Source organism: Chelonia mydas, chromosome 13 (genome assembly GCF_015237465.2).
Source record: "Chelonia mydas isolate rCheMyd1 chromosome 13, rCheMyd1.pri.v2, whole genome shotgun sequence".
Taxonomy (NCBI): Eukaryota; Metazoa; Chordata; order Testudines; family Cheloniidae; genus Chelonia; species Chelonia mydas.
The window spans coordinates 25087732-25605337 of record NC_051253.2 but is presented as its reverse complement, the minus strand read 5'-3'; the positions used below and the strand labels follow the sequence as shown (position 1 = coordinate 25605337).

Here is a 517606-nt window from a genome sequence, read left to right as displayed (position 1 = left end):
AGGAAGTCCATGGATGTGTTGTTGGAATAATGCCTTTGGTCTTTTCTGGCTGCCCTGGCTTCACGAGAAGCAACAGGATGTCTCAGAATGACCAGTAGGTGTCAGCATTGATTTTCATTTTCCCTATGATGTTTTTAAAGACAAAAGCCAATGTTATAGAACAACCACAGGACAGAGCTCAAATGTAGCCGAGGCTCTGCAGTGGAGAGAGATAAAGTCTGGATCTCTGAGTCGCTGGCCTGAGCCAACGGATAATAATGACTAACCACCCTCTGGCTCTTCCTGCATCAGTCCCCCACACTGCAGAACCATTGACATTTAAGGGCAACATTTCCTGGAACTCCTCAGGCTTGTGTTTCATTGATGCTTCTCCTGGGGGCCGTCCATCTGCGAAGCCTGGCTCATCTTCCAGCCAGGCCTCTTTCATGGGAAAGGATACTGTCGAGCAGAGCACTGAATTGTTTTCATTTGTCATCTGCTTTCCCTCTCCGCAGTTCCTTGTGCTTTGAATGAAGCTGAAAAGAATCTGTTTGCTTTTCTTTAGCAGCAGCTTCACCATATGAGGCATGAGCCATCCAAAGGCTGCCCCCTCGGGCAGCAGTCCTGTCAGACTTCGCAAGGGATTCAGCATCAGGCCTTGTCATTGCTTGGCTAGGAAGCCTCCAAAGAAAACCCAGGGTTTGGCAGGAAGTGGTTGTAGTGAGTCAGTGAGCAGGGCTCTTCCCTGCGATGCAGTCAGCCCTGAATCACTGGCCCTGTGTGCTGGAGATGGTGTCTTTTGTCTGAGACATAAAACACAGGCCCCCATCACTGCTCATTAAAGAGAAAATGATTTGGTTTTTGTTTGGTTTTTTACACAAGAGTAAAAGTGCTGAGCATAGTGTCCTATCCAAATCCCTATTTATTTAGGTAACTGCATTTTTGCTTCTCTAAAATTCCCCTGGCAGTGTCAACAGTGCTATACTATTCTCAAGTATTTGTATTAAGGCAGCACCAAGAAGCCCCAGCTGCGAGAGGGTCCTGTTGCACTAGGCACTGCACAGACACATCGTGAGAGACAGTCCCTACGCCAGAGAGTTTATAGTCTTACAGCTCTGATCCAACAGTGCGTGGGTGGGCTTGCGGCAGACAGGCAGAGTAGCATTGATGTCAGTTTCAAAGTTGGGAGGGGAAGGAAAGAATCTAAAAAACCCCAAACAAACCAAATCTCAATAGCATGTCCCCCGTGGCTCCCCACATTTTTATTCCGGCTCTAATTCTGGTCCTATGAGGTGCTGAGCATCCTCCACTTCCATCAGAGTCAAAGGGAATGGAGAGACCTGCAGCTGGCAGGATCAAAACCAAGAGGCCTGATCCAGCAAAACCTCCTGGTGCCATCTCAGTGGCCGTACCCCTCGCTGTGAGCGTTTGCAGGATCGGACCCCACATTCCTCACTTTCAAAATGTAACCCAGTCTCTCGGGTTGAACGGCTGGGGCTGCAGCAGAGCAAGCCAGCCAACAGGAAGGGAATGTGGGTGACAAGCTGCTGCCATCTGGATCTGAGTCCACTAACCACCAGCTTCGCACACCCTGCCAGTTTCCCTGAGCTGTAAACAGGAGTGGTGGAGCCTGCAATGCAATGGGAAAACACACCAAAATCAGCTCCACCGGGGCAGGACTTCTTTAGCGCTCCCCAAGAGCTGCCTTGGAGGCCTGGACAGCACAGCACTCCTCAGAGGGGACATGGGCCCGTAATAACATTGCACACGGGCTGGAAATACATAGCACCAGGACCAAGTTGTCAGAGGCAGATTAAGGTTTCCTGGGACCCTGAGCCACAGCAAGTGCCCCCCATTCCATCTGCAGCCCCATCCCTGTTCCACCCCTTCCGCCTGTGGCCCACCTCTTTCTGCCCCTTCCCCGGGGGTGAGGCCAGCTCCTGTTCCACTGAGGGTCCCCCACATTCTGCCCCCCCCCCCACAGACCCCCCCAACCCCCTCTAGTGGTCAGGTCACTACAAGAGGTTTATGAGTAGGCCTGGAAGGATTAGATTTTTATTGGTAAATGTTGATAAATGTCAATTTCAAAGTGTGCCCAATGAAAAGATATTTCCATCTATAATAATTGAAATTTACAGATAGGCAAAGTAAGAAAAATGAGAACCTTGAGAACCTATTAGAGTTTGATTTAAGGATGTTAACTTTGTATATTTTGCCATGTGATGTTGACAATTTGTGTTGTAGCTGTTATAAAATTTTAACTTTTTTAATCTCAACATCTACTCTCATTAAATAATTATTGTCTAACCTCCTCCCCACATCATTTCCTGCAACTGTGAAAATTTAAATGGATACAAATAAAAAAACTATGAAAAATTATGTCGATAAAAATTGGGGGGAAATGCTTAAAAATAAACATCAATATCTATCACAATTATTTTAAAAATGAATTCTGCCAAGCCTGTTTATGAGTCTACTACTGTCATCAAGCTAACACACCTGGTCCGTTAACTCAAGCATGAGAAGCTTTCAGATCCAGACATTTCAAACAGGGGCATCAATGCAGTTTTAGGAGTCTATAGCTGAACCAGGTGTTTAGCACAGCTATTAATGGGGAGACACGTGCACATAAATAAGGTGTATTTATGTACCTCTAAGTACTTAAGTAGCATTCTTCACTGTAGTGTCTCACACTCATTAATGCATTTTATCTTCACATCTGTACAATGCAGGAAAATATTATCCCCTTTGTAGAGATGGGGAAACCGAGGCACAGGTTAGTTTAAGTGATTTGCCCATGGTTTCACAGGAAGTGAGTGGCTGAGCCACAAATGGTACCTGGATCTTCTGAGCCCCAGTCCTGCGCCCTATCCACTAGATCATCGATCCTCTCATAGACCAGCAGGAACATGGAGAGCTATATATCGCAAATAAAGACAGGCTGCTGACCTCCTAGGGAGCAGAAAACTTTCTAACAGTCTGCAAAAGCCTTTTCTACACCAGGTTTCTTTGCTCCAGATTTCCCATTGTTAGCCTCAGTGGTTCAACTCCCCTGGAGGTACCAGCAGTTCCAGCACGAATATAGACAAGGCACTGGCAACAGCCAGCATTTTGACCACTGTGTTATGTAATAATGAGAATATCTACCTCTTATACCGCACTCTTCATCAATAGATCTCTGAGTGCTTTACAAAGCATCATTGCCATTTTATAGATGGGGAAACTGAGGCACAGAGCAATACAGAGACATGCCCTAGGTCACCCAGAAAGCCAGTGGCAGAACTAGGAAGAGACCCCAGGTCGCTTGAGGCCCCAGGGTCAGATAGGGAGGTCACCCATCTGGTTTTAACCTGGACAGTCTTCTTTTTGGGTAGCTTGTCCCCACCCAGTACTCAGATAAAAGTGGACGTGGTGTTGTCCGGTATCGGATGGGGGACACCATTTGAAAGAGCACGCTGCTCTGCCGCCCCCACTAGCGTGACTTTGCATGCACTGTGTGTGTGTGAGGTCATGCCGCGGAGGAGGGGGTGCCATGCTGGCTGGGGAGGACCCATGTCATTCCTGGAACGTCCGGGAATGCGTGAGTGGCCACCCTAGGCTTAGAGGCCTTGGTGCTTTAACTCCCGAGAGACACCAGGAATCTTGTCTATGGGGAAGCTCGCAGCTACTCCACTCCCAGTGTCTCCCAGCAAGAGTCGCTGCAGGTAACGGAGCAGGAGCACTCGCTGTGGGGCTAATATAAACCTGACCTTTTCTCAACAGCACCTTTTCTGTGCAAGGAAACAGCTGGAAGACCCTGCACGCTATCTGTACACTGGAAATACCTCTCCGAGCAGCGTGTCCTTTTATTTTTGGACCTTTGTTTAAAAGTCCCGTACCAAAAAAACAACCTGAAGTTCTCCTTGCAAGCCCCTTATAAAGGAAGCTGCATCTCCCCCAAGGAGTTGGGCTCTCACTGCAGAGCATTGCTCACCAGGCTGCCTGCAGGCCCTCTGCTGCTTTTTCCGTCAGCATTTCATCTATATAAGGCAGAATCATCTCTTTCCCTGGAGCCCTCTTCCCCCCCCAACTCTTGTTCTCATATCCCAAACTCCAGCGTCCCACAGCTGGGCTGCTGCCACAGGCTCGCAGCATTCTTTTGCCTTGTATGGCCAAATCCTTGGGGGTGGGTGGGAACAATTTAGGTAAACTCCATTCTCCATTGGCTGCCTTTGCCATATGACCCAGCTCCTTCCAGCCAGGGAGATTAAAACAGCTAGTTAATTTCTTCTATTTGCAGGAGTCAGAAACGCCTTTGGGATCTCTGGGTTTTTAACCGTTTCTGACACAGGTAAGAGCTTTTTCCATTGATTCACTTGCCATGTGGTGTGGTTTCCTGGGGGCAGCTAAGGTGTGTCACGGATGAAATCAGAGGGTGCGGGAAGATTCCCAGAAAACTGAGCGCTTACATTTTCCGGTCTCAAGTTAAAAGCTTCCAGCAGTTTTAGGGATGAACGCAAGTTAGTGGACCAAGACCAGAGCTCTGTTGCATCAGAACCTCTCAGGGAAAGAAGTGGGATCCAGTCAAGAACACCCTCTTTGCTGAAATAGACTCTGATATCCTGAAATGGGTTGTGTGAGTACTTGTCCTCCATCACAGGAAGGGGTATTCTGGCAGAGGGTTCCTGGTGCTTTTAGCATTTCACTGCAGAAAAGGAAAGAAAGTTGGAATCAGATAAGAAGGCTGCCCACTGTGCTGTCAGAAGTTACATGGGAGGAAATGCATCTGTGCTGTGGCTAATTGTTTATCAGTCTAGGAAGCAAATACACATGCATGGAAGGAAATAAACCCAACCTATGTCTGAGTTCTTATACAGCTGGCATGGTCTGGGACTTGGGCAACACCCTGGAGCAGAGCCCTCAGCAGGGGATGGGAACTTGAGGAGTGCAGACACTCTGCTGGTTGTCTTCTCACAATGCCAGTTGCCCGGTAGAGAGATTCACATTCCATGCAGTCCTGTCTGAGCCTGCATGAGAAGGGAAAGAAACCTCCAGATCTGTATTCCAGCTGCTTAACCTCTTACCTTTCCTCAGGCAAGATGTTGAAGCAAGGTGTGCTTTGGGGGGCAGGTGTATGGTCTTGGGTGCTGTCGTGGTGGGGTGTTTGCCTACCAACACCTGTTACGGCAGCAAAGAACCCTGGCAGGCGTCCCCAAGGAGCGAGAACAGCCGGGCGAACCCACGCAGCACCGTCACCGCTGGGATGTGACAGGAGGGAGACAGTGGCAGTAACAGGAGGAGCTCTCCATTCTCACAGCAGGGCCCTTACCCTGCTGAGCACTTGGCTCCCCCAGACAGTCCCACTAACATCAGTGGCTCTGCGTTTGGGAGTAACGACTTGCCAGAATAAGTAAAGGCTGCGCAGCCTGGCCCCGTAGCCGTAACAGAGATGAGATGAATAGGTAGAGCATTGATGACAGAGCAGGACACAGCCGTGGTTACTGAAGCGCTGACACGCAGCCTTGGCAGGCGTTGACTGTGCTCTCTCTTGGGGACCGTGGAGCGCTCTATTAGTCAGGGGGGCTTCTCCCAGGAAGCGTCAATCTCATATAAGCAAAACCGGGCCTGGAATCAGAGCTGTTGTGAGCACATTGCAATGCACGGAAACAAGCTGGGCTTTTCCGTCTGCTTCCCTGCTCTGAGCTTGCTGTCGGGGCCTGCCTCTGGGTTTCTTGGGCAAGATTCATTTTTGTCTGGAATGTTGTTTTCTCCCATGTCCTTCTGCAGATGGCACAAGACAAGATCCTGGCAAACATGTATACTGCCCTCTCTCAGGTGATCCCCTAGTGATCTTAGAGATCTCCTTAGTGATCTGATGTTAGTGGCGGATTAGCCACTGGGCCAATGGGGCCTTGCCCAGGGGCCCCGGGCATTTGGGGGCCCCTGGAAAAATGGGCGCCCCTGCACCCTGACCGCACTCCCCAGCTGGAGCGCCTGACGGGCGGAGCAGGGCAAGCCCCCAGGCCCTGATTCCATTTCCCCAGCAGGAGCATGCTGGGGGGGAGGGAGGGAGGAGGGAATGACTGCAGGAGCAAGGGGTGGGGAGGGGCCCTCGCTTGCTCTGGCCCAGGGGCCCCACAAAACCCTAGTCCACCCCCTGCCTGAAGCAATAAATTCTCTTGCGTAAGAAAAACTTCATTTACCTCCCTTTTGCTCTCTCAACCCTAAAGCCTGATCTACACCTAAAACTTCAGACAATCTAGCTAAGCTGCTTAGGGCTCTGAAAAACATCGCACGCTGAGCAGTGAAGTTAGGTCGACCCAACGTCCTGTGTAGGCACAGGTAGGTCGCTGGAAGGATTTTTCCATCAGCTTAGCTACCCCCCCTCGAGGAGGTGGATTTACCGCAGCGACGGGAAAAACCCCTTCGACTCCACGGCAAGTGTCTCGCGGCGTTGCTGCAGCTATGCCGATGGAGCGCTTGTAGCGTCCACCGCGCCTGGGGTAACTTTTCTCCTGTTCAGACAATGCCCCTCAGAACCCGAGATCAGGCGGCTTCCTAGTCCCAGGTGCTTTCCGCCATCGGGCCCCTTGCTGAGTGTCTGTATTTGGGGAATGTTAGAGGGGTGTTACAATAGTGTTGGGAAGGCTCTGTAACATGTAACCCTGGGAGGAAGAGGAGGCAGGGGCAGCGTTGGCCAGTGTGCGGTGCCTGTATGAGACAGCTCCAGGAGTGAACAGTCACTGGTTACCAAAGATGGCTGTATTTCCTTGGGCATTTAAATTCTTTACCCATTGCTGTTGGCATTTTCTGTCGCCAGTGGGAGGAGCTAAATATCTCGCTGTGCTCCCAAATCAGTGCTTAATTTGTACCAGGGCTCTGGGCCTGGCCGGTCACAGCCCCGGCACCTCTGGGCTTGCCACATCAGTTATGAAAGTAAAAAAGGTTGCTTGAGCCCCGGCACCTCTTTCATTATAAATTAAGCACCGTCCCAAATCATCCCTCTCTCTCATTTGCCTGGGCCAGGTTCCCCTCCCTGGGCATAGCCCAGTATTTCTTCAAGGAGGGAATAAAAATCCAAGTTCAGGATCTTCTGCATGGCAAGGACAAGGTCACCAGAAGCCCCTCCCTTAAAACCCAGGGTAAACTGTTTGCTCTCTAGAGCTTTAAAAGGAACATATAAAAGGTTATTTCAGACTGTTCGGAGAGTGGCCAATAGCACCCACCCATCCCCCTGCTCCCAGGTACTACACCCAGACCCTCATGAGGTGGGCACAGAAATCCAGCTTCGGTTCTTGGCTCCCAAAGGTCTTGCCCAGGAGCTGGCTGCATGAGGGCACAGAAAAGGTAGTCGGGGCCCTTTCCTTCCTTATTCAGAAAGAATTAACTGTAGCGCAGATGCCTCCTGCTCAGCGAGCGCTGGGACTGTGGGGGCTGTTCCTTATGGAACAGGCACAGGAAAAGCCCAGACTGGTCTATTTTGTGCTCAGCTGGAATCCGATTGTGGCATCCCACACAAGGATCGTAGAAGGCGCAGGGTCCCAATGGGCTTTCGTACACCAAGGATCCCCTAGGGAGGGGGGTGGCAAGGCAGTGGCGTTGCTGGTGAGGAGTTCCTGTTGATTTCTGGGGTGGCTTCTATCAGGTGACACTCCCTGCAGCAAGGATGATCGGGCCCTCTGAAGACACCGTTTGTGTGGATCATGAAAGAGCCACAGTCACGCTCTGGCAAGCTTTGACTGGTGTATTATTTTATCAGCAACCCCATTAATCTGCCCTGAGTTCCTTCCCCGAGTGGGGCTGGCAGCCTGCAAGCTGGGGTTAGCGGTATTTTGTACCTTTAAAGTGCTGCCTACACAGTAGTAATTCCTCTACCATCACCCCGTTTTACTGAGCCACAGAGAGGGGTCACATCCTGACCTTGGGCTACACAACGAGCTGGGATTAGGTTTTTGGGGTCCAGCTGCTCAATCCTGCACTCATCCCATGCATACACAGCCTGCTTTGAACGCCTTCATCTTCCTACCCAGCCTCCTCCTGATTCTCACTGCATAGTTAGCCTGGGCTCTTACCTTGGTGTTGCCCCTAACCCTCTTCTCGTCCACACACAAAGCCCTCTTACCCAAGTTCAATGGTGCTTTCAACCCGAGCTAGCTGGCCCAGCTGGGGGTGAGTTAGAGCCTGGATCCTGCTTTCGCTCAGAGCTGGTAACACGCCTGCTTTGCAGTATGGATGCAGGCTAAATCATTGGAGGGCTGGGTGTGCTCCTATGCCTTCCCACAATTCCCTGTGTGCCCAGAGGACAGACAGGATCTCCCACAGTTCGCTGGAAAAGTGTCAGAGAATGGCTCAGCTCACTGCAGCACAAAGAAATGTGGGAGAGGCCCACAGAAGCCCTAGCTGACACACACACGGGAGCACAGCACCAGTGAGGACACAGTCGCTCCAGATGGACTTTGCAGTGTGGCTGCTCACACCCAGGCCAGGCTAGCCCTGGTGCCAATCGCCCAGTGAAGACACACTCTCAGCGACGCCATGTTGCTGTGGCTGATGTCACAGTCGTTTGCCACAGTGAGGGCAGATTGTGGCATCAGTACCTGGGGAAGGAGAGGAAACGGCTGGTTTAAAAAAAAAAAAAGGCAGGGAATGAGGGCGGATCATCTTGGTGCCCAAATACCGTCCTAGCTGGGTCTGTGAGAGGTGTCTCACTGGAGCAGTCAGCAAAGCATGATGGGAAAAGAAGCACATCTCATGTGCCCCAGCAGGTCACACCTGGTCCCCACTGCCCATATCTGAAGCTTCAAAGGACAACAGGAATCCCCCACCATGCAGCTTTGGGGATAGTGCTCCCTGCCACCGTGCAACTCAGTGTCCTGCAGCATGACATCTGGTGACCCCTCTGTTACCTGAAGTTACTTGTCATAACGCTTTACAACCCTGTTAGAGTGGGTGGCTCAGACCTAGGGCAGCAATGGGGCTTGCTCACTACGCCCGATCTGACAAAATACTGCTTGGTCCTGGTTTTGAACGTTCTGGCCACAAACTTCATTGATCTGCTGAGAGTTTGACTGGGTTTTAGTAAGAGACCGCATTGTTTCCCCCAACACTTAGCGGAAGGTGTCACTTACACTGCAAGAACCTAAGCTGGGGTCATCCCGGTCGTTTGGTTATTTATCCTCACGCCCCCATGAAGCCCAGCGGAAAGTTAGCAGAAAACAAACCCCGCCTTTCACTGGCTTTAGATGCCGACTGTCCAGCCTAGCCAGGCGGAAAGGGGCTTTCAGCAGCACGTGGCAGCAGAAAGAGAGGGGCTGTCAGTAGCGACGTGCAGAGTGCTGCATGCAGGCCCCAAACTGCTGGAAGCCCACGGTCAACATTTTCAAAAGGGAGCCCGGCCTGAGGCTCCTTACAGAGGCCTCGTTTCCCAGAAAAGCTGAGAAGCTGCCCTCAGAAAAGCAGGTGTTTAAGGTGTTTCACATTGGGCACCCAACCTCACTAGCCGCTTGAAAATCTTGGCCTATATGCCTATATCTGTGGGCCATCTACACTCCAAGTCTCACGGTAGCAGGGCACAGCTGCCTTGCAGTGCTAGGGGTGCCCATGTTCTAACATCCCTCTTTGTTTGTAGCACCGATGGGATGACACAGTGATAGGATCAGGGCAGCTTGGTTGGTATTACAGCTCAGTCCAGCTGGGTTGTTAGACTGCACCCCAAATCCACCCTCTCCCATAACTGTGTTGTCCCATCCACTCCACAAATAGAAACTCTGGTAGAATAGACCCCTCTCCCCCGCTCCAAGGCTGTATCTACACTAGACGTTTTGCCCTTTGAATTTCCCACCGTTGCAGCCCCAGGGTGGTAGCAGTGGCTGGCGCCATAGTGTAGGCTAGGCACTGCTTTTATTGACAGTAGAGCTATTCTGAGCTGGGTTAGATGACTTGGTGTTAAATCCACCAGTGGCAGCCACTAGGCCACCTACACTGGGGCTCTGAGCGTTGCTTGCACTGGTGGAGCTGAGCCAGCGCTGGCAGAAGTGGGAAAGGTTTGCAACATTTCTCTAGTGTAGACAAGGCTTGAGTGGGTCCAGGTCCAGCCCCAGCTACCTTCCTTCTCACATCATCAAAGCAGAGGGGGGGAAGCAACTGAATTACGGCTGGTGGCTTTCTTCTCCTCCCCCTCCTACCTTTGTGGGTGTTTCTGACCCTAGAGAGACCTCCACCTTGGCTCCCTAGAGGGCCTGTGCACCCGACTGCAAATATCAAACCACTTTCCTGAAAGGGACCTTGTAGCCATTGAGCTACAATATAACCAGGGACGACAGAAAATGGGAGTACACATGGCAGACTCTATAGCCAGGCCTATTGACACAAGGGCTCTCAGAGGTGTGAACACCCCTGCTCTCTCATTCATCACAATGACACATTAACACTGCAGCCCACTTATTAACTTTACCTCTGAAACACTAAGATTGTTCACCATTTAATTGCTGATCCCCATAGGAGGAATGCTCAGCTCAGGGGCTTGGCAATATAGACCAGATGTCGCCATCATATTTTGGCCTCCTTGGTGCCTGTTTCACACACGCACCTCCCGCATCCATCCGTCTGTTTTGTTTGTTTAGAGTCACTGTAAGCTCTTTGGGGCATTGTGTTTGTACAGCACCTAGCGTCATGGGGCCTCCATCTTGGCTGAGGCCTCTAAGTCTCTCTGCAGTGCAATTAACTATTAACAACCCCAGCAAAGCAATAACGTGGCACATTTGGACTATGCCAATAAGCAGACACTGAGTATTCAGATAGCTGAGATCTTCGCTACTGCTCTTAGAAACTAATTTACAAGCTTCTGAGGCTCTAGCTCCTGGAGTTGGAATGCTCGGTCCTAGTAATATTAGGAGCAACATCTCCATGGGTTGCTCCAGCGTGGGGCCCTACTATCGAGACAGAGATAACAATACTGTAGGGGGAGCGAAGCTCCCATAAAAGAGAAGAGAATGATGGCTAGATACAGTGCTTTGGAAGTGCTGCTCACGGAGGAAGCGTGGTCAAGCGGATTATGCATAGGGCTGGAGACGTCTGCGTTCTAATCCCACTCAGCTGCCGACATATGGCTTGACCCAAAGGCCACTGAAGTCAGTGGAAAGTCGCCCTTTAACTTCAATGGGTTTTCGATCCTTCCTTACCATTTGGCCGACATGACTTGCCTATTTTCAAGCCTCAAACTGGGCACCCAAACTCAGTGGCGACTTTGGAACAGGTTAGCCTTCCCCTGTCCAGTATTCACACTGGGTGAGAAGGTACTCTATTGTAAATAATACCCCACCAATTACAAGCCCTCCTTCAAAGTCTGGTATCCACATCACAGTTGTCCCAGATGATTAGCAAGTGCTGCTTGTACCCACTGGGCACAATACCTGGGATGAGGGCTTTCGTTCAGGTCTGGCTAAGTGGGTGGCATCTACTTCAGTTTTTTCCCCATAGTGAATGGGAAGCCACAGGGTTTACGGCTACACCAGTTCATCTGGTCCCCTTAACTCTGCAGTGCAGGGTGTTTGGAAATGACCCAAAAGTCCCTGCTCCCAGACACAGTGCTGGGCACTAGGACAAGAGTCCCCGAGAATATCGGTACAGACACATGCCGCCCAAGTGTGGACATGCCAAAAGAGGGCTGTCGAAAACCTCATTGCTGCATGGCTGTGTTGACACAGTCCAAGAACAAGCCAGACAAATGGCACTTCCCTGCCATCACACCCCTCCTGCTTTAGGAAATTGACCCCTTTATGCCATGTGATGCTTAGAACTGCTCACCCAGATGGCACCAGGTTTTCAACACCGGTACAGAAGAATGGTCTTCTGCCAATTTCCTGCATGCATGAAGCTGTTTCCAGCACTGGTTCAGGAGAACCCATTATTAATTACCATTGCCAATAGCGGGCTCAACTTCCTAGGGTAGCTGGGATGACAGCGTCCCATTGACTGCAACGGTTTAGATGCTCTGAAGTGCAGTTGAGGTAAGCTACTTGATCTTTCCCTGGTCAGCTACATCATTTATTAGGTGGGTCTGTTTGCAGAAACCCTCCAGGAATTCCATTTAAATAGCTCTATGGAAACTTATGGTGTTGTTTTAAAAAGCTAGAATGTTGTGAGTAAGCCAAGCCAGGCCCAGATATTGAGCATTCTACCAGGGAACATTTTGGTCTAAGGCCCCTGAGCAACAAAACTCTGTGCCATCAAAACCACGTTCCAGCAACATAACGAGAACCGTTGAGCAGGGAAAATAATCCAAGTTGTTCTTTTGTCCCCAAAGCACCAAGGGTGCAGGGTAAATATTTGGATAATGTTAATTCACAAGGTTAGAGCGCAACCGGTGTTTATTTTCCTAGCCTTTCGCTACTTTTTGCAGTGTATTTTTAAGGTGTTGTACAGGCCTGGTCCAAAGCCCGTCATAGGCAACAGAAGCCTTTCCAGTGACTTCACCAGGCTGTGGATCAGGCCCCAGGTGATTCGTGCATCTCAGTTGAACTCTCCTGTTGGCAGACTGGAGTCTCTGCAGCCATCTGGACCTCCAGTTATTGTTACAGGGACCCAGCATGTGCTGGGTGCTCTCCAAGACATGCAGATTGACACTGTCCCTGCCACAAAGCGCCTGACAATCTAACTGGGGCATGACGAGCAGGGGCATCAAGCAGTGGGAACGGGCTGGGATGAGGAAGGAGGAGATCAGATGTGAACATCTTAGTGCTTCAGTTATGTTATCATCTCCCCGTGGGCCTCGGGGGAGGAGCAAGTGTTCCAGGAGGAATCTGAATGGACCAAGGTGGCAGCTGGGAGGACTTGGTTACTGTCCCTTATTCATTCTGCGCCATAGATTTGCATGGTGCTAAGGGATGATCACAGCCAAGGAGTTTGCCACTCAAGGGAGCCCTATTCCTACACCTTTCCTCCCACTGATTAGCACCCGCTTGCCTACATAGTCCCTCGAGTGCAATGCATTGCTCATTGCAAGTGAGGGCTGCAGAGTCAGGCCCCGTGTTGGGCACCACATCCCAAGGTGATGACAACCAGTGGGGAGGGCAGAATAAGGAAAGGGGAAGGGGTTACCTCCATTTGTGAGCCCCAGATCGTTAGCTGCAGGAATGCAGGATGGTCTGTAAATGCTACTGCGCTTCCTCCAGCTCGCCCCATGGAGAAGGGCTCCTGTTACACTTCCTGCTCTCTCCCCCACTCCCCGGCCCCTGCAGCTCTTGGCATTGTGGGTGAATACATGTCTATAGTAGGAGTAAAAAGAAAAGGAGGACTTGTGGCACCTTAGAGACTAACCAATTTATTTGAGCATAAGCTTTCGTGAGCTACAGCATCCGATGCATCCGATGAAGTGAGCTGTAGCTCATGAAAGCTTATGGTCAAATAAATTGGTTAGTCTCTAAGGTGCCACAAGTACTCCTTTTCTTTTTGCGAATACAGACTAACACGGCTGTTACTCTGAAACCTATAGTAGGAGTGTATTCCCCAGTGCCCAGCCAGAGGGCAGAGAGCTTTTCCTGGGAAGTCACTGTTAGGTGCTCCAAGTCTTCTCCCTGCAGTCAGTGATGTTGCACCGAGAAACATACCCCCACGTCGCAGCGGGCACAGGGCAGCCCCCAGGCCAGAGATGAGCTGGCACCTCTCGGAGGGAAGCTGTGTTACCGGATTGGCACGTAAATGTGTCATTCCTCTGAAAGGGGCTAACTCGCAGTACCATTTCCCTGGTTGGAGCCCTCCCCAGGCTGTCCAAACACTAAGGTCTCTTGCAGCGTTTCCTCAGTCTAGAGCTGGGGCCCGGGGCAATAACGGGTGCTCCTCATGTAGCAGATAGAAGGGGCAGGAGCACCAGAGCACGGTGGTAAGAGGCAGGATGAGCAGATGGGTTCAGGGAAGCAGCAGCAGGAGATTGCTGCAGTCACAACAGCCCTGCCCCAATGCAATACTCAGGGGCTCCCTAGCCATGTCAGTAGGTACTGGGGTGCAGAGAAGTAACGGCAGTAAAACGGCGGTTGGGGCTCGGAGGCCTGTTGCGCCACATCGGTGGGGCCGTCTCTGGCCAACGCAGCTCCAGCGAGAGGAGGCTGCTCCCAAAGGATGCTAGTGTGAGACAAGGGCCAGGCAGCGGGGAGCGCTTTCAGGCTCCATGGTGTGGTTCACAGCCCTGCACCCTGACTGCCCTCGCGCCCCCCACCAATGCAGCTTCGCTGGGAAAGGGAAGGGGAACAGGAGCCACGAAAGAAGAAAGAAAGGGGGAAATACACCGCAAACAGAGGAGGAGAAAGAAAATAGAATGAGAGAAGAAAAAACAGGAGTGAGGGGCTAGGCAGCGGCAGCTGTGCCCCGGCATGGCAGGAAAGGCAAGAGAAGGGTGCCCATGTGCCCGTCCATCACTTGGGGACAGGCTCTCCTGCCCTGGGTGCATCCTGTCCAACCTTGGCTTGCAGACTCTGAGGAGATTCTGGTCCTATGGTTGTCCCAAAGGCCTTGTTAGGTTTGTCAGTAGCAATGCCCCAGCTGCAAAGCGTGGATGGCCTTTCCCAGAACAGCTCACATGAGGTGGCCAAAACAGCCGGGGTGTGTTTTCTGGCACATAGCACTGAGCGGCATCGTGCAGCCTAATGCAACATGACATGGTGCCTTGACTGCTTTGTGTCCCATGCCACATAAGCCAGGAACGCAGGCGGGCGTGTTCCCCAGCCTGGCATAGGGGGCACACACCAATCATAACAATACTCTACACTTCCCCCCATGGAGCTCAAGGCACTTTCCAAACAGGCATGAATTCAGCCTCACACCTCCCCCCGCACAGCAGGTGCGTGCTAACGTCCGCACTTCACTGATGGAGAAACTGAGGCACAGAGCAATGATGTGACTTGCCCAAGGTCATTGCATGGAAGGCTATAAACAGCATACAGATCTCCTGACTCCCAATTCTGTGCTTTAACCACTAGGACATTCTGAACTTGATCAGCCAGCAGGCCTGAGGCACAGATCCATGCACAAGGGGCTCGGAACCAGGAGGCCCCCAGTTCTCATCCTGTCTCTCCTGCTGGTGGTTGAGTTATGCTAGGCAAGTTGCTTGGAAATGTGGGGCTAACCATCTGCATTAACTCTGGGTGCCCCACTCGAGACATCTTAAAGGAAGCGGTCTGGCTTTCAGAGAAGCACCCTAGGCTCCCGCTGAAGACAATGGCAGTTGTGGGTACACAGCCCTCTGAAAATCATAGAATCATAGAATATCAGGGTTGGAAGGGACCTCAGGAGGTCATCTAGTCCAACCCCCTGCTCAAAGCAGGACCAATCCCCAATCAAATCATCCCAGCCAGGGCTTTGTCAGATCCTTGACAACTCAGTTTGGGCACCCAGAATGAGGGAATGCTTGGAAATATGGGCTCCCACCTCTGCCTCAGTTTTCCCATCTGCAAAATGGGGGTAAAATGCACTTGCTGCAAAATGGGGTGATGATACCAACCTACTTCCCCAGAGGCGTTGGGAGGACTCAGCTGTGTGAAGCACAATATAAGTGCCCGGTATTGTTGCAACTAACCGGTTAGTAACATTACCGGGTTAGGGTCTCCTGTGATGACAGTGAGGGAGAGGAAGCAGTTGTGACTCATCAGTGCCATCCTGTGGCAAACATAACAGTGGATTCATCCCTAGCTGGGGGCTGTTACCTGCATGTAGTGAGAGGCTGTCGCAGCCTTAAACTAAGTCTCTACCTCCAGCTGCTATGAGATTGACTGAATGAGCCTCTGCTGGAGCCCTCTTGCTGCATTAGGCAGCTGGGCTTTGAACTTGCTATTGCTGTGGGCCTAGTGTTTGTTCCTGCTGTACAGGCCTAGCAGCCGCCCCAAGGCCTTGTCTACACAAGAACGCTGCACTGGTTAATAGGTGAATTCGTTAAAAAATTAGGTCAGTTAAATAGGTGCCAGGTCCTGGGTAGATGCTCCTGTCCCGGTTTAAGAGTGGCTTACTGCAGTTTAGCTGAAGTCAATAAGGAAGACGTGCTAAGCAGATATACGACACTCTTAAACTAGCACCAAACCCTTTTCAGTATAACCGAGTCAGTTTAAAACCACACCTGTAACCAAACCACTGCAAGTTTGTGTGCAGACACGAAGGTAGAAACCTCCAGGGGTCAGGAGGTTCCTGGGACCTTTGGGATCATTGACCTTCCCCCACCCCAGCAGCAGAGTAATGAGTTTAAGCTCTTTTGACAGTGCTGTGCAGGTTTCCTTTGCGGCCGAGGACTGAGAGGTTTATGGAGCGGTTGCTTTGTGAGAAGTGCTCACCCACAAGTGATAGGGTGTTTGTGTCTTTTATCATGGCCCACGTGAGTTCATTTGGTAGCCACAGTAACTCGCACTTCTGTTACAACAGCCACTGCGGCGTGCTGGTATTCCCTGGCCATGATTCCTGCACCCACCCACAGCTCTCTGTGGAGGTAATGCATAGGCCCCCCGGAATGAAGGATTTTTCCCTGGAGAGGCAGGCGACGCCTCTCCTACCTCCCCTGTGCAGGAGCCTGAAAAGGGGCAATGATGACTCGAGTCCCTCAGTTGGCAGGTGAGGTGCAGCCATGTGGGAATCAGTCAGTTAGGGTGGGCTGATGATGGTACCCTGAACTGAGCTCTTGGGCGGTAACTGAGCAGGTGAAATGGACCAGGTAGGTGGGGAGTCCATCCAGCAGCAAGATGCGTTGCACCACTAGGGCATACCAAGCAGGTGATGTGACTGGAACTTACCAGAGCAATTAAATCCCTAAGCAGAAGATCAGAGGAAGAGCCACAACCAGGCTACAGGGAAAAAATATTCAACTATGAAGCAGACTGCGGACTGTTCACCTACTGAAGATCTGGGGAGAGCAGCCTGTTCCCACCCAGCTGATACAGTAACTGGATAGTGAGTCACGTGACCCGTGCAGGAATGATGGGCAGGCACCTGGCTGGGGGCAATCCCCGGGCAGGCACCTGGCTGGGGGCAATCCCCAGCCAGGGCAGTTGCTAGGAGACCTGCTGGGGTTTAGAAAGCAGGCCTGGCATGATGGTATCAGCAGCCCCCATGGCAAATGCTCAGCAAAGGTGCTGGCATGAAGGGGCCAGGCCTCTCCCCTGCAGGCTGCAATGCCACACCCTGCTTAGGAGCTGGGAGACATAGCGGCTGTTCTCTGAGCTGAGCTCTCACGACCTTGCTAGGGGAGGGGATGGGGGCAGCGTGGGTGAGCTCAGGGCCAGGTGCTCTGAGATCTGTAACTGTTAACCCTCTCCCTGCCGTGACAGAGCCCACCCATGCAAGAGTGGCTGCTGCTGTCCTGCACGGGGCTGCTGGATATGCTCATTAGGCCATCCTGGGTGTAAATCAGAGCCCCCCCATTACAGCTCAGTGTGCTGGAACTCCCTAGCCCTAGGTCACAAGCTGCTACTGCGAGGGTGAGCCCAGCTCGGCAAGCCGCTCTCTGGCGAAACAAAGAGGGCAGGGGGCGGGGAGTGGAATGCTAGGAATCTGCAAGGAGCAGATAACCAACTTCCTGCTTGTTCCTAACAGGGCCTGCACTGGGAAGGCAGCCCAGAGCCCATGTCTTCGTTTGTGAGCCTTTCTTTGTGTGTTTAAAGTGTACAAGGCAAGCAGATCACTGCAAGGCTTTGTGATGGAGGGGAGGATGGCCAGGCTCTTGCCCTGGTATTGGGAACTCTCTGCACATCTATAACCCCTTCCGTGCAAGAATCCTAAAGATGGGGACACTCTGCCTGACCTGAGGGGTTGCCCTTGGGCTCAGGGGACTGGGGTCAGTAACAGGCAGCTCTGCAGCACGCCTTCTGCTGGGCCCCCTCTGACCAGGGAGCCCCCCTCTCCCCCGTATCCTGAGAGATGCTTGTCTATTGCACAGGGCTCTTCTGGTTAAGGATGGGCCAAATTCTGCTTTCAGGCACATACACTAGGGGTGGTGGAGTTACACCGAGCTTACACCCGCAGCAAGTGGGGCAAAGTCTGGCACACTCCAAGTGCCCATAGCGTGGAGTCCCTCCCTGGAGGAGCGATGGGGGATTTGTCGCATAAGCCCCATGACACTTGAGACTTGATCCAGGACCCTCACAGCCCCTAGCAAGCTGCTCTAGCAGGGGTGGCGGGTCCCCATGGCGGAGCCAGGGGCGGCTCTACCAATTTTGCCGCCCCAAGCAGCCACCGCCGAATCGCCGCCTCCACAACAGCAGCGGAGCTGCCGCCGAATTGCCGCCGCGGGACACGGGCGGCCGCCCCATTCTAAAAGCCGCCCCGAGCACCTGCTTGGAAAGCTGGTGCCTGGAGCTGGCCCTGGGTGGAGCTGCTGGATGCTCAGCTAGAAGCCTCTCTCTGCAGACTGGGCTAAAGAGAAAGGCCCCAAAGGACAGTTTGGAGTCTGAGACCAACGGGTACAGCTGGTGGCCTGGTGACCGCACACCAGAAGCGGCTGCAGGGGCAGATCTCGGCCAAGAAGGCTGCTAGCTTGGTTCCTGGAGTATTTTTCTCTTCTCACGTTCTTAATGTCTTACATGGAGGGAGCGTGGGTGGGTCAGTGTAAGAGCGGACTCTGGAAAAGGCCTAGAAAAAGGCCAGTGTAGATGCAGGCAGAGGAGAGGCTCTGCCTGTGCGTCAGCAGCTGTAGGGCCTAGAGGCGGGCGTGTTAGTGCAGGCTCCTCACAGTGCTGTCACCATTAGCCCTGCTCAGCGCCAGCTCAGACGGCCCTGGCGCCTACCGAAAGCACTGCTGCCACCAGGGCTCGGCCTGGTGCTGGTGCAACCACGGGGAAACTTATCTCCAGTTCGCTGCCCTGTAGGAACCTCACATCAGGTTGCGGCTGTTCACGTTCACGGCACACAGAGGAAAAATCATAAATACTCTTGTCGGAAGGTTGCATCGTAGCACGACCTCATTTCTTAGAATTTAGAATCCTAAGGCACGAGAACCAAAACCAGAGTGAGACAGCGCAGAGAGCCACCACTCACCTCCACGCTGACTCTCTGCAGACTGCACCAGGAAACCCAGACCATCACATGGCTTCCCTCAGAGACCCCTAGGCTGCAAGCGGGACCTGGAAACCCCTTACAATTTAAAATGATGTCTTGTCATTTTAACAATTTCCAATACATCACAATAACTAAACTTCCCTGCCACATACAAGAGCAGTGGATCTCACCCTCTTCCATACCACGCCCCCATGCAACCACAGAAAACAGCTTCAGCCCCACCCCACCCCAGAGCTATAAGGAGACAGATGGTCAGGGGGAACCCCATTTTGCAACACAAAGGGGCATGAGCCGCTGAAATTCACAAGGGACTGTTTTACCTGCTGGGGTCAGTGTCGGAATTCAGGGTCTTCTTCGGGGGGAGGAAACAGGTGTTTGCTCTTGCATCCATGCACCAATTACAGCAAAACTGAATCTAAGGGAGTAGTCACCCCTAGCTTTCCCTACAATCATCACTTTGCAAGGATCACAGGATGATTTACCAGCTAATTAATTAAATCACCCCCCTCCTGTGTGATGAAAGTTAGGGAAATATGATTATCCCCATTTTACAGATGGGGAAACTGAGGGGGCAGGGCAGTTAAATGACTGGTCTGGTTGCAAGGCCAGCAGCCAAATCAGGAACAGAACCCACATGGCCTGTCTCCCAGCCCTGCCCCTGCTGAAATCACTCAGATAGATTGCTCCACTCCATTCCTGTTGAGTCTGTCTGTTCCCCTGGTTGGTCAGTCTCCTTTCTGCTTTCCCTGTCTCACTCAGGAGGTAGATCACCAGCTGCCAAGATGTCCAGCAAGAGAGCCAAGGCCAAAACCACCAAGAAGCGCCCCCAGCGTGCTACTTCCAATGTCTTTGCCATGTTTGACCAGTCGCAAATCCAGGAGTTCAAGGAGGCTTTCAACATGATTGACCAGAACCGCGATGGCTTCATCGACAAGGAGGATCTGCATGACATGCTGGCGTCTCTAGGTAACAAGTGCCAATCCAACAGGGTGCCTGCACTGGTCAGCTGGTAGGCCACAGGGACTGTGCTTGGGGAACTGGGAGCAGCCCTTTCCTCCTATAGGTATTTGACAGTTACTCTATGTTGAAGGTCTCTGACCTCTTCAGACCTCTCTTCTGCTTCACCCTCCTATTTAAATAAACGATCCCCTCAGGGAAACTGGCAGCACAGTTCAGTAAAGGTTGGGGCTTGTCTATCCCAGGAACACTTTGCGCTGGGGAAGCAACACTAACACTGCTCCACCAGTGCAAATCCCTAGTGTAGGTGAGCGACACAGGTGAAAAAAGTGACTTGCCACAGCGGGTGTCACTTTTTACACTGCTGCAGTGTGTCTGCACAAGGAATCCGTACTGGTCCAGCTACGTTGGTGCAGAATACTCCCCTGCAGATGTAACACTGTCCCTGGGTTGGTGTGTCTTTGGGAATCAAACACGGGACCTCTGGGTCTGAAAGCAGGAGCCTTTACTCCTTGAGCTAAGAGAGCAGAATCAAACTGCTATACACATGCTGGCCACTGGGGGGTGACAGCTACCTGTTCGTTGCGGGTTATGTAGGTGAACCCTGTTGTTCTGCTGCTCCACTTCCAGCACCATCACCCTCTCCAGGGAGAGACCCTCAGGAGTAGGGGTGGGAAAACACTCCAGCCCAATCCCTGTCACAGTCCCCTCTATGCAGGGAAATGTGCCGAGTTCTGGATCCGCACCCAGCTATTGAAATCTATTTGAGGCCACCCCAGGGTGCTGCCCCCCCCAGGGCCAGACAAAACCTTTTACCCACCCCTTTGGTTGTGTTAGTCCAGCACTCGTGATCTCTCCCTCCCTCTTCCACTCGTGATCTCTCCCTCCCTCTTCCACCGGCGAGGCTGGACGGGATGTGACTCAAAGCTCCGCTCCCTGCCTCACCTCGGCCACTTGGGGTTCCACGGACCCGAGGCCCGACTGTTTATAGCACAATCTGAGCCACGGTGGCTCTAAAGACTGTCCCTGTGTTTGGTTTACTCTAGGATCTGCCCTGACTACGTTGGCTCCCTGATTGTGGCCCAGAGGGGGTCATTGGTGACTGAGGCCAGTCTGGGCTGCAAATCACCTGCCTTCCCTTGCAAGAACCCTGAGGCTGAGTGGCAGCACCCTGGGGTGGGGGCCAGTATCTCTGGGGCACAGCAGAGCCCCCATTGGCACAGGGTTTCCCATCCCTGTCCCAAAGAGGTGTGTGTAAATGCAGCCCCCAGGCCATGCTAATACCTTATGGGTCCTGATTCCCGCTTGTTTCTAGCACAGGTCAAGCTGCAGGGCAGACAGGGCTCTGGGCTGTAAGAGAGAAGCCAGGTAGGCTGAAATACAAATATTCTGGCCGTGGTATAGAGCCAGCGCCCTGGAAATCTCACCACATGCTGCAGGGGTCTCTCCCCTCTCAGGGCATATAGAAAGTGGCTGATTATTGTTTACGTTTCTACTGCAGTAGTGTCCAGAGGCCTACAGGTTGGGCCCCACTGTGGTTGGTACTGCACAGACAGCTCCCCAAAGAGCTTCCTTCCTATCCCCCTCCCACTGGGTTTTGCCCTTGAATGTCTTGCCCTTGAATGTCTTCCCCTTCCCTTGTCCTGTGTTAAGGCCCACACCCCGCCCCCCAAATATGTGCTAAATCATTCATCCCTAGAGACCATCCTTTCAAATCAACCTAACCACGTGGGGGGAGCGTAATAACTGGAGGCTTCTCCTTAAAGTGCCAGCACTGAAATAGTTAATGCAGCTACTTCTCGGTTAGACCCATGTTCGCACCCCTTTGGTGCGGAAGGAGCAGGCCCCACCTCTCAGCTGTTTGTCTGTGGGCAGACGCAGGCCCAGTCAACACTTGAAAAGTTTTACTGGCATGGCTCTGTTGGGCAGAGGCGGGCGGCGCACACACGTGTGTTTTTGCCAGCACAGTTATGCCAGTAAAGCTCTAGCATGGTGATAGTGGTATGAGGCTCTTTATGCCGGCTTTGCTGAACTGCAGTAAGCTACACTGGTCTAAGCACTTTAATAACAGTATAATTGCACCCACACCTGGATTTTGGGTTTTTTTCCCCTTTTACTATAATTAAAGTGGCAAAACATAACGTAGACAAGGCTGCAGGAAAACAGCATTGCCTTGGGCCATGTTCTGAAGGTCTTTGGAAGAGCTAATACTCCTCCTCCTCCCTCCCCCAATTGCTTGCATTCAGCTAACAATAAAGGAAATGACAATACTGCACAAGAAATCGCAGTGGTGGGTATTTCCAGGACACCGGGTGGGGAGACCTGGGTTTCTATTCCCAGCTTGGCCATCAAGTCGCTGTGTAACCTTGACAAGTCCCTTCCCTTCTGTACCTCAGTTTCCCCATCTGTAGAAAGGGGACAATGATTCCCCTGCCTCCTTAGTAAACTGCACTGAGATCCATGGGCGAAAAGGTCTGCGTAAGCACGAAGTATTATTACTGTTTGTACCCTATTGCTCATTACTTCTCCGCTCTGCCCGAGCACTAAAGTTCACAGCCATAACAGCCTGAGCCGGAGAGGAAGGAGGGTTATGGGACTGTTTTCTTTGGAGACGCTGCTCTCCAGAGCTTTCGGAAAGGTGTACGTGTGTGACTGAGATTCCCAGCCAGCGCTGCCCTGGCTTGTTTAGCAGGTCAGCCAGCACAAAGAAGGCTCTCTGGGGATAGGAGCAGAGCCCAAGGCTCCAGCTCGTTTTGACTTGCAAGGTTTGCCAAGTTCCCCCACCCAAAGTTCTTTCTGCTTAGCTGCAGGCCAGGTAGATTTCAACCTCCTCTCTCCTCTTTCCTTCCTGCCTCCGCAGTCCCCCCCACCACCCCGCAGGTCTGTCAATTATTGACCTGGCTACCAAACCTGTTCTGAAGTCCTAGTGCAGCCAGGAGGCAGAGCTCCCCCCATTCCCCACCTAACTGCACACAAAAGCGAGGGGAAGAGGGGCTGGGCTCAGACTGTAAAACGTGTGTTTTGAAGCCGGGCACAAAGAGAGCTGTTTGCAGCTGCACCCACCAGAGGGCACTGAGCTGTACAGACCGGCTCCCGCTGAGGGAAAAGCGGTCTGATGGAATGGGAAGAGCTGAATGAAGGTGTCTGGATGAGGAATAGATTGTCAGACAAGGTTGCTCCTCTCTCTGGGCAGCAGGCAGGGGCAAACTGGGATTCTCTCCACTCTGCTGGTTAATCAAACTTCCTGGGGGACACGTGTCAGGAATTTAGCTTCCCCAGAGGCCAGTCATTCCGAATTTGCATGCCAGCGCTCCAGCCCTCAGGCTGTCGGCAGTCATGCGGTCCATGTCCTTGAGCGGGCTGGCGGGAACCCTTATGGTCCCGTATCTGTGGTGAACCCTGCTGGAAAGCAAGTGGAGTGCTGGCACAGCAGGGACACACGTGCTGGCACGACACAGCTTTCTGATTGTGACAAATGGATGCCCCGGGTGTGTGAACATGGCCGAAGCGAGCCCATTTAGAAGTGAAGACAAATATTCATGAGCACTTCTTTGCATTACTCAGCTGGCCGGGATACTCAGCGAGAAAGGCGAACCCATAATGTTTTCAGAAGGACCTAAGGCCCAGATCCTCACGGGCGTTAGGGAGCTGGGTGCCTTAATACCTTTGAGGATCTGGGCCATTGACTTCCAGTGAGACCCAGGCTGCTGAGTGCCTCAGTCACTTTGGAAGATGGGACTCGGGTGCTTTTGAAGAACTTAAATAGGCCCAATGGCCTGTGATGGGCTATTAGATGGGGTGAGATCCGAGTTACCCACGAAAGAATTTTCTGTAGTATCTGGCTGATGAATCTTGCCCATATGCTCAGGGTTTAGCTGATCGCCATATTTGGGGTCGGGAAGGAATTTTCCTCCAGGGCAGATTGGAAGAGGCCCTGGAGGTTTTTCGCCTTCCTCTGTAGCATGGGGCAGGGGTCACTTGCTGGAGGATTCTCTGCTCCTTGAAGTCTTTAAACTACGATTTGAGGACTTCAATAGCACAGATATAGGTGTGAGGTTTTTTTTGTAGGAGTGGTGGGTGAAATTCTATGGCCTGCGTTGTGCAGGAGGTCAGACTAGATGATCATAATGGTCCCTTCTGACCTAAATATCTATGAATCTATGAACTTACCTGCTGCTTTTGTCCAGTCAGGACACATGGGGTTTAGAAGGGGGGGGGCAGAGAAGATACAGACTGGGGGATCCTCCAGATGCACCCGGAATGCAGGCTGAGGGCCAACGGGACCAGCTGCTTAAGGTCCCCGATTGTCTGACTACACAGAAAGATCCAGTGAGATCCTGGCCCCTCCATGCTGACATTTCTGACCAGCGAACAGCTGGGCTGCGGGCCTCATTTCTGCCTCCCAAAGAGCGATTTTGGTGTCCCCGAGCCATGCACTTGCCTTGGGTTTGGGTCTAATCTAGTGATTAGAACAGGGACCTGGGAATCAGGACTCCTGGGTTCTAGTCCTGGCTCTGTCACTGACTTGCTGGGTGACCTTGGACCAGTTGCTTCACTTCCGTACCTCAGTTTCCCCACCTGTAAAATGGGGAACAATCATGCCCATGTGTCATGAGGCTTTAGTCATGTTTCAAGCACCCAGAGCCCCTCAGCTGAGCAGGCATAGGAGTGCAGCGGCTCACCCTGCGCTGGTTCTGTGTGGCAGGGAAGAACCCCACTGACGAGTACCTGGAGGGCATGATGAGCGAGGCGCCCGGTCCCATCAACTTCACCATGTTCCTCACCATGTTCGGAGAGAAGCTGAATGGCACCGACCCGGAAGACGTCATCCGCAATGCCTTTGCCTGCTTCGACGAGGACGCGACAGGTATGGTAACGGGGGCCAGGCTGGCTGCTCTGTCAGCCCCACGCCAGCCAGCGATGCTGGGCTGAGCCAGCCAGTGGAGCAGGCTCCCAGGCAGAGGTGTGTGGGGCTGGCCAGGGTGGCTGCCTTTAACCTGGGGCTAAGGGCCCGGAAGGGAGAGAGGCTCCTATGTACCATTGAGGATCCGGGCCTAAGCCAGTTTTCTGGGGCCCATCCAATGCCCAGCCCGAAGGAGGAGCCTTTTGCTCTAGTTCAAAAGCCTGGCAAGTTCATAGAGTGGGACCCAGCATCCTTATCCTCCCTTGGTGTGTCTGCAGAGCAAAGGCATGATGCTGCCTTTGCTCAGAGCCACCTGGGAGGGGAATAACGGGGGGTCCCGAGAGCTGCGATTGAGGGGCACTGTCCAGGCTGCAGGATCACAGAACCACTGACTCAGAAAATGCTGTCTGCTGAGGGATACCCTTCCCGGAAGGGATGCTGATCCACTGAGCTCCTTCTGAGACCCACGCTCTCCCCTTTCAGCCCCTCATGAATCCCCCTGGCAGTGTGAATCCTGGGCGCGGGCACTATCCCACTCTCTGTGGCCTCCAGGGTCGCTTTGCACACTGCGCTGACTGGGAAGAGGCCATCCTGTTCCTAAGGGGCTCAGATTTGAATCTCCGGCCACCTGTTCATGGCAGCTCTCGTCCCATTGGGGTGCCACTGTTAACATTTGCAGCCCAGTGTCCTGGGTCCCTGTAATCACGACACCATGTACCAAGGGCTGCCAAATCCTTGGACCAGTCTCTTTAGAAACACCCCGTTCTCCCGGTGCTAGGTCATCCTGGGCTGTCCCTGGCCAGTGCTTCCCAGGAGCCAGTTCAGAGTTCTGTTCCCCGGCTCCATTCGCTCGGGCACTCCAGCTGCATTAACTCCACCTCCTTTATCTTTCCTCTTCCCTGCCATTCATTGCCCCCTTGCAGGTTTCATTCACGAAGACCATTTACGCGAGCTGCTCACCACCATGGGGGACAGGTTCACAGACGAGGAGGTGGACGAGATGTACCGAGAGGCCCCCATCGACAAGAAAGGCAACTTCAACTACGTGGAGTTCACCCGCATCCTCAAGCACGGAGCCAAAGACAAAGACGACTAGAGCCGAGAGGCGCCCGTCCCACCTTCTGTACACATGCCGTGCCCCTCCTCCCTGAGCACCCGTGCTGCCTCTGGCCCAGAGTCCCAGCGGGCCGACCCCATGGAAAATGCCTTAAAGCACATGACATGAGGCCTTAACCCTGCTCTGCATTAGGGACGAGCTGGCCCCCACACAAATGCCCCTCCCAGGAGAAGATGAATCTTCACACTCCCGTCCCTCAGCCCTTCGAGCATGTCAACCATTCCTAGCCTCAGTTGATCCTGTTCGCAGCACGTCAGTCCAGATGGCTCCCATTCCCCCAAAGATCTGACCTCCTGAATTCAAGTGCTGTGTGGAGGAGGTGACCAGAGGAAAGGGGGATAGTTACCATGGGCTCAGCTCACCAGTGCTGTAGCATCTGGCAATGTGCACATGATCCATGGCCATCCAGAGTGTAAACCCCTGAGGGGGCCTGTTGAGGTTGCTGCTTAGCCCCTGGCCATTGAATCTCTTCCCAGTGACGCCACCCCGACTCTCTCCCTTTATTTCAGAGCAGGCTTATACTGGAGCTACAAGTTCTGTTCTTCTAACCCACTGGGAATCCCTCCTTGCCCTGGCCCTGCCTGCCTGGCCCAATTCTGCACTCATAATAATTTGCACTTAGATAGCACCTTTCATCTGAGAATAGCAGAGCACATGGACCCCTGTGTATTTTCCCTGCCCCGCTCCAGCCTGTCCGGCACAGATCCTTGCAGTGGGGTGGACTGGGAGGGGTAGGGGTCCCTCTACTGGGTGGTGGTGGTGGTGGTGGTGGTCAGGGCTGCATGGTAGATGGAGCATGCACACAAGGCATTCCGGGGGGTGGCTTTGCCATGCAGAGATCTTGCAATCACACCAGCCAAGGGTGGTCAAACCATTCTGCTGGGGATTAACATTTGTGCATCTAATTAGCCCCTCTCAATGAGGAACAATAAAATCCTGCTCTGCATTTTACCTTGTTGACAATGTTTACCCATAATCCCCAGCGGCTAGCCTGCCATTTCAGAGCTGACTTTCTCCAGTGTTGCAGTCCCTAAGACAAGAGCCCTCTCCACATTAAGCCAGTCACAGCTGCTGTCACCAGTATGGGTCTGTCACCCACTGGAATGAACGAATGGAAGTTCCCGACGTGCACGCTACACTTGGACTCAAGAGACAGCAGAACATGGGATTTGCCAGAATGGATATGAGCCTTGATCCATCCAATCCCAGGTCCTGCCTCCCATCTCGGCCAATATCCAGGGCTTGAAAGGCAGGTGGGACCTACCCAGGACACACCTCACCAGCTGTGCCATGCTGGGTATGTAAAGTAGAAAACTTCCTGCATTCCACTAGACAGCCATTTTCCGCCCTGACACACATGCTTTGATCACCCCCCTCTCCTTACACACATACCCTCAGATATTACCCAGCCTGATTCCCAGGGTATATTACATAACATGCAGGGGATCATAAACCCATATAGACCATCTCCATTCATTTTCCAGCAGTTATTATCCAGTACAAATCCAGATCCTCAGAACATTGACATGGAAAGAAATATACAACTGCCCCCTCTTTTTAAAAAAAAAATGTTTCCTATTTGAATAATTGTGTTTTGTGGCTTTAGAATCTGTGATTTAAGGGATTCAGAAAATTGAAATTACTTATAAAATATAAAGGATATAATACCAAGGAGGGCATGTGCACAGTTACCTTATTTACCAGGTCGTCTTCTTGTTTTAGTGCACGTGGTAGATTTCTGTCCTTGATTAACTTGTCCTAAGCAGTCATCTGTAGCATCAGCCGGCGTGGAAGAGCCCGCTCTGATGGGTCATCCACTGCGTCCTCCCAATGCTGTGCCCCAGATGGCGGCCTCAATCCTGTGCTGTCCTGGAGAGATGGGTCTGCCCATGACTTACACCAGCAACGTCAGCTTCACCTCCCCTCACGGCAGCGTGTTCCGTGGCAGGGTTGCTTCTGTACTCTAGCTGTGAACGTCTTCTGAACATTCACCCCACATTTTTGCTCCTGCAGCTTAAGCTGCGAGGTCCGCCCTTGTCAACCGATGGAGCTGGTCACTCCCTTCACAACACACAGCCCGTTGCAGAGGAGAGGCCGTTTTTAAACACAGGGAGCTGATTTGAAAAGCTGCCAGTTTGTCGGTTTAAATCAAGAGTCACCAAGGCGTGCTGAAAACTGGCTGGGAGACACAGACCCATCTCTACAGCTATGAGGGTTCCTAAGTGCTGCACCTGCCACCCAGCCAATTAGACGCCTCTATCTTAAGCTCTATTTCAGTGTCCATGGTTTCAGACCTGCTAGAATATTTGCAATAGCAAACGCCTTGTTAATGTCTAACAATGGTCTATAAACTGGATGCTAAGGTGATAGGCACCAGTGTGTCAGCCTGGATGGACGCATGCATGCAGTCCTTAATTTGTAATGAAAAAGCAATTTTTTTACATTCATAACTGATGCAACAAGCCCAGAGATCCTGGGGCTATGAACTGCCAGGCCTAGAAGTGCCGGGTCTCAGCCCTGGCAAGTCCTGGCACAAAGTAAGCACTGGATGCATGCCAGATATATGAACGTAGATAGCCCTGACTGTTTGCCCCACAGGGAGAAGACGCATTCTATCTCCTCTTGCATGACAGTTCCCCATAGTAACAGAGAATACACCCTAACTGTTCTTGCAGACCATAGGGAGATTATTTTCTGGGCCATGGTGAAGCACAGGGCTCACAGGGAATAATCTGACAACAGTGATGATAGAATCCACATGAAAAGCTCTCTCTAAACACAGCTGCCTTGAGATGCCAGATCACAGCTTGTGGGCATTGAACTCTAGATCTGGTCTCCTCTGGACCTCTGCTACAAATTGTGGGTGGGTATCCTGAAGGGATGGGAGCCACAAGTGTTTAGCAGGCAAATGTTCTTTTGCACCTCTTGGTCTTTGCAACAGCAGCATGAGCTCAAGCTGTAAGAAGACAAGAATCAGGTGACATCAGTAACTCCAGTTAAAATAACTACAGTTCTCTTCCTTTCAGCAATTAAGACCCTGGACCTGCAAGGACTTATGCACATGATGAGTCCCATTAACTTCCCTGGGACAACTAACATGTTAATGGCCTTGCAAGGTTGGGACTTAAGTCCCCCTCCACACTACACATCACCAGTTTGTGACCCCGGAGACTTGAAGTGTAGAGAAACCCCAGCTCTGTTTTAACAGCATCTCTGCAGCATGCTGAAGCCTTCAACATGTCCAGAGCTTTGGGTCCCACAAAATGAAGTCATATGGTTGCCAACGTAGGAGACGACAATGTTGTAACTTGGTCTCCTGGCCCAGCTGGAGTTGTGTAGACAGGGTCTAAGGGATGGAACTACAACTTTAAAAACAAAGTTCACTTTACATGCCTGGGGAGCTCCTGGGGGTGTCCTCCTTTTAACGAAGCAGAGTTGTTCCACGTTAGGTTAGCCAGAAACCTGCTGGAGGTTTCAGCACTGCACCTACGCAGATGCTGGAGTGCAGAAGGACGTGTTACCCAGCCTGCAGAGCCATGAGATGCCGGGATGTGGATTAGCCCAAGCACAGAAGTGCCTGCCCAGGACAATCCCCATGGGCATCAACGGAAAGGCACAGGCATTCCCTTGAACAAGCACTCCTTCTTTTGACCTGCTCATGAAAGGACCCTGCAGGCCAATGTAGCTCCCTGGGACTGATTGCTGACTCATGGGCCCAGGTGTGGGGGAGGGGCAGGAAGCGTTCATTTCTGAGAGGCCCTTCCCCACAGGTATCTCTGTGTGTGAGCATGTGCATGAACTCAAGGCTTGTCTATAGTCAGAATTGCACCATTTCAGCTCAATTCCTTTTTTACACTGATTGAGTTAAACTAGCACAAACCCCTTTGTGGGTGCGCTTAGATTGACTTTAGCCTGGTTTATATTGATTTTGATAAATCCCGTCACTTTCAGGCTATTCCAATTCATGACATTTTTACCCCACATTTCACACGCGTCTTCACCAGCTTCTTGTGTGTGCTTCTCGGGACCCCAACATTTCCAGGGCACAGGAATTCTCCATATCCCTCTCACCACCAATCACTTTGCAAATCTACTTCCAGCTCAATATTGCTCCATTGCACAGCTTGCAAATTTCACCCAGAAGCCCCCCCTTAATAACAAAGACTATTGTTTTGTCCTCTCTGCTCAAAGAGACAGACAGCTGGTCAGAGTGGCCAGGAGCTGGTACACGCTAGACAAGGGGCTGTCGCTTACTATGGCCCTGCCTACACTACGGGTGCTTCTGCAGCACTAAGAATAATGAATAATAAATGCACTGTGGTTCCATCTCCAGAAGCAGCATGGGAGTCTGTGCTGGGCCGTGCACCCTCCTGCTGTGGGACCCTAAACTGGATATTTTGGGGAGGCCACAAAGGGAAAATCAAGATCCTCTTCTTCCCTGATCAGCCCTGCCCCTGCTCCTCCTCCCCCTGGTATCTGTGGCTCCCCACGCTGCTGTGCCCTGCGGGGTAGCAGAAAGCCGAGAGCACAGGAGCAGCCCCAAGGGGGGCCGCTAGTGGCTAGAGGTAAAAACTGGCCAGAGAGAACTTTTATTTTTTATTCCTTCACTCTTTCCTCGGCAAATAAGTCCCAGAGCTGCGCGCTTCACTCTCACCTCTTCTCTCGGCGGGGAGTATGACTTGAGCAGAGGGTGGCCCTGACAGTCGGGGCAGGCAAGGACTTCACCACTGAGAGCAGTGCATCTTGTTAGGCCCTGCCTACACTGCGGCCTGTCACAGGACCTGGTTGCAAGAGTTAAATGAGGGACCGTAGCTGTAAATAGTGGGTTGCCAGAACCTAGGTTAAACCCCAGACAACCCCACTCCCACCCAGGTTTCCATACTGTGTCCATCACCCTAACATACATGGGCCTGAATGGTTACAGCTCACTTTACTGGGACATAGCTAGGTCCTGTGTAATCTACAGTTTTCAAACTGTTGTAACCATCTCCCCAACTCGGGTATAATTGTAGTGCAGATGGAGGCTAGCTATACGTCCTCCTGTCTTCGCTGCTGCATCCAACAGCACCAGATAAGCCCATTAGCTGGAGGTTTGTGCTAAAATTAACAGAGACAGGGAGTTAAAAATATTGACGTTTAAAAATCAGGCATCTGAGCTAAAGACACAGTCAACTGAAAATAACCTCACTTCTGTTGATAGCATTGTGCCCACTGTTGATACAAGTAACCCTTGAAAAACCCTTAGAATTGAAAGGGATTAGAAGGAAGAATATTTCTTCCCCCCCGCAGTTTGTTTATTTAGTGCATTTGACAGCACTTTGGCCTGGTCTACACTAGAAAAGTTTTACCACTATAACTATGTTTGCTGAGGGTGTGTGTGATTTGTTTACTGCTACTTATATTGATATAAGCCCTAGTGTGGAAACAGTTATACCAGTATAGTCTTCAACTGAAATAAACTATACTAATATAAGCACTTCAAAGGCATTCGTACAAGGGTTTTTTTAATGCCTTAACTACATTGGTTTAGTTAAAGTGGCAAAAATTTTAGACAAGCCCTTTATGTATAGTCAGTTTCACTGTTCTGCTTGTAGGGTAAGTTTCCTTGGGGGAGTGAAAAACACTTATTTAAAAATTAAGAAAATGTGATTGTAAAACCACAACAATTGGTCGGGGCTGCAGAGCTGGTTTAGTACCTGAAATACTCTGAACTCATTTATTAAATTGACTAGATTTCAAGGTGATGCTGTCCCTTTGACTCTCTGTTGATATGAACGAGATAATTAACACATCTCAGAGCTACTGTTTCTTAGATTGTCTACATGAAACATAGTCATTCTATTTCCATTCTGGGTTGCACTCAGAAAGCTAGAAATTTAGGCCCAAATTTTACAAAGAGTCCCCTGATTTTAGGTGCCTCCGTTTTTGTGTACCCTTGAAGCAGGTATGTGTCAACTTGATTTTATAGAGGGGAAACTGAGGCACAAAGAAGTCAAAGGATTTACACAAGGTCACAGTCAGTGCCATAACTGGCAATGGAACACAAATTCCCAGCTCCTAGTTTCTAACGCCTACACCACACTGCCTCCCAGAAACAGCTAATTATAAAGTAACCTAATTCAACTACAGGAGCATCCCAAAGCAGGAAATCTCCTCCCATTCCCTCACTCCACCCAGACACTAGAGTGACAATATTCTCAACCCATGAAACACAAGATAAAAGAGTTATATCCTCAGAAAAAACTCCCAGTGCATGAAGATAGCATGAGGATTGGACACTGTTCCATAGTAACTTCTGAGATCACATTTATCCAGGCATAGCTGTCACATACACCAAAACCAAAGCAAATATTTTACAGTCAATCCAAGGGCAGGTTGGTTCATCCAAAACATTATGTTTTGAATTACAAAGCCCTCACGTGGCTTTCTTTAGGCAAATGGTTAATTTACCATCTCCACACAGAAAAAAATCTGCAAGAACAAAGGGATCTCACTAAATTGGATGACTGGACAACAAAGTGGCAAATTAAATTCAGTGATGATAAGCACAAAGTAATGCACATTGGAAAAAAATAATCCCAACTATACATGCAAAATGATGGGATCTAAATTAGCTGTTGCCACTCAAGAAAGGTCTTGGAGTCATTGTGGATAGTTCTCTGAAAATATCTACTCAATGTGCAGCGGCAGTCAAAAAAGCGAACAGAATGTTAGGGACCATTAGGAAAGGATAGATCAGCAATTCTCAAACTGTGGGTCGAGACACCATTTTAATGGGGTTGCGAGGGCTGGTGTTAGGCTTGCTGGGGCACAGGCTGAAACACAAGCTCCACTGACCGGGGCCAAAGCCGAAGCCTGAGAGCTTCAGCCCTGGGTGGCAGGGCCCAGGGTTACAGGCCTCCCGCCTAGGGCTGAAGCCCTTGGGCTTCTGCTTTGCCCCCGCACCTGCCTACTGGGGGGCAGCAGGGCTTGGGAGAGCTCAGGCTTCAATCCCTCATCCTGGGGTCATGTAGTAATTTTTGTTGTCAGAAGGGGGTCGTGGGGCAATGAAGTTTGAGAACCCCTGGGATAGATAATATAAAAGGGACAGAAAAGATCATAACACCACTATATAAATCTATGGTCTGCTCACCTTGAATATGGTGTACAGCTCTGGTCGCCCCATTTCAAAAACCATATATTAGAATTATAATTGGAAAGGGTGCAGAGAAGGGCAACAAAAATGATTAGGGGTCTGGAACAGCTTCCATATGACAAGAGATTTAAAAGACTGGGGCCGTTCAGTTTAGAAAAGAGACGACTAAGGGGGGATACGATGGAGGGCTATAAAATCATGATGCGTGCAGAGACAGTGAATCAGGAAGTGTTAATTACCCCTTCACGTAACACAAGAACTAGGGGTCACCCGATGAAATGAATAGGCAGCTGGTCTAAAACAAACAAAAGGAAGTATTTCTTCACACAACGCACCGTCAACCTGTGGCACTCATTGTCATGTGATGTGATGGAGGCCAAAAGCATAACTGAGTTCAAAAGAGAATTTGATAAGTTCATGGAGGCTAAGTCCATTAAAGGCTATTAACCGAGATGGTCAGGGATGCAACCCCCATGTTCTGAGTGTCCCTAAGCCTATGACAGGCAGAAACTGGGACTGGACAACAGGGGATGGATCACTTGAAATTGCCCTGTTCTTTTCATTCACTCTGAAGCATCTGGCACTGGCCACTGTCAGAAGACAGGATATCGGGTTAGATGAACCACTGACCCAGTATGGTCATTCTTAAGTAGAAAGAGAGCAAAAGAGCAGCCTAACCAGCCTCAGAACAGGTTAAAAAACAAAATTTTTCTCAGCTTCTCTGCAGGCTTATACACAGGCGCAATGTAGATTATATGTTACAACAATGCATCACCTTGAATGTCCCTGGGTGCTTGTAGCCAATCGGAATACAGTAGCACACATGAGTTTAGTCCATAGGTTTCCTCTTTAGAACTCATTAACTCTTCAGGTGCTTGATTAAAACATAACGTTCTGCAAAGCACCTTTTTAAGCAAGTTCTTTCCCTCGCAAGGGAAACTGCTTTGAAAAAGGTAGTGCATGTTTCCCTCTGGGATCTATACAAAATTCACGGACACAGCTAGTCGGGGTGGCTAACGAATGAACTGAAATGATGATGATAATAATAACATCTAGCTCTTATTAGGCATTGTCTGTACTCAAAGGTTGCACCAGGTTAACAATGAATTTAGTTTAGCCATAGCAAACCCCTTCTGTGACACACTTAAACCAGTTTACACCTGGTTTAAATCCATTTAACTTAATTCAGTAAATTAAATTGATTGAAACCAGGTGTAAACTGATTTAACTGTGTCTACATTGGAAGTTTACACCATTTAAACGGCAATGATTTAGGTAGGGCTTGTCTACACTAGAAGGCTTTGCTGCTTTAACAATACTGGTATAGTAAACCAGCAAAACACCCCAAAGCTATGTCTGCACTACAGCCGGGAGGTGTAATTCCCAGCTCCGGTAGATGTACACATGCTAGATCGGCTCAAGCTACTTCACTAAAAAAAGCCGTGCGGCTGGAGTGACCTGGGTGTCGACTTTGGCTAGCCACCCAAGTGCAACTAAGGGCACGTCTACACTACAAACTTAAGTCGACCTATGTTAAGTCGACTTACAGCCACCACAGTATTCGCTGCGGTGGTTCATGTCCATGCTGCCCTCCTTCTGTTGGTGCGCGTCCTCAGCAGGAGCGCTTCCACTGACTTAAGAGGGGTGGCGGGGGAAGCCTGGGCCTTCAGCTTCGCGTAGCTCCCTGCTGGGAGCCCAGCTGCACTGAGGGAGTGCAGGGAGAAGAAGGAGCTCAGGCAGCAGCTCAGCAGGGAGCCGGGACCCCAGGGGCAGCCCGGCTCCAAGTGGGGAGCCCAGGCAGTGGGCAGCAGCTGGCTGGGAACAGGGAGCCAGGATCCAGGAGCTGGGGAGGGGACAGCTGGGCTCTGGCTGGAGCCCCCCACCTACCCCTGGCTGACAGCCCAAGCGGAGCTGTGAAATTGACAAGAATGACAGCCAACAGCTGATGTAAGTAACTGGCAGCGTCTACAGCGACACTGCGTCGCCCTACCTACACCAACATAGGCCCTACGCCTCTCGCGGAGGTGGACTTACTACATCAGTGTCGGAGGGCATTTACATTGGTGGGAGCAGGCCTTAGTGTGGACACTGACATAATTAGGTAGACGCAAACTGCCTTACGTTGACCTAACTCTGTAGCGTAGACCAGCAGTTCCCAACAGGGGGGCTGCAGGGCCCCGTGGCTAAAATCCAGAGCCTGAGCCCCAGCACCTCCCGCAGGGCTAAAGTCAGGAGCCATGGGGCTGAAGCCCTGAGCCCCAGCACCCTTCGCGGGGCTGAAGCCCCGATCCTCGGCACCCCCCGCTGGGCTAAAGCCAGGAGCCGCGGGGCTGAATTCCGGAGCCCTGCGTGCTGATGCTCCCAGCGCGGCAGAAGCCCTTAGCCCATGGGCTGAGTTGGGGGGACATGGGGGTGTCCCCCCCCCCAACTCCATCTCGCCCTGGCCAGGTCGGAGGCAGGAAGCCAGAGCCGGGCAGTGCAGGGCAGCTGCTGCTCTGGTTGGTGCCATGGAGCAGGCAGCTGCAGGGTTCCCTTGTCTCCTCCTGGTGCCCCGGGTTGAAACTGCTCCTCAGCTCCCAGCCCCCTTCTCTCCCGCAGCAGCGCAGAGGCAGCTGGTAAGAGCCTCCTGGATGGGGAGACCCGGCTCCATGGCTGACAGAGCCCCCGGGGAACAGGGACCACAGGGGAGCCCTTCTGGCACAATACCCCTCTCCCTGCACCCTGAGCTACCCCCTGCCCGCACACAGCCCCTAGCTACCCCCTGCCTGCACCCTGAGCTACCCCTGCCTGCACACAGCCCCTAGCTACCACTCTCCCTGCACCCTGAGCTACCCCCACTGGCTGCACACAGCCCCTAGCTACCCCCTCCCTGCACCCTGAGCTACCCCCTGCCTGCACACAGCCCCTAGCTTCCCCCTCCCTGCACCCTGAGTTACCCTCCTGCCCCTAGCTACCACTCTCCCTGCACCCTGAGCTACCCCCTGCCCGCACACAGCCCCTAGATACCCCCTCCCTGCACCCTGAGCTACCCCCTGCCTGCACACAGCCCCTAGCTACCCCCCTCCCTGCACCCTAAGCTACCCCCTACCTGCACATAGCCCCAGGTACCCCCTCTCTGTACCTTGAGCTACCCCCTACCTGCACACAGCCCCAGGTACCCCCTCTCTGTACCCTGAGCTACCCCCACTGGCTGCACACAGCCCCTAGCTACCCCCTCCCTGCACCCTGAGGTACCCCCTGCCCGCACACAGCCCCTAGATACCCCCTCCTTGCACCCTGAGCTACCCTCCTGCCCCTAACTACCCCCCTCCCTGCACCCTGAGCTACCCCTGCCTGCACACAGCCCCTAGCTACCCCCTGCCTGCACCCTGAGCTACCCCCTGCCTGCACACAGCCCCTAGCTACCCCCTCCCTGCACCCTGAGCTACCCCCTGCCTGCACCCAGCCCCTAGCTACCCATTCCCTGCACCCTAAGCTACCCCTGCCTGCACACAGCCCCTAGCTCCCCCCCTCCCTGCACCCTAAGCTCCCCCTGCCTGCACCCTGAGCTGTTTTCAAACTTTTTGAGCTGAGCCTCCCACCTTTGAGTTATAATTTTTGGTTGCGTCCCCGTCCCCCGCCCCAACCCAGACAGGCTGGGTGGCCTGCTGACGTGAGTCAGGGGGTGGAGGTGGCACTCCCTCCCTGGACCGTGCCTTGCGGAGCTGGCTCAAGCCCCACTGGCCCCTGCCCACCCAAACTAGAAGTCAAACTACACCTCTGCCTGGGTCCCCCCCCTCCATGCTGAGCCCTGGTGTTTTTATAGCATGTTGTGGGGGGCCTGAGGAAGAAAAAGGTTGAGGACCCCCTGGTGTAGACCAGGCCTGAGATCCTACATACTTACTCGGGGGCTAGCCCAAGCCTCTGCCTGTACCTGCATGGCCACACTGATATTGTTAGCAGGCTAGCTTGAGCAGAGCTGGAAATTACACCTTCCGCTGCAGTGTAGACATACCCCTAATGTGGCCAGGAATTGAAATAAGTTCTACCAGCATCAGGCACTTTTGTACTGGTATAACTGTCTACACTAGGGCTTTTCCCAGTATAACCACGAGGACCAAAGAAACCATGCCCCTAACTGACATAGTTATACCAGTAAAATATAAATGTAGACTGCCCCTTAAAGTGCGATTTATGTGTGCAGACAAGGCCATAGGTTGGAAATGCCCCACTGGCAGGACTGAGTCGAGGTTCTGAAATACCCTCCAACACAGCGTCTGAATGGTGCTGCAATCCAAGCAGCTCACTGTCAGACCGATTCACCTCTGTTCTGTCCTGCAGTCCCGCTTCGGTCACACAGCTGCGGACGCTTCCTGTGGCCACTGAGCGAGGGGTCCTTTCTGCGCTCGGTACGGACATGCTCAGCACATCACACCCTTTCATTCGGTTCTCCCACTGCTGTCTGTGAGTCACCGTCCATGCACCCACCATCTACCTGGAATCCCCTACCTAACCTGATCCACCACAGCTCTGCCCTCTAGCACACTTCCTGAAATTCACTACTGCCAGCAGGGTTACAAGCCTGGGCCCACCCCTCTTAGGAATGGTACCATTACAAATACACTAGTTCTGTAATCTTCCTACTGAGGATGGATGGTCCAGTGGTCAGGACACTGCTTAGTATATATGGGACTAGTTCGCAGATCTACCACAGCTTCCTGGGTGACCCTGGGCGAGTCATTTAGCCCTGGTCTACACTACGGGGTTAGGTTGAATTTAGTCGCGTTAGGTCGATTTTAAAATGGATGCGTCCACACAACCAACCCTATTCTGTCAACTTAAAGGGCTCTTAAAATCAACTTCTGTACTCCTCCCCGGCGAGGGGAGTAGTGCTAAAATTGACCTTGCTGGGTTGAATTTGGGGTAGTGCGGACGCAAATCGACGGCATTGCCCTCCAGGAGCTATCCCAGAGTGCTCCAATGTGACTGCTCTGGACAGCACTTTGAACTCCGATGCACTAGCCAGGTACACAGGAAAAGCCCCGGGAAATTTTGAATTTCATTTCCTGTTTGGTCAGTGTGGCGAGCTCAGCAGCACAGGTGACCATGCAGTCCCCCCAGAATCGCAAACGATCTCCAGCATGGACTGAGAGGGAGACACTGGATCTGATTGCTTAATGGGGAGAAGAATCTGTGCAGGCCGAACTCCGATCAAAAAGAAGAAATGCAAATATATTTGCCAAAATCTCACAGGTCATGATGGAGAGAGGCTACAACAGGGACACACAGCAGTGCTGCGTGAAAGTCAAGGAGCTCAGGCAAGCCTACCAAAAGACAAAGGAGGCAAACGGGTGCTCCGGGTCAGACCCCCATACATGCCGCTTCTATGATCAGCTGCATGCCATTCTAGGGGGGGACCCTACCACTACCCCACCACTATCCATGGACACCTGCAAGGGGGGAGTCTCACGCAACAGGAAGGAAGATTTTATGGATGAGGAAGAGGAGGAGGAGGAGAAGAAGGAGAATGCACAGCAGGCAGGCGGCGAATCCATTCTCCCCGGCAGCCAGGACCTTTTCATCACCCTGGAGCCAATACCCTCCGAAGGCGGGATCCCTGACCCTGAAGCCGGAGAAGGCAGCTCTGGTAAGTGCACATTTGTAACTACAGTACAGGGTTTAAAAACAATAATGTTTCATGTCTGATTTGCCCTGAAGAATTGGGATGCATTCGCAGCCAGTACAGCTACTGGAAAAGTCTGTTCACATGTCTGGGGATGGAGCGGGAATCCTCCAGGGACATCTCCATGAAGCTCTCCTGGAGGTACTCTGAAAGCCTTTGCAGAAGGTTTCTGGGGCGGGCTGCCTTATTTCGTCCTCCATGGTAGGACACTTTACCACAGCAAGCCAGTAGCACGTAATCTGGAATCATTGCAGCACAAAGCATGGCAGCGAATGGTTCTGGGTTTTGGTCACATTCAAGCAACATTCGGTCTATATCTTTCTGTGTTAGCCTCAGGAGAGTGATATCATTCATGGTCACCTGGCTGAAATAGGGGAATTTTTGTAAGGGAACAGTAAAAGGACCCCATTCATGCTGGGCTGTTTGCGCTTGGCTAAAGGGATCATCCTGGAGAATAGCCATGCGGCGGTGGGAGGGGTGAAGGAATCATCCCAGAGAATAGCCACGTGGTGGGGTGAGGGAGGTGTGTGCTGCGCATCCACCCGAAAACCACAGCCCCTCCTTTTAAATGTGAAACCCAACCCATTGCTTGCTATGGGAAAGGATGGCGCTGCAGTTTGAAACCATTCCCACATGTTATGCATAAGAAGCCAACCCCGCGTACCCTGTTCCTTACCATAGCTGCCTGGAACCCGAATTCTGTTGCCCAGCCGTGTGTGATGTGTCACCATACTGGCAGGCAGTCAATATAAAAGGCAAAATGCGACCTTGTACCTAAAGCACACGTGCTGTCTGCTGTGAATTGCTTGATTCACTGTGAAAGTGTCTCCCTTTTGTTCTCAGAAATGTATCATATTAAAATTTTACTCTCCCTTTTTATCTCCCCCCCAGATGCAAATGTTTCTATGCTCCCCCTATCATCTCTGTCCCTGAGGTTATCGCAGATTAGAAGGCGAAAAAAACACAATTGCGATGACATGTTTTCTGAGCTCATGCAGTCCTCCCAGACTGATAGGGCACAGCTGAATGCATGGAGGCATTCAGTGTTAGAGGCCAGGAAAGCATTACATGAGCTCCATGAAGAGCGGAGGCAGGAGCGCAAAAAGCGGAGGCAGGAGGTGATGCTAAGGCTAATGGGGGAGCAAACGGACATGATGAAGCATCTGGAGCAGCTGCAGGAAAGCCAACAGGAGCACAGACCCCCGCTGCACCCATTGTATTACTGCCTGACCTCCTCCCCAAGTTCCATATCCTCCTCACCCAGACGCCCAAAAACATGGGGGGGAGGCTCTGGGCACCAAGCCACTCCACTCCAGAGGATGGCCCAAGCAACAGAAGGCTGTCATTCAAACGGTTTGATTTGTGCTGTGGCTACAAAAAGCAATGTGGCCTTGTCCTTCCCTCCTCCACCACCCCACCCCACATGGGCTACCTTGTCAGTTATCTCACTTTTTTTTAATGAATAAAGAAAGAATGCATGGTTTCAAAACAATAGTTACTTTATTTTGAAGGAGGGAGAGAGGGTGGTTTGGTTACAGGGAATTAAAATCAACCAAGGGGGGCAGGTTTGCATCAAGGAGAAACACACACAATGGTCACATCGTAGCCTGGCCAGTCATGAAACTGGTTTTCAAAGCCTCTCTGATGCGCAGTGCACCCAGCTGTGCTCTTCTAACTGCCCTGGTGTCTGGCTGCTCAAAATTGGACACCAGGCAATTTGCCTCAACCTCCCACCCCATTATAAACGTCTCCCCCTTACTCTCACAGATATTATGGAGCACACAGCAAGCAGCAATAACAATGGGAATGTTGGTTGCGCTGAGGTCTGACCTAGTCAGCAAACAGCGCCAGCGAGCTTTTAAATGTCCAAAGGCACATTCTACCACTGTAGCTCACGAAAGCTTATGCTCAAATAAATTTGTTAGTCTCTAAGGTGCCATAAGTCCTCCTTTTCTTTCTACCACCATTCTGCCCTTGCTCAGCCTATAGTTGAACTGCTCCTTACTACTGTCCAGGCTGCCTATGTAAGGCTTCATGAGCCATGGGAGCAAGGGGTAGGCTGTGTCCCCAAGGATAACTATTGGCATTTCAACATCCCCAATGGTAATTTTGTGGTCTGGGAAGTAAGTCCCTTCTTGCAGCTGCTCGAACAGCCCGGAGTTCCTAAATATGCGAGCATCATGCACCTTTCCGGCCATCCCACGTTGATGTCGGTGAAACGTTCCTTGTGATCCACCAGTGCTTGCAGCACCATTGAGAAGTACCCCTTGCGGTTTATGTACTGGTTGGCAAGGTGATCCAGTGCCAAGAAGGGGATATGCATTCTGTCTATCGCCCCACCACAATTAGGGAACCCCATTGCCGCAAAGTATTCAGTATGACCTGCACATTTCCCAGAGTCACTACCCTTGATAACAGAACGTCAATGATTGCATTGGCTACTTGGATCACAGCAGCCCACACAGTAGATTTGCCCACTCCATATTGATTCCCGACTGACTGGCAGCAGTCAGGCATTGCAAGTTTCCACAGGGCTATTGCCACTTGCTTCTCAACTGCCAGGGCAGCTCTGATCTTGGTATTCCTGCATTTCAGGGTGGGGGAAAGCAACTCAAGAGTTCCAGGAAAGTGGCCTTATGCATGCGAAAGTTTCGCAGCCACTGTGAATCATCCCATACCTGCAACACTATGTGGTCCCACCAGTCCATGCTTGTTTGCCGGGCCCAGAATCGGCATTCCACTGTATCAACCAGCCCCACTGCTGCCATGATGTCCCAATTGCCACAGCCCATGCTTTCAGGAACGTCTGTGTCCATGTCCTCATCAAAAATCCTCCTTGTGCTGGCATCTCTTAGCCTGGTTCTGCATATACTCCAGGATAATGCGCAAGGTGTTTACAATGCTCACAACAACAGCGGTGACGGTGAGCTGAGTGGGTTCCAAGCTTGCTGTGGTATGGCATCTGCAGGAGAGCAGGAGAGCAGAGTTGCAGCAGAAGCGGTGGATGACGACAGTTAGCAGCACCCAGGAGGACCAGAACAGATCCCCCAAGCTGCAGGAGAGCAGAGTTGCAGCGGAAGCGGTGGATGATGATGGTTAGCAGTTGTAATGCACCATATGCTGACAGCAGCATCCAGGACACAACAGCAGCAGTGATGGTGAGCTGAGCTGAGCTGAGCGGGCTCCATGCTTGCTGTGGTATGGTGTCTGCACAGAAAAAAGGCATGAAACAATTATCTGCCATTGCTTTCATGGAGGGAGGGGCGACTGACGACATGTACCCAAAACCACCTGCGACAATGTTTTTGCCCCATCAGGCATTGGGAGCTTAACCTGGAATTCCAATGGGCGGTGGAGACTGTGGGAACTGTGGGATAGCTACCCACATTGCACCGCTCCGTAAGTCGATGCTAGCCACGACAGTGAGGACGCACTCCGCCTACTTAATGCGCTTAGTGTGGACATACGCAATCGACTGTAAAAAATTGATTTCTAAAAATTAACTTCTATAAAATCAACCTAATTTCGTAGTGTAGACATACCCTTAGGCCTGAGTTTCTGTACTGATTTCACTATTTTGATCTGGGGCATGATTTTGATCTGGATAGATTTAAATCAGTACAACCTCTAATGCATTAGCTGCACTAGACTAAAGGGTACTTATATCAGGATAGCTTACTCCTAGACATTTCAGGACATGAGCTTTATATCACATCCCGAACTGACATCTTTATACCAGCCTAAAACGGTGTGCAGATCAGGCCTAAACTGATATAGTTAAAGCAATACAAAAACAGATGTCCATGGCTCAGTTCCCCACGTGTCTATCAACCAGGAGTGCGGTCAGGATAAACACAGTAGATTGTGAGTCACTTAGTTACTTTGGTAATGGGGGACCAAGAGGGAGCGTTAGTAATGAAAGCAACTGTATGATCTTATTGCTGTTTCCCTGAGCTTCCCTTTCCAAACTTGCATCCATCTTTTTCTAGAGGTGCTCAGCTCCCATGGTGACAGAGACTCGATTAAAACCTAGGTGGACAGATTGGCTCTCATCTTTTAGACTGTGCACTCTTAGGGCAAGAACATTGTGTCCCTTCTCTGTAATGTGCCCTACACATTCAGGGGGCTTTATAAATAATAATCTCGTTAGCTGTATCTAGAATGGGAAGTTCCACCTCCTATTTTACCAATACCAGTAGCCTCAGTGAGGCTGTAGTGTAGACAGGGTGCATGCATTTCCTCCCTGTGGTATCTAACCTACAGAGCTGTAAAAATGCCCTAGCCCTTTTTGTGTTACTTTTCCCACCGCTGTAACCAGCAATGGATAACGATGGGGTCTGATCTTTTTCCTAGAAAAGATCCTGATGAAAGCACTTACAATCCAAACTGGGCCCAGCAGTGGAGTCACTTGACTCAAGTCACAGGGACAGGGCTGCCACTAGAACTCTCCTGACTCCTATATGCAGAACTCCTAGTGCAGTGACTACACCACACTGCACTTACACCTCCCAGCTGCTCTGCCTGTCACTAGTGCTAGCAGCCAATGGGAGCCCAAGAGCATTCTCATTGGCCGATGGCACCGTGACCCACTCCTCAAAGCCCTAGGATGCTGTCATCTTGAAATACCCCTGGCTGTTTACAAGCCAGTCATCAAGGTGGATTATAAACTGTCTAGGGCAGGGCCAGGTTCCTTTTATGTCCTACCTAGTGCAGAGCATATTGTCTGCACTTAAATAACAACAATAAACAATAATCAAGCTGCCCACACTCCATGCCATCTGCCACTATTTATTTCAACTAGTTACCATTCCTCCATGCTGTTCATCTCAAACACTCCCCGGGCCCCAGGATTTCTATGGTGTTACTTGATGTGCCCCATTTCTCTCCCTGTACGCTAGTCCTAGCATTCCGATGCCAGCTGGTGTGTACAAAGAACACAGGTGCCAACCTGCCCTATTCCTGCCAGGTACCCATTACTTTTTAAACACTTTTCTCTTTCTGTCCTCATGTTATAATAAAGACCAGCTGCTCCCAAGGCTTTTCAGAGGGAGCTAAATCTGTGCCCATTTCCCCTCCCAAACACCCCTATTAATTGCCATTCAATGTTTGGCGTCTGTGCCAGCCATACGGGCACCCCTGAGGAGTTTATGGAGCGATGCTGCCAAGTTCGGATGGGCTCTTCCTTACCCCTTCAACGCTCCTTTGCCTCTCACCTTTCCACCTCAGGCCTAAAGTCACTCATTAACTCCTCAATCACTTAAGTCCGGAGCCCAATCTCCCCCTACCCTCAGGAGGTCAGAAAGCAAACAGGGAGCTCTCAGGGGGCCATGATCTCCCAGCTCCGCAGTACACACAAAATGAATGAGCAAACAGACCCGGGGAAAACATTTGATCAATCCCATCATGGCTGTGGCATGGGGGGAGGCTCTCAGAAAGCTTGGGTAAGTCACTTTGATTCCCATGTCTCTGAACCTCTGGCTGCAAACCTGGTCCAGTTGTCACATGTGGACAGCTTCTCATGAGCTTTCTGTCACCTTCCATTTAGCACAGAACTTTTCAAACTGAGGCGTCCCCGACAGTTTAAAAACCATCTCAGCCTGCCAGGAGCCGGTGGATCAGAAGTCGGTGGGAGCTGTGCGGCCCACTTGGGCCCCTGGCTCTCCACACTGTGAGAGCTGGTTGGCCCCCTAGCAGCCCTCCCTGTCACGTTCCCTTAGCCGGGCTGCCCCTGCACTTCCGGGCACTCCCCTGGCAAGGCAGGTGGCAGAAATCTGAGGTGCGCCCCCAACATGCTCTTGCCTCTCCGACGGCGCCCAGTGCCAGCCAGTGATGCCCCGGGGCTGGCCCTGGCCTGGCTGCCGTGAGATGCCCCCCGAGGTGTTCATTTACTGCTGCCCTGGCACTCCTGGCTCTGCGGCTGCTCCCCAGTCCAGAGGCGACATGTGGGGTGGTCACATGCCCCCTCCTGAACCTTTAAATTGTGTCCCCACACCCCCCATCAAGAGTTATTCATCAGTCAACCTGGCTACCGCCTGTTGAGGGGGGTGGATTAACTACAGTGACGAGAAAAACCCTTCCCCTGCTGAAGCAAGTGTCTTCACTACAGCAGTGCAGCTGCCGCTGCAGTGTAGCCACAGTCTAAACGAACAGGACCAACAAAGGGTGGGAGGGGAAACCGAGGCACACAGGTTCAGTGACTGCCTTGCCCAAACTCACACAGCAGGTCAGGGTAGGCTCTCGTAGCGGCTGACCTTTTAAACACTGTACAGAGACCTGCTCTCAGTAAATATGCCCAAGTCCTCCCTCCACTACAGCTCCCCACGCCTGTTGCTATCACCAGTGGGGAGTTACGGATTCCAGTAGGCCCAGAGTGGACAAGACCCTAAGGATGCTGCAGCCCAGCCAGTGTCCCTCTCCAATATCCCTTTTCAGGTGCCCCTTGACCCAGCTGGTTGATTGTTTCTTCAATTGCCTGGTCTTAAGGGCATTCGCATTTCAATGAGCCTCATTAGGCTTTGCACTGAGGTAGACAGGGTGTGGGAGGTGCTATTGTTTACTGGAGACTGTTTTCTGCAAAGCTGGGCTCAAGACAGTAGCCTGCTGGTTTCATCAAGAGGACCCTGAAGAAGCAGCAACATCCTTTAAAGAAAATCCAGCCTGAAGATTTATATTCTGTGCCACCCTGGAACCCTGGGAAAAGATTGAATCTTCATGGCTCTTTACCAACATGCTTTGGAAAAGACCCTCCTTCTGCCCTCTCCTCTGAACAGGAAACTCTGACACGTCCACCGGTGAACATGCCACTCAGCGAGAGTCTACAGAAGCACAAGCCCTGCCCCAACTCTAGCTCATATTCTCCATCACTCAGTAACAAAGGTGCAGCTCAGCTTGCCTTTGTGACACTCCTTATATTTTCTCATCCGACTGAGATTCCTGTCTTCTTCCCCTTGCCCGTGCAGCACGTAGACACCCGGCTTTTGGAGCTGATCATTTTCAAAGGCATAATTGGCAGCTGGGTGCCTGGATGACATTTTCAACAGCTCTAAGTGACTTAGGACCCTAAATCCCATTGCAAGTCAATGAGGTATGCGTTAAACATCTCCTTCAAAGTGCCTAGGACCCTGAACTGAATTATAGGAGTGCCTACAGGGTCCACGTAACGGGTTATTAATAATAAGCAAAAGCTCTCAACCTAGCCACTTTGGGTCAGATTTTTAGAGGTATTTAGGCACCTAAAATGCAGATAGGCCGCCACTGAGATTTTCAAAAGCTTCTTCCTTCCTACCTAGATTTTCCCATCCTACCTTCTGTCAAAAGTTCTGCTGGCTGGAGCTCACGTGATTGTGGTAAGGGCTGGGTAGACCTCAGGAGGCTGTTGCCACGGCTAGTCAGACAGACATCTTTGGGTGGCTGAAAATTTCGCCTCTAATTTTTCTCCAGGTCTGATTCAATTTAGAAAACAAAATAGCTGGGGGAGGGTCGTTTGCCAGCTAAAGAGAAAACCAGTGCCGTGATTAGAAACATGGGGCTGTGCCCGCTACAAGAGGTGGTTCGGGGGGACTTACGGCCTTGTCCACACACCAAAATTGTGCTGCTTCAGCTACAGGGGTATTGTTACAGCAGTACAATCCCCTGGTGTGGGTGCAGTTATACCAGTATAAATGTGCTTATTCACGAAAGTACCTTTATACCCGTATGATTCTGAGACCTACGGACAGATTTCACAACGCAGGACAGATAGGGGCCGTGACCGGGACACACTGCAGTGCAGGGTCAAAGGGAAGGAGCTGTGGAACGCCTGCCACAAGGCGCGGGAGGCAAACCACCGCTCCGGTGCCGCACCCAGGAGCTGCTGCTTCTACAAAGAGCTGGACGTGATACTCGGTGGCAACCCCACCTCCACGGCGAAGGCCACTGTGGATACTTCAGTGGCTCATGTGCCAGTCAAGAGTGGACCGAGTCAGGAGGAGGAAATCTTGGACAAGGATGTGGAGGGGGAGGGGACCCAGAGGCAGAGGACGACTCGGAGGTCAGAGATGCATGCAGCCAGGAGCTCTTCTCTACCCCGGAGGAGGCTAGCCAGTCACAACAGTCGGAGCTTGGCGAAGGGCAAACAGGAGAGGAGGCCCTTGGTAAGTGGCTTTGATTTTGAGAATCGTTGAGGCGAGTTGTCGGAGGCAGGAGGGTTGCAGAAAGCAGGCTTGTGTCTGTATGATGTATGTACCACCTAGTCTGAGCGGTGGAACAGGGTGTTGATGGACTCCCTCACTTCATGGGAATCAGCCTCAGAGATCTCCATGAAACTCTCATGGAGATACTGGGCAATCCACTGCTGCAGGTTCTTTGGCAGAGCTGCTTTGTTTCTTGCCCCATTAAGGGTAACTTTCCCGCACCACTCTGCTGTCACTGGGAGGGGGGGACAGGATCATTGCTGCACACAGGTGAGCCGCATAAGGGCCAGGGCAGAAGCCACAGTCTTGGAGAAGACCCTCCCTTGAATCCCTGCTCACCCTCACCAGCGAGATATCTTCCATAATTAACACAGCCTGTGGAAAATGTGGGGACAGTAATGATTATAAGGCCCCCCTACAGTGCAGGCTCTCCCCAAGAGCCATGTGCCCAGTGTACAGTATGGACCTGGAACACTGATTTCCCCTGCCCCTGCGGCTACTCACCATTTTGGGGGTCTTGTGGCTCACGTATGCTTGCCTGGGGTCAGCCAGTTAGTGACAGGTATGTGAATAGTGGCTGTGTTTTAAATCACTGAATCAGTGGTCTCTGTGTTGCAAACAATACTGCTTCTGTAAAATGCTGCATTTTGGCTTCACAGATATGACCTTGGGAGCCCAGCCTGCCTCTTTCTTATCGCCAGCTGAACTGCTTTACAGAATTAGAAAGCAGCCACAAAGAACTAAAGAGGACTTTCTGCATGAGGTTATGATGCACTCCGTGGCTGAAAAACAAGAACTGAAGGAGTGGCGGGACAGTGAGAAGAGGGACCAAAAGGACAACACGGCATGCAAGAACGAAGCCACTGAGCGGCTCTTAAATGTTATGGTGCGCCAAGTGGACACGCTCCAGGCACTAATAGCACTGCAAACCGAGCAGCTCCACACCCGCCCTCCCCTGCAGCTGCTGTCGCAAAACTCTTTCCCATGCGCCCCCCAGACACCGCCAACACACTCTTATCAACCTTCTGGCTCCAGTCTGTACCTGCTGCATTCCACTCCTGCCCATCACAGTCCAGCCCTGCAGACTCCCAGGACCCACTGCACTCAAAACCCGTTCCTCTGCAGTTTAGCCCTGCTGAAGTACAGTACCCGCTGCACTGTACTCCAGAGGACAAGGTTGCATATGATACCTGGACGTACACAAATTTTAACTGTCCCGGGACCCCACCTCCTCCTGGAACCCTCCCTTCCCCCATCGCCCACAGTGTTTTTTTGTTTGTCTCTCTCCTCCAGTTGTTGCTTTTTAATAAAAGAATTGTTTTGGTTTGAAAGCAATCTTTATTCCATTAATTGAAAGCAAACAGAGCCCTGCAAACCAACAGGCAATATTCTTAAACCTTCATAGTGCATCGTCTGCACCAATCACAGTCACCTCCTGGCATTACAAGCACTGCACTCCTGAGCATAGCAACAAATATTAGTGAATTTCAGCTTCAAATTGCTGCCTCAAGGCATCCCTGATCCTTATGGCTCCGCGCTGCACCCCTCTAATAGCCCTAGTTTCTGGCTGTTGAAATTCAGCCTCCAGGCACTGACCTCAGCGGTCCAGCCCTGAATGAAGCTTTGACCCTTCCCTTCACAAATATTATGGAGCGTAGAGCACGCGGCTATAAGCATAGGAATATGGTCATCGGCCAGGTCCAGCCTCCCATATAGGCAGCACCAGCGGGCTTTTAAATGGTCAAAAGCACACTCCACAGTCATTCTGCACGTGCTCATCCTGTTGTTGAACCACTCCTTGCTGCTGTCAAGGCGCCCCGTGTATAGCTTCATAAGCCATGGCATTAAGGCAGAGTCTCTGAGGATCACAATGGGCATTTCGACTTCCCCTACAGTGATCTTCTGGACCGTGAAGAAAGTTCCTGCTTGCAGCTTCCTGAACAGGCCAGTGTTCCGAAAGATGTGTGTGTCATGTATCTTTCCAGACCAGCCTGCGTTAATGTCCACGAAACACCCATGGTGATCCATAAGCACCTGGAGAACCATAGAGAAATACCCCTTCCAATTAATGTACTTGGTGGCCTTGTGCCAGAATTGGAATATGCATCTGTTACCCCTCCGCAGTTAGGGAAGCCCATTTGTGCAAAGCCATCCACAATGTCACGCACGTTGCCCAGAGTCACGGTCTTTCGGAGCAGGATGCAATTAACAGCCCTGACACTTCTGTCAACATGAGTCCAGCGGTCAACTTTCCCACTCCAAACTGGTTAGCGACCAATCAGTAGCAGTCTGGAGTATCCAGCTTCCACAGTGCAATTGCCACGTGCTTCTCCAGTGACAGGGCAGCTCTCATTCTCGTGTCCTTGCACCACAGGGCTGGGGCGAGCTCATCGCACAGTCCCACGAATGTGGCTTTCCTCATGCCAAAGTTCTGCAGCCACTGCTCGTCATCCCAGACGTGCATGACGATGTGATCCCACCACTCAGTGCTTGTTTCCCGAGCCCAAAAGCGGCGTTCCACTGTGGTCAGCACAAGCAATCTCGTGTCTAGCTACTACGCGTGGCGAGATCAATGTCGAACTCCTCTTGCCTTTGTAGTTTAAGGAATAACTCCACTGCCAATCACGACGTGTGGGTCAGAGCAAGCAGCATACTGGTCAGCAGTGCCGGATCCATGCCTGCAGCCCGAAGAGGCAGAGCGCGCAGTGCACAAACCGTTGAAAGATGGCGCCAAATGCGGACGGAAGCACAGGGACTGCTGGGATGCGAAGCAACGCATCACGGGGCATTGGGACAGGACCCAGGATGCCCCGCGATCCCCTCCATCTTCCCACAAGTCTTAGAGGCAGAAGAGGAAGAGGTGCTCAGTGCGATAGCTGCCCAGAGTGCACCGCTCCGAATACCGCCACAAGTGTGAACACGCGATTGCGCAGGCAGCTGACAGTGTGAACACACAACAGCGGTTTCCCTTCAGCGCTCTCTGAGCGGCACCGTAACTGCCGGTGCTGTAACTCTGCCAGTGTAGACATACCCTAAGCCAGTGGTTCTCAAAGCCGGTCCGCCGCTTGTTCAGGGAAAGCCCCGGGCGGGCCGGGCCGGTTTGTTTACCTGCCGCGTCCGCAGGTTCGGCTGATCGCGGCTCCCACTGGCTGTGGTTCGCCACTCCAGGCCAATGGGCGCTGCGGGAAGGGCGGCCAGCATGTCCCTTGGCCCGCGCCGCTTCCCGCAGTGCCCATTGGCCTGGAGTGGCGAACCACAGCCAGTGGGAGCCGCGATCAGCCGAACCTGCGGACGCGGCAGGTAAACAAACCGGCCCGGCCCGCCCGGGGCTTTCCCTGCACACCAACCACTGCCCTAAGCTACCGCACTACAGCTGTGCTGCTGTAGCACCGTAGGGTAACGGCTTCCTATGCTGGCCGAAGGGGTTTTTCCATCACTTTGCTAACCCATCTCTCTGAGAGGCAGTACCTCGGTCAACAGAAGAAGAGAACAACCACCCCCCACTTGAGAGACAAGCTGTCCTCGTTACAACACAACTTTATGTTTCAGGCCTTTACATTTCTAGGGACTTTTTTTTTGTGATGCGATGCAACAGCTGGAATTTCCTTCTCTCCCCTCTGCTGGTCACCGCCCATCACCGCCCTCCCTGACTCATTAGGACTCCTCAGGAGAAGGCTTTTGCTATCTTCTGGTTCCCCTTCCAGACCTTCTCCGTGTAGCCCTCAGTGAATCACTCAGCACCTTCCCCACACCCAGACTGACCAGTCAGCAGCACATTCAGGACAATCAACTCAGTTTGCACATCCCTAGGCAGCCAAACTCCAGACTAGGGGCCGGGCCTCGATCTTGTTCCCACTGAAACCAATGGCAAAACCCCACTGTCCTCAAAAGTGCAGGGTTGGCTTTACATGAGCTGCTGCCCTGAACAAGCTTTGAACCAGACCTTCAGAAACAGCTGCAAGTTTACGGCTTGTCCACTTTTACTCTTTCCCTAATGAGCCCGATCCTGCCAGGTGTTGGGCGCCACAGACGGAGGGGAGCAACATTGTGCAGGATTAGGCCCCAAACCACTGAGGTCAGACTCACGCTGCTGCTGCTGTGGTCAGCCCCCTCAATCTAAACTGAGCTCTAAACAGCCCGCTACAGTTCTGAGATGTCCCAGTGGCTGTACCATGCAGGGAACTCAGACCATCGCTGGTTCCCTTTTTTGCTGAGTGGCAGGAAGGTGGCAAATGATAATGTAACAAAACCTCTGACCATCCAGGACTTCAACATTGTTGCTATGCTGGCCACTGGACACCTAGTACAAGAGCAGGGACAGAATCCCAGGCCTCCTGGTTCAAAGGGTACAAGCAATTTAGGCCCAGATCCTCAAAGTTATATAGGCACAATGGGAGTTAGGCGCCTGACCCGAAGATCTGGGCCCTGGGCTAAAGGAGAACTTCTGCTTGCATAGCAGAATAGTATTGTGTGGAGATGGTCTTGTATCTTGGTAGATGAGGTTATGACGATCCATGTGCGTAGCCTGTCAAAACATACGTCTTCCTTTGGGCTGCTCTGCACTGGAGAGTTACACTGGCAGAGCTACGTCTCTCAGGTGTGTGAAAAATCCACACCCCTGTGAGATGCAATTAAACCGACCTAACCATGGTACAGACAGTACTAGGTCAACGGAAGAATTCTTCAGTCAATATCTTTGGGAGGTGGGTTAACTACACCAACAAGAGACACCCCTCCATGCCCGCCATCGCTGTAGTAAGTGTCTACACTGAGGTGCTTCAGCAACACAGCGGCAGCGGGGCCGCTGTAGCGTTTTAAGCGTAGATATGGCCTTAATCTGACTGCTGTCGCAAGGCATAGCAAAACTTGCAGTGATCGCTTCACCTTTGGGCCTCTATTTATTTTTTTATTAAGCTACCATAAGAGAATGCCCATTCAATACTCTGGGGGCCCTTGATAATCTTTTAAAAATATCGCAGCAATTAAACAGACTCATCATTTACCCCAGTAACAAATCAAATAACCCAGGGACAGCATAACTAGAATGAATCAGCCCCTCCACGCCATCCCCATCGGAGTGCAACACCAAAGCTCGCCAGTCCTACCCACCTCCTCCTGGGGCAGGGAGAGAATGTGGGCATTGCAGGTCCCGTGACGGCTGTCACAGATCTCCGGCCGAAGTGAGATCCAAAGGTCTCATATCCACATTCCATTCCGTAATCCTGTCAAACATCCATGGCTAACAAGTGCCTACTCTTGAGTCTTTACAAAAAGAAAATCATCTCCACCCCAGCTTTGCTAATGACTCCCTGCCACTGGTCTTTCTTTTCAAAAGTCCTTTAATTTTAATTCAATCCAGTGATGTACACAGAGCTCTGATTTTCCATGTTAATGGATAAAAAGTGACAAAGCTAATCCCCGAAGGCCAGGTTTTTACTATTCAGTTAAAGAAAAAGGTCTGTTTTTATAGAGAGAGATTTTTCTCAACTTTCTTTTGCAAGATTCTGTCCCTGAATTTGTTGTTGAGAAGTTAGGCCTTGCTCCTGAAACACAGCAACCTGCTGCTCCACCCAGCTCCCCAGTGACATCAAAAGAGTCGCATGGATTCCCTTGCAGGGTTGGGGCCTTCATAGGCCTAGAGATGCAGGAAGCTGTGTGATGCAGTTTTGCTTCTCCTGCTTTAAATGCCTTGCTGCTGCAAACAGTTATGCATGGGCTTCATTTTAAGCACATGGGTAATGGTCTTGAAGTCAGGGGGACTGCTGCAGGGCTTAAAATGAAGCATGTGCATTCCTGAATCGGGGCCTGAAGGAGACCGCCTCCTCCCAACCGAGAAGCGATGGGAGGAAAATCTGGGCTGAAAAATTTGGAGCATGCTTTGGGAAGAAATGCTTTCCATTAAAAACAACCCAATAGATACAGCTTGAAAATTGCCCACGACTTGCATAAACTAAGCACCAAAAACACAGGTATTATTGGAACCTTGTGAGCTCCTCCTCTCAAGCTAGTTTACATGGGTTGGCTCCAGTGCAGTTAGTCCGGATTCGCAGGCGCCCGCTAACAATCAGACCTCGTGTGCTTACACTGCTCTTCTGCTGGGTTTTATCTGTATAATGTTCTGCACCAAGGCTTGGGCAGCAGCGGCTACATGAGTGGGCTGGTGGGTTCCTCTCTGACAGGCTAGAGGAGGCAACTTGCCCTCTGCATTCTCCAGAGAGAGGGGAGGAGGAGATTCTCTGCCGTGTACCACCCACCCTTCCTCCTCTCCCCTCCCCCACATTTCAGATCTCATGGGGGGCGGTGAACTGCCTGCGGTTGCTTTGCTGCCCCTAAAACTGTGAACCAGCCCTGGGAAGGGGGGATCTGACGTCAAGCCCCAGAGGTGGCTTCCAGCCGGAGCTGTCAGGCAGCGTGTCAGGTATTAAAGACCCAACCAACAGCCCCAGACCCCTCCTCTTTAAAAGCCTCCGCAGGCTACACAAAGGGAGAGGGGGGCAGCTCTCCTCCCCGAGCCAGGAGCACCCATCAGCTGCGCGGACTCCCCTCCGGCCCAGAGCTGGACTGAACCCGGGCGGGGACATGAAACCGACGAGGAAAAGTAAGTCTGGGAAGTTGAGTGTCTTTCGGGAAAACTTTGTGCCTGGCGAAGCGTGGCTTGCCCATCCGGCTCCCACGTACTGGTTGCCTGGGGCGGGGGGGGCAGCACCCCCCCCCCCATCCTCGTGGTTTGGAGGAAGCCACCAAACTCTGCAGAAACTCCTGCATCGCCCTGAAAAGAAAAGGCACTGGGGGGAGAGGAGGGGTGAAAATACCTTCAAAGCACTGAACTATGGAGAGCGGGGAGGGGGGGAGGAATCTTTTGTTTGATCACACTTCTTGCAACATTTCAGGAGGACCAGCAAACCCGACCGCATGCCTCCCCCTGCCTTGCTTTCCCCCTGAATGAATGATCCTCTTGCACAGCACCACCACCCCCCTTCCAGGAAAAAAAAACACCAGGGTATTTCTTCCTCTTTGCGGATTTTTTACCCCTCTGGATCTCCAAATCTCTCGCCCCAGCCCCGTCTTAACTCAGCAATCCACGTTTGCGGGGAATTTTTGTTGTTTGCTGAGCTTGTAAAGTGACAGCTGGGGGGGGGGTTGGAGAAAGGGGGGGTGGAGGTTAGGTGGTGGTGTGGGGGGGGGGGGGGAACCGCGCAAGTTCCTGTTTCTTTTGGAACAAAGAGAACTCTGTCTAGGCATCTGTCACTCCGGGAAAGAGACAGAGAAACTTTCTCCGTGTCTCTCTGCCTCGCCCTCCGAGCTCTGCTCCCCTCTGGGCGTGTTTTTTTGTTTTTTTGGGGGGAATCCCCTTTTTTTGACCGCGGGAGGGGTGCAGCTGGACCCGGGGGAGCCCCTCCCCATGCCATGGAAGGGCCGAGGAGAAAGAGGAGGTCTGGGGGTAAGATCGCAGATGTAACAGGCAGAAAACATGGAGTCCCAGTTTGTTTTGTGTGTGTGTGTGTGTGTGAGAGAGGCAGGGATTTAAAGAAAGGGGGAATTCCCCGCCCCACGCCTTGCACCCGGATTCAACCCGCAACTTTCCAAACTAGCCAGCCCCCTCCCCGCACCCAGAGCTGGGGGTTCGTTTATAAACTCAAGTTTTGAAGGAAAAGGGGGATTTGATTTTGCTTTGGCTGCTTTTTTTGGTCTCTTACCAAGAGGGGGAACTTTACTTGGGACACGTGATTTCTCCTTTTTGTGTGTGTCTCTTTCTTTTGAATCCAAGCGGAGGAGAGAAGTTTCTTGGGGGGGGGGGGGGGGGGGTCTGAAGGGTCTCGCTGGTCGGGAGCTGCCCGGGCTGGTGCGTCCAGTCGCACTCCCTTTGTGCGGGGACGCGGCCGCTGGCTGGAGAAGATGTTGGACTTTTGGAAACCCGGCTTTGCAGAGTGTTTGGGGTTTTGCATGTGGAGGGGCTGGGGAGAACTCAGATCAAACCAGCGTGTTTTAAATCTGCTGCTGCTATTAACCCCCCGCCCCCCTGGGTGTTTTGGATTTCTCCTCGGGCTGGGTCGCGCTTCCCCTGGGCAGCTGGTGGTGGGGGCAGCTCAGGGCCAAAGGGAACCAGCAGAACCTCCTCCATCCCGGCTCAGTTACAGAGCGCCCTGAAGCGGAGCACAGCAGAGGGCCTCTCTGTCTCTCACGTAGCCAGCAGCTCCCCCTGGTCCCTGGGCCACTCAGGGCTGCAGGCAGGAGCCGGCCAGGGATCCATTTGCTTTTCTAATTAGGGAGACAGCTTTGCCATTTTCTCCTCTTGAAGGGAGGAAGGGGCTTGCATGGCAATGGACTTGAATCTGCTTTGTTGTGTGTGTGCGTGTTGGGGAGCAGAGAGCAGCGCCGCGGTTTTGAATGCCATCTCCAGACCAACTCTGCCACATGGCCGGGAAGGGTAACGAACTAAGTGGAGGAACCAACCTTAGGCCAGTTTGAATTTTGCCCATTGGGTTGTGTATCAATTAACGAAGATGTCTGCAGCTGCACAGGGGAGGGAGAGTAGCAAATGAGCTTGGAGACTAGCAAATGAGCTTGGAGACTTTTTTTTGTTTAAAGCAAACCAAGAAATGACTTTGAGCGTTCTCATGTCCGCTCTGCCGAGGGCTAACACGCTCAGGGGGTGACAATGGGCTTCTGTAAACACTTTGCAGAGGGGTTTAGATTTATATTCAAAATCTTACCTCGAATTATATGCAAGATCAAAGGGTATTTCTTCTAACTGCTGTCACAACTTTGAATTGTGAGGCTGACTAACACAAGTTTGGCACATTCCTTGGAGTCCAGACACTCATCATGCATGGTTGGCTTTGTGTTGTTTTCTTAAAGCGGCCAGTGCTGGGCCCTGATCCTGCAAAAGTTTACAGGTGTGCTTAACTCCACACACTGAGTTGTTCCAGGGGAATGGGAGTGTTAAGCCCATGCTTAGCTTGAAGCACGTGAAATCTGCAGGATCAGGGCCTTGGGGACTAACGTTAGGCTTCTGAACAAATGGTCTGTTGTACAGAGCACCCTGTAACTTCTGTTTATTTCACATTTTGGCCTCTAAGGGGGTTATATTATAAATGTGAACCGGTTCCTGCGGGGAATACAAGGCAATAAACCCCTCTGAGGAGGAGATGGAGGTGCAGTGCCTTTGAGTTGCTGTTTGGGGTGGGACTAGATTGAACATGATGGTTTCATCTTGATCTTTGAGCCACTCTCAGGGTTGGGATTCTGCCCAAAACAGGGCTCAGCTGAGGGACTGCTTGTTAATTTAACCCCTTTGCATCAGGCCAGTCACAAAATGGAATGCGGCATAACCTGTGCCTTGTTTTGTTTTCCCTCTGCTAGGCTTTAACCAGGAGCGGTCTGCAGGCAGCTCTACCATGTCAGACAGTGACCTCGGAGAAGATGACGGGACTGCCTCTCTGGACCTGTTGCAGTCGAATAAGAGGAAAAGAAGGGGGAACCTCCCGAAGGAATCGGTGAAGATCCTCCGAGACTGGCTCTATGAGCATAGGTTCAATGCATATCCATCTGAGCAAGAGAAACTCAGTCTGTCTGGACAGACCAACCTCTCTGTGCTGCAGGTGAGCGCTTCTCTCTACCTTTCCTATCCCCCCAAGAGGATGTATTTGTGGTGACCGGAGGGGGTTAAGTTAAATGCATGGCACATGGGGGTTGGGACCTGGCCCTGCCTAAAAATATTTGGCAGAAAACTGCTTTGCATTTTTATTGTGCAAGGAGAACTCGTTTGAAGATCTCCAAGAGCATTGCATACTGTAATGCTTTAAACGTGGCACCACTCCCGTGAGACAGGTTGTAGGTATTGGGGGGGGGCCCATTTGACGGTGGTAAACTGAGGCAGAGAGGTTAAGCAGCAAAGCTATTTTTACATGTACAGCACCTTTCCTCCTGAAAGACCCCAGAGTGATCCATAACCCCAACACCTGCTGCCCAGCTCTGTGGCAGCGGAGTGCAACCACAATGCAAAACTGTAAGAGGGGCGGGGTTGGCCTTTTGGGCGGGTTGTAACCTCTACTCTTACAAAAATTGCCTTGGGGTCTTTATTCCTATTTGTTTATAAGGTTTTTCTAGTGAGTGCTACTGGACTATTGCTCTCATGAGTGCTAAGTTGAAGGGCAGATGCTGCTACCTGTACTCCTATCAAACAGTGCCTTTGAAAAATTGCCGGATTTGCTAGAGGAAACAAGTGAAATGTGATTAGACTTTAGTTGCAGCAGCAGCTCCACTGGAGGGTTGTGCAGTGACACCCACTCACACCTGGTCTGAATCTGAACCCACTGCATTAGAAGAGGATGCAGCGCAGCTGGGGAGTTACTGTGGGCAGAGTGCTACTCCAGAGACTCGGATATCAGAATGAGTGTGATGGTTTCATCCCAGTTACCTAGTCTGGGGAAGCTGGCATGGGGAGCAGCAGCATCCCAGAGCAATTCTCCATCCATCTGTGCAAGGCTGGAAGATTACGATGCCTCTTTTTGAATGTGGGCTGTGCCAGGGGGACCCATGCCTTGGTCACTCCTGCAGGGTCACTGCGGAGTGGTTCACATGAGGCACATCTGAAGGCAAGCGTTAGCTAGTGCAGGAGGAGGCTGGGGCATTAATGCCTGTTCTGCACTCAGCACTGATTTCTTAGCCATCTTCCGGCGCAGTTCAAGGTGCTGGGTTTGACTGGGCCCCTCCCAGTTCCCTGTCTCCCTGTGTGGTATGATGGCAATTGAGATCAGCTAAGGCATGCTGGCTGCCAGCCCCCAAACTTAGATGGGATGGGGCTGTAGATGGGGAGGGGCCCCAATCCTATGATCCAACAGAGCTAAAGCCCATTGCTGGGTGATATTTAAGCACATTCAGGGCTGACCTGTCTCTGTGGGGCTCTTTCGCCCCACACTTTCCTTTTCTTGCCGTGGAACTCCAGCTCGGACATGTCCCAGCATCATGAGTATTCTCTGGACTGTGACGCTCTGAGAGACTTCCCTCTTCTTGCCCCCTGGAAGGCTTGATTTGTGTGTTCTGTGGCAAGCCATATCCCTACCGGTGGGGGTCGGGAGGGGGCATTCTGCAGGGTGAGTTTGAGTGCTGCTAGGTTGTGGGATGTGCCCACTCCAGCCCTGTCAGTTTGGCCTCTCTAGAGATGTCCTGACAGCACCCAGCTCAGCAGGGTCTGGGTGGTGAGGGGCTCTGGGAAGGATCAGTCTGTTGGGGCAGAGGCTGAGCTGGCTGCAGCTTCCGTATGCCAGGCCCAGAGAGGCTGGCCTGTGCTACAACCAGTGGTGGACGCAGGTGCCCCCCACCCCTTACCTGTGCTGCAGGATGAGCAGCAGACTACAGGACATTTTGACATGTGAAGCTGCCTATCCCTCAATTATGCTGGGGAACACCCCTCCCCTTGCGAATGGTGCGGTCCTAGTCATACCCCTCCCGTTGTGTGGAGAATCCTCTTGATCACAGCAGGAGTTGTACTGCTAGGTCCTCCCTCCAGCCATCCCCCCCCCAACCCTGTAGGACAAAGAGAGAAGAAACCAAAGGATGGTGATGGGGGTTTTCCTTGTAATGTGGACAGAGTGTAAGTCCCCCACCAGGAATCTGGCCAGTGTGCTGCCTTCAATATCCCAACTCTGGTGAAAAGCGCTGGGGATCCTTCATGGCAGCAAGTGATGATTAACTGTGATTTTTGCAGAGTATTTTGAAGATGGCATCTCCAGTAGCATAGGGCTCCTTGGAGCCAGTGTACTGGTGCTGGCTTAGAGGAAAAGTGCCACCTGCCAAATAGCCCCCACTCCTTCTGTGTGCTCTAGTCTTCCTTCCGTGGTTCCCAGCTACTTGCCGATAAGGCCTGACCCTGCCGAAGTGGAAGATCAGAAGCCAAGATTATGCTGTTATGCTCTGCCTTGCTGCTGTCCCTATAAAGACTCGGCTAATATTATTTGTTTTAAGAAAGAAAAGGAGGACTTGTGGCACCTTAGAGACTAACCAATTTATTTGAGCATAAGCTTTCGTGAGCCACAGCTCACTTCATCGGATGCAAGTGAGCTGTGGCTCACGAAAGCTTATGCTCAAATAAATTGGTTAGTCTTTAAGGTGCCACAAGTCCTCCTTTTCTTTTTGCAAATACAGACTAACATGCCTGCTACTCTGAAACCTGTCATTATTTGTTTTCTGTCTCACTTATAACTTGCTGGCGAACAGAACCTAAAAGTTCAAGGTTCTCAAGTCTGAAAGGTGATTTTTTGTTGTTGTTGGTTGTTTTTTATTCTTATTTAAAAACTGAAAGGTCAGATTTTTCAAATAAACCAGGTGCCAGTTATCACCTAATTTCAGGGCACGGTCACGTGACTGGATGTCCTAACTGTACATTTGGATGTGCACAGTGCCCTGCTTTGCACATGCACTTGTGATAATTGTGTAGGCAGCTTCTGCACAACACTTGGACAATCTGGCCATGTATTTTGTTACGGCTGACTGACCCCCCCCCCCCGCCCCCCAGCAGCAGGGCAGACATACACTCAGCATGTGACTCTAAACTTGTCTTCCCTTTCATTTTGGGAACGCTGCAGCTGCTCTGGTGATGCTAGAGAGCTCAAGGAGCTGGCTCAGTGGTGCTTGGGCCAGTGGCTATCCGTTATCTGGTGCAGACAAAGTTGATGATAAGTTTGGGATGTAGGCATAATAAGGATACAAAGGGTATCAAATAGTGCATAAGTGCCCCAAAGCAGTGCCTTGTGTACTAACATTGTCACTTCCAGTGACTCTTCTTCTCCCAGCCTTCCATGGCGGGGGGAGCTCTGAGGTAGCCCCCGTCACATCGTGGTGTGGTGGCAGTGACTCAGGGTGTGGGGAGGATCTGAGCAAACCTCTCTCTTTGCAATCACAGAAAAAACGAAATGTACTGAGCCCTGAATGCACCCCAGAGGTGGCATTCGAGGTTCAGACTTGACATTTCCATTTGAACCGCTGCCAGTCGCCCAGGCTCTTAGAGTCTCTTAAAAATCAGGTTAAGTACCAGCCACCACCCAGTCCAGTGCATGTGATTATATATTTCTGTCCACCATCTCTCAGAGCGGGGGGCCAGTGGCTGGCAGACAAGGAATGTGAGAGCAGCAGTGCTCGGTCTCCAGGGAAACCAGGAAGCCATGTATCTCAACTTTTTGCAAAGTAGATAAGACTCTTGTGCCTGGTCCCAGGAAACCTGCAGATTCAACAAAAGCTTTGTTGCCTGTGAGTTTGAAATTGACTTAACACCCCCCCACCGGCTCCTTCCTTACCCATCCCCCAAACAAACAAATCTAGAGGAACCCAACAGGCCTACTCCATAGAAGTGTGTGTGTGTACACACACCCCAGCCATCCATAATGGGGCCTGATTCTGAGAGGTGCTGAGCACCTGTAACTCCCAGGGACCTCAGTGGGAACTGTTGCTTTTGGCTTGTCTGGAGCCAGTAGTGTGAAGTGCTGAAACTGTCAGTGATTGCCAAGCTCTCACCTCTCTGTGTGCTGTAATGGTGAATAGCAAAAGAACTGGTGCTAGGGAAACCACTGGCCTTACTTAAAAATAAGCTGGGGGTTACCTTTAAAGGGGAACAGGGTAGTTAAGGTTAGCTGGTTAGTTACAAAACCTACTGGATACTAATGCTTGCTTGAAGTGTGTTTTGTCTAATCCAAGCCATGCTGTATGGCAGGGGTCCCCAACGTGCTGCCCGCTGGGCATTTTTGTGCACCTGCAGGACACCCCGCTGCCAAGCGTGGCTGCCGGAGAACCGCCCGGCGGCATTTCAGAGGTGATGCATCTTAATTGGCTGCGGCATTTCGGCACCCACCACAGTCTTCTGGGAATACCAGTGTGCTATTCCCACAAGAAAGGTTGGGGACCACTGCTGTATGGTGTGAATCCAGGCACACCACAGCCTAGTGCCATTGTCCAACACACAGAGTGTAGCTGACTAGAAACCGAATATAACCACTCTAATTACCTTGTTAGGGGTCAGATCCTCAGCTGCTGTTACTTAGCAGAGTCCCAGTGATCTCAGAAGAGTGCTGTAGATTTACATCAGCTGAGGATCTGGCCCTAATTTGTTACCTGCAATTATCCTGGTAAAGCAGAGAGAAAACTCCCCTCTCTAGTTGCGCTATCCACACTGAGTTACATGTATAAAGGAAAACAAACAAGATGAATGGTGTAAAGTCAATAGGTTTTTGGTTTTTTTTTTTTTTTATTTAAAGGCTTTTTCTGTTGAATACTCTACATCATTGCTTATAGCCTTTAAGAAGTGTGGGTGTTAAATGATGGGTCCCAGTCCTGCTATGACTTAAGTGGGAGCACAGGATAGGATGGGGCCTATGATTTTTGTGACAGTGCCCCTTTAAGAAAATCAGACTAGAATCTAGAGACATTGTCTGATCCTTGACGCCTTCCACATGCAGAACTTCAGAGAGAGCTCTCACACAGCTTGCAAGATTAGGGCCTGTGTGGCATGAAATAGTGACTTTTGTAAGAGTGTCAGATGCAAACTATTGTCTGAAAGTCACAAAAAAACAGAGCTCTTGATAATAGTGATCCAAGTTGCAGTAACTTTTCTGTCCTCGGCGGTATATTTTGCACAGCTGTTGATTTGGAAGAGATCAGTCGCTTTGCTTCATACTCTTCTAATTGCTTTCTATGTAGAACACAGTGATTTTCATCTAGCTTTTTATTGTTTTAGATCTTGATATACATTGCAGAGCAAATTGAATAAATGGCAGCTGCATTTCCAAGGGGCTTGCAAACATCTACCCACGAGCCTTGCTCAGTTAGTGCACATATTTTTGAATGCTCCTTTGAGAGATTGACCATAATTCTGCTAGTTGGCAAAATAAATGGTAATATGTTAGTACCACTTTTATAGTGCACTGCAGTATTAATTAGATCACGGGTGGAAAGGGCTATCTTTCTGTAAAGAAATGGAAACCCTAAATAGCAAACAAATCCTTACTACTTCTTCTTAGCTGTAGAGTTGCTATGCACAGTTAACAGCCTCTGCACTTCACCCCAGAGATGGACATATTTAATGGTCCATGTGAAATGATTCCTATATATATACATTTTGAGAAGTGTGCTGGGATGAAAGGCATCGTATAAATAGACTTGGCAGAATTCAAGTTTTATGGATAATATCAGTTTGTTTTTAAGAACTCTGATCTATTTAAATCTTCACAACTATGGGAAATATGGGGGGGAGACAATTATTCATTGACTGTCGACATTGAGATTGAAAAAGTTAAAGCTTTATAACTGTTAAAAGCCACATTGTCAACATTGTATTAGCAGGCGAGTCTTGGATTGTGATTGCCCTAACAGCAGTCATGTGGAGGAGTGTCTCTTCCATGCCTGAGTGTTGCTGACCTGCATCCAGGCGGGCAAGAATGTTACACTAATCTGCCTGTGTTTGTTTAACAAAGTCCTTGCATTACGTGAGGGAAATCTGTCTCCGGATCTGGGATGTATGGGCCCATTGAGCTAGAGTGAGTCTTATGGCAGGAGTTGGCCATGTACAAATGCTGCATCCTCTACTTCCTATCCATCCTTCTGATCAGATCTGGAGCAAGGGAAAGCAAGTTAGGCGTCTTGGAAGACTTCCTTTCAGCTTTGCCCTGGGTTGGCTGGGTAGCACGTCAGAGTAGGAGACGTGTTCAGGTGACAAGGGCACAGCTGGTCTTTTGGGCCAAATCAGTTGGACCTTACTGCCCCCTCCTCCTGCTTATTTTGAAGAGGGACATACAGGAAAACTTGTGCAATCTGATTACTGCAGTGAGTGTGGTTCTCCCAGAATGGTTCAAATGACCTTTGTTCTTACAGGTTTCAGAATGACATGGTTTGCTAAGGGCCAATTGGCATGGATGGCAAAGCTCTCATTGGCTTTGGGAGCAGGACTGGACCCTTGAGCCTCTCCCCACAGTGGGCTCAGAGCCATGTTAGCTGCAGCCATCCTGAACCATTCTTGTTAGCGGGGCTCTAGCTTTGTCTGAGGCAGGGCTACAAGTGTTATAACCGTGTCCTGAATCGCTGCTGTAGAGTTACTGACAGAGGTTAGTCTGCAGCTCGGCCTGTGTCAAAGTTTTGCCGTGAGCCAGAGTGTAACATGGTCTTTGTGGGGGGAACCCTAAATCCCTGCCCCTGAGGCAGCAGAGTAACAGCACAAAGTGGCACAGCCTCCCCTCTGCCAGGCCAGCTGTGCACGGAGCTGGCCCAGGCCCCAAAGTGGGCTATGCTGGCAAGGAAACAGGTGAATCAGCTCCGCTGAGCAGCCTGGGCCCCCTGGAGCGCTGGCTCCACCTCAGACCTGCCTGGGCCATCAGCAACTCAAAGGGAAAGAGGGCAGATGGCAGCAGCTCAGCCTGCCCTCCCTGAGGTGGTGCTGAAGGGAAGTTTACCCCTCTCTGCTTGACTTGGGGCAAGTGAAGGCTAGGGAGGTGTCATGGCTCTGGCCGGAGGGCAGCCACATCCCATGCACTGGCAGACGACCTGACTGAGCTGTGTTTTGTCTCCCCAGATCTGTAACTGGTTCATCAACGCCCGGCGACGGCTCCTCCCCGACATGCTGCGCAAGGACGGCAAGGACCCCAACCAGTTCACCATCTCTCGCCGAGGGGGCAAGACCGCAGACGTGGCCCTGCCCCGTGGGGCTGCCACAGGCTCTGGGGGGCTGGTGATGCCTCCTGTGGCTCCTGCTACGGCTGCCGCCACCCCCAAGGTGATGTCCATGTCTGTCTGCCCGCAGGTGATCTGCTCCTCCACGCAGCCGCTGGCCAGCAGCCTGACAGTGGTGAGCACCCATGGGGCTGAGCAGGAGAAGCAGGCCCCCTTCCCCAGGATGGAGCCGGACCTCCACCCCAAGCCTCAGCTGAGCACAAGCAGCACCATGGCGTTGCTGGCCAGGACGGACGCGGCCAGCCCCACCAGCGGACTCTTTAACACCCCGCCCCCCACGCCGCCCGAGCTCTTCGGAGAGGACTTCAGCAGCTTCCAGCTGCTGGTGGAGGTGGCTCTGCAGAAGGCGGCTGAGCTGGAATCGCAGCGGCAGAATGGGCAGCTGCCCCCGTTATGGCACACGGAGCCCCAGGCTGCCCCAGTCTCCAAGTAACCTGCTTTGTGCCGGCTCCAGCTGGGTCTGCCCACCCTTCCTGTCTTCTAGGGTTCTGTCGGGTTTGGCCTCTGCCGGCTGAAGGTGGTTTTGTTTTGTTTTTGTTTTGTTTTTCCCCCTATTGTTTTTCTCAGCAGTGAAGATCCTCATCCCAGACATTATACGGCCTTCTCCCACCAGGAGGGGACCCAAGGAGCCTGACGGCATTCAGACCTCCGCAAAGCAGCCCTTGTGGACTGCAGCATCTTCATCTGGGGGGACACATGACCCTTCTCATTGTCACGGTGTTCGGAAGCTGTCAAGCATCCCTTGCACCTTTGATTCCACCCTGGGTTTCTTATATCATTCTGGTGACATCACCTCTCTTCAGGTGCCTAAAGGAGGGAGGCCTGGCTCCTTGGAAGGATCTTAGTGTCTGATGTGGAGCGAGAGCTTTGTAGCTGGCTGACCTCTTACTAGATGACTATTTTGCTGTGTAAAACCTGCTGACTTTATGGGAGAAAAACAGACGAAGTGTCCAGCCAAAACTACATCTAAAGGGGAGAGAAACCTTCTGGGTTTTGAACACCCAGGAAGAAAAGACTTTCCCCTAAACCTCTCTGGCCCACTTCTTTGTTTCTGCCTTGTATATATTTTGTGAACGGAGAGTTTAGTCGCAGAGCCTTGAGCAGCCCTGGAGAGCCTGTGGAAAGGCAAAGATCAAAGTAACTGGAAAACTTAAATCTGTGGCTTTTTTTTTTTTTTCCATTGAAACAAACAAAAACCCCTAATGTTGTTGTTGCCAGTAAAATCTCTGAGGTGCTGTTCAGCAATCTTATATGCTGAAAACATTTCTTGATTGACTCTTTTTCCTTTGGGAAACACTTCACCGTTTCTCGTGCGTTCCTGCTGAATATGTGCACCTCCTATCATGGAAGGGAGACAGGAATGTACTGATGTCCTGGGAGGATACCGACCAAGAGCAGAGGAAAGGGCATTTGAATGGGGTTGGAGATTAATCTTGACTGTGAAATAACTTGTACTTTTTTTTTTTTTTTTATAAATACCCTCTTTCCAGCAGAAGAGGGAATCTTTGTGGGCGTGGACTGCCTGCTTGTTCTCTTGCTGTTGTAACATTCGCAGCCTGCATGAGGCATTCCCTGGAAAGCAGAGTCTTGGTGAAGCTAGTGATGTGCTAACAACAAATTGCCTGCGTGCAGGCTGGAATCTTCAAACTCTTGCTTTCATCCTGCTGAATGTAGTTCCTGCCATGCTGGTGAAGCAATGGTGACCTCCCGTGGCCAGCTGGCTTATTGCGCAGAGCAGGGTCTCTCGTGCGCTTTGAGCCTGCAATCTCTTCTGTGGCCACAACCACAAAAGCAAAACAAAAAACCTACGTAGCCCTGTGAATAGTTGCAGTTGCCAACGGGAGTATAGGGCTGGGGGTGGGGTGGCGTGGGCCACAACCTGCACGCGGAGCAGTTATGAATCCAAATAGCTGTGAGTTACAGGCCATGCACCTTTCATTTGAATTGTAACTCTTGGAGCCTGCAGAAATGGGAACAACATGGGTTGAATGAACATCCCCGTGTTTAATATTGCTGTTTCACTGTAAATGTAAGTTAAATAGCGATATATACATACCTATATATCTATCTTGAGAAACACTAATCCTAGGTTGTTAGCCTAATTATTATGTTGCATGAATAGTGATATTAATGTCAACAGGATACGACTGGCATCCGTGCCTGATGCTCATGCAGATGGGAACTTGTGGGCAGTGGAAGGGGAGCAGTGCATTGTGGGATTTGGGGCAGTAAAGGGAAAAGTGGTGGCTTATCAGGGAATTCCCCCCCTCCCCGCTTTTAAATAACCTTTTGCTTAGACCAAAATGGGGCCATGAGAAGGAGCAATGCAACTTGTAGCAGTTGGAAGAAATCCCTTCCCATGTCCTGTAGATAAGTCAAGAGATCTGACTTCCTGTTACCCTACACCGTGTGTGCGGTCCTTAACACCAGCGTACAGTGGGTATAAGATGTTCCCATTCTGGTTTGATTAGTGTCTCACACCCACTGTGTGCTGGTACAAAGGACCACACGTGGTGCAGGGCACCACAGATTCCTGACACATTCCTTTCCCAGAGGAGGTAATGCTACAGTGCACCAGGCAGCTGCCCAGCCTGGGTTTCTATTCGTAGTGATGTTCCCTGCAGAGCTGTGTAGTGTTGGGGGGGGTTTTTTTTTAAAGGGACAAAAGTGATCAATTTAGGCTTTTTTTTTCTCTCTCTTCTACTCTTTCCCCCTTCTCTCCCCCCGCGCCGGTCCCATCTGTTCCTGGATGGAGGATGTGAACCTTGCTTTGCTCACAATCTCCTGGCCATCCTAGAAGGGAAAGGCTTTACCATTGGCTTCTTTGAGGGGGGTGGAGAGTTCTCACCTTCTTGTTTTCCTTCCTCTCTGCCCCATTCTGGAGGATCAAACTTCTTGGGACTGGGCTGAGAAGCACTGGGGCTTGTGTATATAATAGAAGGGGGGGAGGGGAAGAGAACTGCAGTTCCCACAATGCACTGCTCCATCCAGCATGGGCACCACATGGCGGTATCCTGTTTGGCATCTTGATGGTGAAGCCCCTCCTGGTTGGGCTTGGATGTTTGTGGAGATTGAAGCAACAAAGGGGAGGGAAGAATCCTCTGAATGAAATTTATGGAGCAAAAAACTACTGTAAATAACTTTTTGGGTTTTCTTGTCAAATAAAGGTGTTTTTTTAAAAAAAAAAAATACATAATGGGCGTGCTGTGTCTTGTTTTCTAGGTTTCTAGCCGCTTATTAAATCCAGTATTTATAAATCAGGGCTAGGGGTAGGCCAGGTGATCCAAAATCTTGTGCTGAACTGCTGCAACTTTAACAAGCAGGATTCAGGGTTAAAATGCAGCTCAGATCTGAAAAGTAACCTAATAAAATGGGCATTGGTCCATATTATCGTCTGTCTTCCATATCAAATGTCCTGAATTTGCACCATTCTAACTGCCAGGCCTGCATGCTCCTCCTGGGAGGTGAGCTGGCTTCTTTCCTGGCCTCATTGCCATGGTGGGAAAAGATCTGGGCAGGGGGCCCGTCTTGCTCTTGGTAAGCCTGGTAGAAACCTGTTGCCTCCATTGCTGAAGCAGGAGCCAAAGTGATTAGCTTGCTCACCTGTGGCTGTGTCCGCTCTCATAGCTAAAGCTGGCAGACCGCCCCCGCCCCCAGGCTCTTGGCAGCTGGGGGTAAGAGGGTTCTATTGTTTGTCTCTCTGCTGTGGCTCTGAATGGCACATGAAGCTACTGGGGGCCAGGAAAAGGGCCTAGAGCGAGCTGAACCTCTGAGTCACTGTGACAATATCATTATCCAACTTCCTCCAACCCCAGCAACCTACCAGGTCCCAGCCCTGGAGCTCCTGGGGCAGAGAGAGAGAGGAGAAACAGGCAGTGAGGGTATGCATAGAGCTGCCCTTTTCCCATTTTCCTGCGCAATAGTCCCAGGTCCCCACTTGCCTTAGAACGCTGCCCACTAGGTCCAGGACAGGGAAGCAGGGCCAGCAATGTTGCTGCTGGAAGATGCCATCTCGGCCCCACAGGGATTGGACCTGGATGTGGCTGGGGTGTAGCCTCAGCCCCCATGCTGGTAGAAATGCAGCACTGCAGCCTCCCACTGAGACAAAAGGGAAATGGTAACAACCTAGCTAGGGTTGGGGTTCTCTTTTCTCTGCTTCCCCCTTTCTGGATGGATGAAGGGGGGTTCCCTTGGCTTTCAGTTACCTGGAACTGACTGATGCATGGGACAAGGTCAACTGGCTTATAAATACACACCTCCACCGCAGGTGTGAGCTCCTACCTGGGTAATCTGCCTAGGGGCTTATAGTGAATGCACCCGGTGCTGCCTGATTCATCACCTGGACTGCTGCAGAGTGATTTAATCGGTCTTGTTTCTAAGGCAGCTGTGAACCAGCCTATTGTGCATATAACAGCATCCATCCTTCTGTCCTGTGCTGAACTCACAGTAGTGTATAACCCTGGGTTCTGCCCTACATACCTGCCTTGTGCTCCCCGTAGCTCTGTTAGTTCTGGCTGTTCTGGGCCCAGGGCAGATGTGGACAGAGACGGGTGCTTCCCCCTGGAATCTAGTAATCAGCACATGATCATTTTGTTTCTCTCCATCAGCCACAGCCTAAAGGGCCTTTCTCCAGTGGGGAAGAGGCACCTCCCTCAGCCTGAAATTAATAGACAGCAGCATTGACTTTTAGGGCTTGGCTATACAGGGACAGTTGGGACACTTATGCTGATTTAACTAAAGGCATGACGTTAAAGAGGATTAATTAAATCCCTGTGTGGATGCTCTGATTCAGAATTAAACTGATCTTAATTCAGTTCAGTTTAAGGATTCTTAAAAATCACTAATAATTCCTAGGGGTAGCATTGGGGGTGGAGGTTGGGGGGATTCTAGGAGGCTTGTGGGGGCAGAGGCAATGAACGCTTCCAGGGGGAGGGAACTATGTAGCAGATAGGCCAGGGGGGCTCTGCCCACTGGCTCAGCATCCCCAAGGTCCTGCAGGAGCAGCATTTTTGATACCCTGGCTGTGATCCAATGCTGGAGCTGAGCGGGCCCTGGAGAGAGATGGCAGTAATAAAGATGGCATGGCGGTGAGTGGAAAGGAAGAGGTGAGAGGACTGAGCACCAGAAGCTGGGGCAGGGGCAAAGGCAGGGCCAGCAGCACTCATTCACCCAGGGATGCAGTCTGGAGCTGAGCTTATGGCTGGGGGGAGAGGCGGCTCTGGGGCAGGACAGAGGAGGAGAAGGACCTGCTGCCTAGGCAGCGATAGCAGGGGGGAAATGATGAACATGTCAGGAATTAAACAAGGCAGAATGGCAGGCTCAGGGCACAGGGTCATGAGGTGCGCCTCTCCTTCCTGACCCCCACTGCACCAGGCTTTCCCTGGTTTTAGCCCCTGGAGCCTGGCAGATGTGTTGGCTGGAATGATCTTTCCAGCCGCGGGTGACTTAGCTGTAGGCCTGTAGGGACTGCTTTCTACCGACATGTCACACCCTGCTCTATACAGCCCCAGAGCATGGGATACAAGCAGCTACATAAGGCAGGGAGGTGTGTAAAAGGCATCCTACAGCCTACCTGCAGACATCTACCGCTCACTTATCCCCACTCCCATGGCAGTGGCTTCTCCCCCTAAAGTGAGGCTATTTGTACTGCTGCTTGGAAAACTAGTACCTAATGGTAGGATGACAAATGGGAATGAGGCTATGGAGACAGATATTACCACATCCGCGGTAGAAGCCAAACTCGAACAGCTTAATGGGACTAAATTTGCAGGGGTGGGGGTCAGATAATCTTCATCCAAGAATATTAAAGGAACTGGCACATGAAAATTGCAAGCCCATTAGCAAGAATTTTTAATGAATCTGTAAAGGGGTTGTACCGTATGACTGGAGAATTGCTAACATAGTTACTATTTTTAAGAAAGGGAAAAAAAAGTGATCCGGGTAACTACAGGCCTGTTAGTTTGACATCTGTAGTATGCAAGATCTTGGAAAAAAAATTGAAGGAGAAAGTAGTTAAGGCCATTGAGGTCAATGGTAATTGGGACAAAATACAACATGGTTTTACAAAAGGTAGATTGTGCCAAATCAACCTGATCGCCTTCTTTGGGAAGGTAACAGATTTTTCAGACAAAGGAAATGCAGTGGATCTAATTTACTGTGATTTCAGTAAGGCATTTGATACAGTTCCACATGGGGAATTATTAGCTAAATTGGAAAAGATGGGGGAGCAATATGAAAATTGAAAGGTGGATAAGGAACTGGTTAAAGGGGAGACTACAACTGGTCATACTTAAAGGTGAACTGTCAGGCTGGAAGGAGGGTACTAGTGGAGTTCCTCAGGGAATGGGTTTGGGACCAATCTTATTTAATCTTTTTATTACTGACCTTGGCACAAAAAGTGGAAATGTGCTAATAAAGTTTGCGGATGCCACAAAGCTGGGAGGTATTGCCAAGACAGAGAGGGACCGGGCTATCATACAGGAAGATCTGGATGACCTTATAAATTAGAGTAATAGGTTGAAATTTAATAGTGAAAAGTGCTAGGTCATGCATTTAGGGATGAATAATAAGAATTTTTGTTATGAACTGAGGACGGATCACTTGGCAGTAACAGAGGAGGAGAAGGACCTCGGTGTATTGGTTGATCACAGGATGACTATGAGCCGGCAATGTGATATGGCTGTGAAAAAAGCTAATGCAGTCTTGGGATGCATCAGGCGAGGTATTTCCAGTAGAGATAAGGCGGTGTTAGTACTGTTATATAAGGCACTGGTGAGACCTCATCTGGAATAGTGTGTGCAGTTCTGGTCTCCCATGTTTAAGAAGGATGAATTAAAACTGGAACAGATACAGAGAAGGGCTACTAGGATGATCCGAGGAATGGAAAACCTGTTTTATGAAAGGAGCCTCAAAGAGCTTGGCTTGTGTAGCCTAACCAAAAGATGGCTGAGGGAAAATATGATTGCTCTCTATAAATATATCAGAGGGATAAATACCAGGGAGGGAAAGGAATTATTTAAGCTCAGTACCAATGTGGACACAAGAACAAATGGATATAAACTGGCCATCAGGCAGTTTAGACTTGAAATTAGATGAAGGTTTCTAACCATCAGAGGAGTGAAGTTCTGGAATAGCCTTCCAAGGGGAGCAGTGGAGGCAAAAGACATATCTGGCTTCAAGACGAAGCTTGATAAATTTACGGAGGGGATGGTATGATGGGATAGCCTAATTTTGGCAATTAATTGATCTTTGACTATTAGTGGTACATATGCCTAATGACCAGTGATGGGACACTAGATAGGGTGGGATCTGAGTTACTACAGAGCATTCTTTCCTGGGTGTCTGGCTGGTGAGTCTTGCCCACATGCTCAGGGTTCAGCTGATTGCCATATTTGGAGTTGGGAAGGAATTTTCCTCCAGGGCAGATTGACCCTGGGGGTTTTTCGCCTTACTCTGCAGCATGGGGCACGGGGGTGGGGAGGTCACTTGCTGGAGGATTGTCTCCACCTTGAAGTCTTTAAACCACAAGTTGAGGACTTCAATAGCTCAGACATAGGTCAGGGGTTTGCTACAGGAGTGGGCGGGTGAGATTCTGTGGCTGCGTTGTGCAGGAGGTCAGACTAGATGATCATAATGGTCCCTTCTGACCTTAAAGGCTATGAGTCTATGACAGAGGTTCGCAAACTGGGGGTTGGGACCCCCTAAGGGAGTCGCGAGGTTATTACATAGGGGGTCGCGAGCTGTCAGCCTCCACCCCAAACCCCGCTTTGCCTCCAGCATTTATAATGGTATTAAATATATAAACAAGTGTTTTTAATTTATAAGGGGGGGGGTCGCACTCAGAGGCTTGCTATGTGAAAGGGGTCACCAGTACAGTAGTTTGAGAACCACTGGTCTATGAGACTTGGCTGGAAAAAATCTCTTGGTGTCCACTGAACATAACATATGTGGTGCACTAGGGGGCAGCGTTCATCTGATCTCAGTCACTGAGCAAGTGGCTGTAATTGATGTTTGTGTTAGAAGGCATTAACACAGAGGTGGGCAAGCTACGGCTGCAGGCCACATCCAGCCCGTGGGACCATCCTGCCAGGCCCCTGAGCTCCTGGCCCGGGAGGCTAGCCCTCGGCCCCTCCCGCAGCCACGCCGCCGCGTGGGCAGTGCTCTGGGCGGCCAGGCTGCGCGCTCATGCAGGGCAGCGCGGCAGCATGTCTGGCTCCGGTGCAGCTCCTAAACATGCTGCTCTGAGCGGCATGGTAAGGGGGCCGGGGGGTTGGATAAGGGGCAGGGGGTCCTGGGGGCCAGTCAGGGAGCAGGAAGTTGGATGGGGGGTGCTTTCCTTTTGGCCACGCCCTGCGGCAGGCCTGTTAATCCATTACCATGCAGCACTTGAGCAGAGAGCCAAATATGCCAGATTGTAGAGCAGGCTTTTGACATGGACATATATCCCACAGTGACCTCGCTGCAGCTGCTACCCTTCTCTTGTGAAATGCCCCAGGCCTTCCAGCTATAAAAGGATAGTGCATTTACAGACTGGGTTGGAACTAATGTCCCTACTGAGTTTATTAAGGTTTCCACGCAGGCATGGCCTTTGTTAGGCCAAAGGACACGTGGTGTTCGTTACATCCATAATAGCAAGACACGCATACACTCTCATCTGCTATACCCTAGCAACACCACGGTTACAGCACTGGTCAAAATCCAGGCCTGGGCGACACCTTCCCACCGTGGCGTGACTCCAGAGGGGGAAGGAAAAGCTCTGACAAAGAACCCCCTAGAAACTCTTGCTTTTTATACACTGTAACAAACAAGGGATGATGTCGTTGCTGGTTATTGACCCTTAGTTAAGGCCACATAACACAGCTCAGGAGGGCCGAACCTGTCCTCTGGCCTGGTCAAGACCAAATTAAAGACTGCCCTCTTCCCCCAGGCAAGGGCACAAAATGCAGAGGGGGCCCAACCGCTGCAGCTCCTGCAGCAGGGCAGAATCCCAAAGCCAGAGGCCTGCACAGTAGCAGGGAGGGTGAGCAGGGCATGGGAGCCAAGCGGACAAACTATCTGGCAGAGCAAATACTGTAGGGTAAATAACTGTTCACTCTCGGTGCCTTGCAAACCATCAGCTCTCTGCTTGGCGGTGGGTGCCAGGGGTCCTAGTTCAACAAGGATTGCAGCACAGCCCTACCAGAACAGGTCTCTGCTGTGGCCACCTCAGCTGAGGCCTAGCGCTGGGTAAAAGCCTGGACTGAGCTCCAGGGAGCTGCCCTACGGACTTCAGAAACAGGGACGTTTTTCAAGCAGGCAGTAGCGTGCGCTCTGATGCTGCAGTGGAGCAAACCTAGCTACTCGGAACGGGCTCTGACCCAGTTTGATCATCTGAGGGTGGGACTGACCTGACCCATCGTCCTGTCTACCACCGCTAGAGACAATGCAGGGGAATGCCTGAAAGGTTTCACCTTCGTACGACAGAGCTCTCTCCCCAGCTCTGCCCCCGGCCCCATCAAATGTGTGAGGGGTAGTGTCCCCCAGGGTTGAGGTAGTAAACTGGGATGAGCAGCAGAGGGGTTGGCGGGCAGGAGGCCCAAGGGTTGGGCGAGCGGAGCTGCTTGGGAGCAGTGGTACAGCAGGGGAGGGTGGGATTGAGCCCTTCCATGCCTTCTCTCTCCTGGGGGAACAGGGGACTGCTCCTGCGGCATCAGCAGGTGTCCCTGAGATACAGCCGCTCCTGCCAAAGAGGTGAGCCACAGGGCGATTGTGCCCCCCACGTTCTCACTGACAATGCCCCACACGCCCCCTTGTAACCTCTCCCGTTATGGAAAGGACAAGGCTTGCCAATTTTGGTTGGACATATTCCTGGAGGTTTCATCACATGATAATCTTTAATTAACGATTGATCTTTAATTCCTGACGACTCCTGGAGGGTTGGTAATCTTAGAAAAGTCTCCAGGTGCAGGTTTGGGGTGAGGAAGTGGGCTAGTTTCAGCCAGTACAGAGTAGAGCTGGTCTGAATCGTCTTTCCCCCTGTAGAAGTGTTTGATGAAAACACAAAAAACTTTACAATTTCCATGGACTAAAGTCTTAGGCCAAAAGAACAACGGTTTCCATCATGAGCAGCCGCTTCCCGCCAAAAAATTCATGGTGTCAAAAACCCAATTTTCTGTTGGACAAACTATTCTGAGGGAAAGTTAAGGTTGCCAGCTTTCTAATCCCATAAAACTGAATACCCCCAGGCCTTGCCCCCTAGAGGGTTCCACCATCTGCTGTCTCTGGGGCTCAGAGCAGAACTGCCCCAGCTAAGGTGTATGCAGCCCTTCTATAGCCTCTGGTCCCTGAACGCTCAGTGCCACCACTATGAGGTGCTTTAAAGCACCAGCATGGCACTAGGGACAAGCTAGCTCTGGTACTTATGTGGCCCTCACCACCTCACAATCCTTAGTGCATTTACCCTCATGCCCCCCCGGGAGGAAGGGCAGTGCTAATATCCCCATTGCGCAGGAAACCAAGGCACAGAGCAGCTAAGGGACTTGCGTAGGGTCACACAGACCAATATAGGACTTTTTGTTTTAATGGTGATGGAAAAATTGAACTGAGGCCTCCTGCAGCCCAGGAAAGTGCTCTAACCAGTGGCCCATTGTGCTCCAGGCTGGGATTGGGGTAGCTCAGTAGGGGGTGCTCTGCCTTCAGACTCAGTGCTGACCCCCACACCCCCTCTAACTCTTCACCCTCAAAGTCTGAGACTGGGTAAGCTGTACAGGCGCAAACAATCTCCACCCCTGGGGGATTGGCTGTCCCGCCTCCACGACCCGCTGAAACCCTAGTGTGGCCGAAGCCCCAGGCAAAAATCAGGGTAGTGAGACTCCTGTATCAAAGGGGGGGTCAGCCCCAAACAGCTTTCAGGCTCCGCTTGCCTAGTGAGGCTCAGACTTTACCCTCGTGCTCCTCCTTCCCATGGGCTAGCAGCAGTGGCCACAGTGCTCAGCTGTTCGAGTCCTACATGCAAGTATCAGAGCAGTCACAATTCCACCTTGCCTCCGAGTGCCCCCTCGTGGCTGGGTGCAATAATACCAGGTAACCATCTTAGTGTCCCTTCATAGGATCCTTAAAGATGCCAATGCAAGAACTGGGGGGGGGGCGGGCAATATTACCCCCTAGCTGAGGCTGATTTACTACCCCATGTAGCAAAAATAGTCCTTGAAAGCCCCAAACAGTCCCGGTCTCTCTCATCCAGTGTACACTGACAGTCTCCAACCTCAGTCCAACAACATGCCTCGTACCCCAGCTCCAGCACCTCCTGGGCTTTCCTTACGAAAACTGCCACCCCAGTCCTTCCAGACGGCGTCCTGCCCAGGCTTCCAAAGCTCTGCAAGCTAGGGTCCCTTCATTGCTCTCCTTCAGCCTCCTGGCCCTGCCCCTCCAGCTACTGCTGCCATGGTTCGTAATTGCCCTCATTACGGTCCTGCTGATGCATCACATGCCGGCCGCAGTCAGCGCACAAGGCGGCTGCTCTGTACAGTGCGATGGCACGTTCGTGCCAGGCCAGCACACAAAGAAATCAGACATTTGCTTTCATCTGCAGGGAACACTGAGGGAGGTGACACCAGGAAGGGTGGGGCGGCAGCTTGACTGACAGAATCAGTGCAGCTTTGGCTTCTGCTTCAAAGGTGGCCATGTTCGAGGGGGCCTTTTAAGATGCTGAATTTGGCAACTGCTCAAGATTTCCAATGAGGCCTTTCTGACAAAGGAAGTGTGTGTCCTAGGCATCGCGGTCATGCAGCCAGCCTCAGCCCCCAGGCATGGAAACTAGGCCGGCCTATGTACCACTTAGGTCCCGCTGAAGTCCTCAAAATAGGGCTGACACGGGATTAAATTGTGCACATGTCCTCTGTCTGGAGGTGAATTTCACCAAAAGTCTGGGACCTCATTCTAGCACACTATGATCTCTTACTGAAGCGAACAAACCTTCATTAGCAGCTGCTCAGAGATTGTGTTGTTATTAAAATACATAGCACCTTAGGGTTTATAAATTACACTTTAGACTATTTGTTTAACCAGATGCTCACACACTCATTATAATCTTACGGTTATTAAATAATTTTTAAGAAAATTTAAAAATTAGGAAAGGCCCAAATTAAGGATGCCTGCGCAACCTTAACTCTGCTTCCTTGTGAGTATGCATTATGCTACAGTCTTTCATGTTACATGAGCACATATTTTTCCCCCCACAAGCCTCCTGCTTCTTTCAGTGCACAGAATGGACAGTGCTCATATTTCTCTTCATTCAATGGGTGGTCCCAGGTCTTATGGACAGCATGCCATTCAAACCTTGCCTTAAATACAGAATTAGTGATTGCCTCATGGGCTTTGCTACAGTGCTCTATTGGAGTATCTTATGTCTCTCTCCAAACATTAAGGAGCGTGTTTTTATTGGTCCCATTTTACACCAGGTGATCTGAGGCACAGAGATGAACTTCACAGTGGTCATAAGTGCAAGCTAATTGTAGAGGTCTAATTTAAGCCACACAGGGCTTGATTTTTCAACATACTTAGCATTACCTAGCACTTCATATATTCAGCCCAGCCCTCCCGCTGACCTCCGTTACAGCTGTGACTGAGCAGCACGTCTGGAAATCAGGCCCCCCAAGTCTGAAGTCAGACATGCAGAAAACAAACAGTTTGGTTTAAATGACTTGCCCAGAAGGCTGTGGCACATGCAGGGATAGAATCCAGTTCTCCATGGCAGCATTCCAGTGCCTTACCCATAAGACCAGCTTGTCTCTTCCTGTAATTCCCTGCCTCAGTCACTACTCACTCTCCAAGCCTTTGAAGAGTAGTGGGCACTTGGCGGGGAGAGGAGGGGGGTGTCTGCGCAGGCTCTCACTCTGGATCCCTGATTCTCAACCTTTGACCTCATTCCTGTCCCTGTTTTTTTTCCCGTTTGGTGTCCCCAGTATTTAGTTGCACCCTGCGTCTAATGGCTCCTCCCCCTCAGTTGGGAGAGGAGGGGCAGGGCTCTAGCTTTGGGCAGGCCTAGACCCAATTATCTCAGTACCTGCAAATAGTGCCAGCTTCTACCCCAAATGAAGCTGGGTATCCTGCAGACAACAGCCTCCTTCCTCCACACCCTGGTCCAGCCTGTGCATGGAATGAGGCAGCAGCTGAATGGAATTAGAGTTGCACGGGCAACCTCAAGTCTGCATCTCCGAGTCCTGAGTGCTTGACTTTGCAGTTTGTTCCTTTGATGTGGCTTTTTTGGCTGAAGGGGGATGGAGGCAGACACAGCTAGTGCTCGGCAGCAAAGGGCAGGAGAGATGCCGGAATCCTGCCTTCCATGCCAGGTTCTGTAGGAAAGTGGGCTCTAGTGGTTAGAGATGGGTCTGCTTCTATTGTCTCCTCCCCAGCTCCTGCCCTATTCTCTCCTCTGCTGCCCCTCCCCCAAGCTCCTGCCTGTCCCCCTTCTGCTGCTCCAGGTTCTCCTTCAGCTTCTATCTCCCCCCACCTCCTACCCATCCCCCTTTGCTCCTAATCTCAAGTCCTACCCATGGTTCCCAGCCCCAGCTTCTCTCCTCTCCCCCGTTTGCTCCTGCCCCTTCCTCCCTGTCCTCCTCTTGTACCCTCCCCACTCTTGGTCTCCTGTCCTCCCCCCTTCCTACTCCACTCCTCATCTCCTGGCCCTGAACCCCATTCGTTGCTCAGGTCCCCCCCATTTCTCATCTCACTCTATTTGAGTCAGGCTGGTTTCTCCTCCCCCACGCTGCCTGGACTCCAGCAAGGGGAGCACTGAGAGCACCGGACAGTCTCCCTGCTCTCTGCTCTGGTTCCTGGGGCCCCATGTCCCACCTGGCTGCTGGGAAGATGGAGGAGCAATTTCAGGGAAAAGTTCTGCTCAGCCCTGGACTGGAGCATGCTGGACCTCCTGAGACTTTAACTGCCAAACTCTAACCAGGCTCTCTACTGGAAGCTGTGACTCTCCCAACCTGCGTGTATAACATTTTGATGATTTAACTGTGAACAGTATCTCTCCTTCCAGTGATTATCAGGGCCAACAGTTCCAGCAGCAGATAATGTTACCTCGGTCTTCCCTGTGCAGGGCTGGAACCTTTGGCTCCAACGAGGCCGCCTGACTACCCTGGAAATTAGCCCTCATTTTGGACAGTGGCGTAGCTGCATAACTGCAAGCTCCTACGAGCTAGGAAAAGCTACGAGTGGGAATTTAACAGTGCTTGAAACCTGGGTAGGCTGCACCAGTGCAATTAGCAGCTTTGCCAACTATGCCAAAGCTTTGCCCCAGTATAAATACACTGATGACTGAAGTGGGGGCTAATTCCCCCTGTAGGCCAGGCCTAGAGCTCCCCTGGATGCAGTAAAACCAGGGGGGGATAGCTGTCAGAATTTTTTGCTAAAACTCCTTAGTATAGACCCAGCCACTGAGGTGGAATGATGGGTTTGCCCGCCAGCTGTCACCGCTGTTTCGCTGGAGCATGGCTAGGTTAGCAGGGCAGCAGCACCCACATTTCTAGCAGAAAAACGTTTGCGGCGGGGGGGGGGGGGGGTTCAGTTTTAAATGGAAGCTTCAAATTGGCCTTACACTGCAGAACGCAGCCCAAACGGCAAATCTGCAATCCTCTCCCCAGTCTTCTCCTCTCCCTGATTGAGGCAGGGGTTTTGCACAGGACTCTGCTGTGTTTTTACAATGAGCTTCGTGCCAGTCTCTCTCATGCAAAAACTTGTCAGGGCGGCAGGAGCTCCTGACATGGCAGGGAACCCAGCGCAGGCCAACCAGAGAGAACAAAGATGGATAGGGTTGCTAACTTCCTCGTAGATACCCCCATGCCTCCTCAGCTGCAATTGTTCTGTTTTTCATGTCTCCCCTCCCTGCACTCTCCCTCCACAGCCGCAGGCAAAAGCTCCTGGATGGGTTCACGCCCCCCCCTTGTCTTAAGTGGGGCTTATTTACACTTCCACTAATGGTAATTGAAGGATGAGTTCAAACTCAACCCAGAACAAGCTTACATCCAGCTCAGAACACATTGGTCTCCTTTCTAAATTCTAAGGCTTGGGGGCTGGGATTTTTTGTTGTTGGCATAATCCGGACCCCTTTGCCACCCGCCCCCACAGGTCCCCTCTCTTGCTGAGTGAGAGTTCCAGCTCGCACGCCTCCAGTGAATACAAGCATGTGAGAGTTTCAAGCCCTAGCACAGGCCAGCAGGAGAGGGCAAGATCTAGGCTGCTGGAATGGGCCCAGGGCTGGCCCAGCTCCCTTGTTTCCAAGGAGCCTAGGCTACTTCTTAGAAGAGAGTTCAGAATAAATTCAAGCTGGCACCGTCTTCTTTAGTTCTACCTGCTGAGTTGTGACACTGATCCTTGAATAATGCACAGTGTTTTTGTGAAGTAGGAGCCTTCGGAAGCAAGTGAAGCCACTCTCCACCCCCATCGAGAAGGCAGGCAGGTGACAGGGGATAAGCAATGGCAGGAGCAGTAACAACACAGGGCAGAATGTGTGTCATTCACACCTTCCCCACCCCCAGAGAGTCAAAGCCAGTGAGCAATGCTCTATACCCCTTCCCCGTACTTCACCACCCACACGCCTGCGATTTAACACGACTTAGAAACGCAGGGAGAGACCAAGCGTAGGAGAGCTAGGAAACATTCCACCGGCCGAGGGCTGTCCTCTGCAGCTGGGAGCAGGGCAGCCAAGTGAGCAGCAGCCGAGCCCAGCAATGTCGAGACTTCTCAATGGATATATTAGGACCCCACTGACTCCCTTTCCAAACAAACTCCTGTGAATTATAGGGAGATAATGGCTGGTTAGCTTGGCACGCTCCAAGCAGAGGGCCAAGAGCTGATGAGTGAGCTAAGTGAGACGGCTCAGTGTGCTCCCCTTTGAGGGGGACTTCCAGAAGACAACTCTTCCAAGTAGAGAAGCAGGGTACAGGGGCATCCCAGGAGTTAGCGGATGCTGAAGCCTTGAGGCCAGATGAAGCTTAGCTCATTGCTATGGCAGTGAGAGACCGAGAAGGGCATTATGGGAATAGCAGCCATGTTATGAGAGCAGCAGCCTAGAGCCAACATGCACCTGGACTGGCTATGCACCCTTGTTCTACTACAGTAGAACCTCAAAGATACGAACACCAGAGTTACGGACTGGTCGGTCAACCGGACACCATGTGAAACCGGAAGTAAGCAATCAGGCACAAGCAGAGACGAAAAAAAAAAAAAAAAAAAAAAGTAGTACTGGCCTATACTGCATCTTAAAGGTAGGTAAATCTGGGCTGCCTGTCCCCACCCCCATGTGCAGGGCAGCCACTGACCCCTACGAGGTGAAGACACTGGGACTGCCAGGCCAAGGCAGCCAGAGCCAGCAGAGCAGGAGCAGCGCTGGGGTCTCCACATTTTTCACCCCTTCCTCCCGCAACCAGGAGGGGGCCGTGCTGTTTGCACCTCCCTCCCCCAGGCGGGACAGACAGACCCTGGGTGGGAGACGAGCTTCCAAACTCAGTCTGACCCAGGGAAAGAAGCTGCCTGCAAGGAAGCTGCTGGCGCTGTGGAGGGAGCTCAGCTGGTGCTGAAGCCTGGCCTAGAGTGTCAGCAGCTGGATCTGGAGCCCGAACTGAGCTTTGTTCAGAGTTAGGAACATGTCGGTGTTACGGACACAACCTCCATTCCCGAGGTGTTCGTAACACTGAGGTTCTACTGTATGGAACAGCCTCGGAGTATGCCTGGGAGTGCCAAGGTTTAACAGCTTTGCCGCCCACATTGTTTACTAAGATTGTTTCTATGTAAACAGAGCGTTTGTTTCTTAAATGAGTCTGCTTTGGGAGGCCTACTCCCCACCTGCAGTTGCAGTCCTGTGTCCCCACCCCACCTGCAGCGTGACGGAGAAGAGCAAAGGCTACGTCCTCTTTGGGGTGTGCCTGGCTGCGGAGGAGGAACAAAGACTATTTGAAGGATGTGTTTGCAGGAATAAAACCACAGGTCAGAACAAGAACAGGACTCTGCAGCTGGAACTGGGAGCAGGGTACCCTAGAGGACTCCTGACCTTGGCCTATCTGAGGAAGAGGCAGAAAGGAGCCTGGGAAAGCAGTGAAATTGCTGAAGTCCCACAGATTTGTTCTGAACAAACCAACTGCTCCACTCTCTATCCTGCAGCTGGGGGATAGACAGCCCCCTCCCAGAGCATTTACTGCTCTAGCATCAAGCTGTTGAACCTCGGGAAACAGCATGGCCTCAGCTCAGCAGCTGAGCAGGCTGGGGATCTTTGCGTCACGCAGAGCTATCCTACAGTCGGCGAGGGGCCCCCTCTGTGCTCTGTCCCTACCCCGCCACAGCTTCTGGCAGCCTTCGGAGACATTCCTTCAGTCTCTTGGTGGGTGACAGAGAACAGGTTCTCGGATAGTCGTCCCTGCCTATTAGCCCCCAAGGGAGGTCATTCCCATGTCTACCAGCCTAATGGCTGGGGATCATGCTTGAAACATCAGGGAGTTCAGAGCCTGTGGTCAGTAAAGGAGCAGTGCCTCAGTCTGAGTTAGCTGGAGCTGCTGCAGTCCCTGCTGGTACCGACACTACAGCATTACCAGGAGCTCTGCCAGCTGCGAGAGGGTAAATTCCTGCCTCTGTATTCATCTCAGTCTCTCTCCCCACCCCTGCAGCAGCCCAGCTTGCTCCCTTTCCTTGTGTCTTATCTCTACTTGCTGCTCCTTGGTCTGCCAAGTCTCTTCTTCCTTGTGCTCTACCTTCCTCTGGTCACTGTCTGGGGCACACAGTCTTAGAGGGTAAGCTCATCATTTGTTTAGGCAATACCCCCACTATTAAATAATCCTGATATAACCCCGGTCCTCCTCCCCCAGGGATTAACCTCAAGCCCCAGGAATCCTTTATTTGCTATATGGTGGAGGGGAAAATGGTGGATAAAGGGATGGATTGTTGCCAAGCAACTATAAATCAGTTGTCCTTCCATGTTTAGCAATTTCACAAGGGACATTCCCATCCGGTACCATTCCGGCAGAATGCATGCCAGAGGTGTCTGTCTTTGGGGTCCTCCATGGGGCACCATGCTTTCCCAAGGAAGCGTGCATGGGGCGGATAGGGTGCAGCCCGTAAGCTGCTTCTGATGCTCCCTGCTTGGAGCAGCAGCTGTTGAGGGTGGTGGGGGGGCAGGGGAGGGGGTTGAATATTATTTTCATGTACCTGTGTTTACTACAGATTATCCCCGGTCAAGTTTCAGGAAGAAGCCAAGTGATTGCTCTTCAAATGAGACCGTTACCTTTTCCGTAACTGGTGTTCTTGGAGATGTGTTGCTCATGTCTATTCCACAATAAGTGTGTGTGCTCGCCACGTGCACCGGTGGTTTTTCCCCTAGCAGTACCCATGGGGGGAGCGCCCCGCACAACCCCTGGAGTGGCGCCTGCCTGGTGCGGTATAAGGGGAGCTGCACGCTTCCCCCACCCTCAGTTCCTTCTTGCCAGAAAACTCCGACAGAGAGGAAGGAGGGTGGGATATGGAATAGACATGAGCAACACATCTCAAAGAACACCAGTTACGGAAATGGTAAGTGTCTTTTCTTCTTCAAGTGATTGCTCATGTGTATTCCACAATAGGTGATTCCAAGCTATATCCGTTGGAGGTGGGTAGGAGTTCACAAGTTCCCAGGACGGAGGACAGCCCTGCCAAACCCAGCATCGTCCCTGGTTTGGGAAATGATCACATAGCGTGAGGTGAACGTGTGAACTGAAGACCACGTGACGGCCCTACAGATATCCTGGATGGGGATGTGGGCCATGAAGGCAGCTGACGAGGTCTGAGCCCGAGTCGAGTGTGCCCTCACAATGGGCAGCGGCGGGACCCCCACCAGCTCGTAACAGGAACGGATGCACGAAGTGATCCGATTGGAAAGCTGCTGAGTGGAAATCGGCTGGCCCCTTGCGCACTTGGCCGAGGTGACGAACAGTTGCAGGGACTTTCTGAAGGGCTTGGTCCACTCGAGGTAGAAGGCCAGAGCCTGCCGCACATTGAGCGCGTGGAGACGGTGCTCCTCACTGGATGCATGAGGCTTGGGGCAGAGGACCGGTAGAAAAACGTCCTGACCCATGTGGTAGGCGGAGACCACCTTCGGGAGGAATGCAGGGTGTGAGCAGAGCTGGACCTTGTCTTTATGAAACGGCTATGTATTGCGGCTCGGGCCCTGAGCTCTGAGACTGGCCTGGCCAACATGATTATAACCAGGAAGGCCACCTTCCATGAGAGGTGAGACCAGGAGCACGTGGCCAGTGGTTCAAATGGGGGCCCCGTGAGACGAGCCAACACCAGGTTTAAGTCCCACTGCGGGACCAGGGGGGTCTAGAATACAGAAAAAGATGGTCCAAATCCTTAAGGAACCGGCCAGCATAGCATGGGAAAATACCGTGTGCCCCTGCACCGGTGGATGGAAGACCGACAGGGCTGCCAGGTGCACCTTGACTGACGAGGGCGCCAGGCCCTGGCCTCTCAAGTGGAGGAGGTAATCAAGGATAAGCTGGATCAGGGCGGTCACCAGGGAGACACCCTGGTCTGCCGCCCACCGAGAAAACCAGGACCACTTCGCCAAATAAGTGCGGCGAGTGGAGGGCTGTCTGCTTTCGAGGATGACACACTGAACCTGCTCCGAGCACGTCCTTTCCTCTCCACCTAACCACTGAGCAGCGACGCGGCGAGGTGAAGAGCCGCCAGGTTGGGGTGGAGGAGGTAGCCCTGGTCCTGAGAGAGCAGGTCCGGGCGGAGCAGTAACGGCCAAGGCAGAGCTACCGCCAGGCCCGTGAGGGTCCCGTACCAATGCTGCCTGGGCCATGCCGGAGCAATCAGGAGGACCCGGGCCTTGTTCATCTTTATCTTCTCCAGGATCCTCCTGATTAGAGGGAACAGGGGAAAGGCGTAGAGAAGCTGGCCTGACCAGGACAGGAGAAAGGCATCTGAGATAGCGCCCCTCCCCAGGTCCCTCCTGGAGCAGAACCGGGGGCATTGCCGGTTTTGCTGAGTCACGAACATGTCCACCTGGGGAGTTCATCAGCTGCGGAAGAGCCGGTGGGCCACTTCTGGGTGGAGGGACCACTCGTGTTGCGAGGAAAAGTCCCTGCTCAAGTGATCTGCCCTCTCATTCCGGGCACCCGGTAGGTGGAAGGCCTTCAGGTGGATGTCGTGGGCTATACAGAAGTTCCACACCCTGAGGGCTTCGTGGCAGAGGATCAGGTCCTGCCTTGCCTGTTGACATAGAACACTGAGGCCGTGTTGTCCATGAGGACCCTGCCTACCTTGCCCTCCAGGTGCGAGCGGAAGGCCATACACGCCAGCCGCACTGCCCTGAGCTCCTCAACGTTAATATGTAAGGTCAGGTCTTGAGCCGACCACAGGCCTTGGGTCTGAAAGTTCCCCACATGGGTCCCCCAACCTTGGTCCAACACATCAGACACCAGCTCCAACGATGGGGCCCTGTCCCTGAACGGGACCCCTTGGAGCATATTGTTTGGGATGGACTACCACCACAGGGAGATGATCACAGAGTCTGGCAAGGTGAGGACCTTGTCCATCCTGTCCATAGCCTGGAAGAACTTCGAGGCCAACCAGAGCTGGAGGGATCTCATCCTGAGTCTGGCGTAATGGACCACGTACGTGCACACCAACATGTGACCCAAGAGTTTTAGGCAAACCCTGGCTGTTGTCACCGGGAACCTCGTGACCAAGTTGATGAGACCTTTTAGGGTCTCGAATCTGTCTGGTGGGAGAGAGGCCCTGGCTGACACTGCATCCAGGAGCACTCCGATAAACTCTATGCGTTGGACTGGGACTAACGTGGACTTGGTGTTGTTTACCAACAGGCCCAAGGTGGTGCACATGGACAGGAGTAGCACCACGTGATCCCTCACCTGCAATCGGGAGGTGCCCTTGACAAGCCAATTGTCCAGATAGGGAAATATCTGGACCCCCTGCTGTCTGAGGTAGGCTGCTACAGTTGGCATGCATTTTGTAAACACCCTGGGGGCAGTGGACAGACCAAACGGGAGGATCATGAATTGGTAATGATTCTGTCCCACCACGAAATGGAGGAAGTGCCTGTGCCCCTCGAATATGTGGATGTGGAAGTACGCATCCTATAGATCGAGGGCAGTGTACCAGTCCCCGGGATCCAGGGTGGGGATGATGGAGGCCCAGGAGACCATGCGGAACTTGAGCTTCACCATGTACTGGTTCAGACCTCGGAGGTCCAGGATGGGCCTGAGCCCCCCTTTGGCCTTTGGGATAAGGAAATAACAGGAGTAATACCCCTTGCCCATGAACTCCTCGGGCACTGCCTCTATCACTCCTAGACCTAGGAGCTGCCCCACCTCCTGCTTTAGCAGAGCTTCATGTGAGGGGTCCCCTGGGGGGTGGTTGGGCAGGAAGGAAGTAAACTGGAGGGTGTAACCCTGGGAGATGGTGTTGAGGACCCATCGGTCCGAGGTTAGCTGTGACCATTCCTGGAGGAAAGCTCACAATCAATTGGAGAAGGGGAGCTTTATTGGGGGTGGATCCCTGACGAGGACTGCTGGGGTGCCCCCGAGCGTCCTGTCAAAAACGCCTTTTCCGCGCCTGCTTGCCCTTGGAAGACCCAGGCTCGGGGGCAGGCTGAGGCTGCCTCTGAAGGAGTCTCTTATAGTCCCGCTGCTTCTTATGGGCAGCCTCATACTTTGGGAGGGCGGCCTGGATTGGAGTCTGCTGCAGCTTGAACTTAGGTTTTGCCGGAGCCAGGACATAGAGGCCCAGAGTCTGGAGGGTCGTGCAGGAGTCTTTCATGCCGTGCAGCCTTGTATCTGTTTCCTCTGCAAACAGAGCTTTCCCGTCAAACGGGAGATCCTGCATGGAAGACCGTGCCGTGCTGGGACAGCCCAGAGAGCAGGAGCCATGACGCCCATCCCAGGGACACCGCGGAGGACACTGATCGTGCAGCTGTGTCCGCAGCATCCGAGGCTGCCTGCAGGGACGCCCTAGTGGCCGCTGCCCCTTCCTCCACTAGCACTTAGAACTCCTTCCTATCACGCTCCTGGAGGGAGTCCCGGTGACTAGTGAAAGCAATGCAGGAGATTTTAATGGGCTGTTTTAAGAAAATGACATTATGTCATGTTGGGGGGGTGGGGTGGGGTGGAAGGAATCTCCCAGAATAGCTGCAATCAGAGTTGGCAATTCTAGGTAAGAGGTCAGGCAGATTTTTCTTCTTTAATCACATACTCGCTGGGGTAGAGGGTGTTACACCTCCCCTTGGAGCATCTGTTTTTGTCCAGTGTTGAAAGGGAGAGATCAGACAAGATGGAGGCACTGGCCTGACAGGAGTAAATAAAGGAAGGCAACCAACTGCTCTGTATCTCAGAGATGACAATCGGGGCCCTGATCCAAGAACTCTCCCTGGACTCCCGATTACTAAGGGCCAGCTTTGCAGAAGAACTCAGAACATTTGGTGCACAATGGGCATTGAGTTCTTTGGAAAACGTGGCTCCCAGTATTAGGAATAAATTTAGCATAAATAAATTGGAGAATTGGTCTGAAATCAACAAGATGAAATCCAGTAAAGTCCAGTGCAAAGTGCTATACTTCAGAAAGAAAAATCAAATGCACAACTACAAAATGGAGAACAACCATCCAGGCCAGGGGTGGGCAAACTACGGCCCATCAGACCTTTTAATCTGGCCGTCGAGCTCCTGCCAGAGAGCAGGGTCGGGGGCTGGCTTCGCTCTGCCCATCCAGCGCTCCCCAGCCCCCGACTCACAATTCCTTGATGAGCACCATCTTCCCGCACGTAGAGCCACACTGCGCAGGCGTGACCGGCGCTGCTTACCCAGATTTCACCACGCTGTTTCCGGAATTGGAACCCCGGCCCTAGGCGGCAGCACACCCAACCCCCAAAGCATCAGCCTCCTTGCTCCAGCATCCGCCCAAACTAGCCAATGATCAAGGCCAGCAGCATCACAGGACACCGCCCCTAATCAAGTCCAATTAGGAGCTGCAAGCTCCTTCATGGACCAATCCCTGAGGCACCACTCCTCCAAGACACTCACCTCATTCCTCATCAGCCAATCACTGCGGCCCAGACCCTCCCGGTCTCCTATGGCCCCACTCTCGAAACTGCCCAGGGACCACACCTGTCCCAGCTAGGGTGCCTCGGCCTGTGGCGGTGCTTGGTATGGCTGCCTTGGTGTCCCTGCTGGCCTAGGAGTCCCCGGTACTGCCCCGTAGAGCCCTCCCCTGCCCCCACTGTGCCACACCCCATGAGTCCCCCTCCCCCCACCTTGGTAATTTTGTGAGCATTCATGGCCCACCATACAATTTCGATACCCAGATGTGGCCCTCAGGCCAAAAAGTTTGCCCACCCCTGGGCTAGGCAGTAGAACTGCTGAAGAGCACCTAGGAGGAGCAAATTGAATATGAGCCACGTGTGATATATTTGCCAAAAAAAAAAAAAAAGGCTAATGTCATTCTGGGGTGTATTTACTGGGGTGTTGTATGGAAGATACAGGAGGCAATTGTCCTGCTCTACTTGGTGCTGGTGAGGCCTCACCTGGAATACTGTGTCCGATTCTGGGCACCACACTTAAGATGTGGACAAACTGGAGACAATCCAGAGAAGAGCAACAAAAAAAAGTGATACAAAACCGGATCTATGAGGAAAGGTTAAAAGAAAATGGGCATGTTTAGTCTTGAGACAAGACTGAGTGAGGACCCGATGACCATCTTCAAATATAAAAGGAGTACTTGTGGCACCTTAGAGACTAACCAATTTATTTGAGCATAAGCTTTCGTGAGCTACAGCTCACTTCATCGGATGCATACTGTGGAAGGTGTATAAGATCTTTTTATACACACAAAGCATGAAAAAAATTCCTCCCCCCACCCCACTCTCCTGTTGGTAATACCTTATCTAAAGTGACCACTCTCCTTACAATGTGTATGATAATCAAGGGGGGCCATTTCCAGCACAAATCCAGGGTTTAACAAAAATGTCTGGGGGGGGGGGGGGTAGGAAAAAACAAGGGGAAATAGGTTACCTTGCATAATGACTTAGCCACTCCCAGTCTCTATTCAAGCCTAAGTTAATTGTATCCAATTTGCAAATGAATTCCAATTCAACAGTTTCTCGCTGGAGTCTGGATTTGAAGTTTTTTTGTTGTAATATCACAACTTTCATGTCTGTAATCGCGTGACCAGAGAGATTGAAGTGTTCTCCGACTGGTTTATGAATGTTATAATTCTTGACATCTGATTTGTGTCCATTTATTCTTTTAGGTAGAAACTGTCCAGTTTGACCAATGTACATGGCAGAGGGGCATTGCTGGCACATGATGGCATATATCACATTGGTGGATGTGCAGGTGAACGAGCCTCTGATAGTGTGGCTGATGTTATTAGGCCCTGTGATTGTGTCCCCTGAATAGATATGTGGGCACAGTTGGCAACGGGCTTTGTTCCAAGGATAGGTTCCTGGGTTTGTGTGTATAAAAAGATCTTCTACACTTCCCACAGTATGCATCCGATGAAGTGAGCTGTAGCTCACGAAAGCTTATGCTCAAATAAATTGGTTAGTCTCTAAAGGTGCCACAAGTACTCCTTTTCTTTTTGCGAATACAGACTAACACGGCTGTTACTCTGAAATCTTCAAATATGTTAACTATTATAAAGAGGGCTGTAATCAACTGTTCATGTCCACTGAAAGTAGGGCAAGTAATCAGTAATCTGCAGCATGGGAGATTCAGGTTAGATATTAGGAAACAAACTTTCTAACAAGGATAGTTAAGCACTGAAATAGGGATTCCACAAGCTCCCTTGGAAGCCTGTCACTAGAGGTTTTTAAAAACAGGTTGGACAAACATCTGCCAGGGATGGTCTAGGGGTTACTTGGTCCTGCCTCAGGAAATTGATGGCCCTTCCAGTCCTACATTTCTTGGATTCTGTGTGTATGAGCAAATTGAAAAAAGCAATACTGTTTTAACCTGAAACTCCTCTACCTTGCCAGAGAGAGAGAGAGAGAGAGAGAGAGAGAGAAAGGGGCTGTGTTTCTATAGAGGATAGCCATTGCTTGTGGCTCATTTTTAAGCAGCCTCCCTGATTATCCTCTGTCTTTGAATGTCCGACCTTTCGGTTTAAGAAATTTTTCTATCTTAACTGTATTTAATAAAAATCCACCTTCTAGTTTATTTTCACCTTATTACTTGGTAAGATCCCCCTCGGTGTGGGAGGATAGATGTAATTACAGGCTCGATGACTTAACTCAGCTACATGTTGCCTGCCATAAGCAGGAGACAAGAAAGTAAAGGATGGTGCAGGAACTGGTGATTATTAGTGCTGAGACAAAAAGCAAACAACGCTATTTTCAGTTGAAGTTACACTATCACAAAGGAAGGGACCAGCACTCGAAGAAGAAAGGAAGGTTACTTACCTGTCAGTAACTGCAGTTCTTCAAGGAGGTGTGGTTCCTGTAGGTATTCACCGTATGTATGTTTTTCAAGCACCCAGGACCAGACATTTTTCAATAGCTGGGCCCAGTGGTCTGTACCTGCGCCTTTCACTTCCTTACTCCCTCATCCGAGGGCACGGGGATGGCGCGGACTGACCACCTCTCCAGTTCCTACTTTACCACCAACCTGATAGAATCAGAGCAGAGGAAGGAGGACAGGACGTGAATATCCATAGGGACTGCATATCTCTAAGAACTCCACTTACTATAAGGGAAGTAACCGTCTTTTCTTTTTGGAGCCCTGGTCCCCATGGATAATTCACTCTGGGTGACTCCTAAGTTGTATTAATTGAGGCCAGTGGGAGGATGTGCTCTGCACCCCAGTTTGGAGGATTGCTGAACCTTAAGGAAGCATCCCCGGCGAAGCTTAAAATCAAGGCATAGTGCCGGGTAAATGAATAGGAGGACTTGTGGCACCTTAGAGGCTAACAAATTTTTTTGAGCATAAGCTTTCGTGAGCTACAGGAATGCATCCAATGAAGTGAGCTGTAGCTCATGAAAGCTTATGCTCAAATAAACTTGTTAGTCTCTAAGATGCCACAAGTCCTCCTTTTCTTTTTGCGGATACAGACTAACACGGCTGCTACTCTGAAACCTGGTAAATGAATGGAGCCCCAGGTGGCTGCTGTACAGCTCTCCAAGAGTGGGGTTCCCTGTAGGTGAGCCACAGAGGCAGCCTGAGCTCTGGTACAATGAGCCCTGCCAGACTGAGGGGGGAGGGGATTCCACAAGATCAAAGCAGAGGCGGATGCAGATGGATTGTCAGCTGAGGGCTGAGCCAAAAGTTGAATAATGAAGTCTGTCACTGTGGCAAACCTGTCCTGAGGTAAGTAGCCCGTCTCGGAGAGAGTCTAGATTTGCTCCAATCAATTTTATAGTAGTTGTGGGTGTTAAAGCTGACTTTCCTAGATTTCCCAGAAGCCCCAAGGAGTGACACAGGTCAAGTAAGGTGGTGACTGCTACCTGTACCTCCTGATACAATCGTCCCATGAACAGCCAGTTGTCTAGGTAGAGAAATACAGGGATGCAAAGGTGCATCCCTCACAGCCATGATGTTGGTAAAAACCCTCGGGGCCTCTGAAAGGCTGAAGGGGAACACCTTGTTTTGGAAATGCTCTAGGTTCACCGTAAAACCCAGGAATCTCCTGTGCACTGAGTGAAGGTCTATATGAAAATACTGTAGGCATCTTTCAAACTGAGACCTGCAAAAAGTCCCCTTTGTTCAGGGAGGGGATTGTGTTGCCGAGGACAACTATCCTGAATCTTGAGGGGCAGATGAAGTCATTCACCTACGTTAGGTTCAGGATGGGTCTCCAGCCCCTCTTCTTTTGGGGGATTAGGAAGTATTTGGAGTTAAAGTCCCTCCCCTTGTAATGAGGAGGTATTGGCTCCCTAGCCCCTAAATGAATTGGAGAGTCCAGCTCCTGTCTGAGAATGCTCTTGGGAGAGGAGTCCCTGAATAGGGACAGGGAAAGGAGTTTTGGGTGGCATAGGGAAGGAATTTGATCATATTGCTGGATGCAATGATGTCTAAAAACCCATTTGTTTGATGTCAAACTGCCTCATCGGAAGGAAACGTGCCAGGCAGCCACCAAAAGAGGTGGGGGAGAGTCACGATGTGTGGACTGGTTGACAGCTCTTGAACGTCCCCTTGGTAGACGGCTGAATCTGCAGAGGGAATCGTGGTGGGGTGGGGGTGTCTGCCAGACTGCATGCTCTGGCATTTTCTCCGTGGGTCATAGGTCCTCTGGGGACACAACGATAGTGTTAAAAAGGAACTCGAGAGGCGGTTGGTCCATGTCAGCTCCTATGTCCTTGGTTGCAAACACAAGGCGGTGAAGGCATGGATCAACAGACACTGCTATTGAAAAATTTTTGGTCCTGGGTGCAGAGTGCATGCACAGCCACTACGAATACTCACAGGGACCAGCACATGAAAACCTTTGTAGGACTGTTTAGCTTTCTTGAAGTCTTACCATTCTGCATTGTCCATCATATTTTGACCAAGGGTCTGAGTACACCTCCACCTAATTAGCACTTGTGCTTTTAAAAGCTGGGAATACATTCATATAAACTCCACTCCACAGTGCTCACCACCCAGCAATTCTCTTCAGCATACTTTGATGTAACTACCTCAGTACCATGTGCTTCTGGCATCACTGGAGTTGAAGACATGGGTGAGATCTTTACACAGGAGAGGGATCATACAGATAGAACTAGACCAGGAACCATAGCCATCCATTCAGCCCCATGGTGAAAGCTGTGGCATAGACAAACTCACCACGTCCCCTAACCCTACCAATTCTGCTAGTACAAAAGGCCAGAGAACAAGAGCCAAGATATATGCACACACTCCTACTGATAAAACAGAAAGGAGCTCCAAGTAATAATGCAATACCATTAAAGTGGCCATGCGCATTGGAAAAAAGCTGATTCCCATATCCATATAATTACCAGAGTTTTATTCATTTATTCTAAATGGCATATGTAGAGATTCAGTTTGAACTTGGAGAAGCCTTTCTGTTCTCTAAAGTAGCCCTTCGCAAGTCTACATAACACCAAGTCTAAAATGCAAGAAATGGACCAGGATCAAGCTGGAAGAGACCTGCATTTTCTAGTCTAAAAACCTCCAAATGCAAGGACACCATCTAGTAGGTCGGCCAGGTCATTTTCACCACTGGGGCACAGTGCTTAGGATGGCATGCCATGTATCTAAGCACTCCAGAAGCTTTGAGTCACATTCCACTGACTCCTATTTTTCCACACAGGGAGAGGTTTTCTTAAACCGTGTGGCACAGTCGGTTCTCTAACTCCAGGAGGGCATTAACAAGCACATGTCTGGCAGCAGGGAAGTGAGTTAAGGGCAAAAAAGCAGATGAAGGCATGGAACCTTTGATCCCTCTTTGCCATCCCACCATTATGCCCTGTCCAAGCTTGGCAGACGCGAACAGGTGTAAGACCCAGAGCTTTGCTTGTAGATATATACCAGCTTACACATGCCATCGTTACATTTTAGAAATGCACTTGTTACTGCTAGAGCATTTTTTTTTAAAAATGTATTTGTTGCTGCTTTCGTTTCAGAGTGCACCCAATTTGTAGTGGCATAAGGGAGGGACCTACCAAAGCACACTATGATCACAGAAGCTTGTAGAAGCAGCCTTGAGTGAGTCCCATACGCTACAGCCAAGTAGAGAGAGCGAGATTATACATCAGAACATACAAGAAAGGGTGTCTAACAAACCATACATAGTATATTACTGTTTCCCTCCCCAAACACATTAAATAAAGACTACCTCTTTAGGCAGTGGGAAGTAACAGGCAGGAGGATACTTCCACCCTTTAAAACAGAGCGCTCTTGTGAAGCCAGTTCTTCAGTCCACACAAAGTAGGAGTGCCCAGTAAGCAGACTGCTAGCTTCTTTGCCAACAGAAGGGCCCCACTTACACTGACAAGTTTGCTACAGTAGAGAATCACAATAGAGACAATGCCACATCCTCCTTCATACGACTTTCCTCTCCCACAATGCCTAGAAAACTCTTTTGGACCATGGCTAGGCAGATGGTAGGTAGACTACTGCTCATTATACACTGCATCTTCCATTTACCATCACCTTATGCTTCCACCCTCTCCCATTAGGCTGGGTCAGACACTGTTTTGCATGTTATCATAACCATAGTGGGCAAGCTCTCTACGGAAGGGAATGTACCTCTATGGCACCTAGCGAACTAAGGCCCTGATCCTTGCTTGGGGCTTAAGCGCTACTGTAATACAACCAACATAACAGCACCTCAGGCCAATTTATAACTTGTTTGGTCACCTGTGCAGACTGCAGCAAACCATTAATCCTCCTGTGTTAGAGTATGACTCCCTGCCACTGTAGGTTTTCCTATGCATATGGACCCCACCCTAGGAAGCTGATGCGTAGATTGGAAGTCACAAAGTGCAAGAGACAAAAGCAGAAGGGCACCAACAAGGGGCCATCTTTTTACTAGTCTACAATGGCAGCAAGGTTCGCATTACAAAGTGTTGGGCATCAGTCTAGATATAAGGCTTCCTGTGGAATTCGAGTCACATTTTAAAAAAACAACCTAGGGAAGATTAACAAACATGGGGCTAGACAGCTTCTTACTTCTGCCCTGGAGCTAAAGTGAAGTAAAGGAGGCTAGATCATTGCGGGAAGTTTCGCACAATTCAAGATTTAAGAACAAAATCATGTTAATTGTAGCACTGTATGTACAATTAAAAAAAATCACATCCACATAGTATTAGATAATTAGAGCTATAGAAACCTCTATTAAGCACAGTTTCAAGAAATAGGCTTTGGGTTTAGGATTTTCATAACCACTATAGATTTCCTGTAATTCCAATCACTTCAGTTGTGGCTGTTTCCTTCGAGAATCTCCTTAGACTACTAAAAACAAGGAGCTCCGTCTGTGAAAGGGAAAAATACTCAGCATTATTCCTTCTCCCTCCCCTCCACCCCCCAAATTATTAACACTATTGCTATATTATTAGGCTGATCTTAAACTAGAGGTTGAGAACAGTCTTTCCTCTTTTCCCACTACCTTGAGAACAGAGGTTGTACCTACTTTCCATTCGGGGGCTGACTGGGGAAAATGAGAGTGGTCAAGCAGTAAGGACATCTGAAACGGAACTGTTTCTGCACTGAATGGACCAGAACCACTCCCAAGATGAAACAAAGTTGCCCGCCTCCCAGCGTTTATAGTCAAAATGACAGGGATCAGCACAGGTCTGTGGGAGGCACAAGGAGTGAGTTTATTTATTAGGTTTGATGTATTGCTGCCCTTTGAATTAATCAAAATGACTTGAGCCTAGGAGGCCAGCTGGATTGTATCTTCATAACATCTAAAACCAAATTTAATTCCTGGATTCAAGAATAATCGAGGTGGTGAGAACATCCCCTTTCATGGTCAGAAGCCTATTTCAATGTCAATGACCGTGCTGTTAGCTCTAGATCAGGAGGTAGGTCTGTTGCTACCATGTCACCCTATTAGGGGAAAAAAACAAATTAATTTGCATGTGCAAATTAAATCTCCCCAACTGTTGACTGGCTCTCAGGGGGTTACGAGGTATGCTGGAGAAATGGGAGACTTAGATTGCATTCAAACCCTTGAAGCGAACACTGAAATACGCTAGTACACAATCACACACATACAGTACGTCTACAGACCCACAGTCTAGTGCATCAGTTCACAGATATTACAGAGAAGTCACGTCCATGTCGTTTAAACAACTCAACTGTGCCCTAGAGGTTAAGAAGCCCATTAAAAAAACAAAAACCAAGAATATGGTCTTTTTTTTTTTTTTTTAAAGGGGGGAAAATATCAGAGCTATAAACTGAGGTTAGTTTTGAATTTTGTTTTATTTTATCAGTCAGCTGTCCTTGCTTTATTAAACCTTATTCCTGCAGGAAAGTAAGGAGATACTGATCTAACGAAAGTCTGGCAGAGAGGCATACACTTGCTTCTGATTATCTACCATGGCTTGAGACACTGACAATATATCTTACCCACCATAAACCCATTATACATGCCCTGCTTCACTGTGCCTGGCCAGAACCCAGGGAATATGCTTGGAACTCTTTGGGCAATAGACCAGGTATGATTGACTGAGGCAGTGTGAATGGTCCCCACGCCATTTAAAGAGGTTTTTCAGCTCAGCAAAACAGGCTACAGCCCCTAACACTGAGCCCAGAAAACAACTGCTCAACTGCTTTGGGGAGAGTACCCCAGCAGTCTGGGTACCTTTGGAAACATGATTAAGATGAACTCACATTCTACATGTTCCTAATTTTAGAATGCTAAGAAACTCTAAAAAGCCTTATTTAAAAAAAATCCAGCAAGTCAACATCTTCTACCCATAAAGTTAAAAGCCAATGCTAGATTTGAGCCACTTTGTTTACGGTCATTGCAGGCTACGAGATTTATATGGTAGGAGGAGAAATCTGTCATACTATATATGCATAAACACAGTATACAGTGTTCACTTAGATAGGATTTAGGTTTTTATTTTATTTTTTTCTCCTTTTTGATCACCAACACCCTGATTTAAATTCCTTTGGGATTTCCCCCACATGAAACAGACAAGATCTCCCCACTCAAACAACATGATTGCTTAACTTGGGGGCAGGTGTTCGTTTTGGGGAGGGTGGAAAAGAACGCGCTGCTGGCATTCAGTCCCGACTCCAAAAAGCTAAACTGAAAAGGAGGAGTGAGGCGGAAGAAGGAGCTAAAAAGGATCAAAATATTTAGCAACCCCTCCCTCCCCACCAAAAAAAGCACGGGATACAAGGAAAAATAATCTGATTACACACAGGGTATATATTTTTACACACACTTTTACACACATCTAGATATAGTACATGTAAAAATATATGCTATACATACATCCACTCTCACTGAGGTGCTTTTAATACACCACTTGCACGTGTGTATGGGTATGTATACGTGTGTATGCATTAAATATACAGATCCTAGTAAGTGTATATGTGCATATGTACACATACATACAGGTAGGCCGGCTGCCAGCCTGCCATTAGCCACCCTCCCCCTTCTTTTTGTAGAAAACCCAGGCCTCCACCCTGAAATACCCTATCATTACCCTCTTCCTCCCCCTTCAAACAGGTCTCCACTGTGTAGCAACTGCTTTTGTAACAAGTGATTCTCAGGAAAATAAAATGTGTAGAAGGGGACAAAATAAGTGTATGTGTGCGTGTGTGCATGTGTATGTGCGTGTGTGTATGTACAGGGGTCACACTGTTCCACCACATCATCCTTCCAGCTCCCATCCTGTGCCTGGAGTGGGGCCCTCTTTCTTTTGGAATCAGCCAACGAAGCGCTGCATCCATCACCATCTTATTGCACACATTTGCTTCCAGGCTGCATTAAGGACTCTGCATTACATTCCACAGAGCTTTTCCTCCTTCCGTTTCAACCAAATACATCGATATGTGAACCCTGCTGCCCTGCCCCTGCACTTTGCCCCTCTACCCTCCCCCCCACTAAAGGAAAAAGAAAGAAAGGCTGCTTGCTAGCAGAGTGCAACAACAGTACACGCTGAACAGATGTTCTCTTCGGGAGCTCTGTGGAAGAGAGGTTATTTCTAACACAGTAAACAAAGCCATGCAAAAAGTGGGAGAGAGGGGGTGGACAGGGTAGAATAAGAGGTAGAAGAAAAAAACCCTAAGGATAAGGAAGAACAGAGCTGAGGAGAAGGAGAAAGAACACAGCATGGCAAGTGCTCAAGGCTTCATTTTTTTTGTTGTCCTCTTCTTGTAAACAAGCTAATAATTCTCATTAGATTGAACAAGTAAAAAGATTGAAGTTCCAAGTCTGAGGGGCTGGGGCTTCCAGGAGTCTTTTCAGTCTGTTCAGCAACACCATAGCCAGTGAGAGAAAACAAGAGGGGGAATTTTTGTTGTTGTTGTGTGTGGAATTTTTTTAAAATCTTCATTACTTAAAGCTGAGAGAAAAAAAGCCGAATTGGGAGCCCTTTGCCAGGTTGGCTCAGCGTCTCTAGACTGAATAAATCACACTAAGTTCAGAGAGAATTTTTTTTTCCTCTTTAATGATTTAGAAAAACATGTGTTTCCTTCCTCTTCCCCTTTGCTCAAAGGCGGGTCTGTGCCTCAGGGACGTAGATTTCAATGCTGTCCGCGCTCTCCGTGGCAGAATTCTGCCGGACAGAGGCAGCCCGCTTGGCTGCCATGAGACGCTTGCGAGCTTCCTGGCGTTGCTTATCCACAGAGTCAGAGGCTTTGTCCCGGTTCAGTGGGGTTTTGGGCTTGGCTGGCTTCTTTGGCACTGGAGGGGGTGGTTTCTTCTCTTCCTTTAAGAGACAGTAAGAAGACAGACAAAACATAAAATAAAAATGCACATACAAAAGTTCACTCTCTTCTGAGACAACAAGGAGAGGGAATGGTTTGTGGCCCAAAGGGGGACATGCCTTTCAGCAACGGAGCATCAAGTGAATGAGGAGAAAGGATTCTGGTCCAAGACACTTCTGTTACATACAGTTTTTACTCTCTGCTTTCCATTTAACAGACAATGCACTTAGTCTCACTCTCTGGTGGCACAGAATCCCACCCCCGGAAGCAGATATGGGTTTGCAGGTTGCTCCTAGGGCTTAATGATGGGTCAGAGCACATTGAGAAGATTAACACAGCTGGACTTTAAGAGGCAGAACTACAGTGTGCCATATAAGCTTTATAATACATAGTGAGCTGCGACTCATGTCCCCCCCACGTTTCAGAACTGATGTAGGCATAGAAATAAAGCACACACATGGGTTTAAAGTGAGATGGTTCTCACGGGTACTGATTACAGCCTATTCAGTAAAAACTTAGCCTCTTTATCCAACATCCATTTAACAAAGAGCCTGTCACCTCCCGCTATGTAAATGTGTGCTATTTACTCATCCACCCTTGACCCCCCCAAACACTTTTTCCCTGAAGGTTTAAGGAGTTTCTAAAACTCATTTTAATTTATTCTATAGGAATCTTCTTGATGCACCTCACAGGAGATTACATGTAGGGGGAGACTTTTTTCTGCTTTTGAACATGCAGGAAACATTATTATGATTACATGCATTAAGAAAAGGTAGAGAGTACGCAGCAAGCAGAAGACAGCAGCAGTTTCAGAAATCTAATCCATGAAATGGTAGTTAAAGAACATAGAGCTACAACAGAAGGGCTATTGCTGACTCAGCAGAGTGCACAATAGTTTGGCCACTCTGAACTGCCCCATGCTCACCTTCTTCTCCGGTGTTTCTGCCAGTTGCCAGCTGTTAGCCTTTAGGTGGTAGAGCTCATCAAATTTCATGCTGATGTCTTCAATGGACAACTGCAAGAGATCCCAAAACCCAGCTAGGTCCTGGGCTGTGGGTCTGGGATTGGCACTGGGGTTCTGCAAGGGAGAGGGTATCAACAAGAAAATCAGAAACAGCATGTCACCGAAGTCATGAGATTACAGAAGTCTGTGCTACATTACACTTTTACCCTTTGCAATTCTCAGCTCATGTCGACATCTACTGGCTGGAACTGAAACTGCAGACGTTTCTCTCAAGTATCCATAGGAAGAGGACAACCAAAATGTCTCATCTTCACCACACAGTGCATGTTCTCTTCTCTATAGGTTCTTGTACTGTACCCATCAGCATAGTATGAGCACATTCCAACAGTGCAATAAGCAAGTGACTAAATATTTGTCTTTTTTCCCCCCCCCCTCTCATTCTCTCTCCAGTAGAGACGTGTGTGCAGTGGAATATCTTGTTTTGATAGGGATTTTCAAAAATATACATGTTGCTATATGTTTACATTACAGAAGACACAGACAAAAAATTGTGCCTTGCACTTGGAGTGAAGGTGGTGATGTTTATGCTGTTCCTTAGTACTTGGGGGAGTTCATTCCACAGCTTCTGATTAGCCCCCAGAGAAAGTTCTGTCTCCCGTAGACAGACAGATGTCACTTACGATGCCTTGGTCCTGGCCAACCCTGACAACATTTACCGTAGGAGAGACCCAGTCTAGAATCCAAGTACATGTTGGTAGCAGGAAGCAAGACGGCTGCTTAGCCTAGTGCTAATCCCGCAGAGCTACCATACCAGAAGTCCTAAGTTTGAGTTCAGAGACCAGAAAATTTGTGGTTTCTTTTTTAGGCATCCAGATGCTATGGTAATACTTGAAATAACAAAACTGGACAAACCATAATCAGACCAAACGGGATAAAGCCTGAGAACCTGAGTGCCACTTGATACACAGAAATGCAAACAAGCTGTTTGTTTCTGCTAGAACTTGGTCAGAAGTAAAATACATTCTCTCTGAAATGGAACTGTGGGAGTTTAACAGTAACCCACAACTGGTTTGAAATATTCTAAATAGATGACAGAAGTTTCTCCAAACAGCTAGCTGTTCCAAGTGAACTGGAGTTGGGTCCCTGAAGAATCTGAGCTCTACACATGGACCTGGTTTTCAGAGTGCTCAACACACACATCTGGTGTCAGATTTTTAAAAGATCTCCATACTCAGCATGCACCCAACATGCTGAGCTTTCTAGAAAGTCTGGCCCCTGGATTCTCTGCCAGTACAAATGTCATTACAGCTATCAGCACAACCAAAAGCAGTCATTCAGCACTACCCCCTATTTTCATGGCCCATAAAACTTTTCCAAGAAATGTCCACTGGGGCTGCAGTTTGACTCATACCTCAGCCTGAAGGCTAAATTATTTTCCCCAGAAGGTTTCAATAAAAGCTACTGAGCCCTGACTGAAGTGTTCCTTAAACATCAGAAGGGCTTTCACCCTCGGATAAATCTAAAAATACATTTTAAAAATTTTAAGTTGGTCCTGTTGAGACCTAAGCCAGGACAAGCAACTTCGCCACATTTGAAGAAGTCTGAGTCACACACAGCATTTTACAAGCAACTGGAATCAGTACTGTGGGGACGGTTCCATCAGCCATGCAGGGTAAGCGTATTCTGAGAGCGTTTGGGGGCTTTTTATAAACACTTCATTTTTGGCTAACCCTTTGCAGTTCATCTTAAAAAATATTTCAGAGTAATAAAATATATGGCTCAACCAGGCATTCGGAACGCAGAATCTCTCTGCAGCCTACCAGGATTCAAGCCTCGAGCAAATTACAGACATTTGTTTCAATCCTCTCTGATAAATACTCGAGCCAAATTATGCCTCCCAATAGATGTGCTTGGCTACCACTGATATCAGTGAGAATCATGAGCAGGCATCCCAGGGCAGAACATAGCTTTAATGCTGCACACATACAACAAGAAAATGTGTGAGGTGCCCAAGCTACCCCTCTTCGGTTGCTAAACTGACAGTAAGTGCATGTTAAGAAAGTCAGCCTCCTGTTACCGCACAGCTTGTGAGACCCGCTTAGTTTTTATTTTAAAAAGCATCATCCATCTTTGGCACCAGGAAACGGCCCGGTTGTATTATACACAGAGCTGCTTCAGCTTAGCAGTACAGAGCTGTGGTTAGACAACTGCCATTTTACAAAGTTACTTCTACTCACCAAGTTTTGCTCACAGAGGCCCCGGAACTGCTGGAACTTTTGTGACATTAGTAACTGTGCGCTGCCCACTGCGCTGAGGACTTTCCCTAAGACTAAAGAAAGAAAAAGGAATTTGAGACGTTAGATAAGAAATAAAAACATCTGAATGTAGCAAACAAGAATTTTTCAAAAAGTTAAGATGCTTCCTAGCATTTATACACATTGGCTTACACTTGTTCTATGAGCAAAATTGTGTTTTACACTCATGTTTTAAACAAGCCATGTCACGAATGATCTATTGTTACAAATGGATGCATTGCCCCTAGGTCTCTGTATACTTTGTTCTTCCTTGTTCTACTGCCAAGAGAGCCATCAAGGATGGCAGACAGCCACGCTGCCACACGATTCTGTTTCTGCAGTAGAGTTTTACTGAGGTTCCTAGGCAGAGGAATCGTTTTTGGGTATGTTTTACACTGCAAAGAGAGACCTGTGGCAGCAAGTCTCAGAGTCCAGTCAACTGACTTGGGCTCGAGCTACGGGGCTAAAAACAGCAGTGTAGATGTTTGGGGTTTGGGCCGGAGCTACCTGAGCCTAAACATCTACACTGCTATTTTTAGTCCCATAGTGTGAGACCGCAAGTCCAAGTCAGCTGACCCGGATTCTGAGACTCACCTGCTGCAGGTTTTTTGTTTTGAACTGTAGACTTGTCCCTAGAAGCCAGTTTGATATCCTCTAGAACCCCTCTTCCCCATTATGTACTTAGAGAAAGTGAATTCCAGAGACCCCTAATTCTACAGAGAAGGGAAGCCGCATTCCAGCTGTGATAGATTGCTTCACTTATTGTCCAATTTGTACACAGTACTATTGGTATCTATAGCGCGATGCTTCCTAAAACAGAGGGCACTAAAATCATTAGATTAGAGCCTACAGCAAGGTTGAATGACAAGCCTTTTAAGGCACAATCTATAGGCGAGCCACCATTGAATGTGCAATGCCCCTGACCTGCAGGCATATGCACTCAGACAGACCTTAACCCACTCTTCCAAAATACAAGAGGATCATGAGGAGGGCAAATCAACCATCTCTTTTCACAGAAAGGTTTAAACATTGAGCAGTTCATAAATATTTAGCAGAACGAAGTGTTAGGTCCCAGGATTTAAAGACTCTTCCTCAGAGTGCTCAGCGGAGCTCTTAGGTGTGGAAACATTGTCCTCTCTTGCCACGAATAGAAGCGTTTGGGCTTTTTACTTCTGGAGGCTCAGCTGAAGACAAAGCAAGAACTCTCAAATGCATTGCAGGATCATATGGCAGTGAGGAACTCAATGACAGATCCTTTACCTGTTCATTTTCTGGGCTTTAACTGTTTTTAGTATTTGGGTCTGGTTTGCTGGGCATGAGCTGGACTCTCCAAACACACTTTCAGACTTAGTTCTGCATTAAAGAATTTGCTGGGAAATATTTACTAAGGGCTAGATGGACCCCATCCCCTATTACTCCCTTGCTCAAATGAGTAAGGGCTGCTCAGCGCACAGCTCCTGCCATGGGGGGAGAGCAAAGCTGGTCCCTTGATCCTGCCCCTGCAAGCAAGCAGGTGAGGAAGGTCTAAGAGTGGGAACAGCCCTGCCCTGCTTGTCCAACTTGCCAGCCAGAACAGCTGGCTTGATGTGTGGAGGCTGGGGGAGGGGAAATGAAGAGTAAATGGGATGATGTAAGCCACCCCGTACCTCCCAAACAACGGAGCAGTGATTTGTGTCTGAGTCACTCCTAGGGCAGTGCAGCTTCTGGCGTTACAACCCAGCCCTAGGTAAAGATCATGCCCACTGTAGCAATGCCACCCACATTTACTTTCCTAAGTAACCTCACTCTGTGCCTGCTCCATGTGATTTTAGAATCAGACTAACACTTATCCCATCTAGTCCCTTCCTGGCCAGCACCACCCCTTTCCTTTGTCAGGGTGTTCCACATGCTAGCAAGTCTCAAGGTATGTCCACCCTCGCAGGGTTTTTAGCCCCGCAGCCTGAGACAGCTGACCCAGCCCAGCCGTGGGTTTTTTATCCCAGTGAAGACAGACCCTCACTGTCAGGAAGATTCTCCAGCTACTCAGCTTCAATTCTCATTTTCTTAAATTTTATCCCACCACAAGTTTATCAGGCCACTACAAATAAGTTTTCCCCATTCCAGTTACACCCCATGTTCCTCCCGAGTGCCATGCAGTTCTCAACACCCACCTTCTTCAGAGAGATTGTTCTCTTTGGTCTCCTGGTCCATCTGACGGCACCATCCTTCTAACCTTTCTGTTTCTGCCTGCAGCAGTTTCAGAAACCAGTACCCATCCCGCCTGCAGGCTCCTGGTTGTGTTGGTTCTGATGGTGAGTTGGAGGACGTCTCAAGCCAAGGGTCTGGAGGAGGGAGAGAGGAAGGCTCTAGGGCTGGGTCACTACTATCTCCATAGGAGAGATTTCTCTTGAACTGGGAGGGCTTGGCTGGTTGCCTGGTACTGGCATCAACGCTGACGGAGTTGTGGCGCGGGGGACAATCAGCAAGGCTTCTCTCAGACGATTTACAGCTTGAGTGATTCGGTTCCTGTGCATCGGAATCGGCGTCCTGTTTGGAGGACATACTGCGAGAGTGGCTGTTTCTGCAGAAAGAGCAGGAGCAAGAGAATGAAGGGGAGCCCTCCAACTGGCTGGATTCACACACTGGTACACAATGCAACGGGTTTGTTTACGGTGCCTGCAGCTGAGCCTTGTTTCCCCCTCAGCCCCACCGCCTTAAACACAAATACCCACACCACACATGCAGACAGACAAAATTATAAGGTTGCCTGCTTACTGCACTAGGCCATTCAGACGAAATGACTGACGTGCATCTCTAATTACATCTTGGGTTCGGTTTTTATTTCAAGCGCCCATTGATTTAGCTGTTTACATTACAGAGCAAGTACTTTTTTTGATAAAAGTATGTGCTGCTGCTCATCACAGTTAGTATTGAGACATGGGTCTCAGGTAATTGGCAAAGTGCAGTTTAAAGGGATAAAATAAAAGAGCCTGTGTCTTTCACTTACCGCCACTCGTCCTCTACCTGTACTCCGATGGACTGGAATTTGGTGGTTGGTGTAGGGGGCTCCTCCTTTGCCACTGGCTGAAGGCAGTCAACCTTATTAAACAAAACAAAACAAACAAACAAAAAAACAAACAAAAACTTGCTGCTAGAATTCATGTTAGTAGAACAAGAGAGATGCAACCACACACACAGAGCATACAGATGCTGTAAACCAATTCGAAGGCTGTTTTAGGATGGATGGCACAGGATGGATAGACTGCTAGCCTAAGGAGAAGTCACCAGTGCCCCAATCTGCTGAGGACGTCAGAGTTTATCCCTAGCCCTGCAGTAATCAGACAGCCATTCTGGATCTGGCTTTATCAACTGCCACAATAGAAACACGTAGGCGAAGGGTTTTGGTGCCTCAGAGCAGCTGCATGTACAAGGCAGGCAGGCAGATGGCCGTTCTGAGGCTCAAGAGAGGGCAGCAGCCTGACTGTCAAAGCGGCATCCCTAGAACAGGGGCTCTCAAACTTTCTGAAGCCTCGTATCCTCTCATCAACTTTCCCTCTCCCCACCCAAGAACAACATGGAAGCCCTAAGGAGTTAGTTGCAGCCGTAGGTGAACCCAGGTACTGGAGGTAGGGTAGGTCACAGCATGAGAACCTCAACCCCAGAATAGGGTCGGGGGGAGCAGGTCAAAACGGTCAGACTCTTTAAAAAGGGAATTCTTCCTCTACCCCTCCCCCGCACCGTTGTTTGCTCCAACTCCCACTATTTCTGTGGGGAAGAATCAATATCACAGTGACATTGGATGAAGTGAGCTGTTAGTCTCTAAGGTGCCACAAGTACTCCTTTTCTTTCTGCCAGCTAGATTTCAGCAGCAGAACAATTCACAACCCAATGTAAAGCCTCATGTTGAAGGTACAGTTTGCACTGCCGAACTTCCATGGCATTCAGAATGATTAACTGTGGACAAGATGGTAAGCAAGGACTAACTTGTCTGCTTTGGGTATGGCTTCAACACAGAAGAATTTAACGTGGTTATATCGAGGTGCATATTACGTTGGATAAAAGGTTGTTTCTACAGGATGAAGAAAACGGGGAAGTCTGGTGCTATAGAAGATGGGTTTTAAACTGCACTTTCAAACCCATAGTCACACCTGCCGAACCCACATGTTTTGCATTTAAACTAGCAAGTGGGAGGTTACTACTTCAGCATGTCATAAGGTGACGTACAGCAGGCGCTTGTGGATACAACAGATGAACATAAAGCTTAGCCACCTGCATTTGAAAGGTTGTCCACAAGCAAAAGGCAAATAGATTAGTGTTTTTTTTTGTTTGTTTTTTATTTATTAAACTTCTCCAAAAGAAGCCTTTGCAGGACAAAGCTTGGATACACACTCTTCTCCCTGAGCAGTTTTCATTGGGCTATAAAGCTAGCAACTGGTTTTCATTAGTTTGTATGTTCTGTTTGCTTTCAGCAATAGAAGTTCTCAGAGAACCAACAGGGGTGAAGGAGGGGCACTCCCACAGGTAGACTGCATCAGAGCCATGGTGCCATAATCATTACAGCCCCAAACATGTTTACAGTTCTGGAATAGAAGAGCTGGAATCTTAAATGAAGCTTGACAGTATTGACAGTATGCAGACTGACCTGAAAATACAGTCCATGGCACACAAACTCTAGCATTTGTGCATATGTACTTTTGGCAAGAAGCCCCTTTAAAGAGAATTACCCATTTAACAGAGCTCCATTATTTTATGACATTTTTATTTTGTACTAAACACATTCCTGTTATAGCAACATTTTGTTGTATTTCACCTCTGAGTGCACTGGATGATTGTTCTACAAAATGGTTAATTTCTTTAGCTATTTGGGGGGGTTCAGCTGCATGTTTAGTTACAATACACATGCTAAACAGATAAGTTAAGAACATTTAAGAACATTCTCTGTTACACAAAGGAGTACAAACTATTCCATACTTGTATTCCTATAGACGACAGCTTCCTTTTGGGGATATTCTCCACTTTAGGCTCTTCACTTGTCAGAGTTCCTTTGTCACTTTTCAAGGTTGCATTTTTCTGGGGTAACTCTGGAGCATCTCTGGCTGGAGTCACAAGGCTGCCTCTTGTCACACTGGGTGTTCTGGTACTGTCTAAGCTGTCTGAAGAATTACTCAGTCCCGATTGGCTGTTGACGTCGCTCTTGTGGTCCTGGCTATCCAGGTAGGTGTCCTGGGCTGATTCAGTGCTGCTCTGCACGGTGACAGAGATGAACGGCTTTGAGGTGGTCCGAGGTGGGACGGGGGGAGGTGTCTTTTTATATGCCACTAGGCATGATGAACCTGCAACAGCAGAGGTGGGAAGGAGCAAGAGAATGGAATTGAAGAGAATGGGACAGAGATACAGTGAAAGAAAAAGAAAAAGCAGGTCAATTATAATATTCAGGAGAAATCTCCAAGTAGAAATTTGAAGAAATGCAGAAACACCAATCTAATGCCAACAGCTTGCACTGAGTGACCCACACCAAAGCATTTAAGAGGGGGAGGGAAGCCAGCACTATCCTGCAATAAAGTTCAAGAGAAACAACATGATGTGAGAGAGGCGGGAAGGTGGAAACGTAGTAAAGAAGATCCTGCCAAACTGCTAGAGTGTTTGACAGGGAAAGGCCACCACAAAGCAGAAGTTCTGTGGAACCTTGATTTTTTTTTTTAAATCGTGTTTAGTGTCCTGGTAAAGTCAAATCGCTCAGTTCTTTGTTCCCATCAGTTGACAAGTTTCTGTATCCGGACCAGGCTGACGTTTGTTCCTACAAAAGGGAAAGAGGCCATAAGGGTTTCTTCCAGCAGGCAGTAGCTATAATGGTCACAAAGCACTTTACAAACCCTGAAGTGTTGGTTTTTAATCTTTAAAGGTATTTAGGTGCCTAAAGATGCAGAGATGCCAGGAGTTTCAGAAGGGCCTATCTACGTATTTAGGTCCCTAAATACCTTTACAAGTCTGGCTCTGAATACACAGTACATTATTTGCCATGACTGATTTGAGAGTTGGAAACAGGTATCCGGCATCTTCCCCAGCATGCAGCTCAGTTCAGGGAACTGAAAGTCATCTTGGATTCACGAGGATAAAACACCACCATCCCACAACACACGTCAGTACAGTGGTTCGGAATAAAGAAGAGTCCTAGAAATAAATTAGTCAGTGGCCATCCGCGTGTCAGCATTCAGCAAATCTCACATAGTAAAAGACTTAAAACACAAGACACCCAGGAGATACTGTATGTACCAGTCAGGCTTTGATATTTCCAAACAAGAGATGTAGGTGTACACTACAACCGCTAGAAGAGAGCCGGAGTCCTTGCAGAACCTCACACAGGAGGCGAGACTACTTTGCTGCTCTAACCATTTAGGAGCTTAGACTAGGATTCTGAAGGTGTTAGTAGCCTAGTGTAGACATAACTGTGTGCCTTAGGATGCCCCGAGGTTATAACTTGATCATTTTAATGTGTTAAAGGCACACAGTTATGTCCAAATTCAAATCAGGACAAGGCTTTCATGTTAACAGTCTTCCTAATAGCATCTCTCGCGCACACCCTGGCTGTGACAGTGAAAATCTATTAGCGGTAGTAGGTATGGGAATTTAACAATCGCTAAGAAACATTTTCCCAAGGCCGAGTACAAGAGGTCCAGCTTTCCACTTCTGCAAACCAAAAGTAACCATGTGCCCATCCTTCAGCCAGTTAGTTTATTCCCACTAAGTCACCCAAACTAAGTGCCGAATGGCACTGAGATAGCAACAGGACAATACCAGAGAATTAACCAGAGGGACAGAAATAGCCTAAATCAGCACTCATGTCTTTGCATGGTGGCACCCAGTAAAGATGGGCCAGTGGGCAGCCTTCGTTGTGGAGACTGGAGCAGCATGCAGTCAGTATAGGAGAACCTGCATATTTTGTTTCAAGTGCTTTTAGATACCCTGCTGGAAGGGCAGATTTTATTCTCCGGTCACCTCCTTTAAATTCCTGGCAGTTTCTGTATATCGGGGTTCTCAAACTTCATTGCACCGTGATTCCCTTGTGACAACAACAATTACTACACGACCCGAGGAGTGGGGACCAAAGCCTGACCCCGCCTGAGCTCTACCACCTCAGGTGGGGCCAAAACCAAAGCCTGAGACCCAGGTGCTGGGTCTTAGGCTTTGGCTTCAGCCCCAGGTGGTAGGGCTCAGGCTTTGGCCCTGGGCCCCAGCAAGTCTAATGCCAGTCCTGGAGAACCCATTACAATGGGGTCATGACCCACTTTGGGGTCCTGACCCACACTTTGAGAACCGTTGCTGTAGATGATTATGTGACAAACCATTATTTTGCTGTGACCAGGTCTACACTAGAAAAGTTTTGCCAACAATTCTATACTGGCAGAAGTTCCTGCATAGATGCAGCTTACGCTGGCAAAGAAGTGCTTTTGCCTAAATAGCTTACAAGTGAAATAAGCTATACCCACAGAAGTTCTTTTATGCTGCTATAAACTGTGCCTATGCTACGACTTCTTCTGGTATAGAAATATTGTAAGAGAAGTTACACCCCTAACAAATACGGCTATACTGACAAAAGTTTCTAATGCAGACCTGGCCTAAGTTTGGGACAAACAGAAGCCATCCTGCCGGGCTTTTCCCACCCAGCCTGACTGCAATACTACTATAACCCCTTTCCTAAATACCTGGGTCTCTCCCACGCAGACTCTTCATCCTTCTGCAGCTAGATACAACACTAATAATACTATTAAAAAAGTTGCTTAAGTTTAACCAGGTACTTTAACTTAGATGAGGTCATCTGCTATCGTAACAGTGGGGTCCTATGACATAGCCTGGATTACAGCAACATTACAGTGAACAGCTCCTGTTTTACTGCTGGGCTGTAAATGTATCCGAGGAGTACTGATCATTTCCTGGCTGCTGTTTCAGCCTACCATGCTTCAGTGTGATTGGGTCAGTAAATCAATTACTAGCCTACTGATGTAAATCCTTACTTGTAAGCAAAACAAAAGAGGGTGTTGGACTTCTGCAAACCAGTCACTATTTGTGTACAGAACAGGAACATGCAGGGGAGGGAAACCCGCACTGGGAAAACATTTTATTTGGGGTTATCAAAGTAGACAAACATGAGGCCCAGTAGTCCAGCTTCCACAGGCTGCAAGGACTCTGTTTTGGGTGCCCTGTAGATTCATTTTGAAGGTTGGTATTTCCTCTCAATCTTGTTCCCAGTGATCACCAAAGGAACTGGTCTTGATGTGTGGGACAGTGAATGCAAGACTTCACAGGGAAAGGAAGTCTATAGAAAGTGAGTAGGAAGATACTCAGAATGCGGACATCAATGGAGAATAAGTAATGCTATAAAGAGGTTGTGAATTCAATAGTAAAAGCAGAAGAAACAACTGGAAATGAATCAGGGAGTCAAGGGCAACAGAGGATACTCAGGGAAACAATACGATTAAAAGTTAAACATGCTCAAGTACTTTGCAGAACCTTAGAATAAGCACTTCCCACCCCTGCAGCAAACGGAGCAAAATCTATGCTGTCAAGCAGAGGCTAAAAGAAAGTAAACTGCAAAGTAAATAGCCAGATCTTAGTCTCTAAGCCAGCATCTTTCCCTCCCTCAATTTATGCTAAATTAAACTACAGCAATTTTAGTCAAGTAAATTTCATAGCTCTGATATTCAGCAACATTTAGAAGACACTGGAGAGCATTTTTTGGAATGGTTAAGTAATATCACAAATCAAAACAAAGGTGGTGCTTGGTCACTTGCAGAAACATGCCCACTTCATCATGCTTCAAGAAGCGTTTCATGTCAACTGGTTAATGGGCCCATCCCAGAAAGGATGGCTCAATTTTGAACAAGAGAATGCCAGTGGGATCCCCTCCCCACTGCAGACAGTCCCCTCCTCCCTCTTCTCCCCCTCCCTGCACACCCTCATCCAGCAAAGTTGTTTCAGCTGCTGCCAGCTCTCCACCCAAATATGAGCTCACTGCTGTTATATCATCTCAATCTAGCTAGAGTGGAGCATTTACAAAGGAAGAGGACTTACCATCTTTTGGCTGTGTGCATATAGTGCCTAGCACAACAGCTCTCTGGTGGGAGCCTCTAGGCACTATGGCAGCACAAATATGAAATGATTTTAAGTTGCAGATTGTTTTGCAGCGATAACATAACACTGCGGAACTGTTTACAGGCCAAGTTAATTTCTGTCAGGGAGATGCTGGGTCTGGGGCAAACTGCAAGATAGGACAGTGTAACTAGGACTGAGAATCATGATGCTTAAAGGGTCCTCATCAGCTCTCTGCACTGCTGGCAGAATGTATTAGTTTAAAAAACCAAGAACAGTCCCAGGCAAAGAGCAAGAACGGCGATGAAAATGTTTCTACAGCAAGATTTCTGGTTTGCAGCATTTTAATCTTCCCATTCAAAGGTGTTTTTTGCTTTTGAGTCCTATCTAAACAAGTTTACTAAAATTCGTAGGCTAGGTCTACACTACAGCCTAAGCCGGCATAAATGTCGCTAAGGGGTGTGAATTAACCACCCCCGTGCGACATAAATTACACCAACGTAAGTGCTCGTGCACACAGCTTCTCCCACCAACACAACTTCTGCGACTCATGGAGGTGGGTTTTTTATGCTTATGGGAGAGCTCTCTCCCATCAACAGAGAGGGTCTTCACCAGACGGGGTGCAGCTGAGCCGCAGTGCTGTACATACACACATGGCCTTGGCCACGCTGCAGTTAACAATTGATTGGCGGAAGGGGGCCTTTGGGCTTTTATAGCCTTCCTGACAGAGCTATTTTTAGAATGAAACACACTCAGAAGTTGACATCTTCTATTTGAATTCATCTGCTGTTTCCAGCCAGTCTTGGCCAATATCTACTGGCTCACCCTCAGCCAATTTTAGTTTTTGCCTTTAAGATTCTGAACACAGTCTATGCCTAACCTTTATAATTTTCTCAGTTCCTAAGGGACAGCATGCTGATTGCTTGTTAAAGGCTAAAGTGCATGAGCTTTTTAAAAAAATATCCACCACCACCTAACCAATACTTTCAGAGGTCCTTATTCTTCACAGCACCATTCCACGACTTGCCTGCAACATGCCTTTGTTCAAGGCTAAGCTGCCAGGATCACAACCAGTGTTTTATTTTCTATTTAAATAGATCTAAACTGCTGCTGCCGCAAAGAACAAAATAGGCACCGCAGGATGTTAGCTTTGTCGTTCCTGTTTACAGAGCCAGCACAGTCACAGTGGATCACCTGCCCATTTCTCAGTGACCTCAAGGGACAATGGCCATTACTCTGAGTTTTAATTTTTTATTATTTGATTCTTTTAAGAGCACCAAACCCATAATTTGTAAGGTAATACAAAGACTTTCCATGAGTGATTTGTCACTTGGTTTCTTTTCTGCTGTACGCATCCCCCCCATTCACCTCACAACCATCTGAAGGAAAAACACAAACAAACATCTAATTTCCTGGTGCACAGAGGCCTATCCACTTCCCCTGCCACACAGAACCTGCATGGGGGAAGTAGGTGGGGCTGCACAGACGGGCCAAGGTCAGGAGGGAGCCAGTACTCATGGGGTGCAGCATGGTTCGCTTCTCCTGCATGGGGTGGGGTGGGGAGGAAGTGAGACAGGTAGGGTCTCAGCTGTGGAGACAACCCTACCATGGCAGGGAGTGGAAGGCTTCCTCATCTCCTACATGGTGACTACCCAGCCCCCCGGGGGTACTGGGCACCCCTCCCCACCATGATCACCGAAGGACAATGGGAAGGGCATGTGCATGGGACATGAATCTCCAAAGGGGGACAAACAAAAAAAGTTTGGGAACCTCTGCACTAGCACAGTGCTTCAAGATCTAAGTTGCAATAAACCAGATGTGAATTTAAAACGGGCTGCGCCCCACCTGCCTCTCCCCCCACCAAAAAGCTATAGCAAAAAAGAAATTATTTCCAATGAAAATTCAGAACAGTCCATGGTTAGGGTTTGCAGCAGCAACCCCCCCGTGGTCAGTGATACTAGGTTTGAATCCCCTGCCCCTCATGGCTGTGGAGACGGATTTGAATACGTGAATCATAGCACCTACCTGAATCTACATACAGACTTGAAACAACTGCTTTAATACATGGCTTCTCGGCTTAGGGAGTCAAAGTCCCTAGGGCTCCTGAAACCTACAGGTAATACGGGAGAAGGGTATAACCACTCTATCCTTTGTGTCTTGCTTAAATGAGAGAGTGGTCACTGTGCCCATTTCACCTGCAGCAGTACGAAATGCCATGCTATATTGTATTTTATAAGCACCGTGCATCCTGAAGGATTGAAGAAGCTACATTTATAGTGCATCCCTGACATGAAGCCAGCGCTGTTGGTGGATGATGGCAACAAACTGGCACAGATCAAGGCACAACAGCATGTGCGAGGGAATTTTGGACTTGGAATTTGTAAAAAAGTTGAACGCGCTGTTTTGTTACGTGAGAATATACAAGTCTAGTCACTGAAGCATATTTATATAAACAGTTACACAGAATTTGTCTAGCTTTTATATAGTGGTTTTAATCTCTAGCTCTCAATGTGCTTTACTAAATAGACAAGTATCATTCTCATTTTACAGAGGAAAAAAAACTCAGGCAGATTTAAGCGATTTGTCCAAGGTTACCCAGTAAGCCACTGCCAAAACTAAGAACTGACCCAGACTTATGGGTCTCAGTCCAGTGCCAGCCACTGTATCATATATATTCTCAGCAGGTATGAAGAGACATCTAAGTATCTCCCATTAGCAGATTTGTTTTTTGTTTTTTAAATAAAAACTGTCTGGGAGCAAGTTTAGTGTATCTATATTTGTGTGTGGAATGTGTGATGTGCTAAACTTCCTTAGAAATATAACAGAAGTCTGCCACCAAGTCTGCATTGCAAAGATTTTCTACAGTATACGCAGTCAGCCACTCACAGTAGCTTCATCATGCATGTAACCTGCCTCCCTACAGTTGTCTCAGCCTTTACTTGCTGTATCTGCTTGTTTCCTGTTAATTACATGCAGATGATTCAGATCTGGCCTTGCTTGCAAGTCAAATTACAGAGTGCACTCCAGGTACTGCTGATTAACAATCTACCTCACAGGGAGCTGAAAGAAGGGAGAAATATATACACAGCTGAAGCCTGTGAGAAAGTCTAGCACTCCTGCTATAGCATGAACACACAGGGGCTAGAAGAAATGGAGTACTTGTGGCACCTTAGAGACTAACAAATTTATTTGAGCATAAGCTTTCGTGAGCTACAACTCACTTCATCGGATGCATTCAGTGGAAAAATACAATGGGGAGATTTATATACATAGAGAACATGAAACAATGGGTACCCATATGCTCAAATAAATTGGTTAATCTCTAAGGTGCCACAAGTACGCCATTTCTTTTTGCGAAAACAGACTAACACGGCTGCTACTCTGAAAACTGGGGCTAGAGGCACCCTTAATCTTCTGGCTTTCACCATAAATTACCAGTACACCAGTGGCACTTGGCTAAGTGGTTGTGCAGAATGAGTTTTAAATTCTGCATCTCTTCCCACTTATGTTTGTTCTAACCATTTATTGATCTTCAATACAGTGACTTTGACATTAAATGGGGGGAGGCCAAAGGAACCAGTGATTGAACAATTCTGAAATTCACAGATCTTTCAAATGTGAGATATGATTTATTTATTTATTACCCAAGACCCCACCTATCACCTCATTCTTGCGACATATGGATGTCAACAAGGTACCTGGGATTCCCCCGCCTTACTACACTCTGGGCAGAACTTACTCTTATATACAAAGTTTCAGAGTAGCAGTCTGTTAGTGTTAGTCTGTATCTGCAAAAAGAAAAGCAGTACTTGTGGCACCTTAGAGACCAACAAATTTATTTGAGCATAAGCTTTTGTGAGCTACAGCTCACTTCATTGGATGTATTCTTATGTACAAGTGATCAATGGCCAGAAGGAGATGGCCCTTCCGATTCTCTGACTAGCACTGTAAAATTGTTTCCTCCCCCTCACTCGTACAGCCTCTACTGAGGAAGATGATACATTCTTGCTTCTAAAACAGATGCAAATGAGATGTGGAGCTGGTGTGATTTTTGTCTTTATATGGGCAAAACTGAGACTGTTTGTATATGTTCTTACAAGCCTAGCTAAGATCAAAGATGAAATATTAATCAGCATGTCACTCTAGGCACCACAACTCCAGAGAGCGACATGGTAACAGTAAAAGAAAGTGTAGCTAAAGAGTCAACAACAGAGGGGGAGAAAAGAAAAAAAAAAAAAAAAAAAACCCAAACACAAAACACAAGTCCACCCAAACCAAAGAGAGATTATTAGAGAAGCAGCCTTCCTCCTCCTCCCATCCCTATCTCTTCACATATATAAACTGAAGGTCAGGCTCAAAACAATTCCAAGCAGCAGATGTTACTAAAAGCAACTATGCAAGACACCCAAAGTCCATTTCTTCAAATCCCATTTATTCATTTCCTTGAATTAAATAACTATGGAGAGTGGCTATTTCCACCTTAATAAGATCAGCAACATTATCCCACCTCCTAAGAGGAGTGCATTAAAAAGGGAGGGGCCCAGCTGTCATTTATTTGTAATCTCTCCTCTCACAGACACAGCACAGTGGGTTTAATTTCCTCTGGGTACACCCACAATAATTACATCAGCCTACAATGTCTTGACCTACATTCTCTGTTGCCAGGGCCTGTATTAGGTTTCTTCTCTGTTACCAACTACCTTGCTTTTCTTTGTAAAGAAGGACGTCACTTTCCTCAGCCTTCAATGGAAGAAAAAGAAGAGCGGTTGCCATATATAGGGCCCCATAAACTACACTATGAAGGGAATGTCAGGGGGACAGGCCAAGAAGCTAGCCTAACCTGAATATTATAGAGCTCTGTCATTCCCTCTCCAATATTTTAAGTAGTTAGCACATTTCCTATATGAATATAACAAACCTTTCTAAAACAAGAGCTGCAATACACATAAAAATCTCAGCTTCCCAGCTGGGTAACAGCTCACCAGTGCATGGTGTTAAGCTTATGACACAATAGGTGCGTGTTACATATAGGTTTCCACTCTGCCTGCACCAGTTTTGTAAGTGTCAGTACCCTGTCCTGGGTCAAACAGGAAAGCAGATCAGAGGGATAGTGTTTAGGGATTCACCAGCCTGTGACCAATCTGAGTGACTTTATGCAAACACAGCTGTCTCTACCCGTATCACTTATACCACTGCTTCATATTGTATAAACCCAAGAATGTGCTCTCTCTGGAGGGGGGCTGGCCCTGTATTATTTGTTTGTACAGCACCTAACACAAGAAGCCTAATCCCCCATCTGGGATCCTTGGGCACTGTTGCAATAGAAATAGTAGTGTACACACACACGCGCGCACGTAAAATAAACCAAAGCTATTCCAAGTTTACACATTTGCCAACCCTGATAGTGTCCTTTTCAAAGGAGAGGACATAGCCCCAGTAAGAGGTTTTCAACAAAAAGTGAAATGTTTTCTTAGAAGTCCAGGAACAAACATAAGGCTGCTCTGAAGGTTGTAAACCCCTCTATTTTCATACTATACCATACAGCTTTCATTCAGGAGGACCCCAATGTAATTCCCAAAAAACAGAAGTCATCTAATCCATGACTGTATGCAGCCACCTATATGAAATACAGCAGTAGCACACAGCAACTATACACAGAGGTTAAAAAAAACATTGTACATAAGCAAAACTAAAGATGTGAGGATGGAGAAAGAGCAAAAGTCTCTCCCTCCTCCCCCCAAAGAATGCCATGGGACCCTCTTGTAAGGACTTAACAGAAGAAACACTCAATTCTTCCTGTACTACAGCAAAGCATATACAATTCTCTGAAAAAGAGCACCTTAAAGATTCAAAAACACGTTTTGCAAATGCCCTAGGTTCTCAAGGATGTTCCCAATTTGCCATCATGGTTTAACGGTATTTGATGTGTAACATCTTGTAAGGGAACAAGCATTTATGTTACTTTCTCTGCAAGAGAGTTGTGCTGGGTTTCTGGCATTCACTAATGCCCCCCTAGCTCAGAAGTCTTCCTACCCCACAAGGGCCCGAGCTCTACAGGAACATTTCCCACCTGGTTAAAAAAAGAAGGTTTTTTTTTTTTTTTTTTTTTAAATCAGAACATTTCTAAGAAAACCCAGTATCCAGACATGTGCTTTTAACTGTTAGACACCCACAAATGTCAAGGATTTAAAGGAGTGAAGTGTCAGATCATACCACCCATGAGAGCTTCAATTTAAAATATGCTATCCCACACTGCAGGGATTCACACCAATATGTTCATCTCTTTTCAGATGGAATCACAATTTTCTTTGGCAGGGCTGACGAGTGCTCTGTATGTGAAATCTTAGGAGAAACACTGAGGAATGAGATACATACTTAAGTGGCAAGTTAGCTAGCCACAGCCACTCCCAGGCCCATCTGCAGTAACTATTACTGGAACTTCTAGTGGCATTTTAAGTCTGATATTTTCAGTTCCTAACCATCCTTCCAAAAGTAGTTTTCAGTGCAGACTTTAAAGCAAGCTGGGGCAGAGGGATGTAATTCAACTCTCTACCCTAAAGTTAGGCTTAGCAGAATTTGACTTTTAATATTACTATTATATTATATATATTTGACAGACATTGATGTTTATTTTAGGCTTTTTTTCTATTTTTAGAGATTTAAATTTTCACAGTTGTAGGAAATTATGGGGGGAGGATTCAGACAATTTAATGACAGTAGGTACTGATTTAAAAAAAAGTTAATGTTTTATACAGTGAAAACACCAATTGTCAACATCACATGTCAAAATATACAAAGTGAACATCCTTTAATCAAACTCTAATAAGTTCTCAAGCAGCATTTTCCTTACTTTGCCTATCTATATTTCAATGGTCATCAATGGAAATATTTTTTCAGTGGTTTGTGTGTACGGTTAAACAGACATTTACCAACATTTACTGATAAAAATCTAATACTTCACAGCCTACCTAAAGGTACCTTTTGGACATGCATCTTCATTTTGGAAAACAGACAGGGCTCTAATTCAGCTGGCATGTGGCAGTATTGCATACTGGTACCTCTCAGGCAGCTATCTTATTCTTCAGAATCTCAGCTTTCATTAAAAAAAAATTACGTCTCTAGAAGTTTCAGTTGGAGAAAATCAACTGTGAACCAAACAACTGATTCAGAGATGCCTACACACAGAAGTCTGCAGAAAGCCTGGAATGATATAGTAGAGATGCGATTTAACGTATTAAAAATTGTGAGGTGCTCATATGCTGTGGTAATGGAACCATGTAGGTACCTGAAAGTGATAGTACTGCCCCTTTCATCTCAACGAGCTGCTCCATTTTTATAACTTGGTATCAGAATCAGGTGTCCACATTGTTAATTTCATTCCTCAAGCAGAAAGCATGGTGGGTCACAGATCTGCACATTTTACTGGGAATGACTCTTTTTGGTACCATGGCATTTAGGAGAGACACCACTAGCATCCCCACAGTAAAAGAGGAAGACCCAGGCTCAACTAGCCTAGCAGCACCTAAAAGCACACTGAAGTTCCACTGGAGGGGAAGTTAGAGCTGCATGATCATATTTTAAACACTTGCGCAATTTGAGAACTCACACGGGTGGAATTTGAAAGAGTACCGTACTGCTGTCCCCAATGTGACCCCTGTATGCCTGTTAAAAAATGCTTCACAGACTAGAATCCCCTGGAGCTATGGTCAATAAGCGTACCAGACACACAGTAACCACTGCCAGAAAAATGTTAGCACAGTCCTCTGCCCACAGCAGGTTTTCCAAATTGTAAAAGGTTTGCAGTGTCAAAAGTTCAGCTTGCCCCTAAAGCTAAACTGAAGTGTGCCAACAACTCGATAGTTTGCAGAGGAGGATGGGGAGAGAGGAGAAAAGCAAGGAAGTGAGAGAGTTGAGGGAACCAATTAAAAAAGGATGACAGCCGTCCTTTAAAAACAGCATCGTCCACGTGACAGAATTAATTTCCTCATTCTAAGGCTGTGCACGGTTTGTTTACTACACAGTTTCTGCTCTACAGACACAACAACATGAGAGTTTATGCTAATATCAAACTCCCCCCACCCCTTACACACTCACCAAAGTGATGCTTTCATTCAGAGGAGTGATGAGCTGGCTCCGTCCCAGCCATGAGTCACCCCGGTCACAGGAGGAGGAAGTGATTTATTTGGCTGCCTTGACAGAGGAAAGATGCTGACAAAGGGACCAAGGAGTGTGGACCACTTAGCTAGAGGCCATTAGCACTCATGGGGACCCATACATTGCACCTTGAATGTTACCCAGATAGACATATTACTGTAGTTTGTTTCACTCTTCAGTGTTTGTAGTAGTTCACTTGTCTACACGTTTTGGGAAATCTCTTGCTGTTGCAGCTCCAGTGACCCCATCACAAATCATCAGCCAGGAATGAACCTGGGGACTTTTAGCACTAAAGTCACAGACCACTATAACCAGACCTAAAGCCATGGTTACACTTGGAGCGCTTTGTCTGGACAGGGACACCATGTGCTATACCAGCAAAGAACTCCTAGTGTGGACAACTTACATCAGCAAAACTGTTCTTCCCTGCAAGCAAAATAAGGTACACCAGAAAAAGTGCTGTTTGATCAATAGAGCTATATCTACACTAGGGGCTTTTGCCAATACAGCTCTGTTGGTCAGGGATCACACCTCTTCATACCCAGGACAGATAGATGTTTGTACTGTAGACAGAATCTAAAGGAGTAACTATTGGCTGGCATCAGTAGACAACTTATCTGGGGACTAGCTAGGGCTGGATTAACCTTTTTTAGCCCCCCCACTCCTTGAGGCCCCACCCCTGCATGGCCTCTTCCCCCCTGCCCGCCGCTCGCTCCTCTCCCCCATGCGAGTGGTGGGCAGGGCCTCGAGGGGAAGAGGAGCAAGCGACAGGTGGAAACTTGGAGTGGGGCTCAAGTGGAGCAGGGCTACGGTCTGGCCGCGGGAGTCTCCTCTAAGTATGGGCCCGGCGCAACTGTAAACCCAGAATTGGGACTAGCCACTAGACTGGGGTGGGGGAGACACACTTGGAACATGGCCAGTTCTACACTTATAAAGTAGATCAACTAAACTACTTCACACAGGGCTGTGAAAAAGTCTGTGTCCTGAGCACCATACTGAAGCTGACCTAACCCCTTGTGTAGACACGGCTAGATTGACAGAAGCTACCGCCTCTTGGAGATCTGGATTAACTACATTGAATGGAAACCCCCCTTGACTGACATAGGAAGCGTCTACTTTACGGCACTACATTGGTACAGCTATAGTGTAGTGTAGACATACCCCATGACAGTAGCCAATATGGAAGTATATAGACCTCAAGGAGTTTCCAGCACTGACACTGCCATGCTACACAAACATTCTCTTAAGAGAGACCAGTGATGGGTTGACATGAGTGTTCCTATCATTGTACCACAGGTGGGAGCAACAGTGGGAAAGTTGTAAGCATTATATCATGTTGACAAAGGCACAGATATTACAGAACAACTCCACCTTGCAGCCCGCTCGTCTAAAGGTGACTATGCAAATTCCAGTCCCCATTCACACCACCACTTTGCCCTCTCACTTTCAAATATGCTTCACAGCAATTTAAAAATATGCCTTCTCTAAAAATACACCTTCCCTAAAAATATAGGGGCTCTGCAATAAAAAAATCCTTCCCAAAGCAGTCCACTGGGCTGCTCTTTTGTCCAGTGACATATACCAGGAGTCTTTCACCACCACAAAGGCCTTGTACACACTGAGGATTGTAAGAGTTCTCATCATTGCTACACTACTGATGCGCACATCAATGAGCGCACTAGTTTTAAAGTGTCTGACAGCATTTTTTACTGCCATGTCATCAGATGTGCTCTGAGCAGTGTTAAATGACGGATGCAAAAGAGCTGGAGGCCAGCCTATGTGAGCATTCAACTTCTGTGGAACTAAAGCTTTTGAACCTTTTTTGGTTGTGAAAGCTTTTAAAGAAATTTGGAAGGTTAGTTTATAGTCCAAGTATAAACTGATGCACTGTCATTTTAAGCTTGCAGATAGTTTTCTCCAAGGAACAGCAGGAATTGTAAGTTTCCCTGCTGCTGCCCAGAACTGGTCTTTTGGCTTTATCACTAGCTATTAGGCAAATGTTAACTTTCACTGACCAAAGCAAGATCACAAGAAGAAAAGTATAATCCCCCTGTTACTCCATTTCACGTACAAAAAAATCCCAAACCAACCCCCTTCCTCCCCCCGACATACACACAGAGGGCAGAATTATGTCACTAGATAAATTTCTTCCTTACCCATGCCAGTGCTTTAAGTCAGTGGTTCTCAATCAGGGGTACGTGTACCCATGGGGTATGCAGAGGTCCTCCAGGGGGTACGTCAACTCATCCAGATATTTGCCTAGTTTTACAACAGGCTATATAAAAAGCTCTAGCGAAGTCAGAACAAACGAAAATTTCATACAATGACTTGTTTATGCTATTCAGCGGTTCTCAAACTGTGATCATTTTAATGGGGTCGCCAGGACCAGCGTTAGACTTGCTGGGGCCCAGGGCAGAAAGCCAAAGCCTGAGCCTTGCTGTGTGGGGCTGACGCTAAAATCAGAGTTTTTAAGTGAAGTGAAACGTGGGATATGAAGGCAAATCACACTTCTGAAAGGTTGAGAGTCACTGCTCTAAATAAGGAATTGAAGACCTCACAATTTTATATCCTGCAACATAATCAAAGACAAACACTTGACATTCTTTATGCATTTAATTTTTAAAACACTTACTAAAACTAGCCAATTAATTGTGTTTACTCCATGCTAATCATTTCAAGACTATCTTGCAGCAGCAGTTCCACCAGTTAGTTATGTGTTGCATAAAAATGCATTGTCTTTTGTTGTTTTAAAATTTGCTGCCTTTTAGTTTCATGTAATGCCCTCTTATTCTTATATTACGGGATGGGATGAGGAGCACTCAGACCTTTGCTTTACTGCTTATTATTTTAACACTGAAAAGGGAATAAGAGGACAGAAGATCCACACAAAGTAAATAATCCCCATTCAAGAAATGCAAGGAGGCTGAAGACCATTGGTAAATTCCAATACAGAGAAGATCCGGCTTAGGTTAAATTAATGGTGCCCAAACTTTTCTTGTGGACCCTCCGCCCTCCAGTAATGGAATCTGTCTGCACCTCCCCTCCAAGGGGAGGTACTGCACAGCCAAGCCTTCCTCAGCAGCGGAGCTTGGCCTGGGGTTGGAGCTGGGGGCCAGGCTGGGAGCAGAGTGGGCTGGGTGGAGCTCCCTCCTCCCCCCGTTGGGAGCTGGCCTGGGCCCCACTGCACCGAACATTCCTCTGTGCCCCTCTGGGGAGGGTGTGTCCCACAGTTTGGGAACCACTGGGTTAAACAAAGTGACACAGAGGAAAACTGAATTTAGTTTGAAATGTATTAATTCTGTGTAAACTACTAAAGACAGGCAGACAGCACTCACTTTTTTAATTTGCTGGTCTCTTGAGGAGGGAAAGAAAGTCATCCCCCATAAAACTTTTTCACATACAGGTGGATGAGGTTTTTTTTATTTAGAGGTTCAATTATACAAAGATGACTGGGAACAGGATTGCTAGACACCAAGGCACAGATGCAACACAATGAAAACCTAGGCTCTGACATCTAAGGAGAGAGCACTTCTCTTGCAAAGGTCCCTCTTCCTCATGTCAGTGGTTGTCCTTCAGCCCACCACTCGCTCAAGACCTTCTGTTCTGTAGCCTTCTTCCCACGGCCCCAGAAGCTTAAGGGAGAGTCCCAATTCTTGCACGGTAAAACATGTTTACACTAGCTCAGTCAGTCAGTCAAGCCTTAGCAACTGTGGGAAGTTTCTGAAAAACTGCGAAGTTGCAAAGACTACACTGGTTCAGTTCCACCAATATTTTGAATCTTTGGGACCTCTAGTGTAGATGGGTTACCATTACTTTAAGCCTAAAATTTAACAGCGCTTGGAGCAGATCTACCTGACAGTGCTAAAAAGGCTTGTCAGCATAAGGCTCTCAGTGTTATCAGCAGTGGAGCTGAATCAGTGTTAGCAATGGTAGGAAATTTTGTGCAACTGTTTCCCTAGAGTATGCATGGCTTTGTGGAATTGTCTCCATTTGCTGAGAGAACAGAAAATAATTTCGGAAAGCCTGTAATTCTCCAAGCCACTTTAAATAAGTGATCCATCTAAGTTTCTATTAAACTTTCTGGAAAGAGGCATATAAGGAAAAAGATGAAGAAATTTCTTCTTTGCTTATTCAGCACTGAGGTTCCCTACCCACTGTTCCACAAGTATATCCCAGTTCTACCCTTACAGGTAACCTTCCTCTAGACTCTGCCATTTGCTCACAGGTTGCAATTGCAGCTGCTGCGTTTATAGATGGGACCATTCAATGTCAATGTGACACATCAGCTACCAAAAGATATTGCAGAACTACTGCCAGAAAACTATGCCAACAGTTCTCCACACCCATATGACTTTAAATTCTTCATAAGCTAAAAACCAAACCACACCCAGTAACAGAGAGAACGTGTGTGTCAGCAAACAATATGAAGGAAAACAATGCAACAGAACCTCTCCACAAGCGAAAAAGGGAAATTCAACATGTGGAGAGCCCCTGCTCTCACCCACCCAATTAAAAAACCCCAAACATTAGTCAAGGCTGTCTGCCTAACAGCAAAATGTCCAACTGAACAATCAATGCCCAAAATTTAGGTTTTGCAAGGTTTTTACCATTCATAAAAGTTTTACGTTTTTGTTTATATTTAAGCCATTTCCCCCATTAAGTGTTTGCAACCCAAGACATGGCAGCATACTAGTGCAGAAGAAGTAGAAGCTGACTAGGATATCTTCTTTGCCCAAAGCTGACAGTAGTAAAGTGAGTAGAAAAGCAAATAAAATTAGTAGAAAAGAAAAACTTATAATTAAAAAAAATCCACTTTAACAAGCTAGCATGTTAGTTACAAAGGATTTATATCCTAGGGGACAATTGCTCACTAGACTGTAGAAACCTACATGGTAACCAAAACACACAACAAACAGAGTTCCCAACTTGCCTGACACACTAGTTCTGACAACTTTTAGGCCTTGAGACTCACGCACTACACCAACACTATAGAAAAGGACAAGCAATACATTTTCAAATGATATGGACTGTTTTTAGCAATGCAACTCCTTACTGTAACAGGAAATTGACCATGTACCTTGGCCCCACAACACCTTGGCAAAGACTTTGAAAGCTGAGGAAAATGTAGCTACCTCCAACATACACAGCAGAGCACAGCTGGGTTAATTTGGAATATCCCTAATTTCTTAGTAGCATGGTACATAAAGTAGTGGCGCAGAGAAAGCTATAATCTAAGTCTGCTGAGGTTTTCTTGGTGTCCCCCAACTTAGATTTTCTAAGAATTTTAACCAAACATTTTAAAAAACAATGGTTCCTTGTTATTTAGAGTGGGGTAGCACCCAAAGCTTACGAGGTGCTTTCTGGAAGTGAGGGGGCAATTTCATTTTACAAAGGAGCCACTGTGCATGCTGAGGCTTACAAATGCAGTTTAGAGAACAAACCCCCAAGCATTAATTGGAATTCTAACACATTAGCAGAATACTTATCTGTGACCCAAATGGCCCTGAGCAAGAGACAAGTTTTTCATCTTTACAGCTTGTACTAAAGTCTCTCGTACTAAAGTCTCCACAAATGCCAAACTACTTGCTCACAATTTACAGACTCCCTATAACATTTTAGGTAAGGACCCAGATCACCACATTTTACAGCAAGTGGAAGCAGCCGAAGAACGTTTGGCATCACATATGCACGCAGTAGTACATTTCCATCCACACCCATATCAAATTGAACCTGCAGCTTACATGAGGCTGGGTGCAGCTGTTTTAAAAAGTGCAAACTTTTCCAACAGGGGGAAGGCGGTGTTAGAAGGCTAACACATTTTCACCCCCTTATTTGATTTAGCAGATCTAAAGGGAACAAGACTGAAAGATGAGCTCCCTGCCTCACTGCAGTGCTATTTTGTATCTGCTGTTATTCTGAGTTCTTTCTAGGACCTCCCCCATTTTCTTTCTGCCATTATGCATTCAGTGTCTTCTGTCTGACTTGCTGACCATTTGGCCTCCCAGGAGGATTAACAATAAACCACAGAGAAGGGCCATACCAGAAATATTAAAGCATCGGCAGCACTGTGCATATGATGGGTTGGTAGAATTTTACTTTTATAATTGACAGATAATATAGATGTTTTTAAGCATTTTATTTTTACCAATTATTTTTTTACAACTTGCACAATTATGAGGTTAAAGAATTTTTTTTTATTTGGATCTATTTTCAGTTTTGGAATCTTACAGAGGTCAGCTAATTATTTAACAGCTGAGCTGAGATTCAAAAAGTTAAAGCTTCAAAACCATTAGAACACAAAATGTCAGATTCACATGTCAAAATATACAAAGTAAATATCCTTAAATCAAGCTCTAGTAGGTTCTCAAGCAGCATTTTACTTACTCTGCCTAGCTGTAAATTTTGACTATTATCAGTGGAAAGATTTCTTCATTGTTTTGTACAGTGAAATAGATGTTTACTGACATTTAGCAACAAAAATCTAAATCCCCCAAAACTGTGCACATACTGCTTTTGGCAATTTACATATTCCCACAGAGCAGTCTGTCCCTCTTTCCTGACTTCAAAGAAATACAACAAAGGACTTCCAGCCTTCCCATATTCTTATTCCAACTGCAGTGTTGCTCCCTTCCCCCCAAATCTTTTAGCTCCAACAGAAAACAGCTGTCTCCAAAACAAAGCCAATGGAATTCCATAGTTATTCTGCAGGGGACTGTGGAAGCTTTTTGCCCAAGACTGTAAAGTGCTGGGGAACAAGAGCAGAGTCTATCAGTAAGCACAGATCTATCCTAATATTATCAAGCAATGTTGCTGACTTCATTTTTCTTGATCTGATCCACATCAGAGGAGGTGCGGGGGGAGGGCGGCCTGGCTGCTGGGGGGAGGGAGCATGCCATAGCATGCAGCCCAGGACCCTCGCTAGTGCAGGGGGGCTCGGTGGGGCCAGCAGGCTCCCTACCTGGCTCTGTGCCTCCCCGCACCAGCAGAGTTGGGGTGTGTGAGGGGGCAGAGGGTTGGGGCATGGGACAGGGTGAGGTGGGCTCTGGGCAGCGCTTACCTGGTGGGCTCCCGGAAAGTGGAGCCCCTCCCCCTCGCTCAGCTGCTAGGTGGAGGCATGGCCAGGCAGCTCTGCATGCTGCCTCTGCAGTTCCTGGGGGAGGTGGGGCATGCTGCGGGGGCCCAAGATTGCCACAGCAGCAGCCGGTGCACCTGGTGCAGGTGCTGCCTGAGCTGCCCCTGAGCCATGTACACTGGCTGTGGCAGAAGTTACAGAGGTCATGGAATCCATGACAAACTTGCAGCCTTAGCTATGAACATTGAATAATATGTATACAGTCTTCATATGGCTAGCAGTCTAGAAACCAATAGCTGAGGGGTGTCAGATCTGAGAAGACCTGTATATATTCTTTATCTATTCTGTTGATCTTTAGTTTTCCCTCTACACCCTTCACCAATGTATCCAAGTGCTGTATAACCCATCTGCTTTTCGTAGTAACGCAAGCAGTACACAAAGTCAATGCTTTTTGGCTCGACAAGCCCCTACTCTAGACCAGGGCAACAGAAACTCTGTTGATTATAAAGTAAGCCTGAATCCAGTGGCAAACAGTGCCATGACAACAGTACAGCTCTTATTCTAACACACAGGCCATAAAACGAATGCTGAAGCTAATGAAATAGCTAAGATCCGAACTGCTGGTGCCCACTCAGATTGGGAACTAGCCTGAAATTCTGAAGACAAAACCTGTCACAATGAAGAAAACTAGCTAAAGTCCCAATCCTACAAACAGTCGTGCTGTTGTTGCCATGAAGACCTTCATCAACATAATCTCAGACCTGTGACCAACTGTTAGGACTAATGCTCACCACGTGACAATCTGCCTCGACTAATGCTCACCATGTGACAATCTGCCTCTTGCCCTTCTTTCTCTCCACAACCATGCATCCAAGCTGCTGTTAAAGCACTGAGGAACAGGCTTAAGGCTTGAAAATACAGTTCAGTTAAGTTACCCTCCAATCACTCACCTTCACCATGAGGGAAAAAAAAAGAAACTGTACCTTGCAGACTTGGAACGCAGCACTGTTTCCATAGAGTCTGCTTTGGAGATAAACCAGCTGGGACTTTCAGAAGAGCTTAAGGGAGTTATGTGCTGGACTCCCTTAGTGGTGCATTTTCAAAAGCACTGAGTGATAGCCTAACCCTGCTTCCACTAAAGCTGTGATAAAGCTCCCATTGACTTCAAAATGGACAGACCAACACTGAAGACTTTTGAAAATGCCACCCTTTGAAAGTCCCAGCCATGCCAGACATTTTGAAGACTGCCTGAGGTTGGAGGAATAAAGGAAAATTGTTGGCCCTGAGCATCTCACTTGCTTTCAAGCAGTTAGTCCTGTTTACTCCAATTGTTGCTCAATCACCAGGCTGGTTTTAGGATGAAAATTCAAAGTCTCAGCAATTTATATTGCCAGTTGGGATGTCAGCCATCTGTTGCAGTGATTTCCAGAGTTACTATCAAGTCTCACAGCATTCACCTGTGGTACCCCAAAGGGATCAGTCTGCTTGAGAGAAGTGTACAGCAGGGGGAAATGAAGGTTTGTCCTTATCAGCCCAGTTTGATTAAGAATTTAACACATCTTTTTTCTTATCAATCTAGAATACTTATACACTAACAATCGCTGTACTAGTCGAGAACCTGAATCTTTAATGTATTTATCCTCCCTACCGAACAAGGGTTTTATTAAGTGATATTATCTCCATTTTACAGATGGGAAACTGAACCACAGACACGCTAAGGCCATGTCTACACTAGCAAGCTTACAGTGGAACAGCTGTACTGATGCGGCTGTGCCGCTGTAAAATCGCTTGTGTAGCTGCACTATGCCCACAGGAGAGAGCTCTTCCGTCAGCATAAGAAAATCACCTCAACAAAGGGGGGTAGCTATGTTGGCGGAAGAAGCTCTCCCATCAACATGGCACTTCGCACACTCCCACTTATGCCAGCAAAACTTATGTCGTTCAGGGATGTGTGTTTTTTCACAACTCTGAGTGACACAGTTTTGCTGAAATAAGTGGTAGTGTAGAAGTGGAGCAAGCCACTTAGGCCAGGTCACACAGGAAGTCTGGGGGAGTAGGGAATTGGAGCTGGATCTCCTGAGTCGTAGGCTAGTGCCCTAACCATTGGACCATCCTTTCTGTGAAACAATATCAGGAGTTTTATTTACATCAAATTTCTTAAATTAACAGAAACCTTCAGAGAGAAAAGAACAAACGAATCTCTAGGATCTAGCTGTCACAGCTAGAGTTAGGAGATAATTAAAAAGAAAAATGTGAGTTACCAATCACTGACTGTAACTGAACAAAGATACACCATAACCAATGGTTAACACTTCAGAATGGTGTCCCTCCTCAGAAAAGTTATGCTTAAATCTCAGCCAGGATTAAGGTAGAAAGACCAGTGGGGCAGGAATGATTCAACCTCAATCACTTGTGTCAACGGACTAGCAGATGTGGTTTAAACTTTATTGCAAACTTTATATCAGACTGAGAAGAGATCAATATTTCCAAAAAGAGGAACCCATATGAAGTATTCCTAATCTATTAGGGGTAAAATCAAGACTGGAGTGCATGCAATGGGACTTTGTTTTTCTAAGAGGAGAAATTAAGGGGGAAAAAAATCTCCTACCCAGTCACTGACAATCTCCAGCTGGAAAACCCTTTGCAATATTAGTAGTAGAGGGCATTTACCACCAAAAAACATCACTGCGGAGAAATGAATAAATCAGGAGAAAAAAACCTGCAAAGACCATCGTTTGTCTAATTTCTATTGCCTTAGAATCACATGAACCTGCTAAAATGCTGAAGTTGTCTTTTCTTCCACTCCCAGCTACAACTGTATGTTAATTCTTAGCCAGCCAAATGGGCTGGTACATTCCAGGAAACACAAACTGGGTTCCAGATGGCTGTTGCCTAGCAGCAGCCCACATACTTGGTTGCTTAGGGAACGGGTTCCTTGCATTCTCATTACACAGCTGTCTGCTGGAACTGTTACTCTTGTCTGGGAAGATTACTCACTCAGCTACAAGCTGAGGCAGGAATTTCAGTCAGAACATGTCACTGAATAGAGATGTGGCCAGCCAGCAGCTAAACTGAAGCAGAGTGTTTGGGGGCAGGGTGGATGGCAGTGAAAGTGAGAAAAGATTACTCTTCCTATGTGAAAAATCAAACAATATTCGTAATGTCAAATTTTTCTTTTTTAAAAAGGCCCACCACCACCAGTAAGAAAATTTGGGACGTTAGCAACATAAATTAAAGACAGACTGATCTTCACACAAAAAGTGGCCCTTAAAGGCAGCGTAATTTATTAGTGCCTGCCCCCAGAATGGAGCATTTTTTATAGGACTATGTTTATATACTTAGAACTAAGTTACGGCTCCCACATGACAGACTGAGAATTAATCCAATTTTTATACAGTGAGTTAGGGGCAGTCTGTTTTCTCCACTGATCGAGAGACGTTATACGATTTCATTACTTCTTGAAATTAATATTTTTAAAGCTTGACACACTAATGCTGTGCCCACTCACACACTGAATTTAACAATTTTATTAAGATGTTAAAATAAAAAAATGGTACAGAGTTTAATCGTAGAAGTTTCTGGTTATCAGGGAATAAGGTACAGATTATCAAGGGGTGCAAAGTTTGGTTTAGGATCGGACGGTGTAAAGAATACATAATCTGCAATATCCCCAATTGGAGGTAAAAGGTTAACAGGTTAAAGTACAGACATTGAGATATGAGGGTATGTTCAGTTGTTGAGTACAATGAATGGATACGATGATGAGGATGGATTTATCCTCATTTGGTGAGGTTTAATGTTCAGTGAGTTTACTACAGTCCAATCAAGACTACAGCATTTTTTAATTTTGCCATTCTGCTGACAGCTAGTTTAGCCATAGCCAAGATACATTATTGCTGATTTTGTTAAATCAACAAAGTATTTTGCAGTAACTACACTTAGTAATTAGATAAACATCTATTTACAAATCATCAACTCCTGGGAATGTTAAGATTAGGAAGCCCTGAAAGGTAAAGGCAAAGCACTCCCAGGGTTACATAATCGTGAGCTTTCATCAGCTTGCATCATTACAGTCTGTACATTTCCATAAGTCTGCCGGGCCAACATCTTACATCAATACATCTAGAGGAATTTTTGGTGTGCTACCTCCCTCTAAAGTGCCAGCATTGTCTATTGCCCCCTCTTACCATACCACCCAAAAGCAGCTCCATCTCTCCACCATTGACACCCTTCCTTCAACTGGGAAGTTTACATGCCCTTTAAGGCTACTCTCTCAGAAGTGCTCCCTGTAGAGCCAAATAGCTCCCAAGATACTCACAACTCTTGGTTGGCCAAATTTGGCTTCGGAGGTTTTCCCTACCACATCACACAGCTGATGGGATGCGGCACTGCAATGTGTCCCTACCTCAAAAATAAATGCGACTCATTCTGCATACAAAACCCACTCAATCCAATACTATTAATCGTTAACATAGTACCTTTCACATGCAGAGGTTACTACTGGGAATATTTTAGAGAACTGGGGACAAAAGAAAGAAGATATACATAAAGAAACAAATTTAAGAAGCACTAAAGTCTTTGTGCTGATCATTTACTGAGAAGAGAGCTAAGGAAAGTATTAAGCTACACAAGGTAGTGTGCACAGGACAGAAATCCACAGCAGTCTACTGTTGACCACACCTGTGAAAACAAAAATATTTCCTGTTCTCTTTACAGAGTGTTTCTTTTGGGGTGAAGGGAGCAGAAGAACAAGAGTTCTCATTGCTGCAGCAAGACAGCTAAAACCTAAGAACTGGAAAGGTAGGACTATTAGAATAATCAAAAGATTTTCAGAGACGCTCATAACCCCATACCTCTTTCATTCTATCCCTACGACAGCCACTTAACTGTGCTGTAACTATCTCTGTCTCTCTGCCCTTCCCTGCTCTCCAGCACACATGCAGTACTGCTCAGCCCTTGGCTGAAGATGTTACTTAGATACATCACTGTGCACCACACAGCAAGAAATCACACTTGTTTGAAGTGCCTAGAAGTGTGGCAGCATTCAAATGAATTGCAAATGAACATTTGCAAATTGGATACTATTAATTCAGGCTTAAATAGAGACTGGGAGTGGCTATTTCCCCTTGTTTTTTCCTACCCCCCCCCCCCCCGACGTTCTGGTTAAACTTGGATTTATGCTGGAAATGGCCCACCTTGATTGTCATGCACATTGTGGGGAGAGTGGTCAGTTTGGATGAGCTATTGCCAGCAGGAGAGTGAGTTTGTGTGTGTATGGGGGGAGGGGGGGGTAAGAAAACCTGGATTTGTGCTGGAAATGGCCCACCTTGATTATCATGCACATTGTAGGGAGAGTGGTCACTTTGGATAAGCTATTACCAGCAGGAGAGTGAGTTTGTGTGTGTGTTTTTTGAGAAAAAGGTTGGGGGGTGAGAACCTATATTTGTGCTGGAAATGGCCCACCGTGATTTTCATGCACATGGTAAGGAGAGAGGTCACTTTGATAGGCTATTACCAGCAGGAGAGTGAGTTTGTGTGTGTGGTTTTTGGAGGGGGGGTGAGAGAACCTGAATTTGTGCAGGAAATGGCCCACCTTGATTATCATACACCTTGTGAAGAGAGTGGTCACTTTGGATGGGCTATTACCAGCAGGAGAGTGAGTTTGGGGGGGGGGGGAGGGGGCGGAGGGTGAGAGAACCTGGATTTGTGCTGGAAATGGCCCAACTTGATGATCACTTTAGATAAGCTATTACCAGCAGGAGAGTGGGATGGTAGGAGGTATTGTTTCATGGTCTCTGTGTATATAATGTCTTCTGCAGTTTCCACAGTATGCATCCGATGAAGTGAGCTGTAGCTCACGAAAGCTCATGCTCAAATAAATTGGTTAGTCTCTAAGGTGCCACAAGTACTCCTTTTCTTTTTGCTAATACAGACTAACACGGCTGTTACTCTGAAATATTTCATAGTCCTTCTGAGGTTTCATGCATCTAAAGTAAAGGAACATAAACCCAAGGCAAACTCAGTCATTCTGGTAAGAGCTGCTGAACTAAACTATAAAAAAAAATTTCTCGTCAGTAATCTAACAGAATAACAATGGGATTCTATGATTAAGATCTTTGACCCCTGAACTGCAAGTGATCTTAGCCCTCACGCTATCTTTGAATGTTATCTTTTGTAGCTTCTTGTCATTTTCTGTTCAGAGGTGACCTCGAAACAAAACTTAGGCCAGACTGTTGAAGGAGTGAATCTCTTCAAAAACATGGTTGTCCTATCAAGTGAGTAGAAATTCAGAACAGAAAACTTAGGGCCAGATTTCTAAGGTGACATCAGTGGAGTTAGATACTGAAATACATTTAAAAATCTGGCTCTTAGTTCCAAATAGCAGTACCTCTTGGCAGTCTGTCAATACTTTCCTCTGAATTTTGGTTATTCATTTGTAGTAAAGTTTTCAAGGCAGCCCTGGTGTAACTATGACAATCTGGACCACTGGCCAAAATTCAGCCGTGGGTGCCAAACAGGTTACAGAGTATATATTTAGGTGCCTAAATAAGCAGCCTGGTTTTTGGAAGTGGGAGATGCTCAGTGTTCAACACTTACTATGGACTTGAGAACCTAACTTTACACAAAGTTCATTTTCTTCCTTCCCTTCTTCCCCATCACCACATTTCCCTAGGATGAACCCTTTGTTCACTTGTTCTTTTACATGAGATTTTTCCCATCGATCCCTCTCCCTTAGATGGAAGTTTTTCTGAAACCTCATCCTGAAATAAAGCAGAAATTCTAGTCTCTCCTGGAAATAATGAGGATGGGAACATGGCTCTTCTTTTAAAAGAACTTCTGTATAAGTCCCCTGACTCTGCATTCATGTGTACACAAGCACGTGCCCTCTACTGATGTGGAGTCACAAGAACTCCCTGTAAGCAGATACTTAATGGATATATAACATTAAAGACAGAGTCCAAACTTAAACTTCAGTCTCTTGCTTTGCAGCCAGATAATGATAGTTACACAGAGACCCCTAGCTGCTGATCTTCACTGCTTTAAAAGATATAGAACGTAACACGACAGTGACTTTGAACGATTACCACACTGTGGGCAGATGTGCAGAAAATTTTGTTTTTACAAGTTGCACCAATATTCTACTGGTCCTGGCAATAGTTTTCTTTAACACGATGATTTGTCTAGATGTACGATATACAAATGAATACACTGTCCAAATGAACAGCAACAAGGGTAGCCTTTGGAATTCTTTATAGGGTGTTGAGCCCATAAGTACAGTTTCAAAGAATGATCTTTTGCCCAATATCTATTTGGGAAAGTTGTGGGATAACCACGGAAATGGACCAATATAGGAGCAGTGTCATCAGTACCTTCTTCCAACCAGAAACTGCGGATATCACTCTGATCACACATGCTCTAGGACCCAAGAGTAATTTTACACAGATTCTTCTGTGAAGCCAACTGCTTTTCCTGGCAAGGAGTCACAGAAATTACTCTCCTCTCCCCACTCTCCTGTTACTCCCAAGTTCTTGGCCCTGAATCCCTGACAGGATGCAAGGTCAGAGGCTGGGTAGGAGATACAGGAAGCCCCTTCCCCAAGGTGGAGACAATAGCTGCCTTCTTTGGAAAGAAAGTTCAAGGATTCAGGCCTGCCCCCACTTCTGTCCTCATGCACATTTGTGGCATACTTGGGGGAGGGGAAGAAGGCAGCCTGCTTCTCATCAGCCAGAGTGATGGAAGGAAACTGGATGGAGGATTTAGGAGGCTGTCATTGAATATTTTAAAAGCCTTCAGCTATTGGTAACTAGAGTTTAGAGTGTGCACTTGTTTTTTTAAAAATGTCAATTATTACAAAATTGTTTTCTGTGAAGGATATAAATTGTACTGCCTCATGAGAGGGACAAGCTCCCAATATACACGGGGAATCTATAGGGTCTACCAGGCACCCCCTTCCACAACCAACTTTCAACCCCACCGACAACTGAAGTGCCAGGTAATCTCACTATGAAAAACCTATTCAAGTGTTTTGCTTCAGGTGGTTTTTGTACGAGAAGTGTGAGAACAGAAACCCAATTGACAATATTCTTAGGCTGTGTCCATACCAGCCTTTTTTTAAAACGCCTATTTTTGTGCTATTGAGAGAGCGTGGCATCAGGTGCAAATGATATGGTGGTTAAAAAAATAATCCCACCACATGTACCATTTGTCCACCAATGCTCCCACTGTTAAAGCTGCATCAGTGGTAATAAGCCAAGGAAATCTGAAAAAATGAAGACAAGCCGGTGCCTACCCTAGCAGTTTTGAACTTTCCCTTCCATTTGTCCCTCTATTAAGCAGGTTTCCAGACTTTTAAGAAATGGTGCTCAACTGCAAAAACTGGACAAGTGCAGACCTGCCCTGATATTTGTAATGCTAGATGATATATTGTCCTTCCAGGACAACATTTGTCATCCTAGGAAGAAGAGTTCTCAGCTTTGTTAGGGGTCATTCCCTTTTGCCCTTCACTGACCCTTAGTTACTGAATGGAGGTTAAACAGTCCACCGGAATCTATTTTTTAACCGATTTGCTTGCCTTTCATTAGGAAGTCTTTTTGCAGCATAGCTAAAAGACAGCCTGTGGTAAAATTTTCAAACATGATTGCTTTTGAAAAATTTTACCCTTGGTCTACAACATTGTTCACTTAGGAATGTAAAATCGTACCTTGTTATACCACATCTCTGCTCTGCGTTTGAGAACTATTTGCTTACATTCAAACAAGTGTATACTATTATTAGCACTGCAGGATCAGACATCACTAGCTGCAGAACCTTTATCACAAAGGACAGTGTAAGACAGATAGAAAAAGGGTTGATTTTCACAACACTAGAAGCCAGAGTACTTGTTCAGTTTGTGTGTCAACAAGTTACTCTAAGTACCGTTACAGCCTCATACCAGCTCTCAATGAATGAATGCCTGGAACCTCAATGAAGAGATACATAGAACAAGTTGTACTGATTTCTATTTGTCTACCTTTCGGTAGGACAGTCATTTCCTCAGGTGGAAGGAGGTTTGGGGAGCATGGACAGACCTTGAAATCTTGGGTAAGGAAACCTCCAGGAGTCCCTGAGGGAAAGGCATCTGCATGAATGGCTGGCTTTTCTTGGCTACCCATATGATGCCTGCTCAGTGAGGCAGCACAGCTGCTGACCCAATCATTCCCATTCACAAAACCAAATGAGAAAGGAAGTAAAAAAACCAAAAAACCACTTGGACTATTGAAAAGTTTGTTGAAAGCAGCATTTCATAAAATGTTTCAATTTTGACAAAAGCGTGTTTTCCGATGAAAAACTGTCAAAAACTTTTTGACGGTTCCATTTAACTAGTCTAATGTTAGTCCCTTAGATGTTTGATCACAATGCACCGCTTGCCCACACTGTGTATAAGTTAGCAATAGATAAACTCTAGGAGATCAAGTATGCACAGCACCCGCCCCACTTTGTAACACTCTCACCCCACCTGGAAGCCTCACAACCTAGACATACAAAACTGTAAGATAAACACACATTGGTGACTCCAGTCACTATGACCAGTAATGGAAACAGAACACATTTAGCTTAACGTCTTGACCATAACAAGTTGAGACATTTCAGAAAGTGGTAAGAAAATGTTTTACAAAAGAAATTATTTCCGCAATCTCTAACCAATCCACAGTTGTAAAAGTAATTTGTAAACAGTATAGCAATAAGAGTCAAGTTCACCACTACCATTCTCATCTCTATTCAGCTCATCCATTATGACATGCAGCAAGTTAAATCACGTTAGTATCTGTGACCTCAGATCACATCACAGGTACCTTGACAGCATGGCTTCTACACTGTGTGGTTTCAGAGTAACAGCCGTGTTAGTCTGTATTCGTAAAAAGAAAAGGAGTACTTGTGGCACCTTAGAGACTAACCAGGTTAGTCTCTAAGGTGCCACAAGTACTCCTTTTCTTTTTACACTGTGTGGGTAAGCATTACCACAGGGGAGATGGAAATCCTTCTACAATGAAGAGAAGGTAACAAAAAGCCACCCTGCAAACTACTTAACAACTGTGGTGTTCTTTGTCCCTCAACAAGTATCAAAGATCTGCTGTTTGTCTCTAAAAAAAGCTGAAGTCAATCACGTACTGTATCCAACTACTATAGCTGGAATGCAGCCTAATAGATACTTTTCATCAAACAAATAGTTAACAGGTTGAGCGGACCAGTATTTGGTTCTTAAGGATTTTGGGCTTCCTGCCATGTTCTCCTTTAAATGTGATTTCAACAGAAACTTAAAGGGCAGCTGTCATAAATATAAAGGGAAGGGTAAACCCCTGTAAAATCCCTCCTGGCCAGAGGAAATCTCCTCTCACCTGTAAAGGGTTAAGAAGCTAAAGGTAACCTCGCTGGCACCTGACCAAAATGACCAATGAGGAGACAAGATAATTTCAAAAGCTGGGAGGAGGGAGAGAAACAAAGGGTATGTGTGTCTGTCTATATTTTGTCTTTGCCGGGGATAGACCAGGAATGAAGCCTTAGAACTTTTAGTAAGTAATCTAGCTAGGTACGTGTTAGATTATGATTTCTTTAAATGGCTGAGAAAAGAATTGTGCTGAATAGAATAACTATTTCTGTCTGTGTATCTTTTTTGTAACTTAAGGTTTTGCCTAGAGGGGTTCTCTATGTTTTGAATCTAATTACCCTGTAAAGTATTTACCATCCTGATTTTACAGGGGGGATTTTTTTTTATTTCTATTTACTTCTATTTCTATTAAAAGTCTTCTTGTAAGAAAACTGAATGCTTTTTTCATTGTTCTCAGATCCAAGGGTTTGGGTCTGTGGTCACCTATGCAAATTGGTGAGGCTTTTTATCCAACATTTCCCTGGAAAGGGGGGGTGCAAGTGTTGGGAGGATTGTTCATTGTTCTTAAGATCCAAGGGTCTGGGTCTGTGGTCACCTATGCAAATTGGTGAGGCTTTTTATCCAACATTTCCCTGGAAAGGGGGGGTGCAAGTGTTGGGAGGATTGTTCATTGTTCTTAAGATCCAAGGGTCTGGGTCTGTAGTCACCTAGGCAAATTGGTGAGGCTTTTTACCAAACCTTGTCCAGGAAGTGGGGTGCAAGGTTTTGGGAAGTATTTTGGGGGGAAAGACGTGTCCAAACAGCTCTTCCCCAGTAACCAGTATTTGTTTGGTGGTGGTAGCGGCCAATCCAAGGACAAAGGGTGGAATATTTTGTACCTTGGGGAAGTTTTGACCTAAGCTGGTAAAGATAAGCTTAGGAGGTTTTTTTCATGCAGGTCCCCACATCTGTACCCTAGAGTTCAGAGTGGGGGAGGAACCTTGACATGGTGGCAGAGTGGTGGGATTAACCTGAAATCATTTTGAGATCCAGTTGAGATTTTGTTGAACTAGAAATACAGATTTTTAAAAAGGAAGTCCAGAAGCAGCTGAAACTGAAAGCAGCTTGTTTTTTTTTCTCTGCTTTGTGGCCAAGCAGAGACAAAAGGGGATTATCTTTGTGAATTGCAGGTTTTCTTTGCCTGGAGGCAGGGTACTTAACTCCTGCAGGGAAATTCACAGTCTTCCAACCCAGAGTTTTTTTTTTCCCTAAAAGTAAGTAGAAGGGGGGGTGTTCTACCCATTTGCCTGGAGACAAAAGTGGCAAGGGTTTTTTTTTTGGATTTTGATTTTTTACAAGGAGCACAAGTTTAAAAAGGAAACTTGGTTTTTCTTTGGGCTGGGTAAACAGGTTTCAAAGTAGCTGGAAGTTTTTGCTTTGATTTGGGCCCAGAGCAGAGACAAGGGAATTGTTTTTTTTTTTTTTTTTTTTGTAGGCTGACAATCACTATCAGAGAATAGGTATTCTATTCCAGCACAGCAAAATTTTACAGCCAAGTTTTTTTTTGTTTATTTCTAAACCTCGGGTGTAAAGTTAGTTAAAAACAGAGAGGTTAGAATGACAATATCTGCGGCTCGACTACGGCTGGAATTAGCCAGATTTCAGGCTGAGGAAAGACAAAGGGAACATGAAAGACAGATAGAACTCATGCGGCTGAAGAAGGAGGAGAAGGAACAAGAAAGGGAGGCAGCGAAAGAGGCAGCGAAAGAGGCAGAACAACACCAAGCGGCTGCTCACAGGAGAGCTATGGAAGCAAGGGACAAAGAGCTGGAGGAGAAGGAAAAAGAGAGGAAGTATGTGGAGGAGATAGAGAAGATAAAGGCTCAGGAGAATATCCCAACAAACCCTAGCTATCCTTCTCCAAGTACCACTTCCCATCCCAGAAAGTTCCCCACCTACAAAGCAGGCGATGATACTGAGGCCTTCCTAGAAAACTTCGAAAGGGCCTGCCTTGGGTACAACATCTCTACTGACCAATACATGGTAGAGCTGAGGCCGCAGCTCAGTGGACCCTTAGCTGAGGTGGCAGCTGAAATGCCTAAAGAACACATGAACAAGTATGAACTGTTTAAATCCAAGGCGAGAGTCAGAATGGGGATAACACCCGAGCAGTCTCGTCGGAGGTTCAGAGCCCTAAGGTGGAAACCAGATGTGTCATTTACCCGACATGCCTACCACATTGTGAAGCATTGGGAGGCCTGGATATCCGGAGCAAGTGTTGAATCTCCAGTAAATTTGCCCTTCCTAATGCAAATGGAACAATTCTTAGAGGGTGTTCCTGAGGAAATAGAAAGATACATCCTAGATGGGAAGCCCAAAACTGTAATCGAGGCAGGAGAGATTGGAGCCAGATGGGTGGAGGTGGCAGAGAAGAAGAAAACTGGTCGCAGTTGGAGCGGAGACCAGAAGGGACAACCCCAGACCACACCCTATTACCGGGGGCCGCCCAAAGCCCCACCTACCTCCCAAAGAACCCTCCAGACCCCTTATCGTCCCTCCACCCCGTTCTCCAGCAACCCTCCTCGCCCCAGTGACCAGTCAGCTGGACGATGTTTTAAATGTAACGAGCTGGGGCATGTAAAGGCCAACTGCCCCAAGAACCCCAACAGATTACAGTTCATTGCACCGGAATCGCACCAGAGGTCCACAGGCCCAGATACCTCCCAGATACCCTTGGAGCGGAGGGAAACTGTGAGTGTGGGCGGGAAGAAGGTCACCGCGTGGAGGGACACCGGAGCACAAGTGTCAGCTATCCATGCTTCCTTAGTGGACCCCAATTTAATCAACCCAGAGATCCAAGTGACGATTCAACCCTTCAAGTCCAACTCTTTCGATTTGCCTACAGCCAAGTTGCCTGTCCAGTACAAGGGCTGGTCCGGAACGTGGACTTTTGCAGTCTATGATGATTATCCCATCCCCATGCTGTTGGGGGAAGACTTGGCCAATCATGTGAAGCAGGCCAAGAGGGTGGGAACGGTCACCCGCAGCCAGGCTAACCAAGCCGTGAGGCCTAGCTCTGTTCCGGAAACTTCTATCAGGACCCGGTCAGAGGTGATGGATCCGGACCCCAGACCAATGTCTGCAACAGCAGTAGTGGATCCAGTCCCAGAGACCCAGACGGAACCAGTCCCAGAACCGGAACCAGCCGAACAACCAACACCAGACCCATTGCCAGCACTGAATCCAGTACTTGCAACCTCAACACCAGAGGGCCCCACCGACCCTGAACCGACAGCAGCCGATAACCCGACACAAGAGGCTCAGCCGGAGCCTGAATCCCAACATAGTTCACCAGCGGAGAGCGGTTCACAGTCAACAGAAACAGCCCCATCCCCTATATCGCTTCCAGAGGGACCAAGCCTAGGTCCACAATCCAATAAGGAACTGATGTCTCCAGCATCAAGGGAACAGTTCCAGACCGAACAGGAAGCAGATGAAAGCCTCCAGAGAGCTTGGACGGCGGCACAGAGCCACCCACCGCCTCTCAGCTCTTCTAATCGATCCAGGTTTGTTGTAGAAAGAGGACTTTTATACAAGGAAACTCTTTCTGGTGGACACCAGGAAGACTGGCATCCTCAGAGACAGTTGGTAGTTCCAACTAAATACCGGGCCAAGCTCTTGAGCTTAGCCCATGATCACCCTAGTGGCCATGCTGGGGTGAACAGGACCAAAGACCGTTTGGGGGGGTCATTCCACTGGGAGGGAATGGGCAAGGATGTTTCTACCTATGTCCAGTCTTGTGAGGTGTGCCAAAGAGTGGGAAAGCCCCAAGACCAGGTCAAAGCCCCTCTCCAGCCACTCCCCATCATTGAAGTTCCATTTCAGCGAGTAGCTGTGGATATTCTGGGTCCTTTTCCGAAAAAGACACCCAGAGGAAAGCAGTACATACTGACTTTCATGGATTTTGCCACCCGATGGCCGGAAGCAGTAGCTCTAAGCAACACCAGGGCTAAAAGTGTGTGCCAGGCACTAGCAGACATTTTTGCCAGGGTAGGTTGGCCCTCCGACATCCTCACAGATGCAGGGACTAATTTCCTGGCAGGAACTATGAAAAACCTTTGGGAAGCTCATGGGGTAAATCACTTGGTTGCCACTCCTTACCACCATCAAACAAATGGCATGGTGGAGAAGTTTAATGGAACTTTGGGGGCCATGATACGTAAATTCGTAAATGAGCACTCCAATGATTGGGACCTAGTGTTGCAGCAGTTGCTCTTTGCCTACAGAGCTGTACCACACCCCAGTTTAGGGTTTTCCCCATTTGAACTTGTATATGGCCGTGAGGTTAAGGGGCCATTGCAGTTGGTGAAGCAGCAATGGGAGGGATTTACACCTTCTCCAGGAACTAACATTGTGGACTTTGTAACCAACCTACAAAACACCCTCCGAACCTCTTTAGCCCTTGCTAAAGAAAACTTACAGGATGCTCAAAAAGAGCAAAAAGCCTGGTATGATAAACATGCCAGAGAGCGTTCCTTCAAAGTAGGGGACCAGGTCATGGTCTTAAAGGCGCTCCAGGCCCATAAAATGGAAGCATCGTGGGAAGGGCCATTCACGGTCCAGGAGCGCCTGGGAGCTGTTAATTATCTCATAGCATTCCCCACCTCCAACCGAAAGCCTAAGGTGTACCATATTAATTCTCTAAAGCCCTTTTATTCCAGAGAATTAAAGGTTTGTCAGTTTACAGCCCAGGGAGGAGACGACGCTGAGTGGCCTGAAGGTGTCTACTACGAAGGGAAATGTGCTGGTGGTGTGGAAGAGGTGAACCTCTCCATGACCCTTGGGCGTATGCAGCGACAGCAGATCCAGGAGCTGTGCACTAGCTACGCGCCAACGTTCTCAGCCACCCCAGGACTGACTGAACGGGCATATCACTCTATTGACACAGGTAATGCTCGCCCAATTAGAGTCCAACCTTACCGAGTGTCTCCTCAAGCTAAAACTGCTATAGAATGGGAGATCCAGGATATGTTACAGATGGGTGTAATCCGCCCCTCTGAAAGTGCATGGGCATCTCCAGTGGTTCTAGTTCCCAAACCAGATGGGGAAATACGTTTTTGCGTGGACTACCGTAAGCTAAATGCTGTAACTCGCCCAGACAACTATCCAATGCCACGCACAGATGAACTATTAGAGAAACTGGGACGGGCCCAGTTCATCTCTACCTTGGACTTAACCAAGGGGTACTGGCAGGTACCGCTAGATGAATCTGCCAAGGAAAGGTCAGCCTTCACCACACATCTCGGGCTGTATGAATTTAATGTACTCCCTTTCGGGCTGCGAAATGCACCCGCCACCTTCCAAAGACTTGTAGATGGTCTCCTAGCGGGATTAGGAGAATATGCAGTCGCCTACCTTGACGATGTGGCCATATTTTCGGATTCCTGGGCAGACCACCTGGAACATCTACAAAAAGTCCTTGAGCGCATAAGTGAGGCAGGACTAACTGTTAAGGCTAAGAAGTGTCAAATAGGCCTAAACAGAGTGACTTACCTTGGACACCAGGTGGGTCAAGGAACTATCAGCCCCCTACAGGCCAAAGTGGATGCTATCCAAAAGTGGCCTGTCCCAAAGTCAAAGAAACAGGTTCAATCCTTCTTAGGCTTGGCCGGTTATTACAGACGATTTGTACCGCACTACAGCCAAATCGCCGCCCCACTGACAGACCTAACCAAAAAGAAACAGCCAAATGCGGTTCAGTGGACCGAAAAGTGTCAGAAGGCCTTTAACAAGCTTAAAGCGACACTCATGTCTGACCCTGTACTAAGGGCCCCAGACTTTGACAAACCGTTCCTAGTAACCACAGATGCGTCCGAGCATGGTGTGGGAGCAGTTTTAATGCAGAAAGGACCTGATCAAGAATTCCACCCTGTAGTGTTTCTCAGCAAAAAACTGTCTGAGAGGGAAAGCCACTGGTCAGTCACTGAAAAAGAATGTTACGCCATTGTCTACGCTCTGGAAAAGCTACGCCCATATGTTTGGGGACGGCGTTTCCACCTGCAAACCGACCATGCTGCACTGAAGTGGCTTCACACGGTCAAAGAAAATAGCAAAAAACTTCTTCGGTGGAGTTTAGCTCTCCAAGATTTTGATTTTGACATCCAACACATCTCAGGAGCTTCTAACAAAGTGGCTGATGCACTCTCCCGTGAAAGTTTCCCAGAATCAACTGGTTAAAATCGTCCTTGAGATGTAGAAAATATTGTTAGTCTTTATGTACTTGGTAGTATATTTAGAGATGCATGTGTCTTATTAACTCTGTTTTTCCTAGAGCTCCAGGAAGAAATCCCAGCCAGTGTTTCACCCTAGCTGAGATTTGGGGGGCGTGTCATAAATATAAAGGGAAGGGTAAACCCCTGTAAAATCCCTCCTGGCCAGAGGAAATCTCCTCTCACCTGTAAAGGGTTAAGAAGCTAAAGGTAACCTCGCTGGCACCTGACCAAAATGACCAATGAGGAGACAAGATAATTTCAAAAGCTGGGAGGAGGGAGAGAAACAAAGGGTATGTGTGTCTGTCTATATTTTGTCTTTGCCGGGGATAGACCAGGAATGAAGCCTTAGAACTTTTAGTAAGTAATCTAGCTAGGTACGTGTTAGATTATGATTTCTTTAAATGGCTGAGAAAAGAATTGTGCTGAATAGAATAACTATTTCTGTCTGTGTATCTTTTTTGTAACTTAAGGTTTTGCCTAGAGGGGTTCTCTATGTTTTGAATCTAATTACCCTGTAAAGTATTTACCATCCTGATTTTACAGGGGGGATTTTTTTTTATTTCTATTTACTTCTATTTCTATTAAAAGTCTTCTTGTAAGAAAACTGAATGCTTTTTTCATTGTTCTCAGATCCAAGGGTTTGGGTCTGTGGTCACCTATGCAAATTGGTGAGGCTTTTTATCCAACATTTCCCTGGAAAGGGGGGGTGCAAGTGTTGGGAGGATTGTTCATTGTTCTTAAGATCCAAGGGTCTGGGTCTGTGGTCACCTATGCAAATTGGTGAGGCTTTTTATCCAACATTTCCCTGGAAAGGGGGGGTGCAAGTGTTGGGAGGATTGTTCATTGTTCTTAAGATCCAAGGGTCTGGGTCTGTAGTCACCTAGGCAAATTGGTGAGGCTTTTTACCAAACCTTGTCCAGGAAGTGGGGTGCAAGGTTTTGGGAAGTATTTTGGGGGGAAAGACGTGTCCAAACAGCTCTTCCCCAGTAACCAGTATTTGTTTGGTGGTGGTAGCGGCCAATCCAAGGACAAAGGGTGGAATATTTTGTACCTTGGGGAAGTTTTGACCTAAGCTGGTAAAGATAAGCTTAGGAGGTTTTTTTCATGCAGGTCCCCACATCTGTACCCTAGAGTTCAGAGTGGGGGAGGAACCTTGACAGCAGCGAACACGGTTTCCAAAGTAAGTGCAATGTAACTATTTCAAACCTTCTTCCCCTCCACAGAAGGCCTTAAAACTAGAGTCATAACTTAGGCAAATTTAAAAACTTCACACTTTATTTGAACTCCATTGATCCATTTTGTACTCTCTCTCCATCCATCAATTACCAGCAGTGGGCGAAATAAACAGAAGCTTTGCTGCCCAACCAGCCTCCTGTCTGATTCATTCACTGATGCCACAAGTTTGACATCACAATTGTTTCCATGACGATAGACTCACAGGACTGAATCAAACAGGAAAAGGCCAGTTAGAAAGAAAGAAAGCTCTCTTAGGGCACCAAGACCTTGGTAACTGACAGCAATGAGAGAAGATATTACAGAGAGAGTACATGATAGCTTAATGGTTTCAGCAATAAATACATTATATTTAACTTTTGCCCATGTCCTTTACAAAAAAATCAAACCTTGGCTTAACATAAAAATAAAACACCCTATAGTGGAAACCAGTCATTTTAATTACACCATTAGCTTCAGCCTTACTCCATGAAGAGCAGGTGTCCAGGACCAGGAAGTAGCCATTGTTTTCTCTTAGCTCAAGCCAGGATCCTCTTATTCATAGATATTTAGGTCAGAAGGGACCATTATGATCATCTAGTCTAACCTCCTGCACTCTTTCCATCATAAAGAAAGCACAGGAGAAATATTTTAAAAAACCCTTTGGGGGTACACAACAGGAACATGAGTACTTGTGGCACCTTAGAGACTAACCAATTTTTCTTTTTGCGAATACAGACTAACACGGCTGCTACTCTGAAACAGGAAGATGGTTGATTCCACACAGAAGCTCCATGTATATAACAGTTTTGAGGGGAAATCTAAGATGGACACACTGGACAGATTCTCAGCTGGTGTAAATTGGCATGACTTCAACAGAGTTATGCCAATTTATATGAACAGAGAATCTGGCCCATTGACTACTTCTACACTGTTGCAAGCATCTTGCATAATGCACCGCACCCACATGTAGCACTCTCCGCAAACATTAGTGGGCTTGTGGATTAGAGAGAGTGTTTTCTACATTTTATATTACCTATGTGTTCCTTCAGTGCTATTCTGTGGGTAAAGATTTCAGAGGTGAGGAGGCCAGGCCAAGCTGAAAGCAGTTAAGCACTGCCTCAGCTGCCCTCAGGTCTGTCCTAAATAGGTGGGGGAAAGGTAGGTAAGCCAAGAGCAGCCAAAGCCTCATGCAGTCAGCTTTACAGGTAGAGCTAATGCCCAGAGCTGGCAAAACCGGTACTGAAGAGTGGGCAGGAATATTCTAGTTTGCACTGGAAGGAACAACTGCATTGGTGTAGTTGCTACTCCAGGAGACTGCCCTGTCAACAAACTAATGCAGAGTCAGGCAACAGTGGATGGTACGGCATGCTCAGAGCAACAGCAATTCTAAAAGTGGCATGAGCCTGTGCACCTCTCATAGCAACTGTGTGGGTTAAAAGGATGTTAGGATGCAGTGCCATTTTGCCTGCATAGATTTGGCCCTGTAGAGGAACTGGTGCAGTTCTGCTACACAGGAGGTAGGGCAAGATTTGGGAATCCTAAGCAGAGGATATGAGGCCTCAGAAATACGAGAGAAGGACACATGGCTGTGCCACTACCCTAATCCACATAGTGCACATGCCAATAATGAGGAAGTTTCTCCAACCCGAAGGGTGGAGAAGCAGCTCTATTGCTTCAGAGTGGCCAGGGCAAGGCCCAGCAAGGCTAAAAACAAAACCGAATCCAACATCCCACAGAACAGCCTGGCTGCTGAGGGTGCATACTGTGGTCAGGATTTAGGCTACTCTCTTTTCAGACTGTCTACACTACAGATTCAGCAAAGCAGCACTAGTTACTTTCAGAAGGTTTTCTAATTTTTTTGATTCATTTTTTTTTTTTTTTTAAACAAATTGCTTAAGTATTGCAGAAACAGTGGTGTAAGCCCAAGCTATGTCTTCACTGTGGAGTTAACTTGGATTACCTACATTTGAGTTACGCCTCTTCAGTTAGCTCAGCTCGCATAATAGCAACCACACTCACTCAAGCTGTCACGTTCAGGAGCATTACTTTGCATTTATCAACATTGAATTTCATCTGCCACTTTGTTGCCCAGTCACCCAGTTTTGAGAGATCCTTTTATAGCTCTTCACAGTCTGCCTGGGACTTAACTGCTTCCCATATTTTTTATAGTAATATTATGATATGATTGTGTCAATCATAATGTATTTTGTGCAAGATAAGGCATGTGAGATATCATTGGAAAGGTTATGATTTGCTGAATATGATTATCTTATTTGTATGCATGTGTCATTTTTCTATCTAAAGTTAGGAATATTGAACTATACATTCTGACTACAGAAGTGTTTGCACCCAGGGAATGCCCACCAGACAAAATGCAATCAGTCTGGCTGGCTAGCTGGGAACTAGTCAATGAACCATTAGGGAAAACAACAGATCTTTGAAGAGGTTAATCTCCCACCTTACTGAGAAGCTTTCCTGGGATGCTACAAACAGCCTTTGACTCATTGCTGCTTTGACACTGCAGGGTCATGTGATCATGTCACCTAGTACTGGACTCCATGGCAGAATATCAGTTTGTTTTTTTGGGCGGGGGGACAGAACCATCCCAAATAAATCTGCTAGTTTTTAAGGTGCCACAAGTTCTCCTAGCTGTTTTTGGAAAACAAAGGATTCCTGCCATATGTAATACCTATTTAGGGCAGGGGAGTGACATGATCAGTGGTGGTTCTTCACTGAATCCCCACCCAAGAAACAAAGACAAGGGGGGAGGGAGGGGCGCAGAGAGAGAGAGAGAGAGAGTGAGAGAGGGGGAGGGGGGTGAGTCCAGGCTGGAAAAGGTGTCTGGCCTGTGAAAGAAATACCTGGAGTTTTAAGCTGCAAGCAAGAGCAGCTTGCCTTCAAGAACTTCTGCAATCTGCCTAAAATAACATTTAGGGTGAGAAACCAGTTTCAGTAGTATCTTAAGCTTATATTGCATTTTTGTTTTATTTGCTGGGTAATCTGCTTTGATCTGTTTGCTAACCCTTATAATCACTCAAAATCTATCTTTTTTAGTTAATAAACTTGTTTTAGTTCTCTCTAAAACTAAATTTGTGGAATTCATAACTCAGGGGCAAAAAGCTGTGCATATCTTTGTCCACACTGAGGGAGGGAGCAAATTTTATGAGCTTACACCGTACAGTTCTCTGTGCAGCGCAAGACGATACAATTCTGGGTTTACGCTCCAGAGGGGGTGTGCACTTGAATGCTGGGCAGTCCTTTAGCTGAGCTTTCTCATGCGGAGCTGATCTCAGCATCTGTGTAAAAATTGAAGCTGGGTGTGTCCGCAGGAAGGGGGCTTGAGAGCCTGTCACAGCAGCACAGTGTAAAGGAAACCCAGGCTGGTGGGTCAGGCAAGCTCAGTGGTACCCCAGTATATCAGGTGGCGCCCCGGAGGTGGGTGCAGGTAACTCATCACAAGTACTTCATAGCACTGAGCTGGACACAATTTAACATTCAGGAATCAGGAAAAGCTTATGTGCAAGTGAAAAGTACACAGAGAGGAAAATAGAGAAGTCAGGATGGTTATTTTTCTCTATCAGCCTCTACAAATTTGTTCTAGGGAAACCAGAAGTAAAGGGATACAGAAGCTATATCCTTTCCTCCCTCATTATTTCATGAGACATTCACAGCCCCTTAGACTCAAGGTGGGAGCACAGACAAACTGAACTGCCAGAAGAAAGCAATCTCAATATAAAGATTACTTCAAAGCTTACAGTTGTCAACATCAGCCTTCATAAACAATTGGCCCAATTCTGTCCTATAACTCAAGAATGCAACTCATTAGCTCAAGTTCTGCTAAGTTTAACAACTGTAAATATGCAACAACTTTGCTGACTTCAATGAAGTCATGTCGTATTTACACCCGTGTAACTGAACACAGAATTTTGCTCATTCACGTCAATGGGACATGTAAGCTTATGGGGGAGCAGAATTGGCCTCAGTGCTTTAAAGAAATGCTATCAACTTAATAACATCAAATAATAACTTCCTTTGAAGATTTTGTTACCTTATTGCAAGTAACATCAAGATGACTATAGATGAGACAGAGAAAAATATTCTCAAATTTCCAAGCTTGATTACTTTGCATATCTGACAGCCCTTTGTATGTAGTCATTTTCACAATTTTCCCTGTATAGCCTGTTTGTTTGATCTCATCAAAGCTAGTAAGAAAAGTACCAGATACCTTATTCACCACTAGGGTAGGTCTGTTGTTGGTAGCAACAGAATAGTTGGTAGAAACTATTGTTATAGGCAGGTCTCTAGTGTTTGTCACCATGTTACCTAGTCCAACCCAAGCTCTCAGTGCAGATGAATTGCATCAGTGTAATAAGGGACTTGCACTGGTAGGCTTACCCTGGTTTGAAACATTTATGCTGGGGATTTGCACCAGTGGTAAAATGTCTGAGCCCTTCCTGCAGTGTAGCTTCCACCACTACAAGAAGTTTATGGGTCTGAGTTTTGCTAGTATAGATAACAGCCTTTGGATCTCTTTACAACAAGAGAAAAAAAAATGGACCAAAAAAGAGAAAGGAAGAGACTACATAACTTGACGGAGGATACAGAGGCAGGTGTAGTATCCAAAACCACTTCTAATAAATTGGAAAAATTAGTTGCGGTGACAGTGTCCCTTCAAGTTACCAGAGAGGAAAAAATAGCAGGGCAATGTAAGGACAACCACCTAAAAAACCAAACAGACAAATCCCTACTCTTATTGTAAAGATCAAACTAAACAGTGTTTCAACCAATGCATCATGTATTTAATCACATATTTATGAGATTTTAGTAATCACATCACATTGAACAGTATATTGGATTAAAAACGGATTATGGTGCATTTGACAATCTGTAAATGGACATCATCTATTCCAGGCTCAAGAAGCAAAGTTAACAAGAAGAGTCAATAATCAAAGCAGTTTTTAATCCTACATAATTACATTTTTAAAAATTTTCTCTACCACTGTTACTGCTATGTGTAGTCTGCAAGTGACACCACTTACAAGTAAGAAAGCATTTAATAAATCAAAAAACATAGCTCAAAGTAATTTGATATATATTTCACATATAAATAAGATATATGACTGCACTAAAGAAAAAATGTCACAAGACAATTTTAAGGAACGGAAAATTATAACCCTATAGGCATCTTTTGAAACTTCTATAAATGTGATAGAATCCAGATGACAAATTTGGGTTGCCTCAGAGGGACAGCAACATACTGTGTTTTTAGAAATATCTGGTTTATGGGATTCACTAAACAAGTTCTTATAAAAAACATCCAGGGAAGCCAGTGATAAAGCAACAATACATCTCAACGCCAACATTCTTAACTCAGTATTCCTGAAGTCCTAATAAATACTTCCTGGCTAAAGAAGTTTTACCCATAAACATTTACTATTTTCATTGTCTCAACTGCTGCCAACCTAAGAGTTTCACACCTCCCAAGCTACCCTCTTGAAACACAAACACACTCACTACCTATTAGGGTATACCCTTCGGTTTTGCAACCACCACCCATTCTCCCTTTTCCCGGGAGTTTTTGCACAGCAACAGCACGCTCCAGATGAGCATGATGCAAACACAGGTAGCGTAGGCACCGGCGCCCACCCCCAACTCATACAGAGAAGTCAAACGGGGAGTAGGCTACCCCCACACCCAGAGGAGTCAGAAGTGGGGTGTGTAGACTACCAACCCTCCCTTCCCACCCCCGCACAGAGGAGCCGGTGGTGTGTGTAGGCTACTCCCTCCCCACACGCACCGGGGGCGGGGGACGGACGCTACCCCCCTGCACATGCAGAGAGGCGGGCGCGGGAGGGATGTAGGCTCCCTCCCCAGGCACGGAGGAGCCGGGTGTGTGTCCAGGCTCCCCCTCGACACATACAGAGGGATCAGGGGTGTGTTTAGGCTGCCAAACTCTTCCCCCCACGCACAGGGGTCAGGGGAATGGACGCTACCCCCCCCCCCCCACGGGCCGGTGGGGGGGGGGGGAGATGTACGCTTCTTCCCCCCATACACAAGGGAGGCCGGAGGGGCGTGAGGCTGTAGCCCCCCCCCCACCCCCACGGGCCTACGCTTCTTCCCCCCGCGCGGAGAGGCCGCAGGGGACCCACACGCGCTCACCCGCGGTCCGCGGGGCCGTCTCCGGGCCGGAGCGGGGCTGGCTGCGCTCCGCGCCGGGCGAACAGGAACGAGAGGCGGGGCCGGGAGGACCCGGGGGCGGCCTCTGCTCCCCTCCCCGCTCGGGCCCCGGGAAAGGGGAGGGGAGAGGAGGGGGGGGGGAAGCAGCGAACACGCTGCCGACCTCTCCCCTACTGCCCGCCCCCGCCGCGGGCCACCGGAGAGCGCGGGGCCCAAGCGGCGCCGGGCCCGAGCCAGGCAGCCCGTCCCCGGCGGGCGGGGCGCCGCTCACCTCGTTTTGCGGCCTGCTGCAAACTCCCTCCCCGACCCCCGGCCGGAAAGCGCGGAAGGGGGCGGGGGACCCAGGGTCCCTCACGGGGAGGGCTGAATGCGAGCTGGGCCCGGCGGTGGGGGGGGGAATGGACCTAAGCCCCGGGGGTGAGGGGAGAGAAAAATCCCTCACGCTTTTTTGTGGGGTGGGGGGGGGGTGAGAAAATGTAGCCTGGAGAGGCCCCTCCCTCGCCCCTGCACATTTTACGGACGCTGGCATGAACCCCCGCCCCCAGCACGGCCCCCCTCCATCCGCACAGCCCTGTTGGGACCAGGCAGGAGGCGCCCGGTCTGGGACAGCAGAGAGGACAGATGGCACAAAAGGCCTAGCAGCCAGAGAGGGAGGCAGATGGCAGGGGGTGCCCTTCTCACAGGAGCCCCAGCCCTATGAACAGTACCGCAAGAAGTGGAAGGCGGTTTTGTGGGATATCCACATACAGCGGCCCCATTGTACAGCACCTGGCACAACAATCCTGACTGGAGTAAAGCTTAGCGACCCCCGGGGCACATAAATCAGGCTCAACAGCCACCTCACTGCCGAGGTTCAAGTGAACCCGTTATACACACCTGAGTTGGTCAGTGCAGGGATTTATCACACCTCTTATCCAGCTTTTGATATTGTCATACACAATCCCTCCATTTATACAGGGTAGGATCTCGTTTTATTCTTTTAATTAGTGGTCAAAATATAGCATGACAGTTTTATTGTTCAGGAGCACCAGATGGTAATTGGCTAGTGGAGTATTAATTTTGGGGCCTATAACATACGCCTTTTTAAGGTGTATGTTAAAAAAAAATCCTTAAGAGAAACAGTCTGGGTTTGATGAACGACCTATACACCTCTTCATTTTTTGTTCCTGTAACATATATAGGGTTAGAGCTAAAGGCCACTGAAGTCTGGCCGTCAAATATTTACAAGTGTGGCGTTCTATATGATGGATGGGTGTGCTGAAGTTGCAACTGGCATGGTACAGAATGCTTCAGAGGCATCAAGTCAAACATTCTAAGTAAAAAATAGGTATTTTCACAATATAGCCTAAAGACACTACTAGGATATAGCAAGGAAAATGCTAGTTTAAAGGATGTTAACCTATTTTAAGTCCCTATTTTTAACTTTCTAAATGGAAGCATACTCAATGTAGCATAGCGGAAGAATGAATGGTACAATATGTACAATTCCCAGGCAAGAGCATTTACTCAGAGTGGGGATTTAATTAACTCATCTATGTTTACAGGGTTATTAGAATGTTGTAGTTGTATAAGCATGAAAACTGGAAATTGTATTACCCATATGGTGCAACTCTAGCGTGTCAACAAAATAAGATATTTGCAGAGAGGCTTGAAGTAGGACAATATTTGTATTTTGAGATGTGTAAGATGCCATCTGTATTTTAGCCAAGACGTAAAACCCAAGACTCTGATCACTGTGCGATCAGAGGATTCCCTGGTACTTTTCACAAGAGTTCCCTGGCCAAAATTCCAGCTTGTTCAATTATGATCTGAGAGTCTAGGTATCCTACAGTTTCCATTGGATTTAGTGTTTTGTGCACAGAAAGAGTTTACATCAGAAAACAGTCTTAAATATTTGCACAATAGACTGTACTTTACTGTGCTTACTACATTAAAATGAAGCGGAAGTTTCATTCTAGGGCTTGTGTATTTCTTCATTTATCTAGTCATCATGGACATTCATTGATAATGATTCTAAATCCCGAGAGCCATAAAATGAAAAAAAACAACAAAGCACAAGATATGCCATCAGCTAAAGAGCTAGTGTCTCATTCTTTGGTGCCCTAGTTTCCATTTGGTGATTAGTTAGTGGCCACTTCACGTTTGAGTCTCAGGCCAGTTCCTGGTGGACAGGTGTCCACTTCATAAACGGCATGCATTTTGTACCATTGTTTGCAGGCTTAGCAGCAAGGGCAGTCCTACACTTACTTAAAGGTAGTCCTGGTGTTCAGGTAGATGGGCAGGGCAGGAGAGCGGAAATTTGCGCTACTAACATTGCTATACCTGTCCTGTATATAGAGGATTAAGGAGCTCACATATGCAACGATTGCCTCTCCACTTTTACAGGGATCTCACTTGCACAAGCCATTCAAAGTTGTTACTGCATTGGGGAGCCAGAATGCCATCTACTCTGGACAGAATGGATTGTAAGAGCTTACTTTAGCAGTCTCCACTTAGTAATCAGGAGTGTTTTTTTGGCCTTGGCATCGCTCGTAAGCATATTGGCACAAAAACAATAAATGTTAACATGCAGTGTAATACTTAATGCCCATAATTAGCTGTGGAAATCTCCATAATCCATGAAGAGATTTTACTGGCACTTTGCAACTATACTTCCCAACAAACATCAGAACCTGGTGCAAAGCGTAAAGCTGAGCCTGTTACTATGCATGACCCATGCTGCTCCCCACACAATGGGTTGGCTTGCTGATGAAGCAGCAATGCTAGGTGCCAGTACAATGTGCTGCCATTTGGCAGACCCCAGCTAGTTTCCTTGTGCCCAGGCTTTTGCTCCCAAGAGGCCCTGAACACCTGCAACGTTACTTCAATTAGAGCTGCAAGTGCCAAGAACCTCTCAGAATTAAACCCCAAGTTGGAAAGAGCTGAGATTGTTGTAGAGGGGGAAGCTCAAAAAGTGCAATCCAGGGTAGATGTGGCTTTAAACCATTTTATGCCTCCTGAATTCTGGGCCTGCCCAGGCTCCAGCGTAAGATTACAGCAATTCCTGGGGTTGCTGTCAAAGCTTTCCACAGCCTGTTGGATACTCCACTCCCAGAATGCTCTAGCCATGGTCCTGCCCATCCCCAGAATCTCCCCTTTTGTCCCTGGTACACTCCTAGAAGCTGCAAGGGATTATGCCAGCTCTATGTTGTCCAGGGAGCTACACTGCTCAGAGTAGCAGCATAAAGGGGACAGAATGCAGACCAGGAGTGAAAGAGATCACACTGGAGGGGACAGGAGTGTTGTGTCAGTCCAGCCAGTAAAGCTGCAGCACTGATGGGCTCCACAGGGCTCCTTACAGGCTTCATGAGCAAGGAGGACATGACTGTGACTCAGGGCCTCATGTCTGGGCAAAGGTGGCAAGCTGGGAAGAAGTGAAGTTTCCAACACGGAAAAGATAAGGAGTCCGATCACAGGGTAGCTGGTCCCTGTGAATAGGCCAGGTTCAGTGCCCCTTTGTCTGAGCAGGTGGGGGCAACAGAGACAATTAAAGGAGGCAGGGCTACTCCGTGGGCCTATAAATGCATGTCAGAGGACAGGAAGAGGAGTGATTGGGGCAGGCTGTGCCTGGAGAGAGGAACCACAGAAGAGTGATGCCCAGGAACAAGAGGCCAGGTGTTCTGGGAAGCAGCCCTCTGGCAGGTGTTCCAGAAGGGAAGCAGAGCTGGCTGAATGAGAACTGGCTGAGAGTAGGGAGCTGGCTAAGACTGGGAAGCTGCAAGACGCAGGATTACTAAAGACCCCTCGGAGGGGCGGCGGTGAAATCCCAGGACAAAGGGTGAGCTGAAGGACTGTTTTAGTCTATTATGGGCTTATATTTGGACAAAGAAACCTACTTAAAAGGAGCCTGGGCATTGCAGTGAGTGTTGTTAAGCTGGGGAGAATCCCTGCCATGTCACACATGGTGCAGAATGCAGAAGGGGAGAGCAAGGTAGATCTCTGTTGCCTGGCGAAGAGAGGGAAAACGCAGGCAGGGGGATGCAGAAGCTATCTTTGGCCATGAGGTGGCAGCCCCTCTATTACAGGTCCCCCTAGAAAAGCCCAACTCTTTTCTTACGGGAGGACTAACTCTAAGAAGAGTCACACACAGTAGTGCACTGTATATTAACACATGAACACAGCAATTACCATACCGTATCAGTGCTCCCTCTAGTCCATCATCCTGTCTCCGACAGTGGCCTTCCCCTGAAGCTTCTGGTACATGAATCTTCATATGGAACAATTATGGAATAACTTGTCTATTGGGGAAAATCTCTTCCCAATCTCAGGCAAGGAGTGGTGGCTTTATGTCCTGAAGTATGAGGATTTACATCCATTCAAAGTTTGTACAGTGGCTAGCACAACGGGACTGTGATCCACGACTGGAATCCTTAGGTGCTACCACATAAGTAGCCATATAAATGTCTAATCCCTTTTTGAATCCTAAACTCTTGGCCTCACGGATATCTTATGACATTGTGCAAAATCATTTCCTTTCATTAATATTAAGTATGTTGCCTTTCAGTTTCATTAACATCCCCTATTTACCCTCTGTCATAACATGAGGAAAAGGAGTGTCTAATTTACCCTCTCTATACCCTTCATTCTGTATATCTCTTTCATGTCTCTTCATCTCCTCTCTAAACCAAGAGACCCAGTCTTCCAACTCTCCTCATACAGAAGGCCTTTGCCTTTCTCCAATCTATTTTTTCCACATCCATTGAGACAGGGCAACAGGGCCGAAGACAGGGGGTAGTTTAATAAGTGAGTTAGCCACCTAGGTGGCTAAATCCTATTGACAGTCAATGAAAACGGGGCTTACATGATTTAAGCATGTAGGTATTCTTGAACACTGTACCTAGTGTTCCAGATGAATGTGCATACCAATTGGTATCATGGCATTACAACACTAATTATTTCTATATCCCATTCTTTAGACATCCTAACACTGTTTGCGCTTCGATTTTTTTGAGAATGCCTGTAACTTCCTCAGGCTGCGAAGGTCAATCTAGTCTGAGATTTTTCACCATCCAGCTGGGGACGTAAAGAGAACTGACAGGCTTAACCCACAGAACGCCAACTGGGTAACGAGAATAACTAAGTTCCTGTGTGCACTGGCTGATAAGAGGAAGGAGCAGCAGGACAGGCAATGGTATTTTGGTTGATGCAGTTCTAAGACAATGCTTCCCTCTGCATCACAGCACAGGCACCAGTGACTCTGAAAAGCCACTGCTACGTCATTATCCTTTGTACTGCATTACAGACCAAGGCTAACAGCAAAAATGCAAGGAAAGGAGGGAGAGAGGCAGCAAAACTTTTTGCTATTTCCCTCTGATAACTGCCTCTGAATTATTTAAATGCTTTATAAAGAAGGATTAAGAAAAAAATTGGAGTCAAATCGCTCTCTCCTCCTTAGTGAGTCAATCAGATCTACCCTAAGCCACGAGAAACATCAGTCTTTTCCTAGCCTGAAGTGAAGTCTATTCTGTAAGTGTCAAAAGCTACAAGTGTCACTGTTCTATAGGTCACACCTTAGATGACATGAGGCACCACAGGCTCTGTTACTCAGTCTGTGGGTGAGAGCCCCAGTGCACTGCTAATGCCTCAGCCTTTGCATCCAGAGTTATCTCTGGATTGTCAAAATCCTGTCCCTCCCATCCGTGAGATGCTGCTGTATCCTTGGGGCTGTGAACTGCACCCATTGGAATGAACGTGCAATTCCACTAGGGCAGTGAGTCCCAGACTTCTGTATGCCATGACCCTTTTTGGGCTCACCTCAGTTAACACACTCCCCAGGGGTCTGACACAGAGCCCTGCAACGAGACACTACCTGACTACGAATGTTGGCTTCAGATCGGAAAAGAACCCAAGCCCCGGCGTTCAGATCTGGTGGGCTCCTCTCTTCCTACCCATAGGGTTGGCGCAGCAGCAGCTGCGGCCAGCTCACTGTGCCGCGTGTGCTGATGAGTCCCAGTGCCTCTCAGCGTGCAGCACACAGTACAGCAAGTTGGGGGCGGCCAGGAGCATGCAGCCACCTCTTGTTCATCAGCATGCATGTCTCGGGGTCACAACACCCACCTGGGAAAGGCTGCACTAGGAAGCTTTAAAGGTAATATGTCCTTTTCAATTAGGACACAGCTATATTAGCTCAGAGCAAAAGCTTTCCTACCTCCTCACCATCCTTGCATTGCAAACCATTCCAATCCATATGGATGTGTGCCATTCTGCTTTCCGCCTCGTCCCCCCCAGGGGTCCTGTTATCTCCATATGGCTACCATTGCTGTAGTATCCACGCACTTCGCAATCTTTATTGCATTTATCCCTACATCAGCCCTGTGAGGCAGGACAGTGCTATTACCCCCGTCTGTAAAACGGAGACCTGAGGCAGAGAGGGAGTGACTTGCTCAAGGTCACCCAGGAAGTCTGTAGCAAAAAGGGCACATCTTTTTGGCACATCGTTATTGGCATATCTGAGGGGCCACTCAAGAGGACCGTACGGAGACTTAAATGCAATCATTGGGGACAAAGTGCCTACGAGTCATTAATCTGGCTGATCCCACCAGTCATGACAGCATTCCCACGCTGTGTGGACTTGCAAATTAAACAATTTAAACACACACCATTTAAGCAAACACATTAAATTTCCACCCCCAATCTGATTTTTTTTTTAAATGATGTGAGCCAGGGTACAGGTTGCAGAGAGGAGCCCATTTTTCAGTATCTTCCTGAAGAGCAAACCAGAGTTCATCACTGTCTTGATTACAACCCGTTGTAGAACTTGATCCTGACAGCATGGACACTAATCTGCTTTCATAGGGAACTGCAATTATACTTATCGATAATTTTGTAAAATCTGCTTTGACAGACCGTGTACTGACAACTTTTCCTGGCAGAAATTAAAGTGGATTTTTCTTCAAGAAGGCCACCCGTCCACACAACCCTAATCCTCCTAGCTCACATATGTTACTGTAACTTGCACTGCACTGAATCCAATTACACAGCCTCAACCCAGGAAAAATCTGCAGCCGTTTAAGAGCAGAAAGCATCAGATGAAAGGGTGTGTATGGGGGGGAGAAGCCTTACTGCAATTTGGTTCTGAAATCTCACCTCTGTAGACAGGTAAATGGGCACTGTCATGAGGAAAATATACCATTCTCCATCATATTAACAATGTGATCCAAACTGCCTGGGTGACATACATTTGAGTGAAGCATGGACAACAGAAAAACCTATGGAAGCCAAGCTGGTGTTACTCCCGGGGGGATTCTGCGTGACTGCGCGCCTGCAGAAAACGGGTTTCCCTGCAGAATTCCTGTGCTTCCCTGACAAAAACGGCAGGAAAGCCACATGAGCGGTGCAGGGGGAGACCATGGGCACAGTTTTTTAGGGGGGGGGGGGGACTGTCCCCCTCCAAACAGAGGCAAGGCATGGGGGGCACATGGGGTTATGTGTCACTACCTCCCCCTCATTTCTGCAAGCGCAGAGCTGCCCAGCTGAAGGAGGCTGAGTCTTGACTGATGCTGAACGCTGCCTCCTGGATCCTAGTGACAGTTGTGTTCCCCCACTGCCATGCTGGAGCCACATTTATGTACTGACAAATAAAATTTGCAGAATTGTAAAATATTGTGCGCATAATTTTAATTTTTTTGGTGCATAATTCCCTCAGAAGTACAACTGCAATCTGGAAGTGCCTCACAATTGTTATTTATTCTACGTTAAAAGCAATTTTAAAGTATATTGCTCTGGCCGTATGAACAAGCCAGCAGTGAGCGCCACCAAGCAGCAGGTCTCGCATACATTGTGCATGCAGGATTGAAGAAGCCGATAAATAAACTTGGGTTAAATTGTCAGAAATGGCCTTAAAAAAACCGAGCAAAATTACATGCCAAAAGTGGGTAATGGTGTATCTAACTATCTGACGTGCACCTGGTCACACAAGCTAATGTAAGTTGTGGTTGGATGGTAAAAGGAGAAGGGTATAATGATTTTTGCCAGTTTGTGGACAGCTGAAATTTTTCCCTTTCATGTCCAGAAACTGGCTTCAAAATCACAAGTCAACCCTTCTTAAGAAGAATATTGAAGCCACCTGTTGACCTCAGTAGGGACAGGCAGTGTTGCCCTTAGTCAGTGGCTAAATATTACATTTGCAGTGTTCCCCATATGGCAGAGACTTCTAAGGGCCAGATCCTACCACCCTCACTTACATTTAGCACTTACTCTGCCAACAGTTAAACTGAAAAGAGCGGGACTGCATGTGGAGTCAGGGGGAGGGGTTAGAATCTGTTCCTAATTTGGTTAGAGATCTAGTGGATTTTTGGCATATTGGTGGGAACACACCTGTCTATTAGTGCAGTTTACACAAGCTGAAGATCTGGCCCATTGCTTCCTAAAGGACAGGTGCATTTTCAAGACTCCAAAATTGCATGTTACCTCTTTGTAGGCAGATTTTGGACTGGAAGTCAGGACATCAGAGTTCCATTCCTGCCTCAGTCATAGACTTCCTGTGTGACCTTGGGCAAACTACTTACAAGTCCGCTTCTCCAACTTGTAAAATAAGGATAATGATACTTCCTCTACCTGAAGGGACATTGTGAGGCTTAACTCATTAGTGTTTCAGTGCTTTGGAATTCTGGAATGGAAACAGCTACCGAGATGCAAATAATTGGCAAATTTCCACAGTGCTTTTCAAGCAGAAGGACAGAGTGCTTTACAAACTGACTATAGCAAGGAATAATTCCCTCACCCACCCCGCATACTCCACTCAAGTAGTCAGTCACCTCTTTGGTGGAACATAGTTCCTCCATGACATTGTACAGCAACACCAAATAGTTTAAGAAAGAAATAAAAATCATACACAAGTGACTCTGAAGGCAGAATTCGCAACTGGTAAATCTGTTACCCACTCTGGCCAGAACACTGCTAACAGTCATAGGCCTTAACAGCCACGAGCATTCAAGGCCTCAACTTTTATGTTTCATCCATCACCCATCCTGCCCCCAAACAAACCAAACCCAAAACAGCACTTCCAACAGCAACCAGGGTCCTCCAGGGAAGAATGCAACCTAATAAAACAACAATATCCCTTCTGCAGCACCTATATACCCCTAAGAGGTCTTTAGTATTAATCTGGTACCCTGCAATATTGACTGGCATGACCCTGCTTAGCTCATGAGATGCACAGAAATCAGAACACACAGCTGGCAAAGCTTTAGCCTAGCTTCGGGCTTCACCATGTCTGAACTAGTCCAATATCTATAGCAGAAGTAGTAAACTAATGCATTTCTTCTTCATGCTGTTGATGAGTCTGGGTATTAGTTCTTGTATTCTACAAATACAAGGGGAGTACAGACAGACATCCTGATGTAACAGGATCTATAGCATTGTAAAGCTCTCTCAGTTTCTCATGTCCCTTACCTGGGGAAGTACCGTCACTCACCCCTGCAAACAGGAGGCCCTGATAGAAGCAGCATTATGGAATGCCATGCAGGGCATCCCAAACCCAGCAGCAGAGGAGTCGGCATCGCAATGCACAGGTGAGTTGGGGAGACACTGGTGGATTCACCACTCGGCTGATGCTCTTGTTATTCCATCAATGTGACAGTAAGGCCATATGGTGGCCACAAAGCCTTGAGCCGAAAATAGCATACTTGGGGGAAAGGATGCTTTTTGCATAGGCTTTGGCAAGTCTCCCCGGCACACAGCCTGACTTCTCACCCTGTGCACTGTAGACAATTTATTTCTTGGTCTCTCCTAGTTTGGGGGAGGAATGGGTCAGTTCAGAGGAAAACACAGGATTCCAACCAAAAATGTGAAGTATCTTCTGCTCAGGGACGGGGGTGTGTGTGTGAGAGATCTTAAACTGCTCAAGACACATTTTCATAACACCCCCACCCAGATAATAGGGTAGGAGGGACAAGATTAAGCCTTAGGCTCACTTGCCCATCCATAGTAACTACCCCTGTAAGCAACCTAAGAACGGCCATACTGGGTCAGACCAAAGGTCCATCTAGCCCAGTATCCTGTCTTCCGACCTGGCCAATGCCAGGTGCCCTGGATGGAATGAACAGGTGATCCCTTCCCTGTTGCTCATTCCTAGTGTCTGGCAAACAGAGGCTAGGGACACCATCTCTGCCCATCCTGGCTAATAGCCATTGATGGACCCATCCTCCATGAATTTATCTAGTTCTTTTTTGAACCCTGTTATAGTCTTGGCCTTCACAACATCCATATATCTCCCTGAAGCAAGATTGTTCAGGGAGATATATGGGTGAGGGGAAAAGAAGAGAAACTAAATCAAAATAGAAGGCAATACAGTCCCATGTGGGATGTACTTAGCCAGCCATCCAAGCCTCACATACACCACAGCCCCTTTGTGTGTACAGACTTCATCATGCCTTAGTTATACAGCAAAACACTAATTAGAATAGATGGGCAGAGCCAGAGTGATATCACCCTGGAAGAGTTCTATAGATTGTAACCCTACAATAATCCCACAAACTTCATTTAGGGGATTTAATAGAGACAGTTTCTAAGACCCATATATAAAGAGCTCATTCTCTTAGTGTCTATAGAAACATACTCAGTTTTTATAGGAGCCTATTGTTTTCATACCGATTGGAGCCGGTCAGACTTTTCCATAAGGGAAACCAGGAACTACTGTCCTCTGCTTTTGTAAAAATATATCCCCCCTTTTTAAAACTTACCTCCTGTGCCAAGTGATAGGAACCCATTTCACAGGTTTCCCATTCAAAAGAAAATCCGTATTCATGCCAGGCGACCCTGCAGCAGTTACCTTACAAGGGACCCGGCAGGACAGCAACTGCCCGAGCACTAACAGACCCAGCCGCCCCAGCTGGCAGCGGGAGGGCGAAACTCGCCGCGTAACCCAGGCAAAGGCGAGCGAGCACCGCGCATCCGAATGTCATTACTCGGAGCGAGAAAAATCCATCTCGGCCGAGCTTGGGACGGCACAGTACAAATACAGGCCAATGAGCTCACATCCTGCCCGGACCCGGGCGACCAGGGCCGGGTCGGCACATCGCAGGGAACACACCAACCCGGCCCAGCAGCCCCTCGCTGCTAAGCGCAGAGCCGCGCGGCAAGGCTGGGGTCCGTCCCCCGCCCCCCCAAGGCGCCACGCCACACAAAGCAACCCCGCTTCCCCAGCGCCGCTGCTCAGGGTCCAAACCCAAAGCCTCCCGCCTGGGGGGGAAGGGAAGGGGGTCGGCGCGTCGCACCCGGGGGCCCGGCCCCCAGCCCCGGGGAACCCCGGCCGGCGAGCCCCGCACTCACATCGCTTGCACAGCTCCAGACACAAAGCCATGGGAGACACAAAGCAGGGGCGGCGGCGGCTCTTCCCTCCTGCGGGGGCGGCGGCGGCGGACGGGCCACGGCAGCCGAGGGGGGAGTCGCTCTGCTCGCGGGCCCGGGCAAGGCGGGGGGCGGCAGGACAAGGGCAGAGCCGCACGGGCCTGGCTCGCTACCTCCCTTTGCCTCGCCCCGCCGCGGCAGCTGTGCACCGCCCCAGGGCGGGGCTCCGGGGTAGCCGGGATGGCCGCGCCCCCGAGCCCGGCGCTGTTGGGGGCGGAGAGATCACGCCGGATCCAGCTGGACTCCCGCACGTGCTCACCGGGCAGTCCGACCTGAGGCCTCCCCCCACCCTCGCTCTGCCCTGGGGCTGTGCTGCCAGTGGGGGTCTCGGGGGTCCCAGAACAGGGAGCTGGTCCACCGCCTGGTGGGCAACAAAGCCCCAGGGCTTCAGGGCCCCCAAACACAACCTCCCCCCAAAAAGCACAGGTCCCCTGGTGTCCCCAAGGCAGGGTCAGCTGGTCCCCAACTGTCTGGCTGCTAGATGGGGAACTGGGCTTGGGTGTTCCAGTGGCCTTGCTGCCAGAAGCGCTTAATGTGCGTGTGGGAGAAGGGAGGGCGGGGGGTGTCATAGACCCAGCAAACCAAAACTAAACAGGGAGCCAGGTGGCCAAGGGGCATGCTTTGATCCCAATTATGATAGATCCCCCTCCCCCTTTTTTCAGACCACATTCAGCAGTGGCTGCTGGCAGGGGAAATCAGGGATTATGTCACTTCCCCTTCATCTGTATTTATTCCATGCATTACTGGGTCACTGAGAGGTTAATGACTCTGGCCTGGCCCTGCTCTAGGTACTGCTGATATATTAAGAAGGGGAGGACCCCATATTACACACAAACAGCTGAGATCTTACAGTAGTCAGTGAATTACCAGTGCAACATTCTCACCAATAGCCGAGCAATCCAGTGGTTAGGGCCCTAACCTAGGACCCAGGAGATTTGTGTTCAATTCCCTGCTCCACCATCAACTTCCTGTGTGACCTTGGGCAAGTCACTTAGCCTCCCTGTGCTTCAGTTCCCCTCTGTAAAAAGGGGACAACAGCACTGTCCTGCCTAACGGGGATAGTGTGAAATGCTTTGAGTGCTGTACTAGATAAGAGCTAAGAATTATTACCTACCTAATAGCAGCTGATTGTCCAGCTACCTCCCAAACTGGCGAAAATAAATGGGCTCTGCAGACAGCGTGCCCAGAAAGTTAGCCGTCCTGGGCTCTGTGGGAGCAAAGTCAAGGGGCCTTTATGGCACCTCCCTTCCTTCTCATTTATAACAAAGGGGTCCAGTTCAAGACCTCTGCCAATCTCAGTTGTGCTTTATAGCATGGAGAGAGAGTTGCTCTCCCAGGTTGAAACCATGTAGGGATTTGTAGGTTAAAACCAGCACCACCTGGAAACATTGGCAGCCCATGCAGCTCCCAGAGCACTGGTGTCATATCTTCCTGGTTTGAAATTCCACTTTATAAGTGGGCAGCTGCATTTTGCATTAGCTGCACATTCTCAATGATGTCAAGGTGTAGCATCAAGAGAGCACATTAGAGGAATCTAGCTTCAAAGTAACAAAGGATGGATGATTGTGGTTAAGGTCCCTTCATAAGCAAGAAGAGGATGCATATGGTGAAGAGCACTCCTGGCTCCAACTGACCCCTGGTGGCCCAGAAAGAAATAACCCAGGATTTGAACAAAGGATGCAAATGGCAGACACGCTCCTTCAGTCAATGGCACTACAGTAAGCTTCTGCTCTTTTCGGTGCTTCCCCAAACCTACTAACATTATCGCCATTTTATCCAGACTGAATTGTACCCAGCTAATCTTCACCAAGCCCCAAGCTCATATAGACACTAGATCATTTGTTCCACCGCACTGGCTGGGACAGGAGTGATGGAGACATAGAACAGGGTGTCATCAAGCATACTGAATACACTGCTGCCTGTATCACCTCATTAACTCTCCCAATGTCCTTGTACATATGTTGAACAGGAGGAATGGCAAACCGGGCCATTCCGGCACCCCATAGGGGTTACTGATGCCACAGGAGTAAATGCCCAACACTATCTTAAGATAGGAGAGAACTCAACCACTCAAGTAACTCCATCTATATTTGCTGGTGACTACAGGTATTGAGCGCAGGACAGACAAGGAGGGTGACACACAGATATGTCAATAAAACCTCATGATTAGTGGTATCAAAGACAGCAGACAGATCTAGAAAGGACAGCATGGACTCTTGATCATCCTCCATCGTTCAAGGAGATCACCAACCAAATCCCCGCCCTGAATAGTTTATAGTCTACGGCTCAGATCCTAAAATGTATTTAGGCTCCTAACTTCCACTGATTTCAATGGCTGTTAGGAGCCTAAATATATTTCAGAATCTGGACCAAAGTGTAGGTAAATGTGGACAAAGAAACAGGAGAAAGGGTGAGAAACAATTACTGATTAATTAAATCCTATTAACCTCTCTGATATTCCATCCAGTCCTTAAACTTTGCCCAAACAGCCTCTTCCCAAACTTTTTCACAATGTGGAACATATGTTAATAGACTGTCTTGTGGATCCAACCCTTCACATTCACACGTCTCTCAGATCATCTCCATGGCAACATTTTCTTACATGGAGCAGTCAGATTAGGGCAGTGTTTAATGGACGTTTAACATTTCAGGGCAGTAAGTCTTGTCCTTTGTGAATAGTTTTAACCCCAGTGTCTGTTTTTTCTCCCCTTTCCATATATTGTTACTCTTACCTGGAAACCCAGCAACATGTAACCAGCCAGCTCCCAGTGGATCACTGGCAAGTGCTCCATGAACCCCGGCTTGGGAACCTCTGGCCTTAACTAACTTAGAGTTGACCCCAGATCTCATCCGATGGGCACACGGCACCTGGTTACATACACCTCACTCCACAGCCTGGCTGGGCTTATGCCATGGTCTGAGGTGCAGGAAAATACACCCGTAAGTAAGAGAGCGAGGAGGGAGAGAAGCAGCATGGCATCTGGAAGTGGGATACTGCCTGGAACTGGAGCCCACGCTCATGAGAACTGAGGCACTTGCAAGGAGGCTCCGCGCAGACTGGGGAGGGCAGAGGGAGAGTGTCACCGCTCTGCATGCACACACTGACTGAGGTGCAGGACAGTCGTCACGACACACAAACTGGCTTGATGTTCAAGGCGTTCTGTATCACATTTGGGATGGGAAAATGTGCGAAGGTGGCTTCCAAAAACAGCCCTTCCTTGGGGGTTCAGTGGGTTTGGGGAGAGAGCAGGACACAGATCACTGCAAACAAAATTGGGAGTTTGGAGGTGAAATTCTGCCAAACAAAAACTGCCTTTCCCACCCCAGCTCCGCAGCCGAGACGAATTGTCCTGGAGCTGCCAGCCAGGCTCAGGCGCACTGAGCTGACAGCTCCAGTGAGTGACAAAGAGCGGGGTGCCATGGTGACAACTTCCTCAGCACGACTCTGCGCCCAGAGAATCTCGCACACACACAAAAGGCTTTTTGGCTGAGGGGCCGCTTCCAAGACCCCATTCTTCTCAAGCTGCTTCTTTCCCCATGGATGGGGGAGGGGTTATATAATCCCAAGATTTCTCAGTGGGAAGGGCTGAGTTCTGCTGGGGATGGCCCAACTCCCTGCAAGATTTCCTCACTATTCTCCTCTTTTGAGAGACAGGCACAGACTTTTGGGACTCGGTCAGACCCGTGTTTCTACTCGTGGCTTTTTGTGCAGGGCCAGATTCAGGTCACACTTGATGCTGGACTTCATGCTCACACTGGGGGTCTGGATTCTGCTCACAGCTGCGGTGGTGTAAATCTAGAGCAACTCCAGTAAGAAGAATGGGCTAACTCCTGGTTTATGGTGGTGTAACTGATAGCAGGGTCTGGCCTTTCAAGTTCTGGCATAGAGGAAAGTCTTTCTCTAGAGGAGAGACAGACAGACAGGAAAGGAAAGGAAAGTGGAAGTGGCTGGGTCTTTGTGCTCACTGCTTCTCCCTCCCGTGCACCTCCATCCAAGGAGGCCTCCGTCATGGGGGGAGAATTTAGCTTAATTCTCATTTGACTTGACACCACCTGCAGTCACATGTGCCCTGGTTTTACATTAAACCCTCTGAGATGCAGCCCTGAAACATGAGGTTACAGTTAGGATTGATGGAGTGGGAGGAAGGGAATCCATAAAACAAGCTTCCAGCCCTTCCAGGAACATAATGGCTGACCCGAATCAATCCACACATAAGCCTCGCCCACCCAGGAGCAGAACTGAACCATGAAAACCCAAACAGCCCCCTTGGGAACAGACTCACTAACCACTGGAGTCTGGGACTCCTGGAACGGAGAGTTCCACCTCGGTAGGGTCCAAATCTGGGCGTCTAGCTGCTCCTGTCCTGGCTCTGCTGCAACTGCTCCTCAGAAATGAAAATCTATGTGCTGAGGCTGGTAGGATCCTAGTAGATGGGGAAGGTCTGTTTGATCATCAAGGTAATGCCCCTGCAAGACCAGGTGATCTTCTGACTACACCCATGCCACAGTCTGACCAGGATGGCCGCGATTATGTTCCTAGGCTGCCATGCCAGTGACCACGGTTGTGGGAGCAGCAGCTCTGCCTTGATAAGCTTGTTTACAGGAGGTCTTGCCTGTCATGGGATTCTGGCTTCACAGGTAGTCTGGTTCCCTGGACTGCCCAGGCAGGGAGTGTGTGTACTGTTTGAATTACTTGCTGTTACAATAAGTCCTTGAGAGCTCTGATTTATTTATGACTTTGACTGCACTACTCTCTGCAGAGATGAGCAAACTGGCTTTCAAAGTGAAGAGAAATCAGAGAGTCCATTGGTAACTGCCCCCACTCGACTCAGACACTTCCTATTCAAGGCAGGCATTAGTGAGATAGGATCTGTACTTTGGACATGCTTTCTGATTTCCAGCAATGGAATCATTATTGATGTGTCTGAGCGCATATCAAAAGCCAAACAGGAAGATGGGTCCAAAGGAGAACCCTGCCTAGGAGCCAGCCACCCTTTTCTGAGCTCTGCAGGGGCTCAGATCCAGACCTGAACCACACAACTTTGGATCTGAGTGTGATCCTAGCAGCTCCAGCACCTCACTACAGTTTGCCAAGGAAAACAAAGCACATGTCGATTCAATTGCTTCCTGCCTATGAGACAGGTGCAGATCCTAGAAATTCAGAATGACCCCTGGTGGAGGGATTGTTACATACACAGGGCTCTGTCTGGCTTTTAAAATATCTAACTTGTTCTCTTTCTGAGTCCTTATTGATACTCAGACAGTGACTCATCAGATGGAAAAAAGCAAGAGGAAGGCACTGAAGCAAGAGAGAGAAACAGCCCAGCAGGAGAGAGAGGACAGAGCAAGGGAGAGAAAAACACGTGTATGCACGGGACAGACTCACGAAGAGTAATTCCCATTCAGCCTTACGACCCTGGGAGATGCATGCACTCAGCTCCTGCTGAATGAACTGGGAGGTACTTGCATGAATTTCCCAGTACGATCAGACTCTATGAACTTTAGCATTTCATAGCAGGCACATTTGGTTTTCTTAGGTGCCTGTAAGTGCAAAGTACAGTCATGGCAGTGCCATAGCAGAGAGGCCCCAAAGTGGAGACACAGAGATGGAAGTTGGGCACAGCTCAGAGGAGGGCTGCACGGAAGCCAGTTGTGGCTCCCTGATTCTGGCAGCCCAGATCTCTTGGCCCCAGTGTACAGCAGAGCAGCACTGGGGCTGCTTTACACAATGCCAGCAGGCCATGGCCCTTAAGGGCCTCTACCTAGTTGAGAAGAGGCAGAGTGCAACTGCGGTGAGGTCAGGTCCCTTCCCACATGACCCCTGCAGGAGGAGGTGGCGTAGGAGCTGGTAGTGCTGGCCCCGCAGTCGTTGAGGAGATCCAGTTGCTTTCCAGCTCCTTTGTGCCACTAAGGCAGTGTAATGAGGCCAGATCACAAGAGAGAATCTGGCACAGGGGGACAGAGAGAAAGACCCATCTACCCACAGCAGCAGGGGGGACACACAGACAGAAAGGAACATGCATGCTGAGAGCAGAGGTAGAATTACATGAGGTAAGTGCAGAAACCACAAACATGCCCATAAAGGGTGCGTGCAGCACCTCGGACCAGCCACCTCCCAAACAGCGCAGAATGGTGCAGGCACAAGCAGCCCCGTGCTCACTGCTGTTAGAAGGTGAAAGGGAAGGCAGCTCATACCACAATCTAGGAGACCAGTTCAAGGGGCACAGCAACAACATGGAACATCACGAGCGGGACCCAGGCCAGCCTGTGATCAGCAGCGGGGAGTAGTGAATAGCAGGCTTGGACTCCGTCCCTGCCGGTAGCTGATTGGTCAGGAGGCAGCATGGCCTGGCGGTAGCAGTCAGGAAGAGACTGAGAGCAGCTCAACAGCACAGTGAGCTGCATCAAAGTGACACGTAAGTGCAACTTATGTGTACTGCAACTGTGAGCCTGGCAAAACAGCCATAAAGGCTACTCTATCTCCAGGTGTGTTAGCCCTGCAGACCCCCTGGAGGCTCCATAAGAATGGCCACATTCACAACGTTTCATCTAGCCCAGTATCCCGTCTCAGAGTAGCCAGTGCCAGTGCCTTCAGAGGGAATGAACAACACAGGGCAATTTATCCGTGATCCATCCTCTGTCCTCCAGTCCTAGCTTCTCACAGGCTTAGGGACATCCAGAACATGGTGGTGTGTCCCTGATCGTCCTGGCTAATAGCCATTGATGGACCCACCCATCCTCCATGAACTTATCTCGTTCCATTTTGAACATCTTATACTTTTGGCCTTCACAACATCCCCTGGCAACAAGTTCCACAGGTTGACAGTGCGTTGTGTGAAGAAGTACTTTCTTATGTTTGTTTTAAACCTGCTGTCTATTCATTTCATTAGGCGATCTCTATGTCTAGTGCGATGTGAAGGGGTAAACAACACTTCCTTATTCACTTGCTCCACAGCATTCATGATTTTATAGATCTCTATCATCACTCCCCTTAGTCATCTCTTTTCTAAGCAGAACAGTCCCAGACTTTTTGATCTCTCCTCGTATAGAAGGCCCTGGGATGTTATACTACTGCCTGAGCCTCTGATCCCTCTGTGGCTTCCACTGTCCAGGGGCACCAGTCTCCCATAATTATAACATCTAACGTAAAGTGTCCCCAGCTGCTTCATTTCCATCCTGTCTGCAATGCGCACACTGCTGGGGCAAACATGCAGGGCTGGCCTGGATCCTGTGGCCAATAACCACTTTTCCCTGCGTGTGCTCCTTCTGTGGGCAGCTACCCTGCACGCTGAACTGATACTGTCTGCCTGGGGATGCAATGCAGAGTCCCCTGTTGACTGCAACTTGTTACCATTTGCAGGGGATTCTGTGTAAGTTACACATTTTCCCCCCCACTGCTCCAGACCACGTACCAGCCAGGATGCTGGGTTCCCAGAAACACCCACACGGACACAGAGCACCAAGGAGAAAACATTCCCAAATAGAGGTCCAGTCCACACTAAGACTGAAACCGTGATAGCAAAGTGCAGTTCGAACTTGGTTTCACTGACCCGGGGGGACAGAGGTTTTTTTGTTGATGGCTGAAAGCACCATTTTAACTATGCAACAGATCAATGCTATTGACTTCCTGGGGAAAGGGAGTGTTTAGAGCACAGTTATTGCTAGCCTAGTTTCCACCATCATAGGGAAAGGGCACAAGAGAGAAAAATATACATAAAAATACACACAGATCTCATTCTTCTACACACACAGCATGGAACATAAATCGCTCTCTCTCTCTCTCTCTCTCACACACACACACACAAAACCTAATCCCTTTCTGCTGGTATGCCAGAGAAAGGTATTTCTGGAACGTGAAATCTAGGTCAACAAGAAGAAGAAAATCTGAAGGGAAAAATAATTTCTCCCTTTGAAGGCTGGCATGGGTCAGCTCTGGTTGATATGAGTAGTAATGGGGCTGCTATGGTCTCTGCTCCTGAGCTTCGGTCTTTCACCGACAGCTGCTGAACTGTGCTCTCTGATGAGTGTGCACAGTACAGCTGCTTCTCACTTTTGATTCCTCAAATGAGAGGGATTAGGGGACCCCATTATATACCCAGACAGGCCAGGAAGGGAAGATCCCTTAATTCTGCCTCCTGTCACCTCATGGATGCTCAGCAGGCCCCTACATAGCCCAGTGCTTCTGGAGCAGGGTCACGAGCACAGACTGGTGGGATCACATCATCATGTGGACCTGGGACCACCAGCAGTGGGCCCAGGAAGGAACTTTCACATGAAGAAAGCTACATTTCTGGAGCTTTATGAGCAGCTTGCTCAGAGCCTCCAGAGTCATGACACACGCGTGAGGGTGGCCTGGCCCATTCAGAAGCGGGTTGCTGTAACCATCTCTGGAAGCTGATTACCCCACACTGCTACAGATCCATTGCTAACCAGTTAGGTGCTGGAAAGTCAACTGTGGTGGAGGTTTCTGATGCGTTCAGGCATGTGATTTACCCAGAGGTGGCTGGTATAATCAATATTCTTGAAGTAACTGCTGGTTTTGAGAGAATGGGGTTTCCAAGCTGTGCCAGTGCCCATTGCTTGCCCGTCTCAAAGAGCACATACACCAAAAAGGGCACTACTCCGTTATTACGCAGGCTCTGGTGGACTACAGAGGACGATTTACGGACACCAGAAAGGGCTGTCCTGGAAAAAAGAAAAGGAGGACTTGTGGCACCTTAGAGACTAACCAATTTATTTGAGCATAAGCTTTCGTGAGCTACAGCTCACTTCATCGGATGCATTCAGTGGAAAATACAGTGGGGAGATTTATATACACACAGAACATGAAACAATGGGTGTTACCATACACACTGAAAGGAGAGTGATCACTTAAGATGAGCTATTACCAGCAGGAGAGCGGGGACGGGACGGGGGACGGGACGGGGACTTTTGTAGTGATAATCAAGGTGGGCCATTTCCAGCAGTTGACAAGAACGTCTGAGGAACCGTGGCGGGGGTGGGGGGAGAATAAACATGGGGAAATAGTTTTACTTTGTGTAATGACCCATCCTCTCCCAGTCTCTATTCAAGCCTAAGTTAATTGTATCCAGTTTGCAAATTAATTCCAATTCAGCAGTCTCTAGTTGGAGTCTGTTTTTGAAGGTTTTTTGTTGAAGAATTGCCACTTTTAGGTCTGTAATCGAGTGACCAAAGAGATTGAAGTGTTCTCCGACTGGTTTTTGAATGTTGTAATTCTTGACGTCTGATTTGTGTCCATTTATTCTATTACGTAGAGACAGTCCAGTTTGACCAACGTACATGGCAGAGGGGCATTGCTGGCTCATGATGGCATATATCACATTGGTGGATGTGCAGGTGAACAATCAATCTCTCTGGTCACTCGATTAGAGACCTAAAAGTGACAATTCTTCAACAAAAAAACTTCAAAAACAGACTCCAACGAGAGACTGCTGAACTGGAATTAATTTGCAAACTGGATACAATTAACTTAGGCTTGAATAGAGACTGGGAGTGGATGGGTCATTACACAAAGTAAAACTATTTCCCCATGTTTATTCTCCCCCCACCCCCGCCACTGTTCCTCAGACGTTCTTGTCAACTGCTGGAAATGGCCCACCTTGATTATAATTATAAAAGGTTCCCCCCTCCCCCCGGTAATAGCTCACCTTAAGTGATCACTCTCCTTACAGTGTGTATGGTAACACCCATTGTTTCATGTTCTCTGTGTATATAAATCTCCCCACTGTATTTTCCACTGAATGCATCCGATGAAGTGAGCTGTAGCTCATGAAAGCTTATGCTCAAATAAATTTGTTAGTCTCTAAGGTGCCACAAGTACTCCTTTTCTTTTTGCGAATACAGACTAACATGGCTGCTACTCTGAAACCTGTCCTGGAAAAGTCGATGATGTCAGGGTTTCCCGGGAGTCTACCTTCATAGACCAGGCCAGGACATTATTCCCACCAAATGATGTTGCCATAAATAGAATTACCCCACTGTTATTCTAGAAGACCCCTCCTTTTGGCTAGGCTTACAAAACTGTAACCCAGAAGGCCTGGCAAAAGCAGGTTTAATTACTCTCAGTAGGTGTATTTGCCATAGTCCGTCAGTGGCTTTTGCTCCTGTGGCAGCAAGGCTGAAGGCATGTGTGTTTCCTTTCTGTCACAGGGCTGGGAGTTCTGAGAGCGGGCAGGTGGGAAGTTCCTTTTGGCCAGGCTCTTTGTGCTGTTTCAGGTGTTTGATGAGGAGATGGAGTCCGTGGAACTGGGATCTCACCTTGTCAGGTAACTGTCAAAGAAAATCTTCCTCCGCCCCCCAGACAGAAACATTCGGCAGCCCTCTCTGAACATGGCTCTCTCTGCTGTTCAGCAGAGGAATATTGGGCATGCAATTGCCCAGCTCTGCTCCTAATGAGAGGGAACTAGGGCCGGGAATGAGAGGGAGCTCTTTGTTACAGCAAAGCATCCAGAATGGCTGTCAGCAGAACTCCTGGCAATTAGCTGAATAGCTTTCACCAGGGCTTTGTTCATCTCACGCTTTGCAAGGCACAGAGACACTGTTTGAGGCTAGATCAAGGGTAGCTCATCATCTCTCTTGCTGGCTGTGAAATGTGAGCTAATTGCCATGTAATGTGCAACTGACACATGCATTTGCAGGAGGAACTGGAGTGGTACAGCTGATCAAAGGTGTGATGGCTGCCAAACCTCACCCCCACTCCCAACACACTCACACACGCCCATGCACACACCTACCCAACAGGTGGAAAGCTGCGAGTACTCCATGAAATCAGGCAGGAGGGAGAGCACGCGGGCTTTAATCAGCTGGGGACTGAGGCTCAGTGATGCTGTTCAATTTTAAAGCTTGGCTCCCCCACATCACTTATATTCCCTTATCTCCCTCTTTCCCAAATCACCCCCAATCACAGAACCAAGGGCCTTGAGCCAGAGGTATGAGTGAATGGGCGTCTTCATGGCCATCCCTGATACAGCTCTGCTGATGTACACAACACTTCACAGCACACCCATACAGACAGGAGGCCTGCTTCTCCTCCCACCTACACTGGTGCAAAGCAGGGCCATTCCTGGACTCACATCAGTGTCACCCTGGCCCAAGTGAGAGGAGATTTAGGCTCACTCAACCAGTCTAACTCAGCCCAGCAGTGTACACAGATGACAGGTAAGGTTCAGCATGGCATAGACACTGTGCCTGACTCTGAGTCCCATACACTAGTCTTAGTCACTGATTTAGGTTGATACACCCCGGTTAAGAGGAACCTGTCCAAGGCTCTAGGTGCCCCCGCCAGCAGACATAGAAACAAAGCCAATTAATCTGGGGGACCCAGTGCAAGCTCCACCACTGGGAAGCACCACTGTGATGCCCACAGATATCAGTGGAGTTCATCCTGATATACAGCAGTGCTGAGACCAGTGTCAGGCTCGCTTTGGGGGAGGAGATGGTGCTGGCAGATTTGAAGGAGGAGAGGCAGCAGGCTGGGCTCACAGGGAGCGGCAAGCTCCAGGCAAACAGAGGGGCATGAGAGAAGGTGGGAAGCTGAGAAGGCGGGAAGCTGAGAAGGCGGGAAGCTAAGGGGAGCAATCAGGAGAGCAGATGCAGAGATAAACAGGGCTGGGGGAGGGGTGTAGGTAGGAGTGGAGATGTGCAGGGCCTGGAAGGGGAGCATGCAATGTGGGAAGCAACCCAGCAGCCCCATTAGGGTGACCAGACAGCAAATACGAAAAATCGGGACAGAGTGTGGAGGGTAATAGGTGCCCATATAAGAAAAAGCCCCGAAAATTGGGACTGTCCCTATAAAATCGGGACATCTGGTCACCCTAAGCCCCATAACCTTCCTCTCTTTACCCCACCCATCCCTATTATCTCTTCCAGGGCCCTGTCTCGCCTTGATTGGTATTGCCTGTAATCTCTTCGGAGCAGGGACTGTCATCACTCGCTAGGGGACGTGCTGCGTGAGGCTGCGGAGCGATAGACAAGCGAAGAAGAAGAGAAGCAGGAAAGGGTCTGTGCGCGTGTCTCCGTGGGCTAGTGGGCATGGCAGCTGCCAGGCTCGCCCATCACCGCTGTTACTAGGCTGCCCTTCAAGTTCCTCATTAGCAGAAGGGATTGCTGCTGGCTCTCTTTGTTACCATAGTTTGGCATATGTTAATGCAGGGGTCTGGCATTGCTGGCTGTTCTTAGTGTTACTGCAGGATCCCGGGGCTGGAATTACTGTATGCTCCTGCATGGTCCCAGCACTGCTGTAGGTTCTTGTCAATACTGCAGTCTTCTAGTGCTCCTGCATGCTACAGGACCCTGGCTGACATGACTGCAGGCCTCGGGGATGACCACCCCCCAAGTGCCAGTGCTAGGCCCTCTGGTTATTTCAGGTTTCTGATCCTGCTGTACATGGTCAGGTGCTGTTAGCATCTAGGAATCTCATCCCCTATCCTGTGTTCCCAAAACGCTTCCTTGCATGCTGTCATAAACATTCAGCTAAGGGTAGCATAAAATCCCTCCTTTACCTGTAAGGGGTTAAGAAGCTCAAATAACCTGGTTGGCACCTAATCAAAAGGACCAATAAGGGGAGAAGATACTTTCAAATCTGTGGGGGAAGGGTTTTTTTTGCCTCTTTGTGTGGGTTCTCTTGGAGCCAGAGAGGGACCAGGGGCAGGAAAAACCTTCTCTTAAAACCCTGCCTGAAATAAGATCTAGGATTACAAAAATTGTAAGTAAAGCACGGAAAGGTGTTAGATTATCTTTTGTTTTAGCTTGTGAATTTTCCCTGTGCTAAGAGGGAGGTTTATCCCTGTTTTTTGTAACTTTTAAGTTTTGCCTAGAGGGGAATCCTGTGTTTTGAATCTGATTACCCTGTAAAGTTACCTTCCATCCTGATTTTACAGAGGGCTTCTTTTACTTTTTTTTCCTTTATAATAAAGTTCTGTTTTTTTAAGAATCTGGTTTACCTATTTGGTTGATATATTATTCTCAAGCCTCCCCAGGAAAGGGGGTGAAAGGGCTTGGGGGGATATTTTAGGGAAACAGAAACTCCAAGTGGTCCTTTTCCTGAATCTTTGTCTAACTCACTTGGTGGTGGCAGCAGTATCCATCCAAGGACAAAGAAGGATTTGTGCCTTGGGGAAGTTTTTAACCTAAGCTGGTAGAAATAAGCTTGGGGGTCTTTCACGTGGGTCCCCACATCTGTACCCTAGAGTTCAGAGTGGGGATGGAACCCTGACACATGCCCAGAGCATGTGCTGTGGCCACCACTTGGGAGGACCAGAACTAGCATCTCAGAACAGCCGACTCTCTCCTTTCTGCAAGGCTGAGCAGTGGATGTTGCTGTTTCCCACTGCCGAAGTGACAAGCCAAATCTAGAAACTGAAAAGCCACAAAATCCGGAGCTTCTGTCTGCAGACAACACTGCTGTCTGCCATCCCCAACAACGTGACGCACTGTGAACTTTGTGAGGCAATGGAGAATGACAACAGCAAGTGTGCTGGGGGTGGGTGGGTGAGTGGGGGGGCAAAGGAACCAAACCGACTGTGCTCTCCAGTTACCCAGGAACAGCTGAGAGGCACGACCGAGATGCCATTGCGTCAAGGGATTTAAAGAGATACACACACTTTTGGGTGTTCCGAAGGAAGTTGAGATAAAGGTACCAAACTGACCCCTCCCCCACCAACCCACTGGCAAATTAAAACTTTGGGGGAAGTACTCTGGTCACATCATCACCCAAGACATCTGAACGATTTCTGTATTGAAGAGGCAAATGTTGGTGGTAATAATCTGATCTCTCTGCAAATCTCAGTCCTATTATAGCATAGTCCTCTGAAACCTGGGAGTACTCCCTCCCCAGTTTGCCACATCTTCCTGAACATGTAGGGTGGCATTTTCCAAAGGGTGCCCAGTTGGCACCACTGACATCCATAGGAGCAGAGGTAGGCCAACAGTGGGCACTTTTGAAAATATCACCATTAGGTTGTGCTTACTCTGCAAACAGCTGTCAGCCCAGTCTGGGGAAACAGACCTTTCCATCTGGAGTGAGACCTTGGGGCGAGGGTGAGGGTGATAAGATAGGAAGGTGTGCAATGAATCGTGCTCAAGATCAGCGCTTCCTTGACTAAGAAAAGGCGCACGTTAGTGATATGACAGTGATATGACATTGATATACATACAGGTGTGGCTCCAGCCTATCTCTGTGGCCATGCCGTCTTGAGGAGTGCTTGTCATAAGCTAAAAGCATCAGTTACAATCGGAATGGGAGACCTCCTAGCTATACCTAGCAGCTGGTGGTGCCTGTCGTGCAAGAAGCATCCTTCCCACGAGTCAGTACTGAATGAATCATCATTCCCCAGCACGGTGCTGGCAGGACAGGCAGGCTGCCTTTTGGATGAGATGTAAAACTGATGCCCTGGTCACTTCCACCCTGCCTTGATAGGGGGTCCATCACTACAGAATCGAAGTGCACTCGTAATCATTAAACATGCCATGACACTTTTTGCAAGACTGCTATTCCTGCTGATCTGGCCCAATTCCAACGTGGCTCATAGCATTCCACCTACCTAAATTCCCACTGTGGTTTCAACTGCATAGAGTGTTCCTCACTTCTTGCCCTACATTATTGGTTTCAGTATTCTTCACTTCCTATCCTAAACTGTCCTGTCCTAAAGAGTTGCTGTGTAGTGTAAACAGCGGCTGTGTATCACCTCAGAGCTGGCTGCGTTTTAGTGATAATTGAAACCATTCCTATATGTAAAATATACCAAACCCTTTGGGAGGAAAATTGCCATCTAAGTGCAACATAGTCTGAGCATCACAGCCACTTCCTGTGGACTGCCCAACATCAGAACCATTATTATTACAATCTTCCTGGAATACCTGAGAATTGCCTTTTGCTAATCACAACACAGATCAGAAGTATGTCAGGTCTCTTACATATGCCAGGGTAATGGAGCTACTCCTGATTTACACCAAATATACTAGTAATTATAGAGACGGGTCTGTCTGGAACCAATAATGCTGCATCCAAGAGCAGTAAAGATGAGCAGAGGAATTGGGATCTGAACGTATTATTATTTGCTAAGTGACGATGATGAGCCAAATTCGCGGGGCACTGGGAGTCTGAGGTTTGGGTTGTTTCATTGTTGCCTTGAAGTTTGGAGTTAGATCTGGCTCCCATCTGACCCCCAATTCAGGGATGTTTGTATCCGGGGCTTTGGTTCCAGCCCATCACACAGTGGATAATACCTGTACTGAGTATGTAGCACTTCTATAGGCAAAGTACACCACAGACATGAAGGAATGGGTGCCTGATCAGCCAGCAGATAAATTCCCTGCTGTCTGGTGGTTAAAGGGTACGTCTTCACTACCCACCGGCTCGGCGGGTAGTGATCGATCTATCGGGGATCGATTTATCTCATCTCGTCTAGACACGATAAATCGATCCCCGAATCGACGCCTGTACTCCACCTCGGCAGGAGGAGTAAGCGGAGTCGACGGGGGAGCCGCCGCGGTCGACTCGCCGCCGTGAGGACGGCCAGGTAACTCAAACTAAGATACTTCGACTGCAGCCACGTGAATAGTGTAGCGGAAGTTGCGTATCTTAGTTCGAACCGCCCCGCAGTGCAGCCCAGGCCAAAGCGACTTTGACAGAGGACTAGCCTCAAAGGTACATAAGGCCCTAACTTCCATTGATCTAGGCCTAAGATATCACCAGCCACTCCCACCTCTCTTCCTCTAATCTGTCACCTGCTTCTCTGCCTCTTCACTTTGCCAGCTCCCCACATCCTGAGATATGCAAAATGTTCACAACAAACTGGGAAGTTTACCTGCATTTACTCTACTAGACTCATAGAATTTAAGGCTAGAAGGTCATCAACATGATCATCTAGTTCTAGTCTGACCGTCAGCACATCACAGGCCACAGAACCTCACCCACCCACTCCCACAATAGACCCCTGACCTCTGCCTGAGTCACTGAAATCCTCAAATAATGATTTAAAGACTTCGTGTTACAGAGAATCTACTAGTTACACTAGTTTGGGTTGTGTTGCAAACCCTGCCCAGGTCTGCCACCTTCAAGGCCCTGAGCCCAGCAAACATGGACTGGTTCATGTCTCTGCATAGGAATTCAAGGCTGCACTTGGAGGTTCAAGGGCTTGTTTGGCCTTGAAATTCAGAGTGAGACTCAGAGGGTGCAAAGGCAGGTGGTTCAAAACCTGCTGTTCCCACAATCTCCCTGTGAAGTGGAACCAATGAGTTTTGCAGGGCTCTCTGGTGGCCTTTGTGAAAGGAGGACAATGAGTCTTAGGCCAGGGCCTCGTGGGTAAATGTCCACACCACAAAACCATCCTCATCTCCAGTTAGTGCTAATGGGCCCCCTTGTCAGGAATGCCCTGGCTTAAATGGACCATGGAAGCTGAGCTCCCCCCCCCATCACTAAAGGTGGTCCCTCTGGATCACAGCTGGGGCCCACTGGTGGAGTAACGTGAGGGATGCTTTCACTGCTGCTGCCCGATCTGTTGCTGGATGAATACAGGGCTTGTCTGCAGGGCTGTCAATCTTTCACCTTTCACTAGCACTATATTCACAAGAAACACTTTAACTGAGCCCTAAGTGTGACCCACACAGAGCTCTTATGGGGAGACCCCACAGGAGTTACCATGCTAGTAACAAATGCCATCTCTCTTCCATTATCACCCAGGAAATGGGGGCCAAACCTTCTAAACTCCACCCCCTCCATTATCCACATGCTTCTGCATCTTGTTTAAATGCCAGTTCCTTGTAGCCATGAGACTCGCTGAGATCTCACCCCTTGGGAAAACAGACACCTGGGGCAAAATCACTTTCACCCTCTTAGGTCTCAAGGTGAATGCTCTGAGCAAGGCTTCACCCTCTGTCTGCTGCACCAAGCTAGCTCCATGAATGACAGTCAGGCGCACGGGAGAGAGGAGGAGGAGGGAGATAAGGATGATGAAGGATTTAACTTGCTGGCTAGTGTATCCCAACCTGATCCATATACCAAGGTATATTAAGGAAGGGACCCCTCCCTCTGGTTTCAGAGTCCGATGGTATACAAAATGGGGGTCATCTATGAAGCTCAGGTACAAGCATCCCCAATTATCAGCAGTGCTTGGAACATCTCTAACTTCAGCTCCTGTATCAATGGGATCCACAACCTCTGTCAATGGCAGGCAATTTCCCTGCGGTCCCTGACTTAGTACAGCTGCTACTGGCTCAGCCAGAGCCTCACACAGAACAGAGGCTTCCTACAGCCCCGGTTCAATCCCCAGCTGGCATACAGAGCATGAGGCAAACTCAGCAAGTCTGGCTGTCACGGCAAAGGCTCTGTTAGGTGGCTAAGGCCACGTTGGTGTCTGGACACCCGTTGACGTAGACAGCTCAGTTGCACCAAACAAGGACATCTGGGCTGCACCTAGCACACCCAGCAGCATTGAAGTAACTAACCCCAGACCCGACAGCTCTGTTTCCATTTTGATGCAGCCCCAGGTAGCTAACTTAGTGCTGCCCAATGGGGCAACATTCCAGCAGGGTATCAGACACTAGCTGTTCTTGGCCCTGCAGCTCCCGTCTCATTCGGAGCCTGCTTCTCCAATCCCAAGTCCCAGTGCCAAGGCTCCCCTGCCACCCCAGGCTCCTCCACCACACACACCCCATGGCACTTACTGCTGTTGCTGGGGAGCGTCCTGCTGCCACTGATGCTGCTGGCGGGAGGCGGCGAGAGGGATCGGAGGGAGGCCATGTCTTCTTCCTGGGAACAGCCTGCCTGGATGGCTCGGAGGTAGCTGTGGCTCCGGGAGCGGAAGTAGCTGGGCAGAGGCAGATCCAGCACCTCGACAGCAGCTGATTCGGCTTCACTGTAGGCTGATTCACAGACTGTCTCATACTGGTCGCTCAGCTCTGCCTCCCTTGTCTGCAGGGGAAGAGAGGCAGGGTCAGCTGCCCTCCTATTCAGAACCTGCTCCCTCCCGTCTACCACGTGTAACAACCCTGTCTTGCCCAGTGCATAGCTCTATCAGGGCAGTTTTTATCAAGGTGTTGTGTTTATACATGGATTTAATTTTATCTGTAGCAAGGCAGCATGGTGTAGTGGTCAGAGCCAGCGGGGGGACAGGTTCTATGCCAAAATCTTCCATTCACTGGGATTTTTGGCCTGACACAAGTCACCTATTTGCCTGTCTTGCTGGGGTGTTGTGAGACTTAACTCTCTGGCATCTGCAAAGTGCTTTGAGATCCTCAGTGGAAGGTCCCAGGGAAGTTCCATGCATTATGAATTATTGTACAGCACCCTGAGTGGCTCAGCAGGGGCATGAAGGGGGTGGGTTACAATTAAATTCCTTGATCAGTGCTCAAAAACCTGCTGAGGTCCCTACCAATGTGCCCTGTGGGGGAGTCCCTTCCTGACCCCAAATCCAGTGATCAGTTTGATCCTGCATCCCTGAGCACCCCTGTAGTGAAGACCTCAGCCAGGCCATCAATGGCTAAATGAATGGCTGTGAATAGTCAGGTAGAAGGCAGGGACCCAGAGACCAGGCAGTGCAACCTCTCTGAAGGCTGCTCCATTCTCTGCTTCCCAATTCATCACTCCAGCTCCATCCCAGCTTCCCCTGCTTCCTGTATGCCCTGGGTCCATCCCAGGCTGGCATTAGCTTGCCCTAGAAGCAGATAATCATGTCAGATTTTAACTAAGGAGGGGTTCAGATGAAATAAGAGCTGGACTGAAATTAATAAACATACCAGTAAATACAGATAAGTGATTAGTCAACAAGGTGTTCTGGTCTGACTGCAAGAACAATAATTATCTCTCTCTTAGCCCCACCTCTGTAATTTACCTCCACGCCCAACTGTCTGCTCTTTCTCACCCTTTTTCCAATGTCTCCTGGGAGTTATTCAAAGTGCCCCCTACCCTGATCTCCAGGGGTCTGATCAACCCTCACTGGAGCCCCACTGACCTTAGCGGGCACTGGATCAGAAAGGTTGAGTGGAAGATGAGGCTCTGGGGTGTTCTCACACCTACACTCAGCCACACCCATTCCCTCTCTCACACATACACTCTTCTAGTCTTTCACATGCACAGAAGCACACTCCCAAGTACACACGCAATCTCATGGATGCTGCTTGGCTCCCATCTGAGCTCCAAAGCAAGCTGGGCTGGGAAGATCCAGGCTGGAGATTTGAATGCTGATCATTTTGGCTCAGTCAAATCCAGGACATCAGGATCATGCAAGCACCAGACAGTACATGCCCTGCTCATGTCCCAAAGCTTTTATCGTGTCAAACGACTGGCTAAAGGGTTGTGACCAAGGAACACAAAGAGACTTTCTCTGAAGATGCATTAGTGGCTTCAGTGTAGCAAATATTTCACTCCCTGTCCTGATACCAGAGGCTTCTGTAGAACATTTATTGCGTCTCCCCCCCTCCCCCCCGCAACATTTCTCTACCCCTCCCTACAGGCCACTCCCTGATACAATTTCTTATGACATGCTGCACCCTCAGACACACGGCCTTTATTAAACTAGTCCAGGGGGAGACATCCATAGAAGGCAACAGAAAAAACATCCACAGGGGGCGACAGGAAAATGTCAGAGGGACGGTACCTGCTCTCCGTGTGTAAATATCTGTGGGATAAATGAGGACTGTCCAAATATCTGGAAGAAAGAGTTGGAGAAGGTTAAAGCACACGACCCGGGGCCTTGTTAAACACAGAGTCATTCCACAGGAACTGCAGACAGTGGGGGACAAACAGATGTTCCCCCCGAGAACTGCAGCTGCTACCCTCTCTGTTGCCACCTATCTGGAGACCCCTTGAAGTGTCAGAATAGCAGAATCTGCCCCCTCCTTGCTGGCTGCTAAGATGGCTGCACAGATACAACAAGACAAAGCTCCACGGGACTCTTCCAGGCCACAAAGAAGCCGCTGGACACATTTAGTCGATCATAATACACAGATACAAATGCTGAAGGCCCAACAACTACCAGTGACTGTAACAAACTGGACAAAATCCCAGCAGACAACCTGCACCGACAGGCCAGCATCCACAGGAACTCTCTGCGCACAGGAGTAGAGTCAGGACCATTCCCACAGCTGATTGCAACATGGGCACGAAGGCTCAGCTTCTGGCACCAGCTCAGCCAACACTTCAGATTCTCCCTCCACCCCAAAGCTCTGCCAGATGCAAACCAGCAATCGGATGAGGAGACACTCCATTCTTACCAACTTGTGTCTGCCCTGAGCATTCGCAGCCCATCTGCTGCCTTTGCTCTGGGATCAGCTCAGCTCCACTGGCACTAGCAAGAGTGGGAGCACTGGTGTAGACAGGGAGAGGGTATTTTAATCAGCTTATCACCTAACCCTGCTCAGAACAAGGCTATACAACAGCCTGAGCCTGGTCTATGCCCACACTACCACCACTGAACCAGTGTTACCACAGCATGGCCTGGCCTGCACTAACCCCCCAATATCACAACAACGGTGCCATGACACAACCAATCCTATTCAAAGCCAAACAGTATTTGCTTCACCTTAAAAAGAAAATACGCTGCCTGCTGGAGTGAATGCTGCAAAGACACAAAATGCTGGTTCCTCTATTCTAGTCTATTCGTATGTTGTGCCCATTACCACAGGATCTGAGACCCTACCCAGAACATTGTCTCCGGCAGATACCTAACTACAAGACATGGGCCCAAGATGCATCACTGTGAGAATCTGGATTCAGAATCTCCCCACAGTTAAGAGGAGTCAGATCTGGGGCTTTGGTTTGGCCCGTTACACAGATGGGGTCAGCTGCAAAATGTGGATGTTCCGAATTTGGAAAGATTCGGGCCTGGATCATTCTCAGATCAGAACTTGGCTGTCTGTACCCATAGCTATAAAGGGCCGAACCAGAAACCAAAACCTGCAGAGCCTCAGACTTTAGGGAAGTTTTGATATATATCCAAATCTGCATAAAACTCGGTGACTTAGGCTCATCTCTGTTGGCTAGTTGGCAGCCTTGCAAATCAGCATGACATGAGAGACACTGGAATGGAGAGAAACTGTTGTCTGCTTCACTGGACAAAGTATGAAAAATGCTTTGGGGAGCTCTTAGAAATGGCCAAAGAGAGGAAGAAAAACTGTGCTCAACTTTGGGAGGACAACAGGCAACATCACAAACGGCCTCACAACCTGCCACCAAATCATACATGGCCAGACACACAAGATGGACAGGCTGGGACAAGTCCTGCATTAGCATCAGTGCTTGCTGTCACTTGGGGGGTGGGTCAATGGTCTACGGAATCCCATCACTGCTGCAAAACACATCTCAAGTTCAGAGGGACAAAGTCAGCCCTTGTTTAGGCAGGTGGAACTCCAGTGAAGCAGCAAAGTTATACCAGGGCTGAGTTTGATCAAGACACTTGGTATGTTCTCTTTGGTAACATTGGTACCCTTTGTCATGACAATAAAACTATTGAAATAGATGTGAATCCCCCCACACATCTCAGAAATCATTCATACTTAGTGTCTGGATCAACTCCTAGTGAAGTCCAGGGAAAGTCTCCCATTGACTTAATTGGGAGCTGGGGTTGAGATTTTAGACAGTACTCTTAGTCTGATGTTAAGCACAAGCTAAGTATTCCCTCTGCTCCAGCTGTTGCCACTAGAGATCTGGGCTCAAACATAGGGTATGGCTGTACTGGAGTTGGAAGGTGCAGTCTCCAACTCAGAACCATAGAAGTGTAGGATTGGAAGGTCATTAAGTCCAGTCCCCTGCACTCAAGGCAGGACTCCGTAATAGCTAGACCATTCAGACAGGTGTTTGTCTAAGCTGTTCTTAAAAACCTCCAATGACAGAGATTCTACAGCCTCCCTAGGCAATTTGTTCTGGTGCTTAACTATCCTGACACTGAAGTTTTTCCTAATGTCCAACCTAAACCTCCCTTGCTGCAATTAAAGCCCATTGCTTCTTGTCCTATCCTCAGAAGTTAACAAGAACATTTTTTCTCCCTCCTTGTAACAACCTTGTATGTAGTTGAAAACTGTTATTACGTCCCCCCTTCAGTCTTCTCTTCTCCAGACTAAACAAACCCAATTTTTTCAATCTTCCCTCATAGGTCATGTTTTCTAGACCTTTAATCATTTTTGTTGCTCTTCTCTGGATTTTCTCCAATTTGTCCACCTTTCCTGAAATGTGACACCCAGAACTGGACACTGTACTCTAGTTATCAGCATGGAGTAGAGAGGAACAATTAACTCTTGTGTCTTGCTTACAACACTCCTGCTAATACATGCCAGAATGATGTTTGGGTTTTTTTGCAACAGTGTTACACTGTTGACTCATATTTAGCTTGAGATCCACTATGACCCCCAGATCCCTTTCTGCAGTACTGCTTCCTAGGCAGTCATTTCCCATTTTGTATGTGTGCAACTGATTGTTCCTTCCTAAGTGGAGTACTTTGCATTTGTCCTTATTGAATTTCATCCTATTTACTTCAGACCCTTTCTTCAGTTTGTCCAGATCATTTTGAATTTTCTTCCAAAGCACTTGCAACCCCTCCCAGCTTGGTATTGTCTGCACACTTTAGAAGCGTACTCTCTATGCCATTATCCAAATCATTGATGAAGATATTGAACAGACATATCCTTGCTAGCTCTGATCTAGCTAGTCCGATAAAAATAGCTGCAGCGACATAAGTGGCAGGAGAGGCTGGCTGCCACAAGGGCAGCCCTGTCCAAGACACTACTAGGTACACACTCGGAGTGGCTAGCCCGTCCCACTGCTCACCCCACCATGGCTGCTCTTCTCTTTTTAAGGCGCAATCTCAATCAGAGCTAATGCAGATATGTCTGCCCGAGCTGCAGTGTAGACATCCCCAGAGATTAGTTCACATATGAAATGAGTGTGCTGGTCCCTAGCTAAGTGTCCGGATAGCCAAACACCCAGCACGTTGTTGGTGATTTACAAAGTATGATGAAGATCCGATGAAGTGAGCTGTAGCTCACAAAAGCTTATGCTCAAATAAATTTGTTAGTCTCTAAGGTGCCACAAGTCCTCCTTTTCTTTTTGCGGATACAGACTAACACAGCTGCTACTCTGAAAAAAGAATAATAATTAACTGTAATAAATACTCCCTGGTGGATAATGTTTGGCATCTATTTAGCATCTTTCCTTGAGGATCTCAAAGTGCTTTACAAAGATCTATCCCCATTTTACAGATAGAGAAACTGAGAGGTAAAGGAACTACTATCCTGAATCCGAACACCTGGATTTGAGTGTTTAGAGTGTTGGCCTGTCTTGCTCTCTGGCACCCACTAGTGACTAGGAACAGAACTCTGATTGTCTGATGTCCAGCCCCAGGCTCGAATCACCACACCAGGCTGCCTTCACCCAGCACATGCTATGGCAAACTTGGCAGTGTGTGAGCAGGGCAGGCTCAGGAGCAGCATGATGTGTGTGTGTCTGTGTGTGCATGTGTGTAGAGAGACACGGTCTGCTGTTACTGATGGAGGCCTGGTGTGACTGGGTAAAACAGTCTGGAAAGGGCTAAGGGCTACCTGCCTGTCTAATCTCCAGCAAGAGATTTAAGGGAAGGGGGTGTCCTCTTTCTAAGGGCTGAGATAATGAGTTGTGCCCTGAGGCGAGGGCCTGAAACAGACAGGTCTGCACTTCACACTTGGCTATAGCTAAGTCACTCAAGGGTGTGAAAAATCCACCCCCCTGAAGGATGTAGTTATAGTGACCGTAACTCTCCATGTAGACAGTGCTGTGTAGGTGGGAGAGCTTCTCTCCCCGACACAGCTACCGCCTCTCCCGGAGGTGGAGCTGACAGGAGAGCTCTCTCCCCTCCGTTTAGAGCATCTTCACCTGAAGCGCGACAGTGGCGTAGCGGCATCAGTGCGGCTGCGCTGATGCAAGTCTGTAGCGCAGACCTGTCCTGAGGCAGAGCACTTACTCTTTCCTGGGCTGGTGAAGGAGCCCACCCATTTAGACCTGGCCTGCACACAAAGTTGCACCAGTTCCAGGGTTTCATTGTGTGCTCAAGGACACCCCGTTAGAACTCAGGCCTCCAGTCATCCCCTCTCTATAGGTGGCGACCCACGTCCCTCTCCCTTCACACTGGGACTTTAGGCTTGCCGTGCCCCTGCAATTCACTGTGCTTATCCCAGCAGGCCTAACCTTGGTCCAGTGGCTGCCGCTCACTCTCTCCCCGGGACAATGACAATGGTTCCCAGCTTTCACAAAGCACAGTACATTTATTTTAGGACAAAAGCATTACAGAGAAAACAGAGAATAAAACAACAGTCTACACGCATGCTGTGCTTACCAGGGGTTACCCATCTTCCACAGGGAGACCCTAGGAGGCTTCCAGTTTTTCAAACCCTTCCAGCAGGGGTTTGCCCTCTTGGTTACAATCTCATGTCAGTCTGTGGCTCAGAAAGAGCCCCCCACCCCCCGTCAGTTCAGGCTAGCCCTTTTCATCACAAGCTTTTTCTTTGTCTCCTGGTCCTCTTGAACCCAGTCCGAAGCAGTCTCTGCAGTTCTCCCAGTCAGTGGTACTTCCCAGGAGAGGGAACAGCTCCAGGGATTTGCAGTAATTAACCCCCACTGATTTTGGTTCCTGGAGGATGTTTGGTAGCCCTCCCTAATGGAGCTAGAATACAACATCTCCCAGAGATATAGATACCATTTCCAGATACAAAAGTTTATTACTAATCCCGGTGGCTATGGCATCTAGCACATCTCACTATAATAGAAGTTTCCTCGCTTCCAAGGTCTCACATCTCTCACAGCATCAACTGAGTTAAAGCCACGCAGTGCTGTGTGCAGACACTCTTACATCTGCGTAAACTGGGCTCACTTCGGCATAGGTTGCAGCTGTTAATTTGCAAGCTAAATGGATATAAACCAGGTTTAAAGTGCTGCACAGTGTTCCCACTCAAAGCAGCACTGGTTTAATTCAATCGCTGCAACATCACACCTTTAGCTAAACCAGGGCAACTCTGTGTATAGACAAGCCCTGAGCTGAATTGGCAGAGATGTGCAGATGCCAAGGCCTAGGGCAGCAGCAGGTTTGGTATTTCATCATTAATGTCCATTTACAGGGCTGTGGTGGGCCCCAGGACTGAAATCCCACTGGGTAGCTGGGTCTGAATTCAGCGGCATTGGCAGAGCTGTGTGGAGGCCCAGGACTGGAACCGGGGGGCTACTACAGATCAGGATTCCAGTGCATTAGCAGAGCTGTTTGCTGGCCTAGCCGGGGGGTTACATGCCTGAATTTGGGTGCGCTGGCAATGCTGAAAGAGAGTAGCTTCCCATCAGCTGCATGCACCCTGCTTGGTTTTGTGGCGCAAAGGAAAATCCCTTCCCACCACCCACCCTACTGTCTCCTTCCGCCTACCAATCCCCTTCCTTTTCCTCTGGGACCACCCCTACCTGCGTCCTGCCCGCCCTGTTGCGGCTGGCTCTGGGTGGAACTGATGCTGCTCACGCTCACCTGGCTGATGCAGCTGGACTCATCGATGTTGTCAGTGAGCTGGTTGTATTCTTCCTCCCAACTTGGGAACTTTGGAGGTAAGAGGATCTCGACAGAGTCCAGGCGGTCCAGGCTCCTGCAGGGCAAAGGGAGAGAAAGACTGAGAGGAAGCCCCAGCCTAGCAGGAGATGAGAGAGGCAGCCGTGGGAGTTGGCAAATAACCCTCAATGCAACTAGCCAAGCCCTCCATCTGCAGGAAAGGGCAAGTGCTCAGACAGACGTCGCCCTCTGGCACCCTCCGCTGGGCTCATTTATGCAGTGCATGGAAATCCAGAAGCCAATCAGGCTCCAAGAATGCAGGGCTCAGCCCCATATTTAGCGCTGGGAGGACAGGAGTAGAAGGAAAGCACCTTGCTGAGCTTTTGAGAGCTGCCTGAGGCTTGGCTATGCTGAGTTTGGGCAGACAGACCCATGGCTGGCCCAGATGTGAGGCCTTTCAGCGTGCTGAAATGAAAGGGTGGGGGGAGAGGATGGATGCCAGACCTCCCTCCCGTCCGTGTCCCTGTCCCCCAAATTAACCAAGCACAGTGATGGGGGTTAGCCTAGGCGCTGACTGCCACGCTGGACTCTCCTCCACTCCTCTGGGGCACAGCATGAACAGCAAGCATCAGACACAAAGGCAGTGTGGGCCAGTGGCTAGGGCGTGAGCCTGGGAGTCAGGGAACCTGGGGTCTTTTCCTAGCTGTGTTACTGCTGGCCTAGGCAAGTCACCTCCCAGCTCTGGGCCTCTTCTCTGCCTCTAGACTGCAACTGGGACTGGTCAGAAAAAGGGGGGTTGATGGAAAATGGCTTATTCTATGAAATTCCCGAGCACTTCTAATCGCCAACTCTTCTGGGCAGGGCCTCACTGTGTGTGTGCAGGGCACCTAGCACAAGGGGGCCGTGAGCTCATCTAGCACTGCGAGGGACTGCTGTAACACACAGGATAAAATGGGCCCTGTAGCACCACAGTTACCCAACGCCACGCACATTGCTTATCGACGCTCTTTTATGACAGTCTTCTTGCAACTTGTGCCCTGCCCAGGAGACAGGGCTCAGATCCAAGTTTGGATATTGGGAGGTGTTTGCCTACATGAAATGGTACTCTGTTGCTTTGATGGGGTAGGGGATGTCATGGACATTCTCGGATCTATCCACCTCTAGCATTATATTGGCTCTCATGATCATTGCATGGGGACACACAGTGTTGCTGACTCTTGTGATTTTGTTGCAAGACTTGCAACATTGGTGGTTTTTCTTAAAGCCCTAGGTTATGAGCTGACCCTTTCAGTTTTCATCTCTAGCCTCTGTGGCTGCAGAGAAAAGCTTGAAAACGTGACCCCTAAAGGCTCCAACACCATGAGGCAAATTCTAAAGACACCTCCCACCTCATGATTTTGGGGCACTGAGTCATGATTTCTGAATGTTTGGGGTTGGCATTGCTGGACACGCACTGGATACTCACGAGGATTTCACCCCTCCAGTGTGAGAGGTGAACCTAGGAAGGAGCAATCATGAAACAGGGCAACAGCTTATTTATCTGTGTTCATCTCAGTTCCTAGGAAGGAACAAGAGCAGGGGAGGGGAGGGGAAGGGTCCTTCTTTCTGCTTTTCAGGTATGCGATGGGATGTGGTTTGGGGGAGGGTTACTCATTTATGCAGGAGACAGGGAAAACAGCAGGTACAGCAGCATCTCTACTCCTGCCACATACATGCGAGGCCATGTTATACATGTCCTAGGCCATATCCCAGACATGCTAGGCCACACCACAGGTGTGGTAGGCTAATTCAAGTGCTGGTAAATATCCATTTCAAATTAATTCTGATTTCTCTGAGCCACTGATCCATGATGGATAAATTCCCCTTGCCATACCACATAGACAGGTAACAGTGTTGGAATGAATCTGTGCCTAACCTGGGCAGCCCGTGGGATAATTCAGGAACACTGGGTTATCTCTTAACAACATAAGAACGGCCATACAGGGTCAGACCAAAGGTCCATCTAGCTTAGTATCCTGTCTTCCGACAATGGCAATGCCAGGTGCCCCAGAGGGATTGAACAGAACAGGTCATCATCAAGTGATCCACCCCCTGTTGCCCATTGCCAGCTTCTGGCAAACAAAGGCTAGGGTGGGACACCATCCCTACCCATCCTGGCTAACAGCCATTGATGGACCTATCCTCCATGAACTTATCCAGTTCTTTTTTGAACCCTATTATAGTCTTGGCCTTCCCAGCATCCTCTGGCAAAATTGTTCCACAGGGACTCTCTTGGGACGTTCGTTTATACAGACATATACACCTGGGCAGGATAACTCTGAATGGCCACTGGGTGGCAATACTGCTCCACAGAATTGCACCTCAGGCACTGCCGGGCATGCTGAAGCTGCGGGGAAGCGGAAGCACAGAGGTCCCTCCCCAAACTCATCTTGCTAAGAGACTCTCATGGGCCATATTTTAAAGGAACGCCTAGTGCCGCTTCTGGATGGCTGATCATGGGCAGTGCCACGCAGTGACCCCCAGAGCCTGCAATGCAGGACACTCTGCTGCAGGCCTGGGAAAGCGGGCAGCTGGGTTCAACCTGCAGGCCTCTGTGCAGCCACAGCACGTAACTCAGGGCCTCTTCAAGGATCCAGGAAACAAACTGGGCCTGGACCTGCGCCTGCTGGAGTCCATGACCAACCTTGCCATTGAGGGCCCGGTCCAAAGCCCTCTGACATCAACAGGAGTTTTCTCATTGACTCTAATGAGCTTTGGATCTGGCCCCGATGCCCCTCGTCCTGATGTGATCGTCTGTCATGGAGGTCAGCGTAATCCCCTATCTTCCGGTCAGGGCTCTGATGAATAGCCCAGCCCCCCAGCAGGGTACTTTGGCAAGTCTTTGTGTCCAGCCAACTAATGAGGTGCTGATGGGCATGAGTAAGGAAGGATCCTGTGGCTGTTTATCCATCACTCCTCACTCATCCTGTTTCCAAACAGATTGCGAGGGAAATGCGCTGGGAATGGAGGCCACAGGGTTTACTTTAGTCCTAGGGTGTAATACTGTCCCCTTACACTGTCTCCGGGCTTGTCAGATGCACCAATAAAAAGTAACAGCAACATTGCCCTCCCCACGGTTCCCCTTCAACACTCCCCATCACCTACCTAGGCCGACCGCCTACCAGGAGAGAGAGCTGGGCCCAAACTGATGGGTGGTTTACTCAGTCAGTGCTTCCTTAGGCAAATCTCCCACGGAGGGGCTTGCCTGAGTGTGGACAGCAGGGTTTGACTTCACGCTGTGCCCTGGAAGTTAACAGCCTTGGACCAGCAGAGGAGGCAAGCTCCAGATGAGGGCTCTGCCCAAGACAGCTCAGCTCAGACGATGGGAACCCACTGGCTGAGCTCAGGTGGCCTGCAGGAAGAGGTGTCCCTCACGCTCTGCACTACAGTGTCTGGCACTTTCATCAAGCTGCTGAGATGACTCTGCCCAAGGGGGCTCTCTCCAGCTGTTTGGGGAACACGGATACCTCTCTTTGCTGGAGCAGGAGTAGTGTGATGGGTAGGAGCAGTCAGGAGAATTAGCAGCAACATTTTTCAAATGCATAGTGCCTTCTACTCCAGGATCCCCATGCACTTGATCCACACTCCCCCCGCCCCCCATAAGGTAGGTCAATACTACTAAGACTATTTTTCCATTGGGGAAACTGAGGCAGAATGTGGGCAAGTGCTTTGCCCAAGGTCACACAGTGAGTCTGTAGCAGAGCTGAGATTAGAACCCAGGAGACCTGATTCACTGTTCTGCACCTCCATTCAATCTATCAAGATACCGAGGTTCCTCATCTCCCTATTTCTACTTGGACTCCCCCCCCATACCCCAGTACTGCAGGTCAGATCCCCCTTTAGGTTGGCCAAGACTGGAGACTCAACCCGCTGGTCTTGCTGCGGATAAACAGTCTCGTCCATTGACCTTTTCACCAAACACAGGCCAGTTTTAATGGGCAACTCAGGGAAGGTTTCCCCAAGGCTGGTGAGAATCCCTGAATGGGCAGGAGCAGCAGCAGGTGCTATTTATGCTTGTTGGCCAGTCTGGATCTGAATGGCCCACTCCTGATAAGTGACAGGACTCGAAACAGGAGGTACCTAAAAATAACTGGAGGTGATGGAAAAGCAAGGCAGAGCAGCCAGCAGATGGCGTTCGGCCTCACACGGTTGCTAAGAGAGGGGTGGATTCCTTTATTCACCAGTTAGTCCCAGTGGCAGCCCTTCGCCTGGGTGGGGTGTTTTATTGAGTTTGGATACGTTCAGTTTGTGCCCAGATCTTCCCATTTCTCTTGCCCACTTGGGAATGAGGGAGCAGGGCAAAGGTCAGAAGAACAGAGCTAGGCACAGGACAGAACGTGGGACATGTGACTTTATTCACTCAGGTACAGGCGTTCGAGAGGGAACAAACCCAGGGCTAGTCTACACTAGAAGTGCTACAGCTGTCCCGGTGCAGCTGGGCCATTGTAGCACGTCTGGTGAAAACGCTCTTCCGTTGGCATAACCGCTCCACGTCCACCAGAGGGGGGAGTGCTGTCCCTGCTGGTGCTTAGGTCGGTGTAACTTATGTCACTCAGGGGGTGGCTTATTCACACCCCTGTGTGACATAAATCACACCGACCCAACCTGTAGTATAGACAAGCCCCTATCCACCCCCCTCTAGTCCAGTCACCTAGGGCCAGTGCACGGGGTCTCTATAGTGCAGTGTAGTCATAGCTGGTCCGGTCCCTATGATGCCCAGCCCTGAAGAAGAGGTCTGTGGCTCGAAACCTTGTCTCTCCCCCCAACAGAAGCTGGTCCAACAAAAGATATCACTGCCTCCACCTTGTCTCTCTAATGGTCCCTAGAGCACGTTTTCTAGTGCTTTGGCTTACCCACCCCAAGTGATAGGCCTTGCACCGCTCCCCTCGGGACACTCGTGCGCAGCCTGACAGAGCTCACTGCCTGAGAGCCAGGCAACACTTTCCTTGGTTCAGTGTCATCCTGTGCCTCCATATAACTCCTCCCTGCTCCTGGGTGGCCTTACGGAAAGCACCTCTCTTGCCATTCCACTCTTGATCTCGCCTCTGAGTCACGGCATTGCTGAACTCCCCCCAGCTTGTCCTCTTTTTCCTAGGACTGAGGCATGCAGAGGTGAATGCGATACCCGAGGGCCAGACGCCCCAGAGCTGTGCAGGGCCTGATTCTCCTCTCCTATGTTGCTGTGAATCAGGAGAACCCGTACGGAAGTCACTGGGTTCACAGCGGTGTAGTAAGAGGAGAGCCAAGCCCCTGGTCAGGGGCTGTTACCTCCCTGTTTGGTGACCAGATGCTCTCACAATGCCACCCTCCAAACCGCATTCTTGTTCCCGCCGTATCACGCGGTAAAGCTGCATCTAATTTGCAATCCACTACTGCGCCGAGGTCTCTGCACATTGCTGCTCCCCAGCACTCCCCGCCCTGCTGGCGTCTCTGATTACTTCCCCCCGGACATATTAGCTTGTATTATTCCAAGCCGAATCACATTCGGTTAATTTTCTGTCTCCACATCTACCCCCTCCTGGTCCCTTTGTGCTCGCTTTCTGTCCTCACTGGAGTTGGCAGTGTCTCCCACTTTTTGTCTCCTCTGTGAATTTCAATCCAGTGCTGTTAAAGGGCTCAGGGAATCAGCACCAGGACAGCTAGTCAGGGGAGAGCACATGGGCTGCTGAGGGAGCAGCTGTTTACAGGGTGTATGTAGCAGCACCTACTCCATATACAGGTGGGACCTTCTTACATCTCACTCTCCCTTGCTACACTCCAGTTGCTTCACTTTCTGTTTGGGTCCCAGACAGCTGGTACCTCCCCACCCCGACCACTTGGCCTTGGCTCCCCTCTCCTGGTCTCATCTTTTCTTGCTGTTGTCCTCCATCCAGCTTGGCAACCCACCCGGTCCCCTATCCCATCCCATGCAAGTTGTTGTGGGTGCCTTTCACTTACAGATGCTCCCCAGAATCCTTCAGATTAGCTGCAGTAGCACATCAAAGGAGGTGCCACAGTGAAAAGGGATTCTGGGATCCAAAGGCCAGCATATGAATGTGAACATGTGGCCATGCTGGGAGACACCCTGCTACAAGTCATCTTCCATGTCTAAGCAGCTTCGCCTTGTTTAAGCTTCACTCCTCTTTAAGGTGTAAACCTGTGTAGCTCCACTGAAGGCAAGGTACACCACCAAAATACACTGCCTCAGGACCTGTCCCTATGTCTTATTCCTACTCTCCGAACCAACACGCCGTGGGGACAGAGATCCTGTGCAATTTCACACACCTAGGGTTAGTTTAGAATCACTGGGGAACAATGCTCCATTCCTCCACCTTATCTTCGTCTTCCCCATTTTTATCCTCCTCTCACTCCCTGCTTCCCAACCTGCCCCTCCCAGGGTGCCCAACCGCTGTCCAAATGAAGGCAGCATTGATAACTTCCCATGAGGCTGAAGGTCACACTCAGCTGGAAAAAAATGAAGGAGATGGCACCCCGACCCATCTTCAACATGGATTTTGGAAGGCCCAGCATGCAATGCTCCAGGTTAGATGTGGATGCCATCGTCAGAACTCCATGGACCACCCTGGGATTGACCCTGGAACTCCTGGGTGCAAAGAAGCCCTGAGCTGGTTACCTGTGTGCAGTGCTCTGCTCACTCAGGGACTGTTGGGTGGCCTTGAGGTAACTCTGCCTCCGAGCCGCAGTTTTCGGGGAAGGTTTGGGGCTGGTTTCTGAATCTTCACTGTCGTCATCCCCCATGGCTTTGATGTAGCTTCCGCTCCGCATGCGCCGGCACGGGATCTCATTGTCTTTGTCCCGAGACAGCGTATTGTTCCACTCTCCCTGAGGCACCTGGAAGAACAATGCAGCACCTGTATCTAGGAAGGAAGGAAGGAACCTCTGGGGGGAAGAGGAACCTGGGAGTTGAAGGAACCATAGCTGGCCCCTGAAGTCTGGTATCCTGGCTCCAGCCATGGCTAATAGCTGATGCATCAGAGGAATGGAGAAAACCCCTCATACTAATATGCACCTGGCCAGCTATGCTATGTTGTGTATGGGCAAAGCAAGTCCTTCTGGACTCCTAGAGTCATCACCTTATGGCATGAAGCATGAAGTTTGATGACGCATATCTTAGCATGTAGCATTACACCAGTTAGCCAGCCCTTCCTTAAGCCCAGCTACCCGACTTCCTGAGGCAGAAAATGCTGCAAGATGGCCCCGCCCTGCAGATGAGATTCACCCTGGTGCAACAGGCCAGCACCTTCTGAGTCCCACCGGAGCCTGATTGGGCTAGTATGGGGTGCAGAGATTGTGCTGGGCCCGCAGCGCGGGGGTGAATTGCACCTGGGCAGAAAAAATAGGTTGCTTTTCTGAATACTGCATTTCCTGGCCACTGATTTAATGGCGTGACGCTCCCTTGCTATGGGACTGGGTACAGGGCTGTAGAGATCTTCACCAACAGCCCTGAATTGTCAAGTAAGGCTTGATTCATGGAGCTGTCAGTGGACTAAAACCTGAGATGAGACAGATACAAGGAGAATAAAGGCCATTGGCTTAGGGGGATCTCAATTTCTAATATCCCCTAACAAGCTCACAGATTTCCAGCTGAAAGGCTCAGTTCTGCCATCTTAAGGTTGATTAATCCCTTACTAGACAAACAGTCCCACTGAAATCAATGGGGGTAAGGGAGGATGAATTGGTCTTGAGAGCTTCTGATGGCTGTCAAAACCTTCTAATAAGGAAAGCTAGGGGCTTACTAGACAGAGAAGGGTGGTCCTGTGGATAAGGCACTGGCCTTGGACTTAGGACACCTGGGTTCAATTTCCTGCTGTACCACAGACTTCCTGCATCACCTTGGGCAAGTCACTTTGTGTCTCAGTTCCTCACCTGTAACATTTTCCCCACCCTTTGTCTGTCTCTTTCCTTTAGATTGCAAGCTCTTTGGGGGAGGGACTGTCTCTTACCATGCGTACTTGCAGCACCCAGGACAATGGGGCTCTAGTGTTATGGGGGGGGGGGCTGCTACGTGCTACCACAATGTAAATAAAGAATAGTCTGGACATGGGCCAAGGAGCCAGGGACTCCCGAGTTCGGACTCCAGGTCTTCCTTACAGAAATGTGCGTGACCGTAACCTTCTCAAGCCCTGCAGCATTGCTGCTGCTGGAAGCTGCTGGGTTGGGACCAGCACTGGAGAGTAGTGAAGTGCTGCCATTGACCTTGTGCAAGTCACTGGTGATTCCGCCTCTGCAGAAGGGTGAGTCCTATTTACCTACCTCCAGGAAGCGGGGAGAATTAAGCAGTTAATGTTTGCTCAGTGACTGGAAATGTCAAGTGCGGTATCATGGCTAAGTGCTGTCAAACCGAAGGGCTAATCTGAAGCCACTCTCCTTTTCTCGTTTGCGTCGTCCAACCCAAAAGCCTAGCTCCAGGAGAATGAGCTTTTCTCTTGAAATCCCCTAGGGATGTTTGTGTGCGCTAATCAATACCTGTGACACAGGAGTTCTCAATGTGGGGCCACAAACAGGTATCGGGGGTCACGGCCACCCCGTCCTCCCCATATTGCTAAACAGGAGGGGAGGACGCTGGGGTGGGGGTCCAAGTACGGGAAGGTTTGAGAGCTGCTGTTTTAACCAAGCGCGGATGCCATTTGCTCGGGCAGCATTGCTACTCTGTTGGCATTTTCTCACTCTGCTTTGTGACCACAAGCAGCCGGGTTCCTAGTCAGGCGGCTTGCCAGGCTCGCTATCTTTTTTCACTGAAAAAAGAGACAACCAGACTGCGTCCTGGAGTGTCCCCTTTGGGTAGCAGGTGGGAATTCAGGGGCCTTATGGAGAGCAACAAGCTTAAGGGGGAAAGAGACCCGAGGTAGGGACACAGGAATTGTCAGAGCAGATCAGTCCAATGGCCCATCTCAATTAGATCGGGTGTCCAAAGACCAGCTGCCTTCGAGAAGAGGGAAGATGCAGGAAAGCTCCAAATGGCCCAGGATGCACTAAGCTGACCTTGTGGCACTGCTGCCTGCCCCTGGCAGTTAGCAAGTGGCCTATGCCTGGCGCAGGAGGGTGGAGAGAGTTATGGGGCTGTCATAAATACAAAGGGAAGGATAAACACCTTTAAAATCCCTCCTGGCCAGAGGAAAAACCCTTTCACCCTGTAAAGGGTTAAGAAGCTAGGATAACCTCGCTGGCACCTGACCAAAATGACCAATGAGGAGACAAGATATTTTCAAAGCTGGAGGTGGGGAGAAACAAAGGCTCTCTCTATCTGTGTGATGCTTTTGCCGGGGACAGAAAAGGAATGGAGTCTTAGAACTTAGTAAGCAATCTCGCTAGATATGCGTTAGATTCTATTTTGTTTAAATGGCTGAGAAAATAAGCTGTGCTGAATGGAATGGATATTCCTGTTTTTGTGTCTTTTTGTAACTGAAGGTTTTGCCTAGAGGGATTCTCTATGTTTTGAATCTGATTACCCTGTAAGGTATTACCATCCTGCTTTTTACAGAGGTGATTCTTTTACTTTTTTTCAATTAAAATTCTTCTTTTAAGAACCTGATTGCTTTTTCATTGTTCTTAAGATCCAAGGGTTTGGGTCTGTGTTCATCTATGCAAATTGGTGAGGACTTTTATCAAGCCTTCCCCAGGAAAGGGGGTGTAGGGTTTGGGAGGATTTTTTGGGGGGAAAGACGTTTCCAAGCGGGCTCTTTCCCTTCTATATATTTGTTAGACGCTTGGTGGTGGCAGCAATAAAGTCCAAGGGCAAAAGATAAAATAGTTTGTACCTTGGGGAAGTTTTAACCTAAGCTGGTAAAAATAAGCTTAGGGGGTTTTCATGCAGGTCCCCACATCTGTACCCTAGAGTTCAGAGTGGGGAAGGAACCTTGACAGGGGCCAATGTTATGGGGTACTATTATCACTCATACGCAGTCTAATCCCTGGCGTGTCTCTTTACAGCTGGGCAAAGGGTACCTGAGGCCCAGCACAGTGTGTCAGTGCAGAAGGCTGCATTGGGCCCATATCATTGGGAGGGCTGGGCTGGATAATGCCCCCTGAGGTGCCCCTACAGCTTCTACTGGGGGCTCTGGCTGAAATCCCAGCAAAGTCACTGGCAAAACTCCCATGAAATCCAGCCCGGCCAGGCCCAACTCCCTGAGGGGGTGAGTAGGCCCTGGCGGTTATTCCGCGCTGGGTCTCTCCCCATCAGAGAGGCAGAGGCCCAGAGCCAGAGAGACGGCACCATTTGTGCCAGATGAGGTCAAACCTGTGGGGCTTTACAACGGTGACAAACACCACTGGGGAGTAGAGGCCTCTCCAGGCCCTTACTTTTGGGTGAGGTTTGGTTCCAGGTTTCTTGGCTTTCCTGAGACTCCCTGGCCCTCTCTCTGTCAATTCCCCGCAAAACCCACTGGCCCACTGGGTTCATCCAGCTGTTTGGTATGTTGCTCCCGAAGGGGAGGTGATCAGCTGCTGCCACGGCATTGGGCTCTGTGCTGAATCTCTGCTGGAGTCCAGGCTGAGGCTGCCCAACTCCCCACACTTGTGACACACTCAGTGAAAACCTCCAGTGGGGACAGGTTTGTGTGTCACCCGCCCCAGCCTCATTGTTAGCTCAGCGTCAGGAGGCACTTTGCCTCTGTGACCTGCACCCCAGCTCCGTGCTCCGGCTTGGAGTGTGCGCCTCAGAGCAGGATGGCCGTCCAGACAGACCACAGGGCAGAGAGGCTATTGGGGAGTGGCCACTGTCTCTAGAACATGCTGCTGCTAGCTGCTGCATGTCCCTGGGGATGGCGAGCTGGCTCTGGTGACAGATCACCCTAATAACAGCCCTGTTCTCCTCAAATCACCGCCGGGGTGATTGGCTTTGGCCTTTCCTAATGAAGGTGACAAGAGGCTTCTGGAAGCACTTTTACACCAGCCACCTCCGAGTCACGTCTGACTGGAGATTGGATTTCTCTGCCTGCCTTGTCCTCACCTTGTTAATTGCATGTCAGGAGCACTCACCCGCCTGGCACTGACAGCACTTATGGCGCCAGTGTGCACAGCTCCGTGCCCACTGCGGGGCTGGTGGGTCGGGAGCAGTGGGAGTCCGAGACCCAGCTGGGGAAATGGAAATGTTGCTTTCTCGGCTTGCTACCTGCCCTGGACACACGGTGGGAATGCAAAGCAGAGGAGGGCCCATGCAAAGAGGCAGCTAATCACCCTCCCTGATGGACAAATGCAGGCCCCTGAATGTAGAGACTTGAGGTCCCAACCAAGGTCAGAGCTCCATAGTCCTCGGTACATACACACCGTGAGAGATGGTCCCTGCCTCCGAGAGCATCCCAGCTGGGTAAGGCAAAGGCTGGGAGAAAGGAAGGATTGCTGGCCCCACTTTACAGGTGGGAGCTGCAGCACAGAGAGGTTAAAGCCATGATTTTCCAAACGGACTTGTGATTTTGGGTGCTCAACCTAAGACCCTTAAAGGGGCCTGAATTTACAAAGGCAGCTGCTCGGCACTTTCTGAACCCCTTCTAGGATGTACTGGGCTCGCACCGTCACAAACCACTGGAAAATCTTGACCTATGTGACTCACCCAGATTCACCCTCCAGGTCCAGTGGTAGGGTAGAGACAAGAACTCAGGTCTCCCTATGCCCACGTCCCTGGTCTAAGCACTACATCATGCTGTGTCAGAATCGGCTGCTAGCTAGGCTTGTGCAGTGCAAGCTAACACGGCCACGTATGAAGCAGGATGTTGGATATTCTGAGATGCCAACTGCCCCAATATCTCTTTTCTGGGGCAGTCCTTTGCCAAAGCCATGTGAAAAACCATCAGTGCCAGAACACCAACACAATATATTTACCATGAAGCACTGTCCTATCGACAATCTCCATCGACTTCACTGATGAGAAACTAACGGACACGCTGCAGCAACCATCCACTTCTAGCCACGTTGTCTGTCGCTTCTCTCCCCCTCTCCCCCCACACTACTTTGTGTCCTGCAAAAGCAGAAATCCAGATGCAAAGGTCAAAGCCATCGTGAGGTGCTCAAACAACCAACTGAGGGGCATCAAAGGCAAAAAGCTCTTTTGATGGAAATCGGTTGAATTTGATGCACCAGAGTGGAACAAACAGTTTTAGTTGTTAGTGATTGCACAAGGCTGATAGAAAGCTCCTGCTCAGATTCCCAAATATCACTCGTTGGCAGAGTGGCAGGTTTTTAAAAGGATTTAGGCACCTCAAGATTCAGCGAGGCGCCAAGTGGGATTTTCAAACACGCCTAGGCACCGCAGGTGGTTTTGAGAATCCCACTGGGCAACTGTCTACATCCAAATTCCATTAAACACCTGGCTCAGGGCCTCTAAAGCTCCGCTCTCTTGAGACATGGATGAAGATCCAGTCCCAGATCCTCAGCTGACGTAAACGGATGCAGCACCACCGAAATCTACACTGACTGACAACAGCTGAGAATCTGGCCCCTAGGTGCAGCCTCTGGTGTTAAAGAAAACATGATAAGGAAACTGAACTCCAGTGCCCTAAACCAGCACACACACCTGTGTGGGACAAACAAGATGGCATTCATTGGGGTTCTATTTCTCTGTTACACCATCTTGTTTTCTGCTTCCATGTCAATATGAAAAGCAGGGCTGATGCTCCTCTCACTTATACTGGAGTAAATCAGGAGTAACTCTCCTGAGGTCAGTGACATAGACTCTGACATAGCCTCTGACATAAACTCATAGACTTAAGGTCAGAAGAGACCATCATGATCATCTAGTCTAACCTCCTGCAAGTTGCAGGTCACAGAACCCACCCACTCCTGTAATAGACCTCTAACCTCTGGCTGAGTCACTAATGTCCTCACATCATGATTTAAAGACTTCAACATACAGAGAATCCACCAGTTACACTAGTTTAAGCCTGCAAGTAACCTGTGGCCTGTGCATGAATTAGAGCAGCCTGAAGGGGATGTTCTCCCAGCAGGGGATGATAATGCACATACCACTCAGGTGTGGCTGTGAGGTCTTAGGCAGAAGGGTGCTAGGTTTTTTCAAAAATATTAACATTTCTATTGCCCCTCACCTTGTACATACCCCAGAACTGTCTGCAGTTTACCACGGGCCCATCCCTGCTCCCACTGCAGTCTGGGGAGGTTTTGCCATTGACAGGAACAGGGGTTCAGTCAGGATCCAGGTATCAGGCAAATCCTGATCCCAGTGACAAGTGGGAGTGGCAAACGCCCACGGTCTCCCTGGAGAGCAGGGCCCCATGTAAGTAAAGGGAACTCCCATGGGATTTATGGTGTCACCTTAGTTTCTTTTCCACTTCTTTGCCATTATTTGGCATCCCCTGGATGTGGCTCTCTCTTACCCCTAGACCACAGAGAGGGGAGTCACACAAACGCTCTTCTCCCTTGTAAACTGCAGCCTCGGATCTTGACTGCTGGCTGAAACCCTATCCCGGCGCTTGTGACCCTATCCCTGCAGAGCGCCGGGGCAAGTGGACGTGTTCCAGCACCACTACAGCCATTCAGCCGCTGTATCCTGTTTCTCGGGCAAATAGTCCCTCATTCTTAGCCAAAAGATAATGAGTGGAGGGGGGAGGGGGCTTTGAACACTGCAGAGGGCTCCCCTGCCATGAGTCTGCCAAAAGCATTCCCTAATCACCCAAACAAACAGAGCGTTAACATAAAGGGAAAGGCAGTGAAGTGGAAAATCCACCTTCCAGGCTGTGGGCATATACAGAAGAGCCACTCTGTGACCATTGCTTCAGCTGGAGCCAGATAGATGGAGGAGTTTTAGGGACAACCAGCAATTCTGAAAGTGCACGTACACCACCCACACAAACATGCGCTCACACACGTGCATCCCTGCCATGTTTACACACATAGAAGCATGCACACAAACACACGTACAGGTGCAAACAGGCATACAGACAAAGGGACACATCACATATACAATAGCATGCACGTATACATTCAAAGGAACACATGCCCAGACACAAACACGCATGCATGCAAATATAAGCATGCACATCCGTGTGCACACACAAGCATTCAGACGCATACATGTACATGCACCACACACAGGCTTCCTGTGGGGAACAAGCAGGAAGACACAAAGGGGCACAGGCAAAGAGGGTGCAGCCTGGTTGCGGCGGGCAGGTAGGGTGACCAGGTGTCCGGTTTTCGGCAGGAACACCCGGTCGAAAAGGGACCTTGGTGTCTCTGGTCAGCACCGCCAACTGGGCCATTAAAAGTCCAGTCAGCAGTGCTGTGGAGCCAAGTCACGCTAGTCCCTACTTGTCCTGGGGCACCGCTCTGCGCCTCGGAAGCAGCCAGCAGGTCCGGCTCCTAGGCGGGGTCAGGCAGAAGGCTCCACGGGTGCGTGCTGCCCCTGCTCCGAGCACCGGTTCAGCTGAATTCCTGCATTCTGAATTCTTGACTTCACCCCCCCAGCCTGGAGCCCCCTCCTGCACCCCTACCCCTCATTCCCAGTCCCACCCCAGAGCCTTCACTCCCAGCCAGAGCCCTCACCCCCCCGGCACTCCAACTCCCTGCCCCAGTCCAGAGACCCCTCCTGCATCCTGAACCCCTCATTTCTGGCCCCACCCCAGAACCCGCACCCACATTTAGAGCCCCCCCGCTCCCACACCCCAACCCTCTGCCCCAGCCCAGTGGAAGTGAGTGAGGGTGAGAGAGAGCGAGCCACTGAGGGAGGGGGAATGCAGGGAGTGGGGGGCAGGGCCTCGGGGAAGGGGCAGGGCTAGGGTGTTCGGTTTTGTGCCAATAGAAAGTTGGCAACCCGAAGGGCAGGGCTGGGTAGCCACTTGCAGGCCTGCTAAGTGTGGGAGGGAGCAAAGGGCTGCATGGCACTAGGGTCCTAAAACGAGGCCTCAGGGGCCTAGTGCTTAATGCACCCCAAGGAGATAAACTCCTACGATATGAAGCTGCTGCTTCCATACCAAGGGCCCTGCTATAATGGGGGGATCGGAGGGAACCACAGGAACAAAGTATCAGCCGAATGGTCTCTAAATGGGCTGCTTCTCACCAAGAATCACCAGGCCCCCTCTTTATCAGGGCCACCTGACTACCCCACCCACACAGCCAAGCATGCCCCTCTCTTAGGCTTTCTGCCACCACATGGAGGGCAGCCACGGAGCCCCAGCTCTCCCCTGGTAGGGAGAGAAGGAGGACGGACACCTGCTCCCAGGCCCATGCTCCAGTCCCAGATTCTGTCTCTGGGAGGAAGCTTGGCACCTTCTACTCACAAGCAGCTCTCTGTCCAAGGAGAAGCTGATGTGCTTTGTCAGGTCTCACCTTCCCCAGTGGTCAGCTCCCCTCCAGGCTTGGTGGCTAATGCAGTCCCTATGAGTTTAACCCTTCCTGGCTCAGCTGAGGACAGGATATATCCCCTGGTCAGAGAGTCCGTCAAGCCCTTCGGGATCCTTACTGAGGAATCCTCCGCACTGCCAGCCTACCTCTCAGTCACTACATGTTTTATGCCCGTGGGCAAGCAGGGAGAGGGACTGGCCCAGAGTCATACAGCCAGTCTACAGAAGAGCTCCCCTGGCTCCCGGGCAGTGCTCTAGCCCCTGGGCTGTGCACACGGTTGTCTGGGATGCTGGGCATTTGAGTGCTGTGGGAACCATTCTGATGGTCAGGCTGGTTATTCTGGGAGAGCCATATCCAGTAACCCTGGCAACCTGCCATCATTTCACAAAGGCATGAAGCAAGCTCATTGGGGGGGGGGGGGGGGGGGAGGGGAAGAGGCACATAACCGCCACTGAGCGTTCATAAATAAAAGAGGCTGGAGAAGTGCTGGCTGCAGCTCCTGATTGGCTTGGGAGCTCCCTGCTTCATCTGGGCCCATCGATGTTATCGCGGCCCCAGGGGGCGGGGGACTGAAGCTGCTGATCGACCCGCACTTGCATGCCACCGAGCCCAGAACAACAGCAACACGCAGCCCCTCGCTTTGGACACTTGCAGTCAATGTTCAATGCCTGCTCAGCAGCTTTATGGCTTCCGACGCCTCTCACTGCAGTAAAGCTTCTTCAGTTCCCGCCCCCACGCCCGCCTCCTTCCCCGTACACAGAGTCCTTCTTGTAACGGGACAGCCAGGTGCACAAGAAACACTCTCTACTTACAGTGCTGCAAGATGGCAACACCCCCCCTCCTAAACACGAAGTAAGAGAGGGGTAGAGCATAGCATAGCTCTAGCCCATAATATTCTGAGTCACCCCATTAACCCCTTGATGACCACTTTACTACAGTCCTCCTAGCCAGAAGGGGAGGGGAGAGAAGGGGCAACAGGTAGGAATCAGTCATCAGGGAGCATCCCTCTGCACCTGGCAACTTATTCGTCACCTCTTCAGTGTGGGGCCGATGACGTAGCTCTCATCCACAGGTCTCACCCAGGGCCCACTCCAGCGCCCATCGGAAGAGTCCCATGGACTTTGATGAGAGCCAGATCAGGCACCGGCAGCTGGGTAAAAGCTTTGAAGGGCCAGAGGAACACCTGGCAACATGGCTGTGGAGCTGACCCTCACCCGAAGCCTTTGGGGCTTGAACCCTCAGGAAGACTAGCTTCCTGGTGAGACTTTGAGGCCCTTCTGGCCAGGCTGTGAATGGCTTCAGGCCGGGCTCCTAGTGTTTGGGGGCCCTGTGTCCGAGCCTGGCAGCGCAGAGCATAACATGCCGAATTGAAGGGAAAGGGGAGGGTTTAAAAAAATTCAGTGACCTTTTTCAATGCTCAAACCAGGCCTGTGCCAGGGCTCAGGGTAGGGGCTTGGTGTAGCCACACTGTTTCCTGCCCCTCCCCCCAGTAACTGCTCCTTAGTTTTTGGAGCAGATAGCTCAGGATTGAAATTTCTCCTCTGAAGACCCTCTTGAGCCCAAGACCCAGACCTGCACACCCTCGAGCTGTGGGGAAGATTGGCTCTGGGTCTGGACTCTGGAGCCTGGCTTTGCTCCTCAGGCCCATTTCCAGTTTTAACCACGACTCCTGAACACCACAGCTGCCTTCCGGCCTGAGTTCGGGGCACACAGAGCTCCTTTGGGAGCCAGGGTTATGTCACCTCAGTCACCGCACCGCTCCCCAGCCACTGGAGGGAGGGACACGAGGGCAGGACACTCAGTAACAAACCGGACAGTAGGGTCTGTTTGGATTTTGCACATGTCCTTGACCGAGGATGCTCCTCCCTGCCTTTTGGTGTTCAATGCATGACCTTCTCTGGCTGAGAATGACTAGAAGGGGCTCTCGGCACTGCTGCTCACTTAGCTATTCATCTAGGTTACATAGGGGACGCGACCCTCTCCCGCCCACTAGATCTCCCTGAGAGGGCTGTACAGAAATTGGCCGGTTGAGTACTCAGGGCTTGAAGCAGACTCTTCCCCTGGGTTGGCTTTGCAGAGGGTCATGTTTGGAATTTGTGGTTGGAACTTTAAAAGCCCAAAGGGAAACTCAGCCCAGACCACTAGGCTTTGCCTGGCTTTGGGCAGCAAGTGTTGGGGGGAATGCACATAACCACCAAGTCTCACCTACTGCCACCTGAACCCACACAGATGGCCCAAGGCCATTCCATGCTCAACCAAGTTTGCCAGTGAACTTACAGAGCACAGTTTGGTAACAGCTTTTGAACTACACCTCTGCTCTGAGCCCCCCTTGGTGTGAGGTCCTGGGTCTCTCTCGTTTCAAAGTCAGATTCAGCCCACGAATTTTCATTTCCATAGAAAGTGTGGAGAGTAAACCCCAGATCCTAGGCTGATACTACCTAGCAGTGCAAGGAGCAGCCCCTTGGTGCACGCTGGCTGGTGGGATGTGGTCCTGGCTGCTGCTGCTCATACACTTGCAGGGACAGCAATGCCCTGAAACTATCCTGCCAGGTGTAGCCCTAAAGATTCTGTGCCCTGGGCAGCTGCCTATGCAGATTGGAGTGGGACTAAGGAACCATGTCCCAGCTGCTGCGACTCTATCAGTTTCAGCGGAGAGGCACCGATTTATACCAGCCGAGGATCTGGGCTGGGGACACAGTTGTGGCCACAACCCAGGAGCGGTTCATTATTTATTTCACAAAGTAATGCGTCCTTTTACCTGAGATCCTCTCGCAGGCCAAACTTCCAGTGAAGCGGTAATAACTTAGGAAGGGCCTGGAAGATCTGGCCAGCTGACTTCAGGAGGGCTGGTGGCTGGGAACCCTGGTGTGTTGGAGTGGTTTCCATTTCTCTCTGTTATTTCATTCTGCTCTCATCTGCACTCTGGCTTTTCCCATGTTGTGTATTTAGTGTTGGGTGGCTTGCAATATTTTGTGGCTGCCTGTTTAACCTGGTAACACTTTAACACAAAGGAAAACAACTACCGACATTCCTGATCCAATAAATTCCTCAGTAATTTGATTTGCGGGAAGTGGAAAGCAAGACTTGAGGAGCAGGCTGCTTTTCAATAATTAATCGCGCCTTGAACACCACAAACACACTGCCAGAAGAGCCACTGATGCCTCTGTGTTAAAAATGCACTCTGTGATTTACAAACACAGCCCAGCTGATTACGCCCCCAGGCCTAACCGTTTATTTTTATTCCCCTGTCTAAGCATGCGTTAGATTTTGTGTTCTTAAGTGGGGCCTGTTGAAATATCGACCTGTGTCTAAACATACTTATGCAATGATCCAGCACAATTTGAACCTGAGACCCTGCAACATTAAATTGTCAGCTGCTACCACTAGAGGATTAACTGGTGGTAGTAGTAGGCTTTTATCTTTTTATGTGGATTAGCCACTTAGGGAAACACATACCACATAGTGAACCAGTGGTTTATAGTGCTGGTCCTGAACAGGTGTGCCATTGTGGGCACAAATCAGATGCCCCTTTATGGAACATTTGGCCTGTGGTAAATTATTGTCATTGTACTGCAGTAGGACCGAGCAGCAGCCCCACTCCTGCACCCAGCACCCACTGGACTAGATGCTGTACAGACACAAAACACATCAAGTTAGTTTTAGGGATAGGTGCATCCTAGTGAGCCGAGCATAGAACTGGGTCATTTTCCTGGCAACAAGAGCTTTGCTCTGAAGAGTCACATTTGTAATGGGCCTTGGGCATGAAAAAGATATTGGGCAGGTGCACCTGAATCAGCCGAGGGAGCCACCCCCTTCCAGGCAAGCAATCTTGGGGCACCATGGGCACACATGGCTGCTCCAATGCCCTTTGTAGGTATGCTTTGAAAGGCCGGTGGAGTATTTGACTCAGACTTCACCTGCAGTTGCCGTTTATTCCCCCTGGTAACACCTTCACAGGCTGCTCTGTAAATTATGCTGTTATAAAGTGGGAGGGGAGAAATCAGAATGACTTGTGCTGATGGATAGAGTAGCAGGAGTGGATTAATTTTTTGGCCAGACCAAAGCAGTGCCCCAGGGCTAGGGTGACCAGATAGCAAATGTGAAAAATCAAGACAGGGAGTGGAGGGTAATAGGCACCCATATAAGAAACAGCCCTGAATATCGGGACTGTCCCTATAAAATTGAGACATCTGGTCACCCTACCCAGGGCTCACCGAGCCAGAGCCCTCCTTACCAAGTGGAACATCACCCCCATCAGAGAGCAGAAGCAAACCCCAGTGCGGCACCCACCTGCAAGTAATGATAGGCTAAGTCTTGCTGGCAGGACTTGGATTTCAGCAGGGCTTTGTCGATGGTGGCAGAAGCCTTTTGGCACACTTCCCGGGCATGGCTAAGGGTGAGCGTGGACCAGGAGCCCCGTTTGATGTAGTTGGACTCGTTGCTGATGGGGATATTGGTGCAGGGGGTGACCTTGAGGTCATTATTGCTCTTGGAGGATTTCAGCATGTGCTCACTGATGGTGTTATACGCGTGCATGAAGTACCTAGGCTGGCTGTGGTCAGGTTGCCTGCCCAGGGTCATGAGGCCCATTGGATTGCGATAGCTGCAGGTGTCGCTGTCTAAGTTGTCATCCGAGCTCCACCAGCCTGATATGTTGGACCTGGGCCTGCGTTTGGTCTCGGTGGTCTTTGCCCGGTCTTTGCTCTTGCTCCTTCGGTTCTGCTTCGGTTCCTCCGTGCCCTTCTTGCCATTCACGCTGCCCTTGGTGGGGCCCTCCAGGGACTGCGACTTGGCAAAGAGCTTCTGGACGGAGTGCACCAGGTGTCGGATGCGCCCGGGGCTCTCGCTCCGGTGCTTGGAGTCGCTCCTCTGGAACTGGAGGGTGCTGAAGCCGTCCCGGTGGATGGGCAGCTGCTTCTCAAATTGGTCTAAGAGGTTTGCGGGGAGGCGGTTGATCTTAGTGGCTTGGGCATGGCTTGGGAAGGGGTTCTCGTCCGGGACCTCGAAGTGGGAGTTGTAATGGATCCGGGGGAAAGTGCTGCTGTTGGAAATCTGGTTGTTGAGTGGGAGCAGACAGTCACTATGGAGGGAATTCTGGGCTGGAAACCGGGGGTCCACGGGGTAGGAGTCAGTGGGACTGAGGAGGTAAGGGTTTCTGTCTTGGGCTGCATAAAGAGAGTCCTGAGGGGAGTCCAGGTTATCGGAGAGGTGGCGGCTTCTGTTATCTCCTAACCCCTTCATGGTCCCGGGGTTTCCTACAGCATCACTTCACGGGTGACACCGAGGAGCCTTCCTGCTAGTTCTCCCTTTGGTCCCTCTCCCTCTGGAGATGATCCTGCAGCCACAGAGACAAGAAACACGCACACATCACTGAAAGGAAAGCTCTCCGCAGGCTCTCTCTATCCCTTTAAGCGTTTCCACCCTGCTCCTTCCCAAAGCATCCGAGCCAGTGCCTTGCAAGTTCTAAAAGCCAAGACAATGAAGGTTATTATAGAGCTGAGAGAGTCAGGAGAGGAGGAGGAGAAAGGGATGGGAGGCAGGACACAATGAGCAGAAGAAGGGAGCAGGAAGAGATGGCACATGGGAGGCTGAGACGTGGAAGAACGGTCAGGCTGAGGTGTTAGGGTTAGAACAGGAAAAAGGGATGATTAACATTCCCTAGCCACATTTAAGAGCCGTGTAGACCCCAGAGCTCAAATTCAAACTACTTAATACAAGCAGGCTGCTATTTTTTGGCCTCTGCGTGGCTTCATTTAATAGCACTCGGTCCCCAGCTTCGCAGTTGGACTGTCAGCAAATCATGGGCGCCTGTCCCATTATTTTAGGGGGTTGAATAAAAACCTTCTGTCAAATACTGTGCCCGAGCCTTGCTGGAGTCGAGGGAAATGAGCTGAGGATCAGATTGGCTCTCTGTCATGTGGCCATTTGTGTTTCCGTGGTTACTGGACCTCTTAATGGGGACGATGGACCGGATGTGTGTGTTGCACGGAGCTATGGTAATGTGATGGGATGGCAAACGTCTCTTCTCGGACAAGTGCCCAGGTTTATGTCCATGTTAGCCTGTACCCCTGAGGAAAATGCTGCAACACATATGACCAGAACAGTGGTTTTACTGAGACACTCATGGGCCTGGCCTGAGAAGTCTTTTGTTGCTCAGTCACAGCTTCAAGGTTGAGGTCCCCACTGCCAGGCTAGATCACCATTGCTTGGGCTGCTTTGCTTCAGGGCCAGGGCTATAATTTGCCAGGTTTTCCTGGAAATGAAGACCCTGTTACATTGGGAAACAGAATCAAAAATCCCAGCCGGTAATATGGGCTAGTAGCTGAAGCACAGGCCTGGTAATCGGGACCACTGGGTTCTGCACCCAGCCCTGCAACACACCCGCTGTCTGACTTAAACTCTCTCTCCTCAGGCATGGGATCTTGAAAGTGAAACTGATTCAAAGTGGAATTGATTCAGTGGGCAGCAAATTATGAAATAATCATAGCAACTGACTAGCCAGTTTCCGTTGCCATGCTGAGAAAAAACTGTATTAATGCTGAAAAGCAAATGAGATTTTTAATAAGTGTTTCAATGCTAACACTCAAAGATGGGATTCCTAACATAGCTAAGGAAACTTGTTTATTTAAACGCGCACTCGTTAAAACAGCATCCTTTTACCCCTCATTGCTCTCAGAAGAAAGATCTTCTTCAATTAGAGAGAAAGCACCGTACCTTATTCACCAGCTGAGATCAAACTGATCTCTGGCCTCCATTTGAATCCATATGATTCCCACCCAGTGGCAGTCCAGCTGATCCCTCCCCAGAGGGAATCCTGCTGATCATCCCAACAGTGATGCCGTTTGATCCCACTCCTTGGCAACTCCAGCTGACCCCTTGGCAGAGCCAGTTGACCCCCCAGTACTGTAAATTCAGCTGTTCACCCTCTAGTGTGACTCTAGTTGATCCTTGGAGGTGAGGCCGATTGAACACCCCACACAGGCCGATGATCTCACCTCATAGCAAAGATGGTTAAGCCTACCCTATGGCAACGCCAGTCAATCCCACCCACCTTCAGCCTATTTTAGTGGGCAGGCAGGTGTATTTAATGATCGTGTTTGGAGCATTTTGAGCCATAGATTAGAAGCAAACGATCAGTTAAGACTCGTCCCTGCAGTGAAAGTCACTTTAGCCCAGCCCTATAAAACAGAGGATTCTGACATTGCCCAGAGAGTTCACTTGAACCTCAGTGGATCTGTCTTTCCAGGGAACCTCATGTTCAGCCACTAGAGCTGCCTGTGGGTGGGGGTGGAGAGAAGATGGGCAGTGTGGCTATACGGAAAACATTCGATGAATGGCCAAGCGTCCATTCCTCTTTCCACTCAGGCACCTTTAAGGAATTGCTTGTGTCATTAACGAAAGATAATGTTACCTGTCTATTTTGCAAGCCTGGAGCCAGCCTGTCACCATATGCAGAGCTGCTTGAGCAGCAAGGGTGGTGCGTTGATGACAACCCAGGCATGGCTCGCAGAAATACAAAAGGTGACATTATCCTTTATTAGCATCCCTAAAAACCTTGGCTCCCACCAACTTTCATTTGGCTTCTTTTCCTACCCCATCACACTGTTTTGCAGATTGGTGCGTCAGATGCTCTGGAGCATCTCAGCAGATGGGGACGCTCTCCCATGTGCTGGAAGGGCAATGATAGACCAGGGACAGGAACATGCTGGAGAAGTGACAGGAAGAGGCAGTGCAGCCTCAGCTCAGACAATTGGATAGGCATAAAGGCCAAGGACAATTGAGGAGAATAAATTATACAGTCAGGTTGTGGCCCAGCCAAATGGATGTGCCAATGCATATGCATAGAACAGAGAGAATAACAGACGACAGGATCCTACATTAGCAAGAACGTTTTCAGCTATTCATGTTAAGATAATAGCAATCAAATCTCCTGCTGCTCTGGGTGAAAGCTAATTGCTTGAGGCAATCAGAGAAGAATTAATTCCCCTGTGTGTGTGATTGGCCAGGTGCATTATGGGCATGTGACACCTGCCTTCTCCTGAGGTAGCAGGTATTGTCCACAGACAGAGGTGGGGCAGTGAGCTTGATGGTCCACCCATCCACTCCATGCCCAGGGCCACCCAACAGGCCAGTGGCAGAGCCAGGCCGAGAACCCAGGTCTCCTGAGTGCCAGTGCTGAGCTCTATCTTGTAGGACAAGGCTAAAAATGGCATCAGTGGGGTCCTATTATCCAGGGATGGAACTCCACTGACTTCCCTGGAGCTCCAACAGTTTACAGCAGCTGAGGATTTGGCCCCTAGCCCCTCATACAGACTAGGATTTCCCTCTACCCCAGCTCTTCTGGGGTTTTATTTAACATCTCAGCCACTTCCCCACATTGCTCACACTTCATTGCCAAACCACTTTTTGTCTGCAAGGCAGCAGATGGCCCAGCCCCTCTGCAGGGAAGATGCCCAACTAGTCTGTTTCCCCATATAAAGCACTTTTCTGGCTTTCTGGGTTTTATGAGGGCTCCTAGCAGACTAAGGAGCATGGCTCATCCTGCCAGCCCTCTCCCCGCGACCTGGGGACTGCCAAGCCAGTAGGAGGGCCATTCTCCTCCCCCTCCAGGAAGATATATAAAGGGGACTGGGAAACTGGAGGCTAGATCTGAACCTGGGCGTTTCCTATGCTGCAGGCAAGCGCATCACACATAAGCTGCCCTTGTGGAGCATGTTATGAGGCAGAGCAGCCTAATGGTTAGCAGCTAGGATCTTGGAGATTCTTTTGGTTCTAATCCCATCCTGAGTCCCTGGCTCTGTGGGTGACCTTCGGTCAGTCGCTTAAGCTCCTTGGCCTCAGTCAAAGCCAGCTGTACAGCTGGGTAAGAGCAGGAGCCCCACTGACAGACAGCTGCTGCCTAAGTGCGGAGCTTTCCTGAGGAAATAAATCACACACATGTTAGGAGAGGGGAGGAGAAGCAGCAATCTGTGGTGAACTGAAGCAGAAACTCTGACAGGAATGGGGTGACATGCACAGCCCTGGCTTTATGACACCCTCCACCAACCGGGCAGGGATGGGTAGCACTAGGGATAGAGAAATGTCAACCTTTAATACAGCATTACTTTACCCCAATCGCTCCCCCCCATGGCTCACAGAAGAAAGATTTTCTTAAATCTTAATATACAGTAGGTGAAGGCTAGGGCTAGGGCTCGTCATTTGCAGTGTGTTTTTTAGAGGCACCAGGAACAGAGAGAGTGAACTGCATGGTAAACTCCCTTATCTGCAACCCATGCGGGCTCTTGCGCCACAGTTTATCACACCATCTAGCAGTGCGGCATCCCATGGCTTTCCCTCTGAACTCATCTCTCATAGGGGGCACTTCAGTGGTGTTGCTCCAGATTCACGTACCCTCCTCCCCCCATGTACCTGAGAATCAAACTTGAGTCATAGTATTATATAGACTACATACATACTCCACCCTCATCATATAATGCGCTAGGCATAGTGTATATTCACTGTGCATGACGTGATGGGGGTATATATACTCTAGCCACATCACATAGTGCATGTAGGCATGGCAGAATTAGGGTTTTTTAAAAATAATTGATGGATAATATTGATGTTTATTTTCAAGCATTTTTCCCCCAATTTTTATCTATTTAAATTTTCATACTTGCAAGACATTTCGGGGGGGGGATCAGACAGTTATTTAATGACAGGAGACAGATTCAGAAAGTTAATTTTATAACCATTAAAACCCATGGTCAATGTCACATGTCAAAATATACAAGGAAATAGCCTTAAATCAAACACTAATACGTTCTTAAGCAGCATTTTTCTTCCCTTTCCATCTGTACGTTTCTATTATCAATCGAAATATTTTTGTTGATTTGTGTGTATACAGTGAAATCAATATTTACTGATAAAACTCTAATCTTTCCAAGCACACGCTCTACCCACATCACATCGCATATATACACTGTGCGCTATAGCGACATCACATAGTGCACAGTATAGCGTAATGGCCATGATACACTCACACAGCAATTTTATAGATGTAGCTAGACACACAGAAGGCCAAGTAGAGAGAGGAGTCCGCATGAGACTAAGCTGCTGTTACTTTAACCTTCTTTCAGCCTCCTCGCTGTGCTTGTTACAATATCTTAGACTCACACGCAGAGCAGGAGTGTAATGGACACTCCCCCACACATGACCTCTGCGTCTAACCCAGCGCAAGGGTAAGTGGAGGTGCTGAAGAGAGATGTGCTGCTCCCAGGAGGGGCTAGGTGGCAGGGAAAGTAGTAGCCCTCTCCCTGTTTTAATTTACACCTTGTTCCAGCTCCTCAGCATGTGCCTCCAGCAGCTTAGAGTCCTGTCCCGACTCCTGGGTGTGAGTAGGGCTGAGAAGGAAGGGAAGGGAGTTGAACTTATCACATGATCTCACGCCTCACCTGTGCACTGGGTCTGTTGCCTGCAGGACACTCTGGGGTCTGGTTCTTCCCAACACCAGGCAGGACAGAAATGGCATTACCCTGCCTGTGTCAGAAATTGTTCCCCTCATTCTGCCTCACATTCTCCTCCCACTTGCTGCTACAGGTTTGCATTGCTCCTTTAAAGCAAGAGCCCAGTCCTGTGTTTCGAGAGATTTCATCCTCCTCCCCAAACTCCATACCTTCAGGTGGGTCCAGCAGGACCGTGCCACCTGGAGCCAATCCCTGGCAGGAATGGGAATCCGGGTTAGGTTTCTGCATCCCTTTTTAAAGGACTGGAAAGCTGTGGGATGCCCAGCAAAGGTACTCCTTAGCTAACACTTTTCACCTGTGATGGTCACAGAGAAATCCTGGACTGAAGTTTTTCAAGCTTGGTCTATCTCAGTGGGTCTCAAACATTTGTACTGGCGACTCCTTTCACAACAGCAAGCCTCTTAGTGTGACTCCCCCTTATACATTAAATTTTTTTTTATATTTAACACTATTAGCAATGCTGGAGGTGAAGCGGGGCTTGGGGGTGGAGGCTGACAGCTCACGACCCCCACGTAATAACCTTGTGACCCTCTGAGAGGTCATGACCCCCAGTTTGAGAACCCCTGGTCTATCTGCATGTAATAGCCACCTACTTGCAGGTGCCCCTGCTCCCAGCACAAGGAGGTAGCCAGATCTGCTTTGGAACCAGCATGGGGACCCAAAGGCAAGAGACAGACCTGGCTGTAGGGTCCCTTGGAGAGTGAAAGGCTCAGTGCACTTGGTTTCCAGCTCCTCCAGGGGATTTCTGTACTCTGGATGTCCTTGATTTCTCCCTCCCTCGCTCCAGACGCAACCCGTCTGAGCTGCAGGAATTTTAGGAGCTCAGAGGGATTAGGACTTTACTCCTGATAGTGCAACCTCCAGCCTGACTCCTTGCTGCCCTTGTCCCTGAAGCATAATGAAACAACATAGTCTGCAGCAGGCTGAAATTAAACCCAGCTGCAGCGTGGCCACTCTCCTGCCCAGGAGGACCCAGTTCCACTGTGCCAGGGATGGAAAGGACACATTACCTTTAGTAACTCCTGCTCCAGCCTGGTGGACAGACAAGTTCCCATCTTTCAGGTTCCTCAAAAGAGGCCACTGTAGCGGAAAAGGAGGGGGAGCTGGAGGAGGGGGTACAGTTAGGGGTGCTGGAGGTGTGTGTGAGTACTGGGAAGGGTATTTGGCAGCATAGGTGGAGTTGGGGGGACACAGGAAGGCATTGCATCCAGGGCCGTCCCTAGCCATTTTGGTGCCTTACACAGCCCCCTGCGGGGGTCTCTGTGGGGCCCCAGGCCTCCACGGGGTGGGGGGACTGCCCCCTGGCCCCAACCCACTCCACTCTGCTCCCCTGGCTCCAGGCCTTGGGGGGCAGGGGAGACCCGCCCTCCAGTACTCACTGGCAGCATCGCTGGGAACCAGGGGAGCGGAGCAGGCTGGGGTAGGGTCGCTCCACTTACCACGTGGTGAGTGCAGGCCCGACCCCTGCAGCAGGCCTCAGGGGAGTAGGGGCGAGGCTGGGGTGGAGCAGGGGCGGGAAGAGGCGGGGTGGGGGTGGAGCAGGGGTGGGGGCTTGGGGAAGGGGTGGAGTGGAAGCGGTGTGGGGACAGAGCAGGGGCGGGAAGAGGCGGGGTGGGGCGGAGCAGGGGCGGGGGCCATGGGGAAGAGCCAGAGCAGGGGCTAGAGCAGCACGCAGCTGCGTTCAGGGCTCCAGGAAATGTGGTGCCCCAAATTTCCTGGTGCCCTGCGCAGCTGCGTACTTTGCGTATGGGTAGGGATGGCCCCAATTGCACCCCCAAATGTAATGAGTTCTGCAGAGGAGACAGGAGACATGCTGCTGCTTGCGCCCCTGAGGCAGGGAGTCAGAATTTTCTTTATTAACAGGTGATTAAGATAAGAAAGGGCGGTTATGATATTTCCTAAAGTTAAATGATCTGTTCCAAGCTTGGTGAAACTGCAAAAAGCAAGTAGCCTAAATGATAGAAAGTAATTGTAGATTTTTCTACAATTGTTTCAATTGTTATATTCAAGAGGTGATAACAAAGTTACTAATATCTTTCTTTGAGACCATAACTGATTTTTTAGACAAAGGAAATGCAGTAGACCTAATCTAGCTGGATGTCAGTAAGGCATTTGATACAGTTCCACATGAGAAATTATTAGTTAAATTGGAGAAGATGAGAATTAACGTGAGAATTGAAAGGTGGATAAGGACCTAGTTAAAGGGAAGACTACAAGAGGTCATACTGAAAGGTGAACTGTCAGGCTATAGGGTGGTTACTAGTGGAGTTCCTCAGCGATCACTCTTGGGACCAATCTTATTTAACATTTTTTATTACTGATGGTGGCACAAAAAGTGGAAGTGTGCTAATAAAATTTGCAGATGACAAAACTGGGAGGTAGTGTCAATATGGAGGAGGACCAGAATATCATACAAGAAGATCTGGATGACCTTGTAAACTGGAGTAATAGAAATGGGATGATATTTAATAGTGCAAAGTCCAAAGTCATGCATTTAGGGACTAACAACAAGAATTTTTGCTATAAGCTGGGGACTTATCAGTTGGAAGTGACAGAGGAGGAGATAGAGTTGGGTGTAATGGTTGATCACAGGATGAGTATGAGCCGTCAGTGTGATGCGGCTGTGAAAAAGGCTAATGCAGTTCTAGGCTGTAACAGCTGAGGTGTTTCCAGTAGAGACAGGGAAATGTTAGTACCATTATACAAGGCGCTGGTGAGACCTCATCTGGAGTATTGTGTGCAATTCTTGTCTTCCATGTTTAAGAAAGATGAATTCAAACTGGAACAGGTGCAGAGAAGGGCTACTAGGATGATCTGAGGAATGGAAAACCTATCTCATGAGAGGAGACTCAGAGAGCTTGGCTTGTTTAGCCTAATCCAAAGAAGGCTGAGGGGAGATGTGATTGCTCTCTATAAATACATCAGAGGGATAAATCCAGGGAGGGAAAATACCAGTGGGGGCAAAAATCTAACTGGTTTCAAGACTGAGCTTGATAAGTTTACGGAGGGGATGGTAGGATGAGACTGCCTACAATGGCACTTGGCCCATCAGCAACTACCTGTAGCAAAACCCCGCAATGGCTGGAGATGGGTCACTAGATGGGGAGGGCTCGGAGTTACTACAGAGAATTATTTCCTAGGTATCTTCCTGGTGGGTCTTGCCCACATGCTCACAGTCTAACTGATCATCATATTTGGGGTCAGATTGGCAGAGACCCTGGGGTTTTTTCACCTTCTTCTGCAGCATGGGGTCACGTGTAGGTTTAAACTAGTGTAAATGGTGAATTCTCTGTAACTTGAAGTCTTTAAACCTTGAATTGAGGACTTCAGTTACTCAGCCAGAGTTTAGGGGTCTATTACTGCAGAGAGTGGGTGAGGTTCTGTGGCCTGCAATGTTCAAGAGGTCCGACTAGATGATCACAATAGTCCTTTCTGACTTTAGGAAGATTATCTAAGTGAGATTATACATTACAATTTTAAACCTAACCAGTGTCCCATAAGTGACTTGCCACAAGAAGTCAGAACATGTTACTAGTAAAGCTGAGTGGGTCTAATATTTCTTTAATTTTCTTTCTTGATATAGAAATTAGATACAATGCTCCTGTCAGATATTTTTAAGTTATTATCTGCAAAAACACTACAGTTTTCAGTTGCCTAAGTAGCCCCTGGAATCACAGTTGAAGTTGCCTCCCCCCAAATCTAAAATGGCACCCCTGTGGGCAGGCACAGAATTTCTCTCCCCCCATGGCCCTGTTGGCCTGACTGAAGCCACACACCCAAATATCGAAGTCAAACTACGCCTATGTTTGGCGGGTGCTGGAGGGGATACCTGGGGCCTCACTCTTGAGGTGGGGGCACTGTTGCTCCTTGTCACAGTGGCAGGGCAGCTGGCGCAGGCCCAGGACACAGCACCAGCTGTCCATCAGTGCCTTCCTAGGGGACCCCCTCCCCAGGGCAGGGAACTGAGGCCTTGGTGGGCAGGATCTAGCAACTGTAGGCAGTGGAGGGACCAATCGGAGCACAGAGCCAGCTCTTTCTGAGCTGCAATGTCTGCACCACAAAAATTCCCAGACATTTCTTCTCATTTGAGAAATCCACCAGAGCAGAGGATCACAAAAGAGGAAATGTCCAGGAAAACCCAGAAGTAGGGTAATCCCATGGAGAGACTCCAGTTCAGCACCTGACCACGGGGCAAGGATGTCACATCCACAGCAAAGGGAAACTACATCCCTCCATGTCCCTGTGACAGGGACCTGTCCTCCAGCATGGCCTCAGCTCCTTCGTGGTGCCTGCAGTCATTCGCTCAGACCCAGCACGCTCACTTATTAACGCCTTTCACAGAACACAAACACCCTCCTCCTTAGCCCCTCAAAGACAGTGCTTCTTCTGGCCCTGGGGCTAACGGTGAAAGCATCCTCTCCTGCATTCAGGAGACCCCAGTCCTTCCCCGAGAGTGGGGTTCCAAAACAGACTCACGGTCCTGCCCTCTGCCTGGGGCTTGGTTACAATTTAGGCCAGTCATAGTTCTCAGTCAGCTTCTTCCCTGCAAGCCCCTTCTATCCAATCCTTTCACTCACCAGCCTGGAGAGGCTAGCAGCCAGCTATGTTCTGCTAGCCTCTAGGAGCCCCTCTCTCCACGAGCACCTCCCGCCAAGTGACCATTGGTCACCTTTTATCAGACTCAGGTGCTCATTAGTCAGTTAGCTGTCACCCAGGCAGTTGTTTGCTTATAGGTGGGCCAGAGGGATTTCTGGGGCCTGACGCCCCTTAAAGGGGTCCATCCCCCTTGATAGTCCCCCTGTGCTGCAGGAGAAGCAAAGCTCTGATTTTTTTACTGTTACATTGTTCCTGTTAGTGCTCTTGATGTTTGCTGGATGGATCGCCCTGGAGATCTCAGGCCTACGCTCACACTAGCAGAGACAGAGCTAGCTTCCTCCAGGTGGTCCTGCTGTCATGCCTTAGTTCTGACATGGGGAGATTGTAGTAGTAGGGTTTTATGTTTGTATTTTGTATAATTTAGAATGAAGGATAAAGAATAATAAGATATTATGTAGCATGTATTAAATGTATTAATGTATGATTTGACTATATCCTGCCAGCCACCCTTTTTGAATAGCAGAAAGGAATGGCCTACACGTGATCAACCTAGCTGGCCACTAGATTGATCCGGACTCTGGATGGGTAACTATAACATCGACTGGTGGGAGAGAGTGTGTGTGTGAGATTGAATGCATACGCTAATTGCTGTGTCTTCAATAAACGCGGCATGTTGCCTTTTCCCCTGAAAAAGATCCCATGTGCTTCTTATAAGCATAACAAGATCACCTCTGGTGGGGAGAGGCTAATTCAATCCCCATGGCCCATTCTGTCCTTGGCCTCTATGCTGACTAGTGCTGGGGGGATGGTGGGTTTTGTGATGTGGACACCTGGCAACCTGGAACTGAACTGAGACTCTCAACTATCTCACGGCCTAGTGGATGTCTACTCTGTAATGTAAACCTGTGGCTCCAACACTCAAAGGCCAATTGAAACAGGCTCAGCTTCAGGCTGGAGCCCGGGCTCTGAGACCCCATGGGGGGCCCCAAACATCAGCCTGAGCCCAACGAGCCCATGTGAATTGACCCGGGCGCCAAGTGTCCGTGCCATGGGTCTTCTATTGCAGCGTAGACGTACCCCTAAAGCCTAGAGATGGAAAAGGCTGATTGGGCTCTATCTAGTGCGTGCCAGGGGCCAATGGCTGCTTGTTCCCAGCAGTGAGTGTTTCATTAAGATGACTCAGGCAATGAGATTTCCAATAAAGATCAGCCAGCAGCTATCAGGTGGCCATGACTTTTAGTCTCTGCTGCGCACTGGGTGGAGTTGGGCCGCGCTGTGGAAGCCTGCTTGTCCCTTTACCAGTGCCTTGAGCCATCCAGCCATCCCAAGCTCTTATTTTTAAGGGGCCAGTGCTTTGGAAAGTCCCTTCCTGCCCTCTGAGCGCAGCAAACTCAGGACACGGGAAAGGGACATGTGAACTCCTGTGGAGCAAATGTTTCACTCCATTATCACTCCATCTGAGCTGAGCAGCTGCAGTCACTTCCTGCCATGGAGAAGAGGGCAGGATGGTGGGGTTTGTTTCCTTTCAGTCTCCCGAGAGGATCTCGGCCCCATCTCCATCAGGGGCGGTTTCCACCTGCATTCTGGAACACATCAGCAGGGATGAAGTGAGGTAAGATGCAGCAGCAGTCTGGCCAAGGGGAGAAGCAACTGAATGTATCTATTCACGAGAGGGACAAGTGACAGCAGGTCACTGAGTCTGGGCAGCCCCCAACTGGCTCCCTGTGGGGAGGGCTGCTCAGCACCGTGGCTGGGGAAAAGAGGGCACTATGGCTTGTTTTGTGACCTGGCCTAGCCAGGAAGCTGCTGCTGCTCCTTTCCTGGCTCAGTATGGATGTGACCAGTGACTGTACCTGAAACTCTGGAGTGAATTAATTATTAATGAAAGTGAGGGGGCCATGTGATATGTTTGCCACCTCCCCCAGCTCTGCTAATGCCCCCCAATCCTGACCTGCAGCCCCACCTCCCCCAGCTCTGCCAATGCTCCCCAGTCCTGACCTGCAGCCCCACCTCCCCCAGCTCTGCCAATTTACCTCCCTCCTGACCCACAGCTCTCCCAATACTCCTCACTCTGGACCCACAGACCCCTGACCTGCAGGGGGCCCTGGGTGTGCACATGGTTTTAGAGGGATCCGCTAGGTCAGATAGCTGCATAATAGTTCAGCAAAGGGTGGCAGGTGAGGTCTCTACCGAAAACCACTACCCCCTAGTCATCATAAGCATTGTGAGATATATGTATGGATAATATTTATGGAGTTATGTATCTACACTGAAATTATCTCCTGAAGGTCTTGGCCTTAAGACAGGTCACCAGGAGGTGATGTACCTCAGAGATCTTCCTTTCAGGCAGGAGGTAACTGACATCGCTCTCCCTATCTGGCTGTCTGCATGTTGTCTGCCTCACATCGTTTGTCTTTTGCATACTGAGCCCGATGCTGACTGAGAGATTGCAAAGTATCTCTCAGTGCCCTGGTTATGGGGGTGCCCTGGTTATGAATAAAGACAAAAGGTGGTCTGGTATATCTTGGAATGCAAAGAGACATACTGAATCCTTCACCTAGGAGGCAAACTGACAGTGTGCTTTGGGGGCACAAAGAGAGGGTCATAGCCAGCCTAGCTGTAAACCACTGCAGGGATCTGGGGTGAGCAAGGCTTTACTAGACATGAGATTATCTTGTGAATTAAGTCCAGGCTCTAGAATGTGTGTGATGGTTTGATTTTATAGGAACCATTTGTTTCCAATGCTCCTATCTGCCATTACTCGACTCCCTCAGCTTTGTTAAATACGCCTCAACTTGATTTCACTCTAAACAAATCCAAGCGCCGTGTGTTAGGTGGAGCAGTGACCTGAGGTGGCCTTGGGAAGCTGTGCTGAGCTGCTTCCTTGACAGAGCGGATTGGTGAACACTGCAAGTGGCCAGGGAGCAGGCACAGATACACCAGAGGACACTCGGCAGGCTCGAGGGTTGGAGGGGGGCTGTCACTAACCTGCGGAGGGACAGCAGGGCCTGTCAGGCCTACGGGGGAGGGCTTGTGCTGTGTGTGGCTGGTGGTAACAGGGAGCTGATCTCTGGCAGGCACAGACCAGGCTTCCTCATGCTAAGGGCAGATGGTAGCGAGGTGCCTCTCTGCCCTGGTGCCCCCGGGTACTGCCCTGGTACTGTCCTCCTACCACATGTGGGGTTTTAATACATTACTCTTCCGTAGCACTGCCAACCCCGGGGCCCTGTGTGCACCCAGAACTGGTACAGCATGCGTGGGTAGTGGAGTGGGAGCTTTCCCAGCCCGCAGCAGAAGGAGCAGTGCTGTGTTCCCGAACAGAGCTTTGAGCCAGGTGAGGGTCAGAAACATACATATTCTTGTGAGACTTCCAGCTGGAGCTCACTGGCTCTAGGGGAAGCAGATAAAGTTCAGATCCAAGTCAGTCACAGCCCTTGCTGTCAGTCCCAGCCGCAGCCCCTCGCTGTCAGTCACAACTGCAGCTCAGCACTGTCAGCCACAGCCCCTCACTGCTGGTCACAACCGCAGCCCCTCACTGTCAGCTGCAGCCCCTCACTGTCAGTCACAGCCACAGCCCCTCACTGCTGGTCACAACCGCAGCCCAGCTCCGTCAGCCGCAGCCTCTCACTGTCAGTCACAACTGCAGCTCAGCACTGTCAGCTGCAGCCCCTCACTGCTGGTCACAACCGCAGCCCCTCACTGTCAGCCGCAGCCCCTCACTGTCAGTCACAGCCACAGCCCCTCACTGCTGGTCACAACCGAGCCCCTCACTGTCAGCCGCAGCCCCTCACTGTCATTCACAACCGCAACCCCTCACTGTCAGCTGCAGCCTCAACTCCATACTTGAGCTGAATTTTGATTCTTTTATTTTCTCTCTGCTCAACAGACTGCTCTCCAGACATTCACGGGTCAGCACCCATCTCATGCATGGAACTCCTTCCAAGGGCCCAGCTTACCCAGCAAAGAGGCGTGATGTGTTTGAAGCTGCTAGGCAGAGGACGGGAGGATACATGGTGAAGAATCAGAGCAATCCCCCTCACCCTGCCCTTACTGACAGCCTGTCCTGAACTGCACCTGCCTGACCTGGAACACTTCCCGCAGCACCAACTGCCTAGCAGAAGATGGGGTTCAAAGAAGGGCCTGGCTATCCCATCCCCACTGGGGTTGCTGAGAACTGCAGCAGGAGCTGCACTGGCTCTCTCAGCCTCCTGTTCATAGATTCATCTATTCCAAAGCCAGAAGCGATCGCTGAGATCATCTAGTCTGATCTCCTGTATAACACAGGCCAGAGACCTGCCCCCAAATAATTCCCAGAGCAGAGCTTTTAGAAAAACAGCCAATCTTGATTTTAAAATTGCCAGTGATCGAGACTCCACCACAACCCTTGGTAAGTTGTTCCAATGGTTAATTACCCTCACTGTTAAAAATTTACACTTTATTTCCAGTCTGAATTGGCCTAGTTTAACTGCCAGCCACTGGATCATGTTATACTTTTCTCTGTTAGGATGGAGAGCCCAGTATTAAATATTTGTTCCCCATGTAGATACTTATAGTCTGTAATCAAGCCACCCCTTAACCTTCATTTTGTTAAACTAAGCAGATTAAGCTCCTTGATCTATCACTATACGGCATGTTTTCTAATCCTTTAAGCATTCTTGTGGCTCCGCTCTGACCCCTCTCCAATTAGTCAACACCCTTCTCGAATTGTGGGCACCAGAACTGAACACAGGATCCCAGCAGCAGTCGCACCAGTGCCAAATACAGAGGGAAAAAATAACCTCTCTATTCCTACTCAAAATTCCCCTCTTTATGCGTCCCAGACTAATATTAGCCCTTTTTGCCACAGCGTCACATTGGAAGCTCCTGTTTAGCTGGTTATCCATCACAAGCCCTCCAAATCTTTTTCAAAGTTGCTGCTGCCTACATAGGTATGGCCTACATTCCTTCTTCTTAGATGTGTACATTTATATTTAGCCCTATTAAAACATGTATTGTTTGCTTGCACCCAGCTTACCAAGTGATCCAAGTCACTCTGTAGTAGTGACCTGTCCTCTTCATTATTCCCCCCCCGCCAACTTCTGTGTCATCTGCAAACTTTATCAGTGATAATTTTATGTTTTCTTCCAGGTCATCGATAAAAAAAGTTCACTAGCGTTGTGCCAAGAACCGATGATCCCCGCAGGACCCCACTGGAAACACACACATTTGATGAAAAGTCTCCATTTAGGTACATTTTGAGACCTATCAGTTAGCCAACCTTTAATCCATTCAATGTGGACCATGTTCATGTAATATTATTCTAGGTTTTTAGTCAAAATGTCATGTGGTACCAAGTCCAGCTAGTCTAAGCAGCCTCTTTAATGAGACTGACTCCACAATCACATCCAGTTGGGTGGGGGACAACAGCCAAGCTACAGAGCAAGCACTATTCAGACCAACAGGGTTGGGAAAGCAGAGCTTGGGAGATTGTCCTGGAGGGGCTTTTGCCCACTTGGGCAGGAGATCAGGCTCTGTGGTGCACTCAGACCCACACTCAGATCAACCCATTCCCTCTCTCTCACACACACTCTTCTTCTCTTTCATATGCACAGAGGCACACTGCAAAATACATACACAATCTCCCTTTGGCGCTCTCATTACTCTGGGAGACTTCTGCGCCACTGCGCATGTGCAGAATTCATGTCCCCCGCAGATTTTTCTCTCTGCAGAAAATACATTCTGTCAGAAAGGTGCTGCAATTATGCCTTTCTCCCACCAGGGGCTTTTCTGGCACCAAAACAGAGGGCAACTGGCTCACTGGTCACAGTAGGCAGCAACTGATAGGGAGGAGGGGAGGCTGCATTCCTCGCAGTGCCCTACATGTGGGGCCAGGTATGGAGGCTTGGGATATCAGGGGGATGGACAGACTGGGACACATGGGGATGTTGGGGAGGGTCACATAGACTGGGGTTCAGAAGGGCTAGTCAGTGGGACAGACTGGGGCAGGGGCTGAATGGGATTGAGGTTGCAGGGACACCAGGGGTGGGGTATGGGTGCAGGGCCAAAGGGGAATGGGTGATGGGGGTGCGGAAGTGGCTGAGTGGGGGGTGCAAGTGCACATGGTGACAGGGGAGGGGAGTACAGGGACACATGGGAACAGGGGGAGGGGGTGCAGGGACATATGGGGCCAAAGAGGTGGGGGTGCATGGGAGAACAAGGGATTATTTAGTTTGTTGGCCATTTAAAAAAAAACTAAAAAGAAAATTTGCTTTGGATCACAAACAAAAACAAAAATTGTCAAAATTTTCAGTGAATCAAGAAGTTAAAAAAATGGCTTTGGATCCAATGAAATATTTGGTTTTTGACTCTGAGGATTTTAAAACATTTTCAAATCAAAATGACAGGACATTTCAAAACAAAAAGTTGTTTCAAACCAAAACAAATCAAAACTTTCTGACTTTTTAAAAATTTTGTTTTAAAAACAAGCAACGCGGCGAAACCGACACAAATTCAGGAAATGTTTGGGTGGCGCCAAAGCTGCATTTTTTTATTTAAAAAGTTTTGCCCCATAATTTTTGCCCAGCTCTAGTGTGGAGGAGACAGCTTCCTCCCTTGCTCGTGGGGTGAGAATAGATGGGCCAGGTACACCAGGGACCCGTGGACCACCTAGCAAAGCCCAGCCACTCTCTAAGTACACATCAACCTGCCCCTCCAGAGATCCACCATAGAGCATGGCTTTGTGGCATTCAGCTGGCTGCAGTCCCCCAATAGGGTTCCTTCTGCTGTCTGGCCCCTCAGCTCTACTCAACCCCATAGTCCCGCACAGGGCCGATGGCTTAAGCAGGGTTGACATTGAGAACGAAATGAAGAACTCTCTGTACTGAGCTCCCACTACAATTATATAAGCATTAAGAACATAATCGAAAGCGCTAGCCAGATCTATATATTTATTGGCTATAACAGGACCTGATTGCAATTGAGCAGCTTCCATAATATTGCCGTGGAGGATATTTCCTAAGGGAAACTTAATGCAGATGTTGATTTGCCTCTAATGGGATTTCTCTTGATATTGACAGTAAATGTGCTTTTTATGATCCAGCAAAAAGGAATCAATATTTCAGGCAGAAATCTGCTGATTAGTATTGTGTGAGACTTCAGTTGTTGCATGTTTAGCCAATATATGAGCCATATAGCACAATATCAGCTTCACTTGCTATTGTCTGTCTGCCACAGGCACTGCGTCTCAGTATTAAATAAAACAGTAACAGCCTTAAATTAAGACTCAGGGCAGCAGCAGGAAAGAGAACTGGGTAAGGATGAGAAAGAAGGAAAGGCTCAGCTGCAATATGGAAAGGAATGTAGAGGCACAGAGCTGATGTTCCAGCTGGCAGAAGCTGTGGCAAAAATTTTTGGGCAAAACTTTTTCAGTCAAAAAATGCAGCTTTGGCACCACCCAAACATTATCCACTGATAATGCAGTAAAGGGACACAGATGTGGGGATGGGGCAGTGCTTGCCAGGTGAGGGGGGCAGAGGGAAGGTGAGGCCGGTGCAGTGGGCTGGAGGGTTAGAACTAAGCTTGGCAGAATTTGATTTTTACTTTGTTACAATTTTGATGAATAAGAAGCATCAAGGTTTATTTTAAAATTTTGTTATCAATTTAAATGTTCAGTTACAGGAAATTATGGGTGTGTCAGACAATGAGGGGGTCAGGCAATAATTAATTACAGTGGATGTTGCAATTCAGAAAGCTAAAGCTTCATAACCATTCAAACACAAATGATCAAATGTCAAAAATATACGAAGGAAGCATCCTCAAATCAAACTCTGATAAGTTCTCAAGCTGCATTTTTCTTACTTTGCCCATCGATTATCATGAATGGAAATATTTTTCTGCTGGTTTGTGTGTGTGCATGGTCCAATCGATACTTACTGACATACACTGGTACAAATCTAATTCTTCCGAGCCTAGTTATACAAGGAGGGCAATTTTGAAATGAACAGGGAGCCAGTGGCTCTGGCCAGAGCCCCTAGCTGGCTCTCTAACTCAGGCTGAAACCCTGGAATGATGCTCAGAAAGCAACGGAACCACATCTGATTTCTGGCAGAGATTACAAGTCAGCTCCCCCTACACTGTCGGCGTTGCTATACACTACAGTTTTGCTTTCTCCTTAGGGAGGCAGCCCACCCCCCACCCTGAACCTGCTCACAGTTACTTCCTAGGACAGGATCCTTCCCACACACGTTAGGGGCTGTTGGTGGAAGTGTCAAGACACACTCACCCAGCCAGCACAGGAACTCCGACCGACAGTCTCCTGCTTCCTCTCTGCACTGGCTATGCCTGCACTGCAATTGGAGGGGTGATGCAGCAGGTGGAGATCTCCCTGAGCTAGCTTCGATCTAGTCAGCTCAGGTACCCATAGCGCTTGGCAGCACGGGCTTCAGTGTAGACTAGTTGCCCGAGAAATACCCAGCATCCTGGGCAGGCTTGTACAGTCCCCGCTGAAGCCCAGGCTGCTACCTGCGCTAGCCAGATCAAAGCTAGTTAAAGTCTGTCTACATGCTGCAGCCACACCTCGGACTGCAGTGTAGGCAAACCCTCAGAGTCTCGCTCTTACACAGCAGTCATTCCTGTAGCGAGGGCCTTTGGTCTTGGTTACAAGCTGAGTGCCCTCATTCAGGACCCCGAATACAGTGTTGCTTGCCATAAGAGGGCACTCGAGCTGGTGCTGTTTTATTCCCACAGCCTGTCTGTCGCTGTGAACTGCTGGTTTTTATTCTTGTGATAGCCATGGGAATTGCGGGATACAATAAAGCCTTTGAATACATCCAAATCCTTCACCTTTGCTGTACACAAAGGAAAGACAGACTAGATGCCAGGGAAGCCATTCATTCTAATGGAGACTGATCTGATGTGGGGACAATGTCTGCCCTTCCTTAGGCCGGTGCAACCCCAGAGGGGTCAGCCCTAGCAGAAGGGAGGGCAGAAATAAAAGGATTAATCTTCCGGCCTGGCTGAGCTAATCCAAACCAGGTCTGTATAGCGTCATGTGAGAACATTCCAGCTGACAGGGGTTTGCCTGCCAGGTAAGCAGAGTGGATTAGCAAAGCAGGGCTGAGTACTGAAGGCCCTAGCGGACTCGCAGGAGACTACAAGAGCAGCTACTTACTTCACAGAGGAAGGGTATTGAGAAGGGAGAGCGCCATCATCAGGCCCAGCTGCTGCAGGGCTGGGAAGGCCATTGAGCACCTCTTGCACTCATAACCTCGCTAAGCCCTCAAGAACAGCACTTAGTAGAGGACACCTGGCTGACTGACGGGCTGTTCCTTTAGTCACTGAGGCATTGTCTCTCGCACAAGCTCACAGGAGGGGTTTGTGTGTTCACACTGGGAATAAACTCTTGGCTCAGAGTCAGTTACAAAGCTCTTTGCTTGGCCTTTACGTCAACCAGCGCCTGCTCAGTTCCTGCAGGCATTTGCATATCCCCAACACGAGGCAATTCTAAGAGAATATTCAATGGAATCTCTGAGCACCCAAGAGGGTGAAAACATTGATGCAGGCCATTTAAATGCGTATACTCATATACCTTCCCATCCATGCCAGAGGCAGGTTGGAAAGAAATTGACGGCACCCAGGCCCCACTCACAATCCCAGAATAACTGCACACTTCTAGCAAATAGTCAACAATGCTGGCATGCAGTCCACTGTCATTAGGGTTCAGAGTTAACACACCACTGAGATGAATGGAGTGGCTCAGACTTTTCTTAGTGCTACTGTTAGAAAGTTTGGGCCCAGTTACGGGTTAGCAATTTGGACTCTTTTTGGAATTTGCACAGTACAATGACTTCAGTGGGAGTTAAGGCATGCAGCACCTTGCAGGACTGGACCCTAAGTATATGTGCATGTATATATATCTGTAATGTCCTTAAAGGCAATTGTAAGTTCTGCAGGCTGCTGGTGCCCCCAGCAATATGTCTGTGTGGCCTGCTGCTGGCTCACTCCTACCCCTGACATCTCCCTCCCTTCCCAGTCCAGTCACCCCTGACTCGGGCAGGCTGCTGGGAAGAGCAGCAGTGAGTTGAGAGCCTGGCAGAAGGAAGGACCAAATGGGACGTGCGTGCAAAATCCAAATGCAATAACCAAAGCAGGAACTATGGGGAGGCAGCAGGGTTTATTTCTGCAACTTGTGCAGCAGGTCTCTTCAACTCAATTTCCTGCAGTGGGGGAAGGAGGTTCTGCAGCCAGGACCATCTGGTCAGTGGGCCCTGCTGTGTCTTTGGGATGCAAAGCTTTGGCAGCATTTCCCTCCTCCATTCCTCCTTCCCCCCAGCTGGCCCTTTAACCTGGATATAATTCCCTCTCCCCGCTTGGCCAGTGCTAGCATTTCTTTTTCAGCAAGGAAAATGGAATTTGTCATTGATAAAAGACCCACTGAGCTATAATGCCTCTGATGGCACATGGGGCCCGCCCAGCCACTGCTACTCCTCCTGACTGAAGAGGCTCATGGCATGTGGCATGACGGGACGTCTCTGTTTGGAAGGATCCCACGCACCCCCTTGGATTCCCTTGGCACAGTGACTCATTTTTATGAAGCAGAGATCCCAAGGAGGCAGTGGACTAACCAGCAACCTAATCAGTTGTTTAGAAGCCAGCACACGTCTCACTAACAGTGCTTGAACCGCTCTGCTGTCTCTCTCGACTATAACAGACTGGGGCTAATTAAACAGACAGCTTCAAGCAAGCAAAAGTCCCTATGATGTACCTGTTTTTGCTGTTTGGGGACTCTTCCAGGTAGCAGAAAGGGCCCCAATGTAGCCCATGAACATGAAGTCTAAAACAGCAACTCCTTAGCTGCTGGATTAAACACTGCCCAGAACACACCTAGAAACCTTTTCACCCGTAAATGAGGAAGAAGCAAATCTAGAGGATCTTACTCAGTAAGGACTGAGTCAAAATGAATAAGGAGTCTAAATACATGCTCCTGGCATCTGGAAGAGCTTGCCAGCCCTTGTCCAATCCCGTAATAATTCCACCACTTTAAAATCATCTGGTACTTATTTTTAAAGTGTCCTGCAATGTAATTCAGGACCAGGGGTCAGACAGCTAGTCAGATTTTTTTTTTTAATCAGGCTTGTGAGGCATGCAGAAAGCTGAGCCTTTCATCTAGGCACATCAGCTTTCAGATGTGTATGAGGATGCCTGGCTAGGGACATGTCTGTATGTGTGTGGGGCGGGGTGGTGGGGAGGACGGGAATGTCCGTGCGGCTGGATGAGGATGGGGTGGGTGAGTGGAGGTGTATTTGTGGTTTTGAGGGTGTCTGACTGTAATGGGCTGTGTGGCTGGATGTGGCTAAGTGCATATGTGGAGGGATGCATGCATGGGTGTAGTTTTGTGGGTGAGTTGCAGAGGGCTGCTGGATGTTGTGTGTCTGTGCAGGTTTCTGTGTGCGTGAGTGTTTCCAGAGGTCTGTGGAGGGGCTAAGGATAAGAACATCTGTGAGTATGTATGCGTAAGTCACAGTCACTTCACCACTCCATTCCTCAGTTTCCCCAGCTGTAAAATGGGGAGAACACTAATGATCTCCGCTGTAAAGCACTTTGAGTTCTGTGGATGACTAGTGCTATGTCAGTATTACTGTTACTATTATTGGTGTAAGGTGCTGACTTCCCTGGGAATTGGTGAGGCTCAGGACCGCACAGGATTGGGCTCCAACTATACCACCAGCTGCATGAGTTTGGTGCTTTGGAGAGCTCGGCTGGGCAGGTGGTCCAGTCCTAGCCCTGCAGTGTTCTGTGGCTTTCTGGGCTGGGGAGGTGGACGCTGCTCTTGGCTACCTGCAGGCTGGGGATCAAATCTGCATGGTAGTGGGGACAGTTTAGCTGCAAAGGTTTTACTGGAATAACTCTCTGACAGGACTTCATATTTCAGCCCTTTGCTTTTCACCTCTGTTGTTTTCCTGAGGTTAATTGAGGGCTTCAGACTGGCTGGGCCAATACCTAGGGGAGCCAGCCGAGCACTGGCGGAGCATCCTTACACCACACATAAACACTCATCACAAGTCTCCCAGGCAGTGCACCCTTGGCCTATCTCTTGACTCCACATTCTGTGCTGTGAACACAGCAGGCTGCACCAGGACGGAGAGCTGAGTGTGCTCCGGATCCCTGCCCCTACGTGGAAAAACTTGGACTTCAGAAAGATTTCAGCTTCCCTGCAGCCTTCCGAAGTGGATCTTATTCTGAGCCATTATCTTCCCATGTCTGCCTGTGCCTCTGTCCTTCCCTCTCTGCCCCACCCCTTCCCTGGCTGTCTGTATGACACTATGTCCCTCTTCCCTCTGTACACCTTTTTCTCAGCTCTTGTCTTTCATTCTCTTTGGTTTGATGATGTTCCTGGGTGCTGGTGGCTGAGTTTTATTGGCAGCCTCTGGGTTTTGCTCCATGCAGAAATACCATTAAGCACGAACACGGCCATGTTCTGAAAGAGCTGTGCAAAGCAGCTGTTTGCCTTGGCATCCCCAATGGATTAGCTCCTGGTAAAATGGAAAGGCTGCAGGGGGGACCTGGCATTTAGTCTCTTTGGCAGCTCTTCAGTGTCTTATGTGAAGTCAGGTAGGGTACCCAGGTACCATGGCTAGTGCCACATAAATAATCTAATGCACCATGGTACCAATTTGGGATGTGTGTGCACACTGCACACTGTACTGGCCGTGCCTTGGTCTCATATGCCCATAATTGCCCGGGGGTAGCCATGCTGAAATCCTCCATTTGGACTGCTACCACGAGGGGGCGGCTTTTATATATAGCAACCTGGCACCTTATTAATAAATAGCCAGATAAGGAACAAACAACTTGCCAACTGGCATAAGGAACGCTACCCACCCCGACCCCCCAAAATTAAAAAGACCACATGCGGTGGCATAGGTGACGTAGGTCTGCCTACACGAATGATTTCAAGGCTCCCCAAATTAGCCCAGAACACTGCGCAGAATTCAATGAGGCTGCAGCCTGCTTCCACGGCAATAAATTAATGATGAGTCAAAGAGTTCAGAATCTAATCACAGGGATAAAAATAGAAAATGTCTAACTTATAACAATTCATTATACAACAGGTCTTCCTCCAGCCGCTCATTATCTTGCTGTACAGTTCTCCCTAGCATCCGGGGCGTTTTCTCTTGTTTTTGTGTGTGTGTGTGAGATGTTGTGAGGACGAAAAATATAACTGGGTTCAGAAAAAGAATGGGATAAGTTCCTGGAGGATAGGTCCATCGATAACTATTAGCCCAGATGGTCAGGGACGCAAGCCCATGCTTGGGGCAACCCTAAAACCTCTGACTGTCCGAAACCGGGAGTGGAAGATGGGTGGAACCATTCCAAAACTGCCCTGTTCTATACACTCCCCCTGAAGCACTAGTATGGGTCACTGCCAGAAGACAGGACACGGGACTAGATGGCCCGACCCAGTATGGCTGCTCTTATGTTCTTATGAAACTCCTTTGCTTTGCTACTTTTTAAAATCAACACAGATTCCTTCTAGGCATGACATCCTGCTCAGCAGCAATGGATTTAAGAAGCAAGATGTGGCATTTGTTTCACAATCACAAGTGGTTTTTTGGGGGAGGGGCTGGGGAAAGGCAACAAGAGCAGCTACAAATAAACCAGATAGCTATGCTCGGGGGAGGCAGAGACGGGGCGCTACGCAGGCTGACAAAAGGCATCAGGCCGTTGGTAGCTCCCTTCCAGCCCTGTGGATAAGGCACAAAGTCACACCTGTGAGGGACGAGGACAATGCAGGATGTTATGACCCGTGCTGGGGTAACACAGGTCGGCTGGCTGGGACGCAGAGTCCTGGGCTTGAAGGCCACCGGGACCATTATGATCATCTTGTCTGACCACCTGCATAACATAGGACAGAGAACCTCCCCCACCCCCTCTGAGGCTCAGGCCCTCAAAGCCCCTGCACTGCCACCTGCGCTAAGGAGGCATAGGGGGGGAAGATAGAAAATCTCTGCCTCCTCCCCCTCCCCACTCACATGCTCCAAGCCGGGGAGCAGCCATGCAACACCTGCTGATCCCGGCCTGCTCAAACCCAAGGCAGCCAGACAAGGATATAAGAGGATTTCTTACTTCCCCTTGCCCCCCAGCAGGGGGAGGGCAGACTGTGCTGATGATTTAAATGCCCTAGAGGTTTTGTGTCATAGTGATATTTTGTAGAGCTTATTAAAGCTGTCCACACAATTTGAATGGTGAGTCCCGCAGGAGGGCAAGTTTCCCCTATACTGGAATTGGAAAAGGTTCAGAAAAGGGCAACAAAATGATTAGGGGTAGGGATCAGCTGCCGTATGAGGTGAGATTAATAAGACTGGGACTTTTCAGCTTGGAAAAGAGACAACTAAGGGGGGATATGACAGAGGTCTATAAAATCATGACCGGTGTGGAGAAAGTAAATAAGGAAGTGTTATTTACTCCTCATAACACATGAACTAGGGGTCACCACATGAAATTAATAGGCAGGAGGTTTAAAACAGACAAAAGGAGGTTTAAAACAGACAAAACACACAGTCAACCTGTGGAACTCTTTGCCAGAGGATGTTGTGAAGGCCAAGACTATAACAGGGTTCAAAAAAGAACTAGATAAATTCATGGAGGATAGGTCCATCAATGGCTATTAGCCAAGATGGGCAGGGATGGTGTCCCTAGCCTCTCATTCCCAGAAGCTGGGAATGGGCGACAGGGGGATGGATCACTTGATGATGACCTGTTCTGTTCATTCCCCCTGGGGCATTTGGCATTGGCCACTGTCAGAGACAGGATACTGGGCTAGATGGACCTTTGGTCTGACCCACTATGGCTGTTCTTACATTCTTATGTTCAGTGTGCCTCATGGCTAACCCGGCAGAGATTACCTTGAGAAGAGCCTCGGTTTCCCCTCCACCCGCTAACATTGGCTAAAATGTAACTTTCCCTGTCTACACTAGGGGTTTAAAACATCACAGTGAAATTATCTCCCATGCAGAGGTCTAAACACCACTCAAGTCCCCACAATAGGGCCCACCTGGAACTTAAAGTGGTGCACTGGCCTTCCGCACCATTGCATTTCATCCTTTGTGAAAGGGTGGCTCAGTGCCCAAAAGCCATTCAAGCCTGGACTGCCAATTGCAATCAATTGTGGTGGTGGTGACTTTGACTGATACCATCATGTAGGATGGAAAGAATAATCTTGGATCTTTAGGAGCTTAAGTGCCACCGAAGCTGGTTGCTGTGGAAATACGTGGTTGCAATCTGACAAAGGATTTTGACTTCAGGTGTTGAGAAAGCTGCAGGAGCAGATGAACTCTTAAGAAAGAGGGAACCTATTTTTATACAAATGTCCCTGGCAATAAAATAAAATCTGAGGGAACAAAAAAGCCAGAAATGATCCTATCTATTTGATTGTCCCTAAATAGCATGTTTCTCAAAGTTCCCCAGGAGATGTCATCTCCTCTGGAGGGGGGAACATGTTAAGTAGGTCAAATCAGAACAGAGAGGGGAAAAAAAGGAGATATGAAAAAAGAGATTTGAAAATGAAAGACGGAGCACTGATGAACTGGAGAGGAAGGGTTGTGTGAGACCTACAACACTGTTAAACTTGGAAACTTAACTAGGCTCTCCAGCACATCAAAGGACACACCAGCAATAGGTCAGCTACAAACTCCTGTGTATTTAATTGCTCAGAAGAATCAGTAATGAAAAAAGTCAGGACTGGAACTGATTTTAACTGGTTGGTATAATTCCATAAGCCTTGAGGTAGACTGTTCAAATGGATGGCATACACTCTGCAAAACCACACGGAACTCTGGTCCAGAACAAACGGAAGACTCAAAGCACTCAACATGTGCCTGTTTTGAGTGTGCGGAGCTTCCATGACCATGCGATGGATTTGAAGGATGTTTTTCTTGCATCAGCAGAATATTCATTGAAGTTGGGCATGATTTTTTTGCACTGTTGGGATGCCCTGGTTTGTGGTGCATTCTGAACATCAGATTTCAAACTGGGCTGGGTAGCCTGGCTGGATTTGATGGGCTGACTGGCTGAATTTGCCCGTAATGGGGTGGGAGGGCTCCTAGATCCACTTTCTTAGAATCTCGCATAAAACTTCTGGGTGATTCCTGTTGACTCATTGTGGCAGGTGAGGCTTGTGATCACCACTTGTGATATAAAAGGTGGGAGTAGGGCTCTGGGGAGAAGGAAGTAGGAAGCTAGGACAGGAGAAGTCCTGGAGGGAAACATCTGAGACAGCTAAACTCAGGCTGAGGGCTGAGTTGTGTTATGGTTACTGAGTCACCAGTAAAGCCAAAGCCTAGGAAGGAGGGTTGGGACACTGGTTCAGGGTCTGCATGTTCCTCTGCAGCCAAGGTGCAGAGTCAGCCCATTCATCTACCCCAGGTGCTCAGGAAGGTTAGCAGAAGACACTATGAAGTGTTTTCTCAGAAGCAGTGGCTGCATTCTACATGCTTTCCCTGAACCAGTGAGACATACACATAGCAGCTCTGGATCTGCTCTCATGTACATGGTATGATGCTGTTGATGTCAGTGGGGCCATTCCTGACTTACCCAGGGGGAAATGAGCAGCGAATCGGGCCCAGTGTCTCTGGTATTTTCCAGGGACCTGAGCAAGGGGGTTTCACTAGTAAGCACTCACAAAGGGCTTGCTAAGTGGTGCAGCAATGTGCACTAAAGTGCACCATGTTGTATACTACCGGGCCTGTGCAGACCCTGCTGGTGCACCATGTTAACGTGCCCTGGGAAACTTTTAGCTTGCCCAGCAGGGTCTGCATGGGCCAGTTAGTGAGCAGCATGCTGGTGTACTTCAGACTTGGCAGCCCTCTAGTGCACACTGCTGTACTGCATGGAGAAGCCCCCAGTTCCCAGATTGCTAGACCTCGCTGCCTGTGACTGGGAAGCACTATCCAGCTTTGCAGAGGTTTGCTGTGGTTGCTGGACTGCCCTTGTGGCTCCTTCAGGCTCCACCCATCCATCCACCCTGCACATCTCAGCCCTGTGTCCCCACCCGCAAGGGAAAGCAAAGTCAGTTCATTTCCCCTAGCTAGTAGCTTCATAACTGATGATGCGTCTAGTTTCCCTGTTTCTCCATGGGCGTTGCCTTTTTACTGCTGCGGATCTGATGCTAGCTAACCTCATTAGGGATGCAGAATGGGGCCCACAGTTTTGGGGTAGATTTTATGTTATGGCATGAGTCTTGTTTTCACAAGGGTCCCTGTGAGAGGGGAAGCGGGCACAGAAAATCTATACTGCATTATTCATAGCTAATAGAAGCAAATTCTAATCAATCACAGAGCCTGCCTTCCAGCAGCCTCTGGTGCGCTCTGATGCTGTGGAGAACTTCCTTTGTCTCAAACTAGGTCAGCACACAGATGCCACATTGCTAGAGCAATTTATAGTAGATTTCAGGACTTTATTATAGTGACTGGTGATTTACATAGTTCCTCAGCTAGAGGAAGGGAGGGTCGCTACTGAAACACATTTCAGCCTCCCATTTCCGCAGCTCCCCGCATAACCCCAGTCCTGCCTTCCCCGGTACCAGCACCAAACCAGGCAGGTTGCAACGGCTCCCTCTCCCCGACCCTTCTGCTGTTTCTGATGGAATAGCTCAAAATTCAGACCTGGGCCATACTGTACCTCTCACGTCTCGCTGGGCTTCAGGGACAGACCTGACTCAGCGTCCAGCACTCTTCCGACTCCTCTGTGTTCCAGAGATGTCCTGCATGAAGATCTAGGATTTGAAGAGAAAAGGGAGAAATGTCATTACATTTAAGAGAACGTGGTGGCATTTCCTCTCTGTACCGTCCGGGCCTGACCACCTGCTGATGTCAGTCTGTGTAAATCTACTGACTTCCATGGCGCTACGCTGATTGACACCAGGCTGAGAATCGGTCCCTCTTTATTTACAGCCCAACCAATAACACATGGAAAATGCTGAAAAACATCCTATGAAAAGGTGTGTGTGGGTGAGGGGGGGTCGGGGTCACATGGTACCTGTAAGGAAGATGGCTGCTGAGTCCCGGGCCACCGCACTCCCCATGTATTGATTTGTCTCTAGTAATTATGTTCCTAGCAAATTGGCAATAAGCTTCTGTCAAACAGGTTTAAATTAATCCCCTGGATAAACTTCAAGCTGTTGACTATGGATTCCAATATGAAAATGAAAGGCAACAAAAGACCTCAGCCTGCGTCATCGCAGCAGCTGAAGGGGGAAACCGCAAGGCCACAGCAGAACCTAGCCCAGGCCCTGGAAGAATTCCTCACAGACCAACTGGATTCAATCTCCAAAGATATTCATGTGCTCTCTAAAGATGTATATGATATAAAATCCCAAATGGCTCACTTAGAAAGTAAGCTACAAAAGATTGCTATTGAAACCAGGGAACTTAAAGAAGAAACTGGCTCATTAAAGCTTAGACTAGACAAACCGGAAGAAAAACATGATGACTTAGAAAACAGATCTCGAAGAAACAACCTTCGCCTCTTGGGCTTTGCTGAGGGTCTAGAGGAGGAGATTATCAGCTTCTTCAGAAGCTGCTCCCTGACATATTTAAATTGGACACCCAGCTGCCCCTAGTGGATATTGAAAGGGCTCATCTAATGCCTCACACTAGAAGGCAGGAGTCTGGCCGGCCCAGACCCATCATCTTCAAGCTGCTGATGTTCAGTGATAAAGTAATGTTAATGAATGCTGCCAGAAAAGCTGAAACCTCTATGCACAAAGGCCACAACATTTCTCTTTTTCCTGACTTCTCAGCTGAGCTTAACAAAAAGAGGGCTGCATTCAATGGCATAAAGCAAATCCTGAGGGGAACTAATGTCAGATACAGCATCAAGTCCCCATCCACCTTCACTATGGATTTAGCAGGCACCACAAGACTTTGCAAAACGTGCCTCTAATGCTTGGTAAACACTTGAAAGACAGACCAAAAACAGCAGAATGGTTTCTTCATCATGAAAAGCAAACCTCAGCAAATTTAAACATCAGTTTGTTTTCCTATGTATCCTGGTAGATATGGTAATATTCACTTATATAATCTTCTAGCAGATAACCAGCTAGATTGAAGTCTTCTGTTAATCTCCTTTGGAACTAAGCAATAACAATAACTGTATATCACTGCAATGCCTAGAGTAATAGTATGACACTAAGCTGGGGTTTATAGCACCGTCTACTGACTGAAGTATTATCTACACTAAGCATCACAACTTGCACTGCTAGACAGAATCTCTTCACCAGCTCTGCCTCTGAGGGATTGTGTTAGAGACATGGAAGCTAAGATACCCCAAAGAGCGTGACTATACATGTTTCTCTACAATACATTCATCTTACTCCAGAATTGACTTTTTTGTTGTGCCTTCAGAACTGATTCAACATGCCTAGAAGCAGCTGTTAATAATATATTAATTTCAGATCATGCTCCAATGATACTTACCATCAACACTGGTTATACCTCATTAATATCTTCTAGGTGGAAGCTAAACACTGTGCTACTAAAAGGTGCAAAGCTTTGTTCCACAATTCTCAGATACCGTCTTTTGGGAAGCTCTGAAAGCTACCATAAGGGGTGAATGCTTAAAGAATGCCTCCCGAAAGAAGAGAGAAAGACTCAAATTACTAGATTCTCTGCACACAGAAATAGATGAGTTGCAGAGACAGCGTAAAATTGACCCAAACAATGAAAACCACCTACATTCCCCAATCAATGCCAAATGCAAATATAATGAATGCTTATTCAGCCAAGTCGCATTTTCACTCAGCAGGGTCAAACAAAGACATAATGAATGGGGTGAGAAAGCAGGTAAACTACTTGCCAGAAGACTTAAAATGGAACTAACTATCAACAGTATTTCTTCCTTATTACAAGAAGATGGGAGTGCCATCCTGGAACCAATAGATATAAATCATCAATTTAAGCAATTCTATAAAGCTTGATATAAATCAGACGACCAATTTGATGCTAATAAATTTGATCATTTTGTTGAAGGCCTGCCTTTTAACACCCTAACTTCAGAACAAGTGTTGTTTATGGACAAAGCTACCACAGCATAAGAGATCGAACAGGCTATACAAATATGAATTCTAGCAAAGGCCCCGAGGATGAATGGCTTTCAGGCACATTTCATAATCAACTATCTTCTATTCTTTCAAAGGTCTTCACTGAAACATTCCAAAAAGGAACCAGGACTTATGACATGATTACTTTGTTTACTTTAATGTTGAAGAAGAACAAAGATGGTTGCAAATGTGGGGACTACCACCCTATATCTCTATTGAAAACAGATTGCAAAATAATTGCAAAGATGCTAGCCACATGACTGACCACATCATCAATTACAGGCACAGGTCAGGTTGGTTTAATTAAAAGAAGAGTGGCTGCTGCTAATACAAGAAAAATTTCTCACTTGATCCATCAAGTTCAGCTGTCAGATATTCCCTCTATAGCCTTATCTTTAGATGCAGAGAACGTCTTTGATAGGGTTGAATCGCCTTATCTAGTGGCTGTCCTAAAAAACTTGGGATTTGGACCAATATTCCTGAATTGGGTCAGCGTATTATACAACTCTCCCTTCGCTTCAGTATCAACTAATGGAATTATTTTGCCCACATTTCAACTAGAAAGAGGGACACAACAGAGCTGTCCCCTCTGGCAGCCCACCCCCTTTTAATGTCACTCTTGAACCGCTGGCAATGTACATATGTCAGCACTCAGCCACTGAAGGTGTGACTATAAACAGGAAAGAATATAAAATCAGTTTATATGCTGATGACATTTTTGTACTTTTGAAGAATCCATCCTCATCAATCTCATAATATGCAAGGAAATAACTAATCTAGGTGTTAAAATTTGTCCTAATCTTCCCAAAATTGTTTTATAAATATGTACTATATATTAAAAGAAATTTCCAAAGATGTAGAGAGGTGGCATCTCCTTTCTCGATCCTTACTGGGAAGAACAGAAATAGCCAAAATGAATATCTGCCTCCAAATGACTTATATCATTAGCCTTTGCCTTTCAAGGTCTCTCTCTTGCTTTCTGCTCGATTAAATAGGCATATCATGAAATTTATATGGGATAAAAAACAACCTTACTTGTTACACCAGACCATTAAAAAAATCCTGTGGTTGCCATATTTGTATCTACATTATCTAGCATTCCAAATGAGTCATAATGTAAAGTGGTTCCCCTCCAGTTGCTCTGCATACACACCAACGTGGTTTGAGATAGAAAAGACTTAGCTATGCCATTTGGGTCCCTCTCTTCTTTTATATACCTTAAGAAGCTACCCACACCCTTAAGGAAAAATCCAATCTTTACATCTACACAGGGCATCCTGCAACACGTTAAAATGCTTACAGCATCCGATCTTACTAATTCTCTTCTCATACCACTACGGAATAACCCATACCTCAGGATCCAGGCCAATGCTACGCTTCAGATAATTTGGACAGAAAAAGGATTAACAAAAATTAAAGATATAATAGAAGATGATAGACTGGCCTCCTTTGATTACATATGCAACAAAAATCTCACAGTTCCTTCTTTCAGTGGCTATACTCAAGGATTCATGCAAGGATAGGGGACAAGTGGTCTGTTTCAACTCTCTCACCTCTAGAAAACGTTAAGAAATATGGACACTAAAGTCATTTTTGTAGGAATTACTTACAGGTGGCTTAACATTTTGCATTACCCTCTCAATATCAGTCTCAAAGAAAAATGGGGAAAAGAATTTAGCTTTATTATCACAACTGGAAGGATATCTGGCTTAATGTGACAGGCACTTCAAGTTCCTTATTCTAGCTGTCCTTCCAGAACAAGATGTTAAACAGGTATTATTGGTCTCTAGAATGCTAGTTTAAGGCTAGTTTGGCAACACATCCTCTATACTTGTCAAAAAATGCATGTGTTCTGGAACACCATATTTAGTGCTCTTTCCAAAACTTGACATGTTGCTATTTTTCCTTCTTCAAGCCTGTGTATTTTAGGGGTGCTGGATGAGTTGGTATTACCAGTTAACATTAAGAAATGGATTGCAGTAACTATTTTAGTGGCTGTGATGGGGTGCACCTACCCTGCCCTGGCCCTGCAAGAGTTAACTGTGCATTGCAGGCTGAGGAAGCCACACCCTTTTGCCTCTGCTGGGCACGCTCAGCTGGAGGCAAGATATAAAAGGAAGCAGCCCAGCTCAGTTTGGGCAGGCTGCTGAAGGGAGAGGATGCAGATTGCAGGCTCTCACCAGGTTGCTGCTACAGCTCCTGACCCCGAAGCCAAGGCTCGCAGAGCTCCAGACAAATTCCAGGCTGCCTGATGAACCCAGAGAGGAGGCCGCGCCTTCAGGAGCTACGCTTCCCAAGGACCCCAGAGGTCCATGGGAACCGTGGACCATCGCTGGCAAAGAAAGGGTAAAAAGCAGCCCAGGGGACTTAGACCTTGCTCCGGTGGGTGAACTGGGGAACCAGTCAGTGTGTTTCAAGAGGATCCCCACTGACTCGGTGGCGAGTAACCCTGCCAGTGCCAGGGCCCTGGGGTGGGGCTTAGAGGAGCAGGGAGCGCCCGAAGTCCCCCTACCCTGGGCACCACACACCCTTCAGTGGCACCCCACTTCTCCAATGGGCCAATAGGCTACACAATCCCGCAGAGGAGTGCAACTTTATTGACTCTGACCATTTGGCCATGCTATCCTGTCTGTAAGGGGCTTCTTTTTTGACTCATGCTGCCCTGAGTGGAAGGGTTGCTCTATTGACTCTGACCATTAGGCCACACTGGGGAAGGGCTGCCCTATTGACTTCAGCCATTAGGCCACACTGCCCAGAGCAGAAGCATTGCTCTATTGACTCTGGCCATTAGGCCGTACAACCACGTTTTATAGTAAGCGTCATCAGCATAGGCCCTAACCGGCGGCAGTACAGCCTCTTCCCTTTCTTTGACCACACATGACCCGACACCCCATGGTGGGGTGTACCTCCCCTGCGACTGTAGCAAAAAGAGTTATTCTGAGAGAATGGAAATCTGCAATTCCTCCCTCATACAGACTGGTTTAGTGAGCTCTCTACTTCTGCATTAATGGAAAAAATGACTTCATCAAATAGAGATGCTTGGAAAAAATGAGGATCTCTGGTCACACATGTAACTATTGCATACTTTTTCAGGTTAGTGTATATTAGTCTCCCGTACTCACAGGTTATGTTCTCACTTATTTATCTATTTATTCACTTTAACAACTGATGCCCTGCATGACCTCTACAGGTTCAGGATTTTGTTGGTTGGTTGGTTTTACAAATAATGAAGATTGAATTTTGTTATTTATATGGTATTTCCATCCTGTGAATGTGTATTTTTATAGATTTGGTTTGGCTGTGTGTTTTATATTTTATATAAAAACAATAAAAAAAGATGCAGAAGCAATGCTTGGTGCTTGCTGCACCAGGGGCTAACTGAACTCAGACTTAGGGCTGGATGGAAAACAAGAATTCTGGCTTGCACAGCTTTTCAAGATTTCGTTTAGTTCCTCATTAGAATGAAACCAAGACCCTTCTAAATTTTTCATGAAAAAAATCTGAGAGAAACTCAGTGCAGAATAGCCAACACCTGGTGGAGAGGGCACTTATCTACAGTGTGCAAGAGAGATTCAAGGCCCTACTCTGCCTGATTCAGAGCAAAGGCATATGAAATATTCCTTGGGCTAGAGAATCAGGCAGAGCCACAGCTGGAATCTGTGCCCGAGATCACAGGTCGTGCCCTGATCCCCAGGTTTTTGGCTATTCTGGGGGGGGTCTCTCTCTGAGCAGAAATTTGATCCTGGACCAGAGAAACCTTCTTGAAAAAGTTTAATCAGAACTGATGTGTTCCTCAAACCGTTCCCAACCAGCTGCATTCAATATGCCCTCACTCGGCAGCTCAGAGTATACACCGGCTGCTTGGGAGAGATAGGAAGGTGAATTTGTCTCACTGGTCGTGCAACTGGCTCGAACCCCACCACTGGGAGTTTTCTTTGTCCTCTTCTGCTTATGAGAACTTATTTTGCTTTTTTTGGTTATACAACGTATCCCTTGGGAAAAGCCTTTGCTGATTGCAGCTGTGTTTTTTTTTTTTCTGCCGAGTCATTCCGCCAGCTCTCAACCCTAGTCAGGAATGGCTCTTGCCTAAGTCTGTCGCCTAGTCGCTGCTTTTGCTCCTTTCTGATTACTGGGGACAATTTGCATGGGAACAGGATCTTTGTTTCTTAAGAGCCGGGAAGGAAGGACAGGCTTGTGGCTAAAGCCATGGCGTAGGAGATCAGGATTCCATTCCTGACTCTGCCACTAGTTGTGTCTGACCATGGGCAAGTCACTTGTGTCCCCTCCCACCTTTAATCTACCTTGTCTATATAGATTATGAACTCTCTAGGGCAGCTCCTAACACAACTGAAGCCTACTTGTTCGGTATTACTACATGCTACTGGAACACAATCTAACGTTGTGGTTCTCCACTATAATTCAGCAGCAGCCGCCACCAACTGGGGGGAAATAAAAAAGTAGTCCTGACACAAACAATAAGCAAATGAATGTTAAAAATAGCCAGTGTTTGATAAGATCATTCAAAACCCGAAAGTTGAAACAGAGAAGGGAGCCCAAGTTTCTTTATCAGTCAGATTAAACACTCTTTTGAGTTTATATCAGTTACTTTCAAAACTATTTTCTGGGTGTGTTTCCACTGTTTGGTGCTACAGGAGTGGTATAAGAACAAGGAAGATATTGAAGTCTTTCCACTGTTCTAGTTGGACTAGGCATATGTAGGAATGATACCAGTGGGTAGCCAGTGCTCTTCTGTTGAGAATCAGACAATACAAATATCACAGTGGCTGACCATTCTGGTGCCACTGTGCTATTTGACAAAACTGTCTTGTGATTTTGTTGCTGTTGCTTCCCCTTCACTAACATTGATGGGACCAAGAAGCATCAGGATCTGGAACAGAACTTCCCAAAAGCCTGAGGTTTTTTAAAAGAGCCTTGGGGCTGTTTCAACAGCGAAGGACCAAGTGGAAGGCCAGATCAGCGTATTAACTCCACCCAATTTGGTGGTGGTTTGGAGCTGGGGATTTGGTTCAGATTAATCTCTGTTTGGTAAGAAGAGGAAGAACAAACGTGCGCTAGATGAGACGATAATGGCATTTTATCATCAGAAAGGGGAGCTGGACAGCCAGGTTTCCAGTGGAACATTCTATAGGGCAACCTTCCTGGCACAGAAATTATCTGGGCGTTTGCACTTTGTAAATGGATCCACCTTATTCAGTTTTTTCCTCCTGTTACCATACAGCATGAGATGTTTTCTTCCTGGAATAACTGGCTCATGGCTGCCTTACAAACATCACAAAGAGGGGGAAACCTGCTACAGAATTGACCATACATATATAGAATATGGGCAGGATTCCTTCCAGATATGCCCAACACCTTCCCAAAAACCTGGTCCAAGGAGTGAAAGCCCTGTAGCATAGGCCTGGTCTGCCCTACGAAGTTAGGTCAACACAAGTCACCTTGTGTCAACCTATGTGTGCATGTGTCTATGTTCAAAGTTGTCTCTAGCGGATGTAAACACCCCATTACAGTGACACAATAAAACCATCACCCGAAACTGGCTTAGAGCCATGGTCAGTCCGCTGAAGTTGACACAGTGTGTGTGTACACACTGTGTGACCAGTCTCAATCCTAGAAGTCCTCCAGAAGCCATCCCACAGTGCCTCATTCCTGGTGACAGTGAGTGCTCTGGTCATAAGTTTAAACTCTACTACCCAGGGGTTATAGACACTCGAAGCCACCCTCTCCCCTCTTTAACCCTTCCCCATGTGTTTTTGAAATGCCTTTTCCTGATTGCCCACCTTGGAAAGCACACCTAGCAGCTCACCTTTGTTATGTACCACTGCCCGCCCAACCATGCCAGCTCCACGCACTAAACACACTCCTGCTTGGAGGAGACAGGAGGTATTGGTCCTGGAAACAGGACCATCTACGAGCAGATTGTGGGGGGTACAGGCAAAGGAGTACAACAGGGATCAGCACCAGTGCCCCATGAAGCAAAGAAACTTTGCCAGGGATTGCAGAAAGCCAGGGAGTGCCACAGTAGAGCTGGTGGCGCCCTGCAGCTCTGCCACTTCTACAACGAACTGCATTCCATACTTGACAAAGGCCCCACCAGCACCCTACAGGCCTCTGTGGATACCTTAGAGAAGCCAGGGACTGAGACCCCCCTGCTGTGAACAGGCAGGAGTGGGGGGACTCAGTCATTTCAGTCTCTACTACAGAGTAACCAGTCCTGCCAGATGAGCGTGGATGAACCTGATGAAAGGGGGGGACCTCGGGTAACTGCGTGCACAAATTTATCCTTATAATGTTTACTATGGAAAGATGGCACCCAGCCAGCCCCCATATTCACAAGACACAGGTATTGACCCTTCACTGCTTCCCTTGTATGAGAAGAGGTAGTGGTACAACAAACAGAGGAAGAGTTGACATCTGCGGGGTTAAGTGGGGTGGGAGGGGCATGCAGAGCTCAGTTTTATGTGCGTAGGAATGTCCCTTTTATCCTCGAGAGATCTTGATGAAGCTTTCATGGAGATACTCTGCATTCCTCTTCTGAAGGTTTCTAGGGCTGTCTGTCTGTCTTATATCTCCCTCCATGGTCGGACATTTTCCCACGCCACTCTGTGATGACTTCGGCTGGCACCATTGCAGTAAACAGCCTAATGGCATATGAGCTCAGGCAGCTTCAGATGCCAGTAGTGCTGTGCTCTCTGTGCCTTTGTTACCTTCAGGAGTGAAGTGTCAGCTAAAATCACCATCGCCTGGAGAAAACAGTGCCAATATTCAGTGCCATTGCCCTACACTTGTACCCATGGAATAGGGACTGAAATCTTACTGTTTCATGCAATGTACCAAAGTCTGTAGCAGAGACGTGGCCTTAGATAGCATAGAGGAGGTGGGGTTAAGATGACAGTGTTTGGGAGGAGTCCAGATACTATGGTGATGGGTGCCAGTACAAAATCCTAATATAGATCAATAGACAGACTTTTCCACTAAATCCAGCCCTGATCTTTCCTCCTCACCCCATTCTTATATGCTGTCCTCACCCACGTAGAAACTCTGTGCAAGCCCAAGTTAGAAGCAGAAATGACTAGAGGAATGTTATGATGCTTTGGAATCACGTGTGTCCCTAACCTCTGTTGATTTTTCTGTTCATTCCCTCTGGGGCACCTGGTATTGGCCACTGTTGGACGACAGGATACTGGGCTAGATGGACCTTTGGTTTGACCCAGTATGGCCGTTCTTATGGCATGTTGCTGCTGCCCAGGTAGAGTCCAGTCATTGTCATTTAGGTAAGACAGTCCCATTGTCTTTTAAAGGTCACCTGACCATCTCACCTGCTTGACACTTCAACCAACCCTCTCCTTTTTATTGTATGCTGGTGCAAGGGGCTGGATTGAGAGCTCTTGAGAATGATGTCCCAGGCAACTCCACCAAATATGCCTCACCTCTCTGTTTTGGAGCGACCACTTTTTGGAGACCCAGGGATGTTCTGTCTCCATGGCCCATACCCTCCTGGGCCTCTCTGCTAAGACAGCCAGCAAGGATATCAGTTAGTGCTGACAGCTGGTGCGCACTTCTCACTAACCAACAACAGCAGTACCAGCAGGCATAACCTCAAAAGGAATGAGGCCTGTGTTCTGCAGTGTCGATCCGGCAGGAGCTGCATTGACACCATCTAATCATTTAATAAACACCACTGACCAGGCACCACAGCCAGTAATGATTTGAGCCACTAGTGGCTAAAGTTAGATTTGAACAGGTGACCTAGAAGTGAAACGGTGGTAGCACCCATTAACACCACCAGTATCCCTCCCTACTGCTACCAGGATCCAGGAGCAATGTTCCTGGCATTCTGCACAAATGCCCTTAGCATACATCTCTAATGCTACCAGCCTCCATTAGCAAAGTCACCATTATCCCTTGCTAATACCAACCTCCATTCACAACACCACTGGCATCCATCAACCTTGCTACCAGCATCCTTCCTGATCAGCATCCACTGAGGCTGTCAAGCAATGCAGCCAGCATGACCCCCACCTTTGTCACGGCAGCCATGAGCATCCATCACAAATGCCACTGACACCCATCCCCAGTCACACCCATCGATAACGCCACCAGCATCCCTCACCACTGCTGCCCTCCAGCATCCCTCAGCTACAGCCTCACCGGTGCCACCAGCAGAGCTTAGCACAGCTGTGACAGGGGATGGGGCCCCATCCTTCCACTCACCTTGGAGTTTTCTTAAAATAAACGCTCCATTGAGACTCTGAAGGAAGAGCCTATTGTTTGTAAGGTTGCCTTTGTCTTTGCATGCTGCAGTTGCACAAGTATAGCCGTGCTATAATTACCTTTAATTAATTTCAGCATCACCGCCCCAAGGAAATGCAAATTAACAACTGTGCCTGGGTTATATTAGCAACCAACTGTACTTTTCCCATCAAACCCCCTCATTTCTGCTCTCCAAATCTGCCTGCTCACCCAGCAGCTGTTGGGCTGAGGGGGTGGGAGCGGGGACCGTGAATGTTTGTGATACGGAAGGTGCATGTTTAACCTTTGCCAAAACACTTCACAGCCTTGGGGGTCAGACATAGCTCCCGGATTTCCAGGCGGCAGTGGTGGCATGCCACGCCTGAAGGCTGTGATTGTTCCAGTCTGAGGAAGAACTCCCAGGGTGATCCACCCCTTTTTAAAGGTCAGGTCACTGCACGGTGCTGAAGGCACCAGGAAACTGCATGCAGTGGCTTGTCCCTGGAGTGGAGCAAGCTGGGATGAGGAGCACATGCCATTTGTGCTCTGCAGGGGTCACCAATTCACATCCAAGAGTGGTTCAAGATGTGGGTGGCATCCTGTAAAGGATTAGGATCCAGTTACATGGCAGATCACCTCTCGTCATTATGATCCACGGGGGCAGAGAGGGCTCACTCCTCCAGATACCAGGTTTGCCAGCACCCCGCCATCGCTGAAGTCTGGCAAGCTGCAGCCCAGGTTCGGTGAGCTTCCAATTAGCCCAGAGGCTATTTTCAATAATGGGGGGGTGGGGCAGGTTTGATACGGACTGCCCAAACCCGACCCAGCTGTAGCCAATAGGAGCTCTGCTAGTGATGTCAGAGGGAGCAGGATTGCACCCCTGAGTCTTTTATTCCAAAGGACCCTCCAGATTGTTTTAACTGATGTCAGATGCCAGCCAAAGGAATAAATACACAATAAACACATTATTTATGTGTCTCCAACTGCCAACCTAGAAGAAGGGGGAATGGCCTGTCCCTAGCAGTCTATATCCCACATCATCTAACCTTAGTGCTCACAATGGAAATGAAGCATGATCTCGTTGGCCTTATGGGGAGGGATTAACCAGTGGAAGACAATCACCATTCCTGTTCGGCGTTACTCCTCAGAGGTGGCTGCACCTAAATGGTAGGTGAAGGGACTTCTGCATTTATAAAGGCTTCAGTTGTGCTCAGTCAGCCGCTGCCCTTTCCTGCTGGGCTCTGGCTTTAGGCCATGACTTATCCCAAAGTTTGCAAAGTGCTTTGGGATCTTTTGGGCTGAAAGGCCCCACAGGAAGCTTTCTATGAGAGCCATGCACGCCTACTGTGCTGTATGAAACAAGGGGGCTGGTGAAAGTGCCATGAAATTTTAATGGTTCGAGAGGCAGATTTCAGTCCAGAGAGCCTTGGAGGAAGGAAAAAACAACTAGCTAAGAAGCAGCTGGAGACTTCCGTGCTTCTTCTCCAAACTTCAAAAGAACCTCAGCAAATTCCCTGTCTCTACTTCTCATTAAATGTGAAAGGAAAACAGAGTTCCTCATGCTGGAGAATCAAGCAAAGCGACCTCCCATTCATCAATTTTTCACAATCAGACCCATGCTAGCTATGGCTGCAATGGGAAGAAATGAAAGAAAGTGACTGAATTAAGTCATCAAGCCATTTCAATATGTGAAAAATGTCTTTGAGCTTGTGTTGGAACATTCTGGGAGTAATGTAACCACTGCAGAGAGAAGACAAGTGGCTATGCATTGTATGAAATGGGTTAGGATCATACACCGTGGGTGGGAGCTTAGACCCGCAGTGGGTTCAATTCAAAATACAACATTCACCTCTCCCCTCTGTCCGTACATAATGTGTCAAGGCAGCTCCTTCATCTCGCCAGACTTAGCACTTCCCCCTCTGGCACTGGCGGGCCTGGGGTAAATCAGCCTCTCTCTGGGCAGTGTTTGTCTTCCCCCCATGTGCTCCTCTGGCCGTATTTTCAGGGTAAGCCTCGGGGTCGGCCTCAGGGGTGATCCTCCACCAAACAAAAAGGAAACAGTCTCACAAACACAAAAACAAAGGGGGATATCTTTCCCTGCCTCCTCGCTGGGGCAGGGTGTTGTCCTGTTCTTTACTCTGGGGTGTCAGTCCTTCCCCTAGCAGACACTCAGGTTTGGCTGTTTCCCTATGGGAAGGAGCACAGCCTCTCACCCTGGAGCAGCTAATTTCCCTGCTGCCACTAGCCTGGCAGCAGCTTCTCTCTCTCTCTCTCTTTCTTTTCTCTCACCAGAGGAGGGGTTTTAGAAGGTCTCAGGCAGCCCTTAATTGGATGCAGGTGTCTCTAATTGACCTGAGGTAACCCCTTCTCAGCTTGTGGGGAAAAAAGAGCCTTCAACATTCTAGGACCCTGGTTCTCAATCATTTGTACTGGCGCCCCCTTTCGCACAGCAAGCCTCTCAGTGCGACCCCCCCTTATACATTAAAAACACGTTTTTATATTTAACACTATTATAAATGCTGGAGGTGAAGCAGGGCTGGGGATGGAGGCTGACACCTTGCGACCCCCCCCCCCACGTGATAACCTCACGACCCCCTGAAGGGTCATGACCCCCAGTTTGAGAACCTCTGGGCTAACATATCAGCCCTCCACCACCTTTCTGCAAGGGAGAGGATGTTGACTGTGGGGCCTATTTCCGTTCCTCTGGGCGGCGTTCGCTGGCTCCCTTGACACCTTTGAGGAGCAGTGGGTGCCGTCCGGGGTTCTCTGCTCGGTGTCCCCTTCAAGTTCCCTACTTTTGACCCTCTGACCTTCACACTTGTCCTCGTTATTTTTTCTGTTGTCCCCTATACTTACTTGTGTCCTGGGCTCAGTGGATCCTCCTCATAGGCTGGGAGAGGGTCCTTTAGCTGTGGGTGGGCTTGTGCCCGCCCACTTCCCAGAACCCAACAGGACCACCCTCCTGCAGCCATCCAGCCTGACTTTCTCACAGTAACTAAAGTAGCTTCTAACACTCAGATTCACAGATTCATATGATGTTAAGGTTGGAAGGAACTGTTACGATCATCTAGTCTGACCTCCTATGTAACACAGACCAGTTAATTTCACCCACTGATTCCAGCATCAAGACCATAGCCTTTGTCTACTAGATTAAATGGTAGAGTTGGTCAGGAATTTTGCAATTAAATGATTGTTAGTGTAAAAATAGAGATTTGTCTAATCCAAAACTTTGTGCTGGAAAAGGTCAGTTTTGGTGAATTTCTTGGCTTGAAAAATATTTGGGTAAAATTTTTTTAAAATTGTTGAAATAACCCACTATGATATTTTCAAAATTAAAAATGTTGGCTATCCAGTTCAGAATAACTTTTGTTTAGAAATTTAAGCTAATTATAATACATTTAAAATGAAAATGCATCAAGATTTTTGCTTGTCCTGGAACAATTTTTTTTTTAGGATTTTCAGTTCATAAACACTTTTGAACTTTCAACCTAATTTGGGATGGGAAATTTTTCCAAAATCTCAAACATTTTTGGGGCACAGGAAAACCATTTCCTGCCAAGCTCTATTTAAACAGTCTTCTACTTGCAGAAAAATTCACCCCACATAGGTACTTGGACTGTAATCAAGTCACCTTTTAATCTTCTTTCGGAGAAACGAAATAGATTGAGTTTTTTGAATCTCTCCTGGTAAAGCAGTTTTCCAGACTGTGAATCACTCTTGCAGCTCTTTGCTGCAACCTTTCCAGTTTGCCAGCATCTTTTAAACAGTTGTTTTACTTGGGGTAGGTGGTATTGCGGGACAGCAATCACTGAAGAGAGGCAACTGGGGAGCCCCCATGCTAGTGCTAGACAATTCTTATGAGATTCCCCGACTGCAGGTAATGGTGCAGGAGCTCTGGCTGGGGAGGAGCTCACAGCTAATCCAGTTCCAGCTTCTCCCAGCCAGTGTCGCTGTACGAATCAGTGCAGGAGTGCTGGTGGCTGCTGGAGGTGTTCTAGGAAGTGGAATGGGAACAGCGGCTGTGACGCGGCTGGACGTGCATGGCAGGGAAAGAGGTTGGAGTTAGATAGGCTCCGGAGGCGCTCACAGGTGTCTCTGGCCCCAGCCTTCCATAGGAGAAATCGCGACAGGTAGTGCTGCAAGAGCATTAGCTCCAGAGAGGTCTTAGCTAATCCCGTCCCTGCCTCTCCCAGTGGAATCATTACAGCAATAAAGGGTAAAGCTATTTACTAAGTCTCCTATAAAGCAAATATTGTCCCCTCTGAATGACTCTGCTATTGATTATAAGAGAAAGGAATAAAGGACAAATACAGGGTAGCATTTTTGTGCCTGATTGCTGAAAAATGGTATTTACTTTCTCCAGTGCTTTAGTCTGAAGATTGTGTCACAGGGGAGGCCTCTGGAGACCAGCTTTGAGCTCTATAGTGACAAACAGTCTCAATGAAATCCCAGCTCTGGCCACGGTCAGGGTATCTGACAGTGCCTGGAACAGTATGCCCCTGAGAAAGTAGTCAGAGTAATGCAGGCAGCTGTCTCTCCAAAAACTCGCCTGTAGGAAGGCTGGCACGGCCAAGGCTTGTTGGGGTCCTGAAACCAATTCTCTTCTCTTCCCTGGGATATTAATACACCAGAGTTGCGCAATCAGACTGAAATCCAGGTCCCTTGATTTCTTGGCTACGTCTTCCAGGAGACAGTCCAGATTTATGGCATCATAAAGACATGATTCATTTTCTTAAAATAGCATTCAGAGTGTCACAAATAAAGAGCAATACAAAACAGCAACAACAGCCCCGCACAGCCAAGCCCCGTGGAGAGAAGGGGAATGAAAGCCAGTGCCCTGGTGCCAAGAAACAAAGTACTATAAAGAACAATGTGAGAACGCCCCTGCCCCTGGCTAATCTCAGCAGCCGTCCCGGGGGGGATGGTGCAAGGGCGCTGGCTCTGAGGGAATTGTGGCATAGTTCTCCATTGCAGCATTCCTATATTTCTGTAGGAAATGCTGTCGGAACACAGGCTGTTGGGGAGTTGCAGGGAGCTCACAGTTACACCAATTCATAGAATCACAGAATCATAGAATATCAGGGTTGGAAGCGACCTCAGGAGGTCATCTAGTCCAACCCCCTGCTCAAAGCAGGACCAATCCCCAACTAAATCATCCCAGCCAGGGCTTTGTCAAGCCTGATCTTAAAAATATCTAAGGAAGGAGATTCCACCACCTCCCTAGGTAACGCATTCCAGTGTTTCACCACCCTCCTCGTGAAAAAGTTTTTCCTAATATCCAGCCTAAACCTCCCTCACTGCAACTTGAGACCATTACTCCTTGTTCTGTCATCAGCTACCACTGATGCATCCTCTTTGCAACCCCCTTTCAGGTAGTTGAAAGCAGCTATCAAATCCCCCCTCATTCTTCTCTTCTGCAGACTAAACAATCCCAGTTCCCTCAATTCCTGTTGGTCTCAGTGCAGAGAACGGTACGGAAGTGTTAGGGTTTTTTTTATTTCTTTAAATCATAGCTCCCAGCCTCACCCAGAAAGAGTCACATTTATGACATAACAGTGTGAGAGTCCATAGCCAGAGATTTCAGAGCAGCGTGCACTCTGCTTTCATGCACATCTAGTAGCAGGAGAGCATGGTCATATAAACAGGAAGCTTTCAGTGGTTCTCAGCTTTTTCCTTTCCGGGATCCTGCTCCCCTCAAGCTGGGACCCCCTTCCCATCTAGCCATATAGGAAGGCCGGGGAGTCATGACTTCTGACACCTGTTTGTGACCCCTCCGGATGTTCAGCACCCCAAGCTGAGAACCGCTATATTACAACAGTAAACATTACATGTGCACTACTGATCTCGGACCACATATGGTTGACACAGTCTGGAACCTGACTTACAGCTCCTTCCATTGGACGCCCTGACTTCTTGAGTCACAAATGAGATCCATTCTCGTAGTGGCTGCTGACAGGAAACTCACACATGGTTAGGGTGACCATATGTCCTATTTTGGCTGGGACAGTCCCTTTTTTAGGCCCTGTCCCAGCCGCCCCGATTTTTTTGACAAAACTGGATATATGTCCCATTTACTCTTGCAAGAGCAATTTTTTTTTGTCAAAAAAGTGGGGTGGAACCCCTAACAGGGCATGGAGGAACCTGTGTGTGTGGAAGAGTGGCAAAGCCAGCCCTGCATGGAGGGAGGGCTAGGGAGAGCAGCTTGGGCTGGCCGGCCTGCCCTGCATGAAAGGAGGGAGAGGGGGGCGTCGGGCAGCCCTGCGCACAGATGTACGGTAAGGGGAAAGGACCACCAGCCCCATGGGCAGGCAGTCTCGGAGGACCAGCCCTGCGTGCGGGCTGGTGACAGAGGGGCTTGGAGGAGCAACCCTACACACGAAGGGGGAAAAGGCGGGCCACTGGGCGAGATTGGGGGGGGGGGGGGGGCTCAGAGGACCAGGCCCCCGTATAGGCAGTGTGGGGTTGTGGATCAGTCCCGCGTGTGGGGGGAGGGGGGAAGGGTGCTGTGGGGGGGCCTCAGGCAGGCCCCGGTCACCAGTGGGAAGAGGGATCTCAGTCTGGTCCCACGTGGGCAGGAGGCAGGGAGGGCTCGGGCAGCGCCATGCATGGGGTGGTGGCAGGGGTAGCAGCGGAGGGGCAGGGCGGTGGGCAGGGGTGTCCCATTTCTCCTTTTGGGAAAATATGGTCACCCTACACATGGTGATTATAATGGGGTAGGCATTGGGGAGTTTAGGCTCCCAACTTTAGATTTTGTATAGAAATGGGATTCCCAAAAAGCTACGGTAGCTTTCATTATTACTTCCATTTTTGGATCTAAACATTCCCCTGCGGTTCTAGAAACTAAAATACAACAGCATAGAGAACCCCGTCCAGCAAAGCTCTCCAGCACATCTTCACTTTAAGCACGAGTTCAAACTGAGAAGCTGCTTCTGTTGCCTGGCTGTATGGCTGTAAGTCTCAGCATCCGGCAGCCGGGGTGGACACACCTTCCTTCTAACTCTGTTACGCTGCTGCTGGGTGAGAATGTTGAGATCCCTGGATGATGTATAGGTGCCAAAGCATTATCAATAATGCTGTCATATCCTCACGATCAGACACCCCTGCCGCTCTCCTGGGGTCTCAAGCAAGTGGATGTTGACTCTACCGTGACTGGGGCATCAACAGGGAAAGCAGATGGGCAGTGCACGGGAATGCCTTGTTTTGAATGTGTCCGGGGCTACTCTTTCACTGAGATTCTTGTAAGACACCTGCACCTTGTTTTTTTGCTCTCTGCAATGATCAGAAAGTTTGCACAGGGAAGCACTTTACTCTTTCCCTGAAGAACCTCTGAGCAGTGCAGAAAGGGGAGACAGGGAGGTGTCTGTCACAAGTGATTGTTCCTGGCTGGTTTAACCCTAGGCTGATCAGGACCGAACACCGGTATCCTGTCCAGGTTAGAATTTACAGTGGGGTGAGTGAGCACTTGCTGAAACATGACTGTAAAGTCACATGTAGCTACACCTGGGGGGTTGGGGGTGGGTCTGAATAGGAACCTTCTCCCAGGGAACAGACTCCCCTCTCCTGTCCTCAAAAAAATACAGATACAGACTAACACGGCTGCTACTCTGAAACCTCTCCTGTCCTGCGTAGGCCCAGACCTTGCTCTGCTCCGCATAGCCTCCCTTCCCACCATTGCCTGTCCCCTCCTTTGGTGTATCGACACTAGGATAATTAGCCCCCACTTTTCAGCAGCAGTGCAGGGACTCCACGCAGGTTTTCATGGCACAGGGCCATGTCTACACTAGTGCTGCACCCATCGGGAGCAAGTGCGGCAGCATCCCTGCAGCAAGAGGGTACTAATCTCCTCAGTGCAGAAAAGCCCTACGTGTTGGTCTCCTTCCTGTTGTTTCTCATCTCTAGTTCCTACCTCGTTTCCCTGCTGCTCTGCCACTCACCTGCACCTGTGAGAAATAGGCAAATGTCTGGCATCCCTCTCTGGAGCTGGGCGGTGGTAAGAAGCAGGGGGGACCATTTCAGCTCACAGGTTGCCTCAGAGTAGGGTGACCATATGTCCCTTTTTGGCCAGGACAATCCCTTTTATAAGCCCTGTCCTGGCCATCCTGCCCTTTTTGGCAAAAGTGGGCATTTGTCCCACTTGCGCTCGCCAACTTGATCAGTTGGCAAGAGCAAACAGGACAAATGCCCACTTTTATCAAAAAGGTGGGGTGTGGCAGAACATGTGTGCATGGGGGGAGCGGCAATGCCAGCCCCACACAGGAGGGGGGGGCTTGGGTCAGCCCTGGGAGGGCAGGGGGCTTGGGCTAGCCCCACCACTGTGTCCTGTTTTCCCTTTGGGAAATATGCTCACCCTACCTCACAGCAAAGAGGCCGCAGGCCCACATCCATATTAGCATTTATCTCCCTCCGCCAGCAGCAGCTCCTGAGTTCAGTGTGTCAGGAAATGGCTCACCGCTCCGGCTCACAAAAGCTGTTTCCCTAGAGAATCTCTTTACCCTCTTTCCACACCCTCTGCCTTTCCCCTCCCTCCCCAAGGACCCGCTGCACTGTTAAGAGGCAAATTAACCTCGCAGTGCGTTGAGGAAGCCTTGGAGACAGTAAAGTCCCCTGAGTGACACATGGGATAATCCCCTTCTCCTCCGATCAGGGAGATGTATGGAGCAAGGCAGCACTTGAGACACTTGGAGGCACCTCTCTCTTCTGTGCTCCCAGCCCAGTCTTTGATCTCATGAGGATCCCAGCTGCTTCTTCACAAGGGTGCAAGGAGGCCAGAGGCTAACAGCACCGTGAAGCCATCCGTGATGACGTGACTGGAGCGAAAGCAGAATCTACAAGGTTAGGCCAAAACGTTAACTCTTAAAGTGCATCGCTACCCTGCAAACGTGCGTGCGCACGTGTGTATGTGTGTTCAGTGTCAGATCTGTTGACTCTAGCGACAAAAAATAAGGGTCTGATTCTCAACTGCCTTCTGCTGTACTTGATTTGTATCGCAGCCAATTGGTTTGTGGGGTGTTGCATTGCTCTGACTGGTGCTGTGTTATATCACTTTGCCTTCTTTGGCAGTTCATTGTTTGGCAGTGTGTTGTGTTTCGCTGATTTGTGTTGTGTTGTATTGTCTGGTGTTGTATTGTAGTTCATTGATTTGTGTGGTGCTATATCGACTGTCTTTCATTGTTTTGCGGTGCTTTGTGTTGCATTGATTAGAATTGCATTGCAGTGCTTCGTATGGCATTTGCATCTATTCCTTTGATGAGCAGGTGCAATCTTCATTCTGTGGTATGAGGCACCATTCCTCTGATAGCAACAGCAGTTCTGCAGGTGTCTGCCTTTAACAAGATGAGTTATTCCCTTTTATTCCTTTAATCAGCTGCTTTTAATTAGCGTAACAATTGTTTTCTTTGGTGAACAACTCTTTGGAGAAGGGATTTTTGCTGCATTTGCCAGTTTGGTATGAAACTAGAACCCTGAGGGGCTGCATCTTAGGTCTTTATCAGGAATTTATTTAAGTGGACTCTGTGGGGCAGTCCAAACACGCTGAAGATGCTGGGAAGCTGGTTTTTGGGACTCAGGCCAGTCATCTGGACCTTGGATCCAAATTTCTGCAGACACAATAAGCAAAGGATAAACGTCAAGGGAGCCAAGCTTTCTGCTCTTGTATCTCTGGGATGGAATCCATAAAATGTATGCATGGAAATAATGTGTCATTCCGGCCAGGTGCCTGATCCTACCTTCCTACTGACTTCAGTAGGGTCTCAGGAGGGGAAGGGCCAAAACACAGCATGAAAGACTGTCCCCTTGCTGTATCCAGTCCATCTGGATCTTGGAACTCTTAGGGAAGGGCCAGCTCTTGGGAGATGATTTGTCATCCAGGCCCAGCTTCTGTTGGTCAGAGATTTAGAGACACTTGGAGCATGGGGCTGTATCCCTGAAAGATTGTATGACCCCTTTTAGTGCTAGTGGGCATTCAGGGGGAGTGTACACACTGTACTGTCCCTCCAAAGGGTGCTGCATGCATTCCCTTACTCAGCCATCCGGCAATACTGTGTAGCATGGAGGGTGGCTGGGGCCCTGGCCATCCCCACTGTGTGCAGGGTCCAGTTCCACTGCCCATTGGGCACAGTGTCCATCCCACTGCACACAGCATCCATCCCCACTGTGTACAAGGTCCAGTTCCACTGCCCACAGCGTCCATCCCACTGCACACAGCGTCCATCCCCATGTGTGCAGGGTCCAGTTCCACTGCCCACTGGGAACAGTGTCCATCTCACTGCACACAGCGTTCAACCCCACTGCCCACAGCATCCATGCCCACTGCACCCCTCTTCACTGCACACAGCATCCATCCCTATTGCACACAGCGTTCAGCTCCACTGCATCCAGAATCCATGCCCACTGCACCCCTCTTCACTGCACACAGCATCCTGCCCTCCTACCCATGGCATCCATGCCCATTGCATCCCTCTTCACTGCACACAGCATCCATCCCTACTGCACACAGTGTTCAACCCCACTGCCCATGGCATCCCTGGCCTTTTCACTGGGCACAGCGTCCATCTCCACTGGCCACTGCACACAGCGTCCAACCTCGCTGCACACTTCCCACAGCATCTATCCCCATTGAACCCCTCACCATGCACAGTGTCCAACCCCACTGGATGCAGCATCCAGTCCCACTGCATCTCTCTCCACTGCACACAGTGTCCATCCCCTCTGGCTGCTGCATCCCTCCCCACTGTGCATGGCGCACCCATCCCCACTGCCCACTAGCATGAGACTGGAAATATTGGTCACACAAAGGCTGCTTAAAGAGCATGAGTTTGTCTCTCTCACCAACAGAAGTTAGTCCAATAAAAGATTCCCTCCCCCACTGTGAATGTTCTCTTTTTTCCATATAACTATCTGATCCTTTTTGGAACCCTACTAAGCTCTTGTGATATCCTGAGGCTCTGAGTCCCACAGGTTAATTATCCGTTGTATAAAACCGGATTTCCCTTTATCAGTTTGCCTTTTTTCCTCTTTCAGGGTAACCCGACACCCCTTTGTTCTTGTACTCTGAGACAGTAAATCATGGAGCCTGATTTACTCCTCTAGGCCATTCCTTGTTCCACAGACTCTCCCATAACCCCCCTCTCATTTGTCTGCTCACTAAACTAACGATTCCCAGCCTTTATGTGGGAATCTTTCCATGGGCCAATCCCCTCTGACCCCCCGCCCCTATTCCTGCTCTCTCTTTTTTGAGACCCAGTGACCACAGCTGTGTGCCATATTACAGGGGAGGGCCCACGCTGGATTATACAATGGCATTATCATTTTCCCCGTACAGTTCTCCATTTCATTCCTTCTGCTCCCATCTGTCATGTTGGAATGTTACTGCATGCTGAGCAGTGCTTCTCAATGAGCTGCTCTGTGAAACCAGAGGCTTTTCCCTGAAAGCTCCTTCACTCTGGAAAAGCAGATCTGGATCTGGCTCCAGACTTTGCCACTGACTCCTAGCAAAGCAACCGCCCCATCGATTCTTTTGAGAGAAGACACTTCAGTGGTTCCTAATGTCCTGTAATCTGCATCCAGTGAGGGCTGTCCTAGGATGCATGTGATCAGATAAAAAGCATGTTTCCAAGAAATAACTGCACATGGGGTGACACAAATTTAGCAAAACATTATGGGGTAGGGGCCCTTCATAATCTCTCTTATGCTAATCTGCACAGAAATCCGGTGCTCAAGCTGTGTCCTGTCTCTTTCATACAATGCTCCTTTATTTCCTGGATACATACAAGGCCATCTTACCTCGGTCTCCACTTTGGGCTGGACCAAGAGCCTGCATCCAAACACCCCAACGTCAGCAGGGGCTTAGGGGTGCACAAAGAATGTGGGATCAGACCCTGCCAGCAAACGATTATGTGACAAGCTCCAAAAAGCAAATGTATGGAAAATAATAAAGTCGTATGTCATGATACACTTTTCCCCATGTGGGTGATATGTTAGTGACCTCTCAGCAATGAGCGCTTTGCAGTGAATGGACATCACTGTATAGCACTCACTCAGCACAGCAGGGTGTATTGACAGGCCTTTGTTAAACATGCAATAGATAATTGCCCACTGGGGTAGTGCTGGTCATATTCCTCTTTGCTCCCCTATCAGATTAGTTGCAGAGAGGAGTAATGCACAGAACCATTATCAGATCAAAGCTCTATTCACTGGGGGCTCTCCACTTACTCAGATTCAGTGGAGAGTTCTTGGAGAGATGGGGCTTTTATATTTGCATGGCATCAACAAACTCATCCGCTGTGCTCCTCTTAGCCTTGTGGTTAGGGGGCCTCATGCTGATCTGTCTCGTGGTGGTGTAAATCAGGAGTAGCACCTGTGTAATAGATGGAGTTGGGCCAGCAAAAACAGGTGAGAGAGAAGAATCAGGCCCTCAGTTCTCCAAAGCCATATTTTCAAAGACTGGCAGCTAAACTGCACCTGCACCTGCCAGTCAGGTACTCATTTATGCAAATATCCATCCTGCATATGGAAACACCCATTTCTGTGAGCAAACAACAGGCAGGTATCATGTTCTCAAGGGGTTTGCTGATCTTTGTGGTTTGGGTCCCATGCGCCCCTTCTCCTCTTACTCAGCCACGGAGGTGCTCAAGCAATAGCCTGTAGCTGAGTTCATGTGAGCGATCAGCAGGGAGTTCTTGATGGAGGGTCTTTGACTCTGGACCCTGATTCCTTCCTTATTCCAGCGGACTCCAAGCTTGGTGACCTTGAGGGCTTCTGACAAAGACTATGGGTGAAATCCTGGCCCCATCGAAGTCAGGGGCAAAGCTCCCATTGACTTCAATAGGGCCAAGGTTTCACCCTATGTGGTCACTCAGGTGAGACAGGGGGAAGGTAACTTATTAAGGAGCCCCTATTTCACACACATTTATCAAAAATATAGGGCCAGATCCTCAGCTGGTGTAACTACATTGAAGTTAATGAGATTTTTGCCATTGACTTCTGTGGGACCTGGATTTCACCCATTATTTTCATCAGCTGTCCTAAAGGTTCCTAGTGGATAGAGCACTGGACTGGGACTCAGGTGACCCGGGTATAGATTCATAGAGTTTAAGGCCAGAAGGGATCATCAGATCATCTAGTCTGACCTCCTGTATATCACAGGCCAAGAAATGTCACCCAGTCACCGCTGGATGGAGTCCAACAATTTGTGCTTGGCTAAAACTGATCTGCCTGGATGGCATCCAGTCTGGACTGGAAGACTTCATGGGTTGGAGTATCCCCCACTTCCCTTGGCAATTTGTCCAAGGTTGATTGCCCTGACTACTGGAAATGTGCGCCTTACTTCTACTCTGAATTTGGCTGGCTTTGGCTTCCAGCCACTTTTGTTTCTTGTTCTGCCTTTTGCTACTAGATGAAAGAGCCTTGAGTACCCAGTACTTGGGTTCCATTCCCGGCTCTGCCACTGACCTGCTGGGTGATCTCAGGCAAGTCATAGCACTGCCTCTGTGCCTCAGTTTCCCCATCTGTAAAATGGGGGAAATGACACTGACCTGCTTTGTAAAGCGCTTTGAGACTAACTGAGGAGAAGTGTGAAGTCACCACCCTACCTATCCTTCTGAGAGAAGTCCCTTATTTGGTGCTGAATGTCCTGTGAGCTGTCTCCAGTGAGGAGCTATTGCCTCAGGAGGCGTGTGACCAGATTCAAAGTAGGCTTCCAAGAAATAATCATATAAGATCTGGCCTAATATTTAAATGGCATCTCCACAGCTTCAATGTTTCTTTCCTCATTTGCTCACCAAAGTTTTCATTCACCAGGTGAAACCCTCCCGTGTCTCAGCACCCTCCTCGTGCTGTCAAGCCCCAACTACAGCGTGTTGGAAAACAACCCCACCCCTCTCCTGGGGACCAACCCGGATGTCTAAAACAACGGACTGCGGGAGGAGGAGGCAGCCCAAGGGAGACAACTTCCATCTGTGCACAAACACTGGGAAAGGAAATGAGGAAAAAGATGTGCCTGGCTGTGAAACGGGACGTGCTATTAACAGGATCGTGTTTGAAATCAACCTGAGTGTAGCCACTGAGGATCTACTAACTCGAAAGAGGACTCACTGAATGATGGATCCCTGTTAGCAAACTCCTGTTACAGGGCACGCACGGCGAGTTCTGGAAACCTGGGGTCTGCTCTGCTTCACCACTGTGTTACTCCAGTATGACAGAGGAAAAGCTCCTTTGATCTCAGCAACAACCGCGCAAACCTGCAGTGGTGAATCAGCTCTCAGGGAACAAATGGGAGATGGAGTCACAGATATTACAGGTTGAAGAGACCTGTTAGGTCCCATCCAGTCTATCATGCAGGGGCTGATACAGCACTTTTTCCTAGGGGTTGATTCGTTCTATTTTTCAACGGTCCAAGGGATGGGACTCCCTTCGCTTCCTTGGGAGACAACTGATTCACCGGGGAGCTGAGAGATTTTAAACGCGCCACAGCTCAGGAAGATCCTCTGCAAATATTCAGGCCCCAAAACATTTCATTTCAGCCGACTCTTTAGATCATCCTTCTCTCTCCCAGGTTACCAGTGCGATTCTATGGTTAACAACAGATGTCTGACAGAAATACTTCGGGATCTGATCCAAACTTACTGCCTTCTTGGGACTTGCCTGCCTGGGACTTAACCAACAACAAAATATAAAGTTCAGCCTAAGTTTCCTCCGGGGATTTTTCCTCTGCAGGATCTTTACCCCACTTTTGGTTCCCTTCTACCTCACAGAGACATTAAAACCCTTTTATACTCCTGGCTTGGAACTAGTAGGACCCCTAGAGTGAGTCAGCAGCAAAGCTCTGTCTCTTTATGCAGGGTCTGAGAACCTGGCCCCTGGTTAGAAGGCAATACCCATGAAAAGAAGTGTCCTATTTATAATGCTCGTGAAAATTAACCATGCCTCTCTCCCCTTTCTAACAGGAGTAGCCTTCTAAAGAAAGCAGATTTGTATGTAGAGAAGAGCAGGCCAGAGTTCTGCAGGGCTGCTTCCTCCTCTGGCACTAGGCCGGGGTGGGCAAACTGTGGCCCGCGGGCTTCGTCCAGCCCATCAGACGTTTTAATCCGGCCCTCGAGCTCCTGCCAGGGTTTGGGGCTTGCCCCGCTCTACGCGGCTCCTGGAAGCAGCAGCATGTCCCATGTCCCATCTCCGGCTCCTACGTGTAGGGGCAGCCAGGGGGCTCCACATGCCACCCCCACAGCTTCCATTGGCCGGGAACCGTGGACAATGGAAGCTGCAGGGGCAGCGCTGGCAAACAGGGTAGCGTGCAGAGCCGCCTGGCTGGTGCCACGCCTCTGTGTAGAAGCTGGAGGGGGGACACGCTGCTGCTTCCTGGAGGTGCTTGAGGTAAGCGCCGCCCCACCCTGCACCCCTGACCTCCTCCACACCCCAACCCCCTGCCCTAGCCCTGATCCCTCTCCTGTCGGTCCCAGCCCGGAGCACCCTCCTGCACCCCAAACCCCTCATCTCCAGACCCACTCCAGAGCCTGCACCCACAGCTGGAGCCCTCACTCCCCATGCATCCTAACCCCCTACCCCAGCCCAGAGCCCTCCCCCCCCCGACATTCTGAAGTCCTCATTTCTGGCCCCACGCCAGAGCCCGCACTCCCAGCCAGAGCCCTGACCCCCTCCTGCACCCCAGCCCCCAATTTCGTGAGCATTCATGGCCCGCCATGCAATTTCCATACCCAGATGTGGCCCTCAGGCCAAAAAGTTTGCCCACCCCTGCACTAGGCAGAGGATTTTGGTGCACTGCACCATGGATTTGGTTTGCAGGCCCCCTGCACATAAAGGGGTAACAGCTCCCCAAAAGCCAGCATGTTCCTGCTTCCCTCCCCTGCATCCTTCCTCCCCTGCAGCACTCTGCTGCCGTCCAATCAGCTTCCTGACTTGTGGAGCAGATGGAATGGGCTGCCCCCAACGTTAGGCCAGACATCATGTACATCCCCCTGGTCCTGTTCCAGACATCTGCTGCTTCCACCAGAGCCTGAACTCCTTTTGCACAGCCTGCCTTCCTGCATCCGCAGTGCTACTGAACATAGGGAAAGGAAAGGAGAGGGGAAGGGGCACGGTTTCATCCCGGGCTTGCAGCAGCTCACTGCTGGGGAGGATGCAATCTCTTAGACAGGGACAACAACTTGGGTTGCCCCTGTGGGTCCATTTGGCTCAGGAGGAGCTCCAAAAGCCACCAGCAGCTCTGGATCCAGGTCAGGTGGGTGAAGCGTGGGTGAGCGGGGGGGAAAGTGAGGGAGAGAGACAGAGAATCTTTGTGAATCCAGGATGAAGACAATATGCCATCAGGTAGCTAGGGTGTGAACAGGGCTGGGAAAAGAGCACTCTGTACCATATGCTCTGGAGCCAATAACAACACTCAGCTCACACCTGGCATGGTTCGCCCACAGATTTCAAGGGACAGTACCATTATCCCAAGTGTACAGGCTGGGAAACTGAGGCACAGAGCAGGGAAGTGATTTAGCAGCTCAGTAGCACAGACAGGAATAGAACCTCACTCTCCAGACGCCCTGCTCCACTGGAGCACACGCCCTCTCAGATGGAAGCCACCCGAGAAGCAGCGGTGAGGGCCCCAGTCCTGCATTCCTTGTGCACCCAGATCTCCCACTGACTTCCACAGGCATCTCGACCACTCAAGAAAACCAGGCTTGGTGTTAAGACATCGAATCTGCCCCCTACTAGTGCAGGACTGTCCCCTACAGTACATCTTTGAGTGCTTTGGCCCGCCCAGTTTTAAACGTCCCACGCGATGGAGCTTCCCTCTCTCTCCCCCAGAAGACTTCCTCACACGCTGATGGATCTCGCTAATATACAGTACCAGGGGCTGCCTTTTACAACATTTGCTTCACTCACTCTCCCTTGCTCTGCACATCCAGACTGCATCCAAATCCTGCGACTTCTTCCTTCCTAACCTAAGATCCTTCACTTCGTTTCTGTCCCAAAAACTAACTCTCTCATCCAGGCCCCCACATTTTATGCTTTGATGACAGCGACCTCTGCCTCCCTCATACCCCCCTTACCACCTGAGCCTCTTGTGCATTCAAGCACAGATAATCTCCCTTGCCCATTGCTCTGGCCACGTCACCTCCCTCCCCACTGGCTCAAACCCCTTCCCCACAGCGTGAGTTCAAATTGTTGTCCTCCCCTTCAACACCTGCCCCTCCCCAGCCCTGCCACACCCTCTCCTGACTGAGGCGAGGTCAACTGCCTGAAACCCGATGGGAGAGAAATGGTGGCACGATGAGGAAATGGGGGAGCTGCGCAGCAAGGGAACAGGAGAGAGGGGGACTAAGGTGCAATGAAGGCAGCCAGAAATCCGGCCTTCTGTTTTACGTAGGGGAAGCCAGAAAGGGGGGAGAGCACAGAGGGAATGTGGGGAGTGGGGCTGGGTAGAGCTTGGGAGCTTGAGGACAAGAAGCTGCAGTGAGGGGCAGCCAATAATGGCATCAGGGAGTCTGGCAGCAAAGGGAGCAGCTTTCTGAGCAGCCCAGGGGAGAAGCAGGAAGCAGTTCTAGGAGCCAGGGCAAGCCACGGCCCAGGTGAGCTCTAGGCGGTTGCTGGCACCAACCAAGGGGAAGGACAGCGGCTCAGAGGTGCTGTGCAAGTCGAGGTGATGGGAACGGCCAAGCTTGGATGTGGGAGGCAAACAAGAGCAGGGAGTAGGTCATGGTCCAAGACGTGCTGGCTGGCTAGCGGGGAGGAGGAAGGCTTTGCTGACTGGGGGGGCAGGGAGTGCAACGGGGGGCATAGTGAAGGGTCTAGCATGGAGGGGAATTAATTATTCCAGCTGAGGAATGAGGTAAATGGATGGAATCAAGAACAAGGAAAATTAGCCGGAACATTAAGAGAAATTTCCAAGCAGTGAGGTGGATCCAGCTGGGGAGCCATTGCTCAAGGGAAAGGCAGGGTATCCCCTTCGTTAGGGCAATTAAACCTCTGTGGGACAGGGCACAGGGACACAGACTGTGAAGAGCAGTCCTGCACTGGCCCAGGAAAAAGACTGGATGATTTAATCAGCCTCTTCAGTCTGGATTCCCCCTCCCACTGGTTGTAAGTCAAGTCACCGGAGTTACTCCTGATGGATCCAGCGCAGGGGAGCAGAGGATCAGGCCCCGTGATATTTTGACTGGCAGAGATAATCCCTGTCCTGGCAGGGAGGGACAGGCTAGGGTGGGGGTGCTCACTGAGGTGACAGCTTGCCTGGTAGTTCATTCAGGTTAGTGCAATAATTATTGATCCCTTTAGAGCTGAGAGGAAATGAACAAGGAGGCCAATTTTCAATTTCCAAGCTGTGTAAAACCAGTTTCTAGCTAACAGCCTGTGAATAAATCTCTGCCAGCCCGATTACTCCTTAATTAACATTATTAGCTATGATAAACATTTCTAGGCCTTCACAAGGTTGGAGCTCATCTGTTGCTGACTTCCCACCCAGTCAACCTGGAGGTGCTGGCACTGCCAGAAAGAACACTCTCTCTCTTGCCCCCAGGTTGGGGTCACCTCCCCTCTCAGAACCCTGGGCAAATTGCCCTTCAGGTGATTAAGTTCTGCCCACTTATGATAAATGGTTTCTTTATTTTCAGCTGGAAATATAAACAGCTGCCATGTTCCACTGCATTTCAGTGGTGGGTGGTGTCGATCAGAAATTGGTTTTGTGAAGGATTTTGGAATTTGACAGGTGTTTCCATTTTGCAGGGTTTGAAATGGAGCTGTTTTCTGGGTTGTGTGTGAAATTTCCACTACATTTTAATAGAATTTTTTTGGAAATCTTTTGTTCACTGACTTGTAAGGAATCAGTGCTCAGTTTTGTATTTAGAAATGCAGTTCTCAGCAAATAAAAAATGTAGATCATTATGGAAAATGACTGAAATACTATGGTAAAAATATTGCAGAAAATGTCACAAAAACCTGAAAATGTTGATAATTTTTCTATTGTTTGGAAAAAAAAGAGCCATTTTCCAACACAAAACCCTTTTGTGTGATAAAATTCGACCCACTAGTGATGGCTTGAGTGATTCCTGGATATATAACTTATCATATATGCTAGGACCCCGTCAAAGACAATGCACTAAAACCAAATACAGTGGAGCCCCCAACCCTCTACAGGAGGCTCAAAGATGGGAAATCTCCATTCTCAGCACAGACGGTTTGAGGGGCCATTGTCTAGATTCTGATCTGTACAAGGTGCAGACCAGGGCTGTTTTGGTTTGAGAATGAATCAGAGTTCAGCATCCAATCCAAAAACAGTGAAACCTCATGAGCTGCTTTCTTGAGAGCGCAGCCCCAAATGTCTGAGATCCCGTGAGATCAGCTGTTCTCATGAAATTCCCACTGCCGGGAGTTGAAATTTCCCAAGGTTCCATCCACATCTGAGTCATCAACATCATCAAATGCACATAGCCTACCGAGGAGCCCAAGTGACTATGGTTGATAGCACTGAACCAGTATCGGAATGGCAGACCAGAAATGAAGTCCCATCCTGGTGTGGATCCAATGCCCCACTCCAATCACCCACATTGCAGAAGTGTACAGATGTGAAGTACCAGGTCTGGCCTGTCTCCAGATTACAGTGAAGCTGAAGCCTGAATCCTTTGCATGAGCCCACATCAAAATCCAGATGCCACCCCCTAGATCTCTGGGGAAAGTCAAAGCCAGGGTGAGATCTGAACTCTGTACTTCGTTGCATTACTTCACACTGCGCAAATGTCAGTTGTAGTGACTGTTAAACCTCAAGTGAAAGGGAAGTTTTTCTATGGGGAAAAATAGTCCAGAAAGTACAATACAGTCACAGAGATCTACCAGACTATCTGCATTCTTATATCGGCACCCATCACTGCAGCACCTGAGCCTAAGCCACAAAGTTCAGAGCGGGATTCAGAACCAGACGTTCCCAACTTCTCCCCAGAGTGGAGTGTTTCATCTCCAGCTTCTTGGGCCAGGCCCCTCTCAATACAAAAGCAAATCAATCTCTGATTGATCCATTTTGTGTGTGCATCATAGTGAACAGGAAACAAGTTGCTGGGTGAATATTTTCCACAACAGAATAATTTGGCTCACTCTGATTTGTGGGGTCAGATTATTCAGATTTGGGCACCACATTCCCAAATCCTCCATGATCTATGCATTTCAGCATGAAAACTCATGCCACAAAAGGCCCTGTTCCTATGTCTCCTGCCATGCATCCAATCAGGGCACAGCATAAGGCCTTGCTTATACATAAAAGTTGCACTGCTTTAACCATACAGTGTGGAAGCAGTTAATACTGGTATAAAAGTGCTTATTCTAGTTTATCTTATTCCGATATGGGAAGGGGACTAAGCTATAAACAGAATAGCTGCGTCCATACTAGGGGTTGTACCACTGTAATTATATGAGTAGAAAACCACATCCCTACCTTAGGTAATCAACAACAAAGGGTCAACAAAAAACAGTTTACAAACATCCTATGGGCCCAAAATGATTTATTCAACTATTGAGCAGACAATTCTACTCTGACGCCATTGTCAAGATTCAGCTCTGTACAAGGTACAGACCAGGGCTGTTTAGGTTTGAGAATGAATCAAAGTTCAGCGTCAGATCCAAAGACAGTGAAACTGCAGTGACTCAAGATTGGGGAGCCATTGCTTATGCCTAGAAAACCAAGCAGCACAGAGATCCAGTTCCTTCTTGTTAGGAGGTTTTATCCCCCTCCCATGCTCTAAGCTGCAAATTCAGCTGATGGAGGAATCCACATGAACGATTCATCTTCATGAGGGGAAGAGCAGAGCTACAGTCTTTTGCCCTCTTTAATGTTCCACAATAGTCCATCTAGTGTTGATGGGCCTTCCTTCCTGGCCAGGACATAATACCTTCTGTTGGAGATCAGCGCTTCACACTAGTTAATGTCTCTCTGCTGCCTGGTGAGTTGCAATGTCACAGAGGCTAATAACACAAATACTTAAATATTACCTTACAATATGGGATACAGACACTACAAGTGAGATTAATTCAGGCAGCAACTCACAAACATTAACTAAAGTCTAAACACTAAACATGCTCTTATCATTCTAATCCCTATTTTAACAACGCTACACCCAGGGGAGCCAGATTGTGTTCAGGGAGGACATGGGGACCTTGACATGAGCTGGCACCTGGTCTGCCAGCATCACAGCCACAGTGACAGGTGACCCTATACAGGCCTAATCAGTTAAAAGGAAACTGGGATCAGTTCACAGACGATTCATTAACCTAAACAGGGGTGACATTCATAATGCAGATAGCAAATAGTTTGATTGTCTCTATGAAGTACGCACAATTCCTTAGCACAGTGAGTATTGCTGGGCATAAACAGGGCTGGGAAAGAAAGAGAGACAGTTAAGGAATATTGTGTGAGGCAGCGTTTAGACAGAGAGGTATTTTTAGTGCTAGCCATGAAGATTCCTGCACCCAGAATATCCCTCTCCCGTACCTCTTTCTCTCCTTAGCTCGATGTTATACAGAACAGAGCTCCGTTGTTAGCACAAATCCACTCTCAGAGTTTGTTTAGAAAGTCTATTAACATGGTGTACATTCTTGCGAGGATGCACACGTTTGGTGCTGGACGTGCTCCGAGTTCATGCTTTACAAAGCAGATGAGGAGCGAACACATCTCATTACAACCTCAGCGCAACCTCACACCCTGTCAAGTTTTATTCCCTCTTTAATGCTCCCGGGACTTAGACTCAATGTGAGTGCCTATTCAATGTCTCCATCCAGCTCTCTGATCCATCTGGGTGTGCCTCACTGTCCGTATCAATCAGGCAGCCAGTATGTCAGGATCTGGAGAAGCAGAAGTCAGCCTCCATGGTTTATTCAAACTAAGGCTTGCCAACAGAGCTGTATTATCAGATCTCCACCACTCTCTTCAGCATGGCATACTGTACTCTCCACCAGTGCACCCACACACTACACCACACCACATGGGATGGCAGAGGGATACACTGTTAACATTAGGTGAGCAAAAAGAATGGAGACAAGATGAAAGAATCCATTCCCACTACTATAATAATTATACTTAGCACTTATCTTCAAAGCACTGTACCAACATTAACTAATTAATCCTCCCAAAGCCCTCTGGGAGGAAGAGAAGAATTACAACTCCCATTTTAGGAACAAACATGAATGACAGATAGTTTGATAGATACATATATACACCGAGGCGAGATCTTTATGATAGTTCTGTACTTCAGACTGCGGGTTTTTAAACATTGTAAAAGTGCCCAGGCCAATTACCCTTATATTTGAAATGAAATAGAACAGGTTGGAGGGAATAGATGGACAGGATGAATAGCTAAATCAGATAGATTGGATGGGTAAATAGATCAGATAGGCTGGATAGGTAGTTAGACAGAACAGATAGACGGGATGGCTATATTAGAAAGACGAGTCAGACAGACAGGTCTACAGGTCGGATCCAGTAGTGGAATACAAATAAGGTCAGTAACCCCCACCCCAAAAGTGCCAGAAGAGTGCGGAGTTCTGCATGGATACGTCTGCTGGGTTAGAATGCAGCAGCTGGTATGTGGCACCCGTTAGTTTCTAATCATCAGAATGTATGTACAAGCAGGAACAGCCCTAGCCATTTTGCTGGTTAGGGCAAAAAATGTTTTGAGTGCCCTCCCCCAAGCAGCTGAGCCAAGAAATCCCCAAAACCCAACCTCCCACAGCCAATCAGCCGAGCAAAAACAGCCAGCCAATCACAGCAAACTAAAATACCAAAAAAAGAGCAGCACTGCAGTTCGGCACCCCCTGGAAGCTGGCACCCAGGGCAGCTGCCCTGCTCGCCTGCCCCAGAACCGTCCCTCAGTACAGACCTGATGCCTGTTAGCAGAACAGTATTTTGTGATGCAGAGAGAGATCCTGGTAAGTGGATGGAGTCAGCCAGCGTGATCCAAGAGCCAAGCGGGCTTCACCAAAGGGCTCGTCTTCCAGATCTTTATAATTGGACTTGAAGAGCCCCAGCAAAATGCTGCTAACAAGCCGACAAGCCTTGCTCCGCCTGGAGACTGGGGTGTCTCTTGCAGGTGAGGAGAGCCAGGCTCTGATGTAATGGTGACAGGGCCTGATCCAACACCCATTGAAGTCAGGAGAAAGACTAATTGCACCGGGCTTTGGATCAGGTCTATAAAGGGGATGTGCTATTCAGGCTGCTGGACACAGCCAGGACCCTACAGTTCTCTCTTCTGGGCTCCCTAGCGCATGGACTGACTGCATTGCCCAGTGTCTTTTGTAAATCCTGGCCTGGATTTAGCAGTCATACAATGGACTGGTGGGTACACTGCAGAGATCAACCATCAGGTGCACATTCTAGCTCCTCAGAGGCTTTGGCTATCATGGAGTGGATGGGCTCTGCACTGCTTCAGCCAGTTGTTCTGCCTCCCGACCCTGCCTGCTATGTCTGCAGATCACAGACGGTGCATGTCGCCCCACTATTTGATAGGAGGCTTTGCTCAGACACCACCACAACAGGGGCTGACCATGGCAAGGTCAGAGAAACTGTTCCAATATCACCTCCGAGCATCTCAGCCCGGACCCTCAGTTACACAAAGGCCCCGTTATGCTGCTCTGGCAACATGAAGGGACCAAAACGAGACCTCTGAGAATGCCCCTGGCACAGGGGTCTCCCTGGCTAGTGTGGAGCTGGTGGGAGGGTTCTATGCCAGCCCCACGGCCAGCTTCTGCTGTGGGGGGTGGATGAGCAGCATGGATGGGTGCACTGAGCCATAGCTACTCCCTGCTCGCTCTGTTTTCCAGGGTCCATAAGGGGCCATGGGAAGCAGAGTGTATGTTAGAGCAGCCCTGAGGGCTGGGCAGGTCCTGCATGGCCCCAGAATTCAAGGGGTCTGATTCTCTGTTGCCCTAACCCCTAGCAAAGCCATTCACACCAGAGTGTTTTACACCCACTTTGCACAGTGTAGATCAGTGGTTCTCAAAGCCGGTCCGCCGCTTGTTAGATGGGGTGGGATCTGAGTTACTACAGATAATTCTTTCCTGGGTATCTGGCTGGTGAATCTTGCCCACATGCTCAGGGTTTAGCTGATCGCCATATTTGGGGTCGGGAAGGAATTTTCCTCCAGAGCAGATTGGAAGAGGCCCTGGGGGTTTTTCGCCTTCCTCTGTAGCATGGGACATGGGTCACTTGCTGGAGGAGTCTCTGCACCTTGACGTCTTTAAACCAAGATTTGAGGACTTCAATAGCTCAGACATAGGTGAGAGGTTTATTGCAGGAGTGGATGGGTGAGATTCTGTGGCCTGCATTGTGCAGGAGGTCAGACTAGATGATCACGGTGGTCCCTTCTGACCTTAATATCTATGAATCTATGAAAAGCCCCAGGCATGCTGGACCGGTTTGTTTACCTGCCGCTCCTGCAGGTTCAGCCAATTGCAGCTCCCACTGGCCGCGGTTCGCCGCTCTAGACCAATGGGGGCTGCGGGAAGTGGCGCGGGCCACAGGACGGGCTGGCCGCCCTTCCCGCAGCCCCCATTGGCCTGGAGTGGCGAACCGCGGCCAGTGGGAGCTGCAATTGGCCGAACCTGCAGATGCGGTAGGTAAACAAACCGGTCCGGTCCGCCAGGGGCTTTCCCTGCACAAGCGGCGGACCGGCTTTGACAACCACTGGTGTAGATGACTCCTCAAGGGGCAGGCCCAGGCAGTGTTAGCATGGCTTAAAGCCACCTTTGCTCTCCCTCCGCTCCTCTTCAATCCCCGTCCCAAGTGCAGGAACAGAGTAACTGAGAATCAGTGGTGTAGGCACCACTGACTTCAGGAGAGTCATAGGCTGTGGTGGGCAGAATCAGGCCCCTGCTATTTGTGTGTTAGGAGCCCCCTGCTCTTTCAGATGTGTTTGCTGCATGGGACTCTCCCATGGGCCACTTTCCCAAAGGAGACAACTGCCCCCCGCCCCCTCAAATCCGGAATAGTAGCAGCTCAACACCCAGCATGGAATGGAAACAGAAGTGAGGCAGCTTCTCTGTTGTGAGTGGTCACGAGACTCCTTAGCGAGTAGCACAGGCTGGCCTTTCTCGGTGGGATAAGACATGTTAACTGCTCCTCACCTCATGACCTGCTGCAGCTCCCAGTCTGGTTAGATCCATGGGAAACAAAGGGAGACAGCGCTGCTAAGACAGTCCTCAAAACACCTGCCAAAGGCCGTTTATGTGGCTCCTGCACTGTGGTGAGAAGCAGAGTCCTCCTTTCTCTCTCCTCGCCCCCCACCCCCATCTGCAAAAGTTCTTGGCCGCTGTCCTGATGCGATTGTTGGCTGCCTGCTCTGACATTGGTCAGAAGCTGGTGGAAGTACAGAGCAGGGGATGATGTCGATGGGGAGAGTGGAAACAATTTTAGTCCCTGTTGCCACCAGCCCTTGAGCACAGCGGAATGGGTTATCTACATAGCCCCTGACGGGTCCCCTGCACGACTGCCTGATTTGTGCTCTGATGGCCAGACCCAGAAATGCTGGTGATCCGCATAGACTCCCTATATCTGAAAAAGACTGGAGATAAATTCTTTTGGAGGCAGGGTGGCTGCTGTGTGGGTGTTTGTCCCTTATTCCCTCCTTCCAGTTAATTATTATTAATTATTGTAATTTGTATTGCAGCAGCGTCTATGAGGCCCAGTCGTGGACCATTGTGCAAGGAGCTGTACAAACACAGACCTAAAGACAGTCCCCCCCTTAAGAGAGCTTGCAACCTAAGTGGTTTTAATTATATTTTGTTAGTCCCACCTTGACTTTAAGAGGCAACTTGTCCAGTAGAGACAGCTCTGGGCTGGGAGTGAGGAGACCAGGTATCTATTTCTACCTTGCCTTGCTGTGTAACCTTGGGCAAGTCATTTCAGCTCCCTGTGCTTCTTTCCCCCATCTAGTTAAAATGAGGAGAAGCGTTCTGTTCCCAGCTTTCTAAAACTGCAGAACTAGAGTAGAAACCTGCGACGGTTCATGTAGGAAGTCGGATCGTTATAGAAATAAAAGGCAGCGTCACTATGGAGGAAGCATTGCAGGTGGAACACAGCTTCCTGCAGAACGATGACAGAATCCAAATTTCTTTCAGTGTTCGCATGAATAAATCTGCAAGGCGCTGAGATACCACAGGGAGAGGATAGCTAGATTAGATAGATAAATTAGACAGATGTCCAGCAGGCATGTTCTGACATTCCAAACCAGGCAGTGTGCAAAGAGAAGGCTCCTGCTGTCTGATGGTCTATTCAAGCTGGGCGGATATCTGGTATACCACTACGACTACTACTTTGCACTTACATTGCACCTTTCATCCAAGGCTCGCAAAGTGTGTTACTAAATTTAATTAGTGAACGCCCCCCCAAGCTCCCCTTCGTGCTGGTAAGTATCACCGTCCCATTTTATGGAGGATGGATCCAGGCGGCAGTCAGAGGCGTAGCTGCACGTGTAGACGTACCTGTGCTAGCTTTGATCTAGCTAGCTCGAAAGCGGCAGCAGTATGGGCTGTATAACCCCACCCAGGATCCTGGATGGGTACTTAAGTGGCTGGCCCATGCTGCCACCCAGGCCACCGCAGCTTCACTGCTATTGTTCTTCAAGCTCGGCTAGATCAAGGCTGGCTCACACATGTGAACACAAACTGCAGTCACACCTCTGATTACAGTGCAGACATACCCAGAGATGGGAAGGGCCTTGCCCAAGCTCAGAGAATGAGTCACTGAGAACAGAGCCCAGGAGTCCCGATACCTATTCCACTGCTCTTGACTATTAGGCTATGTTGCCTGTACAGGCTCCTGCAGGTCTGCAAGATACCTGGCCCTCTCAGGAGGTGAGGCACTGGAATTATGCAGGTATCCAATAGACCCTGGCACCAGGTTCTGGTGCTACTGGTCACACAGAAGGCAGATGTAGGGCCTATTCATTGCTGACGTGTGTCTCTTTTACGCCAGCTAGGGACCATAGGGCAGCCATAAGTCACACCCTCTGGGAATAAGTTGGCGCAAGGGATCTCTCCATCCAGGTGCTGAGCTAGGGTGTTCTGGGGGCAGGTTGGATGAGGAACGCAGCAATTCTGGGAGTGGGCCAGAGGAAGGATGAGTTGGCTAGGAGCATGGCTAGGCCAGACATGGCAACGTTTTGCAGGGGTCATTGAAACCAGACTCCAACTTGTGCTGCCTTAGCCTGTGCTGGGGCTGCGCCGGCTCTCATGAAGCCTGGCTAGATACAAGTTCACACTGCACCAATACAGACATGAGTCTCCCTTATAAAATTCCCTTTAAGAACATAAGAGCTGCCATACTGGGTCAGATCATGGTCCCTCTAATCCAGTGTCCTGTTTTCCGACAGTGGCCTGTACCAGAGCTTCAGGGGGAGTGTCCAGAACAGGGCAATTATGGAATGATCCTCCCACATCTTCCACTTCCCAGCTTCGGGCAGTCAGAGGTTCAGCATCCCCCCAAGCATGGGGTTGCATCCCTGATCCTCTTGGCCAATAGCCATTGGTGGACCTATCCTCCATGAACGTATCCAGTTCTTCTCTGAACCCAGTTATACTTTTTGCCATCAGAGCACCGCATGGCAATGAATTCCACAGGATAATTGTGCAAGGTGTGAAAGAGCACTGCTTGTTTGTATTAAACCTGCTGCATATTCATTTCATCAGCTCACCCCTGGTTTTTGTATTGTGTGAAAGGATAAATAACACTTCTCTGGTCACTTTTTCCACATCATTCGTGATTTTATAGACCTCTCTAAAATCCCCTCTTTGTTGTCTCTTTACTAAGATGAACAATCATAAGCTTTTTAGTCCCCACCCATATGGAAGCCATTCCATACGCTTGATCATCTTTGCTGTCCTTCTCTGAACCTTCTCCAGTTCCACTATATTCTTTATGAGATGGAGTGACCAGAATTGGACACAGTATTCAAGATGTGGGCTCACCATGTATTTATATAACAGCATTATGATATTTTCTGTGTTTCTTTTCTATCTTTTCTTAATAGTTCCTAAATAGTGCTTAAGCTTTTTGACCACTACTGTGCATGAAGTAGACATTTTCAGAGAAGTATCCACAGTGACTCCAAGATCTCTTTCTTGAGTGGTAACAGCTAATTTAGAACCCATCATTGTATATGTATAGTTGGGATTATGTTTTTCAATGTGCATTACTTTGCATTTATCAATATTGAATTTCATTTGCCATTTTGTTGTCCAGTCACACACCTCTGTAACTCCTCACAGTCAGCTTTGGACTTTACTATCTTGAATGATTTTGTATCATATGCAAACTTTGCCACCTCACTGTTTACCCCTTTTCCCATTATGAATATGTTGAACAGCACTGGTCCCAGTACAGACCCCTGGGGAACACCACTATTTCCCCCTCTCCATTGTGAAAATGGCCATTTACTCCTACCCTTTGTCTCTTATCCTTCAACCAGTTACTGAACCATGAGAGGACCTTCCCTCCTATACCATGGCTACTTAGTTTCCTTAAGAGCCTTTGGTGAGGAACCTTGTCACAGGCTTTCTGAATATCTAAGTACACTATATTGACTGGATCACCCTTATCCACATGCTTGTTGACTCCCTCAAAGAATTTTAATAGATTGGTGAGGCATGATTTCCCTCTACAAAAGCTGTGTTGACTTTTCCCCAACATATTGTGTTCATCTATATGTGTGATAATTCTGCTCTTTACCTTAGTTTCTACCAATTTACCTAGTACTGAACTTAGGCCTGCAATTGCCAGAATCACCTCTGGAGACCTTTCTGAAGATCAGCATTACATTAGCTACCCTCCAGTCATCCGGTATAGAGGTTGATTTCAGTGATAAGGTTGCATACTGTAGTTAGGAGTTTTGCAAGTTTGTATTTGAGTTCCTTCAGAACTCTTGAGTGAATACCATCTGGTCTGGGTGACTTATTACTTTTTAGTTTATCACTTTGTTCTAAAACATCTTCTATTGGCATCAGTTTGAGATAGTACTTCAGATCTGTCGCCCCAAAAGAATAGCAGTGATATGGGACTCTCCCTCACCCCCATGCTTTTCAGTGAAGACTGATAAAAGAATTCATTAACTTCCCTGCAATAGCCTTCTCTTCCCTGAGTGCTCCTTTAACACTGCTGTCATCTAGCAGCCCCTCTGCCTGTATGGTAGCAGGAAACAGAGAAACATGTAAACAAGGGAGTTTGTTTCTTAAGTAGAAAAGGAGTACTTGTGGCACCTTAGAGACTAACAAATTTATTTGAGCATAAGCTTTCGCGAGCTACAGCTCACTTCCTCTACCCACTGTATTTTCCACTGAATGCATCCGATGAAGTGAGCTTTTCTTTTTGCGAATACAGACTAACACGGCTGCTACTCTGAAACCTGTTTCTTAAGTATAATTGTGATTGTGAATTTAATCAGGAGCTTGTCCCTTTGGTGGCAGGCTCTGCTCAGGTACAGGGGTTGCCCTCAGCACCGGCTGGGTAACCAAGAGAGCTGAGAGCTGAAAAGCCGGGGCGCAGTTTTGCTATGCAGAGTTCACAAGAGATGATGCCCCCCACCCCTGCCCCAATTAGCCAGAAGATGGCCAGAGCATGCGCTGCAACACGTAAAAAACGACTCTCTGTTATTTTAATGAATACTTTCTAAAGAATCCAAACTCCGTGTTTGTGAAATAAAGACAGGCCAGATTCTCCAGTATGATCCAGCCCCTTTGTGCCACTCAGGCCATGCCAAGGGGCTGGATTTCGGCTATAAGCAGCCAGCAAAGAATGCTCTAAACCTGGCAGTGGCAGTTCCTGCACCAGCCACTCCTCACCCAACACAGTGAGGGGGGAGGCTGAGGGACACAGTGAGGGTATGCTGAAGGGATGCTCCACACTGCCAAACTTCCATGGGGATAGGGTCCATTAGCTCCTGGGCTGCTGTACCAGATGCCAGGACTGGGCTGGTGCAGAGTCAAGGACTTGTAACCAGCTTCCTGCCAGCTCTCCCTGTCCCTTGTATGGAGTGGAGCTCAGGCCCAGGGACGACGTGAGCCCTAAAAGGTTCAGGGCCAGATTCAGGCACAACGCAAGGGAGTGCAGTGCTTTTGACTTCACCCTTACACCAGGATGGGGCATCTCCCCTGAAGGCAATGACTCAGGCTACGCGTCTGAGCTGGCTTTATGCATGGCAGGCCTGCTTGGCAGACCAACCTCATTGACACCCCTTAGAGCACAGGAGCATCTCGCACTTGTGGCAGAAATGGGCCTAGCCAGTTCTCCCCCAGGAGAAGGCCTGGAGCAGTCCGACCAGGCATCGTCTTGCTCCCTCTAAGCTCGCGATGCAGCATGATCCCACCCACCCCAGGACAGGGACTGTAGGTGTGTGTGCTGAGCAGGAGACCACCCACCCCACCCTGGGTGACCTATGACCCTCCAGGGGTAATTACAGATATAACACAGATAGCAGCTGAGTCAAACACTGGGTTTGTCAAAGGGCTGGCCCACAGGACAACCATCGGTGTGATCTGTACCGTACTTACACAAGCCAAGGAGTGGGCATTGAGATCCCATTCTCTGGAGCTGAAGTTAATTGCCCCCAGGTGATGGGGAAGAAATTTCCTACCCTGCACAGCATGGCACAGCTGGGTGGAGCATTAGGAGGGTTTATCTGCCTGGTTCTGAGGCACCAGAGACTCTGGACTGGACAGGACAATGGCTGATCTAGGATGGCACATTTTGTGCTCCTATCAGAAAGGTTTTGTGGCACCCTCTGAGGCAGTGGCTGCTAATTGGCTTTGGTTCGTCACTGGTTTTCTTCAAGGAAAAGCATCGTGGCCTGACACCTGTAGCAAGGGGCTTAGGTTTCTAAAACCAGAAAGGGAGTGAGCTCCAAGTCAAGGATGGATGCCCTGTGAAGACAGGACCTGGCAGGGGATAGGCCAGAAGATCTAGTACAGGGGTGGCCAAGCTGTGGCTCCGGAGCCACATGCGGCTCTTCAGAGGTTAATATGCAGCTCCTTGCATAGGTGCTGACTCTGGGGCTGGAGCTACAGACACTAACTTTCCAACATGGGGGGCTGCTGACGTATTATTGTGGCTCTTTGGCTATGTACATTGGTGAATTCTGGCTCCTTCTCAGGCTCTGGTTGGCCACCCCTGACCTAGCAGATCGCTTTCAGCTCGAACTTCTATGGTTCCAGAGTCAAGGGGAGCCTGCTGAGCCTTGAAACCCTTTTATGCCTAACCAATGTAAAAAAGGGGGTTCCGGTTTGGTCCTTTTGCTGCCTTATTTCTGCAGGATGCGCAGAGGCACTGGGAATAAATTTACCAATGCTATTACTGCCCTGTCTTCCCTGCCATTTTATAACAAACACCCTAATTAGAACATAATAATCATAATTGTAATTACATCTCATTATTGGTACAATTTATTATTACTCTCTCACAGTCATCGTGTAACTGTAAGATTCATGTAGCAATAACAGAACATGGCCGCTGAGCCTTTGAAGGGCCATTTTAATCACCGACATTCCCTCCAACACAGACTTTGCTGTACCAGAACAGATCAATGGGCCATCTAGCTTGGTGTCCCGTTTCCTATCTCTGACTGTGACCAATGCCAGATGCTGCCACTGAAGACATAAAGCTCCCATAATCATCTAATTGTGCAATCCCATGCTGCGTATGCAAAGGGAATGTCTTCCTGACGCAGCTGGTGATCATCTTATGTCCTGAAGCATGAGGATTAATAGCCCTTGTAATTTTATTCCAGGAACTGTAACTGCAGCAGCTGCTGCTAGTTGTATAACTGTCTAATCGTCTTTGAAATGTGCTAAGTGGTTTTCCAGAATAATATACTGTGGCGGTGAGTTCCACAGATTTTCATAGATTCATACATTGTAAGGCGAGAAGAGATCATCATGATCATCTAGTCTGACCTCCCAAGCACAGGCCAGAAAACCAACCCAATAATTTCTGTAGCAAGCCCATAATGTCTGTTTGCACTAGACCAACACTTTTAGAAAGATATCCAGTCTTCATTAAAAGACTGTGAGCATGGGAGATTCTACTACATCCCTCAGGAAGTTGTTCCAATGGTTAATTACCCTCACAATTAAAAAACACATCTTATTTCTCATCTAAACGTGTCTAGCTTCAGTCTCCAACAACTGGATCTCATTATGCCTTTTTTGCTAGATTAAAGAGCCATCTACTCTCAAGAAAACTCTTCCCTATGAAGTTGCTTGTAGACTGCAATCAAGACACTTCTTAACCTTCTCTTGGCTAAAGTAAATAAACTGAACTTCTTAATGGTCTCTCTATAACGAGGCTTTGAAAGATTCAATCTTTGTTGGTTAATGTCGGTAAATGTCAATTTCACTGCATGCACAGAACCCAACACCACAATATTTTCAGTGATGATAATTGAAATTTACGGATAAGCAAAGTAAGAAAAATGCTGCTTGAAAACTTATTAGCATTTGACCTGCGGATATTTACTTTGTATATTTTGACGTGTGATGTTGACAATTGGTGTTTTAACAGTTTACAAAGCTTTAACTTTTAGAATCTCAACGTCTACTGTCATGAAATAATTAATCTTTGACCCCATTGTGTGTCCCCTGTAATGTACCACAAGTGTGAAAATTTAAATAGATGAAAATAGAAAAGAATGCTTAAAAATAAACATTGATATTATCCGTCAAAATTATAAAAAAAGAATAGAAGTCTATCAAAGGCATATTTTCGAGATCTCTAATCATTCTCGTAGCTCTTTACTGACCCTTTCCCATTTTTCAACATTCTTTTTCAAAATGTGGACATCAGAATTGGACAGTATCCAGTACAAATCTTACACAGCGGTAACACTACCTCCCTCCTCTGACTCAGTAATCCCCTGCTTATACAACCAAGCACTGTGTTCATCCTCTTAGCTAGAGCATCGAAAGGAAGCTCATGTTCAACTGGTTATCTACAGACACCTAAGTCCTTTTCAGTGTTAATGCTTCCCTGGATACAGTCCTCCATCTTGTATGACCTACATTCTTTGTTCCCATGACCCCAGAAACTCATCATGCCAACTGACAAGGGGAAGGGGGGAGGCTGAGGAGTTACAGAAAACTCCTGAGTCTGGTGAGTACATTCATGTTCACCAGAGTATGTCCTGGAAGGTCTCAAAAGAAAGTTGGGGTCATACTGGTCGTTCAGATCATTGTGAGATGTATGTACAGATACTGTGTAAGGACTTCTGTGAATAAATATGTTCTTAACGTCTGCATCAAAGTATTAGTCACCAGCAAAGGTGAAAAACAGATTCTCCTCCAGACAGGAGGTAAGAAACTGTCTCTCTCTGTTGGGATGTAAATTAAGCAGTGTAAGCTACCACAATGGATGCCCATTTACATACAACGTCAAACGTTAATGAAGAGATGTGAAGTCAACAGGAATGGTGCACACAGGAAAAAAACAAGCCCTGAGGCAGTATCCTGTTTCTGAGGAAAGACAATGAACTTTGCAGGTATTTCTAGAAGGCAAAGATGATGCCCTGGAATCCGGCACCTAGGAAGTAAACAGAGCACGTTTGCATCCGTGAAAGTAGGGTCTCAGCCAACCTTGGTTGAAAACACTGCACAGGACTTTGGTGGTGAGATCTTTTTTTTTTTAGTTGGAGGTTAACCTGTTAGTTAAGTTCAGTCTCTAGAAAGCGTGTTATGATTTTGTTTTACATGTAATCATTTGTTTCCAATATTCTTACTCACTATCACTTGAATCTTTGATAATAAACTTATTCTTGTTGCCACTATAAATATTTCTGTGCTGTGATGTTAAGCAAAATGCTGGTCCCAAGTTGACACTTACAAGCTGGTGTGTACTGTTCCTTTGGGAAAAGCAGACCTGTTAATTCTGCGAGTGCCAAGTGGATCAAAGGCTGGACAATGCAGGGAACAGTCCGAGAACTTGGGGATTGGTGTGTGCCTATCACTAACCTGTACAGAGGGGGTGAGGCCTGGATGGCAGTGCTGGTGCTGCCAGAGGCTGTTTGTTTCAGGGAGCTGATTCACTGCAAGCACAGACATGACTCCTTCAGGCTAAGGGCGGGACCCCCGGTTGAGCATGATGTTTCCTAGATGTCTGACCTTGCATTTAGCTGTGTTAAAACACACAGTGTTCAAATGAGCTACCTTACCAAGTGATCCAGGTCGGTCTATATAATTGACCTGCCCCCATCATTCCTTACGACTCCACCAAGTTTAGTGTCACCTGCAAATTGTATCATCCATATTCAGGGAAAGTAGCTTTCTCTGCACCATTCATTATTTCATGTTCCTCTATCCCAGCTCCTCTTTTTCTAAGCAAAATACTCCTGTGGTGAAATTCTGGCCTTATTGAAGTCGATGCCAAAAGGCTCACGGACTTCAGTGGGGTCAGGATTTCACCCTAGTCTTTTTAATTGCTTCATATATGGTAGCCCTTCATGCCTGTAATTATTACTGTGGAGTATGTATACTGTAGTAGAGCCCAGAGGCCACAGTGGGGATCAGAGCCCCATTGTGCTAGGTGCAGTACAAAGGCTGTACGTAGTCCCCGCACAGAGGATCTTACAATCTTCACATTGATTTTCGCTGGACATGGTTTTCTTCAGTTGCTACAAGGATCTATGACTGGGTGCACAGGTAGGAGCTTGGAGAGATCCCTTGCATACAGCAGACCAAGCAAACTGTAGCCCTGACCCTGCACAGACATACACAGGTGGTGAACTGAAAGGATGGGAATAGTCCCACTGAATGGAGCCATGTGTATCTTTTTTCAGCTCGTGGGCTTAGGTGGAGCCAATTCCTGGAGAATCCATTCCTGTTACTATACAAGACCCAGCGCCTTTTGGTAGCAGGCCACTGATACACTTACATTGCTCCCATGGCCTCTCACTGACCACCCAGCTGCCATGGGATCATTAACTCCACGGGTGCCACAAGGGGCTGTGCAATCAGCTCAGGAGTTTGCTCTGTCACATGTCAGTGCAATGTGCAGGCATTCAGCCTACCTTCCTTGGGTCGTGACAAGAGGTACAGGTCTACCGGTATCCCCTGCATGTGACGCTGAAGCCCTGGCATACCCTGGTCTAGCTTTGTCCCCATCAGAGGCCGCCCTGAGCCAGCCAACTACCTGTGGTTTCAGAGGTTAATTCCTACCCAGGGTTTAGATTCAGCTCAGGTGGCAGTAGCAGCTGGGAGCCAAGTGCAGCGGTGCCCATTTTAAACCAGGGGTGGATTGCTTCCAGCAGGTCAGCCCCACCTCCCTCTGCTGTGGTGAAATGCCCCTCATGCAGAGGGCCCGCACAAGGCCTATGCACAACTTAGGTCCTATTGTGAGGGTTTAAGTGGCACACAGCTTTTATGCAGCCCCTGTGCATGAGGTGCATTTCAGGGAGACAGGCTGTCCTAGCCAGGAGTGGGCTGGGAATCACAGTACCCCTGAAGGGTACTTTGGGCGGTTTGGTTTTTGAGTTTGCACGGAAAGAGATGCAGGCGGAGACTTGTGCCAGGCAAGTGTCAATGCTGGGGTCCCGCTAGAACCTCTGCAATGAAACCCCAACACAGGCAGGGTGATTTGGGTCAAACATGAACTTCCGGTGAACTTTCTCTTGCCATGCCAGAGTCCAGGAGCACCCCATTTCTGGGCATGCACTAGATGTCTGCACTGAACAGTGACATACTGTCCAGAAACAATAATGCAAAGAAATGGCTCAGGTAGCTACTCCTTGCATTTCAAACCCCACTGCTTCAAGGGATCTCCCAGATCTCATCATTTTCGAGAGGCCCCCAAGTCACACACTGGGTCTCTTAATGGATCGTGTGGGCTGATTACTTTTTTTAGGTGAATTTCATGCTGATGGAAGATGCCAGTTTGATGGTGCTGCCAACTGTAGTCCTTTGTTCAACCACAAAGCAAGCTTCCCGCCTGCTACCCTGATGAAACGCATCAGACCCAACCTGGCCCCCCACCAAGGATGTGCAATGGTTCCACTTCCACCTCCACGCCTGCTCAGTCCGTACCCTTCCTTCTGAGAGGGGCCAACGCCATCAATTGACATGGTGGGTCTTGTGACAGAGACACTTGCCTGCTAGGGCCTGATCTCAGAACCGCCCAAACTGGGGCTGCTTATACACATAGTCAGACTCAGTCCCTGCCCCAAAGAGCATGCAATCTAAATAGATGAGACAGACCAGGGGGAGGGCAAACAGTGGGGTGTCTTGTCCAAGCTCACACAGCAGATCAGTGGTGAAGCCAGCACAGACAGTTCTCCTGATGCCCAGACCAGTTCTTTACCCACTGGACCAGGCTGCCTCTCCAACACCTTCACACACTATTACCAGTCCCCAGAGCAACCCGCCCTGCCGCCAGCTTGGGCATCCCACTCCAATTCTCTACTCTCACTGTTTATCTAGTGTTCCTATGTCTAGCTCTGAGGAATTAAAAATCCAGCCCATGTGCTGTATTTGTGTGACCCACGGGACAGGCTCAGTTTGGGAAAAATCTCAGCTTTCATTCAAAAGTAGGTGTCCAGCCCTCATGGTTGCAGAGAAAACCTTCTGAACATGGTCTGAGTGACACCGCATGCACGGAGGTCTGCCTGAGTCTGCAGCCTGCCTGGAACAATGACTCAGAGGTGAGAACTCTCCAGTCCCCTCTTGATCGCACTGGGGTAAACATTAACTATTTCATTGCTGACCATTTTATAGCAAGGAAGGGGGAAAGGGAGGAGGAGCTGCTGTAGGGAAGGAAAAGCAGGGGGACGGAAGGCAGGAGACAGAAAGGAAGTTGGGGGAAGGAAGAGAAACACAGGGCAGAAGTAGCAGTTGCCCGACAGGGGGAGAGAGTATTTTCTGAATGTGACCAATAGTAAAGAAGAAAAAGCTTAGTTGCTCCACAAAGGCTGTGACCCTCCCTTGACCTCAGTGCAACGCTTCCACTGAGATCAATGTATTGCTAGGTATTAGGAGAGGTACGTCACCCTGGGTTTACATCCCGACCCACACGGCATCTTAAACATGGAATTCATCCCTCTGCTCCCAATGAATTTGATGTTCCTGAACTAGCTCAAAAGGTGTCCTCAACACAGGGTGGGGAAATATGCTCGCGATGGGTTTTGAAGAGACTCAGAGGGCATCTCACTCACAGTTGAAGGCTCACCGCTTAAAATACTGTGGCCCAGCCCAGGAGCCTGCATTCAACAGGTTCAGCCATCACTAAGACAAGGAAAATGTAACTGGAAACACAAACCAAAGCAGCTTAAAATAGAACAAGGGCAGAGACAAGCCAAGGTGATGCTCTGTGTGTGTGGTGACTCACTTACACTTCAGCAGGCAAATACCCATGGTAACCAGCCTGGGCACATTAGACATTAAAGCACAACCATGAGAGGGAGCACGCACCTCAAGCACCAATCAGTGTCAGGGGAGCTGCCGTTGAATCTGCTGGGATCTTTGTGCTTAGCTGCCCACAGTGAGAGAAGGAGTAGTGGGCAGCAGCCTTCCTGAAAGAGATGTGGCAAGGAGGAGAGTCGGATGGGCCCACCAGAGGTCATACTGATCATGTATACGGGCAACTTGGCTCAGCTGTATCAAATCTAATGAGATGAGACATTCCTGAGGGATCTCAGTGAGGAAATGCCACCTGGGCATGAGGTGCATACCAGCCACACTGCCCTCTAGGGGGCAAGTCCCTGTGCTTCCCTGGCTGGAGCAATGTAAATGTTGGCATTAAACTTTGCACCAAAATTTTCTCTCTGTCATTTCAGGCCATTCCCAGCAAAGCAGGATGTCACCACCAGCCTGGGCTTGCTGGCAAGTCTGTCTGGCAGAAGCAACCATGCTCGCCAGGCTCCAGCAGGAAATCTGATGCCGTTGTTTGCATTGTCACTGTGACAGGTTTTTTGAGCACTTCATCGCTGTAAACTTCAGTGCAGGCTGAGCCATAGTGAAACCATTCATCACTGGGATACAGCTCCTCCCACCCCTTCATGCAATCATCACCAGTGACTAAGCTGCAGACAACATTTTGGCCCCCTCTCTCCCAGCCGCATCTTGTAGAGGACTCCATCTGCCCGCTTTTCCTGCTGAAAACTCTCCAGCTCTGCAGTACATGGTGCTGCATTTTCCCCATCTCCAGCAGCTACCTCGCACGTCCCCCCAGGAGTTGTGGCCCTCCAGCGTCTGCCATTCTGTAGAGTGGGTGCTTTAGGAGTGAGCACTTGCATTTCGCTCTCTAGCTTCCTCCCACTTCACCCCAGCTTCTGGCTGGCTGGCCAGTTCCCCAAGAGACAGGGCACACGATGCTGAGAGCATACGGAGCCAGCCCAGTGCACACAGGTGTCAGGCTGTATGTGGGTTCTAGCCCGGACACCGTTGCAAGTCTGCTCACAGGGTTGGCGATGCTGCTTCTCCATCCTAGTGTATGTTCCTTTACTATCATGGGAAATGGGCAGTGGTTTTAGGGCACGGGTATTTTCCTGCAATAAATACAATTAACCTGCCTTTCGCCTGAAGAACATACAGAAAAATGTACCCAGCTTTGTCCACGAGTCACACATACCTTTGGGTCCATACTGATGCCTGTGCAGTGACAGCCGCCTACTCTTTCTGTTCCTCAGCTGCAACCCTCTCTCTCTCTTTCTTTCTCACCCCCTTGCTTCTTTCCTCTGTTGCTAGGAAAGGACCGTTGCCAGGTGATGAGATGCGGGATCCAGCATGTGGAAACAGAGAACCCAGAGCATTCTAAAATGCTGGAGGGGTCTTCCCAGGCCCACACCCCACTACAGAACACCAGCCTCTGGGACAGGAGTTTTTGAGTGATGCTCGAGTAGAGAAAAAGCCATAGCTCTTGTGAGAGCAAAAATATCCTAAGCTCCTGGGTTGCAGATGGTCCTTGCTGTTTCATCCTGGTCATCAGAAAATGCAGTTACTCCGGGCCGCCCATTGCGAAATAGAGAAACAAACACCACAAACACCCAGTAGGCGACAGGGAGATGCAGTGAATGGCTCAAACACTCCAGGGCCAAATCTGGATTCAGTGGGACCACAGCAAAGTCAGTGGGAGCTTGCCAGTGAGAGGACTTGTGTGATTTGGTGCTCAGATCACTACCAAAGGGCCTGATTCTGCGTCCCTTCCTCAGGTGAACGGCCCCATTGAAGTCACTGAGTACGTGATGCTACCCCGGAGCGAGAGTTACAGGACCTAACTAAGAACACGTGGACCCAACAATGCGGGGTTTCAGAGCCAGTAACAGTGCTTCCCAACCAGGTACCCAGAGAGTAGAACTAAGGGAATGCAGCTCTGGATTGAGATGCATGGGGAACCAGTGAGCGAGGTAATATCTTTTATGGGTCCAACTTCTGTTGGTGAGCGAGACAAGCTTTCGAGCCACACAAGGCTTCAGAAGACCTGAGCAAGAGCTCTGTGTGAGCTCAAAAGCTTGTCTCTCTCACCAACAGAAGCTAGTCCAATACAAATTATTACCTCACCCACCTCGTCTCTCTAATATCTTGGGACCAACACGGCTACGATGACACTGCAACCAACAATGGGAAACCAGACACTTTCCAAGCTGTAGGGAAAATACTATTAAAAACCAGTGTTTTCTAACTCAGCTGTGTTTAAACCCGCTGTTGCATGAATGGCTTCCCGATGCCTCTGAATGACCAGTTCTACTCTGGGCTGTCAAACGGGCAGTTTGCTGCTGTTTGTTAATCATTCTCCGCTGTTATATTTAAACAACTGCAAAATACCCTGTTCTTGGGATTTCCCTTTTTCCCCGAACGAAACATAGTGACCAGAATGGGTTTATATTGCACTAGTGTTTTCTTTACTCTTGTATTTTTAAAGCATTAAGAATATCAGGGCTCATATAGGCTGTTTGGCTGAAAGGCTCTGTGGGTGACTGGAGAATTAGTGGGATTATGACATCAAGAGGCAATCTGAGCCATTGAGAAGGGGAGAAATTTTGAGTCAGATCATTTAAAAGGCTTTTTTGTTTGTTTTTGTCAATAGCTATTTAACTCAAACTCCTGGCAAACTCCCTGGAGAAAATTCTCTTTGGGAAAGGCTCAGTGTCTCTGCTCTTTAAGTTAATGGCTGATAAATCTCCAATTCTCTGGGCCTCCAAGGAATCCCTTCACAAAAACAGGGAAGATGAAACTCGACATTCCTGCTATTTCTAAAGAAAAAACCCAAACAGAAAGAAAACCCAATTTTTGTTTTAAACAGACACACAACTTTTCAGGCTTTCCTTATGGCACTGGAAAGCCATAGAGATAACAATGTTCTCCTTCCCTGGTAACCTTTAAGCAATTCAGTCCATCATCACAGTCTCTTAACAGAATGGTGACTCATCTTGATTAAGGAATGTTTAAGACTGCCAAAGCTATAGTTTGCTTTGTGACGTGGAATGAGGATTTCCACACTAACCAGGAGTGCCCCACAACCCACTGTGCCCAGTCCTGCGGTGTCATCTCTGCCCAGCTCACAATCTGACTTCTTTAGGGGCAGGGACTTTCTCCCCCCGGCCACGTTTGTACAGCACCTAGCACAATGGCATCCTGTTGCATGACTGGGGCTCTTAGCTCCTAACACAATCCAAATTCTAAGGATAATAATAAGTGTAGTGGGAACCAGTGCAAAGGTTTGTGGATCTTATCAGAAGAAGGCTGTTCATATGTGGGATTGTGGGTGGGACGGGGAAAAGCTGAGGATCGCTATACGCTCCCTCTGATTAGGAACCAGAAAAGCACAATAGCTCTGCCTCCAAGTGAAGCCAATTTCCTGCTGGTCTGGAAGTGGAAGTGCTGATGAAAGGTGCTGGTCTGATCGCCCTGCAGACTGAATCCTCTCTTTATGCATAGAACTGCTGTAGAGAGAGGAGAGAACGTGCCATTCTACCCTGGACCCCTTCTGAGACTCCCAACAAAGCAGCCAGTTTGCCGTCCGGGCCACATGGCCATCCGTCCACTCTGAACAGGACGGAAACTCCTCAGGTCATTTCATATAGGGCACCACACACCCTGGACGTCAGGCATCTTTCACTGGCACAAAATCAAAAAGCCAGTCACATGGCTCTGGGGAGCTCATTCACTCAAGTTGTTTGGGATGCTAATAGTAGCTACTTCTGATTGTTACAGTAGGTCTCAGCACTTGTCACCTGGAGCGCTTAAAGCACTTCACACAAGTGAGTAATAACAAGTCTCCCCTTTTACAGAGAGGGAAACCGAGGCACAGAAAGGTGGAGTGATTTGCCCAAGGTCACCCAGCTGGTCAGGACTAGATTCAGCAAGGGGACACAGGTCCCCTGCCTCCCGCACTGTATAATCAGTCCAATACACAACAGTGGCCCCACTGGAGTCCCAAAAACTCTGGTTTCTTCTTTGTATTTTTAAATATGCCTTATTTTAAAAAACCACAATCCAAACCTACCCCTCTGCTGTTAAAACCCAAACCAGTGATCATCATTTTTGTGGGACCCACCAAAAACTAGTGTGTGAGCTCCCTCTCTTGGACATGCTTTAAGTAGTTACCTGACAATCTACTCTGCACTGCACACAGTCTGGCTGGTCACAGTGGCGCTGAGGCAGAAGCAAGGAAGGAAGCCATGTTGGTCTCAGCTGCAGTAGAGAAGGATAAGCCCACCTGCACTATGGAAAAGAGCAGGTTTTAGGGGGGCAATGCCCAGCTCCCATCAGATCTCAGGTGATCCCTGTCATTTTCTCCTTCCCTCCTACTCAGGAATTTGTCTGCCAGCAGTGGATGACTGGACATGGCTCCCTCCAGAGCCCAGCAACCTCATTCTTTGTGCTAATCGGAGAGTTCAACAGTCAAGAATATGAGGTTTTCCTGGCCTTGCCCCTCAGGGCTTGAGATCATTGCTTCTGAGGTGCTCTACATCCCCACTGGCATATGCAACGAGCCGCCACCAAGCCAGTGGTTTCTGAGCACTAGCACATTGTAGACAAACCCCGGTACTGCAGCACTTACGTGACTGCTCCTCCAAACTCCTCCTCCTTATCTTAACAATGAGCCTCTAGACTGGGTGCTGGTGTATCCCAGCACCCCCCTCCTTTGATCCTTCGTGCACACTCTACCTGGCAATGAGAAGCTGGTATCCGGAGCAGCCTGAGCTCCAGGAGGGGTCAGAGAGGGGAGAGCTGATGGTTGGCAGTGGGCCTTAGCCTGGGAAATTGGTACAGTTGCCTGAACTGATTGGGAACCAGTGCACCCACTCACAGGGCCAGTGGATCTAGGTATAGGGGCTGCATAGGTGACTGTCATAGCCTCATAGAAGTTAGAAAGAGAAAAAGGAACTCATTAGGGCCCATCCAGTCCATCTGACTGAGGCCAACGCAGGATGCTTCCCTACTGCACTGGAGCTACGTGCTTCGTCAAGACTAGTTTTCAATGTTGCAGATCCACATCCTGCCCAGTGCCAGCCCACAGCCTTGGCCTGTCTCTGCTCCCGCTGACGTCAGCGGTCAAGCTCCCACTGACCTCAGTGGGAATAGGACCAAGTCAATGCTGAGCACTTGAAAGTCCCACCCCACCATTAGCTCACACGCTGTGGACCTGAAGAGGCCTGTTCCCAGGCACTAGGACAGTGTGATTTGTAGGCCCACAGATCTGCAGATTTGTGCTTTTCCACCAGGGATTCTCTCTCTGGGGCTGGATAAGCTGCCAGGTAGTAGCTGAGCCCCCAAACCAGAGAACAGACTTCCAGTAACAGTATTTAATATTTATGGACAGCAACAAACACACAGTGCCAAAGAAACTCTTACAGCCATAAAGGAGGATTATCATAAGCAACACTAGATCCTGGGAGAACAAGGGACATTACATTCTGCTGAAACAAGCCCAAGGCACTGAACTCCCAAGCAGGGTAAGAAGTTTACAAGCCATCTATCTCCCTTCTCCCAAACTTCTCCCAGAAAAGCAGCTCGCTCTCTCTCTCTCTCTCATGCTCCTTCTGATCCAGCATTTAAATTGAAAAATACCTGCTTGCCTTAGGGTCCTTACAAAAGATTTCTAGAACACCGTGCAGTCCCCACACGGCACTAACATGACTGCAGGCAAAGCATGCTGAATACTTTAAAAAAAGAAAATAACAATAAACGGATTCACCAATATTTTTGCAAATAAAAGCACTGTATCCTCAGCTGGTGTAAACTGGCTGGAGTGACTCACCTAGACTTGAACCATGGAGTTGGTGTGTACGTCACACAGCCAGGGAAGGGATAAGTCCCATGGAATCATTGGGACGTAGGCTCCAAAATACCCTTGTGGATCTTGGCCTAAGGGTCTTTTAAACAAGCCGGATGAGCTAATACAGGGTTTATGATCAAGATGGGATCCTCCACCTGTCTCTTACTAGTCACCTTATCAACTGGTTTACGTAAATCAGGTTAAATGTTATTCACTGGGTAACAAACCACACTTTAGTAATCTCAAATCACAGGAGCCCTCATGACCAGTGCAGTTTAACTCCCGGCTATCTCTTGTCTTTTGGCCGAAGTAAGGAGGGACTCAGTAGGATCTCACGGAGCTCGCTATTCAAGCTTGCAGCACTGCAATGAAGTTTTGGGGCCTCTTGCTTTCTGTGTACTTCCCCAGGAAATTCCCAAGCACTTTCCCCGGGTGCAGTGTTCAGCAGTCATTTTGTTCTCAGTGCTCAGCGCAGACTGTCAGAGGAGACAGCACTGCCAACTCTTGCAATTTTATCATCTCATGGTATTTGGTAGGTTTACAAAGCCCCATCTCCTGGAATCAAGTGGTTACACAAGAATCTTAGCTTTCATTTAAAAATATAGTACGCTTCCAGAGCTCATGGTTGCAGAGTAAAACCGGAAAGTGTGACCCCAAAAGTCTCAAAATCTCAAAGGCAGACAAAAAGAACCCCACATTTATTTATTTAAAAAACCTCATCATTTTGAAGCTAATCTCATGATGCTTGGGGACCTGACTCGTGATTTTGGAACACCTGGAGCTAGCAATACTGCATGCATGCTGGATATTTGTCCTTTCTTGTTTTGCTGTTTCCCCTTAATCCAAGAAAGGCTGTCGGGACCGAAAGCGTCTAGCTGCTTTTTGTGGCTGGAGAAAATAACCCCCACACTAACTCACCAGCTGTCATAACACCACCGGTTTGTCGTTCTCCTTTCTCCCTCCCCACCCAGCACCTTCTAGTGTGCTGACATCTGCCCAGCACACATTCACACCTGCTTTGTTCAACTAGGGCCTGATCCAAAGTCTTTCCAGAGTCTCCAAAGGCTTGGGATCCAGCCCCTTGTCTTGGGTGCCGTCCATCCACAACACTTCACAAGACATTCTATTAGCTCTTCCTTTTACACCTACACAGAGATGCTGAGAAGGCTGGCACATCTCCCTGAGAGGAAACCAAGAGAGAGGGCACGAGAGAAAGCGGAACCAAGAAAGAGAGAGCATAGAGCCAGGAATCCACGGAGGGGACCCAGAGAGGGAAAGAGGCGGACTGGGGAAGTGAGATTTCTCCTCCTCTGAAGGAAATGCTCCAAGGCGCTTGATAACAAAACCTCTTTTCAGCGTTTCGAGCCATCCTCGTATGCTTAAAAGAAACCCAAGGCGTATGCCTGGAGATACCAGCCGCATTAACGAGCTTTGTTAGTGCTGGATGGTAACCTCTGTGCCACTGTCACCTTCCATTTACATGGCTGCTCATCCACTCGTGGGGCTGCTGCTCGACGGCGCGGCACTGGCTCTGCGAGTAGTTATTGACCGAGAGTGTGGGGGCGGGGAAGGGGGGAGAGCACTCTCTAATGGTGAATGATTCAGAAATGACCAGAGAGGTGAGACACAAAACAGGCGCAGATTCTAGAGTGTGTCAGTAGGTCAGAGTCCCCTGGGTAGTTAGCTACCGCGGGACTGGTCCCTCATGCCTCATGCAGACAAGGCTTCCTTTGAAGTCAACAAGAGTGGTGTCTGCAGACACTAGCTCTGGAAAATAGCGCGACATCCACTTATGTCAACACCATTCCCTTTGTATGGCCAAGTCCCATTTCCCACATGCTGCATAGCTTTTACAGGCTTGATACAGCATAGCAGGATGGTTGTGTAGTCAAAGCACTCGATTGGGAGTCAGGAGAGCATCTGTAAGATCTTGGGTAAGTTACTTCATCGCTCTGAGCCTCAGCACCCCAGCTGTAAATTGAGCATCATAATACGTCCTTGGTCTGTTTGGTCGAGATAGACTGTAGGATCTTTGGGACAGGAACCGTCTCTTACTATGGATTGTACAGGGCCTGACACAACAGGCCCCTGATATTGGTTGGCGTTTCTAGGGGCTATTACAATAAATCAGTGGTTCTCAACCAAGGGTACACATACCCTTTGGGTACACAGAGGTCTTCCTCGGAGTACATCAACTCATCTAAATATTTGCCTAGTTTTACAACAGGCTACATAAAAATCCTAGTGAAGTCCGTACAAACTAAAATTTCATAAAGACAAAATGAGAAAGTCAGCAATTGTTCAGTACCTGTGTGCTGTGACACTTTGGAATTTTTATGTCTGATTTTGTAAGCAAGTAGTTTTTATGTGAGGTGGAACTTGGGGTACGCAAGACAAATCAGACTCCTGAAAGGGATACAGTATTCTGAAAAGGTTGAGAGCCACTGCAGTAAATCACCACACATACAGATCAGACCAATGTGACACTGTATAAAATGAGTTCTCTAGTGTTCCAAAAGGGAGTGCAGTGGGGGTATTACATTCCTCATTCATCTCAAGGTCAAAGTGTAATTCTAAGCTGGCTCACACGTGAAATGAGTTTGTTGGTCTCAGCTTAGTCCCTAGATCCACATTGCAAAAGCACAGCAGGCTTTTGCTTAATCGGTATAGTAGTTTCTGCTGATTGGCTCAGACCTATCTCTAGTTAAGAAATATGCTGCAGAAACCTGTCTGGTTATATGTATTTTACATACAAGTGCAACACACCAGACGAAATGTATAATGCATGCAAAAGAGATACAATCTGCTGGGTTTAATGTGTACCTCTTACATTTTCATTGCTCTTTTTCTTGTGGTTGTCTGCATGTAGGACATTCAGAAGAACAATATCTGTGTTGTGCCATGGTGAAATTACTATTAGTTCTTTAGAGGTTCTTAGGTTGGCTGGTTGGTGTGTGTGTGTATATATGTAAAAGCTAAAGCCAAGTAGCTGAACTGGCACAACTGGCCCTGAAAACAGCACCAGAGAAGCTGATTTTGGCACCTGATGTTATTTGTTAACGGACTTACATGTTGTGAGGATAATGAATCTATCCCTACTTAGTCCTGCTGTGAAATTGCACATCACTGGGGCATTTTGTGCTGCTCACAGTTAAGGGTAAAGTATCATCAATTGAGCCAACATGGGCTGAGGATGTATTATTAGAAACACATGGTTGCATCTGAAGACAAGCTGCATGATGAGACTGCTGACTGCACACCTGACATGGACAGCAGGTTTCGAACAAACATAAGGAAGCACTTCTTCATACAATGCACAGGCAACCTGTGGAACTCACTGTCACAGGATGTTGTGAAGGCCAAAAGTATAATTGGGTTAAAAAAAGAATTAGCTAAGTTCATGGAGGACAGGTCCATCGATGGCTTTTAGCCAAGATAGTCAGGGACAAAACCCCATGGTCTGGGTATCCTAAGCCTCTGACTGCCAGAAGCTGGGACTGGATGACAGGGGATGAATCAGTCGACATTATTGCCCTGTCCTGTTCATTCCCTCTGAAGCATCTGGCAGCAGCCACTGTCGGAAGACAGGATACCGGGCTAGATGGACCATTGGTGTGACCCAGTATGGCAAGTCTTATTTTTTTTTGTCCACCTCAATAATAGGCCTGTTCCCAAATTCAAACACCTCTGAGCCCAGATCTGTCTGTCTAGGAATTAATCTGGCTCTCCCCCGCAGAGTAGCTGAGCGCTTCACATTCCCTGGTGGATTTTACCCTCACAACACCCCTGGGAGGTAGGAAGTGCTACCCCCATTTTACAGGTGGGGAAAGGGGGTCCGTGGCTGGTGAAGTGACTTACTCAGGGTCATGTAGGAAGACTGTGGCTGAACTAGGAATTAAACTTCAGCCCCCTGGGTCCCAGCATCCTACCCACTAGATCCTTCCTCCATTCCAGGACTGAGCTTGGGGACTCTCTGGTCGAATGTTTAACCCTGAGGAGAAATGCAGGTTCAGTGTTACTTGGAGTAATGCAATTGCCTGAGAGGGTTCCCCACCCCCTTACTGGCAAGTCCCATCAGGGCCTGGCTGCCTGTTAAGATGGCCAGCCTTCTCCTTGCTGATTAGGGAGGCTAAAAGGGGAGGAAGGGGGCAGGCTGGCGCATGGCTCTGAAATGATCTGCTGCCGCAGTGCTCGGCTCCTGGGCAGTATCCTGGGCATCTGTGCCCACTGGCCTTCATCTGTCAACGGCTCAGAGAGCGTGATTTAAAGCCAACATCCAAACAGATGTTTGTGCACAGGGCACGAGGAGTGGCGGGTGGATGCCCAGAGATGCTTCCATGGAGGCTGACATTTAAAGAGGTGGGTGAATGTCATGATTGACCGGAGGGTGCCTGTGTGTGACAGACAGACAGAAGCGTGCATGCACATGCATAAATACATGCCAGGGACCGGGAAGACTTTAGAAGCCATAGACTCATTTGGGGCCCAATTCTGCTTTTCTGACATCGAAACTGGTTCAGCAAAGGGCTTAAACGTGCTCCTGAGTTTTGCTGCACATGGGACTTATACAGAAGTCCCAGTGACGTCCACAAGTGCTTTGACAGCAGTGGAAGATTTGCCCGATTAAGGAGTGCAGGATCAGGGCAGAACGAGACCACGTTGCTTCTAAATTTCACAGAGCCATTTCAGCCCTCACCCAGTTCACAGCACCCGCCCCTTCTCTGAGGTGGGGGATAAAAGTGAAGGTGAGGAACTCGGTCATAAAATAAATAATAATAATACAAAACAAGGTCGTTTAAAATATTTGTAGCATTGCTTGATCCCCAAATACTGTTCCAACTAACTACAAATGATACAAGGAAACATCAATTTCCCCTTCACTGAGATGCAGCCAGCTCTGGGGTGGAAGGCAACAGACTTTCAAGTGTTTGTACCAACGGCATGCAGCGGTTTAGGCAGAAAGCAAAGAATGATTCAGTTGGACCTACAGGGGGGAATTCTAGGTGGGCTGGGGTATGCCAATGGAATTCACCCAGGACACTGGGGTTGATTGTTTCTCTTTGTGAAAAGCACCATGGGGTTTTTAATGGCCACAAATGGTCAGTAGCTGGCTTTTACAGTTCCTCTGAAAGATGGTACGTCCAGCAGCACAGCACCCCACCATCAAGATTGGTCACTGATGAGGGAGAGGGAAGCGCGCCATCCACTCAGTCACCAACACCATTTCCTGCTTCTGCTTCATTGCAAATCCAATGGATAATTACATCTGGGTTCAGTGAGGATCAGGGCTCTCAGGAACTACCCTGAACCTGGCATTCAGGCTCAGAAGGCCTTTAATTGACATGCAAAACTCTGGCACTACATTTAGGGAGCGGGGAAGGCAGAAGATAAGCTGCTTTTGATTCCAGCTATTCCACTCCTTAATACACCAACCAGCTCTGGAAAATTGTATGCTCACTCTTAGGCCAGTGGGAACAGACACTCTCTCTCTCATACACATATGGAGAGGGAAAGAGAGATGCACATATGCGTAACCTACTGGTCTGTATGTTACTTGTCCCCCAGTGTGTCCAATCGAGAGGAGATGGGTCTGGTATAATTCTCAGCTCTAAGGTTCATTCCTTCAGCTTGAGCCAGAGGTGATGGACATGGTGTGAGGTGGGAGAAAGGGGGCTGGCACCTCACTGTGGAAATATTATGGGGGGGTCCATGCTTATTTGGGGGGGCAGTGTCACAACCTCAGGGGTTCCCCTGGGGAAGGCAGATCAGCATTGCATGTTGCTAACGCTGTTGCAAGCATCGCAAAGCATTTTGGGGAGGGTCAAATGTGTGAGTGGGGAGTGGAAGATTCTTTTGCACGCTGCAAGAGGCCAAAGGGGGAAGGAGAAAGAGAGCAGAGAACGGGTTAACTCAACACTGCAGCTAGCAAGCTCAGTCCAACGATAAGACACTGGCCCCAGCCCAAGGTCACAGCGCTATACGAGAAGTTTATCTCTCACCCAGTCACAGCCAGCCATGAGAAAACCAGGGCTACAGAGATGGAAAACACAGGTGAGACGACGAGGAGGGGGGAGCAGAGCTTTGCGTCCTTGGAGCCATTGTGTTTTGGGAAAGCGAAGAAGACCACAGAAAGTCGGTTTGGACTGGCACAAAGAGCACCAGGAACAGAGGTCATGAATGGAACACTCCCAAAGGAACCCAGGACTTAAAACTCTCCTAAGAGCTGGAGTAATTTGGAGATTGGCAGCAAACCCTGGACAACCTGTGCACACAGGACAGAACTCCCGTCCACCCCTCCCCCTCTTCTTCTTACGTTACACCCAGGCCTGGCCAGCCTTGGGTAGTACGGGTGTGAGTATGAAAGTGGATTAGGGCTTGGGGCATTAACGCTTTCTTCCTTCCTCTGAGTGACGTGGGGAACACCCATCACGCTCTGCTGTTATTTTATTATTTTATCAATAAAGCTTTAAAACTTAGACACTTGGTATGTTCCGTCATCTTCTCCCTTAATGATCCTGTGGCCTCAGCCTGATCACCTGACGCCTCAGGCAGATTGGTAACAGAAATCTGTCACAGCGCAGGGGCAAAAGTGGGATCCAGAGGGGTTGGAACCTGCCTGTGAGCCAGTAGAAACCCTGGGAACCCTCCTTCCCAGCTGGGAGCTGTCCCCCCGCTGAGTCTCGTACTGCCTCTCATTCCCCCTCCTATCTGTCTGCCCCCCATTTGCAGCGAGCTTCCTCCCTGCACCCAGCTTGAACTGTGGAAGCTCATGGCTTCAGAACTGGAAAACCTGGTTCTAACCCAGACCATTACCAAAATGGTTGTCAGAAGTGAGCAAAGAACTGATTTGCCCAGTTCGCTGGCCGAACGAAAAAAATCCCCCCCAGAGGGTGTTTCATTTCAAACCAAAATGGAATTTTTTCATTTTTTTCTTGATGAAACAAAAACAAAACACACACACACACACAAAAATGCCATCCAGGGTGAACAAAACGTTTCAAATGTCAACTCGAAGTAACATTTCCTAAACGAAATGTCAATTCACACTGGCATTTCATTTCGAAAACACTGTTTCAAAACTAAAATGTTGAAATAATATATGTCAAAAAGGTTGAAACGAACCACTCTGACAGTTCTGATTTTTCCCCCACAGGTTCCCCCCGCCAAGCTGAAACTATTTGCCAAATTCAACCTGAATTCATAAATAATTTCAGAGCCTCCCCCCACAAGGCATTTTTGGTGAAATTTCTACTCCCCCACCTCTGCTTGTCATGGCACACCCCCATAAAGCTACCCATTCAGGGCAGACGTACTGAAGCGCTTCCCGGTTGCACCCCAACCCCACCACAGCAGCACTTCTGGCTCAGCCAAGCAGGCATGTCACACAAAATGGCACAGCAGCATTGCCAACCCCAAGTGCTCCAAAAGCAGGAGTCAGGCCTCAGGAGAACTGGGATACGTGTGAATAATTTTGAAGAAGGAATGCACGTGACTCAGTTTCCCTGCTCACATTGTACTGTTAACTGCCGGGTGTGAAAGAGTTAATTTCTTTCGCTTTCAGTGGGGGAGAGGTGACAGATATGAGACCTTAGAAGTGGGGTGCCTTCTTCACAGACTATCATATTGACATGTGCCAGCCACTATGAGCTCATAGAATATCCTCAGACTATTAGATCTATAAATGTTATATGTATCTTTGGGAGCCAGGGATAGTATTCTGGTTCTACGGAGAGGGATACTGAGCTTTCCCCAGGAACTAAAATCAGTTGGGGGATAATTAAAGCAAAAGCTAGGCCAGGTAAACAGTTCAGGAGAAGCACCACCCATTGTGGGGAATTTCATAAACTGGTTCAGACGGTCCAGCAAACAAAGGAGGAAGAATGATATACAGAGTCAGCCAGCGCTGACTCAGGAGACCCTCACTTGATCCACAAACTGACATGAGACTTTAACCAAGAGCGCAAAAGTCTGCTGGCAGGGTTTGAAGGACTTTGGGGACCATGTGGAAGATGGGTGACACTGGTAAGCTAGGTGTGTGTCTAGACTGCCTATTGTTTTCCACAATGGTTTCTCTGTAATGCCTTGTCCTAAGTAAATGCACTGTGCTCTGTGAAGGCTGGTCACTGGTAGACACTGTCGCAGCCTCTGGGAGAGAGCAGAATGGCTGGGACTGGACTAAGGTCAGATACGGACAGTGAATTCAAAAGGGAATTGCAGCCTAATTCCTGGTCTGGAGGGAGAGGAACATGAGTTCCTGCCCCAAGGCCTGAGACCTGGGTCGAAGTGCCCTCAAGGGGGCCACAAAAGGCTCCGAGGTGCAGTTGCCCTGGAACTGTGACAAAGCCCTCCCAAAAATCATAAGATTGGCTTAATAATCAGGAGATTATAAACGTTAATAAATCTGGAATTCTTTCCCTTTCCCTTCTCATGATTACACCATTAGGGGTCACGTTTTCATGCTTTCAGGTGCACTCAGGTCACATTTCCAAGCTTTTCTCTGCCACCACAAGAGCTAGAAACTTCTTTTTAAAAAACAAGAAGGGAAGCTGAAATTCTAGCCTAGCCACATGACTCCAGGAGCTGAGGCTTTAGGAAAAATAGCTAATAACAGGAGAATCACGATGAAACCATGAGACTGGCCACACTGCATCATCGCTGTCTGATCCTGACCATAAACAACCGTCTCTGTTACTGTATTTCTGTCAGTAATTGAGCATATAATTTTTGGGGGAGGCAGAAAAGGTGAAAACACACACACACACACAGAGTGATGTTAGCTGGCTTCACTTCCTGTACATCTGTGCTTATCTAAGAACATCTGTTAATTTCATGCATGGCAAAAAAAGGGACCCGGAAACACGGGAGCAGAATGAAAAAAACAAATGAGTGTGCACGTGTGAGAGGAAGAGGGATCCAATGTCACGCCCCTTTAATCACTTTCCTTTCAACCCTGGCCAGCCATTTCCCGGGGCTGAGTAAGGGAAGGGCTACAGCAGAGAAAAGCACATTTCCCCCTGCTCTGCAGCACACAGGCTGGAGAGGATGTCTCACTCAGTCAATGGGATCGATACAAGCTCTTCCTAAAAGACAAACATTGGAAGCAGCAGAGGTGAAGCCTCCAAGGGACAAGGTTTTGAATTTAGACAGGAGCGAAACACGGAGTTAAGATGACCTAGAGAAGGTGAGACAGGCTCTGAGCACCTACAATGCTGCTGACTTCAATGGGAGAGGAGGGGTTCTCAGTACCTCTCAGGTACACAGTGCTTGTGCCATCTTCTGCAGGCTGCTGAGTGCCCTCAGTGAAGACAAGCACCACCCAGGACGGTGATTTGACTCTGCAAAGCCAGAGGGCAGACCAGCCGCTATGGAAGATAGCACTTGGTGGTATTAGCCCACTTGGAACACTGGACCTGTATGTCCTTTCCAGGACAAAGAGGTGGGGGCATCCTTCGTCCAGAGGAGCCAGCAGACTAGATGCTGCAGGGACAGAGAGAGAGAGAGGAAAAGCCCCGACAATGTCTCGTTTCTTAAGAGTTCCCAGAGTTCCCAGTGGCAGAGGGTGGCGAGTTGCACAGTGGGATAGCTACCCACGATGCAGTCCTCTGTCTCAGTCAATGCAAGAGCTCCGTCTGTGGGCGCGCTCTGCCGACACAAGGAGCATTGTGTGGGTGTGCACAACCGGTGTAATTAAAGCAGCTTTTAAGTCAATTTAACTCTGTAGTGTGGACATGGCCTTAATCTCCACTTAATTTATCCTTCCGAATGTGATGAGTTTCCAATATGACAGCCAAACCCTGCGCACCGAAGAGCCCAGCTGCCTTCTTACCTACGCAAAAAAGAGCGCATACAGCCTAACCGTTTTTAATTGGCTATTGACAAATGCAGACAGTAATTACATTAGCTGCTACCTGCCTTTTGATTAGGGCTCCAGTGCAGATGTTTCTTTTCTGATGCTGAAATAACCATGCTCATTTATCTTCATCAGAGGCAGAAAGAAGCAAGCTGCGCCCTCCAGACCTGGCCTGGCATTTGGCACTGCATCTCCTCACAAACAATGCTGGCTGGCACTGAAAGGCTCTCTCGCCTCAGAAGAGGATGGGGAAGAGAAGGGGAAATGCCCCCTGCATGCTCACAGCCAACACCTTGACTTCACTTCCAACCTTCATCCTTCGGAAACAGGTAGCTCCACAAGCAAGATGCTGAGCCTGGTAGCAAACATATGCCTCTGCCCAAATGTTCATCTCCATGGAAGTGCGGGACAATTAGCACTAGCCAGAGCCCGAGTTTGTGAGAGAGACGCTCCAAGCTCCCTTCCCCCATCAGCTCTGCCAGTGCAGCTCACTCTTGCTCTGCAGCTCCCCTGCTATTCAGCTCTGCCAATCTGACCTGCACCACCCCGTTATCCTGCTCCTCGGCCACCACCGACCTCTGCAATGCACCTCAGTTTCAATTCACATCCCCCTGCAATTTCATTCCTGAGCCCCTAAGCAGCCCTGTCAATCCATGTCTTCCCTGAGCTGCAGTGCCACCTGCTGTTCCAGTCGTCACCCTCTCCAGTGCAGGAAGAACCAAGGGTGCTGACCTGTGTGGTGGTGAGGGTCAGGTGGATATAGTCTGGCACTTCCAAGCTCACTTTGCTGTGAGCCAAAGCCGGCTTGTCCTTGGGAAGTGAACGACTAGTGCACTGGGTAGTCGAGGCTGGAACTGTTCTCAGGAGATAATAACTGACTCCAAGAAAACCCAGCCCTTGCACAACTTCTGATTAGGGCAAGTAAGTAACCTCCTTCTCCCCAACATGCCCCTCCTGGGGGGTGATCCCCCTGGCCTTTCAGCTGGTCTCTCCGTTGTGACTAAGTTGGCTGCTCTGTTCAAATCATATGGGCCAGATCTGAAGAGAACAGCGGGCACTGGTTCTGCAGAGCGAGGCCAGTCCGGTTGAGAGCCTGGCATGCAGCTTGTGTCCTAATGAGGAATAAGAAAAGGCAAGAGAGGCATTCCCAGAAGGCCTCCTTAGCTGAGTTTGGTGGAGATCTGTGTTTGGGAGCAGAAGGTCCTGAGTTCCAGTCCCTGGCCTACCAGTAGCTCCGTATCAGACAGTCACAGACGTATTCCACGTTGCAGCCAGAGGGACTGGGTATTAGCAAGGGGGGAAATGAAACCATAAGCTCTGGAGCCACGGGAAGAGCTTATTCCCACAACCCATTTTAGTCCTAGCAGATCAGCTAAAGCTGTGAGAGTAGAGTGTGCAGTGGGGATGGGCACGGCTCCCTCTCTGCCATGTACAGTAGAGCTGTGCGCTGGGCATGACTCCTGGAGGACTGATCACTATGAACAACGCTGGATGACACAGAGAAATGGGGAAAGGCGTTGGGGTGGGAACTCTGGGAACTCACTTTCCAAAGACAATGGAGCAACTAGGGGGCCCCGTCCTGCGCTAACTTAGGTAAACAGGAAATCTCCCGCTGACTTCTATGGTGGAGGAGCAGGCCCCACATCAAGTAGAAAAGGTTAACCTGGAAGAAATCCCACAGGGAATATGGAGGAGAAAAGCTGCAAGACAGTTTGAGCGAAGGTCAAATGTAGGGCCTGGGAAGGACCAAAACCCTGAAGCTAATGAGAAGGCCAACGCCCCAAGTCCTGTGGGTGTAATTCCACGGAGCGCATCAAATGAATGACAAGAGCTATGAAGTGCTAGGGACACACCAATCCAGTGTCACACTTTAGTGCTCTGCCCACTAATTCTGCTCAGGCTATGCAGGGGGAATACTGGGGTCCTGGGACGGGATAGGGAGCCAGGCTAATCTGCTGTGGCACATGACAGACATCAGGGTCTGCTTCCAACTCACTGATCAGAGTTCTCTTAGTTCTGTCTGCTCCAGGAGTGTTGGCCAGTGCGTGCCCAGCTCTGCAATGCCAAAGCTTTCGCCCTTTCACGTAAAGCAGTGTTCAGCAACCTTTGGGGGGCTCGGTTGGGAAGGGGGGCACCGGACTTGTCTACGGGGGCTCAGGGCAGAGAGGAGGAGCAGAGGGGGAAGAGAAAGCTGCCTGAATCTGTATCCAATCAGTTCCCAGCTGATTGCTGAACATCTCAGAACGGGACAGGGTCCCAATGCTGGCTCTCCCAAAAGCCCCATGTTGGGACCCCTCGTGCATACCCTTACCCTGGGCACTACAGAGGAGCAAGTGCTATGGCTGTAGAAAGGACTTGGGTCATTACACAAAGTAAAACTATTTTTCCATGCTTATTCCCCCCCACCCCTCGCCACTATTATTCTCACCTTCTTGTCAACTGTTGGAAATGGGCCATCCTGATTATCACGACAAAAGGTTTTTTTCTCCTGCTGATAATAGCTCACCTTAATTGATCACTCTCATTATAGTGTGTATGGCAACACCCATTTTTCCATGTTCTCTGTGTGTATATCTATATCTTCCTACTGTATTTTCCACTGCATGCATCTGATGAAGTGGGTTTTAGCCCATGAAAGCTTATGCTCAAATAAATTTGTTAGTCTCTAAGGCGCCACAAGTACTCCTCAGTTTTTTTGCTGATACAGACTAACATGGCTACCACTCTGAAACCAAAAAGGACTTGGGCATGAGTTAGGAAGTCAAAGACAATGATGGGCTGAAGCAACAATGTCTGGATTCAGCTCTGGACCTGGATTTCAAATGCCCAAGGTGCTCAGATCTGGGATTTTGATTCGTCTTGTTATAGAGGGGACAGCTGCAGCAGATCTGGCTCCAGATTTGGGTTCCAACTCCTTTCAAAGTTCGGAAGGAGCCCACTTCCAGGGATGAGAGTCATGGCCCTTTGCGTCTGCTTCCATCTCTACAATAGTCTATGTTCCAGGCCAGGGCATAGGACAGTCACAAAGGAAGCAGGGACATCTAACTCTGCTTTGCAATGCCCTGGAAGATGAAAAAGGAATGGACCAAATTCCTGCCTAAGCCGACTCCAGTGATGACAGTGCAATGTTCCATCCCAGGTAAACCTGGCTTGGTTTCAGCCCCGGGCTTATGTCGCAAACATTGAGTAGCAGCAGCTCCCCAGTCCCAAATTTGTTTAGAAAATTTCCTCACGTTGGCAAAGGGGAAAGTTTTTCCCTAGCAGCACAATTCCACATGCTCCTTAGTTGGAGCCTGCAACAACCCCCTAAACTCTGGAGCAGGGGAGGGTGGGTGGGAAAGCCAGACTTCCTAGCTGACCCATAACTCCCAAAGTGAAAGGAGAATCACCCCCATGAGCCTGACTGTCAAACAGCCCCTTGGAAAAAAGGGCTATTGATGACAGATCTCAAGCAGAAATTGATTGCTTGGATGAAGTTGTATTTCTTTCTCCCACCACCATTTAATCTACAGCTTGGGAGAGAGAAAAAAAATTAATAACTATCGTCTTGCAACATGCCCTCCACAATATATTTCCCCATCTGCCAGGGAACAGGGAAAAGGTGCCATTTCTGCCTTTAGTGAGGAGATGTTCAGACCACGCAGCCTTCATTCAATATATTTCAATTACAATTTGTAAAAAAAATAGAAGCCAAGGTGAAGAGCGAGAGGGAGGGAGCGAGAACACAGCGCTTTGAAAGGTTTGCTGCTTGCGTGGCAATGCTACAGGCCCACTGAGTCAATGAACTCCCCTCTGTGAGGGGGCTTTGCTTGGTAGCACATTATTTTAAGAGCCCCATCATTACCAATTCATTCTGTGTGCGTCGCGGTACCACCGAGCCTAATGAATTAATTTGGCCTTAACGGGAAAATCATATGTGCTTCCATAAGTATTCCAACATAATTCCACATGAACGCATGGACCATGAAATTAAAAATAAGGGCCCACAGCTAACGAAGAGTAATTCCACTGAAGTCAGTGCAGTTACTCCAGTCATGCACCAGTGGAACTGAGAGCAGAATCTGGCCCTGGTAGCTTTAGCAATCACTAGTGTCAAAGGATCACTCCCCCTTACCCCACTCCTGAGGTCCCTTCCAACCCTGATATTCTATGATTCTATGTCACTTCATGATTTGCAATGAGCGTTCTGAGAAGCACGAATCATTTGCCATTTAGACACAGAGGTCCTGATCCTATAAAGTGCTCAGCACCTTCATTTCTCATTGGAGTTGAACGGGAGGGCACTCAGCACCTTACAGGACCTTGACCGTGGTCATCTGAGTGGGAATGGCCCCCCTAGTCCTCCCCTCCCCACTATGGCAAGTCTGATCACACTGTGCCCAAGTTATCCTGAGCACGGTCTTTCTCCAGCGATTGTAGTCCCACTCCGTCCTGCTTAGCTGTCCACGTGGGGCCTGACCCTGTGAGGGGCTGCACAGCCGCAACTCCCATTCATTCCAACACCTCTCAGGATCGGTTCCATGGTTACAGTACACAGCTTTGCCTAGTAGTTAAACTATATATTCCTCACTGTGCCTTATATTTCTAGCTCATCCCTTCTTGACGAATACAAAGGACCAACCCCCATCCCAGCTGTAATATCGCACACTAGCTAAAGCGTTGCTGTAATTTCAAATCCTTGCTGTTTTGTGTCTGTTGGATGCACGTCTAAGGGCCTGTCTACACTGAAGTCCGAGGTGTGACTGCAGCATAACAGCATATGGGCGAGCCGCTTGAATACACACCCAGGGCCCCAGGCAAGGTTGTGCAGCCCATGCTGCGGCAGCGGCATTGCTACTGTTATTGGAGCTGGTTAGATGACGGCTAGCTCAGGTATTTCGACCTGTGCCGTCACACCTCGGACTGCAGCGTCCGCAAACCCGCACAGGTGGCTTCGCTCAAAACCCTCTGCTGAGAATGCCCCAGGTAAGGAATTGTAGAGTTCAGAGTTGAGCCAACACGGCGGGATGCTCTACTACCACCCTGGCTGATTGACGCTCCAGATGGTTAGCAGCCCCAGCCTCCTCCTCATGCCGCCCCTCCTCCAACACGCACATTCCTCCTCAGCCCTGCAGGGGCGCCATTTCAAATTTTGGTGTCGGGGGAGGAGAGGCAATTTTAACCGTGATTCCAGGGGCCACTTAGGCACCTGAAAACTCTAGGTTTTTGGCAGATGAGTTATCAGTTAGCTGACAGGAGCACTGTATCTAATACCTATATAAAAGAAAAAAAATTAAATACATATTAGACCCACTCAGTTCTAATACTAACCATGTTCTGACATCTCGTGGCAAGTGACTTAAGGGACCCTGGTTAGGTTTAAAATGTTAATGTACATTCTTACTTTGTTACTAACTCTGTGGAGACAGAGACCCCCTCAGGATTCCTTGGTTAAATCTCAGCTCTGCGTGGGGAGTGGGGTCTAGTGGGTTACAGCGGGGGGCAGATATATTGGGGTTACATATGAACATCAGAATGGCCATACTCGGTAAGACCAATGGTCCATCTAACCCAGTGTCCTGTCTTCCGACAGTGATCAATGCCAGGTGCTTCAGAGGGAATGAACAGAACAGGGAATCATCAAGTGATTCATCCCCAGACATGCCAAACCCACAGAAAAAATGCAGAAATTGGGCTTGTTTTTGGCTTAATTGGCTTGTGAGTTGCTTGTTGGCTAGTTTTTGGCTTGTAGCTTGTTGCTTCTTTTTTTTGATTGGCTCCCGGCAAGCAGGGGCAAGGAGGGGGTAAGCAGGGGCAAGGCAGGGAGAGAGCTAGGGGTGCACAGCGGGCCCACCACAGTCCCAGACTGCATACCAAGGGGGATCTAGTCACATAGAGTGTTGGGATTCTTAAACATTGGCTTGTTTTGGCTTTGTTTTGAAATGGGATTAGCTTGTTTTTTGGCTTATTGTGAAAGTTGGGGTGCTGATTTACTGCATGAAAGTTGGCAACTGTGTTCATCCCCTGTTGCTAGGGTGACCAGATGTCCTGATAAAATCAGAACTGTCCCGATATTTAACCCTTTGTCCTGCGTCCTGACCGATGTACAATCATGACCCCATTTGTCCTGACATTCAGGTAAGGAGGCAAGTGGGATGGGGTGAGTAGGTGAGTGGCAGGCTGGGGGGGGAGGTGAGGAGGCAAGCAGCGAGCCAGCAGTGGGCGGGGGGAGGCTGGCGGTGGAGTAAAGAGGTGAGTGGTAGGTGCGGGGGGGGTGAGAGGAGGCGAGGAGCGGTGGGTGGGGGACTGAGGCAGGATGCAGCAAGCCAGCGGTGGGCTGGGTGATGAGGAAGATTGTGGTGGTGGGTGGCGGCAGAGCGGGGAGGGGGCGGGACCTGGGGCAGAGTGGGGGCGGAGCCTGAGAGGAGCGGGGGTGGGCTGTGGGCAGAGCCAACAGCACCCCAATGTGTCCTGATATTTTACTGTTGTGATCTGGTCACCCTACCTGTCGCCCACTCCCAGCTTCTGGCAAACAGAGGCTAGGGACACGGAGAACATGCTGTTGCATCCCTGCCCATCCTGGCTAATAGCCATTGATGGACCTATCCTCCATGAACTTATCTAGTTCTTTTTTGAACCCTGGTATAGTTTTGGCCTTCACAACATCCTCTGGCAAAGAGTTCCAGAGGTTGACTGTGCGTTGTTTGTTTTAAATCTGTAGCCTATTGATTTTATTGGGTGACCCCCTAGTTGTTATGTTATGTGAAGGAGTAAATAACACTTCCTTATTCATTTTCTCCACACCACTCATGCTTTTCTAGACCTCTATCATATCCCCCCTTAGCCATCTTTTTTCCAAGCTGAAAAGTCCCAATCTTTTTAATCTCTCCTCAGACAGAAGCTTTTCCATACCCCTCATCATTTCTGTTGTCCTTCTCTGTACTTTTTCCAGATCCAATATATCTTTTTTGAGATAGGGTGACCAGATCTGCATGCAGCATTCAAGATGTGGGCGTACCATGGATTTATATAGATGCAAAATGATATTTTCTGTTTTATTCTCTATCCCTTTCCTAATGGTTCCCAGTATTCTGTTCGCTTTTTTGACTGCTGCTGCACATTGAGCCTATGTTTTCAGAGAACTATCCACAATGACTCCAAAATCTCTTTCTTGACGAGTAACAGCTAATTTAGACCTCATCATTTTGTATGTATAGGTGGGATTATATTTTGCCATGTGTATTACTTCGCCTTTGTCAACACTGAATTTCAGCTACCATTTTGTTACCCCATCACCCAGTTTTGTGAGATCCCTTTGTAACTCTTTGCAGTCAGCTTTGGATTTAACTATCTTGAGTAATATTGACAGGTTTCAGAGTAGCAGCCATGTTAGTCTGTATCCGCAAAAAGAAAAGGAGGACTTGTGGCACCTTAGAGACTAACCAATTTATTTGAGCATAAGCTTTCGTGAGCTACAGCTCACTTCATCGGATGCATTCAGTGGAAAATACAGTGGGGAGATTTATATACACAGAGAACATGAAACAATGGGTGTTACCATACACACTGTAACAAGAGTGATCAGGTAAGGTGAGCTATTGCCAGCAGGAGAGCGGGTGTGGGAGCGGGGAACCTTTTGTAGTGATAATCAAGGTGAGCCATTTCCAGCAGTTGACAAGAACATGTGAGGAACAGTAGGGGGAGGGGAGGTGGGGGGGAATGTACATTGGCCAAACTGGACAGTCTTTACGTAAAAGAATAAATGGTCACCAATAAGACGTCAAGAATTATAACATTCAAAGACCAGTCGGAGAACACTTCAATCTCTTTGGTCACTCGATAACAGACCTAAAAGTGACAATTCTTCAACCAAAAAACTTCAAAAACAGACTCCAACAAGAGACTGCTGAATTGGAATTAATTTGCAAACTGGATACAATTAATTTAGGCTTGAATAAAGACTGGGAGCGGATGTGTCATTACACAAAGTAAAACTATTTCCCCATGTTTATTCCCCCCCCCACCCGTTCCTCACACGTTCTTGTCAACTGCTGGAAATGGCCCACATTGATTATCACTACAAAAGGTCCCCCCACCCTGCTCTCCTGCTGCTAATAGCTCACCTTCCCTGATCACTCTGGTTACAGTGTGTATGGTAACACCCATTGTTTCATGTTCTCTGTGTATATAAATCTCCCCACTCTATTTTCCACTGCATGCATCCGATGAAGTGAGCTGTAGCTCACGAAAGCTTATGCTCAAATAAATTGGTTAGTCTCTAAGGTGCCACAAGTCCTCCTTTTCTTTTTGAGTAATATTGTATCATCTGCAAATTTTTCTAGCTCAATGTTTACCCCTTTTCCAGATTATTTATGAATATGTTTAACAGCACTAGTCCCAGTATAGCCCCTGGAGGACACCATTATTTATTTCTCTCCATTCTGAAATCTGAGCATTTATTCTTACCCTTTGTTTCCTATCTTTTAACTGGAGTGCCTGGCAATGCTTTCATGATCATCTAACAATCCTTAATTTAATTTAATGACAAGCCTTTTGTTATCTTAATCACCCTGCCTCTGTTTATAAACAAACTCCCTGCCCCACGGGCAGAAGCTGGGAGCAGCACAGAACTCACATTCCACACTCAAGCTGTGTTGCAGTTGAGCTCCGTCTGGGGCTACAGCGTGCGCTGTGAACAGACCTCCAGTACGAAACTTGGGGAGGGGCAGGAGCCCCCTGCCCCCCCTAAATGGTGCCCCTGCAGCCCTGGCCACTTTGCTCACTCTCTGTGAGTCACTGGCCACTGCGGCTATTGTTCAACGCGCAGATGAGAACAACTGCTGTCGAGTTCCCAGCCACGCTCTGTTCCATTGGATCTTTTCTGTCTGGGCAACTGATTTAATGACGCAAGGCAAAACAAACAAACAAGCAAGCAAAGCTCTCTGAGATCCAAGACAGATGTCTCTGGAGAGGGGCTGGCTCGCAGATGAGATTGGGATGATTGTTAAGAGAGATAAACTGCTTAATTAAAACTCTTTTCCTACTTCTGGGGCTCTGTTTAAAACTAGGCTTATATTTCTCCTTCCCTCATATTGTACCATCTTCTCTGCTTCTACTTTTCTTTTGTCCTCACCATGGGACTCTCTCTGTTGTGAGCTTCCTTACGACAGTGCCCGGACCATCTGTTAATAACTCTCCTGACAAGCAGTTGTTAACCATGCAGGCATAGGAGCCGACTTCATGGGTGCTCTGGGGCTGGAGCACCTATAGAAAAAAAATAGTGGGTGCTCTGCACCCACCGGCAGCCAGCTCCCTGCCCCACCTCGCCTCCGCCTCCACCTCCTCCCCTGCATGCACCGCATCCCTGCTCTTCTGCCTACCTCCCAGCGCTTGCTGGCCACCGCCAAACAGCTGTAGCAAGCTCTGGGAGGAAGGAGGGAGGAGCGGGAACGTGGCATGTTCAGGGGAGGAGGCAGGAAAGAGGTGGGGCTGGGGCAGGGATTGGGGAAGGGGTTGGAATGGGGGCGGGAGGGGATGGGGCAGGGGTGGAATCAGGGCGGGGCCGGGGCAGAGAGGGGTCAAGCACCCACCAGCACCAGCAGAAGTCGGCGCCTGGGCATGCAGACTCTAGGCCAATTCAGCAAAGTATTTAAATAGATGCTTAAGTCCATCTCTGTTCAACAAAGCAGTTAAGCCAGTCCTTAATTTATAGCACATGCTTAAATCCCATTGGAGTCAATAGGATCTGGTCACATTGTAAAACGGAAGCATGCGCTACGATGCTTTGCGGAACTTGGATGGGATGGCTCATCTGCTTTCAGTTAAGCGTATGGTTTGGTCCTGGGCTGTTGCTTAAGCAAGGCCTCTCGATCTGATTTTTTCCAGCTGTATGCCGTGGGTTGTCACTTACACCACCGCACCAGGGTGTGAAATCCTGCCAGATCAGAGCGCTAGCCTTTCCCTCTTTCATCGCACAGGTGCAGATGACAACACAAGGTGCAAAGTGGGGGAGAATTAGGCCCACTGCCTCGGACTCCCATGCAGCGTGCAGCCAGGAAAGGAAGGCCCATGCTTGCCCTTTTCAAATTCTTCAAACAGCAGTGCCAGTTCCTCAGATTTCTCAGAAAGCCATACAAGGTAATAACATAGTCACTTGCTTTTTATGGGGCCACTGCAAAGCCATCAACCACTTGAGTGAAGCTAGCCTAGATACAGGGGCTGATTGGACGGTCTTAGAGGATTTTTTGGCTCCCCTGTAAGCTGGGATACACATTTTTTCCAGCAGTGTCTATTAAAAAGCAAGCCAGTGCATATGAACTTGTTTGGTTGTTCTAGGGGGTAATGCAGATCCACAGGTGAAATAAAACATGAAAGGGTTAGTGGCAGACCTCAGGTTAGAGGCACCAGTGCTCTGTTCACTCACTGCATTGTATAACAGTGATGGGTTAATTGTGCAAAGAGGCAGAGAAAATGCAAGGGACATGGACTGAACCGTACTCAGGGGAGTAGATCACCCCCAAAGACCTGCCATGTGTAACTTTTGGCTCCATGCTGTGGCTGGCTTAAGGGTCTGATCCACAGGTCATTTAAGCCAATAGAAAGACTCCCACTGACTTCAGTGGATTTTGGATCAGGCCCCTAATGAAGCCAATGGACCAAATCTGAGATCCTGACTGCGCAAATTCTCACTGGCTTCCATGGGAGTTTGGCTGGATAAAGACCATGTGAAGACCTCAGGGTGTGGCCCAGTGCTTTTTAAGAAGCACAAACTGGCTCATCGGTGAAGATGGTGGAGCCAACTGGGATGGGAATCCCAAAGTTTGCTACCCTCAGACTCCTCCTCAGTGGGACAGACACATTGGCATTCTGGCTGCCTTTCAATCTATATTTCCCATCCCCAGGCTGGTGTGCCTTATAATGTAACTGCTTCTCGGAGAATCATGGGGCCAAAACCACCCCACACAACTGCATTGACATCAGAGGGTATAAGCCAGGCTATGTCTACACTACAGCTTATGTTGACAGAACTTATGTCGCTCTGGGGTGTGAATAAACCACTCTCCTGAGCAACACAGTTACATCGACAGAAGCGCTCATATGCTCAGCACCATGTTGGTGGGAGAGCTTCTCCTGCTGACATAGCTTCTGCTGCTTGTGGAGGTGGTTTTATTATGCTGATGGGAAAGCTGTCTTCCTTTGGTATAGAGTGTCTCCACCAGACATGGTGCAGAGGCATTGCTGCAATGCTGTATGTGTAGACATGCCCCAAGTGCAGATTTTGGCCCACAGAAGCTAGAGATGGAAAAGACCTATTACATCCTATAAAGCTCATCCCCAAGGCCTGGTGCAGGACCGATCCCCACAGTACATTCTCCAGCACTTTGTCTTGTTCAGCATTAAATGATTCAAGTAATGTGGCTTCCACCCCTTTCTTTGGGAATCTATTGCACAGGCCGTATTTCTTTCCTCTTGATATGCTTGTAAAAACCCTTCTAATTACCCACAGCCCTTTGGCAAGCATTAAACCATTTGACTTTCTGTGCTCTACCCTTATCTTTCCCCTCTGTGGCTTCTCTCCTCACTTTTTCATGTCTAATACACAGAGATTATTTACCCCTCAGATCTCAGAACACTCCCTCAGGGACCTGCAGTGGCTGGTTCTTGTTCTTTTGCTTTTTGCTTTTTCAGTGACCTTGTATTGCATTATGTCTTCATTGCGGTGCTTTTTAGTATTCCCTGTTCTTCTTCCACACAGGTTAGTTCTTATGCCTGCTCCACTGCACCATGAACAGTACGTTTCCTAATTCCCTCACCATTGTCTTCCTGAACTCCAACAACTTTGTACCACAGAGCTCTCAGAAACCCCTTCTTTTCCATTTTGAGTTCAAGAAGCTTTTGGCCAGTAGCACGTACCTTCCCCGCTTCGCTTGTCTCCTCAATTAGATCCTCTTAACTCGTAAGAAAAAGACCCAGGATGACTTCTACTCTAGCTGAATTATCTGCTGTCCAGATCATAAGCTAATTTTGGAACCTTTTGATTATCCAGGTTTAGCTGTATTTGTGATGCCTTGTGAATTAACATTCCCCCCAGGAATAAAAATTGAGATTATCAAAGGAATCTAAGGGAATTAGGTACCAATTTCCATTGAATTTCACAGGGATCTGTGCATCTAATTCCCTTAGGGTCCTTGCAGCTACAGTATCCTGCAGTTTCAAGCTCCTTGGATTTTTCATCTATTCTATCTGTCAGTGCTGTGGGGATGTCTGGAAAGTCTGCTCACTCTAGCTTCACAGCTGTTTGTCATCTAGAACAGAAGAGCTGCCATACTGGGTCAGACCCTGGTCTATCTTGCCCAGTATCCTGTCTCCAACAGTTGGCAGAGTGTGCAGAACAGGGCAATTATGGAGTGATCCACCCCTGGCTTCCACTCCTGGCTTCTGGTAGTCAGACAGCTAGGGACATCCTGAGCATGGGGTTGTATCCCTGACCATCTTGGCTAACAGCCATTGACAAACCTGTTCTCTATGAATTTATCCAGTTCTTTTTTTAACTTTTCCTGTATCCTCGCCCACATGACCTTCCCCATTATTTAGACTATCTCACAGGCTGTGTAAATATTTCTGACATAGAAAGTGGATTTCTTCCCTTTCTAGCTCTCCTGGCTCTGCTTTTGCCATCAAAGATGATATTCCAGTTGTGAGAGACACCCCCTCAAGTTTCATCTCTTTGCCCTGGATCATACTCAGTCATTTAGTATCACTTCTAGTCCAGCTTGCTTATTTCCCATACTCCTTCCATTTGCTTATATCCGTCTTTTATTCTTACCCATCTTCTGATTCGCAGCACTGGTCTTCTACTTATTGGTCAAGTTGGAAGCACGTACAGGATTGCATTCTTAGCCAAAAGCTCCCTTCTATCCCTGTTCTATGGGCTTTAAAGCCACCTGAGGAATCCATATCTCCCCTTTGGTCACCAACAGAAACAAACATATCAGAAGGCTCAAGGCAACAGTCATTTGGTCAACTTTTGTCCTTCTGCAGTGGGGAGGCCTGGGTGTAACTGATGGCAGGATTTCAGCCAGCTCTCTGAACACAAAGAATTTACTGGCAAGCATAAATACTAGGGTGGAAGTGGGACAAAGGCACTGGACTTGGACCCTTCTTCACAAATGGGTCTTCTGCCCTTCTGTCTCCAATGCTCACCAAGCTGGCCTACTGGTTAATCCTTCCTCATGCTAGTTTAGTCTCCATCCTGTTCCTCACCGAGCCTAAGTATTATGAGGCAAATCCAACCCCTTCCACTGCAGCCCCCGAGGTTCCAACCTTTTGTTGCTCAGTCACACAGTTTAGTGAGATCCATTTGTAACTCTTCGCAGTCAATTTTGGACTTAACATTTTGAGTAATTTTGTATCATCTGCAAATTTTGCCACCTCACTGTTTACCCACTTTCCTAGATCATTCATGAATATGTTGAACAGTGCACATCCCTGTACAGATTCTTTGGGGACTCTGCTATTTACCTCTCTCCTTTGTGAAAAATGACCATTTATTCCTACCCTTTGTTTCCTATCTTTTAACCAGTTACTGATTCATGAGAGGACCTTTCCTCTTATCCCATGACAACTTACTTTGCTTAAGAACCTTTGATGAGGGACCTTGTCAAAGGCTTTCTGAAAAACTAAGTACACCATATCCGCTGGATCACCCTTGTCCACATGCTTGTTGACCCCCCCAAAGAATTCTAGTAGATTGGTGAGGCATGATTTCCCTTTACAAAAGCCATGTTGGCTCTCTCCCAACCTACTGTGTTCATCTATGTGTCTGATAATTCTATTCTTTACTACAGTTTCAAACAATTTGCCTGGTACTTAAGTTAGGTTTACCAGACTGTAACTGCCTAGATCACCTCTGGAGACTTTTAAAAAAACCCAGCTTTACATTAGCTACTCTCCAGTCATCTGATACAGAGACTGATTTAAGCAATAGTTACACACCACAGTTAGTAGCTCTGCAATTTCACATTTGAGTTCCTTCTTGGATGAATACCATTTGGTTCTGGTGATTTTAATTTATCAATTTGTTCTTAAACCTCCTCTATTGACACCTCAATCTGGGACAGTTCCTCATATTTGCCATCTACAAAGAATGGCTCAGGTGTGGGAATCACCCCCACATCCTCTGCAGTGAAGACAAATGCAAAGAATTCATTCTCTTTTCTACAATTGCCTTGGCTCCCGTGAGTGCTCCTTTTAGCACCTCCGTCATCCAGTGGCCTATTGGCTGTTTGACAGGGGTCCTGCTTCTGAAGTACTTAAAAAAATTGCTGTTAGTTTCTGTGTCTTTCACTAGTTGCTCTTAAAATTCTTTCTTGGCCTGCCTTATTATACTTTTACACTTGGTTTGCCAGAGTTTACTCTCCTTTCTATTTTCCTCACTAATATTTGACTTCCAATTTTTATAGGATGCCTTTTTACCTCTAACCACCTCTTTTACTCTGCTGTTTAGCCATGGTGGCATTTGTTTGGTACTCTTACTGGTTTTTTTTATTTGGGGTCCACATTTAGTTTGAGCTTCTAGTATGGTGTTTTTAAATAATCTTCATGCAGTTTGCAGGCATTTCAGCCTTGTGACTGTTCCTTTTAAACTCCGTTCAACTAGCTTCCTCATTTTTGTGTAGTTTCCCTTTCTGAAGTTAAATGCTACTAACTGTGGTGGGTTTCTTTAGCATTTTTCCTCCAGACAAGGAAGTTACATTTCATTACTTTAGGAGGATTATTAGAGTTTAATTATGTCAAAGGAGAGTGAGCCCCATTTACATTTCAAGAGGCTTAAAAATAATTCCTGTTACTCTCCTGCACCACATGCTGCTTTTCCCAGGCACCAAACCTATTAATTAATCCTCCTAGACCAAGCAGATTGTGAAGAGGGGAGAACAAGCACATGTAGTTGACAAAGGTGTTGATGAAGATCAAGTGATGTAAATGGCTGGCCAGCTGTGGAAATGCTTATTGTTCCATACTAGTGTTTTCCTCACACTTGTGAGGAAATGCTCCTGAACTGTGTGTATTAAATATAGGTACATTTCCAAAAGGGGTGAGCCATGCAGTCAACCCGACTACACAGACAAACTGGGTAATTGTGCATGCAAATTGGTAGCTAGATATCTAATTGGCCACTTATGTGGGCAACCAAACTGCACATGCAGTAGGGGTGGTAATAATAAAATAAAACAATAAAATAATAATAATAATGATTAAATGTTAGCTACGTATCCTATCTCTGATCTAGCACTTTTCACCAGTAGACCTCAAAGCGCTTTACAAAGAAGCTCAGTATCCTCTGTTTATCTACAGAGGCTGGCATAGCCTGGCTAATTTCCACTCCTACCCCTCCCACTGTAGTTTACCCCTTAGCTGTGGGAGCGCATCTGGAGAGGAAAGACCTGCTCATTCTCCAAACCCATTAATTACTTGGTATTTCTGCTGAGAACACCAATTAATGTCACTTGTCATCAGGGTCTTTGCGATGTGCGTCCTGTCTGCTGGGAACTAGACTGGCATAAGTAACTTATCGCCCACTAGCCAGTGAACAGCCACGAGATAGTAAAGCCTTTCAATCATTCCCAGCCTGGATGAGGTTCAAGCTAGTGATCTAGAGGTTAGATGGTGCAGTATCCACTATCAGTCTCCTGAGCCACCTCATCCTGTGAAAGAACTGACAGCTCCATCACTTCAGTGGTGCTTCACTGTTTTACACAGCTGAGGAAGTGGCCCCACAGCTTTAAAAAATGCTGATACTGTGGCCCAGTACAATGGTAATCGATGTCTGTTTGCCAGGTTGATGGTGCTAAGGGTAACGTGTGATACTCTACATTTACTGCTGTTGCCAATAAGGATCCTGAGAATTATGCTACCGTATTCTACAATATTGGAATAAACGTGTGCTCGTGCTGTAAATTACCCAACAGCATGATATTACACAGGTAATCAACTCCTAGCTCAGCAATTCAGAAAAATGTCCTATGCTTATCTATATCTCTGTTGAACCGATACATACCCTGCTATCTATCTGATCAGTGTTTGGAATTTATCAGATTTTCTAAATATTTTTCACTGGCACTAGTTAGATTCCCTCCTCAAGTCTTCTACAGAACAGAGACAAAATAAATTAAAAGTCCTGTCGCATCCACTTTTGTGGGAGTCACCCAAACAATTATACACTCCTCTTCTACCTAGGAAGTAAAAGTTTAAACAATGAACCTCAATCCCAGAGTCATGGACATTCTTGCTGACTGCAACCACACTGGTATGGAAACAAGTAAGAAAACAGAAAGAAACACAGGTGGAAGGATGGAAAATGTGGTAAGGACAGAAATGTACTTGTAATATTGATTTTGAAGCTCTTGTGGGAGATATTACAAATAATAAATGGAACAAGAAACTCTAACGTATGAACTTGACAGATATTTAATCAGATATTACTTCAAGTTTCTGAACCCATGATTTGTTTTTGCACTCCAGAAAGTGTAAGTGCTAACCAAGCCAAGGGAGAAAGAGGCAAGATAACACTGGTAAATTATTATTCCCTAGCAAACTTTTTAATGGTCTATTTTAAAACTGTATAGTGGAGCTTTGCAATAGCCTTTTAACAAACTGAAAGCTTATCCAAGTCATTAATTTACTCTTGGATTACAGTGAGCTGTCCTTCAGCACCTCGGACAGCTCTCAATGCAACATTAACCTATCACACAGCTCTGCAAACTCTACCTTTCAAAGGTTTCAGAGTAACAGCCGTGTTAGTCTGTATTCACAAAAAGAAAAGGAGTACTTGTGGCACCTTAGAGACTAACCAATTTATCTGAGCATAAGCTTTCGTGAGCTACAGCTCACTTCATCGGATGCATAATATGGAAAGTGTAGAAGATCTTTTTATATACACACAAAGCATGAAAAAATACCTCCTCCCACCCCACTCTCCTGCTGGTAATAGCTTATCTAAAGTGATCACTCTCCTTACAATGTGTATGATAATCAAGGGGGGCCATTTCCAGCACAAATCCAGGGTTTAACAAGAATGTCTGGCGGGGGGGGGGGGGGTAGGAAAAAACAAGGGGAAATAGGTTACCTTGCATAATGACTTAGCCACTCCCAGTCTCTATTCAAGCCTAAGTTAATTGTATCAAATTTGCAAATGAATTCCAATTCAACAGTTTCTCGCTGGAGTCTGGATTTGAAGTTTTTTTGTTGTAATATAGCAACTTTCATGTCTGTAATCGCATGACCAGAGATTGAAGTGTTCTCCGACTGGTTTATGAATGTTATAATTCTTGACATCTGATTTGTGTCCATTTATTCTTTTATGTAGAGACTGTCCAGTTTGACCAATGTACCTGGCAGAGGGGCATTGCTGGCACATGATGGCATATATCACATTGGTGGATGTGCAGGTGAACGAGCCTCTGATAGTGTGGCTGATGTTATAAGGTCCTGTGATGGTGTCCCCTGAATAGATATGTGGGCACAGTTGGCAACGGGCTTTGTGGCAAAGATAGGTTCCTGGGTTAGTGGTTCTGTTGTGTGGTATGTGGTTGCTGGTGAGTATTTGCTTCAGGTTGGGGGGCTGTCTGTAGGCAAGGACTGGCCTGTCTTCCAAGATTTGTGAGAGTGTTGAGTCATCCTCAGGATAGGTTGTAGATCCTTAATAATGCGTTGGAGGGGTTTTAGTTGGGGGCTGAAGGTGACGGCTAGTGGCATTCTGTTACTCACGAAAGCTTATGCTCAAATAAATTGGTTAGTCTCTAAGGTGCCACTAGTACTCCTTTTCTTTCTACCTTTCAAAGCAGCAAGCGAAGGTTAACTCTACACTTGTGTCTCCATAATGATGTAAATGATTTCTTTCCCTCCAGAAATGTTAGGTCAATAATTTCAACTGAGTCTTTCTAGTTGCTGACAGAACAGAGGAGACACGGTGCAGAATTCAGAATTCAAAGCCTCCCATTCACATCACCACAACACCCTCTGAAACAGAAGCACAGAGTTCATAACTCCACTGGAATAACAAGCACTGAAATGTGGCACACAAAGAGGAAGCATTCTGCTCTCAGGTTAAAGTCTGGGGTAAGAGTCAGAGTTACTCCAGTTTTATATCTGTACAACAGAGTAGAATGTGACCCAGGGCTCAGTACAGCAGTGAATTTTTTTTAACACCATTAGAAATTATTTTAAAAACACAAAAAGCACAAAAAGTTTTTGTTCTTAATTCTATGGTGAAATTTACCCCTATGACGAGATCTCCCACAAGGGCCGTGCACCACTTATGTCTTGCTTCCATGCCAGTTTCTAGCAGAGCCCAAGCTAGTGTGGCTTCTTTCTGTTTGTTTCCTTTAATATATGTGTAACTCATGTCTTCCAGAGTACACCTAGGTCTGGAACCAAGGCTTGGTCTTCAAATTTGGTGCCTAGCCAGAAGAGGGAGTGCAGTGCGTACATTTGTTTAGGTGGATCCCACAATAATGATTGCTAGAGGACTTTTCATTGTTCTGTCCTGTCAGAGACCTGGGGAGGCAGCAGGCTTGAAATTTAAGTGGTACATAGATAGCACTTGCATGAGCCCTCTCCACAGGCCTGACTTTCACCTGGAAGGAGAAAGATTAAAGGGGCTGCTTCATTTCATAAGCCATTTTGCATTTCAGCTACTTCTAATCAACTTTGCATATGACAACAGAAGGTAGCAGGTAGATATTTAGTCCTTAACATAGATTAGGTATTTGGGGGCACTTTAAAACAGCTGTTTTAATAATGCAGAAACAGGGCCAAATCCTAAGAGGTGCTGAGCACCTGTAACTCACTGTAATTGATGGGACTTCTAGGTGCTCAGCAGCTATAAGCATTTATCCCATCGTGAGATCTCAAAGGTAGCTAATGGGCATGCATTCAGCATGATATCTTCCTGTGGATGATTATTATTATGATACTATCCCTGCACACTGTAATGACTCATGAAGTTCTATATATATATATATATGGGAATAAAAGACCCATCAAGTGATTTACAATATTCAGTCTGGGAACAGAGGACACGCATTTCCCACATGGTCCTTAAGTTGTTATTGCTTCTCCAGTTGTTCAGAGTACAATGGTGAATCCAATCTCTCTCCCAGCAACACTCTGACATGTCCCCATGCATCTTTGTGTCAACTGTACAGAAAAATACGTTTTTCCTCCGTTCAAAAGTTGCCAGCATAACAGATGAGAGAAAAAGATTCCAATTTTCAAGATACAAAAGAATTTAAATATTTAAAGTACTCTAGTAGGCTGAAGGACACCCAGATCTCCTGCTCCCTGCCTTTTCCCTCCTCCTTCCTCTCTCTCCCCCCTCCCCGGCACGTCTAGGCAATACAAAACAACATGCAACCTTAACTACCATGACTGAGGTAAGATCTAGGCATAATAAGTAAATCTCAAGGATATAATGGCAGCCTGTAGTGTCAGCCTCGGTTCTGAACAGTCTTGCATCTGTGGATGTGTCATAGCTTCAGTGTTACTTGAATGTGGTTTTTAGTGATTTAATGCACAGCACAGAGCTCTTTTCTGGGCGGTTAACGATATAAAAGATGCCTTTCCTGATTCTTGACTGTGAACAAAGACTGAGATAGTCACACTTTATCAACAGAGCAAGAGCAAGACCCTTTCTGTAGAAGTCACTATAATTACAGGTTTAAATAGAAAGCTAAATTTCGGAGGCCTTGATAACAGTTTCTTGGATCATGGCAGTGACTGCACTATGGTAAGAAAAGAATTCAGTTGCTTACACAAACCTTTAGTTGACTGAGGTAATCTCTTGGCATTTGATTTGACAAGCTTCTGAGCACATCCTGTCAAGGGCTGAGGTCCCTCAACTCCCATTGACTTCACTGGGCACTGAAGCAACTCAGCATCTGGCAAGGTCAGTCCCCTTGGGATGAACTTTTAGCCCCATGATGTTGCTTTGTAAAGTCAAAAGGTACGAAAGAAAAATCAACATTTTGCTTCAAGTTAGATCCCTCCATTGTCGTGACAGAAGGAAATGACAGCATACTTTTGGATCCCACCAGATTTCATACAAATTCTCTTAGGACAGTAGCAAACTGCTTCTCAAACGATCTCAGTGCCTTTGCTTTAGCACTCTAGCCCAGCCAGTCATTTGAAACATTTTTTCAATGTAAAACGTTTCCATGTTGCTGCTGAAAATTTGTTTATCTTTATCTTTGGGTTTATGTCCCCAGGCTAACATCTATGCTGTGTTGAAAGCAGCGACTCACATTCATTCTATCACAACACTTGAAATTTGATATACTTGACTTAGACTCCCTTTTGAACCTTTGATTTTATTTCTGTTTGCAGACCTCTGATTAAGTTCTTTGAACTTGGCTCCAAGAAAGATGGTTGAGGAGATTTTTCTTAAATGATAAGTAATACAAAGGGAAATTAAAGATATAAATTGGTGATAGGAAGCCAGTGTCCAAGTTACACATAATACATTATCCCACCACACACAATTTATCTTTTGACACATGCCACTGTAGCATATGGTGCATGTGCAAATGATGAAGATGCAGAATTACAGAAAGGCTGAGTTTCTGGAAGAAATCAGTCTTCATCTGGGCTATTACTTCATCATTATTTCTATTGCATTAGCACTTAAGGACTCCCAACAGGCTATCTTGTACTAGGCACTGAGCAAACACACAACACAGAGACTGCTTCTGCCCCTGAGAACTCGGAATCTAGGATTTAGACAATACACAACACAATCCCAGTTCAGGAAAGCATTAAACCCTAAGTCCATCCATATTCAGCAAAGCACACTTAACTTGAATATACTCAAGTCTCATGGAAATCAGTGGGATTTAAGCACCTGTTTAACTTTAGGTACATACTTAAGTACTTTGCTGAATAGGGATCTGGATTGTTGATTTGGGGCCAAGGTAACAGCAGAGACAGGTGTGATTGCAATAAAACTATTGCATTTCTAAGGGTATGTGAACTATGCACCAGGACCAAACTCCACCCCCCTCCCGCCCCCCCAGCAACATTATAATTTTGCCTAATATTTCATAGCTGAATAAATGAGTTTCACTATAACTGCAATAAAAGTGACATTAACTCTCTGGAAAACACTGTCCCTGGGGCACCTTGAGCGGATGAAACAGGACTACTTTGAATGGCATTGCACAAGTACTCCTGACAAGCCAAACTGTTCTCTTTAGACAATTAAATCTTTATTTCCATGGGTATCATTTTGATATTTTGCCTCATGTTAGCCATTTTCCAGATGATATTTTAACAAGTCTTCTTTCGCCCAATTAGATATGATGCTAGAACAAAGTCCAATGGAGGAAATACAGCTCCTAGAAACCCAGGAGCCTCGTTTGCATGCACCTGGCTCCTCCGAGTCATTGCTAAGCTCACAGAGCAGCCTTTGGTTGGCGTCTCTACGCTGATTTGTTTCCCAGTGTGTTATTCATAGGCTTCATTCTCCAGCACAGTGATAGCTTTGCAAATAATAATAAAAGACGATGAATGGAGTATAATGAACAAATAGGATTTTCAGAGTAGCGATCAGGATTGCCAGGGCTCTGTGCATGTCAGAAACAGCTAACTTTTAACACCAATTCAATTACAAAAGACAACACAAGAGTGGGCAAGATTCCTGCAGACACCTGCATGTTAAATATATTAGTAGACAATGGTTATCCAGTGACATAATGTCAAACCATAGACTGAATTTGTATTTTTATAATCAGCCCCTTTTTTCCTTCTTACTGTAGGAATGCTTAGATTTATTTATGCTGTCTGAAGGCAGCACCAGAACAGTTGGGGTTTTATGCCACTATAATCTTTTTGGACTATAAAAAACAACTCATGTCTTTCCATAGCATATGGTTCTCTCCTTATAACAACATACCAGAACTTTCAATTAAGTTTTTGGAAACAGTGCTGCTATACACATGACTCATTTCAAAAGTGCATTAACAAGTGAAATAATCCCTCTTTGCCAAGTCTTTTTTCATCAGGAAACAAAACAGTACCTGGTGTCTTTCTTTCTTTATGCATTGACAACCCCCCCCCCCACCAGATCTCGTTCCATCGACACTGAGCCTGAGTGGAAATCATCCAGCTACATATTATAATATTCTATAATGGTCCTGCCAGCACTGACCTGATTAATGTCAGTTCCCTGATGATTGCTTTTGAATACAGGAAACATTTAGCCTATTCATTCATCTGAGCTTGAGAATGGTCGATACTTACAGGACCCAGGACAGTTTCCTACTCCAAGTGGATCTATCAACCCCTGCAGTATTTTCTCCTGTCATGAATCTTATGTCACCCTCCTAATGTGTGTCCACGTGTGCATGCATGCACACACACACATGCATATATATGTTGGTTAACATGCAGTTCCTGTTTCTCAATCGCTTTTCCTGAACGCAATCAGTAAAAGTGAGCCTGGTAATCACCAGATAAGGCAACCCTAACACCCAGATCATTCTTTACACCAGTGGATTTAGAAGTTTTTATCATCAGGCCCCATTTCTGCAAAGCAAATGGCCTCAAGCTCCAGGCTCCCATATGCTAATGGCAATGGGCCAGATCCTCACCGGGTGTAAGGCAGCGTCACTCCACTGAAGTCAATGGAGCTGAAGCTCTGGTCCAATATTCATATAGATCAACTGTTCGTGGAATAGAGCATACTGCAAACTTAATCTTGACGTGTTTGAGTAAGATGGGGAGCTTGTTTCTGTGTGTGGTGCTTGCTGACGAACTCAGGCTGGAACTGGAGCGTAGGTTGTGAAATTCCCGAGGGCACGGGGACTCCACGGGAGGGACAGAATGGGTGGGGAGGTGGAGTGGCATAGCAGGAGCTCCCCACAGCCTTTTCACTGCTGAGACTGTCTCCCTCTGGGTTTCCTCCTCCTTGAGGTCCCCCATCGCCATTCTGTCCCCTTCTCTACCAACAAGGCTTTCAGACTCATGGCTGCTACTCCTCCTTGCCCAAAGTCTCCACCCCAGCTGGGTACCCGCAGGTGGGGCAGTGGAGGAGAGACGATTGCCTGTTCTTAGTGCTGGAGCCACGGTTACGCCGGCCGGGAGTAGCGGGTACCACAGGATGTGCCCACCTCAGACCCTGCCCTCTGCTGGGCACGTGGGAGAGATCGCCAGAGCTCTAGCTGTCCCAAGGGTCAGGAAATGTAAAAGAAAACCCTGTACAGTGATTGCCATATTTTTATACGCAACATTGTTAAGTAAAAATGTAAAACAAAGGATTTCAGGCCCCACACAGACATCATCATAATATTGTTTAGGAATAAATTAACTAATTTGCATGAGACCTGACCCCTTGCTCATGAAACCGTGCCTCCCACTGCACCTCCCACCGACACACTCGCTAACCCCTCACATACCCTGCCCCCCTGGTGCCCCCCCACCAACATGTTCACTAACTCCCCCCACACCCTGCCTTACACTACCCTGCCACTGACACTCTCGCTAATCCCACTCACACCCTGCCTTACACCACCCACCACACCAATGCGCTCACTAACTCCCGTCACACCCTGCCTCACATCGCCCCTCCCACCGACACACTTGCTAACTCCCCTCACACCCTGCCTTACACTGCCCACTGACACACTCTCTAACTCCCCTCACACCCTGCCTTACACCATCCTCCCATGGACACCCTTGCTAACTCCCCTCACACCCTGCCTTACACCATCCTCCCATGGACACCCTCGCTAACTTCCCTCACACCCTGCTTTACATCCTCCTCCCATGGACACCCTTGCTAACTCTCCTCACACCCTGCCTTACACTGCCCACTGACACACTCTCTAACTCCCCTCACACCCTGCCTTACCCCATCCTCCCATGGACACCCTTGCTAACTCCCCTCACACCCTGCCTTACACCACCCACTGACACACTCTCTAACTCCTCTCACACCCTGCTTACACCATCCTCCTATGGACACCCTTGCTAACTTCTCTCACACCCTGCTTTTCACCCCCTCCCACCGACACTCTCTCTAACTCCCCTCATGGCACCACCCCTTGCACTGACATGCCTGCACATATTCTGTAACTCCACACACATTCCCTTTGAGCTCCAACAGATAGCCACCCCGCTCTGCATGTTCCGTTTCTCAGAATCTTACTCAAATGCACGTTCTTAACTCTGACCTCCTGTGACCACAGGCATCCTGGGTGTTGTTAATAACAGCACTATTACCATTTTCATATACTGCATTCTCATCTGTAGATCTCAAAGTGCCTTACAAAGTCAAAGTGAATATCATTACCCTTATTTTACAGATGGAGAAACTGAGGCACAGAGAGGGGAGACACTTGTCCAAGGTCACACAGTGAGCATTATCATCATTTTATATGGTGAGATCCAGGATTTTTAGTCACAGCATTTAGGATATGCATGAGAAGGAGCTTAGCTATGAGGTCCTTGTTAATACCTCCATAACCTCTACCTGTTTATATTGCAATAATCGGACTCCACGTTGACATTACTATTATGACTCAGCAATTATGCAAATACACTGCAAAGGTAAGAAGTATTTGGATAGCAGCTGAGGACCAAACTGGTACCCTATCTACCTTGCCTTCCAGGTTTGATGGTCGTAAATGGAGGGGAGGAACTGTTTCCAAATCTAAACCTTGGTGTTTTGCAGCTGGAGCTCAGATGTAATTTGAACTTTCTCATCTCAAGTAATTCCTCTTGGAGAGTTTTCAGGAGTGCTATCAGTGCTCCAGTCTTTCCTGGGGTGCCTGCATTTTAAAGATCATGGAGAGAAAAATGGCAGCTGCCATGCATGGGCAGCCACGTATCTTCCCTCTTTTGCAAGCCGAAATGGCGGCAACTGTCATTTTCCTTAGATTCGTGCTGCAACAGAAGATTTATTTTCATGCATTTGTCGCTGCGATCTTTGGTAGCGCTGAACACACTGGCCTCCCCATTCAGACATACAGTGTAGCAATGCACTTATCTGCAGCATCCTTGTAATTATTACCCAAATGTGCACCATGGAAACCAGAATGAAGGGGAACTCCCTGTGCAATATGAGATTGCCGTCTGTCTGTTTTAGGGGGGAGAGCGGAGGGGACCACCTACATTTTGAACACCTTTGGCATTGGCTCTTGACTCTTTCCAAAGGGCAACACACAATGCAGACAACAGCATGTGGGCCCCAGGAGCCAGTCCATAATGCAGCCTGAAGGGGAAATAATAAACAGGAGTCGGGGGGGGAACACCCTAAAACTAAAGGAAGCAGCCTTCCCTTCCTCCATCAAGACTGTACCTACACCAGCTCTGCGGGGTGGTGGCAGGGAATAGTATCAGAATCAGCTGTGCTGTCTGGCATATCCCCCTTAAAGACCCCTGGATTCCCAGAAGAAACATGGATGGAAGGTACTGCTGCAATGGGCAATATTCATTCCCACACAGTCCCCTCCACAGCTTCTAATGCACATCTTCTGATGGCAGCACAGCTCCCACAGGAGCAATGCCCCTAGGGGAAGGAAGGCCTCCAAGCCCAGTATCTGAGAACTGCAGAGATCTGGTGTTCTGATAATTTCCCCATGGTGGCTGGGGATTGGCACAATTTGAGGACATAGCCCAGCCTCTGCAGTAAAGAGAATATCTCTGGATCTCTGTGGCTTTAAAGCCAGGGATATTTCAGCTATGTATCTGCAGTGAAGCCAGCATAAAGTGACCACCCAAGAGACCAGCAAACATCCATTGCCTGGAATAAAGAGCAAGCACAATTGCCTGGGAACTCTTAAGGATACAGACTGGAATAGCACAGGCCAGGAGGTGGAGTCCTTAGGGCAGTGTTCAGACATGGCACTAGTGGGCAACGTCCCACACGTTCTCCCCACTGAGCTGTCCTTTGCTTTCTCTATGAGCCAGTCAAGCTGCCTCTCCCTCCAGCACCTGTTCTCACTATGCAGCACAGGGTGATGAACTAAAATATTCATAAACAACACAAGGCCAGATTGTGCCTTGACATTACTGGCGCCCACGAGGGGTGCTGTGGAGCTGCTCTGCCCTGCCACAAGCTCTAGGAGGGAGTGTACCTCAAGCAGGCGCAGAGCTCTAAGGCATGCAGCACGTGCTCCCCAGTATGCGTTAGCCAGGGGCCGCAAGGTCGTGCCCTAGAGGGTCCTAGGAAGATGCAGTCCTGTCTTATGCTCAGTGCAGCAGGGGTCGGACAAGGAGGGTAGAAGGCTCCTAGCTCTGCCTACACTGCCCATGCACACAAGGGCCAGGCTCAGCCTAGCCCATGATTTTTTGCATATCTATAGAGCCTTCCAGCTGCAGCTCTCTATGCCCTTCACAAGCATCATGAATAACTCTTCCCAGCCTCGCCACTGGCAAAGATGGGCTTCCACCAGGAGCTAATTTGGCCTATTATCCCTATTTGGAGATGAAGAACCTGATGCTAAATGACTTGCTTATGGTCACATAGCAGGGCACTGGCAGAGCAGGACCAGAACGCAGCTCTCTTGACTCTCAGTCCTCTTCTTTATCCGTAAGGCCAGTTGAATTTTTGACAGCCCCATATTTGTTGCTCCTACTCCCGACTCCTGGTGACCTTATAGGGATTAGAGTCCTGTACAGCCCTCGAAGGTTGATGGTTATTACTTATGCATTTTGACAAGCAGGGCTCGGAGTCATCTACTGATGAAAAGTGCTATATAAGCTAGGCATTAGTATTATTACAACTGTGTCCTGTCTTATGATGTGAATTGTCACAAATTGCATAACTTTTCTATGCCTCAGTTTCCCTGTAAAACAGGGACAATTGTTAGAGTTGGTCAAAATTTGTCATCTGGAAAGTGTTTTCATCATAAAATGGCCTTTAAAAAAAACAAAAAACTTTTTGCAAAAAAATTGATATCTTCTGTTTTTCACAAAATTGCACAATGGCATTGTTTTTTTGTTTTTGTTTTTTTTACCAAAATCGTTAACAAAATTGTCATTAAAAATTTTTTTAAAACTATTTTTTAACTGAAAACTGGCTTTAGAAAATGATTTCAGTAAAAGCTTTGGTAAGAAATATCACCAAAAAGGTCAGGAGAAGTATAAAATGGGTTCATTTCGAGCCCTGTGAAATGGAAACCATTTTGAATTTTTTTGGCAAAATTGGTTTCCTGTATTTTGCACAGCTCTAACAATGATATTTGTAAGAATACAAGAGGAAATGCTAGACTATCTAGAGTTGTAACATTTAATGCAAAAACATAGTTTTGGAAGGAAAACCTCACACTTCAGGGTTAAAGCCAATCTCCAACTATTAGGGATTGGGATGAGAACTTCATGGGGACTGATTATCCCAGTTCTCTCTACGGCAGGATTCTTGCACTTTCCTCTGAATTGTCTGGTGCTGGGCATTATCTGAGCCAGGATATTGGGCTACATAAATGGTGAGTCTGAGACAGACTGGCAATTCCTACGCTCCTTTGCACTATAAAAAATTGGCCGTTTTGCTATGGTTGTTCTGGTGCCCTGGTTGTGTTTGCTTTCCGCAGACATTTGTGCCACTGAGTTTCAGCCATGGCATGAGTGTTCCAGAAGAGTGAATTTCAAAAGCACATGCCAAGCTTCCTTGAAAGCAAATAGTCTCTCTCAGTGAGAGCTGACTCCAGAAGCAAGTGTGGACTCATCCAGACCTTGACTTAACAAAGCACTTAAACACATGCTTAACTTTAAGCATGTGAATGATCCCACTGGCATCACTTGGGACTGCTCACACAGTTAAAATTAATCATATGCTTTAGGGCTGAAGCCTGCAAAGCACACTCTAACCCAGATCCAGCTGTGCTCTTAAGCACACGCATTCTTTTTAGGAAGGTAAGTGGTCCCATTGACAGTACCAGCAATACTCGTGTTTAAAATTAAGCATGTGTTTAAGTGGTTTGCAGGACTGGGATCAAAGTGCTCAGCACTTTGCAGGATATGAGTCTAAGGCCCAGATCTACAAAGGCATTTAGGCATCTAACTATGATTTCAATGGGAGTTAGGTACCAAAATAGCTTTGAGGATCTGAGCCTAAGTGCTTTGCTGAATCAGAGCCCCAGTCAGGGAACTGAAACAATGCCATGTGGCTTATCTGACCCAAACACAGCTTGACTATTGAATATTCACAGAGAACAGTTTGCCATTCCTTCTGCGTTAAAAATATTGACCTTCAACACTGGGTAAATCAAAGGAAACTGCAATCAGCTCACAGGTATTCCATGGCAGAAGCAGCAGCAAAATTAACCCAATGGTTATTACTGTGTAACATTTGTATTGAGGGACCAGGTGAATAACGTTTGCTTGGCTCTGCACACTGCGGTTGTGAGGCATAATTCATTAGCACTTGTAAAGTGACTTGTACTTGGGAGATGAAAGGGACTCTCCATGCGCCAAGTGTTATTATTGCTCTGGTACCTCAACTTTTTAATAAGGATATTGAATGACTCCTCCAAGTCAGCGCATTGCTTTTTAACGTCTCAATGGCTGTTTTCACAAGCGCCATCCTAGCGTGCCAAAAAATAACTTACTAGAAAAAAAAATCATAAACAATGCACAAAGCTTAATGCCTCTGCCAGTTGCTTCGTGGTAGGAGAATAAATGTCCCGCTGTTTACATTCACTTGGTTAAGAACCCAGACACAGTAATCTACCAATTAGAGAGTGACCTGAAACCGCACGTTCTACGCAAGTGGTTGACATTCATGTTGCACTGACTTGTGCTACCTACTTGGCACTAACCATGTGTTTAGATGATTGATTTCATTAGTCCTACCACTCCTTGCTTATTAAAGTGCATCCATTTCAACCACTGGGAGCCCATCCAACTTCAGACGACCACGTTACCAACTGAAGGAGAGGCTCCAGCCCAGTCCCAGCAGGATCCATCCTGATCGTACAAAAGCCAGAGTGAACAGTTCAGCCTCACATGATCATCTCTGGCTTTGTTGAACAAGCTGGGGGTGAGGGTGGGGGTGGATGAGTGCCAGAATCAAGGGACTCTGCTGAGAACACCTGGCCACTGGCATCCCTGACTGTCAGCAGATGCACGCCCGCTGATTGCAACTGCCAGGAGGGAAGGCAAGGAGAGCCTGTCTGGAACATGGGGAGGACTCAGACTATTAGAGCTATATAATTCAGCTGGAAAACTAAGCAGAGTGACTGAGCTTTGCAGAGAGCAGCTCCAGAGGGCCCTGGGGGCAGGGGCGGAACAGAAATCTAGTCTTAGAAGCTGTGGAACTCCTGTGCAGATTTCGTTCTATCCTTTAGGCTGTGAAGAAGGCTGGAACCCTTGTGCCTCCCCTTACATGAAGGATTTTGGCCTGTGTGGGGATGGCTAGCCATGGAGTCTTTCGCCCTAGGTCACTTGCTGAAATCCAGCCGAAGGTGGTGATGGCTTTTGGCTACTACCTTCTGATGGCTGCCTGTATGAAATGCATTTGATGTCCAGTTCAAAGGGGACAGGAGCCTGTAACACAAAAACCCAGTGGCACCGATTAGCCCCCTTGTTGGCAGTCCCAGCAAACAGGCCATGGATAATAGAAACTGAACTCAGCTTTCTTTCTTAGAGGTGACCCCTCCAGGAGGATGCTAAGGGAGTAGGGGAAACTTGCCCTGCTTCTACCCATGCATCTTACCCGTCCTGATTCAGGCTGACTTCTGTCTCCTGGGCTGTCAAGTCAATGACTTTCAATGCATTCACTTCAAATTTGTTTTTTGAAGGGATGGGCTGGATGCTAATATCCTTACTCCAGTTTAGTGGTCCCTTACTCCACTGACATCACTGACTAGGAGGGTGGTGAAGCACTGGAATCGGTTACCTAGGGAGGTGGTGGAATCTCCTTCCTTAGAGGTTTTTAAGGTTTGGCTTGACAAAGCCATGGCTGGGATGATTTAGTTGGGGATTGGTCCTGCTTTGAGCAGGGGGTTGGACTAGATGACCTCCTGAGGTCCCTTCCAACCCTGATATTCTATGATCATGCAGGGAGGTGCTATCTGGAGAAAGTGCAATTCTGCATAAGTAAGGCTATCGGAAACTGACCCTACGTGATTCCCAAAGATCATGGGGCTCTGGAATGCTAAAGGCACTTGGACTTTGAATTATTCTAGGTGAAACATACTGAGATTCCACTGGCCTCCTCCTGGTTTATTCTCAGCCAATACAAACCTTGTTGGTCTACCTGCTTTATTGGCTGTGGAGACATTTTTATGCTATTTGAATTGCCTCATGCCCAGTGTGGACTTTTCTGGGCTGTCTGCTGAGATTTTATAGCAATATCATTCTGCTGCACAACCATTTTGCTTCACAGCAAACCCATTCTAACATGGCAAAGCTTCACTGAGCTAAGACATACTGTGGAAGCCTGACTTGTTCTGCTTTCTAAAATCCATTTCCTCTACATTTATCTTCCCAGATCTAACATTTCCCAGGTAAGACGCAGAGGGCTATGAAACCACTGAAAACTTTTCCCCTGCCTTCGCAAGCATAGAAGGGTTCTCCCCTATCTAAACTTCCACACATTGAACTTCTAATTGCCAATGGTTTCCCATAAACAGCGATTAACATGGGGTTTTCAAAACCCTCTTTCTGATGCTTCCACTGTCTGAGTGGAGCAGAAAGGATCAACCAAGTGCACTGAACAAAGCAAGGCATCAATGGTGCAAACATATTCTCCAAATAACCAAGGGAATAGCTGCTGCTTTCCTCTAGGTAGAAACGAAGACTCTGCAAAGAGCAGTGACCTTCTCATCTGCCTTTTTCTCCGCCCCCTGCAAATGTTGCTGCATCCAGCAAAACTCTCTCTCATTATCCACAGAGGCATTTTCTACAAATTGTCCAATAGGGCACATTAAGCAGAGAAACAAGCTGGCTGGTCTTGTGCTCATCTTGCCACGCTGATGATAATGCGAGAGAGGGAGAGAGGGAGAGCTCTGTGCTGAAAGCAGATGCCCGCAACTTGGGTTTGAACTGAACGAAGGAGCTGGCATTCTCTTTAAATATTCCAAACCGTCTTTGCTTGGAGGGAAATAAAATATTTAACAGAGACTCATGGTTTTTGCAAGGGACATTAAAGATAAAATTTTTGATGTCTGTAAAATTTAATTGGCTTCAGTGTATGATAGTTTGTGTCTCTGAAGGATACCCTGGCCAATACCATCAGCATTAACCTCATCTTGGATCATCTGCATGTGTCCTGAGAGTTGCCAGTGAGTCCTCCTGTTTGTTCAGTTGTCTCTTGTAACCACACCTTGGCATGTCCATCCTTTCAAAAGGTGCTGCAATCACAGACTGAAGCACCATCAAATATGGAAGAGATGTTGCAGGGTGACAGGAGGGCCTTTTATCTCATAAAAGATTATGATCGACACTCGTTATTAGAGTATGTAATCATGGCACCAAACCTCCTGGGGAGAGTGTTAAAATAGGAGTTTTCTGAATTGATCATGGGATTGCCATACTAGATGACTGATCTACTATCTGCCTGCTTTTGTCGGCTGCAACAGCCTTCACAGTGCAACAACTGATGCAGCTACAATCCCAGCTCAAGTCAATGGGGAGTTTTGCTATTGATTTCTATGGGGCTGGGAATTGGGCCTATTTGCAAAGACCGTCTATGGCTCTGCTCCTGCCATCTGATCTACCTGGGTGGACACCTGCACCCACGCAGAACCCAGCTGAGGTCTAGTGGGCCCTGGATGGGCTCGATCCTGCAGGGTGCTGAGCCCTCTGGCCACGATTTAGCAAACATACTGGGACACTGATGCCAGTGGGACTATTCCGGAAATTAAAGGCTTCGTTGGGTCAGGGCCGGAGTACTTGGCCTCTTGCAGGGTCTTCAAGGTCTATGCGTGGTGATCAGAGCAGGGTTGAGGACCATTGCTGTAAAGCCTACCTCTCTTCTGAGCCTTTCGGTAGTGGAGGTGGCTTGGGCGGGTGGGAGAGAGCAATGGGAAAGTTTCAGTGTGGGTGGGTTGAAAAGGATCAGCCTATGGACACGTGTCACTTGAAGTGTGCATGTGCCTATAGGCCTGGCAGGTGAACTTTTACAAAGCAAAGCAAAGCACATAAACAGATGCAATACACCAGCATTAAGCTACTTAGTACAGAGACAATAATTCCTCTGACACTTTCATTCCCGGCTTTCTTAAAGTCGCTTTTAGCCTCTCTCACAAATTAACCTCTCTTGCCTTTAATCTGGCTCACCAATGAATTCATCCCAAACCTTTTAAATAATTGATCTTTCTATCTTTCAATGTAAATGCACCAGTGCTGTTGTTGTGGCATCGGTTTTAGCACAGCAAACTGCACACAAAGAATGAGAACGTCATCTAAATGAATGAATAAAAAACAAACCCCAACCCGACAACTGTACAGCAAAAGTTGTTAGTGCAGGTGTCCTGGGGCAGCTGTCTATTGATTGGCAAAAGATCTGAACCTGTGATCCTAAGTCTATGTGATGGTACATGCGGAGCCCAAACAGAAAGCAGGGAAACAAAGAAAGTGCCGAGGAATTCCCAGGACCTGGGTCACTCAGGTCCAATGAGACTGGGCTGTACCAAGGGTTCAGTGTTGTTAAAATTTGTTCTGATATAGCAACTTTTGCAGGAGGATCTCAAAGCATTTCCAGTCATTGACTCAAGCAGCTCAGTCTATTTGGCTTAATAAAGAGAAGGTTAAGGGGCGATATGATCCCAGTCTGTAAATACCTGCACGGGGAACCGCTTTTTGATAATGGACTCTTCACCCTAGCAAAGGCCTCACATGATCCAATGGCTGGAAGATGAAGCTAGACAAATTCAGGGGGGAAATAAGGTGTGAAGTTTTAACAGTGAGTGTAATTAACCATTGGAACAAATTGCCAAGGGTTGGGGTAGATTCACCATAGCTGGCAATTTTAAAAATCAAGACTGGATGTTTTCTTAAGAGAGATGCTTTCATTCAAGCAGGAGTGATTTTCTCCTGTGGCCTGTGCTATACAAGGGTCTCTCTAGATGATCACAGTGGTCCCTTCTGGCCTTGGAATCTAGGAATTAGGGGAGCCCCTCAGCTCATTCTGTTTGGGGGAGGTACTGGGAGGAAGTGCTTGACCTCCCATGGGACAGGCTGCAGGACCCCATAGAAGCTCTGGTTCTGGGCGGCACCATCTGGTTACTGATAGCAGGGACCCCTTCTAAAGGCAAATCCCCACTGCAGTGGCTAAGATAATACAAGCCCCTCTGTGTAACTGGAGGGAGGAAAAAGCCTTTCTTCCCAACCACCTCTGCACCCCTGGCCTGGCCACTTCTCCACTAACCTGCCCAATTCCCTGCATCTCTGTCCTCCCACCCCAAATCCCTGGAGCAGCAGAGAGGCTTTGGCAGAGTCGACATGAAAGGGGAATAGTGCAGCCAAGTGATCTGAGCCCCCCACTCCTTTTGTGCAAGGGGCTAGAGACCATTGCACAGAAGTCTGGGAGATATGAGCCACCCAGGGAGATGGAATACTTCAGGGAGCAGAGAGATGTTCATTTGCTGTGACTGTACAGACTGGGGTGGGGTGGGGAATATCAGATTATAGCAACTAAACTCCTAATTATCCTTTGCCAGTCTTGCAGAAAATCTGCTCGCTCTCTCGCTCTCGCCTAGCAATGCACTCTCCCCTCCTTTCCGGAACCCCTTATGTCTGAATAAAGACAGGGGAAAGGGAAATCATGCTATTCAAAGTGCTGGAGACCAATTGTCTTTCTCTGGGATTTTTCCTTTCAGGCAGAGTTTCTGCTGATGTTGTACTTATCCAACTGCACTCCGCAGAGAGCCCAAGCCGGCCGATTATTCTCAGCTTGCCACCGCTGCATCAGCGCAGAGAGGAACTGAGCTCTGTCGACCTTCAACCAAGTTGCTCTCATAACATACATTTCCTGTTGATGCCATGGGCTTTGCAAAAGCTTTAAAAAAATTCCACCACTCCTGTCCACTGAGCAGAAACTTACAAGTGCCAAAATAAATACCTAGGCAGGCTGTACTGCAAACCCCACAGCTCAGTCAGCTCCAAAGCCAATGCCCTGGATTCAGATCTCTGGTGCAAATTAGCAGTTGCTCTACTGAAATCAGTGGAATTATCCCAGTGTAAGAGAGATCAGAAACAGCCCAAATGAGTTTTAAAAGGTATCATCTACATCCCTTCACAGTCTATAGTCTAATCTTCCCATAACCCTTATATTCCAAGGCCTACATGTGCTACTTTGATACTCTATCTTCCCCTCAGCAGCTGGGTTTCCAATGTTTTACTGATTTCCTTTTTCAGCCAACCTTGTCAATGCAAACAGCAATTTTTTTGCTTCAAAATTAATCTCTCGCTTCTTCCTCCTCCACTTCCGAAGAAGGCTTGCACAGACCTCAGAGAAGTAACTCTTTGCTTCCCAGCAGTCAAAGCCCTCCCAGCTCCACATAATTGAATTTTTAAAAAAGCCATAGAGAGAACATGTCAAATAAGATGTGACCAAACAACTAGTGGATGTCTGATAAGCATTAAGGCAAAGCAGATATTCAGGGTATTTTTCCTGGCATGACTTAAAAGGAGAAAATCCCATCAATATTTATATTCTTAAAGCATAAATACTGGGCAGGAAAAATAAAATAAATGTGTAAGGAATTCAATAGATTATTAATATTAATTATTATGGTAACACCCCACAGCCCATTGTGGTAGGCCCTGTACAAACATAGAACAAAGAAACAGTCCCTGCTGTGAGGAGTTTACAGTCTAAGCTCATTAATACTTTACATCTCTCTAGTACTGTCCATCTGAGCAGCTCAAACCTCTTTACAGACAAATGAACCTGCCCATCTGCTCCAAGAGGTAGGTCAGTGTGGTGATCCCTATCGTACAGATAAGGAAACCTAGGCACAGAGAGGAGAACTGACTTGCTCAAGGTCATTCAGTAGGTCATTGGTGCTGCCAGAAGTAGGACCCAGAAGTCCTCACTTTCAGTGCCATGCACTGACACTAGCCATTGCCTTCTGGTCTCATAATTCCAGTAGGATCTTCCCCAGGTCAACAGAGCACTTCACCATGCACTGAGATTCCACAGATATCAAAATAAGCTTAAAACTAAGCAGGGGCTTAAATGTCTTCCTGCATCACAACCTGCATCATAATCCTTTCCCAGAGTCATAGAGGTTAAGGCCATAAGGGCCCACCAGGTCATCCAATCTGACCCCCAGTATATCACCGTCCTCCCCCACCACCCAGCCCCCACATACCAAGCCCAACAACCAGAATCAGCTCTAAGCATTACAGCCCTCAAGGGGCTGTACTGAATATACCTCACAGCCTGCCTTGCTGTAAAATGTCACTTCTATGAATATAAAGCACATTTTCTAAGGCCAGATGAGATGCTTGCGAAGCAGAGAGGGAAGGACGGTGAGTACTGAGGACGTAATAACCAAGCTCCTCCTCTGGACTGGCGGATGTGCGGCACATTCACCCACTGCTCCTCCCGTGTGCGTGCAGCAGTACTGATTGCTTATTACTTGCAGTGCAAATCACTGAGAAGCAATGGAGTTCAAACAGAGAGGATGATGGGAAACTGAAGTGGGTGAGGCTTCTTGACCTTAGTGGGAGCTGTAAAGGGCTCAGCACCTTGGGAAATCAGCCAGGTGCCCAATTATGGATTTAGGACCTAACTTTAGACTCCTATTTTTGAAAAGCTTGGCCTCCCTCATTAGCATTACGATCTTTAGAAAGGTAATCAGCAAGAATCTGACCAACCTACCCCAGGTGTGCAGAAGAGGTTATAGGCACGAATTCATTACCCCCAAGCCCTACCTCTTGTGAGGCAGGGGACTGCTATTGTCTCGGAGTCAAAGAGGAGCAAACTGAGGCACAGGAGAGATCAAGTGACCTGACTGAGGTCACAACAGCAAGTCAGAGGCAGGGGCCAATAACCCAGAAGTCCTTGAACTAGTCACTTGGTCCAAGCAGTAGATGATATCCAGTGATACCCAATGAATATCAGAGGCATTCAAAAGTAACAGCAAATTAAAGGAGACAGGAGGGGACAGTGGCATCAGAGGCCTTAATTATTCCATGTGACAGGGAAATCTCTATTTATTTACACAAGTTTGTAAGCTCAGTGTGGCAGGGACTATCTTTTTATTCACAATGGGGTCCTGGTCCATGACTGGGTTCCTAGGTGCTACTTAATAACAACAACAACAAACAGGGAGGTCAATAAAGAAGTTTGTCGATCCCTTCACAATCCAAAACATCTACAGAATGAAAACTGCCAATCATATGACTCAGTGTCAACATGATAGTTTCAAATCCAACAGCCTGAAATTAAGTGCATTTCCTCTTGTACGAGGCTTTGTCAGCAGAGCAGTGCCTACCTCAGCTTTGCAGGACCACAGACAGCTCCTCACATGTCACCAGAAACTGTTTCAGCACTTTGGATAGGTCAGCACACAATTCCCACTGCAGCCTATTTGCAAACTTTTTTTTAAAAAGTGTGTGTGTGTATGCCCACGTGTGTATATGGGCCATAATGATAAAAGACCCCAGAGCATGAGATTCCTGATAATTTACAATGTAGAAGACTGGATTACAGAAACCATTCTGCATGAGAGAAGCCCAAGGGTTGCAACAAACCTCCATTAATAGCTTATTCTTTGGGCCCTCGGACACAAAGTGAGACTGGCATATGCACCAGTGTATTTGCGGGTTGCATATGGCCCTTTATATTGTAGGATTGATTATATATTCCAGCCAATCTGCCCTATAGGATCACTGGGATATTATTTGCATGAATTATAAAGTTAGCTTTAAAACAGCAAGCATTGCTGGGACTGGGATTTAATTTTAGGGGGGGAAATATGAATAAAACAAAATGTCGTTGCTCAGTGCATCTGTTTAATCTCTGTTAGATGCTTGTTACTGTCCAGGCTAAGAACACAACCAACAGTGACAGTCCCTTCACTCCTGCCACATAACATTACAGAGATTAAGATTAATTGTTAACAAACTTTCCTTCCTCTACGTTCCTAGCCCACTAGCCAGGTCCTTAGCACAAAACGTCTCAGTGCTCTTGCTACAGTGGTGGGTGGCTCACAGATGTCCAAGATAGACAGAACATGCATTTTAATTACAGTCATTTTTAGTAACTGGTTCATTTACAAATTCTGGACAAATCAGTTTCCATTGGCCTTTCACTATATAATCTCACCCACGGGAATTCTTTAAAGCAGTCTTTCCAAAATGCTTAGCAGCCCCTCACCCTTTAGAAACCAATCACACACACTCATCCCTTCCCCCCACCGCCCTGCCACATGCTACCACAGATGGACACATCTTAATTTAAACACCTTCCACAGCCCCCTCAGCTAGTGCTTCATGCCCCCTGCCCCATGGCGGGGCATCCTATCCTTTGGAAAACACTGGAGTATATTTTCATAAGATGATCATTCCCTCCTTTTCTTATGTGGTTTGCTGAACAATGTTGACATTTAATGCATCACCACTGACATCAGAGTTAGCACTCATGGATATGAATGGAGCAGTTTAGACTGCAGAGCTATTGTTTCAGGCTCTCTGCAAACTCAGGCAGACATTGTTGAATTGGTTACATTTGGATCATGTCTTGAAGGTTTGTTCAGCAACCGTCACAGCTAAAGACTAACTGATGTGACCAAAGACAAGGAGAGAGAAGACAGATGGCTTCATTCTAATTATAATCCCTGGTAACAGTGTCTGTGTTGCCAGGATCCACGGGTGGGTGGAAGGCATTGAAAGCATCTTCCTCTGCCACCTCCCAACCCAGCACACTCACATGGGAGCAGGGCAGAATACAGAACTAGCTCCCTTGAGAGCTAGGCAGGTGCCTGGCTCACTTACCCTCATGGTGCACCACAGCCCCAGGAATGCAGCTGACCATCTTGGGTGCATGGTGCCCTCAGCAGCAGACATTCTGGGGAGTGTGCATGGTGGAAATAAGTGCCATGGAACATATTGGTCCCCAAACCATCCTATTGTGGGCAAACAGGGTGGCTCTGGGCTGCTGCACTTTGTTATGGTTGTAGCAATCTCTCCGAGGACTTTATGGGGAATGCGCTGGGGGTTTCCCCCTAAGAGACTGGACTGAGAGCAGTGATCAATCCAAAAGCGGTCTGCATGCCCCAGGATGATATCACTCCCCAGCCACACATGGCAGCAGGCTTTCTCACACACAAACATTCGCCATACAAAAGAGCATATGCGAGCGCCAAGAAATGGAAAACTCCCACAGCCATAACGGATTGCGTTGGTTATTGTCACCTTACCCTGCACAGGACTGACACTGAGATCCTATAGTGCAGGAAGGATAATGTATGGTGTGGATGCAGGCAGAGGGAGGGAGGGAATGGATCTTTATTTACAAAGCAGCCACGCAGATGGATGATAAAGCGACTACAAGTTTGCAGTCTGATGCTGGCCCACTTAAAGGCTGAGCTAGAAGCATGTACACAGAAGGACAGGACAGGTTATAGTGCCATTTGGATAGTGTGATTGTAGGCATGCACCTAGAATACTCAATGTGGTTTTCAGCTTGGTATCATACAGAAAAAAAACAGACATCACACAGACAGAAAAAAGCAGAGCAACTGAAATGATGGAAGGACTAGAGAGGCTGACTTATGAGGAGAGACTAAGGGAATTTAATTTGTGTAGCCTAGAAAAATATGCCTAAGGGGCACAGGATAACACTATATAAATATCTAAAGGGCAATCATATGAAGAAGGGGAAGGAGTTCTTTCGGCACTAGCAGCAAGGTGAGGAGAGATGATGCCGGAGCGGAGAGAGGGAAGAGCGCAGCCTAAATATCAGGAGAGACTTTTACTATAGGGCTGAGGAGGTAGCAGAACACTTTGCCTGTCTTATGGCACAGTCGTCAGAAGAGTTCAGAGCCTGATCAGCTAGATTTAGGGAAGGAATAGTGTAGGGCGATGGGTCAAGCTACTGCGCCAACATGGCAGGGTATGACGGTGATTGGCCCAGCCAGTGTTCCCCACCTTTCAGCTGCTGAAGTCAGACATCGACTATGACTCCTGGACAGACATAGGGCTGAATCAGAATTTTTCCGAAGTCCAAGATTTTGGGCTTCAAGCCCATCTCTAAAGTCACCTTAGTCTGGAGCCTTCTAATTGCATTGCCAGCAGTTTAGCTACTAAGGCTGGGATTTTCAAAGGATCCTAAGGGACTTAGGCACTCAAATCACACTGGATTTCAAGACAAGATGAGCACTTAACTCCCTAAACCTCCTTTGAAAACTCCAGCCTGCAAGAACCACAAGGCTCATGTGCATAGACATCTGGCTCAGCCAATATTAACCCCCCTTGGGCAGCTCTTGTAGCACACCAGACACTCAGACCTCTTTTGGGATGACCTTGGAGCAACATGGCAAGCCTCCATGAGACGTCTGTCCCAGGATCTTGGAAGGGACACCAGCAAAAGAAATCTAGTCAATTAAAAAAAAAAAAGGAATTAAAAGTAATTTCCGTCCCTACACCTGCCATGTTGGTTTTACAGATGCATGGGCCTATATATATGTATATAAATGTCTATCCCCTGTTGTCCTGTGAAAAACCCACACAAACAACACTAACTATTGGCAGGACAGAAAGTGCTGTCAAATGCACAATGGAAGCACACTGAAAAAAAAAAAAAGAGAGAGAGAGAGAATAGATTTTCCTTTAAGCCCTTTTAGATACATGACTCTCTTGAGTTTTCTTTTAATAACAACATATGAAAGACCTTCAGACAAAAGGGTGATACTTTTACACTCACAATGTCCCTTTAGCAATTAAGGTCCAAAAGTAAAGATAATGGGGCCAGATTCTGGTCTCAGCTACTCTGGTGAAAATCTAGAGTAGCCCCGTTCAAGCGGAAGGAGTTACTCTGGATTTACACCAGGGTATCTGAGATCTGACTCTGGTCCTTAATATGAGACATGCCCATGTTGTAAATCTCACATAAACCTGCCATTCATTGTTTTACACCTAGTGTAGCTAATTTACTTGGAACAGTGCCCAGAACATTCTTTGCAAACCACCAGTTTACCAAACACACAGATACAAAAGCCCCATGTGCCAGCTTGACAGACTGTATCCTCCTCCAGCCAAACCCTTTGAAGAACATACAGATGGGATTTCACCATTAAAATTCATAGAAGAAAAATGACCATGGGGCAGCAAACTGAAGGAAGCCAGGAAGAAAAGATCCACTGGAAGAAAAGCTTTTTGGATTATTATTCCTGCGTTAGTTTATCTCCAAAGGGCTCAAAATGAGAACACGTTTGGATCTGAACGTTTTCATGTGCGCCTGTAATTATCAAGTTACTAGCACTAGATTAAAGCAAGTGTGCTGACACTTCATTGAAGTGGGTTGCCCTTTAATTCCTTTCTAGCCAGCTGTGGGGGTTGTCATGGCGACACTACATCTGTCACCCATTTGTTCATGGACTTTTCAAATTAACCAAGACCAGAGACTTTTTTCCCTGAGGTGTGCCTGTCCTGGGTTCTGTTTTCCCCTGTCTCTTTTATGTACAGAAGTTAACAATCCCCCTGATGAACAGAGCCTACTGCCACACTGAGGGAGGCAGGTCCAGCCTGCACATGGGCACAGTCACCGCAATCCACACTGGAGCCTTTGCTTGGGACCGATATCGGAGTCTGGGATGAGGCATCGGTCCCATCACAATATCTGGTCTGGGTGAGGCCTGGGAGAATCTATGGACGTTTGTTGGTGCTTTCAACGGGAACATGGTTTAGTGTCATCCTCTTTGTGGACAGCCACGTCCTGCCCAGAAACACAGAGATATTGTGCCAGCTGCTGCCCTCATTCATAATGAAGTCCAGTGGGCTACTCTGAATTGACATCAGTGGAACTGAGAGCAGAGTCAGGCCCAGCGTTTCTGTGTCTGATGCCAAAGAAACCATTCTGAACTAGAAGTGCTCCACCCTCATTCTGAGCTTTTGTACTATTGGCTCTTGTATTGATTCCCTCTATCCCTTCTGCTCACTGAATACTAACCATGGGATCTTCTGTGGGAGCCTGAATCCATGGTTCACAGCAACACAGTGAGGTGACGGGATATAATTATAACCTTAGTAAGGCACCTTGACATCTTTCCATGGATGGTGCTACTAAAGTGCCAGAAATTCTTATTCTGAGAGCGGTGATGCTCTGTGTCAATACCAAGACTCATTGCTTCCCGTGATGATAACTCAGTGACACAACAAGCGACAGCTAGGTGCAAATGAAAGTTTTGTGGCTAGTGAAGATGGTGGAGAGGCAGGAGGCCTGTATTCTATTCCTGGGTGGGCCACAGATTTGCTGGGTGACCTTGGGCAAGTCAATTCCGCTCCCCCCCACCCCACTGTGCCTCAGTTTCCCCATCTGCAGAATGGGGATGATGATACTGAGCTACACGACAGAAGGGCTGTAAAGCTCTTTGAAATCCCTGGATGGAAGATGCCACAGAAGTACCAAGTGTTGTATATATTTCCAAACAGCTGCCTTACGCCAACACTGTTCAGGGATACAGGGAATAAAAGAGCTTGAACCCTTAGCTACAGCAGGCAGTTTATAGCCTGATACTAAAAAGAACATCAGCAACAACTAAACAATACCAGGGAAAGCTTCACTCTTCATTTAATCTGGATGGATCTGTTGCAGTGAAGCAGTGAATAAAAAGGGTCGTGAACATGTTTGGGTTTCTCTGGGCAATACTCAGACACCTTTGGTTTTATGATTCAGCAGCACTTGCCACTTAACGCTCCTACTGTCCAGCCCAGCAGCAGCGCTCTCGGGGGGTGAGGCTGCAGTGGGGGGGGAAGACAGTGCACGCGCTGCAACTCAGTACAGCACCACTTTGCAACTACAGGTTCCTACAGGAGACTTTAACTCTTTCTGTGCCTAGTGGCACAATGCCCCCAGCTCAACCCCTCTTGATTTCATTCAGTACCTGAAGGGGATCTAACAACTACAGGCAGGGTGCCCAGCTGTCATCATCTCTTTTTTTTTTAAGTGCCAAATTTAAATTGGATCTGTTCTAAGCATTTACTCAAGGCCAGTTTAAGTGCCTATAAACTAGACTCAACGAAGGCAGACTTTTAAAATGGGGCTCATGAGAGCATAATTAGTTGGCACGGCTCTCCATACGGTTTGGGAATACCCAGGTATAACGTGAATTAGATTCTTAAAAGGCTATCATCAAGGTTGTTGAGCCAGGACTTTTTTTTTGCTGTTAGTAGAGTCTTTGTCGTTCTTCAACTCTGGGTGTGGCTGTTTTACCAAACCAGTGTTGCAGCATTCTTTTATTTCATTAGTCTATAAATTCTGGCAACCAGGCACTTGTGAGCCACCCTACAACGACAAACCAACACACATGGCTCACCGCTTACGAATAACCCTGTAATAATGGACTAGGGTATGCAGCAAAGCTCTCCTAGGCAACCCTACAATAACAGAGCAGGTGCAAAGCCCCGTGTGCAGTCGCAACCCTACAATAACAAACAGTGTACACAACATTTGCACAACTTACAAAAAACCTTATAATAATAATCCAGTGTGTACAGGCCAGTGAACTTGAGTAAACCGACAATAGACTAGTATGTACAGCTAAGCTTGCCCGGGCAACCGTACGGTAACACAGTAGGATGTGCATCCCCGAACTCATGATGTAACATACCAGTGTGTCCAGCCCAGCTTTCATGAGCAGCCTGACAATAAGAGAACAGCACAGACAGTTCAGCACCCATGAGCAATGAACTGTTATTTATATGTGATGGAGGTGGGGCTGAACTGCATTAAGGGAACTTTTCAGCTTACAGACTTCTAGCAGTTCTCAGAAATACCCAGAGGGGAGAAGCTGCTGCTTTTTCAATGATGAACGACAGTGGGTTGGTGTCCTTCCCTGGTGGTGGCAAAATGACTAAATTCTGATCCCCGGAAATGTCTGTTGTGTCTCGAGTGGGATATCACCAGGGAAGGGAATGGGACATTTGTGGCTCCTCATGGTTGCTGGATTTACACCAATGTGGAGGAGATGGAAATCTGATCCAGTCAGATACTGGGTGGAAGACATGAGACCTGATCCACAGTCCACTGAAGTTAATGTGCATCTTTCTATTGGCTTCAATGGACTTTGCATCAGGCCCAGCTCCAGAGAAGTGCTCTGCAGAAGCAATCGGGCCTAGAGGTCTAGGGCAGAACTGTCTGGACTCAAACCAACCGGCTTCATGCATGTGAGAGGTTTCGAGATTAAGGAGCACACTTTCAGCCCTGGCCAATAGAGTGAGAATGTATGGTGTGTCTTTGGGGGGAGGTCTGTCTTTTTTAGAACCTGACCCCTCTATATGACCTTACTTGTGTCTACCCCACCACTCCGTCTCCTCTCTGTGTTAGGGTACTTCTGTGCTGCACCTGGGACTGTGCTTCCCAGCTCAGGTAGACAGACACATGCTAGCTCGGCTTGAGCTAGTGTGCTAAAAATAGCAGGGGAGCTGAGGGTAGCATGGGCAGTGACTCAGGCCAGCCACGTGAGCACATACCCACAGGGTTCAGACGGCTTTGTACTCAGGGCAGCTAGCCCATGCCGCTGCTCCCTGCTCCTCATGCTACACTATTATGTTTAGCATGCTAGCTTGATGAAAGCTAGCGTGAGTATGTCTACTCGAGCTGGAAATCACACCCCTGGTTCCAAGTGCAGATGTAGCATTGGTGTTGTCCTTGTTAACTCACCCTGAATCTGCAATGCGCCTCTTTCCCTGCTGACATAATAGCCTCCTCTCCTGCACCTGCAACAATGGGCATGCTTCTAATGGGCACGCACAAATGGGGCAGCTGGCCACCCCACTACCCACTTCCCATGCAGAAGTGGGCTTGTTTTCCATGCATCATTAGGTTTGCTGATGCCTCTCTCCCGGGCAGAAGTGACCAGGCAAAACCAAAGGCCAGCTTCGGGATGGATAAAATTTTGCCCCACCCACATTTCTCTTCCAGCTATTATAAACGGTAACTTCATATACTTGAACACCAGCACTCATGCACACAGGGAAAGCTCCCACCTCCACCTGCCTGTCTCAGGTCAGCACATCAAAGGAAACGGGGAGAACAAAGTCCTGACAGAAAAGTCCTCAAGGTGCATAGCACATACATGCAGCTGGGGCTGCGGAATGTGAAATATAAGAAGCTTTCAACAAATGTCTTTGGAGATAAAACTCAGGAGAATTCCCCCCTCCCTTTTTCCCCCCCTCTTTTTTTGCAACAAAAACACAAGAGAGTGACAGTGGAGTCAAATATCAGTGAGAGCCGGAGAGGGTGAGACAGCGAGTGAACGACAGCCCATCCGCCTGCCAAGGGCTCCTCAGTGAAGCAGGATCTGAGAGATGTGCTGAAGGTACAATCCAGCACTGGCTTTAAGCGCATGCAAAGGCAGCAGCCCCTGATGTCCCACCACAGTCTCTGCAACTCATGCGCCAGGCCATGCCTCATTCTGGAATGGGACCAGACTGGAAGGTACCAACTCATGTGCTAGGCCATGCCTCATTCTGGAATGGGACCAGACAGGAACGTATGAACTCATGTGTCAGGCCCTCCCTTTTACTGGACCGGACATGGAGCTAACAATTTTTTCTCCCACTTCTACACCCTGAACAGGTTGCAGGTCTGCTTTGTATCCGCCCCTGTAGTTATACCACCATTAATGCTGTGACCCTCTGAGACGCTGCAAGCTAAGCAGTGTTAGGTTAAGTCAAAATATGGAAAGGAGATCTTAGAAGAAAACTCAGTGTGCAGCAGGTGGTTTTTTTGTTTTTTTTCAAAGGGAGTGCTCTTCCCGTGCTGCACCTGGATACTACTATGGGGTGCTCTGCAGGTAGGTGGCCAGAGACCCTGGTGATGGGCATGATAAAAGAAACTGCACAGAATAGCATTTTACAGAGAGACACAACACAGGTCTGGGTCACTGGTGATCACTAAAGTTCCCAGACCACTTACCCTAAGAGAGGGGCAGGAACTTAATCCTGATTTCTTGCCCAAGCCCAAGCTTGGGTCGGTACATTCTGACTCCACGAATCCCCCCTCCACCCAACTGGTCAAGTTGTTCTCCTCTGCTTTCCTGTCCTAACACTTCCATTGGCTGCTGCCTTCCTCCCCAGAGATGGCTGCATTTCAGCAGGCCAGGGGAAGGAAACAATCTCCATGTATCAGTTAAATGAGGCACTTTCAACTCCTGCAGAATGTGAATCTAATCAGCTGCAAGCCCAGACACCTCCTGCCAGTGAGACCACTGTGAGTGGTCCCCTTGTCTCCCTGGTCTTCCAGCCATTCCTTGCTACTACCTTTTGACAGCATAGCAGTGGAAAGGACACATCACAGCTCCCTTTCCTCCCCCACCCTGATCTGTGACTGGTTGTTTACATAGGCTCTACAAAGCTCAACAGAAGAAGGCAGTAACTATGGGTGTTTACAGCCCGATGGCTGGGGGCCTAACAAGACTCTGTTTGAGCATCTAACTAGATCAGAGTAAACCTCTGGAGTGGCAAAGTTACAGTGTTTTTCCCTGGAGACACTGGGCCCTGTCAGGATTGCAGTTTAATTCTGATCTACATAATTCGCAATAATCCTTAGAACTGACTCAAGCAATGAGATTCATTGCACAGCTCACTGGATTTAATCCACCACTCTTGCGGCTCTAACGAAGCTAATGGCACAGACAGTGCCCGAACACATGTATAGCTCGGAGGCAGAGATAAAGCGCTAATCCTACCATATGCGTTCAACCTGCTTTCTTCTTCCGCTCTCAGCCTGATGTCCCTCAAGAGCAGAAGGAAAGAGGGAGATGCTGCGCCAAGAGAAGGAGATCAAAGCAGATTCCTCCGTGTGCGCGTGTGATCGGCCTACGACTCTGGAACCAGTCCCACTCCTTCATGGTGCTGTTTGTTTATTGGTCACATCAGCACGTCGTTATCGGAGCGTGGGGTGGCTGCAGCATGGCCCATGGCCTGTCCAGGATGGTGGGCGCAGACGAGGGAGGGTCCATCCACTAAATGGGTGATGGCTTCCAAGCACCTCCACATGAAGCTGCAACTTTACCTGAGTTTAGTGAGGCGCTCTAGGCTGGTTTGGTGTCCCTGGAAGCCCAGCAGCTGCTCCACAGGGCTAGCCACAGCTAGCTAACATGTTCTTAAACCTGACTGTGTTTGTCCACCCTAAGCTGTGTTAGTTAACGTTCCTAATACAGAGTGTTCCCCAATGCAGACATATAGCCAGGGGGGCATTGCCTAGTTAGCATCTTTCATCTGTGGATCTCAAAGAGCCCTGTCAGCATCAAGTCATTAAGCCTCAGCACCCCTGTGGGGTAGGTGGCTTTGTCCCCATTTAACACAGTGGCACAGAGCAGGAAAGTGACTTGCCCAGGATCACCTAGTGAGTCAGTGACAGAGCTGGGAACAGAACCCAGCTCTCCTGACACCTAGGACTGTGCTCCACAAAGCCACCTGTCCTCTCCCTCATGTACCTGCCTGCTTGTGCAAAGCTGACAACGGGGAGAGTGGAGGTGGATTCCTCCCGGATCCCACCAGCCCTGCAGTGACCAGTTTACACCCAGAGGTACAAGAACGGCCTTTCTCCCTCCACCCCTTTATCTAGCAAGCACAACTAGAAATATCCACCTTTGGATCAAACAACTGCAGCGTTTGCATCTCTCTCCTCCTGGGGAAGTGAATCCCGCAGGCAACGTCCCACAGCGGTTCCCTTTTGTTGGGGTGGCCTTCCCCAGGTCTCACTAAGAACTCAGGGATCTGGAGGAAGCTGGGGCAGGGAGGTGACTCAGCCTAGGGTCTGAAACTAATGAATGGGGTCTGGCTGTGGGGGGCACCGGGAGGCGGGCTGGAGATGAACACACATGCATGCACGGTCTGGGATGGGAAATGAAGCTGCGAACTCTCTAAAGGCCAGGAAACCATCCCCATTTTAATTCCTCCTGCTAACAACTTTGCCTTTGAAACCTCCCCCATCCCCACCAGACAGTCCCCTCTCCCACCCCCAATACTCAGGGGAAAGCTTGTTAAACGCACAACGAAGATACGGGGCCAAGAGAATGCTAAAAGGAGCAGCACACACAGTAACCTCCTTGGGGGGAATTCCTTTGTTTAAACCAAAACGTGGAGCTGGCTGAAGACACTGCAAGCATTTGTTTGGCTGCTGGAGAGCAGAGCCCTCCTGGTATCCTCATGAGCTGCTTGCAAAGTGGTGCGTTCGTTTCCCATAAATACGAGTGGAGAAACAATCATGGGAGATAGCGTTCATCTTAAATCTAGGAGCTTTCAGTTCCCAGGGCTGCAGCCCCGGGTTTTGCCTTTTCGGGTTTCCTTTATATTCTAAATGTGGGTAACCCAGAGATGAGTCATGGACACTGATTAGACTCGGCGGGGGCTGGGACCCCTGCTTTTCTGCTTACCTTAGTGGTACATTGTCCTTTCTACTCACCTCCATGTGTCTGTTTTGTCCATCTAATGTGTGCTAGACCTAGATTGCAGGTAATCTGGGGCAGGGACGTCTCTGTACAGCACCTAGCACAGTGCAGCCCCGATCCTTGAGAGGTGCTAGGTGCTCAGGTATTGTTGGGCTACCAGCTCAGACTACCACGTATAGTGTACACAGCACCAGGAGTGTGCTGGGTGCTCTGGGTCCACTCACGCCAGCTCTGTCTGCCACTGATATGGAGCAAGGAGGGCCATGTTCCTCTTCCAGGGGAGTGGTACCTATCAGGGGCCTGATCCAAAGCCTGCTGGTCAATGAGAGTTTTTCCATAGATTTCAATGAGCTTTGGATCAGTTCCCAAACGCACCTCCAGAATGCACAAGGCACCAGTGTATCCACCCCCTCTGCTCCTCATCTGTAATCTGCTCCTGGGCTGCTCGCCATACAGCTGAGAGCCCAGGGGACTGCAGGATGTAGCCTGTTTAGGCTCTGAGGTGCTGATTTGGGGCTGAGAGGGACAGGAATCTTGCAGGGGCCGCTGTTGGAAAGGCTGCTGGGCAGCAGCGTGCTTCGAGGAGGGGTCTGGAGGAGAAGGGAAGGGGGGTGGGTTTGGTGCCTGAGAAAGAGGAGACTGTTCCAGCTCTTCCCATGAAACATGTATGATCATATGGCAGAGGTGGCAGAGTTTGTGCCTGTCTGCTCCTTCCATCTCAGTGCCACACACTGGTTTAAACTAGCCTGAGGCCTGGAGGACGGGGACAGCAAAGAACGGAGGGGGAGGATCAGGAAAGGTAAACCCCCAGGTAGGGCCCAGATCCAAGCCCCATGAACTGATAAGCCTTTGGTCTCAATGGGAGTCAGCTCAGGGCCTCAGACACAAGCTGGCAACCAGCCTGGTAAGCAAAGTAGAGACTTCTTTGAAAATGTGGCGTGTAAAGACTTGCAATCATATTCCCACCAAATCTGGGTCTGCTTGGGGTCTCGCAGGCTTGGACTGGCTCAGCGTTTGGATGGGAGCCATCCAAGGCAGAGCCAGGGCACTGGAGAAAGTGGTTCTTGTGACTCTGTAAGAGGTGCTCTTCCGGCTGTAGCCTTCCTGACCTAGTGCCCCAGGAGGGTGCTATGCTGCAGACATTGGTGTCTTTTCATCACAACTGATTGTCGCAAGGAAGGCTGTTGTTCCTGGAGTCCCAGCCAAATCCTGACACAGGTCATTACATCCTCGCTGCCTGCATTCGCCCTGCGGTGTCAGCTGGAGAGGGCATTCTTCACTTGCTCGTGATGAGTGCTGCTGAACATGCCACCCAAATGCTGCATTCCAGCCCAGAGGCAGCTGCATTAGAGCACCCGGAGAAGCCAGCCTTGTAAGTACAGCATTTGGGAGCCTGCGGCGTGAAAGGTGCTTGTCAACTGCAAGCCATTCACATGATCATTAAGCGAAAAATCACCCGTATTGTGCTCAAGCTGAAGTTTCGGCAGCCGATGCCAAATTTATTTCTAACTCTACTTGGGAGCGTATTTAAGCTTCCTTTGGAAATGTCAGTACGCTGGTCGGAAGAAGTTGGGTACAATTTCCTTTTAAATAGAATCTAGCATATGGGAGGAGGATGATTATATCTGTCCCAAGCTGCCAAATTTCTTCTGTGGAGCTAAAATCTTCCCCAACATGTCCCAGCCCACAATGTTCCTGAGTGGTGATGCTGGCGCTGAGACTTTTACATTAGCAGATTACTGCGTGTGCGAAAATACATCTATCCAGCCACCTCCCAGGTGGCTCCAGTTCTGAGAGGGTTGCAGTGGTTGAGTGAGTCCCTCCCCTTACTGGCTGGGATAACTTTATCATCTGAGATGACTTTAAATTAAACTGGTTTTAGGCCACAAGAATCCAATAGAATGGTGCCTTGTACTACAAAACACACTGGCCCCCTTCCCCTACACACCACTCCAAAGAGATTTAGGGGCTGCTGTAGGCTGCGTGAGAATTCCCCCAGTGCCCAGTGCAGGAGCAACATGTATGTAGCCTCTGGCACAAGGGAGCATGGGGCGTGGTCGGAGGGGATGTGCAGGACTGCTCAATGCTACAGGGATACCGGAAGGCAGAGCAACCCAGAGGTGCTGCAGGGAGGTTGCCATAAGTTGGAGCAGCCCTTGTATCTGAGCAAACCGACCCCCCAGTTTGGGGATCGCACAACTTCAATGCCATACTGCAGGAACCGATGCGGGTATTGTTAGCAAGTGGCACGTTTCTCTCTGAGCCAGTGTGAAACCCGTGCCGTAGCTGGGCATGAGGAGGTAATGGGGGTTCCCTAAGTTCTCATTCCATAATCACTCATCATCTAACCACTTGTGTCCATTGAAGATCTCATGGCATTTTTCAAGCGTCCTGGCTGGACTGTGTTTCAGTAACAGCATCCTGTATCGCTGATTTCCCCCTGTAATTTCAGCAGGATACAACAGTGTTCTCCACAGCCCCGCCCAGATCATGTGACTTTGCTGTTGTGTGATGGAGACGGTGATCCCAAAAGGTGTGTTTCTTCCTCTGTTTATAATTTTATAATAGTTTATAAAGTGCTCTGCAATCTTTAGGGCTGAAATGCAGTGTGTGAAATATTATCAGCTCCCATCACAAATGGTTTCTGCTAACCATCTTATCCACCATCCGATGGCAGACTTTACTTCCTAAGTTTCCTTAGTTGAGATGCCATCTGCTAGTTATCATATGTTAAGAAACAGTGGGTTTTTGAAAGCACATTTATTGCTTAGTTGTTAGAAGTGACAAAACCCAGGTGTTTCAGTATGTACTCACTCAACACAGTGACTTCTGCAGTTAAGAACATAAGAACGGCCATGTTCCATCAGACCAAAGGTCCATCTAGCCCAGCATCTTGTCTTCTGACAGCGGCAAATGATCGGTGCCCCAGAGGGAATCAGCACAACAGTTAATCATCAAGTGATCCATCCCCTGTTGCCCATTCCCAGCTTCTGGCAAACAGAGGCTCAGGACACCATCTCTGCCTATCCTGGCTTATAGCCATTGATGGACCTATCCTCCATGAACTTATCTAGCTCTATTTTTGAACCCTGTTAAAGTCCTGGCCTTCCCAACATCCTCTGGCAAGGAGTTCCAAGGTTGGCCATCACAAGCAGCCCGACTATCCATGGCAGTCTTGCAAGTGTCGATGCTAGTTTCTCAAGAGACACAAGGACCCACATGGCTCCTCCCAAGTCTCAGGGGCTTGGAAGATGGGATCGGAAGTGCTCCCTCTGTTTCTGTCGCTGATAGCAGGGATTCAGGGTTTGTGTCATGATTAGGATGGTAACGAGGATGGTGGAAGGGCTTGGACCATTCCCCTGACCGCCTCAGCTCCCATCATTGTGAGACTAGATTCCTGTTCCGCCCTTTCTGGGTCTCATCAGGGCCTGGGCCAAGCAAACGTGGTGTTTAACCCGGTGTGTGATGGCTTGTGGCAGCCTGCAGTAGGCAGCCATGCAAAAGGCAATGGAAGGCCCCCCCCCCCCCCCGCCCCGGCCCTGGCCCCAGCAGTTGAGCCTGGTTCCTCCAGGCGGGGAAAGCACAGCTAGGAATGGATCTACCTACCACACAGCTGCAGATGCAGAATAACTGACTCTTCACAGTGCAGAAGGGGAGCTCCTCACCACAGCCCCAGCAAAAAGGCTGGAGGGGTCATTCTTGGGAGCTCCTGGTTCAGTTTCTGCCTCCAACCCATTGTGAGAGTTGGGGTGATTTCCCTGCCTCTGGGGTGTTGCCCTCTCTGTGGATATTGCTGGGCCACCCCTGGCAGAGAGGACTTATGCTGGGGAGGCTAAATATAAAATAGTTCTGAAAAGTAAATGTGCCACCCCTTTGGAATACATCAGCTTGGGGATTTTCTGGGCAACGTTTGTTATCCCTACATTCCTCCCCCCACTCCCTCATCACCCGAGGTCAGTGCTGCTATTCCATCAGGACCCTCAGTCTGCCTGCCAGGACCAAGCCCACAGAACGTAGCAGTATCGCACTCTGCAGTGTTTCCCATCCACAGATCTCCCAGAGCTCAGCAAAGGAAGGAGCGGATCATTCCCCCAAACCCTGATTTTATAGACAGGGAAACAAGTACAGGGAGGCAAAATGACTTGCCCATGGTCACCCAGCAAGCCAGTGGCTCAGTCAGAGCTCCTGACTCCCAGCCATGACCACTAGACCCCGCTGCCTTCCTTCTTGAGTGTCTGCTTAAGGGAAAGCATTCTGGTTTGGCTGGGAAAACACCGGGCTAGATCCTCCCTGTTCATCACCCTGGCTTTGCAGCAAAGCCCAGTAACAGCCTGATCTCTATGCTAGGGGGCTCCTTTCAGCTGGCTGGGCTGCCTCCTGCCTCCCAGCAACAGAGAGATGTCCTATGAGTTCTTCCAGTTGGATGCTTTGAGGTGCAACCTGTCCTGGAGTCACAGGCTAGGAAACGGCTGACTGTCCTCCACCCGAGCCTCACCAAGAGAAGCTCACTCACAAGGAAGGTTAAATCTTCTCAGCCCTGCCACAGATGAGACCACAGGGTTGTGAATACTTAGCCAGAGCACCCAGGTCATCTCTTGGCTACAGACCATATATCTAGCCCCCCAGCAAGGATTGGAAGGCAGAGAGCCCTGGGAATGGGCATTGAAGGACTGCTGTGAAGGCTAGCTTCACTCAATTGCATTATCGCCTGTGAATTCTGCAGTGAAATGTACAAAAAACCCACAAGGGACAAACAAAGACATGCATGTGGAATCTGCAGAGATCCTGGGTCTAAATTCAACCATCCTCCCCAGCTGCCTACATGATCCTGAGGGGCCAGCAGGTGGTGCTTTCCCTTTGAACTCAGAACTGAACCAGAGTGGCAGCATGGTGCTGGGGGAGCAGAGGCCCTGCCTACTCCTGGCCATTAGAATCCCATGGCACTCACGACAAGAGTAGGGATTTTAGTTCTGGGGGTCTTGGCCAAATGCCAGTTTGGGATTTCAGACCAGCCAATTTCCCCCTATATTTTCAACTAGAGGAACCGTTTTTCATTTTCCCCGCTCTATAACTGGTGAGTTGCTGTGCGCTCTTACACAGCTGTCACTTTGCACCTAGAGACAGCTGTATTTCAATGCTGGGTGAAGGGAATTCCATCTATACATCAGGATGAAACACACTTTGTGAAGGTTTATATGTTGGGACTCATACCCGCCGCACACCCGTACACTCATCCCCTTCCTGGGGTTCATCTTTGTTCCTAACTTAAGCAATAAATAACCAAAGGCAGATGTTAGCCCCAAGCACCCTCCTGAGCCGGCTTTTCTCTACAGGACTCCTTTCCTTTCCTCTAGCTATTTTTTGCCTTGGAGATTACCTTCAATGCAGTGATGGAGTTTTAATCAGCGACTCCTATCCCCCCAGTCCAGCATTTTATTGCTCCAAGTGCTAACCATTGTGCCACCAATCTTCTAGGAGGCTGTAGTCCAGATAATACAATACAATACTAATACTTAACTTTCATATATTGCTTTTCACCCATAGTTCTCAAAATGTGTTCTAATTTTACAGATGGGGAAACTGAGGTACAGAGCAGTGATGTGACATGCCCATGGTCCCTCAGCAGGCCAGTGGCAGAACTGGGAATAGAACCCAGGCCTTCCAAGTGCCAGTCCTCTAGCCACTAGGCAACACTACCTCTTCAAATGTACATAAGGGGCACAAGGATTCAGATTCATCCACCCACTCGCCTGGCTTACACTGCATTCGGTCTTGGGAACTGCCCCGGGGCATGCTGCAGTGGGTCCAAGTCCTTCTGGCCCAGGCAGCCCCAAGGGGAACGGAAGGTGAACACACTAAACAAAACACAGCAAAACCAGAGTCTTTTTCCGGCAGGTCTGGTGAGAGGGTGCCAAGCAGAGCAGCTGTGCTCCGGCTCCTCTCTCCTCCCACCAGCCACTCCTGAGCGTGTGGGCTGCTTTTCTCTGCGCTGCAAATCCCTTCGTACAGTATTTGAGCTGATAGCATTATACCGCAGTGCTCTGCGAAAGAGAAGGCAAAATAGAACTCCAGGTAGCGTGATAAGAGTGGGGATGGGGGAGGGTTACAGAAATATTGCCTTCAGCTTCTCTCCTCCTCTTCACACACATCCTGAAGCTGGCCTGTGCTGGTGAGAGAAGGCTCCTGATCCATCACAATGAATAGGATGGGGCTAGGAACTCTGTCTAGCCCGGGTTACACGGATACTACAGGGGAGAGAAGGCATGAGGGACAGCGACACCTTAGGTCCAGCCTCATTGACTCTATCTTCAACCATGAAGTAAATGATCCCAGAAACAGTGGGAACCAAGCGGGAAAGTCAATGGTACCGTGATCCACTAAGGGCAGTGGAAGTTCCTCTAACAGGTGTGGGCAAAGCATGGCTGGAGGTGTAGGAGCGAAGGGGTTAAATACCACGGAAACGCAGTGGGTCCACATCACCATCTCCCTGCTACTGGGCTCGATCCTGCCCAATGCTCAAAATCAATGGGCCAACTTGCAGAGCCAGGTGCTTCTCAATGTGAGTGAGGGTGGCAGGATCTGGTCCATTATGAGTAAGGCCCCGATTCTACAACTGGATCTACATAGCCGAGGCCCACCGAGAGGATGGAGACCTATGTGTGCTCCAGGGACTGAAGTAGGGAACTGGAGTCAGGATTATTGGGTTTTGTTCTCAATTCTCTGCCACTTATTCACTGAGACACCTTGGGGAACTCACTTCACCTCCCTGTGCTTCAGTTTCCCAACCGACAAAACGAGGATAACACCTCTTTATTGCACAGGGAATGTAGTTGTATGTTTTGCCACACACAGGCACTTCCAGTCCGAATGACGTCTATTTTAGATGACGGGGAAACAACAAAAATAAAGTCTCTGCAAGAGAGAGCACAGCATGCGTGTCTCTCACTGCAACGTGCTACATCTGTATTGAACGCAGAACTGCAGCCACCTCCAGCAGGAATCATGCTAAAGGGCAGGGCTATCACAGAATTGCCATCCCAGCACATGCCGTTGTAGCTGGGCATGGCAATGCGGAAGCTCTGCTTCAGTTTGCCCACAATGATCCAAGCCACTTTAATGCGTTCAGCCCCTTCTGGGGTAACGGAGTCCCTGAGCCCAAATCCAATAAATGTACAAACAAAAGACTCCTCAGTCCAGCCAGGATCAGTCGTCACCCGCTTCCTAGTGGACAGGACCCAGCTACAATAGCTTGTCTTAGCAACTGGCTCTGTGGCTCTTCTCAGTCAAACATCTGGGCTCAACCTACCCTCCTCCCCAGTGCTCCAGCAGGCTACGCTCCTCCTACATCTGTGGTCTGCCCCACACAGGAGTAGCCTGTCTGCTCTCCTCCCCTGCTAGCCCTCTCCTGCTGGAATTTCCTCTTCTAAATCCAACACTCAGCACAGGTGTAGTGGGCGGGGCTAACTGAACCCAGGGCTGCTCTTTAACCCTTTCCTATCTGGTGCAGGGTTTGTCTACCCTGACACAGAAAGCAAAACCGTGACTGTTACCTAGATACAGTCATGGTAGTTAATAGATGCGTTCACAGATAAATAATGTTTGTGATGCACTTGGAGAACCTCTGAAATATTCGAAACCAGCAAACAGGGAGGGGCAAATTTCCCAAAGAGCCCAGAGCCAGACTGTCAAACCTTCAATACCGACAACCGGGGCCAGATTTTTCTAAGAGCTCAGAAGCTGAGCTACACCCAACATACTGACAAACTCTGAATAGCTGGCCACTTGTTTTGGTGTGTAAGTGGAAGGTGTGGGTGCTGAGCCCTTTGGAAATTTCTGCCATATGGTGACTACAGATGGGCCAAAACTGTGAAATCTGGATCCAGTTCCATACCAAAAGTTCAAGGTGGTCCAGTTTGGATCAACATCTGGCAACCAGGGTGCTGTCCCCGAAGGAGCCATCCTTCCCAAATTCCATCCTGATCAGGGACAAATAAAACTGGGACATAGAAATGGACCAACGTTCTCTGTAACTCCTCCCAGCCAAAGGATATAAATTGGTTATGCAGTGAGCAGGAGAGACTTTCTTTCCAGGCTTTTCATTAGATTTGATTGTCTCAGAATGGGCCTGTTCCTGCTAATGGGAGCTCAAGGTGAAACAGAGTTATCAAAAGAGAGTAAGACCTGAGAGCAAGCATGAAATGGACTCTGCTGGAAAATGCAGCAGGAGAACACAGGCCAGCAACCCCCAGCAGCAGGAGACTGCTCTTCACTGGAAGAGACTGAGGAACATGGCTCCAAGGCAAGTCCAACACTGGTTTTTATTCTCTCTCTCTTTCAACAGGAACCAACACCACCAGGCCACCTGTGCTGAGTTATACATGGCGGGACTGCACTTGGGTCTCTGCCAGCAGAGGACACCATGTTCATGGTGTAGAAAAGAAATGTAGTGATTGAAAGGCAGGTGCGTTCTCCAGCTTTCTGTTAATGGCACATTCCTTCACTGTCAGTCAGAAGGTGGAACTGATGGGCTAGTCCTGGATTTAATGCACCTGTTTCTTTAGATGCTCTCAACAAAAGCATGACTCGGTCTTGAGGGGTCTGGAGAATCTACCTAATCTATTTTACCTTATCTAATCTATCCCTCCAGCTTAACCTTCCTATCAAATCTAGCCATGCAAATCTGTCTCCCCATCCAGCCCACACCATCATTTCAAACGCAGCCATCACTTTCACTTACCAGAATCTATTCTGCCCATCTCGTTAAAAAAACCATCCATCCATCCATCAAGTTTTTTATATGCAATCCAAATCCCTCCACCTGTCTAGATTGTTATTTATCACACAGCGCAGCCAGACAACTATCAGTATCCTCATCCATCAGGCTGGGAAAGCTTTGCCTGCGTGTTAGGCTTCTATACAGGAAAGAAAATGTGCTCTAGTGTTGGACCCCGATATAAGCCACTGTCTGGAGTGTTGCATTCAGTGCTGGTCATTGCATCTAGGAAGAATATTAATATTGCTTTGGGAGTGAGCAGTGTGGGCAATGAAGTTTCTATACTCCTGCCCTTATTTAATTTTCACTAAGCCTCTACTCAGGCAAACTCCCATAAGGAACAATGGATTTGCCATATACAATCACACCAGCAGCTTTACTCCACTACCCTGCCTCCAACAATGAATATACAGCACCAGACACTTCAGAGGAAGGTGCAAAAAACTCCTCATAATGAACCAACTATAGCATAACCTGCCATAGCTATCCCTTCTCCATTAGCGGTTGCCTTATGCTGTGATGCATGAGGGTTTATAGTCTATGTTTTAATCCTACCTAATACAACACATGGGTAGTCCAGTGGGGTGCAAGGGTTGGTGCTTTGCAGATGGGTGGCCAGTGGTTGTCTCCGCCTCAGTCCTAGGAGACCTTTCCTGATTTCACACCACGGCTTTGGAATCACCTCTCTCCGGGCAGCCCCCGAAGTAACCCGGGCACATTACTGAGTCAGCGCTACACAGCCCTCCAGCCTAGCTGACGCAGCCAATAAAGTTCCTAGCCCTAAAATACTGAGTCTTATACCCAAACCTGCCTTGTTAGCATGAGGGATGTTAGAAGGGCTAGGGCCCCAGCCCAGTCCTGTGCACCCCAGCAGGAATCCAGCCTAGCACTCAAGGGAGTGCTGGGAAGAGGGCCCTATTACCACTGCCACCAGCGCTCCATGGCTCCAGTGGAGGAGGATTCGGAGAGGCTTCCCATCCCCAGTGGGCATGCTGCTATTGGCAACAGGGGCTAGCCAGACCACAAGCACTAATAAGGTGTGCCCCCCCGTGCCCATGCCACCCAGCTCTGCAGCAGCAGGATGCTTGTAGGGCCACACAGTGGCTAACAACGCACTCTTCCCCAGCCCACGGTGCCAGTGGATTGCTCCAGAGTGTTCATTAAAAGCTGAAAGTCTCTCAGGGCACAACACGAGGTTCTCGTTTTCAACTGGACCCAGGAAATGTGATGAAGCACCAGGCTAATGCAGCAGCTTTCCCCCTTGGGCTCATTCAAATCCCAGTGTCACACAGAGAACCAGTCTGGGGCTCTCATTCTGGTGCATTTGGCCAGGGGCAGCAGCATGGTCTGGTGGTGAGAGAACCTGGCTTGGCGGCAGGAAACCTGGGTTTTAATCAAGGCTTTCTCAGTAGCTCAGCGTGATGCCTTGGGCAAGTCCCTTACACACTCAGTTTGGTGTGATGTGCAGGCGTCTAATGGGGCCTCAGTTTCCCCACAGGACTGATACAAATGTGGGTGCATTGTAACATGTTTTCAGCCCCTCCAATGAAAGGTGCTTGGTGTATACACACTATCGTTATTTGTCTGGCCCTTCACCCCAGATTTGATGTGACTGGCTAACCTCGCTCAGGGAAGCGAGACCGGGGGCTGTTGTAGCGTGATGCCAGACAGGGCTGCAAAGCCTTTTCTCTCTGGAGCAGCTTCCAGGGAGCCCACAACAGAAACACCAAGGAGAGGAAACGGGACCAAGAGCTCATTTCAGCCCCTGCCTCCTGCTCCATTACCTATCTCTGGCTGCTCCTCTATCCCGCTGCAAACACCTCACCACTTACGGCATGGGAGCCTTCTCCTCCTCCACAAGCCCACCGGAGCTCCCTGCCTCACCTCTCCTTCTCATTTCCGACCTAACCGAACAGATCTCTCATCGCCCTGGCCTGTATCTCTTAGCCTCTGTCTCTCTCTGCTCCGCTTCATTATTAACTCAGTGAGTGCATAATTGACACACAATCGGCGTAGCGGCTGAGTGAGGAGGCCCTGAGCCGCAACATACTTAGGTGCCTGTCTCCCACTGAAATCAATAGGAATCAGCCACCAAAATACCTCAGAGGATCCAAGCCCAAGAGCCTAGCTGCAGCCTCTGGCCAAGCAGGAAGAGCAGCAGAGCCCTGACCCCGCCCTGCTCCGGGGGGCAGGTAGTTACATCTCCCCTAATTAGGATGTGGCTTCCTTCCCACTCATGCCAGGAGATCTCTGGTGGTTGGTGCATGGGGGTGGGGTAACACCAGCTCTTGCTCTGCCTAGAGTTGCCAGGCATCTGGTTTTTGACCAGAATGCCTGGTCAAAAAGGGACTCTGGTGGCTCCGGTTGGCACAGCCAACCAGGAAGTTAAAAGTCCAGTTGGTGGCACAGTGGGGGCCCAGGGCTAAGGCAAGCTCCCTGCCTGCCCTAGCTCCGCGCAGCTCCCGGAAGCGGCCACCAGGTCCCTGCAGCCCCTAGACGCATGGGCATCCAGGGAGGCTCCATGCGCAGCCCCTGTCCCGAGGGTCAGCTCCGCAGCTCCCACTGGTCGGGAACCATCTCCCACACCCCAACCCCCTGCCCCAGCCCAGAGTCCCCTTCTGCATCCAAACTCCCTGCTGGAGCCTGCATGCCCCAACCCCATGCCCCAGTCCCCTCCTGCACCCCAAACCCCTCATCTCTGGCCCCACCCCAAAGCCTGCACCCACAGCCGGAGTCCTCACCCCCACAACCCTCTGCTCCAGCCCAGAGCCCTCTCCCTCACCCTGAACCACTCATTTCTTGTCCCACCTGGAGCCTGCGCCCCCCAGGCCAGAGCCCATACCCACCCCTCACACCCCAACCCCCTGTCCTAGCCTGGAGCCCTCTTCTGCACCCCTCATCCCCGGCCCCACCCCAGAGCCCACACCCCCAGCCAGAGCCCTCACCCCCCTCCTGTACCCCAACCCCCTATCCCAGCCTGGTGAAAGTGAATGAGGGTGGGGGAGAGCGAGCGACACAGGGAGGGGGATGGAGTGGGTGGGGGCGGGGCCTTGGAGAAGGGGCGGGGCAGGGGTGTTCAGTTTTGTGCGATTGGAAAGTTGGCAACCCTAGCTCTGCTCATTTCCTTGGTAGGGGTGAGTATCGGGTGCCCAACTCCTCCCCCACCCCTCCTGGAGCCCCAGCTGCCATCTGCACAGACGCAACCGGGAAGAGGAAAAAGCTTTATCCCCCACTTCCCTCCTGTGCAGCTACATTAGGGCTCACCCCAAAACTGTGTCCCACATGGCCGCCCGCCTGACACCCAGCCACAGATCAGTCACTCCCAAGCACCTACCAGCTCGCGGGGGGTGCTGGCAATCAGGGAGCCCCCCTCTCAGCACCTAGCCCTCCTTGCGGCCAGCTGTGCCATCACTTCATCACCCACAGAGCTGAGCCGCCCAAGGGGGAGCCTGTGCTGTGACCGAGGGAACGCTATGCAGAGAGCACCTATGGGAGGCTGCCAATTTCCCATTGACAACGAGCCTCCGTCACTCTGTTCCTATGACTACAGATGGAGCAGGCAGGTGGAGGTAGCTTTAAGCCCTCTGTGCATGGCCTATTGTCTGGGGCTGAGCAGGGGCCGTCGTGGCTCCTGCTGAAAGTTACAGCAGTCTCAGGGCTGCTGTAACCTTCATGTTACTTTGCCTGGCCCCCACTGTGCCCTGAGAAGCAGAGGAGAGCTGCAGCTCAGCATATTACGTGCCTCTAATCCACCCCTTACGCTTGGGCTCACAGGAGGGCTGGCTGCACAGGGGTTACTCTTAGGAGGGCATTTCTGCCCATTTCAAGGCCCCTTTAGGCTTCCGGGGCAGTATCAGAGCCTTGCTGTAATGGAGACTCAAGCGCAGTGCTTGGAAGAAGTGAGAGAAACCTGTATGTATCTGCACATATAGCATGAAAGACTAGAGCCAGGAAAGACCAAAACAGACCACTCCATTGCACTTCCCCTCCCTCAGCTCCTGCATCTCTTCGGCCATTCACAGGAACCACAGAACCAGTGTGCAGGGACTTAGGAGCCTGGGTTTGCCTCTCCGCTGTTCTTTTAAGCCCCACATTGTGATAGTCACCTAAAGTTCTGGGAGACAATTCTTCCCCTGTGGTGCCTACTCATGAGAAGAGAGGGAGGGGTGGCCAGACTTGTGGGCTCTATTTCCTAGAGCTGACCACAAAGCCGTACAATCACATCAATCCCATTTGTTTGCCCAGCTCCGTTCGGTGCACCCTACTGGCTGGCTCTTTTTGGTTTCTTCTCCGTCGGCGCACCAGTCGGATTGAGGTCGTCGGCAGGAATGCATGCAGCTCTGGGGAGAGTGTTTGCTAATCAGCAGCCGCTGCAGAGAGAGAGAGCCATCGACCTCCAGGAGAGCCGCTCTCAGGAGCAGGCCTGGGGATCTCTGGACCAGTTCTGCTCCTTCTCCCTAGCTCTGCAGTACGAGCCTTTCTCTAGGGTCAGGCACGCTAGGAAGGGGCAGGGTGCTGGCTGGTTACGGCAGGGGAGGAAGGTCGCCTGTCTGCCCTTCTCCACTAGCCCTACCCTCACGCGTGGAGCAGCTCCCCTGAAGTCAATGAGGTTGCAGATCAGAGGTGGGGGAAGGCGGCAGAGTCACAGGTTGGGTGGCAGCTCAGAGTTAGGGGAAAGATCAAGCCCTGTAAGTGCCCTGCTCTCTCTGGCCTGGTCTACACTACAAGTTTATGTTGGATTTAGCAGCATTACATCGAATTAACCCTGCACCCGTCCACACAATGAAGCCATTTTTTCCAACATAAAGGGCTCTTAAAACCAATTTCTGTACTCCTCCCCAACGAGGGGATTAGCGCTGAAATCAACATCGCTGTTTCGAATTAGGGTTAGTGTGGACACAATTTGAAGGCATTGGCCTCCGGGTGCTATCCCACAGTGCACCATTGTGACTGCTCTGGACAGCACTCTGAACTTGGATGCACTGGCCAGGTGTACAGGAAAAGCCCTGGGAACTTTTGAATCTCATTTCCTGTTTGGCCAGGTGAGCTCATCAGCACAGATGACCATGCAGTCCCAGAATCGAAAAAGAGCTCCAGCATGGACCGAATGGGAGGTACTGGATCTGATCGCTGTATGGGGAGAGGAATCCGTGCTATCAGAACTACGTTCCAAAAGACGAAATGCCAAAACATTTCAAAAAAATCTCAGAGGCCATGAGGGACAGAGGCTACAGCAGGGACGCAACACAGTGCTGCATGAAACTTAAGGAGCTCGGACAAGCGTACCAGAAAACCAAAGAATCAAACGGACGCTCCGGGACACAGCCCCAGACATGCCGCTTCTACGCTGAGCTGCATGCAATTCTAGGGGAAGCCGCCACCACTACCCCACCCCTGTCCGTGGACTCCAATGATGGGGTACTCTCCACCATGCCTGAGGATTTTGCGGACGGGGAAGATGAGGAGGAGGACGACGAGTTTGAGGAGCGTACACAGCACACCGTTTTCCCCGACAGCCAGGATCTTTTTATCACCCTGACTGAAATACCCTCCAAACCCAACGAAGCCGCAGAAGGGACCTCTGGTGAGTGTACCTTTTTAAATATAATATATGTTATAAAAGCAAGCGGTTTTAATGATTAAGTAGCCCTGAGGACTTGGGATGCTTTCGTGGCCAGTACAGCTACTGGAAAAGTCTATTAACGTGTCTGGGGATGGAGCGGAAATCCTCTAGGGTCATCTCCATGAAGCTCTCCTGGAGGTACTCTAAAAACCTTTGCAGAAGGTTTCTGGGGAGAGCAGCCTTATTCCATCCTCCATGGTAGGACACTTTACCACGCCATGCTATAGCAAGTAATCTGGTATCATTGCATGACAAACCCTGGCAGCGTATGGTCCTGGTGTTTGCTGGTATTCAAGTAACATCCGTTCTTTATCTCTCTGTGTTATCCTTAGGAGAGTGATATTGTTCATGGTAACCTGGTTGAAATAGGGGAATTTAATTAAGGGGACATTCAGAGGTGGCGGTTCCTACTGGGCTGTTTGCTTGTGGCCGAAAAGAAATCCTCCCCGCAGTTAGCCACGCAGTGTTGTGGGGCGGGGGGGCATTGGCGCTGAGCTGTTTGCGTTTGGCTAGCAGGGATCTTCCCTGATACCAGCCACGCGGTGGGGTGAGGGGTAAAGCAATCATCCCAGAGAATTGGATAGCGGGGCGGGGGGGGGGGGGAAGCGGGAGTTTGTTTGGTTTCTGCTGCTGCACATTAACAGGAGAACCGCAGCACTAAATGGCCAACTCAACGTGCTTTGCTTGGTATGGGAGAGGAGGGCGCTGCTGTTATGAAGGTTGCAGAAGCTGAAAGACTATGGCTTATCATGGCCACCTGCAATCCAAATTCTGTTGCCTGGCCCTGCATGTGTGATCTCTAACACCAAAGCCGCAGGCACTCACTAGAAGATGCAAAATGCGACCTTGCACCAAAATCACATGTGCTATGTAATGTGAATAGCGTTGTTCACCGTGAAAGAGTACAGCCATTGTTCTGTAAAATGTATCTTTTTAAATACTTCACTCCCTTTTTTCCTCCAGCAGCTGCAAATGTTTCAAACCTCCCTCCTCCGTCGCAAAGGCTATCTCAGATAAGGTGGAGAAAAAAACGCACGCACAACGAAATGTTCTCTGAGCTCATGCAGTCGTCCAGAACTGACAGAGCTCAGCAGAATGCATGGAGGGACACAATAGCAGCATACAGGAAAGTGGCCGATGAACGTGAGGAGAGGTGGCGGCAGGAAGATCAGAGGAGGCAGGAGGCAACGCTGAGGCTATTGCGGGATCAAACAGGACATGCTCTGGCGTCTGGCGGAAGTTCGGGAACAGCAGCAGGATCACAGACTGTCGCTGCAGCCCCAGTTTAACCACCCTCCCTCCTCCCCAAGTTCCATCGTCCTCACCCAGACGCCCAAGAATGCAAGGAGGGAGGCTCCGGGCACCCAACCGCTCCACCCCAGTGCACAGCCCAAGCAACAGAAGGCTGGCATTCAACAAGTTTTAAAGTGGCCTTTTCCTTCCCTCCTTCCACACCCCACCCAGGCTACCTTGTGAGTTATCTCCCTATTTTTATAATCAATTAATACATGTTTTTTAAACGATAGTGACTTTATTTCCTTTGCAAGCAAGCTGTGATCGAAGGAGGGAGGGCAGGTGGCTTACAGGGAATTTAGAGGCAACCAAGGGGGCGGCTTTTCATCAAGCAGAAGCAAACAGAAGTGTCACACAGTACCCTGGCCAGTCATGAAACTGGTTTTCAAAGCTTCTCTGATGCGCCGCGCTTCCTGCTTTGCTCTTCTAACTGCCCTGGTGTCTGGCTGCGCATATTGAGCGGCCAGGCGATTTGCCTCAATCTCCCCCCCCGCCTCCCCGCCATAAACGTCTCCCCCTTACTCTCACAGAGATTGTGGAGCACACAGCAAGCAGCAATAACAATGGGAATATTGGTTTCGCTGAGGTCTGAGTGAGTCAGTAAACTGCGCCAGCGACCCTTTAAAGGTCCAAATGCACATTCTACCACCATTCTGCACTTGCTCAGCCTGTAGTTGAACAGCTCCTGACTACTGTCCAGGGTGCCTGTGTACGGCTTCATGAGCCAGGGCATTAAGGGGTAGGCTGGGTCCCCAAGGATAGCTGTAGGCATTTCAACATCCCCAACAGTTATTTTCTGGTCTAGGAAGTAAATCCCTTCCTGCAGCCGTTTAAACAGACCAGAGTTCCTGAAGACACGAGCGTCATGAACCTTTACCGACCATCCCACGTTGATGTTGGTGAAACGTCCCTTATGATCCACCAGTGCTTGCTGTACCATTGAAAAGTACCCCTTGCGGTTTATGGCTGCCCTGGTGGTCCGGTCCCAAGATAGGGATATGGGTTCCGTGTATAGCCCCAGCACAGTTAGGGAATCCCATTGCAGCAAAGCCATCCACTATGACCTGCACATTTCCCAGAGTCACTACCTTTGATAGCAGCAGCTCAATGATTGCGTTGGCTACTTGCATCACAGCAACCCCCACAGTAGATTTGCCCACTCCAAATTGATTACCCACTGACTGGTAGCTGTCCGGCGTTGCAAGCTTCCACAGGGATATTGCCACTCGCTTGTGAACTGTGAGGGCTGCTCTCATCTTGGTATTCTTGCACTTCAGGGCAGGGGAAAGCAAGTCACAAAGTTCCATGAAAGTGCCCTTACGCATGCGAAAGTTTTGGAGCCACTGGGAATCACCCCAAACCTGCAACACTATGCAGTGCCACCACTCTGTGCTTTTCCCGGGCCCAGAATCGGCGTTCCACAGCATGAGCCTGCCCCAGTAACACCATGATCTCCAAATTGCTGAGGACCGCGGTTTTAGAGAAATCTGTGTTCATGTCCTCATCACCACACTGCCGCTGCCTCCTCGCCTGGTTTTTCAGGTGCTGGTTCTGCATAAACTGCACAATAATGCGCGAGGTGTTTACAATGGTCATAACTGCTGCGGTGAGCTGAACGGGGTCCAGGCTTGCCATGCTATGGCGTCTCCTCGGATAATCCAGGGAAAAGGGCGCAAAATGATTGTCTGCTGTTGCTTTCATGGAGGGAGGGAGGGTTGACTGATGACATTTACCCATAACCACCCGCGACAAATTTTTGGCCCCATCAGGCATTGGGAGCTCAGCCCAGAATTCCAATGGGCAGCGGGGACTGTGGGATAGCTACCCACAGTGCACTGCTCGGAATATCGACGCTTGCCACGGTACCGTGGACACACACCTCCGAATTAATGTGCTTAGTGTGGACGCATGCACTCGAGTTTATACCATCCGTTCCCAAAAATCGACTTCTGTAAAATCGGAGTACTATCCTAGTAGACATGGCCTTAGTTCCACCCCGCTGCCTGCTTCCCTTTTGCTTCCCTCTACTGCTGGCAGCTGTCCGGTGAGCCCCAGAAGACCAGAAGGTGACCAGGAGTATGGCTTTATTCCCCCGCCACCTGCTGTCATGTGACATTGCAGGATGAAGGGGAGGCAGCATCCTACGTGCTGGCTTGGTCCGCAAGAGCCAGTGGGCAGCTCTGGCTCTCCCGCAAGGCTGCGAGCCTCACGCCAGGACATTTGGCACCTGGCTCCCAGTTTCCATGCTGGCTCTCGAGTCAGCGGCGACATGGGGGTTTGGCGTGAACCAGTGACATGATTCACCTTCCAATTTGCAGTGGTCTCTGCCTGCCAAAAAAAAAAAAAAAAAAAAGACACTCCCAACCTCACGAGTGAGACTTCATCTCCCCAGGGCGCTAGAGCAGCCAGACAGAGGAGGTCTCAGGGAGGCTGGGGGGGGGGGGGGGGGAGAAACAGATTTATTTGCTGAAGTTTTTTTTAAAAGGGGAAAAATATAGTAAAATAAAGTGAAAGCGACAGCTCCAATTTCTGCGTTAATGAATAAATGAAACACGTCCCAAGAGGATAATTAAAACGCTTTGAACCAAATATGTGTCAACTAAATAAAAAAAAAAAAAAAGCCAGAGACAAATCAAGCAACTGCAATTAAGGGGAAGAGATGTATGTGTGATTACAGGGGGGAGGGGGAGAAGACGGAGACTACCCGCAAGCAGACGCGTGGCTGCGAGTCACCCCAGCCCCCTGCAGGGCCCGTGCTCTCCACTCTCCAACCATTACGCTGCATGCTGAGGTTGGTAACTAGGGTAGCTTGCGAAGAGCCTCCCTGTCCCATAGTACCTGCATTTTGTTCCCATCCAAAAGGTACCAGCAGGAGCAAAGGAGTCAGTAGGAAAAACTTTTTCACTAGGAGGGTGGTGAAGGACTGGAATGCGTTACTTAGGGAGGTGGTGGAATCTCCTTCCTTAGAGGTTTTTAAGGTCAGGCTTGACAAAGCCCTGGCTGGGATGATTTTGTTGGGGATTGGTCCTGCTCGAGCAGGGGGTTGAACTAGATGACCTCCTGAGGTCCCTTCCTACCCTGATATTCTATGATTCTATGAATTCCAAGCCATTCGGTAGAATTAAAAACCCTGGGAGGAAAATCTGGTGTGTCCCCCCTCCCCCACTTAACCCTACCCCCTCATATTTTCTTTCCCTCACCTCTGTCCTCAGACCCATGCTCAAGCCCCTTTACTGTGACAAACATCCACGAACTACCCTGCAGTCTCTCAGTCAGCTAATGGACGTTCCCAGGTAACATTCCCGCCCTCCCTCTTGTTCCAGATCTGCAACAGTCAGCAGTGTCCCCCACCCCATTGTGCTTTACATTTCTCTGCCCTGCCACCACTTTCTCACTGCTGTTGCAGCCTGTTCCAGAGGAGAGGAGCACACTGTGTTCTCTCTTATGGAGACTTAGCTTTTGTTCTTTCTTGTGGATTTCCCTTTGTTTAAAATAAAAGTCATTTTCAACTGAAGAAACAGCTTTTGCTCTTGGGCTATGGAAAGCATGACAAATGTGGCACAGCACCATCAGGGACCGCACAGTATCGAACAGGAAGCAGGCTCAAGCAAGACTTGGGGACAGACAAGAGTTTAGGTGTTCTCCCGGTCACACTCTGAATTTGGTCTCATCCATTCTGTTGCTGATGGCACAAATAGACTGCTACTATTCTATTCTACACAGGTTCTTATCCACCCTGAACACCACCCTATCTGAGCGCCTTCAAGCAGTGCATTAAGCAATGGGACTAATGTCGGTCACAGGTGGTTCATTCTTTCACGTCTGCTCCCCACTGGAGGATTGGTTTGGCAGGGTGTTTTGGGGTTTCGGTCCACATCACTCTGGATTTATAGCAGAGAGTGTGGGTCCAAGAAGCAGGCCTGGACCTCGGAGCAGAAGATGGCAAGGTTTGTGATGGTGCTTAGGCCCAGTTCCTTAGTCAGACACCCAAAACTCCCTGCTTCTTTGGAACCCATCTCCCTCAGCCACATAAAAGAACCTTTCTGAAGGACCTTCCCACAATTTCAATGTCACAGTTGGCAGGCAAAAAAAGAAAAAGGAACCATCCAATACATTAACACTACACTTGCTATAAAAGACACACACACACCCTGTTAATCATTTTAAATGACACTGTGGGACTACAAATAAGTCCTTTTACTGGCACAGGCGGTGGGCAAAAAAACGTAATTCTGTGCAAAATGCCATAGATTCTCCTGCAGTGATAGCTCAGGAAAATGTGATGAGAGGTTATAACTGCTGAAGAAGCAATTTGCTGTCAAGGATGCAGATCTAAATTGTTCTCCGCTTTCTGGGATGAAGTAATTGGGCATCTCACCTGCATACAAGGCAGTGTCTTGTTCAGCGCTGCCAACTCTCGCGATGTTAGCACAAGTCTTGCCATTTTTACTGCTCATCTTAAAACCCAAGCCCCCAGAGATGAGAATCTCAGCTTTTATTAAAAAGAGTAAGTTTCTAGTCCACGTGTTTGCAGAGAAAAACCTGAAAATGTGATTCACGTCCACCCTGAAGGCACAGCAACCATGTAGGCAAACAAAAAACCCAACATATATTTTTTTTTTTTTAATTTCATTATTTTTGAGGCACTCATGATTTTTGGAGTCCTGGAATACTTGGGGTTGCCTGGAGCTGGTTTTGCCACATGGCAGGAGGTTAATTTGGAGGCTTTGAGTCTGTTTTGTAGATGTCATTTTTCCTCCTCTTTATTTCCTTCGCTAGCCCTTGGAAAAGCACGACTAATGAATGCTCCTTATCAGGCTCTGTAAGGCCTATTGATCCCATCATCACCGCGCCTCTATATGGATCTCACAGGCTCCGGGACAGAATACGTTGTTAGTGGGCTTCCTCGTACAGTTCCCCAGGCTTTGTTCTACATTATAGGAGCGATCGCATTGATCCTTGGGAAACGGAGGAAAACGCAAGCAACAAGGCGGAGTGGGCTGCAACGTTAGAAAGACGGGCTCACGGGGCTTTTTGTAATAACCCTGCTGGAGGCGGCTGTGACCAACCATTTCCCACAGACACCATCTCAGTCCCCCAGATACACGTCTAAAGCACACGTCTCTGTTTGGTCATCTGAGGGTGCAACTCGACTGGCAGATGGTGGCACCACAGTGGTTCATAACCAGTCCATACCAGGACCCTCCTCCACATCACCAGAGGCCTCACCCCTTTTAGCAACATGGGAGGGGCAGAGTGCTCAGGAACCCTGGACCCACCTGCCCAGCACAGAGCAGTCTGTGCAGCTAGAGAAGCCAAAGCATCCTGCTTTTCCCCTCGGGGAAGAGATGGCCTGGCTGGGATTTCACACAGCTCCTTGGCAGGCCACTGGTATCTGGGGGGGCGGGAGGGGAAGGGAGACAGGCACCTTGGTATCCAGCCAACAGTGTGCGCAAAGGTGTAGAATTTGAACTCTGGGCCTCTGGCTTCCACCTTGCACGGCGGGAGCAGGAGAGCCGGGTGACCAGCAGAAATGGGGCCATGCTACCACATGCTGAGCACAGACCCCGCTGCTCCCGGTGCTCTGCTCCACCAGGAAATGGACGGCCACCCCCACCCCCCCCCCGCGGCACAGCCACCAGGAACACAGAGCCCTGCACCAGCACAACCGCCTCTTGCTCACCACACCCTTCGCGGCGCCACTCTCTAGGCCTCGTCCCACCACGGCCAGCAAGCCATCTGGTTCATGCAGCCAAGCCATATACCCTGCCGGGGGCTGTCTTGGTGCCGACAGCCTAGCCACTGCATGCGGAGCAGAGACAGGCCCCAACTTGCAGGATTACTGCAGCCTTCCTGGCTTCACACATCCCACAGCGGATCCCTTCAGATGTAGATCTAGCACACGGACACCCCAATGATGAGCTCATTAGAAGACCCATCTGCTCTCTCCTCTTTGACCCATGCATACTCCTCCTTTCCTGATCCAGACACCCCCACCAATGCAGCAGCTATTTATATAGGCCCATCATCTTCAGAGCAGCACTTCAGTTGGCATCTCCTGGCATTTGAACCCAATGCTTTTGCCTGCCGGTTTCCTAGGCAATGCCCTGAGGGTGCTGGTCGGGCTGTGCTCTGGCTCAGTCCCTCAAAACTCCTTACTATGCTAAGGGCAAGAGACAGCAGGAGGATGGCATGTGGGGGTTGCATTTCCAGTCGTGGGGGAAGGGAGAATAACCAGCAATCACTTTAACCCTCTTCCCCACAGAGAAGCCATCCAGGTGCTGGAAACACCTTGGTCAATGGCACCGTGTGTCTGGTTCGGTTTGTGCTGCTGTGCTGGGGATCACACTCCCGAGCTGGCCATGGATGCCGTGCCCCCAACTAACAGGAATCGCTCACAGCCTGAGGGACTCTGCAGGGGGTGCCTACCTCACACCAGGGTCCCGCTCACGTTCACAGCCTGCAGGTTGTGCATGTCCACATGGTCACCGTGCGGGGTCCCCGGGGTGGGCGGCGCGCGAGGCACTGGCTGCCACAACAGGGCCAGCTGCTGTCCTCGAGCTGGGGAGGAGAATGGAAAACAAGAGTCAGAGGGGTCATAAAGCAAACCCAGCGTGGGAGGTGTAGCTGCACTGATCACCCCAGGGCCCTCTCTGCCCCCCTCACATTCCCAACACCCCCTCCACCCCACACAAGGAAGGGTGGTCTTCACCCCTCTCTCTCAGACACACCCTGGACCCACATGCGCAGGGGTCTGTCTCCCCCTCCTCTCACCCCCAGAATTCTCACCATTTCTTAAGGGAGCAAATTCATACTGTTATAATCTCTGTCCTACATTGGGTCCCCAGCCCCTCGCTGCATCTCGGGCTGCCCTCACCCGCAGTCCACCCTTCCAACAGGCCTGTAGGGGCACTTGGCGTTACTGAGCGGGCACCTAGTGTGTTTGCTGACACCTGGGGAGGATGAAGGGACACGGGTCTGGTTTACCTACCCTGGGGGGCTGTGAGCTGCCAGTCCAATGGGAAACATTGTCACCTGTGACAGACAACCACTCCTCCGGATACCCCTTGTGGCATGGCTTGGCCTGGCCGGTGCGCTGCCCTCTACTGCCCTGGCTAGCTCTTAAAATATCATAGAATCGCAGGGTTGGAAGGGACCTCAGGGGGTCATCTAGTCCAACCCCCTGCTCAAAGCAGGACCAATCCCCAATTTTTGCCCCAGATCCCTGAATGGCCCCCTCAAAGATTGAACTCACAACCCTGGGTTTAGCAAGCCAATGCTCAAACCACTGAGCTATCCCTCCCCCCAGACACCCCTCCCAAGCAGAATAGTTTAAATGGAGACTCCCCCTGTGAGAGTTTCATTGGTTAAGTCTCTTACAGCGTATCAATTAGACATTAGCCTCTCAAGTCCAACACTGGTTTCCCAGAGCCCTCCTTCTAGGGGCGGGGAGGGGGAATTTAGGCTAGCTATAACCATCACTCATCTATTCTGGGCTAGCCCCTGTTAACTCTGTCTTTCCCCCTTGCAAGCTGTCTACCCCACTCTCTCTCCTCCTCTGTCTCCCAGGAGGCTTCTCTTTAATCTCCCGGGCAGGGCTGAGTTAGCCACCTATTGCTATGGAGCACTGATTTTCCCCACCTGGGGAGGAGAGCCAACTAAGCCACAGGTGGGGCAGGGCCCATCACCCCTTAAAGGGACCAGTCACCTTCTGACACTTCCCTTTGCCTCCCAGCTGGTGCCTAGCCCCATAGCTTTAGTTCCTGCTCTTGGAATCAGAGTGCCTTCACCACCTCCTCCTTTGCCGAAGCAGCAAGAAGTGATGGGAAGCAGGAGAGCTTCTCTTCCCAGGATGGCCGGTTGACACAGCAGCTCCTCGGTTCTCCATCGCGAAGGCTAAGGCTCCCCTGGCCCGTACGCCTCTGGTGTTTTACGAAGAGCATTTGCAGCTAGATCCCCACAATACGGGGCAGCGTTCTAAGCACCCCAGTGCACAGGCACAGCCTGAGACCAAGGCAAGGAGCAACATGCTCAGCCTGAGTCTAGGCTCCCAAACCCCAGCTTCTCTAAGGAGAAACCTCACTGCCCCACTGCAGCAAACCCCACCCTCCTCCCCTCACACCCCATCTAGCCAGCTCTCTGTCACCTCCCCCCAGGACTGTTCTTGCCCCCTCATTATTATGCACTGTCTGTAGTGAGGTACAATCCAGAGGCCTCAAGCATGGTAGGAAGCACTGTACAGACGCTCACCGAGAGACAGTCCCTGCCCCAAAGGGCTTACAGGCTAAACAGACTATCCTACTTCCCCAAACTCCATCCCCTCCATCAGCCCCAGGCCTCCCTCTCCTGGGACCGTCACCTACAGGGCTCCAGCTTGGCCAGGAGCACCAGAAAAACCAAATGGCTCTAGTTCTCTGGACAAATACTAATTCCTCATGAGCAAGGCAAGGTACTGGGGCCCCATCCAGCTCTGGTTCAGTGGAGTTACTCCCACTTTGGCCGAAACCGACCCCCTTCCTTATTTGCCTGTGAAGTTCCCAGGCCCCTAAATGACACTGTATCAATCCTCATGGGAATAAGAGCGAGGAGATTGCTGCCTAAGATAATAGCGCCCTGGAAGGAGTGGGAGGGGTTCCGAAAGGATCTGAAATATGCCCCCACCCCAGAGAGTGCATGGGAGATCGACACACAAAAAACTATCAGCCCCCTTCTGCTTCCACTGGCCCTCCCAGCTCACGCTATGAACAACCATTTGCTTCTTTCCTATGCATTCAAAGAGCCTCTTATACCATGCCCACATTAGAAAGAGCAAACTACACAGACACAGACCTGCCCTGCTGCAATTTAACCTGTGCTGAGTTTTCAAGACCAAATGTTGCAAATGGGGCGGGAGCAGCCAACCATAGCTAATCTAGTCCCAGCCTCTCCCAGCAGGCATTGCTGTGGGGATTAGTGCAAGAGCACTGGTTGGGGAAGACTTGTGATCTGAGATGCAGGAGCACCAGCTCCTGGCACCTGTAAGCTGCCTCTTTTCAAGTACCTATCCTGCTCCTGGAGCCTCTGGTGAATCCACTGGAACGGTAAAGGGACTGGATCCCCATTCAGTGTGTTCTGTGAAGCCTCGGCATCTCACAGTGGAAGGCTCAAAGCAGAGCATGGAGACGGGGTGTCTTTTCTGTCAGAGCATCTCATTGCAAGGAGTGCAGGGTAAGAAGGGCTGGTTCTGAGATCGGCTCTTTTATTCCACAAGGGATGCCTTGTTCTGTTCACCACCCCTGCCTCCACGTCACCTAGCATGTCTCCTTGTAGGACAATGCTGCCGTTACACTGCACTTTCCCCACCAAGGGCCCCATCTCTCCCCACAAAGTCAGCGACAAGCTTCCACTACCTCCCTTGGGAACAGGACTGCGTCCCTGCCAGCCTCTACCCTGAGCCAACAACAGACACACTCCTCAGCCGTCACTTAGGGGTTGATCCTGCAGAGCACGGGGGGCCCTGATCCCCTGTGAGTCAAGGGCTCTTAGCACCATGCAGGACTGGGCCTTGAGGGGCAGACTGACTCTGGGTTACATACATGTAAATTATAGAAGATTAGGGTTGGAAGAGACCTCAGGAGGTTCTAGTCCGACCCCTGCTCAAAGCAGGACCAACCCCAACTAAATCATCCCAGCCAGGGCTTTGTCAAGCGGGCCTTAAAAACCTCTAAGGATGGAGATTCCACCACCTCCCTAGGTAACCCATTCCAGTGCTTCACCACCCTCCTCATGAAATAGTGTTTCCTAATATCCAACCTAGACCTCCCCCACTGCAACCTCAGACCATTGCTCCTTGTTCTGCGGCCGCAGCAGCACTGTGATGTGGGCAGTGTAGTTACGCTTTATCGCCGGGGACAGCTCTCCCAGCGATCAAAAATAACCATCCCGAACGAGGGGTGGTACCTTTATCGCCAGGAGCGCGGCTCCCCTCACTAAAGCGCTGTCTATACTGGGGCTTTTCAGTGCCAACATTTTGTCGCTCAGGGGGGTGGTTTATTCACACCCCTCACCAACTATAGTTTTAGCGCTGAAAGTGGCAGTGTAGACACTGCCTAAACAAGCCCAGTTCCCTCAGTCTCTCCTGGAAAGCCATGTGCCCCAGCCCCCTAATCATTTCCGTTGCCCTCCGCTGGACTCTCTCCGATTTGTCCACATCCCTTCTGTAGTTCCCCAAAACTGCACGCAATACTCCAGATGTGGCCTCACCAGTGCCGAATAGAGGGGAATAATCACTTCCCTCAATCTGCTGGCAATGCTCCTACTAATGCAGCCCAATATGCCGTTAGCCTTCTCGGCAACAAGGGCACACTGCTGACTCATATCCAGCTTCTTGTCCACTGCAATCCCCAGGTACTTTTCTGCAGCACTGCCGCTTAGCCAGTCGGTCCCCAGCCTGTAGCGGTGCATGGGATTCTCCCTTCCTAAGTGCTCTGCACTTGTCAAACCTCATCAGATTTCTTTTAGCCCAATCCTCCAATTTGTCTAGGTCACTCTGGACCCTATCCCTACCCTCCAGGGTATCTACCTCTCCCCCCAGCTTAGTATCATTTGCAAACTTACTAAGGGTGCAATCCATCCCATCATCCAGATCATTAATGAAGATGTTGAACAAAACCAGCCCTAGGATCGACTCCTGGGGCACTCCGCTTGATACTGGCTGCCAACTAGACATCGAGTCGTTGATCACTACCCTTGCAGGTGTAATGCTGACAGACCCCAGACGTCGGCGGGTGGGATCAAAGCTGGGACCTTTGGAGATTAGTGCAGGAGCCTCTACCGCATGAACTAAAAGCTAACTGGCTGTAAAGCAGACTCATTTAGCTCTCTCTTTCTTTAAGTGGTCTTGGTGCCACTAGATGGGACAGAACACCACACCCAGAAGATGTGTGGGTTACAGAGCAGCCTGGCATGGTACTGCAGGTGTGCCCCACCTTCACCTTCCCCTATTGGGACAGCAGTAGGTCCACTTTAGCAGCCTAGAGCCAGGAGCAGCCAACACAGACTAACAAAACAGCACGTCCCTTGTTTAATAAGATTTCAGGACAGGAGCAAGCACAATAAACAGCTCACAAGGGCCTCACCTCAGGACCCTGCTTCACAACTTAAAGCCCACAAAGTGAGCCTCTGGTTAGGCTGGTCTGGAGCCTGAGATGAAACAACCATCACCTACTGCCACCTAGAGAGCTTCGACTCCCACTTCTCTTTTGCTCAGCTGCCTGTAGCTGTTTACGTAGCCCAGCTGTAGGGTGGGTGGCACCTCCTTGATTACATCCCGGCCTGACCCACTTGCCTTTAAAGGTGTAGTACGCTCCTTTGCAACAGGTGTAAACCACTGAAATCATTTGGGTTACCCCAGTGTAACCGAGATCAAAATCTGGGCTTAGGCCTGGCCTGCTGCCATGGAAGCCAATGGAAATTTTTGCCAGCATCCTCAGTGGGAGCAGGGCCAGGCTCTTAGGGTCTGTCTACACTGTACTTAGACATCCACGGCTGGCCCGGGCCAGCTGACTCAGCTTGCAGGGCTCGGGCTAAGGGGCTGTTTAATTGTGGTATGGCCATTAGGCTCGATCGCATCCCAAGCTCTGGGACCCTCCCATCTTGCAGGGTCCTACAGCCCGGCCTCCAGCCCAAGCCCCGTCGTCTATACCACAGTTAAACAGCCCCTTAGCCCGAGCCCCGCGAGCCCAAGTCGTCTGTCCCGGGCCAGCCACGGGTGTCTAACTGCAGTGTAGGCATACTCTTAGTTTCTGTTTTCAGTCTGTAGCTTAGGACTTGGTGCTCCAGAGAAACCCAAGCCTGAGAAACCTCAGAACTAACCCTTCCTCCCCACTGTCCTTCTGACAGCTCTCAATAAGGTGTTGCCTCTGGATCTGTCCCAGTGAGGGCTGCAGTAGGCTCAGAGGATATAGGATGACTTTACAGCTTGGACTATGATACAGGCTGCTCCTTTACCAAACACAGGCTGAACCAGATTCCACATCACATGGTCAGGGGAAGTCAGGCTGGAATTTACCCAGCATGGCCCTCACCAGCAAAACACCTGAACTGGGTCCAGGCATCACGAAAACGTAAGCTGTTTGGCACATGCAGGAGGAAGACAAGAGCCAGGGCTGAATGGTGGGGCCTTCCTGGGGAGGAAATGAGTGATCTTCCGGAACGCTGTGTTATTCAGTGAAGTTGCCAGGCCCAGCGGACTCCTCAGTGCCAATCTTTCTTTCGCACTCCAGTGATGAATGGAAGGTCCTGCAGCTTGGGCGAGTAACTGAGGAAAGAGTATTTGTAAAAGCAGGAGACAGCTGGATTCAAACAGGGAGACCCACAAAGCAGATGAAAAGGGAATCACTGGTGATGGATGAGAAAGTGGCACCGTCATAAGGTGCCCCCCACCTGGAGTGCTCTCCTGTGGCAGACTGGGGCACGCCACGTGTGCCAGCCTCAGTATCCCTCCTTCAGAGTCCCCAGAAATAGTCCAGTCTTTTGAGTACAAATGGCTTTTGTGGCTTAATTTATTACAAAAGAAAGCCCTGGGCACAGACCATAACAAAGCAAGTGCCACAACTATAGGTCAGACAGTAGATCAAGTAGAGCCCAGGTTCACCCTGCCCCACTCTCTGGTATGACTCCGGCGCCCCTTGCCCTGCCCTGCCTCTCCGGTATGGCTCTGGCACTCCTCACCCGCCCTCCCGGTATGGCTCCAGCGCCCCCTTGCCCCGCCCCACCTCCCCGGTATGGCTCCAGCACCCCTCAACCCCACCCCACTTCTCTGGTACGGCTCCGGCACCCCTCGACCTCCCCCAGGTATGATTCCGGCGCCCCTTGCCCCATCCCACCTCTCCAGTATGGCTCCAGCACCCTCAACCCCACCCCACCCCCAGCTCTCCGGTATGGATCCAGCACCCCTTGACCCTGCCCCGCCTCTCCGGTACAGCTCTGGCACACCTCAACCCCACCCCACCTCTCTGGTATGGATCTGGTACACCTTGACCCCACCCCACCTCTCCAGTATGGCTCTGGCACCCCTCGACCCTGCTCCGCCTTTCTGGTACGGCTCCAGCACCTCTCAATGCCCCCTGCCTCTCCAGCATGGCTCTGGCACACCTCGACCTCACCTCACCTCTCTGGAATGGCTCCGGCACCCCTCAACCCTGCCCCGCCTGTCCGGTCTGTGGATCTGGTTTGTGCACTGCATGTTTCCAAGCCCACACATGGGCATCACACTGGATTATAAACCTGATTTTACAATGGCTGGATCCAGGTCTCACAGCTGTACTAATGTGTCCACACTGAACTGCACAGACCTTCTGACTTGGGTCTGCAGCTTGATCTGCATCCACACTACAAAATGACAGGGCTTGGACCAAAGTCGCACTGGGACTTGGGCTCTGGCCCCACCCCTGCTCCCGAGTGCTTGCTGACCAGAGTTGGACTGATTTGTGTATGGACAGAAGGGGAGCTTGGGCTCAAACCTGACTCAGAGCCCAGGCTTAGGGTTCGTCAAAAGAAACCCCCAAACCAATCCCCCGCTCCTCCTCTTCAGCAGCAAATTTCAGAGCCCAGGTCAACTGACTTGGGCTTGCACTACAGGGCTAGAAATAGCCGTGTAGGGTAGGCCCTTCCCCCCGTGCTTAGGCCAAGACTTAGTGCGGTCCAGTTTCAACCGAAACTCAGTCCCAGATGGCTCCCTTTCCTCCTACATTTCTGTCCCCCTGCTTTCATCTGGGACAGGAGACTGATCTTCCTTTCAAACCCCAGTCAGAGAGGCTAGGGAAGGAAAAGAAATCAGCGCTTTGACGAGGACACACCATCTCATCACACTGGACAAGTGGAGTCCCAGCCCATGATGAGAGAACGGCAGTGAGCCACAGGCCTTTCTAAGAAGCCGTCTCTGCTTCACAAGCATGATCCATGTAAGGCTCCCAAGTGACAGTCACACCTCAAGCACGCCACAGCCCTGTCCCAGGCAGGAGTCTGCAACAGGCCCCCAAACCATTCAGCCTTCGCCGAAACAGCCTCATCTTCCCTGTGTCTCACAAACGGCCATTTCCAGACTGCAGATCTGAACTGGATCAAACACCTAACCCCCCGCCCCCCTCCCAAAAGCTCCTCTAGTTCAACAGAAGCTAAACTAGGATGGCATTGGGCCTTCAAGGCCCTGTGCATGGATGTTACGAGGGTTATTTAGCATTCCCAGAAGAATGGTGTCTGGGTAGGAGGAGCTCTGAAGTGACACAGCTGCTGGTCAGGGTCAAGCTCTGTGCAGCAGGATCCATGGCCCAGAGAACCAGTGCCAGGACTCGGACTCTGAGCTACTGAGCACAGCAGAAACTGTGTATGTTGGTGCAGGAGTCAGGATCCGTGCCACAGCACTAGTGCCTGGATTTGGACTCCCAGCATCTGAGTGCCCCATGATCCACCCACTGGAGCACTCGTGCCAGGATCCTCTCACCGGCACTCCTTACTCAGGCAAATCTCCCATTGATTTCAAGTGGCATTTTGCCCGTGTAAGGAATCCAGGATCAATTCCCTCCATTTCAGTGCAGTGCGATCCACCCAGCAGGACACGACGTGCCGGGATTCAGTCCGCCAGCCAGACTCCTAACGCAGTAGCAGCCGCTCCAGGAGAGACCGTTTGTGCTTAGTCTGACCAGCTGCTTGCTCCTTGCTGTAGCCGATGTTTGATTGTGCCTTCCACCAGGCAGCTAGCTGCTGACACAGCAAGCTGCAGTGCCTGAGTGTGCCCATTGCAGCACTCCATCGAATAACGGCCAGCACTTGCAGCGAGACAGGAAGTAAGGAGGGGGATGGCAACACGGGCAGCGCCAGAGAGGAACACGACAATCAAAGATTTAAAACAACAGCATGGTCAATCGGGGAAAAACACAGCGGGTCGGATCCTGCTTTCATCCACGCTAGCGTAAATCCAGAGTGGCCCTACTGAAGTCAATGGAAATGCTCCTGGTTGTGCCAGTGTAACTGAGAACAGAATTTGGCTCCCTAGCTCTCCAGCTGCTACTGGGCTGGAGTGGGTGGCTAGAGTTCGTCCCATGCTGCTAGCCCAACATCCCCTGCTGCCTACAGGAAGGCTGGACCATGTAGGGCCCCCGCTGCTGGAATCTCCTTGGCTTGTGGATCACATCCGACTGTAGTGGTCACTTTCCCTGGAGCAGGGAGGGACAGATCCCCCAGGCGGTGGGAGGAGTGGGATGCTGAGGAGATGTTGGGAGTCACTGCAGGCGTTGCAATTGGGGCAGGATTTCAGGATCAAGTCAGTGCCTAGATACCCCAGGGATGGGAGCACAAAGATTAGAGCAGTTTAATTAGATCAGATGATGCTAGACTGGACCGAGCAGGCAGGCAGTCACGCTAGCCTAGGCTCGATGGGACTAGATTAGAGAGGACTAGAGTTAGACAGGGTTAAACAGCTAAAGCAGGTGAGGGCAAACGGGAGATTTGCCATGCTAGGATTTGGTTTGGCAGGATTTTCTCCTAGTCAGGCTGGATCTGCCTGCCCTCTCGCTCAGCGCCCTCCCAACAAAACCACTCAGCAATTAAGCCCCAGCATGAGAAGACCTAGGCAAACACACACCTGTCTCTGCTCTACCAAGAATGGCCCCAGCAGGGCAGGGTACAGCAAAGATATGATGAACGGATGGGGGAGAGTGGCTTCGAAAGAAAAGAGCATCAACTAAAAACAAAGATCACCAGCAATAGCCAAAGGTCTCCCTGGGCGGATGGAATCTGCTCCTCCTTCCCCTCAGGCCAAGACAGAAAGATCCCATCTCTGCGAGGCAATGGTCCCAAAACGCTTCTGCCCTCAGGAAACCAACATGCAAAACCCAGGAGGGAGAGAGGCGCTAAAGCCCCCAAAATGTGGCTGTGGGCTAAGCTGTGATTTGCGAAGGGGCATAAGGGAGGTGCCCAAATCCCACCAAAATGCTGTGGGACTTGGGCACCTAATTCCCCCAGGCACCTTTGAACAACCCAGCTTAAAGACCTTCTCCTTAGCACATCAAACCAAGCACTGTGCTCAGGAGCACGGTGAGCCAGGGAGCTGCATCCAGCAATCGAAGGGGGGGATGCATCTTTCCTTCCTCAGCCTCCTCTCAATCCCCGCCCGCTCACCTCCTGTGCGTTCCCTTCCCCCAGCAGAGCAGGGAAATCCCAGCCCAGCCGCTATTGTGGAAGCTGTACAAATGAAGGCCCCAACACCACCAGGTGCAACGCTCCCTCAACCCCCCTTGAAGTCAGTGGGAGATGAAAGAGCTCAGCATCTCAGACTCTGGGGACTATATTATGGTCCCACCGTCTGGGACATGAGTGTTCAGAACATCCCAGTTATTGTGCGATCAAGGTCCCTGGTCAAATCCAGGCCTTACTGCAAATGCAGGGGAAATTTCCTTTCAACTGACACCTGACGTGACTTTCATCTCCCAATGGCCCAGGGAGAATTCAGGTCTGATGGCTCATATTCCTCGGTATAATTTTCTTTCTCCAGGGGAAAGATGAAACACACCTGATTGTACTTTTCCCAAAGGGCTCTGGGGACATTGCGAACCATGACAGCAAACCTGGTGGGCGGTTCTCTGTGTCGCAGACCCTGAGAGGGAAGTACAGCTTCCAGGAAAGATAGAAATGAACAAAAGGCACGCTCTTCACTGGATAAATCTTGATAGATCCCTTGTTGATGGACAAGGACTTACTTTCCCACTGATATTTGGGCCTTAACCAGGCAGAATATATTAGGTTCCCATGAGAAAGCGGGCACAGCAGAATTCCTTTAAGCTAAACCACATTCGCAACAGATTCAGAGTTCTGTAGGGCAGGGACTCGCTTTTTGTTCTGTGTTTGCAGAGCACCTGCCCAATGGATTCCTGCTCCAGCTGGATTCCAGGTCCAAGGTGCTATGCTAATATAGATAGCTAGATAGATAGATGTTCCTGCAGAAATAAGTTAATGTATAGATACTGATGCGTTCTACTAATTGATTTCACCCTTGAACATCAAATAAAATTCTAGCAAATCAACCAACATGCATCTCTCAGTTTGCTTGTATGTTACCGGCAGGTGGATCATTAACATGCTCATCATTACTAAGGTCCATCAGCAAATCTGAATCCTTATTTCACATCCAAGGGGAAAACTACCTTTCATGGCATATGGTACTGCCTTCACCTCCTAACAGTCCAGGAGGCATTCAAGTCCAGCTGTTCGTATGTTCAGAATGCCCAAATTAGACACACAGATAGATCGGGGGAGAGAGAGAGAGCTGGAAACGTGGACAAGGAGGAATGCTGCAAAGCAGCTGTTGTGAGAGCGCGCTGTGGGTTCCTGCCATTATTTGGATATTTTACCAGACTGTTCCCTCCATCTGCTGAACCTGGCAAGTTTATTTTAGTACTTTGTTCAGATCAACTCTTCCTCTTGCATATAATGGGAGCACTGGGCTGAAGCAATCACAGTCCATCTACTGAGAAACCTGGGAACAATGGGGAATGGGGGAGGGGCTTCAAACCCAAGGAGACATTGGGGGTTTGCAGTTGCCCTGGGGAGCTGAAGGAAACCATTTTAATGGTGAACCCTCCATTCAAACCCCCACCCCAACTGTTTGAGATTCCAAATCATGAACAGAAAAGGAGACCAGATCCTCATCTGGTGTAAACTGACACTGACCTCAGTGAGGTGTGCTGATTTGCACCCCCCCCCATTACAAATGGGCATAGTTTAAATCCAAGTCGTTTAAAAGCAATTCCCCCTTCACCCACCTAATTCGTCATACTGGGAAAAAATGATTTTAGGCAAATGTTGCCTTTTTGTGAAATGTCTGAAATACTGGTATTTTTTTCATCCTTGCAACAACTAGTGACCCCCCCTCACCCCCCTGCAAAGCGTTTTTCACTCTTGGGATGTCAGGGACACACCAAATACACTTTCAGCCAAGGCTTCCCACCGGCAAATTTCTGACAGGGAGGGCAGAGCCTCCCTGACTAGCCAAAAGGTCTGATGGAGTGAGCAGAGAGGTCTAGGAGACAAAGCAGCCTGAACTCTGTTCCCACAGCTTGGGTTTAACAGCAGTTTCTACTTATATGTCTCACATTACTGGGAAACTGAGGCATGGAGAGGCTAAATGACTTGGATGAAGGACTAGGCAACAGCAGATATAGGGTTCTAATCCTGGGACAAATGTCTAGGTCTCCAAAATTTGACAGAACCCCGCCCCACCTGTGTTTGCATGGACACCCAAACCAGGGAGGGAACTTGCATCCTTTTATTTCATCACCGAGAATCACAGACCCAATGAGAGAGAAAGAAGGGGATAAGCTGCAGCCACTGCTGTTCTTCCCTCAGCTGTTAGAATGAGACAAGTCGGGGGACCAGGAGGGTTCAGCAAAACAGGAATCGCTGGCAGAGGGCAAAGAACAGACCATATGGCTGAGCAGACAGCTGCACATACAGAGAGGTTTTTACCTTCATGCCATCACCGGGAGCTGAGAGGGAGAGTTTGTCACAGTGATGACCCAGACTTATCCCTGCTCCCTGCCATAACATGCTGGAACTTCGTGGCTCATGCACCCCGGAGCTTTGGGTCTCCCGATGTTTGAAGGGAACTTGCATCGGATTGGCAGCAGCTACCAGTACCAGAGCCACGGTAAGCTCCCTCTCTGCCACTCAGCTGCCTGGCAGCAGCTCAGCTGGCTCCTCCACCATGCTGACCATTCGGCCTCCAGCCACAAGTGGGGACAGCTGGGTGGAGAAGGCTCAGCTGCAAGCAGTTGGCACAGTGGAGGCAGATGAGGAGGAGGGCTGGCCTTTCCCTCTGCATCAGCTCCTGTGGGGGGCCGATGGGTGGGAGAGAATAGAAGGCGCATGGGGAACAAAAAAGGGGAACAGCCGAGTCCCCACAAACCCTCAGCAACCCTCCCACGAGGGGACGGAAGAAAAGGCAGCCCAGGGACCAGTGACAGAGACCTGCTGTGGGGAGAGGAAGGCAGGGCCAATCCCCCCCACAGAGGAGGGAAGAAAGGGAGAGCCCTACTGAAGGGAGAGAGCAAGGGGCCCCGCCAGGTGGGGGAGATGGAGGACGAGAGCCTGGGTACCCGAAGGTGCTGAAGAGAAGAGCTGGGAGAGGCCCATGGAAGGTGCTGGAATACAAACAGCGTATGCAGAGGAGAGGGATCCTCATTAGCATTTGGGGGCAGGGTTTGAAAAGAGTGTACGTTCATTGTAGGTAGGGCACTGGCTGAGGACTTCACAGACCTGACTTCTAGCCCCAGTTCTGCCACTATCCTGCTGGGTGACCTGGGGCAAGTCCCTGGTAGCTTCCATTCCCCATGTGTACTGTGGGGATAACACAGGGGTGGGCAAACTTTTTGGGCCGAGGACCACATCTGGGTGGGGAAATTGTATGCAGGGCCGGGGCATGGGGTTGGGGTGCAGGAGGGAGAGCAGGGTGTGGGAGGGGGTGTGGTGTGCAGGAATGGGCTCAGGGCAAGGGATTGGGGCAGAGAAGGGGTGTGGGGTGTATGAGAGGGCTCAGGGAAGGGGGTTGGGGAGTGCAGGGTGCAGCAGGGGGCTCAGGGCAGGGGGTTGGGGTGCAGGAGGGTGCGGCAGGGGGTTGGGGTGCAGGCAGGGAGCTCAGGGCAGGGAGTTGGGGGGCGGGGTGTAGGAGGGGTTCGGGCTCCAGCCCGGCACCGCTTACCTAAAGCAGCTCCGGGGTGGCAGTCGCGCACACCGGAGCAAGAGCAGCCCCTGTGGGGGGTGAGGGGCACAGGGCTCTGCGTGTTGCCCTTGCCACGCCTCCAGGTACCTCCCCCAAAGCTCCCATTGGCCACGGTTCCCCATTCCCAGCCAATGGGAGCTGTGGGGGGTGGTGCCTGGAAGCAAAGGCAACGCAAGGAGCCCTCTGCCCCCCCCACCCCGTGCTGCAGGGACGTAGTGCTGGCCACTTCTGAGAGCGGCGCAGGGCCTGCAGCACCAGGGGGGCAATCCCACAGGCCGGATCCAAAGCCCTGAGGGGCTGGATCCGGCCCGTGGGCCGTAGTTTGCCCACCACTGGGATAACAGCACTGCCCTACCTCCCGGGGGGGCTGGGAGGCACTCCAATTCTATGGTAATGGGGAGTCTCGTAGGTAGATTCTCATGCCATAGACATGTTCCCTCCAGGGCAGGGCTTGAGGCATGCTGACAGGGTGAGGGTGGCACACACTAGCACAGCCAGGGTTGTGTATAGAGGCCAAGGCTCCCTAAGGCTGGCAGCATGTCAGCTCTACGTTAAATTTTTTAAAAGATAGTTTTGAAAAGAACAAAATGGAGCTATCGATGCCTCTGGGTCTCCCGAACAGTGGTAACAGGTGCAGAAGCCTTCCTAGGGTTACCAGACAGCAAGTGTGAAAAATCAGGACAGGGGGTGGGGGGTAATAGGAGCCTATATAAGAAAAAGAAATCGGGACTGTCCCTATAAAATTAGGACATCTGGTCACCCTAAACCTTCCCTATATTCACACACAGGTTTCAGCCTGTTGCATGGGCTTGCCCTTCTCGTCCCTCTCAGGGCTCTCTGTTTTAGCTCACTCCGCTGTATTTACAAGTGAATTTTCAGAGGCAGGGTTTGTAGGCAGCAAAGCGGGGGGCTCAGGGCAGGGAGTTGGGGAGGGGGGAATGGATGCAACCAGTGCAAGCAGGATACACTGCATTGGCACTTCTAGGCCCAGATCTTCGACTGGTGTAAACTGCAATGGCGCGATGCTGACTCACCCACCTGGGGACCTGGCCCCTGACTGGGGTCCTGGTGAAACCATTGGAAAAGTCCAACACTACCCCCCAAGAGGAGCATCTGAACCAGGGAACAAAATAGCCTAGGGGGCTCAAATATTACCCTGACCCAGATAGCACCATTCAAGGTTAGAACTAAGGGGAGTGGAGTGATCTGGCTTTGAGGTCTGCACTCAAATCGCCAGAGCTGGTGAGGACCAGACCTCAGGTTTCAGGGATTTCCAGGGATTTCCACATTGTTATGCAAAAAAAAAAAAAAAAAAAAAGGAGGATTTCGCAGATCTAAGCCTCCCCGGGATTGCCATAGAAACGTCACTGGAAAGAGTTTTGTCCTTCCACGAGGAATGTCTCCCCGTCTTGAGAGGCAATTTAAAGTGATGGATCATGTCCCCAGCTGATGGGATTTGTAACATATCAAAGCATCTCCTTATGGTTCATCCCCGGTGCTGATCTGCATGAAGGAGCAGGGGCTGCAGCTCTGGTCCCTGATCGCACAGCGCAGTGCGAGGCTGAAATCGACAATGTACTGGCCAAGAGTAACAGCCACCTCCCCCACCTCCTCCACACTGGCTGTTACCATCCTGACATCCTAACACAATTTCCTCAGTGCACCTCAATCCTGCCCTTTAGCACCCCTGCTAAACTGCTGCTTCCAGCAGCTCTGCCAATGGACCCCATTTTGACCCACAACCTCCTCTCCTATTCCAGTCCTTCCCAACCCTCACCTAATGCCAGCTAGGCTGATGTACCTCATCCCAGGCCTGCAGCATGCCGGGTCTCAGGTGCATACACGGCGCAAACCTTTTGATGTCCACTAAGGACCAGGGAGAAGCCACCAGACTCTCTTCACCTGGGATGAGTGAGGACGTGAGCTGAGGTCTCCAGACTTTCAAAGGAAATAAAAGTCCAGGGTGCGAATGGCCCCTTGCTCCTGGCACTGCTCTTTGAAGCACCTGCTTTGTGCTTTCTGGCCCTTATGCCTCACCCGGACGTTCTGGGCAACTTTGGTTCCATTTGTTTCTCAAAGCGTCTCAGTCTCCAAAGGCACAGAGGGCGCACATGGAAGGCTTTCCTGCCTCGGTACCCAGTGCTTCGCGCTTAGCCTATGGCTGCAGCTGGTTAGCATGTGGCTGCGCCATCCTGCTGGGTTTGCTGTTCAGTTCACCCTCAGCGGGGCACCCGTGTGTAAACGCACTGGAAATCAAGGGACGCGCTGCTTGGATATTTGCTGAATCTGGCACAACCCTCCGTTCGCCTTGCCCCTGCTCAAGCTAAAACTGGGACTTTGGGGTTTCCTTTGTAGCTGGGAAATCATTGGTGATTATTATTAATTATCTTATCTTTAAAGGCCTATACAAACACTCGCTAATCAGCCCCCACCTCACCCCATCTGAGACAGGCACCTAAGAATTAGGAGCCCAATGTTACAAATGGGGAAAAGAGACCCAACGGGCCAGTTCCCCCAGGAGTTCCTGACTCCCAGCCTTTTACTCATACGGTCAGATCACAACTCCTCCCAGTATCCATCAGCCCTGACCTGGAATCAAGACTGCTTCCCTCTCCTCTAGCCCACAGAGAAACTCCCTTTCATCCTGCACCACAAAGCCCATATCCAGGGTTGATTTAAAGGGGCCACCCACTCGTTGGTGCCAGGGGTGGGGGCTTCCGTGTTTCCTTAACCCTAAGCCCAGATGCAGTTAAGCTTTGTGTGAAATGAGTAGAAAGGTTTTTTTCCCCCACCGGCTAGATCTAAACTCTCCAAGCTTCTCCCCTTGTCACTCATGCACAGTTTTCATTTTAAAAAAAATGCAAGGAGAGGTTATCTCGCTCTCAATTTAATAAAGGAGGGGACATGAAAAGGCCACAAGACAATTTGATTCTGTGGCTTCCCAGCATAATTTCAATCTCTGCTCTCTGTCCTCATTTCCTATTCTCCTTCCCAGGAGGTGTTTGAAAACCTTCAATAATAGCCTCTCCTTTCTGAAGAGCCGACAGTGTCCTTTCTTCCCTACATAGAAAGAGAAATGTCCCATTTTCCTTTTGATGTCAAGATAAAGTATTACACACACATACACACACACACAGAGCCAGCTCTCTATCCCAGATCTGGTATTTTAGGAAGAAAAATGAAAAGCTATAATATATTCTAAATCAATTCCTCACACAAGTGACCATTTCCCCTTTAAATGGGAATGTTTAGTCCTCTTCCCCTTTAGTGGGAAATTCCTCCTCACCCTTTCATTCACTGCTTTGGTTTCCTTCCCCACAATTATAGCTCTCCAGGGTTGCATAAACCTGTGATCTTAGCCGGAGGAAGGCCCAAAGCTGAGTGGTCTCCTCACCTCAAGATCACGGGCTGCCAACCCTTCTGCTTAGCTACTAGATGTGGCTTTAAGCGGTGAAGGGGACTTCAACAGCTGGATCAAAGGTTCTGGAACTGATATCCCTGGATCATGGGTGCTCTAGGGAGAGCTGTCTGCTCACATGGTGCTGGCTCCTTCCTCCTTATTTCCAATTCCAGCAGCTACATCACATTAAAAGACACTAAAACAGACTATATCTGAAGATCTGGCACAATATGTTACCAATGTGGAATGTTGACCAATGAGGGGTTAAAGTCAGGAAACATGGGAAGGAGGGAGCTACTCACAGCTCTTCTTAAAGCTGGGCTTCCCTTCCCCCTGGATTGGTGCTGCTGAGTATGGAGAGCTCCCCCGCCTAGTTGCTCCTACAATCAGCACAGCGGATTGGTTAGTTACCCCACCTCGAGATCCACCCCTGCCTGGTGTGCTGAGAGCTCCCCCTCTCTTTTCAGTCTGTTTTAACCCCTGAGAATAATAAACCACCCTCTTGGACGGCCTTCCCCAATGGCTTAACTTTTCTTAAACAAAGTAACGATTCCTAAGGAATGACAGAAATCAGAACAGTGACTCTGTTCTACTGACTTCCGGAAGCTGCTTTCTTTGTCTGAGCACCGCTGGCTTTCGGGTCTTCTGCACAGTGATGTGTCCCAGATGACGGCATACAGGCAAAAACAAATCAATGGTTGCAACATTTTATCATGTTTATACTGTTCCCAGATTCTAGCCAATAGGAACCAAGCAACTGTCATGGTCGCCAGGTCTGCTCATCCATGAACACGGGCCATCCCTCTTTTTGTTAGCGGATTAACACACTACGCAAAGCACACAGCTACCATGACTTTGGAAATGCCTGTAGCCCCAATGCCTAGATGTGATGCCTGTCTGTCTCCTTACAGGATTCCTTACCAGCCTGTGATCACTGGACATAGAAAACCAAACCATGTTAGTTGCTTCCTCTGACTTAGACATGAAGGGAATAGCAGAACTAGGAAAGGGTGGGATGGTTAATTGTCCTCTTAAATTTATGCCTTTGTGCTTTTGGGTTATTGACCTGTACTGATATAGGTCGTCTTCAAGGAAGTAACAAAGCCATCTAGCAACTGTCACAATTCAAGTGGAGGTGGTCAGGATGGAGTGAGTGGTTGAATCTTTCTCCCTTTCCTGGCCACATTAGCAAAGCTGGACATGTAAAAAACCTGGAGAGTGGAAGCTCGTGTCTTTGTCTGCTTTGGTCTCATTAGAAGCCCAGTTGTTTCCTGCAATACAGATGTGAATTCAAGGGAGCTTTTCAATTGCAGGCTCAGCAGCAGTTTAGCAGTTGCACACCTGTGGAGTTCTGACCCAGACCCCACCGCATGTGGCTTGGTCTACAAATAGGAACCATTTTCAACTCACTGAGCTGTTGTGGGGTTTGGCCACCAGTGACACTGGCACAGATGCCCAGGAGCGGGAGTGAAATTGATTAATATTGGTTTCTAATTCTGTACCACATGGCCTTGCCATTCCCAGTCTTTTCATCCTCTCCTTGAACCATCAAAGCCTCCTTCTCGCTCATTCCCTTGACTCCTTTTGATCTCTCCCTCCTTCCTTCCGCACCCCATTCCAGGCTTTTAAGAAGACAGGGTGGTCTCGTGGTTATAGTATCATAAGGCAGCCATCCAGGAGCACTCTCCAGTGGTAGACCATAGCAAGACAAGTGTGCATGCCTCAGTTTCCCCTTTCTTATGCCCACTAAAGGAACATAGTCCCTCAGAATCTGATACAAAGCCCTCCTCTGGGCATAATTTATTCACCTATTCAGTACTTCCTCCAAGCCTTGTAATAAGATCATTTTCCAGTCACCACAATAAACAAACACACAGCAGGTTTTTCTCATTCCCCTCTCCCGGGACAGGACCAGCAAGTCACCCACGTGAGAGTCAGTAGCAGCACTTGGATCCCACTTCCTTTGGCCCTTGCCCCAGGCCTCTCGCCTGAGAGTGACCAGTCTTCCCAAGGCTCTGCACTCAGGTCATCAACCTGAGGGTTCCCCCTTCTGCTATGTTCCACTCCTACAGGGCTCCCTGCCTGTGAGTCCTACCCCTGATCAGGGGACCCCCCCTTCTTGTTTCTGGGCTCAGCTCCCCCTGAGCAAGCTGGATCTTCCCTTCCTTCTCTGGACCACTGCCCAACCCTTCCGCTCCTCAGGGGTTTCCAGCTTTGGTCAGTTCTCACGAGCCGCTTTCCTCCAAGCTCCTCCTCTTTTTCCAAACTCAGCTTTCCCACGCAGCTCCTGGTTGCGTCCCGCTCCCCTGGGTTTCAGACAGCTCGCACCTGCCCCGCTGACTCACCACGTCTTCCTCTGTCCCCTCGCACACCACAGGTGTTGTGGACCTTGCTGCCTCTTAAAAGGGGCAGTGCCACCATGTGACCTATAGGGACCCAGGATTCATTCATTCCTGACTCTGCCGATAGTTTGCTGTTGGACCTTGGGCTGGCTACATAGGCCCAAGGTTTTCAAAAGTGGCTTTAATCTTGGGCATGTCACATTTGGGATGCCCATTTTGAGAGCGCAAGCTGTCTCAAAGCAGGCACTCAAAATTACAGGCCACTTTTGAAAATCTTACCCACAACCTCCCTGTGCCTCAGTTTCCTCACATTAGCAACGAGGGAACATTTTTTGGTAACAATCCCTTTGTGCAGACAAAGCTGGAAAGGGTGAGATGTAATTCTTAACAGTGTAGAGGGAGAGGGGGAGCCTTTTAATCCAGCCAGGTGATGTCGCTTCCTGTGTGCGTGTCAGAGCATACAACTGATGGGGTCATTTTAAATCAACCTGCTAGGGTAACTCCTGGGAGCTGCAGCAAGGGATTATCCCAGGTACAGCATGGGGGGGGGGGGGAGGTTAGGAAAAGAGATCAGCAGAGGGAATACCATGTGGCAGATCTCTTTCTTTCCAGCCTTCAGAGGACATGACCTCTAGAGATACCCAGGGATGGATGAGCTCTCACAGCCAATAGGCTTGCATGTCATATTGATCATGGGTGAGATTTGCAAAAGTGCCAGTGGGATTTAGGAATATAAATCCCACTGATATGGCATCCGTCCTCCTAAGTTACTTAGGCACATTTGAAAATCCCCCCCTCTATCTTCATCCGTTCCTTTGTACCTAAGCTTCCTGCCAGCATTACCAAACCTGTGGGGCTGATTTGCAAGAATCCATTTGCTGTACAATCCTCTTTATTTTAAGATTTCCTCTGCTTTGCACCTCGCAATCGGTGGGAGGGCCCGGGAGTCCCAGATCTATCATCCTCTCGGACACTATAGTACGCTAAGTCCCTCTCGGCCTCCCTCGCAAAAACACAAACCCTGCTCAGCACGGACTGAGCTCTCCGGCTCTTCATTAGCTCGAACGCTGAGGAAATTGTTTGTCCTAAGGAGTTTAAGTTCAAGAGAAGCCCGGGAATTTGGTCTGCTGTGGTGTAATCATGTGTGATGCAGTGGTTGGGGTGTATGTACGTATGGTATTACCCTTTCTCTAAGTAAGGGATCTGCTATTAGTACTAGCAGCTAGGATGTAGGGTACTTGTTTAGCTCAGGAGGTAAAGACCTGTGTTTGAAGTGCTGTATAAAGCAGGGCTCTAGTTCTGGACACCTCTCTGTCATCCATCTATGACCCCCCAATCACCCTAGTACCTGAGCACCTCAGAACCTTTACTGTATTGATATTGTGGCAAATTGCCGGCACTACTATGATGGGTCTCACGCTTTCTCTTCTTGGGGTGGCGGGGGGAGGTTTGAGGGCACCGTTTCTTGCCCCTGAACTGGGGTATTAACTGCCCCACTAGTGTCCTCGAGGAGGGGAGTGGAGAGGGAGGGACCCGGGCCCGCCCTCTCCTCCGGGTCCCAGCCCAGGGGCCCTAGGAATAGCGGTAAACCACTTGAACTAGCGGTTCCTTCCCCTGGGCTACTTCCCTCTCCTGCCCTTCAGCTTGTGGGGCTTCCTGCCCTCCCTCTGCACAAACCAGGTATCCCTTTACCAGGTGTCCCTTTATCTTGGTCTTCTTAGCCCACCACAGCACTTCTCCAAACACTCCTCTGCTCCCCTCCAAACTGATTTCTGCTCCAACACCAATCCACTCTGCTTCAACTCCACCTCTTGTCTGATTGAAGCAGGGGGGTTTTATCAGGTGACTGGCTTCAGGTGCTCTAATTGGCTTTAGGTGCTTTAATTAATCTATAGCAAACTTTCTTCCCGCTATAGGGAATAAGGCTCCCTTCTAACACTCTCCGGCTGCCCTCTGGCCATGCTGTATCACATAACTAACAATGCCCCTGTAAGGTAGGGCAATGCTACTATCCGCATCATACAGAGGGGGAACTGAGGGGCTAAGTGACTTGCCCAAGTCACACAGGAAATCTGTGGGGGAGCAGAAAATTGATCCCGGGTCTTCCAAGACCTACATTATGCCCTAACCACTGACGCCCTTTCCTCTCCCAACCATCTGTATGATTTAGACTCGCAATTGTGTCTGCTACCTGCCACAAGGCCTAAGCATAACCCATTGCTTTATCTACATAAGAAAGTTGCATCAGTTTAACTTAAATCACTTCAGGTAAAATGGCACTAAACCCTGTGTGGACACGCTTGTTTTTGTTTAAGAGTAGCTTATTTTGGTTTAGCTTAAATCCATAAGGAATCAATTTAAGCGAACTCAGTGTAGGATGTTAATAAGCTGAAAAGTGTCCACACTGATTTGGGCACTGGTTTGCCTAAACCTGTTTCAAACCCACTTCATCACGAAAGCTTATGCTCAGATAAAATTTGTTAGGCTCTAAGGTGCCACAAGGACTCCTCCTTGTTTTTGCTGATACAGACTAACATGGCTACCATTCTAAACCAGTTTCTACCCGTGATTCTTGTCAGACCAGTGCAAAGTCTGCATATAGCCAGGCCTTACACGCCCATCTGTGGTTTCAGGCTGTCACAAGGGTGAGAGTTGAAGGGCGAGTGGGCAAGGTGCGGGGGAAGGGTGAAGCCAGTGACAGCGAGGCCTTTTGTCTCTCGAATACCTCTCAAGCTCTCTCTCCCCCCGGCTTTCTGATTCACCGCTCGAGTACCGCGCAGTGGGCTAACAGCCCAGGCTGTGCCAGGTGGAGGGGAAGGTGGGTGTGACAGGAGTGACACACCACAGCTTGTAATCATGCTCAGCGAAGAGGAACGAGTCAGGCAGCCTGCTGAGAACTAGCGAGTGAGTTGTTCCCCACTGCGCTACCCTGATTAGGGGAGCCAGAGTTCACATGAAACACCTGCCCACCGATCGCTGACGGGCCCCCTGGCTGGCCAGGCTCAGCAGAGAAGCTGAGCGGTGAATGAAATATCCTCTTGGCGGCAGGGGTGCTCTCCCCAGGTCAGGGCTGAGGCTCCCTCGCGGGATGAAGTGGGGGAAGCTTGCCCTGGTGGAGCCCCCATTCCAGCCTGCAGGGTGTGACTCTGAAATCTTTCCTTGACTCGATGGGCGACATGTGCTCTTCTCCACCGCCCCTACAAAAGGGGATGGCCTGGGGGCGAGGGTGTGTGTGCAGCGGCTCTTGAGGGATGAGCAGACCTCCAGAGGGTCAGAGTTTTAGTCTGACAGCACTGGAGATGAAAGCCCTCAATTTGTCCATGGAACAGGTATGGTACAGGGCAGGGCCAGTGCATGCAGTTCTCCCACAAGAGTGGCTCATTCCTCCTCCAGAGGGGCAACTCTCTGGCTGAGAAGGGACTTTCTTCTCCCCTGTCCATTCAGCCCCAAGCCCCTCAACCGAGAGTGCCTTCAGCAGCGGGGGTAACTGTGATGGGGATACCTGTCTCCTGGGAACTGGATGGAAACCACCAGACTCATTCCACATAAGCCACTCACAGCAATACAATCTCTAGTCACTACCAGTCGAGGCTGGCTTTGAACTAGCAGTGACAGTCTTTGGGAGTCCATTTTTAGCCCCTGGGCCATCCATCCCCTCAAGACTCAAGTCCTTATTAATCCAGAGCTTCCACTGACTTCAGTTGAGCCAGGATTTCCTCCTAGGTCTCCTGCCTCTCCTGTTCCCTTCCCAGACCCTCTTGCTGCTGCTCCTCCATGCCTCTGTGTTCTTTCTCCACTTATCCATTTCCTGAGGCTCGAAGGAAAAGCTCCTCTGGGTTCCTGGCTTCTTTGGTCTGCAGGGAGTTTGTTTTCTCAGCTCTCCTTTTTCTACTCTCTTTTCTTTTTAAAAGAAATGAAAGCAGTCGCTCCCCTGAGTCTGGGCAGGCCTAAGCCACACGCAGCTCAGCATACTGTGCAGTGTTTAACTGACCAGGATGGTGCGTATTCTATGGAGACTGTGGGATGGGAAGTGGTGCTTTCTTCACACGCTTTGTATACCATACTGGCAACTCCCTCTAACTGCATCTGCTGGCTGAGTGTCCAGACTGCGTGTGGCAACATGTCCGCCACAGGAGATTACGGAGATCCCGTTTGCAAGAAGCAATGGCTCAGCCTGAGTGTGAGAACACTGCAGGTTGCTAGATATTCCCCCAGTCCAGTCTTCACATAAAGGACACGGCCTACTGCAGCTCTGATGCAGGAATTGGCAAGCACTGCAGCAGTCCACTGATCTCCAACGGAGGAGCCCCTCAGAAGTATCATGGGGGCTGTCAGGGTTTTGTGGTGGCAGAGAAGTTGGACACCCTAGTTCCCGTGCCCAGGATCAGAGCTTTGCAGCAGGCCTGTCTGGAATGCAAAGTACTGCAGGGAACTGCTCTCCACCCTCTGGAGAGATCAGGAACAGCTCGGATTGGATGAAAGAAGAATATTAATGGAAATCTGGGCGAAAGGATGAGTTTATTTAAGCCAGAGTAGCTAAGAGCCCTTGAAACTCTGCTCAGTCATTAACTGGTGAGTAAAGAGCTCTGAATGAGTCACTGATGCTATTATAAACCATTTATTTTAAAGGTTGGAGAAATGCAATTGAAAAGTGAAGTGTTCCTTGAAGTCACTGATAGTTGCTCCTCCTCTGCATCAAGATCCTTTCCCTGGGAGGTCGCAAAGGACTCAGTTCTTGAACCTCGGCTCTTTCCAGGTTCTTTCCATCTCCCTTCTCCCTGCTGGTCATCGCGCCTCTCCTTGTAACCTTAGCTCCTTCTTCTGTGCTAATGAACTCCACTGTCCATGTTCTTCTCCTCTGATGTCTCCTCTCTGTCCACTCTCTCTGCCTTGCAGAGCTTGCAACTTCACCTGCTCTCCTTTCAGGCACAGCTGAAGTTGAGGTTTCATTTATAAACAGTTTATAAAGGGTTAATGGATTTTGTAATAAACAGTTCATCTATTGTTATAGAGTGCAACAGGTCATTAAGTTGCTTATAACCCAGCCTTATAACCATCTATATCATGTACCAGCCATGTCTGTAACATGCTTGGAACTGGCCAAAACATGGGGAAGTCAGACATTTTGGAATTGAATTGGTTTCATTCTGGTTTGGGGGTGGGGCAGCATGGGGACCAAGCTCGCCCAGGGGTCTGGAAGCTCTGGGGTCCCCAGCCCTGGGGACAGTCCACAAGGTGGAGCTACCTTGAAGCTGTGGACCCTGGGAGCCTGCCCCAGAAACCCCGTTGGAAAATCCCCAACCCGCTCTACTTGTACCATCTGTATAATCATCCGTTAACCCTTTGTAAGCCTTTCTAAATGGCACCTGAATGCAAAGTGTGACTCTACCTTCAGGTAAATGTCAGAGAGAAGAGCCTCCGTAGACACAGCTCCTCTATTTTCCACCCATGTCAAAGTTTTCACTTACCCCCCATCCATGAGCTTGGTTTGACCCTCAACACTGAACTGTCCCTGTCCACCCATGTCTCTTACTTCAGCAGATCTGCCTGCCCCCACCTCCCAACACCATCCAGGTTGCCAGTGACTCAGTGCCCCCTCTGCTCAAATCCTCACCATCCCTTTAGCTCCCCACATCTTGACAGCTGCAACCCCTTCATGACGGCCCCCCTGGGCCCCAGCTCTCCATTCTCCAGCTCGTGCAGAATCCCTGCTTGCCAACCTTCTCACACATCCTTCGCCCCGGCCCAGCTCTTTGGAGCAGGGTCTGTCTCTTCTAAGTGCATGGACAGCACCTAGCATAATGTGGCCCTGATCCTGACTGGGTCCTTCAGTTGTTCCCGCAAAGCAAAATAAATAATAATAATCCTCAGACAACGTCACTAGCTCCCCAGCCATTTCAGGATCCAGGTCAGAATCACCCTGCTTAGGTGAAGTCCAGGCTCTGTTGAAGTCAATGGGAGTTTTCCTACTGACATCAATGGAACCAGAATTTCATCTTTTATTTTTAAGAGCATCTCTCCCACTGTTTATCTGGCAATAGTCCCTCCTCACTCCGTGCGGGAGGCTTCTCCACAGCACCTGCAATCTGAAGTGTGCCTCAGGGGTGGGGGCCTCAGGGTGGAAGAGGCAGAGTGGAGGCAGAAGGGGGTGGGCCTACGGGGAAGAGGTGGAATGGGGAGGGGCCATAGGCAGAACAGTGGCGGGGCTGTGGGGAAGGTGCAGAATGGGATGGGGCCAGGGGCTGGGCCACGGGCAGAAGGGGCAGGGGGGGTAGCCTCCCCAAGGGGAAGCTTCACCCACCACCTCTGGTAAGCACCATGTCTGGTAAGTATTTGCAGGATCAGATCTTGAAGTTGTATCACATTACACTACTGTTAAACCTTGCCTGGCAGGTAACAGCCAGAGAACCCCAGTTCCTGAGTTCCCTGGAGTTGTCTGCCTGCAGCGTCCAGTCCCTCTCACTGGACGCTCACAGAAATTATTACGTTCGCTGCCTCCAAAGGGACAGAGCACAGCTCAGCCTGTTACGTTAGCTGAAGACTCAACACTTCACTTTACTACACAGCACTAAGCTGGTTTTGTAATTAAAACAAAAATAAGTTCATTAACAAAGACCAGTGATATAAAGCAAGAATAAGAGAGACAGTTATGGTTATAAATAAAACACATCAATACACAATAGTCTAGTGTTTAAAACTTAATTTTAGCAAATTTTAATTGCCTAAGCAATTTTCTTAATTACATCAAGTTATCAGCATCCCCAGTCCTCCAGACTGGGAGATCCAACTTTCACAGGGTGCTGTACCCTGTGTGGGTACATCTATACTGCAATGAGATTCCCATGGGTGGCCTATGCCAGCTGACTCAGGCTCACAGGGCTTGGGCTAAGCAACTGTCTAACTGTGGTGTAGACATTTGGGCCCAGGCTGCCACCCAAGCTGTGGGAACTTCCCCGCTCACAGAGCCCAGGCTCCATCCCAAGCCTGAACGTCTACATCACAATTAAACAGCCCCTGAGCCCAAGCCCCGCAAACCTGAGTCAGCTGGCATGGGCCAGTCATGGTTTTTAATTGCAGAGTAGATATACCCTAAGTCTCCTCAGTGATGGATAACTAGAATGCTTTTTGCTCCCCTTATATTACACACTGTCCATTGTCTCTGCCTCTAGAGCCACAAAGAACTTCCTGGGGTGCAGATTCTGTCCCCCAGCATGATTCTTAAATGATCTTCTCCCCTCCATGTTTAGCTTGATGACTTTGTTTACCTTATAGGTAAATATCCTTCCACTGTCCTCTGCCAGTACAAAGTCGGTCAGACGGTAAATACACATTCCTTTGTCTCGGGCAGGCTGGGTTTTATGCTTTGCCTCCCAAACACATTTTACAAACCCATAACTTTTTGTACACCATCCAGCACAAACCCCATAACTCTTTGTACACCACCCGTACAGATGTCACGTCATGATTTTTGGGACCAGCGTGTCATCGGTTTACATATGGTACCTTATGTGACACCTCTATATTATGACAACAGTATGCTGGGGCAACGAGTGTGTCAGGGCTGATCTGAGGTACAGCATAGGGGGGGCCTCTGCCAGCTGGCCTTGAGGGGCTCCTGGAGTCACAACTACATTGTAGGGAAGGTTGGTGCTGCATTGCTGGGCCTGGCTCTTTGCTCCTCTGAGAACATTCATGGCTCGACAGTCCAAATTCTTCCCCCCTCCCGTGTTAGCAGCACATTCCCAGTGTTGCGGGGGGGTGTCTTTTCACGTAAGAGCTATTATCACGGCACCATCGATAGGAAATGTAAAAGATATCCTCAGAGGCAGGACTGGGGCAGTGAAGAAATTACAGGATAACTGAAATCCATAAGGAAAAGCACCTGTTGGAATTCAACATTCAATACCACACATGCATTCTCATAAGATAGTCCCAGATAACTGGAGAATGTTGATCAATAATATAGACATCCTTCCACGTTCAGTATGTTGGAAGGGCTTAAGCCAAAAGCAATGCAATGGGCCCAGCCTGCTGCTGAATGGCATTTGCAATCCCCAGGTTCAATACGCTTTTCTATGCTTGGCTGCTGAGCAGGGATGGATGAGCCAGTTTGGATGAAGGAGAAACAGCCCAAACTTTTCCCCCAAACTCAAGCTGAACTTGAACCTCATCTGGGGTTTGGAAACATTTTTTCTTTATTCCCCATTAATTTCTTTCAAATCCCTCCACGTCCCCCCACTCCATCTCTCTCCCCAAATAGGGTTTATTTGTAGCCTTTCTGAACCTCTGGCCAAGACCAAATACTACAAAAGGATTTGCAGCTTCTCTGAAGAAAAAAAAGGGTCCTGGAAAGTGCAAGGATTTCCTTGTCTGGAGATGTCCAGCCCCGTTTTGTAGTCTCAACAGGCTCAGGTACAATTTGGATCAGGATCAGAACTTTGTGGGGGTAAAAGGTTAATTTGGGTTTGGTTTGAAGATAGCTTCAGGTCCCTTCTTATTTAATGCAGAGAACCAAGCAATGAGGCACTCCCACTACATCCCACCCAAGTGATTACCCTGGCTAGGGCTTGCAGGTGAGAAGACCTTTCAGTCCGTGGCCTCTCCACTAGAAAACCAGTTAGTATCAGCCAGGATGTTGGAATTTTTGGCTATGTGAATACCTGTCTACCTGTAACAGGAGAGAGGCCACTGGTTCATTACACGCAGGACACTGAGCACCTGTTGGATGGTAATGACTTTGAGTTACAACCGACCTGGGCTGGGTTGAAGCCATGTGATCTACTTCGGGGGTCTCTGATGCATTTTTATGATGTGGACCTTAGTTTAATAAATACTGTCTTGTGGGCACCACCCTTCCTCCCAGTCATAATCACAGGGACCTGCCTCCCCTCCCATTCACGATCACCTGGTCTCCACCCTCTCTCCATTCACAGTCACACGGACCCCAGCCCCTCCCATTCATGACCCCACCCCTTCTCCATCCACAGTCACACTGACCCTCCCCCCATTCATGATCACATAGGCCCCACCCCCTCCCCATTCACAGTTGCACAGACACCCCCTCTTTTTCAGAGTCATGTAACACGCCAGTGGCAATTATGATTTAGTGTTTCAGATCCCACTATGCCAAGCTGCCTCGTGCCTGACCTTAGCCAGCGTTATTAGTCTTCCACTTTCTTGGAGAGATAGTGGTCTGGTAGTTGGAGCACGGTGGTGAGAGACAGGCCTCCTGAATACTATTCCCCATCTCTGCCCCCCAGATGGATCACTGTGTGCCCTTGAGGAAGTCACTTCACTCCCTTTGTCCCGATATAAAATTGAAACAACATTTCCCAGCCACTGGTGCAAGCTGAAGGCCTTAATAAATTAATGTTTATAATGACCTTTCAGATCTACACATGACAAAGCAATATTCTGTGCCCTTAAAACACATGGTTTTATACCCCCTTTTATATAGCGCTTTGAGACGGATCGATGAAATATGCTACGTACATGCTAAGTAATATCAATTAAATTGTACACAAGAGGAAAATATGTTACCAGCCCACATTACAAGATCTGAGAATTACTTGGGAAGGCAAAAGGAGCCAGGCAGATTGCAGGAGGAAGTTCCTGCCTGGAAAATAAAGTGTTTTATGCAGCATGCCCTCCACTTCACCCCACCTGAAAGCCAGGCCCAACAGGGCAACTCTGGCTCGTGTTTATGCAGCTCAAGTCCAGACCAATTTACAGTGCTAGACACTGAAATCTTCCTATTCAAAAGATTATAAATTACTGTCTGATCCACTAATTAGGAATGGGAGATATGACAGCCACTGTTAACAGCCATTTAGAAACCGTTCAGAAGGCATTTAGGTGTCATTAGTGCACAGCATTGTGGCTCTGCATATGCTTTCCAAGAGATTAACCATGGATCCATGAGGCCACCCAAGTGCCCCTGTGTCCCTCTGCTCTCCAGCTCAGAGAAGGCTCAGGAGCTGAGGCTTAGTTCTCCACAGGGAAGCTGTGGGCAGGGACCGACAATGCTGGGCTTGGGATGCCTCCAGGCAAGCTGGCTCCCAGCCCCACTGCCATTGCTTTATATTTATTTAACCAAATTAAAGTCTGCTAAGCAGGGCCATCTCAGGCAAGGGAGACAAATCCCATCTTCATGCTGCTCCCAAAGCCCAGAGATATTGGATGGATCCAGGAGGCAAGGTCGCCTGCATTTCACCAGCAATAACATCAGCTCCTGGGGGATTCGAAAGCCCGGATTTACAGTCTTTCCCAAGTTGCACAGCTCTTTCCCCCTCCAGGCTCTTTCTAATGCTCTTTCTTCCCCCAAACAATTTTTTGTCCTTGGAAGAGAACAGAGACGGGTCTGGCTACTGAATGATTCAAAGGACCAAACAAAGAGGCTAATTCGCCACTGTCCTGAGCCTGATGGTGTCATTCACACTAAGGCAAAGTGGGTGTAAATCACTCCCATTCTGATCAGCATGTATTTTAACGCCCCCCCCCCCTTTGCACTGGCATCAATTGTTATCTATATTTTCTATTGTGGGGGCAGCCAGCTATAATGGTCAAGGGCTCAGGACTCCATTCTGCCAGGCACTGCACAGACACGTGCAGGCTTTGCCCCAATCTGCATGACAAATGGGATGATACCAAGTGCAGGACAATGGATAATGTACTTGGCTGATCAATGGGAGCTGGGTTCTGCAAGGTGCCAAGGGCCTCCTCTGAGCCTCACCTACAAGCTCATGAAGATACCAAGGAGCAGAATGGGTCAGGATGGTTGTTGCATCAAATGTTAATTGAATTCAGAGGGCTGAGGAGATACTACACATACTTGAGAACACTAGAAGCAGCAATCCAGGGGGCTAGAACCAGGAACTACAGAGATTCATTAAATACCAAAAAAAAAAAAAAAAAAAAAAAAAAAGTGTGGCTGAAATGCATCCTCACAGTGACAGCTAATAGACTGTGGAATAGCAAGGCTGTCAGGAGCTTGCAGTCATGCAATAGACAAGGGGCGGTGGACATGACATGATCCATTAGTTTTTTTCCTACTTGAAGTTCTATGGTTTGTAGCAATTGATTCCTTCACCCCTGTGTTTGGGCTGAAGGAGGTGAGAACACGGCTCCAGTTTCATTGTGCACTGGCATCATGAAAACCGTCAGCTGCACCGCTCTGGGAACTGTGCTTCCTTGCTACTGGCTGTTCCAACACCAGGCTTGTGAGCTGGGCTCCGTCTAAAGAATGGGTATTTTGGAGGGGAGGGTATTTCCCTTAACTATGGAGAACTGGGAATAGTAATAATAATCCTTGCACTTAACGCCTGTCAGAGTATCTCAGACACTTTACAAACACAACCCGCTTTGTATGGAAATTGTTAATGACTCCTTCAGAGAAGCACATCTGCCAAGCTCCTGGAACAACGCGATGGTTTCCTGGTGACTGGGCAAACTATCACTTGACCCTGAGGATCTGTCCAAACTACCGTCTTGTCTCCACCTCCTGTTCCTAGGCAAAGTAATAATGAAAGGAATAACCACCAAGCTCCAACAGCATGTAACATCAGCCAACATCCCGGATGTCTCAAAATCAGGGCTCAGACTGGGTCACAGCACAGAGTCGTCTCTAGTGGCACTAAAAGATGACTTCCTCATGGCCATGGGCACAGGTAAGATCTCCACGCTCATACTCCTGGACCCCTCTGCAGCCTTTGACACAGTGGACCACAAGGTACTACTACCATGCCTACATGACACAGCAGAGGTAGGCAGTCCCATGGCCCTGATCATTCCTCTCCAGCAGAACTTAGAGAGGTGGTGCTCCTCCTTGCCAAAGGCCCTCACCTGTGGGGTCCCACAGGGATCCAGACTATCCCTGTTCCTCTTCAATAGCTACATGAGGGCACGGGGAGAGCTTGTGAGATGCCACGGGCTTAGCTGCCAGTAGGATGCCGACAGCACTCAAGTGTAAACTTCATTCTCCACCAATGCAACCGCCACCACGGCAAAGCTTCAGAATGCCTCCAGGAGATCAGCTCTTGGGTGAAAAGCAGCTGGGGCAAGCTGAACCCAGGTAAAACTGACGTGATGCTGGTCTGAAGGGGACATCGCTTTGAAGAACTAAGGTGGAGGTGCACAGCCTCCATTCACTAAAGTGATGCAAAACCTCAGAGCCCTTCTTTCACCCACAACTCACTCTGAAACTCTGTCCCTTTCTCTGGGACGAGAACTTGGCTACCTGACAAACTTCCAGAGGAGATTAGGCAAATCCAGTCCCATCTTTAGGAGACGCTCTAAAACAGGAATGTCACTGCAAGAACGTCCCCAATACCATGGACACCCCGATAACTCTCACACACCCCTCAAAAAACAATCGACAGATCCATCAACCAATGAACAAACCCCTCATAACCCAACATAAAGCCCTCATACCCCAGGCGGAAATTTGACACCAGAAAGAGAAAACAGCCAGAGACTGCATGAAGTCATAGAATCATAGAAGGTTAGGGTTGGAAGAGACCGCAGGAGGTCATCTAGTCCAACCCACTGCACAAAGCAGGACCAACCCCAACTAAATCATCCCAGCCAGGGCTTTGTCAAGTGGGACTTAAAAACCTCTAAGGATGGAGATTCCACCACCTCCCTAGGTAACCCATTCCAGTGCTTCACCACCCTCCTCGTGAAATGGTGTTTCCTAATATCCAACCTACACCTCCCCCACTGCAACTTCAGACCATTGCTTCTTGTTCTGTCATGTGCCACCACTGAGAACATCCTAGCTCCATCCTCTTTGGAACCTCCCTTCAGGTAGTTGAAGGCTGCTATCAAATCCCCCCTCACTCTTCTCTTCTGCAGACTAAATAAGCCCAGCTCCCTCAGCCTCTCCTTATAAGTCATGTGCCCCAACCCCTTAATCATTTTTGTTGCCCTCCGTTGGACTCTCTCCAATTTTTCCACATCCCTTCTGTAGTGGGGGACCCAAAATTGGACGCAATACTCCAGATGTGGCCTACCAGTGCCGAATAGAGGGGAATTATCAACACTTCCCTTGATCGGCTGGCAATGCTCCTACGAATACAGCCCAATATGCCGTTGGCCTTCTTGGCAACAAGGGCACACTGCTGACTCATATCCAGCTTCTCATCCACTGTAATCCCCAGGTCCTTTTCTGCAGAATTCCTGCTTAGCCAGTCGGTGCCCAGCCTGTAGCGGTGCATGGGTTTCTTCCTTCCTAAGTGCAGGACTCTGCACTTGTCCGTGTTGAACCCCATCAGATTTCTTTTGGCCCAATCCTCCAATTTGTCTAGGTCACTCTGGACCCTATCCCTACCCTCCAGCTTATCTACCTCTCCCCCCAGCTTAGTGTCATCTGCGAACTTGCTGAGGGTGCAATTAATCCCATCATCCAGATCATTAATAAAGATGTTGAACAAGACTGGCCACAGGACCGACCCCTGGGGCACTCCGCTTGATACCAGCTGCCAACTAGACATTGAGCCTTTGATCACTACCCGTTGAGCCTGACAATCTAGCCAGCGTTCTATCCATCTTATAGTCCACCCAGGACTTTGCTGTTCCTATTGATTGTACTTGGAAAGCACTCAGCTACTTGGGCAGCAGTATAAAACCCTATAGTAGTTATGCCCCAGCCATGTGCCCATGATTCTCTGGTTATGTAGTGCAACTGCGAGCGTTAAAGGCCAGATTTCCAAACGAGCTCGGTACCCAATATGCACCCAACATGCTGCGCTCTTTTGGAAATCTGGCTCTCATTTACGAAGCCCTCTAATATCATCTTTATTATTCATCTTTTTTATGGCAGTGCCCAAGGGCCAACCAAGAAGGGGGCCCCATTGTGCTGGGTGCGGTACAAACACAGAATGGTAGTTGGCCCTGGCCCATAGAGCTTACAATCTAAATGGATAAGCCAGACACAGGATGGGGGTAGAACATGCAAGCAGAGTGAACAATGGGATGGCAGCAAATGCTCCCTTATTTATTTTTGATTGGGTTTAGTTTGCAGGCATCAGCTAAATGGAATGAATAAGGGGACAGGGCAGTGTGGAAGGGGCAGATGTGGAGTGAAGTGACAGCGAGGGAGGAGGAATTATTATCCTCAGTTGACCCAGTCAGGCCCAAAGAAGGTAGGTGACTTGTCCCAAACGACACCGAGAGTTGGTGGCAAAGCTGGGAATAGAACCTAGGAGGTCTGGTGACCAGTCGCATGCTCTACCCACTAGCCAACACTCCCTCCCTGTTCCTGAACTTTTCTCCTCAATGCTCCCTTCTATCTCATGTATGTTCCACTCTCCTGGCAGCGGGTACCAAATCTCCCTAGGCAACTTCCCGGCAATGATCTATTTCCACTGATCCCAGACAATGGGACTGAGAGGGGGCTGAAGAGACTCACGCAACTTGAACACTGACATGCTCTGAAGGGAGGGAGGAAATAGACCACCCATCATGACTGAGCAGGACTGCCTGAAAGCTAAGTCAGAGACCTGCTTCTGCCTGCCCTGATGGGAGGACAATCGAGTCCATTTTTATCTCCTCCAGGGTGATTGAGGGAGAGACTGCAATAGCCAGCCTACAGCTTTGTGGCAGGCAGTATCGAAGTCAAAACAGTTGCCTCACAGAGTATCTCTGCCTGCGTTTAAGAAATATCTCACTCTCGCTGTCAGCGGTCCGAGGCATTTAGATTCTATCAGACACTCTTAACATTAGGGCCTGGTGGGCTGAGGAATGACGAGAGAAACTGGCAGTAAGGGATATATCTTGTTCCAATTTCTATGGCAAGAAACATGTCAGGGATTCAGGAACTAGCAAGGTCTCCCCTGCACATTTCTTGGCAATGGACAAGTCGTTCTCCATTATTCAAGGTGATTTGCAGAGGGGGAAAAAATGGCCTCTGTATAGGCCTGAAATAATGTCTTTTCCTTTATTTGTAATCTTTAGTTCCTCTTTACTTCATTTAATTCTATTTTGTTTTGGAAGGGTTTTTTCTTGCTTATTCCAAATTAGTCTTCCCCAAGTTTCTTCCTGACTCTATCCCCACTGGAAGACTCTATGGATGACTGGAGAGCTAACAGGATTGTGACTTCAGAGGTCCCCTGAAGTGAAACTCATCAACTGAGGCCATGTGTACATCAGCCAAAGAAGTGCTTTTACAACCAATGTAGTTCAAGAAACGTCCCCCCATTAAAACTCTTTTCGACACAGGCCTGGTCTACACTAGAAAATTAAGTCATCTTAATTATGTTGCTCAGACGTGTGAAAAATCCACCCCTCAGAGCAGTGTTAAGCCAACCTAACTCCCGGTGAAGGCAGCGCTTGCTCAATGATAGAATACTTCCCATCAGTGTAGGTAGGGTCTACACTGAAGCACTATTGTGCTGCTGTAGCAGTGTGAGTGTAGACATCCCAAAATTAAGCTCTGGGTGTCTAGGCTATGACTTGACTTGCTCAAATGATATAAATGGTGTTAATCTGTATCTATATGGGTGTTTTCAATTAAATTAAGCTTATTCATTTGAAAACAAGCACTGTTTTGCCCCTGTATACATGGCCTGAGAGGGGGAAGAGTGCTCTAATCACCAGACTATACAGTCATCCTCATGCTTGTGCATTCTCCCATCTGAGCACGCCTACCAGGCGCTGAGTGAATTTAGGCGCCTAGAGAGTTTTTAGGGGGAGTTCTGTGCATCACAGTGGACCTAAAACCTAGACACCTAACTCCTCTTGTGCATTCAGGCCAATGTTTACAACTCTTTGCTTTTTGTTAATACTAGTTAACTCCAACAACCAAGCAACAGTTAGGAGAAAAGCTCTCTGCTGAAAATTCGATATCACTTCACTTTCAATGACAGGCTGAGAAAGTTCTTGCTCCAGTTCTCTGGACCTCTAAGGAGACTTCCAGCAAAAACAGAGAAAAAGACTTGGTATTCCTGATATTTCTATGGTTAATTTTCATCAAAAAACTTAATTAAAATTAAAACAAAATCCAGGCCACTTTTCACATCAGAGAGAAGCCAGGACACAGAGCCAATGAGCCCAGTTCTGATCTCACAACAGTGAGAATCAGGACCAAGTCTACAGAAGTCAATGGAGTCTGATGTGAGATCAGAATCAAGCTCAGTGTGTTATTTTTTCCCCATGTCAGATCACCTTTAAAGACTAAGGAGCTTCACAGCAAGCTCTGTTTAGTTCAAGCAGGCCCATGTAAAATGGAGGTGGGCAGGTACAAATATTCCTAGGCCATGGCTTTGTTCTGTGCCTGTCAAGCTGTGAGACACAGCCGCACTGGTGAGTGTTCCCGCAACACTTCCTGTTCAGCCACTGAGGTGGAGCTGCCACCTAGATGCTGTCTGCTCCTGGTGTTTTTACTGGTCACTTACTGCTTGGGCATGTGCACTGTCTGCTCCATTCTGGATGTCCTGCAGAAACAGAGAGCAGTGTCCTTGGCGTTGTGAAGATGCTCTGTTCCTCCTGTAGGCCTGATCCTCCTGGTGGTTATGAAGTGCGCCCGTGGTGCAGAGGGCAGCACTGGTACCTTGGCAGGTTGTCAGTCACTCTTTTGGAACCCAGCACTGTCTTCCTTGCAAAGGGGGTAACCCTTTGGTATGTTTGTTAGTGTTTCTCCACTGTCCTAGCACACAGTGGTTTAGTAACTACTTCAGGGTTAGTTGTCTTTGGTTGAAGACATTTATTGGATCCTGGCACTGGGGCTCTGAACTGGTAATCCTTGCAATGCAGTGTAAGGTGTGTTCAAATGCTCTAGCAATATTAACAGCTGACCCCTTGAATCCACTAGGTCTCTTTTCAGATCAGGTTCCTTGCACTTTGTGTTGAGTGGCACACGCTTGCAAAATGGTTGCTTTCATTGCAGGCATGACCTCCCACAGCTTGAACTGTATTTTCTTACATGCATTTTAATTAGACACACTTGTGTTCTTTCACTGCTTGGTGACACACTCACTTGGGAAGTACAGTTGTCACTGGTCCTGCAAATACCAATTTGCTCTTTGCAACATCAAGTCGTTTCTCACTTGGCTTTAGTATGAGGACACCAGCCTGGCTATCAGTTATACCTCCACAAATAAATTCTCCTTCTGTTAACTGACTGAATTAATGGATCCGTCCCTGAATGATCAATTGGCTCACCTGGCCCTTGGTTTCTTGTAAAGACAGCGTGTCTTTCCCAAGTCACATTCCTTCCTGGATCAAAGTAGTCTCAAAAGTTCAGAACAACTTTGTCCAGCAGTTTTCATGCTTCTCCTAGAGCTTCAGTATTGCCAAAGCTTTGCCTCCAGTTTGTAAATTCCTCAGCTTTCCCAGTTCCATCCATTGATGTGAGCCATCACTGTTTTTTCCTCAGTCTGCCCCCAGGCCCACAGGTTTCCCTCAAGGTGCACATATGCTAGACTGTGCATCTCCCTTTGTCGTATGTGTCAGTGGTAGCCTTCCAGCCCTTTCAGCACATCCTCACATTTCTCTAGTGAAGTTGTGACGATCTCTGTCAGATCTTGCTGTATAGCAAAGCACTTGTCTATCAGATCCAACCCTTGGCTTGTCTCCCGGCCCTCTATAGGTGTTCTGTCCTTGTAACAACAACAAAGGTATGTCTGCTTATTATGTGTCAGAGTGAGATTGCATCTGCCCACTGTGTAAACATGGAGGCCTTTGTCTGCTTCACCAGCAGAGGTGTCTTTGTCAGGTTGCACCAGAGTCGTGCTGGGAGTATGTGGATTTCAGCACTCTTGTCTGCACCTTGTGTGCCATCCCTGTTAAATGCAACAGACCATTGTTTGCGGGTGATGCCTGGATCCCATGCACATCACTGCAACTAGCCTGGATTCCTTCATGCCACTCACCGGTTCGTTTTGTCCACCTTGGAGAACAAATGGTTGCAAGCCATGGCAAATTCTGCACTGATGCCTGGATGCTGGACAGTGCCCCTATGCATTATTCCCTCCCCTAGTCTCCACAGTTGTCTAGTCTGGCCGTCGGCTCTTCTTTGCACTGACTGTTCAGTACGCCTCTTACTTTTCTATGCCTCCAGTGTGCCCGCTGTGCAGTACCTCACATGCTTTCTTGATTATCTTAGGTCCAGTATTTGTAAGACTCCTATTACCTTGGCATCTTCTGTATTCAGATGCTGCCTCCGTAATTTTGCCTCTTCCGCTGCTTGGCAGGTTCCTGTGGCTTTTTCCAGAATTAACTCAGTGTTTCAGCAAACACTCACGTACCTCCCTATTCCTGCCCCCCTGCCGCCAGCCTCTCTAATCACCAAATCTCTTAGGGGGGCAAAACTGCAAGACTGGCTGCTGAACTTCAAGTCAGACACATTCCTCAGTGCTTTCTCGTGCCTTGTGGTTTCACACTGCAGCTTCCATTCTTCCAGGGAATGCCCTGGGCCAGATTTACTGGCCCACTCCATTCCCTTTGGGAGACTCAGGCAGTGCAAAGGGAGCAGAAAGGCAGGGGTGCCTCGGGGTCAAGGAGAGGAAGCTGTGTCCCAGCCAGCCCCCAGCTGTCTGACAGGCTGCACTATGGCAGAAGCCCAGTAGACAATCAGGCAGCTGCATCGGACTCCCTTTAAAACCACCACCACATACACACTGCATCTAGCAGATCTCAGCCACAGCTGAGAATTGACTCCTCTTTGCCTCAGACTGTGTGATAGAACTCCATCAAAAGCCACGTTGTGTGCAGGAGAGAGCAGGAAACTAGTGGAAATGTCCAGGCTCTCCACAACGCGACTGGAGAACTGCATCCTCAAGACCCTTTTACTGTGTGACCTGATATGGCTACACTGCAGCCATGAGGTGTGACCGCAGGTCAGGTACACATACCCAAGCTGGCTTTAATCTAGCCATTTTGGGGACTGGTTTCTGGGGAAGTTACGTGCTTCAGCGCAGACTGTACAAGCCCACCCAGGAGCTTGGGTAATTATTCACGTGGCTTCGCTGCCGTGACTTGACTGGTCTGCACCCAAGCTAACTAGATTAAAGCTAGCTCAGGTATGTCCATGTAATGGGGTGGGACTCATCCCTGCGGCACCTCCTGCTGGTCTCTCAGGGAATTAGCATTCCAGCATCCTGCGCGCCCACTGCAGGCCGGTGTCCCGCTTGCCGCTGGCCCCCGTGTCCCTCCCGGACCCCTTCTCCCTGGGGTGCTGTCCCCTGGCAGTGCCCCCACAGTCTCTGGGTCTCCCCCTCCCAGAGGGGCCCCCAACCCTTTATCCCCACCTCACCTCAGTATATGGCTACTGCCCAGTCACCATCTAGCCCCCGTTCACTGGGGCAGACTGCAGTACATAAGCCATGCATCACCGGCAAGGAGGGTTTGGACTTGCTGCCTCTGCCTACCTGTGGGCTGCCCCCTGCAATCCCAGTACCCCTTTTGGCCTTCCACTAGGCCTGCAGCCTGGGGGGTTTCCAGGCCAGAGCTCCCCAGCTCCTCTGGCCTTCCCCCAGCCCTGCTCCACCTTAGGTGCCCAGGTACGCTTCCCAGCAGCAAGGCCCTTCTTCTTCTAAGGCAGAGAGAGAGAGTCTGCTCCTGGCCCACTGCCCTTTTATAAGGGCCAGCTGAGCCCTGACTGGGGCGTGGCCACAGCTGAACCTGCTTTCCCCGATCAGCCTGGGAACTGCTTGCTCCCAGCCAAAGCCCTCTCCTGGGCTGTTTTAAGCCCTTTAAGGCTGGAACGGGTGACCACCCCGCTACTGTCCCCCTGAGCTGCAGTCACCCCCCATGCTTGCAGAATAGACATACTTTGAGATGTGTCAAATGCAACCCAATTCAGCCAAAGCTGGAGACAGGCAATACAATATTGACAGATATTTAGGGAAAGGATTGCTATCAAGATAGAGTCCCTGGGTCTGGCTACACTGAGGTTCCACACCCACGTCTGGCCGGTGCCAGTTGCCTGTGGCTCAGGCTAAGGGCTGTTTAACTGTGGTGTAGACGTTCAGGCTCGGACTGCAGCCTGAGCTCTGGGATCCTCCCACCTCGTGGGGTCCTAAAGTCAGAACGTCTCCGCTGCAATTAAACAGCCCCTTAGCCTGAGCCCCTCAAGCCTCAGTCAGCTGGCATAGGCCAGCCACTGGTGTCTAATTGCAGTGTAGATGTACCCTTCGAGGCTAGCCTCCTGAACTCCTGTGAGCTGAGTGGCAATGGATGCCCCGTATCTGGCACAAGAACTGAACAGATTCTACTCTCAGTTTCTCCAGTATAAATCCAGAGTAATCCTCGAGAGTGATGGAGTATCAGAGAGGCATATATGGGAACTGCCTGCAGCCTAGTGAGTGTCAAATAATCTCAGCTCTTATCAGCAAAGGCGATGGTGGATAATTTCATAAGAACGGCCATACTGGGTCAGACGAACGGTCCATGTAGCCCAGTATCCTGTCTTCTGACAGTGGCTAGTGCCAGGTGCGTCAGAGGGAATGAACAGAACAGGTCATCATCAGGTGATCCATTCCCTGCCGTACACCCCCAACTTCTGGCAAACTCAAAGCATGGTGTTGCATCCCTGCCTGTCCTTGCCAAGAGCCATTGATGGACCTATCCTCAATTATCTTATCTAGTTCTTTTTTGAACTGTGTTATAGTTTTGGCCTCCACAACATCCCCGGGCAAAGAGTTCCACAGATTGACCGTTGTTTTGTTTGTTTTAGCCCTGCTGCCTATTAATTTCATTGAGTGATCCCTAGTTCTTATGTTACATGAAGGAGTAAATAACACTTCCTGATTCACTTTCTCCACACCAGTCTAGATTTTATAGACCTCTATCATATCCCCCCTCAGTCGTCTCTTTTCCAAGCTGAAAAGTCCCAGTCTTTCTAATCTCTCCTCATGGAAGCTGTTCCGGCCCCCTCATCATTTTTATTGCCCTTCTCTGAACCTTTTCCAATCCCAATATATCTTTTTTGAGATGGGACAACCAGAACTGCATGCAGTATTCAAGATGTGGGCGTACCATGGATTTATATAGAGGCATTATGATATTTTCTGTCTTATTATCTATCCCTTTCCTAATGGTTCCTAACATTGTTAGCTTTTTTGACGGCCACTGCACGGTGAGTGGATGTTTTCAGAGAACTATCCACCATGACTCCAACATCTTTTCTTGAGTGGTAACCATTTAGATCCCATCATTTTGTATGTATAGTTGGGATTATGTTTTCCAGTGTGCATTACTTTGCATTTATCAACATTGAATTTCATCTGTCATTTTGTTGCCCAATCACATTGTTTTGTGAGATCCCTTTGTAACTCTTTGCAGTCAGTTTTGGACTTAACTATCTTGAGTAATTTAGTAGCATCTGCAAATTTTGCCACCTCACTGTTTACCCCCTTTCCAGATCATTTATAAATATGTTGAATAGGACTGGGCTCAGTACAGACCCTTGGGGGACACTCCATTCTGAAAACTGACCATTTATTCCTACCCTCTGTTTCTTATCTTTTAACCAGTTACTGATCCATGAGAGGACCTTCCCTCTTATCCCATGACAGCTGACTTTGCTTAAGAGCCTTTGATGAGAGACCTTGTCAAAGGCTTTCTGAAAAACTAAGTACACCATATCTGCTGGATCACCCTTGTCCACATGCTTGTTGACCCCCCGCCCCCCGAAAGAATTCTAGTAGATTAGTGAGGCATGATTTCCCTTTACAAAAGCATGTTGACTCTTCCCCATCATATTGTGTTCATCTGTGTGTCAGATAATTCTGTTCTTTACTATAGTTTCAACCAATTTGCCTGGTATTGAAATTAGGTTTAGCAGCCTGTAATTGCCGGGATCGCCTCTGGAGCCTTTTAAAAAAATTGAGGTCACTTTAGCTATCTGCCGGTCATCTGGTGCAGAAGCTGAGTTAAATGATAGGTTAGATACCACACTCCAACATAAAGCCTTCAGCACCAAAAATAAAGTGCAAAATTAAAAGTACACTTCCAGAGTAAAGGAAGTGAGCAGGAGGTCAGCAGCCGGAGCAAGAAGGATCGAGCAGGGATCAAAGGAGGGGAGACAGCTAAGATAATCGCTGGTTAGGGCTCACTCAGGGGCACAGTGCAGGCTGCAAGGCATTGGCCCTGAAGGATGCAATGTAAGTGATCCTGAAAGAATCTGCCTGGGAGCAATCCCAGGATGTGGCTGCTCGTGCAGCGATTTCTGCTCTGAAAAGCAGCTAGAGGAGGAGTTGGGCTTTCCGGGTGAAAACAGGAGAATCAGAGCCTAATTCAAAGCTGGGATAACTCCATGACGTCCGCAGCTAGAAAGGATCTTGGGCGCCGGTGAAAACCCCCTCCGCTGCAATGCTCCCAGACAAAGCTTGGGCACCAGTTAAGTCCCTACGAAGTAGGACTTAAGTAATGCCCAGGCCTGGGCCGGCCCTCCACAAAGGCGGGGATTTCACCCTTGGTGTCTCTGCAGAACCTACACCTCCAAGTAGCATAAGGAACAAACAACCCCTCTCTACACTGCTATGTCACACTGAATAGAAAATCCCTATCCCCCACTCCCGAAGCAGAGGAGGGCCCAGTGTAAAGAACAGGAACAACACTGACAATTCAAATGTCTGAAGGAAAACAGCAGCCTGTTCTGCCAGGGAAGAGCTCCATGCTCCACGGGTGCTTCCGGGCCTGGCCTGCGGCCTCACCCATTTGGGGTTTAAAGGGGATCTGATCTGGGCATAAAGTGTGGGCCCCTCTTCTGCTTGGTAGGAGGAGAGCTGAATGAACGCTGGGAGGGGTGCTGAAGAAGAGGGAGCTGCATTCCAGGAGTTACTTGTGCCATGGATGAGCAATGGGACATTGCCAGGTGACCTGCTGAAGAGGGGCTCCTCAGAGCTACAGCTTGGCCCCAGACATGTTGCCTTCCACGGCTGAACAACCTCACACCCCTGAGATGATCTTCCTGCAGCCAGTTCCGCTTCACACTTTACTGCACACCTGCAAGAGCCTCAGCCAGGGGGCAGGTGAGAGGCGTTGGATTTTCCTAACCTCCTCGCCATTGCAGAAGGGCCTTTTGCGAAGTAACTTTACACTGACCTAGCGCAAAAGCTCATGGGCCCAAATTCACTTCTTTGCTGGTGCAGGGACAGAGGGGAGGCAGCTGGCGCCTTCTCCCATCAGCCAATGAAGCCTGCCCTAATTTGCATCCATGCTGCCAAGGTCCTCTAGAATACTGCAAAAGCACAGCATGGCCAGGGAGTATGAACCTCCAGCCACTCCTGCTCCTGACCCTAGAACACACCCCATGCCACGCCTCCTTCACCATGGTCTGTTTCCATATGGCAAGCCTGAATCAGGCCCACAGCACTCAGTTCTCCATTGCAGGGCTATAACTATCCACAGATCAGGTACAATGCAGACAGCAGCAACCCAAGCTTCCCTCTTCCCTGCTGCCCCACCTGTGTGCCTCACCCATGACCTGGCGGTAATGTATCAAGGGGCGAGAGCGTAACAGACTCCATGGCTCATTCGGTCCTTGGTCTGTCTCCTGAGACTGCCAACAACAGTGCCACTAATAATGATGACCGGCTCCCCTCCTCCACCCAGAAACAGAACCTAGCCTATCAACGTGTGCCAACCAGCCTCCAGCTGGTAATAATGTGGGATCACTTCCAACTGGGCTCAGATCAGAACCAGATACCTAGAGGCGCAACTGGCCGGCTGCTGTTCCTCACAGCCATGACGAAATCTTTCTAGGAACAGTAATTTGCACGTCTGAAGAGTGAGGCACCGGTTGGGATGAAGGCACATTTAATCCAGTAAATGTTGAGAGGGGCGGGGTAGAGCTGAAATGTTTCATCACCATGGAAATATTTAAAACCAACCAGACTCAGATGAGCATAATACCATCAGTGAGATCCTAGGCCCATCAGCTAAACTGTTGTCTCTTTAAGAGATGCCCCCTGCTACTGAATATTTCAGCTACGCTGGGCAGGAGCCCTGGAGAAGACCGAAGGCCTCAAGACAGTCCTGCTCCAGAAGAGGCACTGTGCGGGCTTATGCAACCCTAAGCCAAGGTGGCAGTAATTTGAGGCCTATGGCACATTTGCACGTGGTCATGAAGGATACAGGTTTAAGGTCATTATCTCCCAAGTGGTAAAACCTGCAAAAGGCTAGTGCTGTGGGTGATCTGCTAAAGCAGCAGTTCTCAACCAGGGGTCCGGGGCCCCATGGTGGGCTACGAGCAGGTTTCAGGGGGTCTACCAAGCAGGGCCAGTGTTAGACTCACTGGAGCCCAGGGCAGAAAGCCAAAGCCCCGCTGTGCAGAGATGAAGCCCGGGACCCTGAGCTCTGCCACCTGGGGCTGAAGTTGAAGCCTGAGCAACTTAGCTTTGCGGGGCCTGCTGTGGCACGGAGCCCCGGGCAATTGCCCTGCTTCCTAACCCTGGCCCTGGCTTTTCTATGCAGAAACCTAGTTGTGGTGGCACAGGTGGGCCATGGAGTTTTTATAGCATATTAGGCAGGCCTCAGACAGAAAAAGGTCGAGAGCCCCTCTGCTAAAGTTTGGTCTCTGTGGTGCTGCACGGAAAATGAGGTGCATTTTAGGGCCAATAAATAAGCAAATATTCCCTCCGGTAGGGAATATTTAAGAGTAAATCTGAACTGATGAAAGGGCCCGGAGGGATGGTATTTGTGCTTTGGAAAAGCTGGCATTCCTCCGTCTCTCCCCTCCTTTCCTCTCCCTGCTGCTGGGAGGAGCGGGGCACGGGGGTCTGCTGTGAATTCATTCAGCTCTGAATTGGGAACCCAATGAGGGAGGCCCAGGATAGCCAGGGAGCATCTTTGTTTCACATGGACCAATTCAGGAGAGACCCAGCATTCAAATGCAACCACTCTGGGATATGCAGGAAGCTCTGGGGCAGAAATCAATCGATTGCCACTTAGTGCATAGGCTTGAGAATGGATTATTTTGTGGCCATTAATCAGTCAACAAGTTACCAACCAGGAATCACAATGGGTTTAAAGAAAAGCCTTGGCACAGACACAGAATAGATCCAGGCTGGGTCAGAGCCAGCCAAGGGCTTTTGCACCACCCACATAATGCGTACAAGGCTAAGCAAGGCTACTCCATGCATCAGCACCACCGGAGTCACCCCAAAAGACAGTAATATGGACTAGGAGAAACAGTGCAATAAAAATACAACAGGGGTGAATTTGGGATGCTTTGCTAATGACATTAACAGTCTTTACTTATTTATATAAAGTATCACCACATCTTCCCACCCTTCCACTGGCTCCCCATTCATTTCAGGAGTCAGCCCAGCATTCTGCTGCTTTGGAACAAACGCTGCATGGACTTGCTCCTGCACGGTTTATGGATCTTCTGCAAACACAAGATCCCTTTTACCCTCTCCCTGTCGGCTCCCGCAGCCACTGAAGCTCAGAGCTGGGCAGTGCCATTTCACTCAGGGCACTGACCTCCTATGCACTATTGTTAAGAGCGTCCATCGGAAATGCAGAATCATAAAATGGGGAGCAGAGGAAACATCCTCACACTGGACCAGCAGCCTGGAATTCGAACCTCCCTATTCTGTTATTAACCTTTTATCTGTCACTCTGGGTCTGCATCCCACAACTGGAACTTGGCGGGCGGTGACTGACGGCCAGTGGCCAACGAATCCCAGACATGCAGGTTGGCTGAGCCTAGGTACCTCTGGGACTGTCCCGCTCTGGGAAAAGCAGCCCTGCATGTGGCTCTGTCTGCTCCCTGCGATTGAGTGGCTGCGGCAGCAGCACGTGGATTCCCAGAGTAGGGCAACATGTTGCTTTTAAGACCTCATCAAGGGCTTTTGTTGTGGCACCGAATGCCAGGTGAACACAGCGTACACCTCCTGGAGTGCGCCCTTGTGCCTCCAGAAGCAGGGCTGCTGCCGCACTTCTAGGAACAGCTGTGCCCAATGAAGGCGTGCGGTAACAGGGGACGTACAACTCGGCTGAAAATCTATAACCTTCAATGTTACAAGCAGCCAGCTACCACAGGACTTGCTCTCTGCCTTTGGACCAGCACAGGGGTTTCTTAGGACGCTGCACAGAACACAGGGTAGTGGATAATGATATCAGCTCCCCAGCTCACAAAGAGGAACTTCGGTGGGTGGGTGGGTGTCCTCATTTCGCAGACTCTCATCGCTAATCCCATTGTGGTTTCTGTTGTAGTGCCGATCCCAACTGACGCTCACATTATCATTTAAAACCATTCGTAAGAAACTCTTCCCCGTCCTGTGTCCTGCTAGGGAGACCCGCTCCAACCACCCCGCGTCGCTGGCTGCAGCAGCCCAGGGCTTTGGGCAGAGTGCCACAGATGACCCCGTCAGACAGCGCTAGGGACAGTCTTGCATGGCAGCCGCACGGGTGGCGAGTCCTGTCTCCGAATGCAGACGAGGCCACGTGGACATCGGTGGGAATTCTGACAGAAGCCAAGTGCAAAAGAATAACAAAGGTAACCCACCATTTTCTCTGCCCCGGTGAGATTCTCTTCGAGTGCAAGGGAGGCTTAGATGCTACTCTCTTTGCCCATCTCTGAGACGTGTATTTTGAATTTGCACCGGTTAGCGGAGTTAAGGACAGGAAGGGATGGACAGCATCAGTCCTCGCGGGTAGGTACCGTGCAAGCTCCCCATGCGCAGCACGACCAGCGTGTCTCCGTTCCAGCCTGCAGCACCCCAGGCTAGCCCACTGTTGTGTCCACACACAGTCTCTCACTCATAGGTGCTGAGTTTTTCTTTTCCCCAGGGGTGCGCCAAGGCCCTGCCCCCACTCCACCGCTCCCCAAGGCCCCGCTCTCACTCCGCCTCTTCCTGCCCCGGCTCCGCCCCCTCCCCAAGGTCCCCATCCACTCACCGCTCTCCACCCTCCCGCAGGCCTGTTTGCTGGCGCCCTGATCAGCTAATTGGGGGGCAACGCCAAACAGCTGACTGGGGGTGACGCCGAAGAACAGGAGCTGGTGGGTGCCGAGCACTTACTATTTTTTTCCCGTGGGTGCTCCAGGCCCAGATCACCTATGGAGTCGGCGCCTGGGCTCTCTGTTTCAGTCCACAGCCATAACGCTGCCCTGCCAGCTCATTTCACTTCTGACCTCCAGCCTGCGCTGCTGTTCCATTGAGGGTCTCGCACGCAGCTCAGTCGATGCACCTGAACCCTGACCCGCCGGGCCAGCTACTGTTCCAGCTCCGGGCCTCTCCTGAGCACACCGTGACAATGCCATTGAGCAGAGTGATGATTTTGTTACGTTTCAAACATGTTCACTGGTTGAGTTCAACAGACTCACTTCCCATTGGTCCTGTGTCTTCAGGCCCAGCTGAGCAGTACTCTCCCCCACCACTCCTGGATTCAACACTCCTCGCGCACTCTGACTGAAATGGGGCTTCACATGCGATCCTGGGGCTTAAACAGAGAGATCCATCTCAAGGAGAAGGGAAAAGGCGCTCCAAGCACTGGGATGTGTGTGGTTGCTGCTGTGTTCGCCGTGCAGAGCACAGGCATTTCACTGGCTAGGGGGCGTTTTCGTTCACAGCACACGTGCTGCTTTGAGTGTAACTAGGCCAGCTCCTGTCAGTTCGTGAGAGCGCTCCCTAGCCCAAGAATGACTGTGGCTAAATGTCCCTGTGGCCTGTCCCCGCAATGCTGTGCACATGTGGGAAGGAGGGTGGGAGAAGGATTCAGCCAGCACTGCTGCTACACGGCCCCGTCATTCATTCATTAACAGCAGCAAGGGTCACTGGAGAGAAAGGGAGCGAGAGCAGGACCACTGTGCCGCTCCCAGGGGAGTCAGAGCTGGCACCTCACTCCCCCGGGGGCAGACAAAAGAAACGAATTCTAACAAGGGCCTCTGCTTCCCTGGCAGCGAAGGGGAACAAGGAAACAAACACACACAGGCACTAATTGCTGGGGCTAGGCCCTCCCTTGGAAGGAGCCCATGTCAGGCGACTAGACAGTGAAGAAACCAGGGCACTTTGGGGCTGGCTCCATAGTTGTGCAGGGAGAGAAGGGAATCCTGTGTTACCCAGCGTGAGACACCCTTCCAGACCACACTGGGTTGTGGGGATCACCTCCAAAGATCCCACTGTTATTGGACATGAGGTCCTCTCAACGACTCCTCTATGTGATGGGGATCCCCTCTAACAACCCCATCGTTCATGGGCATGAGATCCCCTCCAAAGACCCCACGGTGCTATGGAGAAGTTGGCAACCCTCCAAATGCCTGCTGTGCTATTGGGGTCTCCTCCTATCACACCCCTATATTTTGGGAGGTCCCTGGGTAGTTTGTTGAGGCTGACCCTCTAAACCACCAAGTCCCTAGCAGTGGACTTTCCTCCCCACATCCAGCTGCATTTCAGTGGGCCCCAGCTGCTGGCTTTTAGCAGGGGGCCGGGGGGGGGAGGTTACTATCCACTAGGGCTCCAACTGCAATACAGGACACACACCCCAAGGCCCCCATTGTATTTTGGGAAGGGTGAGGCATGCTGCGTTACCCCCTGTGCCTCCAGTATAATTACGGGGGGTTGCAATGTGTATTTAAATGGGCCTGGGAATCAGTTTGTGATTCACCAAGGACCCTGCTGCTGCTATTAGAAGGAATTGTGAGATCTGAATAGTTCGGGAACTGCTCCACACCTGACGTTAGTGTGGTTGCTAGGTGATTAAACCATCCATCTGTTTATGACAGCACAGGAGAACAGTGAGTCAGTCCCTTTTTGTAGGAGAAAGGGAATGACTCTTTCAATTCAGCATCATCCCCCACCCTGTTACTCCCCAACTGGGATGGGCCCTGTCCTCACTGGACATTCACAATGAGCTACTGGAAAGGGGCCCCTACCTAGCAGATGTGACTGCAGGCTGACACCTCTCTGAATGCACTGCAACAGCTACACGCCATCTCAACAGCATGCTGCTCCATCACCACTCAGTACCCCGGCCTGGCCACACAGCAGAAGAACCCTGGTGGTCAGGGTTGAAGCCAACCAGCTATAAAATTACAGGGATTGAAAAACATTTATTCTGGGCGAGAAAGACTTAAAGATCTTGTGACTGAGAATGAAGCTGCTCAGCAGAAGACTACAGGTGACCTCCTAGCCCCATGGAAGTCAAGGAGAGTTTGACTGTTGGCTTCAATGGGACCAGGATTTCACCATCTGAAAACGTAGGAGTACTTGGGCAGTCTTAGCATTTGGCATCCATATGTTGGTCTCTGCCATCTCAGGGGCCCAAAGCGGATCCTTCTAAATCAATCAGAGTATAGATACCTTCAGATACATTGGGCTGTTTGTAACAATGTAACTCAACACCAGAGCAGGGTGAAAAAGGGCAAGTTGGTTTAGTGACAAATTTCAAAGTTTCTCAAGTTTGACAAATCCAAATAAATGTTTCTGGTTTTGTTTTTAGTCCTCCCCCCTCCCCCGCCCTTTTCTTTTTCTTCCTCCAACCACTTTGTAGTGGCAAAATGGACAAAGGATAAAGATTGGGAAAGGGAACAAAAACAACCACCCAAAATTTGGTTCCTCAGTTTTGGGGCATTTTGGTTGAAAAACTGAAAAATTTCCAACAAATGAAAAAAGGTCCACCCAAAAATGTTATTTTTAAAGGCCACATTTCAACCACAAAAAAATTTTGAACAATATTTTTTAAGAGCTCTACTAAATCACACAGGGAATATGCTTGAAGGTCAGCCACAATGTGCAGACTCTGTTTGTATTTCGGTGCAGAGGGACGGTTGTGTGCAAATACGGACAAATCAGAAACCACCAAGACTTTATTGTTGTCACTTTACTGCACACTATGGGCCCAATCCCACTGAAGTCCATGGAAAGACTCCTGTTAATTTCACTGGCATTTGGATCAGACCCCATGGCCATTAGGAACTTCACATCAGCAGCGTATGTGAACAGATGAGCCAGAGCAGTGGTTCTCAGCCAGGCATACGCCTACCTCTGGGGTATGCAGAGGTCTTCCAGGAGAGACATCAACTCATCTAGATATTTGCCTAGTTTTACAACAGGCTACATAAAAAGCAGTAGCGAAGTCAGTACAAACTAAAATTTCATACAATGACTTGTTTATACTGCTCTATATACTATACACCGAAATGTAAGTACAGTATTTATATTCCAGTTGGTTTATTTTATAACTATATGGTAAAAATGAGAACATGAGCAATTGTTCAGTACCTGTGTGCTGTGACACTTTTGTATTTTCATGTCTGATTTTGTAAGCAAGTAGTTTTTAAGTGAGGTGAAACTTGGGGGTATGCACGACAAAGACTCCTGCAAGGGGTACTATAGTCTGGAAAGATTGAGAGCCACCGAGCTAGAGCAGTGGTTCCCAAACTGCGACCCATGGAGCACTGGTTGGTTACAGTGTGATACCGCTCCTCCTTGTTTCCAGTTGCTTCTGTAGTTGTCCAGGCTCCTCACTGCCGCCAGAAAGGAGGAGGAGGAGCTGGCCTTGCTACTAGGGGATACTACGTCCTAAGAGGAGGACAGGGCACAAGAGTTGCCCTCAGAGTCTATAGATACCATGTCCAGGCAGGAATGAGGTAGCTGGGCAATATGTGCAGGAAAGAAGGGGTGGCCAGGCAGGCGTGCAGGAGAGAAGGGAACTGAGTGGCGGGGACGCAGGTGCACAGAGGGGAGAAGTGGGCCAGGTGACAGAGGCAGGAGCAGGGGGAACAGATGGAACAAAGGGGGATGGAAGACAGCAGACCAAGTTCTCTGCTGCTGTAACTTGCTGACTTCAGTGAAAATATGTCAGCAGAGTCTGGCCCAGCGTGGGGCCAGGCCAAACCGGTATCACAGTAACAACAGTTGATCCTATACTAGATCCTTCCCTAGTGTTGGTTCCACCTAAGCAATTGCTGCAGCTGCAAAAGACACACCCGGGAGGGGAGGAGGAGCCTGCCCAACCCCAGATGGGAGGATCGGTCTCCAGGAGACCATCAGCCATTAAACTGGTGCGTGCACCACGTGTAAGTCTGGGAACCCCTCTCCTAGAGCTACAAGCTCCATCTCTCTTTCCCAGGCCCCTGAGCCCGCCAGTCCCCATTGTCACCCACCTTTCAGTCTTCAGATGGCCCCATCTGCATTGCATTTGCTCCCTAGTGTTCCCGCAGAGCCAGAAACGCCAGTACTCAGCTCCCAAACGTGAGCACTGGCCGGGGGAGGAAGACAGGCCGGGCTGCGTGGGAAGGACAGTTTTCTTTAGCACATCCATTCCCAGTTTTCAATCTGCCTCCAAAGTTATTGGCTGCCGCGTTGATAAGCGATGCAAACAGGACTGGGTGCTGGGAGGCAGGGAGTGAGCGGGCCCATCACTCAGCAGCTGCTGGCAGAAAGCAAGTGGAAGGCGTGTGGCGCAGGCAGACGGAGTGGAGGCACTACAGACGGGAGGGAGCGGGGAGCAGGAGTTTGCATCACACCTGTGCATCTCCTGTGCAAGGCAGGGGAGACACTGAAGCAGCAGCCAGGCTCAAAGGAGGCAGCGTCCCTCTCCGGCTCCTCCCAGCTACGTGGAGGAGCAAGGCAGAGTGATCAGAGGCGGAAGGAAGAGCTCCTGGCTTGTCACCCATCTCCATCTGACCTCTGTTGAGAGGGCCCATGGTGCCGTTCAAGTTCCACTGTCCCAATGCCTTGAAGATACACAGCCTGGCGAAGGGTATTCCATGTGCCCGGCCCTCTGTGGTGTGGGAGAGGGAGCTTCGGAGCACACGGGCCAGGAAGGCGTCACAAAATGAGTCTCTGCACTGCTCCACCTGCTCCTCAGATTTATTACTTGGGTTACTGGAGCCCCAAGAAGCCCCGTCGCAGGTCAGAACCCTGCTGTGCTCGGTCCCTCAGGCTGCTCTGCCTGGGAAAGGGCCCCAGCGCACACTCACTGCAGAGAATGACTGCTGTGCTTGGAATGGCGGCAGCTGGTGATGGCTGAGCCCACACACCTGCAGATTAGTCACCGCCGGCCAGCAGGATTCCACACACTGTCTGTCTGTCTGTCTGTCTGCCCTGAGCCCGGCCAGGTCTGACATCGTGTTAGCAACACAGGGCGTTCCCCAGCATAGACAAGCCCCTCTGCACACACGGCACTGCTGCCTCCTCTGGCCACTGTTTCCCCCTCTCGGTTCTACCCTGTCATAAATATAAAGGGAAGGGTAACCACCTTTCTGTATACAGTGCTATAAAATCCCTCCTGGCCAGACGTAAAATCCATTCACCTGTAAAGGGTTAAGAAACTACAGTAACCCTGCTGGCACCTGACCCAAAATGGCCAATGAGGGGACAAGATACTTTCATATCTAGAGGTGGGGGGGAAAGGCTTTTGTCTGTCTCTGTGATACCTTTGCTGGGAACAGATCAAGGATGCAAGCTCTCCAACTCCTGTAAAGTTAGTAAGTAATCTAGCCAGAAAATGCGTTAGGTTTTCTTTGTTTTGGCTTGTGAATTCACTGTGCTGGAGGGAATGTGTATTCCTGTTTTTGTGTCTTTTTGTAACTTAAGATTTTGCCTAGAGGGATTCTCTATGTTTTGAATCTGACTGCCTGTGAGATTATCTTCCATTCTGATCTTACAGAGTTGTTCTCTTATCTTTTTTTTTGTTCTTCTAATAAAGTTCTGATTTTTAAGAAACTGATTGGGTTTTTTGGGTCTTAAAAATCCAAATCTGGTTTGTGCTCACCTTGTTTATTCTCAAGCCACCCCAGGAAAGGGGGTGTAAGGGCTTGGGGGGATATTTTGGGGAAATAGGAACTCCAAGTGGTCCTTTCCCTGTTCTTTGTCTAAATCACTTGGTGGTGGCAGCATACTGTTCAAGGCCAAGGCAAAGTTTGTGCCTTGGGAAAGTTTTTAACCTAAGCTGGTAAAAATAAGCTTAGGAGGTTTTTCATGCAGGTCCCCACATCTGTACCCCAGAGTTCAGAGTGGGGAGGGAACCCTGACACACCCCATTCTGCCTTTGGAGAGGAAACACTCCGTTTGTCACCTGGACCCAGGCTCATCTCAGTCCTATGGCTCATAGCAACAGGAGAGAAGGGGACCAGAGGGGAGGGCATCTGCAGCTGCAAAGAGCCATGTGCCGTGACAATGTAAATACCTTGAGGCTGGGTACTCAGTACCATGTGGGGGCTAACAGAAGCAAAGCCAGGCCTGCCTTTGTACAAACACTGTGCAGGGAGCTCCAAATACTGCACAAACAGCAGGCCTCAAAGCTAGAGCTGGGTAGGAAATTATTTTCCTGTCCTGGGAAACTTTTTGAGATTTAGAAAATGTTCCCATCCCAAATCAGGACAAAGAGCTGAAATCCCAAAAACGTTCACACAGAGACAATCAGGAAAAAAATCCAGCTGCGGTCAATCAAAACGTCCCTTTTTGATTTCAGCCTTTGGGGATTTTTGTACCACAATTAGCTTAAACTTTGGAACAAAACTTCATTGTGAATAAAGAAAACAAGATTTTCAGTTTCAAACATGTCAGAACGGGGACACTGAAAGAAAAGGGGCTGATACCGTCACAACTGGTCTTTGGAATGAGCAGGTTGTCGCACCAGCCCTTCCCCGTGCACAGCTGCAGTTGCAATGAAGCAGCATGTTCTGACGAAAAAATGTCTCGCCGAAAACTTCCCAACCAGTTCTACTCCAGTCACTCCAGAGAGGCAGGTCAATACGCCCATTTTACAGACTAGGAAACTGAGGCCCAGCAAGTTGCAGTCACTTGACCAAAGTCTCATAACTAGATAGCAGCTGCTTCAGCAGCGATCCCCCCCAATCCCTGATCAAACCACTAGCAAACGTCTTGTGCAAGAGCAGCTACGACTCTGGGATAACCACGGGAGGTGTCAAGGCCCAGCTAGTCACTCCACCACAGCACAGCTGGTTGAAGAGTCATATCACTCCACAAAGGGACCAGCCAGTTAGGAGCAATGCTGTCCACCCAAATGGCAGTTAAAAACCCAGTTGCAACGCAGTGTGGCTGTTGCCATAGATTACTGTGCCCGGCTTAGTCCCTGAAACACTCTCTTAGGAACTTATATGGCCCCCATCACCACCGCATCTCATCACCTCACTCTAGACTATTTATCCTGACAATATTCTGATGAGGTAGGGCAATGCTATTATCCCCCTGGAAAGCTGTCACTGAGAGACTCGGGATGCATCTGCACTGCAATCAGAGGGGCAGGCTAGCTTTAATCTCGTTAGCACAACTAAAAATAGCAATGAAGACACAGGGAGAGGCTGTACATTGCTAGTTCATGCTGAAGGGAGAAAGCTTCAGGGCCCACCTGGGCACCACAGCCTACCCGAGATTGCAGTGGAGACGTACCTTAAGTGAATGGCCCAAGGTCACACAGGGAGTATCTCAGATCAGGCTTTTCCACAGCCCAAGCTAGCACCCTAATCACGGGACCATCCTTTCCCTCCAAGCCTTCCTAGTGTCAGCCCATGGGAAAGACGAGTTGGATTAAGGAACTAGTTAGCAAGGAAGTGTGAATTCCATTCCCCATGGTAAAGAAACTGTGCCATTAAAATCCTCTCTCCTATGACACACTCAGAGCCTATTTCAGTAATAGCTTGGCAGGGGAATAACATCAGTGAACCTATAAATATCTCCTGGGATGCTGCTTTGCTGAGAGAGATGGCAGGAGCCAGGCTTGCCAAGCACAAGTTCTGCCACGCTGGCAGCCTCCGTGGGGTTTAGATAAGCAACCAGAAATGTGGACACTTCCGCAAAGCTCAGGGTCAGCCCAAGCTATTGGGATGTCCTGGGTCTCTCCCATTGGTCAGGAGATCTCATGAGCATAAACTGCCGAAAGGCTGCTTAAGGATGGGACAACCATTCTGTGAGCAGCCACCTGGCTGTTTTCAGCTCCAAGCAAAACTTAGAAGTGAATCAAACAAGAGCTGAGGCCAAGGGCTGTGTAATGGGGACGGCAGGAGGAGGGAGGGGCGGGACTTACTGTGGTAGGAGTGAGTGTGGAGAAGAGATGGTGGGAACCATTACAAGCTAGTTGGGGCATTTCCTAGGTGGCAGCCGTGCTGGCCTGGCTAGCTGGCTATGCAGACACCTTCATGGGTGCTGCCAGTGCAGAGTGGAAGACACACTCATCCTAGAGGCTGATTTAGTGCAAAGCAAGACTCCTCTGGGATGAGCAGAGGGCTCTCGTTCCAAGTTCCATGGCTGCCAGGTTTCCCGGTTGGCATATGAATATTCCCGAGCAAGGATGGGCTAGTCGGTTTGGTTACAATAACCCAGTGATACTAGAAATCTCCTGAGAAACAACTCACAAGATTTTTCAGACCAATCTGAATGTCCAGAATAAGCAGCAGGCTAAGTGTCCTGATGCTGCTTATCCAACCTGAACTGACCCTCCAAATCACCCTCACCTCCCAGCACAGGGAGCCCATTTAGGAGGTGGGAGCCCATTGAGCAGCGAGAGCTCCCCTTTCTCTGTTCCACTGCAGTCCTGAGGAGTGGGGCAGGCTTTGCTCAGAGTGGATGGGAGCCTGGGAGAATACTACCTCCAAGGGAAACATGGAAAGGAGGGGCTATCCCATGCTGAACACCTGACGTCAGGGACGGGAACAATGACGCAATAGCTACAAATGCCATCAACTGCTGGGACCCTCTAAATGCATTCAAGAAGGAGACAACTTCCCCATTCAGATGGGTGATAAAGGAGCCAACAAGGGTACTATTGGCTGATAGTGTCCCTGCTGCTCTGTGTCTAATCTGTATTGCTGCCCAAGTTGATGAGGCCAGGTGGATGTTGCTCGCAGGCACAGCTCTTGTAACAGAGCAGAGCATGGAGGTATGTAATTCGTACGTGTCCCTCGGCTCACCGTACCGTAGTGGGATGTAATTCATTGCTTTCAAAAGCATGACATGAAAGTCAGGACAGTGTTATCACAGGAGGGGAGAAGCATGTAATGGCTTTGGAGCTCACGGTACAGCTCCTTCACCGGAAGAAAAGCAAGGATGTGACCTGGATACTAAATCAAGCACAGCAGAGCTCTCCTAGCGATTTTCACAGCTAGGCCATTTCCAGGGCAGGAAAGTGGGCAGGGGGAATCAAGGTCAAGAGGGTCACAGGCGGGGAGGATGGATTCTTTCCTATAAATGCTACTTATTCAAAGGCATCTTAGAGGACCCAGGAAGTCACAAGGAAAAATTCTGCTTTCAGTTACACTGGAATAAATCCAACTGCAGTGACACCAGTGCAGATTTACAGTGGTGTAACAGCAAAGAGTTGGGCCCACTGCCTCCAGAACCACAGGGCTCAGAAATCAGCAAACAGCACCCTCCCCACCCCCACCTATGTTGGGAGCAGAAAGTCCCCTGCAGAAATCAGGAGGAAACTCTTCTCACTCATTTGGCCTGGCACAATGGCCACATGCAATGCTGTGATGGAAGGGAGGCTTCTTTCCTCTGAAACATCAGCTATTGTTTGGCCACTGTCAAAGGAAGGATACTGAATGCGATGAACCAGATGGGCTCTAGCGCGTGCTCCTTTACCAAGCGTACTTACAAACATGAGCTGCTGCTGGAGACAAAGGCACTGAGGCTTGGGAGATGGAGAGGGAGCATTTCTCAGACACGTTACCGCAAGCCCCTGCCCGTCTGTGAGGGTAAATACGTATAAACAGGTGAACAGGGGCTCATGCAGAATGTTACAAGCGGCGGGGACAGACCTGCCTGTGCATGTACCAGCTGCCATCTCTGCGCTTTGTAAATAGAGGGGAGAATGTCGGAGCCACCCTTACCGCCATCCATTGTCATCTCCCCAAGGAGATTGTGTGAGTAGCGCTCACCTTGCCAAGACACGTTGAGAGTAACGGCCACGGCATTTTTTATTTTTATTGCACACTCTACAGATGGGATTTTCAAAAGCTCTCAGTGCTGGCCTAGCCCGGTTCTCATTGGGCATTTTCCCCTTGATGTCAATGCGAGCAGCGTTAAACCGACGCCCAGTGCTTTTGATAATCCTGCCCTTAACTTATAAATTAAAAGCAGGAAAGCGCCTGCAAACACGTTTCAGCAGCTACAGTGTTCCGAGCACCCCTGCCCAGGCCCACGTGTGGGATGCGCTGCATGACAAAGGCCCATCATGAACGAAACACAAGCATTATTACAGCAGAAAACTTCCTGCAGGGGGATAACTTTCCATAAGCTCAGTTTCAAGAGTCTTTATTACTAACATCAATAATTTGCAATGGTGGGCGTGACTGGGACATCGGATTCACATAGAATGAATGATCGCTCTCATAGCTTTCATAGCTTTGGGACCAAGAGAAGTGGTGCCCCTCAAAATGTGGGACAGTTGAGATGCATGGCATCCAGGTTTATGGACGATGAGGATGGACTCTTTGAAGGATCAGAAAGCCATACTCTGCATACAGAGGCATCTTGGTAATCTAGGAAATACAGGAGAATTTCCATTTAGCGCCTCATCTGGGACATACCTAGATAAACGTATGGTTTCAGAAGCTATTTTGGAGCTCTCTGCAAGATGAGACAGAGAGTCAGACCTAGAGGACCCAGACTTCTCCTCTAATAATTCTGGATGCTGTAATTCACTCTCTCAGCAACTGGGAAGCTTCCTAGGGAGTCACTGTGAGCCTAGCCCGATAGCCCTTACTCAGGGAAAACTCCCATTGAAACAAATGGGCCATCAGTCTACGCTCCATGCTTAAACCAACTCCCAATGAAGTCAGTGAGAGCTCAATGGAAGCTTGTCTGAGTAAAAACAGAGTCTAAGCCTCAGGGTCTGGTCCATTGGGAGCTTTCCCTAAAGCTTGGTCTACACTAGAAAATTAGGTCAGTTTAAACCACATCAGTAAGGGGTGTGAAAAATACACACTCCTGAGCAGTGTAGTTAAGCCAACTAAGTCCCAGTGAAGACAGCGCTAGCTTGACAGAAGAATTCTTCCGTCAACCTAGCTACTGCCTTCCGATTACCTACACCGACGGGAGAATCCTTCCCGTCAGCGTAAGTAGAGTACACAGAAGTGAGACAGAGGCTGCTGTTGCGTTTTAAGTATAGACAAACCCTGAGTAACACCCGGATGAGTCAGAGTTCAGATATGGGCCCTATGTTTGTTTTCTTCTGGGTACAAACTATAATACAAAGCCACACATGGAGTTCATTAGGTTTTGCTAACATTCGCTCAGTCTAGTAACCAGAGATTGTATCCATGGAGGCACCCAGCTGAGCTTCAAAATAAGACAGTGGGAAGCATTTACAAAGCATCAAATGCAAATAAACACACTGCAAAATGTCATGGTTTGGATGCAGCAGCCAATGGATTCCTAGGATCAATCAGCTGAACAGGATTATGTGATAGGAGCCATCTGAAAGCGTACAAACCAAGAATTTTTTTAAACAAGGCTTTACATTCTCTGTTACTCACTTTCATGAGCACACAGCACCTTGAAATGGGGCTCATATTTAGAGTTTACCTGGACTCCTCAGAGCTCCAGCACAAACAGCGATATCCAGAGTAATTACATCTTTATTTGCATTAATGCTCCAGTTGATCATGTGCTCCCTACTCAAAATAGCTCCCTTTGCTCACCCCGGCTTCTTCTGGCAAAAGCCTGAGGGTCAGACCGTGACATCTTTACTCACAATGAATAGGGCCAGCTACACAGCCTTGCCCAGAGTGAATAAATTCACTTTACACCATGCCTAGAAGATCAACAGGCCATCAAGGGGGAGAAAACCCAAAGTTAAGGGCTATCTCTTGAAAACATCCTGCCCTGAGCCCCCCAGTATTTCACTATCGGGGCAGTTAACCAGACCACTTCCACTGACTACAGCGGTAGTAATGGTGTCTGGGGACAGAGCTGGTCTTGAAGGCAGTTAGAACAGAAACCATGCAGAATTTATAGATCAAAGTCAACACCTTGAATAGCATCCAAAAAGCAAATAAGAAGTCAGCAGGAGCGTCTGGAGAACAGATGCTACAGTCCCTGGTGCTGACACCACTATGCACAAGCTAATCACCCCCGTGCAGCTAAATCCTACGCTCACACATCTGAAAAGGCACGTTGTGGTGAAAACATTCCTCGCAGGCATCTTCATTTCAGTATCCTGCTCTCCTCACGCCAGTGCCAATGGAAGTTCCATGAACGTCGGGAAAGCAGAATGCCACATGCATCCGGGCCCACATTGTTGCCTATTTATCTTGGAAGGCCACGATATCAAATCACTGCTCAGCAGAAGCCGATTGCAGACACATTCACGTGGGCCCCTTATGCTCATTTCCAAAACCCCTGTGCTGTTATTTGCACATATGCAAAGATGCACAATGGGTTAACATGAGAAAACGTCGCTCAGAATGCACTCAGGTGTCAAATCAACCTATCACATTGCTCCTAATGTCTGTTTGGTTTGAATTTTTTGGTGCACAGGAAATTTATTCTCCCAGGATGAAATTCACCCCTGTGCACAGGGGCCAGCACCAGTCTGTCAGAATTCAGGGGTACATAAATCTCACATTAGCCCTGTGCACAGGCAGGAATTTCACCCTGAACTAGTTAATTCCTTAAGCACTTCAAAGTCTCCATTTCATGGCTGTGTCTGGTACATTGTGTACAAAAACACCCATGGGAGTTAAAGGGACAGACCTTCTACTGGCGTAAATCAACATAACTCCACTGAAGTCAGTGGAAGTATTCTGATTTACACCAGCTGAGGCTCTGGCCCTGGATGTGGAAAAGACCTCTTCCATCACCCAGTCCATTTCCCCGCCAGAAGCCTTTCACGGCAACAGGACTACATGATCAGCTGGCATATATCCTCCCAGAGGGATGCTTGTATGTCAGTTCTGCTGTTGTCATGTTTCATGGCAGGAGAGGCAATTTCAGAAGGATTTGCGATTATTAAGTAACTATTCTGAGATTACTTGATCCTGCTGCTTCCCCAGCATGCTCCCTTGTATGTTTTTGCCATTTGCTTCCATGGGGTGAGAAGTGAAATTCCCGTTTTCACGTTTTAGAATGGTGGTTAAGGGATTGGCCTACAACTCAAGAGCGCTGGGTTCAATTCCTGGCTCTGTCACATGCTCTCTGTGTGACTCTGGGCAAGTCTCGGTGCCTGTGTTCCCCAATTACAAAACGGGCAGCGAGGTAGCTCCTTTCTTCCAGACTTTGTCTGTCTTCTGGTTTAGATGGCAAACTCTTAGGGGCAATGCCTGTTTCTCCTGCTGTGTTTGCACTGCGCCTAGCACATTGCGGCCTGGGGCTTGGCTGTGGTCTCTATATGCCACTGAAATATAAACAACAATTTCACAACCCCAAACCCTTAGAACCAAACTGGTCCCAAATCCACACCTAGGAGGACAGCCTCAGGCTCTGTCTGGAGCTCATGTTCTTACACGGAGAGAATTCCCTTTCTCTTGCCTTCCCTCCAGGGTGAGGGATGCCCGCTGGGCTTTGCTTCCAGCAAGTCCGTCCACTTTACTTCCCTGCAGTTCCTGGTCCCTTCTGCCAGCTTCACAGAGCCCAGAGAGGTTGGGATGAAGGGCACCAAACAGCCCACAAAGCAATCCTGGGTGTATGCCGGCCAAGACTAACTCCACGGTTAGACATTATCCATCTTAGGTTGAGACTCCAATACCCTCCTCTGCTAGGGATTGTGAGCGTCTCAGACCACCTTCAAACCTTGCCGCCCACCTTCCCCGCCCACGAGAGCACTTTCCCCACAGCACCGGCTGCTGGCACCTTTATGGCACCGCACGTGTGTTTGCTATCCAGCCCAGCCACAAGAATACAAGAGAATAAAACAAACAGGAGAAGGAAGCGGACAGGAAATAGTTTGTTCTCTTTTGCTGCCCCTGTCAGCTGCTTTAGCACAATAGCTGGGCTCCTGCTTCTAGCACACATGGTGAGCTCATGGCATGCTGCAGTACGGAGAACCTGAGCTCCACTCAGCCTGCAAACGAAGCATGTTGGGAGGAAAAAGCATGCGAGCAAGCAAGGCCAGGCAATATCAGCTCTGTACTTCCATCATTCCCCGGCGCCTTTGCCTAGCTTGGCACTCACCACCCACCTCTCTCGAAACATTTCAAGAGAACAGGTTTCCTTCGAGGCTTTAAGTCTCGCTCCTTCAGGTTTTCCATCCCCACCTCTCCCCTCCTACTCCAGTACGCGCTGGGAGTCCCGTGAAAGCCTGTGTGCTTGTCATGTCGCTCCAAGGTTACCCCCAGCCAAGCCCCCGCAAGCATGGGAACATGAGCTTGCTTCAAACACCTCCTCCTCTCCCAATTCATCCCCCGGCTCCACGAGTCATTTGGGGAGTGTGGGGGGGCATTCAGGGCTCCTCTTGCAGTGCCAGCAGAACACCTGAAATCTGGAGTGGGCAGACACAGGCATGCTCCTCTGCACACACTCAGTTGCTCACCGCATTTGCACGCCCGCACACACACATACTTTGTGCATTCAGTCGCTCATCACACACGCGCTTCACACATGCTCAGTCACTCCATCACATTTGCACACACGCGCGCGCACACACGCACACACACTCAATCGCTCTCATGTAAACATATACACGTTCAATTGTTGACCACGCACGCTACTATCCTGCATTAGAAGGCCTAAACATCTCAGACCTTTGAAGCAGGATGGAGGGCAGTTCTCATGCCTTCTTGCAGGCTCAGTGGGGAAGAACAGGCAGAAGGCACAGTACATGAGGCTTTTCTGCCATGTGGCAAATACCCTAGGGTTTCTCCCGCTACGCCGCACATTTCTCTATCTGCAATTATCTACTCTGATTGCAGCTGCATTGAGAAATCAAAGCCCCTGCTATGACTTTACGCAATATAGCCTTGGCTATGCAGCAGGAGTATATGCAGGAATATAGCCTTGGCTATTCAGCCTCCATCTCCTTCCACCAGCAGAACTAACGACTCCCAGCCTGTGGCCACAGCTACCTGCTTTCAGGGACTGGGGTTAAGTCAATGGGCTTGAACCTGAGCCAAGATAAAACCCAACAGACTGTACAGTGCAAAAGAAGCATAATGAACCTCATCATCCCACCACCAAAGCTGTGCAGGGATCATGCCATTTTGATGACAACTTCCTCCCCACCCCAACACACACACAATTTGGGCAAACACAAGACACTCCAGGGGAGCAGGCAGGTACATTTCAAGGACTTAGGAGTTGATTAGTTCCCTAGAGAGCCCTAAAAACTGGCTGGGGCTAGATCCCAATCCAAGCAAACAGCCCGCAAATAGCCCATGAATCATCTCCACCTGCAATCCCGCATGAAGGAGAATGGGGGGGGTGCTCCCCCTTACCCCCCCCAGTCCCCTCCAAAGGGAGATGTTAACAGTAGTGACATCTCTCTATTACATGCTTTGTTACCGCAAGCAACACCCCCCTCCGGCAGAGACAAGCCCCTTAGTCTCCAGGCCCTGCATGCTTTTTCCATCACATCACCCCCCACCAGGATGCCCCTTGCTAGGAATGAAAAATAAAGGCAGCTTAGTCTCACCTGGCTCTCCGTGGAGGGGGCAGTAGCAGTGGCTCACAAAGGAGCTATTCCTTGCCCAGGTAGCACTTGTCCACAGAAGGCTTTGGCTGGAGCCCAGGATAACGGCTGTGGCAGTTCTCTCCTTTTTTATTTTTATTTTTTTGTCCTCTTCCCTTTTGGAAAGAATCCTCCTCTTTCCCCCTTATGCAGCAGTCTCCGTTCTCCCTATGACGAGCACTGATGTGATGCCCATTCATTCAGATTTTCTCCCCCCCCCCCTTCCGCCTCTCTTTCCCTGTATTGAGGTTGTTAGTGATGCTGCAGCAGTGCTGAGAGCCCCTTGGGAGTACTGTGCAGAGAAGGGGGGGAAGAGATGCAAAAAAAAAAAAAAAAAAAAAAGGAGGAGGGCTGCCCCCAAAACCAGACCTGGATCTGCAAGAGGACTCTGGAATTTTACACCAGGAAACTAGGACAGGGAGCAGAGCTGGGCCCAAGCTGCCACTGAACATTGCATTATCCAGCCACTGGTTGCTTGAATCACACACCAAGTAAACACACCCAAACTGCTGAAGCACTCAATAAGTTATTAGGAAGAAGCTGCAGGTTATATAAAGAGGCAGGCAGCAGCCAGGCCCTGCTAGAGGCTTTGTCAATGTTCCCGCTACACTCTTTTATTTTTAGAGGTGTATAGCTCACCGGCTGCAAAGGAAAATCACCACTCAGAGGTGAGCTCTGGCGTGAAAAATTCCATGCCAAGAGCAATTATCGTTCTGCGTTGTCTGTCGGGTTTTAACAATGGGAAGTGAAGTCGGTGCCAGGTGCCGTGTTGGCGGACCCGCAGACTGGTGGTCCTTCTGATAAGGGAGGGAGAGAATATTTTGTGATTTTATAGCACCTTCCCTCTGGAGATCTCAAAGCACTCTACAGACTGCAAGCCACCAACCCACTTATCACCCCAATTTTACAGAGAGGGACTTGCCCCTGATCACACAAGTGATCTGTGGCCGAACCAGGAACTGAACCCACATCCCCCAGGCAGCCTTGGCACTCCATCAGGCTGCCTTACCCCAAGCTTTTGTCATCTCATCGCCTCACTTAACCACAGCACCTTCCTTTCCACCTTCTTCATACCACAGCGCGAGCTTCCCCCAGGCACTGCTCAGTTCGCATGCCCAACTACTGACCTGGAGGAACCAGGCTGTCAGCTGCCTGTCCGTGGCAATGTTTTAGGGGTAGCGTAGAGGCTTGCAGCAGCGACGGAAGGGGGTTTTCTGTCGCTGTAGTAAATCCACCCCCTCAAGAGGCGGCAGCTAGGCCAACCTAGTGGTGTTTACGCTAGGGCTTGGGTTGGTTTAAGTACATCGCTCAGGAATGGGAATGTTTCACAGCCCCGAGCGATGTAGCTGGGTCAGCCTAAGTTTAAGGTGTAGACCAGGCCTCAGTGCTGTTGCTGGGCTAGTTGGTGAAGTCCTCCTGGACTGAGCTCTCCATGGTGCCCTGGAGTGGCTGCCCCAACGTGGCTCCTTTGCATGCATCTGCAGCTGTGTCGGGGGCCCAGCACTGGGGTGAAGAGTCCCTTTATTTTGCTTTGAATTTATTTTCCGGGAAGGACAGTTCCCCAAGTGCTCCAGCAGACGGAGCCTCAGTTGGCCTCACTCTTGTTACCCATTTGCAATGGTGGCTTTACTGTACCATGCCCATCTCTCTAGCTCAGAAAGGGATAAGACTACTGGCTCATTTCACATAGGCCAAACCCCCCTACACCCCACATCCCTCACATGATGCTTTCCAGTTCTGGGAGAGCATATGAGTATGTGCAGAGAGCAGTTTTTTCAGAGTTGAACAGTTGGGCAGCTTATGGTTAAAGCACAGGTCTGGGAGTCAGGAGATCTTGGTCCTAATTCCTGGTTCTGCCACAGACTCACTCTTTGATCTTGGGTAAGTCACTTAGTCCTACATTTGCAAAAGTGTCCGCTAGTTTGGGAGGCCACTTTGTATGCCTGACCAAGAAACACTCGGGTGCTACGTGGAGCAATCCAGATAGAGATTGCTGATGCTTTGAGATCCTGGGCTGGAAGCCATTACAGACACGGTTATTAGTGTTATTGCTTTAGGCCAGCGTTTCTCAAACTGAGAACCTGGTTTTCCTAAGGAAGGCTCCAATCTCTAAGAGTAATGGAAATCTACAGATATTTTCCTTCCTGTAGCAGTTTCAGTCTGGATTCAGCAAAAGCACAGCTGCCCTCAGAGCCATGAATACCGAATTGACCATTTGGCTTTCGCTCAGTCCTAAGGGGGAATAATCAAGCAAGAAAAAGTAATCAACACACACATGTAGCGCTGTCCATGCACTGAAAACACTCTCCCAGAATGAGCAATTTTCTCCCCAGTGTTTCAAAGGTGGCTGGATCTCTTTGTTGAGCCTTAGGGGACAAATGCTACCTCAGAGTTGGAAAAACCCTCCCTAACTGCCTATCATCTCCAAATGGCTTTTCTTTGGAAACTGAACGTTCAGAAGGTTATTTGTCGGAAATGGAGACTGCGGCCTCGAGGCATTACAGCGACAGGAATAGAATTCGACAGTGCGGGCTTCTTCAAAAGGCAACTTTCTGCCACAGATGCAGAACGCATTTCATCTCAGTTAAAGGCAAGAGAGCACCGAGCACCCAGCCTTGGTACCAGCCAGTCCTGCTCCTTTTGGCTTCTGGAGAGCAGGGCTTTCTCTGTCCTCCTGCCTCTTCTGCATCCCTACAGCTCTTGGTGTCCACCCTGATAGGTGAGGGAATGAGGATAAAGGCATGATTGCCGCTCAGCCTGCCCTCCAGGCAGAAAAGGGACCGGCAGTGCTGCTCAGGGGATCGTATTCTCCGTGCCAGAAACATGAGTCGGTTTCAGTGGTTTGTTAACAGAGAGAAGCACAGCAGGGGTAGTGGAGTGGAGCAGCTAGCAGCAAAGGAATTAGTCATTAGAGCTGTGAAAAGAACAGATTTTTTGGTTCACTGGTAATCCTGAAATATCAAAAATCAAAAATTTGGATAGAACAGAATTTTTTTTTTTTTCAAATTTTTCAGCAAATCAAAAAGTCCAAGAGAATTTCATTTCAGGCCCAACAGAATGTTTCATATTTTTATTTCACTTTTACCCATTTTTAAATGTTGATTTTTAAAAAAAATTAAGTTAAGGAAATTTTGAAACCGAAAAAATTGAAATGTTTCATATTTAAATTTTTTTTAAGGGTTGTTTGGGGTTTTTTTTAGCTGAACAATTTGGCAAAACCAACCCAAATTCACAAAGCGTTTCGTGTCACCAAATATGCATTTTTGGCCAGAAAAGTTTTTTGTGAAAAGTGTCACCCAGCTCACTTAGTAATACCATGGAACTGAGCATGCGCGGACACACACACACACACATACACACACACACAGACTCTACTATGGCCATTTAGAGATAAACAATAGCCACCTCTATATTTAGGTTGCCTGGCGCATTCCATTATAAAAAATGATTGCACCCTTTTCTTGAAGTGCTCTAACCCCTCCCTGGTTAGCAACAGGACCTTGGTGTTTGGAGATGGATGCTTCTGGGGTCAAGGACGTGTCTTTTTCAGGCCTCATAAAAATCTACCCAGATTTGCTTGAGTTGATGCTAAGCTGTCAAAGATTGCCATTCCCAGTTTGTGCAGCATCGTTGGCTTCTAGGTGTATGACAAAAATACTTATCACTCTAACCCACTGCACACGCACAGCCTCAGTGTCTCATTGCGGCATGCCACAGAGAAGTCAAAATCCCAATGGAACAAGGACAAAATGGATCATCCTCCCACCGAAGTACCCTTTGGGAATATGCACTGCACTGCGAACCAGAACTTCTCAACTCATTTCTACTGACTGGTGTTAATAAATCTGAACCTTCACAACCCCTTGTTTCCCATTCAATCTCAACTCTGCCCTCTTTTGTATAGGCATATGTAATACTTAATTACATGCTCACCTGCTGTTTGCTCCACAGGATGGACATTGCTCAGTGGATGAGGCAGCTGTTCAATGTTTATTTTTCTCCTCCTCATTCATTGTGTTGTCCTTGCCTTATTTATTGCACACCATCCAAACCACACACACATTGTGGAATTATTGATTTCTTCATGGATTTTTCTGCAGCAATGTAGAACCAAGTGTTTCCCACACGTTAATGAATTTATCTTTACAACTCTGATGCAAGAAAGCAGAGTATTATCCTCATTTTACAAAGGGGGAAACTGAGGCAGAATGACAAAGTGACTGCTTAAGGCCATATAGTATATCAGCAGCACAGCCAGGCTTAGAACACAGGGCCTAAGCTCCCTGGCCTTCCTCCAGATCACGCTGCTTTACTGCCAGAGGCATAGAGAATCCACAGCTTCTGTTGACTTCAACTACAGTCAGGTGTACTCAACACCTTGTGAAAATCAGGCCCCAGGCATCTCCGATTGGGCACCCAGAAAATGAAATACATGCTGTTAGTGGCCACTTGTGAAAATTTTAAGTGGCATTCTCATCACTACACAGGGGGCCTGTAGGTTAGCCAGGGTCAGAACTCAGTTCTCCAGAGCAGCATTCAACTGCTTTAAGCAGGAGACGGTCCTTTCTCTTCCTGCAAGCCCTTGCCTCATTCACTACATGCCTTCCAACATCTACAGCAGATGAGACAGGGGTCATACAGACAACAGCCCCCTTCACTCCACAACTCTGATTCAGCGCCTGAGCCCATCCTGTGCACTGAACAAGGCAGGGGTCCCGTGAAAAAAAATATAATTAAAGACTGTTGTCCTAATTTATATGCACAAGGGTGTTGAATTAACATTGCACAGACAACCCCAATTCTGACATTTCCTAACCTTGGAGTGCTTGACTCTGCAACCTAAACAACATTCTTTTAATGTAGATTTTATGTCTGTAGTTAAATATAGACTATCCCTAAAGGGATGGACTATTGGAACCAACTCGTGCAGTACAGGGGGTAGGCAGGTTGGTGGGGATGACGTGGGACATCTCAGCCATATGGGAACAAACACTGATTGTCAACATGAAAAGTGACCTGGCCAGGTGTTTGCCCATGTGCCGTACAATGTAAGGGGAAGATATGAATGGGGGATCAAGATCTCAAAGTGACAGGATAGATCAGCTGGTTAGTAGCCTGGGAGAAGTGGGGTGATGCAGCAAAGGGGAGAGGAGCTGCCTACCTTGGACACTGACACAGGGCACATGGGCAGTCATGTCACCAGGATGGAGTGCTTTGTTTTTAGCACAAATGTGAGCTCAATGGAACAACAGAGACATGACTGAGCTGATGTAGCATCCAAACCACCTGGGCTCAACTTATACTCTGGCAACCCTCCTGGACACACTGGGGAGCAGGGGGTCCTAGATGTTATACAGGCAGACCTCCCCCCCCCCCCCCCAGCTACATGGAGGGACAGCCCCAAGAAAGCAGAAGGAGAGGTGGGATGGAATTGAGATTAATGGCAGTGAGTTAGCTTAGCTAACACTGCAGAGTTAGGATAGGAGATAAGAACAATAAAGGGACTCAGGTGGCTTTTGCCAAGGGTCCCACACCTCTGGGGCATTTAGGCAGCACCGATTAGGAACAAGAAAACTAGGAGAAGGCTGGGGCTTTGAGCAGGAGGGCATTTACATTGTTTGGCTGTTGTCTGGGAGCTCTGCCAAAGCTCAGGGTAAGCAAGATGTGTCTAGAGATAGCGCAGGATGGCTCTCCCGCTGAGGCGGTGGAACGGCCTGCATAGCGCGAGGCTACTGCAGAGCTCCTCCTAGGCAGTAAAGCACTGATGCTGTATAAGGACTGAGGGTGCAGTTGGTGGGGGGGATTCTCTGGGGATCTAGTGACCACAATGACATTAGACTAGAGAAGACTGAAGGCAAAGGGGTGTGTGTGTGATACAAATACCACTAATGGAAGCAACACAAACGTTCTACTCCTCGCAGCCTGTTTTCTCTGGCTAGCTAGGTCTGCGTATAGCAAACCTGTCCCCATAGGATCTGTGGTCCTACTGACACGAATCTTGCCCTCCCGGTCTGTATATCAGTCTGTGTCCAGTCCACTCTGACACAGCTCCCTTTTTGCCCAACCAGTGATTCCACAGCTCTTTTCTTCTCTGCTACTTTCTAAATTCAAAGACTGGTAAATAACAGCCCCTTCAAGGACAGCACAGAGACCTAATCAATACAGAGTGAATAAAACTAGAAACGAGCCCAGCTCAAATCCCGCAATCCAAACATGCCTCGAAGTTCAGGTAAGTTTGATACAACAGTGTGGATTGGCCCAATCTCCAGCCAAAGACAGACAGGTTTGTGTTTCAGAGTTCAATTAACAAAATGAAGAGACCGTAAAAGTGCAACACAGGAGAACCTTGGCAAATGCAGCCGAGCTATTTCCATGCCTAGAAACCTCTGCAGATCCAGTACAGCTAGTCTACTAACTCAGTTACAAATAAAAGAATACAATATTATTTAAAGCATGGAGAAAGAAACTAAGCATTACCCTGAGGCAGGCCATGGCTCTAGCTGATCCTTTCTCAGATGGCAGGTCAGGCTGCCATCCCTATAATGGAGTCCGTGACCCTCTCTGACATTCCCCTTGGGAAATTGTCCCATCTTGTCTGTGGGGCCCAGTTCATATAAAAAGCCTGTTTCACCACAGAATAGATGGGCAGTGGAACAATACTATGCCACCCTTATAGATCAGTCATCAGAATCCATCCTGACTGGTAAATGGCCATTTTCCCACAGCCCACCCGGCATCGGTGGGTGCTTAAAATTAATGTTTTACTGATGTTCCCCCCTCCCTCTGAGAGAAGCCAGGGGACTTCTCTGCAGGGAATCTGCAGCCAGATTATGGGCCCTCCACAAAGCTGGAGCAAGGCAAAGGGACTATTATAAAGGCACCAGGCAGTCTGGTCCTGAGTACAGATCCCATGAGGAGTGGAACTGGATAAGTAGGTCATAGCCTGTTGCATCATTGCTTGGGGGGTGCCCCAGTTCTCGGAAAACCAGTACACTGGAGAGCAACCAAAGGAAGGGCACAAGAGCTTGGAAGAAGTGAGGCACAAAGCAAGGAGAAAATAACTAACAGGGGTAAACTTAGCAGCACTGTGAGACCTCCCCTGGCAGTTCACTGAATTTGGCCCAATATTTGAAGAGACAAGCAAGGGTTGGGAGAAGGAGGGGGAAGAATCATTGATGGGGACCCAGGAAAGGAAGATCTAGGAGTAATGGGATAAAAATGAAGCAAGGAGCTTAGTAAGATTCGAAAAGGGATTAGACACTTATGAATAAGGACAGCATCTGCAGCTCCACTAGCGCAGACAGAAAACATCCAAGGGCCATCAGGCTCCATGCTGTAGAGCATACGCTGCTCCCCAGCTGGGGTCAGGGTGAAATTGCCCCTGTGGTGCAGCACTGCACAATGAGGTGCATTAGGAGAGGCTGATGATTTCCTCAGAAGTATTTGGCACTAGCCACGGTCACACGATTAGATTGGCCATTGCTCTGGTGCAACGTGACAATTCTTATGTTCCTAATGAAGGAAACTTTAGACTGGACATGAGGAAACATTTCATGATCATGTCAATTAGGTTCTGGAATAGTCTTGCAATCCTGGGAGCTATTCGTATTTAGACTAGACAAAGCTCTTGGCAATATTCCAGGGGGATCAATCCTGCATTAACAGGAGACTGACGAGGGAAATCTAATACAGGGAATTTCCTCCTTCTTTATATCCTAGGAAGCAAATATTTTGGCTGCTAAACATGCTGGTTGTGAGTGAGCGTGGAATTCAGTAGCACGTGGGGACTCCGCTGTAGAGAAGGGGAAGAACCTTACAGCACCCTGGACAAATGACCACGAGAACCCAGCTCTCTGGTTAAGCGTAACCTGGGCAAGGGCAGCAGAGGCCAATGTAGGCATGCGGGCCAGCCCCCCCCAAGCCCAGTTTTCAGAGAAGAATCGAGCTGCACACTGAGGGTCCCACAGCACTTCACAAACACTAAAGAACTAAGGCTCACAGGCCCCTGGACTTTCCAGGGTCTGAGTGAAACCTCAGCAGATCACAATGTAGCCAATACCCGGCATTGCTCTGCACAGCTTGTTTAGTTTCCTGAAACACTTCCCAGTTCAAGGACTGATTTACAAAGTCCAGACTAGGATTTCTAAAGGCACCAGTGGCGTTGAATTTCAATGGGATTTGGGTGCCTAACACCCTTTGGGTCTTTGGATCAATCCCAGCCCCAACCAACGGTGGAAGGACAGAAATGAAGGAAGAGGAGCCAGGAAGAGAGGAAGGAGACTGGAGAGTCAGTGAGGTCAAACAGAGGGAGGAGCCTGTTCCAGAAAGCAGGGGCTGCCGGGGAGAAAGCTCTTGCGCCGGCAACAGTAAGGCTGTGTGGAGAGATTAGAAAGAGACCAGTGGCTAGACAAGGGAGAGGAGAGGAAAGAGTAGAACTACAGAAGAGCACTTTTCCAGCCATACCTGCCTCAGTAAGTGTAATGCACGGGGCTTAAAACATATGGTCTGATTGCCCATGACTGGCTGGCTTCAGAGACTGTAACTTTACTATCCCTTAGCTAACCAAATCTCTCTTTTAGCTCCAAAGGCAATGGCTTGTGGTTTTGGTGCTGAAGGTAGGGAGCTATAGTTCACTCACTAGTGGACGAGGAGAACGGAAGAGCTTGGCTTGTTCAGCCTAGCAAAGCGCAGGGTGCATTGATCTGATCGTTCTGTCAGTACATCGGAGGGCAAACTCCAGGAAGGGGGAAGAGCTATTGATGCTAAAGGACAATGTTGGCCCATGAACAAATGGGGAGAAACTGGCCATGAACAAATTCAAGCTGGAAATTAGAAGGTTTCTAACTGTCAGATGATGAGGCTCTGGAACAGCCTCCCAATAGGAGTTGTGGGAGCAAACACCTTAATTAGTTTGGAGACAGACTGGTCCAGTTTGTGAGTGGGATTGTATGAGTGGGTTGCTTGTGATGGTGGGGGGCAGGGCCAGGCCACTCTGGAGATCCCTTCTGGTTCCTCTCCCATCTTCCTAAAATCTTGTCCTTCATGGCTTTAGGCGGTCACCTTCAGAGATCAGGAACAGATTTTCCCCTTCTCCCCCCATATTGTTTTGTTTTTGTCTCCTTCCACTAAAGCATCAGGAATGGCCATGGCTGGAGATGGGACAATGGGTGGGTTGGGCCAGGGCTCTGAGGGGGCCCCTAGCATTCTCCCTCTCTCAGGTACCTGGCTGGCTGGTTCTTGCTCACATGCTCAGGGTCTAACTGATAACCATGTGTGGGGTCAGGAAGGAATTTTTCCCCAGGTCAGATTGTCAGTGACCTTAGGAGGGTTTCAACCTTCCTCTGCAGCATGGGGTGAGGCTCGCTTGCCAGGATTACTTGGGTGTATCTCACTTAATCAAGTCCCTGCCATTTCAGGGGCCTCAGGCACTGTTGCACCCCAGTCCCTCCTATCCTGTGGGCTGTAAAACTTCAGTGTCATTTCGGTTGTTGGGCTTGGTGTCCAGGTGGCTGGGTGGTGCTGGTGGCCTGTGAGATGCAGGAGGACAGACTGGATGATCTGGTGGGCCCTTCTGGCCTTAAACTCTATGATTAATGGTTAATATTCAGCCTCTTGCCAGCAGTACTGCTGATTTCCTGCACCACTTTGCTTTTGTTTCTCTCTCCTCTGGCAGTACTGCAGGGAGGATGTGTCTGGTGCTGGACTACAAACTAGTTTTCTTCTAGCTTTACAGCCAGTTTAACAACCAGAAGTTCTTTAGTATAATCAACAATAAAATTCTCCTTCTGAATCTTTAAAACCAGTAATAAAAACAGAATGGAAATGCTACAGAACGGTCATGAATGATGTCACTTTCTCCATGCATGTTGCTTGGCAGCCAAAGGCTTAGAAATGTCAGTTTTTAATTTCCAAAAAACCCCAAGCCCTCTGTTTTTAAATAGCATTCTCTGCAGCTCCATGCGGTGGGATGCTTCCCAGCACGTGAACATCCAGAAATGTGTGTGCTGAGAAAATGGGTGCAGCTCTCTGTTAAGTAGAGATGTAAAATATAAGCACTGATTAAGCAGAAGGCAGATTAAAAAAAAATAGAAGCAATCTGGTAAGGAGGAGGATTGGGGGACACGTCCAATAAACAGAAGGGAGGAAAGAAAAATTAGAGTATGTAACAAAACAGACAGAATGGAAAAAGAAATTATTGCAGTTCAGTCTCACTAACAAGCAAGACAGAAGTGCCGTGGAGTTAGGAGTCAGATTTAGAGTGACCTGCCCAGAGGAGCTGACCTGTCTTTGGCCAATGTCTGAATCTGAACCAAAATAACTGGTGCCTCTGCCTTTGCAAGGTGGCTTCCCCCACCCAGTGTCAAGTGACCATCAAGAGGTTCAGAAGTTCAGGTCAGATCAGACCACAGGAGAAGATTTTCCAGAGTGCTAGTGACTAGAGGTGCTCAGCTAAAAGTCAGCTGGTTTTCCAAAGGCGGCTGATCAGCACTTTCTATAAATCAGACCCTTTCGCTGTGTCCCTGTTTAGGCAACCAAAAATGGAGGCATTCAAAATCACTAATCCCAGTGGAAAACTCTTAGCCTCCAGTGTTTGGGAGTGTAAAGCTGGGCTGGAAATCACCAGAGGACACAGCTTTAATGCTCAACTTCTAACAATTCCGTGGGTCCAGTTGGGCTGAACACACCAGAGCCACCTCCTTTCTCTTTTCATCACTTCCCCTTCCAGCCGAGGATGGAACTAGGAAACAACACAGGTGGCAAAACCAGGCCTTCAAAAACGACAAGTCAGGCTCCAAAAAACCCATGAGATTTTAAAAATAATTAATGTTGGCATTTTTTATTGCCCTTTTGACATTCGAACCTTTAGATTTCACATTTCCAAGCTTTACTCCACAAATACGAGGGTTGGCCAGCCAAGACACTTGGGGTTTTTTTGGTTTTGTTTTTAATTAAAGCTGAGATTCTCACACAATCACATATGTAGCCCCTCATTTGGAGTTTGCCAGCTCCAAGAACTCTGAACTGAACATCTAGTCCGGGGTGTCCAACTCATTTCATATGGCAGGCCTGATCCAATATCCTGCCACTTGGCATTGGCCACATTCAGCAAAAATGATTAAAATAGATATAAAGATAAACCATGTTGGTAATTCCTTATATTTATTTCAGATTTTAATGACTGGTACTGCTGCTCCCTGATACCTGGAATCTCTTGGCTTGAACCAGTGCATTACCATTTGTTGACATTTATGATGGAGAACAGTTGTTCACACATGTACACACTCTCACACATGGAAAGAATTCTTCATGCAAAGGACTTCCGTTTGGGATAATTTGATCCCAGCTATTGATAAAACTTGAACTTCATCACAGTGTTGCACACTGGCTTACAAACTCTCATTCGTGGTCCCTAAAGTCAAAGAATTGTTCTTGAAATTCCTTTCTCAGTTCAATAATTTTGCCATGTACCTTTCTGTGGTGCCATCATGTTGAGTCCCAACAGTGTCATTGTAGTGATGTCAAGGAAGGAAAATGTGCCAGGTTATGCAAGGAAAGTTGCTTCTCCCATACCTGAAGCTTAATTTCAAAGGTGTGAATGTGGTCATAACATTCTGTCACTATTTGGTTGTGCCCCTGCAGTCTTGTGTTGAGTGAGTTCACGTACGCTGTAATATCTGCCATGAAAACAAGGTCTTGAAGCCATTCATTGTCCCGTAACTCAGTGAGATCTTTCCCTTTCTGACCCATGAAATGTTGGATTTCACCACACAATTCCAAAAGGGTTTCAAAACAGCTCCCCTATTTAGCCACAGAACTTCAATGTGTTACTGCTGTCCATGCTGAATGTCACATTCTTCCAACAGCTGGCGGAACTGCAGATGGCTGAGACCTCTAGCTCAAACAGAAATTATAGTTTTAACAAGCACATTGTCACATGATTCATTTTCAAAGCTTTACTACAGAGAGCTCCTTGATGTAAAATGCAGTGAAATCTGCTAACCTGCTAGTTATGGTTGATAGTTTGCAATTTTGTCTTCATTTTGTTGTAATTCCAGCTTCCTGGCCCACCACTGAGGGAACCCTGTCTATGGACAGATTTACAGCTCTTGTTCAGTTCACATCCAGTTTGTTCAGAGCTTCCACCAAGTTGCTGAAGAGGTCATTTGCTGATACTGTGTGTCTGGTTGGCACCAATTCTACAAGCTTCTCTGCCATACGCAATTCTACAAGCTTCTCATCAACTCCACAAATGAATGCTGCCAGCTGAGACATGTCACTTATGTCTGTGCTTTCATCAATTGCAATTGAAAAAGCAGCAAATCACTTTGCTTTGTCCAGGAGTTGAGTGTTCAAATTCTCAGCTAAACCATGGATTCTCTCAGCAATTGTGTTTCTAAGGCTGATATTTGCAAAGGCTAGCTGGACATGCTGTTTCTGGACATGGACATGCTGTTTCTGCAGCTTTTAGTATGCTCAAAATCTCAAAATGGTTTCGATGACACAGCTGTTTCATGGGTAATCACACAGCTCACCTTAACAGCAGCATCACTTACATGATGAGTGTTTGTAAACACGAATTGTTCAGTGACTGTGCTAATTCAGAGTATTTATCGTCGAATAACTTTCCTGCATACTTATTATATTTCTCAGCATGGCTCACTTCATAGTGCCTTCAAATGTTGTATTCTCTACCACAGTGACCTGTCGCTTAGAAATCAAGCATGTAGACTTTCCATTCATGTCCACAAAGAAATACAAAATTCTCCATTTCTCTTGAAACACACAACACTCTTGATCTACCTTTCTTTTCCTGAAAAGGACATGGTGGCCACTTGTCACAAGCTGAATAAAGAAATGAAGGAAGGGAAGGTAGAAAGAAAGCCATCCTCTCTTCTTTTTTTAAATTTTTATTTAGAGGGAAGTATGCCGGTCTACCGGTTGCAATATGCATTCGCTCTTTGACTTGCCAGATTGGGATATCTACTCTCCAGCCGGTGGGCAAGCATTCTCCAGTGCCATTTCCCCCTTGCCCAGATATGTATCAGCTTCTGCCTGACTTATCCAGGCCATCTTAAATCCAGCCAAGTGTTTCTACACCTGTATGCAAGGTTTTGCTGGATTGCTGTGCCAGAGTCTGGTCTACACTTGGCTGGTAGGTTGCTGATTTATCCCTTCAGGCACTCAAACAGAGAGCTCCTACCTCCTCGCCAGTCAGCCCCCAGTGGAGTAACGCTCCCTTCTTTTCTCCCCACTCCAGGCCCAGCACTGGATGCAGGTCTAGTGGGACAGGGATAGCTGAACCCAAAGGTTTTGTTTAACCCCTGCTGTGCCAGGCGGCAGTTTCTCTGCTCCCTCACACACTCTAACTCTCTCTGCAAGCATGCAGTAAATGTTCCTTAGTGCACATTAATGAAGTCCTGTTTGAAACAGGACTACATCAATGCGCACTAGCAGGGTCAACACAGGGGAGTTAGAACACAACACACTGGTGTGATCTACAAATCACGCCCCATAGTGTAGACTCTGAGCTTGTTTAGACGTGCCCAGGGATTCATGGGAACTTTGCAGGACAGGATGAAACTGCTGTACATCTGACAGCCATGCTGTAGTGGGTTTTACTGCAACAATAATAGCAAGCAGAGCCCCCTGACCTCATTTCCCAGCACACTTGGAGTCAGGGGCAAGGACACTCTGGCCTAGAAACTCCTGCTGAGGCCAATAAGGAGGCTTCTGAGTGCGGTGATCTGGACAATCAGTTTGCTGGGCCCAACCTGAGCCAGGGCTGCTCAGCCCCTCAGTGGGAAGGACAGCCAGACTCAAAGACAAATATTAGTTTTTGTTTCAGTTTGGAGCTCTGAAGTTCTGCTTCTCTCGTGGCTCCTGAACAGCTCAGGGAGTCTGATTGACTCCCCTTCCACACAAATGGAGTCTCTGAACTGCTCAGGGATTTAGTGTATGGGTCAGGCAATGCCAGCCCCGCATAGACCACTGTCCAGTGTGGCAGAATTCTGACCTGGTGCCGGCTACTGAGAGCCAGCCAAGACTCCCACAGGACTCCAGACCAGGGAGCCAGGAGAGGACCCTGCCCCGCCCTGGGGCAAAGACACCATAAGGGAACCCTTTTGGTTTAAGCTGGACAATGTTGGCAGCAGTCTCCAGACTCATCCTTTGAACACCTCCCTTAGGTGCCAGGGAGGGAGCTGGGCATTATGAAGAATTGAATGTGTTGGGAGGTGAAAAATTTGTTGTTTTAGTGCTTATTAAGTTAACTGTAAATCATTCCTTCCCCAGATCCTATTTTCATGGTTTAAAAAAATCTCCCTTTGTTATACTATTATTTTTCAAAAAAAGAAAAGGAGTGCTAGTGGCACCTTGGAGCTGTAGCTCACGAAAGCTTATGCTCAAATAAATTGGTTAGTCTCTAAGGTGCCACTAGTACTCCTTTTCTTTTTGCGAATACAGACTAACACGGCTGCTACTCTGAAACCTGTTATTATTTTTCAGTGTGTCATTTCTTGCTGGGGTTTGTATTGATGCACTTTATTGCTTCTTGTGTACTGGATTCTATACTCCTGGCCCAATGGTGCCCTGTGACAGCCTGACAGATGCTTTGGAGACCTTCTGCCACCATCCTTGGGAAATTAATCTACTTCTGAATAGGCCATTAGGAGATCTTTTCATCATATTCCCTACCTCTTCTCCTACAACATTTGGTCTGTCTTATGGGTAGTCCTACAGATATTTCGTACCTACTCATTTTCTTTTAACTTTTCTAGTTAATTTAAAGGTGACCTGCAAATGATATATATATTTTTTGGCTTCTCAGTGATGGATTAATTACCTTGAACAATGTGTTGGTTATGGGATTTTTCTACTTATGTTTTACCTTAAAACCAGAAGACCAGAGTTGGTATGTCTGTTAGATGTCTCACAAGATATGTTCCATGAGTTCACTTTAATTAGGTTTCAGAGTGGTAGCCGTGTTAGTCTGTATCAGCAAAAACAACAAGGAGTCCTTCTGGCACCACAGAAACTAAAAAAAATTATTTGGGCATAAGCTTTCGTGGGCTAAAGCCCACTTCATCAGATGCATGGAGTGAAAAATACAGTAAGCAGTATATATATATTACACCACATGAAAAGATGGGAGTTGCCTTACCAAGTGGGCAACCAAGTTGCCTTACCAAGTGGTCAGTGCTAACAAGGGCAGTTCAGTTAAGGTGGAAGTGGCCTATTCTCAACAGTTGACAAGAAGGTGTGAGTATCAGCAGAGGAAAAATTACTTTTTGTAGTGACCCATCCACTCCCAGTCTTTATTCAGGCCTAATTTGATGGTGTCCAGTTTGCAAATTAATTCCAGTTCTGCAATTTCTCATTGAAGTCTGTTTTTGAAGTTTCTTTGTTGAAGAATTGCCATTTTTAAGTCTGTTATTGAGTGTCCGGGGAGACTGATTTCAGGCTGGTAGCCGTGTTAGTCTGTATCAGCAAAAAGAACGAGAAGTACTTATGGCACCTTAGAGACTATCTCCTACTGGTTTTTGAATGTTATAATTCTTGATGTCTGATTTGTGTCCATTTATTCTTCTGCATAGAGACTGTCCGGTTTGGCCAATGTACATGGCAGAGGGGCATTGCTGGCACATGATGGCATATATCACATTGGTAGATGTGCAGGTGAACAAGCCCCGATGGTGTGGCTGATGTGATTAGGTCCTATGATGGTCCCTTGAGTATATATGTGGACAGAGTTGGCAATGGGGTTTGTTGCAGGGATGGGTTCCTTGGTTAGTGTTTTTGTTGTGTGGTGTGTAGTTGCTGGTGAGTATTTGCTTCAGGTTGGGGGGCTGTCTGTAAGTGAGGACTGGCCTTTCTGTGAGAGTGAGGGATTGTCCTTTAGGATAGGTTGTATATCCTTGATGATGCACTGGAGAGGTTTTAGTTGGGGGCTGTAGGTGACGGCTAGTGGAATTTGTTACTTTCTTTGTTGGGCCTGTCCTGTAGCAGGTGACTTCTGGGTACCCTTCTGGCTCTGTCAGTCTGTTTCTTCACTTCACCAGGTGGGTATTGTACATTTTTTTAAATTGATCAGTTAGTGATGTTGACCATTTAGAAAAGATGTCCCTTCTCCAACATGTTAATGGCTATGTAACCTTAATGACTAACAAAAGAAAAGATGCTGTATACAGGGACTAAAGTCCCGTCCCCACTCAACTTGTGACTCTTGTGGTTTCCCTAGTTCTCCAGTTACCAGGCTAGATGGGACCTGAATGGCTAATGCAAAAACAAGCATGAAAAGAACCAACATTTAGTGCTTCCTTTATCGATCACAATGAAACAAACAAGCACTCCCATACATTTTTTTCCCACTGGCAGGACACTTTTACAGGAAAAAGAGGAGAGAAATAAGGGTCAGTTTTTCTGATTTCCCTGAAGACAGGCGAGATTCCTGAGGACTGAAATCAGCAAGCACAGCAGCCAGCAAGATCACTGAGCTATCACAGAGCAATTAGCGTAACATCAGTGTGGAGAAAAATCAAGAAACTTTAGAAGCTATTTTGTTAAATGAATTGAGAGAAAAGCCTCTCAAGGGGCATCATTTGATTAAAGCCTACCAGCTTGGGTTTAGGAGACTAGGGCCTTTCTCTGACATGCTTCCAGTTCCATGAGCAGGGCCAGTCAGGCAGAACTGCAGGGTCTCAATGCGTGGATGAGATGATAGTGATTGGAGGAGGGATTTAGGTTTATTAGGAGCTGTGGAACCTTTGGAGAAAGAAGGAGCCTCTACAGGAAGGATGGTACCACAATGGTACCGGATCACTGCCATGTAAAATTAAAAAGGTCATAGAGGAGTTTTTAAACTAAGGCCTGGAGGAAAATCTGACAGGTGCGGAAGAGCACACAGTTCAGACTGAGACATCCCATGGGGGAGGATTTGTTAACAGTGATTCTTCATATCCTAATAAAGAGGAGAGAGGTAGGAATGGAAGAGAAACAGTCAAATGAAAATGAGTCCCATTCAGTTACATCACATGAAGGCAGACAATATTGACAAATGTTATAAGTGCTTGTATACATATGTTAGAAGTCTAAATACTAAGATGGGTGACCTTGAGTGCCTGGTATTAAATGAGGATATTGATATAACAGAAACTTGCGGGAACAATGGTAATCAATGGGATGCAGTAATGTCAGGGTACAAAATATATAGGAATAACAAAGTTGGCCATGTTGGTCGGGGAATGGCACTATATGTGAAAGAAAGAAAGCATACAGTCAAATATAGCAAAAATCTTAAATGAATCAAAACAGTACCATGCAATCTCTATGGATAGAAATTCCATGTCTGAATAGTAAGGGTATAGCAGTAGGAATGTACTACTGACCACCTGACCAGGATGGTGACGGCGATTGTGAAATGCTGTGGAAGATTAGAGAGTCTACAAAAACAGAAAATCCAATAATAATGGGGGATTTCAACTATCCCCATATTGACTGGGAACACATCACCTCAGGACGGGATGCAGAGATAAAAATTTCTGTACACCAGTCATTTCTTGGAACAGCTAGTCCTGGAACCCACAAGAGGAGAGGCAATTCTTGATTTAGTCCTAAGTGGTGCACATGATCTGGTCCAAGAAGTGCCTATAGCTGAACCACTAGGTAATAGTGACCATAATGTAATTAAATGTAACATTCCTTTAGGGGGGAAATACCAATGAAATCCAACACAAACATTTAACTTCAAAAAGGGAAACTACACAACAATGAGGAGGCTAGTTAAATGGAAATTAAAAGGAACACTTACAAGAGTGAAATGCCTGCAAGTTGTATGGAAACTTTTTAAAAAACACCATAATAGAGTCTCAAACTAAATGTCTACCCCTAATTTTAAAAAAAACAGCAAGAGGACCAAAAAAAATACCACCATGGCTAAGCAACGGAGTAAAAGAGATGGCTAGAGACAAAAAGACATCTTTTAAAAATTGGACGTCAAATCCTACTGAGGAAAATAGAAAGGAATATAAATTCTGGCAAGTCAAGCGTAAAAGTATAATTAGGCAGACCAAAAAAGAATTTGAAGAGCAACTAGCTAAAGACACAAAAACTAACAGCAAAAAAAGAATTTAAGTAGTTCAGAAGCAAGGTCCTGCCAAACAAACAATCAGTGGGGCACTTAAGGAAACCATTGCAGAGAAGCTAAATGAATCCTTTGCAATGGTCTTCACTGTAGAGGATGTGAGGGAGATTCCCACACCCGAGCCATTCTTTTTAGGTAACAAATATGAGGAACTGTCCCTGACTGAAGTGTCAATAGAGGAGGTTTTGGAACAAATGGATAAATTGAACAGCAATAAGTCACCAGGGCCATATGGTATTCACCCAAGAGTTCTGAAGGAACTCAAATATGAAATTGCAGAATTAACTGTGGTATGTAATCTAATGCTTAAATCAGCCTCTGAATCAGATGACTGGTGGATAACTAAAGTGACACTTTTTTAAAAAGTCTTGAGAGTTGATCATGGCAATTTCAGGCCAGTAAACCTAACTTCAGTATCAAGTAACTTGGTTGAAACTATAGTAAAGAATAGAATTATCAGATACATAGATGAACACAGTAGGTTGGAAAAGAGCCAATGTGGTTTTTGTAAAGGGAAATCATGCCTCACCAATCTATTAGAATTCTTTGAAGGGGTCAACAAACATGTGGACAAGAGTGATCCAGTGAATATAGTATACTTGGATTTTCAGAAAGCCTTTGACAAGGTCCCTCACCAATGGCTCTTAAGCAAACTAAGCAGTCATGGGATAAGCGGGAAGGTCCTTTCATGGATCAGTAACTGGTTAAAAGATAGGAAACAAAAGGTAGGAATAAATGGTGAGTTTTCACAATGGAGAGAGGTAAATAGGGGAATCCCCCAAGAATCAGTACTGGCACCAGTGCTGTTCCACATATTCATAAATGATCTGGAAAAAGGGTAAACAGTGAGGTTACAAAGTTTGCAGACAATACAAAATTACTCAAGATAGCTAGGTCCAAAGCAGACAGTGAGGAGCTACAAAGGGATCTCACATAACAGGGTAACAAAATGGCAGATGGAATTTAATGTTGATAAGTCCAAAGTAATATACATTGAAAAACATAATCCCAACTATACATACAAAATGATGGGGTCTAAATTAGCTTTTACCATTCAAGAAAGAGATCTTGGAGTCATCGTAGATAGTTCTCTGAAAACATCTGCTCAATGTGCAGTGGCAGTCAAAAAAGTGAACAGAATGTTAGGAACCACCAGGAAAGGGATAGATAATAAGACAGAAAAGATCATAACACGACCATATAAATTCATGGTACGCCCACATCTTGAATACTGCATGCAGTTCTGGTTACCCCATCTCAAAAAAGATATATTAGAAATGAAAAAGGTACAGAGAAGAGCAATATTTGGGGGATGGAACATTTTCCACACAAGGAGAGATTAAAAAGACTGGGACTGGTCATCTTGGGAAAAAGACAACTAAGCCAGTGGGAGCGATGTGATAGAGGTCTATAAAATCATGAATGATGTGGAGAAAAATTGTTATTTACCCCTTCACATAATACAAGAACTAGGGTCACCTAATGAAATTAATAGACAGCAGGTTTAAAACAAACAAAAGGAAGTATTTCTTCACACAATGCAAAATCAACCTGTGGATCTCATTGCCAAGGGATGTTGTGAAGGCCAAAAATATAATAAAATAATGAGTTAAGTTCATGGAAGATAGATCCATCAATGGCTATTAGCCAAGATGGTCAGAGATGCAACCGCATGCTCTGGGTGTCCCTAAACTTCTGACTGCCAGAAACTGGGAATGGAGGACAGGGACTGAATCACTCGTTAAGCTCCCTGTACTGTTCACTCCCTCTGAAGCATCTGGTACCAGCCACTGTCAGAAGACAAGATCTTGGGCTAGACGGACTATTGGTCTGACCCTGTATGGCCATTCTTATGTTATGGCCTGTTGTAAGGGGACAATGTCAGTGGCTGGTTAGGCTAGGTCCAAAATTTAACTTACAGGCATTATAAAAACCTAACCGAAATTGTGTTTAATCTCCATCTTAAAATTCAGTTAAAACTAGATATCACAGGTCAGGGCATGTGTACCTGTATTCCCCCTCTGCGGTCCAGCAAGGACACCCACTCAAAGGCTTTTGGTTCTCCTTTACCTCTCTTGGGGGGAGACCTACATCTTTCTCCCTCCGGACAGGGGTATTTTCCAGGTTCCCTACTTACATTGTGAGTTCCCCAGCAAGTCAGAAGGCCTAAACAGGCCGGCTTTGCTTTTCTCTTCAGAGGCTATAAACAGCGGAATTGCCCACAGTTTTATATTACCACACAGCCTTTTCTAAGTAAGTACATTTATTCTTAAAGCATTACAGAGAAAACCTATTAAAGACAATAAAAGAACCTACATGCATGCTAGTAAGCTCACTAGAGATCAGCCTCCCATCTCCATAGGGGCTGTAGTCAGTGTCAGTCCTTCCAACCTTTCCCTAAGGATTGGGGCCTGCCCTTCGGACAGAAGTGCCTGCCCATTTGCTGGATCAGAAAGCAGGCCCTGAAGCAGTTTAAATTCAGGCTATTCATCCAAAAGTCCTTTCTTGTCTGTTGGTTCTTTAGAGAATCCACTCTGAACCAGTATATGTGAGCCTCTCCAGGTGGTGGTAGCTCTCCAGAGATGATACAACCTGAGCGAATTTGCCTCACCATGCCTCACTGATCTTAGTTCCTGGAGGGTTGTGTTTCCCCTCTCCCTTGGAATTGAATACAATCCCTGGCCCACAATGATCCATTAACTTAATTCAATAACGTTTGTCCAGGATATTGCAGGAAATTCCCATGGCTCTCACACCATGTTCTTCATTACAGCTAATCATCTCTTTGCCATGTTGGGGTCCCATATTATTTTTACAGCATTCAGAAGCATGCTCATCAGTCACTTTTTACAGAGCAAATAAAGAGATGTGGTAAAATGTTCACAAGTGCCTAAGTTATTTAGGTTTCAGAGTAGCAGCCGTGTTAGTCTGTATTTGCAAAAAGAAAAGGAGTACTTGTGGCACCTTAGAGACTAACAAATTCATCTGAGCATAAGCTTTCATGAGCTACAGCTCACTTCATTGGATGAGCTGTAGCTCACGAAAGTTTGTGTTCAAATAAATTTGTTAGTCTCTAAGGTGTCACAAGTACTCCTTTTCTTTAAGTTATTTAGGAGACTAAGTCAATGGGACTTAGGCGACTAACTCACTGAGGCACTTTTGAGCATTGTACTCACAGTCCCTGCCCCAAAGATCTCACAGTTGAAGGTCCCAGTTCAAGAAAGGATTTAAGCATGTATTTAAGTGCTGTCCTAAATAGTGATGTTTTTCTGAACCGGGGCAGTATCCTGCAATCAGATCCCTGCTACCATGTGGGACATCAGTATGGATCCAGCTCCAGGGTCAGGGGTCAATTTGAGATACAGTTCAATGAGCAAGGGGAACAGCATGGGGAGATGCAGTGAGACAAGACAATGGTTAATAATAAAGAGACCAGGAAATGGTGACCATTTGCAAGTGCACATCCGGATAGTTCCGTTAAATGAATTTATTTTTTTTAAGGGAGGGGATGAATTAACTTACTTCTTATCACCCAGTAGCACACCAGAGGTGACCTTTGATGAGGAATTTGAACAAGGAGAGTGTAGTGGCTTGGCAAGAAGGGACCGGTACAATGTTCCAGGCATGAAGACAGCTTGGAATAAGGTGCTGAGGAGAAGGAAGCCAAATAACTATTCCCTTATAATGCTGTAAACCCAAACCCTGCAGCATTCTCCTAGCGGAGAGTGAAACCAATGATGAACAAAGCATAACTGACCAGCACAACTGCTGAGTCTAAGGTGAATCAGGTGCAAAAAACTTATCATAAAGGGTGGAAAGAATTAGATTTTTACAATTCTATCTATTTCAGTAGACAGCATGGGTTCTTTGCAACATGGGTAAGAACCGCTCTCTTTTAAAGGCATGATTTTCATTTTAACAATGTCCCTTTAACAAAGTTGTTGGAGTTTTGTGTCTTGGCTGCCACAGTAGACAAAAGAGTTGTAGTGGGTGGTGTTATATAATGTACTTGACGTATCACAAAGCATTTGGCTTCGTGGGATGATTCTCACAACTGGAGTGCTAACACTGATGGGTGAGATCTCCATAGGAAGGATAGAAAGGAAGGAAGAGATGAAGGGGTGCTGCTGCCTGTCAGAAGTGTCTACAATGCCAGTGCAACACAAACCAATGCTGAAAAAGCTGGGTTAAGGGAAAAAGAAAAGGGGAAACCACAGTGAGGATCTGTTAAGCCCATAAGAACTCAAGGAGAATTGAAATTCCCTGTACCAACTACACTGAAATAACACACTAATGCACTCATGCGGGGGGAAAGGGGGGCTTCAGACAGCTATGGGGTGAGGTTCAACAAGGACAAGTACAGAATCCTGCACTTAGGACTGAAGAATCCCACGCTGGGAGGCTGGGAACCAACTGGCTAAGCGGCAGTTCTGCAGAAAAGGAACTGAGGATTACAGTGGACGAAAAGCTGGATATGAGTCAACAGTGTGCCCTTGTTGCCAAGAAGGCTAATGGCATATTGGGCTGCATTAGTAGGAGCATAGCCTGTAGATTGAGGGAAGTGGTTATTCCCCTCTGGCACTGGTGAGGCCACATCTGGAGTATTGTGTCCAGTTTGTGCCCCCCACTACAGAAAGGATGTGGACAAATTGGAGACAGTCCAGCGGAGGGCAACAAAAATGATTAGGTGGATGGGGCATATGACTTATGAGGAGAGGCTGAGGGAACTGGGCTTATTTAGTCTGCAGAAGAGAAGAGTGAGGGGGGGATTTGATAGCAGCCTTCAACTACCTGAAGGGGGGTTCCAAAGAGGATGGAGCTCGGCTGTTCTCAGTGGTGGCAGAGGAGAGAACGAGGAGCAGTGGTCTCAAGTTGCAGTGGGGGAGGTCTAGGTTGGATATTAGGAAAAACTATTTCACTAGGAGGGTAGTGAAGCACTGGAATGGGTTACCTAGGGAGGTGGTGGAATCTCCATCCTTAGAGGTTTTAAAGCTCAGTTTGACAAAGCCCTGGCTGGGATTTACTTGGGATTGGTCCTGCTTTGAGCAGGGGGTTGAACTAGATGACCTCCTGAGGTCTCTTCCAACCCTAATCTTCTATGTTTCTATACAGTACCCAGGCATCACAGAGATTAGAGAATAACTTCATGATCCATAAGTAGTAAATCAAACCAGGGAAGAAGCCAGCCTTGACCGACCTCTTATCAATGGGGAGGAGCTAAGTGAGATTGTGAGGGTTACAGGGAAGCCGGGTGCTAGGGACCATAACCACTTTAATTCAATATACCAGGGAATATGGTTAACAGAACTCAGCAGGATCAGGACACTATATTTCATGAAAGCACATTTGGGCCCTGGTGTGTCTGTTACAGTGGGAAGAAGTATAATTATCTATAAAGACCAAAGGAGTATCCTAATCCTACATCATAATTTAGGAGTCACAGAGCTGTCAGTTGTCACACGCCTCCTGAAAGCGTGGGGCCCACTGCAACTACATAGGTGACATAGGCTAAAGGTTGCCATTGGCTGTGCTCCAAACATGCGTACACCTGCACACACACAAGCAGGGCTGGCCTTAGCCCTGTCATACAACCAGTAGGGCTACACAGGGCCCCTTATTTCTGCTTGGGCCTGCAGCATGTCTACACCCGGTGTCTGCCAGCCAGAGCACCAAGCTGACTGCAGAGCAGGCTCCCCACTCTCCGCCTGGGAAAGAGGTGTTTCGGTTCCATTCCTTCCTTCTCAGCCCTTGTGGGGGCTGCAGAGCCTCAAACAGGTGTGGGGCAAAGGTGAGGTCACGACAGTCTAAGTGGGAATCAGAGACTGGCAAGAAGGGACATGGGAAAATTGTCCAGCTGCAGGCAGGGAGAGACCTACATGGGCCCCACCAAACCTAGGGTCAGTCCTGCACACACCAACTCTTGCTTACCCAGATTGGTTTGTCCTGGGAGCCAGGTGGGTAGCCGCTTCAGTAACTCCAGAGTTCCTCAGTATGGCAAAACGGTCCACAAGGACGAATGAGAGAGAGGAAAGGCTTCAACTCAGATCCTGATGGGATGCCTGCTGGAATAGCAACAGGCTTGGTTCTGTCTCATGGCTGGTCCTACTGCTTTGTGTGCCTGGATTTCTAAATGAACATCCCCACCAGGAGCTCTAGGAGAGATCAGGGGTTTCCCTGCAGAGAGAGGAGAGGGGAGGAGAGGAAATTAATGAAATCAGGCCACTGTGGACCATTGAGTTTGAATGGCCATTCCGTTCACAGTCCTACGTGGCAAAAGAAGCCAACAGAGTCACTCTTGCAATGGTAGAGAGGGGCTGACGGCTGCAACTCACAATGTGGCCCTTAAAGGAGAGCCGGGGCCTGGATACATCCCCATGGGGGAGATCCCTCTTGCAATACCCTCTTTAAACAGAACACGGAGACACAAGGTCTGATTCTCCATTGCTCTGCACCACGTGCAGCTATTTACACCAGTGCAAAGTGGGTGGGAAATTCTACCAAATCCAAATGGTAACATACAAGGTGAAGAGCAATGGAGACTTTGGCACCCAGGATAGATTCCTTGGGTTGTCCATATGCTGGGCCACTTTGAACCAGGAAAGATGCAAGTACACTCACTCTGTCACCTACCGTAAAAAGTTACTGACAATAGTCACTTTAAAATGACAGATTTTTAAAAAAAGAGGACGTTGATTATAGATCTGTATTTAAGAATGGGATTTTTAAAGGAGACTAAGGGAGTTAGGTGCTCAAATCCCATTGGAATTCCATGGGAGTTGGGAGCATACATCTTTTAGGATCTTATGAAAATCGCAGCCTAAAAGCACTTAAGGCTTGTCTTCACGCCGAAAAAGCCTGGTATAGGTAGGTTAATCCTCTTTGGAAATGAGTTACACTAAAGTGGAATAAAAGTGTCTATGGGGGAGTTAGTGTGGAATAGCTGTTTCACCTTAAATTCACACCCTAGCTATTTCACACTGACTTCCCTGGAAATTCCCTGAGTAGATGAGTCTTTATACAGGGCTAATAATATCTTCCTACATGAATCCATTCTGGGCCATACAGCTCCCCCTCTAAATGCAGACACCTGATCTCTTTGGGGCTGGTCTAATCTTTCTACATAGGAGGAATGCCTTAGAGCATTCTGTGTTCCCCAATGGCACCTGTAGGGTACTGAACATCCTGGGGGTGCGTGTGATTCATGCATGTGCTCATGAGTTCCCTTTCCCTAGAGGACTTTCTATTAGTCCTGAAGTGATTTCCCCTTTACAGGGCCTGAGTCAACGCCCGCTGAAGGCAGAGAAAGGATTTCCATTGACTCCAGTGAGCGCTGGAGCAGACCTGTAGCTTGGAGAGGTGACTTTAACTCCTTGCCTAATCAAATTAATTGCAGACTTGTACAACTTCTGTTTCTAGTCATCCCTGTCCGTTTTTACAGAAGCCGTCATTTCAACCAGCAAAAAATAGAAAAAAGCCCATAAATCCAGATTCTGTATTAAAGAGACTGATCAGACTAAGGCCAGGGGCAGGAAAACAAGACTTTTCTAAATTATCTTGCCATTTTTATTGACCGTCTTTCCCCACCCCCCCTTTTTTTTTTTTTTGCCTTTACTGACAGTCTGTAAATTTACTGACGACTGGAGCCGCCTGTAGGGGATCGGGTGGATTAAAGAAGGCAGCCCAGCTGTGCTTTTTGCTTCTGCTGAGACTATTTTCCCCATTCATTCTTACCCCAACCCCAGTATCTTCGCTAGAGGTATCACCTGGCACTATGATCTGATCCAAAGCCCATTGAAGCTTTCCATTGACATCAAATGGCTCTGGATCAGGACCTGTATCTTGAAGCAGCCTTTTCCTATCATTTAACTCTTCCTTTCCTTACTCACATCATGGCTGGCTCTTTTAGCAACATTTCCTTTAGCCAGGAGGGCAGCAGGCATGAAGGACAGCACTTAAGTTTTAGCACTTAAGGCTGCCATTAATGCTGCTTTTGGACTGTCCAGGACTGGGTGTTGTGAAGTCTTGTCTATGCTTGGGAAAATTACAAAAGAAGCTACCTACCATTGCAGCCGTCAGTTCTGCTGAATGGGTGTCAGCACCACGGGCAGTTCTCAGGTAGCGAAATCTCTTGCTCCCAGTTTCTTATCCAACTTTTTTTTTTAAACACAGAATCATAAAAATGCCAGAAGCCACATAAGTCTTGACTATACTATGGTCCCCATCAGCACAAATGCTCATTTGAATAACTTCTTGAAACTGGTTGTTTAATCCTTGCCCTTTGGTGTAGGGGCATGCATGCCTTCTTTGGCTCTCTTAGGGCATGTTTAAGTAGCCACAACGCTGAGGTTAAGGAGTTTAGGCTGGGATCATCAAAAGAACTTCAGAGAATTAGATGCCCAGATCCCACTGAAATTCAATGGGATTTGGGTGCCTAAATCCTATTGGCTTTTGAAAAGCCCAGCCTTAATTCCCTTACTTTTGTCTTTAGCAGAGCTGGCTGACAAGTTTCAGATGAACAGTTTATTCACCGAAACAGCTTTTTTTGGTCAAACTATTCACAAATTTCACCCGATTCGTTTCGGCTGGGAAAAACTTTGCCCTGGCCAGCTTCAGACGGTCATATGTCTGTATCTGTGTCCTTATAACCTTTAGCCAAGTGGCTCCTGCAAAATAAAAACTCATTTTCTTACTAGTTCCACACACTATCATTGTCCGCATCCAGAGGCTGGTTAACGTAACCTTGCTCTATTTGGACTCTTACGATTTAGGATTTGTATCCCTACTGCTCAGTCCTCCTTAGTCAGGAATGGCATGTCATTAGATCCTTTGGGATCTTTGAGTTGTATGGCTTCTTTCTCACCTTTCCACTCCATTGGTCCTTCCTGTATAGGTGACAGCCAGGTGTTACTGTGCCGCATTAATTCCTCCCTTCCACCATGGCTCAGCTCCTCTCCCATAGCCAGACATCACCAGTGTTCACATTTCAGCCTCTCGTGCTTGCAGAGAGACACTTGCCGTGTTGATTTTTGGAGCTCCACTGGGGTGAAACTGATGTCCCTCGTCCAATCTTTCACACCGATGGAAAGTAGAACTGTTACTCCCCATTCACCTACTCTGCATAGGTGTAAAGAAGCCCTCAAGCTGCAGGGCCCAGGAGAACCCCAGTGCCCTCCCCGCTCCACTCCGGATCACAGCTTTCCTCACCACCAGTAAGAGCTCCCATCACCATGCCCATGTTATACCTGGGTCTCCTCCCAGCAGCCCAAAGCACTGCCACTCTCTAACGTAGGCCATATCACCTTGGAAGGGGGCACGTTTCAGCATACAGACTCAACCAGTGAGGCACATGCAGTGGAGGAGAAGGAAAAGGGAAAAGTTTGACATTCCTGATGCACATCAAGAATGAACTACTGGCCAGGGGGATCCTCATTCATTTCTAACACTACTTCTACACTAGTGTCAGTGGGAGGACAGAGGGAAGCCCAGGGGAGTGCTCTGGGATTCAAGCCTTCTGCACTGGTCTCTCCTTTGCAGGGATCAGCAGTAAGAGTTTAGTCATGCTAATTTCTCCAGATTCAAGGTGGAGGGGTGGGGGAAGGTAGAAAGAGGGATGGTCCAGTGGTTAGGACATTAGCCTAGAACTTGGGAGACATGGGTCAAGTTCTGCTCTGCCACAGACATCCTCTGTGACTTTGTACAAGTCCCTTAGCCTCTCTGCTTCTGTTCTCCATCTGTAGAAAGGGGATCCTCGCACTTCCCTACCTCATGGGGTGTTGCAAGAATAAATACATGGGTGATTGTGAGGTGCTTGGAGGCTACAGTCATGGGGGCCAGGTAAGTACCTAAGACACACAGATCCCCAATGTATCCCAGAGCATTTATGGAAAATGGTAATTTAACTTAATTTAATATAATTTAAAGAAACAACAAGGAGGAAATAGTTATATAGAGGCTGTGAGGGGTTGGATCACAGAAACCCCCTTAGGAACTGCCAACTAATGTGCCGAGAATACTTCTTCCCCTGCTTTCCTGCCCTGGCAGCTTGGGACTTCAGTGCCCTGCCTACTTTGAGCCAGACCCACTAGTCTGCTGCTTAATTGAAAGCAGCTTAAGAAGTGTTCATGTCTTTAACACTCAGATGCTCAACTCTCAATGGGGTCCAAACTCCAAATAAATCCATTTTACCCTGTATAAAGCTTATATAGGGTAAATTCAAAAATTGTTTGCCCTCTATAACACTGATAGAGAGATATGCATAGCTGTTTGCCCCCCCCCCCCAGGTATTAATACATACTCTGGGTTAATTAATAAGTAAAAATTGATTTTATTAAATACAGAAAGTAGGGTTTAAGTGGTTCCAAGTAGTAACAGACAGAACAAAGTGAATTATCAAGTAAAATAAAATAAAACACACAAGTCTAAACCTAATACAGTAATAAAACTGAATACAGATAAAATCTTACTCTCAGAGATGTTTCAATAAATTTCTTTCACAGACTGGATGCCTTCCTAGTCTGGGCACTTTCCCCTCGTACAGCCCTTGTTCCAGCTCAGGTGGTAGCTAGGGGATTTCTCATGATTGCCGCCTCTTTGTTCTGTACCACCCACTTACATATCTTTTGCACAAGGCAGGAATCCGTTGTCCCTCTGGGTTCCCACCCCTCCTTCTAAATGGAAAAGCACCAGGTTAAAGACGGATTCCAGTTCAGGTGACGTGATCACATGTCACTGTAAGACTTCATTACCCACTGGCCAGCCCACAGGTATACAGGAAGACTTACAAGTAAAACAGAAACATCTACAGACAATTGTCCTGGTTAATGGGAGCCATCAAGATTCCAAACCACCATTAATGGCCCACACTTTGCATAACTACAATAGGACCTCAGAGTTATATTTCATATATCTAGCTTCAGATACAAGAGTGATACATTTGTACAAATAGGATGACCACACTCAGTAGATTATAAGCTTTGTAACGATACCTTACAAGAGACCTTTTGCATGAAGCATATTCCTGTTACATTATATTCACTCATTAGCATATTTTCATAAAATCATATAGAGTGCAACATCACAGAGGCCTCCTCCCTAAAGCTATTATAACCATATCCCAGTTTATGTTGGAGTTTAGTATCGGACATTCACTTGCCTTTTAAAAATAAACACACCACTGGCACTTGGAAGTTTCTAGGATGTTTGTGGGTGGCACTGGAGGGTGTGTTGGGGGTGGAGGGGGTGTTTCTGGCTGAGGAATGCAGTGTGCATCTGGCTGGGGCCTGTGAGCGCTAATTACTAGATCCATAGAGTGGTCCTGTATAGCACATCAGCATTTTCCCAACTCCACAAACAGCCTAGACTTCTGGCATAAGCCCTTGAAAACAACAGAGGGAAATGGATTGCTACCCAGCCGAGGTAAGATGAATGGGTTACGTAACCCAGCCAGCAACTACCTGCTTAGCATATATATGAACAAAAGCCAGCTGAATGGAAAATGGCCTGCTGGCCTCTGCCCATCTCTGCTGTGCAGTAGGGCTCCTGTGCTGAGAGTGCAGCTCTCTGTGGGGAGTCCAACACAAAGCCCCAGAGCAACACCTTTGTCTCGGTGGCGCTGCAGGTCTTTGGACGGCACCTGGTCACCCTAGCATCGCTTGGAGTGCAGAGAACAATAGACTAGCTGTTCTGAGAAAGAAGGAAATAATTGCACTGGGGGTTCTGTGACATCGTAAACAGTTTTTTATTATGCCACCAGAGCACTTGAGATTCAATTAATGCCACGTGTCTCATCCTGGCTCATTTGTTGTTTGTTCACGCAGCGTGCGGGCTGGAGAATGTTTACTTTAATTAATGCAATAAATACGTTAGCAATGATTGAATGCTGGGTCCAATTCTATTCTCATTCAGATCGGTGTAAACCCAGATTAATTCCCTAACTGCATGGAGCTATCCCTGCACAGAAGAGAGCGGAATCTGGCCCAGTTACTGTAAGATAGAAGGTTAAAGGATTTTAGTTACTTTCAAAGGCAGACAAAACAGTAACAATACACTAAATTTGTAGAGGATCACAAAGCACTTTACAAATGATACATAAATCACTGCACCTACCTCTGGGGTGGGAGACAGCCGCTGTTGGATTGCAAACAGTTTAAGATAGAAAATGGAGAATATAGTTCCAGACAGCAGTGCAGCAAGAACTGGAGAATGCAGAATGCAGATACTCAAGTTGACATTTGATCAGGACCCTGGGACCAGGGTTAGTGCCCCCAATTCTTGCACAAAGTGCCATTCAGTCTCAAGTGGGCAAAGCCTCCAGTTCCCACCTGCTCTTTCAGTGTGCAAGAAGTGACAGGTGAGGTGTCTTCAGGTCTGGCTGAAGTCACGTGTGCTTATGTAACTGACAGGCCTGAACTCTGTTCAGGGGAAACCTCAGTTTTCTGAGCTGGTGTCTGAGCAAGGAACGTCTCAGTCAGACAGACTTGTGAAAGGAACAATAGCACGGAACGAGGTGCCTGAGGTAACTGCCTCTCTCCAGGGCCCATGGCAGGTGCATTCAGCCATCAGCCTGAGGCCAATTTCCTGTAACAAATATTTTCTGACTAGCCACTTGGGACAAAAATATAATGGTTTCAATAGAGCAGTCTGTCTAAAATGGCAGTGTTTACCTTAGGATTTGAGCCACCCTGTTCATCACTCAAGGCTCAGTCCGCTGCCCAGGAATCTCCCATCAGCAATGATGCCACCCTGGTCACCCAAGTCAACTCCTCCCAGTTGGCAGCAGTGGTCATGCTCTCAAAGTTTGGAGGAAGGCCTCAGGGTCATCTGGGCCCAGCTTCACCAACCCAGTAGCCGGCCTGAGCTACCCTCCCCACGACCAGCGGGAACCGCTCTTGTTGTTGAGCACCAAACTGCCTCTTGCTGCTGCTGTCGGCTCTCCGTGAGTGGCAGAAGAGTTGCCTGGGTCTGCTTCTGTCTGCTCCCATTGCTGCTGTGCCACCGCCATCAGCTATAGCATGTCCTCCGCTTTTCCCATTTGTACAAAACGCCCCATGGGGTGGCCCACCAGACAATCCCTACCTGCTGTCACTTTGGCCCCTGCTGCCTCAATTTCCCCTCCTGTCTAGGGGACAATCACTGCTACATTCTCCACCATGTGTAGGCCTGCTGGCCTCTCTCCCTGCAGCCCAGGAAGGTCTAACACCACAGCCAAGTCTCTTTCAGGACCTCCCCTCAAGGCCCGGGTTATTCATTCAAACAAACACAACACAAAGCTATTCCCCAACCCACACAGGCTGCAGGGGTCAGAAGCCTTTGACTCCGCACCCAGGCCAGACACAGGAGCCAACTCTCCTCTCGTAGCTCTCCTCCAACTGAGCGATCTCTGCTCCTTATAGGGATCACTTGACACCTTCCCAGCTGGGTCTGACGATGGGCATCGTGTTAGTGTTTAGTTAGTGTCCGGCTGTAAAAATCAGAGTCCTTTTTGGCTCCTAACAAGCTGCTGCTGTGGCATCTGCTAGCCTCCAGGCATTCACAGGCAGCAGAAGGTGCAGCAGGCTGAATGGTCTGGTGCCTGTGCTCGTAACACTATGGAAACAATACAATTGTGCAGCACTGCATGCCAAATGCTACCTGGCAGCGCGACAAGACCTTGAGCAAACACTGTGGGCTGCTACCCACACCAACAGAGGCAGTCGGACCTAATGGGTTGGATAAGCTGCTAAGCCTGCTATAATGCCATCCCACTGCTGGCTGCATCTGCACCTGCACCGCACCAGTGGAGAGGACGCCACTGGTGGCCATTACTGTGGCCCAGGACACATCACTGAGAACAGGGCTTCGAGCTTACCAGGAGCCCATCTTACCTATGAGATCAGAGCAGCACAAAGCCAGTGGGGAAGATAGCCATGGTGACAGCTTACAAGTGGCATGTACACTTGGACTGGAAGGGGCCTCCCGGGTCATCAAGTCCAGGCTCCTGCTACTGCAGGACACCCAGTCATATAATCCTGTTAATAAATATACCAGGCTCCATCTTAAAACGAGTCAGGTTGTCTGCCCCCGCTCCTGCTATCCGGAGGCTGTGCCCAAGCCTCCCTCTTTGATGATTAGAAACCTGCTTCACATTCCCAGCCTATTGTTCCTGGCCAGTTTATTCCCATTTGTTCTTCTGCCAACATTGTCCTTCAGCTTCAATAACTCTTCTCCCTCCCTGAGGTGTACCCTGAGTGAGAGGCTGCATTTTGCTGTGCCTTGTCTCCTCTCATAAGGTAGGCTGTTAGGATGGGCAGGGAAACGCAGAGCCTTTCCCTGCACCTGTTCTGTTACATTGTCCATAGAAATGTAACACTGCAGAAGAGTGGCTCTGCAGCCGGTGTTCCCCTTTGTGGCTGGGCACGGCAGAGCAGGCTGTCCTCTGGCTCCCCCCTGCCAACATCAGTTCCAGCTCTGCACTGGGCTGCTGCTTCTCCTGATTCAGGCCTCCAGCCAGGTCATGTTCTCCTAGAGTAAAAGAGAGTCCCACAAAACAATAGTACAATGACCTTACACCAGGTCTTACTCTAGACTCAGCGGTCCTTACACCCCTTATATCAGGGGCTTTCACGCCACCTTCCTTGGTGGGTGTTAAAGGAACCCAGGCCCTCTTTCTATTTTGGGATCCATCCAAGGACCCTATAACAAGCAGCTATCTGAAGTCTGCTCCCTCACATTCCTTGCTTTCTGTTCTCCTTGGGTATTTTGTACCTCAGCCTGTCTCTAGCCCTTTTTCCCAGGGTTCGCCATGCACCATCCCCTCCCCCCATCCTCTTCACCCCTTCCCTGGCTGTACAGCATTGTTCCTGCTCTGGCTTAGAGCACCACCTCCCATAGGCCTGGCTCCTTGTCTGCCTCCCACAGGGTCGTGATCTCCTAAAACCCTGCCTCCCTGGTGTCTAGCCCCTTTACCAAGGCTCACAACAGGAACTCGCTGCACTCCTGTCCTTTCCCAGTCTCTCTCCTGGCCTTTTGCCGGAGCTCCCTTCTCAGGAGAGGATTAGGGTTGCCAGGCATCCAGTTTTCGACTGGAATGGCTGGTTGAAAAGGGTTCCTGATGGCGCCGATCGGCACTGCTAACGGGGCCATTAAAAGTCCGGTTGGTGGTGCATCGGGGCTAAGGCAGGCTCACTACCTGCCCTGGCTCCGCACAGCTCCCGGAAGCAGCCTGCATGTCCCTGCGGCCCCAAGGCATGCTCCCTATCTGCCTCTCCGCATGCTGCCCCTGCCCCCGTTGGCCAGGAACCACGGCCAATGGGAGCTGCAGGGGCGGAGCTGGTGGGCAGCATGCACCACACAGAGCCACCTGGCTGCACCTCCTCCTAAGGGCCGGACATGCCGGCTGCTTCTGGGAGCTGCGCGGAGCCAGGGCAGGCAGGGAGCCCCACTGTGCCAGTGACCAGGAGCCACATGAGGTAAGCACCGCTCGGCCGGAGCCCGCACCCCACCCCCCTGCCCCAGGTCGGAACCCCCTCCTGCACCCTAACTCCCTCCTAGACCCCACACCACCACCCGCACCCCAACCCCCAGCCACCCCCACTCTAAACCCCTCAGCCCCAGCCCAGAGCCGCCTCTTGCACCCCAACCTCGTCATCCCCAGCCCCACCCCAAAGCCTGCACCCCCAGCTGGAGCCCTCACCCGCACCCGAGCCCCCTGCCCCAGCCTGGAGCCCCCTCCCACACCCTGAATCCCTCATCCCCAGACCCACCCCAGAGCCCGCACCCCCAGCCAGAGCCCTCACCCCCTTCCACGCCCCAGCCCCCTGAAAGCGAGCGAGGGTGGGGGAAAGCGAGCGACAGAGAGAAGGGGGGATGGAGTGAGTGGGGACAGGGCCTTGGAGAAGGGGCAGGGAGCAGGGCAACGGTGTTCGGGTTTTGTGCAATTAGAAAGTTGGCAACCCTAGAGAGGATCCTGAGGCATACCCTCCCCCTGTGCCTTCTACTTCCTTTCTACTGCCCTGACGTCCTATCTTTATTAGTCCCCTGCTCCTCCCTAACTCAGACACCTAGCTCTTCCCTAGCTGGGCCTAATCCTAAATTGGGCCTGGCCCACCCTCCAAGGGTAACCAGGTGCACTAACTGCCCTCGGGCTCCAGTTAACTCTCTCTCTGCCAGCGTGAGGTACACACCTCATCACAATCACTATCCTGGCTGCTCAGTGACAGCTGGCCCAAATAGGGCAAGTTGTCCATTACAGCCTCAGATTGCAGGACGTACTAAGTACAGGCCTCTGCCCCAATTGTTTGCTATAGTGATGTGACTTCAGAGAGAGTGTGTACAGCAAATTACAGCTTGGCCACGCCTCTTTTGTTTCAGACCACACCCCCTTTCTTTTGCCTCTGTGCATCAGTTGCGTGCTGCGTTCCATATAGTACCAGGTTCACGGGTAGGGTTACAAAGCTCGGTGCTCTCCAGGCTACCTTTTGCTAGCACTGATGCCCGTGCCTTTTTTTCCTCCACTGCCTGGTGCACCAGAGATGGAATGGACAGACCACTTTCCAAACAAATCCATTAGCAAGCCTAGCCTACAGGAGGGCAAACCTTTCCATTGTGTACTGGCAGGTAGCTCACTAAGGTTAAGCCAAAAGAGGGTGGCATCAGACCTAGTCCACTGTCAGTCCCAAGACTGGCCCAATGTTCCTCCCTGGAGATTTGTCATTTTGCAGAATCTAAAGCAATTTCCATCAGCGTTTGATGATTCTGGCTAGAAATGCCGGCTTTGAAGAACATGGTATCACCCCCCACCCACCCACACACACACACTCTCAGAAACAAGGCCTCTTTCTCTTGGTGTGGGGCAGTCAAGGGACATTACGTGATATGGAGCCAGGTTTTCAAAAGAGCTTGGGTCAGATTGTCGAGGGCTCCGCACCCACAGTAGGGGCAGATTTTCAAAAGGGCTCTACGCCCGGCATCTCCCACTGTAACACTTCTGGGGTGTAAGTCGGAGCTGAGACCCTTCCACAATGCCCCAGCATTCTTCTTTTTCACATGTCTCCTTAAAACCCATCTATGCCAGGAGCTCTACACATCATCAGCCTGACAGCGGCCAGGCAGCCAGCGTCTTGTGACCGCTGCTTATTCCGCTGGTCATAACTGTCTCACTGTTCCTTTGTACCCAACACCTACTTGTCATTTCAGGGCAGGCCCACACTACCGCTTAAATCGATGTAACTTACATCACCCAGAGGTTTGTGAGCGACGCAAGTTACAGCGACCTAAGCGCTGTCCACACCAGCGCTCTGTCAGTGGGAAACACTCACCCGCTGACATAGCTTCCGCCTCTCACGGAGGTGGATTAATTACGCCGATGGGAGAGAGCTCTCCCACTGGCACAGAGCATCTTCACCAGACGTGCTCCAGCGGCACAGCTGGGCCGTGTAGTAATTCTAGTGTAGACTAGTCCTCAAACTTCAATTGTGAGGTCTTTTGAGCAGGGACCTCTCTTTGTTAGGTGTTTGCACGGTGCCTAGCAGGATGGGGCTGAGTCCTCCAGGCATGTCTGCAATACAAATATTAATAAAATAATACCAAACTTCTGGCCCCTAGAGACCTCTATGGCCATTGACCCGAGCATCCCTGGCTTCTAATTCTGGCAGGCAGTGTGATATAGGAGACTGAGAACAAGGCTGGAGTTCTAACTCCAGATTCGCCACTGACCTGTGGTGTGACTTTGGGCAAGTCATTTAAATTCTCTTGGCCAGGTTCTACTATGTGGCCTGATCTATGGATTGTGTATTAATTATATTGATTACTTAAAAATTCCCAATTATCACTTTGAGGTTTGACAGGTCTTGTCCTATATCAGGCCCAGCATTATTAAAATTACTGTTTGACTGGGAACCCTGATGTGCATGGTTGCAGCACTCACATTTTAGGAACTTTTCTGTATTTGTAATAGTTTTATTAATACATTTAGCAAAGTCACAAACACTCTAATCCAGCAAGGTAGAGAGAGATAATACAGAATGTAAATCTGTATGATGGGGTGTTCACCCCACACCGGCAAGGAAGGGGTTAAAAGCAGCCTAGGGAGTTTGCACAGGGGGCAGCCAATCAGACTGAGGCTACATGGAGCAACCAATCAGGGCCCAGTGGACTCACATAAAAAGGATCTGCAGGGCAGAGAAGGGTCAATGGTTGCTGGGTGCTCAGGGAGTGAGGACTGAGTCCCTGAAAGGCTAAGAGAATAGGATTACCTTGTCAGAGCAGCTGCCAGCGGGGAGCAGGAAGGAGCTCCTGGCTGGTTGCTGGACTTGCAGACTCAAGACCCTGAGAAGATGGAGAAGGTGGTACTGGGGCCACAGGGAAGTGGCCCAAGGAACTTAAGCAGTAGCGAAGGAAGTCTGAGAGTTGCAGCAAGAGGCTGTTATCCACAGGGTCTCTGGGCTGGGACCTGGAGTAGTGGGCAGGCCCGGGTCCCCTCCACTCATCACCGGGGAAGTGGCTAGACTATAGAACTGAGATACTCCTACCGGAAGCGGGAAAAGACGACCCAAGGGCTGAGTGATGAAGAGGACACTGCAGGATTTGGACTTAGGCAGGTCTGCAGGTGGAGACGACGATGGGAGAGGCACCACCAGGAGAGGAAGCACCAGCTGAGAGAGCTAATTCCCATAATGGCCAGCCAGAGGCGCCATCCTGGTGAGTGAACTCCACGACAATCTGAACATCCACATACACCATCCCCTGCAGAACAACCTAACAAGTTATCTTCCTCATCACCTTCCTCACCATCACCAGTGGTCATCCTGGTGCCTCCCAAGGGCGACACCTCTCTCTCCTCCAACACACGGGCTGGGATACAACTCTTATGATATGTTTTGCTGATGTCACTATGCCTAATGCATATTCAGTAGGGATTTTTCCCCCTTTCCTTATTTGTATTTGCTCCCCGTACTAATGTTTGGGTGCCCTTCTCCTATAAGTCAGTATATTAATTATCTCAACTTATTATCATATCTGTCAATTCGTTGCCATGGCAGTCTTGTGGGAAGACATCTGCAGATGTTCCTATCCTAAAATATCCAAAAGCTGGTGTTAGTTCATATTCCTGTGGCTGCCTGGTGTCATTATATACAAAACTTCCCCCTCAAATATTCTATTCCCAGTTCCCCAAGACTCAGGGGTGACTGTTGGGCCATTTATCTGTGCCAAAGTTCAAAGACCTTGAGCCTTATGCTAACTGCTGAAGCCAACATCTTACAGGATACAGGCCTGTACGTTTCTTGTGATACTGCTAGGTAAAATAAATGCTAAATCTAGCTCTAGAGGCTACAGCTATCAGTTCTATCAGTTGGGATGTAAATCTCAAGAAACTCATCATGTCCACGGAGCCAGCTGCAGTTTAATTATGTAACTAGGGTTGCAAACTTTGTAATGTATAAAAACCGGACACTCCAGCTGGAGTACCAGAACCTCCCATGCCCTGTTCCTTCCCCCAGGCCTCACGCCTGTCCTGCCTCTCTGCTGAGGCCCTGCCCCTACCCCACCCCTTCCTCCTGAGGCCCCACCTCCTGTTCACTCCTCTTTCCCCCTCTGCCCCATCGCTCGCTACTCTTCCTCTCTCTCCCCCTTCCTGTGTGGGTCAGGAGGGACTCGTATGCAGAGCCGGGGTTGAGAGCTGCAGCTGCCAGATGCAGAGAGGAGGTGGCCCCGGCTAAGTAGGGGCTAGCACGGGTGATGACTTGGTGCCTCCTCACCTCCCTCACCTGCAGTAACTGGACTTTGGGTGTCCAGTCACTAGATCTGACTGGACACCGTCAGGTACCCTTTTAGACCAGACTTTGTGGTTGAAAACCAGACCCCCCGGCCACCCTATGTGTAACAGAGCAGAATGTGTCCATCTGTGTTCCCCCATCCGGAAAATGAGGCCATGTCCAAGATTGTGGGTGCAGCCCACTTTCGCTAAACTGTCCCTCCTCCATTCAGCTCACATTAAGCCAGTCCATCAACCTAACATAAAACGAATCAACCAGCCCTTAAGCTCCAGACATTGCAGTCTTCCTACCGTCCCCTGGAGGCAGGCTGGCAGGGGGCTGTTGCTCCTCTGTCGTCCCAGGCCCTTCTGCCTCCCCTTCTCTCTTAGGAACCTAATTCTGCTGACCTGCTGTACTGGAGCAGACCATGCAGAACTACAATGGCTCTGCTCGTTCACTTCAGCAGGGACCCATAGAGAGGTGATGGACGACTGTTCTTCTTTCTCAAAGACCCTGTAGAGTCCCACAATGCCCCCCTCCACCCTGCTGTTCCACATACATATGAGAGCACTGAGAGAGATGGGGAGATGCCAACAATACACTGACTCCGAGCCATATATCCCATTACAAAGAGCATCTCAAGGATATTGCAGTGCCTAGGTACCTACCAACACCTGCAGGAAGAGCGACTGGATCAAACCTTGTAAGCTGCTGAGAGGTTGAAGATGACCGAGATGTTCATTGCCATGTTGCAGGCCTTACAGTAACAATATCACATTACAAGAAAAAGCAGCAAATTATAAGACAAATACAATATTCAGAGACAAGACAAATCAATGAAGAAAAGAAATAGCAGTCAACCTGGGCCATCAGACCATTTCCCCCTTGGCCTCAAGCATGAGAATCGCAGACAGCCCTCCTACGGTATTTTCCTGAGGGTAATGAATCAATCCAGCCGTATGATCTTCCACCCTGTCAGTTATAAATGAGGTATTCTTCATCTGAGGCAATCTCAGCTCCTCTCCACTTTACCAAGCCTTCCTCACAGGATTTCAAAGATCCCCCTTCCCCCCCCGCACACACACACCTTTCTCCTAATTAGCCTTTTGGCAGCAGAATGAGCTAGAAACTAGAAACCCATTTCTTGAACAACGTATCGGCTACTGTGCGTCATGGGGAAATCATTCAATAAACAGGAGTGCTGCAGAAGTTGCTTTTTTCCTGCCCTTTGTTATTTGTGGCTGGAAGCGTCTTTGATGAAGGGATTCATCATTCATGGAACGCAGCGACTACGCTAAGAGTAAACAGACCTTCACTGAAACTCCCAGAACGGTTTTCATTTCCACTGCTCTCCCTTGACTCCTTCTGCCAGGGAATGGTCTTTAAACTGTGCAGGAAATTAAAGCCCTGATTCCTGACCTGATCCAATCAGATGGTACTGGTGATGGGGATCCCATTCAATCAGTATTTAGAAGGATAGACAGGATTTGGCTCTTATGTAAGGGGAGATCTTTACCCTATGCTTGACAAAGAAGTCTTCTGCTAAAGCTTAATTCATCATACCTCATATTCCTCTGTCCCTGCTCACCATCTCTACGGTACACCCTGTCTCTATCTCTCAGACTACCCCTGTAGCATGCTCTCTCCTATGTCTACCCATCCACGTATTTCTCTTTTTCTTCAGATCACTGTCCATCTCTTCTTCTCTCTTACCCTCCTCTCCCATGTATTTCTGTGCATCTCTCCTTTCCACTTGAGAAGTGAGAAATGTTTAGAATGAAATAGAAAAATGCTTTCTATCTAAGTTTTTTCATTCCTTATTATGAATGCAAGTATTGTCCTGTTTTCATGACAGAGTTGCCAAATGTTGCAAATATTTGTGCTCAGAAATGGCCCTGTTTCCCCATTTACCAGAAAAAGGTAAAAATGTACGTTTTCACATGTTCTCAGTATGGAAATATCCATTTTGCAGAACTTCGTGGAACAGCCCAAATTTAAAGAATAAAAATCCCTGAAATGGCAAAAATGTTTGCATGAAATTTCACAATTAAAAATTATTCCACTTCTGCAGATACCAACACCCACCTCTTTGGATCTTCTTTCTCTGTTTAATATGGTCAGGTTCAGGCATTCAGGAGAGAAAAGGCATCGACTTTATTAATCTGGGACCTCACTGACCCTCCAAACAGATCCTACCAAAGATGTATCACTCACATTCCGGCAGCCCACAGAGAGATGCGCTCTTCCCCCTCCTGGTGAGATCCTTATTTATTGCACCACAAATGAACCATGAAAGCATCTTTAATATGTTTCCACCTACTGAGCAACGACTGTACCTATTAATTCTCTGTCTAGCTAACCTTGTACCTGCCTAGCTGTTGTCTGTCTGTATCAGTATTGTATCTGCCTAGCTAATGATTCACCGTCCTGTCAGTGTATTCAGAGATTTGTCAGTGTTACTGCCATTTAACAGGAGTTGTTGGGGGAGGGGGAGTGAGAGAGACTAATCTAATGGAGAAAAACACCTTATTCTGTTATTCATCATTTCCTTGGCTGCTATGTTGTTCCTGGACAAAAGGACACTATACAAAGACTTGTATTGACATTTCTGACAATCTAGGAATTAACCATTGGGGAGAGGCAGAGCCATTTTGGGATCAGTCCACGGTTTGTTGTCTCACATCTGGTTTGTTTAATGTGTGTCAGTGAGAGGTTTTGTCTAGACAGCTGCCTTACAATCGAGGGCTGGATTGCATGGATCAGAAGCGAATGCAAGTCAAAAGAAAAGCAATCAAATATGAGACAGACAGCGGACCCTCACGTGTGTTACAGCTCACATGAGAATGAGCATGGCGGGGAGAAGGTCAGTTAGCTTGTGAAGAACAGCACCAAGGAACTTCTGAGAAATGCCCATCGAAATCCAACATGCCACAGGAATGGTCTCGTATCAGCTAAGCAAATCAACCATCCAGACCCTATTGCCACAAATGGAAAGGACTTTGTCCCAGAAAGCTGTGAAAGGAACCAACCTGTCGAAAGAATCGACTACCAGTATAAAGCCAAATCCTGAGCCGCCTGCTCATGGGCACGCATACATCATGCTGGATTAGAGAGGAGCAGCAGCTGGGCAGCTAGAGGCTAACCTGCAATGCTGGAACTTTGGGTTCAATTCCTGAATGCTGCTACAGGCTCTCTCTGCATTCTTGGGAAATCTTTTAACTTCTCTGTGCCTCTAGCTGGTCTACTTACACTGCAAGCTCTCTACAACAGTGACCATCTCTTCCCACAGGTATGTACAGCGCCTTCCACAATGGAGCTCTGAGCTCAGCTGAGCCCGCAAAGCACTAACATAATACCGTAAAGTGCCACTGAGTTCAAAACAATGCCCCTTGGAAATGACCTGGCGATTTTCCCACATCAGCTATTCCGGGGAAAGCTGTTCAAGTCCAGGCAAGGCTCTCCCCTGTAGCTCAGCCCGATCTGACCAGCAGAGCATGTCCCCTCTGCTTCAAACAGCATCACTTGCTCCAAAGGTCTCGGGAACTCTGGGGTGGATGCAGGAGGCAGGGCAGACCACAGTGCAGCTCTCCGCCTGTCCAGCTGGCCCTGCAGTAAAGCAGCCTTTGTGTCAGGACGCTGGAGCAAAGGGGACATGCAGGAAAGGGGGATGTGTAGGTGCAAGGGGCTGATCTCACAGGGTCCTTTTACTGGAGTCTCACCAAGACTCGCTATAAAGCAGAGCTTAGGCCGTTTCTCTGAAAGCATAGGGCAATTCACTGCAGGAGACAGGAGAGCCCACATGGCTGAATTTCTCAATGCAGCTGCCAAAGGGGGGAGCTTATCTCCACCCTTTGTCACAGATTTCTCTTTGGCTGGGCAAAGCAGGGTCTAACGTGCAACTCGAGGGCATCTCTCTGGCTGTGACACAATAAGTGGGACCTGTGAACTGAGGATCTCAAAGCACTTTGTGAATAGTAAGAGGCAGAGGCAGCAGATAGGGATGCATGTGGGGCTCAGGAAACTTGGATCCATTCCCGACTCTGCCACTGCTCTGCTGCGTGGCCTTGCGCAGGTCATTGCCCCCCTTTGTGCCTCTGTTTCCCCTCCCACACTCTACCCATCTTAGCTATTACAATTGGAAGCCCTCCAAGGCCGGGACTATCTTTCACGGTGCATTTGCACAGGCCCCAGCGCAATGGACTCGCGCACTGCTGTGGTACAGTTAACCCTAATGTGTGTGCATGAGCAGCGCGGATAGGACCCTTCTCCATCTTATACCCAGGCACAATCCCAATCCCTGCATGACCGTGGAGACTGCTTCATGCCAGCGGCCCGAAGGTACAAGCCTCCCCAGCACAGTGGGAACATGGCTGTGCCCGCTCTCTGCCATCCTGCCGAGTTGTTCAGAGATTCATAGAAGATTAGGGTTGGAAGAGACCTCAGGAGGTCATCTAGTCCAACCCCCTGCTCAAAGCAGGAACAACACCAACTAAATCTTCCCAGCCAGGGTTTGTCAAGCCTCACCTTGAAAACCTCTAAGGATGGAGATTCCACCACCGCCCTAGGTAACCCATTCCAGTGCTTCACCACCCTCCTAGTGAAATAGTGCTTCCTAATATCCAACCTAGACCTCCGCCACTGCAACTTCAGACCATTACTCCTTGTTCTGTCATCTGCCACCACTGAGAATAGCCGAGCTCCATCCTCTTTGGAACCCCCCTTCAGGTAGTTGAAGGCTGCTATCAAATCCCCCCCTCACTCTTCTCTTCTGCAAACTAAATAAGCCCAGTTCCCTCAGCCTCTCTTCATAAGTCATGTGCCCCGGCCCCCTAATAATTTTTGTTGCCCTCTGCTGGACTCTCTCCAATTTGTCCACATCCTTTCTGTAGTGGCGGGGGGAGGGGGGCAAAACTGGATGCAATGCTCCAGATGTGGCCTCACCGGTGCCAAATAGAGGGGAATAATCACGTCCCTCGATCTGTCCTCCTTGAGGGTGGGGCAGTGTTTCAAGGGGACACGATGTCACAGCAGTTTGGTAGCCTTAATTGGACCTGGAGGGCAGGGCTCAGGTCTGAACAATCGTAGGCCACAAATGATCAGAGTTTGAGGCAGTGAAGCTATTCTGTAGAAAGCATATGTCTGTGTCCAGTATAGCATCCTGCAGCGCGGAGGGAAATCGCTGCTCCGGAGAGAGCTCTCCTGTTCCACAGAGCTGTGCTTCGCCCCCTCCCCCATGCCCTTCGCTGATGAAGATGAGGTAGTTGTTTCATTCTGCTCCGGGGCATGTTACCAAGACCCGAGGGAGGCGTCCTGATGAGTCCCAGCTGCCTGACGAGGCCCCTCTAGTGCCAGCGGAGAGGGGCACGTCAGGCTTTGTACTGAGCAGCTTTTAGTATTTAATGTCTGCAGGAAGGTTTTGGCAGCACAGGCCAAGGTAGATGGATGCTTCATCAGGGGCCTCTCAATCTCCCTCTGTTGAATGGCCCTGAGGCATTTCACAAGAGGCAAACAGGCATTTACTCCATGTCCAGCCTGTCTTCATCCCCTGGTCTGCATTTAGCGGAGGAAGGGGAGCTGGACTCCCCTAACTCACATTCCCCCTCGGGTTGGAGACGATGCGGGCCCAAGTCTCCCCGCGGGTTGCTCCCTGGGCTCTGCAGTTAAGGGAACAATGCCCCACAAACAGCTGGCTCCCTCAGACACTGGCAGATCCACAGGGAGGGGGCGCTCTCCATGTGAGGATGGAGAGGCCACAGCTCAGCCTATGGCCCATCAGGCCAACGAAAGCCGAGATTTGACATAAGGAGAAGCAGTAAGTTCCTCCACGTACTGGGGCAGGGAGTTCCGGAGAGAAGACACGGCTTTGCAGCTCACAGTCACAGGGCTCATCCTCGGACTCCCTGCTCCTCACTTCAGCTCTGAAACGTGTCAAGGATCCTGTGCTCTTCTGAACCAGGACTTGGGTGGAGAGACCTGGAAATGCTGCCTTTGCAGAGTCCAAGCCAGGTTTTACACAGTGCCCTGTGCATGCTCAGGCAGGAGGAGTGTTGGGGAGAGGGCTGTGCTGCTGTCAGACCTCCAGCCAGTTGGCCTCCTTCAATAAACCTTGCAGTTCTTTTATCTTAATACCAGGGCTTAGTGCGTTAACTAGGGGCTCCCACTCACCTCGGACACACAGTACACACCAGAGGAGTACACACCAGAGGGGAGAACAGTCCCAAGATGCAAGGTGCAATGCAATGCACCTGGGTCCCTATGCCACTCAGTCTGGTCCGTCCAGTCAGAGTCTGGCCTTTCCACGACTGGTGCCCCTAGGATTTGCTGCTTTCTGCGAAAACGGGGATGGAACAGAGATCCTGATGGGTTCTTTGCTGCCCCAGTGTAAGAAGCAGCATTGTTCTGATCCACAGGTCCCAACAGGAAACAAGATTCATGGAGGTTGAGAGAGATCAGCTGAAAAACCCTGAATAGCGTTGGTGGTAATCCTAGCTTCTCAGCCAAGCTCCCAAACGCATCTGGACGTCTCAGAGCCTACGGTCGCGGGGGCTTGTCTAACCTGGGAAACCTTTGGCGTGGGCCAAGTCATCGCTGTTTGTGCTGTACAGATATTTTAATTAGAACAGTGTCTCCAGTCTGGTGTGCAAACTGAATGATCAAGCAGGGCCTCTGCTTCTGGTGTTCCTTACGCAATAGTGTGTGTGGCACACACACACACACACACACACCCCTCCAGGGGAGGGAGAACAGGTGCTGCGACCAATGTACTGGTACTCAGAAGACAGTATAGGGACTTTATACCCCAAAGGATCTTGCACATGATACAATGTAGCCCAGGTTATGTAGAACGGGAGCGCTGGTGTTTGGTCCACATGACAGCTTGCCCCCTATGGAATTTGGACATCTGCTTCCAATTCCATAGCATTTGCTGTTTGGAAGGAAGTGGGACTGCTCGGGAGAATGAGATCTGGAGACTTTTGCCCGCTTGGTTCAAATGCAGCCAAACTTCGCAGTGGCCCAAAGTTGTTCCCGTGGTGTAAGAGGAGTTGGGGAATCTCAGCGCAGTGGGCAGGTGAGCACATTGCGTTTAGCACTGACTGGCAGTCTGGTGCTCAACCTCAGCAGAGAGACCAAAGATTGAACGGACCGTGGAGACTCAGCTGCACTAGTATCCTTAGTGGAGGGCCTCCAGCTCTGGGATAGGACCAGCTGGCAGGACACCTCTGCTGCCCGCCCTGTCGATCAATAGAGAAGTCCTAGGAGCTGACGGCACGCCTAGCGCTTTCCACTTGGACGATTCACGAGCACGGAATCCAGTGAAACCAGAAGGCAGAGTGGGTAGGTAATGAGTCCTGAACTGGCTCTGGGGTGCCCAGGAGCCTCCTGGTGGTAGGGGGTGTTTACGGCAGATCTCTGAAACCCTCTGGGTCAGATTTACTAGACTAGGATCCTTACCTTTTAACTCACAGGCAAGAGAGAAGCCCCTGCTGGCTAATGTCAAGCCGTTGGTGTCAGGACTTAGTGGCTTAGTACTGTTAAAACCCTACTCATATTGAGCCTTCTTTCTTACCACTAGCTGATAGAAGATCTGGCATTCTCATCATCCCACCGAATGCTCCCCTCCTAAACTCTGCTCTACACCCGCGAGTTCAGGAGACATCACAGTGTCAAGCTTCTGGCTCTGAATCCTCTTATGGGAGAAGATGTGGGCGTGAAGGAGGGAGGGACGGAGGGGGGCAAGGGGTGGGGAGGGTGCTGAATTGCCAAGCTCAGAGCTTGCATAGGTCTGCTATTAAAAAGCAACTAGAAAGTGGGATCCAACCATGAACTGGTTATTACAGCAGCTCCTAGAAGCCCCAGGTAAGACCAGGGTCTCCATCACACTAGGTGCCATACATGCACACAGTGTAATTTCCAGCTCAGGGAGATGGACACGCACTAGCTTCTATTGAGCAGATGTGCTAAAAATAGCAGTGTGGCTGCGACGGAACCGGCGGCTGCTGTCCAAGCACAGTCCCATCCCAAGTCCATATTCAGGGGTTAGCCTGAGCCACCACCTGTGGCTACACCACTGTTTTTAGTGCGCGAGCTCCAGCTGCAGTGTAGATGTACCCACAGTGAATGGGGGACAAGGGAAAGGCACTGAAGCCTGGAACGAGTGAAAGGGCCTTGGCTGGTCACAGGGCTGCTCAGGGCAGAACACGGTAACTCCTCACTTAATGCCGTCTGGTTTAACATTGTTACGGTGCCGATCAATTAGAGAACATGCTCGTTTCAAGTTGTGCAATGCTCCCTTAGAACGTCGTTTGGCAGCCGCCTGCTTTGTCCACTGCCTGCAGGAAGAGCAGCCCTTTGGAGCGAGCTGGGGGGGGCTTGGAGCCAGGGTGGACCGGCAGCCCCCCATCAGCTCCCCTAAGTTCCCTGTGCAGCAGCCACCCAGCAGGCTAGCAATTGCCAGCCGTTCAGCTGTCCCTCCCCCCACTGCCATGTGCTGCTCTTGCCCTCTGCCTTGGGGCTACTCCCGGGAGCCTCCTGCTTGCGGTGGGGGAGGGGGGAAGAGGGGTGGTAATGTCAGGGTTGTCCCCCTCCCCCCACTTCTGTACTTCATCTCCACAGAGCCGGGGGGGACGACAGGACAGGGCTCAGGACGGAGGGAGCTGGCAGCTGATCTACTTAAAAAGGCACCGTACTTAGAGTGGGGTCAGAGTATTTAAAGGGGCAATGTGCGTCTCTCTCACACACGGGGGGGTGTGTCTCTCTCTCACACACACACTGTGTGTCTCTGTCTGTCTGTCTCTGCCATGCTGGGTCTCCTCCCTCCATTTGTGCTGCCTTGTAGAGTGTGAGGCTACATTAACATGTTAACCCTTGAGGGCTCAGCCCAGTGCTCATTCATCACTTAGCAGTAAGGCATTCCCTGGGGAATATCCCACCCGCTGACTCCCCCTCAACCAAGCTGCACAATCATCATTGCTGTGCACAGTATTACGTTGTTTGTTTAAAACTTATACTGTGGGTGTGTGTGTGTATTAATGTAAATGGGGGATGGGGGGTGTCAGGTTCCAAGGAAATTTTTTTCACCAGATTAATTCTTATGGGGAAATTGGATTTGCTTAACATTGTTTCGCTTAAAGTAGCATTTTTTAGGACCAGAACTACACCGTTAAGCGAGGAGTTACTGTATACCAGAAAGGGAAGGGGGCACTTTCCCCCACTCCTGGCTGGCTAAAGAGGGGGGATCCTCTGGGATGCAGTGTTGTCAATTAATTTGCTTTTTGTGTTTGTGACTCTTTTAAGGCCCTATCCTGCGGGTTTCTTAAAGGAGTGAGGCTTGGCACCATATTTCCACCCCCTGGCTGGCAAGCCCACCCACCAGTTGCGCCGTCCTAGCCCTGAAGGGCTTACAATCCAAACAAGCGAGATGGACAAACTATTCAGATTCCAAAGCGAGAAGGGGCCATTGTGATCATCTAGTCTGACCTCCTGTATCACACAGCCCAGAGACCTGTCTGCCCCAGAGCAGAGAAAAACATCTGGTCTTGATTTAAATGTGGCTAGTGCTGGAGAATCAACCCCGAGCCTGGGTAAATTGTTCCAGTGGTTAATCCCTCTCTCACTGTTAAAAATTAACACCTTATTTCCAGCCTGAATTTGTCTAGCTTCAACTTCCAGCCATTGGATTGTGTTACACCTTTCTCTGCTAGAGTGAAGAGCCATTATTAAATATTTGTTCCCCACCTAGATAATTACAGGCTGTAATCAAGTCATCCCTTAATCTTCTTTTTGGTAAACTAAATAGATTGAGCTCCTTGAGTCTATCACTAGAAGGCAGGTTTTCCAATCCTTGAATCATTTGCGTGGTTCTTTGCTGAACCCTCTCTTATTTATCAACTTCCTTCTTGAATAAAGGCATGTCTCTCTTCGACAGAATCCAGAGAGAGATTAAGAGGCTTGCCCAAGGTCACACATGGAATTGGTAGCAGAGCTAGAAACTGAACCCCAATCTTGTGAGTCCCAGTCTACTGCATTAACCACCAGACCAGCCTTCCTCTTTCTGCTTCAGCATTGCCTGGGTGGGAACCGAGTGTTATCTTATTCCTGGACATTACTGATCTCAAGCTCAATCTTCAAGCGGGGGCTCTGGGACTGCCAGCTGGAGCTGGCTGAACTGCTGTGTGTTGTATCTCTCATTAAAGAGGCATGTCTCACCTGTGAGTCTTGGTAAAAGGAGAGTTCTGGGTGGTAGGGAGAGGGTGGAGGGTCACTGCTGACCTCCCCAGCACCCTCCCAATCAGTATAAACTGATGCTGATCCAAACTGAAGCCAGGATGAGTAGAGCAGCCTTTAACCTGTCTCTAAAATCTGTATTAAAAGCTGTATTTCTAGAGCACATCTCTGACCTCATTTAATTGTGAAAGGCAGTTTGCTCTTGCTTAGCAGAGCATCTTGGGAAATGAAAAAGCCAGTGACAGCCACAGACAAGAATTGATAGGAACAAGCCCTGTCGTAATCAAGAGTCCAGGAAGCCATGAACCTCTCAGCCTGGACCCTTGGGGCCAGGTGCAACTCTGCCATAATGGTGTTCCAGCAGGGACATATCTGTCCTAATAGCCAGTTCTCCAAAGAAGTGCTGTGTGGGACGCAAGGGAGCCTGGGGGTGGGAGGGAGCTGGCAGGGGGAAGAAGGCTCAGTTCTTGTATTCACTATCAAATCCTCTCCTCCACACCACTATGAGATAAGCAGAACGGGGAGGATGCCACCTATTCCCATTTTGCCTGGGAACCCTACTCTCCCAGACCTGGCAGAAATGTGAGATGAGATACCATGGGCCATATTTTCTTCTTAAAATACAGGTGAGTTTTATGTCACAAGAAGCCAAATAATTTGTTGCCTTTCCCTGTGGCTCTCAAAGCCTCTTACAATCACTAAGCTTCCCAACACCCTTCTGAGGAAGGTAGAAGTGTTATTATCCCTAATTACAGATGGGGAAACTGAGGCACAGGAGTAAGCGTGGGGGATGACTCACCCATGGTCATGAAGCAAGGCAGTGACAGAGGCAGGAATTAGAACCCAGGTCTCCTCCTTTGGGGCATTAATAGCTCCATGCTGCCTGGCTCTCCTGTGTACATAATATGGTATTGCTTATATGAGCGGAACATGAAGGCGAGCAGCATTAGATAACGTACAGCAAAGTGGAACAGGAAAAGAGGCCCTCACTGATTGCCCCTGGCAAGGGAAGCAGAAACAGGACGAAAGCATCACCCAGAAAAACCCATGCAATTAGCAGCTGCAGCAGCTTGCAGAGAGAGGGATGGAAGAGTAACGTGCACTTCCGGCACTGGGAGCTGCTCTGTGAACACCAGCAATGGAAGGTAATGAACAAATACAGATGCAGGGCACCAGTGCTGTGTGTTCCCAGGATTAGGGCTGTGTGGGATTACAGCACCTCCTTTCAATAAGCACCCCCTTTCCACAGTCGCACATGTGGTGTCATCACTGGACTTGTAGCAATGCTCCCGACTGGGTCAGCTGCAGGGACTGATCCCGGGGTCACAGTGGCCTGAGCTAGTAGGCCAACTGTCACAGTGCTGGAGGTGGTCCCGCCACTAGAGGGGGACACAGAGCAGACTGTGTTCGTGCCAGTTCCATACCCTTGGAAATGTTTGTAAGCACTTGTTTGTAAGCTGGGAAATGTTTGAAAGCACATAGAGAGCTGGGGTTTGTAGCATTCAAGCGTTCACTGTGCCTGGATGGGATTGGCTTCCCGAGGGACAGGGGCAGGGAAATGCCAGGCCCAGGCCGTCTCAGTAAAGGATCAGTGAATGTAATGCTGGTAAAAGGGGCCAGACTGACAACCCGCTAGACCTACGTTCCTTGATTAATCTCAGAAGAGGCAGTAGCCGTGCCACCCCCCTACCAACGTGCCTCTCTCTTGCACTGCAAGGCCTGTGCCTAGGGATGGGAGAGTTCAGCTCCTGCACCCACTGAGTCCTTGTTCTCACTCCTGAGCCTGCCCACAAGGGAGCCAATCAGTGCTGGCAATGGTGGTGAGGTTGTTTGTGGACACGGCCACCGGGGATTGGTCCGAGACCCCTGATTCATTTCACACCCCTCCGAAGGCCACAGACCCCGGCCCCGGGCTGGATGAGGCTCAGTGACCACAAGCTCCATAAGCTGCAGTTTTTAGCCTCCTCTCACAGGGATGAATCCCCACAGCACAGCTGGAAAGGAGCCCAGCGGGTGGCATGACCTCGGCCCAACCACATGCAAGGAGCTGGGCTCCAAATGCCAAACACCTTCCTACTTCCATAGCATGCAAAGGCCATGTGTTGTGCTCCTGTTCATGCAAGGAGAACAAGTGGTGAGGGAATATGGCTGTGAAGGCAGGAAACCCAAACCAGCCTGAGGAGGGAAGGATGCATGGAAGGCGGGCTGGACACTGGGAGTCATTTTGAGTTCACTGGCTGCTCATCAGCCTTGTCCTTCCCTGGCAGCCACAAGGTACACAAGCTGCACTGGGTCACAGGACTGCACCCTCCCTGCACAGAGCAGGGCCGGAGCCTGGGACCATGGAGTTCCATTCTGGAAAGAGTGCGGCCCGTCATTTAGCATCAGGGCCTATGGAGAGACTAGGTGAGAGATCATGGGTGCAGCTCACCCCTGAACTGTGGCAACCTACGATTATTTTGTTCACTTCAATGAGCAATCACCGGATGATAGTAACTTTTTGTCATTGCTGGATTCACAGAGCATCCCAGATGTGAAAGAGTCAATCGCTCACCGTTATATCCTCCAAACCATCCAGCCTTTTAAAGCACAAATATTCATCTAGAATCTTGGGTTTGTTACACCCACAGACACACAAAAACCAATGACAATGTTTTCTATTTAAAGGCCATGTCTCTCTGTTCCTTGCAAGAGGATTCTCACATCATCATATTGCACCAGAAGCAACAAAGGATCCGAGTCACTTGAAAATTGAATCTGGATTTCAAACATTACACTTTTCTGGGGTATTTTGTTTCACTGCATTGCAGAGTAAGCAGTCATGGGATAAGAGGGAAGGGCCTCTCATGGATCAGTAACTGGCTAAATGATAGGATAAAAAGGACAGGAATAAATGGTGAGTTTTCAGAATGGAAAGAGGTAAATAGTGGTGTCCCTAAAAGGGCTGTAGGGAGACCTGAGCTGTTCATATTCATATGTTCATATTCATAATGATCTGGAAAAAGGGGTAAACAGTGAGGTGGCAAAATTTGCAGATGATACAAAATTACTCAAGATAGTTAAGACCCAGGCAGACTGCAAAGAGTTACAAAGGGATCTCACAAAACTGGGTGACTGGGCAACAAAATGGCAGATGACATTCAATGTTGATAAATACAAAGTAATACACATTGGAAAACATAATCCCAACTATACATATAAAATGATGGGGTCTAAATTAGCTGTTACCACTCAAGAAAGAGATCTTGGAGTCATTGTGGATAGTTCTCTGAAAAATCCACTCAATGTGCAGTGGCCGTCAAAAAAGCTAACAATGTTAGGAACCATTAGGAAAGGGATAGATAATAAGACAGAAAATATCACAATGCCACTATAGAAATCCATGGTATGCCCACACCTTGAGTATTGTGTGCAGTTCTGGTCTCCCCAACTCAAAAAATATACATTAGAATTGGAAAAGCTAAAGTGAAGGGCAGCAAAAATGATGAGGGGGATGGAACAGCTTCCATGTGAGGAGAGATTAAAAAGACTGGGACTTTTCAGCTTGTAAGAGAAACCACTAAGAGGGAGATGTGGAGACAGTGAATCAGGAAGTGTTATTTACTCCTTCTCATAACACAAGAACTAGGGGTAACCCAATGAAATTAATAGCCAGCAGGTTTAAAACAAACAAAAGGAAATATTTTTTCACACAATGCAGTGTCAACGTGTGGAACTCTTTGCCAGAGGAGGTTGTGAAGGCCAAAACTATAACAGGGTTCAAAAAAGAACTAGACAAGTTCATGGAGGATAGGTTCATCAATGGCTATTAGCCAGGATGGGCAGGGGTGCACCCCATGCTCTGGCTATTCCTAAACCTCTGACTGCCAGAAGCTGGGAGTGGATGACAGGGATGACATCACTCAGTGATGACCTGTTCTGTTCATTCCCTCTGAAGCACCTGGCATTGGCCGCTGTCAGAAGACAGGATCCTGGGCTAGATGGACCATTGGTCTGACGCAGTATGGCCATTCTTATGTTCTTAGGTAAGGAATGGCTGAAATAGCGCAGATGCAGGTTTTGATTTTACCCCTGGAGTGATCAGCTATGGGGTTTGGGGGTTGTGTTAGTGCAGTGGCAGAGTTGAGAACAGAGCCCAGGAGTCCTGACTCCCATTACTGGAAGGGGAAGGGCTGGAAGGGAGTCTCTCCCCAGAAAACCTGCAGCCCAATCAATGGTGCAACCCAAGAAGCTTCAGAGAAACTTCCACACTTGTAGGTGTTTGATCCTGCACTTAACCATGAGCGATCCCCTCATCGCTCAGTTCCAGCTTCGTTGACTGATGGGGGAGGGGACAGAATGCCCTTTGGGGAAGCTCCTTGGAATCAGAGAGAGGCTCAAGCTGCAAAAATTCAGATCCATGGTCTTGATTTCAACCCCTCACCTCACCCCCAAAAAACCCCAGGCTGCTTGGGTCTGGGGTTTGCTCCGACCCCATCTCTGCTCACAATAAGGTTCCCTCTGAGGTTCTCTGTTTGCTTCGTTAGCCCCACCCCAAGGGGCAAAGGGGAGATTATTCCATTTCTAGCCTCATTTCATCCCACTCGAGTGTACTGGCTGCTACTCCCATGGCAAACCCTGTGGAAATGGCTTTGCTGCCCGGGCTTCCCCTCCTGTGCCCTGAACCATAGCCAGGCAACAAAGCAGCTGGAGGAGCTCCTGGAATGTTTAGAGACAGAAAACTGTCCCCGTGCCCCCTCCCAGGCACTTCCATCTTTGTTCTGTTGCAGGAAAGACGTGACTGCTCGGTGCTCAGTCTGCTGCTCATGTTGCTCCTGAAGATCACAGAGACCAACACCCCTGTGCAACTCTGTGGGCTGAAGCAGCAGTGCCGAGGCCTTATGCTGGCCCTCTGCACAGGGTCAATTTCACCCACGGAGAAGCAACAGGAAAGGCATGCGCAGGCAGATTTACAACTCTAAGCAGGCCACTGGGTTTATGCACTCCCACAGCTTACCAGGTCAGTTCCAGGTTACTTACTTGCCTCATGGATCACCTAGTCTATTTCCAGTGCATTGTGCAGGAGCTGGCTAGCTCTGGGGTGACTACAACCCTATCATCTGCCTCCAGGCAGCCTGAAGGTGGATATTTTTTCTGCCCAGCACCCAGACGGGCTCCAGGATGGACTCTGGCACAGTGCAATGGAGAAAGCCTAGGCAACGGTTAGATCTAGGTCAGATGTTTATTCAGTGCAGCAGGGGGGGGCAGGACAGTCCACTGGGTAGTTTTGTTTAGCTGCATTGTGTGCACAGCATTACAGACCTAGGGGCAGAACCTCAGCAGGTGGAAACTGGCATTGCACTGTTGAAGCCAGTAGATTTGCACCCTCTGAGACTCTGGTCCTTCCTTGTACAATCTCCAGGGGCCGGGTGCTGGAACCATAAGGAGATGTTGAGAGGGAGGGAGGGATTAAGTGAAAGATTTGCAGGCAACCATGAATTTCTGCTTCATCTGACCATAGGCACTTGGCACTGATGCAGAGGCCACATTTGAAATCGCTTAGTCCCTTGTATAAATGCAACAGTGGAATTCCTGACAACTGCAGAGCCATCTTCATTGTGTGTTGCTGGATAGATCAGCTGGTGCACTTTGGGCAGGTGGATGGAGTAACTGAGCACCCACTTACTCAATCCACAGGCACGACTGGGGGGTTTCGTGGGCACAATCCGATTTTTGATACTAAGGAGACCTGTTGAAAATTTGGCCTCCAATTATTTCCTAGTCTATCCATTTCTGCAGCAGTCTAGTAGATGAAATGTTGCCACAGTTTTTTGTGGGACCTAAAACTCAACTTTGATTGCACGCCGTGCTGGCTCTTCAGCATATGTAAACTCCCAAGTTATGGCCTCACTCATGGAACTCTTTCCAAACCTCATTCTTTACAGAATAGGCGACTCTCTTTACCGCAGGTGAGGAAACTGTTGTACACAGCAGTGCAGGGACCTGCTCAAGGTCACACAGCAGGTCAGCATCAAGACTGAGATGCTGGTCTCTTAGTAGGCAGCCCAATGCCTAACCCACCCTCTCTGTGTATTCATCTGTAAAATGGGGATAACGCTGACTGTGGATGTCTTCAATCCAGTATATCTTCAGATTTTGCCTGTGGTAAATATCATTCCCGCCTCTTACAAATGGAAACATTGAATTGTCTGGCTTTTAAAGTAATTTACCTGGGATGCATGGTCATCTAATGGATTACCCATCATGCCAGGAACCATCAGACCTGGATTCTGCTCCTGGATCTAAGTAGAACTGGTTGTGTGCTCCTGGATAAGTCACTTCCCCTCTCCAAGTTTCATTTCCAGTACATAGGGGAGCAATGTGCTGTATGGACAGTCTCTCATTGTTGGCAGTGGGAATGTAACTGTATAATGCAGGATCTCCTGCCTCTCAGCCTTACACTGCAGTCTCTAGACCTGGTGGGTTTTGTGCACTTTGGTTGTTTTCAAAAGTTGGCTGTGAAATTTGCTTTTTGTGGTTTTATGCAAATATCCAGTAAGTATTTTGCACCTTTTTTTCTGGAACAGCAAATTTTAAATTTGTGTAAAATTGCTCCTGATTCAAAAAGGCAAAAGGAGGCAGATTTAGCATGGGAAAAAATAAATCCCTTTGGTTGCACATATTCCACTGTGACCAAATGCACCCTGTGTTCACGCCCAATGCACTATGGCATGATGTAATGATCTTTGTATAAATTATGCCTTGTGAGGTATCATTTGTAAACTAATGCCTCACTGGTCAATACTATCATGGTGAAATGTATTTAGCAACATTATAAAGTTATGAACATAAGCTGAAATTATGAAAAATGTGGCTACCAGACAAGTCTGGGGAGTGGATAGTCCTTTATCTTTGAGAAACAGGTTAAGCTGAAGTCTCTAGCCAGGTGTCATCAAAGCTGAAGAGCAATTACCTGTCAAGTGACCATTCTTTGGCAAAGAAGGGAGAAAAAACAGATCTGCATTTTAGCAAACATCAGCATGGAACTGCTTTCACCATGAGACTCCATGAGTCCAACCTCACAGCAGGAATGAACTTTATCTAGGGGTGACTTTGGGAAAATGCATTTCAAGGGGGACTGGGCTATAAAAGTGAGGAGCAAAACATGATATCTCTCTCTTTCACCTAAGACAACAAAAGAAGCAGCCATGTGACTTTGGAATAGATCCTGACCTGAAATTTGGTTACTGGGAGCATGTGGTAACAATTTTACCTTGAACCAAGTCTAAGTTTGTTAAGTTTTATTTACTAGAAAGCATTTTAACTTTATTTCTCTTGTAACCATTTCTGACTTGAATGCCTTATACTTGTACTCACTTAAAACCTCTCTTTTTGTAATTAAACTTGATTTATTCTTTAGTCAAAACTAATCCAGTGTTTTACAGGGGCAACAGACCTCCAATATCTGGACTGTCCAGGAGACAGTGCAGAACCCATGTTTTGTTTTGGTTTGGTTTTTTTGGGGGGCGGGGAAGGGGGAGATCCAGGACTGGGAGTGTGTTGGGTTCTCCCTGCAAGTGGTAACCCAGGCTGGTGAGAGGCAGAGAGTGCTGACAGGCTGCTGCTACACACAGACACTCAGGGTGTGACCTGTAAGTGGCCCAGGTGGGAGCTACAGCAGCAAAGCATTGTGATGCATCCCCAGCTTCAGGGCAGGAAGTGACAAGGAATGTCACATTCCGGGGTGCAAAGTAGACCAGTGAGGAGCTGAGCCCCTCACTCTGGAATGTGAGATTCACCCAGATCAAATAAAACCTTTTCTGGGACCTTGAAAAAGTCACTTCCAAGGCCGAGCATTTTTTCATTGTACTTCGTTGTCTGCGACACCTTGTTTGTAGCCTAAAAACAAAAAATATTTCTGTTTTCGTACCAGATTTTCCCTTTATCCTTTGATGCTGCTTTCCCCCCATCCCAGCACAGTCAGAAGAGAATAACAGCAGCAGTGTGAAGTACAAGTGCAAATCTTATGTTTTCCATACACAACCATATACTTTCAATCTGAATGACCTATTCTAAGTTAAGGAAAACAGCAACTGAGAGCATGGGATGTGTTCTTCCTCTCTAACAGCTGGTACCAACTCTGAGAACACAATGGCTGCCCCAGGCAAAGTTCTTAGAAATGGAAAGGGACAGCACGCACCAAGCAAGGATACTACAGCTTCATAGCTGTCTGCACCAAGTACATGCAAAAAAGTCTTTTGGAAACTTCCCTAACAAGGATCTATAGTGTTTCAAAATGTGTGTGTGTGTGTGTAAGGTCTACACAACCAAAACTTGTATTAATTGTTAACTATTATTATTATTAATAATAACAACAACAACAACTTGTATTGCAGCAGCACCTAGAGACCCCAGCTGAGATCAGGGCCCCATTGGGCTGGGCACTGAATGGGTACAGACTAAGAGCTGGTCCCTGCCCCAAAGTGCTTGCAGTCTAAACAGACCAGGCAGACAAAGAGTGAAAGAAAGGGATACAGCCTTCTTTAGATTGTCAGCACTTCATGGCAGGGGTTGTGTCTTATCTGTGTTTGCACAACAGGGGAACAGTAATGATTGGGAACTACTATACTAGTAATTAATAGCATACAATGAATTTTGGCAAGAAGATGGTCACAAATTTCTCCCAGTTCTGGGTCGCAGGCATTTCTCTTGCATTTACCCTTGTTGCAGTGGTGCACGTGCAGTGGGATGGGGGTAGACACATGGCAAGTGGGGAGCAAATAAGGAGCTGTTTGGGGTTTGGGGAGTGAATAAATCAGGTATGTGCACACATGCATTTTGTGCACAAGGCTAGGGATGTGAAAATCAACACCTGGAACTGTCCACATTTAGCTTTAATTCCCTGGCCGTAGAGTTTGTTCCAGCCAACCTCAAAAGCCCCTGTGGTTTCAGCTGGAGCGTGTATCCTCTGCTCTTTAACTGGAGCCTGATCCAAATCCCACTGAAGCCAACCCTCTTGTTGACTTCAGCGAGCTTTGGCTTAGGCCCCTGTTGTGTGGCATTGGTTGTGTGTGGTTAGAAAGATGTCACATTTCACCCATTGGTCAGACCATCCCTACATATACAGGACAATGCTTGCAAAGTTTGCCAGACAGGCGGGTATCACAATTTGATCCCTGGCAGAGGCTGTGCACAGAGCACAGGTGGATTCTGGGAGTAGTATTTTCACTTTAGCAGGTGACGGTATGACGCACAGTAACACCACCCTGAGCACTGAATGTACAGTCTCCACACGCCCCCTTCCCTCGTGGAGAGTTGAGCTGACACAGTGATGAGTTTGAAGCAGGAGATGCTTCCAATGAATGAATGAGACAGCTAATGAATATTCAAAATTGGCAAAGCAGATCGCTTTCAGCTAAATTTGCTCACAATATAGGGTAAATTAAGGCGCAGGAGGAACGCGTTAGAAATAAAGATGAAAAGAACACATTGTACAGAGTCAGAAAAGTAGGATTAGCCAAAATCTGACAATATACACAAACAGACTAAAATAAAGTTCCTTTCACACAGGAAATAATGCAGAGAATTGGATCGACGATCGCAGTGGGTTCCTATGGAAACATGATCTTTTTTATTTAAAAAAGGGAAGGATTTGGAGGGAGTGCTCGGGAAAGACGAGATACGCAGACGGTCTAAGCACAGAGGGCACGCACTCAGAAAGGGTTATATTGAACAAGACACCCTCGTGTGGAGGGATGGGCCAAGAAGGAAACGAAGGATCCACTGAGAGTTTCTCAGGCAAAAGCCGCTCCGTGATGGAAACGTGGTGGCCCTGGGAGCTGCTGGGGTTCTCCAGCGCAAGGCTGACTGAGCGGCCAGGCAAGGGTCCCAGCCCGGGGCCTGGTGAGTGGAGGAGTAAGCATCGTCTCGGACCTCGACAGCAAGGCCACTGGACCCCGCTGCGTGCACCAGCTGCTGCTAGGATGACAATGCTTCCCCCTCACTAGAGGCTTTAGGTGAAGATCTCAAAGCACTTTGCAAATATTAGGGCTTAAATGGGGCCTTAGCCCCATGCTGGTCCTCTGCACAAGGGTGAATTTCACACATTATGCTGCACACCCGAGAGGAAGGTAAGTGTTCATTAGACCTATTTAAGAGGTCAGGTTAAGTTACAAGTCATCCAGTTATCAAGAATCAAGTTATGACACTGAAACAATGGCACAACCCAGGAGTTCTGGCTCCTAGACCTATGTGCTAACCGCTGGGCAGCGTGCAGGCCATCTCTAGCTTAGGTTTGGAGAATCAGGCTAATTCAACCTAAGGAACTAGGAGATCTGGGTGTCTTCTAGAGCACTCTTGTAGCTCTTATCTGGGAGTGGGTGACAAGAGAGCTGGGTTCTTGTGCTATCTCCACCATGGACTCACTGTGGGCACTCAAGCAAATCACTCACCTATCTCACTGTCCCGGTCTGTGAAATGGATATGAGGCATTGTCAGGGGAATGTGTTGTTGGTAGGCTGTGAAGCATGATGCAAGTATATAGGACATTGTCAGGCTTGTCATGGGAGCAATGGGCTCATCCATTGCAAAGATGGGAAGTTCAAACCATGCAAGATCCCAAATGTTTGCTCATTCCTCTGAATTATCCAGACTCTTTGGGTCTGCAAAATCAGGCTGGTGATCTCATCAGAACAGGGTTCCTCACAGGATGATGGTAGATCTGCCTCTGCTCTGGGCAGATCCAGATAAGCCAGAGGCCAGGCAAACTTGAGAGAGCGTCTTCAGAACGGTGAGCAGGAACCTCTCCCTTGGTCAGAGAGAGATCTCGGTGGAGACCTGGAGAAGGTTCTGGTCAGTTCTCATTGTGTCCGGCAGAGATTGCCACTGAGGAGAGGAGGAGGATATTGCAGTAGCACCAAGAGGCCCCAGCCAGGATCAGGGACCTTTATGCTAGGTGCTATACAGAGAGGGTCAGAGAGAGACTGGAAGCAGTTTGGAAAAGGAGCTAACTAAGCGAGCCAGGCAGGGGAGGGGAGAGAAGTATTCTCTTCCCCTCCCCAGTTACAGATGGTGAGCTCAGGCCCAGAAAGATTAAGGGCCATATTTTTAAAAACCCCAGACCCACAACTGGGGCCATGAGTTCCCAAAAAGCTCAGCAAGCTGGGTACTGGCTGTAGAGGGAACAGGGCACACGAAGGAGCAAGGGAAAACCTGCCCCTAAGTGACTTGCCCAAGGTTGCCAGGGCAATCTGTGGCAGAGCCAGGGGGCAGACCCCAATTCTTCTGAGGCCCAGTCCGGTGCCTTCGCTGCAAGACTTTTCTTGCTCAACGCCTGCTCAGAGAAAGGGGTGGTCGCCGCCCATGGTGAATGTAAAGGTGTTTGGACAGATGTGGGCTGGCAGCTGGAGGCCTGTGCGCCCTGGATCTGCTCGGAGCGCCGAGGATGTATGTACACGGCCGGCAGAGGTCTGACTGCAGCACGTGCAGACCTGCCTGCCCTAGCTCACTCCAATAACAAGAGCAGTGAAGCTGTAGCAGCATGGGCTAGCAGCTCGAGGGCATGCCCAGGGTCCTAGGCAAGGTCCCTGTGCAGCTGTGGCTATGGTCACTTGAGCTAATTAGATCAAAGCTAGCTTGGGCTCATCTACACTGCTGCAGTCAGACCTCTGAATTCAGCATAGACAGACCCAGAGACGTGCTGGGACAGAGGGGAAGCCAGGAGCCAAGGCAGTTCTTACACCTGGACAGAGCATGACACATGGCGCTGGTGGAAAGAGATGGTCCTTTAGTCCCTTGCCTCCATAACCAGACATGCAACAGGGTGACAAAAGATTAATACCCCAAGGCCGTGGCAGGGCTCCGGAGCTTCCGCTTCCAGGGACTGCTCTTCTAGCTGGACTTGTTTGCGTGGCAAGGAGGCATTCCCCCAAGAGGCGTTCAGTGCCATGCAGAACTGCCAGCTGCATGGGGAAAGGAGAGTAAGCCGGAGTGCGGGCAGCAGCGGGATGTGGGCGAGCATGCCCACGCTCAGGAAGCCCATCAGAGTTAGAGATGGGCCCAGCCCTCCCAGAACTGAACTGGGGTGGTTGGACCCAGGCTTCTGTTTCAGATCAGTCCCTTAGTGCTTCTCTGAATCCCGCCTTGTACTTTCAAATGGAGGCAGGATCCTTCTTCGGTTCCTGTCCTAAACTGTTGCATAGTGTAAGCAGCTGCCATGATCTACCTCAGAGGTAGCTGCATGTCAGTGGTGGGTGAAGCGACCCTTCTAGACTGTATCGTCTCCCTACCCCTCACATGGGGTGCCATGAGGCTTAATTAGCGAATGCTTCTGTGCTGTTCATTTGAAGTATTGTTAGCACTAAATCGATGTCATTATGAAACCACTAGAATCCCAGGATCCTTCCATAAAGCTAGGAACCCAACTGAGGAGGTGGGAGTGAGATTCCTTTCATGGCAGGGGTGGATCTGGAAAGCTTTAGGGGAACATGTCTCTTGAGCTGACCCACTTTCCCCTTGATTTATAGAAAAATCCTTTCCAGTCTGGGCCATCTCCGCACTGAAGGAACTGGAGTGAACAGGGGAGGACAGTAAGGCTGGGAGGTGGGGAGCTACCTTCACTCTCCTATGTGACAGAGCTAGAGTGACACTGAATGGGTCTTGGGGCATCTCGGCCAGGTCCTGCCTCCCCCTCTGCTTTGGAACCATGGGACTCAACCAAAGGGAAGAACGCCACAACTCCCGCTTGCCACCTCCTCATCGGTGCTGCTTCCCAGGGCCCCGAGCCCCAGGGTGGCTAATGCTGGGAGCAGCGAGGAGAGGAGAAAGCTGCACGCAACTTACTGCACCAAGTCCCAGCAGCAGCGCTGGGCTGTTGATTCCCATCGCAGCCACTTACAGCCGTGCCCGGTGAGCGTGAGGCATTACCAGGCTGCTTGGCGTGCATTTCACCCCCACTTGGTACTGGTGTGCCCAGCTAGATGAGGCGCAGGCTGGTGGGGGATCAGGTGCACAGCAGCTACAGAACACATCGCCACAAAGCGCCTCCCAAACACGGCCTGGCGACTCCCCGCAGACAGGCCCAGCACCGCCACTGTGCAGAGGGGAACCCAAGGCATGGCGAGGTGAAGCAAGTCTCCTAGCACGACCATACAGAGGGAGCCAGCATCTGTCAGGAGTCCTAGCTCCCAGACTTGTGTTTAGGCCGCTACCCGGGCCTTCCTGGAATAGGAAGGTGGCTGGTAATGCTGGTCCCCATCTTCACTGCTCCTACAGCATCCTGCCCCAAAGGGCAAACTTCTCCCCACCTGCCCCTCCAACACCTCACAAGGCGTGTCATTTCCACAGGGGACTTTGCCCCCTAACTTGTAGGTCTGCGGGGAAGGCCAGCTGCAGGCTGGGAGTGGGGACAAGAGCTCAAGGAGAATGGGAAAGAGACCAGACTGTGGGGAGAGAAGGGGACCAAAAAAAAAAAAAGAGTTGGACGAGGGAGGCTTCTTGGGCCATTGGGTCGGAGAGGAAATAGCCCAGTCTGGTCCCAGCTGATCCATTTGGGGCTGGCTCTGTCCCCTTCAGGCTTGAATGGAAATGGGGGCAGGGGAGGGGGCCAGGCAACCCCCTGGAGACAGCATGAGGGAGGCGTGCCACTGGCCCTCCTGAGCTGAGCAGTGTGCTCATGACCCAGCTGCTGTCCCAGCACAGGGTCGTGGAGCTGGATTCCCAGGCACTGAGCCCAAGGCGGCAGGCTCTCTTCCAATGCCCAGCCAGAGCAGGATTCTCAAGGTAACCCCCTCTGTGGGCAGCGCAGGGTGATGGGGCAAGCTCCAGGGAGCCCAGTGTCCTGGGCAAGTGCAATCTCGCTCCAGGAAGCCTGGAGCACAGATTCTAACACCTTTGTTCCATACATGCATACAACTCCTTACACACCGACCTTACGTACAACTCACCATGCTTGTGATGATCGGTGCGATGTAAGCATCTGTTTGATACCTCACGCAACAGTCTTTATAGCTAAATAAATACAGCAGCAATGTGTTAGGAGTTGCTGACAGAGCAGTGAATCCCTGGCTAGCTGGCACCAAGGGGCCTCTGTGGCAAACCCAGCAGCCCAGACCTCCTCTATGCCTTGGGCAGGTGATGGGGGGGTAACTAGATCAGATCTGTGCAGCATTTTGGAGAGAGAACCTGTGACATCATTGCCAAGTGTCACTTACTCCCTAGGAAGGTTAACATTGCCCCTGCACTCAGTTACTATCACTTTATTCCAGTTTCATCAGCAGGATGGGCACAAACACTGTACCAGGCGCTGCACAAACTCATTGTAAGGTCTTGTCTGCACCCAGAAGTTGTACTGCTTTAACTTTACCAGGACAGTTAAAATGTGTACAACCCACCTAGGAAAGGGAAAAAGCTGCACTGATACAAGGCAGCTTTATACTGGTATAACTGTGTCTGCGCTGGCATCACTAGATAAGACTGTGATGGTTTTACCAAAGTCACATGTTTAAACTGATACAAAGGTGTGTGTAGACCAGACATAACCAGATAAAGTTTGGGAGGGGAAACTGAGGCATGGAGCCATCAGGTCACCCAGCAGACTAGTGGCAGAACTGGGAGTAGAAGCCAGGTTTGCTGAGCCGCAGGCCAGTTCACCACCCAATGCACCATGCTGCCTCTTGTGGCCGACTGCCTCACTCTTCCACCATGTTTGCAGGACGAGGAAAATTAGAGGCCCATCCATCAGCCTGACGGTGAGCAAGTCTAGGAGCAGCCCCTGCCAGGTGAGATAAGTTTCAGCTGATGGCACCAGCGGAGGCTGGCTGGGACTCTGTCATGACGGTACAGAGAAGGGAAACCAAAGAGATTACAAATAAATCCTACACCCACTTTATTTTTTCTATCTAACAGTTCTGCAAAGTTTTTGACTGGTTCAGGAATTCTGGGTGGGTTCGTAGCAGCTGCAACCAGGCTGGGAAGGCCGTTGAGATGACAGAAGAACAGAAAGGGTGAGGGAGTGGGGATTGGACTACAGGGAAGGGGAACATCTTGTGGAAAGAGAGAAAATGCAATAAAACAGCAAGCTGTGACTGAAGGGGAAATGACCAGGACCCTGGCATGCTTTAAATCAGCCTGCGTCAGGAGAGAAGGGGAGTCCCATCCCGTCTCATGCCTCTGGGCAGGGGGCTGTTTTCTGGCACGACCGGCTTTGATCAGTTCCTATAAAAAGGATAAATTAATAGCTTTGTATAGCATGGTCAGTGACAGAGCACTGACCTGGGAGTCAGGACAGCTGGGCTTTGACTGGGACTGGGGTAAGTTACTTCCCCTCTCAACCTTTCTCTGGCCTGCTTGGACTGTAAACTCTCCAGGTGCGTGTACAGCACCTAGCACAATGGGGCCCTGACCTCAACTGTGGCCTCCTGAGGCTGCTGTTATATGAAAAGCAATCAACATGTCAACGATTTCCATGTTTGTTAAACTACAGAGGTGACCCACTCCACCTTGCCCTTGGGAAACATTTTCTTGCCCAGCTTCTCTAAGAGCTGCTTGAAAGATGTGGCAAACATGCAGCCTGGGACCAAGAAGAACAAGAATCTGGTGTAAGAATCACAGCTGCCACGAGACTGGAATCGGGGAAAAAGGCAAGAAAAGCCACTGAATAGGATGGTGCCTCAGCCTTATACCTCCACCCTCCCACACCCCACCCTCCTACAGCACAGCACCCACCAGTACCCTTAGCCAACATGCTGCATGCTCTGGTCCCACCTGAGGCAGCTGGCTCCAGTCATCAGAGCGCTCAGGCACGCAGGGGGCTGGCAGCCTGCGTGACGCCTCCTTGGTGTCAATGGGACTATTTGTGTGTTTCAGGCTGTGCACGTGCACAGGTGAGTGGTTGAGCTGGGGCCCAAATGCAAAAGTAAAAGTGCAAAACGGTGCAACAGCCCCACCTGTGTCAGTTCGCAGAGGGAGTCTGTGTGGGATGCAATGAGGCTGAGTGTGTCTAACCGGACAGGGGAGTCCCAGGTGCAGTGGTAGATGGGCAAGCCTGGACTTTAGGACTGACAGATGAGGGCTGGATTATCCTCCTATTCACTCTGGTTTTACATCAGTTTAACTCACTGAATTCCCTGCCGTTACCTCTGAGTGACACCAAGATCAGAGATCAGGCCCTCGAAGTCTTGCGCGACCCAGCTTGCAGAGGAGACGGGGAAAGCTGATGCATGGTACAGACTCCACTAAAGCCATTCTCACAGCTGCTCTGGCCACTGCACAGAGGAAGCCCACAGGGGTCTCCATATTGGAGTCACACTGCAGGATCCAGGTGGGAGAGAGCCAAAGGGGCAGCACCTGTTTCCACCAATGGTGAATTGGGCCTTCCTCCACCTAACCACCACCGAGCCTATCCCCCATCCCCCATCCCCCATCCGAGGGAACGCACTGCTGCTACAATGCCCTGCTGCATGCTCCTTCCTTCAGTGGGCTGGTGCAGTGGGCTGTCAGTCAAATGGAGTGACAGCCTTTTAGATCAGGTGTGGGCTGTCCACTACTGCCCTTCACTCATTGATCATGGGCAGTTAGGGGTTTATTTGAGAAAACAAGGCTCCTGGTTTGCTAGAACAAATGCATCTATGTCCATCTCACTGTGGCTATTCACTAACTGGACCTTCTTGCACAGAGGAAGTACGTATGTAGTTGCACTAATTTGACTGCTCTGGGTTTACTGTGTATCAGTCTTTCCCGTGGGTGTGGATTTATTTTTAAATCACTGCCTGCGTTAATGTTTTTGGTGATCAGAGTTGTTAAATGAATATTTTTTAAAAAGCCGGGGCTCTGTAGCCAATGCAAGCTGCACTGTATAATTAGTACCAAGCCAGCCCTGTGGAGCTACAGCAATCAACTGCAGGAGTGGGTGGGTTTGTTGTTTTAGAGTCAGACGCCGGCATTCCAGTTAGATTATGTGCGCCACAGTATGAAGGTAACTAACAGAAGCATCCACAGGCATTGCAGCTGGGATTTAGGCACCTAAAGGAGTTAGGTGTCTGAATCCCATTGAAATGCAGTGGGATTGGAGTCTAGCTCCTTTAAAAATCCCAGCCTAAAATACTGATCAGCAATAGATACTGCTCAGCCCCACAGTTATATCACAGCAGACGCACGCAACACCCCGATGAAAATTGTATGCATAGTGTTATATACGCACATGGGCACTGTTCCCAGCACAGAACATACTCCTCCAGCCAAGCAAACACAAGTAATTGTGTGTCCGCAGGCACACTTGGATGAACACACTAGTGTGTGCAAACAGTGCACACTTGTATGGCTGTCTATGACCTTCAGGAGAGCAGGAATGTTTTGCAGTACATGTGAGAGATGGGTTGCATGAGTAGGTGTGCATTTGTGGACATTCTCTGAGGGTGTGCTGGCATCCATGGGTATTAGTTTGCCGCAGATGGACGTAGCATAGATGTGTGGATTTGCTGCTGGTTGTATTCGTAGGATGGTCTTTCAGTGGGCTAGTTTTTCCCTTCACTTATAGGCCAGATCTTTGGCTGCTGTGAATCAGAGTAGCTCTGTTCAAGTCAATGGAGCTATGCCAATTTGCACTAGTTGAAGATCTGGCCCATACAATGTAATTCCAGAGTAATTCTACCAACTCCAACACAGTTACTCCTGATTTATTATATCAGTGTAACTGAGAGCAGAACCTGGCACAGTGTGTCTGAACTGGTGTTGGCTGAGACTTCTCTGCATAAGTGAATGTACAGTATAGGCCAAATTCTGCTCTCAGCTACACTGGTGTAAGGGCCAAATCCTCATCCCACTGAAGATGCTGGTATAAACTCCCATTGATTTCAGTGGAACCAGGATATGGAACCTGATCTCATTAGAATAGTCCAGGTTTATTCTGGTGTAACAGCAGGATTGTGCACAAACATGGAAACACCCGCCCCAGTTACAGCAGAGCCATCCATGTTTCCCAACACTGGTGGCTAATCTGCGCTGCCCACTATGCATGTGGATATACAGCCAGGGCAGGTCTGCATATGCAGTTACTTGTACGTGCAGGAGTGCAAATAGATTTGTGAGCACAATTCAGCTGACGGTGCCAAAATATTTGTCCTGAATATATATTCACTGGTTGAACCCCAGGTGGCACTCAGATGCCCTGCCCAGATTCCAGAGAAAGTCACACGACACAAACGGTCTCCATTTATCTCCTCCAGCCCCTTCCCTCGGCTCAGGTCTGCTCTCAGTTACACTGCCATCAAGCTGGAGTGACTCCAGCACTGACTTCAACAGCTCAGAATCTGTCCTTGTAGAAGAACTCCGCAAGTTCCTTTCTACCTTCTGTGCCCACATTTCCTCAAGACACACCTGGGACCATCTCTGAAAGCACCACTGCACCATAAATATTTATCAATCTATTCTTTATTTTAAGTAGAGGTTGGAAAAACAAAAGGTGCTAATTATGCCTTTTCAGGAGCTCTCTGCAGTCAGGGGAAAGAAAGAAGTTCAAAGTGATTTAATGGAAGAATTGGCTGCAAGAGACTCACCTTTTCTAACTCAGCCTCTCTCAGCTCATTTCCATTTATCTCTGCTTAGCAGCTCCTTGCTCAATCAACACCTCTGAAGGCAAGAAATGTTCAGAGGGTCTCATCTCTCAGCTTCCTAGATATGCTTTCCTTCCCTTCGTCCTCCTGGGTTTTTGTGCCATTCTAATCTAAAACCGACTTATTCTTCTCTCCTCTCCTCTCCCTGGGATTTAGCATTTCACCACCGCTGAGCCAGGGTGATAAAGTACAGAGATTAAAAATGATGACAGATTATATCTGTTTGAGTCCAACAAGGAGTTTATGGGCCGCTACCGTGCTTCACACCCCAAAGGAGTCCTTGAGATCTCAGTGTCTGTACAGCTTTTATTTATTGGCCTGTACCTGGAAATGCTCACTGAGGCAAAGCTGCCCCTGGAGTCACTAGGAGTTTGCCTGAGTAAGTACAGAGTAAACACTAAGGACCTCACACAGCTCCCCTTACTGAGACTGAGTAACACTTTCTACCATGAATAGGGCCAGCACTTGAACCTCTCACGCTAGGGCCGCTTTGGGTGGGGATGATTTCAATGGGCCAGCTCAGAGAGCTAGGTGTTACTTCGCGTCAGTAAGGGTGGCAGAGTCAGGACCCAAACGAGGAAGTCAGGATCTGGCCTATTCATTGTTCACAGACAGTTTAGACTTGATATTTTACCAACCTGAGAATCCAAAGTGGTTACCCCTGGGGCTGTTCTGGCTCCAACCTCAGCAGAGATTTTAAGGCCAGAAAGGATCATTATGAGCTCCTGCATCACACAGACCAGGTAACCCCACCCAGGGAGCCCTGCCTTGAGCCCCATGACTTGTGGTTGAAAGTTATTGGGTTTAGATCAGCTGGCTCCCTCCTCCTCCCACCAGTGGCCTGTGGCTGAAGAGATGCTCAGCATAGGTCAGTTCTCCCTCTTGGTTCTCTTAGCACATCTTGGGGGTCTAACGGGCACCTGTCAAGTTGTCCACCAGCCCGAAAGACAGTAATTCCAGCAGCGCTAGGGCTGCAGGTGAGGTAGAGCACCAGACAGTGAACTAGATGAACCTATATTCGGTCCTCAGCGCTGCCGCTGATCTGCTGGGTGACCTTTGTGCACAGTTACTCTTCCTCTACTGAGCCTAGTGAGAGAACTTTCCTTCTCCTCCCTGGCTGGGGTTATGAGCCATGGCCTGTTTCCAGCTGCCTTAACCACAGCTTTAGCAAGTCTCCCAGTTTCTCTGGGCCCCCCAGGCCTTACTCCTTCATAAGGGGGTTATGAGGCTCCAATGACTGTCCTTTGAAATCTTTGGGTGAAAGGAGCTATCTGTGGGAGAGGTTTTACTATCAGTCTCTGGCTGGGTTGCTGTGGTGCCCGCTAGAAGAGACACTGCTCGTTTCGTTTATTTGGAGCCTCACAGAACGGTGCCCATCCAGCACTCCGTTTTAGAGAACTGGCCAGGGAAAAGATGGAAGCTGCAATGGCATCCCGATCCACCAGAGGGCAGCACAGTGCGGGTGTCTGGATTAGTCCGTGGCATTTCCATTCGGTGCAGATTAGCGTCTGCCCTACACATTAGCATAAAATCCTCCCCTTGCATAGGCACATGGAGACTACTGAACTCACCAATCATGGCTGCCCTTTGATTACAGTGGTGTATAACAGGGGGTTGCAGGCAGCATCTTACAGTCCATATCCATCACCCTTCCATATTATGGAAGAGCCTGGCCACAGGCCACATTGTAGAGCTAGGAGCAGAACCCAGGAGTCCTGATTCCCCCACCCTCAGTCCCATCCACTAGACCTCACTCCCTATTTATCCGAAAAGTCACAGAGTTGTCCTCAGCTGGAGTCACAGTGACCTGCAACTGCTGATTTCTCTGATTCCTGGCTAGTGACAGCCATTGAAGTAAGTGCTACATTAATTATTGCAGGGCTGCTATTTGCCCTTCAGGTTTGTCGTGTCAGAACTCTGACTTGAGCTGACATCTGCTTCTTGGACCTCTTCCGAACGTCCCCATTTCATTTATAAATCCACGTGGGCAGCTGGAGCATGCCCCAGCCGCTCTGCTCTCTCAGGAGCCAGAGGGAGCGGGTGGGGGTGGGAGAAAGGGGGGTATGTTTCATGCTGCAGCACAGAGGTACTTAGGCCCAAATCCTCAAAGGGATTCAGGCACCAGACAGACACGGATTTCCCTGTAAGTTCAAAGAATAAATGACTCGCAGGGTCTGGGCCTGAGTGGCTAGAGGCCAAGACAATCCCACCCCGGGGAAACGGCTGATGTCAGCACTGCCCTCTCTAGTCTGGCCATTCGAGAATGAGGCATTCAGGTGGTTTCTGCTTCTCCTCCAGCAGATGAGTGGCTGTCCCATCCTGCCCCTGCTTGGTGCGGTATTGGAGGAGAGAGCTCAGCACATCCTAGCATCTCCACTAGGAAACAAGGACTTGGACTCCGCCGCAGGTCAAACGAAACCACCCTTCCAGGACAGCTAGGAGCATCAAGTCTGATAGACTCCAATTTCCAAGCTATATGCTCTTCAGCCCCTCCCCCTCTTCTAGAGCCCCATGCCTGTACCCACTATGGCTCCCAGTCAGTGGAGAAGAGGGGACTGGTAGGAGAAGCATTCACCCCAGCTTTCAGGCCCCCGGATGCTGTCGGAATGAAGATGATACAGCTGCCCTGCTTTCTAACTAAAGACATACAGCAGTGCACTGCATGATAGTATAGGGTATGAAAAACATCACACTCCTGCCCAGCGTCGCTGTGCCAACCTAGCCCCGTTAAGGCTGATTCCCCATTCTGGCACTTCGAGTGCAGAAGGGGGAGGCCCGCAAGGATTCTAAAACTTAATACTGGCCACTCCAGGCTTGTATTAAACTCCCAAGATTACAGCTTCTCTCTGACCTTGGATGGGTAGGTCCTGCTACCACCCAAGTTCAAAAACCCCCTTTTGACCCAGGAAGGCGTACTTGGGAATTCCTCCTGGGGATACCCTCCAGCCCTTTCATCCCCACCTCCGGGAAAGAGCTGAGAAAGAAAAAGGAAATCAGCTGTTGCCACCAGCTAATTAAACAACATGCACAAACGTCTTAGGACACAAAAACCCAATCCTGTTCTTAAAAAAGATAAATTTTATTAAAAGAAAAAATACATCTGGAATGTAGGCTATTGCTAGATTTAAAAAAGAGCAAATATAATAATTAAGCATCAAGAATGGTTAAGGTCCAGCTTAAAGGTTACAAGAAAAACAAAAGCACCTGGGGTTAGCACAGAGAAGTCCACAAACCATAAAGAAATAAGAGAGAGAAACCTAATTGCGTCTTCCTAGACATTCCCTGGTCTACTTATATATCTGGAGTTTCAGATAAGTAGTTTCGAGGTATGATTTGATGATTTTTCATACCTGATTTAAACCTTCTTACAGCATTGCTGCTCGGTGTCTCCTCTCTCCAGAGAACAACAGACAGACCGACTAAGGGAAAGTTTTTTCCCAATTTTAAAAAGTTCTAGCCTTCCCATTGGCTCTTTTGGTCAGGTGCCCACTCCCTTCCTTTTACCTATGGGCTTTTTTAACCCATTTACAGGTAAAGCAAGTAGAGAACAGCTATTAAAAGAGATTTTGTAGCTAACTGGCTGGCTGGGTGTCCATAAAAGGGAGCTACCCTCCCTTCATTTATCACACCCCCAGTGTAGATGGAGCTATGGTGATGGAAGAGAGCCCCCAGCAATGTAGTTAACTTCGTATGGCAAGGTGATGTTCTCACACCAACGGAAAATCCCGTTGTTTTTTCTCTTGCAGTTCTTGAACTTCTGAAGATTATTGTATGCAGCTGGGAGGATCAGTAAGTTTGGCCACCCCGGTCTAGTAGTTAGGCCACTAATCTATCAACCAGAGACCTAGATTCATTACCTGGTTTTGCCACAGATTCCTTTGGGACCTTGGGCAAGTCACTTAGCCTCGCTGTGCTTTAGTTCCCCATCTGCAGGATGGGGATATTAGCGCTTCCCCACCGCACAGGGGTGTTGTGAGACTAAATACGTTAGTGATTGTGAGGTGCCGGTACTGTAGTGATGGGCTCAGATAAGTAGTGTACATATTTGGAATGGGGGGGAAGAAAAAGCACAGCCCCGAGAGCTGGGATACATGACAGAGCTGTCACTTGGCAATTGGAAAAGGAGGGGAGAAAATGCCAGCGAAGCTTTCATGAAATCCACTTAGCGAGTGTCTAGTCTATGCCTGAAAAGAAATGACAAGGAAGAACCAAGGTCAGCACAGGCCGATTAAAGCAAGAAGTTCAAGTGCTGTCATTGCTGAAAGGTGCGAAATCCCATGGGCAGCACCTTCCCTTCAGGGCAAGGCCAGCAGAAGAAAGCTCCAGAGGCCGCCAGCTTGGTAGGGCCGGTTTTTCTTCTGTGTCTGCGAGATTGTGCGCCACCACAAAAGGACCTTCTAGACCAGTGCTCCACCTAATCCACCCCCAGCCAGGGCCAGCTACTTCACAAGAAGGTGCAGATGCCGAAGCCTTGTAGTGACTACTTTGTCAAATAACCGGCCCAGGGGGAAGTTCCCCACAGCCCCTGGCTTCTGCCCCGAGGCATAGTCTTTTTCACCAACACGTGGGCTTGTCTCCCATTGAAATGCTACAATGACCACGGTAGCACGTCAGTGTAGACACTACCTTCGCTGACAGGAGGGGTTCTTCTGTCAGTGTGGGCAATCCACCACCCCGAGAAGTAGGTTGATGGAAGAATTCTTCCATCAACCTAGCGCTGCCTACAGTGCGGGTTAGACTGATTTAACTACGTTGACCTAACTTTTTAGCGTAGCCCTGGTCACGACATTATCCATGTGTTCGCCCTAGGGCTAGCAGGCTTGTATGAATGGAAGCTCTTTGGCTCCCTCTATAGGTACATAGGGAGATTTAAGAGTGTGTTCCAACCCAGGTTAATTTGCATACACAACTCTCTGGCTCCCCCCACCTTAGGTAAAAGGGAAAAACTAAGAGGCTTTCTACTTGCTCACAGCTGCACTTTCCATGTGTTCTAGAAGTTCTAGGATGTGCCCAAAGCTCTACCAGTTGGAGTTTCCCCACATTCCACACTCATTAACTGTGTTCTAGGGACTATGGGCAAGACTTTCAAACATGTAGGCACCTAACACCCATTGGAAGCAATAGGTGGTAGGCACTTAAACACCTTTGAAAAGGTAGGCACTTGGATACCTTTAAAAATCTGGCCCTGCTGCTGTGTGAAAGGCAGTGCAAGTGTGAGAAGTCCAGGGGGTTAGTTACTGGGGAAAGTGGGTCACCCTGATCTGAAAGTCTAGATTGGGTAGTCAGGCCCAGATGGACAGGAAGGCAGGAGAGAACACAAGCAGGGATTCATATCTTGCCTTTGGGGAGGGAGATGCTAATTAAGTGCCTTGGATTCAATGGGGGAAGCCGATACCAGGTGGCCTGGTGGAGGGGTAGAAGCCAACCAGATGGGCATTAATAGCCCTGTATCCAGGCTGACTCGGTACAGTGATGGCAGTGAAGTGGATAGGAGGTAACAAGTGAGGATAAGAGACAACCTCACTGGCTTCACCCACTCTACCCCTGCCCAATGCCAGGAGACTGAGGCACATCCTATGCCCATGTGAGTGAGGAGGGGCTGGACTTTGACTGGGAGCCAGGGATTCTGGTGTGTGTATGGGGATTGGTTAATTAGTTTGTGTTCCCAAGGCTTCTGCCTGCACTCACCTGAGGGGAAGAAGAAATAGTAACAGGGAGCTGTGTGTTTAGATTTTAGTTCCTAGAACTAAAAATAGGAGGATAGGGGGCAAGGCACCCATTGTGTTTCTTACAGAAAGAGACCTCTAGACCCAATAGAGAGCTTGGACCTTATTACTGCAACTGACACCTGGCAGAAGCACATAAATGTCTAACCCTTTTTTTGAACCCTACTAACTTTTGCCCTCTTGTGGCAATGAGTTCCACAGATTAATTATGTGCTGCATTAAAAAGCATTTCCTTTGTATTAGTTGTAACATTTCTGCCAGTCAGGTTCACTGAATTGATGACTATGGAGATGGATCGGGATGGAAGGGTGTCCAGGGACAGATTGGTGTTCTAGTTGTTGCCCATAGCAACCGAGCTGCAGTAAGGTATTGTTTATGTTGGCCTTTTCTCTCCCTAAGTCCCTACCATTGCCAGCACCAGCTCAGCTAGTCCCATTGTGACAGTGCTACGGTGAACAGAGCAGTGGCATATACAGCACTCTGCATCAGGACCCTGCTTTAAGTGCCGTTCCCAGCAGGCCTTCCAGATTCTGTGATGGATCCTCTGGGACAGCATCAGTCTGGCTTCAAAACACTTTTGCTTCTTGATCACTCAGTGGGGCATGGACCGGATTTCTGTCTCTCTCCCGCTCCTGGGCAATAAACCTTTTGAAGAGATTCTCCCAGCCTCACTAAAAGGCAATAGCCACATGCAATTTTCATATTCCCAGCATGCTTGGGCTAGCCTCAGCAATTTAGTAAAAGCTGATTGCTTCTTCCATCAGCAAGTTTAGGGGCAGACTGAGGCATCTGGAACATTCTCTACTGGAAATGCAGCAAACCCATCCCCACAGGGACTTCGTCACTTGCCTCTTCAGAGCCAGACATGCCATTGTTAGCCCTGTAACATTCTTGCTTACATGTGATCTGCAGGGAAGTGAGCTGTAGTTCATGAAAGCTTATGCTCAAATAAATTTGTTAGTCTCTAAGGTGCCACAAGTCCTCCTTTTCTTTTTGCGAATGCAGACTAACACAGCTGCTACTCTCAAAACTGCAGTCTCGGATGTTTGTGTGTGAGTGCACATGCTTTCTAGGCCTAATTCACACACAGACGGGCCCCAAGGTAGATATTCCTCTTGGGAGGAGATTGCAGCTATGCAAAAGTGGCCTCACGCTCACTTGTGCAAGAAAAGCCAGGAAAGATGGACTAGGACAACTCCAGAGTGGGCGGGGCCAGCCAGAAGGTGGGTGTGGGCAGGACAGTCAGGTGAGGCATTGATTCAACGCATCTCAGCCACCTCCTATGGAAACCCAGGCATCAACTAGAGCTGCCGGTCCCAGACCCTCCAGAGGGACAGTAGCAGGCACCAATATCTACCAGCCCTCCTGGAGCATGGGGAAGTGTAATCTCTCTCACCCTCACAGATTTTGACCTTGCAACTTTGAGTTAAGACAAGCTCAGCTCAGCACCTTTGGGAGCTTCTGGCTTGAACCTCCTCTGGGGTTACATGCAAGAATCGCATGCTGGGAGTCCACACTGGAGCCAGGGAACTCAGCTAGCTGGTTAAACCCCATGGAAACCCAGCACCCCTTAGACCCAGCTTTAAATTAGGTACCAATTAAAATGTAAGGAACAGGCCTCCGTGGACACGCCCCCGCTCCTGCTCTCCATGAAGCACCTGGACTCTGTTCTGTTTATTTCTGTAATGGACTTGTAGCTCAACTCAAATGTCTCATTTAAAAGGGCAGACAGGAACTTGGGCAGGCACCCTATGGAATACGTGCTAATGAAACAATCCTTCAAGGAACACCAGCCAATCCATTGGGAACACTCTTTAGAGGCCGAGAACCAGGTGGGACCTTACACCTTAGTAATGCAGGGGCTGGGAAGCCTTTTCACTTGTTTTAAGCTCTGAATGCCTTTCTTTCCTAACTCCGGTCAGCCTGCCGGCACCAGCGCAGAGTGCGGATGTGTGGTGGTCTCTGTGACACTTCCCAGGGGTGCCTCTCCACCACCTGCCCTTAGTACGAGGAAGTCTCGTCTGTACCTGCTGCAGATCAGCTCCCTGAAGCCACCAGCCTCTGGCACTGCCTTCCAGGACTCTCCGTAGGCTTTGCTCGCTCTCTCGACAGAGTAGTGACAGGCGCATACCAACTGCCGAGTCCTCCAAGCGTTCTCTGTAGCATCCAGCCTCTTATCCACTGGACCATCACTGAATCACCAGGTCTGCCATTCCCAAAGGAACAGCACATGCCAGTTTAGCAGTTATCCCTTAAAACACAGCTTTGCTAAACACACAGCACTGTGATATATTTATAGTGAAAACAAGAATAAGTTTATCATCAAATAACAGAGATTCAAGTGATAGTGAGTAAGGATATGGGAAACAAATGGTTACCTATAAAACAAAATCATAACATGCTTTCTAGAGACTAAGCTTACTAACAAGGCATTCCCCTACTCCCCAGTTCTTTCCCCAACATTTGGCTGAGACCCCTTCTCCTAAGATCAAGCCCACTGACAGTTCGTCCTCCCAGGCTGAAGGAATAACTCAGTGTTCATCTGCACCTCCTAGAAATATTCCCCCAAACCAGTTTTAGTTTGAAAACAGCATAACCCCCACATGTCTTGTTTGTTCCTCTGTGCTGCTTCCATATTGATTTCACATCCCTCCATTAGCATTTGACTTAGTATGGAAATGGGCCTGCATTGGAAAGCTTACAGTACTTCATTTGCATGTAGCCAGAGAGAGAAATATTTTTAACTTCCTGTCTGGTGGAATTCTAAGGAATGTCACCTTACATGATTTAAGAACATAGTTAAGGATTTATGCATCTGTGCAAAAATCGTCACCGATACATACATCTTGCAATGATTCAGAGGACCAACATGTAACAAGCTTTTATTAGAGACCACACATGACCCCTTTTGATGAACCCATGGGATTCCTGTATCCCTATGCTCTCTGCCAGTTAGCATCAAGAGGTCTTCGGGACACTCTCCAACCAGCTCACCCCATTCAGAAGGTTGGTAGCTTTATTCTGCACAAGCTGGAGCTTCACAGTGGCTTTCATTGTCAGTCCCAGGTAGACCTCATTGCTACAGTCAAGACAAAGGTAATGAAGGTGTGACTGGCCGAAGTGAGGAAGGGGGCATGTATTCGGTGCAGGAAAGCTGATAAAGTGGGCTGCTGGCTACGTAGGCCATTTGGGAGTTTAAGAACAATGATAGAGTCTAGCAAGAACCTGGACTTGTCTACTTTTAAATCCAGACACATCAAGCAAGATAAAACAGGAAGATAGTAAAGGTTCCAGCCAAATGATTTCCCATTCTCTCACCACTGGACTCACAGCCCACACTGGGACAAACACAAGTCCAAGAATGGTGTTTAGTGTGTCAATGCCTATTGAGTTGGGAATTAATGAGGTCTGTCTCTATGCATTGTCAAGGGAGCTAATGGGTCCATTAATTCCGGGAACACGCTTTAACAAGTTTCTCTCTCCACAGGAAAAAGGTGGGGGGCTTGTCACAGCTTGGTATAATTTGGTAAGCAAAAAACCCCATACATGCAACAAATGGAGCTATAAATCTCAGAGCCAGAGCCACTAGCTCTGAAACAGAACGATATAGAGCAACTCTAGGCAGTGAGAATAAAAGCAACAAGTTCGCTTATGAAAATGCATGAGCTAGAGAACAGCCTGAAGGTCAGCATGTCCTGGAAAGCTCCCCTCCATGTTCCTGACCTGGACTTTGCCATAACAACTGCAGTAGAGACTTTGCTGGAGGGATCTATCCCAGTTCAATTCAAATTCCACCTGCAAAAGGACGATTGACCCATTGAAAGTTTAGCCTGGCGGATGTTCAACTGACCTAGCCCCAAAAGTGGGAATGCACCTGACTGGTATGTGCAAAGCCAATGCTTTGGGGTCCAATGACCAATTTTGCACGTGCAAATGAGTTTGTCCACCCAATATGGGTGTGCACTGTACTCCACCCAGCCCACTGCTGTAGATGGAATCAGTACCATGTGCAAGAGTGAGAGAATCTCTAGCCCTCAGGGCTCTGGTATAAAAGGGCTGTCCTGGGAAGGCCAGGAGGCTACATTCAGCTCTGTAGATACAGTTTTATTTTCTCCAAGTCAATTATGAAATTACCTGAGTGCATCTCTGAAGTCTGGTCATATATACCTGAAGTGAGCATCATCATTAGTTTGGTTGTGCAACTCTGAGTCACTGAGCCGAAAACTCATTCCTTCTGGACCTCCACTCAATTCCAGGGTGTTAGCCCCTGCAAATATCAGTTCATTAGATTTTCAGAGAATCGTGTGAGACTCATCAACTGCAGTGGATTAACAACCCCCTGGAGTAAGACTTCTTAGCACGAATACAAATCCTGCAGTTGTATTGTGGAACTTGAGCCCTTTGGGGGTTCTACATTCTTGCAGCCCTACCTTTTAGGGCTGCTGACTTCCTGCAGTGGTCTGCTTTGCTAGTAGACGATAGGAAGCCTGCTGTGAGAAAGCATCAGCCAACAGCTCCTTAGATGAAAGCTCTGAGAGCCTGACTAGTTACTTCCTTCCCTTGCTCTTTGGGCTGATCGGCTCTGTCTGCCTGCTGCAGTTCTTCCGCATTGCTTCACCGGCAGCCCTTCTGCTGTGTTGTATGCAGAGCTGAGCAGCTTCTGAGGGTGATGTGGCACCGCTTGTCCCCCCGGTGTATCCAAGCACGTCAAAACAATGGATATTGGCAATGCAGCGTGACTGTGTAAGCAAAAGGAACAGACATTATGGGCCCACCAGCAGCTTGGACAGCCCTGGGCACTGTTGAGAGACAGGCGAGGTTGGCCAGGATTACCTTCCACCATTAACCAGAAGCACCATGGGATCTTTATTATCCATCTGGAAAGCCACCAGAGGTAGGCATGAGGGCCTGTCTCATCAAGATGGACTGTTGTTCCTCAGCTGTCTCCTCTGTAAGGCTTTGCTTTAGACCCTTCATGCTCCTGAGATGACAATCCCATTTATATTTAATACCTTTATTCTTTCAGGAGGAGGAGGAGGACATTCAAACCTGGACTTCTCCCAAGGAAATACATTTGCACGTTCCAGCCTGGCTCTGAGATGCTGGAGTGCTGACAAGTCACAGGACAAGGAAGGCTTTGAACATGAAAGGCAATATTTCATAGATTTGGAATGAGGGGGAAGGGGTCGGAGGTGAGGCAAAGCACCCTCACACTGGTTTGAGGCTGAGGAGCCCTTAAAAAAAAAAAAAAAAAGCTTCATCTGAGCCAATTCTTCCCAGTTACAAGCACAGCTGTAAAGCTCGCAGTTTGCCATTCCTTAGATTTCAGCACCCACAAGCCAATGGCTATCTGCAACTACCTGAGTGTTGATGTCTGAATGAACCAATCGATATATGGAACCTACTTCCCCACTGATGCAAGAAGAACCCAGTTCCCACTTGCAGCACTGGGAGTCAGATGCAGTGGCACTGTGGGTGAGCAATGTCCAATTTCACTTTGGGCTTTCACCTGCGGAGACCCAAGTTCAAATCTTAACCTAGGCTGTGAGTGAAAATGGGTTTGATGATTGTTTTGTCCTCATCCCCATTTCCCCCATCATTACAGAGACATCACTCTCGTTTGGTACAAGTCAGCAGGGCAATTCTTTTTCAGAGGCCCATAGGATAGAAGTGTGTGTATGTGGAAATTGGGAGCAGGGGATGTCTGTGGTATGTAACTTATTTAAATCAGCTTCTCTACCAGATGACTCGTGGATAGCTAACGTAACGCCAATTTTTTGTAAAGGGTTCCAGAGGCGATCCTGGCAATTACAGGCCGGTAAGCCTCACTTCAGTAGTAGGCAAATTGCTTGAAACTATAGAAAAGAACAGAATTATCAGAATCATTAGGAAAGGGATAGATAATAAGACAGAAAATAGCATATTGCCTCTATATAAATCCATGGTACACCCACATCTTGAATACCGTGCGCAGATCTGGTCACCCCATCTCAGAAAAGATATATTGGAATTGGAAAAGCTACAGAGAAGGGCAACAAAAATGATGAGGGGTATGGAACAGCTCCTGTCTGGGGAGAGATTAAAAAGACTGGGGGTTTTCATCTTGGAAAAGAGACGACTAAGGGGGGATATGATAGAGGTCTATAAAATCATGACTGGTGTGGAGAAAGTAAATAAGGAAGTGTTATTCACTCTTCTTATAACACAAGAACTAGGGGCCACCCAATGACATTAACAGGCAGCAGGTTTAAAACAAACAAAAGGAAGTATTTCTTCACACAACACACAGTCAACCTGTGGAACTCTTTGCCAGAGGAGGTTGTGAAGGCCAAAACTATGGCACGGTTCAAAAAAGAACTAAATAAATTCTTGGGGGATAGGTTAATCAACGGCTGTTAGCCAAGATGGGCAGGGATGGTGTCCCTAGCCTCTGTTTGCCAGAAGCTGGGAATGGACGACAGGGGATGGATCACCTGAATTACCTGTTCTGTTCATTCCCTCTGGGGCACCTGGCATTGGCTACTGTCAGAAGACAGGATACTGGGCTAGATGGACCTTTGGTCTCACCCCGTATGACTGTTCTTAGGGTTCAATCCACACCAATGAGTAGCTGTGTCAACCCCTGTCCTTTCAGCTGGGGAGCCTTTTACAATGCCTTGCTGCTGTAGCCTCCAACCTGGGCTGCTCACCAATAACCTCCAGCACTTCAGTCACACCCAGCCACATCGGTGTGTGCTGGACCCAGGCAGCCAGCCACACTTTGGTTCCTACCAGCCTTAAAAAAAACCCTGGGGTGACCCCCCCCCCCCAGATTTTCCCTCAGACATACGTCCTGTACTGCCCAGCACTAGCCTGAACGGTACAAATATACAGAGTCTGTCATTCCTTTAAGGGAATAACAAGTGCACAACCCTTGTTACCCCAAATGCAGTTACGCAGACCTCCAACTTGAACACACTGGATTAGATAAAACAGGTCTATTGACTACACACAGATTTTGAGTACAAGTCATGAGGCATAAAAGTCAGAAATGGCTGCAAGAAAGATAAAATGCTTACTGGTGCCTGGCTATATCATATTCAAAGCAAAGTTCTCTCACCACATGCTTTCAGCAGTCTTACTGACCAACCTCTTTAGCTCAGGACCCCTCCTCTAGAGACCAACAGCTACTTCCTCTGTCTCTTCAGGTGCATTAAATGTGATGGGCAGAGTGGGGGTGGTGCCTCTTCTTTTTATAGTCCTGTCCCCCTTTGAGAAGCATTTCCAGCAGGGAGCAAGGTGACAGGTAGTCTCCATGGAAAGAAACTTCATGCTGTTTCTTTGCTAAAAATGTAGATTTTTCCCCTGCCCCCTTTCCTGCCAAAGAATGGCCACTTAGCAGGTCCATCAGTCTTGTTTACCCCCAACTGATGCATCTGATTGCCCTTTGTCTCAGAGGAACTGGTTTAGCCACTCCCCAGACTGATCGGGAAAACACACTTTTGGTCAGGATTTCAGTGTGTGTTTATAACGTCACATATAACGCTGCTGCCTGCATTTTGCCATTATATCATTGATCAGCAAATTATGAGTTTTTAAGTTATACCTCACAAGGCATATCTTGTACAATCATTATTACAATCGTGTGTAGGGTGTGAACACAGGGGTATATTCTGTCCCAATGTCTTAGGGTAGGCCAGTCATGCACTGGCAGAGAAGCGTGTGAGGTCCAAGACTACAACAGCAGGGGGCACTGCAGTTGGGATTATTATTAGGTAACATTTGTATTACGGTAGGACCTAGATATCGCAACTGAGATCATGGCCCCATTGTGCTAGGTGCTGTACCCACATGACAGCTCCTGCCCTGAAGAGCGAGAGGGGAAACAGGCACAGAAAGGTGAAGTGACCCACCCAGGGTGCCCCAGCAAGTCAGTGGCAGAAGACCTGGCTCAGAGGTCCAATCTGTTCCTGTAGCCATCACACCGTGCTGCCTTCATTTGGAAGTGTGGCAAATGGGCAGAATTGTGGGGGGAAGGCTGATCAGTGCTGGAGGCATTGCCCCCTCTCCTTCCCTGGTACGACCGTCCCCACACACAGCACGCTCCCTGGGTCGCTATCTCCCCAGCGGGACAGGCCCCACGGTGCCTGTGTGAACAGCTTCTGGAAGGCCGTTATTATGCGCTGTGGCACGGCAATTGCTTTGGAGAGAGAGAAATGTGACCTTGTCCTAGATTTCAGAGGCTACTTTCATCTACAGGAGCATCCCACTGAGGGCAGCGGCAGCAGGGAGGAGGGGAAAGAAATGGCTGAGTAAGGAACAACACTAACTCTTGGCAGGTAGGCTGCTGCGCCTTTCGGCTCAGAACCAGCCACCGGGGGCCCCCAAAGCTGAGGGTGTGCACAGCTGTACCCCCTGCTGGCTGGCACTGTGCACTGCCTTGCAAGGGAGTTCCTCCATCAGCTGATGTCTGCCTCTGTCCAGGTCAAGGGGGCTCTGGACTCCCCTTCTATCTGTGGCTGCAGGAAGGGAGAAAGGGGGAGAACAGAGGGACTACCCTTCCCCCGTCTCACCTTCCCCCATAGGAGGAGAGAAAGTGCCAGGCCAGAGCAATAGGGAACAGGCAGTGCTAATGAATGCGGAGAGAGAGAGAGAGAGAGAGAGAGTTGATGGAGAAGGAATGATGGGGTAGAAGGGATGATAGAGGCATCAGGAAAAGCTACACTCAGAGGGGTTAAGCTTGAACATGGGCAACCATTTCTTCTCCCCCCCTAGAAGGAATGTAGCCCACTTCAAAAGTCTGCCTGAGTGGGGAACAGAACCCAGGACACCTAGCTCCCCATCTCTTGCTGTAGACACTAGACCCCACTTCCTTCCTTAAAGGAAGAGTCCCAGTATCTCAACTGGGGGACCCCTCCTCAACTAATTCAGAGCACTGGACCAATGGGAACACATGATCTTCTTCCCATCTTACCGTGGCTATTGTGTCCCAGGTTTTGGGGAATCTTACATAAAATCAGCTGTGCACGCTCATTGGAGTACACAGTGCTGCCAACTCCCACCAGATTTAGTGTGTTTCTGAAAGCCCCAGCTCCTGGAGTCATGTGATGAACATCTCATTTTTTGTTTGAATTAGAACTCAGTTTCTAGCCCTCAGAATTGCCAAGAAAAGCCTGAAAAGGAAACCTGAGACCACCCTGAAGGCTCAAAAACCAGAATGCAAAGAAAAGAACCCAACATATGCAATTTTTAAAAAATCTCAGGGTTGTAAAGTCAGTCTCAGGATTTTTTAAACACCTGGCATTGTTATACCAAGAGCAAGCAGATTTACTGACTACTTTGTTTTACATGAGTTTTGCCAGGACTATGCTCCCAAACTGTCCCTTCCCTGTGTGCACTCGTGTAAGTCCTGGGGTGACTACTTTGGGACAGGACTTTATTGGGTTGCTCAGAAATGCTGGTCAGGGACTCAGACATCCGCTTGCTCACGAGAACATAGCCAGCAGGGAGAGTCCTCTATGACATTTGTCAGTGCTCCATATAGTACAATTGGGGATTTAACTCCAGATTCAGGAAAGCGCTCAAGCACGTGCTTAAACTTTAAATGCGTATTAAGTGCTTTCCTACACTGGAGGCTTAATGATGTTGCATCCCTTGTATAGTTGATCTGAGAGGATTTTTCTCTACCACTATCAACTAAACATTTAAGAAGGAGAAAGAAAAATAAGTCCCTGGAGGAAGGCGGCGTTCTGGAGTTGATACATTTGATTGTCTCTGACTTTCTAGCAGGTCAGGTTGAAGTGCAGGTCATTTGAGGGCAGAAGGAAAAGTGTCTCTTCTCTTTTTCCCCTAGGGAAATGCAAAACTCAGCATCTCTGCTGATTTGTATAATTCAAAGTTTCTTGAGAACCAAGGACAAGCTGCACTCATCTCTCAGCTGCTTGCCAAGGAGAACAAAGATGGAAGACAAGAGCAGAAGGGAATTAAAGGGAGCAGAAGCATCAAGCTCTTCGGAATGATTCTGAAAGACCTTTATAACTCACCCTGGAGATGAGGCAGCCTGGGGGGCAGATTGTCCCAGCCACACTGTGGGTCAAGGAAACTACAGGCAGAAATAGTTCGGCAAAACCACAGACCGGTTTTGGATTTATAAACGCAAAGCCAGGGCTGGATCAGATCTGAGTTCCCCTTCATTGGAACCATCCTAAGGTTACAGTTTTAGCCCATCTCTAGTCTCAGTGGCCTAGATTCATCCCTGCCAGAATTCCAGTGAAAACTGGAAAGACAGCAGGGAGATTACACCAGGGATGAGTTTAGCTCAACATGTGGAAACCTGCGTACTAGACCAAAGAGGCACAAAGCAGCTTTTCCAAGCTACTGCCCCCCTGAGAAAGTAGGTGTCAGCTGTGAAAGGGCTGTGGGACAGACGGGTCTGTGCAAAGACGAGTGAAGCACTGCTGGCCAGGGCGGAGAAGCACCACCACACACGGCGATGTAAGACACTGGGAAGCACGTGTCACACAGTTGTTCCAACCCCCAGAAACAGACCCTTAGCTCAAGCTGTAGCAGCTCACACTTTTAGCACTGGTCCCCCCAGTTCAATCCCCCATGAATCAAGATGGCAGCCACCACAGCAGCAGACAGCTCTCCTCTACCCATGGCCAAAACCAGTCTGCTTCTTCCCCAGGGGGCTCAGTCATGCCAGGTAGAGCCAGTGGGCAGGGAGACCACAGCCCCACCAACAGCGGGCAGGGGAGAGTCACGGCCAGAGAACTGGGATGGGCAGTGCAGAGGGAGCAGCTGCTTGTAGCACCAGCGCTCCAGCTAACCTACATTGGTGCAGCCTGTGGCTCGCTGCAACACAGCAGAACAGCTGCTGTGCAGAACTCTGTTGTTGCTGGTATCCGCTGACCCAGCCCCCCGGCAAGAGCCAATGACGCTCGGGTCCCCCACAGCAATGCACACAGATACCCTAGGCCCGATTCCCCACGGCCCTGCAGCCGGGGCTGCAGAGGGGGCATACCAGGTTCCCTGCTCTGTCCAAGAGTGCCTGGCACCCACTGTGCAGAGGTGTGAGTGGCCACGCTAGGGGCAAGGCAGGCCCCGGGGGAACAGGGCCACAGACTCAGCAAGACGGTGCCACAATAAGAGCCAGGCCCCTAGCAGCCTTCCCATGGATGTGTTCTACTACTCATATCTCGAGGGCAATCCTTGCTCCTGCCCCAGCAGCCAGGGTGGGCAGGACTCAGGAGGATCATGCACAGGGGTCCCTGGACGTGTGGATTCCTGGCTTGGACAGTACTTGCTAGCCATGCTGGGCCTGGGCACAAACTGTGTTTGGAGCCAAGTGGGCCAAAATCAGGTGACAACTGCAGGTGAAGTGACATGGCCCAATTCTCCACTGCATCAAGGCCTCTGTGAACTGCCCAGGTGGCACAAAGATCTTGAGAACACTCCCTGAGCTCCCAGACCTCTGTCTCAACACCAGTGCCAGGCCCGCAGCACAAGGCTACATTGGAGCATGGCTGGTACAGGGTGCCCTAGCTGGACTGCTTTGCAGGGCCCATGGGAAACAGAGCGTAAGCTAAAGCACCTCTGAAAGTCCGTCGCCCCCAGCTCACTTTAATTACTAAATCCCACTCCCTTTGCAGAGCCAGGAATAGAACCCAGGAGTCCTGATTTTCAGCCCCCTGAAAATCTAGCCACTAGACCCATTCTCCCTCGCAGAGCTGGAAACAGAGCTCCGGACTCCTGATTCCCAGGGGGCTGGACAGCCCCCCTGCACAGCCCCAGTATACAGAGCACAGAATGGGGTCTTACAGATGTACCTTCCCTTCCCCAGCCTATGCCACAAATGTAGGATGAGAGGGACAGAAAATCAGGGCTACAGCACAGAGAAGGAGCCGAGAGAGCGCCGATATCTCCCTGGGAACAAAGTGAGGCGTCTAAGTGGATCCAGAAGCAGTTTTGTTGCTAATTATTTTACAAGGGGTTAGGCTAGGTTCGTCATTAATATTGATGCTTTGTAAATTATCCATCCGGGTGTGTAAGCATCCCCCAGTGTTGCGTGTCTGAGGCCGCAGCTCCCTGTATTGTTATCCTCGTTCCCTTCTTGTTGTTCTCTGTTCTCCTCATCAGCCTCCTTCCTTTCTCACAAAACCAATGGCCATATGTCTAAACGCTCCATCCTGTTAAGAAAACAAACCCAAAGCAAAAATAAAAACATATTGCGGGCAGGGGAAGATCCTCTCCCATTCGCGGAAAGTGGAGTGGAAGGAGTGGGGAGGAAATTAACGTTTCACCTTTCAACTCAGCCCCGGGGATTTTGGGAGCTGGCCTCAGAAGCAGACTGCTGGGTGGAGATGCACAAGATGAGGGGAAGGGACATTACAGGTCTGAATGGGCTCCTGCATTAGGACACAGTATTCTATGAGCCCTGGGCCCTGCTGCCCCACACAGGGACGGGCTGTCTCTGCACCTCTCTCCTCCCTCAGCTGGGGTCTGTCTATTAAGTGGAAGAATCCTGTTTGACCCTGGATTCTCTAGCCCTGCCCCCCCGGGGGCCACACCTTCCCCCCTCTGATGCCTCACTCCTTGGATTCTGCTCCCATCTCTCCTTGCCAAAGCCATAACCTCCCATCACTATCAAGCCCTGCCCCTGACTGGCTGGTACACTGGGCCCTCATCAAGAGGCAGCAACTCCGAGCTTAGCACTTGATTTGTTACAACTGAAGACACATCTTGTTGGGCCCGGTCTGTCGTCGGAACAGTACTTGCAGACACACTCCATATTGGTGAGTTCACGGGTACCTGAGCCTCAGAGCCAATGCCCGGGGCGGCCCGTGTGCTCGGTTTGGAGACTTGTAGGTTGAGTCCTGCTCAGGATGGCTGTGTACCGGGAAGTGCTTGTGCCACATTCACAGAGTTCTCATCCGAGGCCCATTGCGGGAGGGGGCAGCTGGGTGCCAAGATAGATCGCTCTGTGTGAAGCGCAAGACAGATCGCTCTGTGTGGGGAAACCACAGATAGTCCAACCGTGAAGTGCTAAGTGCTGACAAGACAGGCTTGGAGAACAACCCCTTGCTTTCCACCAGGCCACAGCAAGCAGGTGGAGGGAAGAAAACAGACCGTGCCAGAGAGTCCAATCCTGATCTTGGCTGGGTATGCAGAGACAAAGGCAATCAAAAGGAAGGGACGGCTGGGTGAGAAGCCGCCTAACCACAGGCTGCCCAGGGAGGACAAGCACCTGCCTGAGGCTCGGGGCTAGCTAGCTGGATCAAATGGATTACCCACAATTCCTTGCTTCCGACAGTCATCTGGATTAAAAAGCACCAATATTTTCACTTCTGCAACCTGCATTCGATGCAGCTCACAGGCCACCAGTGTGACGTGAGCAACAGTCCCTGCGGTAGGGAGACCCCGGACTGCGAGAGCCGGGGGTACTGCAGGGCCATGCTGAGCTGCACTGACGCAGCTGCATGAGGTGCCCAGTGCTGGGACAAGAAGTGGCCCTGCAGCGAGGAGAGAGGTGCACTGGCAAAGCTGTGTGGGTGAAGCCCCTTCCCATGTGATCCTTCGGCTCTGGGCAGCACGATCCCTTTCTCACATCCCTAAGCACCGAAGTCACTCGATGTGAGAAATGGGTGTCGCGAAGGAAAATAAAACCCCTTAAAATAAAAAAAGAAAAAGAAAGAAAGAAAGAAGCAAGCAGATACTGGAGCAAGATGCGCTCTCTGCAAGCCAGCTGCTGCTCCCAGACTTCAGAGGGAGGTGCACCCAGGTAACCCAGAGCAGGGTTTGGCCCAATATAGAAAAATCAATTTTTGTCACAGCTATGGAGCAGATCCACCAGTGGATGGATTATGCTGCCCAGGCACTAAGTGGGAATCAGGGAGGTACATGAAGTGGAGAGCTGGAGTGGGGAGGCCACAGGCACTGTGAAGTGAAATAGGCGAGGGAGATGGGAGACCGATGAGCGAGACAATTGCAGTCACCCAGAAAGGTGCATGCCCTGCCCTGGGGCATTGCCGTAGGTGAAAGGCTGTCAGAAGGAAGCCATTGTTTGCTTCAGCTTGTTCATCCGCTGAATTCCACTTGTAGGGCTGCACGTCCATCCGTGTATACAGACAGTCCTTGCTGACGGCCAGTGGAACGAAGGGGGCTTAGTCAGCGCTCCGAGAAGGCTATTTCTGAAAGGCGTAGGTGGAACAGCATAGCAATTCTTCCCCAGGAGATTGTGTTCTTTGCAAAAGTATCTTTTTTTTTTTTAAATAAAGAAATTAACATCCTAGCAATCCCGCCACATCTGCTGTTTTGTGCAAAGGGTGTTCCCACTCAGGGCCGGCTCTAGGTTTTTTGCCGCCTCAAACTCCGAGAGCACAACTGCCCAAGCAAAAAAGAAAAGGGTGGCCGGAATGCCGCCCCTTGAAATGTGCCGCCCAAGCACATGCTTGGTTTGCTGGTGCCTAGAGCCAGCCCTGGTCCCACTCAGATGAGCCCTTAGCATACTTATCCGCCAGCACAGGTGAGCTGGGTGTGGCTGCTACCACTGGGCCTCTGGACAACTTTGGCTAGGGCCGCCCCACTCAGGCCCTGAGAGCTGCCAGTTCCACCCTGATTTTGCCCCGGACAGATCCAGCGTTGGCAGGGTCAATGACCCGACACATGGACATATCTTGGCCAGATTCAGTGGTGATGCAAACACTGGTGCGAGTGGCAAAGCCAGATAACTGGCACTGAAGATGGTAACAGGAAGATATCAGATAACCCAATGGGGAGGGAGCCTGCTCTGCCTCATACCCTCCTGGGCAGTGCTTTCCCTTGTGCCTCCTCAGCATGGAAGTTACACTCATTTGCACCCTCCCCAGCGCCAAGTTATTGATGGTTACAGTTCTCCACCATTCATACCCACTTCCTGAGCCAAGTAAGCCCACTGCATGCACCGCAGCTTAGCCCAGGGGTTTCCACAGGAGTTGCACCTGACAGGGTCGGTCCAGATGGCTACAGGAGAGCGATCCTATTGGGATCCAGGAAGTGGGCAGGCAGAAGACTGCCACTGCTAAAGGGTCCCCCCGCAGCCTAAGGGGGGGATCCACAGGACCTGGAAGCCAAGTGATTTCGGGGGACAACTAATAAAATAACAGGAATAGGAGTGCAGTCAAAGGGTCAAACAAAGGGAACCTGATGGGGACATGAAGCAGAGAACCCCAGACAGTGGGGTGATCGAAGGCAGATATATTAGCCCCAGGTTAAGGAGGTCCCTTTTCCCTGGGTAAGGTAACAGGGGCAGTTCCAGAACAATCAGGAACTTGCTGGAACCAATTAAGGCAGACAGGCTAATTAGGACACCTGGAGCCAATTAAGAAGCTGCTAGAATCAATTAAGGCAAGCTAATTAGGGCACGTGGTTTAAAAAGGACCTCATTTCAGTCAGGGAGGGGCGCGCAAGGAGCTGAGAGTGAGAGGGTGTGCTGCTGGAGGACTGAGGAGTACAAATGCTATCTGGCATCGGGAGGAAGGTCCTGTGGTGAGGATATAGAAGGTGTTGGGAGGAGGACATGGGGAAGTAGCCCAGGGAGTTACACCTGTGTGACAGGTGCTACATGAAACACTGTAGACAGCTGTGATCCACAGGGCCCTGGGCTGGAACCTGCAGTAGAGGGTGGGCCCGGGTTTCCCCCATCCCCCCAACTCCCTATTGGATACAGGAGGAGTTGACCTGGACTGTGGGTGCCACCAGAGGGGAAGGTCCCTGGCCTGTCCCCCGAACCACTAGGTGGACCAGCAGAGACTACGGGGATTGTTCTCCTCCTTTTCCCCATGCTGGCCAGTGATGAGGTTAGCTGAGTGAACAGCAGGTTTGAGCCCTAGCAAAAGTGGCCAAACTGAGGGCTGCCGTGAATCTCTGAGGCAAGCAAATCTGCCAATGAGCTCAGGACCCACCAAGGCAGAGGAGGAACTTTGTCACACTATTTACACCAGATTTGAATCTGGCCCAGCATTATGCTGCATTACAGCTGGAAGAGTCTTGGAATCAGTCCTCGAAGGGGGCACGTCACAGGAATAGCTTTCTTCTAGTGCTGAACAAGGGACTTTGTAAGAATCAAGCCAAGTGGTAGGAGCCCTGCTGCTCTATCTCATTGTAAAGCTTCTGCCTAGACCCTTCCCCAGCCTCTGGACTTCCTGCTCTGGAGTTAAAGAAACAGTCCACACATCCTCACTGAGGACAATCCCTAAGCCAGGGATAGCTAATTATTTTTTGTCAAGGTCCAAATTTCTTGGTCAAAGGTATAGTCAAGGTCCAGTCCCCAGAGAAAATAATAATAAAAACCCCTCAAAGATAAAGATGGTAAGTAAATTAAGAGATTTTGGGGTCCGTTCAAAAGTGGACCCTGGTGGTCCAGATTTGGCCCACAGTCCGGCTATTGACTACCCCTGCTTAAGCTCAGGACTAGAGGAGATGGACAGGGACAGAGCCAAGGGGGATGTCTCCCACTGCACCCCTTGGAACTAGACTTAGAAGTATATGAGGAAGCTGCTCCTTGGAGGAGCGGTACCTTAGCACTCTGTGTGGCTGCCTGATTCACACTCTGCATTTGCCTCTCAGCTGCATGAGCTCAGGACTTCCCTGCTGAGCATCCCTCATCCTGTACCATTAACCCCTTCTGTGCACATGTAGCCAATTCACAGCATGGGACATGAGTGGGACTTG

General features: G+C 48.9%; 3 protein-coding genes across 17 annotated transcripts; 2 read left to right on the top strand and 1 right to left on the bottom strand.

The window, feature by feature from the left end:
• The first annotated feature begins 4175 nt into the window (after positions 1-4175).
• MYL9 (myosin light chain 9) lies at positions 4176-27635 on the top strand. The gene is made up of 4 exons (XM_007057163.4): positions 4176-4309; positions 19744-19950; positions 24647-24808; positions 25768-27635. Exons 2-4 carry the CDS (start codon positions 19767-19769, stop codon positions 25938-25940), a joined length of 519 nt encoding a protein of 172 aa, XP_007057225.1. The 5' UTR covers positions 4176-4309; positions 19744-19766; the 3' UTR covers positions 25941-27635.
• A 25317-nt stretch (positions 27636-52952) lies between these two features.
• Positions 52953-66830, top strand: TGIF2 (TGFB induced factor homeobox 2). 9 transcript variants are annotated; one of them, XM_037877048.2, is made up of 3 exons: positions 52953-53527; positions 56293-56531; positions 63485-66830. In XM_037877048.2, the coding sequence occupies exons 1-3, from the start codon at positions 53509-53511 to the stop codon at positions 64073-64075; spliced, it is 849 nt and encodes a 282-aa protein (XP_037732976.1). In that variant the 5' UTR covers positions 52953-53508; the 3' UTR covers positions 64076-66830. The 9 variants fall into 9 exon arrangements, with proteins under 9 accessions (XP_037732976.1, XP_043383126.1, XP_007057227.3 ...); XM_043527191.1 differs by lacking the exon at positions 52953-53527 and adding an exon at positions 53791-53929; XM_007057165.4 differs by lacking the exon at positions 52953-53527 and adding an exon at positions 54142-54370.
• A 26555-nt stretch (positions 66831-93385) lies between these two features.
• On the bottom strand, positions 93386-429034 carry DLGAP4 (DLG associated protein 4). 7 transcript variants are annotated; one of them, XM_037915413.2, is made up of 14 exons: positions 428476-429034; positions 366930-367061; positions 233528-233621; positions 205062-206106; positions 192097-192314; positions 185427-185541; positions 179553-179603; positions 177622-177868; positions 105198-105559; positions 103234-103325; positions 102398-102807; positions 100191-100282; positions 97915-98067; positions 94508-96991 (listed from the first exon to the last, which is right to left on the bottom strand). In XM_037915413.2, exons 4-14 carry the CDS (start codon positions 206010-206012, stop codon positions 96773-96775), a joined length of 2910 nt encoding a protein of 969 aa, XP_037771341.1. In that variant the 5' UTR covers positions 206013-206106; positions 233528-233621; positions 366930-367061; positions 428476-429034; the 3' UTR covers positions 94508-96772. The 7 variants fall into 7 exon arrangements, with proteins under 7 accessions (XP_043383397.1, XP_037771344.1, XP_037771341.1 ...); XM_043527461.1 differs by having other exon boundaries at positions 233512-233621; positions 428476-428800; XM_037915415.2 differs by having other exon boundaries at positions 96703-97001; positions 428476-428709.
• Positions 429035-517606: the final 88572 nt, after the last annotated feature.

Excerpts from the sequence above, each read along its gene's own strand:
- MYL9 (XM_007057163.4), top strand. The coding sequence starts at position 19,767 with ATGTCCAGCAAGAGAGCCAAGGCCAAAACCACCAAGAAGCGCCCCCAG. Across the intron at positions 19,951-24,646 it reads TGACATGCTGGCGTCTCTAG|GGAAGAACCCCACTGACGAG; the intron begins GTAACAAGTGCC and ends TCTGTGTGGCAG. Across the intron at positions 24,809-25,767 it reads CTTCGACGAGGACGCGACAG|GTTTCATTCACGAAGACCAT; the intron begins GTATGGTAACGG and ends GCCCCCTTGCAG.
- TGIF2 (XM_043527191.1), top strand. The coding sequence starts at position 53,872 with ATGAATGATCCTCTTGCACAGCACCACCACCCCCCTTCCAGGAAAAAA. Across the intron at positions 53,930-56,292 it reads CAGGAAAAAAAAACACCAGG|GCTTTAACCAGGAGCGGTCT; the intron begins GTATTTCTTCCT and ends TCCCTCTGCTAG. Across the intron at positions 56,532-63,484 it reads CCAACCTCTCTGTGCTGCAG|ATCTGTAACTGGTTCATCAA; the intron begins GTGAGCGCTTCT and ends TTGTCTCCCCAG.
- DLGAP4 (XM_037915413.2), bottom strand. The coding sequence starts at position 206,012 with ATGAAGGGGTTAGGAGATAACAGAAGCCGCCACCTCTCCGATAACCTG. Across the intron at positions 192,315-205,061 it reads TAGCCTATCATTACTTGCAG|GTGCCTCAGGGAGAGTGGAA; the intron begins GTGGGTGCCGCA and ends TTGTTCTTCCAG. Across the intron at positions 185,542-192,096 it reads GAGCAGAGCACTGCACACAG|GAGCCTGGACCGCCTGGACT; the intron begins GTAACCAGCTCA and ends TTTGCCCTGCAG.